This window comes from Stenella coeruleoalba (assembly GCF_951394435.1).
Source record: "Stenella coeruleoalba genome assembly, chromosome: 7".
Taxonomy (NCBI): domain Eukaryota; kingdom Metazoa; phylum Chordata; class Mammalia; order Artiodactyla; family Delphinidae; genus Stenella; species Stenella coeruleoalba.
The window spans coordinates 93,017,006-93,593,721 of record NC_137153.1 but is presented as its reverse complement, the minus strand read 5'-3'; the positions used below and the strand labels follow the sequence as shown (position 1 = coordinate 93,593,721).

The following is a 576,716-nucleotide window of genomic DNA, read 5'->3' as shown; positions in this document are numbered from 1 at the left end:
TAAAAACAAAGTAATATTAAGTGCTAATATTATATGGTGAGATCATTATTCTTCTACATTGTTGGAAGGATTTTTAGCTGTATTGCAAAACTCAAAATCACTACATTATTTATTGGTGTATTTTTTATGCTACATGGTATCTGTGCAAGGAAAAAAATCAGAATGGTGAGAATATATTTATATATTGATATAATGAAATTTAACATATTATAATTTATAATTGAAAAAATTACAAAATAACTTAAAAAGTGGAGTAGTTACTTTCTATACCAGTGAAATGAAATTTCGTGCAAGCTAAATGAATAAGGTATTTGGAGACATTTTATTTTAAAAAAATATTATAATTATAAGGGTGCATATATTGAAAACAATAGATAAATATAGAAAATGTTTTAAATTATTATAAAACACTTTAATGATTTTAATAGATTGTCAGATTATGGTGAATGTTTTCCTCTTTTGATAACTTTTATATTTTTCTAATGTATTGTATACACATTTTTATTATCATAAAATATATTTAAAAATTTATGAAGCAGCTGTAGAACTCAGAATTAGAACATGCATTATATACTAAAAAGTCTAAGTAAGTTTTTGTATTCTCTCTGTATATAATACATGAATTCCAAGAAAATGTTCCATTTTCTATTTTGTCTTATATTGATCGTTGTTTCCCAGGTACCCAAAAGCCCTTGTTGGTACATTTAGTTTTCATGAAACTTCCTATTTTCTCATCTTTCAAGATGAGGAATTGAAAACTTGATAATTGATTTAAGAAAAGTAGAAAGGAATTAGGGGGATACTGTGCTTGGAATTCTAAGCAGTGCAATCAACTGTTATCTATAAGTATTTATGGGGAAGGGCCCCAGTTAGAATCAAGGAGACCAGATGGCATGGAAGGAAAAAGAGATACAAATAATATTTTTTGTTGAAAATGAAGCATTAAGGTAGATTCTAGGATTCCTGTCTCTAATTGAGACTGGTCTAAAAATTGAAGCAAGGCTGAGACTTCAATTTGATATCAGTAAAAACTGATAAAGCATTCCAAGTTATTTATCTCCTTTTTTATTCCCATACAAAGTAGTGTTCTCTTCCTCTAGTGTGCTATAGAACCTGTTATGCCTTCCTGTAATTATTGGTTCACTTTCTTTCTCCTCTGATGACTGTGGCCTTCTGTAAAATAGAATCTATGTCTTTTACATGTCTTCTGGTTCTATCCTAGGTCAAAATAGATGCCCAGTCAATGTGTATTCCTAAACTTCCTTTTCTTCTCCCATTACCCCTCATTCTCCTCCTAACTAATATTACTGAGAAATTCTGTGTGCTACCCCTTGTGATAAGTACTTAATGTAAAGTATCTCATGTAATTCTCATGTTGAACCTATAAGATAGTTCTGTAGCACCCTCATCCCAAGTTTGTAAAGAAGAAAACAAGAGATCAGCTTGGGCAAGAAGCTTGCACAATCTCACACTTAGAAGCAAAAATATGAATAGGGATTCAAGTCTTGCTAAAGTGAACTTTGAAGGAATGGAGTAGATAAAAATTAGGGGGTGAATGATACCTTGCAGTGTTTTGAAGAATATTTTGACATTTTATCTAAATTGGTGGTTATTAGATAAATTTACTTTGAAGGTATTTGGCATCTTATGTAAACTGAGTCATTATTTAAATTTTGGGAAAATTGGGATAAATTTAGGTAAATTCATAAGAAGTTAAAATGTCTGTGCTCTACCAGTATGGTTTACAATTTAAATAAAAAATGATCAGACTCCCCTCAGTGAATAACTCTAGTTTTTTTCTTGATGCTTTAGATTTTATAATTCACATGAAATAATTTAGATGAACGTAATATGCAAATGATGCTACTGTGTTTGATTTTCAAACAAAATTAATACTCTTAGTTTTAGTTAAAATTTTAAAACACCTTATTTTATGGCATCCAGTAAATAAAATAACATCAAATATCTTTTTCCCCAAATAATATAATTGGCTTCATTGATCTTAAGCTCTAGAAATTCAGATTCACAGGGCATTGTTAAAATGCCATAGCTTACAATTTGATTCTATCCAAAAAATGCTTTCAACACATTTTTTTTTTCATAAATCAAAACCTGTGCTCTGAGACACATTTGTAACTTTGGATCAGCTTGTACAGCTGAGCAAGCATTTTAGCTAATGAATGTCATTAAGAGTTCAAATCTGCATTAGAGATGAACTAAATGGCAAATGTAGCCTTTAAAGAAATAAGATTAGAGTGTTTCTTTTCTCTCTTATCTTCATGAAGCTTACTCTGTAAAGAGTTTCCTGGGCAAAATGCCTTCTGGCTTAAGGGTCAATCCAACTGAGCTCTACATTTATGCTATGGCTCAAAATCTTAGAATGATGAGAGGTTTCTAGAAGGAATGCTAACTCAGAATTCAGAGATCCATTCATGGCTTCTTGCTTGTGGGACAAATGAGAGATAGAAGGTCTAAAATTATACCTGCCTTGACTATACTTTATCTTCTAATATTAGATCTGAATATAGCCTTCAAATGACATTGCATTTATTCATTTAATAAATAAAACCAAAATCTTAGAATATTTTCTTTTCCATTATCTTTGTTGTGTGTTTATATGTAGTTTGTTCCTGTTTTATAACAATTTTAGATTTACAGAACTATTGTAAATATAGCACAGAATTCCCATATCATCTATACCCAATTTCCCCTGTCATTAACACCTTACCTTAGAATTGGTCACAATTCATGAACTGATATTGATACATTATAATTAACTAAAATTCACACTTTTTCAGAGTTTCTGAATTTTTCCTTAATGTCCTTTTCTGGTTTGACGATTGCATCCAGGTTATCACATTATGTTTAGTAGTCATATCTCCATAAGATCCTCGTGACTATGACAGTTTCTTAGACTTTCCTTGTTTTTGATGACCTTGATGACTTTTTAGGTTTGGTCAGGTATTTTATAGACAGAACACTGTGTAGACAGTCCCCAACTTACAATGATTCAGCTTATGATTTTTCAACATTACAATGGTGTGAAACAATATGAATTCAAGAGAATCCATACTTCAAACTTTGAATTTTCATCTTTGCCCAGGCTAGTGATATGTGGTACTTACTATACTCTCTCTTGTGCTGGGCAGTGGCAGTGAGCTGCAGCTCCCAGTCATACACTTGATCACAAGGGTAAACAATAGATACACTTGCAAGCATTCTGTACCCATACAACCATTCTATTTTTCACTTTTAGTACAACATTCAATAAATTGCATGACATATTCAACAGTTTGTTATAAAATCGGCTTTGTATTAGGTGATTTTAAGGTTTTTTTGTTTTTGTTTTTAATCTTATATATTGGTCCACTCTGAATGCTATCTTCTGGTGGAATATTCTGTAATAATCTCCAGGAAACATATTAATATCATAGCCACCTTTTGATGGAATATGATCTACCAAGTGATGGGCAGGTTGGGGGCAGGGGAGGAGAGACAGAAGCCTAAAATGCTATATTTTATTTACTTGTAAAGGGAACAACACATCATTGAGCTGAAATCAGTGAGGGTGCCACTAGAAATGACTTTTCTGATAGTCTATATGAAGATGAACTTTTTGTCAATAAGGAAATTAATTTAAAATAAGAATCAAAATTTAATTAGGTAAAATGACAGATACTGAGAAACAAAATTATTGAATCTCAGAACTAAATATACATGTAAGAGTTCTAATAGGATTCAAAATAATTGTGTGTATTAGGTAATCTATGTAAACTAATACAATAATAATTGCTATACTGAAAATAAAAGAGAATAAATAGAAAAAACTGAGTCAAAATTTAGCCATCCCAAATTTAACCAAACAGCAACTTAATGCAGGAGGAAGTATGGAATAGGAGTGTACTACTGTGAAAATTTCTTTATTTTGCCAGGAAAGAAGGCAATAGAAAAAAATCCTAAATATAAAGAGTTAGAAAAGGAGAGATTCAAATGTGAATGTATGGATTTATTTACATGTAATGAACAAAGGTAATAGAGTCAACATATGGCAAAATAAAAAGTAATAATGATCCTTGTGGGCAAATATCTTATTTTTTAACATAAAAAAATATCTAGGAATGATCGAAGAAAGAGGAGGAAGGCAAAGTCGTGAAAGAGGAAGGGGAACAGAAGAAACAGTAAAAAGAGAAGAATGTGGTAGAGGAAGAAGAGGGAAGGTGGAGGAGAAATATAAAAATATAACCAGAAAAAAATGTGTTAGGACAATAAATGTACAGGTGTTAAACTATTCTTTTGAAATTCATATCTATTTTGGAAATAAAAAGTAGCAAATATAATCAATTATATGTTCCCTACTATTGGAAGATATAAAACAGACAGCTACTTAGCAATATTGGATATACAGTCATTCCTGGATACCAACATCAGTGTTTGCTCAAGTCCCTTATATAAAATATTGGCCTTCTATATCCTGAACAAACCATGGATTGATCCCTAGGAATCCATTCCTGTGGAACCTTCTAATATGGAGGGCTAACTGCACAATGATGAGTTCTGGGGAAAAAAACAGCTAAGTATCATTCTTAATTAAAAATCTAGAGAATAAAGTAAAATTCGAGAATGAAAATAATAATAAAGAATTAGTATTGAGAGACCTTCAAGATGGCAGAAGAGTAAGACGTGGAGATCACCTTCCTCCCCACAAATACATCAGAAATACATCTACATGTGGAACAACTCCTACAGAACACCTACTGAATGCTGGCAGAAGACCTCAGACCTCCCAAAAGGCAAGAAACTCCCCACGTACCTGGGTAGGGCAGAAGAAAAAAGAAAAAACAGAGACAAAAGAATAGGAATGGGACCTGCACACTGGGAGAGAGTTGTGAATGAGGAAAGTTTCCACACAATAGGAAGCACCTTCACTGGCGGAGAAGGGGGGTGGCAGTGGGGAAGATTCATAGCCACAGAGGAGAGCACAGCAACAGGGGTGAAGGGGGCAAAGCAGAGAGATTCCTGCACAGAGGATTGGTGCCAACCAGCACTCACCAGCCTGAGAGGCTTGTCTGCTCACCCCCTGGGGCGGGTGGGGGCTGGGAGCTGAGGCTCAGGCTTGGAGGTGAAATCCCAGGGAAAGGACTAGGGTTGGCTGCATGAACACAGCCTGAAGGGGGCTAGTGTGCCACAGCTAGCCAGGAGGGAGTCTGGGAAAAAGTCTGGAACTCCCTAATAAGCAAGAGACCATTGTTTCGGGGTGCACGAGAGAAGAGATTCAGAGTACTGACTGGACGAGCTTCGGAAACGGGTGCAAGCCGCGGCTATCAGTGCGAACACCAGAGAGGGGCATGAAATGCTGGGCTGCTGCTGCAGCCACCAAGAGGCCTGTGTGCAAACACAGGTCACTATCCACATCTCCCCTCCTGGGAGTCTATGCAGCCTGCCACTGCCAGGGTCCCATGATCCAGGGAAAACTTCACCAGGAGAGCACAAGGTGCACCTCAGGCTGTTACAACTTCACGTTGGTCTCTGCCGCCACAGGCTCGCCCCACATTCCATACCCCTTCCTCCCCCCAGCCTGAGTGAGCCAGAGCCACCTAATCAGCCGCTAATTTAACCCTGTCCTGTCTGAGCGAAGAACAGACCCCCTCAGGTGACCTACATGCACAGGCGGGGCCAAATCCAAAGCTGAACCCCAGGAGCTGTGCGAACGAAGAAGAGGAAGGGAAATTTCTCCTAGCAGCCTCAGGAGCAGTGGATTAAATCTCCACAGTCAACTTGATGTACCCTGCATCTGTGGAATACCTGAATAGACAACAAAACATCCCAAAATTGAGGCAGTGGACTTCGAGAGCAATGATATATACATTGTTTTCCTGTTTCTCTTTTTCTGACTGTGTATGTGTATGCTTCTTTGTGTGATTTTGTCTGAATAGCTTTGCTTTTACCATTTGTGCTAGGGTTCTCTCTGTCCGTTTTTGTTTCGTTTTGTTTAGTTTTTGTTTTCTTTTTTTTTTGTACTATAGTTTTTAGTGCTTGTTATCACTGGTGGATTTGTTCTTTGGTTTGGTTTCTCTCTTGTTTCTTTTTCTTCTTCCTTTTTTTATTACTTTCTAATTTTTTAATTTTTAATAATTATTTTATTTTTTAAATAAATTTATTTTAATTATTTTTTCTATCTTTTTTTCTTTTTTTCTCCCTTTTCCTCTGAGCTGTATGTCTGACAGGGTCTCAGGGCTCCAGCCAGGTGTCAGGCCTGTGGTTCTGAGGTGGGAGAGCCGAATTCAAGACATTGGTCCACCAGAGACCTCCCAGCTCCAGGTAATATAAAACAGTGAAAGCTCTCCCAGAGACTTACATCTCAACGCTAAGACCAAACTCCACTCAACGACCAGCAAGCTATAGTGCTGGACCCCTAAGCCAAACAACTATCAAGACAGGAACACAACCCCACCAATTAGCAGAGAGGCTGCCTAAAACCATAATAAGGCCACAGAGACACCAAAACACAAGAAAGACAAGATCCAGCCTCAAGATCTGCCCACAAGAAAGACAAGATCCAACCTCATCCACTAGAACACAGGCACTAATTCCCTCCACCAGGAAACCTACACAACCCATTGAACCAACCTTAGCCACTGGGGACAGGCACCAAAAACAACGGGAACTACGAACCTACAGCCTGCGAAAAGGAGACCCCAAACACAGTAAGTTAAGCAAAATGAGAAGTCAGAAAAACACAGCAGATGAAGGAGCAAGATAAAAACCCACCCGACCTAATAAATGAAGAGGAAATAGGCAGTCTGCCTGAAAAAGAATTCAGAATAATGATAGTAAAGATGATCCAAAATCTTGGAAATAGAATAGACAAAATACAAGAAACGTTTAACAAGGCCCTAGAAGAACTAAAGAGCAAACAATGATGAACAACACAATAAATGGAATTAAAAGTTCTCTAGAAGGGATCAATAGCAGAATAACTGAGTCAGAAGAACCGATAAGGGACCTGGAATATAAAATACTGGAAATAACTACTGCAGAGCAGAATAAAGAAAAAAGAATGAAAAGAACTGAGGATAGTCTCAGAGACCTCTGGGACAACATTAAACGCACCAGCATTCGAATTTTAAGGGTCCCAGAAGAAGAAGAGAAAAAGAAAGGGGCTGAGAAAATATTTGAAGGATTATAGTAGTAAACTTCCCTAATATAGGAAGGGAAATAGTTAATCAAGTCCAGGAAGCTTAGAGAGTCCCATACAGGATAAATCAAGGAGAAGCATGCCAAGACACATATTATTCAAACTGTCAAAAATTAACTACAAAGAAAAAATATTAAAAGCAGCAAGGGAAAAACAACAAATAACATACAAGGAAATCCCCATAAGGTTAACAGCTGATCTTTCAGCAGAAACTCTGCAAGCCAGAAAGGAGTCGCAGGACATATTTAAAGTGATGAAAGGGAAAAACCTACAACCAAGATTTATCTATCCAACAAGGATCTCATTCAGATTCGACAGAGAAATTAAGACCGTTACTGACAAGCAAAAGCTAACAGAATTCAACACCACCAAACCAGCTTTACAACAAATACTAGAGGAACTTCTCTAGGCAGGAAACACAAGAGAAGGAAAAGACCTACAATAACAAACCCAAAACAATTAATAAAATGGTGATAGGAACATATATATCGATAACTACCTTAAATGTAAATGGATTAAATGCTCCAACCAGAAGACATAGACTGGCTGAATGAATACAAAAAGAAGACCCATATATATGCTGTCTACAAGAGACCCACTTCAGACCTAGGGACACATACAGACTGAAAGTGAGGGGGTGCAATAGATATTCCATGCAAATGGAAATCAAAAGAAAGCTGGAGTAGCAATTCTCATATCAGGCAAAATAGACTTTAAAACAAAGACTATTGCAACAGACAAAGAAGGACACTACAGAATGATCAAGGGATAAATCCAAGAAGATAGAACAACTGTAAATATTTATGCACCCAACATAGGAGCACCTCAATACATAAGGCAAATTCCATAAAAGGGGAAATCGACAGTAACACAATCATAGTAGGGGACTTTATAACACCCCACTTTCACCAAATGGACAGGTCATCCAAACTGAAAATAAGGAAACACAAGCTTTAAATGATACATTACACAAAATGCACTTAATTGATATTTATAGGACATTCCATCCAAAAACAACAGAATACACGTGCTCTCAAGTGCTCATGGAACATTCTCCAGGATCATATCTTGGGTCACAAATCAAGCCTTGGTAAATTTAAGAAAATTGACATCGTATCAAGTATCTTTCTGACAACAAGGCTATGAGACTAGATATCATTTACAGGAAAAAATCTGTAAAAAATACATACACATGGGAGCTAAACAATACACTACTTAATAACCAAGAGATCACTGAAAAAATCCAAGAGGAAATAAAAAAATACCTAGAAACAAATGAAAATGAAAGCACGACGACCCAACACCTATGGAATGCAGCAAAAGCAGTTCTAAGAGGGAAGTTTATAGCAATACAATCCCACCTCAAGAAACAAGAAACATCTCAAACAACCTAACCGTACACCTAAAGCAATTAGAGAAAGAAGAACAAAATCCCCAAAGTTAGCAGAAGGAAAGAAATCATAAAGATCAGATCAGAAATAAATGAAAAAGAAATGAAGGAAACAGTAGCAAAGATCAATAAAATTAAAAGCTGGTTTTTTGAGAAGATAAACAAAATGGATAAACCATTAGGCAGACTCATCAAGAAAAAAAGGGAGAAGACTCAAATCAATAGAATTAGAAAGGAAAAAGGAGAAGTAACAACTGACACTGCAGAAATATGAAGGCTCATGAGAGATTACTACAAGCAGCTATATGCCAATAAAATGAACAACCTGGAAGAAATGGACAAATTCTTAGAAAAGTACAACCTTCTGAGACTGAACCAGGAAGAAAGAGAAAATATAAACAGATCAATCACAAGCACTGAAATTGAGACTGAAAAATCTTCCAACAAACAAAAGCCCAGGACCAGATGGCTTCACAGGGGAGTTCTATCAAACATTTAGAGAAGAGCTAACACCTATCCTTCTTAAACTCTTCCAAAATGTAGCATAGAGAGGAATACTCCCAAACTCATTCTCGTGAATACCATCACCCTGATACCCAAACCAGACAAAGATGTCACAAAGAAAGAAAACTACAGGCCTATATCACTGATGAACGTAGATGCAAAAATCCTCAACAAAATACTAGCAAACAGAATCCAACAGCACATTAAAAGGATCATACACCATGATCAAGTGGGGTTTATCCCAGGAATGCAAGGATTCTTCAGTATATGGAAATCAATCAATGTGAGACACCATATTAATGAACTGAAGGAGAAGAACCATATGATCATCTCAATAGAGACAGAAAAAGTTTTCAACAAATATCAACACCAATTTATGTTAAAAACCCTCCAGAAAATAGGCATAGATGGAACTTACCTCAACATAACAAAGGACTTGTATGACAAACCCACAGCCAACATCGTTCTCAATGGTGAAAAAGTGAAACCATTTCCACTAATATCAGGAACAAGACAAGGTTGCCCACTCTCACCACTATTATTCAACATAGTTTTGGAATTTTTAGCCACAGTAATCAGAGAAGAAAAAGAAATAAAAGGAATCCAAATCAGAAAAGAAGAACTAAAGCTGTCACTGTTGGCAGATCACATGATTCTATACATAGAGAATCCTAAATTCTCTACCAGAAAACTACTAGAGCTAATCAATGAATTTGGTAAAGTAGCAGGATACAGAATTAAAGCACACAAATCTCTTGCATTCCTATACACTAATAATTAAAAATCTGAAAGAGAAAGTAAGGAAACACTCCCATTTACCACTGCAATATAAAGAGTAAAATACCTAGGAATAAACCTACCTAAGGAGACAAAAGACCTGTATGCAGAAAACTATAATACACTGATGAAAGAATTTAAAGATAATACAAACAGATGGAGAGATATACCATGTACTTGGATTGGAAGAATCAACATTGTGAAAATGACTCTACTACCCAAAGCAATCTACAGATTCAATGCGATCCCTATCAAACTACCAATGGCATTTTTCACAGAACTAGAATAAAAAAATTCACAATTTGTATGGAAACACAAAAGACCCCAAATAGCCAAAGCAATCTTGAGAAAGAAAAATGGAGCTGGAGGAATCAGGCTCCCTGACTTCAGAATATATTACAAAGCTACAAAGACAGTATGGTACTGGCACAAAAACAGAAATATAGACCAATGGAACAGGGTAGAAAGTCCAGAGATAAACCCATGAACATATGGTCACCTTATCTTTGATAAAGGATGCAAGGATATATAATGAAGAAAAGACAGCCTCTTCAATAAGTGGTGCTGGGAATACTGGACAGGTGCATGTAAAAGAATAAAATTAGAACTCCCTAACACCATACACAAAATTAAACTCAAAATGGATTAAAGACCTAAATGTAAGGCCAGACACTATAGAACTCTTAGAGGACAACATAGACAGGACACTCTATGACATAAATCACAGCAAGATCCTTTTTGACCCACCTCCTAGGGAAATGGAAATCAAAACAAAAACAAACAAATGGGAGCTAATGAAACGTAAAAGCTTTTGCACAGCAAAGGAGACGGTAAACAAGACAAAAAGACAACCCTCAGAATCAGAGAAAATATTTGGAAATGAAGCAACTGACAAAGGATTAATCTCCAAAATTTACAAGCAGCTCATGCAGCTCAACATCCCCCAAAAAACCAAACAACCCAATCCACAAATGGGCAGAAGACCTAAATAGACATTTCTCCAAAGAAGTTATACAGATTGCCAACAAACACATGAAAGAATGCTTTTACTTTTTATTTTTGGTGACTGTATATTTTCATCTCTCTTGGAGTAGAATAGCTGGTTCATACAATAAGTCTATGGTTTACAGAACTGCCAAGCAGTTTTTTTTTTTTTTTTAAGTGGCTGCACCCTTTTATATACGTACCCAGCAATGCATGATTTTCTCCATATCCTTCTCAGTGCTTGTTAACTATGTTTTATTTTAGCCATCATAGTGGGCATGAAATGACATCTTACTGTGGCTTTGACATGTATTTCTCTGGTGGCTAATGATGTTGAGCATCTTTTCATATGCTTATTTGCCTCTTGTCTGTCATCTTTGTAGAAATATCTATTCAGATTTTTGTCCATTTTTTATTAATTTTGTTATTGAATTGTCAACATCTCTATATAGTCTTAAGGCAAATTCTTTATCAAATATATGTTTTGCAAATATTTTCTTCCTTTCTGTGGGTTTTCTTTTCCATGATGGCACAAAGCTGTTTTGATTTTCTTCCTTTGCTTTTGTTTAGTAAGCCCAGCTTATCTAATTTTTTTGGTTATTGTTTGTGCTTTTGGTGTTATATCTAAGAAACCATTGCCTAACCCAAGATCACAAAGATTAACGCCTTTGTTTTTGTCTATGAATTTTATAGTTTTAGCTGTTAACACTTAGGCCTGTGATGCATTTTGGTTAACTTTTGTGTGTGGTATGAATACGCAGCCGCTTCATAGATTAATTCCCTGTGGAAAAGAGCAGTTTGGGGGGGGGAGGTGGGAATTGTCTAGTATGAACCTTCTGCAATCCAGAACCAGTAGAATGGGATCTACCATGTTCACTGGCTGCCACACTATTAGGAATAAGTTTTTCTGCCCGAGGATGCTGGAGGAGATTAGAGATGACACTTGACTGCCAAGTCCATGAGAGTAACTGTCCTGCATCACAGGTCTCTGTAGGAAAGGGGGACTCTACTCTTCAGCAGCTGCCCCACCAGATCCTTATTAGGTATTAGAAGTTGGGGATAGGAGAATAGCACCATTGCTCTGCTTCCACCATCCACTTGATGTGGGCCTTCTGCAGTGAGGAGCTCAGGAAAATGTGATCTGCTGGTGTCCACCAGCCTAATCCATACAGAATAGCTCCTCTGCCCAGGGAGCAGGGGAAGATAAGAACTGCCTTTTTATTACCGAGTCTAGTGGAACAGTTATTCCACAAGGCAGACTGTGAGTGGATGGTAGAAGCCTCTAACTCAAGTGCCAATACTGTCCCTACTGAGCTTTGTTGATTTTTGCTAAATTTTGTCAAAAATTATTGCACGTTCTTTGATAAATGTCCAAAGACTTTCAACAATTGTCATTGCAAATTTTGAACTGCTGAGTAGATATCTTCCCAGGAGGAGAGTTCCTCGCGCTGTTTTTCTGGAAGTTTCACCTCTGCAATCCAAAATCAAAGGATTTTCAGCCATTTGAAAAACAGCAGTACAAAGTAGATAAATTAGCATACATACACACAACAGTGAACTATTTTTGAAAGGAATATCTGTGAAACATTGGGAGCCCTACTTTTATTTCCAATGTTAATATACCTTGAAGGAGAGAATGGCAAATGTCCAAAATTTTGGAGCAGAATATAGCATGAATTTGGGTCATTGAGATATCCTAAAGATCAGAACATCCCTTTTGAAATGTGAGCTCTCTAGCACATCAACACTCCCCAAAGTAATGGATACATCTAATTCTCATGAATTTGGAGATACAAGTGGCAAATAATGCCTAAGGTTCTGGCATTATCCCAACTTTAATATGCATAGAAAATGCCTACTACCGCTATCAGTAGATAAATTAAATATATCTTATAACAGAAGATGATTCTAAAGACAATAAAATAGCCCAAAATATACCTCATAAAATTAAGGGAGAAGAGACAAAGGTGATTATTTATGAAAAATAACATTATGATGTTTACTGCTTCCCTCAAGCAAAAGCATTAACATGGATATTTGTAAGCTGATTTCTTTAAACTTAAGAAACAGTATTTTGGCAAGAAATAATTTTATTTATATAATGTTTAGACCCCAACTATTAATTTTGGCCTAGATTATTGTAAAAACTGGTGTAAGCCATAAGAAACAATTGTAGTATAAGCTTAATATGGAAATGCCCATGAAGCTCTATAAAAGTGAGTGTCTGTGCATGTTTGTATATGTGAGAATAATAATTACAAAGTGTTTTTTGAAGAGTGGAACACAACCATAAGTATAGTAAGTGTAAAATTAAGTAAAATGCTTAAAGCTGTAGTGGAATGAAATCCAATTAGTGACAAAGAGAGATATTAAAAAGCCAAGTACACCAAATATTATAAGGATACAGGACACTATGTGATCATAAAATATCGTGGGAGTTCACCCAGATAAAATATTTTATCCTTGAGGAAGAATATTCTTCATTCAGGAAACAAAAAGTGGTCCATTGTAGCTAAATTGTAGTGAATCACTGAAGAGTTTATTGAATGTTGTGATAGTGATATAGATGCAAGAACTTGAGGGTATAGAAAGCCATATTTTTTCAGCCTACAAAAATTAAAAACTGTGACTTCCCTGGTGGTCCAGTGTTTAAGACTTCTCCTTCCAATGCAGGGGGTGTGGGTTCGATCCCTGGTTGGAGAGCTAAGATCCCATGTGCCTCGCAGCCAAAAAACCAAAACGTGAAAAAAAGGAATATTGTAACAAATTCAATAAAGACTTTAAAAATGGTCCACATCAAAAAAAATCCTAAAAAAATTAAAAACTGTTAAGTAAGTTAATCATGTAGATTACAATTAGATTTGTATTAAAAGTACCACTGCATTTCTGCCCACCACTGAGGAAAATCATGTAGGAAGGGACCAGAGTATAAATGGGAAGATAAAGGCTGTTTTGATAGCCCATGTGTAATATGTGCTGGTGCATGGATTAGGGTGGTGACAATAAGTCTATAAAGATGTCAATAAATATGAGAGAGATTTGGGAGCAGATTTGGGAAGTGACTTTGAAGAAGAAATAAATAATGGCATTCAGATTGGTGGCTTAAACAATTGGAGAGTAGTTGTAATTTCTGATAGAGGATATTGAATAAAAGGACCAGGTTTGGAAAGGAACATAACAAATTTATCTTGGTATATTTTTAATTTTGGGTATTTATAAGGCAAAAAATTAAGGAAATTGAGGAACCAGTAGAATTTTCAGATCTGGAGTTCAAGAGAGAGAGCTCAAAGCCAGAGATGGATATTTAAGACCTGGTGGTCATGGTAGTTCAAACCATAGGAGTGGGTAGTCTCTCCTTATAGGAGGCTAGGGGAAGAGAGAAGGAAGAAAAGGTGAGGAGATGGTGAAAAAGGACTAGAAATATTTCAGCTTTTAACGATCAGCTGAAGGAGAAGGAAGGGAAGTGGAAATGGAAAGGAACAATGAGCATAATACAAATATATCACAATACTACTGTTTTACAGTGTTTAAGGATGGGCGTGTTTTAGAAGGATATGGTACTCTGTATTGGTACTCTGGTCAAGTAACAAAGGAACTGAAAGGCTTTGAGTGTATTAGTGACTTGGAAATTATTAATAACTTGAAATAGGATATTTCACAGCAGTATGCAACTTATATTTCATTTAAATTTTTAGCAATATATTAAAAATATCAGTGAAAAGACTGGAGACTAGCAGTATGAAGTTCAGCACTTTCTATATTTCTCATGACTTGTTTTGCTTCTAAAATACTTAGAATAAAATCAAAACCAAAGCAGATATCAAGTCACAGTTGTTGAATTCGCTTTGACATAGTGAAATTAGCATTAGATCAAAACAGGAGTGGAAAAGAAGGAAGAGTCAGACACACAGTTGGATTTCTTTTATAATTGAGGTACTGTATGATGTCCCATGTATTTCATTCTTCCAGTCCTAGTATCTTAATAGGAAAAGATAACTAAGCAAAGCAGAAACTTTGAGAAGTCCATTGATAAAATTATAAGACTTAGAATTATTTTTGCAGTTCACAAAATTGAACCATGGATGGCATAAGCAAAACAAAACAAATCAAGGAAGCATGAATTGGCTTGAAACCATGGACCATAAAGGTGTCCATATTAAAGTTTATAGCAAAACTATTCCCAGATGTCATCTTTATTATTATTCTTATTTATATGTGTTCTTTGAGTTTTAGTCACTGTAATTACAAGAAAATTACATAAAGTGTTAAGTATTAGAAAAACTTTTTTTTTCACTTTGCAGGTGATAGTATTACCTGTAAAAAAAAAATCACATGATAATCTAATGAACAAATATCAGAAATAATAAGTATTTCAATTGTGTTTTGTTGTAAAATAAATGCACAAATGTCATAGATTTATTTTGTACTAGAGTAGTAAGATAGTAAGGAGAATGATATGGAATAAAATATCTCATTCACAGCAGTGAGAAAAATGTAAAAAAAAATAAGGAAAAACTTGAACTATGCAGGAGCTATGCTTTTTAAGACTATAAACTCTACAGTAAAGAGACTTGCCATGAACTTGGGCTCAGGAGATTATATATTTTAAACCTACTAAACCTCTCTAAATTAAATTCAATACATGCCTTTCCATTATAGAACCCAATGAAATTTACATAAAACTTAACAAAATGATTCTGTAGTATTTCTGAAAGAATATACTTGCAAATACTCAGGAAGATTTCAAATGGAAGGGTAATGAAGGAATTTGTCTTTTAGATGTCAAATGTATTTTTAAACTGCAGTGTTCAGATTATAAAACATTAGAGTAGGTTACAGACAACATTGAAAACAATAACTTTTTTCCTGTGGTTGCTTTACTTCTAAAATATTTTTACAAGTGTGATTATATTAAATGTTGGCCTAAAATGCAATGTGAATATTTGAAAAAGCTGTAAACTGAACTATGACAAATGCATATATTTATAGACAGATTAAATATTTATTCATTCACACTGAACTCAGATGTGCAGAGAAATTTTTTTCTTTATTTTTCTATTAGCTGATTTGATCTGCCATTATATCTCACTGCATAGTCAAAGTATACTAATGGGCAATTAATATAATCTGATTAAGATTGAAATATTCTAAATTTTTAATATTTACCAACTTTATTAACTTACAAAAATTAAATTTTTTATTTTGATAAAATAATAAAATCTACTACTTATATATTGATAAAATCTACTTAATAATTTTTTAATTTTGAAATACTTATAGATATATAGAATACAAAGTGTTCTGATATACCCCTTATCCAATTTGTTTTCCATTATAATAATTTTACATTACCTTGACACATCTAAACTAAGAAACCAACATTGGTATATTACTGTTAAGTCCAATCTGTATTCACATTCATATTCATTTTCACTAATTTTTCTATTGATGTACTTTTTTTATTCCAGAATACCACACTGCACTTAGTTGTCAAGTCTTCTGTGTTAGTCTCCTCTGGTCTATGACAGTTTTCCAATCATTCCTTGTTTTTCATGTCCTTGAAAGCTTTGAGGACTACTGGTCAGCATTTTGTAGAAGGTTTCTCAATTTGGGTTTGTCTGATGTTTTTCTAATGATTAGACTTGGTTGATTAGTTTTAGAGAAGAATATCATAGAGGTAAAGTACCTTTTTCTTCATTTATATTTCTCATTATTTATATTATTTCTAGGGTTATTTGATATCCACATGACATCATTGGTAGTTTTAACCTTGATCATTTGGTTAAGGTAGTGACTGCCAGGTTTCTCCACTATAAAATTATTGTTTCCCCTTTTCAATATCCTGTTATTTGGAAGTAAATCACTATGTCCTGCCCACAGTTAAGTGGCAAGAGTTTAAACTCTACAACCTTGAGAAGGGAATATTTACATATAGTATTTGTAATTTTTTCTGGTGGATTATTTGTCTCTTCTCTTATCTCTTATTTACTTATTTATTTTATAATTTATATCAATATGACCTCCTCAATATTTATTTTATACTTACCTTGCTAATCTAATAGTATATTATTAATGAATATTTTGCTCACATTATTCCAGTGGGGCATCTTTCCACTGGGGAATCTTTTACGTTGGTTCCTGTGTCATCCTGACAACTCCATCCTTTTTGGGTTTTGAGTACTTTCTTACTTTTCAGTACTATAAGATGCATCCAAGTTCTCTAGAGAATAGAGCTAGGTGATATATGTATGATTAATGACTCATGCATATACACATATCTATAATTGTTTCTTATCTGTCTATATGTACGTACACACGCACACACACGCGCGCACACACACACACACACACACACACACACACACACCCCTAAAAATGAGTTTATATGGATGTCTCTAATTAACACAGGCTCCAGACTTTCCTTCTTGCCTATCTGTAACTTCCCTCTCTGGCAGTGAAAAACCTAGCTCCCGGTATTCACCATCCATTTACTTATGTGGTCAACTCCAGTTTACACATAAAGAAGAATTGTTAATCTGTGACATCATGAAATATGAATGTACCAACCAGAGTACATTGTATATGTTGAGGAATTCCTTTTGTCTTTAGCCTTATATTTTGCAGTCAAAACACCACTTCCCAAAATTATGTAAGCTTTTGTATCCCCTCCAGCCCTTTCAATACAGTTAAGTAAAATACCTGTAATACAGTTAGATTTATTTATAAGAGTGGCCTTCCATCCTAGGATTCCTCACCATTCTTTGCTTGCCTTTTGTTTTTTCTTTGCATACATTAAAGATCATGTTTCAGTATTAGGTGTTTCTCTGTGGAGGGGTACTAAGTTGTTTAGGACATCAGAAGTTGTTTAAATTCAATGCCAAGTGTTTCATGAATATTACTTTTAAAGGATTCAACTAATATGAAATAAAATTTTTATAGCACCAAATATTAAAAAGTAGTAGATATTTTTTATTTAAAAGTATTAAAATAGTAAATAAGCAAGCCACATACTAGCCCCAAACAGGTTTTCCAGGAAAATTTATGTTCCAGAACATAAATTCAGTGGTGTTGAGAATCATATCAGAGACTCAGTGATATCTGAGTGATGGATTGTGAACAGGGGAAAAAAATCTAATATGTATCATCATCAAAAGAGTAGTCTATTTCAAAATAAAGACCTTTAGACTTAAACTAAATTGACTTAAATGTTTGTTCACTATGGTACTTTATTTAAAATATCTGGAGGGAAAAATCCACATGTGCAGATTGTCTCCTGAAAAATGACAGAAATCTGGTGTAATCAAAAAACTTAATTTCCATTTTTCTTTTTCTTTTTTTTTTTTTTTCGGTATGTGGGCCTCTCACTGTTGTGGCCTCTCCCATTGCGGAGCACAGGCTCCGGACGCGCAGGCTCAGCGGGAATGGCTCAAGGGCCCAGCCGCTCCGCGGCATGTGGGATCTTCCCGGACTGGGGCACAAACCCATGTCCCCTGCATCAGCAGGCAGACTCTCAACCACTGCGCCACCAGGGAAGCCCCCATTTTTCTTTTTGAATCATGTGTTTGTGCCAAATGACAGCTTCCCTGAGAATGTTCTGCATTCTCAGTCCTGGACCAAATTACTAATTAAGACACATTATCTAATGTCTTCCTAAAAAAAAGTTACATGTGAGTATGCCTATATTTTCCTATTATATTGGCCTATTCTGGCCATCGATATCCCATTTTTCATTTCATATGTATCCAATCTCTCTCTTAATATTTCCTCATTTCTCATAAGGACACCTTGCTCCATTTTTAGCTTTTCTTCTCTTCCTTAATTTTGTCTTCATTCTGACAGTAAGACAGAATCCATCCTAGTCCTTTGTTGATTTACTTGAAAACTTGATCTCAGAGGCAGTGCTCCAATCTCAGGCCTTTTAAGTTCCTTTCTTATCCTTTGGGTTTGCAGTAATTTCATGAGTATTTTAACTAACTCGACTTAAGAAATTGGCATATGTTCACAATAATAAGAGCCACCATTTCTTTTTATTTGTGTTTTAGTAAAATCTAATACCTTTTCATGGGAAAGTCATGTTTGGGTTTCAGATGTAATTTATAAATCTGTAATTAACTTGAGGTCCCATTGACCCTGATTCTCATATCTGGGGACAGCTCCATGAATCTAAGGTGAATATTTCCTGCTCCCTTTCCTGACTTTTAATCCCGATTGGAATTTGTGGTACCTAGGAGCACTAACAAGTTAAAGCTAGGAGCTCACACATAATTGGTCTGTGGCACTCCATTCAAACTAGCAGCCTTGAAAAAACTAGGACTTGTTTTGTCCAACAATGCACAAGGAAGATTGCATTCAGCGTTAGCATCTCCTGTAATACGAGGTAAAGCTACATACATACAATTAAATATCAAGATCTCATACTGCAAAGGCCACTATTGTTTGTTTAAATCTACCAGTGCGCTCGCCAGACCATTTGAATAAGGTCCAGCAGTGCACACCTCAGTTGAGGCTTTAGGTGACATATATCCCTCTCCAAAGAGAGGAAGAACCTACCCTTACGGAACTTATAGTCTAGAGAAAGAAGTTTAGTTGAGTACTCTAAGGCAGACTGACTCCTGAGAGGTAGGAAGCAAAGGGTAATTAATTAATTAAAAATTTTTTGATGAAAACATGAAGTCAAATAAAAGAATATGACTATGTTAATGAAGTCAGAGCAGGGAGAATAAAGAACAGAATGATGAAGTGTATTTTTAAGCTAGTTCAGGAAGATATATTAAGACAATTTAATCAGAGAAATAGAGTTCTGTGATAAGGCTCATATTTCCTGACACATAATAGGTAATAAACAAAAGAAAGAAAATTAATTTTTTTTGTGTGTCAATGTTTTCATTTCTAGGCCATGCCCTGTGCGATATATTTTAGGAGCTAATTAGTAACTCAATGTGCTTTTCAGAGTTAATAATAGAAGTAACAAAGTAATTAAAATTTATTGAGCATCTATCAATATTTTATTTCAGGCATTTTTTAGGATTAAACAAATAAAGATAAGAAAAAAAATATGATATTTGGAAACCAAGTAATGTAGCAAGAATAAACATCTAGAAGGTGGTAGGCCCAGAATCTGGACACATGTTCTGTGTATCACACTATGTTGAAATGCCCCTTTCTAACTTTTATATATAGAACTTTTTTTTCTAAAATTATACCTATATGTATTTTCTAATCATTCAGATACATACATATCTTACCTTTCAGAGCTGTCTTAAATTAACATGATAATAATGTGTATTGAAACCATTCAAGAGAAAAAACATAATCAGTGGCTGTGGAATACCTTTTACACCTCTGTGTTGCTCTTGTTTAATTTTGAATGTTGAACTGTTTGAGTAGCAGGAGGAAAAGGAGCTTCACTTACCTAAGAATAATTGGTATAGAGTGGTTCTTTGCTTGTGGATTCACTGGAGGCACAATCTGCTACATAACTTGAAGGGCCCAGTGCAAAAGGAAATGCAGGGCCCTGGCTGGAGGCAGGAAATAAGTTTCCTTTTCCCCAGAGCCCACCACCTTGACCCTTGCTGGTTCCCAAAACTTGCAACATCCATGAGGGATGCACTCAATCTCTGGATGGGGAATGGGTGAGAAACCCCCACCAAGTCCTCCGTGGAAGGCACCATGGAGCTGCCTGCCTGAGTTAGGGTTGACTAACAACTTGCCCAACCCCAGATGCTGCAGGACCCTCACTTAAATCTGACCCTACCCACTGCAATCCCACATTGTTTGATAGGACTCATTTACAAAACACACATTCAAAGATAAAAATTTCAAAACTATGACTGCAGAATATTAAACCCCAAGTGCAGGACGATTTTGAGTGCTAGACCCTATGCAACTTCACTGGCCCGTAAAGCCAAACCTGATGAGCGGAATTGATGGAGTTAAACACTATGCTTTTGGACAGATTATACTGCTGTCCATACTTATCCTGATTTCTGCTTATGAAAATAAGGAGAGCAAAATATTTCTCTAGTATATACCCACCTGGAGCCTCAGGCTCAAATTATAGAAGATGGACTGGAAACTTGGCTGTGAAGCTAACTGCCTAAATAGGGACATTGGGGGATATAAAAAAGTTTGACAGAAACAGTGAAAGAAAATGATATTCCAGGTCAAGTAAACAGCATGATAAAAACACCAAGAAAGGAAAGTGTAAAGCATATTTTGGAAAAAAAAGAACATTGACATATATTATTGAATTAAAGAAGAAAGGTATAATAATAGTGGGAGTCAGAATGAAAAATAAGTTAGGACTCGATTGTAAATGGTTTACATTCAATTTAAAGAATATTTGAAACTCAAAAGTGATCCATTACAGGGAATTATATGGCCTGATATTGATTGGTTGATATGGATTTTAGTTTTATTGACATTTTTTTTGTTTTGTGCCAATCCTAGCCTATTAATAGCTAACATTGTGGCTGAACTGACCTTTATGATTTCAAGATACCCTTCAACACCACTATCAAGAAACTTTGAAAAAAATAAAGGTTTTTACTTACAGGACCTAGAAATTACATAGCACAGCTGGAGCCACACAGCAGGGGGTTGGAAGTGAGGGGCGGGGAGAGTGAAGGAGAGTCAGAGTGAGAGCTAGTGAAAGAGTGCACTGGCCTGAGGTTCTGCTTTTATTGGGGTTGAGGGTGGCAGCCTAGGAGTTTTGTGGGCTCACTCTTTATTGCTGAATTTAAAATAAAAGTGGAAATTTAAAGTGTGGGAAAAGAAAAAACAAGTGGCCCAAATGGTCAGCTACCGAAATCAACCAGGATTTGTGAAACAAAGAAGCCTCAGTGCAGAGAGATAGCCTGGTACTGTATCTAGTCCAGTTGTTGAGGATGTATTTATTCTAGATAGCCATCTTTGGAGTGGATGCCTCTTGAAGTGGTTGCCTCAGCAATCAAAGCTTAAGCCGGGCACTTGCTTTACAAAAAAAAAAAAAAAGTCAGGTTTTACACTACACTAGTAATGATTTTGAGTTAACTCTGAAGGGCTACATGTCACAAAGCTCATCTGCTGAATTTCAAACTGTCAGAGATATGTGTTAGGGGGGAGAAACTAGGAATTAGGGACCTGAATACTTGCATTTTGAGCGGGACGGAATCTTTAGAACATACAGGTAGAAATAAGCTCGGGGGAGGGGGAATATTTGCAGAATAAATACTCATACAGGAATCAACATAAATTACAAAAGTGGGAAAATAGAAAATGAAAGAGTGTTGAAATTAGAGAATAAAGTCAAACACATAACTGCAAACATTGAGATCATTTTGAAATTCCTGACACAGGTATTGTATAGTGAAGAAGAGAAGGGTCCCTCCATATCTCGGTCTTGAGGAGCAAATGCTGAAGGCAAAGTCAAGGTAGACCAGTAGAAAAAAATAGATGATTTTAAGTAAGACTGTTTTAATAATTTGGCAAAGCAGAAGCCACAGACAAGCTGTATGTAAGTAATTGTGAGTTAGCTAAGAACACACAGGGGAATAGACACACATAGTACAGAGAGTAGATTTTTTTAAACTGATCTTATCACCATTATGTTTAATGTGTTCATTCAAAATTAGAGCTGGCAAGCAACTTCCACAATAGGAAAATCACCTCCTGAATGGGGTATTGCATTCCTCCAGTGTGGTAGAACTTTCAATACATCTTCACCGTAGTCCTGAAATATAATCAGACCAGAGTTAAGTAAGATACTAAAGTTTCTCTCCAGATGCAACAATTTCTACCAAAAGAATAAGCACAAATTCCTCTACTGAAGTTGTAAATTCCAAACCCGCAACCTTAGGAATTTGAGTGATTAAAACTATAAAATGAACTAGTCTCATATATCCCCTTTCATGTGTCCTCCAAAATTCATATGTTGAAATCCCAACCCCCAGTACCTCAGAATGTGATTTGGAGATAGGGGACATTAAATAGGTGATTATAGTTATATGAGGTCGTTAAGGTGGCCCCAATCCAATATGACTGATGTTCCTGTAAGAAGAGATTAGGACACAGACACACAGAGGAAAGGAAGGAAGAGGGAGAAGGATATCTACAAGCCAAAGAGAGGTGGCTTAGAAGAAATCAACTCTGCAAACACCTTGCTTTCAGACTTCTAACTTCCAGAACCGTAAAAAAATGAATTTATATTGTCTAGGCTACCCAGTCAGTGGTATTTTATTATGGAAACCCTAGAAAACAAATATACCCCTCCTGTGTAAATTCTAAGAAAGATTTATCAACTATATCTAGAAAAAGTTAAAGAGGGTCCAATTGATATTTGGTTATGCCAGGTTTAGAAAAATACATGTTTTGAATATACTTACTTGCATTCAAATATGTATAAATGGGGGGAATGCCATAAAAGAGAAGTTTATGAAGAGATAAGCAGAACATATAGTTGATGGCCATACTTTTTTTTAAGATCAATTCATTAATTAAATTAGAGGCAACAACTAAAAACACTTTCCTTGAAAATTAAACATCCCTTTATGAAATAAATATATTTCAGATGACTCCAAACCTTCAGCAGTCGGTAGATATCCTTTATGTCTAAATAAGAAAACTATAACTATAATCAAATGAACTTTGAGATTTTCCAACTCTTTAATATTAGTTTGAACTTTAGGAGTATTCAGTATTAATAGGATGTATTTTAATGGTTAGTTCATTTTTAAAATTCTTTCACAGCTGCTGCCCACTTTAAATTTCATTTTAAAATTTTCTTCTCTGTCCTCCTTACTATTTCCTGACTAACTCTTCATTTATTCTCCATAAATACCATTAAAACAAGAATAGTGGTGAAAATGGTTTTCATTGCAGGTATGGGACAGCAGATAACAGTAGATGTGGCAAGAAAAAAAACTTACATACTAAACATGACTGTCTTAAAATTAGATGTTCATTACACATAAAGGGTAATTTATTCCTGGTCTTCTTATGCCCTTTTTTGCTATCTTACCCTTGCCATTTAGGATAACTTTCTTTAGCACCAACTGCCAGCTTCCCTTCCTTCCTCTCAAAAAAAAAAAGTTTCCTCTTTACTTTCTATGTAGAGAAATTGACTTTTTTCTAATGTAAATGTCTCCTATCTGGGCTATGCTTAGAAGACCTCATCTTTCATGCTCATTTATCCCATTATTCCATTTCAAGGTAATTTGTCTAAGACAAAGAAAGCATTTCTTCCTAAGAGGACGTTTCTTTTCCTGCTAATTCAACTGAATCATTTGGCAGGCGTCTTTTTTCTTGATCACAAGAAAATCACTTACAAGCAACGATTAATGAGAAGCTAAGACAGCAATTTGAAATTAACAGGAGACTGACAAAGAAAGCAAAAGAATTTAAACCACAAAAACCCACAATCCTATACTACAATATAAAGTCCTTAGAAGTAGTAAATAGCAGAAAGTATAACAATAATGGGGTAACTGACTTGCACACAAAAATTCTATTAAAATTCTGAAGGAAAGAATAAATGAATAGAATGAATGAAAAGAACATAATTGATAAACAAAAAATACAGTGGCTTAAGGCTTCATACACTTCACCCATGTGCGGTTCATGATAGGGCTCCTGATGCGTGGGAGACTTTTCACATGGTCATAGTCTTGATTACCTTTTTTTGCTTCACTCCCATGATGTGATTAAGGGAATCCCACTCATTAAGAGCTGTTCTCCTTGGTCCGCTATATAATCCTTGGGGGATTGAAGAACAGGAGAAGAAGAATCATGCCACACTGATTGTTACCTACACCTCACAATAACTCTGACATTACTTTTGCACCATTTTTCTGCCCAGTAGCAGCAGCAGCATGCAGTGATCTTCCCATGGCAATGTGCTAGAGAGAAAAGCTGTCCCATTCTTTGACCTATTCTCTGACCATGATGGTGAACGTCTGCTACCAGAGGTTGCTGCTTTCCCTCAGTCTTAGGCCACTCTCTTTACCTATTTTGAGTTCTTTATCAGCTTTTATTTGACTTTCATTCATTCAGTCATTCACTTATATCTCCAGATGTGAGCTTGAACTGGGAGTCAGCAGTTGAGATTAGTCTCCATCTTTCCATTTTGTCTGGTTTCACACATATTTCAAGTTGAATAAATAAGGTTATTTGGGGGCAAAGCAAGAAATGAAACTAGAAGATCAAAATATGCATAGGCACAGTTTATAACTAGATGTAAGGAGAACATCGTTATATCTAGTTATAAAGGTCAAATATAGTCAGAGATAGAAATGCCCTACACTGAAATGTAGTAATCCATATCCCTTGACATGCTCACATAGATGTTCCAAGGAATACTTAAGAGACATATTTTAGAGATGATTCATGTTGAAAATGTCTCAAGGATTCTGTTATTCTAGATATATCATTAGATTTCCAAACATATTACATGGTATTTAATCTTGGTATCAATAAAATCACACCTTTACCTTTTTCTCTACAAAATGTATTTCCAGTGTTTATGTATGTTTTTGATTTAACCTTCTTTATCCCAAGTTGAGTCACACAATTCAGTGTTCTGTCACTTTTACTCTCGCTACACAGCATGAAATTTCTTTCTTTTATTATTGCTAACTATAAGAATTGCAAGTGTAATTACCATGGCAACTATTTCCTTTCGCCTGCAAGAACTTAGGAAATGTAAAAAATGTAGCACATATTATAACTGTTTGAAAACCATAAAAGTAATTCTTGAACAGATTCAGCACCTTGAGATTTCCTATTATTTTTCTCTTCTACTACCTCAGTCTGTTAAGAAAACTAGGAGTCACTTTCCAGATATACTCCTCTTATACTTACCCATAGTAATATTTTTCATTCATAACATATTGTACTTTGTTTCCACAGGTAATTTTATTTTTATAATGCATTATAAATGCATTATAGGCTCCAGATTAGGCTGAGTGCAGGAGTTCTGTTTGAATCATTTAACAAGGAGAGACTTGAAATGGAAGCTATGCTTTCCTAGAATTTATTAGAGTTCTCCAGATGCTACATTGAATGATGATCAAAACCCAGAATTCTTCCATCTGGTCTACTTACTAATGAATTATTGTCCAATGAATAAATAAAATTGATCTGGCAAACATGATGTAAAAATACTAAAATAACAAAAGAAGACCATGGGAGATAGAAGGCAGATAGGCAGGTAGGTAGGTAGGTAGGTAGGTCAGTAGACAGATAGATAGATAGATAGATAGATAGACAGATGGATAGATAGACAGATGGATATTCCTCATTAGTGATCTTTTGAGCAATTTGTTGTAACAATTATCTCTCCCCTCTCATTTTTACAGAGAATGATCCAGATTTTACCAAGTTATTCCTTCACTACTTGACAAAGATATATATTGCAAAGGGAATTTGAATAACACCTTTTTCAGAATTGCATTCATATTTTCCCTGAACTATCATTTTTTTGAAGAGGCCAAATTTTGTGTAAAAAAATAATGCATATCCACAAAACTTTCATGTAAGTTTTGGATACTTATGGGCTTTAGGTTAATACCTGCTTCCCTGTAGGTAAACTTTTTTGTATACTTCATGAAGAAACTTTAGAGAACTTTACTGTGTAAACCCACAGAGTAATGGTTTTGGGGTTTTGCCACCTCTTGTGTGAAACTGACCCCTAAGACTGTATTAATAATGCTTTATTCTCTTAACCGTCCTTCATTTCCCTCCTTTTCAAAATCAGTTAGCTTCACATGGACCCCATTTTTGTCACTTATGTGGTTTCATCAGGTTTCAAGTACCATTACAAGATGACAGTCACCTTTTCTACAGGAATAAGTTAAATTCCTTTAACCTGAAGTACCAAAATTCAATAATAAGTGACTTTTCATCAAACCTTTGCGACAGTGTCTGGCATGAAACATGTTTTGAGAAAAAGGATATAACTATTTAACATCTTGTAGTACTTGGAAAACCTAGATTATCAAAGTTATATAGAAACTTAAAACAAAAGAAAAATAATTGAAGCAACTTTCAACTTTATAAAAGCAAAAAAATGCAGAAGAAATGCGTGTTCCCTTATTCGGCAAACACAATAAGGAAAAAATGCAAAATCCAGTCTATTAGTGTCTATTAGTTGTATGTAGGGGTGTGTATGTGCATTTATGGATAGTTTTGGCATTAACTCTCAGTCCATCAGTGCCTGTATACAAAAGAAACCCTTATGTAGGAGAGTTAGAAAACATTCTGTCTTTATCATTAGCAGATAGTCTTATTGTTGTCCTTTCATCTTATGTGACCCTATGTGACAAACATATCCCTGTTCTGCATTGTTTCTGTTTCACTAAGAGCTGTCCTATTCTTGATAGTCTTAGAGGCAATATTAACGAGGTTCCAAGGCTACATCCAAGGCTATAATCCCTCAAAGATGTCATTTTATTTTACATGACATGATATAACGAGTGGATACCAACATAGCTGTTTTTTAGGTTTACACTTTGTTTTATTAATTATTGTTGCATAGATCTGTTTGGTAACTCCAGGAGTTTGAATTCTCTTATGTTGACTTTAAATGGCTTTGGAAATTTTTGAAGGCTTATAAATACTTCCTGCTTTCTAGTCACTTGCATATTCCTCCAGCAGATATAGTTTATTATCTTTAGCCAGAAATCTCAATGCATGGCTTTAGCTAAATTTTCCTTATAAAAGAATATCACATAAGATATACGATTTATATAGTGAGTTTTGCAGATATGTTTGATTTTTGGTCAGATAATGAATACCTATGATTTAAGCTCTGACTGGAGCTTATTACTCTACTAGCCATCTATTTGTAATTTATTCTTTTTATTGTATACTTATAAAAACATCCTCCCAAATTCCCTGAATAAGGATTAAAAATAGCTGTCTGAATGTGTTGTTTATTGCTAGTAAATGACATAGTTAACATTTATTTTGTAAAAAACAGAATAAGTAATGGTAGAAAATTCAGGCTTTAAGTATGACATATTTTTTGAACATTATCTGTTTGAATCTAGCAAAATACTCTAAAGTTCAGATGAAATTTCAGTATGACCATTCACAAAGTTGAATAATTATTATTATAATTTATTTAATGGGTGATTATGAAGATTAAGTAAAGCATTTATATTATATTTTGAATGGTGGTGGGTTCTGAGAAAGAAGTATTGTTTGTTATTGTCATTGTCTTTTGTTTTATTGTTGGTAATGTTTTTCTCTATTCTTCTCAGATAATCCCTTGATTTTAGCCATAATAGAACTTAAATTGTTACCTAATTTCTTCCACCAAATTAAATTCGGTATAGACTTAAAGTTAAAAATGTAAAATTATAAAACTGTGAATAAAATAGAAAATGATGTAGGTGAGTAATGATATAATATCAGGTATAGGGTAGTATATTGAAATTAACAATACACTTTTTTTGTCAATCATTTCCTCTCCATTCCTATACTACATCTTCATAAAGGAACCAAATTCTATCTCACAGGAATTTAGTATTTAGATTAAGAGACTCAAGATAGTCTATGTTGGACACTTGTACATGGAAATTATTTAAAATCATAATTAGCAAAGCTTTGTTATTTCAGTATACTTTCAGAAACAGACCAAACTCATCTACTCCAAAGAAGAGAGTGAAATAAAGGATAAGCTCAGATACTAAGTGGAGATGAAAGTCTGTATAGCGCTAGATTGATGCATACCCTCAGTTCCCAACATTCTATTTCCTGATTCAGAGACTCATAGATTCTTGCTACGTTTCTTTCCTTGTGTTCTGAGAGAGATCTCTAAATCCTTCCAATAATTCTTATTTTTATTGACATAAAGTAATTTGAATATATGTCTATTTTAAAATATTTCTTGACAAAGATAGACTAGCCTTTCTTAAAATACCTCTAAAGGAAATGTTTAACTGATCAACAGATTCAGCTGCATTAAAATTATGAAATTTTCACATGAGAAATATACTCATTTTATTTCATTAGAATCTTGTCAATTGCTCAAACTGAATTTTGGAGATAAAGGATTTTCATCTGAAGAGAATGGATTTTCCTGCTTTTAATAATCCTGGAAAATAGGACAGAATATGAGGCAAACATTTGAATGACAAGAATAGACATTTTCTCCTATACCAAGTTCAGGTTTTATGGAAGTATAAAGTCATAAGCATTTCCAAAGGGGAGAGAGTGAAATGTTCGTGAATACATATATCAAAATAGAAATTAGAAATTAGTTGTACTACTGTCCTTTTCTTTCCTTTAGTATCACTGGCAAAAGCAATTTCTGGCAGTATCACCAAATCAATAAATCAGAAAAAGCATCCTATTTAAAAAAAAATGCTAAATTTGAGTTAGTGTTGAAGGAGTAGCCCAGCAGAGTTTAAGATGCCATCTTCCCGGTGAGAACCATAAGGAACCATGCCATTTCTTCAAGATAGGAATAGAGCAGGGGAGATAGCAGGGGTCACCAGCAGAGAGTTACTGAGCTTGCAAAGTGAATTTCTTTATGGGGACAGTCAACAGTAATGATGGTGTCATGGCCAGAGGAGAGGTGGAAAAATTGTTTTTCAAGAGTACATTTTTCAGAATTAATGTATTCTACCACCAAACTTTCCTCTTCCACAGGATTATGACCAGCAAGCATTACATGCATAGATCACTAGTTATGGAAAACAAGTATCAATTTTAATTAATTTTGGCAAGAATTTTATGAAAAAATGTGGATAGAGAACATGACAAAGGCTGATGTCAAAAGAGAAGCTTCCTTCTTTTTACCTCAAACCTAAACTTCACAACCCCTTTCTACCCAAGCTTTGTGTTCACTTAACCACTAGCCTCTTTCTGCAGCAGTTTAAGATTGAGTCATCTTCCAAGGGAATTGATTCTCATTAAGCAACTCCATAGTTACAGAGCAGCAATATTATATTTACAAGAAACAGAGATATATAAGCAGATGTTCAATAGTGCAGCATTTATTCTGTAAGTATGATTCAGTTACAATTTTCACATTCCCTAAGCCTTCAGAATTTACAAAGTGTGTTCTATGCTCTTACTCACAATTTTTATCCTCCTTCATATTTTTCATAAACCAGGCCTTCGTTAAACTTCACTGCTCCAAAAACAACTAGAATCTTTTTTTTCCTGTTTGCATGTTGCAGCCCTAAATAACAGACCCCTAGCATTTCATGAGAGAAAGAATAAAGGGGAAAAAAATCTAGAAAATTAATTTAAATTTATCAATACCTAATACTTCAAAAGGAATCTGACACAATAGACCTGCTGTACCTTTTCTACTCCTTAATGCCTGAAGCCAATTGTGACATGTGATTTGAGATACAACTAACTTGGCCCTAGAAAATGCCTGGATTCTCAAAATAAGACTTTGAAATTTCTGGGGAAAAAAAAGTCCCTCTTTATTCTAATTTCTTCAGGAGAGAATTTCTTTATCTCAGGAAAGTAAACTATGGATTGCTATCCATAAATAGATCTTTGCCCTTTGACCTTTCAGATAAGCACATTTTGATTCCCACTGTGAATTCCTATTCTTTTTGACCCCAGGTGTGATCCTGTGACTGAACACAGCAGTCAAAATTATGTTAATCTTAACTGTGTATATAAGCAAGGAGAGAAAATTATTCAAATAACTGTACAAAATTTGATTAACAGAATCCTTAATCTTCCCATGTGACATTTAGGTACCAAATATTAAAAATATTGCATATACTTATTGGACTTTAGCCATAGCACACCCGTGTTAAGGGTACAGGGTGTTCTGCTTATTCTCTCTTCTCTTTAGGATTTGTTGAACGTATAGTGTACACACACACACACACACGCACACACACACAAACACACACAGTTGTTGTGAGTTTATGCACATATATATATATGTGTGTGTGTGTTTAATTTGAGCAATCTTCCTGTATCACCAGTGAGACACTCTGGCAGAACCTGCAGTGAGAAATACATCTTGTACCATAGACTAAAATAGGACAACCTCAAGTTTTCCTGAGCCAAAATTGTTGCCATCAGAACGTAGTGTTAAAGAAGTGTAACATATTACTAAAAGTCAGAGAAAGGCCTAGTTTTTTGTTGGGTTTTGTTTTTAGTTACTAATTGTCAGAATTAACTATATATTTTACCAGCTTTCTTTCTCATTTCTTATTTTCATAATTCTTCATTGATTAATTTATTGTTGTGCAAAAATACATTTAATAGTATTTCACTCTTAGAAGGTCATTGTGTGGTAAACTTTGCTTGCATTTCTGAAAATGTTTTTATTCTACCTTCCCTGTATATGCTACTTTGGTTGAGTATAAAAGTCTAGGTTCTGACTATTTTGGTTAATATTTCTTCATTGACCGCTGTGATTCCCCTAGATGATAAGTCTGATGTCAATTAGTTTTTTATTCCTTTGTAGATACTCCTGTGATGCTATTGTGTTTGTTATGATTGGAGCTGTTTATTCTCTCTGGAAACTTTTTATATTGCGTTCTGTCCTTTTTACTTTCTTTTTATAACTTACCGTGATATTCCTTAAATTGTGTACTTTTATATGAAATATATCATAAAGACAAATATATGAAACATATATGTGATGCATAAGGGATAAGAATAAAATAAAGACCCATGAGCTTGCCAGTCAGCTTCAGCAGAACTTTCCTGTCCTCATGGAGTCCCTGGTGGCCTTTTCCTGACTACAACCCACCCTTCTCCCTCTCAGAGGCCTGCTAGCCTCAATTTTGTTTTATTTCTTTTACTTGTGCTTTCTTTAGCATTTCATCACATGTGTGAATTCCTAAAAATTATATTTTAAGGTGGGTGTTTTTGCCATTTAAATATATGATATCATTCTGTAATTTATTGGACTTTCATATTTCTTTCTCTTAAATTGCCTCTCTAAGCATGTGTCCATTTATCTTCTGGATACTTTGTGATTTTATCCTAAATTTTGCAGTCATATATGTTGAAAATACCATTGATTAGCTTATGTCACTGTCATATGACACTGCCATAATTATGGCATCTTTAAAAATAATACTTGATAGTTATCTGGCTGATAAGTCTTGTTCTTTAGGAGTTCCTTGACTATTTTTGGCCCTTTGTTCAACCACTTAAATATTGTACTCTGTTAATTTTGACCAAATCCTATTGGGATATTGACTGAAATTAAGTTGAATTTATATTTCATTTTTGATAAATGTGTGGCATCTTGTGTTTTCTAATTTATGTGTTCTCTTGATTATCTCCTTTAATATGTCAGTAAATTTTATGTATAGCAAACATATATACTGCATACAAAATATACAAATTTTGTTATGGATAAATATTATAAATATATATACATTTTTTTCTGTAAAAATGTTGCCCACAATTTCTTAGATTTTACCTCTTAAGTACGTTAGAATTTTTTGTGCTATGTTAAGTGATGTATTTTAATTAGATATTCAAAATGCTTATAACTGTAATATGAAAGTGTAATTAAATTTCCAATATAAATTTTGTATACAGACATTCTACTATGTTCCATTATGAATTTTAACAGTATGCTTGTAAATTATTTTCTCTACATCATCTGTAAAAATAAAGGATCTGACTTGACTTTTCCTATCTCCTTATCTATTTTCTTTACTTGACTTATTGCACCGGTCAGTTACTTAAGCAAAATTTGAAATAACTCCAGTAAGAATGGATGCCTTTTATTTGTTTCTGGTCATAAAATAAGCACTTTAAATGTTGCATATTATGTGTAATGTTTGCTTTAAGTTTTATAATAGTTAAGGATTATCAGTTAACATTCCATTTTCTGCTTGTTGGGGTAAGATTTTTTTTAAATAATCTTTTTTGTGTGTAACTTTTGGGATGATTACTTATTTTGTCATATACAAGTTAATTTATGTTATTTTATTTTATTTCATCTTTATTGGAGTATAATTGCTTTACAATGTTGTGTTAGTTTCTGCTGTACAACAAAGTGAATCAGCTATATGTGTACGTATATCCCCATATCCCCTTCCTCTTGAGCCTCCCTCCCACCCTCCCTATCCCACCCCTCTAGGCTGTCACAGCATCGAGCTGATCTTCCTGTGCTATGCAGCAGCTTCCCACTAGCCATCCATTTTACGTTTGGTAGTGTATATATGTCAGTGCTACTCAAAAATAATACATTCCTGGGGATTCGCTGGTGGCCCAGTGGTTAGGATGTGACATTTTTCAGTGCCCTGGGCCCAGGTTTGATCTCTGGTCAGGGAACTAAGATCCTGCAAGCCGCGCAGCATGGCCAAAAACAAAGAAACAACCAAAAACATACATTCCTGCAATAAGTTCAAATTGTTCAAGATGTATTATCACCTTTATTTATTCTTGATTTGGTTTAAGTGTATTTGTTTTAAGATATTTGTACCTATGTTTACGTGTGAGAATTGTTTGTAATTAATTTCGATTTAAGTTTGTCTAAAAGAGTTGATACCAACGTTATGAGATTTGGTTAAAGTGATGTGAATGTGTTTGTTCTCTTTCCATTCTTTGTCATAGTTGCATTAAATTTGATTTTATTTTTCCCTCAATTGTTAGTAGGTAAAAACTTCTTGCACCTGCTTGGACCGGATCTTTTTTGTGGGATGACTTTTAAAAACCATTTTGGCTTTTGTAATGGACACAGTAATATTTAGGTTTTTGGTATTGAGTCAGCTTTGAAAAATAGTATGCTTTCTTGAAAGTGTAAGTTTTCAGATTTATTAAGATAAAGATTCCACTTTTCTGGGCTTCCCTGGTGGCGCAGTGGTTGAGGGTCCGCCTGCCGATGCGGGGGACATGGGTTCGTGCCCCGATCCGGGAAGATCCCACGTGCTGCGGAGCGGCTGGGCCCGTGAGCCATGGCCGCTGAGCCTGCGTGTCCGGAGCCTGTTGCTCCACAACGGGAGAGGCCACAACAGTGAGAGGCCCGCGTAAAAAAAAAAAAGATTCCACTTTTCTATCTGTTATTTTCTAAATGTTGCTGTCCTCTGTTTTCATACATGTTTTACTCTCACTGCTGTGGCCTCTCCCGTTGTGGAGCAACAGGCTCCGGACACGCAGGCTCAGCGGCCATGGCTCACGGGCCCAGCCGCTCCGCAGCACGCGGAATCTTCCCAAACCGGGGCACGGACCCGTGTCCCCTGCATCGGCCGGCGGACTCTGAACCACTGTGCCACCAGGGAAGCCCCTGGTCTATTTTTTGCCTTCTCTCTTACTTCTTAATTTAATGTTTAAATTTGAAAGGCTATGAATTAGTTGTTTTTCCAAAAAGCTCACTTTTGTTGCTACATTGATCTTCCCTTTTTGTTCAATTCCTATTTTTATAATTTTCCCTTTTCTCTTTTGATATTTAATTTCATTCTACTTTAGTTTTTCTAATTTAAGGTCCATTATACAAAGTTCTCTACTGTAATTTTAATTAGATACACAGATTTTATTATACTACAGTTTTGTTATTACTTTTTTTTTTTTTCTTTTGAGGTACGCGGGCCTCTCACCTTTGTGGCCTCTCCCGTTGCGGAGCACAGGCTCCAGACGCGTAGGCTCAGTGGCCATGGCTCACGGGCCTTGCCGCTCCGCGGCATGTGGGATCTTCCCGGACCAGGGCACGAACCCGTGTTCCCTGCACCGGCAGGCAGACTCTCAACCACTGCGCCACCAGGGAAGCCCTGTTAATACTTTTTATTTCTGATTTTATTAAAGCCGTTTCATTCCTTGAGTTACTTAGGAATGTTCATTAATTTCCAAATAATTGAAATGTTGGAATGTTCCTAAATTTTGTGCGTTCTTTATTTTTAAATTTATTAATTTGTGAACAGTGATTTTTGACACCTTAGAGCCTCAAATGAGATAAATTTTTATGAGTGGACCTTGCATGCTGGGGAAATGGTATATATTTTCTTTGTTATTAACTGCAAAGTTACATATTTGTCCAGTATATTCAGGTGTTAAGTTTTCAAAATTCTTACTGATGTTTAATGTCTGTCACTAACAGAGAAAGATGAGTTAACTTCTCCCAATAATAGATCTGTCTCCATTTAATTGTTCAAGTTCTGCTTTATAGCTTTGAGATGATAGTATTGGGTGCGTAAAAGATTAGAATCATATTTTCCAGGTGAACTGAAACACATGTTATTGGGTTGGTAGTGACTCTCATTTCAAAGCTTTTATTTTCTCAATTAGTGATTCTTCTGATTTATTTTAAAATATGAATACCAGTGATCTTTTGGTATTACCCTACAGTTTTTTGTTTGTTTGTTTTGCGGTACGCGGGCCTCTCACTGTTGTGGCCTCTCCTGTTGCGGAGCACAGGCTCCAGACGCACAGGCTCAGCAGCCATGGCTCACGGGCCTATCCGCTCTGCAGCATGTGGGATCTTCCTGGACCGGGGCATGAACCCGTGTCCCCTGCATCGGCAGGCGGACTCTCAACCACTGCGCCACCAGGGAAGCCCTACCCTACAGGTTTTTTAATCTGTTGTTGTTGTATGATTAGTTTATATTGATACTGAAAATACCTGTAATAAGATGCTTATTGTTTAGTGTGAAATGTAATATTTATATTATTATGTAGATATACTGTATCTGTCTTTTATTATTTTTGGAATATTTCTTTACATCAAACTACACTTGACAGTAGTAGGGGAAAACAATGCACTACTGGAATTCAGATGTGTCTCTCTTGTTCTCTGAGAATTCAGCGTCCTAATTTTGCTAGATAGAGCAAACTACCCAAAGGCATTGCCCTGTCTTTGCCAACAGGTAACAATTGTTATAAATATCGAGAAAAAAATGGGGATTGGAGAGAGAGAGATAGGCAGACAGACAGAAAGACACACACACACAAATTTAAAAGTTTGTCAAAATTCCCAGTTTGTCACTTAAACTGAATTTTCCTTACACAAACAGGGGTCTTGAGAATAACAACTATATTACAAAACACATGTGACTAAATTTGCCACATCATGGACTTCTAAAGAAGTAAAGGGATAGTACTTAAACAATTATTATTCTGAGTAGTTACATCTTATTTTGGAGGGAGAGGTTATCTAATCTGTAAGTGCTTACTAGAAATTTCTCTAGAAAAACCTTTACCTTTGCCAGGTTTTACCCCCAGATTCAGTGATTGCTATCTACTTTTTACATTAACAATACTTGATACCTCATGGAAATGAGATTGGATAAGTATATATCAAGTACTGATATATATTTTAAATATATATGTAATAGTATTTTTAATTTCAACATTTTTATTTTATTATTATTGATATTTCTGATATGGAATGTGGACCATAGATTTCTTAAATTTTTTCTACTGTTCAGGTAATAAATAAAGAAAAAAAATGGGCTCTTCAACCAACAATATTATCATGCTTATTCACACTTTCAAAATGTGAAATGACATTTTTCAAATGTAATGATATAAACTTTTTAATGATTCACATTAAGTTCAATTTGAATATACGTAGAAAAAATATTTTGTTATTTTATCACCAACTGTAATCTTTCGACAGTTTAATACTTACTGAATAGTATAGTAATATAAGGTATGGAATATTAAAGTTAAGACTAACAATCAAGTCTAAGTAATATCTGTTTATTCTCTGCATGACCTAAGTCCTACCAGGAAGCACAAATAAAGTTTAATTTGTACTTGGGTGGATGGGGGGATTCGTGCATTTATTTTTTTAGGAAGTGTGATTTTATATACAATTCAAGAATGGCTGAAAGTATGAGTCAGTCCTTTTCCATTAGTGAAGGATAAATTCTGACAATTGCCTAGTAATAAAATATAGATTTAGTAATATCCTTGATGCTTCTATTTACTCTAGAATACACAGGAAGATATTTATAGGGAAAATGATGTGAATACCTCCTACTATAAATAGTTATATAAATTAATTACAATCATAATGGAAAATATATTAACATTTTCCATGTAAGTTCACTATTTTAAATTCACTTTTGTACAGCTATAATAAGAAATGTTCCTTAATCTATAAAACTGAACTTGTGATCATTTAAAGGGATTTTAACTTGTTACAAAAGTAAATGCATAGTTCACAAAGATTGGATGGAGGATGTTTTGATGAGATTTGAATGCCCAGCAGACAAGCATCACATATGAGCTAAGTGATGGTCTCACATACATCATCCCGCCATTAAACATTATTAAAATTCAGCAAAATTAAAATTCAGTACATACCATAGACCTTGAATAATAAAACCTTGAAAAGTCTTCATTGCCAAAGTTCTGTTGTACTTCTAGTAGGACCTTTATAAATTTCCTTTTTCTGTGTATCTTTCCTCCTTGGTTTTCTCATGCTCATGTTCTTAATTATCTCTATGGTGTTTAGCATAGTCTTTTCTTAGAACATTCTGTAAATGATAAAATAGTGTAGAAACATGATTAATATTTGTGGCTGGGGCTAACCTCATAGCCAGTGTGAATGGAAGAAGAATTTACATTTCCAAAACTACACCTGTATTTCCAAATTTAGAACTTATACCTGGGGTGTTTACTATTACTTCACTCTTCCTAAATATTGTCTCTACTTTCAAATGTTCTTGATCATAGCAGTGTTTATTTAATACAAACTTCATTTCAATTTATTGAAAAGGAAATAAATTACTGACGGTAGGACTTAAAATTCAAAACCCATTGTATTCCAATAATTATTCTCTATTAAAAAAATATGACATACATAATGAAAGTCAGTGGATTTAGGACATGGACCAGTAAATATACATTTTTTTAAAAAAATTAATAGCCTTGTCATAGGATACCCATGAGTGGTGAATATTTTATAGATATGTGCAACAATTCACAAAATGTCTTCTTTGGTGAAATGTCTATTTAGGTCTGCTCGTTTATTGCTTTTTATTATTATTATTATTGATTTGTATGAGCTGTTTGTATATTTTGGATATTAACCCCTTGTTGGTAACATCATTTGCAAATATTTTCTCCCATTCTGTAGGTTGTCTTTTCATTTTGTTGATGGTTTCCTTTGTTGTGCAAAAGCTTTTGAGTTTGATTAAGTCCCATTTGTTTATTTTTGCTTTTATTTCTTTTGCTTTGGGAGACTGATCTAAGAAAATACTGCTATGATTTATGTCAGAGAATGTTTTGCCTGTGTTCTCATCTGGGAGTTTTATGGTGTCATGACTTATGTTTAGGTGTTTAAGTCACTTTATTTTTTTATGTGGTGTAAGGGAGTGTTCTAATTTCATTTCTTTACATATAGCCGTCCAACTTTCCTAACACCACGTTTTGAAGAGACTGTCTTTTCTTCATTGTATATTCTTGCCTCCTTTGTCATAGATTAATTGACCTTAGGTGTGTGTGTTTATTTTGGGGCTCTCTCTTCTGTTCCGTTGATCTATATGTCTATTTTTGTGCCAGTACCATGTGTTTTCATTACTGTACCTTTGTAGTATGGTCTGAAGTCTGGAAGGGTTATGCTTCCATCTTTGTTCTTTTTCTTCAGGATTGCTTTGGCAATTCTGGGCTATTTGTGGCTCCATATAAATTTTATTTTATTATTTTTAAAATATTTATTTATGTATTTATTTTTGGCTGTGTTGGGTCTTCGTTGCTGTGCGCGTGCTTTCTCTAGTTGCGGCAAGCAGGGGCTACTCTTCGTTGAGGTGCACAGGCTTCTCATTGCTGTGGCTTCCCTTGTTGTGGAGCATGGGCTCTAGGCACACAGGCTTCAGTAGTTGTGGCATGCGAGCTCAGTAGTTGTGGCTCACGGCCTCTAGAGCGCAGGCTCAGTAGTTGTGGTGCATGGGCTTAGTTGCTCCACAGCATGTGGAATCTTCACGGGCCAAGGATTGAACCTGTGTCTCCTGCATTGGCAGGCAGATTCTTAACCATTGTGCCACCAGGGAAGTCCCGATATAAAATTCTAAATTTTAGAATTATTTGTTCTAGTTCTGTGAAGAATGTCATGGGTATTTTGATAGGGATTGCCTTAAATCTGTAGATTTCTTTGGGTAGTCTGGCCATTTTAACAATATTAATTCTTCCAATCCAGGAGCATGGGATATCTTGCCATTTCTTTGAATCATCTTCAGTTTCCTTTATCAATGTTTTATAGTTTTCAACATATACTTCTTTCACCTCCTTGGATAAGTTTATTCCTAGGTATTTTATATTTTTTGACGTGATTTTAAATGGGATTTTTTTCTTTCTCTGATATTTCATTATTAGTATAAAGAAATGCAAGATATTTCTGTATATTAATCTTATATCCTGCTACCTTGCTGAATTCCTTTATTAGTTCTAATAGCTTTTGTGTGGACATTTTAGGGTTCTTTATATTGAGTATCATTTCACCAGTCCAACTGATATATTGTGTCATTTAGAACCTTTGTTACTTTGTTATTATTGTTATTATTTTGTTATTATTGTTATTACTTTGTTACTTTGTTATTATTGATTTTCTATCTGGATGATCTGTCCATTGATCTCAGTGGGATGGTAAAATTTCCTACTACTGTTGTGTTATTTTTAATTTCTCCTTTTATGTCTGTTCACATTTGTTTTCTATATTTAGGAGCTCCTATATTGTGTGCCGGTATGTTAATGTGTGTAAAATCCTCTTTTTGTATCGATCCCTTTATCATTATATAGTGTCCTTCTTTGTCTTTCTTTATGGCCTTTGTTTTACAGTCCATTTTGTCTGATATGTGTTTTGCTACTCCTGCTTTTTTGTCATTTCCATTGGCATGAAATATCTTTTTCCATTCCCTTACTTTCAGTCTCTGTGTATCTTTTGCTCTGAAATGAGTCTCTTGTAGGCAGCATATTGTAGGTTCTTGTTTTCTCTGTGTCTTTTGATCAGAACATTTAGTCCACTGACATTTAAAGTAATTATTGATAGGTATGTACTTATTGCCATTTTAAACCCGGTGTTCCTGTTGTTTTTGTGGTTCTTCTTTGTTCATTTCTTCTTGTTTTTGTTTTTCCTTTTGTGGTTTGATGATTTTCTTTTGTAATATAGTTTTCAGTTTCTTTCATGGATTTTTGTGAATCTATAGTATGTTTTTGATTTGTGGATAGATACTGTGGCATTCAAGTACAATATGTTGACCCATAACTATATCTACTTGCTTTAAACTGATAGTCATTCAAGTTCAAGCAAATTATAAAAGATTTACATTTTTATACTCCCTTTCCCCATATTTTGTTATTTTGATGTTCTATTTTATATCTTACTACTTATCCTTTTACTGTTATAGTTATAATCACTTTTACAATTTTTTATTGTTTTTTAACCTATGTACTGACTTATTTAAGTGATCTTCAATCCTTTTACATACTTGCCTTTCCTATCGTGATTTTCCCTTTCCTATAGATTCTTGTGTCGTTTCTATTTATAGAAGACCTTTCATTATTTCTTTAGGGTGGGTTTGGTATTGCTGGATTCTTTTAGTTTGCCTGTCTTAGAAATTCTTTATCTGTACTTCTATTGTAAATGATAACCTTGCTGGGTAGGGTATCCTAGGTTTCAGGTTTTTCCCTTTCAAGACTTTAACTGTATCATTCCATTCCCTTCTGGTCCACAAAGTTTATGCAGAGAAATTAGCTGATAGCCTTATGGGGGTTCCCTTGTAACTGACTTTTTTTTATCTTGCTGCCTTTAGAATCCTCTCTTTTTCTTTAGCTTTTGCCATTTTAATTATGATATGTCTTCGTGTGAGTCTGTTTAGGTTCATCTTGTTTAGGACCTTCTGTGTTTTCATTTGTCTTTCTATCTGCTGTTCTCATTGGCTGATTTCCATTATTATGTCTTCCAGATCACTTATTCATTTTTGTCTGTTATTAATCTTCTGTTCATTGTTTCTAGATTGGTTTTTATCTCATCTATTGAATTGTCTATTTTTGATTGCTTCATCTTTATAGTTTCTAATTACTTGTTACAGTGATCTGCATTTCTATCTATAATCTTTTTAAATTTCTTAAGCCTTTTTATAATAATGGGTCTCAATAGTGTCAGGGACAGGTGTCTCTGACATAGCTACCTAAACTCTCCTCTGGGCTGAGGACGAGCTTCTCCAAGAATGGCGACAAGTCACCAAACAGCCTCCTTTAGCATTTTTATTACCTCCTTTTTGAACTCAGGGTCTAGTAGACTGGTGAAGACTGTTTCATTATTTGATATTTCAGGGGATTTTTCTTATTTTTCTTAATTTGGTGTCATTTCTCTGCCTTTTCATTTTACTTATATTACTTATATTTCTCTTTCTCCATGAATTTAGGAGAAACAGTTATCTACTGTGGTCTTGAAGGGGTGTTTTTATGTGAGAGCATCCCTGTATAGACTGTGCGTGTCCAATATTTTTGATGCAGGGGCTCATTTTGGTACAGTCACCTGTGTTTCCTCAGGGTGTGCTGTCCATTATCCCCTTGATAGAGGGTGTGGTTGGTGCTGATATACCTAGAGCCTGTGTGGGATATGAGTCAGGGCTTCCTCTCTGCTCCATGTCTGTCATTGCCCTGTTGGGGACAAGATCTCCTCTCCAGTTGTTGGATTAGAAGCTTTGAGGGTCAAGCTCAATCAGGCTTTGTTGCCCATGCGTGTATACCTTGCCCCAAAGGAGGTGATTGCTAATGTAGTTGAGGCCTACGGTCACAGAGGACCTATAAGCCGCCTCCGTAGGTGTCCCTGGTTCTGCTCAGAAGCAGCCCAAGGTCGCATCCATTTCTCTCTTGTTTTCATCCCAGATCTAGTTAGTGCAAAGCTGTCCTGTGTATTAATCTGCAGGTGGGGTTGGAGTTTGGGAGTTGTGGCTGCGCAGGAGTTGAGGTGACTGCACTGCTGCCTGAGATCTTGGCTGCCTCTGTGGCAGTCTTCTCCCAGGACTTGTCTGCCTCAGATCCAGCACTAAGCTGCAGTGTGGAATGGGCAGAGCTTGGGCACTGTCACTGGGAGACAAACTGCTGTGTACTTCTGAGCGTGCTGACAATGGCTGTTGCCATCCCAATGGGACCACACCCCAGATCCTCCGGGCTGTCTCTCTGTAGCTAAATGAGTCCTATCCCAGGAACTCTTTGCTCCAGATTTACTGGTTAGCCTTTGCATACTGTTGTGCCACCATCCCCCTCTTTGCACACACTGACAATGGCCAGTTTTGTTTGTATAGGAGTTCTGCCAGTTTCCAGTTAGTTTTCCATGAGAATTATTCCACATGTATTTATACATATAGATATATGTATCTATATGTATAAATACATATATATATATATATTTTTTTACTGTGATTGCATTGAAATGGAAATAAGTATAGGTAGATTAGCTGTAGTGGTTTAGGCAGAACCTGATGATACTTTCGACTCATATGCATTACTGGAGATGAGAACTGAGGACTACTTAGGAATAACTACAGAACTTGAAATCAATTTGAACTGCAACAGTACAAGTTAAGATATTTAATACTGTACTTATTCTTGGAGTCTGCAGTTCAAATCATGTCCCAGGGTAAATGGTGATATTTTCCTCATTAAGATATTATGACAGATGAATTAAACTTTTTTGCCCACTTGACTTAATGATTCTTTTTTCTCTAAGCCTTTTTTTTTCAGTTTTATTGAGGTATAATTGACAAATAAAATTACACATCATGGTGATTTGATATACACATACATTGTGAAAGGATTCCTCCCATGAGTTAATTAACATATCCACAGTTGTTAACACTGTATTGTTTAATGAAATTTACTAAGAGAACTTAAATATTGTCACCACCTCCCCCAAGAAAAATTACTCTTCTCCCAACATTGGCAGTATGACTAAGCATTGATACTATTGAACACTGTCTTTCGTTGATCCCTTTTGTATCTTCTGGTTAATATTATGAGTATTTTTTGTGTATCAGTGAGAAAAAAATTAGCATGTTTACTTGAAACATGTAGCAGAATGACAAAGGTAACTCCTATAACTGCTGTGCCTTTGAAATTTATCCCAGTCTTATTCATAACATTAATTGGATTATTCACCCATTAACCAAAGGCATCTCACATGCTGTGCATTTTGAAAGGTCAAATCTGTGGGAAATTTTATTAAAGAAATCTCAGTGCTGATATTAATAAAAATAGTCTTCACGTTAAAGCAGGGTGGCAAATACATGGCCTACATGCTCTCTCTCTGTCCTTCCGTTTCCATGTCTGGGATACTAATTGATAAAGATATGATTTCCTACTGAGCCTTTTGCGAATCCTCCTCAACACAACACGCTATGCAGCCAGTTGATCAGAGCTGGCATCAGAGTTGGAACTCATTTGTCATCCCCATTTTAACACTAAGTAAATCCTTTGTTACCCCCAAATACTCACCTTAAGTGCGTATTTACTTAGGTTTTTCTCCCCCCACAAATATGGTTTTCCGGTTTTTGTCAACAAGATCTGCTGCTCCTTATCTTTTTTTTTTTTTTTTTTTTTTGCGGTATGCGGGCCTCTCACTGTTGTGGCCTCTCCCGTTGCAGAGCACAGGTTTCGGATGCGCAGGCTCAGCGACCATGGCTCACGGGCCCAGCCGCTCCTTATCTTTTCAGCTCACCTGAGCTCACAGGCAACTGTGGATGTTTCCAGCAAACTGACAGTCCTGCCTTAAGCACCAGAGTCTCTTATTCTCTGCCTCAGAACTTTCTGTGTCACTACAGGTGCTTCCTAAGCAGGGACGACCCAGAACTGTGGTAAGGTTCTCAGTCTGTATTGCAATACTCAGTGAAGACCAATCCATTTCTCCCAGTGGGAGAGGAGAGTCAGCATAAATGCCCTGGCCTTGCCATTCCACAGTAGGAAGGTTCTGATGTGTGTTCTCTGTGGCTTCTCAGAAGATCCACAGGGGGACTGAGTGATTATCTGCTCATTAGTGTTTTGCTTCCCTGATTCACTTTTCTCATTCTTCATTTGTGCTTCCTAGGGTCACTGAAGTCCTTACGTCAGGGTCTGCTTTTAGAACTAAAGCTAAAATGGTGTCTTTTGTCTTCATGTTATGTAAAACATTGATTCACAAACTGCAGTCAGTGAAGTTTCTCCTGATGATCCACAGACTGAGCTGTGAGCTCTGACTCGCCACTCCACAGCAGATCCAGTAAAGCCATTTTTCCTTCCTCTATGGAAAGTCCCACAGGACTACCTTAGAGCACTGTAGGTCAGAAATCCAACACGGGTCTCACTGGCTAAAATCAACATGTCAGCACAGCAGCATTCTTTTTCTGGAGCTCCTAGAGGATAATCTGTTTCCTTGCATTTTCCAGTTTCTGGAACTGGCCACTACTTGTCATCTCTATCACTATAGATGTATTTTTGATGTGTTTGTTGTGGAGAGGTGAGCTCCACGTCCTCCTACCCTGCCATATTAATCCCCCTCCTTTTTACTAATGATCTTTATTTCTGTATTACAATTATTGATAATAGTGGTTTTATTAAAATTAGAGAAAACCAGTAGTATCTAAAATATATAATTTCAGAAAATTAGTGTATATTTTATATGGGGCATAATGTGATGTTTGCTCTCTCTTACATAAAACATTTCTTACAAAGCATTAAAGTCCATCAGTTATTTCATCTTTAATGACACTCACTTTTAACATTTTTTTCTTACGTGCTCTGTGATGTTGACAATGTTACATTAACACAGACACACATATGCACACATTCATAGGAGAAAAAAAACTCAAACCAAAAACACCTTGTAAGTATTCATACCACTACAGGTGCTGAAGCATATTGTGGAGTATTTATAGAATTCTATAATATCAAACATGACTAAATGATGATTTATTGTACTACCTTACCTTTCCATTTAAGGAGGCCAGAGAACTTACATATTTCTTTCAGGACATATACATTTCTAAAGACAAGATTTCTTTCTTTTTTTTTTTTTTTTAATAGTATTGCTTCTGTGATTTTAGTCACACTGAAAATCTTTAACCATCACTGCAAGCCATTGCAATGATTTAGTCATATATCCACTGATCAACAAGCTTACAAAAGTAGCAATTCTTTAACATCTGTATTTCAGTTTTACAGCTCTAAGCTTTACTCAGGGAAAATTAATCAGTAAAAGAGGGAAAATTAATCAGTAAATGAGGAAAAATATCTTCCACATATAAATTGTGTGATGAAAGGTCTAAATTGAGAATTGAAACATATGGCAAGATTATTGAGTAGAAGGTTGTCCTGTACATGGAGCTCTCCCTTCAAATTGAGCTCCCAGACTGTTTCACCTCCCGTTTGGCCTTAGTAGGAGACCAGGCAAATAAGGGTTAGAGAAACAATCTATAGTTAAACAACCAATCATCTCTGTTGCTTATTGTTAGGAATAAAGAAAAAGTTAGCAAATAACTAAAAGTTAGAAAACTGGATATTACCTAGAGACATGTATAATTCTCATTGACTGAATGATTTTCTTAATATTTTATTATAATTTTTTAATTTTAGTGACCAAAAGCCTTTTTTTGCATATGAGTTACAGTTTTAAATTTTTTCTTTAATCATTTTCATATATTTCTAACAGTCAGAACTCATAGCCCACATTTAGGTCATAAAATATAGCTTTAGAAAAAACCCAAGAGCCTCTGCCATAGGTCAAAGTCTAAACTGATAAGTAAATTCATTTTTAGGTGATACTAGTAGTCCTTATGGAAGAATTAATAAGTACATAGGTTAGAAATCAGAGCTACACGTAAAGACTGAAAAACCGTGCCTGTATTTTTTTCCCCCCACTGTATTTGAAGGGGGTAAAATCCTTAATTGCCCTTATGTAGTTCAAACATTTTTTAAAATTCTACTTTGTTGTGCCGGTCTATAAATAGGAAGGGTATGAAGCTAGGTAACATAACTTCTAAGTTAAGCTAACCATTTGAGAGGGAGTATAGTTACCTTGAGAAGAATCTTATCAAATGAGATTAAGCCATATCCTTGTGAGCAAAATAGCAATTGAAGAATTAGTCTGACTTTGCTAAGACTTGTATGTTTCAGTTTAGGATTTTGGAGAAGCCTACCCCAAGTAAGTCATTTCAGTTAGGTGCTCCAAACTGACATATTCATTTACCTGACATGTGGTTTGAGTGTATACTACATGTCTGAGATAGTTTTTTACCCTGAAGATACAGCAGTAAATAAGTCACATACTTTCTTTCCCTGGTGGAGTTTTTATTCTTGTTGGGGAGATAAGCAACACACAATAAATGATTTTGACTAGAGAGATAGGTAAATAGATTAAAGATAAATTAGATTAGAAAACAGATAAGATAGATTGATTGATAGATATAGACAGAAAACAGGTGGTCGTGTATGTTACATAGAAGAATAGAGCATGTTAGTGGATAGAAGCAGCTGGGTGATAGGAAAGTGAATGACAAAGGATGGGCAGAGAAACATGTTTGGATCAAAATGGATCACAGACCTAAATGTAAAATGCAGAACTCTGAAAGTCTTAGAATATAATATGAGAGAAAATCTAAATGATCTTGAGTTTGGTGGTAACTTTTTAGATACAAAACCAAAGAAATTCATGAAAGAATTGATAAGCCAGACTTCATTAAAACAAAATAAAAAATTCTGCTTTGTGTAAACATTGACTAGAGAATAAAAAGACAAGCCACAGACTGGGAGAAAATATTTGAAAAATATTTGATAAAGGACTTATCCAAAATATTCAGGGAACTCTTAAAAATCAACAATAAGTAAACAAACAGTCTGGTTAAAAAATGAGTCAAAACCTTAACAGACACATCACCAAAGAAGATAAACAGATTGCAAATAAGCATATGAAAGTGTGTACCACCTATGTGTCTTGGAAGAAATGCAAATCAAAACGAGATACCACACTAATTAGAATGGCCAAAATCCAAAACACTGATAATGCCAAATTTGGGAAGGGTGTAGAGCAACAGGAACTCTCATTCATTGCTGGTGGGACTGCAAAATTGTACAGCCCACTATAAAAGACAGTTTTCAGGTTCCTTTTGTGTGTGTGTGTGTTTATGAGCAAGTGTGTGTGTAATATCTATATGTGTATATACATATATAATATATAATACATATATACATATATATATACACACACACCTTTTTTGACATGCAAAAAGCTGTACATATTTAATATATACACGTTGATGACTTCATGAGTTTGGAGATAAGTATACACCTGTGAAAGCATCACCACAATCTATGCCATAAACCTATTCATAACCTCCAAAAGTTTCTTCCCACCTTCTTTATATATTGTTACCATTTTTTATATGATAAAAAGCAGATCTACCCGCTTAGCAAATTTCTAAGTACATAATGTAGTATTGTTACAAAACTAAACATATTCTTATCATACAATGCAGCAATTGTGCTCCATGGTATTTACCCGAAGGGGTTGAACATTTATCTCCATGAAAATATCTACATATGAATGTTTATAGTAGCTTTATTCATAATATCCAAAGTTTAGAATCAACTAATATATTTTTCAGTTGGTAAATGGATAAATAAACAGTCTTACATCTAGGTAATGGAATATTTTTCAACGCTATAAAGAAATGAGCCATGAAAAGACATGGAGGAATCTTAAATGCATATTACTAAATGAAAGAAGCCAGTCTGAAAAGGCTACTAACTATATTATTACAACAAAATGATATTCTTGAAAAGGAAAAACTCTGGAGACAGTAAAAAGATCGGTGGTTGCTAGGGGTAGGGGGAAAGGGTGGGATGAATCAGCAGAGCACAGAGGAGTTTTAGAACAGTGAAATTACTATATATGTCATTATGCATTTTTTTAAAAACCCATAAAGTGTATACCACTGAGAGTGTACCCTGATGTAAACTGTGGGCTTTGGATGCTAATGATATATAAATGTAGGTTCATCAGTAGTAACACGTACTACTCTGGTGGCGGATGTTGACAATGGGGGAAGCTATGCATGTGTGGGTACAGGTCATATATGCGAAATCTCTGTACCTTCTGATTAATTTTTCTGTAAACCTAAAACTGTTCTAAAAAATAAAATCTTTTTAAAAATATCCAGAAAGGTAAAATTTAAGGTGAAAATTGTTAATTTGAAGATGTCAACAATATGAAGTTCGTGGAGAATTGTGTTATAAGCAGAGGGAACAAGTGTGAAGCCTAGAAACCTTAATGGTCTATATAGTTAAATACAGAAAGAAATCCAGTGTGGCAAGAGCATGGTAGGCAACATGAGGGCAGAGAAATAGTCAGCAGCCAGATCATTAAAGGCTTTATAATCTAGAGTAGAAGAAAATTTATGCTAAATGTGACTTTGATACACTAGAAAGTTTAGAGTAATGGAGAAACATCATGATTTTTGTGTTGAGAATGGTTTGTGGCAAAGTGGTGAGAAATGATGTAGGGGGCTTCCCCTGCATTTAGGTAGGGTTTGGGGGGGTTCCAATTGAGATATAATGGCTAATTGGACTTCTAGTGTGGAAATGGTAGAAATGCAGTGAAGTAAACCAATTCAGTTATCTTGGAGGTAGTCAGGAAGGACTTACTGACTGATAAGCAGGGTAAAGAAAAAAGTAATTATGCATGACCCATCAATTTTGGATTGAGTCATCAGGTTAGATGTCACTGTCATTTACTGAGTTGGTGAAACTTTGGAGAACCACAGGTTTTGGTGGAGGGATATCAAGAGTTCTATTTGGGACATGTTAATTTTGAGGTGCCTGGAAGACAGTCATGTAGATGCTTTAATTTAATATTTGGATATATGAATTTGGAGTTGAGTGGAGAAATCAATACTACGTTTAAATGTGGGATTCAGCAGCATAAGAATGTTGTATAAATCCATGGGGATGGATGGAATAACTCAGGGAAATATATAGATAGAAAAGAGAAGAGGGACCAGGGTAAAAAGATACTGCTATTGGATTTGGCTACATGGAGGTTCCTGGTGACCTTGGTGCATTTCAGTAGAATAGTAAAGGCAGACACTCAGTTGTTCTTTCACTGTACATTAAATTTGAATCTAAAATTTGGCTTTTGAATACTGTGTTAGAAAATGATCTTAAAAGCATTTTTAGAGGTAAGAGGGGGATTTAAAATGATTTCCTAAACTAGTACAACATTGTTGTGTTATCAACTATACTCCAATAAAAAATGAAAAAAAAATGATTTCCTAAATTCCCAGAGTGATGCTAACAATTTCAGAAAAGGTTGAATGCCTAAACATAGAATTTTACTCTAAGCAGAGGGAGAATGAGGAGTTTCCTGGAAGGGGGAGGAGAACAGTGGGGCAGGATTTGATTCTCTTTGTCATTGCAGCTGATCCAGATCAGCAAGGTAGGACCATCTGGAAGACCGTGAATTACAATAGCCATTAATCCTTGAGCAGTTGATGTATGGGGGACAGGGGCCAATATTTAAAGAACAGGCAAAACAGTTATACTTCACTATTAATAGAAAGTTAGCTCTTGAGGGCATATGGAATAGGAGACCCTTCCTTTAATATCAAGGAGAAGCTTTAACTAGGATCTAGAGTTTACACTGCAAAGAATAAAGGGGAGAGAAAATCACTTGGTGAGTTCTGCAACGATGCTGAGTTTATCTGAGAGAGAATGATTTAAATCAGAAAATATTTAATTGGCACTAATTGGCAGGTCCAAGATTTTACCTTTTGCTTTATATTGCTTTTTATTTTTCTTCACATTAATAAGATTCATGGGTCAAAAGAGAGTTTAATATAGTTATAAAGATATAAAGTTAATTGTTTCCACATCAAAATAATATCATATAGGTATTTTCACTCTGCTAGATTCTGTTGAATTCTGGTTAATTTGGTTTTGTATATATATTTATCAGATTATCAAGAATCAATATGTCTCATTTAAATTTACTCACATTTGTAGTTCGGACAATTTTGATTTTCATCCTTCCTTAAATGGAGAGAAGTTGGCCACCATTTTCTGTTAGAACAATCAAACGAAACTTTTGTTAAGTAATTGTTAAAATTATTAAAGTTCTATATCATAAGCCAGTCTCTTCTCCCTCACCTTAAATAATTCTACTTCCCTTAACCTTAATTGACACTTGTAAAATCTCCATTCATGTGGTGTTTCCCTCCATATTCTTAAATATTTCTTATTATGAAAAAGTCCAAACTTGCTGAAAGTCTAGTAAAAATCTAGTGAGCAGATTATGGAGATTTTATAAGAATGATAAATTTCAATTCAAACCTTTAAGTCAGTTTAATTGTTTTTAATCTTATTTGACTTAAAAGAAAACAAAACTAACTTACCAAGTATGTTTATCTTGTCTTGGAAGCAGAGTATTCAAAATCCATCCACCTGGTTGTGGCTGTTTATACTTCAGAGATGGTACAGGCTCACAAAAAAGCAGTAATTTTTTTCCTCTTTTTCTTTTTTTTTTTTTTTTTTCTTTTGAGGAACGCTACCTTTAACTTGTATTTGTACTTATTTGAAAGTAGACTTTATGAAATTTGTTTGACTTCCTTTCATGACTCCTGTGGTTCTTTATTTAAATCTGTGGGTGCAATTTCAGGTTGTTTAAATCTATGGTTTCAATATCTGCATCCTTGAATTTTGTTGACGCCTTTGTTGATTTTTTTCTTCTTTGTATCCACAGATTCAACATCATTAACTTCTGAATATTCTTTATGAATCTTTCTAGGGATCTTTCATTGAATTCTTCATATCCCCAAATTTAGCATAAGTATCCTCCAAGTCCTTTTAACGTCTTTCTTATATTTTTCATGAAGGTTTTCTGAGCCCATCTTTGTGTTCTTCTTTCCCCCATTTAAAAACTTATTCCATTAATTCTTTGAATCCCCCTTTTCATATATTCAGTTTCAGACTACTAAAATTGTTCCATCAAATACTCTTTTGAATTACCATCCAAGGCCTACTTGCCCTTCTTGGCATCTTTCTTTGCATCCTTCTTGGCATCTTTCTTTTCTTTCTTGGCAGCATCTTTTGACTCACTATCTGCCTCACCGGGCTTTTCATCTTTCTTATCTTTTTTACTCTCCTTCTTCTTTGAATCTTTCTTGTCCTTTGATTCATCTCCTTTCTCGCCAGGTTTCTTTGAATCCTTGCTCCCTTTCTTATCCTTCTTTCCATCTTTCTTTTCACCTTCTGATTCTGTAATGGACTCCTTGCCCTTCTTTGAACCTTTCTTATCTTTTTTGGAATCTTTCTTTGCATCCCCTTTTTCACCTTCTAATTCTGTAGCAGACTCCCTGCCCTTCTTTGAACCTTTCTTATCTTTCTTTGAATCTTTCTTTGCATCTCCCTTTTCACTTTCTGTTTCTGTATCAGACTCCTTGCCCTTCTTTGAACCTTTCTTATCTTTTTTGGAATCTTTCTTTGCATCTCCTTTTTCACCTTCTAATTCTGTAGCAGACTCCCTGCCCTTCTTTGAACCTTTCTTATCTTTCTTTGAATCTTTCTTTGCATCTCCCTTTTCACCTTCTGTTTCTGTATCAGACTCCCTGCCCTTCTTTGAACCTTTCTTATCTTTCTTTGAATCTTTCTTTGCATCTCCCTTTTCACCTTCTGTTTCTGTATCAGACTCCTTGCCCTTCTTTGACCCTTTCTTATCTTTCTTTGAATCTTTCTTTGCATCTCCCTTTTCACCTTCTGTTTCTGTATCAGACTCCCTGCCCTTCTTTGAACCTTTCTTATCTTTCTTTGAATCTTTCTTTGCATCTCCCTTTTCACCTTCTGTTTCTATATCAGACTCCTTGCCCTTCTTTGACCCTTTCTTATTTTTTTCAGAGTCTTGCTTTGCATCTCCTTTTTCACCTTCTGATTCTGTAGCTGAGTCGTTGTCCTTCTTTGAACCTATCTTGTATTTTTCAGAACCTTTTATTGCACCTGCTTTTTCATCTTCAGATTCTGTAACTGACTCCTTGCCCTTCTCTGAACCTTTTTTCTCTATTTTGACATCTTTCTTTGCATCTGCTTTCTCTTCTTTAGCTCCTGGTTCTTTCTCTGAACCTTTCCTAAGTTTTTCCTCTGAAACTGTGGACTCTGCTTCTGCATCTGATTTGTCCTTCTTGTCTTCCTTACTTTTCTTAATTATTGATGGAGATAAAGGTTTTGCTGCATCTTTAGCATCCTCCCTGGAGTGTCGAGCTGGTTTCTGTAGAGGCTGCCTCCTAGCAGCTAAATAAACAGATGGTCTCTCAGAAATTCTCATTAAAGAATGGTGCATCCATAATGGTGGTTTATGAGCTCCCCTTAATTTGTCTTCATCATATCTCTGAAATATTGGTTAGAATAATAATGAACAACTTGTGTGTGAGTTACACAGCCTTTATTACCAGATATTGAATACATTTAACTTGAACCATGAAAAGATTTTAGATTTTGATAAATAGTGGGTAAATGGTAGATTGCATAGTTTATTATGCTTTTTCAACTTTGTTCCTTTTTTGTATTAAAGGACAGCATGCCTCATTTAAGGCCTAATTTTAATTTAGAGGATCTTCATAATTCCCTCAAGATTTTATGTTAAAATTCTCACAGAACTTCACTGACTAATGACAAATCAGAACCTCTCTTCACAATCATGAGAGATTTAGGTTTTGTTTTTGTTTTTGTTTTTTTACTCTGTGTTCTTGAGATTTCTTGGAATGTCTTCCCCACCTTCCATTTCTGTGCTAACTCAGAAACTAATTATTCTCTAATATCTAAGAGTTTCATGTTCAGGCATATCCTGGTCTCTATTGTCATATTCAGAGTCTCTGGAATTTAGAATGCTACCTGTGGTTAAAAGTAAAAGCCTAATACTCCTCTGCCTGACAAGATATAATTTGAGTATCAGATAGGAAACTGCAGTAATGAAAACTATAACATTCAGTATACATTAGTTTGAGCAGAATGGTACATTCTGTTTTCAACTCCTAATCAAATATTTTTAAAAGCTTAATTGCAAAAATAGCAAATTTTGGAAAGAATGTTAATGGCTGTAAAAATAAATTTAATAAAGAAAGGAAAATGAAAAAAGGATGAGAAAACAGAAGAAACCTAGGTTACTACTGATTAAATATATTCCCTAAAATAAACAAGAGTTCATGATATGTTATTTTGTGAAAACTTTTCTTGGAACATTTTCATATTCCTTGATGATTCCAGAAACATTGGGAAATATTAATCTTCTAATACTTAAAATCTGGAATTCTATATTATAGGAAATGAGAAAGCATTGAAACTTCCTTAGTTTATAATGTAACTCCATGATTCTCATGAGGGTGTTTCTCCAACTGGGGAATATTTTCTGAATGTTCATACTAACTGTAGCCTTAGGATCTCCAGATTTCTGTGTTTCTTGGATACATATTTTCTATAATGTGGGATTGCTGAGCAAATATTTAATATGAAATAAGGGAGTAATTTTTATATACTGAAATGCAAATTAAATATATCTACTTTCTCCAAGTAGTAGAATTGAATTACCTTCAACTGTGCTGTATAATATGACATTTAAAGGCCACATGTGTGAACTGAATCAAATTGAATGTAAAATTCAACTGCTCAGTTGCAGTAGCCTCATTTCAAGTGTTCAGTAGCCATATTGGAATTGGAATGCAAAGATATAAAATACTTCCATCATCACAGAAATCCCATTGGTCAATGATGATCTGTAACATATATAGCTATACATGATTTCACAAGATTATTACCAGTAAAAGTATGTGATCTTTTCAAAACTCACAGGAACTGTTTTGTCTTGTAGTTGGGAAGGTTTTGATCTCCTTCTTGTTCCTGGCCGTGGTGGTTTGGGAAATACCAGGGCAAAATGTTGCTGATTCCATGATTTTTTACTTAATTCACTGACTAAAATAAGAAAACATTAAGCATACACTTCAGAATAAATAGAATTTTATCAGACCTAAAATGGCAGTAAGTTTCTCTTGCCCATTCTTTCCCATTGCCCAAGTACTGTCAAGAGGTTAATAATTCATAAATAAATTTGGTTTGGTTTAGAAAAAATAAAAAATAAATAAATAAAATGGCAGTAAGTAATCATATGTAAATTAATAAATAAATGATTCAAATTATGGCTTCATGTATTTGGTAATGTTTGAAATTCTGTACTATTAATATGAGAAAATAAAATTTGATTTTTTAAAATTTTAACTAGTTTTTTTTTTTCCTGTACGCGGGCCTCTCACTGTTGTGGCCTTTCCTGTTGCGGAGCATAGGCTCCGGTCGCGCAGGCTCAGCGGCCATGGCTTACGGGCCCAGCCGCTCCGCGGCATGTGGGATCTTCCCAGACCGGGGCACGAACCCGCGTCCCCTGCATCAACAGGCGGACTCTCAACCACTGCGCCACCAGGGAAGCCCTTAACTAGTTTTGTAGTTAATTATATAGTCATTGTGAAACTAATATAGTCTGTAATATAAATGGAAAAAAAACAGTTTTACTGTTTCCTTTTAATCTTTCTATCTCTTCCAATCTAGATTTTTCCTTTATACTCTTTTGGCTAGAATACAATTCTACTGAGAACAGAAATTATGGTAGCTACTTTTGTAACTCCCAAAGTACTTAGCACAGTTCCTATTTAAAATATTCAGTAAATATATGACTGAATATAAAGGCTAACACTTAAGATCCCCTTAGTTAGTAACCATATTCTAAGCTACAAGAGTAAATGTCATACACCCCAGAACCGCATTGTCATCGGTGGCATACTAATGAAGAAAATCGATAAATAAAGAGTACCTACAGAATTGTGATTGTGAGAGTCGAGTTACATAGAAACTATAATATAAATGGTTAAAAATATTTAGGTTACCAATAAGACCTGTGAGAGAGATATCCTCATCTATTTAAGTATGTACAAAAATGCTGTATATAAGAGAAAATAGACTTGTCCTGTGAGTCTCCTAAAGATAGAATCAGGATCAATGAGAAAATATGCAGAATGAAAGATATATTTAAGTTTAATATATGAGAGAAAATTGATTACTTGATATAAGAAGTCCTTCACCATCAGATTGACTGGCCTTGTCAAGTAATGAATTTTTTTGCCAATTATGTGTCTGATATAGAATATCAGCAATGTAGCAGAAGACGTTCCTGACACAGGTAAGAAGTTATTTATCCATTTTTTTACACTTCCTTTCAACTGTAAGATTATCTAACTGTTTGAATTCTAACCTGTAAATATGTCCACCTTTATGTTGCTGAACATATTCACTTAATCTTCTGTGGATAGTAAGACAAAATATCTTTAGAAGGTATTCACTGAGCCCATGAGAAAGGTGCTTAGGAAAATTAAAAGCTGATTTTTAGTAATACTCCATGACAGCTGTTGTTTATTACTTATCCCTAAAATTAATCATACCTGTTTTAAAAAATTGAACTTTCTTACCTGGGATGTAATTATCACATGTCCCGAAGTTTATTTTTTGGCTATTAAAATAAGAGGGGAAAGTTTTAATTAATTTATACAAAATCACTCTATTTAACGATCATTACTGTACATAAACACTTGCCATGACCAACTAGAGAAATATTTTACATTCTTAGATCTCTATTATTATGTAAGATTACTTCATCCTAGAAAAATAGAAATGACCAAATATGTGTTTTTAACACAAACTTCAACATAACTAAAACAAGATGGATAAAAACATTTTAAAAAAAAGTCGCCAGGACTTCCCTGGTGGCGCAGTGGTTGACAGTCTGCCTGCCAATGCAGGGGACACGGGTTCGAGCCCTGGTCTGGGAAGATCCCACATGCCGCGGAGCGACTAGGCCCGTGAGCCACAACTACTGAGCCTGCGTGTCTGGAGCTTGTGCTCCGCAACAAGAGAAGCCGCGACAGTGAGAGGCCCGCGCACCGCGATGAAGAGTGGCCCCCTGCAGTTGCTCACTGCAACTGGAGAAAGCCCATGCACAGAAAAGAAGACCCAGCACAGCCAAAAATAAATAAATAAATGAAATTAAAAAAAAAAAAAAAAGAAAGTCACCAAAATGCGTATCTGAAATATGGACATTTATGGGCTTTTTAATGACACCACGATTGAATTTTTCCCCACTTTATGCTCCAAATTCTCTTACAATTGAACTGTAAGACATTGTAAGAATTATAAGACATCATCTTAAAAACACTATGCCTAGGTGAGATCAGATCCTCAAAATAATCTCAGAATTTAACCAAATCCAAATCACTCAATGGCATGCATGTCTGTCTGTGAATGTGTGCATGTGTGTGTGTGTGTGTGTGTGTGTGTGTGTGTGTGTGTGTCAGTGTATATCACAAGCATTGATATGGATTTTGACTTTTTTTCTTCTCTAGGAAAATATGAGAAATAAAACTATGTTGCAAAGTAGTTTCTATTTACAAATTTCCATTTGTCTTAGTACTATATGAGCATGTTTATTCTCACAAAGGGGAGTTTTATATCTAATTCTTATTTATTTGTAATGGAGGCACATATTAAGATCTGTTAAAGAAATATTATTATACATCATCCCATTATATTACAGAAATAATGTCATTGTTGATCATGAGTGAGTTTGGGGCTTACACACACACGCATACACACACACATAAAAACACACATGCTCATAGAGTGATTTCCTTATTTTAACATTATATAAATATTAATAAAGTGCAGTACAAAAATATCTTGGTACCTTCATTAAAATTTTTGTTCCCAGTAAAAAACCTGGCACATTTTTGCCACTCTACAAAATTTTGAATGAATTAATTGAATAAAATTCAGGATGTGTTGACTAATAAGTTACCTGGTCTAGTGATTTCTTAACTGAGGGCGTGTATTAAAATTACTCACCCTACTATATCTCTAGGTTTAAACCTAGCCAATCTACATTTATATACTGCTTAAGAAATTTTGATTTTCAACCATGATTATGAACTTCTCTTTTCTAAATGCTCTGAAAGAGGAACTATGTCATGAAACAATATTATTAAATTTGAGATTTAAAAAGTGGTACATAGGCATGGTCCATTAAGTTCTGTGTAAGCTCTGAGGAATATTCTTTGATCATAAAGCAATTCAATTAAAAATCAATAACAAAATTACAGTTGACCCTTGAACAGCAAGGGTTTGAACTTCATGGGTCCACTTATATGTGGATATTTTTCAGTAATACTACCATACTACAAGATCTGTGGTTGGTTGAATTCCTGAATGTAATACCGCAGATTTGGAGGGCCAACTATTTAGTTCTGTGTGGATTTTTGACTTTGTGGGAATTGGCTCCCCTACAGCCCATGTTATTCATGGGTCAACAGTATATTGAAAGTACATAAACATTTGAAACATAAACATCTCCTTCTAAATAACCAGCGGTCAATTTACAATTCACACTTATGAAAAAGAAGCAAATGGACAATAATTTATAACAAAAATTGTGGAATACTGCAGACAGTACATAGAGAGAACTTTATAGCTTTAATGCATTTTATTAGAAAAAAGTTTAAAATCAATGTTGTAAATTTCTGCTTTAAAATTAGGAAAATATCATAATAAAGTTAAAGGGAGAAAATAATAAAGCTTAAGCAAGAAAAATCAGTGAAAGGGAAAACAAAATTAGAGCAAATATAACCCCACTTTTATCAGTGGAAAGATCACCCAGACAGAAAATCAATAAGGCAACACAGGCTTTAAGTGACACATTAGACCAGATGCACTTAATTGATATTTTTAGAGCATTCCATCCAAAAGCAGCAGAATACACATTCTTTTCAAATGCCTGTGGAACATTCTCTGGGATTGATCTCATGCTGGGCCCCAAAGTGAGCCTCAGTAAATTTAAGAAAATTGAAAACATATCAAGCATCTTTTCCAACGACAAGGCTATGAGATTAGAAGTCAACTAACAAGAAAAAAAAAAAAAAACCTGTAAAAAACACAGATATGTGGAGGCTAAACAATGTGGATCATTGAAGAAATGAAAGAGGAAATAAAAAAAAATACCTAGAGACAAATGACAATGATAGCGCAATGACCCAAAACCTATGGGACACAGCAAAAGAAGTTCTAAGAGGGAAGTTGATAGCAATACAATCTTACCTCAGGAAACAAGGAAAATCTCAAACAATCTAACCTTACACCTAAAGCAACTAGAGAAAGAAGAACAAACAAAACCCAAAATGAGCAGAAGGAAAGAAATCATAAAGATCAGAGCAGAAATAAATGAAATAGAGATGAAGAAAATAGAAAAGATCAATGAAACTAAAAGCTGGTTCTTTGAGAAGATAAACAAAATTGATAAACCTTTAGTGAAGCTCATTAAGAAAAAAAGAAAGAGGGGTCAAGTCAATAAATCTAGAAATGAAAAATAGGAAGTTACAACTGACAGCACAGAAATACAAAGTATCGTAAGAGATTACTACAGCCACTATATTCCAATAAAATGGAAGACCTAGAAGAAATGGACATATTCTTAGAAAGGTACAGTCTCCCAAGACTAAACTAGGAATAAATAGAAAATATGAATAGACTGATCATAAGTATTGAAATTCAACAAAGTACAGGACCAGATGGCTTCACAGGCAAGTCTATCAAATATATAGAGAAGAGCTAAAACCTATCCTTCTCAACTCTTCCAAAAAACTGCAGAGGGAGGAGCACTCTCAAACTCATTCTGTGAAGCCACCATTGCCCTGATACCAAAACCAGACAAAGATACCACAAAAAAAAAAAAAAAAAAAAGAGAAGAAAATTACAGGCCATCCACTGATGAACATAGATGCAAAAATCCTCAACAAAATACTAGCAAACAGAATCCAACAATGCATTAAAAGGATCATACACCACTACCAAGTGGGATTTATCCCAGGGATGCAAGGATTTTTCAGTATCCTCAAGTCAATCAGTGTGATAACACTACATTAACAAGTTGAAGAATAAAAACCATATGATCATCTCAATAGATGCAGAAAAAGCTTTTGACAAAATTCAACACCAATTTATGATAAAAACTTTCCAGAAAGTGGGCAATGAGGGAACACACCTCAATATAATAAAGGCTATATATTACAAACATACAGCTAACATCATACTCAATAGTGAAAAGCTGAAAGCATTTACTCTAAGATCAGGAACAGGACAAGGATGTCCACTCTTACCATTTTTACTCAACATAGATTTGGAAGTCATAGCCACAGCAATCAGAGGGGAAAAAAAGAAATAAAAGGAATCCAAATTGGAAAAGAAGTAAAACTCTCTCTCTTTGCAGATGACATGGTACTATACATAGAAAATCCTAAAGATGCTACCAGTAAACTACTAGAGCTCATCAATGAATTTGCTAAAGTAGCAGGATATAAAATTAATACACAGAAATCTGTCGCATATCTATACACTAACAATGAAATATCAGAAAGAGAAATTAAAGAAACAATCCCATTTACCATAGCATCAAAAGAATAAAATATCTAGGAATAAACCTACATAAGGAGGCCAAAGACCTACACTCTGAAAACTATAAGCTGCTGCTGAAAGAAACTGAAGATGACACAAACAGATGGAAAGATGTTCCACGTTCTTGGACTGGAATAATCAATATTGTCAAAATAACTATATTGCTCAAGGCAATCTGAAGATTTATTGCAATCCCTATCAAATTACCAGGGGCATTTTTCACAGAACTAGAACAAAAAATTTTTTAATTTGTATGGAGACACAAAAGACCCTGAATAGCCAAGTCAATCCTTTTTTTTTTTTTTTTTTGGCCACGCCACACAGCATGTGGGGTCTTAGTTCCGCCACCAGGGATCAAACCCATGCCCCCTGCATTGGAAGTGTGCATTATTTTCTTAACCACTGGACTGCCAGGGAAGTCCCAAAATCAATCTTGAGAAAGAAAAACATAGCTGTAGGAATCAGGCTCCCTGACTTCAGACTATACTACTAACCTATGGTAATCAAAACAATACAGTACTGGCACAAAAACAGAAATACAGATCAATGGAACAGAATAGAAAGCCCAGAAATAAACCCACGCACCTATGGTCAATTACTCTATGACAAAGGAGGGCATGACTATACAGTGGAGAAAAGACAGTCTCTTCAATAAATGGTACTGGGAAAACTAGACAGCTACATGTAAAATAATGAAGTTAAAACATTCTCTAACACCATACACAAGAACAAACTCAAAATGGACTACAAACCTAAATGTAAGACTGGATACTATAAAACTCTTAAAGGAAAACATAGGCAAAACACTCTTTGACATAAATGGTAGCAATATCTTTTTCAGTGCATCCCCTAGAGTAATGGAAATAAAAAGAATCAAATGGGACCTAATTAAACTCAAAAGCTTTTGCACAGTAAAGCAAACCATAAGCAAAAAGAAAAGACAACCCACAGAATGGGAGAAATATTTGCAAACATTGTGACCAAGAAGAGATTAATCTCCAAAATTTACAAACAGCACATGCAGCTCAATATCAAAAAAAAAGAAACAACCCAATCAAAAAGTGGACAGAAGACCTAAATAGACATTTCTCTGAAGAAGACATACAGATGGCCAAGAGGGACGTGAAAATATGCTCAACATCACTAATTAGTAGAGAAATGAGAAATGCAAATCAAAACTACAATGGGATATCACCTCACACCAGTCAGAATGGCCATCATCAAAAAGTCTACAAACAATAAATGCTGGATAGAGTGTGGAGAAAAGGGAACCCTCCTACCATGTTAGTGGGAATATAAATTGGTATAGCCACTATGGAGAACAGTATGGAGGTTCCTGAAAAAACTAAAAATAGAGCTACCATATGATCCAGAGTCCCACTCCTGGGCATATATCTGGAGAAAAGCATGGTTCAAAAGGATACATGCACCCTAGTGTTCATTGCAGCACTGTTTATAATAGGCAAGACATGGAAGCAACCTAAATGTCTATTGACAGATTAATGGATAAGAAGATGTGGTACACATATGCAGTGGAATATTACTCAGCCATTAAAGAGAATAAAATTATGCCATTTGCAGGAACATGGATGGACCTGGAGATTATCATACTAAGTGAAGTAAATCAGACAGAAAAAGACAAATATCATATGATACCACTTATATGTGGAATCTAAAAAAAAATGAAAAAAATGAACTTATTTACAAAACAGAAACAGACACACAGACATAGTAAACAAACTTATGGTTACCAGAAAGGAAAGGTGAGACATATGGATAAATTGGGAGTTTGGAATTGACATATACACACTACTATATTTAAAAGTAGATAACCAAGAAGGACCTACTGTGTAGCACAGGGAACCATGCTCAATATTCTGTAATAACCTAAATGGGATAAGAATTTGAAAAAGAATAGATATATGTATATGTATAACTGAATCACTTTGCTGTACACCTGAAATTAACACAATGTTGTAAATCAGCTATACTCCAATATAAAATAAAAATTTTAAAAAACCAAATTAGAGCAAATATAAAAATCCAAAATTTGTTTTTGAAAAGATTATTAACATTTATTAACTTTTAGGATTCCCTGGTGGTGCAGTGGTTGAGAGTCCGCCTGCTGATGCAGGGGACGCGGGTTCGTGCCCTGGTCTGGGAGGATCCCCCATGCCGCAGAGCAGCTGGGCCCGTGGGCCATGGCTGCTGGGCCTGCGCGTCCGGAGCCTGTGCTCCGCAGCGGGAGAGGCTGCGGCAGTGAAAGGCCCGCGTATCGCAAAAAAATTTATTAACTTTTAGAAAAACTGATGAAGAAAAACAGAACACACAAATTACCAATATCTGGAGAGATGAAGCCTTTGTAATTATATAGATTTTAAAGGATAATGAGGAATATCAGTAACAATTTTATTGTAATAAACTGAGCAACTCAAGTGAAATAGATGAGCTCCTTGTAAAACTCAGTTTATTTACCAATACTGACACAAGATGAAACAACAAAAATGTGAAGAGCCCTATAATTATTAAATAAATTTAATTCACTATCAAAAACCTTCCCAGAAAAGAAGGCACAGGCCCATGGAGTTTTATTGATAAATCAAATTAAAAACTTAAGGGAAAATACTAACAACTCTACACAAGTTTTTCAGAAACAAGAGGAAGCAGGAAGATATTTAAACTCATTTTTGAGATCAATATAAGTAACCCTGTCACCAAAATGTCTCAAGGACATTACCAGAAATGTATATTATAGACTAATGCCATGCATTAACAGAGATGCAAAAATTCCTTAACAATTTATTAATTATTCTTGCTGAACAATCTATAAAAAGGCTAACATATCATGATCATTGAGGTTTACTCTCTGCAATGTAACCTAGTTAGTTTAATATGAATTAATCGTTGTAATCACTCCAAATAACATATAAGAAATTCATCTGATTATCTCAAGATATGCAGAAGTAGTTTTGAAAAAGAGTAACATTCATTCATAATTAAAAACTCTGGGGGCTTCCCTGGTGGCACAGTGGTTGAGTGTCCGCCTGCCGATGGAGGGGACGCGGGTTCGTGCCCCGGTCCGGGAGGATCCCACATGCCGCGGAGCGGCTGGGCCCGTGAGCCATGGCCGCTGAGCCTGCGCGTCCAGAGCCTGTGCTCCGCGGTGGGGGAGGCCACAACAGTGAGAGGCCCGCATATTGCAAAAAAAAAAACCAAAAAAGCAAAACTCTGATAAAACTAGGAATAGAAGGCATCTTCCTCAAATAGATAAAATGAGTCCTGACAATAGTTATTATTAAAATCAAATTAATTAATGGTGGAATATTGACTGTCTTTCCTCTATAAACTATAAACAAGGCATGGATGCTCACTTCCTTCAGCATTGTAATCCAGATGCTGTATTGTTCCATAAGGCAATAAAAGCATTAAAATGGAAAGGAAGAAGTAAAATTGGACTTTATTCACAGAGGTAGTAAGTAGAATATCTAATGACACCTAAAAAATAATTTAGAGATATTTTTTGAACATAATAAGATCATATGATACAAGGTCTAATTATATCAACTAATTATATTTCTATAACTAGAAAAGTTGGGCATATAAATTTAAGAAAACAATATAATAGTATAATTTGTAATAACAAAAATTATTTTTAAATAATTTTATTGAAATATATGTGAGACCTGTATAAGAGAACTAAAGAAAAACAAATTCCTCAGGGAAATTAAAGATGAAAGGGAAAAAATATATATATACACACACACACACATATACACACACACACACACACATATATATATCTGATTAGAAGTAAAAGAACCCTTTAAACCCACTAGAATAGCTAAAGTTAAGGATTAATGACACCAGTCATCAGCTACAATATAGAGCATCTGACATGTTCAGCATCAGTGGTGGATGTACAAATGGTACAACCACTTTGGAATACCACTTGATTTTTTTTTTTAATTTTTTCTTTACTTTTTTTTTGATATGGACCATTTTTAAAGTCTTTATTGAATTTGTTACAACATTACTTCTGTTTTATGCCTTGGTTTTTTGGCCGCAAGACATGTGGGATCTTAGCTCCCTGACCAGGGATCGAACCCGCACCCCCGGCATTGGAAGGTGAAGGTTTAACCACTGGACCATCAGGCAAGTCCCTTGATTTTTTAAAAATAAAGTTAAACATACACATGTTCTGTGTATGGTTCAGCATTTCCACTAGTAGGTTACCCAAGAGAAATCTCCAAAAAACTTGGGAAAAATGTTTATAGCAACTTTATTCATAATAACCCAAAACTAAAGTAACCCATAATAATCCAAAACTAAAGTGATCAACAGGAGAATGGATAAACTAAGTATGGTATATTCATGTAATGGAATACTACTCAGCCATGTAAAGGAACATATTACTGATGTATGCAACATGGAAACATGGATGAATCCAAAAAAATATATTATACTGAAAGAAAAAAATCCAGAAACCCAAAAGCATATATGTTATGATTTAATTTGTGTTAATTTCAAGAATAGGCAAGATTTTCCATGGTAACTTAGCAGCCATTTGTGGGGGAGAGGCAGAATGGACTGACTGGAAACTGGCAAAATGTAACTTAATGGTGTGGTTGAAAATTCTTATGTTTCTTAAGGTTGGTTAGGTTAGAGTTAGTGACAATTCAATACATTTAGTTTTATTTTTACTGAGAAGAATTTATAGGACCCCTAAAATAGCAATGATCCAAATACCATAGTTCTCACTCTCTATATAAATTTACGTATGTCATAAGCAGTTAAATCAATTTAATCTTTTAGGACTGGAGAGAATTTTTCCATTCTTTCCCCTAAGTCTAGTTCTGCTGGTGAGAGCATCTCTCCCCTTGCCTCTCTGGGACAGTCAAGAAATTTTCTAGACCAGGATGCATTCAGATTCAATTCTTGAAGTTTCTTATGAAAAAAATACGATCTCTCAGTGTATGTTTTATTGGTTTTTATTTGAAAACTATTTTTATGTGAATATAAATTTACTTCTATCCTTTTTAAAATGTCCCTCAAAAGTGTGAAGATGGTCTAATTTAATTACTTACTCTAAAAAGAAGAAGAAACACAACAATTAAGTCAAACGGTTGTTATTTTGTGATATGCCTAGTTTTTTAATTAAGGTCTTGGAATACACACACACACACACACACACACACACACACACACACACATACACACACACACAATAACTAATACTTCATCTTAACTAAGATTAAATGGAACACAGAAGCCACAAATCTGCCTTCGCTTCAGGTCCACATATCTAAACATTCCAAAATCAGTCTCAGTGTCCGTCAGCTTTTTAATGTAAAGAAGATACACATTGTCAGCCTTGTGGAATGTAATATTACAGATTACAGTAATGTACATTACATTGTAACGTTACACGTGTACAATATAGTAATTCACAGTTTTAAAGGTTATGCTGCATTTATAGGTATTATAAAATATTGGCTATATTCCCTGTGTTGTACAATATATCCTTGTAGCTTAATTTATACATAATAGTTTGTACCCCTCTCTGCACTGGTAATCACAAGTTTGTTCTCTATATCTGTGAGTCTGTTTCTTTTTTGCTATATTCACTAGTTTGTTTTATTTTTTAGATTCTATATGTAAGTGATATCATACAGTGTTTATCTTTCTCTGTGTGACTTATTTCACTTAACATAATACTCTTCAAGTCCATCTATGTTGTTGCAAATGGCACAATTTTATTCTTTTTTATGGCTGAGCAGTATTCTATTTCATATATATCCCAATATATCCTGACAACCGGCTCTGGATTTTGGGATTCTGTGTCAGATGCACAGTAAATAAGGCCACAAAGGACTTAGCAGAAAGTTTTCCAGGAACGGACTGGGGCCTGAGTCATTGTTGTATTGCTAGAGGGGTCTCGATGTAAAGGCAAAGGTCAAGAGCCACATGGGTATTTTCTTGCTGAGGGATGGCTCTATGTGTAGTATCCTGAGATTTCCTGTCTTTTTCTAACATTTTCTAGAGCAGTGTTTCTCAACCTGAGTGTATTTTGAATCTCCTCCCCCAGGGGATATTGTGCAACGTCTGAGATATTTTTGATTGTCACAGTTGTGTGCGTGTGTGTGTGTGTGCGTACGCATGTGTGCACACATACTTGCTGATACTGACATCTAGTACGTAGGGAACCACAAATGCTACTAAACATCTTGTAATGCACAGGACCCCCATTCCTTCCTGCCCCCCACCCCGTCCTCAACTCCAATAAAGAGTTATCCCCCCTAAAATGTCAATAGTGCCAAGGTTAGTAAACCCCGTTTTATATCAAGGTGAAACCCTAGGCCAAGATAGTAAGAGAGGACTTATTAATGCAGCACAGGGGAGAGAAAGATAAAATGTACAGTGGATATGAGATCTGGAAGCTAATGCTGGAAGTTTTTAAAGTTCAGATTTTTAGATACCTATCTGATGCCAAATCTTTGGGCAAACCTCTTGCACTTCCCTCAGATGTCTTAGACCTATTCAGTATTAATAATGGAAGGATTGAGTTGACTGACACTACTTGAACTGAAGACAAAGGCAAGAAGAGGTGAAACTCTTGAGTTGGGTTGTTGCGATTTGGATGAACAAAGGTATTAAAGAAGATTAATTGGGCAGGGGGTGTACTGAGCTCAAAGAGGAGAATTTTCTTTATCAGGTACAAAGTTGGTAGTCATGGCACAGAAATGTAAGTCTAATATTAAGTTCCTATCATTGTTAGAAAAGTTCAGAGGAAAGACAAGCAGAAAATTATTTTCTGCATCTCAAATTCTCTGTTAAGAGAATGGGAAGTTGCCACTTGAGCCTAAGGAAATATGATAATTAAGGATTTTTATGTGGGCTTCATTGGCTAACAATGAGGCCATTTGATTATGAATTCAACCGCTCTTTTATTCTACAATAGCACAAGAGTTTGGGGATTACAGTAGAAAACAACATAAAGAAATAGTCATAAAACCAAAAATAGGTTTTTAACCATTATGGTGAAGTTCTTTGAAAGCTACACAATCCTCATGATAGTAGTAATGAAATCAATATTTTATTGTGCTTAAACATTTTAAAGTAAGTACAATATGATGTTATTCTGTCATGGTGTATTCCCAAGCAGAGATTACTGTGTAATAGTGAGCAAGTCACTCAACATCTAAAGTAATCAGGACAAATACAGTCAAACATTTTACTAAAGATTGTCCTTTAAAGTAGTGATTGTATTATAATGAGGTAGGCACAGGGAAGCCTGTTTTATTTTCAAGATTTGTGTTTTATCTTTTCTTTAACAGTAGTGTCCAAAGAAAACCCAGTTACACTTTCCTTTATATTTCCAGAGTTACATGCCTTTGCCTTTGTTCCGTGTCTTCACAGTAAAATGGTATACATAATTGAAAGGTTTTATTTTCCTACCTCACTTTAACGCAAGATAAATTAAGAATATGGACACTATTATCATCAAACTTCCCATGTCTGCATAGTCTGCTTTTCATTGCAAAGTACTTTTGCATACTCAGTATTTCTCAAGAAGATACAATTAGTGTTTAGTTGTTCTTCTTTGTGTTGGGCTGCCCCACTTACTACCAAAGGTTTAACACCCTTGACCCATGCTGTCTAAAGTTCAGCAGCACTCCTTAGTCACTGTGACAAAAAAAATGTTCTTATAAATTTCCAAATGGCCTCTAAGGAGATGATAGTTATCTGAATGTCAATCATGAATTCTTTCATTCTATATGATCCAAAATACAATATGATAAAAAAAAGGAAGAATCACATGGAAAAAGAATTATCCATAGCCATGTATATATTTTACCCAAGTGAATGAAATAGTTAAGTCTTGGATCAGAACAACTTATGATATTGCTTGAGAACATAAGTGTCTGTTAAACACACACTCTCTTGTTTGTCGGTGACATAATAATAATATAACAAACATCTCTTTACATTAAAGAGAATAAATGTAAAGTTAACTAGAGCATTTCAGTTATTTTAAAACATAAAATTTGACAAGAGGACTTACAATCTTGGTACAGACATTTCCCCCACCTATGATTTGCCAGGACTTAAGCACTGTGAGTTCAAATTAGTGATGTTGAGAGGTGACATCATAAAGAGGCCAAGACCACTGAGAGTTAAAGGGGAAAACAGGAAGAGCCACTATTACTTGTGTTTTCCACTATTACTTGTGTTTTATGTTCTCTAATATTCAGTCTAATATTGGTGTTTACTTTCATTCATTATTACTGACTAAATACAACTGGTAGTTTCAAAATAACCAATTGATTTTACATCTTAATAAACAGATTGTTTCAATTTTTTGTATAGTTTTAATTTATTGATGAAAAGGATGAATCTAAACATTTATCTACTAAGCTTGATTGTAATCCTAACTTCCCTGACATTCATGTATCTTTTGTTAAATCATTTGCATAACTTAACATTGCCTTTTCCCATTGTAACTTTATGGGCTGCTCATAGATACAAGGTTTTAAAGAAGGCTAGGTGAGTATTAAAATTACCAACTTACTGACAGAGCTGAGTTAGATAATTTTAATTCTGCCTACCACTCCACCCCACTAATAGATGAATAAAAATACTACTAGTGGGGCTTCCCTGGTGGCGCAGTGATTGAGAGTTCGCCTGCCGATGCAGGGGACACGGGTTCGTGCCCCGGTCTGGGAAGATCCCACATGCCGCGGAGCGGCTGGGCCCGTGGACCCGTGGGCCACGGCCGCTGAGCCTGCGCGTCTGGAGCCTGTGCTCCGCAACGCGAGAGGCCACAATAGCGGGAGGCCACAACAGGGAGAGGCCCGCGTACCGAAAAAAAAAAAAAAAAAATACTACTAGAGTAATATTTGAAAATGTTGCCATTATTTAGCTCCTTTTGGGGAATTTCAACTGACGTTTTTTTCCCCTAAAGAGTAGTTTGTTTGTTTTTTTTTAATTTTCTTGAAGTTTAGTTGATGTACAATGTTGTGTTAATTTCTGCTATACAACAAAGTGATTCAGTTATACATATGTATATCCTTTTTCACATTCTTTTCCATTATGGTTTATCACAAAATATTGAATGTAGTTTCCTGTGCTATACAGTAAAACCTTGTTTTTTATCCATCCTATATATAATAGCTTGAATCTGCTAATCCCAAACTCCCAATCCTTCCCTCCCCCATCCCCCTTGGCAACCACAAGTCTGCTGTCTATATCTTTGAGTCTGTTTCTGTTTCATAGATAAGTTCATTTGTGGCGTATTTTAGATTCCACATATAAGTGGTATCATATAGCATTTGTCTTTCTCTTTCTGACTTAACTTCACTTAATATGGTCATCTCTAGGTTCATCCATGTTGCTGCAAATGGCATTATTTCAGTCTTTTTATGGCTGAGTAATATTCCATTGTGTGTGTATGTATATCACATCTTCTTTATACATTCATCTGTTGATGGACATTTAGGTTGTTTCCATGTCTTGACTATTATAAATAGTGCTGCTATGAACATAGGGGTGCATGTATCTTTTTGAATTATAGTTTTGTCTGGATATATGTCCAAAAGTGGAATTGCTAGATCATATGGAAACTCTATTTTTAGTTTTTTGAGGAACCTCCATACTGTTCTCCATAGTGGCTGCAACAATTTACATTCCCACCAACGGTACAGGAGGGTTCTCTTTACTCCACATCCCCTCCAACATCACAGCCTCACACCATACACAAAAATAAACTCAAAATGGCTTAAAGACTTAAATATAAGACATGACACCATAAAACTCCTAGAAGAGAACATAGGCAAAACATTCTCTGGCATAAATTGAACCAGTGTTTTCTTAGGTCAGTCTCTCAAGGCAATAGAAATAAAAGCAGTGATAAACAAATGGAACCTAATCAAACTTAGATTTTGCACAGCAAAGGAAACCATAAACAAAACAAAAAGACAGCCTATGGACTGGGAGAAAATATTTGCAAATGATGTGACTGTTAAGGGCTTAATTTTCAAAATATACAAACAGCTCATACAACTCAATAACAACAGCAACAACAACAACAACAAAAAAAACAGGCAAACAAACAACCCTGTTGAAAATGGGCAGAAGACCTAAATAGATATTTCTCCAAAGAAGACTTACAGATAGCCAGTAGGCACATGAAAAAATGCTCATCATTGCTAATTATTACAGAAATGCAAATCAAAACTACAATGAGGTACCACCTCACAGCGGTCAGAATGGCCATCATTAAAAAGTCTACAGGGGCTTCCCTGGTGGCACACTGGTTGAGAGTCCACCTGCCGCTGCAGGGGACACGGGTTCGTGCCCTGGTCTGGGAAGATCCCACGTGCTGCAGAGTGGCTAGGCCCGTGAGCCATGGCCGCTGAGCCTGCACGTCCGGAGCCTGTATTCCGCAACGGGAGAGGCCACAACAGTGAGAGGCCCGCGTACCGCAAAAATAAATAAATAAATAATGCTCTAAAAATTTATAACAATACACTTTTCATAATCTATGGTAAAGGCATCATCAAGAAAGGTAGAAGAGACGATTTTGCAAATACTATCAAAACTCACTTTCTCGGTAGTATGCCCACTCGTGTGATGTCCTGGGGTCTCATCATCCCTTCATATACATCAGACAATCAACACTTGAAAACTTCTTTAAAATGCAGTGGTCTGTTGGTACCAGGGATAAGGCCCAGGACCTCAACATTCCTCTTAAACACCAAACTCCCATAGATAAACTTGAATATCCAATATAGACTCTAGCACTGTACACATAAATATATCTGAATAACAAAGGTGATTATAAAACTGCAAAATATAAATGTAATATGATGAGAATACTACAGTGTAGAATTTAGCTAGGAATAAAATCACCTCCAGAGAAGCAAAGTGCAGAGACGTTACAGATTAAAATAAGTTTGAAATATTTACTGATAAATGATGTTTCTCACATAAACCAAAGTTCTGAGTATAAAAAATAAGATCTTTCTAAAAAAATCAAACAAAAAAACAAAAACAAAATCAGATCTTTCTAATATTATAGTTACTTTTTTCAAAATGAACAATATGGAGCACACACACTGTTACACTTGTTATTTCTTTCTTATATTTTTTCCTTTAATTTAACTAGTGATTCTTTTTCAATTTACCAGTCTCAAGGTATCAATACGTCTGCCTAGGTCCTGTAGGATAGAACTCCCTATCAGTCCTTACGTAGCTATCTCGGCTTGGTTTCCTAACATAGGGGTTGACAAACATTGTTTTATTTTGTTCTAGATTTGGTTTATTTCAACCCTAGTTCTCCACCATTGGTAATTTCAACCATAAAACTGGACAGTGGCACCATTTCAACTCCATTTCATATCTGGATAATGTATTTCTGGCTTTGGCTTTATTTTGGTGCCAAGTTTTAAACCACTTACAATGTGTGAACTATGTAGTGGCACCAACTCACATCAATGTATCTATATTTGTGGCCTTCTTTTGGTAATATATTTATTTCTGAATTATAAATCCTTCTTTGGTGTCAACATGACTTAATTATTTATTACATTTAAGTGTATCTAATATTTCTGTGTGTTGAGAAGTTATTAGAGATTTTGTCATGTACTCAGTTCACTGCCTACCACAAGGAATCTTTTCAAAAAGTGTCACTGGATTAGAAAGTAGAACTTTATTTAACTATTGAAGCAAACTTTGAATTTCCACATCAAATATGAACATGCAAATATGGAGGGATTATCAGTAAGAAGCAACTGAAGTATCACTCTGCTTCATATAATGACTGATGCCAAAAGCAAACTTCAGAGCTCTCACTCCCCCACATCTCTCTCTCTATCTCTCTCTCTTTATATATATATATATATATATATATATATATATATATATATATATATATACACACACATACACACACACCAACAGTAGCTCTATATTTAAAAAGTGACGGTAACCAGTACTCTTTTAGAAACTACCTGCTGATAGTCCACATGGATCAAAGAAATTCAAGAAGTGGGCCTCTCCATAGCTCTCAAGAATTTCCTTTTTAAAGCTGATATCATCTGTTTATGAAGCATCAGGAGAGATCTTCCTCTAACTTAGTGCCTGGATAAATTAAATGCTCAATAAACATTTGTTGAATAAATTAATAAATTTGAAATTGAACATGCAATTGAATAAGAAATCACATAAATAAGTGTCAGGGTTTTCACCCACTGTCTTCCTGGAAACACAATTTAGAATTTGAAAGAGGCAGTCAATTTGGGCTTGCCACACCCTTGTCCAAATGTTTACAAAGTTAAGTGTTAAACTAGTCTCATGAAGCAGTTGTTTTAATAGTAAAGTTAGATTGTTTTCAGGCATTGCAACTTTTGACATATTGAAGAAATAAAGATGTTGCCACATAAAAAGCTATTTCCAAAATGTTGATTAACTTAAATCAGTATAGAAGAGATCTAACCATTCCTGCCCTTGATTTTTTATGTGCCATAGGCAAAATTGATTATCTCTAAGAACTTTAGATGTCTAAAACAGTGGTTTAGTGTCCCCCATTATACTTGGGTTATTACCATGTATCTACTCTCCTCCATTTAATTCTGGTATCAATATGCATCTTTTTATTTGAGAATATTTCTTTCGTATGTATCAGAACCACCTGAAGGACTTGTTAAATACTGATTGTTGGGACCCAACTCTAGAGTGTCTGATTTAATGGTTCTCTGGTAGGGCTTGAGAATTTACAGTTCTAACAAGTTCCCAAGTGAAAATAATACTTCTGCTAAAGAGACCACACATTGAAAATTATTGCTTTAGGCCTGTTGCTATGATTTAATAAATTAAAAAATAATTATTTAATCTTGTTATTAGAGTTAGTTGGAGGAAAGGGTCATCATTGCTATATATAAACATGTATCAGTAATGACAAATGACATTGTACTTTTTAAATTTAAAAAAAAAATTTATACAATTTTTAAAGATTACACTCCAATTACAGTTATTACAAAATATTGGCTGTGTTCTCATGCTGTATGCTACATCCCTTTAACTTATCTTACACTCAATAGTTTGTACCTCCCACTCGTTCACCCCTCTGTATCCCCTCCCCCACTCCCCACTGGTAACCACTAGTTTGTTCTCTATATCTGAGAGTCTCTGTTTTGTTATATTCAGTAGTTTGTTGTATTTTTTAGATTCCATATGTAAGAGATATCATACAGTATTTGTCTTTCTACGTCTGACTTATTCCACCTAGCATAATGCCCTCCCAGTCCTTTTTTTTTTTTTAGAAAATTGATCATATGTCTTTCTTCTCCTGCATTAAAATAAAATTTTACATTCAAAATTGGCTCATTATTTTGGAATGTTATTTCATAAATAATCTAGGAAAATAAAAATATAGATAAGAATTTTTAGTTCATTCTTAATGCAATTATACTATATATTTCTGTTACAACCAAGAGAATGCAAATGCTATTAGTTAAACAGTTTGTCACAATTATGTTTATCCATAAATCATTTTTTAGCTTGGAAAATTGTCTAAACTTCAGTTAGAAGGTTGCTTTTCTTCCTTTGTGCTTAGCTACAAATTTAATTAGCTGCAATATCTTTTCCCCCTTACAAAGTTGTTTGTTTTTGTTTTGTTTTTTTTGCTTACTTAAGTGACAGTAATTAAACTGTCAGTGAAAGGAACATTTAGAACACATACAAGAACATAACACGTGTAAATTTTGGTTATTCTGCTATGCCAAGTACAGGAAAACTGTGATATAAATGATAATGATAGAACAAAATAAATTGCTTTGAGGATAACTGATTTTAGATAGCAATTGCAAAATCTTTTTTTCCAGCTACTCCACTCAACTCTGGTGTTAATATACATCTGTCTTATTTGTTTGGGTATTATTATCCAAATATAAATATCTATCAAATCCAAGTATCTTTTGTACTATGAATGTCAAAACATTGTATTTCTGAATATGGTATTCTAAAGAACCCACTGTTGGCTAGAACATTTGTTATGTGATTACAGATGCTCAGTTTATTTATTCACTCATACAGTAAACACTTATTAGATTTCTGTTGCACATCAGGAGTTTTACTATCTATGATATGCAAACATAAGAATTATGTTATAAAGTTCCTTGAATATATTAACATAGAGAAACTTGGAAGAAACTAATTTCAAGCCAATTTGAGGAAAATATGAGGATAAAAAAATCATCAAAGATTTTTCTTACTCTTTTTCTATGACTTAATGAAATAGTTTCCATTGTTATCCCTGTTTTTATTTCAATATCCAAGTGTAACATTTGATTAAGTTGCAGATCAAGAAGTTGTACGTAGGCTGTTTGGTTCCAGAGTCAGTTCTTTTAAGCACTGCACATATAGCTCATAATCTTTCTACTTGCAGAAGGAAGTCTGAGGGGTTATATGATCACAAAGAAACAACCCTGCCAAGAGAATTCAAAGAGTAATGTTTTATAGAAAGATGGTACTTAATCTGGGTCTTGAGGGATGAGAAATACATGAGCATTGATAAAACATAGAAATATAAAAAATTAAGGAGTAAGGAGAAAGAAAAGTAGTTTAATGTGGAACAACTGACACAGAAAGAAAAAAGTGTTGAAAGATGAGGTTAGGATTTAGGTAGGCATAAGTTTGGTGTAATATCTGTATGCAAATAAAATAGGTTTAGATGATGGTTGAAGAGGAAGCAAGTGCACAGTTAAAAATATAACAAGACAAAACAGTGACATGGGCAGTGTTGGCATGAGAATCAGGAGTTACATATAAATCCCCATCTAGTGTCTCTATCACAGTGCATAAGACATAAACAAGTCACTTATTTAATTTTCAACGTTCCTGTCTGTAAAAGTATTGAGCTGGATGTTCTTTTCAGATCCTTTTCTATAGAAGGATCACTTTTATTGAGGCAAAAAAACCATGGATGTGCTTTTCTCTTTAGATGTGTATTGTGTGAATAAGAATAATTGCAACCTGTTAGTTCCTCTCTCTCTCTCTCTCTCACACACACATTAAAAACTGCCAGCAAATGGGTTAAATTCCTTATATACTGTCAATATCATTAATAATTTTAAATGATGTTTTTTGCGCTCATTGATGCTATTAGGGATGAAGAAATTATGGAAACTAATGTAACCTAAAAATAGCAGGGGATTTCATGTGCAATCCTCCAACAGCTACGTGAGTCGTGGGAGGATTTTAAGTGGAGGTGTGATGATTTGACTTGCAAAAGACCATTCTTTTTTTTTTTTTACATCTTTATTGGAGTATAATTGCTTTACAATGGTGTGTTAGTTTCTGCTTTATAACAAAGTGAATCAGTTATACATATACATATGTACCCATATCTCTTCCCTCTTGCGTCTCCCTCCCTCCCACCCTCTTGCTACAGTCCATTGTAGGTCTTTCAAAACTACTTTGCCTTGAAGATCTTCTAAGAGGAAAATGGAGGAAGTTACATTTAAAACCTTTCTACCTATCTGAGATTATTTAGGTTCAGTATTAGATTTCTTTAAGTTAATATTGAGCAATTATTTTCTTAATTCAGAGACATGATTCACAGGGTTATGGTATGGATTAAATTGAGTTAGATTTTCTTAATTCAGAGACATGATTCACAGGGTTATGGTATGGATTAAATTGAGTTAGATCATAATAGTGTATAATGGTAATAGTTTACCTCCTTCCCATTTTCATGTAATGTTTAGCAAAATGGCCAAAACACAGTAATGGTTGGGTGAGAGCTCCATGAGGGTAAGAGCTGACTAAAAGTAAAAGAAAATTGCATTAGTTTGAGCATAAATTTCAACATAATGTTACCTTACAAACAACAGAAGTATTCTTGTTAAATCTTTTTATCCATCCAAGAAACACTGAGGACTACTTCTTAGGGATTAACGTTCAGTAAGAAGCTGACTATAGAATTCTGATCAAAAAATAATGAGCATTCATTCTGAATAGGAGTCTTCCTGAACTCACTTTAAAAAAAGTGTAAAACAGGTTATATCTGAAATGTTATCTATAAAAATTCAATAAGATTTTAAAATTAATGTTTTAAAATAAAAATAAATGATATTGCTCCTATTATAAAAGTTAAACATGCTTATTTTAGAATGTGGAATAGTAGAGGTTATAAACCTGTATTTATTGAGTTAATTAAATGTCGACAGTTACTGCCCTGAACTCAAGGGAATGGAGGTGAGGTTTTCTCAATCTTTTACTCATTCTTCAGAAATGCCACAACAACTATATATCAGTTTTAGAAGAACAGCAATGAAGATTAAACCAATAATGACTTAAAAGATTGTTTTCTGCCCTCCAGCAGGTGATAGTTTATACATGAAAATAAACGTATAACTATATTTCCAATATAAAGTGTGGGAAATAGAATCACACACTATATAAGGGTTGATATGGATATGTGTTTAACGTATCTTTATCCAAAGATGAAAAAATAAAGTGAACATAGGTAAATAATAGTTTATTTCTGCAAATTATCAATGATTCACTTATTTCATTCTCAAGTGCAATAGTTGGCATTCATTATTCTAAAACTGTCATGGAATTCAGTAAATGCTAAAATACATATGATGAATTGGGTTATATCAAATATGTAAATCTGCAGTTACCTTTTTAAAAAGCAATGTAATGAGAAGACAAACAGTGCAACCGATGTCTAATTGTTCCAAAATTGTATTTTTTCTAGTTCAGATTTATAAAATGAATTCAGTTTTGCTGAAAATATGAGATTTCCCATTCTATACGTAAAATTTTAAATTGTATGTAAAGAGAATATACATGGCATATTTCTGTAGCATGAGAATATTTTCTGGAATTTGAAAACTAATTTTTAATTTTTTCCTACTGACTAGATCATTTTGATGGTATTAGTGAAAAATTCAGACAATCCTAGTTGTGACATGAGTGTCTATATGTGTCTCTGCATATCTATATATTAACAAAATATTTGAAAAGTCATACAGAGGATTAAAATCTCTTATAAATGCATTTATTATTTGAAAATTATATACTTGACAGCACACTCTTGAGGATATATGGCTTGAAGATTTGTTTTTATTGTTATTTTAGCCAATTTTCTTTCTGTTTTTCATCTAGATGTTTATATAGATATGAGGTTTTACTTTCTGTCATATGGAGAACTAATTATATTGTCTTTTCTTCAAAGTAATAGTTAGGTTATATTAATAGGATCCTCATTTTTCTCCTAACTTTAAATCTTGTTGGATAAGAATGAAACTACACCCTGAGAGAAGATTTCAATATTGTGCTTAAAACAAAAATGATAGTTTGATTATTTCAAAATTTCTTCATTGTTTTCTTACCTATATGTTAGGTGTCCGCAAATAAACCCTACTCCAACATCTTTTTCTATATTTTTTGTTAAAGTTGCCAAGTTAATTTAAACAACTTCTGGTTCATAGTACTGTTCCCACAAAATTCACCTTCCTACACTTGGTACGCCTGCCTTGTCAGCCCTCAACCATGAAAACCACGTTCCATGCACTTTTCCCTTAGGTCCCACTAGAACACAAGCTACATAAACGGAGAATTTTTATCTTTTTTCTTCATTGTAGTATCATTAGTTCTTATTATGTTCTTGACATATAGTGTATGCTTAATGTATAGGTACTGAATAAATGAAGGCCCTGAATTTATATCTTTATCAGTGCATGTCTCCAAACCTCATCTATTATTCCTTCAACTCAGCTGCATTTTCATCACCTCCCAATTTAAGTCATCCTAATCCCATTTCAGTTGAAAGTCCAGGGGTTTACCTCCTTTACTTTCATTGTAATTAGTGGTTTTTATCTAATACCTATTGCTACTTAGGGTATTTAATAAGTGCAAAAATACCATCATTAGGACATATAAAGCTAGAAACGCAATTAAAACATATATAGTACATTGTTACTTGGCCTGCATTTCTTAGTTCAATATGGGATTAATCCATGGAAGACCTTTAGGGAAATTCTGATTAATTGGCATGGAAATGTTTCATAAGCCTAAATTTCATCTGATTATCAAAAAAATCTATATCTTCACCAAAGCCAGTGATTTAGCATATAGTGATCTGGGAAATTTTGATCATGATCCACAAGAACAATACACTCTTTTTTCATCTTGGCCTAGTACACATACATATACACACACGCACATATATGTTGATTATTAAAAATTACCCGTATAACAAATGAACCATACTTTCATTTTCTATTCTAATATATTCTATCTTATCATTTGAATTAAAATACTGGTTATAGGTTATTAAAAAAATTCTGTAGCCCTGAGACAATTTATATACTGCAGTTTTAAAATCACTGATCCACTACAACCTCTGTATTTTAAAAATAAGGAAAGACACTCAGACAATTGAATTAGATTAATAATGATGACATCACATTCTTATTTTAGCTAAAACTGCTTTGAAATTCATTTGTAAAAGAATGATACTCAGCCTTCAAAAATTGTTATTATAATATAGATACATGGATAATATTTACTTTGTAATAAGCTTATGAAAAATTATTATATCATAGTACTTCCTATAACAATGTCAAGTACCATTCAACACCTCTCTTACAAGATTTCCAAATCATAAAAATGTAAGCTGTTCAACTTTTAAATATGTATGTAAATAATTATTTGCACTTATTTATTTCTTCCAAGAGGGTGGTCATAAAGGCTCTTTCATTAGTCACATAACTGCTTACAAAGTGGAAGATTTCCTTCTTTTTGTAGCATTTTAATAATACAAAGTGAGTAATTTATAAATTAAATGCAGGCTTTTGGTAGAGCACCTATGGATATAGATCTCGAGAGTTGCTATTCTGAGTTTTCTTTAATTCTTGAGGAAATAAGATTCATAATTATGATGCACCCAAGGCTGACGTTTACAGTAGAATCTGTACTTTTTCTCACATATGTGTGAAATTATATGAAGCCAGAAATCTGTTTATAACTGGTTTCATATCAGAGTTATTTATACACAAGTATACAATTTAAAACTTTGTTACACCTGTGATCAAAACTTTGAATAGTTGTTCATTACATCTATTGCATGTGGTTGTTGTGAAGATCAAGTACAATTTTATATAAAGACTACCCCTAGCTAGTGCTTGGTATATAATAAATATTCAAGAGTTATCTATTCTTTTCTCTTTTGTTTAGAAGTTTGGAAGTAAAATGTTAAGAATGGTTCTTAAGAATTGTTTTTTCAATGGGTACAAAGTTTCTTTTATGAAAGATGATTAAGCTCTAGAGATCTGCTGCACCACACAGTACCTATAGATAACAGTATACTATTCAGAACATTTTGTGCTTAAGCAGAGAGTCAACCATTCCTAGACTGACTGGAAGGATTAATAGGAGGGCCAGTGGTGCAATGGATAACCTGTCTGACTCTAAGGATCACTACAAAAACTAATGTAAGATGGTAAAATTACAAAATAAAGTAAAATAGCATGCTTGACAGAAACTTAAAGTATGATATGAAAAGGAAAAGAAAGGGAAGATAGATTTATCACACAAATATGTGTTTATTCAACCATTATTTATTGACTATACTTTAGGTATTAGTGTCTTGCCAATGTCTGAAAATTCAAGACAGAGTAAGACATTATCCCTGTCCTCCATAGCTTACAGCCCAATGGTGTTGGGAGTGATGTATTTGTAATACTAGTGTAAAAAGTTTATTAAGGGATCAAACGGGTAAGTTACAGCTTTGGTTTGCTCTCATCATTGCCCTCAAACAAGGTATTTCAATCACCTGCTTCCAGTTTTTAGGATATCTCAGATGCATTCAGTAATTTAGAATTGTCCAATTGGGGAGGGAGGTGCCATGCTCCCCTTCTTGCAAGCATTCCAGATATCTAGAGCAGTTCTTTTGGAGACATTATCTCCCCTTTGAAGATGGAGCAATGATGGACACAATTTAGGTATCAGTAATCAACAGAGTATATCAGCAAAAGTGACAGAATGAATGAAAGGTTTTTGTTACTGTTCTTGTATGTCATCCTCAAAAATACGAAAACAGTTTGGCCCTTTGCAAAGAATGAGTCTCGACAGGCCACCACACTATGCTTCATTGTCTGAAGCATAGTGTGCTCCAGCAAACAGGTGGAAAGAGACAAATATTTGTTCCTTGGATATAACTGGACAAAATAGGTTCATCAGGGGAGTGTCAAGTATCAGTGTTCTCTTTTCTACAGGAGGATAGAAAATCATTGTTTGGATAACTGAAATGGGGCACTGAAGAGTTTAAGAAGAATGCTAAAGGGAATGAGGTGGGTTTTATTTATTTATTTATTTTAATTTTTTATTTTTGGCTGTGTTGGGTCTTCATTGCTGCACACGGGCTTTCTCTAGTTGTGGCAAGTGGGGGATGCTCTTTGTTGCCGTGCGCAGGCTTCTCATTGTGGTGGCTTCTCTTGTTGCAGAACATGGGCTCTAGGCACGCAGGCTTCAGCAGTTGTGGCACGTGGGCTCAGTAGTTGTGGCGCACGGGCTCTAGAGCGCAGGCTCAGTAGTTGTGGCGCCCGAGTTTTATTTTGTACCCGAAATAGGTAAAGCATAGAATATAGGTTTTGTACCTTACAAGACTAGGAAACCACAGGCAAAGGGAAAGGGCTTAGGTAACTAGAAAATATTGCATTTTTCTCTAACATGGATTAAAAGAGGGGAAACCTGGCTGGTATGTTGTGGGATAGTATTGATGACTTGGTTTTAGATTTATGAAACATGGTCCAGGATGATTGTTGAATGATGAACTGCTGACTGAGAATTTGTGTATATTTTGAGACATAGGAAAACTGGTTTGTTTAGAGCCTAGCTAACCATACTCATATAATGCTTTAACACTTCAATAATGACCAAACCCCACAATAACATGTTCATCTCTTCTTGCTTTGTGTCAGACTTAAACTTCTGATAGCTCAGTGGATTTGCTGATTAGATCTTCCTCAGCTTGTGAATAACTAGAACTTAGCTCTGTGTAAGAATAATTTATTTATGAGTTTATATTTGTACTAAATGGAAACAGTATCATCAAGACAGATGAGTTCCTATTACTGCATACACTTGCAACAGAATTTGCTACAAAAACCTGGGAACATCCTTGCTGCAAGCCCTGAGTCACCTGCAAAAGGAGATAATCTTGAAAGAGTCAGAGTACGTGGTACCACCCTCAAAATTGAAGGCCTATGCCATTCAATTTCTCCAGAAATCATTTATAAGTTACAAAAGAGAAAGGTGGAAAGCATGAAGCATCTGCCTGATATTCTTTTAATATCTTAACTTTTGTCCTGAGAAATTACGCATCTGTGTTACTTTGTAAATACATACATACATATACACATATATGGATATATTGTATACACACATTATAACACACACACACACACACACACACACACACACAGAGAGAGAGAGAGAGAGACAGAGACAGAGAGTGAGAGACTGAGAGAGAAAGAGAGAGAGAGAGAGAAATCTCAAAATTTTAGTTACCCTAAGAAGAAAAGCTATAGTTTTCACTGTTAATCATTTCAACTATAAAAAAGAGAATTGAATCACCTTGGTCCTTAGAAGCAGAAAACAGGTCATGTCTTCAGAGCTTCACAATGGAAGAGTCACTCTTATCAACTGTACCTAAGGCAGGGGCAAAGTCTCTACTCTTGAGACATTAAAGCAAAAGGAAAAAAAAAAATCTTTCATGCCTAATGGTTAGAAAGAAGTGAACAGAGTCTCTGACTTTTACTTAAATAATTTCTTAAGAGAACTTAACCCCTTTCTAAAGATGGCACTCTTAAAGTTCTAAATTTTGTATTCAGGTAAAAGCTGAAACAATGAATCAATGTAGGTGTACAAAGAAATTGGTATCTCTCAGAGAAAACAATTTCCTAAAATAGAAACGTGAAGAATAAAATATAACAGTAAATCTAATAGTGCTTTGGGATGGAGCAGATCTAAATTTTAAAAAGGAGGGAAAATAAAAATCTGTCAAAATGAAAATAGATAGAACTAGAATAGTAAGAAAATATAACATTTGGTCTTATATCACCAGGTTGCAGTGGTTTAAAATGGGAAGTGAATATCCCTATTACGTATTATAATGGTGGAGTGACATTAAGAGTAAAAAATATGTGCCTACCAATGATCCCAAATCAAAAATTAACTCAAAAATGTATTAAAGTCCTTATCTTAGGGATGGAAGTATAAAATTCCTAAGAGAAAATAGGGGGCAGAGTTTCATAACACCGGATTTGACAGTGAGCTCTTGGGTATGATACCAAAAGTTCAGACAACAAAAGTGAAAATAGACATATGGGACTATATAAAACTTAAAAACTTCTGCATGGCAAAAAGAGTGAAAATGCTACCTATGGAAGGGGAGAAGATATTTGCAAACCATGTATCTGATAAGGGGCAAATATCCAAAATATAAGGAATTCCAACTCAATAACAAGAAAACAAATAACTGATTTAAAAAAAAAAAATGGTCCAAGGACTTGATTAGACATTTCTCCAATGAAGATATACAGGTGACCAACAAGCATATGAAAAGTTGATCAACATAAATAATCATCAGAGAAATGCAAATCAAAACCACAATGAGATATCTCCTCACACCTGTTAGTATGACCACTGTCAAAACAAAACAAAACAAACAAACAAAAATAACAAAATAGGGACTTCCCTTGGTGGCGCAGTGGTTAAGAATCCGCCTGCCAATGCAGGGGACACAGGTTCAAGCCCTGGTCCAGGGAGATCCCACATGCCGTGGAGCACCTGGGCCCATGCACCACAACTGCTGAGACCCGTGTGCCTACAGCCCGTGCTCCGCAACGGGGGAGGCCACTGCAATGGGAAGCCTGAGCACCACAATGAAGAGTGGCCCCCACTCCCCGCAACTAGAGAAGGCCCGCACAGCAATGAAGACCCAAAGCAGCCCAAAATAAATAAGTTAATTTATTTTAAAATAATAATAATAAAAAAAATTGTTGGAGAGAATATTGAGAAATTAGAACCCTCATTCACTGCTGTTGGGAATGTAAAATGTGCAGCCTCTATGGAAAACAGTATACACATTTCTCAAAAAATTAAAAATACTATTACCATATAATGCAGCAATCCCTCTTCTGGGTATATATCCAAAGGAAATGAAATCACTGTCTTCAAGAGATATCTGCTCTCTCATGTTCATTGCAGCATTATTCACAATAGCCAAGAGGTAGAAGTAACCTAATGCCCATCAACAGATGAATGGATAAAGAAAATGTATATACATGCAATGGAATATTATTCAGCCTTAAAAAGGGAGTCATTCTATCATACGCTGCAACATAGATGAACCTGGAGGACATTATGCTAAGTGAAATGAGACAGTCACAAAAAAACAAATATTGCCTGATTCCATTTATCTGTGGTATCCAAAGTAGTCAGACTCTTAGAAACCGAAAGTAGAATGGTGGTTGCCAGGGTCTGGAAAGAGGGGAAAAGAGAAGTTTTTGCTCAGTGGGTATAGAGTTTCTGTCTTCCAAGATGAAAACATTCTACAGATCTGTTGCATGTCAATCTGCATATAGATGATGCAACCGTACTGTACATTGAAAGTTGTTAAGGTGGTAAACTTCATGTTATGTGTTTTTTACCACAATAAAAAAGAATACATATTGCCCTTCCCTTTGATATAAAATCTACTGAAAATTATTAATCAAAATGTGAAAATTCAAAAAAGAGATTTAAAAATGTATATTATATATATGTAAAATATACCATAATAGATTCTGATGACTTGAAAGGAACAAATGCATTGGTGAGAGTATACAAAATATACTATTCTTGTAATGTGGAGACTGCCCATTTGATAAATAACTAGACAAGCATTTGCTGATTTCTGTGCTTCCAATCTAATGTATTTTTGTCCTCATAAGCCTTGTATCCTAGGATGCTTCATATATCAGTGGCATCTTTCCTTTCCCGTATACAGATTTAATTATTCAATAATCAAAACCCATTCTCAGAATTTTTTTTTACTTTATTATGTCTTGAACATTTATTCAAGTAGCTACATTTTAAGTTGCCAAAGTCATTACAAGGTGGAATAGCTTAACGCATTCTACTTTTGGTGAATTATGTTTAGAGAGGGTGGCAAAATTAATTCCTCATATCATGCAGAGTTTTATAGTTTTTACTCATATAGTTTTACTCATAGCTCCTCTCCCTTTTCTAAAGCTAATATGGAAGTTTCAAGAATTGAGCCAGGGGAAAATTATACAAATCATTTATCTCTTATCAGTCTTCTAGATATGATGAATTTAGATTAATCTCAAGATCCAAATACCTGTACCACAACACCAATCCTAAATAAATAGTAATCCTAAATAATGGAGTAAAGCTGAATTCAACAAATATTTACTGATTACTTTATATTAACCTGCATACTGTTCCTCTAGGGACTGGAATAGAGAACTGAGTAATGCTTGACCTCAAGGAACTTCGTGTAAATTGTAGATAGCATATATATATATATATATAGATAGATAGATAGATAGATAGATAGATAGATAGAGAGAGAGAGAGAGACATACACATATATACACATACACACGTATGGGGGGGATGGGAGGGAGAGGGAGAAAAAGAGAGGTAGAGGTAGAGATAGAGAGAGAGAGAATATATTATCACTAAGGAAGAATTCAAACAAAAGGAAGTACCTTACCCATAACAATGTGATATATGAAATATTACACAAGTATTTTATCAGATAATTATGTGGTTATGTTGAGTAAGGACAATACTATACTCACATAGTAAGGTCATTCACTTACATAAATTGAAAATAAATAAATGAAGAGTCAAATAGCTATTAAACTTTTAACTGATTTATTTTAAGAATATGTCTTATTCCATCACTTTACTTCTATTAAAATACTTCCATCATGTTATTGAAATTGCTACGTCTCAAAGGATATTCTTAAATACACTGTAAGTCAAAATATTCACAGTTGAAGGAAATGTTAGAGTTAAATTACATTTTTTAAAAGACTGATCTTTTAAAATATTAGCACCAGAACTTCAAAAGTGGTTCAATTCACAAGATGCCATATGGCCATTAATTTCAGAAACCAGCATGAAAATATATGGGCTGAGTCAAAAAGTGAGGCAGAAATTGCATTAGAAAAATAAATAGATAAAAAATGAAAAAAAAACCACATTAATTTCTCACAGTCTCTGGATGCTACTAAATTTCTAAAGGATGTGTTTGTGCTTTCTGCAAACTGATCCATTGACTTGCCAGTTGTCGACCTAGATCAGTCTATAACCAACTATATGTTTTTATATGTACAGCATATTATATAGCATACTATACATATAGTCATTTTGTTAATATGTTCTTTGCCCTGAGAAAGTGTATACTCAACCCAGCAATGTTTTGAGTGAGTTTTTTGGAATTATTGAAAAGTATGTGATATGAGCTTTATACTTTGCAGAGGAGGGATCCATGTGTTTTGCACATAGTTACAGGTGAGCGATGAATGTAAGTCAACATTGTATTTTAAATACTTCACTAATTAAGCTTTCATATATTTTGAATGTTAAAAGTTTGGCAGAGAATGTAAAACAATTCTTAAATTGGCCAAAATCTCTTCAAGAAGAGTAAATCAATATTAATGTGGTGTTTGAGCTATTTGCACATAAATACACACACACACACACAATTTAAATAGGGAAATTTTTTTAAAAGACAACAACCTTTAAAATAAGAGGAAACCATTGCGCCTTCTCCATTTATTCAAAGTTTTTCTAGGTACTTCATTAAAGATTTGAGCTTTCTTCTTAAATTCCTTGCAGTTTTGTTCATTTTATTTTGAAGTATCTAAATTTTTTACTTTATCTCTGAAATTTTTGTTTACATTTCAAACTATTATTTGCTTAGTGTAAGATTCTCAATATATAATTTTCAACCAACTGCATTACTAAACTATCTCAGTTTTGCTATAGATGGTTCCCTTTTTCTCAGGTGAAAATCATATGTCAAATTTTATTGGTCTTCTGTAGAATACATTTAATTTATTTTTCTTCACTTCTTTAAACATTTTAATGTAACTTTCAGAATAATGATAATATGATTTTTTAGCAACCATCCTCATACTGATCTTTATAATATTGCTTAGGGTTAGTAAACATCCTATTATTTTTGACTTACTAATTTATTTATAAAAATCAAGAATGAAGATGACATTTTATCAAATATGTTTAAAGTATCTACAAGTATATTAGTCTGCTTAGGCTGCCATAATAAAATACCACAGACTGGATGGTTTAAGCAACAGATATTGATTTTTTTCATGGTTCTGGAGGCTATGATGAAGGTGTCTGCAAATTTGTATTCTGGTGAGAGCTATTTTCCCAGCTGTGGGTAGATGGCTGCCTTCTACCTGTGTCCTCAAAAGGTCTTTTTCTACTTGGTTTGTAAGAATACAAGAAATATTAAGGAAATTAACACTTTATCCTATAGCATGAAACTGTTTCTTGGACTTTTAAAGTTTTTGTTAATGATTTTTTGGCATAAAGAGGTCTTAAATTCATCTGTTTCTTTTAATATGAAAGTCTACAAGTGGAATGAGGAAGACATCCTTATTCTAAATTCCATAATCATTTGCTGTCTTTTGGTTTAAATGAGATCCCTCTCTTTATATATAGATGATGGGTAGATGGATGATAGATTGATAGACAGATAGATAGATAGATGCTTTTATGTGTGTGTGTATATATATATATATATATATATATATATACACACAAACCAAGCATATAAGTATGCTTATTTAAATTTATTTTAACCATATGGGTATACTTAGTTAAATTAGCTCAAACTACTGCTTTATATAAAATGAGTATGTATTTTATAGTCTCATATTTCCTCAGTTTTCTAATTTGTAAGACAAAGCATCTCTTTAGTTATATCTGTGTTTTGAAAACATAAACTTTCATATCACATGTTACTTTTAAGAGGCATCTTGAATTCAAATATATTGAAATGTAAAAAAAAATTGATTTATTAGATTTAAGTAATGTGCTTTTGAACTGCATTTGAAAATAGATATGCATATAGGAATCTATATGGAATATATAGAAATGGAAATACTATAAATATAGAAGAGATAGAGATACTCAGATCATAGTATGATATTCTGATCAATTGATCAAATGACCATTTTCTGTTACCATACGACACATTTAAACAATTTACATTTTTAAAACTATCGTTATTCAAGATGCAAAAATTCTCTGAATAACCCTTTAATTCAGATTTTTTCCTGGCAAATTTTACTAGTTAAATTTTAGGAGCTTTTTGGGAAAAAATTATCTCTTGAGATTTCAATTAGAAAATTTTTAATTTAAATGTAAATTTCAAAAAAGTACTCATCAACAATATTGAGACTTTCATATATAAACAAGATATATGTTTCCATTTTTAAATGTTTCTTATCCTGTATATGCAGAAAAATTTTATAATTTTATATTCTGTTGTTGTTCTTGTTGTCAGCTAATTCTCCATGGAGACCTTGGCTTGCTGGACATCTTTTGAGCAGATGCAATACAGATTTTTTAACAGGCTATCTTTTCAAAGTTATTTGTATATAGCTAATAGCCTTGTTAAATAGAAATAGTGCCTTCCTCTAGGGAAGAAGCTAGATTTGTTTGCTTTCCAGGAAAATAAAGATATTGTCCTATTCTGGAACAAGGATTGTGAAGAATTGCTAGAAACCTTTAAAAGACTGGGGCTTCCCAGTTTAGTTATACAAGCAAAGCTTAATTTAGCTTATTTTGCAAAACAAATGAGATTAACTTGACCTGGGTCACTTCTTGCTTATGTCTCTGGAAATCATAGGCAAGAACTGTTCCCCAAAATTGATATGAGGTAAACGCTAACCAATTCCCTACATTTAAGAAAATTCTAATATTGAAAACAATCAATGTGAAGAATAAGCAGTCATTGCCTCCTCACTAATACAAGCTGCTTTATAACTCCACATCCATGGGTTCCACAATCTTGGACTCAACTAACCAAGCATGAAAAATATTCAGAAAAATAATTCCAGAAAGTTCCAAAAAGCAATTTCCTGCAAGCCAGCAACTATTTACATGGGATTTACATTGAATTTACAGCTATTTACATAGCATTTATATCGTACTGGGTTGGCCAAAAGGTTCCTTCTGGTTTTTCCATAAGATGTTATGGAAAACCTGAAGGAAACTTTTGGCTAACCCAATATTAGGTATTATAAGTAATCTAGAGATGAGTTAAAGTTTGTGGGAGGATGTGGGTAGGTTATAGGCAAAAACTACACCATTTTATATAAGGGACTTTAGCATTCAAGGATTTTGGTGTCTTAGTGGGGGTTGTGGAACCAATCCCCCACAGATATGGAGGGACAATTCTATGCCCCTGAGCTTTCCTCCATGTTTTGTTTTGAGTGTACTTGGTTCGTGAATTTTCTTTTCGTTGTGAGCACAAAAAAAAAAAATCAAGATTTCCTAAACTTTGACTTCCTCAGCTGTACAACACAAACCCACTTTGTGTGCAGCATCTATCTGGGTCACTCCATATCACACTTATTGGACTTGGGAGGTAAGAAGAACTGATGCAAACATGGAGCTCATGCTTCATGCTGTTCCATGATAATAAGTCCTTTGTCTCTGATAAGGAGTATCCTGTCTTCTACCAGAATCCATGGAACTGTTGCAAGCTCATTAAAATGTCAGAGCCTTTATAGTTCTTAACATGAATCTCTAGAATAATGATATCATTTTCATAGAATGGTAATTTTGTACCTATTTCCTAACAAGTTTTTTTCATAATTTGCTTCATTTATACATTCAAAACAATGTTGATTGTCAATGTTGACCATCATTCTCAGTGTTCTCTTGTTTATTTTCCTTGTCATCTTCCTTGCTTATTCATCAAGTTTATCATCCTACTTCATCTTTTCACCTCAAACCTTCTATATTTTCAGCAGAGTTGGTCCTATCCGTAAGGCTTTCTAGTCATGTTTAATACAGCCATTTTTGTTGTTCTATTAAAAGTTACTAAATATATTCACAAGTATCTTAATTTTATACTAGGTCCTATAATAGATACTTTTTAGTGGTGTGCTCTAATTTTGTTCTTTCAGTAGAGTATTATGTGGTAGTTTTCTCAGGCTATTTATGTTGAATATTAAGTTGCCCTTGAATAAGTTATATATATTCAGAGTGCTTTGATATGATGTGTTAACTTCCCTTGTCTCTGCTCTATTTGCATTTCTGAGACAACGATTCTCTTTTTCTGTTTTGCAACTGTAAGTGAAGCTTGGGGTGTATAATTATACTTTTCTTAGGGCTTCATCTAATGTGGATTTTCCGTATAGAACTTTAGCTTTTCCCATTACTTCAATTCATTCATTCATTCATTACATATATATATATTCATATACATACAATATATTGAACATTTGTCAGGCACCAGACACTGTGTTAACTGCCAAGGATAAAATGGTGAATAAAACACACAGAGTCTCTGATTTCCTGGAGTATGTGTTCAAAGAAGTACAAAAAATACAATAGTTAAATAGATATATAATTTAAAATAATGTGAGAGATGTAAGTATAGGAGGGTAGAAAAGGCTGCTCTAGTTCTGGTGATCAGGGAAGTCTTCCCCAAGGAATTGACTGCAAATGATCCAAACTCAAGGAAAGGTGGGAGGAAAAATTTCCTGAAGAGTCAATGCATATGCAGTGGTATTAGACATAAGAGAGGATGTCCTGTTTAGAGAACTTAAAGAATGTGTGTGGGCTTCCCTGGTGGTGCAGTGGCTGAGAGTCCGCCTGCCGATGCAGGGGACATGGGTTCGTGCCCTGGCCCGGGAAGATCCCACATGCCGCAGAGCGGCTGGGCCCATGAGCCATGGTCGCTGAGCCTGCGCGTTCGGAGCCTGTTCTGCACAACAGGAGAGGCCACAACAGTGAGAGGCCTGCGTACTGCAAAAAAAAAAAAAAAAAAAAAAGAATGTGTGTGACTGAGGTGCAAAGAAGGAGTAGAAAGGGACATGAGATTAATTTTAGTACATAGATGTGGCCATGACCTTAAGGTCATCATAGGCTAAGTTTGTTTGTTTGTTTTTATTTCTAAGACCATTGAGAAGCCATTTTAAATAAGGCTTTACCTATTAAGATATGCATTTCTGAAGACCTTCGAAGAAAAGAAGGTTAAAAGAGGAAAGGAGTTGAGGATATTAGGAAGCTACCACAGTGGTCAAGTATTTGGAGAAAAAACAGTGGAATAGAAAAGATTATGAAATATTTAGTAGTCAAATTTCACCAAGATTTGATGATGTGCCTTCAGATGCATTTAATTAATCTCATTCCATTAGGAAAAGCTACTAGTTTCCTCTCTGTCCCTTCATATACTTATTCTCAGATAAGTATCTTTTACTTGTTTTCTTTGAAGAAATTCCTCTCTGAGTGAATATAGAAAAACTGTGAGAAGAACAGAAAGACACAGGATTTGGACTTCTCTAACAGGAATATCTGCACAACAGAGTTAAGACTGTCCAGTTTTTTATTTATGTTTATTTATTCATTTTTTTCCCAAACAATGGGACTTAGACTCAAGGGAAGAGATGGCTAGGGTATGCAATACCTTTCTATATTTTGTAAATTATTCTGTTTTATGAGGTAAAGCTGTGGATGTCATGAAAGAAAGCTTAGATTGTCATTATCTCAATTCAGCTTTATCTATTTGTCAGAGTTCTTCAAAATTCTAACATTAGGTTTTATGTCATCTTAACATAAACAGGGCTTTGTAGATATTTTTGTGTTTATTTGGTTTTGTTATCCCTTTTGTCCTCAGAGATATTATAGAAAGAAGTTGGAAAAGGCAATATAGGCTGCTGATAAAAACAATTCTACTTTTAATTAGAACTTCTCCTAGCATTTAATTTAATTGGGATTGGGCTAAACTTTTATTCAAAGAGCTATGAGACCTTCATAAATCATTTAGTTCTGTACCTTTGCCTTCAGACAATTGAGTACCTAAAACTAATGGGAGAATATTCAATCTTGTTCTTTAACTACTCAAAACTAAGATAAGGCAGGATCAATAGGCAGGTTCACTTAATTACAACTGTTAACTATTTGTAAGCTTGATTGTGTTATCTCCAATGACTGCTGACTTCATGCATAGGATTCACCATAGGACTGGCTGACAAACTTACTGTGATTGATTTATAGTGATATGAGTATTATCGATGCTCCCCCCACCACCAACCACACTAAAGAAACACAATAGTTTTAATAGAATTCATACATATGTTATCAAGTCTTTGCACTGTCTTGTGACTTATATATCACTTTGTAGAAAATCCATTCATCAATTAATTCATTTAACAGAACAGACTATATGCTACCTTCTACTCTATGCCAGGTTTTATAATGACTGACTGTTATGTGCTAGGCACTGTTCTAGAACTCAATTTACCTCTAAACAAAACAAGTACAAGCCCTGCTGTCAAGCATGTTACCATTGCAGATAACTTTGGAATCCTACTGGAGAACATGTGCCTCAGATTTATTTCACCTGTGGGGCAAGGCACTGGGGTATATACACCTGAATTATCATTAGACATCAGTGTGTATTGTTCCCAGAGGGTGTTACATTTTCAGTGTTTCTGGCTTCTGAGGACACAAGTATAACAGACTCAGCTGGCACAGGAATCTTTCAAGAAAACAGATGCATATGCTAGTAGTTAGAAATTGAACCAACGTGTCCTCACAATGCTATAGTTGGAAGGAAAATGTTTGGGAAGTAATAGCATATTCTACAATCCACCTCTGCACAGCCCAAAGCAGTACATGCTTATGTTCATGCCATCCTGTCACTTAATTTTCAAGGTGGTATCTGGTCACAGTTTCTTTTAAATAAATGACAGCCACAGAATTAGTGAAATGATACAGTCCCTGGTGCTGTATATGGTCTTGAGGACGGTTACTTGCTGAATTTGTGTCCCCACCCCCCCAAATTGATATGCTAAAACCCTAACCCCCAAAGTGACAATATTAGGAGGTAGGGTAAAAGAAAATCTTAAAAATCTCCTTCATAAATATTGGTGGGAGGCTTTAGCCCTCATATTAAGCAGGTAGTGGACTAATTTTGGAGTGAGATACTGAGGAGGAACTAAGTGGGCATATGGTTGTCTCCAAAACTCTTGTAGTAGATAAAATATACAGCTGTTTCCAATTAGTTTTGTCAGCCTCAGTAATTGCCTTCGGGGTTGCTGAGTCCTTGCAGAGCCCCTGATGGGAGTAAAAGGCCAAAATCTCAAATACTATGGAAAGCTGAGGGGCTGGAGTGAGAAAGGAAAGGTCTGGCAGGAGTGAACAGAAGGAAGGAGGAGGTAGAAGTTTTGAAGGAGGACATATTCAAGGGATCTGAAGGGAAGATCAAAAATGGTTAAAAAAAAAAAAAAAAGGGAAAAGGATCTGGGATGATGGGAAGGGAGAGGTCCTAGATAAACCACTTAGGGGAGAACTTAAGTTCCCCCCCAAAGGTCATTCAGATTCCAACTTAATCAAATCATGCTGACAAGGAAGGAAGCAGACAGAGTTAGCACCATAGTGACAGAGCAAATGGTCAACAGGAATCTTCAGAGGAGGAAAATCAGAAGAGTGAGTTTCCAGTGGGGAAGGGAGGCACCAAATTAATAGCAACAAAGAGAAAAAAAGTCCTAAAAAGGTATCTACAAAGAAAAATAATCCAAATAAGACTTCTACAAAGAAAGTACTCCAAATGCCAAAGAACCAAAGTTCAGTCAAAGGAGATCTCAAAATTTCCTATGATCTAAACCAATAACTTTCAAATAAAGAAGGCTGGGACTATAACCCAACTTCATGTGTTTACTCAGAATCCTAAGAAACACAAGCTATCCTACTGTACTTCACGTGGACATTCATCCAGAGCACTGGATAAGGAGTACAACTCAAAATTCATAAAGGTTTTAGTAGTTCCTAATAGGTCTAATAAGTCACATACTTAGATGGAATTGGCAAATTTTAATTAGTATATCCTTGTCTATAATGTAGATTCATTTTATTATGCTTTCTTGCATTGTCTTTAAATCATTATTATAGTCCCATTTAATACATTTGAGAGCTTTATACCAGTCAAATATTATGCCTAAAAATAATGATTGATGCACATTTAGCTCTACTTTTCTTTAGTTTTGACAGTTCTATCCTCTTAAACTTTTAAAGAAATATCTTGATTTAATGATACACAATTTCTCAACTGGTAATATTTCCCTAAAGAACTTAAACAGTGATTACTCTGATCAGCAATATATTCTTAAAAGTTTGTCTTTTCAGTTGAAGCTGAATGGTTCAAATTATCTTTGGAGATATTTGATAGGAAGAAATTTTAAACAGAATGATGTCTATATAAAGCAATAATTATATTCAGAAGAAAATATTTTTCATTGCTGCTCAGTGTTATGACTTTCTAAGGTGACTTTTTCTTTGAGATGCCTCTATTTATTAAGGTCTTTTGTTAAGTGTCATAGAAATGTCTAATTTGTGTTATGGTTGACATTAAGGGAAATGAGAAAAATGTCTATCTCAATAAATTTCCTGGATGTAAACTATTTATAGTTTTTTAAAATATGTATAGCATATAAAAATTAATCCAAACTATAAGAGTTTTTTTTAAACAATTTGAAGGTACCTCTTTAAGTCATATACAGATGCAGATCATTCTCTGCAATTATTGAACAAGGACTTTAGTTTGTGGTATGCCAATTCTTTTTTTTTTTAATGCTGCAACAAATGATAATTCAAGGATAGCTATGATGAAACTATTAAATCTTTCTTCTTAAAGTGCCTATAGCTATTTGAGTTTATGCTCTGTTCTCTTTTTCTACTTTCTGATCCAGGGGTTCATCCACTTAACTCCTCTCTTTCATTTGACTCCACCTAGTAAGTTCTGTGCCTTTCCACTATTTTACGCTTAAACAGTCTTACAGAGTCATCACAGTGATCCCAAGATCAGCTACACAAACTGCTATAGTTAAAGAGCTTAGCCGTTCATTAGTACAATAATGTAAATAGCAAAACAGAAAAAGTTAAGTGTCTCCAGAGTGTTAAAGCAGAATTTAGAAATCTTGAAATTTTTAACAATCTGGGTCTGTATACTTGCGAACAGTATTAACTTTCTTAGTTTTAATTTATTTATTATAAGTAAAGTTCTTTTTAAAAAAATTTTTGGCTGTGTTGGGTCTTTGTTGCTGCACGCGGGATTCCTCTAGTTGCAGTCAGCACGGGCTACTCTTCATTGTGGTGCCTGGGCTTCTCATTGCGGTGGCTTCTCTTGTTGCAGAGCATGGACTCTAGGTGCGCGGGCTTCCGTAGTTGTGGCGCACAGGCTTAGTTGCTCCATGGCATGTGGGATCTTCCTGGACCAGGGCTCGAACCCATATCCCCTGCGTTGGCAGGCAGATTCTTAACCACTGTACCACCAGGGAAGCCCCAAAATTCTTACTTTTATTTTATTACTTATTATTGTATTGGTGATTATCACCAGTCAACCCTTTTTGCTGCAAATGTTTGCCTTTTTCTATGGCTGTTTGTCTTTTTAGTGAGACTGTTGATCAAATCATGACAGAGAGTAATAGGTGCCATTTGTTTAAAGTTATTGGCAGATAAGGCACATTCATATGGGCCAACTCTGAACACTCTGTGGTCTTCATTCATCAGAAATGTACCATGTCTTGGGTGTTCACACTGTTTCTTCCCTTCTGTAGTTTTCTTAATTATGTTTGATAGTTGAAGCAATAATTTTAACACTGTCTGATATGGTTATAAATGTATGTGGAGTAAATATTTCAGATTATATGATCAGTGGGGAGTATAAAAGGATGTAAAGAGAGGTAAATGTTCTACACTTCACTCAACCTGGTAAAATTACACTAGTAGACTCTGATAAGTTTTACATATATGTAGTATATAATATTACATATAATTACACATGTATACATTATATTATATATACCTATATACTTTTATATAATATTATATATAATATTTATACTTATATATAATTTATAATTATATATAAACATTTATAATTATATATGTCTATAATACCTGGATCAAACACTAAAAATGCTATACAAAGAGATACACTAAAAAATTGAATCAAACAAAATAAAATTCTAAGAAATGTAATCTAAAAGTAGGCAGCAAAATAAAAAAGGGAAACAGGAAAATAGAACAAATGGAAAACAAAAAATGAAAAGACAGGCTTCAGCCCTAACATATCAATAATTATATTAGATGTAATGCTCAAAAATATACCAATTAAAACACATAGATTAAAAGTGTGGATTAAACATTGCCTGACTATATGCTATCTTCTAGAAACTCATTTCAAATATAATAATATAGGTAACTGCAAATTAACAGGGTAGAAAAATATTTATCATGCAAACAGTAATAAAAAGAAAGCTAGAGTGGCTATATTAATATCAGAAAAAGTAGACACAAGACAAATAAACTTACTAGAGACAGAGATAGATATTATAAAAGGAATAAAGAGTCAATCCACCAAAAAGCTATAGCAGTCATAAAAGTGTATACAGCAAACAACAGAAGTCCTGTGGTTGCCTGTCTGCAAGCTGCAGGCCAGGAAAGATGGTGGTATAATTCAGTCCAAGTCCAAAGGCCCAAGGACCAGGGTTGCTGATGGCTTAAATCCAACTCCTAGGTTCAAAGAAGATGAAATGAAATGTCTCACCTCAAGCAGGCAGGCAGGAAGCAAAAAGGAATGATTTCCCTCCTCCTTCCAACTTTTGTTCTAATCAGGCCCTTAATGGATTGGATAATGGAGAGAACAATTTTGTTTACTGAGTCCACTAAGTCAAATGCTAGTCTCATCTGGAAACACCCTCACAGACATGCCCAGAAATAATGTTTAATAATGTTTAAGTTGACACATAAAATTAACCACCACAACCCTTCTATCAATACTTAATAGAGGGCTTCCCTGGTGGCACAGTGGTTGAGAGTCCCCCTGCCGATGCAGGGGACATGGGTTCGTGCCCCAGTCCAGGAAGATCCCACATGCCGCAGAGCGGCTGGGCCCGTGAGCCATGCCTGCTGAGCCTGCGCGTCCGGAGCCTGTGCTCCGCAAAGGGAGAGGCCACAACAGTGAGAGGCCCGTGTACCTCAAAAAAAAAAAAAAAAAAACTTAATAGAAATAGATTATCTGAACCCCCCCTTTTTTTTTTCAGCATTATGACTATTCAGGAAATTGGATTCACAATTTAAAATTTTTTCAAAGTAAATAATTTCCAGAGCCAGATGATTTTACTGAAGAATTTCTTAAATGATTAAAGGAGAATTAATATAAATTCTATACAATTTCTTCCAAAAACTAGGAGTGAACAGTTCTCAATTCATTTTATGAAACTAATATTAAAGTATTACAAAAACCTGACAAATACACTACAAAAACTAAATGTAAAGAACAATACCCTTCATGAGTATAAACACAAAAATCCTTAACATTAGCAAAGAACTTTCAACAGTATGTAAAATAATTATACACCGTGTCAAGCTAGGGTTGATCCCAGGGATGAAAGGTTGGTTCAGTATCCAAATATTAATTACCGTATTCCACCACATAAAAAGTCTAAAGAAAAAATCATGTGATTATTTCAAATGATGCAGAAAAGCATTTAATCAAATTCAACACCAATTCATGTAAAAACTCTCAGAAAAATAGGATTACAGGTAAGCATCCTCAATTTGATAAAGAGCATCTTCAAAAAACCTTCTGCTAATATTATACTTAATAGTGAAAGACTGACTCTTCTCCTCTTAATACAGTAACAAGGAAATTTGTCCACTTTCACCTCTCTTTTCACCACAGTGCTAGAAGTTTAGCCAATGCAATTAGGCAAAAAAAAAAAAAGAAGAAAAAAAAAAGGAAATAAAAGATAAATAAAATAGTTTCTATTTGCAGATAGCATTATTTTCCATATAGACAATGACACAGATCTACAACACTCCTGGAATTTATAATTGAGTTCAGCAAGGTCACATGATAAACATAAACACATGTATTTATCATAGGATACACATACAAAAATCAATTGTATTTATAATACTAGCAGTGAACATAGTGAATACATATGTTAAAAATATAAAACTATTTACAATTACCTAAGGAAATACTTAGATATAAATAGGAGAAAAAAACTGTATATGGGACTTCTTTGCTAGACACTTCAGATCACATCAGAAAAAAAAAAAATGTAGAGACAGATGGTTTTTATGGACAAAATATTTTAAAAGTTAAAATAAAATTAAAATATTTATATTGCCATAAGACTGATCTCAAGATAATATCTCAATAAGAGTAATCATTCAGTGGGGAAAAGAATAGTCTCTTCAACAAATGGTGCTAGGACAACTTGATATATGTCTATCAGATAGATAGATAGGTAGATAGGCATATAGTTATAGATATATTCACAAAAGAACAAATAGATAAAAGTTCATATATATTCACCACAGCATTTATATATTAATGAAAAATTATTACTGATGTTTATGGAACCATTAGAATATATAATGGTACATCCAAACAATGGAATATCATGTACAGAATTTTTTTTAAATGAAGATTATATGTGTGTGCATGTGTGTATTCTTTCACGTTATATATTCAAGACATCATTAAGTGAAATCAAATGTGGCAGGAAAGGGGCTTCCCTGGTGGCGCAGTGGTTGAGAGTCCGCCTGCCGATGCAGGGGACACGGGTTCGTTCCCCGGTTCGGGAGGATCCCACATGCCGCGGAGCGGCTGGGTCCGTGAGCCGTGGCCGCTGGACTTGCGCGTCCGGAGCCTGTGCTCCGCAGCGGGAGAGGCCGCAGCAGTGAGAGGCCCACATACCGCAAAAAAAAAAAAAAAGAATGTGGCAGGATAGTATTAAATTATGATCCCATTTATATAGAAAAACTTATGCTTTCAGTCTCAATGTATACCCGCATATATAAATAGACTAGGCATTGGGTTGTAAAACTATGTATAACTTGTCTCTGGAGACTAGGACTTGGTGTTGAGAAAGAGAGATAATTTGAATTTTAACTTTCTATCCTCCTGAATTAAAAAAAAAATTAAATTCCACATATATTTTATTTTAATAATAAAATACTAATTAAAATAATTAAGAAATTTTCCAACAAAACTCATTAATGTAGATAATTGCTTTACATTCTCCCAAAGGAATACTTGCTTTCACAAAGACATTAATTTTTCTTGGTAGACTTTTCATATGTTTTGAGACAAATTATTTGATATCTAGTATATAGAATTCTGGTCCTATCAATAATCCTTAGGAATGTACACACGTGGTACCCATATATTCTGCAAGATAAGTTGAACTACTGGAAGTTTGATAGTTTCCTGGACAATGAAAAATGTTTATAATATCTAGACAGGAAATTGTACATTCTTAGTAGTTTGAGCTATTCTCAGTTATCCAAATAGTGAAAACACACAGTCTATACAACCCAAGTCGATTAAAGAACATCTATTATTGAGGAATGTTGTGTAATTCCTTGTGAATTTATTAATTATTCTATTTTATAATAATATAGTTTGATCTGGTAACACTACCAGAGGAACTATCTTTTTTTTATTTTATTGAAGTATAGTTGATGTACAATGTTAATTTCTGCTGTACAGCAAAGTGATTCAGCTACATATATATAATACATATATATATATTATTTTTCATATTGCTTTCCATTATGGTTTATCACAGGATATTGAATATGGTTTCCTGTGCTATACAGTAGGACCTTGTTGTTTATCCATTCTATATATAATAGTTTGCAATTGCTAATCCCAAACCCCCAATCCATCCCTCCCCCACCCCTCCTGCCCTTTGACAACCACAAGTCTGTTCTCTATGTCTATGAGTCTGTTTCTATTTCGTAGATAAGTTCATTTGTGTCATATTTTAGATTCCACATGTGTGATATCATATATTTGTCTTTCTCTTTCTGACTTACTTCACTTAGTATGTTAATTTCTAAGTCCATCCATCCATCCAAATTAGCATGATAATTTCTGCAAGTGGCATGATTTCATTCTTTTTTATGGCTGAGGAGTAAGGAACTATCTTTTTGAACCATATATGGAAAAATATTTATCTTAGTTATATTTTACACAAAACTAATAGTAATGCTTGGAAATAATTGTCACCTTCTAATGAAAATCTCAATGCCATTTCATTAAGTATGTAAACTCAGTATAGCACGCAGAAGCTTTGTGATTATGGCCAACACTGTACTTTGAAAATAAAATATGCTGTGTTTGGCAGCACCTGAAAAGGCTCTCAATTAATCCAACATTTTAGTATCTATTTGCATAATTACCCCCCCTATAGCATGGGCTCACCTAGTGACACATTTCTACAAAATAAAATATGGCCAAGGTGATGGGAGGTTACTTTGAAGATTAGGTTACCGAAAACTGTCATCTTTCTGGCTTTCTCTCACTCTCTTGCTGATGAAACCATTTGCCTTATGGAGATGCTCATCCAGCAAGGAATGAAGAAAGGCATCAGGTCAGCAGTCACCAGGCAACTGAGTTCCTCAGTCCAAAAACCTATGAGAAATTTAACCCTGCCACACAGCCATGTGACAGATCCTTATGATGACTGCAGTCCTGGCTGAGCCCCTTGATTGCAGCCTTGTGAAATATTCAGAGCCAGAAGACACGGCCCGCCATGCCTGGATCCCTGACCCACATAATTGTGATTTAATAGCTAATAAGTTTGGGATAATTTCTGTGAAGTAACTGAAAACTGATAATATTTTGGAAAGTAATTTCGGAGGATTTAATTAAAAAAATACCTAGACATTGGAGACAAAAAACCACTAGCTTTAAAACCTTATTGGAGCATAGAATATCAATATAACACAACAGAACCAATGACAGGAGTCATGAATTTCCCATTGCTCTCCATAATGATTATGCAGCCTTGAAATTATTTGGTTTACTTCTGAATAGTATGTTTTCAGAAGAATCTTGGGCCATATGAAGTGTTTCCAGAGGGTGTCCAGAATATGAAATATGTGAAAACTACATTGAAAGGGTAAAGCTTGTGAGAGTTACGATTAGTGTATTTTGAAGCTAAAAGCTACAAAAGCTAAGCTAAGGTGGTAATCATATTGCAGTATAAAAGCTAAGGTGGTAATCATATTGCAGTATAAAATTGTATCAAATTAATACATTGTACACCTTAAAATTATGCAATGTTATATAGCAATTACATCTCAATAAAAAAAGCATGACATTCAGAAATACAATTTTATTGATTATTTGTCATTTCATAGAATGGCTCTTAAAACAATTAGCAGGAAAACATATTATGGCTTCATATAAGAAAGATTTTTAAAGATTGACAATACTTATTCTGCTCAAAAAATTGATTATCTTATGCATATGTGAACTCTTGACTACTAATATTCTTTTGGAAGTAGTAGGATGAACATGTCTTAGGGATAGTATAGAGATGAGTGCTATATTGAATTGGAAATTTACTAGATATAATTTAAAGTTTCATATAATTATTATTTTCAAAGAGACCTGTCAAAATTCCATGGTAAACAAATAATTAACATTAAAGTTTCCTAATTTTTATTTCAGGGCTTTAATATTTATTGAAAAAAATACATGTGTAAGTGGACCTGTGCATCTCACACCCATGTTGTTCAAGGGTCAGCTGGATATCCTTTTGGTTCTGCTTCTCTGAAGAACCTAACTAATACACCTGCAGCCTATTAAACAAAGCAGTAGCCTTATAAGTCAGAAATAGAAGACTATCGCTAGCCCCTCCTCCCCACAGTTGAGCTTAGTCCTTCTACTGAGAGGCAGTGTAGCAGTGTTTAAGGATGTGGGGTTTGGTGCCAGAATCACTGTGTCCCAGCCTGGCTCTATTAAATAACTAGTCATTAAACCTTGGGTAAGTTAGGAAACCAATCTGCTTTAGTTTCTTCATCTGTAAAATAGGAATAATGTGATATTAGTACCCGTATCATAAGGTTGTTATGAAACTTATATTATTTAATTCATACAGAACACTTAGAATAGTGTTAAACTGACTAAAAGCTCTCAATAGTTATTAGCTATTATTATCCCCTGGTTGCATGTTAGATCTCATAGGGATATTTTAATGGAAATTTCTGTTTTCTTTTCAAGTATTCACTATAAAAATTATTATTATTATTATTATTTTTTTTTTTTTTTGCGGTACGCGGGCCTCTCACTGTTGTGGCCTCTCCCTTTGCGGAGCACAGGCTCCGAACGCGCAGGCTCAGCGGCCATGGCTCACGGGCCCAGCTGCTCCGCGGCATGTGGGATCTTCCCAGACCGGGGCACGAACCCGTGTCCCCTGCATCGGCAGGCGGACTCTCAACCACTGTGCCACCAGGGAAGCCCTATAAAAATTATTTTAAATGTTTTATATAAAAATTTCTAAATTCTAAAAGCATTATCTATAGCTCTATGTTTCTAATTCTCATTTATTACTTGTCAAGATTCTCCAGAGAAACAGAACCAATAGAATGTGTGTGTAGTATGTGTGTGTGTGTATATATATATATATATATATATATATATATATATATAAAATATCAATAACACAATAGACCAACTAATATATATATAGTCTCTAAACTACAATATCATTCTTATTTAAATAGGTTGAAATCTGTTTACGGATTCCCTTTTCCCATGGAGCCCTGTGCTAGAACCCGATCATCCTCAACTCCCCATCCCTTTTGATAAAATAAAAACATCTTTAAAGAACTATCTTTCTAGTAGACCTCATTCCTTATTCCATTTCATCCTCAATATATTTATGTCAGTTGACATGTTTCACACTCTCTACACTTGCTCTTAAGGCATCAAAAAGTTCTTTGTTACCTTGTTATTCAGTATAATTTTACTTTATATATTTTGAGTTCTCTGACTTTGATACTTTAGTCTCTTTACTCATAAATATGTGATGAAAAACTGCGTACAAGTTAGAAATGCCTTAGCCAAAATAATTCATTATGGAATTTATAGTGGATTGAATGGTAGTCTCCAAAAATTCATGTCCACCCAGAAACTCTGAAGACAGCCTTACCTGGAAATAGGGTCTTTGCAGATGTAATTAAAGTAAAGCTTAAGGTGAGACCATACTGGACTAGAATGAGTCCTAAATCTAATGGGAGTGTCCTTGTAAGAGACAGAATAGGACATACAGAAACACAAGGGAGAAGATGATGGGAAGATACTGGCAGAGACTGGTGATGTGTCTACAAGCCAAGGAGAGCCATGCTGGAAGCCAGAAGAGCTAGAAGAAAAGCACGGAATTAACTCTCTCTGAGCCTCCAGAAGGAACAAACCCTTGTGACACCTTGATTTCAGACATCTGGCTGTCAGAACTGAGAGAGAACACATTTCTGTTGTTATAAGCCACTAAATCTGTGGTAATTTTTTATGGCAACTGTAGGAAACTAATACAGAATGCATTACATAAACATTTACAGAATAATTGTTATGTTTCAGGCACTGATGTTTACACTGGTATGTTACATTCAGTAAGACCCAGGCCTAGATGTCATTTTGTTAAGTTTAATTACAATAAATTTGAGGAATGACAGTAATATAAATAGTTACAAATTAGTAAGTAACTGAGTTGAAGCAGTGGAGTAGTAAAAAAGCTGCTTTCTTTTTAAATTTTGCTACATATTTCTTTGTTTCATTTACATTTATTGGCATTTCAATCACACTTCAGAGCTTTAAAATAGTGTCAGCTTCTCCTACAAATCACTAAAACCTACTGCTTGTGGGTATAGATTAGTGGCTTTAAAAATATAAAGTGATACTCTCTTTCATCAGAGAAGATAATAGTATGTGAACAGTTATGAATAGAATAGAATAGAATAGAGTAGAATAGAATAAAGTAATCTGAGTTGGAAGGAAAATATAATGTTTCTTTCCCTGTTACTTCAATGTCAGCCAAGTAGAAAAAAAATTATATATAAACAAACAAGTTGCTGGAACTCAAACGTTTAGCAGTGCTTCACAGTCTTGTAAGTTCAAGTGACAAATGAAAAATCAAACAAGTTTTTCAGGTTCTGGGAATATCTGAATCACACATAAAATTTATCATCTCACCTTTCATATATATCATATATATACACGTATATGTATATATATATGTATATGTATGTAATATCTCAACTTTTTCAAGAAGACATTTTTGAAAACTGTATTAAGCATCTGTAGTACATGATTCTCTGTTTTCATACTTTCAGGCTAAAATGCAAATTTATTTAACACAATCTCTTTGGCTATTCCAGTTTAGAATTCAAGTTTTGTTTTGTTTTCATCCCTTGTGCTCTAAGCATGAAATCAAAAAATCAATATATTTCCCCCATAATGTCCTCTCACTATTTCTTTTTTTTTTTCTGTATCTATATATCTATATAAAAGACATAAAATAAACTTTGGAACTACTGTAGTCTGGATGTAAGCAGACTAGAGTAGTTCCTTATTATTGGAATAAAAAAGGTGGGATTGAGAAGAAATGTGTTTACAAGCTAAAGGGAGGTCTTAAAGCAATAATACATATTTTGAGGTATATAGCTTTCTCTAAATAGAGATATTGGGCATTTTAAAGAGGTTTGCATTTTGGAAGACTCTTCTTGTAGTTTTGGAGTGAACAATTAGGACCGTGCAGCAAAAATCTAGGAGAGGGGTACTGTGGCATGGACAAAGGGATTGGTAGTGGGATGGATTGGATAGAACCCTTTCAAAAAGAAGGAGGCAGGGAAAAACCTAGCTGGATGCAAAACCACCAATGAATGGCAAATGGGGAAAGGCTCCTTTGTTCTTTTCTTGTTTAGTATTGGACCATTATGGAAGAGCATTCATTTTTGTAAAAGTGAACTCAGGAGAGTCATAGGAATAACTTCAATGAGTTTTTCTAAATGTTTGGGCAGTGAGAAAAGGAAATTCAGTCATCACTGAATTATTCAGGGAATGGTTATCTAAGTGATGGACTTTTTCAGAATTTTTCCCCCTGTTTTCCATCTGTTGCTTACAATTGTTCATTTAACTGCTCATTAGTCTCCTTATCTGAGGGAAGGAAATTATTTTGAAACTCCAGTGTCTTTAAATGCTGTATCCTGTTTGCATCATAATTAAGATTGTGTTTGCTTTTGTGTCTCTGATTCCAGTAATTCATTTCCTAGCATCAAAGAATATTTTAGAGCAGGAATATCTCTTGAAAATCATTTAATCCAATGCTACCATAAATGTTACATGAGTTGTCCTAAGTCACATAGCTGGAAGGGAGGAAAAAACTGGATCAAACCCTATTCCTTCCACTGAGCTCACTATCTGTCTTCACTACATTATGATAACATTGAAAATTATCTTTAAAAAATTGGTACATTAGGCAATTTGTAGGTTTATCTTTTTACTGCTCAGATCCATGTCAGCTTCTCACAGAAGTTGTTTCATGTATCTTTATTTTATAATGCTGGCTTTGGCTGCCTCCTATCAGACTTCATGTACCTTTTAAGCCTGGCTTTGGATTTGCAAGCAAACTTTCACACTTCTTTATCTTCTTTGGTTTCATCAAAACAAGCATGCGAGTCCTTTACTTTGAAGTTTATTTTTTAATTATGGGTCATCAACAGGAAAATAAAAACTGAGAAAAAGAACAACTTATTTAGAGATAAGTCCCTTCTTGAGATGGTAGCTTGAGTTTTCTAAACTGGATATTTCATTGAACTTTTACTCTCTCTGTTTATTCCTACATTTGGGACTCTCATTTGCTCCCCTTCTTTCTAACCACACACTTTTCATTACTCCAGGATTTGGTTGGGAAAAATAATATGTGTCCTTTGCTTCTAGCATGACTGCCACATTGGGCAGCCTATACTTATTTGGGAAAATAAAGATTTAAATTTTAAAAAGTTGAAGTAAAGGACAAGAAGATAACAGTAGCTGTGTCATAAGTATTATTTTTTCTTTGAAGGACATTGATACGTGGTGTGTGTGTATGTGTGTGTGCGTGTGTGTGTGTTTATTTATAACCCAGTTTCTATCTTGCAATTGAAATTAAATCAGTCACTCTAGGAAAGTAGAGTAACCTATGTAGCATTTTATTAGACTGACATTCAGTAAGTCGCCTATCTCATTGCACTAACTTATAAATATTTTGCAAAGGATAGGAACCTGTTGCCATCTCATTAGTAATAATTGACACAAAGAACTGGGGTAGAAATACATATGTCAAAAGCCATTCAACATCCATTCAACAAATATTTATTGAAGTGCAACTATATTCCATTAATTAGTCTAATCACAATAATGTGATATTTCACTATACTTTTCCATTAACCGTTTCCTTTTCATGAAACTAGTCAGCCTTATATCCTACTTCACCATTTCACAAACATGTCCAGATTGAGAAGACTGCCATGTAGTCTCAAAAGCCTTGCCTCCACACTCTTTGGCTTCCAGGAATGGCCTGTTTCTACCTGTAAAACTGTACCTATTTTAAAATTTGATTTATGTGTTTTTATTAACATTTTCTTCCTTGGAATCACTCTTTCTTCCATGCCCATGGATACATTCAAAGTAGAGAAGTGAGCCAATATTAATGAAAGCCAACCAAGTGCCAAACTTCTAAATGTGCCGTCTTGTTTAATCTTAACTGAAAAAAGTAAGTATAATAACTTTTATTTTTTACAGATAAGAAATCAGAGGCTCAGAAAAGGCTTATCCAGTATCATAGCACAAGCAAATGTAAAAGCTATTATTTGAACTCTGATAAACTGACCCCAGCTTAAGGTCATTTCCACACTGAGGCTCTTCACTACATTTCCTTACCCTTAACTATGTATATATACATATATATGCATCAACGACATTGCATTTTTAGCTGAGAGGAGGAACCATGTGTAATTTAAACGTGTATCCCAAAGTGACAGAGTATTTTGCCAAATGTTGGACAAAATAAATGCTTATTAAATCAAGTTAAGTCGAATAGTTTCTGTCTTATAAAAAAAGTGAATTATATATAAAGGCATACTGAGAATCCTGTTATAAAAAGGCAATAACAAGTCTCAGTCCTTAAGAGAGGTGAATGTGATTAATTTAAACATATAATAGATACCTTGAATTGAGGAGGGGTAGAGGCCCATTAAATAGCTAAGCCTCGAATTTAAGTGCTTAAATAGTTTACTGAGAAATGCTGCACCGTCTGCAAATATTTACTGGGGAACAAAGCCTGACTCTGTTTTAAAAGTACTATTGCAATGACTGATAGACTCACTTTAGTTAATCAACCTGGAAAGTTTTGCAATCAGAATCAGAGCAAGATACATGGAAAACACTAGAGTGGTTTTCTAATAAAGGTAAATAGGATTCCTTCAAATCAAATGATGTGTTAGCTGTATAAGAAGGAGCTGGATCTTTTAACATTTCCACAAGTTATTGTTGTAGGATACTTCTTTCATTTGAACCACTGGTTTTTAGTGCCTGAGGTAGATCAGCTCACTTGGGTTTAAAATGATCACTCCTGGCAGCCTTCTAATATGTAAAGGTTAGTGGATGGCATCCCATGAGAAGAGTCTTACATTGCTTGGGAAAGAGCTTATATGTAGGCTGGCTTTTTAATTAATAGTAATTAATGGATCATGGGTTTCATCTGGTATTGACCAATCTGTTATTCTCTCCTCTAAGGCTATAGACTAAAGGTATAATCCATATCAGCCTTCAGTAGGTGGATGTCATAGGCCTCAAAGTGATTAGGTCAATAAACACTGCTGGATTAGTAAAATTCATATCTATCACTCAAAAATCATAGCTAAGCATATGCATAATTGAAGGTTGATTGGTGATATAATCATTTTACAAGCAAGATAACATCTTACTGTAAGAATTTTATAGAGAGAAAATACATAATCCAATGATCAGTTTCTGTGTCCTCAATCAGGGGTATGTAAAATTTTTCTGTAAAGGGCCAAATAAATATTTTAGGCTCTGCGGGCCATAAGGTATTTGTTGCACCTATGCAACTCTGCCATTCTAGCATGAAAGTGGCAAAAACAATATGTAAACAAATGATGTGGCTGTGTTCCAATAAAAATTTACTTATAGAATTTATTCACAGAAACAGAGGGCAGGATATGACCTGCAGGCCACATATGGGCTGCAGGCCTTAACTTACTAATTCCTGTTCTAGACTCTGCATGTGATTTATCTCGTTTAATTCTCACAACATTTATATGAGGTATATATTATTATTATTACCATTATTATTATTTCTGCTTTAAAATGAGTATATTAAGGAATGTAATGCTTAAATATATTAACATTCAACTTAAAAGTTGAGCTATGATTTGAAACCATATTTTCTTACCCATTTACTGTACTTCTTCTTGTATGTGTTATTCTTTTGGTCAAATGTTTGTATTAGTTAAGGCTAATTTCAGCTCTGAACAACCAAAAATATAAAATATTAATAGCTTAATCAGGATAAAAGTTGATTTGTAATTTAAAGTCAGATGAATGGCACAGGGTTGATATGAAAGCCAATGATGTCCAGAAATCCAAAATTTTTAACTTGTTTTTCTGTGATTTTCATTTTGAACTTTATAACTTGTGATTCAAGACGCTTGCTCTAGGCTCAGCCAACATATCCACACTCCAAACAGTAAGTAAGAGAAAAAGAAAGGGTGATACAGGAGAGCAATGTCATTTTCTTTAATGAAACTGCCCTCCTGTTACATACAATGCATCTGTTTTTTCACATGACCACATTCAAGAAAGCTTGGAAATGGTCTTTAGTATAGGCAACTACATGCTCAGGTAAAATCACAGATTCTATTATTCTAGAAAAAAGGAAGAATTGAAATGAGACAACTGGCAAGCTCTCACAAGAGTTACACTTTCTCTGCTCAATGCAAGGCTAGTAGAAATGTGAGGTGGTACATGAAATTTACCAAGCTACTATAAGGAGAACACAGCATATAGGCTTTAAATAGGCCCTGCCATCTAGCCTTCATCATAGTCCAATGAAAAGAGTTTCAGGTAGATTAAATAACTTGCCCAGATCCACACAGATAATAAAGAGCAGGTTCAATAAACAAACCCAACTAAGTGTAATCTCCGAGTTCCTACCTTTTCAATAGAATAGTAGTTTTTGAACAAGTTAGGGGTTTTCAAGCCAACTTGAGGATGTGTCAAAAAGCTAAGATCAATAGAAAAACACTCATACTAATAAAATATCTCTTAAATCTTCTAAAGGCAAGGACCCAGTGAAACCAAAAATGGAACATTTATAGCAATAATTCTCAATGAAGGGATGAAAAAAAGGGTCACTTGATGGAATTTGAATTGAGATGAGGGAGAGGGAATTTTTTAATATATATTTTTATTAGAAGTAGATATGATTAAAACAAACCCAATAAAAATAAAGGTGAGAGGGCTTCCCTGGTGGCGCACTGGTTGAGAGTCCGCCTGCCGATGCAGGGGACACGGGTTCGTGCCCTGGTCCAGGAAGATCCCACATGCCGCGGAGCGGCTGGGCCCGTGAGCCATGGCCGCTGAGCCTGCGCGTCTGGAGCCTGTGCTCCGCAACGGGAGAGGCCACAACAGTGAGAGGCCCACGTACTGCAAAAAAAAAAAAAAAAGGTGAGAAAAGTTGTCCCAGTGCAAAGTATAAAAAAAATCACCTGGGGATCTTCATTAAAGTGTAAATTCTGACTCAGTAGGCCTGGAGTGGAGCCTGTGATTCTAAATGGCCATCTTTTCCCTGTGTCTTCATGTGATGGAAGGGGACCTAGTAGCTCTTGTGTGGTCTCTTTTATAATAATATTAATCCTTTTCAAGAGGGATCCACTCTTATGACCTAAATATCTCCCAGAGGCCTCACCTCTTAATACCATCACATTGGGCATTAGGTTTCAACATATGAATCTGGGGGGATGCAAATATTCAGTCCACAGCAGACCCCAAAAGCCAAAACAACCTTGCAAAAGAAGAACAAATTGGAAGTCTCACACATCCTGATTTCAAAACTTAGTACAGGGGCTTCCCTGGTGGTGCAGTGGTTGAGAGTCTGCCTGCCGATGCAGGGGACGTGGGTTCGTGCCCCGGTCCGGGAAGATCCCACATGCCACGGAGCGGCTGGGCCCATGAGCCATGGCCTCTGAGCCTGCGCTTCTGGAGCCTGTGCTCCGCAATTGGAGAGGCCACAACAGTGAGAGGCCCGTGTACCGCATAAATAAATAAATAAAATTTGAAAAAAAAAAAACAAAACTTAGTACAAAGTTATAGTAATCAAAACTCTGTGTGGTACTGACATAAAGACAGATATATAGACCAGTGTAGTAGAACAGAGAACTGGATATTCACATACAAAAGAATGAAGTTGAACACTTATTTTATACCACGTACAAAAATCAACTCACAATAGATCAAAGACCTAAATGTAAGAGCTAAAACTATAAAACTCTTAGAAGAAAACATAGGGGGAAATCATGACATTGGATTTGGCAATGATTTCTTGGATATGACATCAAAAATGCAGGCAACAAAAGAAAAAAATACATAAATTTTACTACACCAAAATTTAAAACTTCCATACATGAAAGGACACTATCAACAAAGTGAAAAGGCAACCCACAGAATGGGAGAAAATATTTGCAAAAGATAAGGAGTTAATATGCAGAATATATAAAGAATTCCTTCAACTCAACTATAAATAACAACCCATTTTTTTTTCAATGGGCAAAGTACTTATATAGACATTTCTTCAAAGAAGCTACCTAAATGGCCAGTTATACCATGAAAAGAGTCTTAGCGTTACGGATCATTAGAGAAATGCAAATCCCAACTATAGTGAGTTACTATTATACCTCACACTCATTAGGATGGCTACCATTAAAAAACCAAAAAAAAGGTACTAACAAATAGGATGTGGAGAATGTAAAATGGTGCAGCCATTTTACATTTGAGGAACCAAATGGTTCCTCAAAAAATTAAAAATAGAATTAACATATGGTCCAGTAATTCCATTTCTGTGTATATACCTTAAAGAACTGGAAGCAAGGTCTTAAAGAGATATTTGTACACACATGTTCACAGCAGCAGTTATTACATTAGCCAAAACATGGAAGCAACCTAAATGTCCGTCACCATTGAGGAATGAATGGATAAACAAATTGTCAGGTGCATATGTGTGTGTGTGTGTGTGTGTGTATTTTAATTATATTGTATATGATATTTTTATTTATATCACATGTAATATATACAGACATGTCTCAGAGATACTGTGAGTTCAGTTCTAGACCACAGCATTGAAGGGTATATTACAATAAAATGAGTCAAACAAATATTTTGGTTTTCCAGTGCATATAAAAGTTACTTTTACACTATAGTATAGTCTATTATCTGTGCAATAGCATTATGTCTAAAAATGATGTTTATACCTTAATTTAAAAAATACTTTATTGCTAAAAATGCTAACCATCATCTGAGTCTTCAGTGAGTTGTAATCTCTTTGCAATAGTAACATCAAAGATCACTGATCACAGATCACCATAACAAATATAATAGTAATGAAAAAGTTTGAAATATTGAGAGAATTACCAAAATGTGGCACAGAGACATGAAGTGAGCAAATGTTGCTGGAGAAATGGTGCCAATAGTCTTGCTCCATGCAGCATTGCCACAAACATTTAATTTGTAAAACAATGCAGTATCAGTGAAGTGCAGTAAAGCAAAGTTCAGTAAAATGAGGTATGCCTGTATAATGGAGTATTATTCAGCCTTAAAAGTGAAAGAAATTATGACATATGTACAAGGTGGATGAACTTTGAGGACACTATGCTTTGTGAAATAAGCCTGTCACAAAAGGACAAATACTATGATTCCACTTAGATACCTAGATTATTGAAATTCATCGAAACAGGAGAAAGAATGTTGGTTGCCAGGAGCTAGAAGAGAGGAGGATGAGGAGTTATTGTTTAATGGGTACAGAGTTTCAGTTTTGCAAAATCAAAGGAGTTCTGGAGTTAGCAGTGGTGATGGTTATACAACAACATCCATAATGTACTTAAAGTTTTGAGTGCACTTAAAGCCACTGAATTGAATACTTAAAAATGGTTAAAATGGTAAATTTCATGTTACATGTATTTTGCTACTATTTTTTTTAAAAGCTGCTCGTCTTCTAGTCTATAGCGGCAAGGCTGTAAGGGATACATGGACTCCCTATTGAGATCCTGAACTGCACTGTGCGCCCAACAATTCTCACAAATGTAAATAATTTAAGAATATCACTTCAGATTTTATTGCATCGTATTCCCTTGACGTTCTCAAGCAACTAATACAATTGTCCAAAATCTACATTTTAGGGGTGTATGTGTATCTGTGTGTGTGTGCGTATTTGGAGTGGGAGAGGATACCCTTCTTTCTAAACTTCATACCTTTCTCAGGAGTATCACATTTTAAACTATTATCCTTTTATTTTCAAAAAAAGATTAGGAAATTGAAGATGGTGTGGGTGGGAAGAAAGAGTTTTCCTCCGATCTCAGTAGCGTCTGAATCAATTCTTAAACTTCATTCTTTCTCAATAATGTACTTTGCATTAAAAGCAGGTTAAATCCTAAATTGTTGCACTTTCCCCAAGTAACAAATTGTTTAAATGGCATTTGAGAAGGAAGTTTTTAATATTAGTCTATCTTAAAATATATATATATGCAAATAAGATATTTAGATAGAAACTCTGAGTGTAATTATTTGGTAACATTCTATTATATCCACTTTAGAACTGAGTCACAATTTCTCACTGTCATGAAAACACTACTTCCTTTTCCTTCCTCTAAGACACAGATTAGTTCAGTCGTCATTTTTTGACACTGTACAAAGAAAATTATGGAGATTTAAACGTAAAAGCTCCCCCCCTCCACACCAGAATCCCTCCTTTTCAGAGAAAATCATATAGAATTATATAATATTGGGGTTGCAAAGAGCCTTAAAGGGCTTCCCTGGTGGCGCAGTTGTTGAGAGTCCGCCTGCCAATGCAGGGGACACGGGTTCGTGTCCCGGTCCGGGAGAATCCCACATGCCGCGGAGCGGCTGGGCCCGTGAGTCATGGCCGCTGGGCCTGCGCGTCCGGAGCCTGTGCTCCGTGACGGGAGAGGCCACAGCTGTGAGAGGCCCACGTAACGCAAAAAAAAAAAAAAAAAGAGCCTTAAAGACTACCCAGTTTAACCATCCTCCTAAAACATGAATTGGATATTTAATTATAGATTTACAATTGTGGCAATTGTAATTTCAAGGAAAAAATAGTTAAGGTTTTAAGATATGTCCTCTATGTAACATAAAGAGTAGAGAAACTTACAGAGAAGACTTAAACCTGTCAAGGCTGGACAGGACCACAGCATTCCTTTTGTATTTCAAACAACAGGGAAATATTGCTCCACGGATAAAGATGATGCTAAACAGAGGAAGCCAAGAACTCTTGGGATGCAGCTGCCACCCAAGTAAGAAGAAATGATTTCAAAATCTCAGAGTGAGTATGCATTTTACATAGCTTGGCCCTTGGTGACATTTATTTATGATTTATTGATTTTTGGAGCGGTGCGGGGAATAGTAGAGGGGGGAATACAGAGAAGTGGAAAACCAGGACACTTAAAAAGTGGAGGCCAGAAAGGGCAAACGGGGCCTTTGGTTCTGATATGTCATATGTGGGCACTTTTTCCTTTCTCGTTAGGAAATTAAGTCTTGTAATGACTCAAGAAATCTCATAGCCCCACATCTGTGGCCTATGGATATCTGAAAGAGGAATAAATACATTTGGGGGGGGCGTTGAAAATATATCTGTTAAAATCCTGGGTGGGTGGGAGGGTAGGAAGTACAAGTTTTGCTCTGACTCCCTGTCCTTACATATCTGCCTTCTGCCTAGAGTACAGCTGCACATCTTAAACAAACTATATGTCACATTCACCTTGAAGAATCTTCTGACAGTCCTTGTCATCTCTAGTATAGAATTCATAGTTTTTTTTCTTCTGTTCCTCTACATGATTCAAATATCTTGCATAACACCTATTATTCTATATAGTAGTTATTCGTATGTAAGTTTGGCTCCCTCAGTGGATCAGTGAGTATAGGGACCATTGTATGTTTTAAACTGAGGTACTTCCCTCACAGTTCAAGATACAAGCAAATTAACAAATGACGGAAATGGTGTGGGCACTGGAAAACTTCTAAAAAAATGCCTGAAATTTTATTGTTAGATGCTTTCCAAAACATCTAAAACAGTTGTAGATATGGAAATTAGTGAGATTTAATTACACTAATATTCTGATACCAAATTTTCACCTTAGCCATCCCTCCCATTAGAAGTTCCATTTTGACATGTCAAGGAATTCCAAAGTTTTTAATATGTCTGTCAGAGTCTAGTGTATTTATCATGTAGTCTACTTCATATCAGTGACACACTTATGGGAATAACAACAGTCCTCCCCCAGTCAAGTGACCCTTTTGCAAATATGGAATTAAAATGATTTCATTCATGCCTTTACAGTTAATTATCTTGCTTATATCCCAGGATTATCACTGAATCATCCAATTCTTAGTTCTATTCTACTGCCTGTATTAGGAGGTCATATGGAATAGAATAGTTTTAATAAAAGTGAATGTTTGGGGCACATTAGTGATTATATCTTTATATCTCTAAAATTCAGAGTTGAAAGTCTAATTTTATCATATTACAGTCATCAAACATTTAACACCTGGAGACTCACTCTAATAGAGCAGGACATGGACTTGAGTTCAAGGGTAGAACTCCTATATTTTCAGGGAAAATTGAAAAATAATGTTGATTTGAGTCTAGGTAAGGGATTTGCTTCATAAGTCACTATTACCGAAAACTTAGTATGACCTAAACAAAGAAATGAAGTAGGAAACCTCATTTTAAGAACAGTAATCATATGATAGGGCTATGGGAGGGTAGAAGACAGAGAGATGCTGCAAATCAGGTTACATCACAGGAACACAATACCAGGATATTGAACCTGAATCAACTTAACTGTGAAGATAAAACACAGCTATCTATTTTTGGAAGGGAATTGAGATGGCTGGGTCTGTTTAGGTTTGATCCATTTCATACTCAGCTTGAATTATAAAAATTGCAGAACTAGTGAATGAAGATCTTAGTCAGCCAAGGTTTAAGTGTTCTGTTAAAGAAAAACAAAGGGAAATGAGGCAGGATTGATAAATGTCTGACTCCTGGCTGCTGCTCGCACTCTCTTGAAATGACTATGCAATTCATACAATTTCTGCTTAATTAATGTCTTAATTTTTCTCCACTTCATAAAAAATATATTATGTCGTCAGGAATAGTAAACGATATGGTGATGTCCATTTAGCAGGAAGTAAAGATGCACCATCCTAGTGCAGAAAATTATATAATCCTGTTATTTAATTGCACTTAGAAAAGTGATATTTAGGGCTTCCCTTGTGGTGCAGTGGTTAAGAATCCGCCTGCCAATGCAGGGGACGGGTTCGAGCCCTAGTCCGGGAAGATCCCACATGCGTGGAGCAACCAAGCCCGTGCACCACAACTACTGAAGCCTGTGCTCTAGAGCCCATGAGCCACAACTACTGAGCCCGTGTGCCACAACTACTGAAGCCTGCACACCTAGAGCCTGAGCTCCTCAACAAGAGAAGCCACCGCAATGAGAAGCCCGCGCACCGCAACGAAGAGTAGCCCCAGCTCGCTGCAACTAGAGAAAGCCTGTGCGCAGCAACGAAGACCCAACGCAGCCAAAAATAAGTAAATAAAATAAATAAATTTTTTTAAAAAAGAAAAGTGATATTTAAGTATTAGAAGAAAAGCATACCCACAGTGGGTGCAGTGGGCCCTGGAAGTTTCCTAGGTGTCAGATGCCAATAGAGAGGCCAGAGGGAGGAGTTTGCAACAGCAAGAACAGCCCAAGATTCAGGCTACAAGCAAGAGCCAGGTAAAGTTGGCAGTCCATATGGCAGAGAGAGGATACTATGTGCCCCAAATTAGGAGAGTGGGTCAGTAGCCAGAAAAAATGGTGGAATAACCTAATCAGAGGAAAAGCCACCCTGCTGAGACCAGTGAATTACCTGACGCTCCAGACAGGACTCTGTTGTGGGGCATACAGGTTCTTTCTACTGATAAAAGGAAAAGAAGGAAAAGAAAAAATATATATATATATACACACACATATATAGATACATATATATGTATATATGGAGCCATTTTCAATGGCTTCAGTCCCAGAAAAAAAAGGAAGGAGCAGGAAGGCCCATTACAAATAACCAAGTCAGTGACAGACCCTGTATTAATCCCAGAACCAGATGAAAGTAGAACTGGCATAGTGAGCTCGAGAAGCTCAGGGGCACATGCAACTTTGGGGCCTGATCCTGATCCTGGAAATACCCCTTCAACTTCCAAATGGGTAAAGTTCAAGTAGCTTCATATTTTACAAACTTTGTAAATGAATTTTTGGGATGATTAGATCCTGCATTCATAGTAAGGGAGAATACTGATTCCATTTTTAAAGAAATAGCTGCCACCCACCCCCAAAGTCTCTTTCTCATCCTGCTGGAGGCTGCGGAGAACTCAACTGTTTCCCAGCTCTCAGTGTAGCCTTAATAAAATTCTATCAGGAGCCTATAGGTTCCCCTTCCTCTACTATCATATGTTCTAGAATAGTAGGCTCCTCTCCACAGAGAAACATAGGTTAATAGAAACATATCAAAGATGAAATAGTGATGTAAACAAGTGTACAAATTTGTAATACAGCTGGTATCAGAACAGTAGATTCCATGAATATTGTGTTCCTTCCTTCAATTTTTTTTAAGTTTCCATTTCATGCTAGAAGCAACATTAAACAAGGTGGAAGGAGTGGCCTGTCTTCGCATCAGATTCTCATTTTATAGCAGGGATAGGACCTCTTATAAATGTGAAACAGGATGATTGGGGGCTGCTAGGATGTATGAGCCCACTCATGAAATAACGTTCTGCCATTGTTCTCCTCCCCACAAACCCGGCAACCACCTTGTGTTATATAAGGCAAGGACACTAGTAAAGTACTGCTAAGAGAAGGTAATGTGAAAGGTTTGAGTCCCTGTATTAGAGGAAATAAGTCTACCAGGAAATCTAGCCAGGCATGGGTCTGAGAAATGTAATCAGTGTTTCCCTTAAACAATCATTGGATTATGATAATAATTGTATCCTAAAATAGAACATTATAACTTAAGGACAGACTGAGGTTACATTCCATACTTATGTATATTATCTCTCTATTCCCAACATTCAGTCACTCAACTAAGTATTTTGACTGTCTGTTTTGGGCCAGGCAGAGTGTGAGGCATCTGAAAATAATGGTAATTGAAACATAATCATTCTTCATAATGGACTCAAACTATAAGGAATATAAAAGTTAGGATTAATTCCTGTTTACCAAAGAGCAAATGACTCTATTATTATTATTAAAGAGACCACATGTATAGATTGCATATAAAAAATGTTCTATCAGATATGTTAATTAACTAGATGGAGGGATCCTTTCACAATGTGTACATATATCATCATGATGTGCACTTTAAATACCTTACAAGTTGTCAATGATACTTTAATAAAGCTGAAGTTTAAAAAGCGAATGTTCTATCAGAAAAAATGACACATTTTTACTGAAACCTCACAACTATCCTATACAGTAGTTATTATTAATAATTCCATTTAGTACATAAACAACTCTGTTTAACTAACTTTGATTGTAAAAATCTTTACACTAATCTTTATTCTCTACCATTAGTGAGCTGAGCCTAAAATACCAGAAGTAGCCATAGAGTAAGGCAGAATCAGGGAAATGTAGGAATTAGTGAGATCTGGGTTTTCCCTAAGGGAAACAGTAGGCCATTAAAAAGTTCTAACTATAGAACTTTCAAAATCCAATTGACATTTTAAAAGGATCCCCTGGAAGCTTAGAGGAGAATGAATTCTAAATTGGTAAGAACAATTCAAGAACACAGGGTAGGAGGCTTACCTTTGGAAAAAGTCGATGTGATTTGAATTAATGGGCCTGGTAGTAAGAAAGATGTAATAAAATGACACCAGGTCTCTGAATGAGCAAATGGATGGATATTAGTATGCTTTAATGAATTAGAAAAGCATGTCAAAGAAAGCACACATTTTTGTGTGTGGGATACATGTATTTACATAGTAGTGAATTCCCTCTTCTACACACATGACCAAGGGATTAATGAAGTTTACTGTGTTTATAATTTCATTTCCATAATATATGTATTACAAACGATTAGAAGGTTCCAAGTAGTTGGCTTCTCAACCCAGAAGTTTACTATCTTCTTTCAAGCAAAGTTTTGTTCACTATGGGCATTTAAGAATATTGCTGTCTGTGTGTTCTTCAGGAGTAATAACAGTAATGTAACATTTGTTGGGGTACGTCAATGACTTTGATATTAGAATTATGCTCTTGCATTTTCTTTTTTCTTCAATAGTATCATTTTCTGATCCACAGAACAAAATAATTTGAACAAAATAATTCAAGTTATGATGAATAAAGTTATTTTCATGGACTTACGTCTTTTCAACTAAGCCTTTATCATCTGTTCTCTTCTCTTTACATGTTTAAGATGTATATAATTAACTGAGCAATCATGACATAAAAGGAAGCATATATAGTAAATTTGTTATGGAAAGATTTTTTTCTAAGCTCATGTTTCAGGTACAAATCATAGGAAATCATTTTTTTTCCTTTGATCAACTTTCTAAAATGAACAGAAAAGAGAAACAAATTTAAGATTTCTATTTCCACTGAAAACACACAGTAAGTTATGGGCAAGATTAGGGTCACTCACTGCTTATATTATCCACAGCACAAATAATATAAGAGTATATTTTTATCTCTAGTTTTATCTATCTGCCATAACTCAATAAAATCTACTAAACGTACCATTCTCCAACTGGACGTGCTTTTTCCCTCTCTAGCACTTATGCTGTTTGTTCTGCTTAAAACAGGGGTCCCCAACCCCCAGGCCATGGACTGGTACTGGTCTGTGGCCTATTAGGAACCGGGCCACACAGCAGGAGGTGAGTGGCGGGCAAGTAAGCAGAGCTTCATCTGTATTTACAGCTGCTCCCCATTGCTCGCATTACTGCCTGAGCTCCACCTCCTGTCAGGTCAGCGGCGGCATTAGATTCTCAAAGAGACTGAGCCAGGGCCTTCTTTCTCCCAGCTGGTGCATGATCACCTATCTCAGCTTTCAAAAGAGTTTGAACATTACTTCCCAACCACAAAAGACCCTGGAACTGGGAAGGAATGGCTCTGCAACCCATCTGTGAATAAGCCAGGTGAATCGACTTTGTCCACGCTAGCAGAGGATCAATTGCTGAGATTGCAAATGATGGTGGCCTTAAAAGTATGTTTGAGACAACTTTAACTCTCCATATGTTCTGGATTAAAGTCAAGGCGGAATATCCTGAGATTGCCACAAGAGCACTGAAAAGCCTGCTTCGATTTCCAAAATCTTGTCTTTGTGAAGCAGGGATTTCCGCAGTGACAGCAACCAAAACGAGATTACAGAGTAGACTGGACATAAGCAACACACTTTGTGTGTCACTGTCTCCCATCACCCCCAGAAGGGACCATCTAGTTGCAGGAAAACAAGCTCAGGGCTCCCATTGATTCTGCATTATGGTGAGTTGTATAATTATTTCATTATATATAACAATGTAATAATAATAGAAATAAAGTGCACAATAAATGTGGTGTGTTTGAATCATGTCAAAACCGTTCCCACCCCACCTCTGGTCCATGGAAAAATCGCCTCCCACGAAACCAGTCCCTGGTGCCAAAAAGGTTGGGGGCCGCTGGCTTAAAACATCCTCATATATTTGGAAATTATCTCTCTGTAGAGCATATCTTTCTAACCGTGTTATACTCACCTTATATTTATCAGAGTATAGCATATATATCCTTTCATTGTGATTACTTAATTATCCATTTCCAGCAATGGAACATAAGCTCTGTTAAACTACATGTTATCTTTCTGGCATAAATTTGTATCCTAAGAATGTAACTATTATTATATGCTCAAAATATTTGGTGAACCAAATTAATAAATGTTATTGTTATTATTACTGAACTTGAACAAAAGTATAAGTGACTAAAAATGCAAAGAATCCACTCATCTATTAATATCTGAAGATGAGTCTAGGAGGCATATAGCTTTGCAGAGAGGATTTCTATGTTTGTAAGTAAAATGGGATGTATGCTTTCAAGTGTAAATTTCAGTGTCACAATGAAAAATAGAAACATGTGACACATTTCAATATGAGATTTTTTTTTTGAGAGTTTAGATATGTGTTTGCCAAAAAATAAAGTCTGCAGTTAGATGATAGGAAATTTTTAAGAAAATTGTAACTAGTGAGATTTGAAATTACCAACATTGTGGGAGAAGAACACTGTATTTAATAATAAAAGAAAAGTAATAAATTGGAGTGTAGAACGATTGCCTCTTTGTAAATTGTAGAGGAAAATAAGACCTGGATAGTTAAAAACAAAATCAACTTTGCCCTGAAAAGCAGTCAGCTGTAGGCAGAAATTTAGCACTGCCAGGCAAAGGAAAAAGAAAAAAAGGAATACAAGAATAATAGATTTCCCAGTGCTATTCCTTCATGTCCCTTTAAATACAGTCCACTCCAATTAACTTATGCTTACACTGTGTATATTCTTTCTCTTCCACTTCTTTGGTAACTACCCAAGGGCCTACAGATATACCCAAATCATATCCTTAATGTATTAATTTTTCCATGAATCTAAAAGGTCCTCAAAGGAATGACTTTATTTTATTCTCCTGTATACTGCCATAATCCTTGAAAGAATTATATACGGAATCAACATTGAGTTCAAGTAGTGCTATAATTTGACTTCCTTTCCCACTTGTCTGATCAAATGACTACTGCAAATATATATGTCTTGATCCAAATGTATATTTTACATCCACAGCCTACTGAGCTTTACTGTGGTGTTCAACCTTTTTATTGATTGCTTGTTTTATTTCTATTTTAATTTGGTTTGTTTGGCAGTTATTTATATTATCAGCAGTGGAAATTACAGTGATGATCTTATTTCTACTAGGAGGTGGACTAAATGCTTAAACATAAAATACAACTAGAACTATAAACAAAAAATATGCTGAATAGATATTTTAAAATATCTGGCACAAAGCTAAGAAATCCACAAAACCCAAAAATATAGTGAAATATAATCTTTGGAAAATAAGTGAATTCTAAACCTTGATTATAACCTTAGACTTCCTATCAAATTCTAGAGACCTTGAGTTTCTGTTTCTACAGTTTTGAGAAATATGAAAGATAGGATATAAACACTAGAACTCACCAAGAGTGATAATTTAACAGTATACCTCTGCATGAAGCCCCCAAAGTTTTGACTCTCATTTTAAGAGTGAATGCAAAATAAACTCAACAGTCTCAAGGGAATAGGAAAGCATTCCCTGCTGAATTTTGATTGTCTCTTCAGTGGAAATAAAGTCACAAATTATAACTGATAACCACAAGTCAAATCTTGCATGGCTTTTCAATCATTCACCAAGATTCCAACTACGTGCGTATTCTGAAAAAAACCTCAGAATTGAATTTAATGTACTTTTTGCTTGAATATGCCAACAAACAGAAGTAAAGGAGCACAAAAATGTTAGAAAGAACACAAGGAAGATGAGTTTATACTGCACAATTGCAACGAAGTAAGAGAAGACACATTGTGAACAGTATCCAGCAGAAACAGGCATAAAGAAACTTCAGACATTAAGTTTATTTGTTACGGGCTCCTTAAACATCTGATAACAGAATACTTTTTGGTATGTGAGGTTGGATATAGTTTGTCCCATACCTGGCATAGGGGAATGAAGTCTATATAATAGTTCCAACAGGCACTTTTCACTGTGGTACACCAAAGCCTGTAGGGTTACAGCATTTGAAATACTGTATCTGATTCAATCTATACAATATGTTTGAACATAGGCAAGTTCCTTCTCCCATCCAGACTCAATTCATCCATCTGTTAAAAGAAAAAAAGGGACTTTGAATTAGAGGATGTATAAAAGCCTTTCCAGGTCTAACTTTCTGTTCTTTATGATTCTTTGAAAATTAGTAATTTGCTTATTCACTTAAATCTACTCACACGTGTGAAAGCTTGGTGCTGGCTAAGAAGAGACAAGCAGCGGAAGATATGCTTACAGAAAAATAAAATCAATAACCTCAAACTGGATGCTTCGAAGATTATATGTGTCCTTTGCCTCTCCTCTGGGGGAAAATGCTTGTAATCTCCTATTTTTTCTCATTCTTCCGCATATTTGGTCAACCTAAACTATATTCTATGTACAAAATGTACCCAGCTTTTTCATTTTCAATGCATTTTTACATGATACTCCCTCTACATAGAATGCTCTCTCTATCTAGCTCCCCGTCTTTGTTTCTAACTCATCAAATGCCTTTTCATCTAAGTAGCTTCCTTGACTCATCACTCTTTAGCCTCCAATTCCCACCCCCAAATATCCGTGATATATACTTCTGAAGTGAGAAGTATCAAGCATTGCTATTACTGCCTGCTTACTATTCTTAGCACTAAAACATAGACTCCTTTGGGGCATGGGATTTTTCTTTTAAAATCAGTGACTTATATGTGCCAGGCACAGAGTAGGTGCTTGACAATTGAATGAAGAATAGATGAAGACAGAGTATCATAGACACAAACAGCTTTCCAGACATCTTAAATTATCTTTTTTATCAGTGCGTTTTCTGTGGTCCTTTGCAATATTGCAAATAGTTTCTGAGTGTGCAATTACAAGCACAATAGCTATTCCAAAAAGAGTTACTTTTTATTGGAACATTAAAGATTACTGCTTTGCAGAATAGAATTTTGGGTAATTTGGCAGTCTATAGAGATTGCCAGTTGTGGATGATTCTCTTTCCTGCTGAAATCGGCACTCCTTTGATAACCCTGCTTTCTAAAGTTATTACTAGGCTCATCAGGTTTCATATATAGCACCTAAACTGATATAATGGTACCATGAAAATCTGCCTTGTGTGGGTTCCCAAGCTGATTGTCATTTGTATTATCTTACAGAAGAGGCAAATAAACCACTCAAATACATAAAGCATTGTTCATGTATAGCATTCTTTTATAATGATGCAGAATTGCAAGATGTCCAATTAGGTTTTATGGCACTAAGATTTTGATTTATATTCTCTGTGGGAAAGAAAAGGAAAAAAAAAACTACATGGGGCAGTGAAAGTGGGACAATACCCTATCAAATAAATCTTAGCAATCCACGTTCAAATTGTCATATGCTGAAACAGATATAAATACAAGAAAGACCATATGACTGCTAAAGTAATGGCTCATTGGGATACATGTTTGCTAAGAAAAGAACCTCTCTATCACATTTTGCTTACAGGATCAAACTAGCTATGGAGTACTGCTAACACCTTTCAATACAAGGTGGTTACTTTTCAAAATGAAGAAGAAACTAATCAGAAAGGTTTCCAGATTTACTCTGATAGCACTAATATTCTTACACAGTTCCTCAGATGCTTCTCGTTTTGCAAAGGCAAATGCATTGAGATTGCCAGTTCAACAACAGCAGCCTATCTAATATATTCTATGTGACTCGAACGTTATACATTATATGTCTTGCAGGACTTAAGTGTAAAGCTAAATATTTATATATTTGATTTTCTGTTTGCTTATCAGTAACCAACTTAGAATAGACACACTATTCTTTTGAGGGATGGGTAGATGCACAACAAAATATGCAGTATACCTTTTCACCTGTCTTTTGAAACTCTTGCCATCAAGGTAATGCCAAGTCATAGAGCTATTTTTGAATAATCTTTGGTGGAAAACTCTGCATATGCAGAAAGAATGTGATAGGACACTGGAAATGGGTCAACATCTTGTGAATATCAGCAATGCACTTCAAACGTCTATATGCTGAGTTGCCCAAATCATACACCTTTGAATCATATTTGAGGTCTGATTTCTATTCCCTGCTTATCAGACAGCTGCCAAGCTTAAGAAAAATCTTCTCTGTGGATCAGTGTTGGGCTGCAACCTACAGACCTGCAAGCCTTGTAATTGCCCAGCCTCAAGACTGAAGGGCCCGACGACAGTGTTATAGACATCAGTGGTTTATTTTGATAAGTGATCTTATACATCCAAAGCAAGTGGGTCCTGGATCAACACCTAAATGTGTATGGCAGGTGGCAGGAAGGACAGGGACGGCAGCAGTCTTCACTAAGGTGGCAGGGTTGGGGGTGGGAGTGTTACTAGTTATAGGGGGAATTGATTCATTTGACGCATTGGTTACCAGGGAAGCTATCATGGTGTATCTAAAGATTAGAACAATTACTAGCTGGGTCCGGGGGCAAGCCCCTAGGCAGTTACTGATTAGGCCTTATGGTTGAGAGGGAAGGTCAGTCATGTGAGTACGGTGTAGATGAAGTGGAGACTGGTCAGCGGGGGATGTACAGAGAGCAAGAGAGCAACCCATCTTGAATGGCCTGATCATACAATCAGGTAAAAGTGTAGAACATGGAATGCCTTAAAAAACAATAACGATAAAGACAAAATATGGTTTTCATATATGAAGGACTATAAAATCATTGAAACTACACACACACACACACACACACACACACACACACACACTATATATATATATATATATATCATATTTGCTTTTTTTCTAAATTGAAACATCGTTTTGAGATACATTTTGGGTTTTTTCAATTAACAAGACATCTCTCATCTATCTGTATATCTATATTTTTTCATAGGATTGTACATTATGGGTATAACATAATTTAGCTCTTTATTAATCATATTTAAGAGTTTCTGTCAGTTTGAAATGTTATGTTTAAGCAACAAAATGACCTTATTTTAGTCCCAACACAGGTTTTTTTCTCATACGTTCTCACATGTAGTTTCCTTGGTCTGGAAATTTCTTCTCTTCCCCACATATCCCTCTCTCCCTTTTCACATCTCAGTTGAAATATCACTTCCTGAGGGAATATTTCTCTGATCGCACAGACTAGGTTTTATCCTTTTTTTTTTCCACCCTCAATCCTAACCCCTACCATACTCCTATTTATCCTTGAAATGTTAGCCTAAATGTAACTAACTCTGTAGTAGTCACTTTAGTATACCTTAGTGTGAACACGCCACCATCATGCTCTCATAGCATACTGTATTTATTTTCATACTACTTTCACAGTTTACATCTAAACATCTGTGTAAATATGAATTATTTTTCTCTTACTCAGTAATCTGTAATCTTCATGAAGGCATGTGTTGGATCTATTTTGCTCATCAGTTTATTCCAAGTGCCTATTTATAGTTCCTGACATATTGTAGGTACCAATAATATTCAATGAATGAATATCCTAAGGATATTATTGAAAATCTACTTCTGCTTCCATTTGAAGGATTCCTGCAAAATATATTGTTTCCATTTGGGGGATTCCTACAGAATGTAGTCCTAGACATAAAATTGTTTCCTGAAAGGGTCTGTTCATTTAAATTTTGACAGAACCTACCAAATTTCCTAAAGAATTATGTATTCTGCACAGTTACTATGCCTTTTGCGAGTTGGCAGGGAATGATATTCCATCCAGGAGGCATATTAAGCTCAGATCAAGCATTGTTTTGAGCTAATCAATTCAAAACAGTTAAGAGATCACTGAAGCCAAGGTATGGAGGCATAAGGCACAAAGGCCAAGTAAGACTTTAAGAATGCTATCTGGGTGAAATCCCCTAGCATCCAGTAAAGATGCCAGTTTAGGTTATTTGTTCTATGAACTGACATTAGCAGTAATATTTGTTCAAGTGAAAATTTTATAAGAAACTTTATACTTCTTTCTTTATTGCCTAACAACGTTATTTAGATATATTAGCAGTCTCTATCTCACTTAGCATCATGAAATTCTCCAAACTTCTCCCTCTATTGTACCTTCATTCACCGTTTTTCATTCCAGAAACTTGGAGATTACCTTGTACAATCCATGCATGGTTATTCTTCTCATCCAATCTATCAAAACTCTCTCTGTTTTGAACTTTAAAATATATCTTAAATCAAATAACTAATTTGATCGGCATGCATTTGCATTAGTATCAATGCTGGTGTTCTGTTTTCCTCCGGTAGCTTAACTATTCAATGGAAGTAAGTAATACATGAGAGAGGGTCCATGGAGAAAAGAAAAAACATCCATATGTTAAGTCTGAACTGTGTTATAATGACAACTTCAAAATGAATTTGAAACAGAGCTTAACTGTTCCATAATAACTGAAAAGAATAAAACTCTAGTAGTTTCAGAATATTGGATACTGACATAATCAGTAATCAAATTGGATAACTTCAGATAACTATTAGTTAACTGTTGTTCATTCAACAAATACATATTAAACATCTATGCATCAGTGCTTTCATGAAGTTACTTTTGTAATGGGAAGAGGCATATTATGAAAATCATGAACAAGATAATTATGTGTATATTATGGCAAAAATAAAGCATAAAAAAGCGTGAGTGTATGCTGATGAAGTATATAAAATATGTAATAGTCTTGGCTCATTACATAGTCAATATGTGATTATATATACTACATACACAAAATATTAAGTCTTGGAACTCAGCTAACCATATTTCAAGTGCTCGGTAGCATATGAGGTTAGTGGCTACTGTGTTTGATAGCACAGTTCTAGATGATATTTAGATGATTAATACACCAATTCTAGCTGGAAAAATAAGAACTGTGTCTATTCCTTTTTCCAGGAAAAAGGAAGCCTACATTGTGCTAATGAGTTAAGTAGCCAAGGTAAAAATATGTATAAATAGGCAAAGAAAATAGTGCTCAAAATCTTGAATGGCTGACTTAAAGTCATCTAAGTAATGCTTACATAGGAATGTAAGCATATAGCCTGATGGAAAAGAGAATAGCATCCCTTTGAGATAGTGATTTTCAGCCTTGGAGCACATTAAAATCACATTTGGGGGCTTTTAAAAATTCTCAGTGCCCAGGCTGCAATTCAGATCAATTAAATCAGTATCTCTGAGGATGGGGCACAGGCATTAATATTTCTTTCCTACTCGTTCCACTATGCAACCAGCCAAGGCTAAGGACCAATGTTACAGCAAGTGGCAATTCCAGAAGAAAATAGTTAGAATAAGACATGCCATAGGTTCAAAGGCAAGCCACTCTTCTTTTTTTTAAAAGTATATGGCACAAGTTATCTTTCCAAAGCACAAACTGATGTTAATCGGTGTCCCACTTGTTAGTGTATATTCCAAGGCCCCTCATATCTTTCTTTATGTAACTTACCAATATTTAGTGCAATGCACCCTGTACTTTAGCTAGAGATTAGCTGAACTGAGTTTGGGAAGCTGACATGATTAGATCTATGCTTCAGACAAAGTAATTAGATATCAGTATGGACAATGAATTGCCAAGGGCAAGAGAGAAGATGTAGGAAAATCAGCTGCAAGAGTGAGGAGACAAAAGCAAGAGAACTGGGCTTATAAAAGTTGCAGCAGAAAAAGAGAAGTAGGGGTTTACAAATTTCAGATTTTTTTTAAGTTTACTATAACAACTCATGAATTTTTTAAAAAGTAACTCTTAACATGAAGAGTATCATCTACTATTTCATGTTATATGTTTGTGGGATTTGGGGATTCATTCGCTGGTGCCCCCTGTCGCATACTGAAGATGGGGAGAATATGAGGAACCGAGATAAGTCAGAGATGACTCCAAGATTCTTAATTTGGTTGACAGAGCAGAGCATAATTCCACAAACAAGAAATGGGATTCAAGAGGTTGAGGAAGGAAATATAATTGATCTAATTTTTTTAAAAGTTGATTAGTTTGCCTGCAAGGTATCCAGAAGAAAATAAAATGTGTGAGGTTGATTGAAACTGGAAATATAGATTAGTCTATATTACCTGATACCAGTTAAAGATATTTTTCCATTTTTTAAGCTCTTAAATTTTTTGTTTCATCTTTCCCCAAATATATGTAAGTTTCTTAAACACCTATAATGGTTATATAGAGTAATTGTATTCGAGTAAAATTAGCAATTACTTTTGAATGACCAATAAAACTGTTGGGCATAGAAAATATTTGCTTTGGTCCTTCTAGGAAAATGGTTTGGGTCTCATAACAATATTACAAAGAAAACTTGAAATCTGAAAGAAGTAATGTGCAAAGTGGGGAGTGCAGTATAGGTTTAGAAGGAGGGGCCACTTGGAAATTGAACTGGTTTTGGGTCTTGGCTCTGTTATTTATTCTTATCCTCTGGACAAGAAATGTCACTACTCTAAATTACTTCTACATAGTAAAGATGTCAGTGTGGCTTCTTTAATTTATTTAGGAGAGACAGAAGTAGGAAATGTCAACAGCTGGGAAGCCTGTGTCTTAAAAGCCTATCTATGAGTTCTGGGTACCTAAGCTAGTCCCTAGCCAAGAAGAAGAATTGAAAATAATTAAATTCCGTGCCTTTCTTGATAGTATTCCCTTTTCTAATATGTCATTTCTCACTTTTTTTTTCACCTGTCAAACTCCCAGTCACACTTCCTCTACACTCAGCTTAGACATCCCCCTGCTTTGATACAGATTCCCCTCTCTGTGGTTCCTAATAATATGTGACTATGTTCTTAGTCACATTTTCTAAATCATACAAGAGATTGCCATTTATATCATTGTCTCCCTGAAATGTCCTTTTTGTGAGCCCGCTATCTAGCACGAATGTTGGCACATGCACTTTTGTGGAACTGAATCAGCATGAATTACAAAGGAAATGTACATGTGAACATGACTGGGAAAATGGAATCAATGAAGAACTCTCCCTCTTCATTATTTGTACTGATGGTTTAAGGCAACTTAATAACTATAACTCACAGTAGAAATTTATTTTCTCACAGTTCTGGAGGCTGGAAGTCCAAGATCAAGGTGCAGACAGAGTTGGTGTCTGGTAAGTCCTCTCTCCTTGGCTTAACATGGCTTGTTTCTCCATCTGTCCTTATACATACTTCTGGTTTCCCATCCTCTTCTTATAAAGACACTAGTCATGTTGGATTAGGGGCCCACCCTTATTACCTCATTTTAAGTTAATTGCCTCTTTAAAGACAATCCCCAGATATAGGCACATTTTGAGATGCCCAGTGTTAGAGCTTTAATGTACAAATTATGGAGCAGGACACAATTCAGCACATAAGAGTCAGGGAATTGGTTTTATAACTGAAGTTGTTAATATGGGTCCAGGACACTTATTAGAAAAGTGGCAAATGACAGAGACAAGGAAAATGAGATGAGGCAGGCTTGTTGAAGAGAGTTAGTTCAATTTGATGGCGGACAAAAATTCTCCTTGGAGGCTTTGGAATATTTATGAGATATAAATAAGGATATTAATAAGCTATATAAAGCCAAAAACTATAGTAAGACATTTGGAAATGTGTATATATATATATATGTGTGTGTGTGTGTATGTATCTCCTTATAAATGTTAAATTAAAAATAAATACACTATGGAACAAGTTAGTAAGGAAAATAAATTGACTATGTAAACTCAATATCTCTACACTAGTAATGTAATAAAATAATGCATAAAGTTATTTTTTTCCAAAATGAATATTTAGAAAACAATCTAAGGTATAATCTTGGAGAAAATATTCCATCTTTAATTCCAAAAGCACATGTAAATATGAAAGGGTGACAAATTTGTCTATATAAAAATCCAAAGACCTCATGTTTTTCTCTTATTTACACAAATTAATGGACTAAAGAAGTTTCTGTACATTTAAAATAAATATTCTAAGCAATAGGTGATGGATTTTTAACAGTCCTCTCCAAGCAGTGGCAGAGTTTGACATATGAAGCCTATTTGTCTTCATTATCTGAAAGCTAGAAGAATAGAAATTGAATTTAGACAAATATGTTGAACTTGCCAACAGACATCTTCATGAATTTAGAATGAAAATAAGTGGCTTATTAATAAAGTAAGACTTTCCTGAGGAACTCTGAGACAATATAACCTATTCTCTGATCATCCTCCCACCTCTCTCTTAACTGAAGTTTGATAATCCCTTCCTTTATTTTGTATATGAGAAAGTCTATTTATTTTCCTTAATGATCTTCTTAGGTGACACTAATAGGCATATCATTTTATGTAAATATATATATAATATTTATTAATGGACTTTTCTAACTAACTAGCAGTTATAATCTTTGAATATTTTAATTGTCCAAACATCATAAGTTTATAAAAGTGAAAACTACTCAGCAAAAACAAGAACAGAGGTAAGCTAACAGAAAATAAATGTGGAAAATTTTTATTCAAATTTATAATAAACTTCACTTTATGGCTCCAAGGTAGCATTGGAATCTGAATGTAAGAGAAGTGTAGAAAAAATGTATGTAATTTATTATGAATCTGTGCATAATACAAAAAGCCCCCAATAGAATTACGACAACTGAAACTGGAGTATGGTGTGTCAAGATGTTCTGCAAGTGGTAGGAATTTATTTCTGTCTCTACATTTTTACATTCCATGACTTTTCCAAAGAAGTGGAAGACAAAAACGAATAAGAAGGGAGCAGGATGTGTAGAAGTGGGAAAACAAGGGGGTAAGGAGGAGTAAAAAAGGGAAAACTAAGGAGTAGGAAACATATGGGGGATCCATAGCAGAACAGATGAGATGAAGTGAAAAAAATTAGACAAGGAAAAAGAAGAAGGAAGAAGGAAGAAAGGTGACAAAAGAAAAGAAGATAAGCATTTTAATGGGAAGAAGAACTATGATAGGAAGAGAAAATTGGTGAAAAGAAAGAAAAGAGTAGAAAAAAGAGAGAAAAGAAAAAGAATAAAGAGGAGAAGGATGTAAAGGAAGAACAAAAGGGAGAAAAAACAAAAGTCTGAAGAAGATGGAAAACAGTGATGATAATTTATGGGATCTTTTCTATTTTCAGTCAGTATTCAGAATATTATGTATTTCTAGTTTAAATGAATCCTTACAAAACAGCTGTAAAATATGATTTAATAACCTCACTATTAAGATGAAGTAAAAAAAAGTTAAGAAAAACAAAAGTAGCATAGCCACTTTTTAGATATAGTGAAACACAGTCCTCAGTTTATTTAGGATGGCAGTTTTGTTTTATTTTTTACACACCAAAATCTCAATACTGAAAATACTTCTGCATAGCTTGTTCTGGGTACAAGCTTATAACAAATAATACCTATTGTGTAAAAACTCTACTTTAATAAATGTTAAAGGTGAATTTTTTAAAAACACTATTAAGATTTTACTAAGAGATTAATTAGGTTTTTTTCAATAGAAATAGAATAATTTAGGCTGAACAAAAAAAGCAATGTCTTTTTAAAAATTGGTATATGAAAAATATGGAACTTTGGTATAAGAAACTGTTAACGGACATTAGGGATTTGGAAGTGAAAAATTCTGATGGAGACAGGCAAAAGATGAAAATATAAACTTTATGTTGTTGGTAAATAAGAAATATGAATTTTTTCAACTGTGGAACGCATCTATGACTCCCATAATTTTGACTCTGAGAACAAAATAGAGAAGAATGTGTTATGTTTTGTTCGTTCTTTTTGCTGTGTTGATAACTGCTTCGAAAATGATCTAATGGTCATCTAGTAAGATATTTTTCCAGGCTGGACATAGGCAACCCACATGGATACCAAAACTTGTTTCAACATGAATAATGCTTTCCAATGTTACAGTCACAGAACCAGAAATTTTTTAAGTTAAATAAGAACAAAACCAGAAAACATGTTCTGCAACCAAACAAAAGAGTCAGACCATGCATGTGTCACACAGAAGGGAGAAGCGCATTTTGGCTATTTTGTGATCAGAAAATTCAATAGCAGCTGGATATTTGGGTCATATTGTATTGATCAACAATAACTGCAGAATGCACAGGTTTGGTTTCCAGAAGGTTCCATGTTTCTGTAAAGCAGATGAACTGACATGAGGGTAACACACTTTTTGGTTACTTGTTCCTGATAAATATTTGCTGCAATGTTTTATAAACATGAATGATTCAAATTGCAAGTGGCCTCACTGATTTAAAGTTCCCCAATACCCCACTTAATCATATTCCAGCATCACTGTACCTAATTTATCAGTGATAAAGACCAAAACTGTGCAAATATACTCGTTTACTTTCAAGTTCTGCAATTCAGCTTTGTCTTTCACTATCATCATCAAAAATTTTCTTTCATTTGCTTTAATAGGAACGTATTTTCTTCTATGATGCAAATACAAGTCTTGAAAAATATATAATTATCATGGAAACGTATGAAATGGGTTTTTTTTTACGTCTTTATTGGAGTTTAATTGCTTTACAATGTTGTGTTAGTTTCTGCTCTATAACGAAGTGAATCAGATATACATATACATATATCACCATATCCCCTCCCTCTTGTGCCTCCTTCCCACCCTCCCTATCCCACCCCTCTAGGTGGTCACAAAGCACCGGGCTGATCTCCCTGTGCTATGCGGCTGCTTCTCACTAGCTATCGATTTTACATTTGGTAGTGTATATGTATCCATGCCACTCTCTCACTTCCTCCCAGCTTACCCTTCCCCCTCCTCATATCCTCAAGTCTATTCTCTATGTCTGTGTCTTTATTCCTGTCCTGCCCCCAGGTTCTTCAGACCCTTTTTTTTTTTTTTAGATTCCATATATATGTCTTAGCGTATGGTATTTGTTTTTCTCTTAAAAAAAATTATTTATTTATCTTTGGCCGTGTTGTGTCTTCATTGCTGTGCGCAGGCTTTCTCTAGTTGTGGCGAGCAGGGGCTACTCTTCCTTGCAGTGCACAGGATTCTCACTGAGGTGGGTTCTCTTGTTGCGGAGCATGGGCTCTAGATGCACGGGCTTCAGTAGTTGTGGCACATGGGCTCAGTAGTTGTGGCTCACAGGCTCTAGAGCTCAGGCTCAGTAGTTGTGGCGTACAGGCTTAGCTGCTCTGCAGCATGTGGGATCTTCCCAGACTAGGGATCGAACCCGTGTCCCTGCATTGACAGGCAGATTCTTAACCACTGCACCACCAGGGTAGTCCTGTTTTTATCTTTCTGACTTACTTTGCTCTGTTTGACAGACTATGACATTACCAATAGCTAAATTGTAAAGAAAAATAATTTTATATAAAATAAGAGCAATGTTTTAAGTGAAAAAATTTAAAGAATATATGTCATCTTTCAACAGTATAGACATTAATTAATAATGACTCAGTGACATAGTGGTAAATGTTTTACTGGCTCTCAAAATTTTTAAATATGTATATAAAAAGAAGCCCTGGGCTTCCCTGGTGGCACAGTGGTTGAGAGTCCGCCTGCCAAAGCAGGGGATACGGTTTTGTGCCCCGGTCCGGGAGGATCCAACATGCCGCGGAGCGGCTGGGCCCGTGAGCCATGGCTGCTGAGCCTGCGCGTCCGGAGCCTGTGCTCTGCAACGGAAGAGGCCACAGCAGTGAGAGGCCTGCGTACCGTGAAAAAAAAAAAAAGGAGCCCTGAGTTTAAACTAATTTCCATAAATACTTCTACCATGGCAGATTTCAGGCCACTAACTTGACATCCATGAAAACAGAGTTTGAAAGAGTTGTGCATAATTGGCTCCAGTGAGCTGGTATGAGCTAATTCCATTGCATCACTACTTATATCTCAGTAATCTTTGGCAGGCACACCAAAAATTGTAAATAATAGAAGTTAAATAAATATTCATTAATTCAAGGAAAGTACAGTGGTTTCAAAATTACACTATTTAATTACAACTATAAGTTTCAAAATTGATCATCAATTAAGTAAATAACTCATTCTAATCTAATACTTCCTCCAGTATAATCACTATATTTTGGTCAGTAGGACTCGATGCTTGCCACTCTCCTTGAACGATTCTTTACCACACCGAAACTACTGAACTACTTTCAGTTTTGCTGTTTGTTTATTCTTTCACAACTTTACATCAATCTATCTATGTAATCTGAATGGGTACTTCTTTATTATTTTTCTTTATTTGTCTATGTTATGTATATTCCTAGTGTATATTCAATATGTTTGTAATGTATACTTAATATACACCTATAGCTAATCTATATTCATCTGTATATATATGTATTTATTCATGCCCATACAAATATCCATGCCCATTCTTACCCCTATGGTGTACTGATGTCTAACAATTTTTTATAATGATGTAGAGTTTGCTTATAATTCACAATTTGAGCCAAATTACTTTTAAAAAATCAATATGAATTGGTTTCTACCAAAATATAAATGCTAATACTAGATTTATTTTTCCTGTTTTTCATAAAAGGCAAAAGTTAAGTATCATGATTCTAAGCCCTTAAAACAGTTGGTCAAAGAATGCTAATGAAGGTAAAAGAAAAAGAAAGTCAAGTTTCTGACGCAGGAGATAAAATTTTTCAAGTCCGTGATGGTTACCTAGATGGAGTCAAAATGCATCTGAGGATAAAAATCCAAAAAATTTTGTATCCTCTACTGATTTTTTTTTTTTTTTTTTTTTTTGTGGTACGCAGGCCTCTCACTGTTGTGGCCTCTCCCGTTGCGGAGCACAGGCTCCGGACGCGCAGGCTCAGCAGCCATGACTCACGGGCCTAGCCGCTCCGCGGCATGTGGGATCCTCCAGGACGGGGGCACGAAACTGTGTCCCCTGCATTGGCAGGCGGACTCTCAACCACTGTGCCACCAGGGAAGCCCCTCCTCTACTGATTTTGTTCTTCCTAATTCCAAACTAATTTTAGATACATTTTAATAAAATACAGAAAATAAAACAGGAAAATACAAGGACAAAAATGGAGTTCTAAGTTTCATGCTAAGGAAAGAAGAGATTAAAAATAGAGCTTGAGATGAAAGAGTTACTGTAATTGGTCAGTATTTTTGGTTTGCAAGGCAAAAAAATTAAAATTGTGATACATATTTCTTTCTTTTAAAGGAAAATACCATTAAATTTCCAAATTTGAAAATGTAGCTTTTCCTCATAGTCTTATTCAAGGTGGATTTCCTTAGGAAAACTTTAGGTAAGAATCCTCTGTGAATTAAATATTACCAGATAATTATTTGTTTATAGGAGTTTGCAGTTATAGCTCGTATTATATGTCCTAGCAATATTTTTCAATCAATATTTGTTATCCCAGACCTAAAACTTGTTTAACACCAATAAAAAACCACACCACCTGTCTTCAGTAAGAAAGTGGGAGATGACATTTACAGAGATTAAAAGAACTTCTTATACTTCTAAAAAGTTATTTTTCATTGTGATCAGAAATATTTCTATCATAATCACTTTGAGAAACTGAAAAATATTTTTTCCAGGTTCTACCTCTGCCCTGTGAAGCCATGTATTCAGTGTACAACAATGAGAAGCTTAGAGTACCTGTGAAAAACATTTAGTCAAATAGTGTGTACCAGTTAATAAAATTTGGAAGACCTTGGAGAAGTGTGAGGTTGAGACAGAATTTACTCCACAGAGCATGATGAAATACTGTAATCAATTTTTATCTTCATGCATCCACTTTTATTTCTTTGTGCTTCTTTGACTCTCTCCTTCCCCTATAATTTAACCCTTTATTTCTCTCATACACCACTGAAATATTTCCTGAGCATTCCGCTCTTCAGTCAGATCACTTTTTCTACCTTTATTATTGACCATGGAGAAATCTGACCATGGTGGAAAGAGCACTGAGCCTAGAGATCATCATGTACACTGTGTCCAATTAAAAATAATGCATAGGAAGAATTTAAGAGTGAAAGAAAAACTCAGTAAATTTCAAATTTTATTGAAAAAACTCTGTAATGCTGGGTATGAGGGAAGGAAGAGAGCATACTCATTTTGTGGGGAAGTTGCTCATATCAACAACTGCATATCAACAACTGCATGCATCTACTGCAAGCCATTAACCAGAATACAGTACCAGAGAGGGCGGCCTCAGGTACAAGTATAGCTCAGCAAAGGCAGTGGACATCAGAGGATTCAACATTATATAATTGTATATCTTAAAAAGTGTTAGAATATGGTGACACAGAACCCAGGAGCAGGTGGTACTATACAGTGCAGGTTGGCAGAAAGTCAGTGTCTCTAAGGAATTCTATCAATACATATCAGACCTCAAGCCAACTCAGTGAGTACAGAGAAAGAACTTTGATTACTTGGAAGAATAGTAAGAAAATTGGCAAAGATGCCATTCTAAAGCAACCAGAATGCCTGGGAGTTTCTCTAGTTATGGATAAGGACCATTAACTAATTAGTCAATGAATGAATCAATTAATTTAAAAATTAAAAATCAACTTCAGGGATGAAGAACCAGTTTGAATCAGCAGGAAAAGCTGTTTAGTGCAGATCCATAAAGTATGGAATAAAAGCCACTAACTAGAGTTGTAGAAAATACAAGACAGTTAAATATGAATTTCTGATAAATAATTGCAACATTTTGGGACATACATATATTTTTAAAAATCCATTGTTTATCTGACTCAAATTTAACTGTCTTGTATTTTTTTCTAAATCTAGCAATCCTAATTTAATCACAACTGCATGTGAGAAACTAGCCTTGTGTACTGTCCCAGGCTTGAATCTGCAAGAGAGGACAACTTTAGAAACAACTTGAGTAAGAAGAATGTAGATAGAGGTTGGGAATCAAGCAGTGCCAAGTGTCTCTTTGGCATAAGTCTTGGAGGTGAAGCCAGTTTCCTTAAACTATTGATTTTTAACAACTAATCTCTTGATTTATGCACAGTATTGCCATGTATGCAGCCTGCCATGGATTGCAATTTCTACTCTGTACCACTTAATTAAGGGTAATATGCCATAACTCTTGAAGTCTATGCAACTGAAAACAGGTAGATATTTTTTGTGTGTGTGATGGTTTTCTTTTTTTTTTTAACATCTTTATTGGAGTATAATTGCTTTACAGTGTTGTGTTAGTTTCTGCTGTACAACAAAGTGAATCAGCTACATGCATATGTATATCCCCATATCCACCCTTCCTGCGTCTCCCTCCCACCCTCTCCATCCCACCCATCCAGGTGGTCGCAAAGCACCTAGCTGATCTCCCTGTGCCATGCACCTGCTTCCCGCTAGCTATCTGTTTTACATTTGGTAGTGTATACATGTCGATGCTACTCTCTCACCTCGTCCCAGCCCACCCTTCCCCCTCCCCATGTCCCCAAGTCCACTCTCCAGGTCTGTAAGTAAATATTTTTAAAATAAATTTTGGTTTGAACTTTGATTTTAGTCCTACCTATACTATACTTTATCACAAGCTTTTAATTCCTGGAAGAGTTAGCCTTCTTGATTTGTCTCAGAAATAAATTATGCCACTCAAATGACTCGTTATCAAGAATGATTGTGTCCACAGATGGATGAAAGGAAAAAGAAAAACCCAAGTGTGTATATGTGTGTGTGTGTGTGTGTGTGTGTGTATATACATACACACACAACAGAATATTATTCAGCCATAAAAAAGAAGGAAATCCTGTTATTTGTGAAAACATGGTTGAACCTTGAGGGTATTACGCTAAGTGAAATGTTAGACAGAAAAAGATAAATACCGTATGATCTCACTTACACAGAATCTAAAAGAGCCAGACTCAGAGAAGTAGAGAGTAGAATGGTGGTTGCTAGGGGCTGGAAGGTGGGGAAAATGATGAGATCTTGGTCAAAGTATACAGATTTCCAGTTATAAGACAGAAAGGTTCTGGTGATCTAATATACAGCATAGAAACTATAGTTAATAATACTGAATTATGTACTTGAAAGTTGCTAAAAGAGTAGATCTTAAATGTTCTCACTACCAAAAAATGTAGTTATGTGAGGTACTGGATGTGTTAACTTATTGTGGTAATAATTTCATAATGTATATGAGTATCAAATTGTTACGTTGTACATCTCTAACTTATACAATGTTGTAAGTTGATTATATCTCAATAAAGCTAGGGATAAAAAAAGAATGATTACTAAAAACAAATAACTGAACTCTAAACTAGATATCAGTAGCACATTCTGAATTCTTCATATCCCCATATCAGGCAGCATAATTTGTAATTCCTTTCTCAGATAGGTTGCCTAGAAGAGGAGACTTGAGATATAAACTCATACTTTTGCCTCAGATTTTATTCTATCAGTCTCCTAATGCTAGTCATAACTCTGCTAATAATATGATTCTATAATTGAGGCTGAAATTCTATTGCCTGGGAATTTATGGTTTGTAGTATTAGTATCCAAACTTACGAAACCTTTATGCTATCCCCAGAAGCTCATGAGTTTGGGGTATAAGGCAGTGCTTTATCCCTTTCATATCTTAAATGGCGATGGAGATGACAGTGACTATACCTATTTTAGGTAATGACAGTGTTCTTGTGAAATTACTGTTTTTTAATTACTAGTCCCTGCCTCTTTACTACATTTTAATACCAAAAGCAAAACGAGGTCCTAAGGCCACTTCCTAAAGGGTGGTGTTTTTATTAGTATAAAAAAAAATGCTGGGCTTCCCTGGTGGCGCAGTGGTTGAGAGTCCGCCTGCCGATGCAGGGGACACGGGTTCGTGCCCCGGTTCGGGAAGATCCCACATGCCGCGGAGCGGCTGGGCCCGTGAGCCATGGCCGCTGAGCCTGCGCGTCTGGAGCCTGTGCTCCACAACAGTGAGAGGCCCGCATACCGCAAAAAAAAAAAAAAAAAAAAAAAAAAAGAGTAAAAAAAAAAAAAATGCTGGCAAGTGTCATAGAGTTCTGGAGCCTACGAGAGATGTTTTGACTGTTTTTTTTTTCCCCTCCATATTTTTCAGGGTGTTTTAAATTAGATAATGCTACATAGTTTGCTCTACTTCTTTTTTAAAACCACTACATGCAATTAGTAGGAAAACATTAAATAATAGGTTAAGAAGAAATTCTTTCTCTTTAGTGCATGGGTGAATGAGAACACACTGTGATTGAAGGCATCTTAAATTTCACTTCAGGGAAGTGACTTGCTTCAGATCACAAATAAGACCTGTATCCTGCTGGCTGCTTATACCAGAAGACAAAGAAGATACAAATCATAGAATGAGAGCACTGAGGGCAAATTCTTTGTCCACATCTCCTTAGAAACGTTTCCAGTGCTTTTTAAAAATGGGATATAGATTTTTATGATAATAAAAAAAATTATTTCTACATAAGAGTGATCAATAGCAAAGGCTACATTGGAGAAGAGTTTGCATTATAAAACTTTTGTAAAACTATACCCTGGTACCAGCGTTTGGGATTTCACTTTGCCTACTCTTGGGATGTCATTGTTTGTCATAAGAGCAAAAAAGCTTGTTAAGATCCTTCAAGCCACACTCAATGCACTACAATTATCTGCAAACCCACAAAGAAAATAGGGATAGAGAGGGAGGAAAAAGGCTAATAATAGATGTCAAAATCTTTAAAAATTTCCCAAACAATGATAGCCTGAGTTTTTGTAATTTATGGGAAGAAATGTGAAACATCGTGGTTAAAAATATTAGATCTGGAGCCAGAATGCTTCTCTATTCCTTAATAGTCGTTTGAACTTTAGCTGGCTACTTTATCTCCCTTTTCCTCAGTTTGTGCATTTGTACAATGAGAAGAAGAATAATAACGACGATAAATGTTGATGACAGTGATGATAATATATTTATTTTACTGGATTGTTATAGGAATTAATTAAGTTAATACATAATGAGTGCATAGAACAGTGCACGTAATAAACACTCCATAGGCATTAGCTAATATTTAATGTGTCCTCTGTTCCAGGCATTGTGGTAGGCATATTTCTATATATTGTAGCTAATTTAGTTTTCAAGTAACCCTGAAAATAAGGACACTTATTATCCATACTTTTTTTCATATAGGGAAACTAACGTTTACAAACTGCAAGTTATGTGCCCAAATTATAGCAAGTTAAGGTTTACATCCAAAATATCTGAATATCTAAAGAAGTCTTAAAACTCAAAATATCTGAACAAACACCTAACTAAAGAAAATCTATGAATGGAAAGTAAGAATATGCAAAGATACGCAATATCATTTGTGAGGTAAATGCAAAATAAAACAGCAATTAAACACAAAGACATGCCTATTAGAATGGCTAAAGCTCAAAACTCTTGCAATACCAACTGACGGAAAGAATATGGAGCAGCAGGAACCCCCATTCCTGGCTGGCACGAATGCGAATGGTACAGCCACTTTGAATGACCCTTGCCAGTTTCTTACAAAGAAAAACAAAGTCTTACTATATGACCCAGAAATCAAGTTCCTAGATATATACTGAACTGATGTGAAAACTTATGTCCACCCAAAAAACTGTATATGAACATTTGTAGCAATATCATTCATAATTTCTGAAAACTGGAAGGTATCAATGTGTTCTTCAATTTGTAAATGGAAAAAAATCTGTGGTACATCCATAAAATGGAATACTCTTCATCAATAGGTAGGAATGAGCAATAAAAAGACATGAATGAATCATAAATGCATACTGATAAATTAAAGAAGCTAATCTGAAAGGGTTACATACTGTATAATTCCGTTAATATGACGTTCTGGAAAAGGGAAAACTATAAAGGTAGTTAAAAGCACAGTGGTTGCCATGGCTGGAGGGTTAAATAGGTGAAGAATAGGGAGTTTCTTAGGTCACTGAAACTATTCAGTATAGTACTGTAATGGTAGATATATATAACACTATGCATTTGTCAAAACCAGTAGGACTTAATGGCACAAAGACTAATATATGCAAACCTTTATATATGAAAATAAAGAAAAACACTTAAGAAGTTGTTGGATCCCAAGATGGAATTAATGACTGTGACAAAAGAATCTAACTGTATTACAAATGTATGAAATAACCTCAATGAAGGGTGGTGGGAAAATGTTCTTATGTAGGTGACTTTGGAAATGAACGGACACATAAAAATAAAGCAAAAAGGAACCATGCATAGCACAGTCCTCTTTTGGGTAAAGTGTTTCTCATGGAGAAGTGGTTAACAGTTCTGAAACCACTCACTTCATGTATATAGTGGGATGAATAATTGTGTAAAAAGATAGCAGATTGTGGGATCCATGCTTCTCACTGTTGGAGTGGTACGTTAGACAGAAACAAGAGGAGAAGGCTAGGATTATCCATGTGTTAATAGATTACAGTTGGAGACATCAGTATGAATTCATGAGTATCTAAATATAAAAATAGGTAGTTAAATAAGGAAATATAAATTTGAGTATAGGCACAGGTTAGTATTACACATATATGACCTTGTTCTATCAGCTGAAATGGATTAGAAACAGGAAAATCTTAGTAGCACAAGCATACCGAGTTTCTAGAGTTTCCAATATTGTCTCCAATAAAAGGAACCATGATCTTTGAAGAAATCGTTGATTCTAGGACCAGGGAAGAAATAACAAAGCAAGCCTGGAGCATCTTACAGTGCCAGAGAATAAGAAAATAATAAAAAAGAAAAAAAGAGTCAGTGATGGGGTCTATCAAAGGGACACAGCAACCAACTGAAAGAGCTCCCAATGGTCAAAGTGGAATTATATTATATTCAACATATCCAAGGCATAAAATTTTATAGGAAAAGCTGAGACAAAAATAAAATTATTGTGGAAAAGTAAGACAGAGCTCGTGCATCAAATACATATAATGAAGTTTTATGTGCTTGAAAAATAACATTAAGTAAAATTGAAGGCAATTTGAATAAAGTATGTATTTAGTTAATAATTATGTATCATAGTGTCTTGTTAATTATGAAGAACGTACCATACTAATGTAAGATTTAAATAGTAAATGAAACTAAGTGTGGAATATTTGTAAACTCTGTGCTATCTTCACAATTTGTATGAAAAGCTAAAAGTTTCCTAAAATAGATCACTAATTAAAAAGCATCTATATGGAGTACACACACACGGAACCGATATAGAATATGGATTTGAATACAGATCTTTCACTTATGATGGAGTTACATCCCGATAAACCCATCATAAGTTGAAAATATGTCTAGACAGCTACAATCTTAAAAGATTTCCCAAAAACATTTTTAAGAAACCCAAAGTTTCTGGCTGTGATATTTGTACTTTTGAACTCTGCATTGTTGGTACATTCAAAGTAATGACACACTGTGAAATCTGTCTTTTCTGTGAAGAGTGGAGCATGCTATAAATTCGAGACATGTTTTAAGGTTTAACACACACAAAACACACACCCCTCTGTCTGTTGTGGCACTTATATTCTATGTTTCGTATTTTCCTCGACTTCCAATGGGGTTACATCCTGATAAAGCCATCACAGGTTGAATATATTGTAAGCCAAAAATGCATTTAATATACCTAACCTGACAAACATCATAGCTTAGCCTAGCCTACCTGAAACGTGCTCAGAATACTTACATTGGCCTACAGTTGGGCAAAGTCTTCTAATACAAATCCAATTTTATAATAAAATCTTGAATATCTTATGTAATTTATTGAATACTGCACTGAAAGTGAAGAACAGAATGGCTGTTTGGGTACAGAATGGTTGTAATGTGTTGGTTGTTTACCCTCGTGATGCTGTGGCTGACTGGGAGCTGTGGCCTGCTGCCACTGCCTAGTATCTGAAGAGAGTATTATACCTTTGCATATCACTAGCCTGGGAAAAGATCAAAATTCAAAATTTGAAGTACAGTTTCTTCTGAATGCATATCACTTTCACACCATCATAAAGTTGGAAAAATACAATAAGTTGAACCATTGTAAGTTGGTTTCCAACAGCATTTGCTCACTTTGTGACTGTGTGTCACATTTTGATAATTCACACAGTATTTCAAACTTCTCATTGTTATTACATTTGTTATGGTGATCTGTGATCAGTGATCTTTGCTATTACTGTTGCAAAAAGATTACAACTAGCTGAAGGCTCAGGTAGTGGTTAACACTTTTTAGCAATAAAGTAGTCTTTAATTAAGGTATGCACATATTTTTTTAGACATAATGTTATTGCCTATTTAATAAAGTATAGTGTAAACATACTTTTATATGCACTGGAAAACCAAAAACATTATGTGACTTGCTTTATTGTGATACAGTATTTGCTTTATGGTCTGGAACCAAATCTACAGTATCTCCAAGGTATGCCTGTATACATTCTTTTCAAGTATAAATTGTTCCACTATATCCCTCACCAGTTTCTCTTATATTTAATGGCTTATATTAACATGATATATTTGTCATAACTAAGAAACCAACTTTGGTGCATTATTAACTAAACTTCATCTCCATGATTGAATCATATTTCAAGTGAAGATTGAAGTAGAAGATTATTCCACTAATGTACTCTTTCTGTTCCAGGATCTCATCCAAGATATCAAATTGCATTTAGTTGTTCTACTTTGTATCACCATTCTCTAACAATTTGCCTGTCTTCCCTGGTTTTCCATTACTTGGCAGTTTTGCAGAATACTTTTAAGGTATTTCATAGGATGTACTTTAATTTGGGTTTTTCTCTTACATTCATCTTGATTAATTTGAGATTTCAGTTTCTGAAAGAACAAAGGTGAAATACCCTTTTTATCACATAAGGTCAGGGGTACATGCTATCAACATGATTTATAACTGATGATATTAATTTGATTCACCTGGCCTAGGTAGCATTTGCCAGTTTCTTCTACTATACTGTTAATTTTTGCCATACTCTATTCTTTGGAAGTAAGTCATTAAGTGTTACCTGCACACAAGGGATGGGGGAGGTGATTAAGCTTCACCTCCTGAAGAGGAAAGTATCTATCTTAATCACTTGGATTAGTTTTCAAGGAAGATGTTTCTCTTCTCCCCTATTTATTTAATCACTTATTTGCATAAGTATGGATGCATGGATATTTATTTTTTGCTTTGGGTTACAATCCATTAATGTGTTTGGATAGTATATTTATATTAATAATATTCATTAAAATATTAATACCATTTTTTGAGTGACATCATTAATTTTGATTGAAAAGCATGTCAAGCACTTCATTTCTCATTGCTTTCTAGCCAATTAAATGACTTCTTATAGTTACTGTTTTTAGTTAAACATGAGGTTCACGTATAAACAATTTAATTTATTATCAAATCGTCTCCCATCCTTCTCCTATTTCTGAAGTCCTTCACCTATTCTCTTTTTTAATTGGCCAGATGAATCTTTGGAGGTAGGAATATTACCAAATAGGAGTGTCAATCTCATTATTAATAAAATAATGGCAGGTCTTTTTCATGATTTGTCATAAATAAAAAGGAAACCAGTTTTCTCTTTATCTATTATATTTTTGTTTTAATTTCAACTGGATTGTAAAAAAATTATAACATAAATAAGGAGATTTGAAGCTTAAAACTTATTGATACATCTTGTTTTGAGTTAAGACACTTCTGGGAGAAATAACATGCTGTTTTATTGCCAAGTATCCAGTATATATGCAGTCATTCTCTCTTGTCCACTGTAGAGATTGCACATTAAGATGTGTTTCAGTGTGTATACTTATTTTAAGCTCTCTTAACATTTATGTATTCCATGTTCTTTTTTTTTTTTTTTTTTGCGGTACGTGGGCCCCTCACTGTTGTGGCCTCTCCCGTTGCGAAGCACAGGCTCTAGATGCGCAGGCTCAGCAGCCATGGCTCACGGGCCCAGACGCTCCGCTGCATGTGGGATCTTCCCGGACCGGGGCACGAACCCGTGTCCCCTGCATCGGCAGGCAGACTCTCAACCACTGCGCCAACAGGGAAGCCCTGTATTCCATATTCTTAATGCTAGATTACATTGTACCTGGGGAACTTGATTGCCAGTATTGGAGGCAAGGGGAAAATGTCACTACCTGAATCCTGGAGAGGTTATGTGGAAAAGTGTCCACCACAATATCTTAGTACAACACTCATCTTTCCTATAAAATTACCCTATAACCTATGGAAGAGAAAATAAACAACAAAAAACAACAATAACAACAAATCCCCAATGAAATAACTCAAAAACTTAGGAGAATCATCTAAACCTTCGAGTCTAAAGTAAACCAAACCATCTACAAAAACTGATAAAGATGCAATGCTCCTATTTTTAAATGTTTATGTTTAATAAAAAGTGCATGTATTTCAGATATACAACATGGTATTTTGATATACAGAGTGAAATGATTACTACAGTCAACCTAATTAACATATAACCTCACACACTCAGATTTCTTCTTCTGTGGTGAGAGTACCTGAAATCTACTCTCTTAGTAAATTTCCAGTATTCAATACAGTATTATTAACTGCAGTCATCATGCTGTACGTTAGATCTCTAGACCTATTTATCCTACATAACTGCAACTTTGTATCTTTTGACCAACATTTTCCCATTCCCTACACCTCCTTGCTCCTGGTAACCACATTTCTACTCTCTGCTTCTATATATGCAGCTTTTTGAGATTTCACATGTAAATGAGATAATTCTGTTTTCTCTTTCTGATTATTTCACTTAATGTCTTTCAGGCTAATGAATGTGGTTGCAAATGGCAAGATATCCTTTTGAAGGCTGAAATATATATATATATATTTTTTTTTTTTTCTTCATACATTTATCCATTGATGAGCACTTAGGTTGTTTCTCTATCTTGGCTGTTGTGAATAATGCTGGTATAAACATGGAAATGCAGATATCTCTTCCAGGTAGATTTCACTTCCTTTCTGTATATACCCAGAAGAGGGATATCCTGGATCATGTGGTAGTTCTATTTGAACCTCTGTATTGATTTTTGTAATGGCTATACCAATTTATATTCCCACTAACAGTGTACAAAAGTTCCCTTTTCTCCAAATCCTTTCCAACAATTACTGATACCTATAATTTTTTAATAGTAGTCATCCTAATAAATGTGAAGTGGTATCTCACTGTGTTACTGATCTGTAATTCCCTAATGATTAGAGATGTTGAGCACTTTTTCATATAGCTGGTGGCGATTAGTGTGTCTTCTTTAGAAAAATATCTACATAGGTTCTTTGTCTATTTTTAACTGGGGTTTGGGTCTTTGTTCTTGTTGTTATTTAATTGTGTGAGTTTCTTATATATTTTGGATTTAACCATATATATATATATATATATATATAAAACCATATACATATATATATATATATCAGCAGATACATATGTATAGTCTGCAGATATCTTCTCCTATTCTGCAAGTTGTCTTTTCACTTTATTGTTCGTTTTTGCTGTGCAGAAGCTTTTTAGTTTGCTATAGTCCCAATTGTTTATTTTTAATTTTGTTGCCTGTGTTTTTGGTGTCTTATATAAAAATCATTTCCAAGGCCAAGGTCAAGGAGGTTATTTCCTTCTAGGATTTTACAGCTTCATGTCTTATGTTTAAGTCCCTAGTCCATTTTTTTTTTTTAACATCTTTATTGGAGTCAGTTTGTTAATGTGGTGTATCACATTGATTGATTTGTGTATATTGAAGAATCCTTGCATTCCTGGGATAAACCCCGCTTGATCATAGTGTGTGATCCTTTTAATGTGCTTCTGTATTCTTTTTGCTAATATCTTGTTGAGGATTTTCACATCTATGTTCATCAGTGGTATTGGCCTGTAGTTTTCTTTTTTGTGACAACTTTGTCTGATTTTGGTGTCAGGGTGATGGTGGACTCGTAGAATAAGTTTGGGAGTGTTCCTCCCTCTGCTATATTTTGGAAGAATTTGAAAAGGTATGTGTTAGCTCCTCTCTAAATGTTTGATAGAATTCGCCTGTGAAGCCATCTGGTCCTGGGCTTTTGTTTGTTGGAAGATTTTTAGTCACAGTTTCAATTTCAGTGCTTGTGATTGGTGTGTTTATATTTTCTATTTCTTCATGGTCAATCTCAGAAGGTTGTGCTTCTCTAAGAATTTGTCCATTTCTTCCAAGTTGTCCTTTCTTGGCATATAGTTGTTTGTTGTACTCTCGCATGATCATTTATATTTCTGGAGTGTGGTTGGTACTTCTTTTTCTTTTCTAATTCTGTTGATTTGAGTCTTCTCCCTCTTTTTCTTGATTAGTCTAGCTAATGGTTTATCAATTTTGTTTTTCTTCTCAAAGAACCAGATTTCAGTTTTATTCATCTTTGCTATTGTTTCCTTTATTTCTTTTTCATTTATTTCTGATCTGATCTTTATGATTTATTTCCTTCTGCTAACTTTGTGGGGTTTTTGTTCTTCTTCTCTAATTGCTTTAGGTGTAAGTTTAGGTTGTCTATTTGAGATTTCTTGTTTCTTTAGGTGGGATTGTACTGCTATAAACTTCCCTCTTAGAACTGCTTTTGCTGCATCCCATAGGTTTTGAGCCATCGTGTTTTCATTGTCATTTGTTTCTAGGTATTTTTTTATTTCCTCTTTGATTTCTTCAGTGATCTCTTGGTTATTTAGTAGCATATTTTTTAACCTCCATGTGTTTGCATTTTTTACAGTTTATTTTCCTGTTTTTGATATTTAGTCTCATAGCGTTGTGGTCAGAAAAGATACTTGATGTGATTTCAATTTTCTTAAATTTACCAAGGCTTGATTTGTGACCCAAGGTATTATCTATCCTGGAGAATGTTCCATGAGCAATTGAGAAGAAAGTGTATTCGGTTGTTTTTGGATAGGCTGTCCTATAAATATCAATTAAGTCCATCTTGTTTAATATGTCATTTAAAGCTTGTGTTTCCTTATTTGTGTTCATTTTGGATGATCTGTCAATTGGTGAAAGTGGGGTGTTAAAGTCCCCTACTATTATTGTGTTACTGTTGATTTCCCTGTTTTATGGCTGTAGTTTATGGCTCAATACATTTGCCTTATGTATTTAGGTGCTCCTATGTTGGGTGCATAAATATTAACAATTGTTATATCTTCTTGGATTGATCCCTTGATCATTCTGTAGTGTCCTTCTTTGTCTCTTGTAATAGTCTTTATTTTAACGTCTATTTTGTCTGATATGAGAATTGCTATGCCAGCTTTCTTTTCATTTCCATTTGAATGGAATATCTTTTTCTATCCCCTCACTTTCAGTCTGTATGTGTCCCTAGGTCTGAAGTGGGCCTCTTGTAGGCAGCATATATACGGGTCTTGTTTTTGTATCCATTCAGCCAGTCTGTGTCTTTTGTTTGGAGGATTTAATACATTTAAATTTAAGGTAATTATCGATATGTATGTTCCTATTACCTTTTTCTTAATTGTTTTGGGTTGTTATTGTAGGTCTTTTCCTTCTCTTGTGTTTCCTGCCTAGAGAAGTTCCTTTAACATTTGTTGTAAAGCTGGATTGATGGTGCTGAATTCTCTTAGCTTTTGCTTGTCTCTAAAGGTTTTAATTTCTCCATCAAATCTGAATGAGATCCTTGCTGGGTAGAGTAATCTTGGTTGTAGCTTTTCCCTTTCATCACTTTAAATATGTCCTGCCAGTCCCTTCTGGCTTGCAGAGTTTCTGCTGAATGATCATCTGTTAACCTTATGAAGATTCCCTTGTATGTTATTTGTTGCCTTTCCCTTGCTGCTTTTATTATTTTTTCTTTGTATTTAATTTTTGATAGTTTGATTAATATGTCTTGACATGTCTCTCCATGGATTTATCCTGTACTGTGCTTCCTGGACTTGATTGACTATTTCCTTTCCCATATTAGGGAAGTTTTCCACTATAGTCTCATCAAAGATTTTCTCAGTCCCTTTCTTTTTCTCTTCTTCTTCTTGGACCTCTATAATTCGAATGTTGGTGTGTTTAATATTGTCCCATAGGCCTCTGAGACTGTCCTCAATTCTTTTTCCTTTATTCTGCTCTGTGGTAGTTATTTCCACTATTTTATCTTCCAGGTTACTTATCTGTTCTTCTGCCTCTGAGACTGTCCTCAATTCTTTTTCCTTTATTCTGCTCTGTGGTAGTTATTTCCACTATTTTATCTTCCAGGTTACTTATCTGTTCTTCTGCCTCAGTTATTCTGCTATTGGTTCCTTCTAGAGAATTTTAAATTTCATTTACTGTGTTGTTCATCACTGTTTGTTTGCTCTTTAGTTCTTCTAGGTCGTTGTCAAACATTTCTTGTATTTTCTCCATTCTATTTCCAAGATTTTGTGTCATCCTTACTATCATTACTCTGAATTCTTTTTCAGGTAGACTGCTTATTTCCTTGTCATTTGTTTGGTCTAGTGGGTTTTACCTTGTTCTTTCATCTGCTGCATATTTCTCTGTCTTCTCATTTTGCTTAACTTACTGTGTTTGGGGTCTCCTTTTCTCAGGCTGCAGGTTCATAGTTCCCATTGTTTTTGGTGTCTGCCCCCAGTGGGTGAGGTTCGTTCAGTGGATTGTGTAGGCTTCTTGGTGGAGGGGACTGGTGCCTGTGTTCTGATGGATGAGGCTGGATCTTGTCTTTCTGGTGGGCAGGACCCCATCCAGTAGTGTGTTTTGGGGTGTCTGTGAACTTATTATGATTTTAGGAAGCCTCTCTGCTAATGGGTGGGGTTGTGTTTCTGTCTTGCTAGTTGTTTGGCATGGGGCATCCAGCACTGGAGCTTGCTGACCGTTGGTGTAGCTGGGTCTTAGCGCTGAGACGGAGACCTCTTGGAGAGCTGTTGCCGATTGATATTACATGGGACTGGGAAGTCTCTGGTGGTCCAATGTCCTGAACTCAGCTCTTCCACCTCAGAATCTCAGGCCTGACACCAGGCTGGAGCTCCAAGACCCTGTCAGCCACATGGCTGCTTCCTTGTGTGCTTTTTCTCCTTGGCCTGATGTGTACGAGTTGCTCCACCAGTCTTTAGGCTTTTTTCAGGGAAGTTGTTCCACATGTAGCTGTAGACTCAGTGTATCCATGGGAGGAGTGGAGTCCAGCACCTGCTCTGGCACCATCTTGATCTAGAACAGTTCTAATCCATTTTGAGTTGATTTTTGTGTATGGTGGAAGATAAGAGTCCAATTTCATTCTTTTGCAAGTGGATATCCATTTTTCCTATTACCATTTATTGAAGAGACAATTCTTCCCCATGTTCATTCTTAGCATCCTTGTTGAAAATTATTTGACTGTGTATATGTGGATTTATTTCTGGACTTTCTCTTCTGTTCCATTGGTCTATATGTCTGTTTTTATGCCAATATCATGTTGTTTTGATTACTATAGTTTTGTGATATAGTATGAAACCAATAAATGTGATACTTCCAACTCTGTTCTTCTTTCTCAAGATTGCTTTGGTTATTCAGAGTCTTATGTATTTGTTTTGTGAGTGAATAAAATAGCAGCTGTATCATCAAATGGAAAACAAATGCAAAATATTAGGAACTTCATCTCTGATGAGAACTATCAGAACTATTTCCAAGTAATTTGTCAATGCTCCTTCCTGATGATTTTATTTGTACTGGAGATCAAATATATATGACATTCCCTTACCGTAGAAAAGTGCATTTCAGAGATATAGACATTAATATGAACTACAAATTAATTTTTTAAAATTTATCTTTCATGGGATAAAATTCTCATGGGATAAAATTCAAATGTGTAAAATGCTTTAGAGAGTCATTTGCTTGTATTTCTACCCATTACAGAACTTGTGACATGATCATTATTAACCTCTTTCTGCTTCATAAATTCTCATACTTTTTCTGATCAGTTTTACTGCAGTGTGATACAGACTACCACAGTGGTCTACAGTGAATTAGCCGTATCCAAAGTCAGTCTGATCCAGATGCAGAAATTTAGTCTGGCATATGGATAATTTTTCAAGCATATAGAACCTCATTATATGAATTTAACATACCAACTCTGTCTTGCTTTTTCACAATAATTTTATTTTTTCTCACTTTTTCATATCAAATTTTATGCCTTGTATATATTGACTATAACATAATAGCACTTTAATTAATTTATTTTTTTTACATCTAGATAGGTTAAAAATCAATCTATGAATTAACAACACTTGAAATTATAGACAGCCTGAGTGCTCTACAGTGACTATGCAACTCTATTTTATTTATTTTTGGTTGTATTAATTTCAGTAATAGATCCGTCAGTAATGCTTTATGAGTGTTAATTTGATTGGATCAAATTGAATAACTTGGGGCTAAGACTATTTGGAGAAAGTAAAATTCCATTTTAGATATAAATTGTCTTAATGTGAGGTTAGAATTGTTTTATGTCAGTGAAAAGATACTAAACAGGCATATGTGTTTGCCTGTGTATTATCATAGTCATAATGCAAGTTTGAAGAAGATCTAGGGATGGCAAAAGAAGGCAGTTGTCAATTTTATCTAGAAAGTCTTAGTAAATATCTTCCTGTTTTGTGTTACACAACAATGAAAGAAGGAAAAAAGCAGTATCAAAACCATGCCATTCCAGACTGGAGCAACAGAAAGAACAGATGCACAGCCCTAAAAATTCCTTGTTTGTAGAGACTAGAGTTTTACTTAAAATATACTAGAATGTGCCTAATACAGAGTTGGGCTTTAATATTTCTATACTTTATGAAATATAAAATTGTCCATTTTATTTTTTATTGTTGATTAAAATATTAAATCCCTCATTAGATACTCTGTGTGGAAGTTCTGAACACCTTTCTTTTTAATAATTATTTTGCAAATTTCTGTTGACATTCTTCTAGTTGCCCTATTGATAAACATTTCATTCTAGATATTTAAGATCCCTTATTTATGACTATATTTATATTGATAAAAGTATAAGTTATGCTTATGTTTATATTGGATAAAAAGAATAATTTTCACTTGTAAGTTATGGAGTGTTAATCATCACTTAAAATAATAGATTATTACTTCATTATAATCAAGTTTCTCAATATAGACTGGTTTCAGTTTACAAAAAATTCTATAGCAGGGTCTGATGAGATTATATGCAGGGTATTCTAAAACCATCACTGTAGTTTCTTTGCTTTAATAATCTCAGAAATAAAAATGCTACAAATGTACAAAGATACCATTTTAAAAATTATTATATTTCTTTTATACTTATTTACTTTTTAATGTTGAATAATAATTTTAAATGAATAGACTTTATTATTTTGAGCAATTTTAAGTTTACAGAATGATAGAGCAGAAAGTACAGAGAGTTCCCATATATGTCCTTACACCCTCCCATAGTGCTCCCTATTATTAACATCTTATATTAATGTGGTATGTTTATTACAATTGATGGTGTAATATCCATACACTATTACAAACTAAAGTCCATAGTTTACATTAGGATTTAATCTTTGTGTCGTACATTCTATGGATTTTGACAAATGTACAATGACATGAATTCAACTTTACCATTAACATATAGAAAATTTTCACTGCTCTGAAAATGCTTGGATTCCACCTATTTATTTCTCCTTTCCTCCCCCCAAACACCCGACAGCAAATGATCTTTTTGCTGTTTGCATAGTTTTGTCTTTTCCTGAATGTCATATAGTTGAGATCATATATTATGTAACCTTTAAGATGAGCTTCTTTTGCTTACTAATTAGTGTCTAAGGTTCCTCCATGTCTTTTCTGGGCTTGATAGTTCATTTCTTTTTATGGATGAATAATATTCCATTGTATGAATGTACCACAGTTTGCTAATCCATTCCATCAATTATTCACATATTGATTGCTTCCAGTTTTGGGCAAATATACACAAAGCTGCTATAAACATTTGTGTGCAGGTTTTTGTGTGGACATAAGCACTCATTTGGGTAAATAGCAAAGAGCATGACTGCTGGCTCATATGGTAAGAAAATGTTTAGTTTTATAAGAAACTGCCAAACTTCCTTCCAGAGTGGCTGTACCATTCTGCATTCCAACAGCAATGAATGAAGAGGTTTTTTGCTCTACCCTCCACAGCATTTAGTATTGTCAGTGTTTTGGATTTTAGCCATTTTAATTGGTGTCACTGGTATCTCATTGTTTTAATTTACATTCTCTAATGACATATGCTACTATCTTTTCATACACTGTTTGAAATCTGTACATCTTCTTTGTTGAAGTATCTTTTCAGATCTTTTGCCCATTTGTTAATTGCATTGTTTACTTTTGTTGATGAATTTTAAGGGTTCTTTGTAGATTTTGGGTAACAGTTCTTTATCACACAAAAGTTTTGGAAATTTATTTCCCAGGTATGTAGATTGTATTTTCATTCTCTTAACAGTATTTTCATCAGAGCAGATTTTTTAAATTTTAATGAAGTCCAACTTACCATTTTTTTTCCTTCATATAACTTACTTCTGATACTTTATTTAAAAAGTCATAGCCAAACCCAAGGTTATTTAGATTTGCCTCCTCAGTTATCTTCTTTGAGTTTCCTTAGTAAGAAAGACTTATTTTAATTAGAATAATAGGAATATATCTCAGTTTTTAAAAAAGCAGAAGAATCAGGGTGTGGAAAGAGAAGTGCCTGGCAAGTTCCAAGATCCAGATCAGTCTCAAAATTGCATTTTGACAAGATGAATCCACTCCATACTTGCATCACTAGCTTCAAATTTCTTAGAGTGAAAGCATCTGCCCGGTCAAACTTAGATTATATGTCTGTCTCTCCACTAGTAAGGAACATTATATCTGTATGAATAACTTCAAAATGGGAGTCAAAAATGGGTAAGAGTCAATTCCCTAACAACTAGTCAAAAAATTTATGGAAAACCGGAGAGTGTTCAACACACAAGAAAGATCACAACCCCATAAAAATAGTACTATTTTAGCTTATAATAGCATAACTGAGAGTTCCTCAGAGACATTGTTTGTTCTAGCTTCTCATTCACTTTCTTGGATGATCTAAAATATACATGCTTTTATTTTTTCTTCACATATCCTATTCGTGAAAGTTGGACAAGCAATCCTAAAATTTATGGTCAGTGATGTTTTTTCTTTTTTTTCTTTTTTTTTTTTTTTTTTTTTTGCGGTACGCGGACCTCTCACTGTTGTGCCCTCTCCCGTTGCGGAACACAGGCTCTGGACGCGCAGGCTCAGCAGCCATGGCTCACGGGCCCAGCCACTCCATGGCATGTGGGCTCCTCCCAGGCCGGGGCACGAACCCGTGTCCCCTGCATCAGCAGGCGGACTCTCAACCACTGCACCACCAGGGAAGCCCCGGTTAGTGATTTTTATAAAATACAATCAAGGACTTTTTAAGAAGTGCTATTACATTTTTTAAAATAAATCCTTAGGGTAAATAAGGACAGGAAAAGAAAATAATTATTAAAGGCAGAGGCCATTTGTTTAAATAAGTATTCTTTATTCCAAGGCATGTCTCTAATGACTAGCTATTAAAATGGACTTCCTAGCTGTTAGGTAAGTAATGGATAAAAGGGAGTTTGATTCATTGATTTTGATTTTGTATTTATGCTCAATGGGGTTCATGGATTACTGTCATTTATCCATCAAGAATTCTAAAGCTAAATACTGTCTTCACATCAATCATGGGTGAATATGGCACTGGCCTGTTTAATTGACTGGAAAACGGTAATGCACCAAGATTAATAGAAATGGAAAGTGGATTCTAAATCCTGTTTCTCAATAATAATGCAGTTACTATTGCTCTGGTAAAATTGCTAAGTAAAAATTCAGAAACCATGAAAATATCAATTAAAACTATTTCCTGACCTTAGAAAGAAATATAAAGCATCCTTTAAAAATGGCCAACCCATACTAGAAAATTCATTATCTTTTAATACTGGATGTTATATCTCAACTGTTCTATATACTGTATCTTTTTGTGTAATGAAAGGTCATATGAAATACCAGAGTCTGTTGTCAAAGATTACATGCCTTTGGGAAATTTTTTTTCACTTCTTTGTCATTTGATGAATGAATAAATGGATAACATTCATTCCTTTAATACATATTTTTTTACGCTTACAATTCTCCTAGTACTCTTTAAGGTGTGAAAGTTACAAAAATAAATAAACATAGTTCCTCCTATCAAAAAGCTTACTTTTGGAAAAGAGGGAATATAAGATTATAGAAACATGAAATTTCTACATAAAAGTCTAAGGATATGACCAAATCAAACAAAAATGGTGTGAATCTTCATCTTTACTGAAACTGGGGAGTGACCTGAAACCAACATACATACTAAGGTAATTCTGGTAGATAAACCAGATGATAGATAAAGCTTGAAATAAATCATGGAGGGATGAATCACAAAAAGATGTATCTCATTTATGATAAGGATCGTTCCTCTGGGAACCCATTTAAAACAATACAGGTCAATAATTTAAGAAATTATAGCAGCAGTACTAAAAGTAATATTTTCAATAAGAAAATAATAATTAAAAAATCTGTGTATGGCCTGGGTCTTATCTGGTGAGTGTGTTCGTTTCCTAGGGTTGCTATCCAAAGTACTACAAACTGGGTGGCTTAAAACCATAGAAATTTACTTTTTCACAATTTTGGAGGTTAGGCATCCAAACTCAAGGTGTTGTCAGGGCCATGCTCCCTCTGCAACCTGTAGGGGCAAATCCTTCCTTGCTTCTTCCTAGTTTCTAGTGGTTTTCCAGCAATCTTTGGCATTCATTAGCTTTCAGCTGCAGCATCTCAGTCTCTGTCTCCATTGTCACATGGTATTTTCCTGGTGTGTGACTGTGTTCAAATAGTGTTTTCCTTTTCTTATAAGAATTCCAGTCATATTGAGTTAGACTCATCCTAATGACCTCATCTTAATTTGATTACATCTGCAAATATTATATTTCCAAATAAGGCCACATTCACAGCTACGGATATTAGGACATCAACATATCTTTCTGGGGGACACAATTCAACCGTAAACAGTGAGTTTCCATCTTTATTGTCTACTTATTCTGCTATATGAAAACATTTTATTAAAAAGGAATCTCAACCTCATAATAGATGAGTGAATCTGTCATATGAAGTTGACATTAGTGTGTATAGCATTACATGCCCTCATCAATAAGAATCTTAATACTTATTTTAAGAAAGCATACAACAAAATTTTTAAAAAATAAAAAAGCATTGATTAAAGAATGATTTATATTTAGGGGTATCAGAAAAGTTGATTTAGCTATTCCCCTATTTGAAATACAAATGTTCCAGCCAAGGCAAGCTGATTTCGGCTGAATGCTGATGTCAAAGCCAATGTTTGGGCATTCTTATGAAAATCCTAGGCTTATGTTCATATTAATTTTATTGTGGCTGTATATAAATGAAGTGGAAAACATACCCTCACTCATGTGACACACACTTATACCTGATTTTCAAATAGAAGCTCATTTCCATCAAAACGTAACCTTCACTTCCCATGAAGACTTCTCTCATCCTTCAGAAAATTAATCCACCTGATTAATTATTCAATGCTAACTTTCTTCATAAGTTCATTTTTACATACTCTAAATGGTAATACATTGTTTATACATTTATCTTTCTTATCAGACAGTGAGCTCAGTAAGATAAAATTAATGCATTGCAGAAGTTCAATACCTTATTATTGAGGAAATTAACTGAGGAAATTAAATTGAGGAATTCACCTTCCTAGTACTGAATCAAACTGACATTAACCCATGTTATACAGAGACATTTCAAATGATGGACCGATTTCTGTAACAGAAATAAAGCAAAATATACCATAAGATTTGTAAATAAAATATGAAAATTCCCTAACATGGCATAACAATGGATAAGGGCAGGACATTTCACTTTGTAACTTTTAGGAACCAAAACACTTAAACACTTGTCATAGATAAAATGAATCCTTACTCAATCTACCTTTCAATTTTCTGACAGGAATGCTGTCCATCAAATCATCTAGGAATTCCCCCATGTGCTTTAGTCTGTCAGCTGAAACATATTCAATTGATTATGACAGATAGGCATGAAATCTGTTCTGATGGACTGAGGAAGGAAAAGCTTGATGAATGCTAAGGTATATTATGTCTTGATGATTATTTTTGCAAAGTCAATCATTTGTGTATTGGGTATTTATTATAATCTACTCTAGAAAAATTATTATTGCCTACTAATTGGCATACATTTTACTTCATTTTTTGACTTAAAATGTCAAAGATAATTTTCTGCCTGAAATGATTATATATAGCAGTAGAGAAATACACCTAAAAAATCAACTTTATAGTTTTCATTTTAAAATTATTTATATTTGAAGATTTATCTGCATCTTATGAAATCAATATTAGATGTATCTTAAATGTGGAAATATGAAAAATATATGACCACATTATGACTATATCCAGTCAACATTCTCTTAATATTTTATTTTAATCTAATAGCACATTTTAATCTAATAGCATAACAATTATTTCCACAAAACTCTCACTTAAAAAACAACTAAGGGGCTTCCCTGGTGGCACAGTGGTTGAGAGTCCGCCTGCTGATGCAGGGGACACGGGTTCGTGCCCCGGTCCGGGAAGATCCCACATGCCGCGGAGCGGCTGGGCCCGTGAGCCATGGCTGCTGAGCCTGCGAGTCCGGAGGCTGTGCTCCGCAACAGGAGAGACCACAACAGTGAGAGGCCCGTGTACTGCAAAAAAAAAAAAAAAAAAACTAGGAAATTGCACCTATTTAATCTTATATAATTTGTAAATTGACTTTTTGAGCTACAATGGTTAAGTTAGACATGGACATGTCAAAAAGAGGAAATGCAATTTTTATTTTGTACTTTTTCCTGTGTATGCAATATATCAGGCAGGCTGGTGTTCTTCAGACAAGTGAAATAGGAAGGAGCTTTACATGGGAGCAAGTCTAAGTCTATACACTTCAGTTTTAATCATCATTACATCTTGGAAAATGTATCCCTTTTTACAGATCCCTATTTTTCAGATTATGTTTTCTTTAGGTTCCTTGACGTATCAAAGAGTTTTTTTTTTTTTTAAAGACAGATGTCTTTTTAATTTTTTTTCTTATTCTTACATACTATGATGATCCAGAGCCAGCTGCTCTCAGATCCCTTCCTTGCCCCTCCTGTTCTGCTTGGTACAGCAGAGGGCCTGATCTTTGCCTATTAGGTTAACTTGGCTCAATTTCACCTGGCTTCCAACTTGTTTGGAGTTAATGAGAGGCACTAGTGGGGGATGGTAGTGTGGTGGTTCATCAAAAATTTAAAAATAGAACTACTATATGACCCAGCAGTTCCACTCTGAGTATTTAGCCAAAGGAAACAAAACACTAAGTCAAAAAGATGTCTGCAGCCCCATGTTCCTTGCAGGATTACTTACAATAGCCAAGATAGGGAAAAAACATGTGTCCCTTGATGTTGAATGGACAAAGAAAATGTGAGATATGCATATATTGGATGGGCCAAAAATTGTCTTTGTTTTCTTTTTTCTTTTTTTTAGATTCCATATATATGTGTTAGCATACGGTATTTGTTTTTCTCCTTCTGACATATTTCACTCTGTATGACAGACTCCAGATCCATCCACCTCACTACAAATAACTCAATTTCATTTCTTTTTATGGCTGAGTAGTATTCCATTGTATATATGTGTCATATCTTCTTTATCCATTCATCTGTCGATGGACACTTAGGTTGCTTCCATGTCCTGGCTATTGTAAATAGTGCTGCAATGAACATTGTGCTACATGATTCTTTTTGAATTATGGTTTTCTCAGGGTGTATGCCCAGTAGTGGGATTGCTAGGTCATATGGTAGTTTTCTTTTTAGTTTTTTAAGGAACCTCCATACTGTTCTCCATAGTGGCTGTATCAGTTTACATTCTCACCAACAGTGCACGAAGGTCCCCTTTTCTCCACACCCTCCCCAGCATTTATTGTTTGTAGATTTTTTGATGATGGCCATTCTGACCAATGTGAGACGATACCTCATTGTAGTTTTGATTTGCATTTCTCTAATGATTAGTGATGTTGAGCATCCTTTCATGTGTTTGTTGGCAATCTGTACATCTTCTTTGGAGAAATGTCTGTTTAGGTCTTCTGCCCATTTTTGGATTGGGTCGTTCATTTGTTTGATATTGAGCTGCATAAGCTGCTTGTATATTTTGGAGATTAATCCTTTGTCAGTTGCTTTGTTTGCAAATATTTTCTCCCATTCTGAGGGTTGTCTTTTGGTCTTGTTTATGGTTTCCTTTGCTGTGCAAAAGCTTTTAAGTTTCATGAGGTCCCATTTGTTTATTTTTGTTTTTACTTCCATTTCTCTAGGAGGTAGGTTGAAAAGGATCTCGCTGTGATTTATGTCAAAAAGTGTTCTGCCTATGTTTTCCTCTTAAGAGTTTTATAGTGCCTGGCTTTACACATAGGTCTTTAATCCATTTTGAGTTTATTTTTGTGTACGGTGTTAGGAAGTGTCCTAATTTCATTCTTTTACAGGTAGCTATCCAGGTTTCCCAGCAACACTTATTGAAGAAGCTGTCTTTTTTCCTGTATATTCTTGCCTCCTTTATCAAAGGTAGGGTGACCAGGGCTTCTCTAGTGGTACAGTGGTTAAGAATCTGCCTGCCAATGCAGGGGACATGGGTTCAAGCCCTAGTTCAGAAGATCCCACATGCCACGGAGCAACTAAGCCCATGCACCACAACTTCTGAGCCTCCACTATAGAGCCCACGAGCCACAACTACTGAAACCTGCATGCCTAGAGCCCATGCTCTGCAACAAGAGAAGCCACCACAGTGAGAAGCTCGTGCACCGCAAGGAAGAGTAACACCCACTGGCAGCAACTAGAGAAAGCTCTCACTCAGCAGTGAAGACACAATGCAGCTAAAAATAAATAAATAAATAAATAAAAAGATAAGGTGCCCATATGTGTGTGGGTTTATCTTTGGGCTTTCTATCCTGTTCCATTGATCTATATTTCTGTTTTTGTGCCAGTACCATACTTTCTTGATTACTGTAGCTTAGTAGTATAGTCTGAAGTCAGGGACCCTGATTCCTCCATCTCTGTTTTTCTTTCTCAAGATTGCTTTGCCTGTTCAGGGTCTTTTGTGTTTCCATACAAATTGTCAATTTTTTTGTTCTAGTTCTGTGAAAATCGCCATTGGTAGTTTGATAGGGATTGCACTGAATCTGTAGATTGCTTTGGGTAGTAGAGTCATTTTCACAATATTGACTCTCCAATCAAAGAACATGGTATATCTCTCCAGCTGTTTGTATCATCTTTAATTTCTTTCATCTGTGTCTTATAGTTTTCTGCATACAGGTCTTTTGTCTCCTTAGGTAGGTTTATTAATAGATATTTTATTCTTTTTGTTGCAATGGAAAATGGGAGCGTTTCCTTAATTTCTCTTTCAGATTTTTCATCATTAGTGTATAGGAATGCAAGAGATTTCTGTGCATTAAGTTTGTATCCTGCTACTTTAATAAATTCATTGATTAGCTCAAGTAGTTTTCTGGTAGCATCTTTAGGATTCTCTATGTATTGTATCATGTTATCTGCAAACAGTGACAGTTTTACTTCTTTTCTGATTTGGATACCTTTTATTTTTCTTTTCTGATTGCTGTGGCTAAAACTTCAAAAACTGTGTTGAATAATGGTGGTGAGAGTGGACAACCTTGTGTGGTTCCTGATCTTAGAGGAAATGGTTTCAGTTTTTCACCATTGAGAACGATGTTGGCTGTGGGTTTGTCATATATGGCCTTTATTATTTTGAGGTAAGTTCCCTCTATGCCTACTTTCTGGAGAGGTTTTATCATAAGTGGGTGTTGAATTTTGTCAAAAGGTTTTTCTGCATCTATTGAGATGATCATATGGTTTTTCTCCTTCAGTTTGTTAATGTGGTGTATCACATTGATTGATTTGCGCATATTGAAGAATCCTTGCATTCCTGCGATAAACTCTGCTTGATCATGGTGTATGATCCTTTTAATGTGCTGCAGTATTCTGTGTTGCTAGTATTTTGTTGGGGATTTTCACATCTATGTTCATCAGTGATATTGGCCTCTAGTTTTCTTTTTTTGTGACATCTTTGTCTGGTTTTGGTATCAGGGTGTTGGTGGCCTTGTAGAATAAGTTTGGGAGTGTTCCTCCCTCTGCTATATTTTGGAAGAGTTTGAGAAGGTATGTTTTAGCTCCTTTCTAAATGTTTCATAGAATTCGCCTGTGAATCCATCTGGTCCTGGGCTTTTGTTTGTTGGAAGATTTTTAATCACTGTTTCAATTTCAGTGCTTGTGATTGGTCTGTTTATATTTTCTATTTCTTCCTGGTTCAGTCTCAGAAGGTTGCGCTTTTGTAAGAATTTGTCCATTTCTTCCAGGTTGTCCATTTTGTTGGCATATAGTTGTGTGTAGTAATCTCACATGATCTTTTGTATTTCTGCTTACTTCTCCTTTTTCATTTCTAATTCTGTTGATTTGAGTCTTCTCCCTGTTTTTCTTAATGAGTCTGGCTAATGGTTTATGAATTTTGTTCATCATCTCAAAGAACCAGCTTCTAGTTTTATTGTTCTTTGCTATTGTTTCCTTCATTTATTTTTCATTTATTTCTGATCTGATCTTTCTGATTTCTTTCCTTCTGCTAACTTTGTGTGTGTGGGGGGGTGTTTGTTCTTCTTTCTCTTATTGCTTTAGGTGTAAGGTCAGGTTGTTTATTTGAGATTTCTTATATCTTGAGGTAGGATTGTACTTCTATAAACTTCCCTCTTAGAACTGCTTTTGCTGCATCCCATAGGTTTTGGGCTGTCGTGTTTTCATTGTCACTTGTTTCTAGGTATTTTTGACTTCCTCTTTGATTTCTTCAGTGATCTCTTCATTTTTTAGTAGTGTATTGATTAGCCTTCTTGTGTTCATATGTTTTACAGGTTTTTTTTTTCCTGTAATTAATATCTAGTCTCATAGCATTGTGGTCGGAAAATGTACCTGATACAATTTCAGTTTTCTTAAATTAACAGGGCTTGATTTGTGACCCAAGATATGATCTATCCTGGAGAATGTTCCATGAGCACTTGAGAAGAAAGTGTATTCTGGTGTTTTAGATGGAATGTCCTATAAATATCAATTAAGTCCATCTTGTTTAATATGTCATTTAAAGCTTGTGTTTCCTTATTTATTTTCATTTTGGATCATCTGTCCATTGGTGAAAGTGTGGTGTTAAAGTCCTCTACTATTATTGTGTTACTGTCAATTTCCCCTTTTATGGTTGTTAGCATTTGCCTTATGTATTGAGGTGCTCCTATGTTGGGTGCATAAATATTTACAATTGTTATATATTGTTCGATTGATCTCTTGATCATTATGTAGTGTCCTTCTTTGTGTCTTGTAATAGTCTTTATTTTAAAGTCTACTTTGTCTGATATGAGAATTGCTACTCCAGCTTTCTTTTGATTTCCATTTGCATGGAATATCTTTTTCTATCCCCTCACTTTCAGTCTGTATGTGTCCCTAGGCCTGAATTCAGTCTCTTGTGGACAGGATATATATGGGTCTTGTTTTTGTATCGATTCAGCCAGTCTATGTCTTTTCGTTAGAGCATTTAATCCATTTACACTTAAGGTAATTATCAGTATGAATGTTCCTATTACCGTTTTCTTAATTGTTTGGGGTTTGTTTTTGTGAGTCTTTTCCATCTCTTGTGTTTCCTGCCTAGAGAAGTTCCTTTAACATTTGTTGTAAAGCTGGTTTGGAGGTGCTAAATTCTTAGCTTTTGCTTGTCTCTAAAGGTTTTCATTTCTCTGTTGAAGGTGAATGAGATCCTTGCTGTGTAGAGTAATCTTGGTTGTAGGTTTTTGCCTTTCATCACTTTAAATATGTCCTGCCACTCCCTTCTGGCTTGAAGAGTTTCAGCTGAAAGACCAGCTGTTAACCTTATGGGGATTCCCTTGTATGTCATTTGTTGTTTTTCCCTTGCTGCTTTTAATATTTTTTCTTTGTATTTAATTTTTGATAGTTTGATGAATATGTGTCTTGGCATGTTTCTCCTTGGATTTATCTTGTATGGGAGCCTCTGTGCTTCCTGGACTTGACTATTTCCTTTCCTTTGTTAGGGACGTTTTCAGCCAAAATCTCTTCAAATATTTTCTCAGACCCTTTCTTTTTCTCTTCTTCTTCTGGGACCCTTATAATTCAAATGTTGGTGCATTTAATGTTATCCCAGAGGTCTCTGAGACTGTCCTCATTTTCATTCTGTTTTTTTTATTCTGCTCTGTGGCAGTTATTTCCACTATTTTATCTTCCAGGTCACTTATCTGTTCTGCCTCAGTTATTCTCCTATTGATTCCTTCTAGAGTATTTTAAATTTCATTTATTGTGTTGTTCATCATTATTTGTTTGCTCTTTAGTTCTTCTAGGTCCTTGTTAAATGTTTCTTGTATTTTCTCCATTCTATTTCCAAGGTTTTGGATCATCTTTCCTATCATTACTCTGAATTCTTTTTCAGGTAGACTGTCTATTTCCCCTTCATTTGTTTGGTCTAGTGGGTTTTCACTTTGCTCCTTCATCTGTTGCATGTTTCTCTGTCTTCTCATTTTGCTTAACTTACTGTGTTTGAGGTCTCCTTTTGAAGGCTGCATGTTCATAGTTCCCATTGTTTTTGGTTTCTTCCCCCCAGGGAGTAAGATAGGTTCAGTGGGTTGTGTAGGCTTCCTGATGGAGGGGACTGGTGCCTGTGTTCTGGGGGGTGAGGCTATATCTTGTCTTTCTGGTGGGCAGGACCACATCTGGTGGTGTGTTTTGGGGTGTCTGTGGCCTTATTATGATTTTAGGCATCCTCTCTGCTAATTGTGTTAGCAGAGAGACTGGCTGAAATCCTGTGTTCCTGTCTTGCTAGTTGTTTGGCATGGGACGTCCAGCATTGGAGCTTGCTGGCCATTGGGTGGAGTTGGGTCTTAGTGTTGAAATGGCGATCTCTGGGAGAGCTCTCGCCAATTGATATCACTTGGGGCCGGGAGGTCTCTGATGGTCCGATGACCTGAACTTGGCTCTCCCTTCTCAGAGGCTTAGGCCTGACACCAAGCTGGAGCATGAAGACCCTGTCAGCCACGTGGCTCAGAAGAAAAGGGAGAAAAAGAAAGAATATATAATAATAAATAAATAAAATATAAAATTACATTATTAAAGTTAAAAAACTTTTTAAATTATTAAAAAAAAATTTTTAAGTATTAAAGAAGAGAGCAACCAAACCAATACGCAAATCCACCAGTGACAAGAAGCACTATAATCTATGCTAAGATAAACCTAAAAGTCAGAAACAAATAAGTAGCATACATTAAACCCCAAGCCTACTCTTGCTCCCAAAGTCCACTGCCTCAATTTTGGCATGATTTGTTGTCTGTTTAGGTATTCCACAGATGCAAGGTACATCAAGCTGAATGTGGGGATTTAATCCACTGCTCCTGAGGCTGCACAGAGAAATTTCCTTCTCTCTTCTTTGTTTGCATAGCTCTGAGATTTACCGTTGGTTTTGGCCCCCATCTCCGTGTGTAGGTCGCCCTCAGGCATCTGTTCCGCACCCATACAGGATGGGGTTAAAGCAGTGGCTGATTAGGGGGCTCTTGCTCACTCATTCCATGGGGAGGGAAGGGTATGGTAGTTATAATTGCAATGCAGGGCAAGCCTGTGGTGGCAGAGGTCAGCATGACAATGCAACAGCCTGATGCGTGCCATGTGTTCCCCTGGGGAAGTTGTCCCTGGATCACAGTACCCTGGCAGTTGTGGGCTGCACTGGCTCCTGAGGCAGTGGGGTGTGGGTAGTGACCTGTACTTGCACACCGGATTCTTGGTGGCTCTAGCAGCAGTGTTAGCATTTCACGTCCATCTCTGGTGTCCGAGCTGATAGCCATGGCTTGTGCCTGTCTCTGGAGCTCGTTTAGCTAGTTCTCTGCCTTCTGTGGGCAGACAGGGAAGGAATCCCCTCTCCTCGCACACCCCAAAACAATGGTCTCTTACCTATTAGGCAGGTCCAGACTTTTCCCCGACACCCTCCTGGCCAGCTGTGACACACTACCCCCCTTCAGGCTGTGTTCATGCAACCAACCCCAATCTTCTCCTTGGGATCTGACCTCCAAAGCCCGAGCCTCAGCTCCCAGCCACCACCCGCCCTGGTGGGTGAGCAGATAAGCCTTTCAGGCTGGTGAGTGCTGGTCGGCACTGATCCTCTGTGCAGGAATCTCTCCGCTTTGCCCTCTGCTCCCCTGTTGCTGTGCTCTCCTCGATGGCTCTGAAGCTTCCCCCGTAACCCCCACCTCTGCCAGTGAAGGGACTTCCTAGTGTATGGAAACTTTTCCTTTTTCACAACTTCCTTCCAGAGGTGCAGGTCCCATCCCTATTCTTTTGTCTCTGTTTTTTCTTTTTTCTTTTGCCTTACCCAGGTACATGGGGATTTTCTTGCCTTTTGGGAAGTCTGAGGTCTTCTGCCAGCATTCAGTAGGTGTTCTGTAGGAGTTGTTCCACATATAGATGCATTTCCGATGTATTTGTGGCAAGGAAGGTGATCTCTATATCTTACTCCTCCGCCATCTTGAAAGTACCTCGCCTTCTTTTTTTTAAGTAAAAATAAAAGACATTTTTCATTTTCAACAAGAACTTTATTGAACAACATATTCACCCTTTTGTTCCACTACCTTCTGCCATTTTTCAGGCAACTTCATTATTCCGTCTTCCCAAAACTTTTTATTTTTTTGAGCGAAGTACTGTTCCAGGTGCCTTTTACAGTCTTCCAGGGAATTGAGATTTTTTCCATTAAGAGAATTTTATAAAGACCAAAGTAAATGGAAATCCAAAGGTGCAATGTCTGGTGAATACAGGCAATGAATCAGAACTTCCCAGTCAAGCTGTAACAGTTTTTTTCCTGGTCATCAAAGAAACATGTGGTCTTGCGTTATCCTGATGGAAGATTATGCATTTTCTGTTGACTAATTTTGGGTGCTTTTCGTTGAGTGCTGCTTTCAGTTGGTCTGTGAGCAGAACTCGTTGGAATTAAATGTTTGGTTTTCTGGAAGGAGCTCATAGTAGAGGACTCCCTTCCAATTCCACCATATACACAACATCACCTTCTTTGGATGAAGTCTGGACCTTGGTGTGGTTGGTGGTGGTTCATTTCGCTAGCCCCACTAACACTTCTGTTCCATATTGTTGTACAGTATCCATTTTTCATCACCGTCTCAATTTGTTTTAAAAACAGAACGTTTTCATTACGTTTCAGTAGAGAATTACATGCGGACATATGGTCAAGGTTTTTTTCGCTTAACTTATGTGGAACCCAAACATCAAAATGATTCACATACCAAGCTGCTGCAAATGATTTTCAGCACTTGATTTGGATATTTTGAGTATGTTGGCTATCTCCCGCATGGTATAACGTTGATTGTTCTCAATTATTGTTTTGATTTGATCGCTATCAATTTCAACTGGTCTACCCAACCGTGGAGCATTGTCCAGTGAGAAATCTCCAGCATGAAACTTCACAAACCACTTTTGTGGTTTGTGACATGTTTTGTGACATGTTCGATCAGTCACAGCACCTTCTCCATACACTGCACAAATCTTTTTGTGTGTTTCAGTTTCATTTTTACCTTTCTTGAAATAATAAAGCATAATATGCCAAAAATGTTGCTTTTTCTCTTCCATCTTCAATATTAAAATGGCTACACAAAAATTCACCAATTTTAATGAGTCTTTTTTTAAATGCACGCTGATATGACAGCTATCACATACAATCTAACAAAATTGTTTCAAATGAAGTTAAAGACAACTAAGTGCTACTAGAGCCATCTTACAGAAAAAAAAGAATGAACCTTTTGGCGCATCCAGTATATCCACATACACAATGGATTTTTATTTCAACCTTCATTTCCCTCATAAAATTTTCCAGCATTGGCTACAGCTCCCAAGTGACAGGCCATAGTTAGAACTCCTGTCTAGGGTTGTAGTGTTTTTATGCCATTTCTAATCTCTAAGTATCCTCAATTTCTCCTTTTATCTTAGCTTTTTTATCACCTATGTAATTGGCTGTCTATTAAATTACCCCCATTTTAACTACTTTGAGTACTTACGACCTTACTCCATTCAGAATATATTTTGCATAACAAATACTCCAACTAAAAAAATAAGAAGTTGCTGCCTTTAGTGTTATGCTGAAGTGTATTTTAAAGCTACACAGTGGCTCTGGTTCAGTGCTGGAATCAATTATGAATGTGTGTCATGGATGAGGACATTATATGTAACTTCTCACATGCCATATAACTGCTCTACTAACCACTTCTGAATTATACTTCAGCATTATACTTTGTCACCACAAGATTTCTTACTTTATCATGTATAATCTTAGAATATTCTCTTCTCCAGAAACCATATATTTTCTTTAAATAATCTTTATTATAAAAGTTTCTGAGACTTAAGTCCCTCATTACCTTAAGACCAACTATTCTAAAGCCCAAAAATTCTGGTTTCCACATTCTGGCAAGTGTGAAAATGAGATTAGAACCTATATCAGTGTCCTATTGCTGCTATAACTCATTATCACAAACTTAGTAGGTTAAAACAGCTCAAGTTTATCATGTTATAGTTCTGGAAATGAGAAGTCTCACTTGGCTAAAAACAAGGTGTTGGGAGGTCTGTCTTCTTTCTGCAGGTTCTGAGAGACTATGTATTCATTATATTTCCCAGCTCCTAGAGGCTGCCCACTTTGGGGATAGGTAGAATTAATATTCTGAATTTGTTTCAGCATTTCTCATTTACTTATAGAATTCCCCCTGCTTCATCCTCTGAAAGAGATTTGTAAAGATTTAATACAATTATTTCTTAAATGTTTGGTAGAATTCACCAGAGAACCCAGCTGGGCCTGGAGCTTTCTGTTATGGAAGATTATTAATTATTGATTTAATTTCTTTCAGAGATATGGGCCTATTCAAATTGTCAATTTCTTCTTGTGTAAGTATTGACAGGTCGTGTCTTTCAAGGATTTGTCCATTTCATCTAGGTCATCAAATTTTAAGACATAGAGTTGTTCATAATATTTCTTTATTATTCTTTTAATGCCCATAGGATCAGCAGTGATATCCCTCTTTCATTTCTATATAAGTAATTTGTGTCTTATCTCTTTTTTTTTCTTAGTATGACTAGAATCTTATTGATTTTATTGATCTTTTTAAAGCATCAGATTTTGGTTTCATCATTTTCTCTAATTTTTCCTGTTTTTAATTTCAGTAATTTTTATTCTAATTCATATATATACATATATAAAATTATAAACATCCATAAGCAAATATACATTTTTTGTTTGGAAGGATAGGATAGCTACCAAAAGGAGAATCAGGAAACAAGTCTAAAATATGTTAAGAAATGTCTACAGCTGAGTTAATTTCTTTGGACATTTATAAACATTATCCCATTTGATTTTCATAGATTACTAAATTTTAGTGGACACTGCAGAAAATAACAAAGCTTGGATTTGAATACACGTTTTTCTTACTTCAAAGTCCATTTTATTTTCATCACATGAAACTATGTCTCAAATACTCAGAACAAGGTCATGTTTCCTTTAGCAGGCAATGGTGATGATTCTGACCCACACTTAGTGAGATTTAAATTACATAACTTCTTGCTGCCTTAGAATTAACTTTGACCAACTAGTCAAGCCAACAGCTAACTCAGCTAAACCCAAAATTCATTATGTACCTAAAAGCGTTACTTTATTTTGATGTAAAGGTTGCCTAAAGACTGTTTCAGCTTAAACCTGAGGAGGTAATTTTGCATGATCTTTAAGAGCATGGGCCTTTGTGTTTTGTTGTATTGGATATGGGGAGATTAAATGGTTTAGCATTCTGGTAGAACTGGATGCTTGATGTGGTCAAAGATATGCCTCAATCAGAAAAGGAGAGAACAAGATTCTCAATATAATCTTTTGAAGTACTTCAAGTGCAATTGTAACTCTAGGAGTAGGAAAAAATGAATGGATCATTTAAGACATTTTTGAAGGAAAAAAATGTTAAAATTGCTGATACGCAGTACAATGTAATCATGATTTACATTGTCAGTAAGTTCTCCACTTTAGAATAAAAGGACAATTTCAGAGGAAAAAAAAGAACTAGTTGACATTTCTTTAACTATTGAAATTTAAAGAACTGAAAACATGTTCATTGAGTGCCCATATTGTACTTTTCTAACAATTAATGTGTATCTCATCAGTAAGTTTAGAGACAAAATAAAGTCATGTGACATTATAAAGAATCACTCCTGAAGGTGTGATCATGAGTAATATGTCTTATGAAGTATGTTCTTTCTTTGAGAGATTCCCAGAGCACTTTGAAAAGCTAAGTAAAAACCAATAAAATTGTGTTACTGAATTTAGTTCCTAAAAGTTTAAGTTGCAAAAGATAGCAGATGAAAGATATAAATAATAAAAGGAGATATATCATCCATTATTCAGTAATGATTTTAAAGCAGTGAAGGACACACACATTAAAGTTTTAAGATTTATTTTATCTTTTAGATATTAAAAATTATCTATGACTAAACCTTACTGCAGCACATGGCAAAAATTTATGCTAAGATATATTTGTCTTGATTTCTCTGACTTAATCTGCTAGTATGCTTGGTAATATTATTTATTTCAATGTCTATAAATTTTTTTTTTTTTTTTTTTTTTTTTTGTGGTACGCGGGCCTCTCACTGCCGTGGCCTCTCCCGTTGCGGAGCACAGGCTCCGGACGCGCAGGCTCAGCAGCCATGGCTCATGGGCCTAGCCGCTCCGCGGCATGTAGGATCCTCCCGGACGGGGGCACAAAACTGTGTCCCCTGCATCGGCAGGCAGACTCTCAACCACTGCACCGCCAGGGAAACCCCCTATAAAATATTTTAAAACCAAATAAAATGGGCTCAGAAACAACATATTAGAAGAAAAGAGTTTGTACAAAACCGTAGATATGATTACAGCTGAAATCTTATATTTTTCTATTGGAACAAAATAATTGCTTCATTGGTCACTGTGCAATATGATTGTGATATTATTCACAAACATATGAATAATAAATATTGATTATATTACCCAGTTGGAAGTGTGTTTGCTAATAGTCCAACATAGAACAATATTTCTTTTTCTTATTTTTTTTTTGTAATGTGGAGTAAAAAATAAGTTATCTGCAATTTTTTAAGCATGATGCAATCCTTTATTTTCTAAATTTTGAACAGCTGCAATCTTATAAAACTAAACCTTCCTCTCTGAAGAAAAATGTACTTGGGACTTCACTTTAATATGCTGCCTTTCATGTCTCTTGTGCTTGATTTTTTGCTTTAAAAATAAATTTGTTACACTAAAAACTATATATATATTATATATAACGAAATGCACCAATTTTAAATTTATAGTTTAATGAATTTTGACAACCATTGAATTACCACCACCAAAATCAGTATATTTCAACACACGAAAGGGAGTATATGCATGATGCTTCTTTTTAAGTTAATCTCCCTGATCCCTAGCTCCAGTAGAAATCAGTGGATCTGATTTCTGTCACAATGGATCAATTTGGACTAGGTTTTTATATAAACGGAATAATACACTGTATACTTTTTTATGTCAGACTTCTTTTACTCAGCATATTATTTTTGAGAATCATTTATAACATTGTAAGTATAATAATTTGTTCCTTTTTATTGCTGAATTGTATTCCATTGTATGAAAATCCCTGAGTCTCTATTTTCCTATTGATAAAATTTAGAGTTGTCTTCATATTTTGGCTATTATAATAAGGCTGTTATGAGCATTTATGTATAAGCTTTTGTTCCTTCTTAATTTGAAGATTGCTATTACTTCTTTCAATCTCTAATTTAATTTTATATTTTGAAGATATAAATACATACATAGTTCAACATTCAAAGCTATAAGAAAGTGAAATTCATAGAAGTCCTATCCCCATCCCATTACCTGCCAGGTCCTGTAGGTAACCATTTTGATTTATCAACTTTCTGGTGTTTTCTTTGGAAAAATAAGTAAATATGTTTATATTCTTGTTTTCCCTGCTTTAGAAAATGAAAAGGTAGTATACTAAATAGAAGTCTTTGTACCTTGCTTTTAATGCTTTTAATAGGGAATACCCATTTCTAACCCCACAGAAGAGACAGGAACCATCCCTGGCCCAAATCATTAAACCTCTCTTACCACTGGACAAAAGGAGACATCATGGAAAAAACCCATCCCCGAGACCCAAGGAAAAATGTCCTGCCTGGGACTGAAGATGAACCAGGCCACAAAAAGAACACCATCCTTCTCTTTTCCACTACTAGACTAAAACTACAAGTAAAATGCAATTTACTGCTGGAACACTGGCAAAGATATGGTGAGAGACCTTCTATGAAATACAGTCACACAGGAAAGACCAAAAGCTAACGCCAGAAGAGGAACAATGAGGAAAACAATTCAGTAAGCCAATAACTGCCATAAGCAAAAGGTAACACCAGGGAAAGGTGAAGATGGTGGTGTATTAAAGGTAACGGTAGCAACAACAAAACCTAAACCCAGATCAATTCCTGACCAAATTGACTCAAAACACCGCACTAACAGCCTAGCAGAAGAGGTATGTGCATATCTAGACAGAAATACTATTTACCTAAGTTTCTACAATTCTACACAGGATGTCTATCATTCAATCAAAATTATGAGACACATAAAGAAGCAAATAAAAACCTGAAGAGATAAAGCAGTTGTCAGAACCAGACTTCAAGATGAATTATATATTAAAACTATCAGATAATTTAAATATAATTAATATCTTGATAGCTCTTGTGGAAAAGATTGGCAGCATGCATGAACATGCGATGTGAAATAGAAACTACCTAAACAGAATCAAAATAGAAAAAAGAATGGGGGAAAAACAGGGTGTTAAAGGGCTGTAGGATAGTATCATATATCTAATCAGAATTCCTGAAGAAGTTGGAAATAACAGGGCAGTGGAAATATTTGAAGATATAAGGACCTAGAATTTTCCAAAAATAAAATGAAACATATCAAACCACAGACTCTATAAGAGAACCCAACTATTATAAATAATAACTGAAAAAAACTAAACATCATATTCAAACTGCTGAAACCAAAGATAAAGAGAAATGTTCATGGTGTTTAGAGGGAAAATAAACATCACATATGGAAAATCAAAGCAGAATTCTTATTAGGAATGATGCAATCCAGAAGACAATGCAGTGACATCTGTAAAAAGCTTAAGTAATAATAGTAATAATAATAGACCTTGCAACCCTAAATTCTATACCTGGCAAAATATCTTTCAAATATAGAGGTGAAATAACGATTTTTTAGAATAACAAATGTTGAGAGAACTCATTACCATTAAAACCATTAACAAGTATGACCAGTTTAGAGCATTGATAAGAGTAAAATATATGACAAAATAGGCCAAAAGTTGAAAGGGAGGAATTAAAAGTGTAGTGTTATAATATCTCTCAACTATACATGAGTTAATATATTAACTACAACAGACTCCATCATTCTTTTGCTTTCATTTATATACCCAGTCTTCACCATGTATTACTTTCAAGTTAGCTGAGCTTCTGCCTCATGCCAATGTTTCTGCATTTCTGAACTCTTGATATTGATCCACCTGCTTCAATTAAAATGCTAGTATCTGTTGCTATTATCACTACTGAAAGAATTCTTACAGTTTGATTGCCTGTATGAACTTTAGCACCTGGAAAATCATAGATTCTCAGTATACATTTGTTGAATAAATGTTTAAAGTATTAAGCTTCCATTGTGTTTCCTATGCAGTGGACTTACCGCTACAACTTGATATGGAAATTGTTCTCTCTCATCACACCCTTCCCTCAGTGTTCTGCATGTTTTAGTGGGTCTCCACCCCAACTCTTAAATCCATCTAAGCAGATTTGACTTAGGGAGAGTTCACTTCAAACTAGGGAATAGATGTGGTGTCAGGTTGCATTCACTCCCACCAGTGCAGGTACCTATGTCAAATATACTTAAAACTTAGTAGAATGATACAGAAAACCAAATCTAGGTATTAAGTTCCACAACAATGCAAGCCTTTTATATCTCATTTACACTCACTCTCTGATGCCTAACATAAAGAATGTTAATAGAATGAATATAATTCTAGATGTTTTAATAAGTGTCAATGGCTAAAAAGTGTAGCTTGGAGATTTTACTGCAGTCTTGTCTTTATTTGTAAGTTTAAATGCTCCTTGTAAGTTATTTGACAGTATAGTTATTCATTTGCTTTTCCAAATTTATTTGAATTAAGCCCAGACCTCTAAGCCCAGCTGTATTTAAAAGGCAGAGTACAATGTTTATTCATTATTCACTTTACATTATACCTTGATGATTTTTTTAACTTGCTAAAGTTATTAGCTGGCATCATTGGAAATGATGTTTTGGACATGGAAACTGCTTCTTAAGCACACAATATTTTTTTCCAGATATTTTTTCTTTTTTTTTTAACATCTTTATTGGAGTATAATTTCTTTACAATGTTGTGTTAGTTTCTGCTGTATAACAAAATGAATCAGCTGTATGTATGCATATATCCCCATATTCCCTCCCTCTTGCGTCTCCCTCCCACCCTCCCTATCCCACCCCTCTAGGTAGTCACAAAGCACCAAGCTGATCTCCCTGTTAAGCACACAATATTTGGATTATATCACCAATATTGAAAAGATGTGAATCCACAGCAGGCCAGAGGAGCAAAGGGGCCACACTTGTAGTTCTAAAAGTTATAAATGCATAACTTGTATAGTGGGTAAAGGATTTTTGAGAACCAACTTCTTCTCTAAAGAACTACAAAAATAAGAGAGAGGGCTATTGTAAATAACTTGAGTTAACTCAAAATAGGCAAATGAATACTTGGAAAGATAGATGAAAGAGGATTCCTTTGCTTCAGTTTTAACAGTAACAAAGAAAAAGGGATATCTATAACCAGGATTTCTGACAAGCACATGAAGCTTGGGCCTGCCAGGATATTTGTTCCACATCTCTTTTGTATTAAAATCTATTATCAACCCATAAAGAGGGACGAGATTGTCTGATTTTCAGGTAGAATTGAGATGGTCAGAGTCCAGTTTAGCATTAGAAAACATTAAGAAGATCATGCCTAGACCTGTAGTTCCTGAACATTTTAACAGGGCTGGACTATCTGGGATTAGAAAGTGTTAGTTTGAAGGTTTACTGATCTCAATAAATATACCACAAGGAGTATCAGAATGCAGTGCATTGTAAAGTGCACTTCTGAGTAGAGGCAGCCAGTAACCATAGGTTTATATTGATTGGTGGTTCCTTAGGAAAACAATAAAGTTACTCTCCCCAAATTACCACTGTAGCCATGTGCATCAGATAACTGAGATGTGGAAAGGTCTTGGAGAGTCATTCTAATCATCTGTTTGTATGTAGAAGAAATAAGAATAAATGACTTCTGGGGCTTCCCTTGTGGCACAGTGGTTGAGAGTTTGCCTGCCGATGCAGGGGACACGGGTTCGTGCCCCGGTCCGGGAAGATCCCACATGCTGCAGAGCGGCTGGGCCCTTGAGCCACGGCCGCTGGGCCTCCGCGTCAGGAGCCTGTGCTCCGCAGCGGGAGAGGCCACAACAGTGAGAGGCCCACGTACCGCAAAAAAAAAAAAAAAAAAAAAAAAAGAATAAATGACTTCTGTATTTAGTTTTCTATTGCTTCTATAAGAAATTACTACAGACTTAGTATCTTTTTTTTATGTTTTTTTTTTTTTTTTATATTTCTGCTGGGAATTTGGACATGAATTAGGAATAAGTAACTAGGAAACTTAGCAAACAACTGGTGGGGGTGGGGGAGGTGGCCTGAGGCTATTTTTTTTAAATTAATTAATTAATTTATTTAGTTTTGGCTGTGTTGGGTCTTCGTTTCTGTGGGAGGGCTTTCTCTAGTTGCAGCGAGTGGGGGCCACTCTTCATCGCATTGCGCGGTCCTCTCACTGTCGTGGCCTCTCTTGTTGCGGAGCACAAGCTCCAGACGCGCAGGCTCAGTAGTTGTGGCCCAGTTGCTCCATGGCACGTGGGATCTTCCCAGACCAGGGCTCAAAGCCGTGTCCCCTGCATTGGCAGGCAGACTCTCAACCACTGCGCCACCAGGGAAGCCCAAACTTAGTATCTTAAAACAACATAATTTTATTATTTTACACTTCTGTAGTTTAGAAGTCCAACAGTTGTCTCACTGTGCTAAAATCAAGGCATCAGCAGAACTGTGTTCCTTTCTTGAGCCTCTAGGGGTGAATATGTTTCCTTTCTTTTTCCAGCTTCTAGAGGCCACTAAGATTATTTAGTTTTTGACCTCCGTATTCCATCTTCAAAGCCAGCAACATTGTCTCTCTCTGATCATTCTTCTACAGTATCCTTCTTGCTCTGACCCAGTCAGGAAAGGTTTTTTTCAAAGACTTAGGTAATTAGGTTGGGCTCACCCAGACAATTCGGCATTATCTGTCCATCTCAACGTCCTTCACCTTAATCATACTTGCAAAGTCCTTTTACCATATAAAGCAAGATATTCACAGGTTCCAGGGATTAAGATATAGGCATTTTTAGGGGATGATTATTCTGCCTACCATAACTTTCCTAAAGCAATGGTCAGAGTTTAGACTAGAAGTCACAATTCTCAGTCACATGTTGGTCCTGTCACATTCCAAATTATTTGAATTGTCTAAAGAAGAGAATTTTAAAATATTACTGTATTTTAAACTAGATGGATTTTTTTAAAGGAGAAAAAGTATTGTCCTTCTTATTGGTAAAGGGCCACAAAGTATCCAGCATTTATTTTAGCTGAACATTTTGTAATATTATAGTCCTACAGCTAAGATTGCAAGGGAGGGACTGAAAAATGAGAATACTTTTGGAAGATCCATACAGGAAACATGCAATAAAAGTGGAGTTCAGGAGACAGGAACCAGAAACATAAGGATGATTGATATGACCAGTGGTCAACATGGTTCTGAGACTTTTTTTTAAGAAATGTGATACCTGAGAAATAATATTTAAAGGTTCAGCAACATAGTTTCTCTTTCATGACTGACAGGCCTTCATTAAAATCTTGCATAGAAGCATTTTTTGTATTATCGTTTGCTTGATCTAGTTGAGAAATGGGGAAATTTCAAGACAAAGGGTTCTTGAAATTGTTACCAAAGTGAAAAGAGCATAAACAGAGAAAGATAATTAAATAAATGAAAGTAATAGATCCACAGGTGTCCATCTGATTATTTGTAGAAATCTTAAAGTCACTATTCCTTCCACAGGATGTAAAATGGATGTTCAGGCTAATCTTACCTGGATGTTAAGAGAAAGGATGATCCTAGCTGATAGCTGAGTTACAAGTTTTGTGCCTTTTACACTTTTTTGCTAATACTTAATTCATACTGAAGAATCTCTTGGTTGATATATGAAAGAAAATATATTCTCCATCAACCTAATAACATTCACCTAGAGAATTACTCCTCTCACATTTAAAATTTACTTTAAAAATAATGCAGTTATTTATGATAATTACAAATGAGTGTCAATTTCTCCACAGCCTTACCAGTTGTGGGCTTTATCAATGTTTGTATGCTTTGGCAATCTATATGATGATGAATGATATCTCATTAATATTTTAATTTGTATTTCATATTTATTGTGAGTAATTTTACAATGTCTGGAGTTAGGTATTTTTAATCAGATTATCTATATAGTTTTCCTTTCACTAATCTATATTTTTTTTTATTCTGTTATGTTCTGGGTATATAATGATGAACTAAAAAGATATGTTCCCCAATGTCACAGAGCTTACAGTCTAATGAGCAAGATACAAAATAATCAAGTAAAAAAACATGGCATAAATCTATAAAGGAAAACTAAGTGTAATATGATAGAGGAATGTGGGGAGTTTAATAGTAGAAGAATTACTTAAGGTTGCAAGGTTAGGTTTAAAAATGCCCTTCACATATTTGAAGGTGCAAATATGACCCCTGGGTATATATGTTGTCACATGAAGAGACATTTCTAGAAGGGAGAATGGCAGAATTCATTTTATTTCATTACCAAACTACTCTATGGCTGATTCTATTTCTCATTTTGTTTTATAAGGTACTGTCTACTTAGTACCATAACAAGATGGGTATATAGACAACACAGGTAAGAATATTCTCATGTAATACTAAAGATAAATGAGGCACAGAACATTTAACTGGTTTGTTAAGGTCAAAGCCCAGCTTTGCTTTAAACCTTAACCTTTACCCTATTCAGTACAGGATCTTTGAGACCACGTGGTGATCTCCTTTTGCTTGGTGGTTTATGATTGTCACTTGGCAGGCTATGAATATCAAGTACCTGAAAACATAACTAACTTGATTAAAAATATGGAAATATATTGTAACATAAAATTTATTATCTTAAAAAACGGAACTGGTTTTACTTTTGTTTATCTGCATATCTAAAGCTGGCATAATGCACTTTCAAAAGTAAGAAAGAACTTATTCTTTGAGGCTTTTGTCTTAATTTGGCAGAATAAAGTACAGTGAGTTTTCCTGTACCAAATCACCACTTTGATCATTTCAAGGGAGAGAAGGAGAAGGGAGAAAAGGATAATTGAAGAGAGAAGATGAGAAAGGATGAGGAAAGAAGCAGAACTATGAGAATAGAGATGGTAGGATAAAAGACAATGAACCGCACTCCCTCAGAGATGAAGGAACAGGGGAAAACAATTTTTAAAAAAGACAAAAATGAGTTAGAACATAAGAAGCATCTTTCTTTAACTATAAACTACTCAATACTCACGTGGCAGAGTAAGATGCTATCATAATATTTAATATATCAGGACCTCTTTTCCCTTATACTGCCTGTCACTTACCAGATATTTAATTAATATTTCATCAGATTGGGTGTCACACACAGCATCCCCTCTATCCCCTCAACTGCTAATTTTTGTTATTGAATATTCAGTAATAAATATAATCACTAAGTTGTACTTGAGCAGTTAGGATAGATACACATTCTGCGATTCCCTCATTTTGAAGTTTTTATTCACTTTACAATTTAGAGTTTTCTGAAAATAAAATAAGATTTAAAAGATAATGCTTTTTATTGGGGAAGCATAGGCAAATAAAAGAATATCTAAAGGAACTAAAATTACATTTTCTAAGTTCATGCTTTCATTTTCCTGTTTTATTGGAACACATGTACATATCTCATAGAAATTAGATTTATTTAGATTCCAAAGCAAAAAGGATCACATAATTTTGTAATATAATCTAGTATATTTCTTATTTTTATATTTGGTCCCAAGACCTAAGTGTAAAGGGATTAATATGCTAATTTATATTTTATTTATTTTGCTACAAAAGAAAAACTAAATTGATTTTAATGTATTACTTATTATTTTTGTTAAATATTTGCAAGACTACATATTCATATGGGTCTTAAATAAGTAATAAATTTAGAAGTGTACATTTTTCCTTTGAAATAAATATAGTCATGAGAACTCCTCATATGGGAATTCATGTGGAAAAAAAAACATTTTAAAAGGATTACATTTGCAGCGTGTTCAGAAAATGTGTCCTCCAGAGAAAGCTTTCATTGGTACTATAATAATTGTGTCAAGACATTCTGTATGGCAACAAGTAGTCCTCATTACATCTTGGAGGTGGACAACTGACTTCAGCTGATGGCAGATGAGAACAAAGCACACACAAGCAAAACTGAACAGTGTTACACCTTCGTTTACTAATGCAGTTGGATAAAAGATATTCCCTAGGAATAAAATGTTCAAAAGAAGATCTAAGTGGAAGAGACTCTGTAATGATAAATGAAACTGCCTGGTCTCTCCATGGCCCATAAAATTGGATTTTATTTTATTCTAATTGGTTTCTGATTTAAAACTCCTAGCACAAATAAAAATCTTAAAAGGAGAAGCAGCTTAAAAGAACACTTTGAGTATCTTTTTTTTTAAATGAAGTTTGACCTTAGTAGTTTTCTACTGAGCTATGTAACCATTTTATCACTATTGGAGAATACTATATTGAATCTCTGAAATGAACATATTGTAGGAAAATCATACAAATTCTCTAAATTCTTTCACAAGACATATGATGGAAGGCAGCATGGCATTTTAAAATAGCAAAGAGTGAGCTCACTAGGGAATTAGGTGTATCTCTTCAGTATTTGAAAGCCTGTCATGAGCAAGGGGATTAATTGTGTTTTAGATAAGTATTTCAAAAATAGATGTGTTTAAGTGAAGGTGGGGTTTTGTGCCAGAGGGATTCAAGTATGTCTGCTAACTGAGATAATGAGTACCCAGTCCCTATAGGTGTTAAAGCATTGATTTGACATACATTAAAGATGAATGGCTTGGAAGAAATTTAACAGTCATGTAGGGAATATCTATTCAGTGCTATTGGAATTAATTTGATTTTTCTACTCAATTTGAGCAACTTGATGGCTGAAACATATAATATTGGCATAAGTGTGTGTGGGTGTATATTTATAATCCAGCCACCACATTGACTGTATGGATCAGATTGATGAGTTACTATGGCAGTGGAAGATTCAGACTTAACTGATATGGTATATAAGTTGAAATTCTAAAGGAAATAGGCTGAGCAGAGTATGAATCCTGTTAAAAATCCAGATATTTTTGACAGAAACCTTTCATGTCCCTAATACTCAATTGTAAGTTAAAATCAGGGATGTTAAACATAGTTAATAGAAAAATAGTGGATTTTCGAAATCAGCCGCATCTAGGTTGCAGTTTAAGCTCTGGCATTTGCCAGCTGTTGCCTATACCACTTAGATGGATTGTAAACAGGATTTAAATATGAATATAAACCTAAATGATATGTGTAAATGTCCTATTCAGTATCTGAGACATATTACAGGCCCATAAATGTTCATTTTGTTTAATTTAAAATGAAATTATTTTAAGTTTCAGCAGTGAAAAAGAATATTTTTTATTAATAAGCCCCAACATGTAAGAATACAATTTAAGTATGATTCATAAAATAATATCCATTAAACTTCCATTTATTTACCCTCCACTCCCAACCCACTTCACATTCATCCATCCTATGGAGACAAGGCTAAACTTGTGGAAGCAAAAGCTGTTTATAACTATCTTTTTATTACCCACTGACTTATAACTAATGAATATCACCACATTGTTTTAGACTAAGTCCCACTTATGCCCAGTTGTAGACAGTGTAATCTGTAACTGCAGGATCATCCCAGTACTGAACTCCATCTTAAATAACTATCTCTGCAGTTACTGCTGAAACCACCACTTCTTAAAGCCTACAGAAAATTTACCATCCTCTTGTCAAAAACCCCTTTAATTTCTGAAATTCAGAAAAATTTGAGAGACCAAGGAGGTCTTCAGTGCAGAGTATTGGACTCATAACTGTTTCTTTGGGAAGGAAGAAAGCATAGAGAGATTCAAATAATTAACTATAATACTCAATTAGTCCCTAGGACAACAGTGACAAATAGTCTCTTTGCCCATGAGTAAATCTTTCCTTCTATGTATGTGGTATATGTAAGTTATCTCCATAGCAAAATAATAAATAAAATTACATTTATCTTGATACTCAATGTGCCATTTTGATTTGTACCACAAAATAGTTTATTTTATTTCCACAAATATGGCTTCACAAATTCCAGATTTTTCCTTTTTATTAGTTTTTCTTGTTAGAATGAAAGAAACTGCAAGTGACTTTTCATCTCTTTCTAACATAGCAAGTTTGAATCAATAAATTCGTCCAAGTATGGACAGTCTCTTGGAATTTAATTTAATATATCGAATTTTTATTATGAATTTTCTATAGTGCAGGTACAGATAGATATGTAATGATCACCTAATTTGAATAAGTATGGATTTCTTTCCTGGAATTATCAAGTATCTGCATTTGTCATCAAGTATAAATAAGTCTTAGCTACAATAAACAATAAAAATGATCTCTTTAAAAGCATACCGTTCCTTTCCCGAAAAACACTATATCTTACTATTATAAAAATATATTTTATTATTGATAATTTTGAAATCATTTGGAAGTAGAAGAGGAATAAATACACAGTGACCCATAGCATGACTAGTCAATAATTCATCAGCCTGTACATATTTTGCCTAGATTATATTATATAGTTTTATGCCTTCGAATAGCATTATGAGTTTTCCTCTTCAATTCTTTCTCTCTTTCTCTTCTTTTACCTTTCCCTTTTCTTCATTAATCATTTAACCCTAAAGCCACTAGTTGGGGGCAGAGAAAAGTGGACATAATATAGAGAGGTATCCTGGCTTAGGGTGTCAGAGCCCAAGCAGAGTAACAAAGACCTCCGTATGGTGAGGCTGTTTGACATGAGGTGTCAAAGCAAGTAAGTGCACTGAGTTTGTCAACATGGAGAGTCAGCCTGGCATGGACCTTTGAAATGTTAATGGAGTGAAGAGGGTGCCCACACAGTATACAGCCTGCCATGAGGAGTCAGAGTCCAAGTAGAATCAGGAAAACATCACCCCAATGAGAGTTATCTGAAACCAAGCAGATTAAAGAGGTTGTCCAAGTTTGTGGACAGCATGGAACAGGTTTGCAGTGCCCAAAGGAGGGAAAATAGGTGGCCTGTGCCTAGAGAAGTCCCAGCATGGGATGGTAGAGCCAAAGTGGGGTGAGGAATGTGTCCATACAGGGAGGTAACCTAATGTGGAGAGGCAAACCCAAATGGAGTAAACACATCAGTGGCTGAGTGTGAGTTACCAGACCCTGAGAGTGTTATGGAGGGCCTTCATATTGGAAGAAGGTGACATGATATATCATATTCCCTGTGTGTTGAGAAGGGCCTCATTACAAATGGTTAGAGCAGAACAGGCTGTGAAAGTTAGAGCAAGAGAGAGACAGAAGAGAAGAGGATACTGAAAATTCACGGAGGTGGCCTGAGATGGGGTGACAGATTTTAAGATGATCTAGCACAAAAATTCAGAGCTTGGGTGGGAGGGCAGGGAGAGCATCCTTGTGAAGATGTGGGCTCACAAGCAGTGTCAGAGCCCCAACATGGTAAAGGAAGTCTTCACACAGAGTGGTGCTGAGGCACAGGTTGTTGGAACTCAAATGGTATGAAGTGCTTCCACAAGGAGAGAGCCGAGCGGCCATTCAGAGCCTGAGAAGGATCGGAGAGTATCTATGTGGGAAGAAAGCACAATGAAAAGGTGACAGAACTGAAGAATGATGAGGAAGGTAGTCATGAGGGAGAGCAGCCTAGCAAAGTTATTCAGAGTCTACCTGAATAAGGAAAACATCCAAAAGTGGGGGCAGCCCTGTATAAGGTGTCAAAGCACAGGTGGAAAAAGAGAATGTGCATAGAGGAGGAAGGTTCACTGTAATGTGTCAGAGTCCCATCAGGTAAAGGAGAAAAGTGACCATGCAGAGGGATGGTCTGACATAGAATCCCAAAGCCTAACGGGGTAATGAGGATATTCACATGTGAAGGGATATTTAGGTGGGTATTAGAGCCTCTGTGGGTCACCAAGGGCACTCAAAAATGGAAAGCGGTTGTTAAATTTAGGAGAATCGATCACATAAATGAACCTATTAAAGATAATGGCACTAGCTTTCTCATAGTTTGGGAAGAGAGTTATCAAAAGGAAGAAAAATATTGGATTGGCCTTGGTGATATCAGTATGAACTCATGTCTTCAGATATATAGAAACAGATGGAAAATATAAATAGAATTTCTGTTCCTGTCTATGAAGGAATAATTTCTAAAGGGCATGCATTGTATCAAAAACAACTGGTAAGTTAGACAAAAAGTGGTTAAAAAAAAAACTGTTCACAAACAACAGACAGAAGTGTAGGAATTGGTTTTTGAAGCCTTACCAAACTTTCTTTGACTTCTTCCCACATAGACACCCTCCTGTTCCTTCTCAATTCTGAAATGCCACTTAGGGTAGCCTGAACTACCACTCTGTGGGAAGATCTTTCTCACCAGGATTGGTAAAGCTTTCTGCCTGGAAGTAAATTCTACATAGTGAAAGGCAGTAAAATGGGGAAAAGACAGTTCTTTCAAGAAATGATGCTGGAACAACTAGACATCCACGTGCAAAAAAAAAAAGAATCTACACACAGGCCATACACACTTCACAAAATTTAACTCAAAATGGATTAGAGAGTTAATGTAAAATGCAAAACTATAAAACTTCTAGAAGAAAACATAGGAGAAATCTAAATGACCTTGGGTGTGACAATAATTTTTTATATACAACTCCAAAGTCAGAGTCCATGAAAGAAAGTGAAATAAGCTAATCTGAAAAGGCTATATACTGTATTATTCCAACTACATGACATTCTGGAAAAACGTTGGAGACAGTAAGAATGTCAGTGGAGGGCTTCCCTGGTGGCGCACTGGTTGAGAGTCCGCCTGCCGATGCAGGGGACATGGGTTCGTGCCCCGGTCCGGGAAGATCCAACATGCCGCGGAGCGGCTGGGCCTGTGAGCCATGGCCGCTGAGCCTGCGCGTCCGGAGCCTGTGCTCCGCAACGGGAGAGGCCACAACATGTCAGTGGATATCATGGTTTAGGGATAGAGAGGGATGAATAGGTGGAACACATAGGACTTTTAGGGCAGTAAAAATATTCTAAATTATATAATAACTATGGGTATATGTCATTAAACATTTGTTAAAACCCATAAAATGTGTAACACCAAGAGTGAATCTTAATGCAGTCTATGATCTTTGAGTGAGAGTGATGTGTCAATGTAGGTTCATAGATTGTAATAAACATACTACTCTGATGCAGGCTGTTAATACAGGGGAGGATTTATATATACTCTAGCAGGATGTATGCTGAAAATGCCTCTACTTTCTTCTCAATTTAGGAACCTAAAACTTCTTTAAAAATATGAAGACTAAAGATTTGAGAAGATGGCGGAAGAGAAAGACGCAGAGATCACCTTCCTCCTCACAAACACATCAGAAATACATCTACATGTGGAATTGCTCCTATAGAAAACCCACTGAACGCTGGCAGAAGACCTCAGACCTCCCAAAAGGTAAGAAACTCCCCCACGTACCTGGGTTGGGCAAAAGAAAAAAGAAAAAACAGAGACAAAAGAATAGGGATGGGACCTGCACCAGTGGGAGGGAGCTGTGAAGGAGGAAAGGTTCCCACAAACTAGGAAGCCCCTTCGCGGGTGGAGACTGCGGGTAGCGGAGGGGGGAGCTTTGGGGCCGCGGAGGACAGCGCAGCCACAGGGGTGCAGAGGGTAAAGCGGGGAGATTCCCGCACAGAGGATCGGTGCCGACCAGCACTCACCAGGCCGAGAGGCTTTGCTCACACGCCGGGATGGGCGGGGGTAAGAGCTGAGGCTCGGGCTTCGGAGGTCTGGGGTTGGCGGTGTGAACACAGCCTGAAAGGGTTAGTGCGCCACGGCTAGCCAGGAGGAAGTCCAGGAAAATGTCTGGACCTGCCGAAGAGGCAAGAGACTTTTTCTTGCCTTTGTTTCCTGGTGCGCGAGGAGAGGGGATTCAGAGCGCAGCTTAAAGGAGCTCCAGAGACGGGCGCGAGCTGCGGCTATCAGCGCGGACCCCAGAGACGGCATGAGACGCTAAGACTGCTGCTGCCGCCACCAAAAAACCTGTGTGCGAACACAGGTCACTGTCCACACCTCCCCTCCCGGGAGCCTGTGCAGCCCGCCACTGCCAGGGTCCCGTGATCCAGGGACAACTCTCCTGGGAGAATGCACGGCGCACCTCAGGCTGGTGCAACGTCAAGCCGGCCTCTGCCGCAGGCTCGCCCTGCATCCGTACACCTCCCTCCCCCTGGCCTGAGTAAGCCAGAGCCCCGAATCAGCGGCTCCTTTAACCCCATCCTGTCTGCGCGAAGAGCAGATGCCCTCAGGTGATCTACATGCAGAGGCGGGTCCAAATCCAAAGCTGAGCCCCGGGAGCTGTGCAAACAAAGAAGAGAAACGGAAACCTATCCCAGCAGCCTCAGGAGCAGTGGATTAAATCTCCACAATCAACTTGATGTATCCTTCAACTGTGGAATACCGGAATAGACAACAAATCATCCCAAATTGAGGAGGTGGACTCTGGGAGCAAGATGTATTATTTTTTCCCCGTTTCCTCTTTTTCTGAGTGTGTATGTGTATGCTTCTGTGTGAGATTTTGTCTGTATAGCTTTGCTTTTACCATTTGTCCTAGGGTTCTGTCCGTCTGTTTTCTTCTTCTTTCTTTCTTTTTTTTTTTAACTTTTAAATTTTTTTCTTAATAATTTTTATTTTAATAACTTTATTTTATTTTAACATACTTTATTTTATTTTATCCTCTTTCTTTCTTTCTTTCTTTCTTTCTTTCTTTCTTTCTTTCTTTCTTTCTTTCTCTTTTTTCTCCCTTTTATTCTGAGCTGTGTGGATGAAAGGCTCTTGGTGCTGCAGGCAGGAGTCAGTGCTGTGCCTCTGAGGTGGGAGTGTCAACTTCAGGACACTGGTCCACAAGACACCTCCCAGCTCCACATAATATCAAACGGTGAAAATCTCCCAATAATCTCCATCTCAACACCAAGACCCAGCTTCACTCAACAACCAGAAAGCTACAGTGCTGGAAACCATGTGCCAAACAACTACCAAGACAGGAACACTGCCCCATCCATTAGCAGAGAGGCTGCCTAAAATCATAAGGCCACAGACACCCCAAAACACACCACCAGACAAGGACCTGCCCACCAGAAAGACAAGATCCAGCCTCATCCACCAGAACACAGGCACTAGTCCCCTCCACCAGGAAGCCTACACAGCCCACTGAACCAACCTTAGCCACCAAAAACACCAGGAACTATGAACCTGCAACCTGCGAAAAGGAGACCCCAAATACAGTAAGATAAGCAAAATGAGAAGACAGAAAAACACACAGCAGATGAAGGAGCAAGGTAAAAACCCACCAGACCTAACAAATGAAGAGGAAATAGGCAGTCTACCTGAAAAAGAATTCTGAATAATGATAGTAAAGATGATCCAAAATCTTGGAAATAGAATAGAGAAAATGCAAGAAACATTCAACAAGGACCTACAAGAACTAAAGAGGAAACAAGCAATGATGAAAAACACAAAAAATGAAATTAAAAATACTCTAGAAGGAGGCTTCCCTGGTGGCACAGTGGTTGAGAGTCTGCCTGCCGATGCAGGGGACACGGGTTCGTGCCCCAGTCCGGGAAGATCCCATATGCCATGGAGCGGCTGGGTCTATGAGTCATGGATGCTGAGCCTGTGTGTCCAGAGCCTGTGCTCTGCAATGGGAGAGGCCACAACAGTGAGAGGCCTGCATACTGCACAAAACAAAAACAAAACAAAACAAAACAAAAAAGAAATACTCTAGAAGGGATCAATAGCAGAATAACTGAGGCCAAAGAACGGATAAGGGACCTGGAATATAAAATAGTGGAAATAACTACTGCAGAGCAGAATAAAGAAAAAAGAATGAAAAGAATTGAGGACAGTCTCAGAGACCTCTGGGACAACATTAAATGCACCAACGTTTGAATTATAGGGGTCCCAGAAGAAGAAGAGAAAAAGAAAGGAACTGAGAAAATCTTTGAAGAGATTATAGCTGAAAACTTCCCTAATATGGGAAAGGAAATAGTTAATCAAGTCCAGGAAGCACAGAGAGTCCCATACAAGATAAATCCAAGGAGAAACACACCAAGACACATATTAATGAAACTGTCAAAAATTAAATACAAATAAAACATATTAAAAACAGCAAGGGAAAAACAACAAATAACACACAAGGGAATCTCCATAAGGTTAACAGCTGATCTTTCAGCAGAAACTGTGCAAGCCAGAAGAGAGTAGCAGGACATATTTAAAGTGATGAAGGAGAAAAACCTACAACCAAGATTACTCTACCCAGCAAGGATCTCATTCAGATTTTGTGGAGAAATTAAAATCTTTACAGACAAGCAAAAGCTGAGAGAGTTCAGCACCACCAAACCAGCTTTACAACAAATGCTAAAGGAATTTCTCTAGGCAAGAAACGCAAGAGAAGGAAAAGACCTACAATAACAAACCCAAAACAATTAAAATGGGAATAGAAACATACATAGCGATAATTACCTTAAATGTAAATGGATTAAATGCTCCCACCGAAAGACACAGACTGGCTGAATGGATACAAAAACAAAACCCGTATATATGCTGTCTACAAGAGACCCACTTCAGATCTAGGGACACATACAGACTGAAAGTGAGGAGATGCAAAAATATACTCCATGAAAATGGAAATGAAAAGAAAGCTGGCATAGCAATTCTCATATCAGACAAAATGGACTTTAAAATAAAGACTATTAGAAGAGACAAAGAAGGACACTACATAATGATCAAGGGATTGATCCAAGAAGAGGATTTAACAATTGTAAATATTTATGCACCCAACATAGAAGCACCTCAATACATAAGGCAAATACTAACAGCCATAAAAGGGGAACTCGACAGTAACACAATCATAGTAGGGGACTTTAACACCCCACGCTCACCAATGGACAGATCATCCAAAATGAAAATAAATAAGGAAACACAAGCTTTAAATACTACATTAAACAAGATGGAATTAATTGATATTTATAAGACATTCCATCCAAAAACAACAGAATACACATTCTTCTCAAGTGCTCATGGAACATTCTCCAAGATAGATCATATCTTGGGTCACAAATCAAGCTCGGTACATTTAAGAAAGTTGAAATTTTATCAAGTATCTTTTCCGACCACAACACTATGAGACTAGATATCAATTACAGCAAAAGATCTGTAAAAAATACAAATACCTGGAGGTTAAACAATACACTACTTAATAATGAAGTGATCACTGAAGAAATCAAAGAGGAAATCAAAAAATACCTAGAAACAAATGACAGTGGAGACACAACAACCCAAAACCTATGGGATGCAGCAAAAGCAGTTCTAAGAGGGAAGTTTATAGCAATACAATCCTACCTTAAGAAACAGGAAACATCTCAAATAAACAACCTAACCTTGCACCTAAAGCATTTAGAGAAAGAAGAACAAAAAAACCCCAAAGTTAGCAGAATGAAAGAAATCATCAAGATCAGATCAGAAATAAATGACAAATAAATGAAGGAAATGATAGCGAAGATCAATAAAACTAAAAGCTGGTTCCTTGAGAAGATAAACAAAATTGATAAAACACTAGCCAGACTCATCAGAAAAAATAGGGAGAAGAGTCAAATCAATAGAAGTAGAAATTAAAAAAGAGAAGTAACAACTGACACTGCAGAAATACAAAGGATCATGAGAGATTACTACAAGCAACTCTATGCCAATAAAACGGGCAACCTGGAAGAAATGGACAAATTCTTAGAAATGTACAATGATCCAAGACTGAACCAGGAAGAAATAGAAAATATGAACAGACCTTTTGGTCAGACCTTCAGTGCCTGTCACAAGCACTGAAATTGAAACTGTGATTAAAAATCTTCCAACAAACAAAAGTCCAGGACAGGATGGCTTCACAGGCGAATTCTGTCAAACATTTAGAGAAGAGCTAACACCTATCCTTCTCAAACTGTTCCAAAACACAGCAGAGGGCAGAACTCTCCCAAACTCATTCTACGAGGTCACCATCACCCTGATACCAAAACTAGACAAAGATGTCACAAAGAAAGAAAACTACAGGCCAATATCACTGATGAACATAGATGTAAAAATCCTCCTCAAAATACTAGCAAACAGAATCCAACAGCACATTAAAAGGATCATACACCATGATCAAGTGGGGTTTATTCCAGGAATGCAAGGATTCTTCAATATACACAAATCAATCAATGTGGTACACCATATTAACAAATTGAAGGAGAAAAACCATATGATCATCTCAATAGATGCAGAGAAAGCTTTTGACAAAATTCAAAACCCATTTATGATAAAAACCCTGCAGAAAGTGGGCATAGAGGGAACTTTCCTCAACATAATAAAGGCCATATATGACAAACCCACAGCCAACATCGTCCTCAATGGTGAAAAACTGAAACCATTTCCACTAAAGTCAGGAAGAACACAAGGTTGCTCACTCTCACCACTATTATTCAATATAGTTTTGGAAGTTTTAGCCACAGCAATCAGAGAAGAAAAAGAAATAAAAGGAATCCAAATTGGAAAAGAAGAAGTAAAGCTGTCACTGTTTGCACATGATGTGATACTATACAAAGAGAATCCTAAAGATACTACCAGAAAACTACTAGAGCTAATCAATGAATTTGGTAAAGTAGCAGGATACAAAATTAATGCACAGAAATCTCTGGCATTCCTATAAACTAATGATGAAAAATCTGAAAGAGAAATTAAGAAAACACTCCCATTCACCATTGCAACAAAAGAATAAAATATCTAGGAATAAACCTACCTAAGGAGACAAAAGACCTGTATGCAGAAAATTATAAGACACTGATGAAAGAAATTAAAGATGATACAAACAGATGGAGAGATTTACCATGTTCTTGTATTGGAAGAATGAACATTGTGAAAATGACTCTACTACCCAAAGCAATCTACAGATTCAATACAATCCCTATCAAACTACCACTGGCATTTTTCACAGAACTAGAACAAAAAATTTCATAATTTGTATGGAAACACAGAAGATCCCGAATAGCCAAATCAATCTTGAGAACAAAAAATGGAGCTGGAGGAATCAGGCTGCCTGACTTCAGACTATACTACAAAGCTACAGTAATCAAGACAGTATGGTAATGGCACATAAACAGAAATATAGATCACGGAACAGGATAGAAAGCCCAGAGATAAACCCACGCACATATGGTCACCTTACCTTTGATAAAGGAGGCAAGAATATATAGTGGAGAAAAGACAGCCTCTTCAGTAAGTAGTGCTGGGAAAAGTGGACAGGTACACGTAAAAGTATGAAATTGGAGCACTCCCTAACACCATACACAAAAATAAACTCAAAATGTATTAAAGACCTAAATGTAAGGCCAGACACTATCAAACTCTTAGAGGAAAACATAGGCAGAACACTCTATGACATAAATGACAGCAAGATCCTTTTTGACCCACCTCCTAGAGAAATGGAAATAAAAACAAAAATAAACAGATGGGACCTAATGAAACTTAAAAGCTTTTGCACAGCAAAGGAAACCATAAACAAGACCAAAAGACAACCCTCAGAATGGGAGAAAATATTTGCTAATGAAGCAACTGACAAAGGATTAATCTCCAAAATTTACAAGCAGCTCATGCAGCTCAATAACAAAAAAACAAACAACCCAATCCAAAATTGGGCAGAAGACCTAAATAGACATTTCTCCAAAGAAGGTATACAGATTGCCAACAAACACATGAACGAATGCTCAACATCATTAATCATTAGAGAAAAGCAAATCAAAACTACAATGAGATATCATCTCACACTGGTCAGAATGGCCATCATCAAAAAATGTAGAAACAATAAATGCTGGAGAGGGTTTGGAAAAAAGAGAACCTTCTTGCACTGTTGTTGGAATGTAAATTGATACAGCCACTATGGAGAACAGTATGGAGGTTCCTCAAAATACTACAGATAGAACTACCATACGACCCAGCAATCCCACTACTGGGCATATACTGTGAGAAAAGTGTAATTCAAAAAGAGTCATGTACCAAAATGTTTATTGCAGCTCTATTTACAATAGCCAGGACATGGACGCAACCTAAGTGTCCATCAACAGATGAATGGATAAAGAAGATGAGACACATATATATATAATGGAATATTACTCAGCCATAAAGAGAAACAAAATTGAGTTATTTGTAGTGAGATGAATGGACCTAGAGTATGTCATACGGAGTGAAGTACGTCAGAAAGAGAAAAACAAATACCATATGCTAACACATATATATGGAATCTAAGAAAAAAAGAAAAAGGTTATGAAGAACCTAGGAGTAAGATGGGAATAAAAACACAGACCTACTGGAGAATGGACTTGAGGATATGGGGAGTGGGAAGGGTAACCTGTGACAAAGTGAGAGAGTGGCATGGACACATATACACTACCAAACATAAAATAGATAGCTAGTGGGAAGCAGCTGCATAGCACAGGGAGATCAGCTCGGTGCTTTGTGACCACCTAGAGGGGTGGCATAGGGAGGGTGGGAGGGAGGGAGATGCAAGAGGGAAGAGATATAGGAACATATGTATATGTATAACTGATTCACTATGTTATAAAGCAGAAACTAACACACCATTGTAAAGCAATTATACTCCAATAAAGATGTTAAAAATATATATAAAATCTATTATTTATAAAATACAACTGAGTGACTAAAACAAATAATAATAACAATGCATATGTAGCTTTTAATACACATAGACGTAAAACATATGGCAACAATTGCTAAAGTATGGGAGGAAGTAATGGCAGTATAATATAATAAGATTATTAAATGTATATGATAATTAATGCAATATTATTTGAAGGTGAAATGTGATAAATTAAATATGCATACTGTAAGTCTAGGTAGCCCACTAAAATTAAAACAAGGAAAATTAGCTAAGGAGCCAGTAATTAACAAAATATAGAATACAAATATACTCAGTTAGTCTAAAAACAGATGAAAAAAAAAAGAGGGTGCGATGACCAGATTAAACAAAGTGGAATCAAATAGCAAAATTTCTAACATGATTGGATATGTAGATTTACCTCTAAACGTATTGAAAATTACAGAGTATTCTAAGGGTTTAAACATCCTAATCTAAAGGTAGAGATAATCAAACTGATGTAAAAGGAAACAGAATTATATGTTGCTTACAATAAAACTATAGTAGATGTATTTTAAAAATCATAGCTAGATTGGTAGAAAAAGTTTTAAAAGACACGTTCTATGCAAACACTAATAAGAAAGTTGTAGTGAGTATATTAGTATCAGAAAAATCAGGCTGATGAAGGAATATTTCTGTAAATATTTCTGCTGTAAAAAGGAGCATTTAATAATAAAAATGTCTGTTGCTCATTTAGTTATGACAGGCCTAAAATATGTAGGTACCTAATGCAAAGTTTTCAAAGTAAATGACAGACTTATAGAAATGCAAAATTCTTCTAGGCACGATTATGTAACAGGGGCCAGATTTACAATTAAACAGCTAGAAACTGGACAAAATATATGAAGCAATGGTTTTGAGACATTGGACAACAGGTAATGCAGGACTCTGATCTTTGGTAATAGAATAGAAATTAGTGGGACTCTATGATTTCCCAGGTCACTGCTTCTGCATAGTTTGCAGACTAGAGTGAAGAAAGGAGCAACCTCCGCAAAGTTTTTGATCTTGTAGAACTGAAGTGACTGAGATTAGAGTTTGGGGAGACAAAGGCAGGTAGAATTTATGGCAACATCCTGGAGAGAAGGTAGGTGCAGACACACACATGCACACACACACACACACACACACACATACACACCCGCCATGTGAAAGCTCATCAAAATCAAATTGTGGAAAATTAATGATAAATACAACATGACAACAAAAGCAACAAATATCTTAAAAGTAGCCAGAAGAAGGAGAAAAAACACATTGCATACAAAGAGACAGCATGAAGAACACCACAGACTTCATGCCGGAAACATGGAAATCAGTATTCCAAGTATTCCTTTTTCATTGTCTCTCACATATGTGTTTTATCCATGAACCTATCAATGTACTGCTCCACTAGTTGTTTAAATAGTTTATAGACTAACAAGTCCATTCATATCATTGAGTCATATGTTTTCTGAAACAAAACTTTCTTTTCTTATTTGCAATTTTATTTGAATTTCAAAATTATCTTCCAAAGGTAATTTGAGAAGTGATGACAGCATATAAATCTTGACACAAGTTCTAGTTACAATCCTTTATGAGAGGAATTATTGCAGGGTCCATGGATGGAGGTCTTATTTGGTGGTAAGCAAGGGAAGTACATTTATTGAGGTATGTGTTGTACCATACACATACCTGACATAAATATCTAATCTCATGCTCAAGCCTGCTCCATTTTATTAATACTGTCCCCATTTAAACATTTTGTAGTCAGATAAGGATTTGAGACTATGGAATCTCAGAGAAGTTATTTAATCTCTTTGTGACATAATCAACTAACCTCTACTACAGGATAGAGCAAGCAAGTTTCCCCTATAGACCTTAATTGTACCAAAATTTTGGATAATATTGAAAAAGAAAAAATTAATAATAGTAAAGGTTTACAATTTGATCTACAGTTAGCCCTTCATACCAAAGTGTTCCACATCTGTATATTCAACCAACTGTGGATCAAAAATATTTGAAAAAGAAATCTCAGAAAGTTCCAAGATGCAAAACTTTCATTTGCTGCATTCCAGCAACAATTTACATAACATTTATATTGTATTACAACTATTTACATAGCATTTACATTGTAGTAGGTATTACATGTAGTCTAGAGATGATTTAAAGTATACAGGAAATTTGCATAGGTTATATGCAAATACTAAGCCATTATATAAAAGACATTTGAACATCTGCAGATCTGGGTATCCACATGGGGTCCTGGAACCAATCCCCTGACCTGGATACCGAGGGATGACTGTATTTATATAATACAAAATGTAATCTGATTTAAATTGTCCAAATCATTCAAAAATAAAATATTTGCCATCTTTTAAGTTTTTAATTTATTTTTACAGGAGTTTTACATACTGAATGTATACAGTGATTCTGTGATGCTTGTCATTGCATGCAGCTGAATAGAATTGTAAGAAAACAACTTTCTCACTATCTATATAAAGTGTGGAAACCATGGCTGAGTAGCTGCAAATGTAAAAATAGGTTTAGTAATTTAGTTGACCATAAGCTCAATGTTAAAACATAGTAACGTGGCTGAGGCTGTATTAATTGAAATGTAATCCTTAGGTCGGGGGCAGCAGACCTTATCCTGATCTTCTCTGCTTCCCTAAGCCTTTTGGAATAATACCTCCAGTCATGGGCACTTCACTTTCAGTGACATCAACCCACTGAAGAACATTTAGAAGAGAATCTTCATTGGAAAAACTTTAACTTGAAATCATGGTCCATGAAGAATATTTGAAAAACAAGAACAATAATATCATTTTAAAACGAAATCAATAATTGTAGTTAACATTTTTGGAGAACTTACTATATATCAGGCTGTGAGATATGTCAAAGAAAATCTCACACTACTGAACAGAGTTCAAGAGGCAAAGAAAACTTTACTCAAGACTATTAGATTAGGGATCAAGACTATTCCAATAGGAGAGAGAGATTGAACTCAACACTCCTGAAACAAAAGGAGGGGGACTTTAAGTGCTGGAGTGTCTTAGTGGAAAACTACTGGAGGAAGTAAGTGGGGGAGACTGCTAAGTGTGATTGGGCCATCTGCGTTTGCTAATTCATGCTTAGCAAAGTGAGGCTGCTATCCTCCCACAGAGACTGGGAAATAGGAGCACTATCTTTCTTTTTTTTTTAACCATTCTATTGAGGTATGATGGGCATGTAAAAAGATATTTATATTTAATGTGTACAGCTCAATGAGTTTGGAGAAAAGTATACACCAGTGATACTGTCACCACCATGAAGGCCATAGACATATCCAACACTTCCCAAAGTTTCCTCCCATCCCCATGATGATGATATGTAGTAAGGACACTTAAAAATTTCCTCTCTTAGAAAAATTTAAGTATGCAATACAATATTGTTAGTTACAGGCATTATGCTGTTTAGTTGTCTCCAGAACTTATCTTATATAACTTAAACTTTGTACCCTTTAACCATCACTTCCCCCTTCCCCCTTCCCTCAGCACCAGGCAACTACCTTTATACTCTCTGCTTCTATGACTCTGACTATATTAGATTCCATGTATAAATGAGATCATGCAATATTTTTCTGTGTCTGGTTTATTTCACTTAACATAATATTCTCCAGGTCCATCTATGAAGTTGCAAACAGCAGGAATTCCTACTTTTTTAAGGCTAAATCCTATTTCATTGTATGTATATACCAAATTTTCTTTATTCACTCATCCATTAACTGGACATTTAGGTTGTTTTCATATCTTCACTATTGTGAATAATACTGCAACAAATATGGCAGTACAGCTATCTCTTTAGGATCCTGGTTTGAATTCCTTTGGGTTAATATTAGATAAGGAATCATATGGTAGTTTTATTTTTAATTTTTTGAGGAATTGCCATACTCTTTTCCATAATGGCTGTACCAATTTATATTCCCACCTACAGAGTACCAGAGTTCCTTTATCTCCACATCCTCATCAATACTTGTCATATGTGTGTGCATGCATATATATATATATATACACACACACATATTTATATATATATTAGGGAGACACCTCTTTGAAATGTAATCATCAAGAAAGATAGTGCAAAATATAATAATCCAATTAAAAATTAGACAAAGGACATGAATAGACATTTCTCCACCTAAGACATACAAATGGTCAACAAGTATATGTGTGTATGTGAATGTATACATACACATATATATTTTTAATAATGGCCATTGTAACAGATACAAGGTAATATCACATTGTAGTTTTGATTTTCATTTCCCTTGTGCTTAATGATTTTGAGCGTATTTTCATATACTTCTTTTTTTTTGCACTATCTTTCTTGATGATTACATTTCAAAGAAGTGGCTCCCTAATCCTTGATAAAGACATTCCTGGGAAGTAAAACTGTCAGGAACCTGGGAGATTCACATATAAAAGGGGCAGAAATATTCTAAGAAAGGTAGTCAGAGGCATATAATCAGGAAGAAATCTTTCTAAAGTTTAGTTAAGCTGAGAGGAACATTAAGGCCATCTTGATCAGACAGCACGTGAGCAGCATAGAGATTAAGTACAGAGAGACCAGAAACACACTGCCTGGATTGAAACACTGACTAGTTGTTAGACCTTAGAGAAATTACTTAATCTGTCTGTGTCTCAATCTCCTGACATGTACAATGGGAGTACTAACAGGGTTGATTTAAGTTTATATTAGACTGTCATACAGAGTGAAGTACGTCAGAAAGAAAAAGACAAATACCGTATGCTAACACATATATATGGAATTTAAGAAAAAAAAATGTCATGAAGAACCTAGGGGTAAGACAGGAATAAAGACGCAGACCTACTGGAGAATGGACTTGAGGATATGGGGAGGGGGAAGGGTGAGCTGTGACAAAGCGAGAGAGAGGCATGGACATATACACACTAACAAACGTAGTAAGGTAGATAGCTAGTGGGAAGCAGCCGCATGGCAGAGGGATATCGGCTCGGTGCTTTGTGACAGCCTGGAGGGGTGGGATAGGGAGGGTGGGAGGGAGAGAGACGCAGGAGGGAAGAGATATGGGAACATATGTATATGTATAACTGATTCACTTTGTTATAAAGCAGAAACTAACACACCATTGTAAAGCAATTATACCCCAATAAAGATGTTAAAAAAAAAAGTATTTGTAATAAAATTTAGCAACCAAAAAAAAAGAAATATCCAACACATAATAGGTACTGTGTAAGCAGTTGTTAAAAAGAAATTATTTTATTTAATCTTTACAGTAGCTGTATGAAAGGAACTATATTTCTATTATATTGTTAAGGGAAATGGGACTGAGAAAGAAAAAATTACTTTATAGATCCAGCCTGTATTGGAACATAAGAAGTCTATTCTCTAAACTGGAAGATGGAATGTGGAGTTGATATACAAGTAACAGGACGGAAATTTCAGTAAAGAAGCTGTCAAGTAAAAATGCAAAGGCAAAGCAGTCCAATTTGGCAACATGGTCTTTAATATTTTAAGAAAATATTTTGAGATCCAGTGAATTCAGTTTGAAGTTACAAATGGAAATGTGCATTCCTGAGAATGAACATTATTTAGTCATTAGTTTATCATTTTTTCTACGCTTGTGAGAAAAAGAAAAAAAATATTCACTAACCAGTTATTATAAGTCGACTACTGTGCTAAAGGTCTACACATTTCCCCACATATTAGAATCACCTTGAGTTTCGAGTGGCATGAAAACACAAACATGATAGATGCTTATTTCTCTCACACATAGAAGTTTGTCAACTATTAAATGCACTTAATGTACACTTTAGTAAAATGAGTCTGAAAAAATAAATTAAATAAATCAATAAAACAGAGTTTTAAAATCCAAAATTCAAGTGGAATGAATTATGCAAAGTCTTTATGACATTTTGATGTCATTATATAATATCTATCCTAAAATCACATGAGTACATTATAAGAACACATACTAAAGAATATTTGCATGCAAAGGGAAATTAATCAGACTTGACTTCACTAAAGAAAATTCAGAGTAGATCAGACCCATCTATAGACAGTATAAATTGATTATATAATAATTTTATTATGACATTACTTATATTCCATCTCTTTTAACTTCAGGTGGAAAGAAAGTCCATTTCTTTTTAAACATGGAAAATAAAGGACAAAAAAGAGACTCATCTTTACCAATTACAATGTAAAGGAGAACAGAAAATGAAAAGGGAAATGTAATCAGCATAGATAAATCCTGGTGCATGACCCCATTAATTAAGCCGTAGGGGGCGTTCAACACATAAAGAAATTTATCTCATCTTTCTTCAATCATTATCTTTTTACAAACAGTTTCTCTGGCACTTTCTTCTAAGAAGTCCTCTATCTGTGATATCACAGATGCCATGATCCTCCTGGGGTGAAAACTTCAACCTGGCTAATGGGGCCATTCAGAACATAAATCTGAGCTCAAATCAGTTGATAGAATAGATATGTGGCTTGCCAACGTGGGCAAGAGAGTCAATTTTAGTTGGAGAAAATAGACACTGCTGGATTATTTTAAACAAAAACAAAAAAAAAATGGACTGCTGTTCAAAAATGAATATCAAGCAACTTCTTCAATAACCCCCTCAGTGTTTTAATCTATAAAATGGGAAGGTCCATCTTTACCAGAAAAGTAGGTTAGGAATTTGTTTTTCAGTGTCTCTCTTGTTTTTCTTTTAAAAGTTTTATGGAATTTCAGTTGGTACAATAAACTGCATGTAATACACACTTTGGTTTTGGCATATGTATATACCTATAATCCATCACCACAATCAAGATAATAAACGTATTCACATGCTCCTGAAGTCTCCTCATGAAACTCTGTAATTCCTCTTGCTCATCCCTCTTTGTCCTCAGGAACTGCTGGTCTAATTTCCATTACTAGAGATCAGTTTGTATTTTCTGGAATTTTATATTAATAGTGTCATATAGTGTTTACTCTTTTTTGTCTGCTTTTTTTCACTTAGTATGATTATTTTGAGATTCATCCATGTTGTAGCATGTATCAATAGCTAATTCCTGTCTATCGCTGACTGGTGTTCCACTGTAAGGATATACCACAGTTTGTTTATTCATTCACCTGTTGGTGGATATTTTGATTGTTTCCAGTTTTGTGGCTACTATAGGCATATTAGGAATTTTTAAGTGTGAACTATTATTTTGCCTATATATTTCCTATGGTTCCTATGGTCTACACAACAACTTGATATATGTATGGCTGCCGCTTTAATTTTTAGTGATTTCACATATTAACCGCATAGTCATTCATACTTTTTTAACAGAATATGACCAAACTAAGTCAATGGTGTGGATCAATCGATTTCATATTTGAAACATTTCAAAGTTATTGAAATAAAAAAACCAAATGTAATGTTATTGAGTATTTCCTCTTACAGTTTTTCCAATTTTACCTTGATGATACCCAGATAATAGAATCCCATTACATTACTTGCATCTGTTTTTTTTGTTTTGTTTTGTTTTTAATATCTTTATTGGAGTATAATTACTTTACAATGGTGTGTCAGTTTCTGCTTTACAACAAAGTGAATCAGCTATACACATACATATATCCCCATATCTCTTCCCTCTTGCATCTCTCTCCCTCCCACCCTCCCTATCCCACCCCTCTAGGTGGTCACAAAGCACTGAACTGATCTCCCTGTGCTATGCGGCTGCTTCCCACTAGCTATTGGTTTTACATTTGGTAGTATATGTATGTACATGCCACTCTCTCACTTTGTCCCAGCTTACCCTTCCCCCTCCCTGTGTCCTCAAGTCCGTTCTCTAGTAGATCTGCGTCTTTATTCCTGTTCTGCCCCTAGTTCTTCATGACTTTTTTTTTTTGAGTTTCCATATATATGTGTTAGCATACAGTATTTGTTTTTCTCTTTCTGATTTACTTCACTCTGTATGACATCTGTTTTTATATTAAAGGAAATGTTATGCCCTATACATGATTGGAAAACCAAAGATGTTATTTGCACACTAGGGCAGTTATTCTATCTATTCTGTGAGTCACCAACCTGGGAAGAATGAAGTTTTTTGTTTTTGTTTGTTTTTTCTGTTATTTGCATGGCATACAGATTTAATGATGGTAACAGTAGATGTGATCTAATGGCTTCATTATTATTTATTATTATTGTGATCACTGTAATAATTATTTGGATATATTTTTATATAAGTAGGTCTATAACTTGTAATTTAATTTAGCAATGTGAAAGTCACAGTAAACTTGACAAGAACATTTTTGATAGATAGATAGAAAGAGGGCTAAAAGCCTAACTGGAGTGAAAGAGAGAATCCTGATAAGCTGCTTTATAGTTTAAGATTATAAGAAATTTATGGACACAGTGGTTATATATATATTTGCCTTCCCCAACTGCATGCCTCCATTCATTCTATGACTCAAGTCACATTGGATCACCCATTTCCCAAAGATTACCATTCACTTCTTACTGCCTCAGCATTTGCATTTCCCTTGATTACGCAGCCCTGTCATTGCTATTTATCATTATGGGAAAATAATTTATTGTCACTTACAGGAATCTGCTCCTTTAATAGTTATGATTTTGAAATTCTGTATTGTAGGTGCAAAGTTTCTAGCATCTTGGATATGATTAATAAATGAAAGTTGTCATCTTTACTTCCTTATTTTTTATCAATTTTTTTGCAGTGTTCAGTCTGCATAGCTGTTCACTAAAATACTTTTCTGTTACTTCTGTGCTCATACCTCAACCACATTTGCCATCCTCTTTTATGGTTAGGTATGGCATATGGCTGAATTCCAGCAAACAAAATATATTTATTCCTATTATAGACCTGGTCCATAAATAACCTCCATGGGCTCCTTCACCATTTTTGTTCCCTTTTCCCCTTGTACTAGTGGTATATTGATATCCAGAGCGACCTTGGATGCTATGTATTGACAATAGCAGGGCTTCTGTGAGCCTGGATCATTGAATGACCACAGAGTTTCCTCTCCCTCCATACCAATGATCAGGATCATCCTTTTGAAACTATAATTGTAAGCATCTGGGACTTGTATGCAATCTATACTACAGTATCATGTATCGCCAAACCTATTTATTCATTCAACAGATATTTACTGAGTGCCAGGTACCTGCGGGACACTTTATTTATTTTACAATGACATATATTGCTTACTATATACCAGAGAGTAATATAGCACTTACACATGAATTTCTTTAATCATACAACAGCCCTAGAAAATGACTGCTGTCATCCTCATTTTACAAATGAAGAACGTGGAGCACAGAGAATTTATATCACCAGCCACAGGTTACACAGCTGATAGATGACAAGACCAAGCCAGGCTCTAGAGCCCATGCTTGTAATCTTAGTTCTATGCACCTCTTCTGTTCTAATCACTGGTATTAGCAGTAAACAACAACAAAGGGCCTGTCCATAGACTGTGCATTCTCAAAAAACTTAAGAGACATGAAAACTAAACGGGTGATCCAGAATTGGACTCTGAGGGGAATTCCCTGGCAGTCCAGTTGTAGGACTCTGTGCTTCCATTGCAGGGGGACACGGGTTCGATCCCTGGTTGGGGAACTAGGATCCCACATGCCAAACAGCATGACCATAAATAAATAAATAAATAAATAATAAAATCTTAAAAAACAAAAGTTAGACCCTGAAAGAAGAAAACTATAGTGGACATTAGGACATTATTAAGACAGTTTCCAAAATTTAAATATGGATGATTATACAATATCGATGCTAAATTTCTTTATTTTTGTATTTTTATAATTTTACTGAGGAGTATAACAATAATACTGATTATTAGAAATAGATATAGATACATGGAGAGAATGATAAAGCAACAGCAAATGGACAAAATGTAAACAATTGTTGAATCAAAATAGAGGATATATAGGAAGGTTTTGAATTTTTTCAACCTGTTTTTGGTTTATTTAAAATTATACTGAAATGAAAAAGTTAACACAAAGGTAAAAAAATCAATAATATGTACTATGAAAGAAAAAGTAAAGAGAATGATGAGAAATCTATTTCAGGAAGAGTAGAGTCTTAAGGTATGCTGAAGGAACAAGCTATGGGAAGACGTAAAAAAAATAATTCAGTGAGAAACACAAGCATAAAGATGCTAAGTAATGCCTTTGAGGAATAACAAGAAATTTTGTACTGCTAAAGCAGAGAGAGTGTCAGGGAGTGATACATTAGGCAAGAGTCAGGACCTTATAATGTTAAGATATTTGAGTTACTAAGAGTAAAATGGAATAAAATTGTTTGCGACAAGTGAGTGATATGATCTGATTTGCCATTTAAAAATATGATCTGTGTATAGGGAAGGCTGTAAGGCAGATAAAGTAGGAAGTAAGAAGTCTTAGAAAATATTGCAGTGGCTCAGGTGTAGATGGTGGCTTGGCCTGGAATGGTTGTGGTAGAGGTGATGATAAGCAGTCACAAATGGCATATATTTTAAAGGACAATATATAGGCATTTTCTATGGATTGCATGATGTATGGATGAGAGCAGAGGTGAATGGAATGCCATCAAAAGTCTGCCCCTGGACTGAAAACCAATAATCTGAATGAGCCATAGTGGGGTATCCTTTCTATCAATATCTAAAGGATGGGGGCATCGTTTCTATAAATATCTAAATAGACTACATATTTTGTGTGACAGCCAACAGTCCAGTACGTCCTCAATACTACTGAAGAATCATGAAGAAAGTCTATTTTTTTAACTAGTTGCTTTTTACGTCACTTAAAATTGCTATTCAATGCTTTTCGTTCATTCATCATCGGTCATTTCGTAATTTCTCCCTCTTGCTGTATTTCTCTCCAGTGTGCTTCATTTGCTAAATATGGAAAACAGCACCTATCTCATTTACCCAAGGTGTCAATAATACAAATTTATTAAAAAAATTATTAAGCTTTGGAGATACCTATATATGCAAATTATAAACTGGATATTAGTGTATTTAAAGTTTATTTGACATGGTAATTCCTGAGGAATTTCCTATGGCTGACTGATTGATTAAGCTTCCAGTTGCTTCTAATGTCTAGGGCAAATATTCCTTCCCAAACAGGAGCCCTCTCTTGTTTGTAATCTCACAAATTCCAAGGGCCTCTCAAAGGAAGCCCAAATCCACTGTCCTCATGATGACTTTTGTATACAGAAATGGAACTTTTATGTCACTCAGAGGTTTGCTGTGCAATGTCTACAAATCCACCACTCCAGAATAGGATTTTGCTTTGTTTTGTATATTCAAAAAGCAGGCAATGCCACGGCCCCACCTCCCTACACACACACACACACACACACACACACACACACACACACACACACACACACATGTTTGCAGATGCACGGTCATATAGTCCTGAGTCCCAAAGTTAATTTCAGAGATTTACCTCTGGCAGCGCAAAGAATTTCAGCATTTGAAATTAATTGTTATTGTGGGGTTGTTTTGTTTTTTGAATGCTTCAGCGATATCAGATACAAATTTTACCTATGGCTTAAAATCCCTCCCAAAACTCTACAAATGAAAAGCTATTCTTTGTAGTACTTGCACTATTTTTAATTCTAGAGCAAACCCTAGTGATGATAGCTTTTCAGCATGTTACATAAAGAGAATGTTAAATAAATGTATGCAGTATTTGTAATTTGATAGAATTAAAGCTCCACTTCTGGTTTGACATGAAATTGGTAGGAACTTGAACTGTTGCTCCAAAGCAGCAGATAATATACATTCACCATTTCGTGCAACTATGTGAGGAATCATCCCAAACATTTGTAGCTTTTGTACCTTTGGTAAATGTGAACATGGTAGAAATGTATATTTTTTACCAATTTCAATAACAGAGTGTAAAAGACTGATTATGACAGTGTTCATATTACCCTATAAAACTACTATGACTATTATAGTCCCCTGATCAGACTACTATGGAATTAGCTGTCTTATAGCCCTTAACTTTTTGCTCATGGATGCTACAGTGTTACACATTAGCCATATCATGGTGCATTGGATATGATATTCCTCAGTGGAAGGGACAAGAGAAAATTAGGGAACAAAATCAATATGCTCCTTCTATATATATTAACCTTGTCAGAATAGGATATAATCAGTGAGCCTGCATTCTGAGTGCTGATTTTTCACGGCCATCTTCATTCAGTGGTAGCAGCATTGTCATTTTCTAAAAGGAAATCAGAGGATCAATATAACTACTACTAATTTTGACTCACCTATAGCTAATCTGCACTGTGAGTTGAATCTGCTTTGTTATAGTTACTGACAGATGAGAAACTTGGAACTGAATCTGCACTATGACAGAGCAACTAGAGAATGTTAAAAAGAATTCTAGAACAATGTTTTGTCATGGTCCATAGCAAAAGCCTGAATGTTTACAAGGTTTTTTTTAATCATACAGTATATGATTCTAGGTAAAAATAATTGTCCTCAGGAAGATGGTCTTCAACAACACTAATAATGGGGTGAGAGGAATCTTTGGGAGGAAATAGATATGTTTATGGCCTTGATGGTGGTGATGGTTTCATGGGTGTATCCTTATGCCCAAACTCTTTTGAGTTGTGCAAATAGCTAAATACATACAGCTTATTACATGTCAGTCATAGCTCAATAAAATGGTTGAAAGAATACATGTTTTCAGCAGAAAGTTCAAAGGTCCTTACTTCCTCACTTATCTTTACCCAACCAGGTGTCTTACAACAGGTATAAACTATTTTCTACCCAACAGGTATCCTAAATTTTCTGAGTGTATATTATTTATATGAAAGTTGCTAAAAATCACTTCAGGTAAGTAGAGTTGCACATTTAATAAAATTAACTGTATTAAAAGCATTATTATGAAAGGATGGCCTGTTTACATGTAAATTAACTTATATGGAATTTATTTATGTTCAAGGCACATAGACTGCCAATTCCCTGTGTGGCATCCAGATGTAGTTTTTATTTAAATATTAGAATGCTATAGTGTTTTTCTACCGTAGAATTATACATGCTTACGATGATACACAAAAATTTTTACATTAAAAGAAAAGAATGATCTTAAAGAGATATAACAGCTAATATTTATGGAATATCTGCAGTATTGCACTAAATATGTATTTTTTTGTTTCATAATTTAAAGTGAATAATTGCCATTTCCCATGAAGGTAGTTTACTTTTATCCAGTGATTCTGTTACTGACCCTCTCCAGTCAGACCCCTACAAGGGTCCTCCTGCCCTGAGTTGCTTGGGACAGTAGGAGACTGAGTTCTATTCAGAAGCAAAGAAAAGCTTTATTCTTTGAACGGAAGGATGCGAGCCTGCGCTCTAGAGTACGCCCTTTCCCCAGCCGGCCGGGCAGCTTTATAGGGATCTCGTAAGTGGGAAAGGGGTCGAGTTCTCCCAGATTGGGCGCAGCTGTGCTGCTTACGTGCTCACGCTCCAGGTTGCGGCACGGGGAAGGCCTCTGCGCATGACCCGCCGCAGCCATCTTGAACTGAGTGTTGTGCGCAGCTTCTGTAGCCTGCCCGGAGCTGAGCTGTCGGCGCAGCTCTTTCGAACTAGGAGCTCTAGTCTGAAGTCCTGGGTGAGAGCCCTGTGGACACCGCACCCTATGAGCAAGTGAAATTGGACAAGCGCCAAGGAAATAAAGGTTAGACTTTATTTTATTACGTAGATTCTATTTTTATTTCCCAGGAATTGTTAATGAGCTTTGCCTGCGTAAATGCCACATTTGGGAAGGTTGTACTACAACAGGAGATAACTCCAGCGTCCTCATTGAAAAACTCCTTTAAGTGTCTTTTCTCATACATACACAATTGCAGTGGAAGAAAGTGTCATTTTACTCAACTGGAGGAATGTTCAAAGTCAGTGCGTTGGAGCCCTGGTAGCAGATGAACGCCAGTGCAAAAGCTAATGTTCCCCTTGCTCTACCCGTTGTGTGAAATCTTTTGGCGTATTTTGGCGGGGAGACAGATTTTACTTTCAAAACTTCACCTGAACTATATTGAATGCAGTGATTTCATCGTAAGAATTGTTTCCTCCTTTTAAAATTCTGCCTGGTGTTTCCCAGTCTTCACCAGCTTGTTAAATATCATTTTCATGAATGCTGGAAAGCATATTTAGCTGGGTATCCATCTACTTTTAATTTTAAAAAGTCTAACATTGCATCAGGATCCCATATGTAAATATATTTGAGAATCTCTGGAGATGATCTGCTCTACAAGTCCTTGCTAGCTATTACATGTTATAGTGGCTAAATGTCTGTTGCCAGATTCCTCATATTAGCTCTTCTACATCACATCTCCATAATGATTACCTCCTGGAGAAATGCATTTCCTAGGCTGCTGCTACTTTCCACATAGCAGTTTCATTTCAACTACAGCTCTTATCTATATTACAGGAGGTAATTGTTGAGATTAGATTATCACTTGAAATAAGATGTTATTAAAGTTTCAGAGATAATATAAGGGAAGTACAGTTTCTACCTGTGGCTACTCCTGCAGCTAGGAAACCCTGACCCATCATCACGGAACCCTGACAGGTGTGGCATTGCCTAATCAGACAGGCTCCATGGAGCTGAGCATTTCTCCCAAAACATGTGGTACCAATAAGCCTGCCCCTGTCAATGGATTCAGTCTTCACTACATGAGGCCCAAAGACAACAGGGTTTTCCCCCAACTTTGGCCAGGGCCTTAGTCCTCATTTTCCTATCCAGATACTGAACTCCCCTCAAGGTAATTGATGCTATTTGTGTCCCACATCTTCAAAGGGACCCTTTCTCTATCTCCACAGGAAAGGACATTAGCAGATAACAGTTACACTATGCTGTGAGCAGAACTCACACACATGAAATTCATTTATGTTCTTGAAAAGAACAAAACGGCAGAGACAGGTTGTCCAGGTACCAACAACCTTAATCCAAATCTGTTCTCCCTCTAAATTAGGGCACAAATCACTGAAAAATACTAATCCTTAACATTTTCCTGACATATTGGTTCATCATAATTGATTTTTTAGAAGTTCTCTAAAGAGCAGACATAATGCTATAGACTGAAGGAAATGATTATATTCAACATAATAATAATAGATTTTGAAATTATTTTTCTTGCCTGGAACACCTTTAGTCCATCTGTGTAGTTTTCTCTGAGGTGGAATTTACTGTGAATATTAAGTACATGACCTGCATTAATTTATGATAGTAAAGGTATTTGCTTAACCAAATTAAGCATCATGGATTCATTGAGGAGAAATTAATAAGGATTATTCAGGATATATGAGAGGAACTCATTGTGTAATTAATTTAAACATGTAAACAGATTGTTATGTGAGCTATTTAGGCATATAATTGTAAATCATTAAATTGCACATGAATTCATTCAGGTAACTATAAATGGTAATAATGTTGTCTAATGTTTACATTTGCTTAAAATTTTTTCAAAATGTTATATTTAACTCTATTCTGTTCGTTTTTGTATTACTTCATAGTAATAGTGTTCCCATTTGTCTTCATTTAAATATTACTTTTTTATTTAAAAAATGTAAAATAGTCACAAACCTATAGAAAAATAAATTAGAAGTACAATATAAAGAATAATTTTTCTTGAACTATTTAGAATTAAATTGCTGACCTGATGTCTCATCATCCCTAGATAGTATAGTGTATTTTTCCTACAAACATGAACATTCTCCTAGACAGAAAAAGAAAGGAGGAACAGATAATTCAATAATTAAAAATTAACACTGATACATTATTAACATCTAACTCTCAGACCGAATTCAAATTTTACCATCTCCCAATAATATCCTGTATAGCAAGATGATCCATTTCAGAATCATACATTGCATTTATTGGTTGCAGCTTTACTAGAGTTTAGTTGACAAATATGATTCATATTAAAGACATTTAAAGTACACATAGTGGTGATTTGATATAATTTTACAATACAGTATGAAAGGAATTCCACCATTTGGTTAATTAACACACCCATCACCTCACATCTCACATATTTATCTTATTTTTCTACTCTCTTAGCAAATTTCAATTATATAGTATGGTGTTATAAACTATAGTCACCATGTTTTGCATTAGAGCCACAGACGTTATCTTATAGCTGAAAATTTGTACCCTTTTATGAACCTCTCCTTATTCCCCCCCATCTCTGAGCCACTGGCAACCACTTTTCCACTCTGTTTCTAAGAGTTTGACTTCTTTTTTTCGATTCCACATGTAAGTGAAATGCAGTATTTGCCTTTTTCTGTCTGGCTTATTACACTTAGCATAATGCCCTCAAGGTCCATCCAGGGTGTTGCAAATGGAAGGATTTCCTTTCACATGACTGAATAATATTCATATATATACATAGTTATATATATACATCTATATATATATATACACACACATATATATCAAACCTTCTTTTTCTGTCCATTGATGAACACTTAAAGTTGTTTCACTGTCTTAGCTATCGTTAATAATCATTCATTGCATTTGTATGCCATGTCTTTTTTAGTCACCAGTCTAGAGTTGTTCTTAAATTGTTCTTTGGCTTTGAAGGTTGCAGGTCAGTTGTGTTGTCTCTTAATTTATGCTTTTCTAGTGTTTCCTCATGATTATATTCACATCATGTATCTTCAGCAAGAATATCACAGAAGTGATATTCTTTTCACTGTATCTTATCAGGTGGTATATAGCTTCAATTTGTCCCATTACTGATAGCTACTTCGATCACTTGATAGCTGATTATGTTTCAAGTTTCTCTGTTATAGAGATTCTCTTTTCTTTCTTATAGTTATTAAGATTTGGGGAAAGATGTAATTTGAAGAATCTGAAACTCTGTAAAAATCCCATTCTTCATAAAATTATACACACACACACGCTCATGAAATTAAGTTTTCTTTGTATTCATTGGATTGTAATAATTTTTTTTGAGGACTCAAAATATCCCCAGTTTGGGACCCATTCAATCTGACTTTGTGTTGTCATGTTTCCATTATTCCTTTAGCACTTGTTTGCCTTTAGGCACAATAAGTAGTTCCAGGCTTTCTTGTACTTTTTCTACCCAAACCTAGAAATAACTTTTTTTTCCCAAGGAGTTCTAAGTTATTTTAGTAGAAAATTTAGAAGCTAAAATCTGGTTGCTAGGGGTCCACTCATTGATACTGGATCCTTGCTATTCCCTGACTAGACACACACATACAACATTGTATATTTTTGCTTTCAGTTTATCAGTCATATCTGTTTAAACTGAAAGCCATGAACTCAAACCAATACTCCAAATTCCTGTTTAATATCATACTTTTGTATTTGTAATTCCATTGCTTAAGACTGAAAAAACTGTTTTCATCTGTACTCAATAAGATTAGTTATTTGATCATTTCTCCCATTTATTACCGATCTCCCATCTCTGCCACCACTCCCTCCTCTGTGTGGATGCTGTCCTTGCCCTACTTGGTCTCTCCCACCACACTCCAGCAGCTCCCTAGTGAGGATGACCTGCCCATCACACTCAGACTCTTAGCCCCCAAGATAAGCCAAGTGTAGATTTCCTCTTCACCCTACTTGGCTCTCACCCACCACATAAGGAGGGATGCCCACATTCCCACATGGATGTCCTTCTTACTCCGCTTGGAATCCTAAACCTCTTGCTTGTATATTCCACTCTGAGCTGCTGCTGCATAAGGAGGCTGGATTGGGTGGCATCCTGTACCACTCCTTGCTCATCTTCTGTTATTGGCCTTAAAACTGAACTGTTCAGAAAGAGATTTCAAGGAGAGGAAAAGGAAAGACAGGGAAAGAGAAGAAGGAAGAGGAAGTGGAAGTAAAATAGAAAGAGGAAAATTTTAAATTGTTTAATATAGAAAAGTAATACAGACAATGTGATACGTTTCAAGAACTGAAAAATCTGAAAAATTAACTTTTCTATTTTGAAGTAGTCTGTCGGTTATATATAACTATATATATATATATATATTTCTGTTACATAGCCTACAAATATATCTTCTAGCCTGTGTTTGGCTTTTTGATTTGATTTTGGTATTTATTAAAATGTTATATTTGAAATAATTTAAGCCTATATTTCCTTTTCTTTTGTTACTAAAATATCTAAAACAACAACAAAAAAAGACAAAATATTAGGCTTGTTAATTATTGATTGTGGGAGCACAGGTGTTTTTTATTATCATTTTTTCCTCTTTGTGCACTGTAAAACATTTGAATTATACTAAAGAATGAACTTATATAGGGGAACAAATGATTCCTTGTGAAATTAAAAGTATAAAAATAGTCTATAAGCCCATTTTGAGTCCCTGCTAACTCTACAGACTATTTCAACTAGTCAGTTAAGTTTGCAAGTGAGACTCAGAGCTCTGAGCTGAAAGACATTTATAGTTCAGTTACCGTACTTGGCAAGGTTTTGCATGACAAAGATCATTCAAAATGAATAAAATTGAAAACAGCCCAAATGTGCATCAACAGGTGAATGAGTAAACAAATTGCAATATATCCATACCATAGAATTCATCACTAAAAGAAAGAGATTACTGGTACAAGCAGCAACGTGGAGGAATCTTAAGATAACTATGCTGACTCAAAGAAGCCAGACAGATACTATATGAGTCCATTTATGTAAAAGTTTAGAAAATAGAAACTAATAATCAGTGACAGAAAGCAGTTTAAGGAAGGAGAGGAAGGAGAGGGGCAGGAGGATAGAATTATAAAGGAGTATAAGAAAACGTTTTGGGCTTCCCTGGTGGCGCGGTGGTTGAGAGTCCGCCTGCCGATGCAGGGGACATGGGTTTGTGCCCTGGTCTGGGAAGATCCCACATGCCGCAGAGCGGCTGGGCCCGGGAGCCATGGCCGCTGAGCCTGCGCATCTGGAGCCTGTGCTCCGCAACGGGAGAGGGCACAACAGTACTGCAAAAAAAAGAAAACGTTTTGGGATAATAGATACCTTCGTTATCTTGATTGTGGTGAGGATTTCATATGTAGGTCAAAACTTATCAAATTTTAGACTTTAAATATTTGTAGTTTGTTGCATATCAATTATACTCTAAAAATCTGTTAATATTTTTTTCTAGTCAGTTAAGCTGTATTTTCTTTAATGGCTTCTGGATTATTTTCATGCTTACTGGTTTTTTTAGTTCATATTCTATTCATCTCAGTGTCATTTTTGTATATATTATAAAAGAATAAATTAGCTTTGTTTTCTTGAAAATGAATATAGATAAAATATAAACAACAATAATTGAATTCCATTCTCTTTTAATTGAAATAAAATGACAGTTTGTAATAGAATAATTTGCTATACATATTTAGCACAATTCCTATATTTTTATATTGTAGTAGTTAATTTATTTATCCTATGCCAGTATTATAGTAGTTTGAGTTAAATGGACTTTTAGCAAATTTTATGATCTCATAGGGATAGCCCTTCTTAAAATTTAACTTTTTAAAAATGGATTTGGCTTTTTTAAGTGTTTTTCTTCCTTTGGAACTTTAAAATAATTCTTTCTAGTTTTTGTTTTTGTTTTTTAACTCTGTTGGAGTCTGATTACAGAGTTTCATTAATTACATTACATTAATAAACTTTTTAGGGTAGTAAGTCTGGTATTCTAAGAACATTTCCTCTTGATATCTCATTTGATGTCTTTCAAAAACACCTCCTAGTTTGAACTATATAAGTACTGTTCTTTCCTGTGAATTTTTTTTATGTGCCATATACTTTTTTTTTTTTTTACTAATTAACAAGGTATGTTCTGTTTCTATTTCTAACATATAATTGCTATTATATAGATCTATTTTTCTATGTAAGCATCTGTTTCATTTGTAAATAGGATTAAAAAAATTTCTGATTATGTTCTTATTGCACTAGCAGTAACCTAAAATATACCATTTATAGTAATGTAGAATGGTGTGTAGAGTAGATATCTAATTTTAAAACAATTATATACATAAAGTAGATTAAATATGCATCATAAAAATGTTAATACAGTATAGCATGTTAGGGAAAAAGATATGGAATTAGACACTCCCAGACATCATTTGCTAGCTCTTTGACCTTTAAAACTTATTTAACCTCTAAACCTCAAAGTCTTTTCCTATCGAACTGATAGTGATCATGCCTTCTTCCTGATGTAGTTAAAGAATGTATAACTTAACAATTAGTAACCATTAAATAGAATTAATCCTTTTTATTGTTTGTGAGAATTAAAGATTTAATATATAAAGCAACATACTCTTGAGGAAATTAGTTATGACTATTTAAAGAACAAAAGGCATGGCATTGATCTCGGGTGGCCTCGGTCTGCAGTGGCTTGAAGCAGGATTTTGGTTCCAGCCAGAGATTGAGGTAGGGCTGCAGCAGTGAGAGTGCTGAATCCTACTTACTAGACCACAAGGGACCAGTGGCCAGTGACAAGGCCCTGGCCCATCAGCTGTGTAGAAATGAATTTCCACATAGAGACAAAAAGTAGTGAAACAAGTAAAGTGTTTATTAGGAGGAGAAACAGTACGTGTGGATAGACATACAGGTAGGCTCAGAGAGAAAGTTGTGCCCTCATGGTTGTTTGAATCACTTTTATCGGGCATTTCTTCCAGGTTTCCTCTGGACAATCATCTTGCTTTTCCTGGTTCTGAGTCTGTATTTGGTATATCTCAGGGTCCTCCCATGTGTGCACACACATCTCTTAGCCAAGATGGTTTCTAGTGAAGAGGCCTTTGGGTAGGTTAACATCACTTACTATGAGTGACGCCCCCTCCCTTTTGACCTCTGAGGAGGCTTTCTACGCATGTACAGTCGGGAAGTTCTCCTTGACCTCAAGAATGGGAAATATGTGGTCTCTATCTTTTATCTGGGCAAGGCTCAGCTATTCTCTCGCTCCTGCTGTTTTGGAGTATCTGTCCACAGGGGACAACTCCAGTTGCTCTGCCTGGGACCCATCTATCTCCTGCCTCAGTATGTGTACTAAACAAATCTTGTTACCTTAATAAACATAAAGTAATTTAGCCATTTTGGGCTGACTTCCTGATATATAAATTAGTGATAATAAATGACTTTACTAATTGAGTTGCTGAATCCAAAAAAGGTGAATGAGTTTCATGTCCCTTTGTAAAATTATAATGGAGAAACCAGTTGGAATTTAAGGCATTTAATGGATATTAGGTAATATAATATGTAAAATGTCTTCTAATCTAGAAAATGGTAAACTGAAAATATGGGAATTAAATTACCATTTGTGATTCAAAGTAGATGGCCAAATATGATGGAGTAATAACCTAGCCCATTTCTATATTTATTTCGATTGTTCAGAGAAGGCCTTTTCCTACCCTTGATTTTAGATTTAGTCTAAACCTGTGTGCTTCTTATTCACTGAGATATGTTCTCAGTGACTGATAATTGCTTCCAAGAACTTTTAATACTATAAGAAAAACTAAGGTGTTCAAATTGTCTGTAAATCCCTGTGGACCCTGAAGGAATGTGGGAGAACTCCTGGAACAAAATAGTCTTTCAATGACAATGCTTTGTTCTGTTAGGTAGCAAATTGGGATCTTTGATAGATTTATGTTAAGTGCAATATTGTAATATAGTGAAGGAAGAAAACAAATGTAGTAAGGAAAAAAGAAAAGAAAATTGAGAAAAATATGCACAACTAATATAAAAGAAAGGGACTGAAGAAAAGTTTTGAGGATAAAGAAATAGAGCTGTCAGAATTAGTGCTAGGGAAAAATTAGTAAGAAAGATGTTCAAGAATCTTTCCAGTTTATAATGGCCTTTAAAAAGAAATAGTTAATTTTCTCTTTCTGGGTTAGAGTAAACATTGTTTAACTTTTGTAGCCAAAAAGTACATTTGCTAAAGGTCTTTGAGTAAAACATTTTCAAGTATTTAGGGTTACTCTTATTGACCTACAAATAATAATTCTTAAAAAAAATATGATTCCATTTAAAAAAATCTGTTTATTATCTTTATAGTTCCTCCATCGAATTACTGTCATTAGAGTATTCATTTCAAATATGTAAGTATTGTGCAAGCACTAAGAGTTTAATCATTTACTATATATGTTATCTAATAATTATTGATAGCTTCCTATATTACTAATTGTCTCTTGTGCTCATTATTCTAATACCAAAATGAGACTTTTGTTTGTTTAATAGTCACAACTATAAAGATGATTTATTAATTATAGGTCAATAGTAAAGCAATTTATAGGAATAGAGATGCCATTCTCTTTAATTCACCAAACCTTCAGCTGGATTATTATAATATCCATATGCGAAAATCAATTAAGGGACTTTGATGAAGTACTGCAGAAAGATCAGGTCGAATGAAAATACTAAGAATTGTCATAGTCCCTGAGAAAACAGAATGATATCCTGGAAAATAAGGAAAAGAAACAGGCAGAACTCTCAAATATTCATAAGGTTGGTCTATTTTCTTATGTAAAGTAAACCTTGGGTTGGAAGGAAAACTTGGGCAATCCCTGGAATGATTGCAAGGGAGAATGAATGGAGTAGCTAGAAAGTCTTATGTGGCAATTTAGCTGAGCATTTATTTCTTCATCCTATCCAGTGGATCTGTAAGTAATTTTAGACTCTGTGATAAGCATCTGTGGTTTATCCGAGCAAGAGCAGATTCTGGTTTTTATTGTTGTTTTTTTCCCCCAATTGAATCCTGATTATCAGCAGTTATTTCTGCCAAGTTTGTCTGGGATATGAGGAGTCAGTAAATCCTGTAAGTTATAAAACTGAAAAATATTGAAAATATAGTGTTGGAAACAAAAGGAACTTCAACATTTTCTGTAATATATTTTGTTACTAAAGTTTCTAAAACAAAATGCCAAAATCTCATGCTTGTTAATTATTGGTTGTGGGAACTCAGGTGTTCTTTTTTATTATTGTCTTCATTTTTTTCCACATTTAAAACATGTTGAGCAGTAGAAAAGGTCTATGTACTACAGTATAAACTAGTATAAAAGAAAAACTGCTTGCCTGTGAAATTGTAAACAAACTAAGAGTCTATAAATCCACTTTGAGTTTGTGGTGACTCCTAGATTACTCCAACATGGTGTTATGTTTTCAAGTAAGACCAAAAGCTCAGTGCTAAAACGACCATTTAGGTATCTTATATATTAAGCTCTTGGATGAAAACATTCATGAAAAACTATCTCTGCTATTCAAGACAGTGCTTTTGGAAATATTTAATTTTAACTCCTTTCTAAAATATCAAGTCTGCTTAGTTTTATTTTGTGTTTTCTTTTTCTCTTTTCAAAACAACCAGCTCCTTACACTGACTCTTTCACATTAGCCATGTTTAGCCTAAAGGGCACTAAGTAGAAGCCACTATCTCTGAGTCTATAACTCACACTGTTACTCAGTAGTCATGTGACCTTGTCTAGTTCTTAGTTTGCTTATTTGAAAAAAGAAGAGTGGGGGTTGTTGAACTTTACAAAATGAGAATAGATGTTTTCAAATGTTTCCCTGTTGTTTTATTTTCTCTTAAGATGTGAAAGCGTTTGTTTATAGGAACTCTCACTTGAAAGAGTAAGGAGATGGATAAAAAGTGTTCACCTCTTTTTATGATAAAATATGCTAATTACGGACACTTTGAAAACAATAACTCATCTAAAAATCCTACATTGCAATGAAAGGAATTTGTATATTACAAATATTTGGTTTAAATTATAGACTGCAGTGTACCTTGATGTTTGGGCTATATTTTTTAAATGGTGTTTTTGAAAATTAAGCTTACTCTCTCAAACTGTACTGCCCATATATAGCACCTTTAGCTATTTCCATTTAAATTAGTTAAACATTTTAAAACTGCATCACACCAGTCACATTTCACGTCTTTAATAGCCACGTGTGGCTAGTAGTCACCATTGGACAATTCTTTCATTGCAGAAAGTTCTGTTGCTGGCGCTTCTCTAAAAAGTTAGATTCCAATGTTATGCTTGAGCTGCATATATGGGTGATTATCTGCATGTTAGCAATACAGAAGGAGATCATCGTCATGTGGTAAAAAGAAAAATCATACAAGTTTGTTCCTAGCAAGATTAGTATGAAAACGGAAAACAACCTAAGTAAGATTACTGAACCTAGAAAGAGTTCAATTAATCAGAGAAATGTTGATAACTATAAATGTTCTCTCATCCGTATTAAGTATATAGCCATCTATAGAGTATGGATACAGATTTCTCTGCTTATTAAAAAATCTCTGACTTTATAAGTAAAGAAAGCGAGTGTAGGGAATTGGTAATAATTATGAGGGTTAGTGTATACGTAGAAGGTAGAAAAAGAACAAGAGATACTTAGAGCGTTTCTCGTCAGACTCAAAAAGTATTGTCAAAGTTAATGCATTTACCATGAAGAGAGCAGGCTGTGCAGGCTCTCCTGTCTGTCTCAGAAATGAACCTATGGATGCCCTACTAAGTGTAATGGAGTGTCAGAATTTAATGAAGCACTTGTACCAGGTCTTGGTCGACATGCAGACTAAAAAAGACGTATTTGGGAGGCTTTGGTGGAAAAGAGGAGGTTGTGGAAAGGAGGGGGAATTGTTGTTTTACCTTGCATCAGTTGTATCATTGAAGTATTGAATGACATTGCACTCAAAAGGCAATTGTTCTCAAATAGGAATAAAATGAAAATTTCTTTTTTTAAATTTTTTTGTTTTGTTTTTTCCTCAGTTCCATTTTCTCCCTATCTTTACTGAGGGATAATTGACAAATAAGAATTGTATATAAAGATGTACAACTCGATGTTTTGATATATGTATACATTATGAAGTAATCACCACACTCAAGTGAATTAATATATCCATCACATTACATAATTACCATTGTATTTTTCTTCTTCTGTTTATTTTATTTTTTTATTTTATTTTCATGGTAAGAACACTTAAGATTTACCCTCTTAGCAAATTTCAGGTATATATTGCATAATACAATATTGCTAAGTATAGTCATATATGCTGTACATTAGATCTCCAGAACTTATTCATCTTGCATAAATGAAACTTAATTCCCTTTGACCAACTTCTCCCATTTCTCCCTCCCCTGGCCCTTGGCAATGACCATTCTATTCTCTGCTTCTATGAGTTTGACTGCTATTTTGACTCTGTCTTGTTATTGAGGAAATCTACTGACTCTATCTGATGACTAAGAAATAGTCATTCTTGTAGTATTTGGCAATCACGATTTGAGACTCTTGCAGGGTTCACTACTCAACTTAAAATTACTAACAAAGTGATGGTATTTAAGAATTAATTTTGAATATTTTGAAAGTAGTTGGACATTTCTGCTTAAGATATTAGTAATTATTTGAATGTTGAATTTTGACTGCAGTGGGAAACAGTTTGACATATAAAATGCTTGACTTCTTTCTCTTCCTCAAGCAGATAATCACATATATTCATGATGTTTCATTTTATTCCACATATATTCTAAATGCACATTCTTGAGGTAGAAACAGAATTTGCTTTGTTCTGTGCTGCATATATTCCCAGCTGTGATGATAAAAGTTATAAATGCATATACCACACAGCTAAGACTTGGTTTAAAAAAATTGCTGCATAAAATGGCATGGACCACCAAACAATTCATTTTAATATTGTAACAGTTCTTAGGAGAATTATACCACAGCGGTAGCCTATAAGTAAAGATGTTAAGAATATGTAAAATACTACTAGTTTGTGCAAACATAATTCTGACCCGTTTATCGTCATATCTGGAAGAAAAAAATGAACTACAGAAGTTTCCTCCCACTATTAATACTGGCCTAATCCCCCCGCCCCCCACACACAGGGATTTAATAATAGCAGGCCAATGATATCCCCTAAAATAATTCATATTGCCTAGAAAAAGGAAATAAATGATTTCATACATAATGTAGTGGGAAATATCATTTCAGGAGACTTTTAAGTGACTTCAGTAGATGGAAAAAGTAATGATTCATTTATACCTGTAGTTTAAGTGATAAAAGGGATTTCAAATGAATGTTGATTTCTAAATAGCCCTTTCTAGTGTTTGCTACCCTTTATTTATATGTACAGCTAATATAAGGAAATAAATAAAAAGAGAAGAATAGTAATGGAATGTGTATCAGATGCCCCTAGTGTGCTGCCTCAAATCTCTCAGCCTCACTTGGTTTCTTTCTTCTCCTCAGTCACCTCTGTAAAGGCTGACTGTTGTTAATGTTCATAGTTACATCAGCATCAAGAGGGGTGGCTGGCTCTTCCTCTCACTTTCAGAGATATGTGAAGCATCAGGCCACAGGTCATGGTATCTGAATTCTCCAGGGAGAACATAAGGAACCAGGTGATGTAACCTAGAATTGGAGAGGAGTGAAGTTTAACCAGTGAAGGAGAGAAGATGGGAGGGCAATGCAGTTAAGTCACTCCCACCCCTTCTCTACTAGCCTGTATAAGGCACAGTGATATCTCACATGGATAAGTGAATGGTTATGTCTATGCTGGAGTGATAACCAATTTGGATATATTCTGTCTTCTGGGCCTTTCACTCTCATTGTCCTGGGATTGCACCTACTAATTGAGAATTAGTACTTAAAATTGCCTTAAGTAAAGAGCATCCTGGTTGAAACTTGAGTTCCTTTGCCAGGGGACCCAATCCACAAAATCATCAGTTACAGGAATTGTAACTTAAAAGAGTTATTAGAATTTCAGGTTCCAAACGTAGAAAGTGTGCCACAGCTTGTCGGCCAGCGTCCATCATAGTCAGTTGGTTTGAATCCCACTCAAAGAATCCTGATTAGTGGGTTAACCAATGTAAATGACCAAGTAGAAAGTTCTTGTTAGTCACATACTATCTCTAGTACACAGAGCCCAGAATGATGCTGGATGTTCTTTTTGGTGGTGGGAGAAAACACGTAGCATTTTTTCTTTGACTACTGAAGAGAGTGAACATTATGTATCTGTCCATATAATCCCAAGATATTTTACTTACCTGGCAGTCTTCTGAATTTTGCTGGGGTTTATCAACCATCCTTGCTGGTACAGGTATGATAACACTACAGCCAACTCCAATGAGACTGAGGTTTCTGACTTGCCAGCAAGAGCATAGAGTTCATAAGTGAACAGAATACATACTTATGCTAAATCCTGGCACACTCTCTGATGGCAAATTGCAGGGAGTTTAGTTACTCTTGTCCCACTAGCACTTCTCTTTATGTACTCTTGCCAGCTGGGCAAATTTTTTCTGGAATTTATGGGACTGGGAGGCATAAGTATAAAACACATCAATCCCTACTGCCTGTTCAGATGTGAAAATGGCAACAGTACATTGAATTGGCTGAAAGGGCTCCTCCGTAAGATCAGTTCGGCTTCTGTGAACATTGGCCAAACTCTAATAGCTCAGTCCAAGTATCCCATTCCCCCTGAAACTTAGTAGGGAGGTGACTTGGGTGTTTATAGCCAACAGAACAATAAAAGTTTGAGTCTCTCTATTCTCTGAAATTCCCTAGCATATTTGGATGGTTATATATGACCCTAAATCCCTCTTGGAGACAGAGAGACCTCAGATCCACCCCGAAGAGTCTTTTACCATAAAGCAGCTGAATTTAGAGTAACGAGGGACTGAGCATCAGGATACACAAAGGGAGAGACTGGTTTCTTGTCATTAAGCAAGTTTACTTTCCTTTTCAAGCAGTTCAGCAACTGCTTGCAGGTCAACAAAAGGATTTTCTTATGTGTTCAATTTTCTGAAAGCCATATATCCAGTGGCAAGATCATCACTACTGGCTTGATTTATTTTCTCTTTGAGGACCCACTGACTCTGCAGTCACAGCCATATTGTTTCTAAATAGGGCCGTAGGGTTTGCACCCATCACTGACACAGGCTTGTCTTGCACAGTAGAGACATTTCTTCAGGAATTTACTTTAGTTGGAAGCACTTGTTGCCTAATTGTAGGGATAACATCTCTTAGGCTTTAATCAAATTTTAACACAAGAACTATAGGAGTTTTCCAGGAAAGTGTGGATGATTGCATATTTATCAAGATTTGGGTCAACTTCTCGTTCTCCAGTGGGTCACATTTGGTAGCACTGTGAGCACAATATGAATTTTAACCAATGCGTCATCTATGGTTTAGCATGGGAATTTGTTTGTTTTGGAAAAATCTGAGAGGCCAAATCTCCCTTATAGAAACGAGGGCACACTACAAACAAACAAAACAAAACAACACATACACAAAAAAAACTGAGGTGTTTTCTCTGAATCAATCTAAAATTGGCATAATAGACTGTAGAATGGCTCTGAGCCATAAAACAGCACAGCTGTAGACACTGATCCTTAACAAGCATGGTGCTTCCCAATGCTTATTTTCCAGTTGACCCAAAGTTCTGATGAGTCACCTTGTTTCTGCACATAGTGGTCACAAACTTCCCTTATTTCATTCTCAGTGTAGGTACACATCTGTGTAACTATTTTTTGAAATGGGAGTGAACCCTCTGAACACTCAGGATGAATCTTAGATAAGACCTAAGGATGACTACCAGATTGGTGAGGAAGACCCCTTTTCCCTACTCAGTGAAGATTTAGCAGAAAGAGGGCATCATGAAAAAACTGTTTCCTGGTATTTGGCCTGTAACCACCAACCTGTATATCCTCATTGATAGGTAATAAAATGGAGGTCCATTAATTATCCAGTTGACCATACAATTTGATCAACATGTTTACTACTTACTCCTTTGGCTTTACCTCAAATCCTGTCAATCATTCCATAAGACCCTCAACCTTCCTATTCCACAAAGCCATTTCTCAGTCATCATCCCATCCTCATTGCCAAAACTGTCAAGAAATGTAAATAGATTTTATGCTACTTGTATGCTAACAAGTTAGCTTCATACTTACTGGTAGTAGACATGCAGCTCCTTGGGTCAGAGACAAAAACTTAATTACAGCACAGCAAGTAGTAAAGTACAGCAAACAGTAACTTATATCACATCAGGTCTCCTTGCCCCCAAATCCCAAGAGGGTGTTTTTTTTTTTAATATTTTTGTTTCTTCTTTTGTATTTTTTAAATTTATTTATTTATTTATTTTTGGCTGTGTTGGATCTTCGTTGCTGCACGTGGGCTTTCACTAGTTGTGGCAAGTGGGGGCTAATCTTTGTTGCGGTGCATGGGTTTCTCATTGCGGTGGCTTCTCTTTGTTGCGGAGCACGGGCTCTAGGCATGTGGGCATCAGTAGTTGTGGCACATGGGCTCAGTAGTTGTGGCTCGCGGGCTCTAGAGTGCAGGCTCAGTAGTTGTGGCGCACGGGCTTAGTTGCTCTGCGGCATGTGGGATCTGCCCAGACCAGGGCTCAAACTGGTGTCCCCTGCATTAGCAAGCAGATTCTTAACCACTGCGCCACCAAGGAAGTCACATGAGGGTGTTTTGATAAACCCAGATAGATACCTGCCAAGCAGCTACAGGTAAGGCAACTTGACCTAGAGAACCCAAATCTTTTATTATGGGCAACAAGGATCCCTGTCCTTTGTTTTGAGGCAGTCACTATCCTTATCTTCTGTGACTGTTCACTCTATAAGCATTCCTGAAAAGATTGCCCAGAACAAAGGACTGTTATTATTCTGCTTAAAAGAGAACCATAGAGATCTGTCTCATAACAAGTGAAACTTGTCTTAACAATATGTGGTATATCATAATGATCATATTATATTGTCTGAAAAGAATGTTTTTGTTTAAGTTGTTTGGTGTAGTGTTAGCTGAATATAAAGTAGGATAAATTGTTTGATAAGGATGTTCATATATTCAGTGACAATGATTTTTTTTGGTCTGTTCTATCAATCAGGGCTGCAAAATGTCCAGTTATGATAATACAATAGTCTGTTCTCCCTTTTGTTCTATTAATCTTTGTGATGTGTGATTTGGAACTTTGGTATTAGGCACATAAACAATTTTATTATTGTGTTATCTTCCCAATGAATTGATTCTTTATTAAAATAAAATGTCTCTTTATTTCTGGCAATACTCATTATATTGAAATCTAATTTTATCCAATATCAGTATAGCCATTCCAGCCATCTTATTATTTGCATGATGAATCTTTTTCAATCTATTTATTTTCAATTTATCTTTGATTTTTATATTTAAAGTGTATTTCATATGGACAGCATAAAATTGGTTTTTGTACTTTTGTCTATTTTGACAACCTCTGTTTTTCAAGTAGAAAGTTTAGCATATTAAATTTTGATGTAATGATTATAATGTAATTATATTATAATATAATAATTGATTTGTATCACAGTTTTGATTCTGTGATCAAAATCACAGATTTCTTTTATAGTAATCAATAGTGTGATTCTAAAATATCTATGAAAATCAAAGGAACTAGCATGGACAAAATAAGTTGTGAAAGAAGATAAAAGTTGTAGAGCATACATTATCTGATATGAAGACTTACTGTAAACTGTCAGTGATCAGGACAGTATGCCATTGGTGAAAGTATAAACACAGGGAATAATGGAATTTAAATGAGAGTTCAAGAATAGGCACACACATACATGGCCATTTGAGTTTCACAAATGTGTGAAAATAATGAAGACAGGATATTTTTTCAACAAATTATGTTTTACTATTTAAAAACTTACATGCCTTAAAAAATGGAATAAAAAAAGAAAACATTGACCAATACTTCATGTTATACATCATGTATAGAAAATAACTCAAATGGATATAAGTAAATAACTCAAATGGATATAAGTCAAAATGTAAAACTTAAAATAATAAAACATCTGGAAGGAAACCTAAGAGAAAAATCTTTAATCTTTGTGACAGTTAGCTCAAGATTTCTTATATATAACCAGTAGCATGTATCATAAATGAAAAATTATAAATTGGACTTCGTTGTAATTAAGAACTGCTCTTCAAAAATATTGTTAAGAAAATGAAATTCAAGTCTCAGATTAGGAGAAAAATTTGCATATTTCATATATATATAAATAACACATCCAGAAGATATTTAAAAATTTCAAAATGTAATAATAAAAACACAAACTACCTAACTTTTGAAGAGTCAAATTGATAGAACAGACAATTCACCAAAAAAGATACATATGTGGAAAATGAGTTCTTGTAAAGGTGCTCAATATTATTAGTCATTAGGGAAATGCAAGCTAACACCACAATGAAATAGCACTACACACCTATTAGAGTTGCTAAATAAAGATATCATCAGCATTAGCATGATAAAACTAACAATGTGAAGTTCTGGAAAGAAAGCAGAGCAACTGGAAATCTAATAAATTGCTAGAGAATGCAAAATGACACAGGCAATTTAGCCAACCAATTGTCAGTTTTTAAATTTAACATACACACTTCATATGTCCCAGCAACCCAAAACCTAAGTTTTGCCCCCAAAATGAAAGTGTATCTTAATGCAAATGGCTATTTATAAATGTTTATGATGACTTTTTACATAAACTTCCAAGTCTGGAAATAACCCAAAAATGCTTCAACTGGTGAATGGATAAAAATATAGGACATATTCATACAACAGAATACTACTTACTGATCAATAAAAATAAACACTCTACTGATTCACACAACACAGATGAATTTTAAATGCATTGTTCATTTAAATGCTAAGTGAAAGAAGTCAGACTCAAAGGGCTGTACACTGTATGATTCCATTTCTTAGAGGGAAAGGAGATAAACAATTAAGTAACTAATGTATACTTGGTAAAAATAGAGAATAAGTGATAGGAATGTTTAAAAAAAAAAAGGATGGGAATATGGGATGTTGGATTATGGAGTCAAATTTAAAATGGGTTAGCACTGAAGGTTTCACTAAACCTTTACTCAACATTTACTCAAAAATGTTGCTTTGAGTAAAGATCCGTAGGAGATGAGGGGATAAAATAACAATGTCAAAAATAACAATGCCATGTACAAAGGGTCAATCTAGGATTATATTCAATGTTTTGTGGTAGCACAGAGCAGGTCACTATGTCTCTGACGAGTATTGAAACATATATGCATAGTCAGTTCTCTTTAAGAAACATTATAATTATATATAATTTTCATGTTAATAAGAAAGGACTCTATGCTATACATAGACCCACTGTATAGTACAGGGAACTATACTCAATATCTTGTATTAACCTACAATGGAAAATAATCTGAAAAAGAATTTGTGTGTGTGTGTGTATATAAACACTGAACCACTTTGCTACACTTGAAACTAACACAATATTGTAAATTTAACTTCACTAAAAAAATGTAAAAAAAAAAGGGGACTCTAGAGAGAAATTTCAACAGTTATGAGGACACAAAGATGAAAGTTCTGCTGTATATGTGGCATTGCATGTGTATTCATTTGGTGGAGGCATATGAGGGTATAACGGGTAACTGAAGGAAATGATGAGACTGAAATAAGGAAGCTAATCTTTTAAAATTCAGTATTATTCTGTAGAAAGAAAGAAAGGAAATCATTTAAAGTTTACAAGAAGACAAGTGGCATAATCAGATTTAAACACTTTTATTGCATCTTTATTAACACTTGTCATCTGAAGTCCTCTGACAGCAGGAAATCACAAAAATTGAATGAAGTAAGCAGACAGTAAAAGCACTAAGTAGCACTGGAACCACATGACAAATCAGTGTCAGCTAGAGATTATTTCCAGTGGTACACTATGAAACCTTCTTATTACCTGTGTTCTTCAAGATTTTGTAAAAGTGAGAATATATTTTCAGTATGCAGTGTAATGAAAGCTTTATCCCACTTTCCTATGGCATATTTTACTTTTTCTCTTGTTTTACTCAAAACTATTATACTGAAACATTTGAATGTGCATTTTTCTGATTTTGTTTGATACATGTTTATTGTAAAAAAAAATGCACATGAAAGAAAAATGAAACAAGGATATCACCACTATCAGTACTTTATTTAGTTTCAGGTTGTTTTTCCTATTTGTGTGGCTTTTATGTGAATAGAAGTAAAGCCATCTTTAATGGACAGTTTTGATTCTTGCCTTATATTCACTGAAATTTTTATCAGGAATATTCTACTTCGTCATTCAAAACTGTTTGAGACTTGTGGTTTCAGCTTCCACACGTAAAGAATTTGGAAGTAATTGTACCCATCTTCACAACAAGAAAACATGCTCCGGAGAACTGAATTGAATTAGCTCCAGTATAGAAATTAGACAGAAAAATAGCTTGAGATTAAACTGAAACATTCAGTTACATAATATTATGGAAATAAGTGACAGATTTAAAAAATGGCTTTTTATGTAGGTTTCAGGATTCATATACTGTTTTTGAAAAAGGATATGGCATGACACCTGTGCCTTTTCAGAAAAAAATTTTCTGGGAACTAGGAATCCATTGTAGAGTCTTGGCAAATGTTAGATACTTAAATATTTGTTAATGCGATAGAAGAATGAAAGCCAGAGGTACTAAGGGGATCTTATGTTGCTATGCCTTTTATCCTTTTTTTCAAATTCTTTCATGAGGAAGTTGATGATACTAGATAGATGGTAATGTCTTTTTTTGTTTTTTAAGAGTTTTCTGGACTTAATTTTTTCTTTTTAACATCTTTATTGGAGTATAATTGCTTTACAATGGTTTGTTAGTTTCTGCTTTATAACAAAGTGAATCAGCTATATATAGAGGGAGGAGATATGGGGTAAATGTCTTTGACCTGGAGATGAAAGCATAAAAACACTTTATCTCATTTATTCAAAGATGAACATTTTTTTCCACATTTTATCATCCCAACTTGAGATTTGTCTTATAATCAATACCAGCTTAAACTCATGGTTTGTCAATCAGCAATATGATGTTCTTTTCATTTCCTATGCGTGTGGTCAAAGTTGGTGCTATCATTTAAACTATTTATATGTTGAGATATATATGTCTCAACATGTAAGTAAGTATCTCTCTCTCTACATATATATAAAATATGTGTGTGTGTGTGTGTGTGTGTGTGTGTGTGTATATATATATATATATGCATAGATACAGGAGAGGGCGAGAGAGATTCATTGTTGTTTAAAATATCTTCAAGGGACTTCCCTGGTGGCCCATTGGTTAAGAATCTGCCTGCCAATGCAGGGGACACAGGTTCGATCCCTGGTCTGGGAAGATCCCACATGCCCAGTAGCAACTAGGCCTGTGTGTCACAACTACTGAGCCTGCACTCTAGAGCCCGCGAGCCTCAACTACTGAAGCCCACGTGCCTAGAGCCGGTGCTCCGGAACAAAGAGAAGCCACCGCAATGAAAAGCCTGCGCACCGCAGCGAAGAGTAGCCCCGGCTTGCCACAACTAGAGAAAGCCTGTGTGCAGCAATGAAGACCCAACACAGCCAAAAATAAATAAAATTTTAAAATAAATAAATAAAATATCTTCAAAAACATTATAAACATTCAGCATTTAAACAAAGTAATTTGCATTTAGCAAAGCAAAACTAGAGCAGCACAATAAATGATAAAAATCAGTGTGTAAAAGAATACACAGAGGGGCTTCCCTGGTGGCGCAGTGGTTGAGAGTCCGCCTGCCGATGCAGGGGACACGGGTTCGTGCCCCGGTCCGGGAAGATCCCACATGCCGTGGAGCGGCTAGGCCCGTGAGCCATGGACGCTGAGCCTGCACGTCCGGAGCCTGTGCTCCACAACGGGAGAGGCCCACGTATCAAAAAAAAACCAAAAAACAAGAATACACAGAGTGTTTTTACAATAGGAATAAAATAGAAAGTTGAAGTGACATGGGTACTTTCTTTCACAGTTTAATTAACAATACTTTTACTTTTGATGTATGAAATATTGGTAACTATTTTAATTAATGGCATGTTAAATTCAATGAAATACAGAAATTAGATATAAATCCATGTTTAGAATGTAATAATTTCCTCAGGTGGTGATAACCTCTCTGACCTTCAGTTTGTCATCTGCTAAAAAAAAACATAATAGCATTTCACTGACAGTAGTTTTATAAGAGTTTGTGGGGTAGTATATAGGAATATGCTTTGTAAATGTCTAGTTACTTGATGGGTGTAATGAATTATTTCCTGTAATTAAAGCATAAGATAAGATTATCAGAATTAGAAATAAAAATTTAATGAGTATGGGAACATGACATTTTACCAGCTAGAAACCTCTTGAAATTGTCATTCAAGGAATTAATGAAAACAGTGTAGAGCTGAGCCTGTATAATAGGTAATTCAATGGAATACAGAATACAACCCATAAGGAGAACATAAAATATGTAATATATGATCAAAGAGGTATCATTAAATAATGATGGAAGTAGTATCTGTGAAAGTACTGGGATAAACTGTTTCTCCATTTTTAAAGAATAAATTTAAATTGATTTAAAATTATTTCCTGAAATAAATTTAAATAAAGAATAAGTTTAAATATATCAAACCTCCACTTAAAATTTCCCAATCATTTACAATATTTTTCTTAAATTTAAAATGCAGGAACATTAGATGAAATCATTGAATATAAAATTTTGGGAAGCAGAAATGACGTTTCTTAGAGAATTAAATATATTTTCCTCTCTTTACTAACATTTCATTCTCTTGTTTCCAAGTTAGATACAAAAGTATACAAATGTAGAATTGAATGAGAATGCCACCACTACCAACAGACATTGCTGTTTTATTTCTGGTGAATATGTTTTCCAGAGTTCTTGGAATACATATATACTTATTTTAAACATAAATAATATCAAACCCTGTTTTTTTAATCCTGCTTTTTGCATGCATCACGATTTTCTGTCCATCAACACAATAAAAAATATTCATGACAATTATGAATGGTTTTACTATATTCAATCATATGAATGGAATATAATTTATGTAAACATTATGCAATTGTGAACATTTAACTTAGTTCTAACTTTAGCACATTATGAAGAGTGATTCAATATATGTTCTATTGCATAATATTTGGACAATAGGAATAAAATACTACAAATTAAGTCTTGATTTACAACCCTAATTGTTGTCATTATTTACATGTCTAACTACATTATGTGAGGATAACTCTGATCTCACACTCAACCAGTATGAAAAAGTTCAGATTTTTAATTTGAAAGTATTGTGGATAAATCAAAGATAGGTTATTCTTATTTAAATTTCCATTTTAATCATTAATAGACCTGGATGTCATATTTTATTGAACATTTCTATATTTTATTTTATGAATGGACACTTGCCATCTGAAAACTATTGTGCAATACCTAGAAAATCCCAAATTCTAACCATATACATCTCTAAGATGGTATATAATAGTATATGACTCATAAGGATGTTGAGGCAAATGAATGAGGTTTTGTATATAAAGTAGTTGGGATAGAGTCTGGCATATAATAAATGTACATCAAACATTAGCTATGATTACTTTTATAGTTATTTTTAATAAGAGTACTATTACTAATACACAATAATATTAATATAGAGTAGCTGGCATGATATAATACTAATTTTAAAATGTATAACAATATATAGGATTCCATGTATTCATTAACCTGCAACTCTATGTAAATAATACGTGGTTGCATGACTTATTTTTGTTACAAGTATTTTACTTCCCTGCAGCAACTATCTATTAATTGTCTCGTATATAGAAAATATTATTTTAAGAAGATAAGTATAGGAGAAGTCCCAATTTCCATGTAAATCCTGTCAGATATACCTGAGTATATTTAAGTAGCTAATGCAGAGATCCTGATGTGGGTTTGTTTCCATATGGGCTCACTAGATCATCCTTGGAGAGAACTGAAAAAGATGACGACATTGGTAAGCATGGTTTCATAGCAAAGCCTCAGTCCTCTGCAAAGAGAGGTAATTCTGACAAAGTTGTGTACGTAATAAGATTTGACCCCTGAGAAACTCATGTACCGTGGGGGAAAAAAGGTTTGCAAGAAGAGAATGGAGATATTGTCGAACAAATGATTCTGCACCTGTGCTTGTGTATGTCATTGAGTACTAAAGGTAGCAGTCATCAGGGAGGACAGTTAATCTATCACACTAATCTATCACCCTTATAACTCAGATGTCAGTTTGGGGAAGACATTTCAGTCCCAGAGGGTGGCTATCTGGAGGCACCTGCATAGGCAAAGTATCTCTCTCTCTCTGCATAGAGAGAGTGACAGAGTACTCCTCACAGGCGCCATGAGACATTTAGAATATAATTCGAAGAAAAGGCAAAGCAGAGAAGGAAATATGTATAGTGAACACACCTGAAATAAAATTTGAGGACTCCAAGGAACAATTACAACGTTAACTGCAGTGCATTTGAAGGTATTTCCCTAATGCTAGAGGCAAGAACCAGCTAGATGAATCTATTTTTGTAATCAGTAGATTTCATCACAAGCAAGCAAATTCTGGAAAATCTTTGAAAAACAAATTGAGTCTGGTGATATGAATCAAACTTCAAGTGTTAATGTGTGGATAATGTGAGAATAAAAGCGCTGTCCTCCCCACTTTGAATAAGGCAAGAAACCTACAATCAGAGTCAAGAATCAGTCAAGACCAGAAATGGAGCCACAGGATAATGCATAAGAAGCAAAAATGATAGATGCAGGATATCACTCATCACCTGACAATCAGTGAAGAATAAATTGTCATCTGTGTCAAAAGGCTGCTTTTATTGATCAACCAACCCTTGTCAGCATGTTGAATTATGGATAATGTCAGTCACTGCTGTTCTTTTGCCAGACTGCCTGCCCACCTGGTTCCAAGGGATGTCAGAGAAAACAACTTACTTCCCTTTACACAGTAATGGATAGGGTACAGAAACTGCAAAGCCTAACAGGCTTGGGTGGCACCACTGGGGACTGGGAATAGCATGTTGTGTAATCCCATCTAGCAACATGTAGCTAAAATGAAAAAGCATTATACCTTGCACATGCTTAAGAGACATAGAGGAACATTTATTGCAATTTTTAAAGTAATGAGTTTGTTCATGTCCCTGATCTCATGGAGGCAAACCTAAGAACAAATAATTCTTTACTTATTTTTCCTCAACAAATCTAATCTTACTACACCTTTGTTGTCTTCATCATGTAAGAGCAAAAATATCACTTATAATCTAAACACCAGTTTTCTCTTTTACACATTTTTTTCTGATTTTATCAGTTAGACACAATCTAACATCATTTTCCAAAGAGATAACAAATCATTCAAACACAATTTGGCTCTGTTTTCATAATTGCATATTTACTTACTATATAACATAATGTTTTAGAAAACCTACACACATAAGCAAATAAAAAACGCACTCTCTAATACAGGCATATACACACATATATGCATAATTTTCTATTTCAGTTCTATTCTCTATCTGACCAGTATAGTCCAGGTTTCACATTTTGAACTATTAGAAATCTGTGTTGTATTTAACTGTTTAGCAGTATGAACCTTATCCCTCATCAAAAAATGTTTTGACATTTTTTTATGTATCTTCTTAATATCATCAAGTTCCAAAGTTGTTTTTTTAATTTCTCTTGGAATCACATTTTTTATGTGTTTATATTATATGTATAATTTTAATTGATATTTTATTATATTTATCCTTAATCAAGAACAGGCTTCTTTATTCAATTTTTTTATTCTCTTTACTACGTCATAATATATCAATAACTATAGTGTAATGTATGCATAGATATTTTATATTTTTCTTGTCATTATGAATGGAGTCTTATTTTTCTATTTCAGTCTCTTAGGGGGCACTGCAAATATATAAGAAGTTTATAAGTTTTTCTATATTATTAAGTAATTAAATGATCCCTCACACCCTAGATGACTTTTTTCCCAGCTGATTTTCTTACATTTCCTAGGTAATCATGTTATATGCAAAAGTTGTAATTTATCTTTAGTCATAAATTCAGACTTCTAATATAAGGAGTACATTAGCTAGAACTACCAATGTCTATAATTATTTATTGAATAATGATCAACGTTAAATTATAGTATGTGGAGGGGTAAAAGTTTTCCTAAACTTAATGTAAGTTTCTCTAGTGCTGTGTAGACTTATTTTTACTATGTACAATTATATTTATGCAGTTATTATGAATACACACATAAAATCAGGGATAGATGCTAAAATTATTACTCAGAGTATTTGTTTCATTTAGTATATATTTTATTAATGTTCTATAATAGGTATTCCTTTTTTAAAAATTTATTTATTTTTGTCTGGGTTGGGTCTTCATTGCTGCACGGGGGCTTTCTCTAGTTGTGGCGAGCGGGAGCTTCTCTTCGTTGCAGTGCGCGGGCTTCTCATTATGGTGGCTTATCTTTGTTGTGGAGCACCGGCTCTAGGAACACGGGCTTCAGTAGTTGTGTTGCATGGGCTCAGTAGTTGTAGCTCATGAGCTCTAGAGTGCAGGCTCAGTTGTTGTGGCACACAGGCTTAGTTGCTCCACGGCATGTGGGATCTTCCTGGACCAGGGCCCCAACCCATGTCCCGTGCGTTGGCAGGTGGATTCTTAACCACTGTACCACCAGGAAAGTCCCGGTATTCCTTTTAATAACTCTTATCTGTTTTAATGAATGGTGATGAATTCCTCTTCACTATAATCTCATCTTTTCAGAAAATTGTTGTGTTTCACCCCGCTCTTCTGAAACTCAAAGATTAGGTTTAAGGGATTAGTAGTCTGAGGCCATAAGAAGAGAGGGAGGATGGCATGAAAGGAAGTACTTAAGGGTAACGCCTGTGAAGAACCTGAGCTCTGCTCTTCTACTGTGATATTTTAAATAAGTTGCTTATGTATTTGCATCTCCCGGAGGGGGTGCATTTTAACTTCAGGGAGGTGGATATGCCTGAGTGTCATACTGTGCACCCCTAATCATGTAATTCAAGGGCTTAGGCTTCTTCTGAGAAAAAAATTGGCCCTAGTTGTTTACATCTGTCATTGCACCTCTTTCTTCCCAGCAGTCACATATTTCCTACTAATTCTAAAGAGGGAAAAAAATGAAGATATGCTGAAATTGCAGTTTCTAAGCTCTTATTTGGCTGAAGTGTTATTTAGCATAGTGATGTTTTTTCGCTTCTGTCAGTTACATGTGCATGTATAATATGAATTGCCAGCTTTATATTATGACCATAGATGTGAGCAGTTATCTATATGCCTTTATGGGTTTAGTGAATTTTACTTCAGAGGGAGCCTAGAAACGTGATAAGCTTATGTGACTTAAATAACCACCTGGACAGAAGCATTTTGTCTTTGCAGTACAAGGTTTCCTTCTAATTTTTTAAAAATTTGCATACCATTTGAAGCTATCATTCCGTCTTCATCACAGCCCTTGTAGTTTCTATTTCTTTAATGCAAGATCATTTCACACATCTACTTTACCTGTTTAGTCCCAGAGTTCATGGGGATTTATCACATCTGTTCTAGATATTATTTTTATTTACTCCTTCATTTGTTCTGATGGAAGTCATATTGTTAAAGAATAGCACCATTGTATTCCTGTCAGTTTTCCCTTTGGTCCCGAAATATTCACTACGTATATTTTGTGTTCTTACTGTTTAAAGATTTACGTTCAATTGATGTTCAGTATGCCTTAGATATTTTATCAAAATGGCCTTATTTCCATTGTGTATTGGTTTTTCTTGAATTATACTGTTACCTATTAATATTTGAAATAATGAATTGATTTTAATTATATATTTCAAAATTTTTACAGTAAAACCTTCCGAGTTATTTAGTTAAGGCTTATTTTTATAGACTATTTTTTTGTTTAGGTTTTTACTTACAACTTAAATATCGTAACTATTTAATATGGAAATCGGTTGCTGTGTCTGATGCAGTGGTTCTACAGTGTTAGTCTTTTAAGTTCCCCCAGGGATATTTAGCAGGTACACATCCAGCCTTGAATTCTTAAATGGAGTTTTTCTTTATTTTCTTTTATTATTTTTTCTTCCTGGTTTATCTGTCTTGTTAGCTCTTGATACCTGTTTCACAGAGTTTACGATTTTTTTTTTCTTTTGAGAATATAAAACTGTCTAAGCATTTGAATTGTATGAGAATTTTTTTAAGCTATCAAACTATGCTTTTTGCATAATGAAGGTTTGTTGCAGCATTGTTTGTAATAGCAAATTACTTTAAACAATGGATAAGGCTTCAGTAGGGCTGGCATAAATAAGTTATGAGGACCCAATTTAGTGGACTGTTACACATATGATGGAAGAATGACCTATGTGCTAATATAAAAAAGTACTTAAGATATTATTAAGGAAGAGAGGCCATGTTCACAAGAATGAACAGACTATTCTTACGTATGTAATAAATTGATATTCATGTCACTTAAAAATGGGAGGATATACATAATAAATATTAATGATTATATAACAAAAAAGAAAATGGGGTTCAAATGAAACATACATTTCATTTAAATCTCCTTTATTTGGTTAGGGAGATATTATGAGCATATATATTGAAAGTAAATACCTATATTTTAAAAATACAGGTATTGTATAATGATATATACAATATGTATGTCTTATATAGTATAAAATATATATAATAGCATTGTACATTTTTTGGAATCTATGCATAAGCTTAATTTTTGTTTGCCTTTTTCAAATTATAACTTTAGGTTAAATATGGTCTAATATTTGATGCAGATTAAATGTATTGCATCTCTAAAGTCCACTGAACTCTGTAAATGCATGCTACTAAAACCTCTCTAGTAATAACTGGTAGCTTTTAAATTTTTATATTGATATTATCAGTCCATATGTCCAGAAACCCAACAAGTACGCAGTTGGAGGCACTGTAACCATGCACAACCACAGAGTTATGAATATAATCTTGTTAGATTGTTTTATATATGTATATATTTTAAGCATTCAGTGTTCACCTTCATTTATTTTGCTGTTCCTCACATTAATATAATCCCATTTTTAAAAATTAAAACATGGAAACATATGAAAGTAAGACTTTGCTGCTGGGATAAGATCTTGTCCATGATTTAGTATTTAGAAGCATTCCCAATCCTCTCTAAAAATAGGAATAGCAGCTGGTATAGCAAAAAGAACAGAATAAACACAAACAATGACTTCTAGTAAACTAGAGAACAAAGTATCAAGAACACTCACTACCTACAGAATCTGCAACACCTGTGAGCACACACTGGCTGTGCTGAAATAGTGAAAGGAGGAAAAAAGACAGAAATAGTAATAAGTATTTGCCTGGAAGGAGAGTGGAAGCCACCACTAGGAGACAAAGGAAGCCTGTGAGACTAGGAGACGGCTACAAAGGCTGCAATTTGTTTATGAGATCAAATGACTAGTGGGAACCACTGAATTTGAGAGTTATGGGGCAGCACAGCCTAAGCTGTCAGAATGTCAGGAATAAAATAAAAATAATCTTTAAAAGAAGATCTTTCTTCCAGAATATGGAGATGAATCCAAAGGGTGAAACTGCTGAGATTAGCATTCAAATTGAGCAGGCCTGGCCCAGGGTAAAGAAAAGGTTCAAATAGAGTTTAAGGAGCGGGGTCAGTAGAGAGCAGATGAGAGAACTCTTATGTGAAACTTGTTTACTGTGTATGCATGTATTTATCCACATGGTATATATACAGACCAATTAACTTCACAAGCTGAAAATATATGTTGTTGAGGGCCAAACTGTGTCCCTCACAAATTCATGTGATGAAGTCCTAATGCCAGTACCTCAGAATGAGACTATTTTTGGAGATACGATCTTTAAAGAAGTAATTAAGTTAAAATGAGGTAATTAGGATGGATGCTAATCATGTATCACGGGTATTCTCATAAAAGGAGGACACAGACAAGTACAGAGTGAAAACCATATAAAGCCACAGGGAGGGAAAGATGGTCATCTGCGAGCCAAAGAGAGAGGCCTCACACAAAACCAACACTGCTGACACCTTGATCTTGAACTTCTAGCCTCCAGAATGTGAGAAAAAAATTGTCCATTGTTAAATTCACCTAATCTGTGGTTACAGAAACCCTAGCAAATACACCTGTGTAACCGGCACTGAGGTTATAAACAAAAACAACAGAATGTTAAATCCTTCAAGGCCAGACATGGTAGATAAAAGAGATGTTTTGAACCTTTTTTATTGGTGTGTGTGTGTGTGTGTGTGTGTGTGTGTGTACACAGAGAGAGAGAAATACCAATTTCATTGATGTATGTCAATATGATGTCAATTCATTAAGATATGTTAAATATTCTATTGTGTTTGTTTGCCTGTATGCATGTATATGTGACTTGCAAAACAATTCAGACTTGAATTATTTGGTGTCAAAAAGAAAATTGTGGTAGAATATGTCATTAGACATGTATATAGAAAGCCATGGAATAATGTACTCTAATATATTCAAGGGATTTTATATTTAGTGATTTACTGAAAAAAAATTTAGAGATTAGAAAATCAGAAAAATTTAAAAATATTCAGCATTGTGATCTTTCCAAAAGTTTGGGAAAAATGCTCTTTATTCTTACTGATTATCCATTGCTCCATAATTTGATTTTTATCATATGTAAATTTTAGGAATATCATACAAAGTTAAATGAAAATAAATGCTTGCAATGCAAACTAAGTAATTGAGAAAGTTTTGAGATGCTTGGTAATATGAAACATCAAAATAAAAAACTTCAAATCATAATAATTGCTATAAAATACATATTTAATTTTTCTGATATAGGCAAATATAGTTGATTTTAAGATTTTGTATTCAATACCATTCATAAATTATTTATGAATTTTCATAATTTAGTTATAGATTTCTTAGATCTAGTTATGATTGGAAAATTTAATATTGTAAAGATATCTGTTTCCTCCAAGTTGATTTATACTTTCAGTGTAATTCCAATCATATGTCACAGGTTTTGTTGATATTGGCCAACTGATTCTAAACTTTCTATTAAAATGCCATGAAGAGCCAAGGTAACCATAAGGAAAAAAGAGCTGTAGGATTTATACCAACAGATATCAAGACATTATCCAGCAACCAACATTAGGACAGTGTGATTTTTGTGCAAGTGTAGACAAATGGAGAAATGGTATAAACTAAAGAATCCAGAAATATACCTACTATTATATTGATCCTTAATTTTTGACACAGTTGCCAATGCAATTCAATGGGAAATAAAACAACTTGTCCTGAAGTAGTGCTAGTTCACTTTGGAATTCATACTGGAAAATAATGCATCTGAACATCTAACATCATATACAAAAATCAATTCCAAGTGGATTGCATATTTACATGTGAAAACTATAGCAAAAACACATTTTTGACTAAGAGTAGGAAAAAATCTCTTCAAGATAAAAAATATTTCAAAAAGAAGAAAATATGAATAATTTGGACCATGTTAAAGTTAAGAAAATCAAAACATATCATTAAGAGAGCAAATATCCAAACTACATAGTGGGAGAAAATGTTTGAAATATATAATTGACAAAGACTCATATCAGGAATGTATCATGTTCTTAAGTCAGTGAATAAACGAGAGACAATATAATTGGAAAAAGGGAAAAAGACTTTATAGTCACTTCCCAAAAGAAGGTATACAGATGTCAAACAGCTGAAATGATGATCAACATTAATAATTATAAATAAAATGTACCATAAAATGAGATATCAGTACATTCCTGTCATAATGAATAAAATGAAAATATTTTCTGATTTTATGTCCTCCCTGTATTACTATTATATATCCATGACTCTTGCCATGTGATTTTTGCCAGACTTCACATTAAAGTAGGAAAAGTATTGCCTAATTCTGGACAATTGATATTTTTTTATTTAGTCTTTTTTAAATTGAAGTATAGTTAACACGGTGTTGTGTTAGTTTGAGATGTACAACAAAGTAGTTACATAGTTCCTTCTGTTGTACAGTAGGTCCTTGTTGTTGATCTGTTTTATACATTGAAGTGTGTATCTGTTAATCCCAAACTCCTAATTTATCCCTCCCCACCTTTCTCCTTTGGTAACCATAAATTTGTTTTCAATATCTGTGAGTCTATTTCTGTTTTATAAATTATTGCATTTGTATCACTTTTTTTAGATTCCATATATAAGAGATATTACTTGATATTTTTCTTTCTCTGTCTGATTTACTTCACTTAGTATGATAATCTCTAGGTCCATCCATGTTGCTGCAAATGGCATTATTTCATTCTTTTATTATGGCCGAGTGATATTCCATTGTATGTACACCACATATTCTTTATCCATTCATCTGTCAGTGGACATTTAGGTTGCTTCCTTGTCTTGGACATGGTAAATAGTGCTACTATGAACAATGGGGTGCACGTATCTTTTTAAATTAGAGTTTTCATCTTTTCGTGATGTATGCCCAGGAGTGGGATTGCTGGATCATATGGTAACTCTGTTTTTAGGTTTTTAAGGAACCTCCATACTCTTCTCCATAGTGGCTGCACCAATTTACGTTCCCACCAATAGTGTAGGAGGGTTCCCTTTTCTCCACAACCAGTCTAGCATTTATTACTTGTAGACTTTTTAATGATGGCTATTCTGACCTGTGTGTGGTGAGACTTAATATTGAGCATCTTTTCATGTGCCTGTTGGCAATCTGTATGTCTTTTTCAGAGAAATGTCTATTTAGGTCTTATGCCCACTTTTTGATAGGGTTGTTTGTTTTTTGATATTGAGCTGTATGAGCTGTTTGTATATTTTGAAAATTGACCCCTTGCCAGTCACATCATTTGCAAATATTTTCTCCCATTTTGTAGTTTGTCTTTTTGTTTTGTTTGTGGTTTCTTTTGCTGTGCAAAAGCTTTTAAGTTTAACTGGGTCCCATTTCTTTCTTTCTTTCTTTTTTTTAATATAAATCTGATTTTTAAAAATTTATTAATTTATTTTTGGCTGTGTTGGGTCTTCGTTTCTGTGCACGGGCTTTCTCTAGTTGTGGCAAGTGGGGGCCACTTTTCATCGCGGTGCGCAGGCCTCTCACTGTCGCAGCCTCTCTTGTTGCGGAGCACAGGCTCCAGATGCGAAGGCTCAGTAGTTGTGGCTCATGGGCCTAGTTGCTCCGCGGCATGTGGGATCTTCCCAGACCAGGGCTCAAACCCGTGTCCCCTGCACTGGCAGGCAGACTCTCAACCACTATGCCACCAGGGAAACCCACCATTTCTTTATTTTTGCTTTTGTTCCCATTACTCTAGAAGATGGCTCCAAAAATATATTTCTGCAATTTATGTCAAAGAGTGTTCTGCCTATGTTTTCCTCTAGGGGTTTTCTAGTATCCAGTGTTACATTTAGGTCTTTATTTGATTTGAGTTTATTTTTGTGTGTGGTGTTAGAGAATGTTCTGATTTCGTTCTTTTACATGTAGCTGTCCAGTTTTCCCAGCACCATTTATTGAAGAGACTGTCTTTTCTCCATTGTGTATTCTTGCCACCTTCGTCATAGATTAATTGACCATGAGTGTGTGGGTTTATTTTTGGGCTTTTTGTTCTGTTCTATTGATCTATGTGTCTGTTTTTGTCCCACTACCATACTGTTTTGATTACTGTAACTTTGTAATATAGTCTGAGGTCAGGGAGCCTGATTCCTCCAGCTCCATTCTTCTTTCTCAAGATTGTTTTGCCTATTTGGGGCCTTTTGTGTTTCTATGCAAGTTTTAAAATTATTTGTTCTAGTTCTATGAAAAATGCCAGTGGTAATTTGGTAGGGATTGCATTCAATCTGTAGATTGCCTTGGGTAGTATGGTCATTTTAACAATATTGATTCTTCAAATGCAAGAACATGGTATATCTTTCCATTTGTTTCTGTGGTCTTCAGTGTTTTTCATCAGCATCTTATAGTTTTTGGAGAACAGGTCTTTTGCCTCCTTAGAATTGTTTATTCCTAAGTATTTGGTGTGATGATAAATGGGATGGTTTCCTTAATTTCTCTTTCTGATATTTCATTGCTAGTGTATAGAAATGCAACAGATTTCTGTATATTAATTTTGTGTCCTGCAACTTTACTGAATTCATTGATGATCTCTAATAGTTTTCTGGTGGTATCTTTAGGATTTTATAGTATCATGTCATCTGCAAACAGTGACAGTTTTACTTCTTCCTTTCCAATTTGGATTCCTTTTATTTCTTTCTCTTCTCTGATTGCTGTGGCTAGGACTTCCAAAACTATATTGAATACAAGTGGTAAGAGTGGGAATCCTTGTCTTGTTCCTGATATTAAAGGGAATACTTTCAGCTTTTTAACCAATGTATATGATGTTAGCTGTAAGTTTTTCATATATGGCCCTTATTGTATTGAAGTATGTTTCCTCTGTGCCCACTTTCTGGAGAGTTTTATCATAAATGGATGTTGAATTTTATGAGAAGTTATTTCTGCATCTATTGAGATGATCATATGTTTTTTATACTTTAATTTGTTAATATGGTATATCATATATATATAGAGAGAGAGAGTGAGAGAGATTTATAGGTAATGAAAAATCCTTGTATCCTTGGGATAAATTCCACTTGATCATGGCATATGATCCTCTTAATATATTGTTGAATTTGGTTTGCTAGTATTTTGTTGAGGATTTTTGCATCTACGTTCATCAGTGATATTGGCCTGTAATTTTCTTTCTTTGTGATATCTTTGTCTGGTTTGGTATAAGGATGATGGTGGCCTCATAGGATGAGATTGGAAGGATTCCTTCCTCTGCAATTTTTTGGAATAGTTTCAGAAGGATAGGCATTAACTCTCTTTAGATGTTTGGTAGAATTCACCTGTGAAGTTATCTAGTCCTGAGCTTTTGTTAGTTGGGAGATTTTAAATTACCGATTCAATTTCAATACTGGTTATTTATCTGTTCATATTTTCTTATTCTTTCCCGTTTCTTCTAGGTTGTGCATCTTATGGGCATATTGTTGCTCACAGTAGTCTTTTATGGTCCTTTGTATTTCTGTTGTGTCAGTTGTAATTTCTCCTTTTTCATTTCTGATTTTATTGATTGGGCCCTCTCCCCTTTTTCTTGATGAATCTGGCTAAAGGTTTATCAGCTTTATTTTTTCAAAATATCAGCTTTTAGTTTCATTGATTTTTCTGTTGTTTTTTTCCATCTCTATTTTATTTTTTCTGCTCTGATCTTTATGATTTCTTTCCTTCTACTAATTTTGGATTGGGTTTGTTCTTTTTTCTCTGGTTGCTTTAGGTGCAATGTTAGGTTGTTTATTTGAGATTTTTCTTGTTTCATGAGGTGAGCTTGTATCGCTATAAACTTCACTCTTAGAACTCCTTTTGCTGTTTCGCATAGGTTTTGGAGCTTTGTGTTCTTGTTCATTTCTAGATGCTTTTTTATTTCTTCAGTGATCCATTGGTTGTTAGTTGCATATTTTTTAGTCACATTTTTGTGTTTTTTGCAGTTTATTTTCTTGTACTTGATTTCTAGTCTCATAACATTGTGATTGGAAAAGATGCTTGATATGATTTCAGTTTTCTTAAATTTACCAAGGCTTGTTTTGTGGTCTAGCATGTGATATATCCTGGGGAATATTCCATGTGCATTTGAAAAGAAGGTGTATTCTGCTGCTTTTGGATAGTATGCTCTATAAATTTCAGTTAAGTTCATATGATCTAATGTGTTATTTTTTTTCCTTATTTAGTTTCTGTCTGGATGATCTCTCCATGGATATAAGTGTGGTGTCAAAGTCCCCTACTACTATTGTGTTGTTGTTAATTTCTTCTTTTATGTCTGTTAATATTTGCCCTATATATCGAGGTCCTCCTGTGTTGGCTGCGTATATATTTACAATTGTTATACCCTCTCGGATTTATACCTGGATCATTATGTACACCTTTGTCTCTTATAACAGTCTTTATTTTAAAGTCTATTTTGTCTGATACAAATATTGCTACTGTGGCTTCCTCTTGATTTCCATTTGTGTGGAATACTTTTTTCCATCCTCTCATTTTCAGTCTATATGTATCTCTAGATCTGAAAAGAGTCTCTTGTAGGCAGCTTATATACAGGTCTTATTTATATATCTATTCAGCCAGTCCATGTCTTTTGACTGGAGCATTTATTCCATTTACATTTAAGTTAATTATTGATATGTATGTTCTTACTGCCATTTTGTTAATTGTTTGGATTTGTCTTTGTAGTTCTTTTTCCCCCTTTCTTCTTTTGTTCTCTTATGATTTTATGACTATCTTTAGTATTATGTTTGGATTCCTTTTTCTTTTTTGTGTGTATATCTACAATAGATTTTTGGATTGTGGTTACCATGAGGTTTTTGTACAGTAGTCTGTATATATGCATGATTGTTTTAAGTTGCTTATCTCTTAATTTCAAATGCATTTTAAAAACTATGCACTTATACTCTCCTCCCCTCACAATTACTGTATTTGATATCATATTTTACGTCTGCCTGTTTTGTGTATTCCTTAACTGATTATGGTGGATACAGATGATTTTACTAATTTTGTCTTTTATTCTCTCTACTAGCTTTATGTGTAGATGATTTCCTATGTTTTCTGTATGTTTGCATTTACCAGTGAATTTTTCATTCTGTAATTTTCTCATTTCAAGTTATGGCCTTTTCTTTTTTGCCTAGAGAAGTTCCTTTAACATTTGTTGTAAAGCTGGCTTGGTGGTGCTGAATTCTTTCAGCTTTTGCTTGTATGTAATGCTTTAGATTTCTCTGTCAAATCTGAATGAGTGCATTGCTGGGTATAGTATTCTTGGTTGTAGGTTTTTCCCTTTCATCACTTTAAATATATTGTGCCCCTCCCTTTCAGCCTGTAGAGTTTCTGCTAAAAATAATCAGCGAATAGCCTTAAGGGAATTCCCTTGTATGCTATTTGTTGCTGTTAATATTCTCTTTTTATCTTTGTCATTTTGATTTCAGTGTGTCCTGGTGTGTTCTTTGTGTTAATCCAGTATGCGAGTCTCTGCCTTTCTTGGACTTAGCTGACTGTTTCCTTTCCCGGGTTAGGGAAGTTTTCAGCTGTTATCTCTTCAAATATTTTCTCAGGCCCTTTCTTTCTCTCTCCTCCCTCTGGAATCACTATAATGTGAATATTAGTGTGTTTGATATTGTCCTAGAGGTCTCTTAAACTGTCCTCATTTATTATCATTCTTTTTTTTCTTTTTTCTGTTCAGCAGCAGTGATTTCCACTACTGTGTTCCAGATCACTCATCTGTCCTTCTGAATCATTTAGTCTACTATTGATTCCTTCTAGTGTATTTTTCATTTCAGTTATTACATGCTCCATCTCTGTTTGGTTGTTCTTTTTATTTTCTAAGTCTTTGTTAAAAACTTCTAACTTCTCACTCCGCATCCATTCTCCTCCCAAGTTCTTTGATCCTCTTTCAGATCATGACTCTGAACTCTTTCTCAGGTAGATTGCCTGTCTCCACTGAGTTCTTCTTCTCAGCTTTTACCTGTTTCTTCATCTGGAACATGTTTCTCTGCTACCTCATTTTGTCTAAGTTTCTGTTTGTATTTTTATGTATGTGGTAGGTTAGTTACATTTCTTGACCTTGGCAAAGTGGCCCTCTGAAGGAGACGTCCTATGCATCCCAGCAATGTAACTCCTTCTTGTCACTCAAGCTCTGTGCTCTAGTGGTTCCCCCTAAGAGGGCTGTGCAGGTCTTTCTTTTGTGGGAGGCAGACTACGTGGGTGGTCTGGTAGGCTTGGTTGACTCCTAGTCTGGTTATTTGCCAGGGCTTTATTTGTACACATGCTGTTCGCTGCTTTTTAGTGGGGCCTGGTCAGGAGGTGGATGCTTGTGGAACCCTAGGTGGTCCCAGGGCAAGTGCTGGCTCACAGGTGGGCAGAGTCAGGATATCGAAGACACTAGGGCTGTTCCCACACATTGGCAGGTGAAGTCAAGTCCTGGGGTTAATGCCTGACTACAGTCATGCGGAGCTGTTTCCTGGAGTTTGGCTTCAGGGCCCAGGGATCCCAGAGTTCATTTCAGATTGTTGGCATTGGGGACCTGGTTCCTGACACAATTGGGCATTGAGTCCAGGGTGTTCTGAAGGTTGTGTTGGCCTGCTGGTGGGCAGGGCAAGGGCCCAGCTGGTCCCAGGGTAGGGTCTGGCCTATGTTGGTGGACTTGTTCCACAGGCTACGGGATCATAGTTTTCTTGCTTCTGGTGTCTGGCCTCTGGTGGGTGAGGTTGGTCTGGAGGCTTGTGCACGCTTCCTGGCAAGAGGAGACAGTGCCTGCCCACTGGTAGGAGGAGCTGAGTCTTGGCCCTCTGGTGGGCAGGGCCATGTCCAGGGTGGGTCTAGTTGTTGCCATGGGCCCAGGAAGACTTTAGGCAACCCGTCTGCTGATGGGTGGGACTGTGTTCCCTCTCAGTTATTTGTTTGGCCTAAGGTGTCCCAACATGAGTGCCTAGAGGCTGTTGGGTGGGGCCAGGTCTTGGTGGTAATGAGCCAAGATGTCAGCTGCCAGCAGCAGCAGTGTTCGTGCAGCTGAATGTTCCCGAATATGTCTGAAAGCAGTATCCATGTCACCAGGGTTAGCTGCTGCCACCCTCTGCCTCTCCAGGAGACTCTGTAAGACCAGCAATTATGTCTGGCCCATGTTCCTATCAAATGACTGCTTTTTCCCTGTGTCCTGGTGCACATGAGATTTTGTACATGCCTTTTAAGAGTGGAGTCTATATCCCCCAGTCCTGTGGGACTACTGAGATTAAGCCCCACTGGCCTTCAAAACCAGATGTTCTGGGGGCTCTACTTCCCTGTGCTGGACCCTCAGGCTGGGGAATCTCTTGTGGGGCTCCGAACTCTCACTTTTTGGGAAGAACCTCTGTGATATAATTTTTCTCTAGTTTGTGGGTTGCCCACCCCCAGGGGTAATGGGATTTGATTATATTGCCAGTCTGCCCCTCCTACCCATCTTGTTGTGGTTCCTTATGTCTTTTATTGTAGAAGGTCTTTTCTGATAGGTTTCAGTTTTTTTCATTGATGGTTATTCTGCAGACAGTTGCGATTTTGGAGTCCTCGTGAGAGGAAGTGAGCTCAGGGTCTTTCTACTCCACCATTTTGGCCACTTCAGGCAATTGATTTTTGACTTGCCCACATGACTTGATTTTGCCAACAGAATGTGGGCAGAAGTAACACTGTGCCAATTCTGGGCAAGAGGCTTAAGAGGGTGCAAGGTTCCTTCTTGTTCCTTTTGTGGTCCTTTTAACTGTTACGAAAAGAACATGTCTTGGTCCAAGGACAATGAAAACATATGAAGCAAACCTCAGTCAGACCTTCAACTTGAAGCAGAGCCCTACAGCTGATCCTGTGAGCAAGAAAAGTAGGAGTTAGTTATCGTAAACCACTGAGAATATGCAGGAATATCTGCGTAACATAAGTTGGTGATGCTGGAGAGTATTAGGAACTCTCATTCTATGCTGGTGGGAGTTAAGTTCTAACAAGTTTAGAAACTATTTGCTGGTGATTGATAGGTAGGTAGGTAACTTGCTAGTATAAATTTATAGATATAGGTATCCTATAAGTCAAAAAATCCACTTCTAGTGAGAGACCTGACAAAAATGTGCACATATGTATATCCAAATCCAGACTTTAAAGGTTATTAACAGTACCTTTCTAATCAGCAAAAACTTATAACAAACCAGATGTTCAGCAATAGTGGATGGATAAAGAAATCATGGTATATTCACTCAATGGAAAAATCTTTAGAAATAAAAATACTGCTTCACACAACGGCATGAATCTTAAACATAAAGTTAAGTTAAATAAGCCTAACACAATAGAGGCAATACTATGATACTATTTACATGAATTATAAAATCACCCAGTTTATTCTTCAGTGTTGAAGTAAAGATAGTGGTTACTTTTGAGGTAGGGGTAGTGTGTGGATTGGAGCATGAAAGGGTCTTATGTGGAGCTCATAATATTCTATTTTTTCATTTGGATAGGGGTTACATGGATGTATTTACTGTGTAAAAGTTTGATGAGCTGAAAGCTTATGGGTTGTGCCTTTTTTGTATTTTTATGTTTGTAACTTTTTAATATTCCTTCAGAAAAGTATACTAAAAAGAGAGAGAGATTTAGCCTTTGGAGTTAAAGTTAGACTGACTAGATTTTAAAAACACAGGTTTTACGACTGTCTTAAAATGGTTGAATGGTCAATTTTCAGATGATTTCCTTTAAATCAAAAGAGATGTTTGGGGAATGCACATGTGCCTCCATGCTGTTTCTGTCACTAGCCAGAACTACACACAAGATATGGGATTGGATTAAAGAAAAGCCAGATTCAAGTTGAAAATCTTCCATACAAAATTCTCAAACTTATGTGTGGTTTGAGTTGACCAATAAAGACTTAATTCACTTCATTCTCTGCTGTCTCTCAGTTTCCATATCGAAAGTAAATCCCAGAGGTGATGGATATGTTGTTGACTCAGTGGGAGGAATCCTTTCACGGTGTATGTATGTATCTAATTATCATGTTGTACACTTTAAATATCTTACAATTTTATTTGTCAGTTGTATCTCAATAAAGCTGAAAAACCAGGAGGATAACACATCTGGGATTTAAGAAATAAACCAATTTAGGGAAAAAAAACAAACCCAGTAAATCCCGGAGATAGCACTGACAACCTCTTTATAATGAGCCTGCCTCTTTTCTGTCGTGTGTGCTATTGCATATCATCTTAGACTCTGTGCTCTATTGTTACAAAGCAAATCATACTCTTACGAGTTGTAGCCACTCAGGACTTCAAGTGCTTCTGTCTACAGCTCTACCTGAAATTCTACTCCAGACTTGGATCCAGGGATTTGTGTAGCAGAATGGGGAACAAATCAGCCCAACATTGTTTCACTATCTCTTTTGCTCCTTGGGATAATCATTAGGCAATTTTTTTCCTCAATGAACCAAAACATGATAATATAACAGCAGTAATAGTTAGGTGCTTACAGTAATTTTCCAACTACTTCTCATGCTTGCATCTTTAAACTTTCTTCCTCAATCAACCAAGAGTAATCCTTAGGACACCACATCTCAATTTCCAGGTTTTATTGCCTTGTCACTAGCAATAACAGAATACAAATACATCATACATATTATATTTACAATTTTACTAAGTATTTTTAAAGTAGAATGTGCATTTTCCTCCCAAATTTCTGGTAATTTGACTTAAAACTTAACAAAAAGGGAGAATTAACTGATTCTATGGAAATCTGTTATAGTATTTTTCTTTTTTTCTCTTTTTCTTTACCTGACCTACAAAAGTTTTATCTGATTATCGATAATTCTTTATTTACTGACATAGGGGCAACTGGAACAACAGCAAAATAATAAGCATCTGAAATCACTGGACAATCTCCCATACATTTTTACAATAAAAGTATTTTAATTCTTATAGTATTCTCTTAGTAGTAATTACTTTATCCATCTTACACACATGGCAACTGAGGTTCTCAAAATGATATGGTGTATATCAAATGGTATTTGTTTTGGAGAGAACTAATTGAATTCATTGTTCAGCTTCTGCATATATGATATTTGTAAGTTAGAACAGATAATTTAATGATTCTTACATTCAGTTAAGTATACATTTATATTTGTATTTTTTGTTTTTTAAAATTATTTATTTATTTATAGCTGTGTTGGGTCTTCGTTTCTGTGCAAGGGCTTTCTCTAGTTGCGGCAAGCAGGGGCCACTCTTCATCACGGTGCATGGGCCTCTCACTATCGCAGCCTCTCTTGTTGCGGAGCACAGGCTCCAGACGTGCAGGCTCAGTAATTGTGGCTCACGGGCCCGGTTGCTCTGCGGCATGTGGGATCTTCCCAGACCAGGGCTCAAACCCGTGTCCCCTGCATTGGCAGGCAGATTCTCAACCACTGCGCTACCAGGGAAGCCCTTTGTATTTATTTTGACAATCAAATAGAATAGTATAAAAACGCTAGCACACTGTAACACCTCAATAAATATTGGATACATTTCCCTCAACTTCAGAAGACTAATAATGTCCAGAAAGTAAAAAATCTTGTTAATGGCAAAACCATATTTCAAACTCAAATCTATCAGGCTCAAAAGCTTGTAATTTTTATTCCTTAGACAGAGGGATTTTATAGAATTATGGTAATACTGGAAACAGGCCAGATTTTCTACCAAGTGCTCTAGATGTGGTGACAAGATATTATAAAATAGTATGTTATTTCCACATGTTTTATGGCTGAGACTGTAAAAAAAAAAAAAAAAAAAGTTGCCACAATTATCCAGTCAGACATAAAGTTTATATGTATTTAAACTGACTGTATATAATAAATTTGTTATTAAAATGACTAAAACTTTAGCTGTTCAGTATATAAAATAGCGGTAAAGGCTAAAATAAACAATAGAAGCACTGAATGCCAAATGCCACTCAAAATGTAAATGTAGTAATATATTAATATAATTAAAGATAAAATTGGTCTCTAATTTAAATGCAATTTGATGACAAAAAGAAACAATAAATAAGAAGAAAGATTCCCCAGTGTTGATTGTTACAGCACCAAATATGCCAGTTTTATTGTACTAAGAGTAAATCCTGACAAAATAGACAGTTTCCTGCCTTTTTTCTCTTCTCCTCCTTTAAAATAATTGATAAGAATCACAAAGAGGGTGAAGGACAGCAAGCAACAATTCAAAATACTGTTAGGTTTTACTATGGAAAGAGACTCAGGATATCAGTTGAGTGAATATTTTCCAGTATGTTATCTAAAGACACCTGTGAGGTACCAGATTCATTTGGGTAAAACAAAAAATAAATCCCAGGCATACTATTTTTAAAGTGTATACATATATTGTGATTATATACATCCAAACATCTGTTAATTGTACGACTCACACAACCATTAACTTTATGCACTTTCTCAAATGATGCGTGACAAAGTACAATTATCATCATGTAGAATAGTAAATATATTTTAATATTAAAGCAGTAATCTAAGGTTCCACTTCCATTATGGCTGAGAGAATCCTATCAGATCAGTCCTCTCAAGGTACTAACCATAAATTCTAAAAACCAAAACATAAAACCTGCTTGAAGGCACTGGAAAATGAACAAAAGCAGGCAGAAACTGGAAGAGAGTTGACAATTGAAAGGAAAAAAAAACAGCCTTGGGTAGGCTTCAGGATTTTAGCCTAAGAATAAGTCCCTATTTGTGCCATGTGAGACAGCTAAAATTCCAAAGAAAACCTGCAGTTTTAGTGGCTTGAAGACACGGAGGGTAGAATTCAGGGAAACTAAAGCTGTTGAATATTGGGGCAGGAAATCCTAGAAAAAAGAGAGAGCACAAGAGTGAGGGAACCCAGATTCCTATGAATAAACTCTGTTTAAATATCCACTGAAACCTGAGCCATGAATGCATGGGGCAAAATCCAAATTATCAAAAACTGAACAAAAATTTGAGCTGCCGCTCTCCACAAAGGAGATAGAGTTTGCAGTTTGCCTCTTCAGATTAACATAACAGAATCTATCATTTTTATATTACATACAGGGATGTGTGTGTCCATATTTAGTTCTTATACTCATCAAATCCCAATAGTAAGGAATTATTCTCCACTAACAATGTGATCTCGTGTACAAATCCAGTCTCTCCAGATATTTACATAGGTTCCCAGAGTAATTTGTCCACAGTTTCCCCATCCTCTAAACAGTTCTAGAATATTGGTCAACACTTGTCTTACTGCATGCAAGGAGGACATGAATCTGGAGGGGCAGAGACAGAATGCTATAGTCTGAATGTGTCTTCCCCCCTTCCCCAGATTCATATGTTGAAAGCTAATCCCCAGTGTGATGATATTTGTAGGTGGGTCTTTGGGAGATGATTAGGTCCTGAGGGCAGGTCCCTCATGAATGAATTTAGTGCCCTTATAAAAGAGACCCCAGAAAGCTTCTGTACAGCAAAGAAAACCATCAAGAAAATGAAAAGGCAACCTACTGAATGGGAGAAAATATTTGCAAATCATATATCTGATGAGGGGTTAATATCCAAAATATATAAAGAACTCATACAACTCTAACAGAAAAAACAATCAATTAAAAACTGAACAGAATATCTGAATAGACATTTTTCCAAAGAAGATAATACAGATGGCCAACAAATACATGACAAGATAATCTACATTATTAATCCTCAGGGAAGTGAAAATCAAAACCGCAATGAGATAACCCCTCACACCTTTTAGAATGACTATTATCAAGAAAACTAGAAGTAGCAAGTGTTAGTGAGGATGTGGAGAAAAGGGAACCCTCGTGCACTGTTGGTGAGGCTGTAAATTAGTGTAGCCACTATAGAAAATGGTATGGAGGTTCTTCAAAAAATTAAAAATATAACTACCATATGCTCCAGCAATTCCACTTCTGGGTGTCTATCCAAAGAAAACAAAAACACTAATTCAAAAAGATATATGCACCCCTGTGTTCACTGTAGCACTATTTACAATAGCCAAGACATGGAAAAAAACCTAAGTATCCATGAATGGGTGAATGGATAAAGAAATTGTATGTACATATATACAGCTATATATGTTATATATAGTTATATACATAAACTAAGCTCATAGATACAGAGAACAGGTTTTTGGTTGGGAGAGACAAAAGGTGGGGTCTGTGAGAAATGGGTGAACTGTTCTTGGTGTTGTTTTTTGTGTTTATTTTTTTTTTTTTAGTTTAAATAAATTGAATACCAAAAAATTGCTCTAATTTGCAAAAGTAGCTAAAGACAGAGCTAATAGCTAAACCTAATTCTGTTTGACTCAAAAGCCTATGAAATTTATACCACAAAAACTTTCAGGAAAAATAATTCTAATTCTAAACATACTGTTTCATCATATGTTTACCCAAAGGAAATGATAAAAATCGTTTTTTTTTTAATTTAAAATTATATGTATGGTAAAAGAGAGTCATCATTTTCTGAAAATGTGGAGAGAATGTTTTAAATTTTTTTTAATTTTAAAGTACAAGAAACATTTTATGTCTGTACAGTTCTATTGATAAACTGGTTATATCAACCCAAGATATAAGTAAGATTATCAGGGAACCTTAGCTCATCGTAGCATTTTCATTGAGGCACAGTCTGCAATTTAAAATGTTCAATAAAATGCTTTTATTACTGTGCAAGCTGTACATAAAGTGTTGCATTTGAATATGAAAGGAACACTTTCTGTTTTCTAAAGAGGCTATCAACTAGATCAAGATGCATCTCCATTATTGTTACCTCTCCCTGCAGTTATCAATGAGGAAAACTAAATACTACTTTAAAAAATGAAAAAAATTAAATTTCCAGGTTATAAGCAGATTATAGACGAGGAAGTTTATAATCTAAGAGATGACTTGTTTAAAAATATTTTAAGAGGAACTCAATGAAAAACAGATGATGGTGTACTAAAGAAACTGTTCTGAGTTATATGAGATGAAGGTTGAATTTGACAGGTTCTAAAGATCATGCAGATCTTTGAGTGTTCATATATGAGGAGTATGTTATCATATAGGGACTTGGGCTCTGGAGTCAGACAGACCTAACTTTAATTACTCTTCTTAATTGCTCTATGTAACTCTGTGTATACAGTATTATATAAATTTTCTCTTACTCAGTTGTCCTATTCGTCAAACGAGGATCATAAGAAATAGTGTGTATATATCATAGAACCGATGTAAAATTATATGAAACAATACAGGTAAATATCTATTGGAGAGCTGGGCTTTTTGTAAACAAATTCTAGTTGTTGTGTGGAAGAAAAATGTGAGGATTAGAAAAGCAGTAGAATTCTTTATATTTTACATACTGAAAGTTACTAAGTCATTATTCATAGCATTGCCTCAGTTCTAATCAGTTTAAGCCTAAAGGCAATACTTGAGTTATTTGAATTGATGCCATTTGTTAGAAAACATTTTTTCAAAAATGATTCACTGAATAGGCCCATGATTTATCCATCAAAATTTTCAATTCTTCATTTGCCCACAGTAAAGTAATTATACACTATCAAGATTTTACTTGTTTATTTGGAAAATTGAGTAAGAGAAAACATTTAAAAAGAAAACATCATTTGTTCTTCTGTGCTAGACCCTTTACACAGTTTATTTCATTTAACCATTTTAATCTCTCAAGGTTAGCTATTCTAAGTCTCTTAGGTGAGAAACTTGATCTTATTAAAATAATTAGTAAATTAAAATAAATCACCATTTTCTATAAAATTATTTTCATTTATACATCTTAATTTTGACTCCAGGAAGCTGCATTCATACATGCTTTGCTCAGTTTTTACCTGTAATCAATATATAAGATCCTTTGTTTTGAGGTAATAAATCACCATTTGATTTTTCATGACAGAAGACAAACATTTCCCAGGGTCCTGGATTTATCAACTCCTGTCCTTCCTGAAATCTTAACCAAAGTCTGACTGTTCTTTTTCAGTGTTCTTTGTTTTTCATTCTCTGAAACTTAACTCTTCTTATTAAAATCCACTGCTACTATGTAATTCAAATACTTCTACTTAATTTTGTGAAAACACTCATGATTATTCCCCTTTAACTGTATTCTTACTGTTTACTTAGCTGAGGATGGACAGCTTCTTGTCTTCTTTCTCTTCTATAGCATGCCATGGTGATAATGTACAGATTTCTCATAGAGACTTAATTTCTTATATACGGATACCCTAATGCAGCATAAGGAAACCTCATTGTCATTCTTCTTAGGAGGTAAAGGAAACAGAACAGAATCAGCAGGAAAACAACCATGTTCAGCAGATTGGTGCTTCTTGCATTGGGATTTTAAATTGAGGATGCTGAAATTAGGATGAATTAGGAAAAAAAAACAGTACTCTGGTGGGTTCATAGAAGTTCAGAAATATATTTAGTCCCATTACTTTAAGGAAATGATATAGAGGAAAAGTAAGCCAAGTAAACAAAGAATACCACATACAGAGTACAAGGTCTTACACAGTTACATTTAAGACTTAATCTTGCCTATTGGCTTCCTGGCATTTTGCTTGGAATCACTTTGCATTTGGGTAAAATTAAAGTTTTTCTACTCTTAAGTCTTTCTAAAGAGAAAGATGATATGTCTTTCAATTTATGCTAAGGAAAAAGGATTAAGGAAAAAATAAAGAAAAATGATAAGGATGTACATAAATGAATGGGCAGTTATTCTTGAATAGAATTATAAATTAGTACAATTTTTCTGGAAGAAAATTTGGCAATATCTATCAAAGTGTTAAATTATCTTAGATCTTCAAACTTTACTTTTAGAAATATATTGTAGGGACTTCCCTGGTGGCAGTGATTAAGAATCTGCCTGCCAATGCAGGGGACACGGGTTCGAGCCCTGGTCCAGGAAGATCCCGCATGCCACAGAGTGAGTATGCCCATGTGCCACAACTACTGAGCCTGTGCTCTAGAGCCTGAGAGCCACAACTACTAAGCCTGCATGCTACAACTACAGAAGCCCGCGTGCCTAGAGCCCATGCTCTGCAACAAAGAAGCCACTGCAGTGAGAAGCCCGTGCACTGCAATAAAGAGTAGCTTCTGCTCACCACAACTAGAGAGAAAGCCCGCATGTAGCAATGAAGACCCAATGCAGCCAAGAATAAATAAATAAACAAAAATAAATATAATTAATTTAAAAAGAATGTATTTTAAAAAAGAAATATATTGTAGGGTAATGATAAATAACAAGGGCAAATGTATATATTTATATTAATATGCTATATATTTATACATAGTAATATATATATATACATATTCTTGTATAACAAAAGTAGTTATAATACATAAAATTACTGTGTGTTTACTAAATACAAGCCACTGTGGGTTTTGCTTATTCTACTCATTAAATCCTGAGGGCATTGTTATTATAAGAACAACAACCACTAACACTAACACTGATGTTCCATGTAATGTGACTGCAAGGCCCAGCCTTTTAAAGAAATCACATACTGTAGTGGAAAACTAGAAGAAACATAGATTCTAAAAAATAGAAATTTAATTATATAAATTATTAGACAAGTATATAATGTAATACAAGTAGCCATTTAAATGATATCAAGGAGACATATTCATGGCCCCGGAAAGAGTTCAAAATATACATAGTCATATATGTATTTTCCAACAAGATAGCTGTTATGAAACTGTATGTGTAATTTCATTTCATGGTATGTATATGCATGGTATGTGTATGTGCAGATATATGGAAATATATATATACATATGCATGAATTGTGTGTATATCTCAGTGTATATATGTACATTCATATGCATACATACACAGACAAGTATACATATACTTGTTTCTATACATATTTGTATTTGTACACATGTATGCATGTATATGTAGATGAATGTGTCTCCTGATATCTTTGTGTATGTATAATTATATATACAATAAAAGTGTGCATATGTATATTATATACACACATAGAGACATGCAAACATATATATGTGCATATCTGAATGCATATATGTGTACCCATGTGTGTATATATGTACACAAATGCATATATGTATATATGCACCTATGACTGCATGTGTGGTGTCTATAAATGAGCAGATATCTTTGTATCTAATATGATTGTTATTAGAGGTATATCTATTTTATATATATATATATATTTTTTTAATGCAGTATATATTTTATTACTTTGTACTAATACATTCTCATATTACACAGGCAATTTAGTGGACGAATGTTTCTTTTGATATTTGAATAATCTGAAAGAACACAAACAGAATTATACATAAAAAATACTCATTTTGATAACAATAACAAAAAAAGACAAGTTAAATAACAACATGATTTCTAATAATGTCACAAACATTCATATATACATGTATGCTTACATATAGCTTACTTTAAAAACATTTGCTGGTCATTTTGTATCTGAAAGACTGAAAGTTTTGCCAAATAATTTATGGATATATTTTCCAAGCTGGAGAGATAAGATGTTATTGACACTGGTATTGATGGTATTGATCAACCATCACACTCAATCTTTTGAAAAGAGAAAAAGTTTAATTTGAAATATAACCACAACAGTGCTGATTCACCAAAGTTGTACTTAAACTTACATCATTTAATGCCGGCCTGTAGACAAAGTAGTGGTTTTTAAAAACTACTTTTTCTTCTGTCTGTTTTCCTACCTAAATTTCTTACTATCATAAACTTCTTAATTGCTTCCATTGGGTATTTTAAGAAATAATTTTATCTGTAAAAAATGACTATTTTTCTTCTCAATATTTTAATCTTTTAAAAATATCTTGTTCTATTTCATTTGCTAGGAGCAAAGTAGAAATGTAAAATCAATGTCGAAATCCATAGTTTGTACTTGATTTTAATAGGATTGCTTTTAATGTTTCTTCAGTAATGTATAATGTAGAGGTCTGTTGGATGATCTTATACTTTTCAGTTATGTGAAAAAATAGATATACCTGTTTGCATTAATTTGTTTGAGATAGATTATCTGTCAGTTGCAACAGCGTGAGTCAAACTAAACAGATACTCATTTTCTTTCCCTTATATCTATCATAATTATAAAATTCACTGTTCCTTTGATTTCTGAGAAAACACATCAAGTATGTTAATCCTTTCTTCACAATTGCCAAACATGAATTTAAATTTAAAATGTGATGATTTTAACTGTTTGCAATTATTTATTATCACATCTTCTGTTATAAATTACTTTGCATCCTGCTTTAAATTATTTCACCTTTAAATTATTATTCATTATCATTCCATATCATTAAAGAGACTTCACTCCTTGGCTACAAAACGTGCTAATATATGCTAGTGGGATGTAATTTTTAAAGTGTCTTGTTTTCTGTTTTCATAGCTTTTTTGTGTGTGTGGTTTTGTGGAAGTCACACTGTATACCTCTAATTCAAGATGTCAGAGCTCCAAAAACACCTTCTCACTTATCAAATAACTTAAAAATAGAGGGTCAAATTTTTAACTTTTTTCCTAATATTACATAAATAGCTGGGTAGATGGATAGATAGATACATAGATGGATATTGGTACAGTTATAAATGTGCATAAGCATACCCCTCATTTATACACACACACACACACACATGCACAACACATGTATATGCACATATGTGTATGGATGCATGCATATATACTACATATGTTTGTATGTGTGCATGTATGTATGACATGGCTGTGTGGTAAAATAAAGCAGAATCTCATGGTCATGCCAATATTTCTTAAACATCTGTGAATTCCTCTCAGATCAACCCCTTCAATCAAAATATTTATTTAGAATTTTTATTATATATACAAAGGATGAATTCATATATAGTTTTATCACATATTTTTAAACATTTTTTTGTTTTCTTTGGGTTTGAATATGAATGTATGTTTAAACCTGATCTGATTTCCTGAAAATAAGTGAAATTATGGTAATTAAAGGGCCTACATTATAATGTCATTGTAAGAAGTGTTAGTTAATATATGCAAATAATTAAGAATAGCGTTTGAGCAGAGCATTATTTAAGTTCATGATTAGCCATTTTCATCATTATTATTATTCACATTTATTTTCCATTTTGTAAATAATCTATAATAGTTTATTATTTCATTAGTTCATTATTTCACTTGGGACACTGATATTTCAGTTAATATGTGAAATTGACCTATAATTTATGTTTCTCCTAGATTGTTGGCATTTTACACACACAGGTGTGTATGCACACAGGTACACTCATGTTTTATTAGCCTCAAATCATTTTTGGAACATTTCTTCTTTTGTGTATTTGTTGAAAAAGTGTATGTTTGGTGTTATCTACTTCATGAAAGTTTGGTGGAGCTTGTAAAACAGAGTGTAGGTTTTCTTTTGATAGAAGATTTGTATCTAAAAAATCAATTTATAATTATAGTATTATTCATACTTTCTATTTTTTTTTTGAGACAGTTTTGGTAAGTTGTATTTTCTAGGAATGTTTTCAATTCACCTAAATTTTCATGACTTGATAAAATTTTTACAGTTATGTTTTGTAAGTTTATTTTGTAAGAGAATTATTTATTTGTCTGTTTTATAGGACTACTTTTTGTCTCCAGGTATTAACCTTATACTATATTTGTGCCTTAGTGAATAGTCTAGTTTTTCTTAATATTTTCCTTTTATATTGATTGGATAAGTATAATTTCAACAACTTTTAAGCTAAATGTGTATGCTTTTCAGTATTCCCTATCTTGTGATCTAAGCATTTAATGGTATACTTTAAGTGTTGCTTTAGATGTCTCCTGTGAGTTTAAAGTTTAGTATTTTTATTATCATTCAGTTTGAAATATTATGATATATTTAGAGTTACTTTTTCAATTGTCCAATATATGTTTTATCTTTTTTTTATTGGAGTATAGTTGATTTACAATGTTGTGTTAGTTTCAGGTGTACAACAGAGTGAATCAGTTATACATGTACATATATTCATTCTTTTTTAGATTCTTTTCTCATATAGGTTATCACAGAACGCTGAGTAGATTTCCTGTGCTATACAGTAGGTCCTTGTTGGTTATTTACCTTATATATAGTAGTGTGTGTGTGTGTTCATCCCAAGCTTCTGATTTATCCCTCCCTGCCCTCCCCTTTGATAACGTGTTTGTTTTTGATATCTGTAAGTTTATTTCTGTTTTGTAAGTTCATTTGTTTTCTTTTTTTAAAAAATTAGTTTTCACATATGAGTGATATCATATGATATTTGCCTTTATTTGACTTACTTCACTTAGTGTGATATTCTCTAGGTCCATCCATATTGCTGCAAACAGCATTATTTCATTCTTTTTTATGGCTGAGTAATATTCCAATGTATATATATATCCATTCCTCTGTCAATGAACATTTAGGTTGCTTCCATCTCTTGACTGCTGTAAATAGTAATGCAATGAAAATTGGGGTGCATATATCCTTTTGGATTATGGTTTTTGCTGGATATATGCCCAGGAATGGGGTTACTGGATCATATGGTAACTATTTTTAATTTTTTTTAAGTAACCTCCATACTGTGCTCCATAGTGGTTGTACCAATTTACATTTCCATCAAAAATGTAGAAGGGTTCCCTTTTCTCCACACCTTCTCCAGCATTTATTGTTTGTAGACTTTTTGATGATGGCCATTCTGACTGGTGTGAGGTGATACCTCCTTGTAGTTTTGAGTTGCATTTCTCTGATAATTACTGATGTTGAGCATCTATTCATGTGCTTTTTGGCCATCTGTATGTCTTCTTTGGAGAAACGTCTATTTAGATCTTCTGCCAATTTTTTGATTGGGTTGTTTGTTTTTTTGATATAGAGTTGCATGAGCTGTTTTTGTATTTTGGAGATTAATCCCTTGTTGGTTGCTTCATTTGCAAATATCTTCTCCCATTCTGTGGGTAATCTTTTCCTTTTGTTTATGGTTTCCTTTGCTGTGCAGAAGCTTTTAAATTTACTTAGGTCTCATTTATTTATTTTTGTTTTTATTTTCATTACTCTAGAAGGTGGATCCAAAAAGATATCACTGAGATTTATGTCAGAGGTGTTCTACTCCTATATTTTCCTTTAAGAGTTTTGTAGTGTCCAGCCTTACATTTAGGTCTTTGATCCATTTTGAGTTTTTGTGTATGGTATTGGATTATTTTTGTTTATGGTGCTAGATCCTTTTTATCTTTTTTAAATTCCATTTTTATTTGTTTGTTTTCTCACTCTACTTGTTTCTTTATACAGGTGTGAGTATAATAAATCTTCTAATCCAGTTTTTTTTTTCACAATAGTTACTCTTAATGTTATTTTCCAATTCTTAATGAAGTCTAAAGTAAATTGGTACCTTGTCTCCTGAAAAATACAAGGGCTTTAAAATACATGGTCTCCTATTACTTCTCTCCTCATGTGACATGTCATTTTTGTTCTGTAGTTTCGTTATTTTTAATCACACAAATTCTTATTATATAATTTATGATTTCACACAGACCATGTTTCAACTCTTCCTGTCAGTTTCACCAGTTTCACTGTGTACCCTTCCACCTTGTAGCACAGATGTTTGGTCTGAGATGGTTTTAATTCTTCCAAAAAGTATTCTTTAGAAGTCCACTCTTTCAATAATTATCAATTTCAGATATTATAATATTGAATATCTTCTGTCTTCCATTTGCTCTGTTCCTTTCTACCTAGAGTCTCATAAGATAATATGTAAAATATTCTCATCCTATCCTCCAAGTATCTTATAATATTTTATATTCTTAGTCATTTTGTATTTTGTTATCAATTTTGTATAATATCTTTATTTCTATCTCTTATGTCATTTACTTTCTTTTCAGCTTTATTCATCTTTCTAGTTACACACCCAATGAGTTTAATATGTATATACATATATACATATATGTAATTAATGTTTTGCTAGTTCACTCGAGTACATATTTTTCTGTAGCTATTTCGTACATGACTGACATATTCAGGATTTGATTTACATACATATTTCATATCATAGTTTTTAAGATGTTGTATCTGATAACTGGGGAATATTTCACACATACATTGTATATTTGGTTGCCAAACAGATTCACATGGGACATAGATTTTATTCAGCACCAGTGTTCACTTATGAATAAAAAAATGATACATACCAGGAATTGCAGTGTACACACTGCAGTTAATTGCATCATCAGTTGCATCACCAGTATTGGTTTGGGTCTTTGGTTGTATTCAACAGAAAGTGATGCTGAAAACATTAATAAAAAAAGAGATTTGTTTGAAAAAATGTTGAATACTTAGTTTAGGTTAGAATATCGATCAGTAAATAAGCTGAGTGAAAAATTTTTAAAAAGTTTAATTATGTTTTACCAGTAAGAGTCTAGCTAGGATGCTACAGAAGCTGCAGGACCTTGTCAGCATCTCTGGACATCACTGCTGAGTAAATTTTAGAGAGATTTTTAGAGACAAAGCCTGTCACAGGAACATCTAGAAAGATTGCCTTTGTATCTAGAAACAGAGACATTTATTGCATACTTAATATGCTCCAGATCCTCTGCTAAGTACTTTAACTGTATTATTTAATTTGTACAAGGACTTTGAGATTGTATTATTTTCTTTTATTACATAAGGGAATTGAGGCTCATAGGATTTAAAAAAGTAATGGTCATACCTCTAATAAAAGTAAAATCCAGATTATGTACCTATATTTGTCTGATTTTTTCCTCTGTGACTGCTAAATATTTCTTTATTTCACTGTCAGTTTTTTAAAAACTGATGCCCTATTAAGGAAGACCTTCTCAAAACAATTGATAGGACTTTGGCATAATGGACATAAGAAACAGTTAGAGACCAGATATCACTGCCTGACAATTTGAACCCCTGGGATGCCTTTTTTTTTTTTTTTTTTTGCATCTTGAAAGCTCTGTGATCATAATCTTCTGTCTCATCCAACAACCTTGGTCTTTTATGCTACGTTAACTTTCTGATACTGGCCAGGTTTTCCATCTCACCAACATAGCAGGATTATTCAGGACTCATTCTTGTTCCATTTAATGGGACAAGCCCAAAGAATATTTCTTGGAGTTCTGGAATGAAAAATTGATTGGATTTTTAAAAGTTGAAAAGGGAAGAGAAAACAGTTATAATTTTAAAAAGAGAAAAATAAAAGAAGTATTTCTAGAAACAAATAGAAATTTCTTTTGACTGGAGATTCAGAGTGTTCAAGAGGAGCTGTCACTAAAACTCTCAGAATCCCAGGAACAAAGCGAAGAAGGAAACCAAGTAATGTGTAAAAAAAAGTACATCTTTACAAGGAAGCTCAAAATATTGTTGAAAATAGCAAAAACTTAGAAACCATCTAAATTTCCCTTAATTGATGATTGGCTAAATCAGTGGTTTCCCTCCAGTGATAATTTTGTCTCTCAAAAAACATTTGGCAATTTGGGGAAACATTTTTGATTGTAACGTGTGCATTGGGGACAGCTACTGGCATTTCATGGGGAGAGGTCAGTGATGCTACTGGGCATCCTATAATGCACAGCACAACCCCCACAACAAAAAATTATCCAGCCCAGTATGCCAGTAGTGCCAACAATGAGAAACCCTGAATTAAATCAATCGGAATACATGAATACTATGAATATCAAGGAACCATTTAAGAGAAGGCAGTAAACCCATGTACATACTGTCATAGAAAGATCCTCAAGCAATTATATATTTGAAAAATAAAAAAAAAAGCTAAATGTTTAATATTATTCCTTCATTTAGACATTAAAAACCAAAAAAAAAGTATATATGCTTAGGTATATAATGATAATGGTAGATATTGAACCTTTACTAATTGCCTGTCACTGTCCTGAATGTTTTAAATGTATTCAGTTATTTAATCCTCACAGCAATCCTAACATATAGGTACTATTATTATCAACATTTTATATATGAAGGAGACACAAAAACGAAGGAAATTTGCTCAGTATGACACAACAATTCAGTAAAGAGTCTGGTACACGAGTCCATACAATCTGGCTCCAGGGAGCATATATCTTCTATACTTTCCAATAATATTAATTTAAAAGACAAGAAAAAATTATTTTTAAAAGCCTACTAAATCCTGGGGAAACAAATCAGGGTGTGAAAAGCTTGGAAATAGATGCTCTTTTATTTTTCTCTCTATACGTAGGTGCAGTGTTTAAATCTTTTCAAAAATATTTCTTCATTGTAAATTTTCAAAGAGTAAACAGGGACACCCAACATAGGACAAAGCAACTATACTAACTTTAAAAAAAAAAAGGGGGAAACTTAAGCTAATGTGTTGAAATGTTTCATAAAGATTGATTAGGTAGCAACTGAATTTAAAAGGCCAGAAAGCTACATGTAAAAGAATGAAACTAGAACACTCCCTAACACCATACACAAAAATAAACTCAAAATGGATTAAAGACCTAAATGTAAGGCCAGACACTGTAAAACTCTTAGAGGAAAACATAGGCAGAACACTCTGTGACATAAATCACAGCAGGATCCTTTTTGACCCAACTCCTAGAGAAATGGAAATCAAAACAAAAATAAACAAATGGGACCTAATGAAACTTAAAAGCTTTTACACGGCACAGGAAACCATAAACAAGATGAAAAGACAACCCTCAGAATGGGAGAAAATATTTGCAAATGAAGCAACTGACAAGGGATTAATCTCCAAAATTTACAAGCAGCTCATGCAGCTCAATATCAGAAAAACAAACAACCCAATCCAAAAATGGGCAGAAGATCTAAATAGACATTTCTCCAAAGAAGATATACAGATTGCCAACAAACACATGAAAGGATGTTCAACATCACTAATCATTAGAGAAAGGCAAATCAAAACTACAGTGAGGTATCACCTCACACTAGTCAGAACGGCCATCATCAAAAAATCTACAAACAATAAATGCTGGAGAGGGTGTGGAGAAAAGAGAACCCTCTTGCACTGTTGCTGGGAATGTAAATTGATACAGCCACTATGGAGAACAGTATGGAGGTTCCTTAAAAAACTAAAAATAGAACTACCATATGACCCAGCAATCCCACTATTGGGCATATACCCTGAGAAAACCATAATTCAAAAAGAGTCATATACCACAATGTTCGTTGCGGCTCTATTTACAATAACCATGACATGGAAGCAACCTAAATGTCCATGAACAGATGAATGGATAAAGAAGATGTGGCACATATATACAACGGAATATTACTCAGCCATTAAAAGAAATGAAATTGAGTTATTTGTAGTGAGGTGGGTGGACCTAGAGTCTGTCATACAGAGTGAAGTAAGTCAGAAAGAGAAAGACAAATACTGGATGCTAACACATATATATGGAATCTAAAAAAAAAAAAAAGTTCTGAAGAACCCAGGGGCAGGACAAGAATAAAGTCTCAGATGTAGAGAATGGACTTGAGGACATGGGGAGGGGGAAGGTTAAGCTGGGACAAAATGAGAGCGTGGCATGGACATATATACACTACCACATGTAAAATAGATAGCTAGTGGAAAGCAACCATATAGCACAGGGAGATCAGCTCGGTGCTTTGTGACCACCTAGAGGGGTGAGATAGGGAGGATCAGAGGGAGATGCAAGAGGGAGGGGATATAGGGATATATGTATATGTATAGCTGATTCACTTTGTTATAAAGCAAAAACTAAGATACCATTGTAATTATACTCTAATAAAGATGTTAAAATAATAATAATAATAAAAAAAGTCCAGAAAGTTTCTCCACAGTCCCAGGAAGGAAGGGAGAAATGGAGGAAGGAAGGGAGAGGGGGAGAGAGAAAGAGAAGGAGAGAGAAAGAAAGGGAGAGAGAGAAAGGAAGGAAAGGAGGGACGGAGGGAGGGAGGAAGGAAGGAAGGAAGGAAGGAATAATATAGGAAGCAGTTCAGCTAAAATAATGATGATAACTGATAGTGCTGTAGAATAATTGTTGTTAAATAGCCCAGAAGGATGTTACTTGATTCACCTGTTTTTTTTCTTTTTCTAAGAGTTTTATATTTGACGTTTCAATCTCATAAATGCATTAGAAGTAGCTTTTATAAGCTTTAATATATCATTTTCAGCCCTTGTATATCACTTTTTTTTCTTGTGATCTCCTATCATGGAATTTTATTTTTAGCATAGAAAAAAACCTGAGTTTTCTAAGTTTATTCATGATAGCTTCAGTTTAGAATAATTTATATTCATTTTATTTCTCATTTTCATTTTTTTTATGTTGGCCACCAAAATGGAATTTAGTTACTTTATGCAGAATTCCTAAATAAATACATAAATTAATATTTAAATTAAGCCAGAATAATCTCAAATACATAGGAAGATACTTTATGATTAGAAAGTATGGAAGATGTCAACAATATGCTGACTTATTCACTAAGCAATTGGTAAGACATAAATGGATAAACAGATAGAGCAGATCTATTATCAACCACCCAAATTCTCACATTGTGATACTGTATCTAATTATCTTGAACTGGGAAACTAAGGCTTGATTTTTGTCAGGTAGATACAATTCAACAATTTTTCCAGAAGGTTGGAGGTCATCCTGCAGATGGGAGTCTCTTCATTGCAGTTGATAGTATGATAGTATGCAACTTGATAAGAAACAACTGTGATCAGCTTTTATTATGACATTGAGATAATAAAAAAAATGGTACCAAATCTTTGGCACTTGCCTTCCTATTGATAATATTTTCCCTGACATTTGAGAGCATATTGAGTAGTGAGCTTTGGACAATGAAACATCTTATGACCCATGAGAAATTAAGACATCTTTTTGTGTATCTATGATTGTACACTCAGACTTCTTGATGCGTTTGTTACTGTTATTGTTGATATTGTTGCTGCTTTTTGTGAGATTTTTTGATTTCATAATGCTAGTGGTCTTTTTTTTTAATATTTTAATTTATTTTTGGCTGCTTTGGGTCTTCGTTGCTGTGTGCAGGCGTTCTCTAGTTGGGGCGAGCTGGGACTGCTCGTTGTTGTGGTGCACAGGCTTCTCATTGCGGTGGCTTCTCTTGTTGCGGAGCACAGGCTCTAGGCATGCGGGCTTCAGTAGTTGTGGCACTGGGCTCAGTAGTTGTGGCTCACGGTCTCTAGAGTGCAGGCTCAGTAGTTGTGGCACATGGCCCCAGTCGCTCCGTGGCATGTGGTACGCTCCCAGACCAGGGCTCAAACCCGTGTCCCCAGCATTGGCAGGCAGACTCCTAACCATTGCGCCACCAGGAAAGTCCCAGTGCTAGTGGTCTTATAGATAACTTGTTAAGTTATGCAGTCAAGAGTGGATTTTTGTGTTCTTTTGCTATTCTTTATTCTTTGTATTTTCAATCATGAGAATGTATTTCTTTAATAACGAAAAATATTAAAATAATATTTTAACATGATATGATTACATAATGATAGTGAAAGTGCACAATTTGGATTTAAGGAAACTGAATCTGGCTCCGAGGCTTAGAGTGGTATCATTTTTTTAGTAAAGTTATTTAGTTTCTCTGAGACTCAATTTCTTGATCCTCAGGGTAGAGACAATGATGCCTAAATACAAGTTTTGTTGAAAAATTAAAGGTACTATTTATTTCTGTCTAGTAAGTAAATGACTTACAATAAATGTAGTTATCATTATGATGAAGATATTTCACATTAATTGACTCAAGTGTCAGATATCATAAAACGGTCCTCAGAAAGTCTGAGTATCTCCCTTTCCCTATGATATATATAGAAAATGACCTCAGGCCCCTTTGGAAAAGAACCAGGGAAATATTTTATATTTATATATTGTAATCTTTAGAAAGATCTATTGCTACAAACTATTATAATAGACTCCCCTTTGTAGAGAGAGTTGAGTGCCCATATCCAATCTTATATTCTGTCCTCACAGACCAAAACTCTCAAGATACACTTTCATACGTGTTCCTCCTGGTTTTTACAATTCCTTTGGCACGTAGGCTGAGAAGAGACCTGTTCTTGATAATCAGCCTAGAGGCCATGAGTGTAATGAGAGCAGATCTTAAGGAGAATCAACTTTCTATGATGAGGTGTTTTCCTCAGGTGAGTTCATTGCACGGTTATCCTGGAGGTTTCTTTTCACAGGGCGGTCTGGAGGCACAGTGTTCTTAGGTTCATCTATCCAAATGTCCCCATCTGTTTCTCAGGACCCTACAGTTTTCTGACATTGCTCTTATTTGCAGATATGGCATCATTAAAATTAGAACTTAGTCATAATTTTGAATCTAGGCTTCCCTGTGTCTGCCAGTGTCTCTGTGCATTGCATTCGTTGTTGGCTTCCCTGACCATATCATTATAGTTTCCAAGGTTATCAGTGGGTTTAAAAGAAATAAGACTACCCCAATCTAACAATTGCTGTAATTTTCCAAGTACCATTTATTGTCATAGCCATCATACTTCTATTTCTTATGTTCCATCTACTTCATTCTAATAAACCAAAAAGGACGACTTTAGTAATTCGCTATCCCTGCCATTGTCACAACTGCTGTTGATTGTTATTGCCTCATACTTTCTACCAGCAGTGGGATCCTTAGTGCCATCAGACCAATTTGGAGCTCCAGAATCCCATCTTGATTTTTGTGCAACTCTCTTAATATAACCTCAAAAAACAAAGTATGAATCAGGAGGTTTGTATATTATTGCTTTATTAGGGAGTATAATTCAATGAGTAGGTGTAAAGGACAAAAAAAGAAAAATGAGAAAGGCAGGAAAGCCTATGCAAGGTTACATTACAGTTGACTGCTGAGATGTCCAGCTGACTAATTCCATCATGTCTTTCAAGAAACCATATATAAACTCCATCACAGGGTAGTCCATTAGTGTAGGCAGGGGAAAGAGTTTATCCACTGACTTCAGTCTCTAATTGATCAAATATTTCCTCATGAAGTTTTATCTCCTCCCCATTTTTGGTTGTACCAGGCTGATTTCAAACAGGGCTATGTGGTGTCCTGTATCAAAGGAGAAAAAGCCCTGGGGAAGGAGTTGAGGGGCTCAGAACAGCCAGCTAAGAAGCCAGGATTGTTAAGCTTGTACCTGCAAGTAATATGAGAGACCAGGATTGTTTGTCATAAATGTTTCAATCTGTAACTACAGCAGTAGAAGAGGCAAACATGGTTTCATGACTACAGAAAGAGTGCAAATCAGGAAAAAAATAAAATGTGCAGATATGGGAATGAGGTACATGATTGAATATAACACAGAAATATATGATTAAGTATCCACCATCCAAATTCCCACTAAGTCAGGTCATGATTTTTACATCATCCCTATTCCCATGTGGTAACTAGAGTCACACAGCCTCTGACAACAAAATATCAGTGATTGTTTTTTTCCACCCTGTATCTATTACCATCCCATTGAAATTAAAGCACTCAATCATTTAAACTATAGGATTTCACATTATAACTAAAGTAATTTTCAAAGTTGCTGGTTGTCCAGTCAAGCCCTGAGTGATTGATTTCTTTCCCCTTGTGTATTTTAAATAGAGGTTGCATAAGCTGAACACAAGCTAAATTCACTCAGTATTTTTAACTCCCCCAATATTTTGATTTTTCTTTCTACACTATTGCAAGGACATTTGAGGATCTCACAGTTTTTAGTGTGGGTCACCTTTGAGACAACCCTGTTTATGTACAAACTATTAGAATGAAACAATCCATTATCCATAGAACTTTGAAAACTTGATGAGTGCAACTACAATTATATTTCTCCAGCATTAATAGAGAACTCTCATATCACATGCTCCTAGAGAACATGTTTTGTTATCTTCTTCCTCCTCAGGACACCCGTGGACCTGACTATTTATGGTTCTGAAGACAGTGTAGGGAAGCACAAGTGGAACTGTATTGTTTTTGCAACAAAATGACCTGAGGCAAGAAAATAGCAAAATTGTAAAGCAGGGATGAAAGTCTCAGTGCACAAAAGAGAAGAGACTTCAGTGGACAAGCAAGGCTCAGTGTTGGATAGGGCATTAGGGAACTCAGGTTGTCCTGATGTCATCAGACGTCCTCATTTCAATTCTCCTTACATAACTTTAGCTGACTTTTCCTTATAGCAACAGGTAAGGTTTTACATTCTTCTGAAATTACAATTTGACAATTCCTCTGATCAAATTTAAAGGTTTGTTCTTAGCTATTTTAGCTTTGCAGGTAAAAGAGATCAGGGAATTTAAGTATGTTTATAGAAAACCCTTTAATTTCACCCTAGATATTTGATCTGGTTAGTAATTTTATTTTCAATTCAGAGATACCCATACTTCCCTATGATCCTTGAATTATTCATATTCTTTATCCTAAATGATTACAACATAAATATATTTTCCTAAAGCTTTGACTTCTATGGACATTTGATACTAGGTTATCATAGATACTCATTTAATTAGCCATTACAGCATTATTTTACGTGAACTGCCAGATTTCCATCAAAGACTTTGAATGCAACATTTACATCCTTATTTCTCCACTGAGTTTGACAACTAAATATGGACTGTCGTTCTTTCTGGATGATTTGGTGTCTTTATGCATCGTTGGTTTTGATCTGAATCCTTGGTATGCAACAGAAAAGTGATGATGGAATCATTAAGAAAAAAAGGAGAAATGTATTTGAAAGACTATTGAATACTTAGGTATAGAATATCAGTCTTAGTCAATGAGTAAACAGAAAATAAAGATGCAATGATTATGTTTTATCAGTGAGTCTAGTTATGATGCTTCAGAAGCTGCAGGACCCTGTCAGCACCTGTGGACATCATTGTTGCTACATCATGAGTAAATTCTAGTTACCCCTTCACTTATTCCACATTCAAGGATACAGTTAAGAGCATTTGATTGACCATGGTGGTTCACATTTTTGAACTCTGAATGAATAGTAACAGGTCTAGAAATCCCGCCCTCTTTTAGCTGCTATACTGAAAATAGACATATCTGCCTCCACTGAAGTTTGTAAGAAAATATACAATGGGAAATTATCTAACAGTAATACAGAGTTTTGCTTGCTGACTAGAAAAACAAAATAATAAGTGTTCATTAACATTTTTTTGCTAGGTAAATTTATAGCAAATAAAATATCAATTCTGTGTTTATGGACTATTAGGACATATTTATAAACGAAAGCCTCAAAAATATTATATATCAATATGAAAATGTGCTCTAAAAAAGTATAACTTCTTCAACTCAGATATGGTATTATTTTCATTATATATTCTAAAAATAACAATCTCCAAAATATATTCTAAGTGTAAAATATATACTTATGGTTGTATAATTAGTTTGCACAGTAAACCATAATTAGTGTATAATAGAATTCATAATCCCAAGAAACATTTTATCAAGTAGATAACCTAAAAGTATACATAAAATACAAAAGCAATATATGACTATACATGTATATCAGCTTTTAAAATTATTGTTATTGCTCCGTAAACAGCCATATTGAAAATGGAAAGCAATGCCTATTTTATATCAGACATACATTACATATTTACATATATACTTTTCCTTGGAATATTAAGCAAATGGTTTCCTACATAAAACTTTAGGAAGGAAAGGAATAATTTAAACTTGTAGAATACCTGGAGAGCTATAAATAATTTTGAGTGCAAAAATACCATTTTAGAAAATATAATTATTTTTCATAAAATTAATAGTTGCTCATTTAAAGAATATCAAAAGTACACATAATTTAAAATGTCAAGCAAAATTAAAAATAACCTCACTTATCATTGATTAAAAGTTACTAGAATGCCAGAGTGTTTCTTGCCGGTAAGAGAAAGTGTACCTGCAGGAGTGGGTATGTGGCCACCATGGAAAAGTACTTCTCCGATCTCCTTCAAGAGAGCCTACTACAAGGTGCATACTAATAGTCCCTGCTTCCAGCCCTCTGGATTCACCACCACATTGGTGCACTGAGGCTATGCTTCCCTTGGGCTATTCCCAGAAAATGATTGGACCATTCTTGTAGGATGCATGACTGCTCTAACTGAAACTTGGATTTGAGGATACTCCACAGGCTTAGATGAAACATTTTTGTAACTCCATTTCAGTCTGAGAATCTTCCTGCCCAATCATCCTTCCTTCCCCTTTCTTGTCACAGCTTCTAGACCTGCATCAGTCTAAAGGCTCTTCTTGCTGTCCTTTTACCTCCCATTTGCCATTCACAGATATTTCCCCAATAAATCACTTGCACATCTATTTCCATCATTGTGTCTGCTTTTTGGAGGAATCAAACTGATATGGAGTATCAGTACCTTAGAGAGGGTCTTTATCTTCCCAACAATCTTCATCACTCTTTCAAACAATTCCAATAAATTAACAGTAGAAATAAAAACAATATTCTCCCCATAAAAAAGAAAAAAAGTGGATTCCAGTCAAGTTCCCTAGCCCTCTTGTCCGATCACACACCTTTCCTAACTCCTCATACAATGAAATTCTGAAGTTGTAATTGCAAATAGACCATTATGTCTTTGTATTTACTTACTGCCCACTTAAGAAAAGCTGTAGAATCTCAAGAGAAGGATGACTATATACAATTTCAGTGAGAATAATCTTCTGCATCTGTGAGTCAGGCTATGTTTGGTGGGAAAGTTATGAAGAATATTTTAATTTTCCTTCAGGTGGTCTCTTATCAGTAAAGAAAAGTCACAGCACCCACTTTAAGATTCACTTTCGTTCTTTCCACTGTTAAATGAGGTTTTTACGCAGTATGCCTAAGTTGCCCCCCACCCACCCACCCATAGCTAATAGTCTAAGTTTGTAACTGGATCTCTCAGCAATTGTTTCTGTTTACAACATACCACCAACTGAAGAGAATCCTGATATCTAAAACTCAAATACTCAAATGGACCCCTTTCATAACGTTTCTTTCTATCCCTTGAATCATCTGAGGGGCTACTGGTGTTGTCAGAAAGGTAGATTTAATTAGAAATCTGGCAGCGACTTTTTGGAATTTGACTCTATGTCAAGTATTCCTGTGACAAGAATGCAAACCAAAACCTGAGAGCCTCTCATCCAAACCTTTGACTTTTATTGGCACAGAGGGTCAGCGGACTCCACTTACATTCATGACAACTAATCTATCAGGTTTCATTTGAATTTTATTTCTCCTTACTTTTGATATATCTCAATTTTCCTTGAAATAACATGTCTTTTCTTTTGTAATTTTTATCTCCCATTCCCCTTCCCTCTCACCTTTTTGTTAACATGCACTGAGTAATTCTCTTCTCCTTTCTACACTAGGTATTACCCTGTGTTTACCAAAGAGATTATTTCAGCACAGAGGTGACATCTGGCAATATCTTGAAATATTATTGGTTGTCACAACTTGGGGAGGGGATTTGCTGCTGGCTTCTAGTTAGTAGAGGTTCAGGTTGCTGTTAAACATACTGAAATGCACAGGATAGCCCCCTTCCTTCCAAAAAGATAAATTACCTGGTACAAAATGTTTGTAGTGCTGAGGTTAAGAAACCCTGGTTTCCGTATCTATGTCCAAACTACCTCAGGAAAAAAGGTTTCAATTAATTCCTTTAAAATGGGTATTAAGTGATAAGTTAATCAAAATTTAATTTAAAAGATTATTTGATAATGTATAGATAGGCTACTATTCTAGAGCAAGGATTTTTCCTGCAAGTGTAAATTTTTCTACATCTTCACTTTTAACTCTAAGGACTTAGTTAAATTACTAAATTCTCTGTGCCTCAGTTATCATTGGATTTATAATGATACCAGCCCTCAAAGTGATTATGAGAAGAATGTATAATGTGCATAAAGCATCTAGCATATCATATGATCTGTAGTGATCTGTAGTTATTGTCATGGTATGTTTTATTTCAATCATTATTATTGTTATATATGAATGTTCCTTTCAGCATACCATGTGAAAGGTATGCTAATGTGCTGAGGTTCAGAAGAAGTTTATCCTAATTGTACAGGTTGTTGGTCAATTGTGGTCATGTATTAAAAATATCAGTTTACGGGCTTCCCTGGTGGCACAGTGGTTGAGAGTCCACCTGCCGATGCAGGGGACACGGGTTCGTGCCCCAGTCCGGGAAGATCCCACATGCCGCGGAGCGGCTGGGCCCGTGAGCCATGGCCGCTGAGCCTGCACGTCTGGAGCCTGTGTTCCGCAACGGGAGAGACCACAACAGTGAGAGGCCCACGTACCGCAAAAAAAAAAAAAAAAGTCAGTTTAATGTTCAGAGAATCAAATTAGACCAAGATCTAGAACTTACTGTCTGACAGATCTCTTGCTTTTTTATAGGATTTCATTAGCTTCATTTTCATAACAATTTATATTGTAAATATAAATTTTGAACATGGAGGCAAAGTGGCTTAATATCCCTTAACTGTAAAATGATGACAATAATATCTATTTTATAGGGTTACTGTTAGTATCAAACCAGATAATGTATTTAAAGCACTGTGTGAATCTGATACATTGTATACATTCATCACAAGGTCAGAAATTTTTTCATTCCCAGATTTTCTTGACAGATTTTAGATGATGAATAGAAGGCATAGTGGGTGGAATTTTTTTCCTATAATTTCTGATTAACAGTTTCCAATACAATGGCAAACACATATATGAAAGAAAATAAATCAAGGAATATTATTTGAGATGGTGCAACTGAAGAGATTTAATAATAGTTTAAAAACTAGTTTTATAGCATTAGTTTTCAAGTTCCTAATTGGCCATTATTAAATCTTTGTAATTTCATCTACTATCATAACATTGTTCAGATATATTTGTCACTATACAGATATGATGATGCATCATAACCAAATGATAAATAACTTTTTCTAGACCTTTTAACTACAGATCTTACAGAGTTCTGCCAATATTTGTGGAATAGTGGTGTGTGTGTGTGTGTGTGTGTGTGTGTGTCTGTCTGTCTGTCTTGTAGGAGGCAATTACTATTTCCTATCATTTATTTGGAAAATTATTAAGATAGAACAGAATATACCTCAAATTTTGCAGTGGACATAAGGTGTCTTGATGTGCTAATAGCTATCCTATGAAACACCGAGCCACTGTCATATGTTTTGAGAAAATATTGGGATATTTGAAGTTAAATGGGTTTGTTTAGTTTAGGAGTTCTCAGAATATTTATTGTATTAATGTGTGTGTGATAAATATCAAAAAGAGTTTTAGAGAATATATTTCTTGTCTCCACAAAATTCTATCTCATCCCTTTATGTTATAAAGTAGATTCAGGGTGCAGTGTCCTCTGGCTGGTCTAAGTTGATCATGACCATCTTCTCTTTCTTGTTTCAGGATCAAAGAACTAAGTTAAGGAGTGTATGGCATTTCCTTTGGATAGGACTGCATTTACCAATGGACCTGTGATTCACCAAAATATAACAGTAAGTTTTCTGATGTCTTTTGTGATTTCTTTTTTTCATTCTGACAGATCTCTAGGAAGAGACATTATATTGTGTTCATTTTTGAACATTGTTGTTCAGATATGTGAGACATTTCTTTGACTACTGGCCTGAGAATGAAGCTGAGAATTAGAGGAGGTTAGGGGAAGAGAAGTGAACCATAATGAAGTGAACCAAAATAAATTATTTTGAATTAATTCAATCCTGAAACTTGTCTTTTCTTTGGACTTCCTAGTTATGTGTGATAATAAATTTCCCTATATTTAATTCTCTTTGATTTATGTTGACTGCTGAAAAATATTCTTACATTATGATGTAAAAGAGTTTTTGACGATTAAATAGTTTTGTTCAGAACACCAATTGATAGGACAAATTTTAGAAAATCTACCATGGAAAGAAAAGGATGGTTTATAGAATCAGTTTATCTGGCTTTAACTCCTTTATGATTAATTAGCAATTTACTTTGGCAGGTAATATAATCTATATATGCAATTCATATTCCTATTTTATAAAATTATGATAATAAAACTCCTCATATTAAAATGAAAATTGTTTAATCATAAGTAAGATAATATGTGTATTGAACTTACCATAGTACTTGACAGATGGTAGGTACTAAGTAAATTTTGCCTATTGTTATTATTTTACCATGATTAGATATTACTTAATATAATGTAAGATAAAAATTAAGTTGATCAGGGCATTAATCAAAATTATCAAGGCAGTTTTTGTGTCCTTTAAATAGTATCTTTGTTCCACCGTTTTGCTGAATGCTTAATATATGTTGTACCTCGTTTAATTATTACAACAACCCATCTTACCAATAGGAAAGTGAGTTCCATTAAAATTTTTAGCTTTTCCAAGGTCAGAAATCATTGTTTATTTTTTTTCTACTAAGTTTTAAAAAGAAAGGAAAAAAGTTTGAGAAAGTTTTTCATGTAGTGGATGACTAAGAAAACAGACAAATGCACTTAGTGACTCTGGATTACCTCCTAGATAAAAACAAAATAACTTTAAAGAACAATGTTGGGACAATTGAAGACATTTGTGTACAGACTTTGTTAGAAAAGCAGTTAGATGATGGCATCGTATCAATGTTAAATATCTTGATTTTGATAATTATATTGTGGTGGTGTAATAGAGTCCTCATTCTTAGGAAATACATACTGAAGTACTAAGGATAAGAGAGCACCATGTACCCGACATACTCAAATTGTTTAGGAAAAAAAGAAGAAAATATATATATATATATAATTCACAATCATGTATTGGGAGGGAGACAAAGAAAGAGACAGAAAAGGGGAGAGAAAAAGAGAGAGAGAGAGAGACATAGAGTTAGAGGGAGAAAATGATCATGATAAAACAAATGTGGAACATTTTAATTGATGAGTCTGAGCAAAGGATATATGAACTTGTGTACTGTTTTTCCAACTTTCCTCTAAGTCTAAAATTATATCACATAAATGATCATACACACACATGCATGCACTCACATATACTGATTTATTTTTGGTACCTGATTCTTATCTGTATAATGAAGATATCAATGTCTTACTTTCTAGAGTTCTATACAAATTGATATAGTAATCTCTCTAAGCACATGTATAGAAATAGGAAATGTTTTACATTGTTATTTTACAATTAAACAAGGATCGAATATTTAAGTAACTTGCTGGAGAGGAGAGCATACTGCCAGAAATTAGTATGCTATGTGTCAGAACACATATCTTTTGATCCCAAAACTAGTAACATTATTTTAAAATTTAATTTGAAATCAATATAACTGTAGAGAAAAATAGTGATATGACTATCTGAAAAGCTTAATTTAATTATTTTGTAACTTTCTTGCACATTTTATTTGATTTCTACCTGTTTGTGTAATTCCAAATAGAATTAGTAAATGATAATGATAGTAAATGATAACTTAGATTTCTAAATATTTTAAGCACATATTAGTTTACTGGAGTTCATTTCTAATCAATTTATTAAAGGTGCTGCTAGCATTATTTTATACTTTGCTTCAGTTTATGGTTTTCATAAGAAAAAGAAACAAAAGAAAACAAAAATGAGAATCAGATAAAATTGAGCAACATAATCTAAAATTCTTTGGAATATGTCATCATGATTCCAAAAGAAAAGTTTAATGAAGATAAATATTTCAGGTAGAATTGTCTGTCATATATTTGGTAGGATAATTTTGTCCTAACTATAAAAATTCACTGCTGTAATTCACTAACATTCCATTAGCCTCTGAAGGAAAAAATATTTGAATCAGAGAAAAGTGATGAATATTAAATTTGTCAGTTTTGGGCCAAAAAAGAAACAAATTAAGGAAAACAAGGTCAGCCAAGTTGTAATTTACAGGTTTGATATAATTGAGACTTGAATATTCCTTACTTTGCTTATTAGTTATTTATAAAAGTGAATTATCCATTGTATGTCTCACAATCAATATAGAATATAAATGAAATAGATTATATCTCAGGAAATAAGGGAATATAGTTGTACATGTCGGCATGAATGGAAAACCTGCTGTATTCATACTTGGTCTTTCACATAAGATGGCGAAAACAATCCTGCTAAAAACAAGAATTTTTGATTTATAAAATATAAAACAAAAAAGGTCTATTTAAAACATTAGAAAGCTGCTTAAATGAGAAATCGGCAAAGGTTTTGGAGAAGTGAGAACATCAAAAAACTGAGCTGAAATTGTGCAGCTGCTTTACTTGTGGGGACATTTTTCAATTTTGGACAGAGGCAAACAAAACGATGTCTGGAATGAAAATTTAAGCTCTTCCTGACAAATATTCACAGTTCAAGGAAGTAGGGAAGGTTCATAGTGAACACAGTCTTCAAAGATTGCCAAGGGCTATGTCTCTGGAACAGAGGTGACCCTGAGGTGAATAGAACCTTTCCAAAATTGAAACCCAGACTTAAGCTAACTTTGGTCTAATTAAGGTGATTCAGTGCCACTTTATCAATTTGGAGCAGGAAATAATGAATCATTTCTGGGAAAAGAATATAACATCCAGATACTCCATAACATTATGTATACAATGATACTTAATTCAAATAAATGCTAGGTATTACAAAGAAACAGTACCATATGAATGAAAAGTGGAAGAAAATTAGAAAAGACAAACTTATAGGTGATCTATATATTGGAGTTAGTAGACAAGATTCTTAAACAACCATGATGCATATATTCAAAATATGCAATAATGGAGGACATAGATAATAATATGGAAAGTTTTAACAAAACTTGATTCTATAAAAAGAGATCAAGGAGAAGCACTTAAGGAATAGCAGAGTAAGGATCTCTTAAAATTGTCTCCTCCATAAAGGCAACGAGAATACTGGTAAAAAAAAAAATGAAAATGAGAATTGACATTTTCAGAACTCTTGAAATTAAGGTTTGCAACAATGGTAGCATTTATTTTTTAAAAATTGCTGAATCTGGGTAAGAACAGTCAGCTTTGTGGTGTTTTAACTTGTCCTATTACCACCCCAGTCCTGCTGTAGCGTTAAAAATTACTTCACAACCATAGTTATTGTGAAAAAGAACAGCCTACCCACTGGAGGGGCAGGCAGTATATGTTCACAACAGTCCCCCCCCACCACCCGTATAATGGTTACTCTTGACCTGTGGGGCAGATCTCTGGAAATGCTCCATTCACAGGGATTGTCTTTATTCGATCTGACTCAGCTCTATGCAAACAACCTGTTGTTTGCAGAAAACAATCAATGATTATTGTTTAATGTTGAATCTCCCTGAGTCAGCAATAACAGTAGAGGCTTACTAAAACACTTAAAAGGAAAAGCTGTGGCATAAGATGCCCATAGCAAGCTTTGTAAAGCTCCCATATATTCCTGAGAATGTAGAACGAAGCACACATTTGCTGGACTGTGTGTAGCAGGAAAAGTGTGACTTTTAACCCAATTAAACATGGACAAAAGATTTGAAAACACAAACATTAAAAGATGCAAAGCATCCACACGTCATTAGGGAATTGCAAATTTAAAAAACAGATAACTACACACCCATTAGAGTGGCTGAAACCCATAGCACTGATAGCATCAAATGCTGGGGAAGATTAAAGCAACAAGAATTCTAATTCATTGCTAGTGGGAAGGAAAAATCGTACAGTCATTCTGGAAGGCAGTTTAGCAGTTTCTTACAAAACTAAACTCACTCTTACCATACACCAACTGTGCTCACTGTTTACCCAAATGAATTGAAAACATACACACAAACACCTGCACCCAAAGGTTTATAGCAGTTTAATTCTCAGAAATTAGAAGCAACCAAGACATCCTTTGGTAGGTGAATGGATAAACAAATTGTGGTACATCCATACAATGGAATATTATTGAAAGATAAAAGAAATAAGATATCAAGCCATGAAAATACATGGAGGAAGCTTAAGTGCATATTGCTATGTGAAAGAAGCCAGTCTGAAAAGGCCACACACTGTATTCTAGGTATACTACACTCCATGAAAGGCAAATTATAGAGCTCATTAAGAGCAGTGGTTGCTGTGGGTTGTCTGGGAATAGGTGGAGCACAGGGGATTTTAGGGCAGTGAAACTCTTCTATATGATATTATAATGGTAGGTACATATGTATTAGCCATGTTTTTTAGTTTCTCTATCTGATATTTTGACATCAGGGGACTCCCTTGACCAGAGAGGACCTGCTCTTCCCAGGGTTAGTGGATTCCTAGGGTTAGCAAGGGACTGTCTTGGGAACCTCCTTCATTTATGCAAAATAATCACTCCAGAGCCCATACCCTCGCCTGCCTTCTTGCTTATATGGGCACTTAGATTTGTGACACTAATTCCTTCTGCTAATATTCCCAAGGTCAGGCATCTAAAAATATAGACAATAGCAAGCTTGGAGAGGATATGTGGATTTTAAACAATTCTACATTGCTGATGGGATTATAAAATGGTACAACCACTTTGGAAAAGGTTGGCAGTTCTTCAAAATGTTAAAAATAGAGTTACCATACTACCTAGTAATCACACTCCTAGCGATACAGCCAGGAATATTGAAAATATATGCCTATTAAAAAACTTGTCCATGAATATTTATAACAGCATTGTTTATAATAGCCAAAAATGGAAATATACCAAATGTCCATCAACTGATAAATGAATAAACATAATATGGTATATCTAAACAGTAAAGTATTATTCAATATAGACATGAATTGCTGATATATGTTACAACATGAATTAACCTTTAGAGATGATATACAATGAATTGTACATTTTAAAAGAGTACATTTATGGTATGTTACTTACAGCTCAAAAACTGTTATTAAAAAAAAGAGGATCAAGTAAAATTTCTAGAACTGAAAAGTTGAATGACCAAAGTTAGATTTACAAGAAATTTATTAAAAGTTTTCCCCTTGAGATCAGGAATTAGATGATATCTGCAATTTCCTCCCACCTTTTTCTTTCAAAATTATAATGAGTTCTTTAAATTAGGCAGAAGAAATAAAAAGCATAAGGATTATAAAGAAATACATCTGTCACTGTTGTCACAAAACATGATTGTTTGCATAGGAATCTAAAATAATCTACAGTTAAACGATTAAAATAAGTGCAGATTTCATAAGGCAAAGCAGGGGAGGAATATAGGGGATTCAAAAATAGGAAAGAGAATGGAGAGGAAAATAAGAAAAATAAAGTAAGTTCATTAACTGTTATGTAAAATCAAGGAATAAATATAACATTTTAAGCTAACAGATTACCCAGTAAATGCTTAAGCAAATTTAAAAGACTAGCAAGCAACAAACTATTTGCTAAATTTAATGATGAACAAAAGAAACAAGAAGGGGGGAGAGAGGAGCAGATGTAAAAAGGCAACTTTATTAATAATCACAATAGGGAGCCTAGGCATACTGTCAAAAATTAATATGTGGAGATCTAAAAATATATTTAATATGTTTATATAAGTAACCATGAAAGCAAAGATATAAGTGGTACTAAATTTAGAAGTACAAAGAGTAAAGAAGAGACCACAAAATTCAGCTGTTTAATTTACATATATTATTTTAAGTTTGCTTTTTATACACATGTATGTATAGAAAATAGAAAAATAATATGGCAGAATTTAGAAAAACTTATAAGTCATGTCATGTGATATAAGTTCGTTTAACACATCAAACAAAACAAAATAATTTTTGCATTAACTTACAAAGTAAAATTTAACTGCTGAATATGGGACACATCTGAAACAAAATAATGTGCATAAAAGTATGAGAAAGGATATATTAGGCGAATGTGGATTAAAAGGAAAGAGAGGGTATTATATTGATATTATGGAAGGTAGAATTGGACCCACAATAAGCATTTTTAAAAGTTCAAAAAGGACATTTTATATTAATGAGGTCCCTAATTAATCATGAAGTTATAATTATTAACAAATATAAAGCAAATACCAGCAGTGAATTGACAAGGCAGAAACTACAAGACATAAAAACTACAGAAGATATACTCTAAAACCATTCATCACTGAAAGAAACTCAGGTTCCTTGAGACACTAGTTGATTCTAGGTCTGGGAACAGAAATGGTCAAGTCTGGGATATATTCTCAGATGAGCAAACAAATTTTCAAAAACTAACAGAGTTGGTTCAAATGGATACAGCAGTCCCTTAATGAAGCCCTCACCATCGTTGAAGAACATTTGGAAAAATGAGAGATTAAAAATAGAAATAGTTATAATGGATCAACACACATAGAATATTGAGTTAAAATTAGTGACTCTATACGATACTTTAAAAAAACAAGAAAAATGGTATGTCACTATTTAAGGTGCTTATTAAAAGAACTCCTTAATTTGAAAAAATAAGTAAAATAGAAACCATTAAGCATTTATCCAGCCTTTCCAGTAGAAAATCTTTTGCAGTGTAACTGGATTCTTATGTCAAAGAAGCATCAAACTTCCTGTTGTGCTTTTATGTGTAATGATATGTGTAATGATTCCACACCCTTGGGGTATTTGGATCAAAGAGCACATAGTTATGAATTCTAGCTTAATTGTAAACTTGGGAAAACTCACTTAACAATTCATTCCCACAATCAGAGACTTCCCAGTTTTAACACTTTTCCTTTGTTCGGCAATTTTGTGTCAACTATTGTCCTTTCTTTCTTTAAGGGGAAAAAATTACAAAACGCTGGGGTGTCATAGACACCCAAAAGCTAACACCTTATCCAATTAACTGGCTTATTATTCTTCTATCTTATTGCTAAAGGTAATATGTTAGCAGGAAAATTCAACAATAAACATTTAAAGTATAACTAAATTTGGGAAGTTGAGAAATACTCTATCAGGATGTAAATGACAAAAGAAAATGCACTGGTACTTCTACTCTGAAGTTATTTTATTTTCACTAATATGAAAACAATAATCAAGACTATATTAATTTAAAAGTATTATGAATTCTCTTTTCACTCATGTCAATCGTTGATATTTTCCCAAATCACTGTTCACCTTAACTATTAGAAAAATAGCTCTATTTTTTAAAATTTTTATTGAAATATAGTTGATTTCAAAGTGATTCAGTTATACATATGTATATGTATATATTCTTTTTTTACATTCTTTTCCATTATAGGTTATTTCAAGATATTGAGTATAGTTCCCTTGGGGATTAAAATATACACTCTACTATATATAAAATAGATAACTGACAAGGACCTACTGAATAGCTTAATTTTTAAAAGCAGTGCACAATGGCTTGCAATCCTTCTCAGGTAAAATCTGACTGAAATGGGCTTAAGATAAAGAAGGTATATTAGAATAATGTTCCCCACATACAGTGCTTCACTGTAATCATCAACTAGGAGAATCAATTTAATGGAAAGGAAAACACTTCGCCAAATTAAAAAGTAGTGAATATCAATCTAGTAAAAATAAGAAAGGCAAATCCATAGTGACAAAAGTTCAGTCAATCACCAGGCTTCCAATAGCTAATTTAGGACCAAGTCAGTGTGCACAGGAGTTTAATGAACCTTGAAGTAAGTCAGCATAGAATTGAGTAAAACTTGGAAAAACAGTGTTGAAATTAGCACACATGCTGGGGACATCAGTGGAGATTTCTAAGTTCTATGTGAAAAAGTTGTCGAGAGAAGATGGAAAACTGGATCTGAATGCATGGAAACTGAGATAAACCTCAACTTCCAAAATAATTCTGGCCTACCATCAGTTGACACATAACCTCCGCAGGCAAAAACTTGAATTTTGGTTGAAAACTTCAACCAGAATTACCATAAAATAAAATTCTTCCTTAAAAAAAATCAGTCATTTGCCTTCAAACTTCAGTTTTCTCCCATTAGGCCTCATAATATGACTGATTGTCAGTTGCCAAACTGAACTTGTAAAGGGAAATGAAAGTTGATCGTGTCAGGTATAAAACCACTATTTGGATAATATTCACATGTGAATCTTTAGTGACAATCTTCACCCTTGGCAAAACTGATTTAAGCAGCCTTTCTGTTCCATCTGGCGACACAAGTTCCAACTAACTTCTTTAGACTTCACCCCAACAGCCGCTTCTCTCATCCTGAACATTTCATATACTTCTGAGTATACCATATTGTTTGATTAGTTAGGGCTCCCTTCATTATCAGGGATTAAAAACAAGCTTGAACTAACTTAGGCCAAAAAGGAAATAAGAGCATATTGAAGGATGGTCAGGGTTGATGTAAGGAGTCTGGGATAATTGGATATAATTGTTTTAATCCTGTTGGGACTGGTCTGTTTCCTGTAGTGTTGGCTTCTTTCTACAAGTTCACTTCCTTCTTGCATCTGTTTTGTTTTCTTCAACTGTGAGGCTAGAAATTTGGGGTTCCAGTGTGTATTTCTGCGCTCCCACATTCTCAACCTCATCTCCAGTGTGAAAGAGCTGTAAGGGAGGAAAACTTCTCCTTCTCTTCTAGATTCTTTGCCTGGCCTGATTATTAAATTGACACAATACAGATTAACAACAGAAAATAAAAACTTTCATTGTGTACATATGGGAATGCCAAAGTTGTGAGGCTCTCTGGCAGTCAGGAAATTGAAGCTTATATGTCATCCTGAGCTAAGGAGAAGGGAGTAGGGGTCTGCGACTTCAAAGGGGAAGAAAATAATTCACAGGAATATGGGAAGAGCAGATGTTTGGTAAACAAATGTTTGCCGTGGGCTTTCCTGGTGGCGCAGTGGTTGAGAATCTGCCTGCCAATGCAGAGGACACGGGTCCGAGCCCTGGTCTGGGAAGATCCCACATTCCACGGAGCAACTAGGCCCGTGAGCCACAACTACTGAGCCTGCGTGTCTGGAGCCTGTGCTCCGCAACAAGAGAGGCCGCGACAGTAAGAGGCTCGCGCACCGCGATGAAGAGTAGCCCCCGCTCGCCGCAACTAGAGAAAGCCCTTGCACAGAAACGAAGACCCAACACACCCCAAAATAAATAAATAGATAAATTTATTTTTTAAAAGTAAAAGAAAGAAAATGTTTGTCGTGCTCTGCAGATAAGTCTTTCTGATGTAAAAAAAAAAAAGGTCATCTTTTGTAATAACTCTCCTCCTGATACAGGCTCCCTATCTAAAATCTTTTAGGCAGTTGAGGGGGAGGCAAAAAGCTCTTCTTGAGTCTGTTGGGCCTTGATTGTCAGTTCCATATAAGCCATATGCCAAAGTGGCACATTTTGGTGTGGCCTGTCCTGAATCCCATCAGAATCTCTCTTCTCATCATTCCAGCAAAATATCCCAGAGAAGAACTTTGATTTGAACTACCTTTGTGTGAAGGAATGACTCAGAGACAAAAGAATTGAGGAACGAGAACTCTGTTTACCAGAAATGCAAGGGTGTCAGACTTAGAAGGACTGAATAATTAAATAGAAAATGCAAAAGACATTTAAAGGGAAAAACACAATATTACCAGTTAGTCTATTCAGATTTGAAAAAAATTTTTTTGTCATGATTATCATATTTATAAAGGTATCAGCTTTGAAAAAGTCAATGATAAAATCGTTTTCCTTAGAGAATCAATAATTTGTAGGAAAATCTAAGGAATTAGTCTGGGAACAAAAGCAAAAACCCTGTTATTTTTGGTTTATCTCAGGGTACAAAATGCTCACCACTCACTTCCCACCAAAGGACTTGCTATTCACACTTGGCTAATGTTGGCAGGGATATGTGTTAGTTTTGTTCCCATAGTTCATACTTATCAAGTGGTTATCCCTAAAACATGTCCATTCCATAAGTTTGTTTTGTGATTTTATAAGCCAGTATCATTAATTTTATGCTTTATTTGACCAGTTTCATTTGCATAGATGTAACAAGAGGTGTTAATTCACAGAAATCTCCTTACTTTGATTAACATAACTAGAGCCATACATTTAAATAACAAAAATTCAACTGAGCAAATTTTAGAGATAAAATTGGCTTTATTAAACAATTTATGAATTGGGCAAAATCCCATGTAACAATAGAAAAGAACTCAGCTCTGTCAAGCTACAGAAAAGGAAAGTTTTCAAAGGCAGAGAAGGAGAGGAAAAAAAGGAAATTATTAGCAAGGAATGCATTGTTTTAGGCAAGGTCACCTTCCTAAGGGGAATGAAAAGGGTCTATCAGCAGATTTCCTCCATGCTGACCAGGAAATTCCAGGTTGGATGGTTAAAGGTCATATTCCTTGTGGGGGTGGGTGTTGAAATTGCAATTAGGTTAAGTATTAACTCTGGGTCTTCTGACCTGGGGTTTAGTACAAGTGACTCCTTTTTGGGCCTGCTGTCTCCTTTTTTAACACATATATTGTTATGGCTTAGAAGTTATTCCTGTACAGAGGCCTCACAGTTTCCCTAAGCTTATAACTCCATTGTAACTTCAGAAATATTTTCTTTTTATTGTTATTAGTTATTTACTGAGGTCAGGAACAAAGAACCATTCCATGTACCTCAGCAGGGCTATATACCATAGTATCTGTAATCTAAGGAACTCTAGAATAACTTATAGATAGATTTCTGTCTCATCATATGCTATCCTTTTACGGTGCTAGACCAGTCATATTGTGGATTAATTTGGGGAGGGGCTTTATGTTTTTCAATAGTTTGTCAGCATTTGGACTCATCCTTACTTCTTGACTTATTTTTTGTTTCCCAGGACATTTCTTCTTTTCCTTTTTTTCTTTTTCTTTTTTTAACATCTTTATTGTAGTATAATTGCTTTACAATGGTGTGTTAGTTTCTGCTTTATAACAAAGTGAATCAGCTATACGTATACATATATCCCCATATCTCTTCCCTCTTGCGTCTCCTCCCACCCTCCCTATCCCACCCCTCTAGGTAGTCACAAAGCACCGAGCTGATCTCCCTGTGCTATGGGGCTGCTTCCCACTAGCTATCTGTTTTACATTTGGTAGTGTATATATGTCCATGCCACTCTCTCACTTTGTCACAGCTTACCCTTCCCCCTCCCCATATCCTCAAGTCCATTCTCTAGTAAATCTGTGTCTTTATTCCTATCCTGCCCCTAGGTTCTTAATAACCTTATTTTGTTTTAGATTCCATATATATGTGTTAGCATACAGTATTTGTTTTTCTCTTTCTGACTTCACTCTGTATTACAGACTCTAGGTCCATCCACCTCACTACAAATAACTCAATTTTGTTTCTTTCTATGGCTGAGTAATATTCCATTGTATATATGTGCCACATCTTCTTTATCCATTCATCTGTTGATGGACACTTAGGTTGCTTCCATGTCCTGGCTATTGTAAATAGAGCTGCAATGAACATTTTGGTACATGACTCTTTGAATTATGGTTTTCTCAGGGTATATGCCCAGTAGTGGAATTGCTGGGTCGTATGTAGTTCTATTTTTAGGTTTTTAAGGAACGTCCATACTGTTCTCCGTAGTGGCTGTATCAATTTACATTCCCACCAGCAGTGCAAGAGTGTTCCCTTTTCTCCACACCCTCTCCAGCATTTACTGTTTCTAGATTTTTTGATGATGGCCATTCTGACCGGTGTGAGCTGATATCTCATTGTAGTTTGGATTTGCATTTCTCTAATGATTAATGGTGTTGAGCTTTCTTTCATGTGTTTGTTGGCAATCTATATCTTCTTTGGAGAAATGTCTATTTAGGTTATGTGTTTCTTAATTAGCCTTCATAAAGTGTTTACATTTTGTTTTACACCTTATGTACTCACTATTTTAAGGAAATGGGCTTGCGTATATTTACCAAGTCCATTGTTTTCTTTTTTAATTTATTCTTTACTGAACAATAGTTGAATTACAATGTTGTGTTAATTACTGTTGTACAGCAGAGTGACTCAGTTATATACATATATACATTCTTTTTCACATTCTTTTCCATTATGGTTTGTCACAGGATATTGAGTATAGTTCCCTGTGCTATACAATAGGACCTTGCTGTTTATCCATTCTATATATACCAATTTGCATCTGCTAATCCCACACTCCCAGTCCATGCCTCCCCCAACTCCTCCCTCTTAGCAACCACCAGTCTCTTTGCTCTGTCCCTGATTCTATTTCTATTTCATAGATAGGTTCATTTGTGTCATATTTTAGATTCTACATTTAAGTGATAGCATATGATATTTGACTTTCTCTTTCTGACTTCACTTAGTATGATAATCCCTATTTGCTTCCATGTTGCTGAAAATGGCATTATTTCATTCCTTTGTAGGACTGAGTAGTATTCCATTGTATATATGTACCACATCTTTATCCATTCATCTGTTGATGGACATTTAGGTTGTTTCCATGTCTTGGCTATTGTGAATAGTGCTGCCATAAACACAGGGGTGCATGACTCTTTTTGAATTAGAGTTTTGTCTGGGTATATGCCCAGGAGTGGGATTGCTGGATCATATGGTAATTCTGTTTTTAGTTTTCTGAGGACCCTCCATACTGTTTTCCACAGTGGCTGCACCAATTGTATTCCCACCAACAGTGTAGGAGGGTTCCCTTTTCTCCACACCCTCTCCAGCATTGGTTATTTGTAGACTTTTTAATGATGGCCATTCTGCAAGTCCATTGTTTTCTAATTCATTAATGACTTTGTTGTAAATTAGTCTCATATTTCCTGTGGGTTTATTTGTTTTATTTTCAAGCATCTTGAGTTGGACTTTATTTTTATTTACTCCCATAATAAATTAAAGGAAGTATATCTTCCAGTGGTGAAATATTTCCTGAATTCCGTAAGTTTTAATATTATGCATTCTCATTGCCATTTATTTCTGAATACTTGAGAGTTCAACTTTTACTATCTTTTCTTCCTTGATAATGATTGAGATTGTTTCACAGTTTCCTAGAATTTTAATCTGGGCAGGGAGAGATCTATCCCATTTGTTCTTAAGTTCTAGATTTAACAAATTTCATCAGAAAATAATTAACCTAATTTTAAATACTTGTGGAGACAGTAAGTTGAAACTTAACCTACACTCTGTATGCATTGTATATAAAAACATTTTACATGTGGGATCTACAGTAGTCAAAGTCATAGACACAGAGAGTAGCATGGATGTTACCAAGGGCTAGGGCCATGGGGAAATGGGGGAATGTTGGTCTAAGGATACAAAGTTTTAGTTATACAAGATGAATAAGTTGTGGAGATCTAATGTAGTATGCTGTAGGGGAGGAAAAATAATTTCCCATCTATCCTTCTAGGTTCTTGGCTAAGACACCCCTGTAACAAAAGAGAGAGTAACAGGAGAAAAGCATTTAATTTAACTTCATACACATGGGAATCCCAAAGATACCAAGCTCTCTGACCGTCAGAGTGTTAAGATTTATATGCCATCCTGAGCCAAGGAGAAGCAGGGAGGGGTCTGGAACTTCAAAGGGGACTAAGACAATTCACAGGAAGATGGGAAGAGCATATGTTTGGTAAACATATGTCTGCTTGTTTGCTGTGCTATGTGGCTAAGTCCTTCTGATGCAAAAATAAAGTTATGTTTGCTAATATCTCTCTTCCTGGTACAGGTGCCTTATCTAAATTCTTTTAGGCAGTTAAGGGGTAGCTAAAAAGCTCTTCTTGAGTCTGTTGGGCCTTGATTGTCTTCAATTTGAAATAATCCATAATTCACATGCCAAAATGACACATTCTGAGACACCCTGCCCTGAACCCCATCAATATATATGCCTAGTACATTATGTACATATTACATAGTATATATAGTATATAGTATAATATAATGTAATATATATGCATAATGCATATATATACACACATATGCAGTATGTATGGTGACTATAATTAACAATACTGTACTGTATACTTGAAATTCAAAATTTGCTAAGATGATAGCTCTTAAGCATACTCATGACAAAAAAAGAAACGAAAGTGGTAACTATGCAAGGTAATAGATATATTTATTAGCTTAATTGTGGTAATTATTTCACAATATTTACATGCATCAAAACATCAAGCTGTATATTTTAAATGTATGTAAATCTTATTTGTCAGTTATGCCTCAGTGAAGCTGGCAAAACAGAAATCATCCTGTGTTAAGGTAATTTTAGTATATATAATTTAATATAGAATCCATATATTTGTGCTCATAAAGTATATGTATGTACATATATATCATGTTATATTCAACTTTCTTCATTTGTACATCTAAAGGTCATCATCGCTTGTGCATCTAATAGACTTATCAGATTTACAAGTGTACAAAAGAAAATTATAAATCACACTCTCCGTTTCTTCAAGACTACTTCTTTCTCCAATTTTTCTTGTATACATGAATGCTAAGACTTTTCACCTAGTTTGTCAGGCCAAATCACCTAGTAGTTAATTTATTCATTTGTTTCTTCCACTATTACCCTATTTAATTCATTAAGAAGTCTTATTCATTCTATCTCAAATATAAATATGTACTGAGTCTATTTCTCTCCATATCTCCTGTTACCTCCCTGGTTAAAACTATACTAATATTCACTAAGCTTATAACTGTAGCTTTCTAATTGGTTCCCCTCCCATTAATTCTCAGCATAGCAAACAGAATAGCCTTAAAAAAAAAAAATTAGCAGCCCTACATTTTCCACCCTCTGCCAGTTACCATCCTCATTCCATATGCTTAAATTTATCCAGTTGCTTTTCATTGTTCCTTGAATAATATCCAAGCATGTTGTTGTGGTCTATATAATATAGCTAATATCTATCTCTTAAAACTTCACTCTTCACTGTCCTCCTTAATACTGTGCTACAGCCACTCTGTCTGGCTTTTTGTTCTGTACAAAGCATGGCTTATTTCTGCCATTGGGCTTTTACACATTTTTTCCCTGTGTCTGGAATTCTTCCCCACACAACCCCGGAATTTTATGTACCTAGCTGTATCTCATTATGGTTTGATAAAACAGTCCATCCTCAGAGAGGGCTTCCCTGACCACTCTTTTTAGGTGAATTTCTCATTCAGTCTCTGAATGTATAATCCCCAATTAATTGATTCCTTTTATGTTATGTTCACTTTCTAAGTTACCTTACTAGAACTTAATACCATGAAGAAGAGGAACATTGTAGTCCTTGTTCACTACTCTATCCTCAGTACTTTGTGTGAAACATAAGGTAAAACAATAACTATTTGTTGAATGACTGCTATCTCTTCACACCAAATGATACCCTTCACTTCTCAGAAAACTGTGTCCCTGCTCACAAGAAGAGAGCTTGATCCCTTGATCCTTTCAACAGAAAATGCCCTCAGTAGTTGGTCTACTAGCTTTAGGATGCCCTAGGTTTCTGCTGGATGATCATCAATGTTTGCCATTTCCCAGGCTTTGTAAGCATAATTAAGTGAGGAATGAAATACTCTAACCCAATTCAAAGCAATAACCTAAGATCTCAATTGTGGTCTTTAAAATACTATTCTTACTGGTAGATGGTTTTTGGTGTGATTGATCCTACATGAAATGATATAATTTTCTAAAGTGATATATTTTTCTTCCTTTTAGATAAAAACCCTCTCCCATACTTCTAATCAATAGGTCCCTCGTATTGTGCCTTAGGGCATTTAGTTTCTCTTCTATTCATTCAGTGGAATGGAAAGTATTACAACAGTTTTTAACATCTGCCTTCTTAGGGACTCTGAAAGACTTCAGTTAATTAGTTCAATTAAGTGATCTATTTTTGCTGCTGGAGAGTGGCTCTGAGGGCTAAGAATGAGAACAGACAATTCCTTAATTCCACTTAATTATAACATTTATTTCTCACATTTTCCTTTATAACAGCATAATGTTAGATTTTGCTTTTGGATCCAATCAAAGCTTATTATCTCCATCTTGCTGTAATAAAGTTATTATACCTTTCTGTATTATATGCTTCCTTGATATTTCCTTCTCTAGTTCTTGTTTTGTAAGCATTTTTGAAAAGTATTTTTTGCCATTTTTATTCTTCTTCAATGATTTTGAAATTACATATTCTTATTTCAATTCTGATCCCTCAAAAAATTGTGTGACATAATAAATGAATTTTTTTAAGGTACTAAGTAATGGGATAATTTTTGGGGGGGTAACATGTTACCTATATATAAAAACACAGATGCACTGTCTTTGATACTGTGCATCAATTTGTACCAAAAATAAAAATCATCCCAGTGAAAAAGAAAAATACTACCCCTCTGAACATAAATATACTACCTAGAATTTTTGCTGATATAATCAGAGATTTTTTTCATCCAAATTATTATTCTTACATATTAATGTGTTTTCTTTCAGTTATTTGAAGTAACATCTGAATGCTTTTATAGCCATGTTAAGGATTATTATTGAGAAAATTTTATTATTTTTTATCATCTCTACTTGTTTTATGATATTCCTTTTATTTTGATTATTTTCTTGATTTGAAGCATTGCCTTGGAGCCATTAATTATTTGATCAAAATCTCTTCTCTTTAAACTATGTGGTTGTTAATCCATTGCCTTACCATATTTTAAATATCCTGCCCCCTTCCCCAGTGGTGATAATTTTAGGATTTATCTGATATACTTTAATGTCTAAAATTTCATTGGAATATGCCTTTGTTGTAGTTTCTTATTTTTTTAATTATTCATTAATTATTTCCATAGGAAGTTTTGAAATTTACTTTAGATCAAGAAAATTGTATCCTGTCATTTCAATTTGGTAGATATTAAAACATTCCCAATAGAAGTGCAGTGTGCCCTATTCATAGAGTAGGCCCATATTACATCTCACAGGAATCCAGGTCCAGCTTGACACCTTCTCCCTTCTTGGACATCATGGTTTACTGGTTCACTTCTTGCACCACAGCTTCTGGAACAATACCATTGTCCCTCTCTACTTTCATTGTCCCTCTCTACTTTCAAAAGAGGAACAATACCATTGTCCCTCTCTACTTCAAAAGGATGCCCTGGGCTGCTACATGGTGCAAGAGGAGGCATCTCCTTACTCTGGCTAATGTCTGCCTGAAAGATCTGATTGTTACCTTGGAGAGATTGTGTTCTGAAAGATGTGGTGGAATACAAAGTCTTTCGAAGCTATGGAGTTTCCCTCAGGGAGTAACCAGTTAATTCCTTGGTGTGGTGCCTTGACAGGGATCCATGCCAGTGTTCCATTAGACTGGTCTGATGCTGCCAAGTTTGTTACGAGATGGCTCTGAAGGCATGCACATAGTGGCAGTGAGCTTCCAACTCTTTTCTAGCCGTGCAACGCTCATCTCAGCAAACTTCACAACCTAAAGGAAAGCTCTTCATGGCAATCAAGGATCTTCTAGCAGTAGGAAAACAAAAGAATACTGAGAATTCACATGATGTCGCTCTCTTGTTTACTTCGAAAGCACTTTGGAATCTTGAAGATGAATCTCTAGCTGCCTGCAAGCAATTTATTGAAAACTGAGGACTGGCACTCTTCACTCAAGGCTTGGAGAACAACATAGCTGAAGTCAGAGAACTCTCTTCCAAGCTAGTGACTGAAGATGTAGTGAAGCATATCAGCAGTTTGCTTCACAGCAAAGAAGTGGGAGTCAGTTGTTTTGCTGCAGGCCTCATATACCATCTGATATCTGATTAACAGCCTTGAATATTCCATGATCTTCATAGGAGTGCTCTTTTCCAGGATCTGCATGGAAACATCCAGAAATGGCCAAGTTCAAGGTGTCATATGACAGCATTTGTGACCTACAGATACTTCTTGGTACTGATGCTGAAAACTCAGCTTCTGTGCACCAGTGCCAAATTGAATCTCAGAGACAGATTTTTGTGTGAAATAGAAAAGAATAGTTTTATTGCTTTGCCGGGCAAAGGGGGACACAGTTGGCTCGTGCCCTAGAAACTGTGTCCCAACCAGGGGGGATTTGGTGAGGAGGTTTATAGCAATGGTTCAAGGGCGGGGTTGCTGATAAGGATCAGGGTATGTGTAGAGCCTGCATTGCTTTAATCTGGCCACAGGTGGTCTCCTGATGAGCTTCTATGGTGCTCAAGGTTATCAAACTGTGAACTTCTCTCTGGAATGAAGAATGCTTCATCAAGTAGTGACATCTCCCAGTTGTTGGGAGTTTGAGTTCTGCAGAAGAGCTCAAAGATATTTTCATGTGTACTCGAGTCAGAACCAGGATCCTGCCCCAAGGCTGCGCTATTGTTTCTTGACTGCTCCTCCCTTGTCTCTGTATCCCCTCCCTTCCCTGACTAGCAGCCATTTGAACCTACCCTTTGGAACTCAGGCAAGGTCATGGAAGCTGAAGCCTAGTCCCAAGAAATGGGGACTACAGAAAGGCTTCCACGCCCAGGAGCCCCACAGGGTCCTGCTCAGTTTCAGTACTACTCTGGTCACTGTGGGCTATGTATCGTGTCTGCTGTAAAAACCCCAGCAAATACTGCAGCTATTGTGTGGCATCTGGGAGCACAGTGAGGCAAACCCCAAAGCGCAGGGGATCGCAGCCTTCATTCTAGATGACTTCAGAATTTACTTCAGCAATTTTCAGAAATACCCCTCTGTGTTGAATGATCTTATTAACCTAAGGGACTCCACAGATATATAACATAGGTAATACATATAGAGACAGCTTTAACAAAATATATAATGTATAAATATTACACACAGATATGTGTATGTGGTGTATATATATAATATTTTTTACTTCATAATTTTGGTTGTAAATGGTGGTACATTTATTTTAAAAATGATTTTATTAGTTATTTGTTGTTGCTTAACAAATTACCCCACAACTTAGAACTTAAAAGCAAAAACATATATTATCCCACATAGTTTCTGAGGGGTCAGAAGCCTGATATGGTATAACTGAGTCAAGTCAGATGATTCTGTCTCAGGATCTCTCAGGAGGTAGCCTTTACCTTGTTCAAGAGGGAGTCAATAATTTCAGCCCACAGTCAAGGTCGTGCACACCAGGACATGGTATCATTGGGAGCCATCTTGGAGGCTGGTTACTACAATTTCACACTTTAAACTCAAACTCAAAGTACAGTAAATCCCTCCTAATTACTGTTTACTAAAAATATTTAATAAATATATTTGGTTTGTCACCAGAAGAAAAAAGAAAACTATAGGCAATGGAGTCTATTAGAAAGTGCCTGGGTGGCAACCTGGGTTCCGCTGCTTCTTCCATTAGTAATTAACTGTGAAACTTTCAAAAAATTATCTGTTTGCGACACAGATTCCTCATCCATTTATTTATTCAACAAATATAAACTAAACACTTATGCATTACTCCAGATGTTGGGATACATTAGTATAAATATTCCTGCTCTTATGGAGATTACCTTCTAGTTGACTTCCAAATCAATATGTAGCTGTAAAAATCAGGTTAGAGATCTGTTTTCATAAAGACAAGTGAAAGTCTAGAAAAAGTTCCAAAGGCCTGGGTTTAAAGCCAGAAAGTAGGACACAGATAATTCCCAAATTGCAAAGTATAGAGCTAAAGGCAATCACAAAATCAAAATGTTTGGACTTCATTTACATGGAACAGCATTAGGGAAGAAGCTGAACATAGGGCAACCACCAGAGCAAAGGGGTTCAGGATTTGAAAATAGTAGAGCTTGAAGCAACTCCTCAAGTCTTTACTGAGTAGTCATATGTAATTTTTATTGGGGAATTTAAATTAAGCTCTGTGTGGGAAGGGAGCTGTTAAAGAAGCAATTCTAGCTTGATCAACGTACTAAGACTATGCTCCTGTTAATTGTACAGCAATATATTTCCCAGGATACATGGCAGGAGACACTAAGATAATGCTGTGTAATCACAGGGTTTTAGAAAATGTATCTTCTCACTGAGGCCAACACTTTTCCATATAATATTTCTGTACTGATTAACTAGGGGGGTTCACTAGGAATGAATCTTACTGGACCTCATATAAAGATGGCAATATTATGAAAGTTGAAGCAAATAAGGCAGGAACACTCCCCCAGCGTACAGGGATTTCTAGCATATTTCATGAATTTCTTTCATAGAGTGTTTTGTTACTGAACCAAACTTAGGTCTGCTTGTCCACTGGCAGTAAAGCCAGTCTGCTGACACCAGGTTGTGATGAAGGAAAGAGCAGTGTTTACTGTAAGGGGCCAGGTAAGGTCGGGGCAGCTAATGCTCAAAAAAACACAAGCTTCCCAGTGGTTTTCAGGAAAGCATTTTTAAAGGCAAGGTGAGTGAGGGGAGTTGCAGGGTATGTAATCAGCTGGTGCACAATTCTCTAATTGTTTGATGGTGAGTGTCATAGCTAGCAGTTAACATTATCAGTCCTCAAGCTCCAATAGGCCTGGGGGCTATGTGCTCATGGTCATCAAGTCCTTAACTTCTTCCATTTGGTGGGGGTTTTAGCATCTGTAAAACAACTCAGGAAATGTGTATCAGGTACTGTTATCTAAGTACTGCAGAGAGGAACTAAAGATTCTGTGACCACTGTATGGCTGATTTACTGTTTAGATTGTTGCCAGTTCTCCTGGGCCGACTGCTACTTTTGTCACTACGGTGTTCACATGCTTTCAATCATTAATTCTTGAGCCAGGCTTGTGTGACTCAGGGGAGGCCTGGGAGACTACAGGTTTCCACAAACAAGAGGCAGGCAGAGGACATGGGGGGAGGAAAGGCCCCACAGGGTCCTGCTTAGTTACATTTTGTTGATCTTTTTTTGTTTGTTTGTTTGTTTGAAGGGGGAGGGGAAGATTTAAAGAACTCCTAGATTTTATTGCGTAGTCAGTATGTGCAGGAATCCTTGTGAGTATGTGTAGGGGGAGGGGCTCATATTTGTGTGAAAAGGAGTGTTCTGAGCAGAGTAATATGTATGTTCTCAGCTGAGGGTGTCTTTAATTTCTCAATTAAATACTTCATTTAAACATCAAAAAATGGCAAGCAGAAGTTGGAAAGGCTTCTGGAAGTTTAGTACAAGAGTACTCTAAATTCATCTTTACTGCTGGTTGAACAGAAAGAATCAGGAGAACAGGAATCTGGAGGGTGGTGCAGAAGGATCCAGGGGTTTGCATTTCTGGGAATATCCTGCCATCTATACAGCCTGTAATCAAATAAGGCACAGCTAGTGAACAGGGCTCAGGCACTGGGAGCCTAAGTATTGCAATATCATTGTGAAATACAACAAAAGCATAGGGTCACACTGGGTCCCTAGAGATCAGGGATTGCTTTGAGGGTATAGTGGAACTATTCGCAGAGTTGCTGGACTACAATGGATATTACTTCTCTTGATCTCAAAAGCTAGATAGAAATTTTAGCATAGATTCTCATAAGATGGGATTAGATTACTGCAGTATCCAAACCAAGAGGGGAAACACAGAAATAGGAAAGCATAATAAGATAAAGAACCAAAGACTGGGGCCTTGAGAGATTTCCATAGCTCTTGGGGGTATACAGATACCTTGTCAAGAGCATTAAGACAGCTTAGGTATACAGTCTTTAGGTAATAGGAGCCATAAAAAATACTCTTTTATTGTCGTTGTTTTTAAATTGCTGTCTCATTATATGTAGACAAACACTTTTTTGGAATTTTTTTAGTTATATAAATATTCCTTGAAGTAAGTTCCTAATACTATATATGTATTCGTTATAAATGAGAATTAAATAGGTTAACATACGTGGTCGTATTACTTTGAAATGTTTAGGGCAAAAATGAAATAAATTGGGATTAAAATATAAATATCGATGGACTTCCCTGGTGGTGCAGTGGTTAAGAATCTTCCTGCCAATGCAGGGGACACGGGTTCAATCCCTGGTCCAGGAAGATCCCACATGCCGCGGAGCAACTAAGCCCATGCGCCATAACTACTGAGCCTGCACTCTAGAGCCCATGAGCCACAACTACTGAGCCCGCGTGCCTAGAGCCCGTGCTCCGCAACAAGATAAACCACCGCAATGAGGAGCCTGTGCCCCGCAACAAAGAGTAGCGCCTGCTCGCTGCAACTAGAGAAAGCCTGCGTACAGCAATGAAGAGCCAATGCAGCCAAAAATAAATAAATATTTTTTTAAAATTGCCATCTCTCAAACCACTAAAAAAAAAAAAGTTAAAAAAATACAAATATTGAAAAAAATATATATATAAATATTGATACTTGATTTAATACTTGTATTATGAACTAAAGGAAAAAGAATTCCTAAGAATTAACATTGATATTTCAAATTTTTGCAATATGATATCAGTAAGTTGAATAAAGAAGGAAAAGAAATTTTGAAAGTGCTGACCCACTGATTTAAAAGAATGTGTGGCAGAAGTTGAAATAAACAAGGAAGTAGCTATTCCTAATGTTTCTGTTATCTTCTACTCAGTAAGTACTCCCAAATGTCCATTTTTTTTTCCATTCTCTCTTCTGTGCTTCTTATTCTCTTATAATTAACTATTTGCCATCTGCTTTGGGCATTCTCATTGACATAGGTACCTGAAATCCAGTGTCTCAACTGCACTCAAACATTTCTATTTCTTTGTGAACATCCAGAATGGATGTTTGTTTCTTTAAGGAGTAAGAATTTTGCAGTGTTTGAAGTGCGTGATCCTGCTGTAAAATGTCTTGATTGTGATATTGTTTATGAGAGGATATATTGCAGAGGGGTCTCTGAAGTTTGATAGCCCAGGTTCGCTTGAAGTTCACCACTTTCTTCACATAGCAGAGGTCCTTGTTTGCTGATATATTTTCTAATTTCTCAAGTAATAACGTATGTGTCAAGAGAACAAAACAAGTCAAAATAAAATCATAGAAATGAAAATAGTGACTCATACATGTTAGGCCTTCAGCAAAATATGTAATTAAGGAAATGAATGAATGGAACTAAACCCTTTGTAAACTGATAATGAGATATATTCAATGGAAAGTGTCACTTTTCCTCAAAAAGTTAAAAAAGAAAGTATCAGATTTCTTCCCCTTAATATTTTCAGTTGCAAAATAGCATAAGTAACCTAGTAGAGACTAATGTATTGCACATTTGACAACTGTCAGAATTTTGACCTCTGTAGGGGTCATATGATCCTAATCAGCCTAATCTAGATGATGAATGTTAAAAGCTGGTATTTCAATGAAATGAACATAGTCTGAAGCCATTCTGGAACAGAAAGTGTGCTGTTCATTTTATTTTCCCAAATGATTATGTTATCACAATATGATTTACTAACAAATCCTTTTCTCTCCCTGCTGATTTGAAATCTAAATATCAAGAAAAATTTCATATATATGTCTATAACTTTCTGGCTCACAATTCTTTTCCATTGCTTGCCCTACTAGTCTCTATGCCAGAACTATAACATTGTAATTACTATATCTGTCATATTTTAGTACGTGGGGGAACAAGTTTCTTTTGATTTCACTTTTTTGTAAAAAATTATTCTATTCAAAGTTTTATTCTTCCTGCTGAATATAAAACTATTTTAAAGTTTCATTAAATAAGTACTTATATTAGAATTGTATTTATTTATATATTATATTAATTTGCATAGAATTAACATCTTACTAATTTTGGGTTTCCTGTTAGGGAGTCAGTCAGGTCCTATTTTGTGTCTCTCAAAAAATTTGTGTAGCTTCCTTTATATTGGTGATTCTAACTACTTGTTTGTTTTTATGATATTCTTCATTACAATTGTTTTTATGAATTAGGTCTTGCTTTCTGTTGCATTTTTTTCAGGATAATTTAGATATCTAGGGAAGCTATACTTTTCATATATTTGTTTTATAACTACCCATTTTACTTTCATGTTAGATAGCATAATTGTTTTCAGTGGATTCTCCCCAGGTTTCAAGTAGATAGTCATGTCATCTTCAAATCATAAACGTTTTTGCCATTTCTTTTTTTAAATTATAGGTCTTATTTCCTCTTCATGATTTATTATATTGTATATAAAATCCATAGTTATGAATTGCAGTGATGATAGTGAACATATTTAAATGGAATGCTGTGTTTCACTGAGAGGTTTTGATTTCAAACAATTACTCTGAAATAAATTAAGACTTTTCAGATCATGTATTTTTGAATTTACCTTATTAACATGGAATGTTACATTAATAGAATTCTTCATATTGCAGAACCATCCTTTGATACCTTTTTTTATATGGCTCCTCTTCACGTAATAGACAATATAGCCTCCCTCACTTTTTCAAGATTTACCACCTTTTATCATGAGTATTTGAGTAAAAAAAGTCCATGTTTTATTTCCACTCAGAAATTAGTCCATACTCTAGTATATTTCATTGTTTTCTGGCTCCTAAGCAGTATTCTTAACTTCTGTGGCTGCTCTTTTCTCTTCTTCCTATGAGAGTCCGAGCAAGAAATACAGATTTTATTTTCATTTACTCAAAACATTGCCAACAAAAGTTGTTGTGCATAACACTCTCTAAAAGATTTCAAATTCACAATCAGAATTTTCTTTATTTTCAGAAACGATCTGCCATAGTCAGTTTTTCGATGATTATATGTCTCCTTAGACTGTTTACTTTCATTTCTGTGACCTCTATTTCCTACTATTGTCTTTTTCATAATTCAAATCACAATTTGCCATACAGATAGTGCTATGTAGTAGGCATATTTTGCTAATAATTATATGTTGGCTTTAAAAAGTATGAATTCACAAATAAAATTAGAACGTCACTTTTGTTTTTTAACTCTAAAATGTTTGTCAGGTTAATTCTGGCTTCATAAAACATTTTTGGAAAATTTTACATTATCCTTTTTAAGCTTGAAGGTTTTATATTAAATTTTCTTTCTTACACGTTCAGTGGAATTAATCCTTCAAGCTACAGGATATGGCATCTTTTTGGTTATTTGCTATTCCTTAGCAAAATTCTGTAATTATTGTAATTTAATTCACATCTGGCCCTTATTCTGTTTTAGTTTTTCGCAAATATTTTTCTCTTCAAGTTTGGTTGGTATCCTTCTAGGAGCTTTACCTATCTTTCTTTCTTCCTCTCTCTCTCTCTCTCTCTCTCTCTCTCTATCTCTCTATCATTTGTTTATTTTCCTGTTATATAGTTTGTCTTTCAAGTTAGATTGGACAGTTCTATTTGAATCGCCTCCAGTGTTTACCGTTCGTTATTTTATTATACAACTTTGTGTATACATGGGTAGTTTATACTTTTCAATTGAGCATGTTATTCATGCATCACTCATATAACATGTATCAATCATGTTGCATCTTCACATTATTTAGATGATGTATATTCGTACATAAATTAATAGATAAGCATATATCATTAATAAACAAAATACATGCATTACATACATTTATAATAAATACATATTTATTTTTGTATAACAATATATGAAACAATTTATATTAAACTACACACACACACACACACACACACACACACACACACACACACAGCATTATCTTGGCCTCCCCTACAATCTTACCTATGTCAATCACAGTGACATGTTAATTTTGACATATTTTGAGAGACCACTTTTGCACATTTCTAGTGATAACACAAATTTTATGATATGCATAAATACTTTTAATAATAGTATTGGCATATCAATTATATTTAAGGGAGATTAGGGAAATTAGCTATGCTCAAGTATCTTTCTATTCATAATTCATAGTTAGTTTCTTTTCTTCTCTTTCCTTTTTGTTTTTGTTTTTTTTGGCTGTGCCACGTGGCTTGTGGGATCTTAGTTCCCCAACCAGGAGACCAAGACCAGGGATTGAACCCAGGCCCTTGGCAGCAAAAGTACAGAGTCCTAACCACTGGACTGCCAGGGAATTCCCCTCAAGTTTCTTTTTAACAATATGAATTTTGGCACTGCCTTTTAGTTTACCCACCACGTATCAAGACTTAACTTACTCTTAATGTAACAATTAATGTATGCTGCTTTGAGATGTGAACTCTTTGATGTTTACAAATGGATGACTATCTACTGTAACTACAGTTGAGTGTCCGGTATGAATAGTGTCTTGAGTTTCCCTGGAGATTATCAATATTTGATTTCTTATTAACTTAAACATGGAATATAGTATGTGCTTATGTACTGGGTATTCAGTGTCTGTATAACTGAGAAGGATTTGTACCACTTTGCATACAGAAAAGCATTTTCTCAGCTACATAGTGATACAGTACGGGGAAGACGTTAAAAAAACCTTGCAGGCACAAATTATTGGAACCTGTTTGGTCAGCAAAGATGTTATGCAGTCTCATGAAAACAAACTCTGCTGAAAAATGTCTTGTGCTTTCCTGTTTTAGAGTTACCTGAAAACATGGCATAGCCAAAATTGCATTAACTATGGATAGAGTCCTGTTTTGAAATGTAATTGGAAATTTGGCTGGAAGTTTTTTACAAGAGTATTTATAATAAATAGAGTCTAAAATTATACCATCCATAAAGGTTTGGTCAGAGAAATTCTTATATTGATTTTATGATGCCTTCAACAAATTAAACTTGTTTTCCTAATGCATGTACTGTTTAGAAAAATATTCATATATATCCTTATTAAATGTTTGTTGCTAGATTAATTCCATCATAATTCTCTTGTTTTATTAATAATTAGCTTCAAATGATATTTTTTTCAAAATATTTTGAAAGCTACTCCAATATCTTGGTTTAAATAAGTAATAGGGACATATGAAAGGACTTACTTAGTCAACCTTAACTCTTGCCTTTGTGCCAGCCTCTGGGTTAAGAGAAACTCTTTCGGAGGCATTGAAAGGCCAAATAAAGGAATAGTCATGAGCATTTGGCTTAAAAAATAAGGGGAAAACTTGTCCTAGATGAGCTGCCTCAATATCTGCAGAATATGCTGCTGTGTCAGGCAAATGAGTCAAAAGACATTTGACTGAATACTTAAAGTACAAAAAGAATTAGAAGGTAGGCAACGTAGATTCTAGTTCCTGCCCTGGCCTCGTTACTTACTAACAAGAGATTTTACCTATAAAATGAGATTTATGCTATCCTTTCCATCAGATAGCGAGATTATCATATGTGAGATGATATATGTGAAAGTGCTTCGTAATACTAGCTAAATAATATATACTGTCATTAATGAATTTTGCCTCATTTGATATGTCAGCTACCTTTATATATGACCTCATTTAATCCTTACACCAACACTATGGTGATTATATTTTTATTAGTATTTTGATACTGAGGAAAATGAAGCTTAAAAGTGGTTAAGTAACCGGCCCAGGTTTACACAGCAGAGATAGTAGAGCTGGAGTTTGATATGCAGATACGTCCATTATGCCAGACTGTTTCCAACATAAAGCTATTAAGAATCATTTTAATTAATGGTAAATAGATAAAGTAGACTTAATGTATATCTAAATTTTATTCTAGCTCCAGTATTCTGTGCTTCTAACTAGTGTATTTCTCAGTATACCTGTCAGAAGATTTTTGAACCTCATGTAAATTTATGAGAACTTATAAATGCCTAGTACTGTTCTGGGAACATTCCTGTCATAATCTAAAATAGAGATAAAAGCATAAAAGGATAACCAGGAAAAGAAGGAGAGAGAAGAGGGATTGCTCTGAGAACTTGTAAAAAATGGTATTAGCTTAGACAACAGTGTCAGGAATTAACAGTAATGTCTAAAGAGAAAATGTTTTCAAGCAACATATGAGTTAATTAAAAGGAAAGTATTCCAAATGATTGTGATTCCCTATTGAACAGTCTCTGAAAGTAAAGCATCAGAAACACACTGCATATTAACACTGTGGTTAACACCTTATTGAATTTAACAAGGTTTGCTATGATAAGGATAAGAATACTTCTTTACACTTCATAGGACTTTACAATTTTACTTAATCATTTATAAGAATCTGATCTCATTAAATTTATCCTCAAGTTTTACCTGGAGCCTAGTTATGATGACTGAAATCTGACTAAGGCTGAAGGGAAAGCATCTTATGTCTGTTGAACAATCACTACATACTAGGCACCCTCTATTCCACACACCTCATCTCATTTAAGATTCACAGCGGCCCCAAATGCAGATTTTATCATAATCATTCCACTATTGCTGATGAGACTCAAGAGCTTTAAGAGGATACAAAATAAAAAACTAATATGTTTCTGAACCAGTACTTGAATCTTCTAAATCTATTTTTTATCTTAAAATATTTATTTATTCAGGAAAGATTGTCATGGACTACCTACGTCATCCCCACCAAAAGCATATTATAAAACCATTATCAAGTGAGTAAAATGAAAATACAACTTAAACTGGAGTTACATAAAGCTTAAATTACTGCAGCTTTAACTGGAGTTACATAAAGCTTAAATTACTGCAGCTTCTTGTGCCTCTTCCATGGTGTTAATAAGCACAGTAAATTTCTGGTATTTCACTTTCAGAGATTCATTGGAAAATTGCATTCTGTTGGAATTCCATCCATTTAACTCATATACTTCCTGAAAATTTTTTTCTCTGGTCATTTATTACTCAGTCTTAAAGTCTTATCCTCAGCTAATACATACTGAAGATGATGATGAGGTTGATGAAGATGATGATGATAGGAATGATAGCGATGACAGAAGTCTTACTATGTACCAGACACGAGGAAATTTTGTATTTCAAGAGGGAAAAAACACATACTTGGTCTCACAATTATACTCTGTTTTGCTGGTAAAAGTAGGTTTGAAGTTGAATGCCTGTGTTGTTTTATACTCATATGTTAAATGATGGTGTTTAATTAGTTTCCCAAATTTATTTTCCTGCTGATGTTTAGTTGAGGGACCAAAACTCAAGAAACCAAGTCTAGAGAAAGATGGCAACGCAATCCTTTTTTCTTTTCTTTTTTTTGTTTTTAGTCTTCAGGCAGAGATGCACTATTTCATTTTATTGCACTGGAGCTCTTTCCTAACTTTATTTAATTGCACCCAAGTTCTCTCAGGATATAATAAAAGTAGGAAATTTTAAGTTTAACCTTTTATTAAAAATGTCTTCATTTCATTTAAAAAAAAATCATGGTCATCTTGTGATTGAGAAGTTCCTAAAAATGTCTGAGAGACTGGTGCTTCAGTCCCACAAGATGTCCACTTGAATGAGAGCCCAGAAAACCTTCTGTGTGTGCATGTGTGCGTGTTGTGGGGGGGTGGTTGGTGGAGAGAACATCCTCAGGGAAGGAAGAATCCAAGTCTTAGGTACAGTCCAAGTTTACTGAAGAAGGACTAGAAGAGAGGAGAAGATCTGAATTACGGAAATGGTCTTTCACTCGTTCCTTTACCCGTATGTCTCCATGAAGTAGCCTGAAAGTGTGAGCTTTCCATGAAGTGAAATTGAAAACTCTATTTTACTCTGTGAATGCAGTTGTATATTCATGTAACATTTGGCTGCAAGTAGTCAACAGCCAGCTTAATCACAAAGGGTTTAACAATGGAATAATGCATGGTCAGGAAACACAACTAAACCCCATGAGGGATTGAAACCAGGAATTTGCATGTGAAGAACTCAGTTTATTATGATATCATTCTTCTCAGTGAAGCCTTGTTTCTTAGCTCTTGTATTTCTCTGAGTGTCGGTTTCATTCTTTTTACTCCTATAGTTTATTTACTTTAAGAATATTATCGTACATAATTTTGTACATATTATTAAAAGCCAGCCTCAGCCCAAACTTTCCATAATTTTATACCTGTCCTTTAAATGAGAGGTTCCCCTGATCAGTCTGTATGACCAAACTCTGTCCCATAATTCTCTATCCCCTTCCTTTGTCTTAATGATCATATAGCTACCTCACATATTACATATTCATTTTATTTAAAAAATTTTCTCTCACCCTCACCAGACTAGAAGCCCCTGGGGAGCACATACATTATCTGTTTTGCTTCCCAGAGTCTAATATAATGCCTGTCAAGAGGTAAATATGCAGTACATGTATGTTCAGCGAATGCCAGACAAATCTCAAAGTCCAGTCACACACACGAAAATAACTGACCTGTAAACTAACTAAATAGATACAGAATAGGTGAGCTCATGTGTGAGAGAGAGAGCATATAAAAGGCTCCCAAATACAGACTGCCTGGAAGTAAGTATTGCTAACAGGGGAAAAGCCCGACTGGCTGTCCTCCTTTTCCTTTCAGACTCAAAAAGATCATTACCAAGACCGTAATCAGCCTCTTCTCAGTAAATTAAGATTCTGCTGTCACTCCACTTCTTGGGAGAATATCCAGGGGAAGTGAAGGAGAGTGCAGCCAAGCCAAACCTCGCCCCAGTGATTTCTTTCCATATATCGAGTTGGCCAAAAAGTTCGTTCGGGTTTTTCCGTGAGATGCAACCACTATCATTTAATATATGAGTATAAAAGGACACAGACATTCAACTTCAAACCTACTTTTACCAACAAAACAGATTATCATTGTGAGACCAGGTGTGTCTGTTTTGTCCCTCTTGAAATAAAAATCTCCTCGTGTCTGGTACATAGTAAGATGTTTTTACCCACTTTCTCCTTTTTTGAAATCACTTCAGATATTAAACTATCAGGATTTGGAGTTTGATAGAAGTGTGTTAAATTTTTTACCACTATGGACTGTTAGCTTAATGAGGCATTTAATCTCCCCAAATGACAATAATAGTACATTCCTGGAAGTTGTCACGTGGAATAAAGAAGATAACGAATTTAACCATGCCTTATACTCTTCAGAGCCCTCCAGAGTGGCATCTTGTAATTCTCTGTAACAACAGCCCTCACCTCACTCAGATCAGCACATTTTCTCAGATGCCCCTTTCCTATCACATTACTTGTTATTCCCTGCCTTGGGTGGCCTATTTTATGTGGCTATAGAGAAAAGAGTGTTGCAAAATAGATGCAGTATAGTCCATTGAAGGTCAAAGATAGATAGGTAGGTAGGTAGGTATGTAGGTAGATAGGTAGGTAGGTAGATAGATAAATAAATAGATAGATTGATTGATTGATAGAATCAGTAGATTTCAGTTTCAATATTCATTACCTTAAGTTTCTAAGAGTATGAGTCAACCAGTAAAATGTGGCTCTTGAGAAAGTGATACAGCCAAGTACCTCATGGAGTTTGTTGTGAATGTTAGATGAATACATTTATGTAAAGGGATCAGTTGGCGTTAGCTATTACTATTATAACTCTAGTGTATTTCCTCCACAGTCCTTTGGCTCCTCTGTCTGTAGTTGGGTACTGATGATGTCCTGAAATCACCTTCTAGGTGGCATTGTTGTTTTGAGGTTTGGGTGGGTTCACAAGAAATGTAGGAGTCAATATAGTGCAGAGATAAATATAGGGAACCAAGTGCCAGCCTGCCTTGATTTGTACTACTAGCTACTGAGTGATCTTGGATGAGTCGCCTCTCTGACCCTTGTTTTCTTCATGGGTAAAATGGGCTTGTTGAAAATGCCTATCTCCTGGGTTATTGATAAAGCACTCACACAGTGCCCAACAAACAGTAAATGTTAGTCATTGATGCTACTCCTTTTGTTGTTGTTGATGTTGTAATAGTTTAAAAAAACACACTTTGTTGTGAAATAGTGTTTATAATCAGATGTTTTTGTAAAGCCCTCTGTGATACCCCTCCTGTAACAGAAAAAAGTAAAAAAAAAAAAAAAAAAAAAATCTGATTTTAGATTGCCTAGAATGTTATTTCTCTTGTTCTATTCCAAAAATTCCACAGCTAGGAGTTCCTTTGAATAACAAGCACTCCTTTTCAAATAAAATGTTCTGAATTGGGAGATTGTTGGCCTTCCATAGTCATAAGAACTAATTCAATCAGCCTTCTTTCTTTTGAGTCTACCTGAGATCAATTTCACTGAGAAACTGAACTATTAAAGTAGAAGAATAACTAGATCATGGATTACTCTAGTGTCATGTATCAATCCACCCCCTTTAGGTTTATGATACAGTAAAATCAGTGGGAACTTGGAAGCTTACAAGGAAAAGCACAGGTATAGAACCTGGTAATTTTTTCCTAAGATTAGTCCTCTGCCTAGGAAACAAACAAAAATCTTCTCTTTATCCTTTTAACTTTATTCAGGAGAGGCCACACAGTGAGAGGCCCGTGTACCGCAAAAAAAAAAAAAAAAAAAAGCATGGTAAGCCTTTTGTTGAAAGAAGTGTACTTCCTGCTTTTAATCTAGAATGAAGAAAAGGAAAATAGAGGAAAATGGAATTAAGTTTGTGACGGTGAGATGAGGAAACTAATGTGTTAGATTTTCCCAGTGAAAGTAGAGAATGTGCTGGAGGGTACCTGGGAGGCTTCAGGAGCAAAGAAAAGGTATGAAATTGCGATTAGCAGTGATGGTCAAACTTTTTCTGTTAAAAACCAGATGGTAAATAGTTTTAGCTTTGTGGGCCATGCAATCTTTGTTACAACTTCTCAACTTTGTCATTTTAGGGCAAAAGTGATCATAGACGATAAAATGAATTGGTATATCTATGTTCTAAAAAACTTTATTTACAAAAACTGGCAATGGTATAATTGGGCCTGCTTGCTGTAGTTTGCTGAACCCTGTTGTTAAAGACTGGGGAAATAAGTCTATTAGAGAAATATAATAGTGGAATAGCTGCGCAGTCTTGGTGTAAATTTAAAGTTAGAAATCAGTCATTTAAATCAGTGAAATTAGTTGTGCAATTTCTTCTACAACAGTTTTCATATTCTCCGGTAGAAAAATAAAATAGGCATATAGAAGATAGCATATATAATTGGTAGTTCATCAAGAGTATAAACTAAAAGGAGACTGAGACAATTAATTGAGTGCATTTAAAGAGAAGTGATCATAAAGGTAAGTCATAGAAACACATCTAGGAAAGGAGAAAGCCCATTAGGGCTAGTAGCTGGTGACAGGGGTGGGAATGGTCATGGAAGGTAGCTCTTTTTTTTTTTTTTTGCGGTATGTGGGCCTCTCACTGTTGTGGCCTCTCCCTTTGCGGAGCACAGGCTCCAGACGCGCAGGCTCAGCGGCCATGGCTCACGGGCCTAGGCGCTCCACGGCATGTGGGATCTTCCCGGACTGGGGCACGAACCCGTGTCCCCTACATCGGCAGGCGGACTCTCAACCACTTCGCCACCAGGGAAGCCCGGAAGGTAGCTCTTGATAGGGTCAAAGACTTTTGGCATTGAGGTGCTTGGACAAGTTATCTGGAAAAATTTAGTGTCTCAGAGACCGGAATATTTGAGAGGAAGTGATGGCTAATTCAGATTATGACTATGGTAAGAATTGATTGAGGTGGAATTGAAAATATTGCCGATAAAGAGATAAAATAAATGAGATATCTGGATTAGCATATTTTATACATGTGAATATTTAAATTTCTAGACTAGAGTTGGGGTAGGGAGGAAGTTAATAAGCCAGAAACTGAGATCTTCCAAGAGGAAAGAGCTGTGGTATAGTGTTGGTAAATAACGGTAGTCAGCCTGAGAGAAAGGATTCACTGTGTTGTTGGATGACATGAGCTTCAAATAAGCAATGACTATTTAGGAAGGAAAGGTTTTTATGATTTATGTGTGCCCGTGGGGAAAAAGCACTTATGCAATAGAAACAACCAGTGAAAGTGAAGAAGGGAATTTTTACAGGTATGCCTAGCCTCAAAGCTCATGCTCTTAAGAACTATAACATTAAACGTGTTTTTGTCTCCACACTGCATGTCCTCATTAGGAAGTAACTGTTTTCCTTCAAAGGTACACAAAACAATCAGGTCCCTGAGGGAACCTCATAAAAATGTGAACTAAAGATTTTAATAACAAGTAATGCAGAATTAAACTATCATAGAAACAATTCATTCACTAAGGAAAATGTAACATAAACTTCTAATTTCAGAAGCCAGAATCTTCTTATAATGAAATGATCTTATTTAATTAGAGAATGTGACTATTTTTAATTTAAATTGAGAGCACTGTGTCATGGGACTTAAGTACATTTTCCCACACAAGCTCTTCCCTTGTCATGGAAAACACAGTTATTATTTTTGATTCAAAAAATATAGACATAAGTAGTTTTAAGACCAAAGACACTTAGACTAAACACTTTAAGACTAAAGTGTTGTAAATGGTAAAACATGGAACAGAAGTCAATTACTTCATGGAATAACTAAAAAGAAAAATCACCTAGTATATGGTAATTTTGAATATATCTTGTAAACTGCTAAGTTGATAGTAAATCTTGGGAGAAAGTTATAAATACCTCCATGTTGGTAACAACACCCTGTCAAAAAATCACTAGTATCAAATAATATCACTTGAAATCTGTCAAGTTGCATTAGGTTTGGACATAAAAATCTCTATGCATGTATCTCAGTATTTAAAAATTCACAAAATTTTCACTTTAATAATTTGTATCAGTCCAACAGTAAATACGTACATTAATCTTAATACATTATTACAATTCAATAAATACATGAATATTAAATGCTAAATACAAAAAACTTCAATAACTTCAGATTGTCAGTTGAAATGACATTTAGATGCATGTATGAATATATAAATATACAAGTGTATACATTTAAATGTAACATATTAAGAATTGTGTCATACTGTCTACTCATTTATATGCTTTTACATCCCTAGATAGCCATATACATCATTCTTTCTGTCTAGAATTTTATTAACTACTTTGGACTATGGAATATGGAAAATATCTCAAGTCCTATTTCACCCAGTTATTTTTGTGTCTGTGATTTCGTAGCGTCCTACTTTCTTTTTGGATTGTGTTATGTACTACTGTTGCATAATGACCTCTGGGCAGGAGGCATTTTTTCAGTAGTCAGCCTGTTCTCATTTACCTAATAGAATGAATCATTCATTATCACAAGAGACAGAGAGAGAGGGAGAAGGAGGAATGGAGGGAGACAGGGAAGGAAAGAGGATGGAAACAGTATTTCTTATCTAATAGTAAAACATGTAATCTGTCTTTCCCTACTTTGAAAGAGAACTAAGAGAAAGTTTGAATCTTGGGATGTCTTACTGACATGATTCAAGGCCAACTCCCACAGCTCCAGTCTGTGACTAGGTCTCACAAAGTTTATACTTCCAGCTCATGTCCATTACTTGTTGTTTTCCCGAAGTATTTTCTTCTCCTTTTCCCCCTCCTTCTCATCCTCTTTTCTCCTCTTTCTTCTTATCTAGCATTAGAACATCATATTTGTTTGATAAAGTTTCTCCGAAGATCCAGAGAGGAAAGTCCAGTTTCTCTGAACTGGTTTAATTTCTCTACTATATTTGGGGAAATTAGTTTGATAAATCAAAAAATTCATATATCTGAGTTTCATTGACCATTATGTAGTTTTCTTGATCAGTGAAGAAAAAATGTACTACCGTATACTTGTTTATAAACCCTAAATAGTAGTGAGATTTTTGCTTCTATTTTGAATAAGAAAAACAAATAGGAGGAGGAGAAGGAGAAAGGAGGGAAGAAAAACTGGAGTTTCATAGTCAAATAGCTAATAGAAAGTTGATATATATCCTACTTTTTTGCCCAATAAAAAAACTTAATAACATGCATTTTTACAGTCAATATGTCTATCTTCTTCAGTTAATGTGTTCACTCCTATAATAATGAGAAGTTATGAATCTCCCTATACCTTTACATATAAAGTTTGCTTAATAAATAATTGTTAAATAAAAATATGACAATTACTTTAAAACCTTTGATCAGGAGGGAGTGAAATTAAAAAGTACACAAATGTACACACACACATATACAATACAAGGCAAGATGTTCAAAATAGCTTATTTGAACTCTCTAGGCTTCCAGTTGTTCATGTTTCTGTGTGTGTGTGGAGGCGGGTGGTGTTTAGTGGTCATAGACTATTACTTGAAAAATAAAATGTCATACTAAAAATAAAGGTAGAGAAATAAAAATAACAAGCCAATGTTTAACTCCAAAGACATTTTCCATGGCTTTACCATAGGGCTTATCATTAAATAAAGGATAGTTTCCCCTCTTTCGTGAAAGGTCTAAGTCTTAGCCCATATTTAATTGGGTTAACTTTTTATTACTCACTTATGGAAGATTACTAGATATTCTAGATAAAGCTTTCTATAAATAGTAATTATTTTAACAACTGTAAAACTTGCATTTTCATTTTCTTATGCAGTGTTTTTCACTGACCAGAAGTTATACTTTCCAGGAAGTCTAATTTATTATTTTTTCTTTAACAATTAGGAATTTTTTAATTCTATGTAGGAAATCTTCACCTATCTCATGATCATGAAAATATTCCAGAAGCTTTATAGTTTGAGCATTTATAGTTATATCTATGATTCAGTTTTCATTTATGATATGGAGTAGAGGTCAAAGTTATTTTATTCTACTACCTTTTGTTGAAGAGTTTCTATTCCTCATTGAATTGTGTTGAAACACTTGTGAGAAATCAATTGACTGTATAGGTTGTATATGTGAGTTAATTTCTAGGCTATTCTGTTCCATTGACCTATATATGCTGCAATATTTTATCTTTATATATATTATAAACCCCACAACATATTGTCATTATCTTTTTAAAAAGTAATAAGAAAAATCATACCTAATAGTAACTAAAAACTATTATCATTTCTGATAATCTTTATTCCTTTGTGTACATGCAAATTTTAATCAATTATTAGTTTTCTTCTGTCTGAAGAACTTTAAAAATATATTTCTTGTAGAGAAGTCTTATGGCAATAAATTTAGCTTCTTGTGTTTGAAAAGTCTTTATTTGCCTTTATTTATAAAAGTTATTTTTAATTGGGTATGGAGTTCTAGGTTTATAGATTTTTTCTCCCCTTTGCATATTTTATTTTGTTATTTTTCCTCCAGTTTTATTGAGATCTAATTGGAATACAGCACTGAATAAGTTTAAGGTATACAGCATAATGATTTGACTTACATACATCATGAAATGAATGCCACAATAAATTTAGTTAATATACATTGTCTCATATAGATACAAAATAAAAGAAAAATAATCTCTTTTCCTGATGATCAGACTTCTTAGGATTTGCTCCCTTAACAATTCTTATGTGTAACATACAGCAGTGTTAATTATATTAATCATGTTGTACATTACATCTCTAGTGCTTCTTTATTTTATAACTGGAAGCTTCTACATTTTGACCACCTTCATCCAATTCTTCTCCCCCTTCCCCCACCTCTAGTAACCACAAATCTGATCTCTTTTTCTATGAGTTTGTTTGTTTTTGAAGTATAATTGGCCAAAACACTATGTTGGTTTCCTGGTACACAACATAGTGATTCAATGTTTCTATACATTACAGAATGATCACTACCATAAATCTAGTTACCATCTGGCACCATACAAAGATATTACATTGTTATTGACTATATTCCCCATACTGTATATTTCCTACCCTTGACTCATGTATTTTCTAACTGGAAATTTGTATTTCTTAATCTCCCTCAGCTATGTCTCTTTTCTGGCCAACCACTCCCCTCTAGCAACCACCTGTTTGTTCTCATGTTCTCTTTATCTATGACTGTGTTTCTGTTTTGTTATGTTTGTTTGTTCTGTGTTTTATATTCCACATTTAAGTGAGATCATATGGTATTTGTCTTTCTCTGTCTCACTTCTTTCGCTTAGAGTTAATACTCTCTAGGTCCATCCATGTTGTCACAACTGGAAAGGTTTAGTTTTGTTTTTGTTTTTTGGCTGAGTAACATTCCATTATATATATATACATATATATATACACACACACACACATATATACACACAAACATATATATACCGTATCTACTTTATCCATTCATCTATTGATGGGCACTTAGGTTACTTTTTTATATCTTGGCTATTGTAAATAATGCTACAATGAACATACAGGTATATATATCCTTTTGGAAATTGTGTTTTTCTTTTCTTTGGATAAATACCTAGGAGTGGAATTGCTGAATCAAATGGTAGTTATATTTTTGTTTGTGGAATCTGCATATTGCTTTGCATAGTAACTGTCCCAATTTACATTCCCACCAGCAGTGCAGGAGGGCTCCCTTTTGTCCACATTCTCGCCAACACTTGTTATTTGTTGTCTTTTTGATAATAGCCATTCTGACAGGTGTGAGGTGATATCCCATTTTGGATTGACTTGAATCTCTGTGATGATTAGAGATGCTGAGCATCTTTTCATGTGCCTGCTGACCATCAGTATGTCTTCTTTGAAAAAATGTCCATTCCTGGTCCTCTGCCCTATCGTTAATCAGGTTATTTGCTTTTTCCTGTTGAGTTATATGATGTTATATGATTTCTTTGTATATCTTGATATTACTCCCTTAACAGATATATATTTGAAAAGATCTTCTCCCATTTAGTATGCTGCCTTTTCATTTTGTAGATAGTTTCCTTCAACGCGCAAAGCTTTTTAGTTTGTTGTAGTCCATTTCTTTACTTTTGCTTTTGTTTCCCTTGTGGGAGGAGGCAGATCCAGAAAAAATTGCTAAGACCAGTGTCAAAAAGCATACTGTCCATGTTTTCTTCCAGGACTTTTATAGTTTCAGGTCTTACATTTAATTCTTTAACTCTTTTGAGTTTATTCCTGTATATGGTGTTAGCAAGTAGTCCAACTTTGTTCTTTTGCATGTAGCTATCCAGTTTCCCAGCAGCATATATTGAAGAGGCTGTCTATTCCCCACTGTATATTCTTGTATCCTTTGTTGTAGATTAATTGACCATGTAAGTATGGATTCATTTCTGAGCCATCTATTCTGTTCCATTGATCTATGTGTCTGTTTTTGAGCCAGGACCATATTGTTTTGTAGTATAGTTTGAAATCAGGGAGTGTGATATCTCAAGCTTTGTTCTTTTTTAAGATTGTTTTGGTTATTCGGAATCTTCTGTGTTACCATACAAATTTTAGAATTATTTGTTCTATTTTTGTGAAAAATAACATTGGTATTGTCATAGGGATTGCACTGAATCTGTAGATTGCCTTGGCTAGTATGGCCATTTTAACATATTAATTCTTCCAATCCATGATCAAAGTATATCTTTCCATATGTTTGTGTTATCTCAGTTTCTTTCATCAGTGTCTTATATTTTTCTGAGTACAGGTCTATTACCCCCTTAGTTAGAGTTATTCCTAGGTGTTTTGTTCTTTTTGATGCAATTGTAAACGGGTTGTTTCCTAATTTCTCTTTCTGATAGTTCATTGTTAGTTTATAGAAATGTAACAGATTTCTGTATATTAATTTTCTATCCTGCAACTTCACTGAATTCATTGATGAGTTCTAGTAGATTTTTGGTGTATTTAGGATTTTCTCTATATAGAATTATGTCATCTGCAAACAGTGACTGTTTTTCTTTCTTTTTAATTATACCAACAGCTTTATTGAAAGACAGGAGCAGAGCCCCTCCCCACCACCCCGTCGTGGACCTGGTGGCATCAGCCTCAGGCTCTGAGCATCCAGGTGTCCTATAGTCTCAGATCAGTGACTTTTAATTCTTCCTTTCCAACTTGAATTCCTTTTATTTCTTTTTCTTCTCTGATTGTTGTGGCTAGGACTTCCAATATTGCATTGAATAAAAATGATGATGGGGGCATCCTTGTTTTGTTTCTGATATTAAGAGAAAATGCTTTCAGCTTTTCACCATTGAGTATGATGTTACCTGTGGCATTGTCATATATGGCCTTTATTATGTTGAGGTACGTTCCCTCTATACCCACTTTTTTGAGAGATTATATCATAGATGGATGTTTAATTTTGTCAAAAGCTTTGTTCTGCATCTTTTGAGATGATTATATGATTTTTATTCTTCAGTTTGTTAATGTGGTATATCGCATTGATTGATTTGCAGATATTGAACCATCCTTGCGTCCCTGGGAGAAATCCCACATCACAATGATATATTATCCTTTTAATGAGTGATTGAATCCAGTTGCTAATATTTTGTTGAGGATCTTGCATCTATGTTCATCAGTGATGTTGGCCTGAAATTTTCTTTTTTTGGTGTCTTTGGCCTCATAGAATGAATTCAGAAGCATTCCTTCCTCTGTAATTTTCTGGAATATTTTGAGACGGATAGGTATTAACTGTTCTTTAAATGTTTGGTAAAGTTCACCTGTGAATCTGTCTGCTCCTGGACTTTGGTTTGCTGGGGGTGTTTTTTCATTACTCATTCAATTTTATTACTGATAATTGGTCTGTTATTTTCTATTTCTTCCTGATTCATACTTGGAAGATTGTATATTTCTAGGAATTTGTTCATTTCTTCTAGATTGCTCATTTTATTGGCATTATACTTGTTTGTAATAATCTCTTATGATCTTTCGTATTTATATGGTGTTGGTTGTAACTTCTCTTTTTTCAATTCTGATTTTATTTACTTGAGCGTTCTTTCTTTTTTGTGTGACATGTTTGGCTAAAGGTTTATCAATTTTGTTTATCCTTTCAGAGAATCAGCTCTTAGTTTCATTGATCTTTTGCACTGTTCTTTAGTCTCTATTTCACTTATTTCTGCTCTGATCTTTAGGATTTCTTTTCTTTTACTAACTTTGGGGTTTTGTTGTTGTTGTTCTTTTTCTAGTTACTTTAGTGTATGGTTATGTTGCTTATTAGAGATGTTTTTCCTTAAGTAGGCTTGTTTCACTATAAATTTCCTTCTTACAACTGCTTTTGCTGCATCCCATAGATTTTAAATCACTGTGTTTCATTTCATTTATCTCCAAGTATTTTTTGATTTCCTCTTTGATCCATTCAGTAACCCATTGGTTGTTTAGCAGTATATTGTTTAGCCTCCATGTTTTGTGTTTTTTGCATTTTTTTCCTTGTAATTGATTTCTAGTCTATAGCATTGTGGTCAGAAAAGATGCTTGATATGATTTCGATCTTAAATTTACCGACTTGTTTTGTGGCCTAGCATATGATCTGTCTTAGAGAATCTTCCATGTGCATTTGAAAAGAATCTGTATTGTGTTTATTTTTGATGGAATGTTTTATATATACATATATATTATATATACACATATGTGTATATATAAATGTATATATATGTATATAAAAATATAAATTCTGTCTGGTCTAATGTGTCATTTAAGGACAGTGTATCTTTACTGATTTTTTGTTTCAATGATCTGTCCATTGTTTTAAGTGGGGTGGTAAAGTCTCCTACTCTTTTTGTGTTACAGTCAGATTCTCCCTTTATGTCTGTTAACATTTGCTTTATGTATTTAGGTGCTACTATGTTGGGTGCATATATATTTACAGTTTTTATATCTTCTTGTTTGATTGATCCCTAGATCATTCTGTAATTCTAACTTTGTCTCTTGTTACAGACCTTATGTTTTAAAATCTCTATTGTCAGATATAAGTATTGCTACTCTGCTCTTCTTTTTGTTTCCATTTGCATGGAATACCTTTTTCCACCCCCTCACTTTCATTCTCTGTGTGTCTTTAGGTCTGAAGTGAGTCACTTGTAGGCAGCATACATACGCATCTTGTTTTTATATCCATTCAGCCACTGTGTTTTTTGATTGGAGCATTTACTCCACTTACATTTAAAGTAATAAATGATAAGTATATGCTTATTGCCATTTTGTTAATTGTTTTGTTTTTTTGGTGGTGCTTTTTTACCTTTCTTCTTTTGCTTTCTTCCCTTGTGACTTGCTGACTATCTTTTGGGTTATGTTTGGACTCTTTTCTCTCTTCTGTATGTGTATTTATTATAGACTTTTGTCTTGTGGTTACCATGATATTAAACTGATAATCTCTGAAGTACAAACACATCTTAACAACCCTGCGTTTTTACCCCCCCCACCCCATGTTGAGTGTTTCTGACATCATATTTTACTTCTTTCTGTTTTGCATACCCCTTAACTACTTATTGTGGAAATAGATGATTTTAATACTTTTGTTTTTTAACATTCCTACGAGCTTTACAAGTGGCTGGTCTACTATCTTTACTGTATATTTGCTTTTACCAATGAGATTTTTCCTTTTGTAATTTTCATATTTATAGTTGTGACATTTTCCTTTCTGCTTAAAGAAGTTCATTTAACATTTCTTGTAAAGCCAGTTTAATGGTGCTAAACTCTTTTAGTCTTTGCTTGTGTGTAAAACTCTTTATCTCTCCTTTAAATCTAAATAGTCTTGCCAGGTAGAATTTTCTTGGTTGTGGGTTTTTCCTTTCATCACTTTAAGTGTATTCAGCCACTGTCTTCTGGCCTGCAGAGGTTCTGCTGAAATGTCAGCTGAGTTTTATGGGTTCCTCTTATATGGAACTTCCTGCTTTTCCCTTGGTGCTTTAATATTCTCTCTTTATCTTTAATTTTTGACATTTTAATTATGATGTGTCTTGGTATGGACCTCTTTGGGTTGATTTTTGTTTAGGACTTTGTGTGCTTTCTAGACCTCAATGTCTCTTTCCCAGGTTAGGAAAGTTTTCAGTTATTATATCTTCCAATATATTCTCTGCTCCTTTCTTTCTCTTCTTCTTCTGGAGCCCCCATATGAATGTTCATACTCCTGATGTTCCAGAAGCCTCTTAAACTGTTCTTATTTTTAAAAATTATTTTTTCTGTTCAACTTGAGTGATTTCAACTACTGTGCCTTCCAGTTCACTGATCTGTTTCTCAGTATCATCTATGGTACTGTTGATTTTTTCTAGTGTTTTTTTAAATTTCAGTTATTATATTCTTCAACTGTTTCATTCTTCTTTATATTTTCTAACTTGTTGTTAATCTTCTCACCATGTTTTCCATTCTTCTGCTGAGTTCATTGAGTGTCTTTATGGTCATTATTTTGGTGGTTTGCTTACCTCCATTTTGTTTAGCTCTTCTGGTGTTTCATTTTGTTTGTTTTGAAAATATTCCTCTGTCACCTCATTTTGCCTGATCCTCTCTGTTCCCCAGAGCTGTATGCTTTCGGGGTGCCCCCTATGTAGGCTCTGTGGGCCCTTCTGTTGTGGCAGGGCTGACCACTGTGGGTGCACTGGTAAGTGTGGCTGGCCTCTGGCCCAGGTGGTTGCCAGGCCCTGCCTAATGCTGAGGCTGTCAGTACCAGAGGGTAGGGCCAGGGCCTAGAGCAATTGCAGTGCTCAGGGGGGTCTACAGCTGCTGTGAGCCTGTTGATGGAAGGGACTATGTCCCCATGATGCTGGCTGCTTGGCCTGGGATTTTCCTAGGACAGGGGCCAACCAGATGGTCTGCAGGCCTACACCAAAGAGGGAGGGCTCCAAAATGGTGCTTACTGGCACCAATGTCCCTGTGGTAGGATGAGCTCTCAAAAATGGCTGCTGCCAGCATCTATGTCCCCAGAGTGAGTCCCAGTTGCCTCCTTCATCTCTGGAAGGCTCTCCAAGTTCAGCAAAAGGGTATGATCTTGGCTTGTTTCAAATTACTGCTTCTTCCTGGGTTATCAAGTGAGATTTGTATGCCCCCTTTGCAGCTGAGTCTGTTTCCTGCGGCCTTCTGGCTCTGTCGAATGCAAGCCCTGTTGGCTTTCAAAGCCAGATGTTCTGGGGGCTTGTCTCCTGGGGTAGGATCCCCAGACTGAGCAGCCTGATGTGGGGCTTGGACTTATTGTTCCTTGAGGAACACCTTTGCAGCTGTGATTATTCTCCTGTTTTGGGGTCACCTACCCAGACATGTGGGTCTTGACAATAGCACATCTCGCCCCCTACCACCCATCTCACTGGGGTTCTTTCTTCATATCTTTAGTTGTAGAACATATTTTATGCTAGTGTTCAGGTCATTCATTGATAGTTGCTCTGCAAATAGTTGTAATTTTGATGTGACTGTGGGAGGAAGTGAGCTCAAGAGTCTTCCTACTCCATGTCTTGCCACTCCTCAATCCCTCCCAGTATTTTAAAGATGTCACTTTATTGTCTCCTAGTTTGCTTAGTTTCTGATGAGAAGTTTGCTATCATTCTAATTTTTGTTACTCTGTATTTTTTTTTTCTGATTTTGCTTCTAAGATTTTCCACTTATTTTTCAGCAGCTTGTCTGTATTGTACCCAGGTGTGGTCTTCTTTGTATTTATTAAGATTTGCTGAATTTTTTGGCTTCATTGTTAGATATCTTTTAACTATATGGGGGAAAAAAGTAGCCATTATCTCCTTAAACTTTTCTTATGCCCAATTTTCTATCTCTATTTTCTGAAACTGTAGTTATATGAGGTTAATGCCTGTTGACATAATACCACAATTCACAAATACTTGGGCATGTTCTTTCATTTTTATCACTTTTTTCTTGATATAGTTCAGTTTGAAAAATGTCTGTTAAATCTGATTTTGAGTTCAGAGGTTCTATATTTTGCTGTGTCCAGACCATCTAGTGTGTTTTTGTTTTCATTTTACATGTTTTATATTTGAATTGTAAATAACTTCCATTTACTTTTTTCATAGAGTCTTTAATCCTCTATTAAAATCTATTCACTCATTCTTTTTAATTTTGCAAGACAGTTAAATTACTTCCACATTGCTTTATTCTTGCAGACGCTCTAATTTTTAGCCTCCCATTTTTTTTCACGCGTTTCCTTAGAGTAGCAAATGATGAGTTTCAGAGTGAACCAAGCATGTGATGTATACTTGTATATTGATTTGGAACTCCCCCACTGTGGTTTCCTTTTTTCTCCGAAAATGCCCCCTCAGTGTCTGGTCACTCTTAACAGTCTCGAACTACAAGCACAGTTGTTTTATCCTAGTAAGACTTCTCTGCTTACTGCTTGAAATTCATTCCCTCTTGGGCCTCAGTAAACTGGCAAATACCCTGAGGGGGAAAATCATTAGAATGTGGAGCTCTCCTAGTTTGCCGTCTTCATTCAAGGATCAGGAGCCATTTATTTGTTCATATATTAGGCTGCTTACCACATGTGTAAGCATTTAAAAAATACTTAGCTTATCCAATAGTCATGATTTTTATTGGCAGCTGTGTTTGTTTAGTAAAAGCTGTCCCATCAATATAAGAGGTAGAACCCATATACAGTTTTTAGCTGCTCTTTATACGGTAAAATTTGCAAAATTTTCCTCCACCTAAGAAGTAGTATTGTCTATGTCCTTTCCCAAATTTTTCTCTATTAATTGTGGAATTGGCAGATATCTTGAGAGTCTTTCAACAGCTGTGGGTAATTTAAATGGATATTTTGTATTTAACCTTTTTTGTTGTTGTTATCCTTTCCTGGGGTGGGGTGCATATAAGGGCTCAATGGTTATTTCATTGTTTTTGTTTACTATTGTTGTTGACTTGCACATATCTATAGGAAAGTTTTAATCAGTTATCAACATTCAACTTTTAAATTTAGAAAAATCACACGTATTAGATAGTCTACTCTGTCTCTACCTCCCCTTCACACTTATTTGCAGGTATTGCTTTTTCCTTAACCACAATTATGTATTTTAATCAGAGTTGTGAATCGAGTATCCTGCCCAGCCCTTTGCCATAGTAATGATTATGTAATCTATAGCAGGCTATTTAGAGTCCTGGTCAAGGAATTTTAGAATTGAAACTAAGGGAAACTAAGTTTTTAATTCCCTGTGGCAAAACTAGAAATATATAAAGACCATGGTTACAGCCTCATGAAGACATCTCTGATAAGAGAATTAAATTGGCATAGAGAAATAGGAAAAATGGGAAACAAATTTAGTCTTGATTGCATTGTCCCCTGATTTTAGCCATCACTGAAACTCATCTGTCAAATACTATTTCTCTTTGTATTGCCTAAACTGGTTCAGATTAGTTTTCTTTGTCCTATAATCAAACGAAAGCCCTGGACCTTATCTTTATACAACTAATTTATCCTTTTACAATTACCTACCATTCATTATTCCCATTATCCAATTGGTAAAGTCAAGAAAGAAGAAATGTCAATGACTGCCTCACTGTCAGTCAAAGAGTAAAAAACTATGAAATTTTACTTTGAGTCATATGCTTGTGGTAAAGAAGAAAATATAGAGCAAAAAAAGCAGAAGTTCAGAAAACGATATTTTCAGATCTGTCTTGTTTCTCTGCTTTCAGGCCAGCGAAGTGCTTACTTTATGCTGTTTCTAACCCACTTACTAGTATAAACCCTAATTATTTTAAGAGAGTAGTTCTTCCATTGCTATGCTTAATTAAAGGTCATGATTAATTGAAATTGTGACAGCCTATCACTACTCTGATTTAATTCTAATTGTAGAGTACACTAAATTGCAACTATTTCTGGAACTACATAAGGATAGTGTTTAATTTTACTGCCTTGACCAGTACTTTGATTACTATTGCTTTAATCAAGCTTTTCATCTACCTGAATCAGATATTACCTACTCAAGACCTGAACATTTTCTGCAAAACACTTTGGCTGTATTTGTATATAACCACTTCAATAGAGAATTAGAAGCATGCCATGTATTAGCAGGCTTTGCAGTTGAGCAACTGCAAAATAATCATCTGTTATAAATAATTGTACAGATTACATCGAATAATGGGCATTTTATATGCTCACAGTTGGTTGGCTGGTGTTGCCTCCAGAATTCTTTTCACTTTCCACCATAAATAGTTGGTAATGTGGTAATAAGCGAATGTACCTTCAATATCCAAATTGCCAAAGTACAGCCTTGAGCTTAACAACCTCAGGGACACCCAACTGATAAGGCTGTAAACATTCAGCAGAGTGAAAACTTGAACAGTCATTGAATCAGTCACAACAGGTTATGCTTTGGCAACAAAAATCCAAAACTCAATGACTTAAAATAACAAAGGTGTATTTTTCACCCCTGTTGCAAGAGAATAGCACGATATATATTAGAATAATAAAATACTACATTGGAGTATAACACCAAGGGTTGTAAAGGATGTGAGGAAAGAGAAACCTCAGATGCTACTCTCAGGAGGATAAATACAGTCATCTCGGAAAACAGTTTGGCATTATTTATTGAAATTAAGTGTATGTGTTTGCTCTGTGGTTCAGCAATTCTACTTCAAGGTATATATCCTAGAGAAAGTCTCCCAGGGCCTGTAAGAATGCACACATAATTCTGGATAATAAAAAGGGAATAATATTTGTATAATACTCTTTATATAAATTAAATCATTTATATCACAGCTACACCATATGTTAAGACTGCCCGTATACGTAACAACCTATATGAAACACATAGCATAGTTCTTATAGAACAGCAGCAAATAGGAGTGGTGATGAAAACTGAGAAAGTTTAGATATAAAATGACCTGTGCTAAACTAATGATTGAAAAGTGCTATAAAAGAAATATAATTTACAAATTCTTTGACCTGTTGTCAAATCAGAATTTTGATAAAGGTCAGGGGGTCAAAATCATCTCTAAAGACACTTATTTTTATCCTAGCCATCTTTGTTCCATTGTGACCAGGCCTACAAGAAAAATTTATTTCTAGATATGGCCATCACAGACATAATATATTTTCTGCACCTAGGGAATCTATTCATCTGTTTAATTAGCAATTTAATTCTTACTTTCTGCTAGTCACCAGGATATAAAAATGAACAAAATTTTTGTTCTTCCCTTACATGCAGGAATAATTTATAATAACAGAAAGAAAAATCAGGAAGTGTAATAATAATAAATGATTAGGAAATGAAAATATGATGGAATAAATGATAAAATATCAGGTTGGGGTGGGGTGAGAGACAAATACAGAGATTAGAATTTTGGAAAACTATGTCAGTGGTTGCAGTGGAAATTTTCTACATCTAAGTACACAGCACCTACATCCATTGCTTCTAATGTAGCCATTTATCCACCCATCGACCATCCAATAATATTAACTGATAGCTTACAAGTCCCTGGATAAAGTGTGCTGCATATTGATATTTAAGTAATACCCAGGATAGCCAAAACCTCTTCCTTATTGAAGCTTTTATTCTAGCTGTATTGTCAGAATTTAGAGATGGCCGCTGCCTTGGAATTGAAAACAAGTCAGCCGGACTCCGTATTTCTCCCTAAGTACACACTTGATTAGAAGGCTGATTAGAACTAAATATTTAGCCCTCTTCCAAAAGAAAATATTTTCTATAGGAGACAAATTTCATCACACATCTGTGAAAAGATCAGATGAAGCAAGTGTAAATAAAAATCAATTATAATCAACATTTCCATCTGTCAATTCCTTTAACACTAACTAGCATTGAGAGAGTTTTTCTTTTTTAAGGTTCATTTGTCAGTTCTAACAAGAGATAAATTTTATTAAGTAGTTAATTGAGCCATTTCTTTGAGTTTAGGAAAAGAGGTTTGATTTTGCAATAGCAGTGATTGGGTTATGTTTGGAACCTGAGAACAAAGAAATACAGATAAGTGATTATTGACAAATGTTTGAAACAGGAATGATGAATTGCTATTACAGAGCCTTGCCCCCAAAAGTAAAAGGAGGAATGCACGGGTTTTCAGTTGAGTAAAGTGGAGAAAGAAACTGATTGAATCTTCTGTGGAAGTTTTTGAGACTACTTTGAATATATTTAATTTTTCTTCCAAAATATATTGTTTAAAATTCCATGTGTTTTGATTTCTGTTTCCAAATAATTTCTTGTATAATACTTATGCTTTTATTTTAATACTATTAGCTGTGGAAAACAAGTGAATGCATAACATTTGAAAAATTTAATGTAAATAAATACAAACATTGTAGTCTGTGTGCTTCTAGCATTTTTTAATTTACATACACAAACACACCCACCACACACACACACACACACACACACACTTTAGATATACATTGTATAGATTTTTGAAACCTTCTTTATTGACTTAATAATATTTCTTGGGTATTTCCCATGTCATGAATTCCCCTCTAAACCATTAATATTTTTTATTGAGGTATAATTTACAGACAGTATAATTCTCAATGACTTTTAACATATATATGTATGAATATATATTTGGCAATCCCTTTGACACTCCCCAATATTGGCATATATACTCATGTAACTAACACCCCAATAAAGATAAAAAATCATTTTGTCTCAACAGAGAGAGTTGCCTTCTGCCTCTTACCAATCACTACTGCCAACCGTCCCATCTGCTCCCCTTGTGTCTGGCAACCACTGATCTGATTTCTATCACTAGAGATTACCTTTGTCTATTCTAGAAGTTCATGAAAATTAAATCATAAATTGTCTATTATTTGGTATCCAGCTTTTTTCACTCAGCATAATGTTTAAGACTTTCATTCATGTTGCTGCATGTATTAGTTCAGTTTTTACTAGAGTGGTATTTCACTATATATCACAATTTGGAAATCATTTCAGTTGTTTCCAATTTTTGGCTAATATGAATGAAGCTACTGTGAACATCTTGGGCAAGTCTTCTGTGAACATATGTAACATTGTATTAACAGTTACATTTTATTCTTATATCAATATACCTAAAATATTTATTTATTTTCCTATTTTAATCGTCTCCTATCAAAGCCAATTCTGGTGTAGATGAACATGTTTTTATCTAAATAATTTTACACACACTTAACTATTTACTGAAAATAAATTCCTAGAATTTTTAATTGTTCAAGAATTTTGATATATATAGATAAATGTTCTATCAAAATTATTGTGCAAGTTCAAACTTCTGCCTTTATTTTTTCATAAGTAGAAAATGACTGAGGAGTATAATTCATTTTTTCTTTACACTGCTAGAGACAGAGTGTGGAAGTGTTTTTTGGGGAGCAGGATGGAGGGGTGTGCAGGTAGAGGGACCCCATGTTCAGTGTTGTTGTTTTATTTAATTCAATTACCATTGTGATTGACTGTTCTTTTAACATACAGAACACACACACATATGCATATATATATATACTAATAACAATTTATACTGTTTCTCAGTTACGTGCATGTGTTTATGTATGCACGTGTATTTATAAACCTCTAGAGCTAAAGAATCAAAAATAATGAAATCACTTCTAGTGGACATCTGCCTTTTCTGGCTGTGTAGCATTCTTGAAACAGCTCCATATTTCCTTTTAATAACCCCCTTCCACATTGTGTGCGGTCTACATGGATTGGCTATTATCTTACAACCAACTTCCCTTGAATGAAGGAAACATGCAATGACTACCATTTAGATACACACTCCCCAGATATCTGGAGACACAAATAAACAACAACCTCACCAAATCATTTCTGATGGAGCAGCAGCATCTCTACTGTCAAGTGTCACTGATGTCAGTGTTGCAAACGTGGTATTTATATTCAGCAGATGAAGCAGCAGTGTTTTCATGCAATCAGTTCTGTGGATCCTTTTTGTCATGGTTCATTGCTGTTTAGTTCTGTGCCTCATTCCATAATTTCTAGGAGCTATATAATATTCTTTTAGTAAGTACTATTTTTGTTTAAATTAACTCCATATTACATTTCAGTTGCTTTAAACTAAAAAACCCACAGATAAATGTAGTAAGTCTGAGCATAGTTTCCCAGTTTTATAAGTCAACTGTCTCTCCATTTCTGTACATTTCTTCTTGACATTTCTTTTTTATTAGCAGTCTTATTGCAGATAGTAGTTTCTCTTACACATGGAAACAGTTTAGCTGGGTGTATCAATATTATAACTTGATTCATTTTCTTAAAGTGTAAAGTCCTGTAAACTATTTACATATTTTAACTCAGATTGATGGTCATGCATATTGTCCAGACTCCATCCGCCTTCTCTCTGTGCAATTTTCTGTACTTCTTATTACTCCACTAGTTCATTCTTAAATGTAAAAAGAAAACTTCTTTATAATAAGACCATTGTTGGAGCAGACTAGTTCTTCTTCTCTAGCTCTGACTTGTACAACTATCTTTCTAGCTCCGTATAACCGTGCAGTCTCCTAGGAAAATTACTTCTCATAAAACTCTTCCCCAATGGATTACTGAAAGTGTCTATTGACATGAGTGTTTATATGGTTTGGAAATAAATATCAGAATTTTAGCTTTTAATAATGTTATTCTTTCTGTTAAATTTCCTAGGAATCATGAATTATGTATTTTAATTTAATATTAAAATAATTTTAAATCAATCACAGGATAACTACCTTCATTTATTTCTGCCACTGTCTTCTGTCACTTCTCTATACTTTTATGAGAAGCTGTGTTCATGTGTCTTGAAACAGAATTCTTTTCCTTTTCTCTTTTTTACAATTTTAATTTACAGAAAAGTTTCAATTACTGTATCCTAACCTTTAATTTTTAGGAAATTAAATTTCATTTGGGACATGGTTGCTGATATCATGCCCCATTACAGTCTCATATTTGTGTGTGTGGTTCCTACAAACAAAGACATTCTCCTATATAATCACTGTAACCACCAAATCAGGAAATTAACAATAATGTATTACTATCTCTTCATAAGGTATCACCAGTAGTCCCCATAATGTCCTTGTAACAATATAGGCGCTCCAGAATCTAGGGTTATACTTAGTAGTAAGATCCTTTCAGCCTCCTTTGATCTGGAAGAATTTGTCTGTCTCTATTTGACTTTCATAACTATGAAGCTTTTGAGAATTCAGGCAATATGGTTTGTAAAATGTTATTTAATTTGAGTTTTGCCTCTTTAGGCAGGAGTATCAGAGATGTAATGTGTATTCTTCTCATCACCTCCTATCTGATATTGTGTGATTTTGATTTGTCCATTACATAGCCCTCTTGAGTAGTATCTCACAGGATTCTCTATTGTAAAGGTACTTTGGTTTTATTTAGTAATTAATTATTATTTTGTAGAAAAGTACTTTTAAAGTACATAAATATTCCATTCTTCATCAAACTTTCAAATGATTCATGTATTCTTTTAAATCAGTATGGACTCATGGACTCCTATTTTATTCAAAGAATATAAAATTTTATTATCATTATTTATTTTGATACTTAAATTGGCCAGTGTGATCTGCTTTAAGCTGGCTTCTTTGTTCTTTGTCCTCTTTCTGGGCTTCCTCTCACATGGATGCCCTCTCTCCAGGATCAGGTTTTGACATCCTGCATCAGGTTAGCATCACCTTCCAATTCCTACCACATGGATATCTTCTTCATCTTGCTTAGGCTCTGACTTTCCATTCCCTGTCACCATGGCTCCCCTGACTCTCCACCATGTCCAAGCCTAGCTTAACAGTTATTGGACTAAACATTTCAAGTAGAGAAGGAAAATAAGGAGAAGGGAGAAAGAAGGGGAAGAGGAGAGAAACAGATGTCTTAAAATTACGAACAACAGTACAGTGAACAATATCTTGGTAACACCATATTTGACTTGCTTTGGTTTCATTTCCAGAATCACTGTTTCTTACAGGGTTAAGTGAATTCTGCTTTAAAACTCACATTTTTTCAATTTGCAATAATAATGGATTCAATTATAGAGACTGCCGTTAGAGACTAAGTTTTGACCTGTGTAGTGAAATCCTCTGTGGAACATGAACATAAGAATTAAAGCTATAATAATAAAACAATTGCTTAATGTTGCTGAGAAATTAGTATATAAGCATTAATGTGACACTACACATATTTCAGAGAAAAAAACTGTAAGATTAATTTAGAGCCATAACAACAAAGTATACTGAAGAAAATAAGATCAAACTCTAAACATGGAGGCTTAAGCAAAAGGCTGACTAAGGAGTACCAAGTGGAATATGGTTATCAATTCAAAACTGAGCAGATATCTGAATTCATTTTGAACTTCAAAATATTTCATATTCTTGTGTGATTTCAGATTTTAAAATTTTGTTTTACATCAGTAATGTTTCAGTTGGTCCTTCAGGAAGCAGATGCTGAATAGGAGTTAGCAGTATAAAAATTTATTGAGGAATAACTCCAGTGAAAGATAAAAGGAGGAGGGAACTGAACTGGGCAGAATATACCTTCCACCTACTTTGACACCTGTGAAAGGAAAGAGACATGGAGAAGGACTGGGCAGGGCTTCAGACTATGATACAAGTCTGAAAGTGTCTCAGATAACCCAATGGGAAGTTCTGAATCAAATATGGTCCATTAATGGAATCTTGTATTGCCATAGTGTGCACACCATGTTCAGTCATTGGCTTATGGCTGCCCATGAAGAGTTGTTTTAGTCCCATAAGATGAAACTTACCCCAAAGATGCTGAAAGTGAGCTTGGTCAGCTAATTATACTCTTCTCATTTAATCAGTAACTTCTCTCTTGCAGGGAGATACAAGTGCTGCATTTCCATCGCTGCCACAGCTGGATAATTTTATTTGAACAAAAACTTTATTTTTTCTTGTTTGAAATATATTTTCTTTTTTTATGTGGGTAGTGTTTTTAAATTTTTAATATATATATTTTTATTGAAATATAGTTGATTTACAATGTTGTGTTTCAGGTGTACAGCAAAGTGATTCAGTTTTTATAGATTCTTTTCCGTTATAGGTTATTGCAACATGTTGAGTATAGTTCCCTGTGCTGTACAGTAGGTCCTTGTTGATTATCTGTTTTATATACAGCAGTGTGTATATTTTAATCCCAAACTCCTAATTTATCCCTCTCTCCTGCCCTTCCCCTTTGGTAACCATAAGTTTGTTTTTTTTATGTCTGTGAGTCTATTTCTGTTTTGTAAAGTTCATTTGTATCATTTTTTGATTCCATATATAAGGGATATCATATGATATTTGTCTTTCTCTATCAGGCTTACTTCACTTAGTATGATGATCTCTAGGTCCATCCATGTTGCCGCAAATGGCATTATTTCATTCTTTTTTTTATGGCTGAGTTAATATTCCATTCTGTATATATACCACATGTTCTTTATCCATTCATCTGCTGATGGACACTTAGGTTTCTTCCATGTCTTGGCTATTGTAAATAGTGCTGTTGTGAACATTGGGGTGCATGTATGTTTTCAAATTATGGGCTTTCTCCACATATATGCCCAGGAGTGAGATTGCAGAACTGTATGCTAGTTCTTTTCTTAGTTTTTTTTTTTTTTAAGGAACCTCCAAACTGTTCTCCATAGTGGCTATATCAATTTACATTCCCACCAACAGTGTAGGAGGGTTCTTTTTCCTCCACACACTGTCCAGCATTTATTATTTGTAAACTTTTTGATGATGGCCATTCTGACCGGTGTGGGGTGATACCTTGTTTTATTGACAGTTTTGATTTGCATTTCTCTAATAATTAATGATGGTGAGCAAATTTTTATGTGCTTTTTGGCCACCTGTATGTTTTCTTTGGAGAAATGTCTATTTAGATCTTCTGCCTGTTTTTTTGATTGGGTTGTTTGATTTTTTTTATTGAGCCATATGATCTGTTTGTATATTTTGGAGATTAATCTCTTGTGTGTATCTTCCTTTGCAAATAGTTTCTTCCATTCTGTAGGTTGTCTTTTCATTTTGTTTATGGTTTCCTTTGCTGTGCAAAAGCTTATAAGTTTAATTAGGTCCCATTTGTTTATTTTTATTTTTATTTCCATTACTCTAGGAGACGGATCTAAAAAGACATTACTGCAATTTATGTCAAACAGTGTTGCCTATGTTTTCCTCTAGGTGTTTTATAGTATCCAGTTTTACATTTAGGTCTTTAATCCATTTTGTTTTTTCCAGTTTATTTTTGTGTATGGTGTTAGAGAATGTTCTAATTTCATTCTTTTACATGTAGCTATCGAGTTTTCCCAGCATCATTTATTGAAGAGACTGTGTTTTCACCATTATATATTCCTGCATTCTTTGTTGTAGATTAAGTGACCCTGTGTGCATGGGTTTATCTCTGGGCATTCTATCCTGTTGCATTGAGCTATATTTCTGTTTTTGTGCCAATACCATACTGTTTTGATTACTGTATATTTGTAGTATTGTCTGAAGTTAGGGAGCCTGATTCTTCCAGTTCTGTTTTTCTTTCTAAAGATGCTTTGGCTATTTGGGATCTTTTGTGTTTCCATAAAAATTTAAAACTTTTTGAACAAAAAGTTTAAAATTTGTCAATTGATCAATGTGGTAATTTATTTCTCCAGTTCATTCAGTACATATCAAATGTCAAGGCTTCAAGACACTATGATGAATACTATTCCTTTCTCTCAAGCTTAAAATATGATGGTAGAGGGAAAAATAGTAAAAAGGCAATGAGAATAGCTTATGGTAGATGTTATAATAAGACTAGATGTAGGAAATTCTGTAAGAACAAGGATTGAGCCCCTAACCCAGAATCAGGGACTCCTAAGTCTTTCTAGAATAAGCACAGATAAACTGAAGTCTAAAACAAGCAGAAAATATTCAGTCCAAAAAGAGGTAGACTGTAAAAGTGTGTGCAAAAAATTATATTTTAGAGGATATTATCTGTGAACATAGTTTAATATATTTAGAACTAAAGTCAGACTGAACACACATGCCTGCCTCTTCTCATACCCCAAATCACTCAAAAGTAACTGGAATATGTATTTAAAAACAAATTCGTAATAGCTCAACAATGAGAAAATATAGTATCAGCAGACTAGACTTTTAGACTAGATTCTAGTCTAAAAAGAATCTAGTCTAAAAGTTTGAAAGCAAAGGGGATCAGATTAGCAAACATAGTAGAAAAGCAAAGTTCAGCTTGTGCTTGGGTAAATTACAATGGCAGAGATGACAAAACTTGTGTCTGGTATTTTTGCTGGAAGCCTCTTTGCTTTAGACATCTTTGCTACAAGCATTTTTTGCCTCAGATATTTTTGCATATAACTAATTTGCCCTAAGGCCATTTGCTGTTAAAGATAAAAGTAACTGTTTGCCCGTTTTGGGTTTGAGAGTTTGGTTTCATCTGGTTGAAATGTGTTAGATTTATCAAGCTAACAGATGACGATGATTTACCCCAAGAGTTGGTTTCTTAGTATGAAACACACTCCACTGGAGGAGAAAGAAGCTGAGGGTCTCTGAGGTGAGTGTTGAACCCACAATTCCATAGACCTTTGGAATATTTATCAACAAACATGTGACAATATGACAGGAACACAAACATTAGTGTGGAAGGCTTTCACAACATGATACAAAACTCAGTTATAAAGATTAGTGGACATTTGATCCTGTCCAAAACATCCATTGAGATATTTGGTCCACACCAAGAGGCCCTTGAAATTTGGTCCCATCAAAAACATATTTGGTTCATGAGCACATTTGGTTCATGCAAAATAGTCCTTGATATTTGTTCCTGTCAAAAATGTCTACACTTAGAAAACATTTCTAGGTTCAAATAGCCTATAATGTTTATTTATACTTTTGGTTTACAGGATTAATACATAAAAAATACATAAAATCATGTTTTATTGATCCAATAATTTTGTCGTGGCTACATTGCTGGTAATAACCCTTCTTGGCTTGGTAGCCTAGCTGGTAATGGCACATGGCGTTAGGCAGATGGGTCAGGGTTTGAATCTTGCACAAGAACAGCATTTATATAAACTAAGGGTACTGAGGAAGAGTTCTACAGTTAGAGAAATGCACAGAGGAGGACAAATTGAGAGTGGCATCTAGAAGTGGATGGTGTGTTAATATATCACTGAGCATTTGGTTGCATGTGGCTGGGTCATTCAGTAAGGACAGAGTTTGAAAGGAGGGGCTTGGTCAAGCTGCTGTGTAAAACGAGAGGTGAGTGCATTGACATAAACACTTTATACAGAGTCTTGTTTACTTGGAAGGAGTGAGAATGGGTATGGCTCTCCTACCACATAGAGGTTGGGTGTAATAGTGATGATGAGGGAGATACCAGGTATCTAATTAATGCCCTACAACTAAATATTGCCCGAGTATTTGTGTTTGCATGGGAAAGAAATCTCAACGTTAACCCTTGATTATGCATGACAGATTTCAAGATTGCAAATATGAATGTGATTTGATTACTCCTACTAAAGGCACAAGAAAAAGAATGCTTGTTTCACTTTTCACAATCACTGTGGTAAAAAATAACTTCTTTAGCTCTAATACTTGAGTGTGTGACAATGGAAAGTAACACCTATAAGTGTACATCCATGTTGTTTGGACTTCTATTTGTTCCTTTGGAAGATATAAATGAATACATTGTGTGTAATTCAGAAGAAAAGGTAGATGACCTAATGGATCATGTTGAGAACAGGTATGTTTGTTGAAGGCATAGCAGAGGCAGACAAAGACCAAAAGATCCAAGATTTCCACCAGAAAATTGGAATATTTATACATCAGTACTGAATGTCAGTCACAGGATGAACAATGCAGTGGAAGGCCGGCATAGGCAAATTTCAAAAGCTGATAGTAGTGCATTATCCTTCAATTTGGAGGCTTACTGAAGTGTTAAAAGACAAATAGCAAAGCAATGAACAAGTTATGACCCAGGTTCCTGGTGTTCACTCTCAAATAGGGCCACCAACTCCCAGATGATACTGATAAAATCAAATTAGTATAACTGAAACTGTTAACAGATATAACAAATATAAAGCCAATATAAATATATTTATAAATATATTAAATTATAAATATATTTATAAATATAAATATATTAAATTATAAATATTTATAAATATAAAGCTAAGGTCTATATATACTTGAGAACAATTACTCTTTGACTTAAAAGTAACCCTACCAAGCTTCATGATAAAGAACAAGAATCAGTGTGAAATCCCAAGGTCAGCACAAATTACATAAGAATAACATAAATAAAATTTTAACAAAGTCAAATGTTTATATTATTTAACACATCATGGACCAAATATCTCAACACACGTTTTGCACAGGACCAAAATTCAGGGATCTTTCAGCAAAGTTATTTTTGATATTTAGTATATCATTGATCAAATGTCTCTGTGAACATTTTGGACAGGATCAAATTTCAAGGGCCTTTTGGCATGAACCAAATGTCTCAATGAACATTTTGTATGGGACCAAATGTCCTGGAAGGATTACAGTACTTATCCTACTATTTAGAAACTGATACCTCTCTTAATAGAGGAAGAAATTTTAGTGAAAAAGAAAAAGTGCAATGCTGAACAAGAAGACAAACCAACAAGCCCCCAAAAAAGTATACTATGAAAGAAAAACTTCAAAGACAATTGCCTAGATACAACCCACAACATAAAATCAGTTATTAGCGCAGTATTGCAATCTATCTACACACATTTTAAATGTATTCAAATATTTTGTATTTCACAAGAAACCTTTTTAAATTTTATCATTCATTTTTCATTTATGTTCTTTTTAATTTTATTAAAAATTTTATTTCTTTTATTTTTTGTTATTTAATCTTTTATGGCAAAATTGCCTTATGGACAATCAGTTATGTCACCAAAATGTTTGTAGTGAAATGCTTGCAACAAAGATGTCTATGACAAAGAGGCTTATGGCAATAATACCTAGAATTAACAAACTACAATCTCGGAGTAAGTGAAATCCAAAGTAACAGGTGATCCCTGGGGCAATAGTCTGGGGAATTAGCTGAAAGGGAGGCACAACCAGGAGACTACTACACTGCTTCCTTAGTCCCAGAGTACACAAGGCTTAAACTGAATAGCAAGTAATAATTGTACACTAAAGGAACCACCTTCCTAGGGAGGGCTTTTAGTGGAACATAGTCCAAACAGAATGAAAATAATCATATATGTCTGGTTTAGTCCTTTTCTCTGTTCAAAAACATTAAGCATCTGTACATAGTATATACTTCTAAAATGTGTTCATCTAATATAGAGTAACTCTTTCTGTTATGACTGAGAATATGAGTGTCCATTGCCAAAAATCATCACTCTAATATCTTATTATAGTTTGGAAGAGGTCCATCTACTCCTCATGTATTTCTCTTATAACTCAGTACTGATATTCTGCAACTTATAAATTGTGAAGTTTACTACTAACAGCATTTTTTTCTGTTTCAGTAAAGACAGATCATTTCATGATCATAAAGTATAGAATGTAAATATAATTAATTTGCAGTAAGTAGCTAACTGGTCCTCCAGTGTTATGTGAGCCATTTTTCTTAGTCACAACTACAGGTCTTTGAATACCAAGCAGTGGTAGTAGAAAGATCAGCAGTATAAGTGATGCTAATTCCATGTGGATAAGCTCATGTATAATCTCTATTCCTACTACCATGGCCAATTTGATCATGATCTAATTAAATTAGAACAAAGAGTCAAGAAAAGAAGGATGAATGTCATTCCTAAGTAGATCATCTTGTCTACCTGGCTATTTAGAGCTGCTGACACAGTAGAGACTTTTGATATGAATTTGCAAGGAGACAAATTCTCTGTCCCTCTAGGTTTAGTCTGAAATATCTAATATGAAGCTTCACCAAACATACTTAAAATCAGTCCTCTAACTTCCTATTCATTTCCCTGACCATACTGCCATTCCCTTAATCACTGCACAAAAACTGGAGTGTTTCTCAGCATTTATCTTTCCTTACAGATAAAATGAATCATGAGATTGATTATACTACTTGGAGTTCTACCTTTTGATAGGAATTTACTTTTTCACTTTAATTCAAAGCCATCACTGTGTTGGGCTATAAGGCTGCGGCTGTTTATACCTAGCTGATGTAAGACTACCCTACACATAAGTACATAAAACAGACTTACCATAGAAGAGTCATACAAAATAATTACTTTTTAAGTTGATGGCCATGAAAAATTATTTTAACCAGGAGATTGCAACATTCATATATCTTCAGTAAGATAATTCTAGTAAAAATATGAAAGGTAGATTTAAAGGAAGATAATAAGGGCAATGTAACCAGGTGGAATAATTATTAACCCAAGTGAGAAATGATAAAACATAAATTAAGGAAGTTGTTACAAGAAGAGAAAAGTGGGATGGATTAGAGAAACATTTTTGAAATACAAATTGTCTATAATTCTGAGTAAGAAAGATATATAATTTAAAATGCTCTTCCAATTTGATGACAACTTTGTTGATTATAATATCATTTTTATGGGTTTACCTAAATTAAAATTATTTTTCAAAGATATTGAACACATTTTTCTCTCGTAATTAACAGTGCTGGTAGGAATTTATTTAAAATATTAATGCACTTGCTTTTGAGGAGTATATGTTTGCACAATCTGTTCTTTAATCTTTTACATTTTCATGACTATTGCACTTTGATTGAAAGGGCTTAAATGTCAGTGTTTGAATCAATTTCCACCAGACCCTGAGAATAGAATCTGTGACTCTGTATTCTGAAGAGTGAAGGAAATAGCATGATGACAAATGGAATGGCAGAATTAGCAAATATAAATGCAAAATACTGATTAACATTTCAGTGTTAGTCTATCAAGAGGCCATGTCTTTAAGGGATAATTATAATATCCTATGAAAACAAAGTTCAGTTACACTCAAGTTTGTTTATCTGTTATCTATCTACCTATCCATCTATTTATCTAAATTCATGTAAACCACTTGATGAAAGAGACTAGAATGATTTTTGTGTGTTTTACGAGCAGAACCTAAAAAAATAATTACCTGATATGAACAATAAATTGCTAAAACCAAATAAACCAATTTCTGAAGACTATTTACAGAAGAAAAATGCCTTCAGGAAAGTGGATTTCTTGACTACATTTCTTCTAATGCTATTGCATTTCCCCAGATATTTACATTCTCTTAGTCATTTTGTTAATTTTAGGAGAGAATCATGAGATATGTGCCAGACCTTTAATCTTCCTCCCTTTCTCCCTTCTTTCTCTTCATCCTTTTTTACTTTCGTTTCTATTTTTTAAATTAATAATCAGTATTCATTTAGGAGAAAAAGGAAATAAAGAAATAAACTAACCAATGAAGTAAATGAGTATATGTCATCTATCCACACATCATTTATATACAGGCGTACCTTGTTTTATTATGCTTCACTTTATCGAGCTTCACAGACATTGCATTTCTTTTACAAACTGTAGGTTTGTGGCAACTCCATGTACAGCAAGTCTGTTGGCAACATTTTTCCAACAGCCTTGGCTCACTTTGTGCCTCTGTGTCACATTGGAAATTTTCACAATATTTCAAACTTTTTCATTGTTATCATGTTTGTTATACTCACCTGTGATTAGTGATCTTTGATGTTACTATTGTAATTGTCCTAGGGCATCACAAACCACACACATATAAGACAGCGAACTTAATGGTTAAATGTTGTCTGTATTCTAACTGCTCCACCAATCAGCCATTTCCCTGTCTCTCTCCCTCTCCTTGGGTATCACTATTCCCTGAGACCCAACAATATTGAAACTAGGCCAATTAGTAAACCTGCGGTGGGCCCTTAGTGTTCAAGTAGAAGGAAGAGTCACACATCTTTCATTTCATATCAAAAGCTTAGTGAAGAAGGAATGTCAAAAGCTGGCATAGGCCAAAATCTCAGCCTCTTGCTCTAGTTAGCCAAGGTGTGAATGCAATGGAAAATTTCTTAAAGGAAATGAAAAGTGCTACTCCAGAGAACATATGAGTGATAAGAAAGTGAAACAGCCTTTTTGCTGATATGGAGGAAGTTTTAGTGGTCTGGATAGAAGACCAAATCAACCACATCATTCCCTTAAGACAAAACCTACTCTAGAGCAAGGCCCTAACTCTCTTCAGTTCTCTGAAGGCTGAGAGAGTAAAGGAGGCAGCAGAATAAGAAGTCTGAAACTAGCAGAGGCTGGTTCACAAGGTTTAAGCAAAGAAACCATCTTCATTACAAAACAGTGCAAGGTGAAGCAACAAGTGCTGATGAAGAAGCTTCAGCAAGTTATCCAAAGGTCTAGTTAAGATAATTAATGAAAGTGGCTACAGTAAACAACCGATTTGCAATATAGATGAAACAGACTTCTGTTGGAATAAGATGCCACCTAGGACTTTCACAGCTAGAGAGGAGAAGTCAATGCCTCGCTTCAAAGCTTCAGAGTACAGGCTGACTCTCTAATAAGGGATTAATGCAGCTGGTGACTTTAAGTTGAAGCCAATGCTCATTTATTATTCTCAAAATCCTAGGGCCTTTAAAAATTATGCTAAATCTACTCGGCAAGTGCTCTAGAAATGGAACAACAAAGCCTGGATGACAGGATATCTGTTTTCAACATGATTTACTGAATATTTGAAGCTCACTATTGAGATATACGGCTCAGAAAAAGATTCCTTTCAAAATATTACTGCTTACTGGCAATGTACCTAGTTACCCAAGAGTTCTGATGGAGATGTACAATGAGATTAGTATTGTTTTCATGCCTGCTAGCACAAGGTACATTCTGCAGCCTATGGATCAAGGAGTAATTTTGACTTTCAAGTATTATTATCTAAGAAATACATTTTGTAAGGCTATAGCCACCTTAGATAATGATTCCTCTGATGGATCTGGGTAAGGTAAATTGAAAACTTACGGAAAGGATTCACCATCCTAGAAGCAGTTAAGACCATTCATGATTCATAGCAAGAGGTCAAGATATTGACATTTACAGAAGTTTGAAAGAAGTTGATTCCAATCCTCATGGATGACTTTGAGGGGTTTAAGACTTCGGTAGAGGAAGTAACTGCATGTGTGTGGGAAATAGAAGAGACTAGAAATTAGAAGCGGAGCCTGAAGATGTGACTGACTTGCTGCAATCTCATGATAAAACTTTAAAGGCTGAGGAGTTGCTTCTTGTGGATGAGCAGGGAAAGTGATTTTTTTTTTTTTTACATAGAATCTACTCCTGGTGAAGATCTTTATACTTGGAATTTACAACAGGGAAATGTATGGATTTTTATCTGTGATTTGTAACATTTTGGTTTCACATATTTTCAGAGTATCTTCAATCTCTGATCCTGATTTATGAGTAGTGCGTCATGCTTTTTGTTTTTTTAAAGAAGACTAGTGAATTTGAAACTACACTAGAACTAAAATTTACCATTTATTTAATAACATTTTAAATGAAAATGGGAATATTTCTCTTAGAAATAGCTTCCTCTTATGTTCCTATATTTAAAGGATTAATTTTTGAAATTGGTGCTGAGGAACTTGTGTCGCAGATTTGCTTTGTGCTCACAGTGAAAAGCCGTGAATCATATAATCAGACAGAAGTTTAGCCTTCATAAAGGCTTAAGCTGATTTCTCTCTATAACCCAGACAAGAGGTTTCCAAGGGGCTATTTGAACACCTTTATTTTTTAAAAAATAGTAAATTCTTACACATAAATAAACATCATTGCTATTTCCAACCATTTATGGGATAAATAAGGTCTTTTTTATGTTAAATTATAAAATTGAAATGTAAAATTCCCAGTATAACATTTACTTAAAATATTCTGATTCCTTCTGTTTTCCAGCCTCCAAGATGGTTATACTATTTATCAACTATAATATCAATGTATTATTGGGTTTATGACTTGGACAGCAATGTCTTTCCCAATTGCACACCATATAACATGAATATCTTGAAATAATGAAATATGGATGGCACATTTCTCTACTTTCCAATAAATACTACATGTTTTTTGTTTGTGTAATTTTATATATATCTTTGGTTAGTCCCACTGATTTCTCTCTGAGTGTTGATGTATACACCTCTGCTGGAGGCATCATCTTACCCTGAAGTCACACCTCTAAACATTTTTTTGAAGTATTCATTACAACAAATTTTACATAATCACATGATCTGGGCTTGTAAATTATTTCTTTAAAAATGATATCAATCAAAATACTAGTATTAGCAGAATAATTAATTTTAAGATATTAAATGGAAATATATCTAGGAAAACCAAAATCAAGTTCGAGTGTTTGCAGCCAGGAGGAAACTCCATTTCATAGCAGCCTCTTTGCAGCATGGACGGCACTGCTTCTTGTCATTATACCACAGCTGGCAATACAGATGATGTGCTTGTGACCTACCACTAGTAACTCTTCCACTCATCTCTCTAAAGCCAAATGTTTGCTCTACTCCAGAACCTTTACCAGAATATGGAGTTTGTGTCTTGTCCTCCTTCCTTGGGTTGCTCTCTGTCTACCACAGATTTGGGGAATTTCATCTGCTTGGTATAGTTAAGGTCACATTCTGGCTCCTATTTATTAGAAGTAAGATTGTCCTAGTTCTCCTTGCCACAAAAATCCATCCTTCTTGCATATGTTAGTCCTTATAATATTTCAGTTTACCCATTTATATACTGTTAAACTATATTGAATTTCTTTGAAAACAAGCAAGCAAAGAAGCCACTTGATGGTTCATAAGAGGTTATACTGATGGCATACTGTATTAAAATTAGCTATTAAAAATTGTGATTGCATGGTTCAAGAAAGCTATTAGATAACATTAAACTATTTAATGTAAAACCTACCACATCCTTAGTGACAAATACATGAAAATAATAACAAGCACAGTAAAAATAAATAGTTACGTAGCACAATTTTCTAGAAAATAGTTCCCACTTGAATCTGACTATGAATACTCAATTTAACTCCCTTCTCCAATGTACCAACCATTCTCATTACTGCTGTTCGTTCTAATTCTCACTATTCTGAACCTGCAGCACTTGTTCATAGACTTAAAACAAATGGAATTTTAGGGTTGGAAGGCCTCTTGGATAATTTGTAGTCCCGTATTTTCATTTAACAGATAATAGAATTTAGATCTACAACTATGAATTTTCTTTCAAAAGTTTATTCACAAACCTCATAGCACAGTCCAGTTTCACATCTCGTGAGGATATGCTGTTTCCACTACCACTGAGTTTTCTGGGTCACAGATCTGATACTAACATGTGCTGCATATTGTTGTTAGACACGCATTCGTGTATACTTGACTTGTCTCCTCTGATGGACCATAAATTCCTCAAAAGCAGGAAATTATATTCGTAATTTTAAATATATATTGCCTTACTTCCTGTGACTCATGTTTTTTGTTACAAAATGTTAGGCTTATTGTGGCAGTAAATATTGTCTATTGGTTAATATAGTTATGAAATAATGCAGAACATTTAGAATTATTTTGATGCACTATATAAGAATAAAATTAATAATACTCATACCAGACAGTGTTCCAAGAACTCTATGTACTCCTTTAATCCTTACAAAAAGCCCTATGATATAGGTGCTATCATTATTCTCCCTTAAAGATGAGGAAATGTGACACAGAGAGGATAACTAACCTTCCAAGGGCCACACAGTACATGGTGGAACTAGGATTCAGAATCAGGTGATCTGCTTCCACAATCAGTATTCTAACATCCTTTGCATCCAGATTCATTTGAGATGAAATATGTGATTTTTTCTTCCTCAGCAGAGTATACCAGCTGATAAACTTCCTCCATTGTCAGCAAAAGTAGGGTTAAACTAAATTTCCATGCAAAGCAAGGAAAACTGAAAGAATGGTCGTTTTATTTTAAATTAGGGCAAGTATTCATACATGTTTAGCTCAGGAGAAAGTGTACCCTAAATCGCATATTCAGTTTGCCAAACCCTTCTGTGTTGGTATGGACTGTTATAAGAAATGTACACTGTAAATGCCCCTGGACTTTTTCTCCCTGCAAATTAACAACAAGCTGTTATTACAAAAAAGAAATAAAACCTACAGTTGGAAAAGACACATCTGCCTTAATATATGTTATTGGTATGAATTAAAGCTCTTTTTTTTTAGTGCAAAGGTTGTTGACATCTAAATAAATTAATATAAAGACTATATCTTTAGTCACAATAATTTAAATTTTAGAATGTATCCTTCACAGATACTACCACTTAGTAGATGTGCAATGGTGAATATTGCTCTATTATTTGTAAAATTGATAAACTATAAACAGCTTAAATGCCCATCATCAAGCGACTCTTTAAATACATGTGACAGAGCAAGGAATGAGGTACTTCATAGTTGTATGATTCTGGCAGGTTAATAAAAACTTCTGTCAGCAGATATAAGAAACCAATAATATGGAAGGTAGACAGTCATCAAGGAGGAAAACAATGACAACATATAAGGCTTGCCCTGCAGAGCACAGGAGCAATAGCTCTGTAAGGCTTACCCTACAGCGTGCAGGAGCAATAGCTATTTCTGAATCCAAGGCGATATAACTGAGTTGTGCTGTCTCCTGTCCATTTCAATCAAGTAGACAGTTTCTTTAGGTGATAGATTTACGTGTATATACAGAATGATAGAGAAAGGGAGCGAGAATGATTAGCAGGAAATATTAGAAAGTTGAATAAAAAAGTGTATATTACTGTTTCATTTAAGCCCATAGAATTTGAATTCCCAGTACAATAAAATGATAATTTGAATTATTAATTGATACATTAGTATGGCAGCATATAAATGAGTCAAAATTTTCTCATTTTTAATGAGATTAATACTTTTAATTTTATTAGTTTAGTGCACAGATTAGCTATTACAGTATATGAACATATTATGTCATTTAATAACTATCAATAAATTTCCCCTCCCCTTTATTTTTTTCTTTAATCCTTACAACAAGTCCATTAGATAAAAATCAATGAAAATTAAAGTGACTCCTAGGGAAAAGTTCTGGGTTACTTGAAATTTCAATGAAGTGTTACAGGTTGGAAAGTAAGTTTGGTGCAAAAAAAATTAATATGCTATTCATTGACTAAGATAAAGTATATTTTAAAAAGTTATTCAAAAATATAAGGCTTATACTAATACAATGTAAAGAGAAATAGGAGATCATATTTATTGAATATAAGGATAAAAAGATTGAAATGTAATAAAATGATGTTTGTCCTAATCCCAGATAGTTTCTTCTTATGGGGAAAAAAGTCAAAAAAAAAAAAAAATCAAACAAATCATATAACCTTTCTCTCCAAAATAAGGGGAATTAACTAGTCTTAATAGGGCACATAATCCCCCGTCAGAAAACAAAAATAAATTATGTGCAATGAGAATTAAGGTGCTCTTAAGGATAATCCAAGATATCTCACTTGTAATATAAATGATACTGTATTACCTCAAAGATAGTATAATCTATAAAAATGACTAGTGCTGTCACATTTCTGTTGTTCTTTATTTGTACCTATACTGAACTACACATATTTCCTTAGGTATCTATGGGGCTTTGTATCAATATTTGGTTAAGCTAATAAATGGATTATTCAGCCTGAATGGATGGCTGATGTCAGTTAATACCTCTGTCCAAGTCTCTTAACGGTTGTTTTTGTGTTCTGTTAGTGTTCTTCTATCCAGCCAGTCCAGAGGATGCTGAAAGCTTTAGCTCCTAGAAATTTAGCGTCATAAAATTAAAGTATAGTTTTTAATTCTAATGAATGTTCACAATTAAATGTGTAAAAATTATGTAGCACAACATCCATTTCACTTTTCTTATTTTTCACCCCAAAATCCCACCCCATAATTAAATTTGTTTTAAGCATTAGAAGCAGTTTATCTTTTATAAGGAAGCCAATCATAATGAAACATTTACATCTTTGTAACTGGACTGTTTAAGTGTCTAGATTAAATCTGTGCATCAAATATTAAAAATGGATACTGAGATAGGAATTTGAGAGTGGTGAGGGAGAAGATCTGTTTTATTAGAAGAGAAACTGAACTTATCAATTTTTGTATTGTTAAAATATTAAATGTAAAGTAAAACCTTTTTTTATAAGAGAAATCTGAAAAGTAGTTGAATACATAAACTTTTTATACTAAATACTGACATCATCTGAGAGCAATATGCTTTTCAGGGGCCAAAAACACATACAAGCTTTTGCAGATATCAGTGCCAAATATTACGGCTAGATCCTTAGATACAAATAGATTGTTACCCGTCACACTCATTCCTGGATCTATTATCATTCCATCTCACACACAGTACCATCTGTATGCAAGTAAAGCAGCTAGACAATTACCTTCCACTGTTAACTTTTTTAAAAAGTCTGTATACTTTTGTATTGTTTGACTTGTTATATGGAGCATGAATCTGAGAAAACAACATTTGGGGAAAACTTCAAGAAAACAATAATTTTTCATAATTTGGCTATCAACTCAGCAAAAAAGAATCAGTTTGCAAAATTATTCTTTTACGTTCTTTGCTTTTTTGTGTTTTCTTAAATTGTATAATTGTATGTGTGCACATGTGTGTGTTTACATGTGCAGTGTTTCCAAAAGAGTGAGTTTGAGTCAGGCAGCCATAGATTTGAATCATGGTTCTTCCATTTACTAAGTGTACAGTTGCTACAAATGTTAATTTCCTGGGTCTTTCCCGCCTCCATTTCATTTTTTTAATGCACAAATAACTTCCACGTATGATTTTATTGTTGAGATGGGGAGGTAGGTAGATAGATGATAGATAGATGATAGATAGATCCATAGATAGATAGTGTGTAAAGTACTTGAAATAATTTCAGGTTCACAAGGGATGCTACCATACTGTTACCAATTAATAAGAATTTTTTCTTTCTCTACTTTGCAAACCCAAACATATACTTCACAATTCAGTCAAGTGTTATCTCTTCTATAAAGTTTTTTTTTCTTTATTTCCAGGACATATTTTATGTTTATCTATTACATTATTGATCTTTCTATTACACTACATATTGCTCTATATAATAGATATTTGCATTTGTAGCTCTAGTCTCTATCCATCCCTGTGTTCTTGAGGACTGTGACCGTATTTATTCTTCATAGTAACTTCAGAAAAAAATCATTGAATCTGTATCATAGTGGCCTTTAAAAATGGTGAACTAAGAAGAATATTAAGTTAATAAATTATTCATTTAGCAATTGGGTATTATTTATAATTGAAAGGTTATATAAGATATTTTTTAAATGAAACAGCTATACAAATAATTATCAGAACCAGATTTAAGCTCAGCTATATGACTAATTTTCTATGTGACCTTGGGGGAGTAATTTTCTGTATATAAATTTGTTAAAAGAAGTGATGGATTAAATTATACCTAAATTATTTCCAGTTATAATAGTCTATAATTCTGTACTTTTAAGTATCTTGCTTAAAACTAACAACAATTTACTTATCTGACAATAATTGAGAAAGTTGTATTTAAAAGGGGATGTATCCATTAATAACAAGACAAAAATCTCAGTCACTTCTAACAGTGTAATTCAAACTTCCTTTGAGTTTCACTTTCTCTCTACAAAAGAACCCCTCTGTTGTAAGCAGAGATTTTTTACTCTGGCCTAAGCAATCGGCATGATTTATTACACATGCTGGTTCAGACTGTTTCACAGGAATCCTCTGGTTAAGGTTGCCAGTCTGCATCTACAGGACTTAGTGACACTGTTATTAATCACTGAGAATCAAGGAAAGATATAAAGAAAGCAAGAAAGAAAAAAGAGTAGGTCTCTGAAAGGGAAGGTTCTTATCTTAGTCTAATTATAATAATCCTATTAAAAACTGAAGATCCAGGAATGGCTTAGCAGAGAGATGAAATAAAGGAAATGGAATATTCTGTGCTTTAACAAGTTTGTGTTGGAATCCTAACCAATGATGTTTTCTTTGATTTGTTTGAGAGAAGACTGCATACCTTGTTATCTTGTTTCACTGTGTCTTTTGAGGATGGCATTTAAGGAGCATTTAGGGAACAGTTTCCATAAAATTATTGATTTGACAATTGCTTATATACAGAACTTGAATCCATTAGACTACCGTTAGAACTAACTAAAACTAACTTGAGCAACCTTTTGTTCAAAAGCAGAATTTGGGATAAGGACACATGGTTGTTTCATGAACCCTAATAACTGAAATGTAGTGATGGTGTCCTCAGAAATTGACAGGGGCTAGAAATTAGTAGAACTTCATAATTGACTCAGTCTCTCCTATCGTTTACCTTCTGCACTGCATTCTTCCATGTCGAAGCCAAGCTTTTTCTGTTCCTTGCTTTCATGGCAGAATATATTTCACTGAGGACCTTGAATTCATAGGATACAAATTTGACCACCAGGAGGACCTGACTGTCTCCTGTGTCCAATTCCATCATCCTATGGGAAATAACCCATGGCTTGTTTAAGGTGTTTATTACTAGTCTAATTAGTCATGTGAAGTTGTACATGGGCACAACATTGGCTGTGAGGATCCAATGCTCTGGAATGGATAGGGAGATGCTCTTTCAATCAATTAGGCATTCAATCAATTTAATTTAAATAAAAATAATGTTTCGAGGGCTGAGAAGATGCCTAAATGTTTCTACTATAGAACGTTTAGAATCTTGAATCTTTATGTCAAGTCTTTCCCCATTTTACTGAGTATTCTTTGAGGAGACAGTTTGCATTCAAGATACATGTAAGATTATAAGAGATTTAAAAACTATTTAGTCCAAAGCTTTCGTGACATAAAAGTGATATAATGACCCTCTTATAATACACTCTTTTAGAACACTATTTAAGCTTTTAGTGGATTATATATTATTTTGTAATTTACAAGATATTATATACAACATTTTCAATTAAGGGGTATACACACTCATTTCAAAAGTATATAGAAAATTTTAGTACATCCCGTTACTAATCATTGAAACATTATTGATTCATTCATATATTTACTGAATGTTTTTAATTTTTAATAATATGCTCTATTTCCCAGACCTCTGGCTTCTCCTCAATTAACTGTGCTTTAAAATGTAAAGGATTGTTACATTTGTCAGGCTTGAATTACATAGCAGTGGTTATCTGAAAAGGCTTTAGGAAACATTTTATACTTTTTTTCACATTTTTATTTAGTGCACTAAGTTTAGCTTAGGCAAAGAGTATGGCTAGTGTAGTGCAGTACAGTGCAGAGTTGTTCAGATATAAGCATTCCTAAATTTCAGTTCTTAGGGGAAAAAAAATCCTTTTTCAACATGCTGAAATTGCCTCAAGATAAAAAGTTTAAAATACAGTAGTAATATTGGCATTGAGTCTAAAACTATCCTTCTGATGTCAAGCCCATCATATCACATTCCATAATGTGAGCTTCTAATATGTTTCACTAAGATCACAATCAGGACCTAGAAACTTACTCCTCTAGGCTTTGAGAAATAATTCTTGTTTGAAAAAAAGGCTCTCAGAAACATCTTCTGTCCTTTCCAACATTATGTGATTGATTTCTTTGTGGGATTGTGCACTGTGTTTGTAAATGTATTATATTTTGATGCTAATTTTTTCATATCTAGGATAGTGACATTAAAATTTATCACATGCTCTTTAATGTAGCACAATACTGTGAGCAATTCCTAAAACACTAAATGTTCATGTAATATAATTTTCATGGCTGTATATTATTTCATAATATAGATATACCATAATTTATTATCCTAATTCCCATTCATTGTATATTATGTTGTTTCCACTGTTTCAAATTTTAAAATAATGATACCATTAATATGCTCATGTGTAAATTTACATGAAGATATTTTTTATTCATTTAGTGAATTGCTTATGTCATATGTAGTAGCCATTGCCTTTTATTTTAGAAACTCACCACGCCCTATTATTCTTCCCTACCTCTTTTATTCCTGCAAAAATCCACAATTCACAAGGTCACGAGTTTGATGTGTATCTCTACAGTCAATTTTATTAGATGTATATATATGCATGCTTAAAACATAGTTATTTTGTGCTTATGCTGTAGTTGAGACAATATGCCATTGATAAAGCTTGCATTTTCCTCTTAAAATTATTTTTAACTATATATCCATGGTTTATATATACAAGGAAGTGTAATTTATTCATTCTTTTTTTTTGCGGTACACGGGCCTCACTGTTGTGGCCTCTCCCGTTGTGGAGCATAGGCTCCGGACACGCAGGCTCAGCAGCCATGGCTCATGGGCCCAGCCACTCTGCGGCATGTGGGATCTTCCCAGACTGGGGCACGAACCCGTGTCCCCTGCATCGGCAGGCGGACTCTCAACCACTGTGCCACCAGGGAAGCCCTATTCATTCATTTTTAACTATTACATAGTGTTAATTCCTGTACTGATGCATTTAGTTTACTGCAAAGTTTCATCATTTATAACAATACTGCAGTAAACATTCTTTTACATAACTGCTTTTGAATTTAAAACAAAATGTTCAGTTGCATGTACCTTGAAGTGGAAATGAGTATTTTTCTGCATTATCAGTTTTACTAGATGCTGTCATATCGCTGTCAAACAGGACTGTTGAGATTAGAGTCCACCGTCAAGGTAAGAGAGTTACCTTTTCTCTTTCTCACTGAAGTAAGAATTTTTTTCTTTTCATTTTCTTCCATTTGAAGTTTGGAAACACATTTTTTGGTTTAAATGTGCAATTTTATGTTTACTGTTGACATTGACTTTCTTTCCATGCTTTTATTGGTTATTTTAAACACCTGTTTTGTGAATTGCCTGGCCGTACACTTTGTCCATTGTATGGTTTATCACTTTAAAAATCAGTACATTTCTAAACTAGATGTTTATTGCATATATAAACAGCTTTTTTATTGAGCATTAGAAGTAATATTTTATTTATGATTTATTTTAACCTTGGTTATATAGATTGAGAATGTGGTCAATTGTAAACTTCCTTTCCATATGAGGTATGGAAGGCGTTCTATCTTACAGTAATAGAAATCAGATTGCTAATGAAAAATATGTGTAGAAAACTAAAAAAAATTTCTAGCACAAATATACCAACCTTTCAAAGCTCAATGATAAGGGATGATCAAATGGACTAGGTGCCCTTTTATTTACTTACAATTGTTTTCATCCCTTAAGACTTTTTATTATGAAAAATTTCAAACATATAAGGAGAGAGAAACCTATAATGATCCTCATGTCTTACTATGTAGCTTGAATACATATCACTGTTTTGCCAATTTCATTCCATGTATTCTTCACCCATGCTCTTCGTGGGATATTTTAAAGCATAACTAGATATCATATTTTTAAAATCTGTGAACACTTCCATATGCATCTCTAACAGATAAATATTTATAATAATGTCTTGCCTTTATCACATTATAACAATAATTCCGTGATATTTTATTATATGTAGTCTATAATTAAATTTCTCTGGTTATCTGTAAAAATGCCTTAGAGTTGCTTCTTTTTTAAATCAAGTTCCTAACAAGATCTACATGTTACATTTGGTTGTTATGTCCCTTAAGTCTCTTATTCTGTAACAATCCCCTCTCCCTTCCCTTTTTTAAAAAAAAATATTTTCATACAATTTTTTCATTTACATTTATTAAAAAATATTGGATATATTCCCTGTGTTGTACAATACATCCTTGAGCCTATCTTACACCCAATAGTTTGTACTTCCCACTTTCCCACCCCTATATTGCCCCACCCCCAACTGGTAACCACTAATTTGTTCTCTATATCTGTGAGTCTGCCTGCTTCTTTTATGTTGAATTCACTAGTTTGTTGTATTTTTTAGATCACATATATAAGTGATATTATACAGTATTTATCTTTCTCTGTCTGACTTATTTCACCTAGCATAATGCCCTCCAAGACCATTGAGGTTGCTACAAATGGCAAAATTGCATTTTTTTATGGCTAAGTAGTATTCCTGTGTGTGTGTGTGTGTGTGTGTGTGTGTGTGTGTGTGTGTGTGTGTAAATATATAAATACCACATTTTCTTTATCCATTCATTCACTGATGGACACTTAGGTTGTTTCCATGTCTTGGCAATTGTAAATAATGCTGCTATGCACATTGGGTTTAGTTTAGTTTAGTTTCTTCTTGTTTAGTGTTTCGGGGGTTTCTTTGGATATATACCCAGGAGTGGAATTGCTGGGTCATATGGTAGTTCTATTTTTAGTTTTTGAGAAATCTCCATACTGTTTTCCATAGTGGCTGTGCTAATTTACATTCCCACCAACAACGTTCAAGCGTTCCCTTTTCTCTAAACTAGACTTTTTGACTTTTATTTATGTTGTAAATAATGCAGTAATGTACACTAGCCCATTCTTTTATTCTAAGATCCTGTGTTGTGTTTTGCTAAATATATATATAGTGTTGGTAATTAATATATAAAAACCTTAAAATCAATTACAATGCCAGTGGAAAACCATGTGAAAAGAAGGACTTTAAAGATATTTAACAAAAAAAGAGCCGCAGTTGACTAAGAAGAGCATCTTAAAGTGAAAGAAAATAATAAATATAAGTAGAGACAATTGTATTTATTATTATTTTTTGACTCATAGGTCTTTTTAAAAAGAGCTATAGTATAACAATATGCAGTACCTAGAATTCATTTGGGGAATACAAATAAATGGGTTGCTGCTTTTGTAAATAGAGAGAATGCAATCATTTCTACAGAGATGATTTCTGATTTGAAATGAGAGAAACTCCCTAATAATCATTTCTTTTCATGTGAGAATTGCAGGGTATTGGCAGTTTTACTTGGCAAAAGCACATTTAGAGTAATAAATATTTATTAAGATTGAATCCATACTATTTAATATTTCAATCAATATTTCAAAAAATTTTAGTCATATAATGGTTCTTTCAACTATGTACATTATCCTTAGTTGTATAGCTGTAGATTTGCTCACTCTAGTTCATTTAATATAATTTATCTAATTGGTAAATTACAGTAATAGTCACAAGTCCAATACACTGTATTTTTAAAATATTTTATCCATCTTATTTTTTTATATAATATTCTCACAACAAAATTAGCATATTCCCTCATATTATTATATTTTTGTATGTAGTTATACTTCCTCCTTTGTGAGGTATTCTAATACTTTTTCTTCCATATCAGAAAGAAAATATTCTTCCCAACATTCATTTGCTCAAATCATCCTAATAATTTCTAATATTTTCTAGGTCTTACCTAATATTATCCACTGATCTTTATATTCTAATTTGTAATAATGTAATATCAAGTTTTACCTGGGTGCATGACTCCTCAGGTAGAGATTACATTTCCCAGTCCCCTTTAAAGCTTGTATAATTATTGCTAGACAACATAAGTGAGTAAAAATGATAAGCACCAGTTATCCATTGTGACCCCTAAACAAATGTGTGTGCACTCCATGCCTCCTTACTCCCCCATCCTACCTACTGGCTAGTACATGATGAAATTCGAGCAACAAACTAAATCTGAAGCAAGCAGAAAGAAACAGTTTTTAAAAAGTAGAATGGGGGGCTTCCCTGGTGGCACGCAATGGTTGAGAGTCCGCCTGCCGATGCAGGGGACATGGGTTTGTGCCCCAGTCCGGGAGGATCCCACATGCCGTGGAGCGGCTGGGCCCGTGAGCCATGGCCGCTGAGCCTGCGCGTCCGGAGCCTGTGCTCCGCAACGGGAGAGGCCATAACGGTGAGAGGCCTGCGTAACGCCAAAAAAAAAAGTAGAATGGAAATTAATTATTAAGACAATAAAAAATGATAGGGAAAATAAAAATAACAAAAGCCGGTTCTTTGAAAATTTCAATAAATTTAACAAACCATTAGCTATATTGGCCAAGAAAAAATATGAACATTCAAATTATCAGAATCAAAAATGAAAGAAGTGATATTACTACTGTCTTTACAGAAAAAATTATACTATATTAAATATTATTATAAGGGAATATACTATGATTGTATTCTAACAAGTTAGTCTATTTAGTTGAAATGGACAAATTCATAGAAAGATACAAACTACTAAAACTGACTGGAAGGAATATACAATCTGAATGAACCTATAACGAGATATGGAATTAGTAATCAGAAATTACCAATACAGTAAAAGCTCAGGCTTCAGGGTGATTTCTACCAAACGTATGAAAGATAATATAACTTCTTTACAAACAGTTCAAAAAATAGAAGAGAGTGAACTCAATTCATTCTTTGTCAAAACCAGACAAAGCACAAAAAAGAAAACTACAGACCAATATCTCATGAATATAAATGCAAAATCTTGAACAAAATTATAGAAAGCCAAATCCAGCAAAATATTTTTAAAGTTATACATTATAACTAAGTAGAATTTATCCAGGAATACGAGGTTGGTTTGACATCTGAAAATCAAATGATGCAGTATGCCATTATCAGTATAACAATGGACTAAACAATTTTTTTTAAAACCACATAATCATCTCAATAGATTCAGAAAAAATTGATAAAAATCCCATATCACTTGATAATGAAACACTCAACCAACTATGAATAAAAGGGATCTTCCTCAACCTGATAACAGGCATGTATGAAAAACCCACAGCTAATGTAATATCTAATATTGAAAGAATGAAATGTTTTCTCCTAAATCAGGAACAAGAAAGAATGCCACTCTCATCACTTCTCTTCAACTGGAGGTTTTAGCCGAGAAATTTAAGAAGCAAAACAAAAAGCATTCAGATTGGAAAGGACAAAGTTCAACTATGTGTATCCATAGATGACCTAATCTTGTATATAGAAATTCTTAAAGAATCCACTTTAAAAAAATGTATTAGAACTAATAAATGAGTTCTAATAAAATCAGTTTTATTTCTATAGAGTAGCAATGAAAAATTCAAATTTAAAAGTAAGGAAACAATTCTGTTTCAATATCATCAAAAAGAATAAAATACCTAGGAATAAATTTTAACAAAATAAAGACAAAACTTATACAGGTATACCTAATTTTATTGTGCTTCGCAGCAGATACTGTGTGTTTTAAAAATTGAAGGTTTGTGGCAATGCTGTATCAAGCAAGTCTATCAATGCAATTTTTCCAATGGCATTTGCTCACTTTGTGACTTTGTATTACATTTTAGTAATTCTTGCAATATTTCAAACTTTTATTTGTTATAATGATCTGTGATTGGTGATCTTTGATGTTACTGTTGGAAAGATTATGACACACTGAAGGCTCAAATGATGATTAGCAGTTTCTAGCAAAGTTTTTTTTAAATTAAGTTATGTACATTTTTTAGACATAATGCTAGTACACACTTAATAGACTACAGTATAGTATAAACATAGCTTTCATATGCCTTGAAAGTTAAAAAAATTGTGTGACTTGTTTTGTTGCAATATTCGCTTTATTGCATTGGTCTGGAACTGAACCCACGGTATCTCTAAGGTATGCCTGTACTCTGAAAACTATAAAACTTTGTTGGAAGCAGTTAAAGAAGAACTAAACCGAAAGACACTCCATGTTCATGGATCAGAAGACTTAATATTGTTAAGATGACAATACTCCTGAAATTGATCTACAGATTCAACACACCTCCTATCAAAAGCTTATGTGACTTCATTGCAGAAATCAAGCCTGAACCTCAAACTGTAAATGCAAGCAACCAAGAAGAGCCAAAACAATATTGAAAAGAAGAGCAAAGTTGGAGGACTCACATATCCCAGTTTCATAACTTACTGTACTACAAAGCAATAATCAAGACCATGCAGTGCAGACCTAAGGTTAAACATATAGATAAATTGAATATAATTAAGAATCCAGAATTAAACCCTCACATTTATGACGAATTTATTTTGTCAACGGTTTCAAGAAAATGTATTAAGGAAAGATAAATATTTTCAACATATGGTTCTGGGGCAAATGGATATTCATGAGCAAATGAATGAGATGGGATCTCTTCTTCACATTATTCACAAAATGAATTCAAAAGAAATCATAGACCTAAATGTAGGAACTAAACTGTAAAGCTCTTAGAAGAAAATTATGCGTAATTCTTTATAACCTTGAATTAGGCAAAGCCTTTTGGATATGACACCAAGCCCAAGCAACAAAAGAAAAATAATAAATTGAATATTATCACAAAGGGTAAAACAACCCACAAAAATGGGAGAAAATAATTTACCTTATAACAGCCTTGAATGTAGAATAAGAATTCTTAAAACTCAGTAAAAGAAAGTAACCCAATTAAACAATTAGCAAAGGATCACAATAGATAGTTCTCCAGAAAAAATATGTAGATTGAAAATAAGCACATGAAAATATCCTCAACATCATTAGCTGTCAGGGAAATAAAAATCAAAACCACAGTGACATACTACTTCACACCACTAGGATGGTTATAATCAAAAAGTCAGATAATAACACGTATCAATGAGATTATGGAAGAATTGGAACTCTCATACACTGCTAAAGGGAATGGAAATGGTACAGCCACTTTGGAAAACTGTCAGTTTGGTATATCCTTATAATGTCATATTTTTTAGCAATAAAGATAAATGAAGTACTGACACCTGCTACAGCATGGATAAACCTTAAAAATATTATACTCAGTGTAAGAAGTCAGTCACAAAATACTGCATATTGAATTATTCTATTTATATGAAGTGTCCAGAGGATATATTGTAGTTGCCTAGGACTGGGGAATTAGGAGGAATTGAGGAGTGACTACTAATGGATATAGCATTAACTTTTAGTGTGATGAAAATTGATTGTGCCGATGGTTTCACAGCTCTGTGCATATACTAAAAACCAATGAATTGTACACCTTAAATGGGTGAATTAATTGTGAATTTTATCTCAATAAGCTATTATTTAAAAATAAATTCATGAAAGATACTGGGAATTCAGAAGAATGTGTTGGTATTAACATTTTGAGTAAGGCATTTTCCTTCTACATGGCTCATCTATGGGAAAATAGCTTCTCTGGAGTAAATCCTGGAAAGTAAAATGGAAAATGGCAGGATGGGGCAGTTTATGGATGACTTTGAATATCAGGGCAAGTAGTTTAAAAGTAATTGTTCAGGGAATGAAGAGCCATTAAAGATATTTGACCTGGGAAATGATAAAACTGGAGCTGTATCTCTGATACATGTAAGTAGTAGTAAGTATCAATACATGATAAATTAGAGTGAGGAGGTACTAAGAAAGATTGTGTTCTGGGAAAGTGACAAATGGGTGTGAGAGCAAAGGGTAAGTAACGCTGGTGGAGTTTTAAGCTATTTGATATAAAATGGGATTATTTAAATAAAGAAATAGAGGAGGAGCAGTTTGGAGTGGATAGGTAATAAATTTGTACTGAATTGAGGCATTGGTGGAATATTGGGATGAAACTATAAAGCAGGTATTTTGAAATGTGGCCTAGAAGTTGGGGAGAAATGACATTTTTCAGATGACAGTATAGTTCCTGAGTATGCTAATTAACTTACAATGACACAGTTTTGCTTCCCTAGCCTTATCACAAACATCTTTCTCTGAACTACTGACTCAATACTGATTAGCAACACAAAGAGACTTTGAGATTATGTTGATAATGGAGAAAACTAAATGAGGTCAGACTTAGCTCATATGGCATTTTTGTGATAATTATAAAAAAGGCACCTCTTTTTAGTGTATGCAGCCTTGTGCCAAGGTGCATGGCTTGGCAAAGAGGCTGAATTTTAGAACTCATACCCTTCCTCAGGTGGGCTGCCTTGAACAGCATCTGTATGACAATACTCAGGGTTTCTGAGCAAAATAATATCTAACATAGTGTTTCCAGGTTTTACTTTAAAAGTAGACTGAAACTATGTACACAAGGGGTAATACCTAAATTTGACCCATGAATAAACAACTCCACTATCAATATCATTGACAATACATAGTAAAATCACTATATATTGGCCCTCACTGCACTAGAATCGCATAGTGAGATATTACTTTCCGTTAAATCACTAGAGGCTCCTTGTGAGTGCTCTTGGCTTTAATCAAAGGGTTATACTTCACATTACCACCTTGAATATTCCATCTCACACATCGGTAACTCACAGATAATCAGGGCTGGACTCCTGGGGTTTATTGTACTTTGATTATAGGACTGGTTTAATTGCACATGACTGATGCAAACCACCTTCTTTTCCAAAAACCTATTTCATTGCATTGTTTCCCCTCTCTAGCCTTAAGAGTTTCCATGTGTGACATCAGTCTAATAATGATTGTATTTGTTACATTAGAATAAAGAAAAAACAGTAAACTGTGCTCAGACTATACAAGGTATAAACAAGCTGGTTACATTTCACTTAGGAATATTTCTTGATTAATGAACTTTGGGACTTCACACTTTCTGGTAGTTTCTAAGTAATTGTTTATTGTTAAATTGTTAAAAGAATTCCACCAGAAAATGTGTTTACATGGAAATAGAAAGCACTTCAACTGTAATTTAATTTAGTTTGCTGCCTATTCAGAGATTTTTCCACAGTATAATTATGAAAAAAAAATTTTAAGTGGCTTTTTACATAGTTAACATATATGCAGCTATCATGCCTTTATTTTTTAAAAATCATTAATTTACCAGCAGTAGAGATGTATGTGGCATGGAAAGCCTAAAGTGTTTACTATCTGGCCTCTTTCCTTTTGTTTTAACATAATTTAATAGTCTTGTAACCTTCACTGTGAATGATACCAAATTATCTCTATGATTTATGGGAAGTGAGTGATGGTGATCACTTCACGTTTTTCTCTATCACATTCCTTGAGATACAATCCCTTTTATAACTAGACATACTGACTCATATGGGAGGACAAAGATATAAGATCAAAAGATGATGTAAATGAAGTTAAAGAACATGCTATACACAGGGAAGAAAAGTATTCTGTGCACAAAATTGCTTTACAATGCATACAGAATTCCAGCGAATCACCACGAAAATGACAAAGAATGTAGTAATTGGATTAGTATTTCAAGCATGCAGTTTCCACAAGAGGAAAAGTAAACTTCCATTAAGAATGTAAAAAAAAATCCTCTTATGTCACTAGTAGTAAGGGAAAAGCTAATTGAACCAACAATGTAATATCATTACCTGAATTTTATTGGGGACAGTCCGAAAGTTTGACAATATCACGTTTTATCAAAATATAAATAAGTTGGAAATTAGCTGCAGGTCACGTGTCAAGATATTGCAACACCTTAAAGAATAAACTAAGACCCTGCACTTCTGTTTCTAAATATATTCTCTGTCCAGATTAACTTTTACATGTTTATACCAGAAATTTATATAAGGATGCCCACATAGGTATGGTCTCTATTAGGAAAAAATTAGACACAACATAAATGTCTATAGTAGGAAAATGAATGAAGACATTGTTTATGTGTATGGAAAATACAGTGTAGGAAGTAAAATGAATAAATTATATCTAAATTAATTATATCTAATTATCTCTAAAAGTGTTGAGTGAGAAAAGCAAGTTACACATCACTCTCATCATCTAGAGATGCTGATCTTTAGGACAAATAGCATGACCGAATAGGTCTTGAGATTATCTTCCTTGAGGAGAGGATGAAATTATATTCTACAACATGATTTGCATGTTGACTGCTTTCTCCTTCGGATCTAAAGTAATTCCATACATTTGTAGTCTGGTGTCTAATTCTGGAGAAAATCAAGTAATGAAGAAATTCTGTTCTTCTGAGAATTAAGATAAAACATCTTTTTTACAGCACTACCTAACTCCTAGTCATTTCTTTGAGGGCAAAATAATATTTAACCGATACTTAGAAAAGATAAATGAAGAGTACTTGGCAAATACTTGCACAAAAGGTAAACAAACCATAAATGTGACTGTGCATATAGAATCATAAAATCTTTTAAAATTTTCATACACAGTGAATCCCTAATAAGGTTTTATTACCAGTTAGTAATAATACCATGAAGAACACATAAATTTATGTTCATCTATTTACTGACACACAATTTTGGCTTTCTTGCTGAGGGCAACTACTCCCAAGGTCCCACATTCTTAACTGTCATCAGAAATTCATTATGGCTTTCCAAGTACCAGTATAATCTATAATTTTAAGTATCAAGGGAGAAACATCTACTCTAATTAAAAGAACATAAAAGACAGCTTTTTACTACGTGAGCAAGCTGGACTCATTGCTATTTTATAATCACTACAGTATGTAGGCAGCCCCAACTTGCAAAAGGACTCTGTATCACAATTTCTAAGACATTTAGTAAACTTGAAATTTCTTTATCAATAGCAACAATATCTTAAAAGATTATTTGGTTTGTGGATATCTTATAAAGAGTAATTTAACCAACAAATTCCTGAAATTAAACTTTATTTTCTAATTTATATTTCTGTAGAAATGGCTGATTGTACTTTTTCCTCTTTTCTTTTCCATTTCTGCTAAACTCCCCTATTCCACAATTAAAAAATATAATTTTCAGAAATAAGTTTACAGACATCAAGACATTCTTCTTTGTACATTATGAATCTGTATGTTTTATCGGTCTCTTCTTCATACCTCTCTGGAATGATCTCCTATATCCATTCATAATCTACACAGGCTTATCCACTACCAGGAATAAACTTTAGCCCAGGTAAGATGCACTGTGGCCTTTATCATCTGGTTCTTGACATTATGCTAAGCATTTGGGGCAACACACTTGAGGTTTGAAATTTGAAACATCTAAAATAGTATCAGAGAAGTCAATACGATTAAGGAATATCTCTTCCAGAGTATTAGTATCTTATGACGTCTGGTAAGACACCGCAGTTTTTGCATGTTTTACTCCATCAACCTTTTTTGTTTTTAACATGTTTATTAGAGTATAATTGCTTTACAATGGTGTGTTAGTTTCTGCTTTATAACAAAGTGAATCAGTTATACATATACATATGTCCCCATATCTCTTCCCTCTTGCGTCTCCCTCCCACCCTCCCTATCTCACCCCTCGAGGTGGTCACAAAGCACCAAGCTGATCTCCCTGTGCTACGCGGCTGCTTCCCACTAGCTATCTATTTTACGTTTGGTAGTGTATATATGTCCATGCCACTCTCTCACTTTGTACCAGCTTACCCTTCCCTCTCCCCATATCCTCAAGTCCATTCTCTAGTAGGTCTGTGTCTTTATTCCTGTCTTGCCCCTAGGTTCTTCATGACCATTTTTTTTTAGATTCCATATATGCGTGTTAGCATATGGTATTTTTCTCTTTCTGACTTACTTCACTCTGTATGACAGTCTCTAGGTCCATCCACCTCACTACAAATAGCTCAATTTCGTTTCTTTTTATGGCTGATATTCCATTGTATATATGTGCCACATCTTCTTTATCCCTTCATCTGTTGATGGACACTTAGGTTGATTCCATGCCCTGGCTATTGTAAACAGAGCTGCAGTGAACATTGTGGTACATGACTCTTTTTGAATTATGGTTTTCTCAGGGTATATGCCCAGTAGTGGGATTGCTGGGTCATACGGTAGTTCTGTTTTTAGTTTTTTAAGGGATGTCCATCAACTTTTGAACTATATCATTGCCTAGACCAAGTCACTGCATTGACAGCTTTTTCTGCATACACTTGAGACAAAGTTCTCACATGATCTAGTAAGAATATGCTTTTAACCACCTATAGATAGCAAGCTGTATTCTTCTATATGTTAGGTTGGATGACATGCTCAGCTCAGTGTTCAGTCTGAGATCACCATACTCGTGATAGTTTTGAAGAGGTATTTTAAAATATAGTCCCCATATTTTAAATGTCTCATTTAATCCTCACAAAAACATAATGAAATAAATCCTATAATTAGGTCATTTTATAAGTAAAAAACTAAGATTTAAAGAGGTTAACTAATCAGACCAATATCACTTGAAAAGATGTGTGACAGGGCTGGAATTTGAACCAAATCTGGAAGATTCCAGACCATGATTTCCTTATTACTAAGCTATAATATTTTTTATTACTAAAAGCTACATTGACAAAAAAATGAAGTTTAAAAGAACAAGTAAATTTCTCCCAGAAAACATTTAGCTCTAAATAGCCTTGTTTAAAATTCTATTAATACTGAAGCTACTAGTACTTAATTTCACCTAGGCATTTATATTCATTGAGAATTAACCCTTCATACTATCTAAATAATTTGTTGATTTTTAAAAATGCACCTTTCCTTTGAAAAACTCTTAGCTGAAAATTTTCTGTTACAAATCTTTCTTGAATCGAAAAGTATTCTAACATTCTAATGTTATTTTATTATGCAAATATCTTTGTTTCTATTTTCTTTGATATCTCCCGTGCCTGGGAAAGTGTCTGGCACATAAAATGTGCCAATAAATATTTGATGAATGGAAATTCATGTGAGAACTGCAACTATTTTGAGTACAGTATAATAATAAAAGCAGTTTCCAACTGCCCTCCCCTATTCTGAACTCTTACACCATCTTTGGCTACCTAGATGTAAAACTTTATTTTTTTCTGTGATTTATCTTTCAGTAGTGAGTGTATTACTATAACCTGTAGATAAAATATTGATTTCATCTTTAGGGAATACAAACATACTTATCAAGCATTGTAAAATTTTATCCAAATCAGAGAAAGATTGATGACCAGAATGTTCGGCATTTCCCCCAGACTGAAGGAAGTCTCTTACTCAATATTTTGAGTTAGATTCAACAGTTGAGTTTAATCACTTGTGCATCTAACTGCAGCTTTCAGAATTCTATCATTTAATTCAGCTGGAACTAGTTACTCAAGTTTCATGAAAGCACAGGTTTAACTCTTACTATTTTCTCTCACATCTGCTCATCTATTTTCACTTAATGTTGGTTGTTCTTTTTTTCAATTTAAAGTCCTTTTTATTCCTGTATGAGAGAAAAGCAAAATATGGCATATTAGACACTCAGAAACTTATGAAAATAGGTGGCGGAGGGGCAGAGGGATAGGGAAAGAAAGATTGATAGAAGGATAAAGACAAAGAAAGGAAGGAAAGGTAACCCATGAAGGAAGAATGAGATGGAGAGCATTGCTTATAATCTCGGTGATACAGGGAAAATTGAATTTGTTATAAGAAGATTTTGTTCATATTGAGTCCATCATTTTGCTATGTGACCTTGATTTTGCCAAAGTCTTAAAGGTTAAAATGATGGCAGCTTCACTTATTTTACCAGCTTGCTGTGAGAATCAAAGCAAGTCAAAGCCAATTGTAAATTGTGAAATGGATTGCAAATGTAAGGCAAGCACACTGATCTTACTGTGTTAGATTGACTGGATTTGAGTTACAGCTTTGCCAGTTTATAGACTAGTTTACTTATCTTTGCCTGTTGCCTATATTTAAAGAATATAGAGAAGATTGTGAAGGTTAAATTATAAAACGCATATGAAGTGTTCTTAAAGAGCCCTGCAAATGTTGAGTGGAGCTGAAAGTATACTTAGTCACATGATCTAACTTGATTTACTCAACCAATATGTGAGTATGCACTCAGTGTTGTTACTATTTTATATTAAGCAAGATAGCAAAACAAACAAAAATCCTTATATACAGAGTAAGTAATGGACTTTTATTCTTCAACATTTTTACCAATATTGATAAAAATTTTACACTACTATTTAAACATTGTTTTACAAAAGGGAGATAGAAGAGTTTTTTTCATATTGAATAGACTCCAGAAAAATGTTATATTCACTACAAAGTGTGGTGTTGCTCTCTACTGTTCCCTTGTGCAAAGGAGGATTATTTCCTTTTATGCAGATGTCACTAAAAAGATAGAACATCCTAATATATGAAGAAATTAAAATATAAGGGGGTTTAAAATTCTATACATTGAATATTCTATTGATTATTTTATGAAGTTCATCTTTTTTCCCTTAAATTTCTTTATATCATTCCTCCAGCTTATGTATTTGAAATGTACTAGGGTATACATCAATGTGGCTAAGTTTAATATTGTATTTCTGTATAAGGCAGTTGAGGTCTCTGAGTTCCATAGATTCATACTGTACTGTTCAGCCTCATAATTGTTTCATGAGCATATTTGGCTGGTCAAAACATGAACTGGATATAATTGTGTGACCTGATTAGCATAAGGTCATTCTTTCATTCAAGGAAAATCAAACTATTCACATAAATGGCAGAGTGGGTGAATAGTAACATGTGCTTTGGTCAAGAAAGTCCACAGTTTTAGAGACTGCAAAAGCCTTCAAATTATATAAAGACAAATGATAAGTAAAAAGGAATTTAAAAATCACAGAATGTCAGAATTAGAAGAAACAGAGAGGTCAAGTGCTGTAGTCAACAACTTCTGCTTGTTCCTCTTTAGACACCATTACGTGTGTTTTTGTTTGCTTATGGTAGATTTTTCTTTTTCTAAAACCTGAACTGTTACATTATTATGGAAAGAGCCCTAACTACAATCCATTTCTAACAATCCTCATTAACAAAAAGTATTAAATATGGGAATATTCTTTTCACAAAAATTGTGCTGATTGTATGCTTGGATTTATCTAAATCCAGTTTGCTTTGATTTTCATGCTGTTGATTAAAAAGATTAATGCTTTCAATATCTCAGTGGAAAACTCTTTGTACTTCAGTTTAAATTGAGAAGAAAATCTCCAAATTGATATTATATTTTAATAAGTTCACTTTATAGTATATACCCCTGCATTTAGATCCATTCAACAACAAACATTACTGAAGCTCTGATGTATTCCAGATATTGGTCTTCCTGCTGAGGTATGGAAATTGTGATAGAACACAAGTCAGGCCCTCAAGAAGTTCCAAGTGCGTTGTGTGATATGGAGATACAATATAAATAAGCACAGTACTTATGGTCTGTTACTCATCCTATCACATTTTCTAACAGTAAACGGAGGGAAAATCCAAAAGCAGTGAAAAAAGCACTGTACCCAAAGACGACATTTGTATTATTTTGAATACTGTGCTTACCTACCAGCAGGACTTCACAGGTTGGGAAATAAACTAAAGAAGTGACAGAGGGAACATACAATTGCAAAGAAATCTGATCCTTCTGGCACTAATGAGAGGCACACCAGGATCAAAATATAAACAAAATGGGGAATATCCTGTGATAATTTAATTTTTTACATTTATATCTTTGCAAGGAATAGTCACTCTATAGGCAAAGAACAGGAGTGGTAACATCCTAGAAAATGCTGGTGTACTATAACAAACATGTAATATTATATGTATGTGTGTATTTCATTTAATATTTTTCATCACTATAAATTTCTGTCAGTTTATTGTGCCTGCTTCTTTAGTGTTTTACTGGAAATGTGTTTCAAGTTGCAAGAAATATCTTTTTGTCCATTTCTCTTTAGCCACAGTTTTAGCTTTCTGTATTATTAATACTATTTCCAGAAAAATAATGTTTAATCACTGTACATATCAAATATGAATACTGTATTTTATTAGTATAAAAGTAACATTGCATAAATTTTCTATTTTAATCCAACTTTATGTAATAGGAGCTTAGACTTTATAACTTTCTGTGTGTGTAGCTTTTGGTACCCATCTTGTCAACATTTGCCCAATATTTTATGGTTAACCAGTTACTGTCATTTTGTCTTTTAATTGTAAATAACTTGAATAAGGAACCAAAGTACAGTGGCTGTGAGTGCAGGCTTTGAGATTATGTAGACCTTGTGTCAATCATGTCTCAGTACTTCTAGCTCAGTAGTTTTATATATTGAATTTCTTGGGGCCTAAATCTCTTTACTTGCAAAATGAGTATAATTTCACCTACATAATTGAGTTGTATGAAGGGTTATTTGTGGAGAGATAAGTTATGAGAATATAATGTGTGCTAATTAAAAGCTCTTACATTATTGCTTTTTTGTCCCTGAAAGTTTTGTTTTCTATTTTATTCCTGATTCTTAATTTTTAACATTCACTATATTATTTGTCTAATTCCATGTATTTTAACATGTGCAATATCTATATTGCTTATTTGAATTTTTGGCCCATTGATTTTAAATTTATATACAATTATTTTTTCTATTAATAAATAGTCATAAACTTTTGTAAAATTTATTTGAACTTACTTTTCTTTATTAAAGTTTTATTTATTATACATAATATATCAATATGATATTAATATATGTTAATATGAGAAATTTAGCATTATTTTTCTTACCTCTTACTCTCAATTTCTTATATTCTTTGTCCTATTTTTCTACTGATAATTGAACAAATAGTTTGATAAAATTTATTATTTGATCTTTTGATGATAATTTTTTACTTGAATGATTTCTTAAGTATATTAATTATCATTTAGGCAATTGTAATTTAATTCACTTAATTGTTCATTATCAAACCATTTTAATGTTTTTCCAGTCACTGTTTCTTCAAATTGATTTAAAGTTTGGTTGGTCAAAGAATGTCTAAGAGTACATTATTTTTTTCAGTAAGACTTTTGTGGGTTTAAACTTTCTGACTCCCTGAGTATATAACACCTTTCTGATTACTTTGCAGAGGAGTGGTAAATTGAGCATAAAATTCAGAGTTCAGTCTGTTTCCCACAGGTTCAATTTTCTTTTGCTAGTTCAAAATACAAAGCACTAGTCTTTAGAAGAAACCAGCATTACCTCCTTTGGCATTTTATTTTATTTTTTTTAATCTTTTCAATGAAGATGTTATTTTTACTGAATTTTGCCATAATCAGAACTTCTTTTAATTTCCAATTAGATAATTTTCTAAATATTATAAATTCCATTCGCTTCCCCTTTCCCTCTTCCTGTTCACTCTCACTCTCTTCACTGCTTCTGTTCCATCTGATCTGATCTGATCTTTTTTCCTAGGAATCCTGTTTGATAATGAAATTAATGGAGTTAGTGTCATTGTCTCCATGTCTCTCCTTTTTCTTATTTACTTCTGAGCTTAACATGTTAGTTCTGGGTGAATTTTAAAAATCTTGCTTCTACTTTACCAATTGCATTTTTTTTAATATTCTACCTGCTCCTTATATTCTTTTTTATTTTTAATTTCATTTTATTTGGGCATCATGTTTTCCATGTTTTTCAACTTTCCTCATCTCAAAGTATTTCTTCACAGTGATTGTTTAATTCTGGAAACAGATACAATATCCACTAGAATCTTCTTGAGAACAAAATTAGAAATACTCTCCTGTTCTTAAGCTTTTTGTGGAGTATAGCATATAAGTAGAAAGTGCACAGATCTTAAGTGCATAGCCCAATACATTGCCACCTAATAAGCACACATAGATAACCACTACCCAAAGAAATAGAAAACTATAGGTGGTTTTCTGTCCATGCCCAATCACTATGCTCTGCTTCTTCCACAAAATTGGTTGCTCTCCTGAATTCTGTTTGATATAATAGTTTTGCCTGGTTTGTTTTTGTTTTGATGGAATTATATGGTATGCATTATGGTGTGCCTGGCTTCTTTCCCTCTTGCAGGATTCATCCACATTGATGTGTTTGGCTGTGATATGTCCATTTCTATTACCATATGATACTATGTTTTGTGAATAGAACATACTTCATTTATGCATTCTTCTGTTGTTAGACATTTGAATTGTTTTCATTTTTTGGATATTTCAACTAATGCTGTTATAAATATGTACACATTTCCCTTAGGTATACACCTAGGAATGGAAATGATAAGGAGTAGGGCATACATAAATTCAACTTTAGCAGATAGTGCTAAGTAATTGTCCAGTGCAGCTATAGAAGTTTATATGATTAACAGGAATATTAGTTACCTAATACTATATAACAAACTAATAAACTCTTAGTACTCTAACACAATAACTATTTTCTTATACCTCATGGATTTGTGGTTCAGGAATTCAATCATTTGACGATAATGTTGGTGAGAGAATGTGTAGTGATGTTTGGCAATGATTTTGGGGTTAGGGACTTTATTTTTCTTTTTGGTAGGAGTCGATCAGGTATGGTTAGAAAAGGTGGACTAACCCTCATAATTCAAAATGCTTGGTAAACTTAATTAAAGGACAGGATTCATCCCATGTATAAATATTCTTTAGGGATACAAAAATCAAGTTATTCTATCAAGGAATTTACAGTCTAAATTGAGTGTTACATGTGAAAAGAATAGTTAAAATAACTCGACTGTATGCTTTTCATGACGGAATTATATGTGCACAAAGGTGTAGAAGGGCCATGGCGTTTTCTCTTTAGAAGACTCAAAACGATTCCAGACATGCACTGAAAATTAATGGCGATTTTTAAAAAGTCTCACATGTCTTATTTTCTAAGCAAGCAATTCTAGTTTGGCACATTTTTCCATCTAAAAGTTGTTTTGACGTGCACAAGAGGCAGGAGGAAGTATAAATTTTATTAGGTAAGTCTTCAAGAGTAGGCAGTAGTAAGGTCATAGAGATGTTCATGTCATAGTCGGTTGAATTTAATTATGTTGATGTTGAAGAACTGTTTTAAATAAGGTACACACATGATTTTGTTTGGGAAAAGATAGTCTAGCATCGGTGTTAAATCGATTGAAAGTATGTGCAAGTAGAGGCCAAAAAAAAAAAAACTTGAGAGACAAGTGAAGTTTTGTATTACATGAGAATATTAAGGTCTCAATGGGGGTTAATACTCATGAAGAAGATATAAACAATATTAAAAAGGGAAAATCAATAGAACCTGTTTAACAATTGAATAAGGGTTAGTGAGAGAGGGAAAGTCATCTGTCTGATTCTGAGGTTGATGTCTGGATGAATGGCAAATTCACTGAGATCAGAATGTATGGAAGAAGCTAACTGTAGAATTATTCTTCATGCCTTAACATGTTCTATAAGGAAAGCAGACAAAATGTGAACATAACAAAAACTTCACTTAAAGGGAATATTAATGAACCATAAAATGATCATAATTTATATGTAAAATAGCACACACACACACCCCATGTTATTATTATAATAGCCCAAAGTGGCTTCCATGTGTGCACCTACAATAAACACAGTAATTCTTTTTGCTGGAATAAAGGACACCCTAGGAGTCAGAGGACACTGAGAGTGAGAAATCAGTTGTCAAAAGCCACAACTTCATGGAAATGGGATGAGATTCTTATAACTCATGAAAAAAATATGCATATACTACCAGAAAATAAATGAACAAACAACAATATTCCATTCACCAGAAGGCAGAGCCATCATTCTTCTTATTCAGAGAAAAGATTTTTTCATACTGCATCCTAAATAAGTATTTCCTCTTCCAGAAGATGAAAACAAGAGTAATAATATCCAGAATAATATTGTTAGACAACTATTTCTTTTTTTTTACATAAATTTGTGCTTATAACAGGACTAGGTAAGGTAAATTTGGCTTTGCACCTGCTGTTTTTGGAATTTCATACACAGGTATTTTTCTTGCCAATTTACATATTTTGCCTTTCTGTGCCAGCAACTTGTTTGCCAAGATGTATGTTAAGCTAACTTCTGTTTTCGCCAGAAAACATATAAACGCTGTGGGGCTTCCTTAATAGCTGGAAAGGACCCAGTTAATCACATGCATATGACAGCTGGAGGTTCATATCCTCAGGAATGAAGTTGCAATTATACAAAACAAATAGAAAAGTTTTATCCAATGAGCTTCCTTAACTGAATTTCTAAAGTTTCCTAATCATTTATAAATAAGCTCCAATACATGAGGGGGTTTTAAGTGATTAGCTTACGGAATGCTTTGAAGGATATTATTTTTCACTAAATCACAAGCAAAGACTTTAAACCAAATGTTGAATTACAGTTGATCTGAGATGGGACCTGTGAAGTAGCCTCACTCCATATATTTGGAACAAGAATAACAAAGCCATGAGCAGGAGGGCATTTCTTCCTAGAGCTTTAAGAGTAGCTTTTAGCCTGTCAATCATCAAACATATTTCATGTGCCAAGGTTCAGAAGGTTCAGTTTAAAAAATGTAGTCTCACACACATGTACAAAGCTACAGCTCTTCAGAGTATGCTTGTTTTTCCCAATATGCACAAGCATATTTATGGTAACTGTCATTTGGACTGATCAAGTGAGTGCAGAAGGGAAGAAAATGTCATTCTTGCGTAGAATAGCAGAAGATGTCAGTAATTTGAGAACTAATGACTTAAAGGCTTAGGGAGAAATGAAGAAAACAGAGTAGTGTTCTTCATGATTTATTTGATGCTTACCAAATGGCATATGCTCAGTAAATCTTCTTTATACCAAAATATGTGTTACGGTCTCCAGAAACTGTCCTAAGCAAGTGAGGTGGGTACAAAACAGAAAAAGTGAAGCATGAAGATTATATGGAGTTTATAAGGATACTAAGAAGACTTTTGAAAGTCAAAAACTATGAAATTATACATTCAATTTACAGATACCACTGTTCTCAGCATCTGGAAATAAATGACCCAATATATTTTAGTCCATGAGTTTCAGAATACTTGAATTTAGGAAATAGACATTTATCATTCATTACCACATAAGTCATTGGAAAATAGCATGCAATGCTCTCTTTTTAGATGTATAAATAGCAAAATTAAAAAAAAAACAAGTGTCCAAGAATACAATCACTTAAATATAGTAATTCATATAGTGGTATGCTATACAGCTAAACATTAATATTATACTTCTGAAAAATAATGAGAAATGCATATATAGTACTAGGAGAAGAGATTAAAGAGTACATAAAAAGAGTACAAAACAGTATATATAGTGTGATACTAATTGCATAAAAACATTTATATTTACATGAATTATAAAATATTAAGAATTTGAAAATTATTTTTGAATAAAGAAATTATGTTTAAATACTATATATTTTCCCACATTGTGTTCTTTCTTACTTTTTTTTTTTAACATCTTTATTGGAGTATAATTGCTTTAATCACCCTGGTATCAGGGTGATGGTGGCCTCATAAAATGAGTTTGGGAATGCTCGTCCCTCTGCTATATTTTGGAAGAGTTTGAGAAGGATAGGTGTTAGCTCTTCTCTAAATGTTTGATAGAATTTGCCTGTGAAGCCATCTGGTCCTGGGCTTTTGTTGGAAGGTTTTTAATCACAGTTTCAATTTCAGTGCTTGTGATTGGTCTGTTCATATTTTCTATTTCTTCCTGGTTCAGTCTCGGAAGGTTGTGCATTTCTAAGAATTTGTCCATTTCTTCCAGGTTGTCCATTTTATTGGCGTATAGTTGCTTGTAGTAATCTCTCATGATCCTGTGTATTTCTGCAGTGTCAGTTGTTACTTCCCCTTTTTCATTTCTAATTCTGTTCATTTGAGTCTTCTCCCTTTTTTTCTTGTTGAATATGGCAAATGGTTTATCAATATTGTTTATCTTCTCAAAGAACCAGCTTTTACTTTTATTCATCTTTGCTATTGTTTCCTTCATTTCTTTTTCATTTATTTCTGATCTGATCTTTATGATTTCTTTCCTTCTGCTAACTTTGGGGTTTTTTTGTTCTTCTTTCTCTAATTGCTTTAGGTGTAAGGTTATATTGTCTATTTGAGATTTTTTTGAGGTAGGCTTGTATAGCTATAAACTTCCCTCTTAGAACTGCTTTTGCTGCATCCCATAGGTTTTGGGCTGTCGTGTTTTCATTGTCATTTGTTTCTAGGTATTCTTTGAGTTCCTCTTTGATTTCTTCAGTGATCTCTTGGTTATTTAGTAGTGTATTGTTTAGCCTCTGTGTATTTATATTTTTTACAGATTTTTTCCTGTAATTGGTATCTAGTCTTATAGCACTGTGGTCAGAAAAGATACTTGATATGATTTCAATTTTCTTAAATTTACCAAGGCTTGATTTGTGACCCAAGATATGATCTATCCTGGAGAATATTCCATGAGCACTTGAGAAGAAAGTATATTCTGTTGTTTTTATATGGAATGTCCTATAAATACCAATTAAGTCCATCTTGTTTTATGTATCATTTAAAGCTTGTGTTTCCTTATTTATTTTCTTTCTTTTTTTTGAATTTTATTTTTTTCGTACAGCATGTTCTTATTAGTTATTCATTTTATACATATTAGTGTATATATTTCAATCCCAATCTCCCAATTCATCACAGCACTACCATCCCCCTCCCCGCCGCCACTGCCCCCCTAGGTATCCATACGTTTGTTCTCTACATCTTTGTCTCAATTTCTGCCCTGCAAACCGGTTCATCTGTATGATTTTTCTAGGTTCCACATGTATGTGTTAATACACAATATTTGTTTTTCTTTCTGACTTACTTCAGTCTGTATGACTGTCTCTAGATTCATCCATGTCTCTACAAATGACCCAATGTCGTTCCTTTTTATGGCTGAGTAATAATCCATTGTATATATGTACCACATCTTCTTTATCCATTCGACTGTCGATGGGCATTTAGATTGCTTCCATGACGTGGCTATTGTAAATAGTGCTGCAATGAACATTGGGGTGCATGTGTCTTTTTGAATTATGGCTTTCTTTGGGTATAGGCCCAGTAGTGGGATTGCTGGGTCATAGAGTAATTCTATTTTTAGTTTTTTAAGGAACCTCCATACTGTTCTCCATAGTGGCTGTATCAATTTACATTCCCACCAACAGTGCAAGAGGGTTCCCTTTTCTCCACATTCTCTCTAGCATTTGTTATTTGTAGATTTTCTGATGATGCCCATTCTAGCTGGTGTGAGGTGATACCTCATTGTAGTTTTGATTTGCATTGCTCTAATAATTAGTGATGTTGAGCAGCTTTTCATGTGCTTCTTGGCCATCTGTATGTCTTCTTTGGAGAAATATCTATTTAGGTCTTCTGCCCATTTTTTGATTGGGTTGTTTGTTTCTTTAATATTGAGCTGCATGAGCTGTTTATATATTTTGGAGAGTAATCCTTTGTCCATTGATTCGTTTGCAAGTATTTTCACCCATTCTGAGGTATGTCTTTTTGTCTTGCTTGTAGTTTCCTTTGCTTAGCAAAAGCTTTTAAGTTTCAGTAGGTCCCACTTGTTTATTTTTGTTTTTACTTCCATTACTCTAGGAGGTGGACCAAAAGAGATATTGCTATGATTTATGTCAAAGAGTGTTCTCCCTTTGTTTTCCCCTAAGAGTTTTATAGTGTCTGATCTTACATTTAAGTCTCTAATCCAGTTTGAGTTTATTTTTGTGTATGGTGTTAGGGAGTGTTCTAATTTCATTCTTTTACATGTAGGTGTCCAGTTTTCCCAACACCACTTATCAAAGAGACTGTCTTTTCTAGTCTGAAGTCAGGGAGTCTGATTCCTCCAGCTCCGTTTTTTTCCCTCAAGACTGCTTTGGCTATTTGGGGTCTTTTGTGTCTCTGTACAAATTTTAAGATGATTTGTTCTAGTTCTGTAAAAAATGCCATTGGTAATTCGATAGGGATTGCATTGAATCTGTAGATTGCTTTGGGTAGTATAGTCATTTTCACAATATTGATTCTTCCAATTCAATAACATGGTATATATCTCTCCATCTGTTGGTATCATCTTTAATTTCTTTCATCAGTGTCTTGTTGTTTTCTACATACAGGGCTTTTGTCTCCCTAGGTAGGCTTATTCCTAGGTATTTTATTCTTTTTGTTGCAGTGGTAAATGGGAGTGTTTCCTTAATTTCTCTTTCAGATTTTTCATTTGTGTATAGGAATGCAAGAGATTTCTGTGCATTAATTTTGTATCCTGCAATATTACCAAATTCACTGATTAGCTCTGTTAGTTTTCTGGTGGCATTTTTAGGATTCTCTATGTATAGTATCATGTCATCTGCAAACAGTGACAGTTTTACTTCTTCTTTTCCAATTTGTATTCCTTTCATTTCTTTTTCTTCTCTGATTGCTGTTGCTAGGACTTCCAAAACTATGTTGACCAATAGTGGTGAGATTGGACATCCTTGACTCCTTCCTGATCTTAGAGGAAATGCTTTCAGTTTTTCACCATTGAGAATGATATTTGCTGTGGGCTTGTCATATATGGCCGTTATTATGTTGAGGTAGGTGCCCTCTATCCCCACTTTCTGCAGAGTTTTTATCATAAATGGGTGTTGAATTTTGTCAAAAGCTTTTTCTGCATCTCTTGAGATGATCATATGGTTTTTCTTCTTCAGTTTGATTGATTTGCGTATATTGAAGAAACCTTGCATCCCTGGGATAACTTGATCAAATTCCACTTGATCATGGTGTATGATCCTTTTAATGTGTTGTTGGATTCTGTTTGCTAGTATTTTGTTGAGGATTTTGGCATCTATGGTCATTAGTGATATTGGTCTGTAATTTTCTTTTTTTGTGTGGTATCTTTGTCTGGTTTTGGTATCAGGGCGATGGTGGCTTCGCAGAATGAATTTGGGAGTGTTCCTCCCTCTGCCATTTTGTGGAAGATTTTGAGAAGGATAGGTGTTAGCTCTTCTCTAAATGTTTGATAGAATTCACGTGTGAAGCCATCTGGTCCTGGGCTTTTGTTTGTTGGTAGATTTTTAATCACAGTTTCAATTTCATTACTTGTGATTGGTCTGTTCATATTTTCTATTTCTTCTGATTCAGTCTTGGCAGGTTGTGCATTTCTAAGAATTTGTCCATTTCTTCCAGGTTGTCCATTTTATTGCCATAGAGTTGCTTGTAGTAATCTCTCATGATCTTTTGTATTTCTGCAGTGTCACTTGTTACTTGTTGTTTTTCATTTCTAATTCTATTGATTTGAGTCTTCTCCCTTTTTTTCTTGATGAGTCTGGCTAATGGTTTATCAATTTTGTTTATCTTCTCAGAGAACCAGCTTTTAGTTTTATTGATCTTTGCTATTGTTTTCTTTGTTTATATTTCATTTATTTCTGCTCTGATTTTTATGATTTCTTTCCTTCTGCTAACCTTGGGTTTTGTTTGTTCTTCTTTCTGTAGTTCCTTTAGGTGTAAGGTCCAATTGTTTATTTGAGATTTTTCTTGTTTCTTGAGGTAGGCTTGTATAGCTATAAACTTCCCTCTTAGAACTGCTTTTGCTGCATCCCATAGGTTTTGGATCGTCGTGTTTTCATTGTCATTTGTCTCTAGGTATTTTTTGATTTCCTCTTTGATTTCTTCAGTGATCTCTTGGTTAGTTAGTAACATATTGTTTAGCCTCCATGTGTTTGTGTTTTTTACGTTTATTTCCCTGTAATTCATTCCTAATCTCATAGCATTGTGGTCAGAAAAGATGCTTGATATGATTTCAGTTTTCTTAAGTTTACTGAGGTTTGGTTTGTGACCCAAGATGTGATCTATCCTGGAGAATGTTCCATGAGCACTTGAGAAGAAAGTGTAATCTGCTGTTTTTAGATGGAATGTCCTATAAATATCAATTAAATCTACCTGGTGTATTGTGTCATTTAAAGCTTGTGTTTCCTTATTAATTTTCTGTTTGGATGGTCTGTCCATTGGTGTAAGTGAGGTGTTAATGTCCCCCACTATTATTGTGTTACTGTCAATTTTCTTTTTATAGCTGTTAGCAGTTGCCTTATGTATTGAGGTGCCCCTATGTTGGGTGCATATATATTTATAATTGTTACATCTTCTTCTTGGATTGATCCCTTGATCATTACATAGTGTCCTTCCTTGTCTCTTGTAACATTCCTTATTTTAAAGTCTATTTTATCTGATATGAGTATTGCCACTCTAGCATTTTTTTGATTTCCATTTTCCTGGAATATCTTTTTCCATCCCCTCACTTTCAATCTGTATGTTTCCCTAGGTCTGAAGTGGGTCTCTTGTAGACAGCATATAGATGGGTCTTGTTTTTGTATCCATTCAGTGAGCCTGTGTCTTTTGGTTGGAGCATTTAATCCATTCACGTTTAAGTTAATTATCGATATGTGTGTTCCTCTTACCATTTTTTCAGTTGTTTTGGGTTTGTTTTTGTAGGTCCTTTTCTTCTCTTGTGTTTCCCACTTAGAGAAGTTCCTTTAGCATTTGTTGTACAGCTGGTTTGGTTGGTGCTGAATTCTCTTAGCTTTTGCTTATTGTAAAGCTTTTGATTTTTCCATCGAATCTGAATAACATCCTTGCCGGGTAGAGTAATCTTGGCTGTAGGTTCTTCCCTTTCATCACTTTAAATATGACATGCCACTCCCTTCTGGCTTGTAGAGTTTCTGCTGAGAAATCAGCTGTTAACCTTATGGGAGTTCCCTTGTATATTATTTGTTGTTTTTCCAGCAAGGCTGGTTTCAATAATTTTTCTTTGTCTTTAATTTTTGCCAATTTGATTACTATGTATCTTGGCATGTTTCTGTTTGGGTTTATCTGTATGGGACTCTCTGCACTTCCTGGACTTGGGTGGCTATTTCTTTTCCCATGTTAGGGATGTTTTTGACTATAATCTCTTCAAATATTTTTTCAGGTCCTTTCTCTCTCTATTCTCTTTCTAGGACCCCTATAATGCGAAGGTTTTTACGTTTAATTTTTTCCCAGAGGTCTCTTAGGCTGTCTTCATTTCTTTTCATTCTTTTTTCTTTATTCTGTTCCACAGGAGTGAATTCCACCATTCTGTCTTTCAGGTCACTTATCTGTTCTTCTGCCTCAGTTATTCTGCTATTGATTCCTTCTAGTGTATTTTTCATTTCAGTTATTGTGTTGTTCATCTCTGTTTGTTTGTTCTTTAATTCTTCTACGCCTTTGTTAAACAGTTCTTACATCTTCTCGATCTTTGCCTCCATTCTTTTTCCAAGGTCCTGGGTCATCTTCACTATCATTATTCTGTATTTTTTTTTCTGGAAGGTTTCCTATTTCCACTCCATTTAGTTGTTTTTCTCTGGTTTTATCTTGTTCCTTCATCTGGTACATAGGCCTCTGCCTTTTCATCTTGTCTGTCTTTCTGTGAACGTGGATGTTTTTCCACAGGCTGCGGGATTGTGGTTCTTCTTGTTTCTGCTGTCTGCCCTCTGGTGGATGAGGCTATCTAAGAGGCTTGAGCAAGTTTCCTGATGGGAGGGACTGGTGGTGGGTAGAGCTGACTGTTGCTCTGGTGGGCAGAGCTCAGAAAAACTTTAATCCACTTGTCTGCTGATGGTTGGGTCTGGGTTCCATCCCTGTTGCTTGTTTGGCCTGAGGTGACCAAACACTGGAGCCTACCCGGGCTCTTTGGTAGGCCTAATGGCTGACTCTGGGAGCACTCACATGAAGGAGTACTTCCCAGAATTTCTGCTGCCAGTGTCCTTGTCCTCACAGTGCGACACAGCCCCACTCTGCCTCTTCAGGAGACCCTCCAACACTAGCAGGTATGTCTGGTTCAGTCTCCCCTGGGGTCACTGCTCCTTCCCCTGGGTTCCGACAGGCATACTACTTTGTGTGTGCCCTCTAAGAGTGTAGTCTCTGTTTCCCCCAGTCTTGTTGAAATCCTGCAATCAAATCCTGCTAGCCTTCAAAGTCTGATGCTATAGGAATTCCTCCTCCCATTGCCAGACCCCCACGTTGGGAAGCCTGACATGTGGCTCAGAACCTTCACTCCAGTGGGTGGATTTCTGTGGTGTAAGTGTTCTCCATTTTGTGAGTTACGAACCCAGAGGTTATGGGATTTGATTTTATTGTGATTGTGCCCCTCTTACAATCTCATTGTGACTTCTCCTATGTCTTTGGATGTGGGGTATCTTTTTTGGTGACTTCCAGTGTCTTCCTGTAGATGATTGTTTAGCAGTTAGTTGTCTCCTTATTTATTTTCATTTTGGATCATCTGTCCATTGGTGAAAGTGGAGTGTTAAAGTCCCCTACTATGATTGTGTTACTGTCGATTTCCCCTTTTATGGCTGTTAGCGTTTGCCTTACATATTGAGGTGCTCCTATGTTGGGTTCATAAATATTTACAATAGTTATATCTTCTTCTTGGGTTGATCCCTTGATCATTCTGTAGTGTCCTTCTTTGTCTCTTGTAATAGGCTTTATTTTAAAGTCTATTTTACCTGATATGAGATTTGCTACTCCAGTTTTCTTTTGATTTCCATTTGCATGGAATATCTTTTTCCATCCCCTCACTTTCAATCTGTATGTGTCCCTAGGTCTGAAGTGCATTTCTTTTAGACAGCATATATATGGGTCTTGTGTTTGTATCCATTCAGCCAATCTATGTCTTTTGGTTGGAGCATTTAATCCATTTACATTTAAGGTAGTCATTGATATGTATGTTCCTATTACCATTTTCTTAATTGTTTTGAGTTTGTTATTGTAGGTCTTTTCCTTCTCATGTTTCCTGCCTAGAGAAGTTCCTTTAGCATTTGTTGTAAAGCTGGTTTGGTGGTGCTGAATTCTCTTAGCTTTTGCTTGTCTGTAAAGGTTTTAATTTCTCCATTGAATCTGAATGAGATCCTTGCTGGGTAGAGTCATCTTGGTTTTAAGTTTTTTCCTTTCATCACTTTAAATATGTCCTGCCACTCCCTTCTGGCTTGCAGGGTTTCTGCTGAAAGATCAGCTGTTAACCTTATCGGAGTCCCCTTGTATGTTATTTGTTGCTTTTCCCTTGGTATTTTTTCTGTGTATTTAATTTTTCAGTGTTTGATTAATATGTGTCTTGGCATGTTTCTCCTTGGATTTATCCTGTATGGGACTCTCTGTCCTTCCTGGACTGATTGACTATTTCCTTTCCCATATTAGGGTAGTTTTCAACTATGATCTCTTCAAATACTTTCTCAGACCCTTTCTGTTTCTCTTCTTCTTCTGGGTCCCCTATAATTTAAATGTTGGTGTGTTTAATGTTATCCCAGAGGTCTCTGAGACTGTCCTCAATTCTTTTCATTCTCTTTTCTTCTACTCTGTGGTGGTTATTTCCACCAGTTTATTGTCCAGCTCACTTATCCGTTCTTCTGCCTCAGTTATTCTCCTTTTGATTCCTTCTAGAGAATTCTTAATTTCTCATCTTGTGTTGCTCATCATTGGTTGTTTGCTCTTTAGTTCTTCTAGTTCCTTGTTAAACGTTTCTTGTATTTTCTCCACTCTATTTCCAAGATTTTGGATCATCTTTACTATCATTACTCTGAATTCTTTTTCAGGTAGACTGCCTATTTCCTCTTCATTTGTTTGGTCTGGTTGGTGTTTTCCTTGCTCCTTCATCTGCTGTGTTTGTCTTCTCTTTTTGCTTAACTTACTGTGTTTGGGGTCTCCTTTTCTCAGGCTGAAGGTTTGTAGTTCCCATTGCTTTTTGGTTTCTGCTCCCAGTGGCTAAGGTTGGTTCAGTGGGTTTTGTAGGCTTCCTGGTGGAGGGGACTGGTGCCTGTGTTCTGGTGGATGAAGCTGGATCTTGTCTTTCTGGTGGGCAGGACTGTGTCTGGTGGTGTGTTTTGGGCTGTCTGTGAACTTAGTATGATTTTAGGCAGCCTCTCTGCTAATGGATGTGGTTATGTTCCTGTCTTGCTGGTTGTTTAGCATGGGGCGTCCAGCACTGGAGCTTGCTGGCCGTTGGCTGGAGCTGCGTCTTAGCACTGAGATGGAGATCTCTGGGAGAGTTTTCGCTGTTTGATATTATGTGGAGCTGGGAGGTCTCTGGTGGAACAATGTCCTGAATTTGTCTCTCTCAACTCAGAGGCACAGGCCTGACACTGGGCCAGAGCACAAAGACCCTGTCAGCCACACGGCTTCACAGAGCCAAGGATTCCAGTTGAAGGATTACAGCACCCAATGACTCCTGGCCTGGGGCTCTAGGTAAGCCACTCACAAGGCTTTGGTACAAAGGTCGAAAGCTCAGCCTTGATAGTGTGACACAGGAGATGCTCAGGCCCCAGAGGCGGCAAACCTGGAGCTGGCGGAAGTGACATAAGGCCAGTCGCTGGAGGAGCGCATCTTAGGCTTCTAAAAATGCATCAAGCATCCACTGCATAGAAGTCTGATTTTTTCCTGTTGTAATTCACTTTCCAGTCCTTGCAGATTGGTTCTATTAGGTCACTCTTTGGATGCTCAGCAAGGCTGCTCACTGCTCCAGTCGGCAGCTTATTTCCCACCTTAAATGGGAAGGTCTGTTAGTGCTTTAAAATCTGAAAATTTAATGCTATTTTAACATAAAGTTATTATATAACTTTTAAATATAGATTTGGAACATGTACATCTTTATAAAAATTGAAGACAAACTAGCGGTGTAGTTTATTGAAAGTGAGAAAAACTACCTTTGAGAAATTTTCAGGGTATCACACAGCATTCCTGCTGTGTTGATCTGAACAGTTTTCCTTTCAATCCGTCTCTATAGGAATGCACTTAGTGTTGAAGAATTTTCTCCACATGGGGCAGTCCACGTTCCTCCTTCTTGGCACATTGCATCGTCTTATCAACACTTTGGTACAAGGTCAGTGTGGATAGTGAGGCACATCAGAGCCTACTCAGTTTTTTCTATTCACAAGGAAAATAAAATATTTTTGAATATTAGGAAAGTATTTTTTTTTTTTTTTTTTTTTTTTTTGTGGTACGTGGGCCTCTCACTGTTGTGGCCTCTCCCGTTGCAGAGCACAGGCTCCGGACGTGCAGGCTTAGCGGCCATGGCTCACGGGCCCAGCCGCTCCGTGGCATGTGGGATCTTCCCGGACCAGGGCACGAACCCGTGTCCCCTGCATCGGCAGGCGGACTCTCAACCACTGCACCACCAGGGAAGCCCAGTATTATTTTTTGAAGTACTGTTGCCCTTGCTCTGGTGTTGAGGAGATACTACTGCTCTGGATTTTATAAACTACCGTAGCAATTGAAGCAGACATATTTCAAATTAACGTATTTGTGAAGTGAATAAAGTAGCCATTTATTTCACTAATTTTTGTACAGTTTGTTTATGCTTTTCTTGTTTTTTTTAAGAAGGAAAAGAAAGATAATTGTGTAGACTGAATTGTGTAGAACTGATTATTCTTTACGCTGCTACTTACCCAATTTAATCACATGATTAAAGTTAAATTTGGAAGAGATTTGTCCTATATTTCTCTCTGTATTCATGAACCCTCTTTATATCATGAGAAGGAACTTTTAAATAAGTTTTTTTCCCCAAAGTAGAAAATATATTTTTTTCTAAATTTTCAGCTGAATTGGAATCTTATGAATCAGAAGAACTAATTTTTTTCCTTATATGAGTAGACAAAAGGGAGGAATGAAAGTAACAAGCCAGGCAGTGATCCAGTGGGTCTGTGGCTTCAAGCCTGCAAAGTACTAAAATGCCCATGAGCAGAGGTCGTAATGAAACTTTTCTTCATTTACCTTACCTAACCAGTCTTGCACTTTTGATAAGAGCAATCATAAAAGGCCTAAAGCCACTTGGTAAATTCTAGATATAACCTGTCCTGAGAGAATAAGGATTTATCTCTAAAAACAGATGTTTATTTAGACATTGAGTAGACACTAGTGCTAGATACAGTATCAAGTGCTTTGCATAAAAAAATCTCGTTTAACTTTCGAAATGACCCTGGATATTGTGTTATCATTTCCATTTTCTAGAAGAGGAAAGTAAGCCCTGAAAATTTTAATACATCATCAGAAATTACACTGCCAGTTTATTGCAGAGCTAGGAATCAAATCTAGGTTTATGTGAATGCAAAGTCCATGTTCTTAACCAACCATTTATATTACTAAACTGAGACTAAAGGGTAAAATATTATGAGCAGGTAGTCATTGTTTAGCAATGATTAATAAAAACATTCCTTGGACATGCTTAATTACTTATTTAATATTATTTATATTGAGTTCATACATGCTAGATTAATTTAATTGTGTTAGCATTCTATTTTTACCAATCTGATTAAAACTGAGTGACTCTAGTGGGAAAAGAATAATTGCCTGCTCAAATTCTTAACTAGAAATATGAGATTTAAAAACATGTAAATCAAAACAAATCATTGTTTTCTTAAACCATTTAGTTTTGGAGTAGTTTGTTATATAGCAATAGATAACCAGAATAAAATTTAGTATTGGAAAAGCGGTGATGCTATAAAAAAAAAAAATGTGTCTTTGGCTTTGGCATCACGTTAAGGCAGAAGGAATGGAAGAGCCTTGATCAAACTCTTAAGTGAATAATAGTGAGGATTATGTTACTGGAGATTGGAAAAAACTGCACATGTTGTACAGTTACCAAACCAGTTTCATTTGCCCAATGCACAGCAAGTCAAACACTGAGACCTTTAGGTTCTCAGCAGAGAAAAGTTTTATTCACAAGGCAGCTGAGCAAGGAGAGAGGAGAACAAACCTCAAATCTGCCCGTGCAAAGACAAGGGACTGGGGATATTTATGGGATACGTAGGGTTGTCTGAGGCATGGGGAGCGTGGGGAAAGGTGATTGGAGACAAGAAAAAGGTGAGGTAACTGTTGTTCTGTGCAGGCACAAGGAAGCTACATGCTTCTCCATGGGAAGCATGTTCAGAAAATGGCTGTGTAAGCATGTTCTGAGGGTGGAGTTTTTGGCCCTCTGAAGTTAAAAGATCACTGGGTAGACCCTCCAGCATGCCCAGTTAGAGGGTTGGTGGTCTTGACCAGTCTTAACAGGCTTGAGCTCAAACTGGACACAGCTGACCCCAAGTTCCTGAAAAACAACTTGGGCAGACATCTTATTGTTTAAGCTAGAGATGCTTGGAGGACATGCAAAGTTTCTGTAACAACAATAACAGTGAGCTTGATCCATGAATGCAGATTACAGTTCATCATTTATCAAGCAAGTTATAGTTTAATGGATCTAACTGATAACTAGCCTTGGTTTCAGTATCCTTGCAGAATGGTTAGTAACATTTTTGCCTCCACTAACAGGAAAATTAGAAGGGTACCTAATGATCTCAGATCTGGATAAGTGATTTTCTAAGAAATTCTGAAATTTCCAACTAACTTCTCTTTTTGCCTAAAATACAATAAATAGAAATGAACTGTAAATAAAGTAAATAAAACAGAAAAAAAATGAAATAAAAGAACTGTATAATTTGAAAAACAGAAAGCCCACAAACTGTTTAAAGGAATTTTATCAGCATTTACTAAAACATGCAAGGACAGTTCAAATATAAAGAGATCCTTGGCAATCCAGTTATCCACCAGCAGAAAGCAGACTGAAGAAGCTACTTGGTTGTAAATATGTGTCATTTCTTATAAAAATGGAAAAAGACTCAGATGGAAGTTTCCCTATCCAATGAAAATATCTCCGAATGCTCATCGTTACTAAATAAATTCCAATTTCTTTAGCTTCATGTTATCGCCTCTCTTGGTCTATGCTTAAAATATTTTACTACATGTAATTGTTATAAATTACATGTGTATTTTATATCTAAAACTTGTCTGAATTCTTGAAACTAAAAGTCTATAAACAAACTCAAAAAAATTCTTTTTCCTCTACCTTTTGTGTAACTTTAACCCAAAGTCTTATTTATTCATGGATTCATGATTTATACAGGATCACACAAAGATGTGTTTGAAGTCTGAACTTACAGTGGGCTCTTTCTCATTTTACAAAGAATTGACCTTGGCCCTAGCTTCGTGTTTAGAGATTGGTGTCAATAGAGAAATTAAATTAGGTTTAACTGTTTAATAATAAGTGTTGCTAGAGGTGTGAGGCTATATTGATATGACTGATCAAACACATTTTCCTGTGATAGAAAACGTTTGTATTGCAGTCACATATGTTGATGTGATAAAATCAGTTTTGTTTAGGATGTTCCTTGTGTGTTCATTTCTGCTTCTCATATCCAGTTATTTTCTTCTAAGGTTTAAAACAGAAAGGTCATGGTTAGTTAAACTTCACAATTTCCAAAAAAGTCTCAGAAAACATATCTTTAGCTATCATAAAAAATGATAATTTTAAAGATATGGAAGGTATTTTTTTTTATTCTGATAATTATATCTATCTGTCTATGTACCTCTCTACCATCATATAGTTCCTTCAGGTGATTGCAGTTGTGAAGTGCTTTTGCTTAAATGTGCACGTTCTGTGCATCCAGTCTTGTTTATGCCATCATCACAACAACCTTACTGGGTGGACACACAATCCTCCAATTACAATTGAGATATGAAGTCATTTATAGGTTAAGCATCTTACATAAATCCCTATAGCTAATTATGGAAATAACTCATTTTGGCATTACCATAGTTTCATTTGGATGAGGAATAGTGAAAGGAAAATTAGAAGAACCAAGTTACTTGTTATGATCTCTTTACTAATTGAATAAAGGGGCAAATATAAGCAGGGAACGCTTGTTGCACTTGACACTGAGATTTCAGTGCAACCAGAATTGTCCTTAAGTCCCGGCAGTTAAAACATTGTAGTCTTTCTTGATCTTCTGGTATCTTGTCAGAGAGCCTTTCACTGTGAAAAGTGTTGAAACAGCTGTGTGTATGTTTGTAATCTGTTAGGTTGGGGATAGGTTTTTCGCTAGGCAGTACTAGGAGAGACCTGCAATAAAAAATTACCCTGTAAAAAAGGGTGAGTGAAAACCCCACAAAAAAGGGGGAAATGGTGAATTCTTTCTAAATTCTGTGAGTTTACGTTAATCTAGGGACAGATTGTATCACAGCTTCAATTTTTTTAAATTATAGAGCTTAATTTATGTGTGTGTGTGTGTGTGTGTGTGTGTGGTCGGTCGGTTGGTTGGTTTTGGACTGATATTATTGCAAAGAAACATATTCTTTGAACTACAGCACCTTATAAGAAACAATAATAGCAAGTATTTTAGAAGCAAACCTTCAGTTTTTTAGGCTGCCCACTCTCTGTGGTACAATAAGAATCATCTGCTGGTACCAAATAAAATCAATTCCAGATTTTCTGACCAGAAATCTGAAAAGAACAAGATACGAGAATTCCTTTTCTTTGGCAAAGGAAAGATCATACTCAGTTGCATTTCCACATCAACCCCTTTGCAGCAGAGCTGGTCGTAATCACGGCATGTCACAGAGGCTCTCAGCTATAGGCTAATCTCCTGGGTGGCTGGATACCTATATTTTTAGAAGGCTGTGAATGTTACTTTAAATTATTTAGCAGTTGGTTGGCTCACATAAGTCTATGCACTTGCATAACACTTCAGCAAGCTGCTCCTATTTAAGTAATATAGAAAGAAATAGTAACAGATTTGACATCATAAGCGTTAATAATCGTACTGTTGTACACACAAATACTCACCACTGAAATATCTAGGTTTTTCAGATTTATTTTTCTTAACCTGCTAAAGTGTAAGTATTCAAGTACTACATTCAGTCCCAAATTTTAAACCAAATATTTGATTTCATCAGTAAATTAGAACATTTTCCCTCTCCATATTGTCATAGTCTTGGACTTTTCTTAAAAAATAAAATTCCTGCTCAATTTTAAGAATACTTTATTTGCAACCTATTCAAGAAGAGATATGTTTTTAAGCGTATGTTAATGTTAAATTTATTCATCAGTTCTTGGATTGCTCTAATCAAGAACTTGTTCAGGAAGAAATTAAATTCTACAAAGAAAAGATTAGTTCAAATTAAGTGTCATAAAAAATTAGGATAAAACTTATTCTCAACCAGCTAAAAACTTTTTAAACTTCATTTGAAATTATCTACAACCACATATAAATTTTTTAAAAATCAAAATTCTGTACCCTACTTCTGTGCATCTTAAAAAATTGGTTAAAATATAATTATTTTCAACTAAGCCAAGTATGTTTGCATTACATATTCCAAATACAGAAGTAATCAATGTGCTTATATAGATGTGGGTAGTCAAAATCTTGGTTAATGTTTTTAAACACTGCAATAATTATGGGGAGATGGAAGGTGTTTGTGAAAATAGCAACTGCAAATTTAAGCAGTTATTGAATGCTTACGATTCATCTAATAATTGTTATATATTATAAGTAAAATTGGGCACGAGAGGGAGTGGTTCCTTTTTGAAGTTACATTTCATTTAAGCTGACATGTCAAATTATATTAATTCTTCCTTTTATGTGTGTGATAGTTTCAGACCATTTTACATTCCCACCAGTAATGCATCAGAGTTCCTATTGCTCCACATTCACACCAACACTTGTAATTTTTGTTTTTTTAATAGTGGCCATTCTAAGGATGTGAGATGATATCTCATTGTAGTTTTAATCTGCATTGCACTGATGATTAGTGACACTGAGCATTGTTTCATATGCTTGATGGCTTGACTATTTTACATTTCTTTTCATAGTCATCTATTTAATCATCTATTTAGGTTTTTTGACAATTTTTAAATCAGGCTTTTATTTTTCTGTTGAATTGCATGTTTATATATATAAATATTTAGTGTATGATTTTGTTTTGTCTTTGTCAATTTTTTTTTTTATTGCAGTAAAATTGCTTTACAACGTTGTGTTAGTTTCTGCTGTACAATGAAGTGAATCAGCTATAGGTATACCTGTATACCGTCCCTCTTGGACCTCCTTCCCCACTTTCCCCACCCTGATCTAGGTCATCACAGAGCATCGAGCTGAGCTCCCTGTGCTATACAGCAGGTTCCCACTAGCTATCTATTTTACACATGGTAGTATATTTACCTCAAACCTAATCTCCCAGTTTGTCCCACCCTCCCCTTTCCCCCCATGTCCACATGTCCGTTCTCTATGTCTACATCTCTATTCCTGACATGAAAATAGGTTCATCTGTACCATTTTTCTAGATTCCACATATATGCAGAATATATGATATTTGTTTTTCTCTTTCTGTCTTACGTCATTCTGTATGACAGACTCTAGGTCCATCCACATCTCTACAAATGACCCAATTTCGTTCCTTTCTGTGGCTGAGTAATATTCCATTGTATACATGAACCACATCTTTTTTATCCATTCATCTGTCGATGGACATTTAGGTTGTTTCCATGTCCTGGCTATTGTAAATAGTGCTGCAATGAATATTGGGGTACATGTGTCCTTTTGTATTATGGTTTTCTCAGCGTATATGCCCAGTAGTGGGCTTGCTGGGGCATACGGTAGTTCTGTTTTTAGTTTTTTAAGGAACCTCCATACTATTCTCCATAGTGGCTGTATCAATTTACATTCCCAGCAACAGTGCAAGAGGGTTCCCTTTTCTCCACACCCTCTCCAGCATTTATTGTTTGTAGATTTTTTGATGATGGCCATTCTGACTGGTTTGAGGTGATACCTCATTGTAGTTTTGATTTGCATGTCTCTAATAATTAGGGATGTTGAGCATCTTTTCATGTGCCTCTTGGCCATCTGTATGTCTTCTTTGGAGAAATGTCTATTTAGGTCTTCCACCCATTTTTAAACTGGGTTATTTGTTTTTTTGGTATTGAGCGACATGAGCTGTTTGTATATTTTGGAGATTAATTCTTTGTCCGCTGCTTCACTTGCAAATATTTTCTCTCATTCTGAGTGTTGTCTTTTCAGCTTGTTTATGGTTTCTTTTGCTGTGCAAAAGCTTTTAAGTTTTATTAGGTCCCATTTGTTTATTTTTGTTTTCATTTTCATTACTCTAGGAGGTGGCTCAAAAAGATCTTGCTGTGTTTATGTTCAGGAGTGTTTTTCCTATGTTTTCCTCTAAGAGTTTTACAGTGTCCTGTATTATATTTAGGTCTTTAATCCATTTTGAGTTTATTTTTGTGTATAGTGTTAGGTAATGTTCTAATTTCATTCTTTGACATGTAGCTGCCCAGTTTTCCCAGCACCACTTATTGAAGAGGATGTCTTTTTCCATTGTATGTTCTTGCCTCCTTTGTCATAGATTAGGTGACCATATGTGCGTGGGTTTATATCTGGGGTTTCTATCCTGTACCATTTATTTATATTTCTGCTTTTGTGCCAATACCATACTGTCTTGATTACTGTAGATTTGTAGTATAGTTTGAAGTTGGGGAGCCTGATTCCTCCAGCTCCGTTTTTCTTTCTCAAGAGTGCTTTGGCTATTTGGGGTCTTTTGTGTTTCCATACAAATTGTAAATTTTTTTGTTTTAATTCTGTGAAGAATGCCATTGGCAGTTTGATAGGGATTGCACTGAATCTGTAGATTGCTTTGAGTAGTACAGTCATTTAAACAATAGTTATTCTTCCAATCCAAGAACATGGTGTATTTATCCATCTGTTTATGTCATCTTTGATTTCTTTCATCAGTGTTTTAAAGTTTTCTAAGTACATGTCTTTTGCCTCCTTAGGTAGGTTTATTCCTAGGTATTTTATTCTTTGTGTTGTGATGGTAAAGGCATTGTTTCCTTGATTTTTCCTTCTGATTTTTTGTTGTTAGTGTATAGGAATACCAGAGATTTCTGTGTATTAATTTTGTATCCTGCAAACTTACCAATTCATTGATTAGTTCTAGTAGGTGTCTGGTGGCATCTTTAGGGTTTTCTATGTATAGTATCTTGTCATCTGCAAACAGTGACAGTTTTACTTCTTCTTTTCCAATTTGTATTCATTTTATTTCCTTTTCTTCTCTGATTGCCATGGCTAGGACTTCCAAAACTATGTTGAGTAAGAGTGACGAGAATGGACATACTAATCTTGTTCCTGATCTTATTGGAAATGCTTTCAGTTTTTCACCATTGAGTATGTTGTTTGCTGTGAGTTTGTCATATATGGCCTTTCTTATGTTGAGGTAGGTTCCCTCTATGCCCATTTTCTGGAGAGTTTTTATCATAAATGGGTGTTGAATTTTGTCAAAAGCTTTTTCTGCATCTATTGAGATGATCATGTGTTTTTTATTCCTTTATTTGTTAATATGGTGTATCACCTTGATTGATTTGCATATACTGAGGAATCCTTGCATTCCTGGGATAAACCGCACTTGATTATGGTGTACGATCCTTTTAATGTGTTGTTGGATTCTGTTTGCTAGTATTTTGTTGAGGATTTTGGCATCTATGGTCATTAGTGATATTGGTCTGTAATTTTCTTTTTTTGTGTGGTATCTTTGTCTGGTTTTGGTATCAGGGTGATGGTGGCTTCGCAGAATGAGTTTGGGAGTGTTCCTCCCTCTGCCATTTTGTGGAAGATTTTGAGAAGGATAGGTGTTAGCTCTTCTCTAAATGTTTGATAGAATTCACCTGTGAAGCCATCTGGTCCTGGACTTTTGTTTGTTGGAAGATTTTTCATTACAGTTTCAATTTCATTACTTGTGATAGGTCTGTTTATATTTTCTAATTCTTCCTGGTTCAGTCTTGAAAAATTGTACCTTTCCAAGAATTTGTTCTTTATGGTTGTCCATTTTATTGGCTATGCTTGTTTGTAGAAGTCCCTTATAATTCTTTGTATTTCTGCAGTGTCATTTGTTGTTTCTCCTTTTTCATTTCTAATTTTACTGATTGCGTCCTCTTTCTTCTTTTCTTGATGAGTCTGGCTAAAGCTTTATCAATTTTTTTATCTTCTCAAAGAACCAACTTTTAGTTTTATTGAGCTTTGCTACTGATTTCTTCATTTCTATTTCATTTATTTCTGCTCTGATCTTTATGATTCCTTTCCTTCTATTGACTTTGGGTTATCTTTGTTCTTCTTTCTCTGTTTGCTTTAGATGTAAGGTTAAATTGTTTATTTGAGATTTTTCTTGTTTCTTGAGGTGAGATTGAATTGCTATAAACTTCTCTCTTAGACCTCCTTTTGCTGCATCCCATAGGTTTTGGGTCATCGTGTTTTCATTGTCATTTGTTTCTATGTATTTTTTAATTTCTTCTTTGATTTCTTCAGTGATCTCTTGGTTATTTAGTTGTGAACTGTTTAGCCTCCATGTATTTGTGTGTTTTACAGTTTTTTTTTCCTGTAATTGATTTCCAATCTCATAGCATTGTGGTCAGAAAAGATACTTAATACTATTTCAATTTTCTTAAATTTACTGAGGCTTGATGTGTGACCCAAGATGTGATCTGTCCTGGAGAATGTTCCATGTGCAGTTGAGAAGAAAACGTATTCTGCCACTTTTGTGTCGAATGTCCTATAAATATCAATTAAATATATTTGCTCTATCATGTCATTTAAAGCTTGTGTTTCCTTATTAATTTTCTGTTTGGATGATCTATTTATTGGTGTAAGTGGGGTATTAAAGTCCCCTACTTTTATTGTGTTACTGTCAATTTCCCCTTTTATAGCTTTTAGCATTTGCCTTATGTATTGAGCTGCTCCTATATTGGGTGCATAAATATTTACAATTGTTATTTTCTCCTTGGATTGATCCATTGATCATTATGCAGTGTCCTTCCTTATCTCTTGTAACAGTCTTTATTTTAAAGTCTATTTTATCTGATACAAGTATTGCTACTCCAGCTTTCTTTTGATTTCCATTTGTATGGAATATCTTTTTCCATCCCTTCACTTTCAGTCTGTATGTGTTCCCAGGCCTGAAGTGGGTCTCTTGTAGACAGCTTATATATGGGTCTTGTTTTTGTATCCATTCAGCCAGTCTGTGTCGTTTGGTGGAGCATTTAATCCATTTACATTCAACGTTATTATCGATATGTGTGTTCCTGTTACCATTTTCTTAATTGTTTTGGGTTTGTTTTTGTGGGTCTTTTTCTTCTCTTGTTTCTTCCACCTAGAAAAGTTCCTTTGTCATTTGTTGTAAAACTGGTTTGGTGGTGCTGAATTCTCTTAGCTTTTGCTTGTCCAAAAAGCTTTTGATTTCTCCATCAAATCTGAATGAGATCCTTGCCAGGTAAAGTAATTTTGGTTGTAGGTTTTTCTCTTTCATCACCTTAAGTATATCCTGCCATTCCCTTCTGGCCTGCAGAGTTTCTGCTGAAAAATCAGCTGATAACCTTATGGGGATTCCTTTGTATATTATTCGTTGCTTTTCCCTTGCTGCTTTTAACATTTTTTTTTGTATTTAATTTTTGTTAGTTTGATTAATATGTGTCTTGGCGTATTTGTCTTTGGATTTTACCTGTATGGGATGCTCTGCACTTCCTGGAGTCGATTGACTCCTCCCTTTCCCATGTTAGGGAAGTTTTCAACTCTAATCTCTTCAAATATTTTCTCAGATCCTTTCTTTTTCTCTTCTTCTGGGATCCCTATCATTCAAATGTTGGTGCATTTAGTGTTGTCCCAGAGGTCTCTGGGATTGTCTTCAATTCTTTTCTCTTTATCCCCTCTTTATCCAGTTATTTCCCCCATTCTGTCTTCCAGCTCACTTATTCGTTCTTCTGCCAATGTTATTGTTATTGATTCCTTCAAGTGTATATTTCATTTCAGTTATTGTGTTGTTCATCTCTGTTTGTTTGTACTTTAGTTATTCTAGATCTTTGTTAAACATTTCTTGTATTTTCTCAATCCGTGTCTCCATTGTATTTCTGAGATTCTGGATCATCTTTACTATCATTTCTTTGAATTCTTTTTCAGGTAGGTTGCCTATTTCCTCTTCATTTATTTGGTCTTGCAGGTTTTTATCTTGCTTCTTCATCTGTGATATATTTTTTTGTCATCTCATATATATATATATATTTTTTTTGATGTGTGGTATTGTGTTCTTGTTGTACTGGTTGTTTGGCTGGGTGCTTCATGTACTGGAGTTTGTAGGCTATTTGGTAGAGCTGGGTCTTGGTGTTGAGATGAGGACCTCCAGGAGACTTCACTCTGATGAATATTCCCTGGGGTCTCAGATTCTCTGTTAGTCCAGTGGTTCATACTCAGAGCTCCCACCATAGGAACTCTGGCCTGACCCCTGGCTCATGAACCAAGATCCCACAAGCTGCGTGGGGTGGCAAAAAAAAAAAAAAAAAAGAAAAGAAAAGAAAAAAAGGAGCAGAACAATAATAAAGAGTAAAAAATAAAATTAGATTATAAAACTAATAGGTATGTTAGAAAGAATTAAAAAATAAAAATATATATGAAACAACAACTAGAAGGTAAACAGAACCACAGTAGTAAAAAAAGAGGAGAAAAGGAAAAAAAAAAACAGAAAAGGTCTTGGCTGTGGGGGATGAGGCTTAGGCAGTGGTGGGTGGTAGGTGGGGCTTATGCTTAGGACCCACAGGGCAGGAAAAGGCCCTTCGGGGTGGGGGTGGGGCTTAGGCTCAATGCAGCAGGAGGGGCCCAGGAGTGTCTCTGGCCTTGGAGGGCAGAGGACCAGGTCCAGGACCCCAGGAGGCTCACTGGGCCTGAGTGGGTGAGGGAAACACTAGGTGCATTCCCCCTGATCCTCCGATCCTAGAGAGCCCCTCCCCATTGGCCTCTCTTCTTCTTCTCCCCCCTCCCCATGCCCCTGGGACCCACATGGCTGAAGGGGACCCTGGAAGGCAGGGGACCAGACCCGGAAGCCCAACAGGCTTCCCGGGTCTGAGTGGGTGAGGGAAAGGCTCGCAGCACCTCCCCTCATTCCCCCAGCCCTGGCTGGTCCCCCCTGTCCACCTCTCCTCCTCTTACTCCCTCCCTCCCTTCTATGCCCCTAGGACCCTCACAGCTGGAGGGGGCCTTATAGGGCAGAGGACCAGGCCTGGGAGCCCAGCAGGCTTCCTGGGGCACAAGTGGGTGGGGGGAAATGCCTGCTGCACCTTCCCTCATCCCCTGATCCCAGAGGGCCCCTCTTGCCCGCCTCTCCTCTTGTTCCCCTGCCTCCCGCCTATGCTCCTAGAACCCATGTGGCCCAGAGGGGTCCTTGGAGGGCGGGGGACTCAGCCTGGGATCCCAGCAGGCTTCTCAGGACCGAGTGGATGGGGGAAATGCCCACCATGCTCCCCTGATCCTCCGGTCTTGGAGGGTCCTTCCCTACCATCCTCCTCATCTTCCCCCCTCCTCCTTCCCTGCCAACGTCTAGGACCCATGAGGCCGGAGGGGGCCCCAGAGAATGGAGGACCAGGCCTGGGAGCCCAGCAGGCCTCCTGGGGCCTGAGTGGGTGGGGGAAACACCTGTCACCCTCCCCTGATCCTCTCGTCTTGGAGGTCCCCTCCCACCTGCCTCTCCTTTCTCCCCTGCCTCCCTCCTACCCCCCTAGAACCAAAGCGGCCTGGAAGGGTCCTCAGAGGGCAGAGGAACTGGCCTGGGAGCCCTGCAGGCTTCCCAGGGCCCAAATGGGCAGGGGAGATGCTAGGTATGCTCCTCCTCATCCTCTGAGCCCCCCGAGGGTCCCTTCAGGCATGGGAACCTCTCCTCCATCCCAGCCACCTCTCAGGTGCACCAGTGCTATCCAGCCTCCACTTCTCTTCCCCCCTCACTCCCACCTCATCCTACCCAGTCGCTCTGGGTTTCCTCCCATCTCCTTGGGCGTCGAGGTCCCCCACCAGTATCCAGCAGGCACCCTAGTTGTGGGGAGATGCCATGAGTTTATATTTTGGTTATTGACTCCTTAGCAGATGTACAGTTTGCAAGTATTTTCTCCCATTCTGTAGGTGCCTTTTCACTCTGTTGATAATTTCCTTTGCTGTGCAGAAGCTCTTTAATTTGATGTAATCTTCCATGTCTATTTTCACTTTTGTTGCCTGCACTTTTGGTGTCATATCAAAGAAAACACTGCAAAACCCAGTGTCTAGAAGATTTAACCTATGCTTTCTTCTAATAATTTTATTGTTTAATGTTTTACATTTAATTCTCTAATCCATTTTGAATTGATTTTTGTTTATGGTGTAAGACAAAGGTCCAATTTCATTTTCTTCCATGGGGATATCCAGCTTTCCTAACATCATTTGTTGAAGAGACCATCCTTTCCCCATTATGTAGCCTTAGCACCCTTATCAAAGATCATTTGATCATATTCATGAGAGCTTATTTCTCTTCCATTGGTCTTTATGTCTGCTTTTATACCAGTGACATACTGTGTTTTGATTACTCTAACTTTGTAATATGTTTTGATATCAGGAAGTATGATTTGAAGTCAGGACCTGTAAGCTTTGTTTTTCTTTCTCAAGACTGTTTGCCTATTTGGGGTCCTTTGAAATTTCAAATGGACTTTAAGATTTGTTTCTACTTCTGCAAAAACTGCCATTGGGATTTTGATAAGAATTACATTGAATTTGTAGATTGCTTTGGGTAGTCTGGGCATTTTAACAACATTAAGTCTTCCAATCCATGAACATGGGATTTTTTCCATTTATTTGTGTCTTCTTTAATTTCTTTCAGGAACATTTTATAGTTTTCAGCATACAAGTCTTCTCCCTCCTTGGTTAAGTTTATTCCTAAATATTTTATTATTTTTGATGCTATTGTCAGTGGTAATGTTTTCTTAATTTCCTTTTGAGATTGTTCATTATTACTGTGTAGAAACACAACTGATTTTTGTGTGTTGATTTTATATCTTGAAAATTGGCTGAATTTGTTTATTAGTTCTAACAGGTTTTTTTTTTTGGTGTGTGTGTACAATGTTTGATATTTTCTATAGATAAGATCATGTCATCTATGAACAGATGTAATTTTACTACTCCCTTTCTGATTTGGATGTATTTTATTCCTTATTTTTGCCTAATTGCTTTGGCTAGTACTTCCAGTATTATGTTGAATAGAAAGGGGAAAAGCAGGAAATCTTATCTTGTTCCTGATCTTTTGGAAAAGCTTCCAATTTTCCACCATTGAGTATGATGTTAGTTGTGGGCTATTCATATATTGCCTTTGTTTTTTTAAAGAAGTTTCTTCTATTTCTAGTTTCTTTGGTGTTTTTATTATGAAAGTGTGTTGGATTTTGTCAAATGCTCTTTCTGCATCATTTGAGTTAATTGTGTATGTGTGTGTGTGTTTCTCTTCTGTTAACATGGTATATTACACTGATTTTTTGTATGCTTAGTCAATCTTGCATTACAGGAATAAATCCCATTTGGCCATAGTGTATAATGGTTTTAATGTACTGTTTTAAAGCAGTTTGCTAGCGTTTTGTTGAAGATTTTTACATCAATATTCATCAAGGATATTGGTCTGTAATTTTCTAATAGTATCTTTGTTTAGTTTCTAGTTTTGTTTTCAGTATAGTGCTGGGTCTTAAAATGCATTTGCAAATGTTTCCTGCTTTTCAATTTTTTTTGCAAGAGTTTGAGAAAAATTGGTATTAATTCATCTTTAAATGTTTAGTAGATTTCTCCAGCGGAGCCTGAAGCATCACTGAGCTCTGCTTTGCTGGGAGGTTTTTTATTACAGGCATAACTTTGTTCATTGCACTTTGCTTTATTGGGATTTGCAGATATTGCATTTTTTACAAACTGAAGGTTTGTGGCAACCCCATATTGAGCAAGTCTATCAGTGGCATTTTCCAACAGCATTTGCTTATTTCATGTTTCTGTGTCACATTTTGGTAATTCTCACAATATTTCAAACCTTTTCATTATTATTTATATTTGCTATGGTGATCTGTGGTCAGTGATATTTGATGTTTCTATTGTAATTGTTTTGGGGTTCCATGAACCATGTTCAAGTAAGACTGAGAGCTTAATGAATGTTGTCTGTGTTCTGACTGCTTCACTGATGAGCTGTTCTCCCACCTCTCTTCCTCTCTTTGGGCCTCCCTATTCTTTGAAAAACAACAATATTGAAAATAAGCCAATTAATGACCGTAGAAAGCCTCTAAGTGTTCAACTGAAAGGAAGAATCATACATCTCTCACCTTACATGAAAAGCTAGAAATGATTAAGCTTAGTGAGGAAGGCAGGTTGAAACCCAAGATAGGTCAAAAACTAGGCCTCTTGGGCTTCCCTGGTGGCGCAGTGGTTGAGAATCCACCTTCCAATTCAGGGGACGCGGGTTTGTGCCCCGGTCCGGGAAGATCCCACATGCTGCGGAGCGGCTGGGCCCGTGAGCCATGGCCACTGAGCCTGCGCGTCCGGAGCTTGTGCTCCGCAACGGGAGAGGCCACAACAGTGAGAGGCCCGCGTACCGCAAAAAAAACAAAACCAGAAAAACCCCAAAACTAGGCCTCTTGTGTCAAACAGTTAGCCATGCTGTAAATGCAAAGGAAAATTTCTAGAGGGAAATTAAAAGTGTTACTCCAGTGAACATGTGAATGGTAAGAAAGTGAAACAGACTTACTGATAATATGGAGGTTTTAGTGATATTGGTAAAAGATCAAATGAGCCACAACATTCCTTTAAGCCAAAGCCTAATCCAGAGCAAGGCCCTGACTGTCTTCAATGCTGTGAAGGCTGAGAGAGGTAATGAAGCTGCAGAAGAGGTGTTTGGAACTAACTGAGGTTGATTTATGAGACTTAAGGAAAGAAGCCATCTCCATAACATAAAAGTACAAAATCAAACAGCAGGTGCTGGTGTAAAAGCTGCAGCAAGTTATCCACAAGGTCTAGTTAAGATAATTAATGAAGGTGGTTACACCAAACAACAGATTTGCAAGGTAAATAAAACAGCCTTGTATTAGAAGAAGAAGCTGTCTAGGGCTTTCATAGTTAGGAGGAGTCAATTCCTGGCTTCAAAGCTTCAAAAGACAAGCTGACTCTCTTATCAGGGAGATATTTCAGCTGGTGACTTTTAGTTGAAGCCAATGCTCATTTATTATTCCCAAAATCCTAAGGCCCTTAAGAACTATGCTAAATCTACTCTGCCTGTACTCTATAAATGGAACAACAAAGCCTAGATGATAGCACACCTCTTTATAGCATGGTTTACTGAATATTTGAAGGCCCCTGTCCTACTGCTCAGAAAAAAAGATTCCTTTCAAAATTTTACTGCTCATTGAAATGCACCTGGTCACCAAGAGCTCTGATGGAGATGAACAATGAAAACAATGTTGTTTTCATGCCTGCTAACACTGTATCCATTCTGCAGCCTATGGATCAAGGAGTAATTTTGACTTTCAAGTCTTATTATTTAAGAAATACATTTTGTAAGGCTATAGTTGCCATAGATATGATTCTTCTGATGGATCTGGGAAAAGTCAATTGAAAACCTTCTAGAAAGTATTCACCATTCTAGATGCCATTAAGACAATTTCTGATTCATGGCAAGAGGTCAAAATATTGACATTAACAGGATTTGGAGGAAGTCGATTCCAACCCTCATGGATGACTTTGAGCGGTTCAAGACTTAAGTGAAGGAAGTAACTGCAGATGTGGTGGAAATAGCAAGAGAACTAGAAATTAGAAGTGCAGCCTAAAGATGTGACTGAACTGCTGCAATCTCATTGTAAAACTTTAATGGATGAAGAGTTGCTTCTTATGAATGAGCAAAGAACATGGTTTCTTGAGGTGGAATCTACTCGTTGGTGAAGAACCTGTGAAAATTGTTTAAATGATAGCAACTTATTTAGAATATTACATAAACTTAGTTGATAAAGCAGCAACAGGGTTTGAGAGGATTGACCCCAATTTTGAAAGAAGTTCTTCAAGTAAAATGCTGTCAAATGGCATTGCATGCTACAGAGAAATTGTTCATGAAAGAAAAACCAATTGATATAGAAAACTTCACTGTTGTCTTATTTTATGGAATTGCCACGGTCACCCCACCTGACCTGTCAGCAGCCATCAACATCAAGGCAAGACGCTCCACCAGCAAGACGATTACAGCTCGCTCAATGCTCAGATGATGGTTAGCACTGTTAACAATAAAGTATTTTTAATAAAGGTATGCACACTGTTTTTTAATACATAATACTATTGTACACTTGACAGACTACAGTATAGTGTAAACATCACTTTTATATGAACTGGGAAACCAAAAAATTTGTGCGAGTCGCTTTACTTTGATACTCATTATACTCATTTTATTGTGGTGGTCTGGAACTGAACCTACAATATGTCTGAGGTCTGTCTGTACACTTTAAAAACTCAGCATATTTAAGAGAGTTTTGTACCTTGCTTCCTAGACCCTGGAGTTTTTTTACAAATCTATTTTGCATGTGATTTGTATTTTCATGGCAATTTTAAAAACATCAAGTGTTGGAAGACAGTTTTAAAAACATCAGCTTTTAAAGTCTAGCATATTAAATACATTTTCAACTAACCATACTCTTACATCAGGAAAACATTTTGGAATAGACATTGGTGGTTGAAGCAGACTTCAGTTATGGAAATAATATTTTAATGAGACACGTGATTTTAAAACTGAATGGAATTCTAGTTTTGGTGATAATTTTTAAAGGTCTGTGGTTTAGTCTGAGGAAGTAAACCAAAACCAAGTGGAAGCAGATGTTTCTGTTGTGGTAGTGACAGGTGAACAGAGTAGGGAGCCTCCTGGGGGGAAGGAACACTTCCTCGTGACCTGCTACTCAACAGGCTCTCTGCTCTGTAGCTGATGCTCCATATGCCAGCTCATTAAAGGACACAAATGTTACTTATGTAAGAATACTGTAAGCAGGGTTTTCCCAAGTTTGTATTCCCATACTGCCAGGGCTAAAAATGGTCCCCCAAGAAAAGGGTTCTGAGGTCAGAAAAGTTTGGGAAGTTCTTGCTCATTCCATACTCCCGCATTTGTGGGGCCCCAGTGCATATCAGTATATTAAAGGCTTATCGTCCCACACTCCACATCCCCACACCCTGGGAAAAAATTTCACTTTGTTTACCTGCATCTGAATCTTTAACATTTTTTCAATACATCTTGAGGAGCTGTTCTCCTACAGAACACACTTTGAGAAAAAGTGCTTGAAATATTCCTTCTCAATTCCCTGCTCTTAAGTGAGAACAAAAGTGTGTGGTAGCAAGAATGTTGTTGATCAGGTAACCCGTAGTAGGAAGTGATCCGCAGATTTGAAACTGAGTTTGAGCACATCACAAACTTCAAGTTTTTTTTTAAACAATATTGACAAAATAATGTAAATAAATTTCAAGTCACTCTATTATATTGTAATTTAAAAGGCTTTCAATTGAATCGTTTCTCAGATTTGTAGCATGAGATATTTAAGAAGTTGGTAAGGGTAAGTGTTTTACAAAAGGATCCTTAGCCTTAGAAACTTCAGAACAGAACTGCTCTGAGGCCACCCGGGCCAGCAGCAAGAGAGGGAAGCAGCCATCTGCACTTTGGGTTTTCTTCTCCTAGTTGTAGTTATTGCTCAGCACTCCAAATGGACATCTAGAGATGGGACCTGGCGATTGAACGCTGACTATCTTTTGTTGGTGGAAGAATTGAGGACAGCAATAGTATTACAGGGGCTAAGCAAATAATAGATCCTCAATAAATGTTGGTTGAATATATGTGGTGGGAACGTGGGGTATTCAGAGACTAGAATTTTAGTTTATGATGATAATGATACTTGTCAGAATTACTATTAAAACATATACAACCTGTCAATGGAGGGAAATGGGAATGAACCTAAAAATTAAAATAAGCCACTTTTAGATATATTTTAAGTTAATTCTGGTGATTTTGAACCTGACTTTGTTAGCATGTGTTCCCACATTATAATGAATTCTTGGTGAATATATTAATCTAGGCAGTCAGGAAAAAAAAAGAGCACGTCATAAGCTGGAGTCCTCTGGGTCTCATAAACACCCAAGTAGGCTAGGTAGTCAGCATTGGTCAGTAGATTTATAAGAATGAAGGTTTATCTTCCCTGCTGCCACATGTGCCCCTCTTCTTTCTTTTTTATAACGGGCCCACAGTGCAGGATGTACAGTGAAAGCTCTTCTGGCCCATCTTCTCAGTGCCTGCCTGGGAGCAGTGTGGGTAGAGCTACAAATCCTGCTTATTTTGTTCAAAGTGCGGCCAGAAGGGTGAAGAGCAGCCTGCAGCAGTGACCCGTGCCTGTGACTGGTACTCAGGGTGAGGGGAAGGCACTGAAAAGAAAAAAAGAAAATCAAGAATGTTAGTAGAATAAAGAGGAAATTCCAGGCTACTCACATGCTTTGGTTCGGTTCAGCTTACAGACCAGTGCACTGCTCAGGATGCTAAATACTGGATTCAACCAAGAAGACTTTCCCTCTAGAAGTGTGCAGTCTGTTAAGGGAGAGAAGGCAGAGGGGCGCCCACAGAGTGTCGGGGCTCACCTGAGTCTCTGTTTCTTAAGTAGCCAAAAATCACATGGTTTACAAGGTGCAAAGTGCTGATAATTTCTTGGTAGATTCTAAAATAAGTTTTAAAACTAGGAACTAGAAATGCTAAAGTGCCCTGAGGCAGCATAGACATTATTTGACCTATGTCTACTCTTAACTGGTAAGGATGGAGTTCAGTAAATTTTGAGATTATCCCTGTAGTCATGACATTATTTTATTACACAGAGTGAAAGAAAAAATACTGTCCTTGAGTAGAAAATAAAGCTTCTCTGGTTTATAGACAAGTCATAGTGACTCTTGAGGTGGTCCCATAAAAAAGATGGGACCTATTATGTATTTAATATTTTAATTTCCACTTTGAAATAAGCAACATTTAAGCTGAGGTATTATTTTTGTTCTTTGATGGAACAAGGTTCTAGAAACTTTATTTAAAGTAGAACAAATCAAGTGTCCCTTTGCTCTTGTTCTCTAATCTCAGGTGGCTGTCTTGCAGTTCATCTGCATCTAGTGACTGAGCCACAGATCTCTGCCCTTTCACCCTGTCAGGAAGCCCAGGTGCTCTCGCCATGGCCCCAAGCTCTCTTACCTAACTGGGCACTGTGACCTGTTTAATGTCCCACTGCCACCGAACCGCAGGACCCAGAGTGGATTCTTCATTTCTTACCACCCACCACACCATCTTCTCGTTTCTCCTCCAGTTTTCTCCCACTCAGACATGCATTTTCTTTTCTACTCTTTAAGTATTTATATCTCATCTGCTTGCAACATATTATATAAAATATTTTTAATGAAATGTAAATATATTTAAGACTTCTGAAATGAAAAATCAATCGAAAGCTAAAAGGAGGTGGAGGGGGGGTAGAAGGAAGAAGTGCATGTGGCCTAAGTACCTAAGCTGCTTCACCTACCGGTGTTTCTAGTCCCACTTCAGAAGGTACTAATTCAAAGGAGATGATTACCTGGAATCCTTTTACAGAATCCCCCAGCTGGTGGGGACTTAGAGGCCTATATTCCAGCCTACGAGGGTATGACGTCCACTAAGTGGTTTTGTTCAGGCTGTGCTGAAATACCTCCGTCAGCGGAGAACTCACTGCTTCCTGAGACAGTTAACTCTACTTTCAGGTAGTTATGAGAAATTTCTTTCTGGCACAGCTGACCTCACTGTCCGTGTAACTTTATTGTTGGTTCTGATTCTGCACCCACTAGATATATAGAATAACTGAACAACTGAAGGTAAAACAACTGAAATCAGCCTTAATGTGTGCCGAGGTGTGTGTGTGTGTCTGTGTGTGCACGTTTAAACTTAAAAACCCTGAGTTTATACAACCATTTCTGAATGTCATGATTCCAAATCTTGTACTCTTCTTGGCCCCCCTTTTTTTCCTCTTATGCTTTGATATTTTTTATATATTTAATTTTTATTTTTATCAAAGCTATACAGGCATATACATTTAAGGAGTCAAACATTTCTAACAAGATTGTTGGTTTTTTTAAAAAGTCTTCCCCATTTTCTCCTGCCCTGAGGCCATCACTTTTAAATGTTTGAACTCATAAATATTTTCCTTTTCCCCTCTGTGTCTCCAACATGCTTATATTGCTACCTCCCAGTTCTTCAGTTTCTAGCATTAATTTTGGCCTCCCCTATGGAAGATGAAAATTGTGCTTGCTTCCAAATGATTCTTTGCCCTGATTCCATGTACATGCGTCCAGTCCCCCTTATCCTGCTTTAGACGTATAGTTTTGTTTGGATCAATGCTCAGGCTTGAGTCATGTAATATTTCATCATTCCTACATAATCTTTTGTTGCTCTTGGAGATAATAATTGTCTTGTTTTGCTGTTTACCTAGTTGTCTATGTACTTAGGACTAATTGACCTCTACATTCTTGCCCGGTTGTATGAATTTCTTTGAGTCAGCACAGATACTTTAGATATTCTTTCAGTTTCATGATGAGATCTTTCCCAGAGCACCAACCTGGGCTGTCCACTTTTCAGGCCTGCTGCAAAGTTATCAATTTGAGATCTCCCTTTACAGTATACCAGGAATTCCTTTAGTCTTTGTTTGTGTTGCTTCGCCAATTCTCTGGATCCCACGTCCTTTAAAAAGTTTTATTAAAAAAATTTTATGGCTGTAGCTTCCTTTGTTTTACAAATATGTGTAAGGAAAATAAAGGAGGGAAAGGAGGAAAGAAAAGAAGGTGAAGTAGAATTGGAGGAAGAAAACTTCTATTCTGCCTTTAAACTCGAAGGTCTTGCAAGTTCACAACATCTGTGTTTGGAATGAGACCAATGAATCTGGTCAACTTGGTGGATTGAATGCAGGCACTTATCTCTGGTCCTTCCCCAAACTCCTTGGTAGAGCATAAATACAGACCCAGATCACCAGGAATCTAAGGCCCAGGTATCTCTGAGGGCGTGGGTGAGAAGAGAGGCTGAAAAACCGCAGAACTGGCTGATAGTCTGTATCAGGAGTAGGCAGACCCTCAGATCACTTCCCCAGCTAAGCAGCAAGGTGACACACTGCCCTACAATATTCGATTTTCACGTTTGACACTTAGGTCTAAGATCCATTTTGAGTTCATTTTTGGATAAGGTCTGTATATGCTTTCACGCAACTCTTACAGTCTCATGTGATTCATAATATTTGAGATCAAACTGTGCATCATATGTCTTTGATTGAATTTCTTCATGTCTTCTCTGGCATACTGCTCCTTCTCTTACGACTTTACTATTCTCAGTAGTGAGTGACTCATTCCAACGCTACTGACCCTCATGCATAGCTTCACATATATTGAGATCTTTCCCATCATAAAATCCTTTCCTAATCTCACAAAACTCCATGGAAACGTCACAGCATTTCCCCCATTTCTCATCTAATTTTTCTCAAAGAATATCCTACAGTGCACTTATCATATTGTTTCTCACTTCCTATTAATCACTCAACCCACTTTTACCTGCTTTCAACACTTCGTTACTCAAATTAAATCTACTATGCAGATAAATCCAGTCACCAGAGTGCCTTTCAAATCTATTGATATATACCTGGTCACATTATTTGTGAATTTAAAATCATAGAGTTTAAATACATGAAATCCACGTTCATTTGAGTGATTTAAAATACTTTCATGATATCACTTTTTCTCAGATCTATTTCAAAATTCTGTCATGACTTTTTCTTTCTTCTGTTTTTTTGTTGCTTATAACACTTCATAATTCTGATAAACCTCCTGTTTATTCCACAGTAGTTCCCACTTCCATGACTTGTTCTAACTGACCTCTCTGCCACAAAATTATTTTCTATTGTGAACTTTCTTCTCAATCTTTAAGATCAAGAAATGTCTTCTTGAGGTATGTTCTGCCAATTTTAGGTAGTATTAGGTAGCCTTCTTTTATAATTCTGTTCTATTATCTGCCAGCGTGATAATGCCATTGGCATTCCTATATTTACATTGCATTGTGTATTTCTTTGGCTGTCTTCTCCTTGAGGCCATTTCAAATTAAGGCCTGTAGTGATCTACGTCACATGTCAGACCCTTTCTCTAAAGGGACAGGTAGTAAATATTTTAGGTTTTGGGGGCCACATTATCTCTGTCACAACTATCAAACTTTGCCACTGTAGCACAAAACAGCCATAGACAGTACATAAATGAATGACTGTGTTCCAAAAAAATGTATTTATGGACACTGGAATTTGGATTTCATATATTTTAAAACTATTATGAAATACTATACTTCTTTTGATTTTTTTCAGTCATTTAAAAACATAATCAATTTTGATTCTCAGGCCATAAAAAAACAGGCGATAAATTGGTTTAGGCCAGGGTCTCTAGTTTCTTTTATGCATCCTGGCATTTTGCACAAGCCTGGATAATTTGATGTGCTTACAAATATCTATTTAAAGAATGAATAAATGAGACTTTATACTTCTTTTGATTCTTAGGATCTGCCTAAGATCAAACAAACAAACAAAATATTTAAATGGTTGAATCAGAGATAAAGTAATTTTCTTTTGAATTGTAGTTCTGCCTTTTAATCGCTTTAAGAGCTATAAATTATTTAGCATAACCTCTCTCCTCAAAAGTATTGGAATGAATAAAGGACAGAATTACATGATTATCTTCATAGACTCAGAAAAAAAATTTGACAAGATCAGTACCTTTTCATCATAAAAACTCTTAAGAAGCTAAGAATTGAAGGAAACTTCCTCAACCTGATAAGCATATCTACATTTTAAAAAATGCAGCTAACATTATATTTACATCGAAACTAAGATCACAGCAAAATAAGGATAACTAGTTTCATCACTTCTTTTTGACATTGTGCTGGAGTTTCTAGCCTTGGCAATTAGACAAGAAAATGAAATAAAAGACATCAATATTTAAAAGGAAGCCACTGCATTATTTCTAATTTCTGCTTCCTTCTGATCAGAGCCTTCTAATAGCACATCAGGTGGTTCTAGAAACACCATACAATAGACCAATCATAGGGACCCCCCACAGCAAATCTGCCTCCTTCTTGGTTGGCTTCATACTCTTTGATATTGTCTTTGCTAGCAACTGCTCTATTTGGCCCTTTTAAGGCTTTCACCCAGATAACATAGATGTGGACAAAGTCAAGAACACACTTGGTACATTTGGTGGTTTATACTTCATGAGACTGAGAAGGATCTAATTAGCCCCCGAACTATTGTACTGTTTAGGAAAGGTGCATGACACTCCTATGGTTAATGGTTTGCAATAAACCTGAAGGAAATTAACAATTTTACATCTAGTGTACAAAGACTATAATGCATCAGAGATGATTCTCTCCTCTCTATTGTATTCTAAAAGTTTTGTATTAAAAGTACACGTGTGTGTGTATATATATATATATTTTTTTTTCCTAGTGATCTATATGGTTTGTCAGTAGGGTCTTTACCATTTTTGCCATTATGTAAAGAACTTATCATCTGTTTGGTAATCATACATGTTGACTGAGATCTTCTTGATCTTTATATAAGATGTCCATATGTGAAATCATAGGTATCTACTTGATACTTCACATCATATATGTTAATTTTAAACTCTGCATTTATCTCATAATTTCTTAATAAACAATGAATAAAATATTTTGTAATTTCATATTTGTCTAGTCTGTGTAGTCAGTCCTTCACAAGTGAACCAGGGGGTTACAAATAAGCAGAAAATTAAAGTATTTCATATAATAGTCTGTTATTATGTAGATTCACAAGAAAGATGCTTTCTGAATTATTTTCCTTTAAAAATTCCTTGGGGATGGAGGGAGCATGTGTGGAGAACTAGCTAGCTTTTTCCAAAGGTTGTTTAGTAAGAAGGTTGGACTCTTTGCCACAATAGGTGTCTACATGACTCAGCTCCAATTTGGAGGACTTCTCCCAGATCACAGGCATCTACAATGTAGTATCCTTCATTCCCAAGGGTGTCTAGAAGGATTACAGGAACAGAATGCAAGGAAATACTCCACTTCTCTGACTGCTCAGAGCTCAACATTGCAATTGTTTCCTTTATATACAGATGGGACAAGTGAGTGTTGGCAGAAAGGACCATCATATGAGTATGTGGAACAATTAGAACTCTCATACATTGTGGGAATGTCAAGTGGTAGAACAATTTGGAAAAAAGAGTTTGAATATTTCTTATAAACTTAAACAGAAATCTACTCTATGACTCATCCATGCCAATCCTACATATTTACCAAAGAGAAACAAAAACATAAAACATTGTACAGAATATTCATAGAAATTTTACTCATAGTAACTAAACACTGTAAAAACCCCAAAGGCCATTTTTAGGAGAATGGTTAAAAGAATTTAAACTGCTGATGCATGTCAGAACCCAATTGAATCTCATAAATATATTCAGTGAAAGAATCCAGATACCAAATATTACACACTTTATGATTTCACTTATATAATGTTCAGAAACAAGTAAAACTCATCTATGATGATAGAGACTAGAATAATGATTGTCTACAGTTACGTGTAGGTGGTGAATAAGCCCTATATCTTCATTGGAGTGGAGGTTATACAAGGATAAACATATATCAAAACTTACTGAATCCTATACTAAGCATCTTTGTATTGTATTCTTTGTCATTTTTATCTAAAAAATTATAAAATTAAGTAGATGAAATAAATTAACTATATCACAAACAAGACTAAATGTAACAATACCAATTACTCAATTCAAAATATGAATAATTATCTACTGGAAAAACATCTAGCTATATTTTGCTTGTAAAAGTAGAGCTGACACCAAAGTTAACAGAAAAGTTGAAAGAAAAGTGGATGCAAACAACATGTAACAGGTAAACAAAATAAAGCTAGTATAGTCACTTATGTTAGAAATGATAGACTGAAAGACCAAAGTTATTACTAAATTCAAAAAGGCCATTTTATAAAAATGAAAGTTGCATCTGCAGTACTGATGTGTGAGATTCTTAGGTGGACCTTCCTGCTGGCAGCACACCTACTGTGCCCTGGTGACCAGGTGCTTGCCTGCTGCTGCTTCTGAAAAATAGCAACTTCTCCAACATGCCTATCTTCAAAACTCGTGGTAGTTCTTCTCGTTGGAAGAATTTATTCTGGGACTTACTGTCTAGAGAATCTGGGGAAATATTTCTTAGTTTTCATCCTGGACAACGACAATCTATTTACCTAATAGTAAGCTTCAAAAAATATGAAGGGAAAAAATACAGGCAGTTCTTTCCAAAGAAATATTGACAAATTCAATATTGATAAGAAGATTTTAACACACTTGACTCTGCAATTGGCAGAAAATGTAAGAAAAATGTAGAAAAAATAACAGCAAACACTAGTGCTAGTTCTATTATTTTTAGAATCAAAACCAGACACAACTAACAAAGTTCTGAGCCTCAAACATGGCTGTGCTGCACTATTTCATTTAATCTGAATAATAAACTCATGAAAATCACCATGAGGTACTACAAAACCAAACTTTTCTCCATTAACCAATTTAGCAGTCAGCAAGTTGTTTTGTGTTTTTCTTCTTTAAAGAGGGCACTTTTCAAAAATACTCATTAAATTTGTATTTTAAATTAAAATAATTGTGCTATTTTGCAGGTGAGTTTGAAAGAGGAACTTATATAAGTCTTCTAATTACATTTTGGAGCTTGTTCTAACTTACATATTATTGTTACTGTAACAAATAAAGCTTGGGTCAAGAAAATTAGCTTCTTTCAGTATACATCATTAAACCTAAAGCCTGACTATATTTTCCCATTACAGTTTTTTAAAAAAAGCGATTTCTAAAAGCAGACAATCCAGTGGAAGTAAGCCCAGACCTTACACTCTGTTATCTATTCATAGATTAATTCTCTTAAATATGATTTATGCTATTTTGATATTTTAAGCAAAAGTTATACTTGACTACATATGCCTATTCTTTAATTTCTCTAATATATCCCAGTAAAAATATCTCCTTCAGTCAAATTACATGGGATATATCTATCAGATAGAGAGAGAGAGAGAGATGTAAGACAAAACTTGAGGAAAGTTTCAGCATGAGCTCAAAAATGTAAAACCTTGAATCAGCTCCCTCTTGGAAATGAATTACTGTTCATGTCTTTATGGCACACTGTCAGTAGTATAGCCACTGACAAAGTAAATTATTTTTGCAATTTTCTGTTTTCATTGATTGACAGATGTATGGCATTAGATAAGTGAGAAAGCAATGGCATTACTATAAGCAGGATAAGCATAGGTCAAAGAGTAAAGACGTATACAATTTACACAATGAATTATTAGAACATTGACAATTTGATTAGCAATTCATATATGAGTATGAGTTACTTATAAAATGATTTATATTAATAAAGATCAAAATGTTTATCAGATATTTAGAATATCATATATAACAATATATCTACTTCTACCTTAATCTCTCAAGCAAGCCCTTGCTCCTATCTACCTTGATTTTAGCTACTCGGAATGCCCAGCCAGATGTTTACATTATATATTAGCTTGTGAGGTCATCAGGCTCTTCCTTGTCCCCAGGCAACTTAGTAATTCAGGAGTTCTTGTACTATGTATGGTATCAATATTCAAAGGGAATTTCTTTGTAATTCCGTGCAACCTTCAATGTTCTTACTAGTCCCCAAGATCAATAGTTTTTGTTCATGTCTCCTTGTATTAACTAAAATTAATGATTTAAAAGCTGGTGCTTACACTTTCCATGGACCCTCTTCCAGAATGTGTTTCCAAATCTAGCTTTCTCAGATTAAGCATTCTCCTTGAACCTCTAATTTGATTCTTGAACCTTGACCAACTGATAGAGGTGAATCCATACTTGGAGCTTTGGGCTGTCTTTACCAATTTTACCTCCTTTATTATTTCTTAAATCATTCTAGGAAATTTTGATTTTTTAGTAAAAAGGTAAATATTTTATAAATAAATACACACCCACATATATATGCTGCTGAAGGTGGAGGAAAAAAAAAGAAGAGGGAAAAGAAGAAGCATGCATGCTTTCAAATTCAAAACATTAGAAATGAGAAACCTTAATTTTGGAAGATAATACATTCATCTTTGGACTGCGATTAAGAAAAAGCAGCATCACTTAAATAATATTACTAATCTCTTTTCCTAAATTTAGTTTCATTTAGATCCTACTTCATTTACAGTTCATCCATAGCTTGACCCTCTAAATAACCCAGCCCAAGAAATTATTCTCTTGATGGGAAGACTTTTGTCTATTAAAGTAATGCTTCCCGATCATTCAGAAGTATATTCCAAATTACTAAGTATTAAATGAGCTATTTTTCTCTTAAATTAGAGCTTTGTTTTAACTGTATTATTCCTCCTACTCACAGAAGAAATAGTATATACTATTTAACAGAGCCTAAGGAATTGTTGTATAAACATAGACTAAATATATTTGAGTTAGATGGGAAATTAGAAACAAAGACATTTATTCGGACTTCAGAAGCATGCCTTTTCTGTGTTAGGATCAAACCCTTTTCCCTACATTTCCTCACAGATATGTATCTCATCTATTTCTGAGATGGGATAAGTAGTTGACAAGGACAAAAAGGAAAAGTGTTTAAAAGTCATGAGAAAAATCCACAGCACCCCTAACAGTGTAGAAATGTCTGTTATTGGAATGGGTATGTGGTTATCTTGTGTTACTATAGAATGGACATTTCTTCTCTCCCAACCTTTACAGAAATTAAACAAAGGACTTTTGCTTTGATAAGTAAAGGATTGTAAACATAAGAAATTAAATTTGGCAAGGACTCTTTTTATTGTGGGGAATTTGGGGCTTTGCTGGCATACTAGACTTTGGAACTCCTTTATGCTTTGGAGACTCTGTTGACCTCACTCCTCAAGGCAGGCAGGAAAGGACATGATAATTAAAGGAAGAAGTATGGTTCAAAACTTGTATGTTCCTTGTGCTTTACTCTTGAGAATGTATGAATGATAGCCAAACCACTGGAAAGTGGGAAGAAAAGACTTTATTTCAAAGACAACCTTAATTTTTCTGGGCTGTTACTCATGAATTACCATTTAGTCTATTTTTAAACACATAATATTTGTCTTATGAAATATTTAAGGAGAAAACTTGAATACTATCCACAGAATAAAATATTAGCCATAATGAACAGGGGAGTTCATTCCTGATGTTTCTTTATTTTTAGTTATTCTAGAAACTCATAGATTATAATCCCATGCCTTAACAGAAAGCAGTGCTCGCAAGAGTACTGCCAGTTGATGGCCTGGTTACATTTGAAAATCACATTCAATTTTCTCTAGTATACTATAATTTAAGAGAATTAAAATCCCACCTCAGTGAAAATAAATTCCCTAAATTCTTTAAGAAAACAGAGAAGTAGACATAATAATTTTCAGAAACACAGTCACAAAAACTTAAGAAACATTTGATTCAAAAAATAAAAGCCACATCACATGTAAAACTTAATATGAATCCTTCATGCTAATCATTGTAATTATGTACTAACAATACTTGAAAATATGTGAGGAATTCCAGGAAGCTGGAAAGATAGCTACAACCATCTCCTCATTATTCCTTTGGCTTGTTTGTTTGTTTTTCTTTTAAAACATGTCCTTCTTTTGTATGGTTCTTATTCTCATTTCTTTTTAGTACATATGCAATCCCATTTTTCTATGCATGCACACATACATTATTCAGGGTCCCAGAAAACCCAAAGGGCACACGCTAAGGATAATTCAGAGAAGAGCTAATAAAAGGATTATTTTCAAAGGTGTGACCATGCAGACACCACATTAGGTAGTATTGTACCCAAAAGCTAGTAACACCGGATTTCTTTAAGACCCCTGGTCCTGAAGAGATGAAGCTAGGGATATTAGTTATTTGGCAAGTTAAGACAAGATGCAGGGACTTCCCTGGTAGCGCAGTGGTTAAGAATCCACCTGCCAATGCAGGGGATACGGGTTTGAGCCCTGGTCCGGGAAGATCCCACATACCGCGGAGAAATTAAGCCTGTGCGCCACAACTACTGAGCCTGCACTCTATAGCCTGCGAGCCACAAATACTGAAGCCCGCATGCCACAACTACTGAAGCCCGCGTACCTAGAGCCCGTGCTCCTCAACAAGAGAAGCTACCGCAATGAGAAGCCCGTGCAGCTCAACAAAGAGTAGCCCCCGCTCACCGCAACTAGAGAAAGGCCGCGTGCAGCACCAAAGACCCAACGCAGTCAAAAAAAAGACAAGATGCATTACTACACTGCAAAAACAAAAATGGTTTGAAGGAGAGGATCATTTGACAAGAGCTAAAACTTTTCATCAAGAGGGATACTAACAGACTGAAGCAGACCTACAAGGATAGAGCTGGAGTAATCATTGTTCTGAATTAACTCTCCTATCTCCCTCCTGTCTCCTCTCAGGACTTCTTTTTGCCAAACCCATCATGAAACCTAGGAATGAGGAATCCTGTTGTAGCCCATACATTTCAGCCTTTCAGGATACAGAGAGGGGAATAGAGAAACAGAGAGTGTATCTTCAAGGGCAGATAAGAGACATCCAGTGTATGTAGGTGTGTTTGTGTCAGCTGGTATATTTCTTCCTGGAATCCTTCCACTTTTTAACCAAGCAGAACAAGTATTTTAAAACTATGTAGAAGGAGAAGAAGAAAAAACAATTTGGGTTTAGACATGAATTATGGGCCAAGCACCATATCAAGCCCTTTACAAATGAAATAAATAATAATATTCACATTTCACTTAAGGAAATAGGACAGAGAAAGTAAATAGCTTGCTCTGGATCATAAAGCTAGCTAGGAGTAGAAATTCAATTCCAATCCATATCTAATTTTAAAATACTTGCTTTTAAACACTATATGATAAAGCTCTGTTCTTTGCAGCATCCCTTGTGAATCTATCCTCTGTAATTTCCTGAGTCTAAGATAATCTCTTCCTGCTTCGGGCAAACATTGTCTTTATTTTTATGTGCATCTTATGGCACTTATTTGGGTCACTTTTATATAAATTAAATGATGTACCTTCCTCTTATTCCTGGTGCATAGTGGAGTCCTGGAGGGCAAGGCTCCAGACATGACCTCACAAGCAAGGCTGAACATGGTGTGCTTCTGTACCAGCTTTTGAAGAATTGCGAGGGTAGATAATAAGGGGCAGATAATGAGTGGTTAATTAACTTTCCCAAGCTCATATTGTTATCACATGACGGGAGAGCATTACAAGACAGCTAATCTGGTCGAGAAACTACACTTCACCATATACCATCCTATCTCCTAGTACAGAATACATACAAGGCCAATAAGCAGAGGATGAGAGTGTTGGAAAAGTCAAGCTACTTAATATTTATAGTGGATTTCACTATTTGATACTGAATAGCTTCAGAAACACACACTTATCCTAAAAAAGTAAGGGTGAGTTCATAAGTTTGTGCTTTGAGAGGTCATGGATTTACTTGGTCCACTGGAATTGTCTTAGTTCAAGCTGCTATAACAAAATACCACGAACGGGTGGCTTACAAACAACAGAAATTTATTTATCACAATTTCTGTAGGCTGGACGTCTGAGATCAGGGTGCCAGCATGGTTGGTTTCTGGTAGGAGCCAGAGACCTCTACCACGTTGCAGACTGAAAGATTCTCATTGTGTCTTCACATTGTGGAGAGAGAGCAGGTCAACTCTTTGAACTCTTGTAAGGGCATTAGTACCATTTATGAGGGCACCACCTTTATGACCTAGTTACATTCCAAAGGTCTCACCTCCAAATACCATCACATTGGAGGTTAGATTTCAACATACGGATTTGGGGGGTGGGGGACATAAACATTTAGTCCATGACAGGAACCAAGTGTTGGTCACTTGCAACAGAGAAGACAAATAGATAAATCCTAAAATAACTGCATTTGCATAAACAGTATTTTAGCTTGAATACAAAAAATTTCTCATAAGAAGAAATGACTTTCTGTCTTGAAAAAGTAAATGCATGTTCTCATTAGCAGTCCATTTTAGGGGCCAGTCCTGATGGAAATGTTCCTCAGTTGAGTCTGCTCCATTGAGGTAGATGGTACAGGAAACAAAGTTCTGCTATGGCTCTGAAATAGATTATGGATTATTCAATACAGGGGCTGATTCCTTTTTTCTTTTGATTTTTATTTTATATTGGAGAATAGGTGATTAACAATGTTGTGTTAGCTTCAGGTATACAACAAAGTGATTCAGTTATATATATACTTGTATCTATTCTTTTTCAAATTATTTTCATGTTGAGGTTATTGCAGAATTTTGAGCAGAGATTCCTGTGCTGTACAGTAGGTCCTTGTTGGTTATATATTGTAAATACAGCAGTGTGTATGGGTCAATCCCAAAATCCCAATCTATCCCTCCCCCCACCCTTCCCCCAGTAGCCATAAATTCTTTCTCTGAGTCTGTTTCTGTTTTGTAAATAAGTTCATTTGTATCATTTTTTTGATTATACATATGTGATATCATATGATATTTGTTTTTCTCTGTCTAACTTGGTATGATAATTTCCAGGTCCATCCCTGTTCCTGCAAAGGGAATTATTTCATTCTTTTTAATGGCTGAGTATTATTCCATTGTATGTATGTATCGCATCTTCTTTATCCATTCATCTGTCGATTGACTGCTTCCATGTCTTGGCTGTTGTGAACAGCGCTGCAGTGAATATTGGGGTGCATGTATCCTTTCAAACCATGTTTTTCTCCAGATATATGCCCAGGAGTGGGATTGCTGGATCATATGGTAGCTCTATTTTTAGTTTTTTCGGGAACTTGCATACTGTTCTCCATAGTGGGTGTATCAATTTACATTTCCAAAAACAGCGTAGGAGGGTTCCCTTTTCTTCACACCCTTTCCAGGATTTAATGTTTGTAGGTTTTTTGATGATGGCCATTCTGACTAGTGTGAGGTGATATTGTAGTTTTGTTTTGCATTTCTCTAATAATAAGCAATGTTGAGCATCTTTTCTTGTGCCTCTCAGCCATCTGTATGTCTTCTTTGGAGAAATGTCTAGTTAGAACTTCTGCCCATGTTTTGATTGGATTGTTTGTTGTTTTGATATTGAACCACATGAGCTGTTTGTAAATTTTGGAGACTAATCACTTGTCAGTCACATCATTTGCAAATATTTTCTCCCATTCGGTGGGTTGTCTTTTTGTTTTGTTTATGGTTGCCTTTGCTGTGCAAAAGCTTTTGAATTTAATTAGGTCCCATTTGTTTATTTTTGTTTTTATTTCCATTTCTCTAGGAAATAGATTGAAAAACATATTGCTGCGATTTATGTCAAAGAGTGTTCTGCCAGTATTTTCCTCTAAAAGTTTTATAGTATCTGGTCTTAAATTTAGGTCTTTTTGCTGTGGTGTTAAAGAATGTTCTAATTTCATTTTTTTTACATGTAGCTGTCCAGTTTTCCCAACACGATTTATTTTTTTGTCTTTTTTTAACATCTTTATTAGAGTATAATTGCTTTAAAATGGTGTGTCAGTTTCTGCTTTATCACAAAGTGAATCAGTTATATGTCCCCATATCTCTTCCCTTTTGCATCTCCCTCCCTATCCCACCCCTCTAGGTGCTCACAAAGCACCGAGTTGATCTCCCTGTATATGTGGCTGCTTCCCACTAGCTATCTATTTTACGTTTGGTAGTGGATATATGTCCATGCCACTCTCTCACTTTGTCGCAGCTTACCCTTCCCCCTCCCTGTATCCTCAGGTCCATTCTCTAGTAGGTCTGCATCTTTATTCCTGTCTTGCCCCTAGGTTCTTCTGACCATTTTCTTTTTTTCTTTTTTTTTAGATTCCATATATATATGTTAGCATACAGTATTTGTTTTTCTCTTTCTGACTTACTTCACTCTGTATGACAGTCTCTAGATCCATCCATGTCTCTACAAATGACTCAATTTCGTTCCTTTTTATGGCTGAGTAATATTCCATTGTATATATGTACCACATCTTCTGTATCCATTCATCTGTCAGTGGGCATTTAGGCTGCTTCCATGTCCTGGCTATTGTAAATAGAGCTGCAGTGAATATTGTGGTACATGACTCTTTTTGAATTATGGTTTTCTCAGGGTATATGCCCAGTAGTGGGATTGCTTGGTCATATGGTAGTTCTATTTTTAGTTTTTTAAGACCCTCCATACTGTTCTCCATAGTGGCTGTACAAATTGACATTCCCACCTACAGTACAAGAGGGTTCCCTTTTCTCCACACCCTCTCCAGCATTTATTGTTTTTAGATTTTTTGATGATGGCCATTCTGACTGGTGTGAGATGATATCTCATTGTAGTTTTTTTTCTTTTTGTTTTTTTTTAAGATGTTGGGGGTAGGAGTTTATTAATTAATTTATTTTTATTTTTGGCTGTGTTGGGTCTTCGTTTCTGTGCAAGGACTTTCTCTAGTTGTGGCAAGCGGGGGCCACTTTTCATCGCAGTGCGCGGGCCTCTCAATATCGCAGCCTCTCTTGTTGCGGAGCACAGGCTCCAAACGCGCAGGCTCAGTAGTTGTGGCTCACGGGCCTAGTTGCTCCATGGCATGTGGGATCCTCCCAGACCAGGGCTCAAACCCGTGTCTCCTGCATTAGCAGGCAGATTCTCAACCACTGCGCCACCAGGGAAGCCCCTCATTGTAGTTTTTTTTTTTTTTTTTTTGCAGTACGCGGGCCTCTCCCTGTTGTGGCCTCTCCCGTTGTGGAGCACAGGCTCTGGACACACAGGCTCAGCGGCCATGGCTCACGGGCCCAGCCGCTCCACGGCATGTGGAATCTTCCCGGACTGGGTCACGAACCCATGTCCCCTGCATCGCAGGTGGGCTCTCAATCACTGTGCCACCAGGGAAGCCCTACCATACTGTTTTAATGACTGTAGCGTTATAGTATAGCCTGAAGTCATGGAGCCTGATTCCTCCAGCTCCGTTTTTCTTTCTCAAGATTCCTTTGGCTATTTGGGATCTTTTGTGTCTCTATACCAATTTTAAAATTATTTGTTCTAATTCTGTGAAAATGCCATTCATAATTTGATAGGGATTGCATTGAATCTGTAGATTGCCTCAGGTAATATAGTCATTTTGACATTGATTCTTCCAATATAAGAACATGGTATATCTTTCCATCTGTTTGTGTCATCTTCAATTTCTTTCATCATTATCTTATAGTTTTGGGGGTACAGTTCTTTTGTCTCCTTAGGTAGATTTATTGCTAGGTATTTTATTCTCTTTGATGTGATGCTAAATGGCATTGTCTCTTTAATTTCTTTTTCTGATTTTTTCCTTGTTAGTGTATAATAGTGCGATAGATTTCCATGTATTAATTTTGTGACCTAGAACTTTACTGAATTAACTGATGAGCTGTAGTCGTTTTCTGGCAACATCTTTAGGATTTTCTATGTATAGTATCATGTCATCTGCAAATAGTGACAGTTTTACTTCTTTTCCAATTTGGATTCCTTTTATTTCTTTTTCTTCTCTGATTACCAAGGCTAGGACTTCCAAAACTATGTTGACTAAAACTGGCACAAGTGGACATCCTTGTCTTGTTCCTGATCTTAGAGGAAAGGCTTTCAGCTTTTCACCATTGAGTATGATGTTAGCTGTAGGTTTGTCAAGTATGGTCTTTATTATGTTGAGGTGGGTTCCCTCTATGCCCATTTTCTGTAGAGTTTTTTTTATCATAAATAGATGTTGAATTTTGTCAAAAGGTTTTTCTGCATCTATTGAGAAGTTCATATGGTTTTTATTCTTCAGTTTGTTGATGTGTGGTGTATCACACTGATTGATTTGCAGATATGGAAAAATCCTTGCATCCCTGGGATAAATCCTACTTGATCATGGTGTATGATCCTTTTAATGTATTGTTGGATTCAGATTGCTAATATTTTGTTGAGGATTTTTGTGTCTATGTTTGTCAGTAATATTGGCCTGTAAATTTCTTTTTTATGGTATCTTTGTCTGGTTTTGGTATCAGGGTGTTGGTGGCCTCATAGAATGAGTTTGGGAGTGTTCCTTCTTCTGCAATTTTTGGAATTGTTTGAGAAAGATAAGTGTTAACTGTTCTCTAAATGTTGGATAGAATTCACCTGTGGAGCAATCTGATCCTGGACTTTTGTTTGTTGGGGTTTTTTTAATCACAGTTTCATTACTTGTGATTTGTCCGTTCATATTTTCTATTTCTTCCTGCTTCAGTATTGGGAGATTGTACCTTTGTAAGAATTTCTCCATTTCTTCCAGTTTGTCCATTTTATTGGCATATAGTTGCTTGTAGTAGTCTCTTATGCTCCTTTGTATTTCTGTGGTGTCAGTTGTAACTTCTCCTTTTCATTTTTAATTTTATTGATTCGAGCCCTCTCCCTTTTTTTCTTGATGAGTGTGGCTAAAGGTTTATCAATTTTGTTTATCTTTTCAGAGAACACAGCTTTTAGTTTCATTGATCTTTTCTATTGTTTTCTTCATCTCTATTTCATTTATTTCTGCTCTGACCTTTATGATTTCCTTCCACCTACTAACTTTGGGTTTTGATTGTTCTTATTTCTCTAGTTGCTTTAGTTGTAAGTTTAAGTGGGTTTTGTGATTGTTCCTGTTTCCTGAGGTAAGATTGTATTGCTATAAACTTCCCTCTTAGAACTGCTTTTGCCACATCCCATAGGTTTTGGATCATCATGCTTTTGTTTTTATTTGTAGGTAATTTTTTTTATTTCCTCTTTGGGTTCTTCAGTGATCCACCGGTTGTTTAGTAGTATGTTGCTTAGCCTCCATGTGTTTTTGTTTTTTACAGTTTTCTTTTCTTATAGTCGATTTCTAATTTCATAGCATTGTGGTCAGAAAAGATGCTTGATAAAATTTCAATTTTCTTAACTTTACTGAGCCTTTCTTTGTGGCCTAGCATGTGATCAGTCTAGGAGAATGTTCCATGTGCACTTGAGAAGAATGTGTATTCTGCTGCTTTTGGATGGAATGCTCTATAAATATCATAGGTCCATCTCATCTGATGTGTCATTTAAGGGCTGTGTTATCTTATTGATTTTCTGTCTGGATGATCTGTCCATTGATGAAAGTGGGGTGTCAAAGTCCCCCACTGTTCTTGTGTTACTGTCAGTTTCTCCCTTTATGGCTGTTAGCTTTTGCCTTATTTATTGAGGTACTCCTATCTTGGGTGCATATATATTTACAATTGTTATATCTTCTTCTTGGATTGATCCCTCGATCATTATGTAGTGTCCTTCTTTGTCTCTTGTAACAGTCTTTATTTTAAAATGCATTTTGTCTGATATGAGAATTGCTACTCCAGCTTTCTTTTGATTTCCATCCTTCTTTGTCTCTTATAACAGTCTTTATTTTAAAATCTATTTTGTCTGATATGAGAATTGCTACTCCAGCTTTCTTTTGATTTCCATTTTCATGGAATACTTTTTTCCATCCCCTTACTTTCAGTGTATGTGTCCCTTTATCTGAATTGTTTCTTGTAGACAGTGTATATATGAGTCTTTTTTTTGTATTCATTCAGCCAGTCTATGTCTTTTGGTTGGTGAATTTAATCAGTTTATGTTTAAGGTAATTATCAATATGTATGTTCTCACTGCCATTTGGTTAATTGTTTTGGATTTGTTTTTGTAGGTCTTTTTTCTTCCCTTTCTCTTTTATTCTCTTGTAACTAAATTTACTGTTGTGTTTGGATTCCTTTTTCTTTTTTGCATGTGCATCTATTGTAGATTTTTGGTTTGCAGTTACCATGAGGTTTGGATATAGCAACATATATGTAAACAACATTTTTTTTAATATCTTTATTGGAGTATAATTGTTTTACAATGGTGTGTTAGTTTCTGCTTTATAACAAAGTTAAACAACATTGTTTTGAGTTGCTGGTCTTCTAATTTCAAATGCATTTCCAGTATCCTGCATTTGTGCTCTTGTCTTCTCACAGTTGCTGGTTTTGATATCACATTTGTGTGCAGATGATTTCCTAACTTTACGTATGTTTGCATTTACCAGTGAGCTTTTCCATTCACAATTTTGTTTTAAGTTGTGACCTTTTCTTTTCTGCTTAGAGGAGTTCCTTTAGCATTTGTTGCAAAGCTGGTCTGGTGGTCTTGAATTCTTTTAGCTTTTGTCTGTAAATCTTTTGACTTCTCCGTCGAATCTATTATAAATGAGAGCCTTGCTGGGTAGAGTATTCTGGGTTGCAAGTTCTTTCCTTTCATCACTTTAAATATATCGTGCCACTCCCTTCTGGCCTGCAGAGTTTCTGCTGAGGAATCAGCTGATAACCTTACAGGAATTTCGTTATATATGATTTGTTGCTTTTCCCTTGTTGCATTTAGTGTTTTTGGTCTTTCATTTTTGTCAGTTTGATTACTATAGATCTTGGCATGTACCTCCTTGGGTTTATCCTACCTGGGACTCTCTGTGCTTCCTGGATTTGATTCCTTCTAGTATATTTTTCATTTCAGTTATTGTATTGTTCATCTCTGTTTGTTTCTTTTTTAGTTTTTCTAGGTCTTCGTTAAACATTTCTTGCATCTTCTAGATCTGTGCCTCCATTCTTTTCCTGGGATCTTAGATCATCTTCACTGTCATAACTCTGAATTCTTTTTCTGGTAGACTGACTATCTCCACTTCACTTAGTTGTTCTTTTCGAGTTTTATCTTGTTCTTTAATCTGTGATGTATTCCTCTGCTGTCTCATTTTGTCTAACTTCCTGTGATTGTGGTTTCTATTCTGCAGGCTTCAGGATTGTACTTCTTCTTGCTTCTGCTGTCTGTCTTCTGGTGGATGAGGCGGTCTAAGAGGCTTGTGCAAGCTTCCTGATGGGAGGGAGTGGTTCTTGCCCACTGGTGGATGGAACTGGGTCTTGTCCCTCTGGTGGGCAAGGCCGTATCAGGGGGTGTGTTTAGTGGGCAGCTGTGTAGTCAGGAAGACTTCAAGCACCCTATGTGCTGATGGATGGGGCTGTGTTCCTGTCCTGTTGTTTGTTCAGCCTGAGGAATCCCAGCACTGGAGCCTACAGGCTGTTGGGTGGGGCTAGGTCTTGAGGAGAAAATAGCAGACTCCAGGAGGTCTTACACCAATGAGTACTCCCAAGAACTGCCATTGCCAGTGTCTTTGTCCCTGCAGAAAGTCACAGCCACCACCTGCTTCCTCAGGAGACTGTCCAATACTAGCAGGTAAGTCTGGCCCAGTCTCTTATGAGGTCACTGCTTTTTTCCCCTGCATCCTGATGCACACAAGACCTTGTGTGTGCCCTCCAAGAATGGAGTTGCTGTTTCTCCCAGTCCTGTGGAATTCCTGCAAACAAAACCTGGTGGCCTTCAAAGCCAGATTCTCTGGGGTCTCCTCCTCCCATTGCCAGACCTCCAGGCTGGGAAGATTGAGCTGGGGCTCAGGACTTTCACTTCTGTATCAGAACTTCTGTGGTATAATTGTTTTCCAGTTTGTGGGTCACCCACCCGGTGGGTTTGGTATTTGATTTTATCATGATTGCACCACTTCTACCACCTTGTTGTGGCTTCTTCTTTTTCTTTGGATGTAGGATATCTTTTTTGATAGGTTTCAGCATTTTTTTCCGATGGCTGTTTTGCAGTTAATTGTGATTTTGGTGTTTTTGTAAGAAGAGGTGAGCTCACATCCTGCTGCTCTGCCATCTTGAGCTAATCTCCCTCATTCTTTTTTCTTAAATTCCCATCCCTTCAGCCAAAAATATTTATTAAATGTCATGTGCCATGCACTGAGCTACATGATAACAACAAGTTAAATATTTCAGGAACTGAATGTCATTTGTTATGGGTGGAACATAGAGCCTACATGTGTAATGAGAGGAGAGCATCTGAACAGGTAGAAAATGGAAAGATGATTATGAATTTTGAAAGTCCTACCATCTTGTTGAAACTTTATTCTGTAGACAATGGGAAATTGTATTATTACGTTTTTAAGTCTTAAGTTAATATGGTCAGATTTTCATTTTAGAAATGTCACCTCAGCTGCAGTGAATTGAAATGGGTGATATTTGCAACAGGAAGATCAATTTTGGAAGTTTATAAAATAATCCAAGTATGAAGTAAAAATGATACATGAGCCAAAAAGGATGTGCAGGATTGAAACGTTGTAGTGAGGCTGGGTGATATTAGAATATGAAGCTGTGACATTTAGAAAAATTATTCATGTCTTTCTTCAGCTTTTTCAGGTAGAATTTACTCAATTGCTCTATTAATTAGAATATTTTTGTTTGACTTCTTGTGTTATCAAAAATATTACCTCTGACCACTAAATGATGCAAAGATTCCTAGCTATATATTCTTTAGTCCGTATGCTGAGAAAATGTTAGTAAAAACAATAGTGTAATGTTCTATTTGACATTATTTGACATACTCTGTTCAGACACAGTTCCAGAACCCAAGAGACCATCCAAGCCCCACTGGAGAGAAATTTAATCCCTGTATTCTGTGTTCTGAAGACACCTCATGCATATACTCTTAGTATAGTTCTTATCATATTGTACTATTATTCATGTTTCTGTTGTCCTCTGCTGAAGCATAGCTTTTCTAATACTAAGATACAGTAGGGCATATCTTTATCTTAATCTGGACTTTGAAATCACATAATCATAGTCTGAATATTTGCTCACAGATTAACTTCCCTGTGTCTCAGTTCAGTTCTAAATGAGGATAACAATGTCTTCCACTATGTTGTGGGTGAAGTTAAGTAATGTATGTCAAGGTCTAAGCAAACTACCTAATACCGTGCAATTAATTATTAGGTTAGAATAATTGCTATTGACTTTTTTTTGCACATTGTATTGAAACATATAATGAATATTTTGACAAGTGAATAGTAATAGCTAAACTGTTAACAACAAATGCCACACACAAATCTAATCAGTTAACATGAATTGACTCATTTAATTCCTACAGCAAACCTAGATGTTACATCTGTTATTATGGCAGTTTTACAGATGACTAAACTGAGACCAAGAATGATCATATAACTTGCCCAAGGTTTACATAGCCTGTTAGTGGCAGAGCAAGGGTTAGAAACATGCTATTTATTGACTCTCCAGATGGAGGAATGAATGAATCCCCTTCCTTCTTTTCCCCATGGCTCCTAAAATTTAAAAAAAAAAAATCCTTACTATCAAAAAACAAAACAAAAAGAAAATCGTATCATTCATGCACAAATGAGGTAAAAAATGAGCTTATTTCACTCAATGAAGCATTCTTTCACCAAGCTCTATGCCTGCTACATGGTAATCCTAATGAACTGTTGGATGAATGAGTGCCTATTTATAATTCATACATACAATGAATTCTTTTTTAATTGTTTTGAATGATAATTATCATAAACAACAGCAGCAACAACAACAAAATCAAACCATCTGTCAAAGGATGTGATTAAGTGTTATGAACTGACACTAGCATGAGGGTTGGGAAGAGAATGAAAATGTAGCACAAGAAATACATCTATCCTGCCCCTGTGGATATTTGTCTTATTTCCAGATCTGCCACGTAGATCCAGATACAGTAAAATATTCATATTCCAGAATGTCCAGGCCAAACACTCAGCATCACTACCTTCCTTTGGAAGAACAAATGGTGAAATATTTATCAGAATTTGTATATAACTGTGAATTTTTAGCAATAGGAAAGAAATTAATTATTGGTTTAACGTAAAACCTCAATTTTCCTTACATATACTTGTATTTTTCCAATAGTGACAGTTGCTATTATTTTTGAGCCAAGAAAACAAAGAATGATGAGTTTTATCTATTCTTCGCTCCACTTTATGAATCCAGTTAAGATTATTAACAGAATCTATGTCTGAGCACACATTCAAACTGTGTGAGAATTAGGAACTGGCAGGACCCAAATTTCCAACTTGTTAGAAATCAGTATTCAGGGCAGGAACATTCTAAGCCTCTTTAAGAGATACAGACAGAAAATAATGTTTAGTTTGTGACACTTAGACATAAAAGAGATTGCATCGTGTACTGATTATGTTGCTGTTTCCAGGATCCAGTGTTTTTCTGCTAGTGTCTTTATTCTGAAAGGTTAAAACAATATTAGTACATTTTACTTTAGACTCCAGAACCTCTGTTTATCTGGAATCTAGGCAAACAGCTCAATCTTTATTGTCAATAAATATTCATTGTCCAATTTTCTCAAAATTTGAGGACATAGATTTTTTTTTCAATTTATTTATTGACAGTTTCCTTCTTTAATGAACAGAGTGAAAAAGGTATTTTCCATTCATGCTTTGCTCCTATCATTCACTACATGGAACGTACAAGAAGTAGAATTCTAATTCATAATCAGTCTTATCTGGACAGCTTTTTAGTCTAACTGATGCTCTGCAGGCTGAATTGTAAATACTAGTGATCTCTGACTTGAAATAAAATTGAGCAACATTAAGTGACCAAGCATTTTCAAAGTTTCAAAGAACTTGGCCTAGTTTAAAAGCTGTTTTCACTTTGACTTACTATCAAATTAACAAACACATTTGTCAAGGATATATGCAACATATGGCTACAAGAAAGTGAACATAGCTACTCATTTTCTCTCTCTTTTCTGGTGGCGGTAAGCTACAAATTTGATGATCATTGCAGCCCTTGCAATGTTGGCATTGCAGCCTTTACAGGTCAGAGATGATCAGAAGTGTGGTCTTGCCACCTTTCACATTAGACTATGAAAGATGCTGTGGTGGTCCTCAAATCTAACTACTGCCACCTATGGCCACTTCCTGCAGCATCAAAGGCTATTTCTGTTTTCTGTTTCTTTCCCTAACATTGGACCTAGAGTAAACCTGGACACAGCCAACACTGTGCCAGTGGTCTACATCTTGTCCACTTCATATGTGGATTTACTATATAACCAACTGTATGTAAGGGATTCTGTGATCAGAACACCCAGTCTGTTTTCCTTAAGGAAGTATTTAAAGCAAAGTGTGATTTCACAATGAGGTATAGAGGAAAGTGTATGGGTTACAAATCAGAAGACAGCTCTGCTCCTTGCTAACCATGTATTTTGGACAAGTTAATTAGCCTCTCAGAGCTGCAGGTTTTTCTACAATGGGAATAAGCATAAAGCCTATTCTGTATTTTGGGATTCTGGGAAAGATATATGTCATCACTAGCATAAGTGAAGCACTTTATAAATTCCAAAATCTTTTATTTATGCTAGGTTTGTTATTATTGTTTCAGTGAAAGTAAATAGCTTAGTCCCTGGTGGCGCAGTGGTTAAGAATCCACCTGCCAATGCAGGGGACACGCGTTCGATCCCTGGCCCAGGAAGATCCTACATGCTGCAGAGCAACTAAGCCCGTTTGCCATAACTACTGAGGCTGCGCTCTAGAGCCTGTGAGCCACAACTACTGAAGCCCATGTGCCTAGAGCCCGTGCTCTGCAACAAGAGAAGCCACTGCAATGAGAAGCCCATGCACTGCAACAAAGAGTAGCCCCCAGTCACTGCAACTAGAGAAAGCCCGTGCACAGCAACAAAGACCCAACACAGCCATAAATAAATAAATAAAAATTTTTAAAAAGACGTAAGTATCATTTCTTCCTCTAAGATTACAAAGGAAATTTAACAAGATTCCCAGATTTAGCAGACATTGCCAGACATATCCATCTTAACCCATCCCCACCTTTTTAAATTAGGCTAGATTTTTTTAGAGCAATTCGAAGTTTACAGAAATCTTGAGCAGAAAGTACAGAAATTGCCATGTATTCTCTCTCCTCCCTTCCAAAATTCCCTTTAGTATTAACATCTTGCATTGGTGTGGTATGTTTGTTATAACTGATGAATTAGTATTGATACATTAGTATTAACTAAAGTCTATAGTTTACATTTGGTTTCATTCATTTTTGTTGTACATTTCTTTGGGTTTTGCCAAATGTATAATTTAATGTATCTACCATTACAATATTATACAGAATAATTTAATTGCCCTAAAAATCTGTACCCCACATATTTGTCTTTGTCTATAACTCTTTCTCTTCATTTGTATTTAAGGTACTTCCATGTACCTTTGAGGCTTGTTAGCTCATTTCTTTTAATCATTGAGTAATATTCAGTTGCATGGATGTACCACATTTCATTTATCCATTCACCTATTGAAAGATATCTAGGTTGCTTCCAAAATTTGGCCAACTATGAATAAAGCAATAAGCAATCATGTTTGAGCTTTTATGTAAACATAAGTTTTCAACTCATTCGAGTAAATACCTAGGAGTACAATTACTTGATTGTATAGTAAGACTATGTTTAGGTTTATTAGGAACTGCCAAACTGTCTTTTAAATAAAGTGGATATATCATTTCAGATTCATACCAGCAGTAAATGAAAGTAGCTTTTACCTCACAACCTTGCCAGCACTGGTGTTGTCAGTGTTTTCGATTTTGGCCATTCTAATATGTGTGGAGTGGTATCTTATTGTTATTTTAATTTATAATTCTTTAATGACGTATGATATTGAACATTTCATATGCTTATTTGGCAGGTGTTTATCTGGTTTGTTGATGTGTCTGTTCAGAACTTTGCCCACTTTTTAATGAGGTTTTTTCTTTTTCTTATTGTTGAATTTTAGAAGTTATTTTCATATTTGGAAATGAGTCCTTTATCAGATATGTGATAAAGACGTTTTAGATAAAGACATTTTATCAGATAAAAATAGACATTTTTCCCAGGCTGTGTCTTGTTTCTTCACTCTCTTGCCGGTGTCTTTTACCGCACAGGTTTTTTCCCAGTTTTATTGAGAAATAATTGACATGAATCACTGTGTTAGTTTAAGGAGTAGAGCATGATGGTTTGATTTACATGTATTGTGAAATGATTACCACAGTAGGTTTAGTTAACATCCAGCTTCTCATACAGGTACAATAAAAAGCAAAGAAAGAATAAAAGGAAAAAAAATTCTCCCTGTGTTGAGAAATCTTAGATTTCCCTCTCTTAACAACTTTCCTGTATATCAGACAGCAGTGTTAGCTGTAGTCATTGTGTTGTACATAAGCTCCCTAGCACTTATTTATCTTATAACTGGAAGTTTGCACCTTTTGACCACCTTCCTCTAATTACTCCTACCCCTGCTCTCCGCCTCTGGCAACCACAAATCTACTCTTTTTCTATGGATATTTGGCTTTGTATTTTTATTTTTCAGATTCCACATACAAGTGACATCATACAGTATTTGTCTTTCTCTGACTTATTTAACTTAGCCTAATGTCTTCAAGATCCATCCATGTTGTCACAAATAGCAAGGTTTCCTCCTTTTTATAGCTGAATAATACTCCATGTATATTTTTATATCACAGCTTCTTTATCAATTCATCCATCAATGCACACTTTGATTGTTTCCCTGTCTTGACTATTGTAAATAATGCTGCTATGAACATGAGGGTGCAGATATATTTTCAAGTCAATGTTTTCATTTCCCTTGGACATATTCTGAGAGGTGAAATTGCTGGATTATATTGTAGTTCTATTTATTTTTTTGAGGATCCTCCATAGTGTTTTTCATAGTGGCTGTACAATTTACAGTCCGACCAACAGTGCAAAAGGGTTCCCATTTCTCTGCGTCCACATTAGGATTTGTTATCTATTGTCTTTTTGATGACAGCCATTCTAACAGGCATAAGGTTATAGTTCTTTGTGGTTTTAATTTGCATTTCTTTAATGACTAGTGATGTTGAGCATCTTTTCATGTATCTGTTGGCCTTTTGTATATATTCTTTGAAGAAATGTCTGTTCAGGTTCTTTGTCCACTTAAAAATTTTTTTTTTTTGCTATTGTATGAATTTTTTATGTATTTTGGATATTAACTCCTTATCAGATATATGGTTTGCAAATACTTTGTCTCATTCCATGACTAGTCTCTTCACTTTGTTGATGGTTTCCTTTGCTGTGCAGAAGCTTTTTACTTTGATGTAGCCCCACTTGTTTATTTTTTATTTTGTTGCTTGTGCTTTAGGTGTTGTATCTTAAAAATTATTACGAAGGCCTAGGTCAAGAAGCTTTATTCCTATGTTTTCTTCTAGGATTTCCATGTTTTCAGGTCTTACATTTAAGTGTTTAATCCATTTTGAGTTAATATTTTGTGGGTGGTGTAAGATATGGATGCTGTTTCATTCTTTGGATGTGAATATCCAGTTATCCCAGCACTATTATTGAAGGGACTGTCTTTTCTCCATGGAGTATTCTTGGCTTTCTTGTCAAATATTAGTTGACCGTATGTGCTTGGGTTTATTTCTGGCCCTTGATTTTGTTCCATTGGCTTACTCATTTGTTTTTATGCCAGTCCCATACTGATGACTATACTTTTTTTTTTTTTTTTTTTTTTTTTGCGGTACGTGGGCCTCTCACTGTTGTGGCCTCTCCCGTTGCGGAGCACAGGCTCCGGATGCGCAGGCTCAGTGGCCATGGCTCACGGGCCCAGCCACTCCGCAGCATGTGGGATCTTCCCGGACCAGGGCACGAACCCGTGTCCCCTGCATCGGCAGGCGGACTCTCAACCACTGCGCCACCAGGGAAGCCCAGCAAGCACAATTTTTAAATGCCAGAAAATTTGTATAATAGGCAGGTGCCCAGACTCAGTTGGACTTGCAAAAATAATTCCACAGGGCTAGAGAAATTATACAGTGGTTTGTCCCAGAACTTTCTGCCATTAATAAATTTTGTGTTAAGTACAACAGGGTAGAGACCTGATACTTAGACAAAATCTGTATGTCATTCAGAGAACCCACCCTGCCACCCTACATGGTTGTGTGTGTGTGTGTGTGTGTGTGTGTGTGTGTGTGTGTAGTACTAAGGGTTCAGATTATAATTCCCACAAGAGAAGGGCCAGTAACTTTTTAAGTAACAAAAAAAGTATCCTTTGATGAGAATCTGGCACCTTTTACAGTTGACTACCATAGCCTTGATGCAGGTGTTAGAAAGAATGCATAAAGAGGCCAGGAGAAATAACTACATGAATACAGTGCAAATAATATTTTCCATTTTCTATGCACACAATACACAAAGTACTTTATGATATTAAATATTCCATCTGAACTCTTCTACTAGCAGATGTTTTCTTATACTGAAAGCATGCAATAGAGAAGAACTTTAATAATTGATACTTCTATTAGTAGTATGTTATTGCTGCTATTATCCCTATTAAAACTAATGCTATTTTTAAGAAAAAAATAATTTTAGTATAAACTTTACACAAAAATTTTAATTCAGAAACATCATCTTCAGTGTGCCTACATATGCACCCAAGCATTTTAGAGTCGTAGGCATAAAGTTCTTGTTTTTAATTCTTTTACATTTTATTCATAGATATTTTAAAAAATGTTTTGACACAACCTTAATTATTCCAAGTCTCAATATCCACAGCATATTTCATTTATTAACATTTTAATTTTCCAAGTTGTGGTTCTTATATTTACTTAAAAACTTAATATGTACAAAGTAACTTTTTTCCTTAGGTTGTATTATTTTTTAAGTTAAATTCTTAGGGAAAACATAACTGAATCAGTAGGTATGAGTATGTGTATATCTTATAACATTTCCATTTGTCTTTCCAAAAATGTTATTCAGAATAACAGAGATACAAGTAGTTTATAACTGTTTGTTCATTCAATATCTTACCACATTTGCTGCTAAGTTTTCCAGTATTTATTGATTTTTTTATAACATCTTTATTAGAGTATAATTACTTTACAATGGTGTGATAGTTTCTGGTGTATAAAAAAATGAATCAGCTATATGTATACATATAAACCCATATCCCCTTCCTCCTGGGTCTCGTCCTGCTTATCCTATCCCACCCCTCGAGTTGGTCACAAAGCACCAAGCTGATCTCCCTGTGCTATGCGGCTGCTTCCCACTAGCTATCTATTTGACATTTGGTAGTGTATATATGTCTATGCCACTCTCTCACTTTGTCCCAGCTTACCCTTCCCCCTCCCTGTGTCCTCAAGTCCATTCTCTATGCCTGTGTCTTTATTCCTGTCCTGCCCCTAGGTTCTTCGGAACCCTTTTTTTTTTTTTAGCCATTTTTTTGTGTTAGCATACATTATTTGTCTTTCTCCTTCTGACTTACTTCACTCTGTAGGACAGACTCTAGGTCCATCCACCTCACTAAATATAACTCAATTTCGTTTCTCTTTATGGCTGAGTAATACTCCGTTGTATATATGTGCCACATCTTCTTTATCCATTCATTTGTCGATGGACACTTAGGTTGCTTCCATGTCCTGGCTATTGTAAATAGATCTGCAGTGAACATTGTGGTACATGACTCTTTTTGTATTATCGTTTTCTCAGTGCATATGCTCCGTAGTGGGATTTCTGGGTTGTATGGTAGATCTATTTTTAGTTTTTTAAGGGACCTCCATACTGTTTTCCATATTGGCTGTATCAATTTACATCCACCAACAGTGCAAGAGGGTTCCCTTTTCTCCACACCCTCTCCAGCATTTATTGTTTCTAGATTTTTTGATGATGGCCATTCTGACCGGTGTGAGATGATACCTCATTGTAGTTTTGATTTGCATTTCTCTAATGATTAGTGATGTTGAGCATCCTTTCATGAGTTTGTTAGCAATCTGTATATCTTCTTTGAAGAAATGTCTGTTTATGTCTTCTGCCTATTTTTGGACTGGGTTTTCTTTTTTTTTTGGTATTGAGCTGCATGAGCTGCTTATATATTTTGGAGATTAATCCTTTGTCAGTGGCTTCGTTTGCAAATATTTTCTCCCATTCTGAGGGCTGTCTTTTCGTCTTATTTAAGGTTTCCTTTGTTGTGCAAAAGCTTTTAAGTTTCATTAGGTCCTATTTTTTTATTTTTGTTTTTATTTCCATTTCTCTAGGAGGTGGGTCAAAAAGGATCTTCCTGTGATTTATGTCATAGAGTGTTCTGCCTATATTTTCCTCTAAGAGTTTTTTAGTATCTGGCCTTACATTTAGGTCTGTAATCCATTTTGAGTTTACTTTTGTGTATGGTGTTAGGGAGCATACTAATTTCATTCTTTTCCATGTAGCTGTCCAGTTTTCCCAGCACCACTTATTGAACTGGCTGTCTTTTCTCCATTGTATACTCTTGCCTCCTTTATCAAAGATAAGGTGACCATATGTGCAGGGGTTTAATCTCCAGGCTTTCTATCCTATTCTAATGATCTATATTTCTGTTTTTGTGCAAGGGCCACATTGTCTTGATTACTGTAGTTGTGTTATATAGTCAAGTCAGGGAGGCTGATTCCTCCAGCTCCGTTTTTCTTTCTCCAGATTGCTTTAGCTATTCGGGGTGTTTTTTGTTTCTTTATTGTAAAATTTTTAGTTCTAGTTCTCTGAGAAATGTCATTGGTAGTTTGCTAACAATTGAACTGAATCTGTAGATTGCTTTGGGTAGTATAATCATTTTCACAGTGTTGATTCTTCCAGTCCAAGAACATGGTATATTTCTCCATCTGTTTGTATTATCTTTAATTTCTTTCATCAGTGTCTTATAGTTTTCTGCATAAAGATGTTTTGTCTCCCTAGGTAGGATTTTTTCCTAGGTATTTTATTCTTTTTGTTGCAGTGGTAAATGAGAGTGTTTCCTTAATTTCTCTTTCAGATTTTTCATCATTATTGAATAGGAATGCAGGAGATTTCTGTGTGTTAACTTTGTATCCTGCTACTCTACCAAATTCATTGATTAGCTCTAGTAGGTTTCTGGTAACATCTTTAGGATTCTCTATGTATAGTATCATGTCATCTGCAAACAGTGACAATTTTAGTTCTTCTTTTCCGATTTGGATTCCTTTTATTTCTTTTTCTTCTCTGACTGCTGTGCCTATAACTTCCAAAACTATGTTGAGTAATAGTGGTGAGAATGGGCAACTTTGTCTTGTTCCTGATCTTAGTGGAAATGGTTTCACTTTTTCACCATTGAGAGCGATGTTGGCTGTGGGTTTGTCATATATGGCCTTTATTATGTTGAGGTAGGTTCCCTCTACACCTACTTTCTGGAGGGTTTTTATCATAAATGGGTGTTGAATTTTGTGAAAAGCTTTCTCTGCATCTATTGAGATTTCCATATGACTTTTCTCCTTCAGTTTTTAATATGGTGTATCACATTGATCTATTTGCTTATACTGAATAATCTTTGCATTCCTGGGATAAACCCCACTTGACCATGGTGTATGATCCTTTTAATAAGTTGTTGGATTCTGTTTGCTAGTATTATGTTGAGGACTTTTGCATCTATGTGCATCAGAGTTATTAGCCTGTAGTTTTCTTTCTTATGATATCTTTGTCTGGTTTTGGTATCGGGGTGATGGTGGCCTCACAGAATGGGTTTGGGGGAGTGTTCTTCCCTCTGCTATATTTGGGAAGAGTTTGAGAAGGACAGGTGTTAGCTCTTCTCTAAATGTTTGATAGACTTCACCTTTGAAGTCATCTAGTCTGGGGCTTTTGTTTGTTGGAAGATTTTTTATCACAGTTTCAATTTCAGTGCTTGTGATTGGTCTGTTCATATTTTCTATTTTTCCTGGTTCAGTCTCGGCAGGTTGTGCATTTCTAAGAATTTGTCCATTTCTTCCAGGTTGTCCATTTTATTGGCATATAGTTGCTTGTAGTAATCTCTCGTGATCCTTTGTGTTTCTGCAGTGTCAGTTTTTACTTCCCCCTTTTCATTTCTAATTCTGTTGATTTGAGTCTTCTCCCTTTTTTTCTTGATGAGTCTGGCTAATGGTTTATCCATTTTGTTTATCTTCTCAAAGAACCAGCTTTCAGTTTTATTGATCTTTGCTATTTTTTCCTTCCCTTCTTTTTCATTTATTTCTGATCTGATCTTTATGATTTCTTTACTTACCTCTGCTAACTTTTGGGGTTTTTTTGTTCTTCTTTCTCTAATTGCTTTCGGTGTAAAGTTAGGTTGTTTATTTGAGATGTTTCCTGTTTCTTAAGGTAGGATTTTATTGCTATAAACTTCCCTCTTAGAACTGCTTTTGCTGCCTCCCGTAGGTTTGGGTCGTCGTGTTTTCATTGTCATTTGTTTCTAGGTAATTTTTGATTTCCTCTTTGATTTTTTCAGTGATCTCTTGGTTATTAAGTAGTGTATTGTTTAGCCTCCATGTGTGTGTATTTTTTACAGATTTTTTCCTGTAATTGAAATCTAGTCTTATAGCATTGTGGTCAGAAAAGATACTTGACGCAATTTCAATTTTCTTAAATTTACCAAGGCTTCATTTGTGACCCAGGATATGATCTATCCTGGAGAATGTTCCATGAGCACTTGAGAAGAATGTGTATTCTGTTGTTTTTGGATGGAATGTCCTATAAATATCAATTAAGTCCATCTTGTTTAATGTATCATTTAAATCTTATATTTCCTGATTTATTTTCATTTTGGATGATCTGTCCATTGGTGAAATTGGGGTGTTAAAGTCCCCTACTATGATTGTGTTACTGTCGATTTCCCCTTTTATGGCTGTTAGCATTTGCCTTATAGATTGAGGTGATCCTATGTTGGGTGCATAAATATTTACAATTGTTATATCTTCTTCTTGTATTGATCCCTGGATCATTATGTAGTGTCCTTCTTTGTCTCTTGTAATAGTCTTTGTTTTAAAGTCTATTTTGTCTGATATGACAATTGCTAATCTGGCTTTATTTTGATTTCCATTTGCATGGGATATCTTTTTCCATCCTCTCACTTTCAGTCTGTATGTGCCTCTAGGTCTGAAGTGGTCTCTTGTAGACAGCATATATACACATCTTGATTTTGTATACATTCATCCAGTCTGTGTCTTTTGGTTGGAGCATTTAATCCATTTACATTTAAGGTAATTATCAATATGTATGTTCCTATTACCTTTTTCTTAATTGTTTTTGGTTTGTTATTGTAGGTCTTTTCCTTCTCTTGTGTTTCCTGCCTAGAGAAGTTCCTTTAGCATTTGTTGTAAAGCTGGTTTGGTGGTGCTGAATTCTCTTAGCATTTGCTTGTCTGTAAAGGTTTTAATTTCTCTGTCAAATCTGAGTGAGATCCTTGCTGGGTAGAGTAATCTTGGTTGTAGTTTTTTCTCCTTCATCACTTTAAATATGTCCTCCCACTCCCTTCTGGCCTGCAGAGTTTCTGCTGAAAGGTCAGCTGTTAACCTTATGGAGATTCCCTTGTGTGTTATTTGTTGTTTTCCCTTGCTGCTTTTAATATTTTTTCTTTGTATTTAATTTTTGATAGTTTGATTAATATGTGTCTTGTCGTGTTTCTCCTTGGATTTATCCTGTATGGGACTCTCTGTGCTTCCTGGACTTGATTAACTATTTCCTTTCCCATATTAGGGAAGTTTTCAACTATAATCTCTTCAAATATTTTCTCAGCCTCTTTCTTTGCTCTTCTTCTTCTGGGACCTCATAATTCGAATGTTGGTGCGTTTAATATTGTTCCAGAAGTCTCTGAGACTGTCCTCAATTCTTTTCATTCATTTTTCTTTATTCTGCTCTGCATTAGTTATGTCCACTATTTTATCTTCCAGGTCACTTATCCGTTCTTCTGCCTCAGTTATTCTGCTATTGATCCTTTTAATTTCCTTTATTGTGTTGTTCATCACTGTTTGTTTGCTCTTTAGTTCTTCTAGGTCCTTGTTAAATGTTTCTTGTATTTTTTCCATTCTATTTCCAAGATTTTGGATCATCTTTACTATAATACTCTGAATTCTTTTTCAGGTAGACTGCCTATTTCCTCTTCATTTGTTAGGTCTGGTGGGTTTTTATCTTGCTCCTTCAACTGCAGTGTGTTTTTCTGTCTTCTCATTTTGCTTACCTTACTGTGTTTGGGGTCTCCTTTTCGCTGGCTGCAGGTTCGTAGTTCCCGTTGTTTTTGGTGTGTGTCCCCAGTGGCTGAGTTTGGTTCAGTGGATTGTGTAGGCTTCCTGGTGGAGGGGACTAGTGCCTGTGTTCTGGTGGATGAGGCTAGATCTTGTCTTTCTGGTGGGCATGTCTACGTCTGGTGGTGTGTTTTGGGGTGTCTGTGAACTTACTATGATTTTAGGCAGCCTCTCTGCTAACGGATGGGGTTGTCTTCCTGTGTTGCTAGCTGTTTGGCATAGGGTGTCAAGCACTGTAGCTTGCTGGTCGTTGAGTTGAGCTGGGTTTTGGCATTGAGATGGAGATCTCTGGTAGATTTTTGCCATTTAATATTACCTGGAGCTTGGTCTGTTGTGTACCAGTGTCCTGAACTTCGCTCTTCCTCCTCAGAGGCACAGCCCTGATGTCTGGCTGGAGCACCAAAAGCCTGTCATGCACATCGCTCAGAATAAAAGGGGGGGAAAAAGAAAGAAGAAGATAAAATAAAATAAAGTAAGATAAAGTAAAGTTACTAAAATAAAAATTAAAAATAATTTTATAAAAAAATTTTTTAAAGTAATAAAGAAAGAAAAAGAAAGAAGGGAGCAACCAAACCAAAAAACAAATCCATCAGTGATAGCAAGTACTAAAAACTATACAAAAAAAAAGGGCAGACAGAACCCTAGGACAAATGGTAAAAGCAAAGCTATACAGACAAAATCACACACAGAAGCATACACACTCAAAAAAAGAGAAAAAGGGAAAAATATATATATATTGTTGCTCCCAAATTCCATCTCCTCATTTTGGGATGATTCGTTGTCTATTCATGTATTCCACAGATGCAGGGTACATCAAGTTGATGTCGAGGTTTAATCTGCTGCTCCTGAGGCTGCTGGAAGAAATTTCCCTTTCTCTTCTTTGTTCGCACAGCTTCTGGGGTTCAGGTTTGGATTTGGACCCGCCTCTGCATATAGGGCAACTGAGGGCATCTCTTCTTTGCTCAGACAGGGTGGGGTTAAAGGAGCAGCTGATCTGGGGGCTCTGGCTCATTCAGGCTGGGGGGAGGGAGGGGTACAGATGCAGGGTGAGCCTGTGGTGGCAGAGGCCAGAGTGACGTTGCAGCAGCCTGAGGCGCGCCGTGCATTCTCCCAGGGAAGTTGTCCCTGGATCTCGGGACCCTGGCAGTGGCGGGTTGCACAGGCTCTTGGGAGGGGAGGTGGGGATAGTGACCTGTGCTCGCACAGGCTTCTTGGTGGCTGCAGCAGCAGCCTTAGCATCGTATGCCAGTCTCTGGGGTCCACGCTGACAGCCATGGCTCGCGCCCGTCTCTGGAGCTCCTTTAAGTGGGCACTCTTAATCCCCTCTCCTCGCGCACCAGGAAACAAAGAGGGAAGAAAAAGTCTCTTGGCTCTTCGGCAGCTCCAGACTTTTTCTGGGACTCCCAGCTAGCTGTAGCGCGCTAGCCCTCTTCAGGCTGTGTTCTCGCAGCCAACCCGAGTCTTCTACCTGGGAATTGACCTCCGAAGCCCAAGCCTCAGCTCCCAGCCCCTGCCCGCCCCGGAAGGTGAGCAGACAAGCCTCTCAAGCTGGTGAGTGCTGGTCGGCACCAATCCTGTGTGCGGGAATCTCCCCGCTTTGTCCTCCGCACCCCTGTTGCTGTGTTCTCCCCCGCGGGTCCGAAGCTTTCCCCCTCCGCCACCTGCAGTCTCCACCCGCGCAGTGGCTTCCTAGTGTGTGGAGGAAGCCTTTCCTCCTTCACAGCTCCCTCCTACTGGTGCAGGTCCCGTGCCTATTCTTTTGTCTCTGTTTCTTTTTTCTTTTGCCCTACCCAGGTACATGGGGGGGTTTCTTGCCTTTTGGGAGGTCTGAGGTCTTCTGCCGGTGTTCAGTAGGTGTTCTGTAGGAGTTGTTCCACATGTAGATGTATTTCTGATGTATTTGTGGGGAGGAAGGTGATCTCCACGTCTTACTCTTCCTCCATCTTGAAGCCGTCTCCCCTACCTAATTTCTTCTGTAACCTTTTTGTTCCATGACTCAAATTTTCATCCTTCCATTGTCAGTTAATTAATTAGAATCTGATCTATCACAACTGTCAATAGCTTTTCCTCATCCTATCCATTCTCTGCAGTTATTGTTCATGTTTATCATTCTTCTTGAAACCTTTAGTGACTTCACTTGAAGGATATCAATTTCTCAGTGGGACTTCAGAGAATACCCCAATTTCCTCTTCTAGTTTAACTTTTTAAGATCCCCTTAGTCAGGTTGTACTCTTCACCAGTCTTTAAATATATCATCCTCCATTTTCTTTCAAAATTCCAATTTTATTATATAGTTTAGTTTCCACTAAAATGCATTTGTCAGATTATATTTTCTAATTAATAGTATGTCACTAGTTCATCCCTTAGTAATTGCTTTTACTCTACCTCTTTTGAGCTATTCTTCATCTCTTATTCTGAAATCATTCTTCCACATGATGACACTTCTTTGTAACACTCCTGACACCAGTATTCTCTCCCTCCTCGGAACTTCTGTAATTACTTGTGCTGAAAACATGTGTCTATATCTCTTTCTGTCTAGAATGGAAATATCTTGAGAACAGTAATACAGCCATTATTGTTTCTACTCTGTCTTCTAAAATAATATATGTTCATTTAACTATGATCTCTCTATGGTATGGATAATGTTTCAGTAAAATGTGTAGAATTTACTTATTGTGGGGATTCAGTTCTTCTCATCTTAAGTTAAAAAGTAACCTCAGATATGGAAATTGTTTACTGTGATTTTCTGTGATCTAACTAATATGTGTATTAATTCTCTCAGTACCCAGAGCAGAACACATCTATTAAGCAGTGTATTTACTGAATAGTTTCTGCTTTTAAATGGAGGTTTTGAGTTTATAAACTATTTATTTCATTATCATTCTAGGGTAGTCAAGTAAATACGTATTTGTTTGTTTTGTTCAATTTTTGTAAAAACAGTTGAGTCTTACCATAGCAAAAAGTAAAAGACAAAATTAAATGGGATTGAAAGACAGAATCAGCAGGACTCAAACATCTGGCTTGCTTTTTTTACGGTCTAGATATTGAGGGTTCAGTGAATTAACTCATTAGCGAAAAGTCCTTGTTCAGAACGGCTTGCCATGGCTCCTATTCCCATGTGCATGCTTTGGAGCCATGTAGCTGAGAATAGGATGTTTCGCCACTTGTAGAACAAAATCTTTTTGGGTGAAGGCCAAGAGAAATCCATGCTGGGATTCACACCCTATGCCAACCACGGTGGAAGGGTAAATGCTCGTGATCAGAGTTGCCTCTCAATGCCAAAAGTGTAATAAGAGGCTGTGAAGCAGTGAAAATCAGTCTACATGGTGGGCCTAGCAGGAATGAAAATCTAGCACTTAAAAGAGTGACTCTGACATTCCAGCTTCGATCTAATAGAATCTAACTCTGCACCAGCGTATGTGGCAGAAGAAACGTTACTTTAATCTTCATTAGTCATTTTATTAATTGTAAGTCTGTAATGAATTATGCAGTCCTCATTGGTGTAGTTATCTTTTTCTTGAGGAGTTTGACTGCAAACTTCAGCAAAGGTGCTGACCTTCAGTATGCAAAAAATTATTAGTTTCATCATGAGTAATACTGAAAATGCTCGTCAGATACGAATTAAAAGCAGTATCTATAATGCAAAGAACGGATACAACTTAGTAAACTAAATATTCTTTAAAAAGTAAATTTTTAAAAGTGCTTTGTTTTGTTTAAATTGTATTACAAGAGCTTTCTTGGCATATGACAGCATTGAATCTATTAGGAGAATGGATAGAGGAATTCACTAGAAGCTTTTCACTACACATTCCATTATTAAAGCATTTACTATAAATACTGTGGCTTTGTTATTCTATGTGCCTATAATATTGCCTTGTAAATGAAGATCTTATTATTTAAATGCATTTTAAAATTCTGATGAATAGGTACTTAGAGTAATGGAATTGTATCCCAAGTCATTGGCATACTAAAGATACTAAAAGAAACTTATTGAAGGTATTGACTACCGTATATGGTGTTTAATAGATTGTATTTCCACCAGAAAAATAAATACATTTGCCCTGTATTCTTGGGAAACCACTGGTTTCTAGCCCTATGGGACTCACAATTGACCCGAAGATATATTTGTAGGACTTATTCTTCTAAGAGCACTTTAAGTGAGTCTGAGATAGAGAAGACACTCAAAAAACATGTTAAATTATTGTATAGTTTAAATTATAATATATATTGCACTTCTGTTTTGAATGTGGCAAATATTTACATTAATCAACTTAAAAACTTTTAAACATTGTTTCTGTATTCAAAAAGGAAGTTTAAAATTTGATTAAGTATTCCTCAGGTTAAAAGAATCAGAACAGGTTCTATTTTAGGACAACTTTCAGAACCAACAGAATTTCAGCAAGATTGTTAAGTACACTTATTTTTAGAGGTTTAGGGATTGCTGATCAGTAGAATTGCATTACCTTTCTCCTAGACTCTCACAGTCATCTTCAACAGAAGTAGCACAGTTTTAGTATAACTGAGCTTTCCAGAAAAGGCAACTACAAAATAATAAGTCTGTTGCACTATTTTTGTTGATGTTGTTCAGATCTTTTTAAACAGTTGTCCACCGTTGTAGAAAATTATACTATTGATGGCAATGTTACTTGTGTATTAGTGTACCTATGCACTAGTCACTTGGCATTAGAACTGCCAATTTAATGCAACACACCAATATCTGTCTGCATTTCTAATTGTTGGATTCCAAGTGAGTCGGCTTACATAGGAGCATCTGAATGCTTCGTTGTGATAATGCATTTGTGTATTAAAACAAATTATTTTATTATAACTTTATTTTCTTCTATTTCTCTTCTGCATTACAGTTAAGTGATGTATCAAATCAATCAATTGCATTCGTTTATGAGGCAAGTAAGCCATATTGTCTGTGAAGTTCAAGTAGTAAAATTTTTTTAAAAAGAGTTGTGTCTGATAAGGCTGAAAATCACTGGCCAAGGAGATTCAAAGAAGGTCATATTAGTCAATTTTATTTTTCAAACTATTGTACATTCCCCCAAGGATCTAATTTACCATACACATTGAATTTGCTGCGAGAAGTTAAACATGATTCACATTACAATAGATATAATGAATATTGAATGAATAACAAATGAAAGTAGTGCTCAGGGTTGCAGAAGGATGAATTTTGCTCCTGGAAATAAGAATCAGTGAATATAAGACAGTTATTAAGTGCATCAAAATTTTAAAGCTCCGAGAAAGCAAAATGATAACTAAGAAAATAAGAGTGAATTACAGGGGAAAATGATATATGAAGTTGTGAAAATGTGGTGAGTTAGAATGCCAAAGATACATCGTGTGTGTGTGTTTGTGTGCCTCTGTGTGTCTGTGTGTGGGTTTGCCTGAACTTAGGAAAATTAGATTGGTGAGTCATTCTTTATATCTACTACAGCAGGAAAAAAAATGATCCTACCATGAAGAAAAAGAATTAGAAGTAACTTCTGTAACTCCATTACATCATTCATGTAAGGACTATGAATTCACAACTAGTGTGAGTAATATCATGATTTTTTTTTCAATAAGAGCTCCAGAAAACAGAGCTTGCTCTCAGTTTCTGGTAGTGAAAGTAAATTTTCTATTCCATCTTGTTTTTTTTTTCATTGGAAAAGAACAAGAAGTGATGATGTTCTAGGGTGTAACTTTGGTTTTGGCTAGAAAAAAAAAAAACAGTAAAATACAAATAATATGTCAGTGATGCAGAATAAGGTGCTGAGGCTAAAGCTGTTATACGGATGTTATGCTGACTTCCAGATAAAGGAAAGAGTTCAGATTCCAGCTAAGGGTTGATTCTGGAAGAGAGTGATTCATGACTAATGGCCTTTCATTTATCAAAATACTGAAGTGCAAGCTGTTAGTAGGACAGATAGCAGAAAGCTCAAAAGGACTACATGATTAAAATTCTTGTAGTGTATCCAAGGACATGAATGATGAGAATGCATATTTCAAAGAATGAAATTGTCTATAAGTTTTATTTTCCTTATATAATCTGCTGATAATAAATGACATGATGGGACACAGTTTATTTTATTAAACTATGTTGTTGTGTTATGACTGAACAAGGGAGTCGGAAAACTCAAATGTATACATGCGCACACATTTATTCAATCTGCTGATCTGCAGTGTGGAAGCACATACTGAGGGAAAATGTCTGCATCCAAAGAAATCCAAACAGCAGCAACACCTATCATTTGTTAGTATCTACAGTGTACAGTGGGCTTCACACACTATATCTCACATAATTCTGAAAAGTTGGAATTCAGACACTCCTCTATTTTAATCTGACGCCTATGGTCTTTTTTCTTTTATGAAAAGGGCATATCTGCACAAGAATTCCAGAGTTGTCAAATCTTATATCTTAAGCAACTGGAAGGATCTAATTAAAGGATCAAACTGCAAGATAAAATTTGTCAGAATATGCACTTACAATACTTTGCTTTAAAATAAAATACTCCCAGTGAGAAACATATGTTCTTAGCCTGGCTCATATATGGAATTTCATAAAAATGTAATGAAAGAATGGAAGAACAAATGAAGAATCCATAAAAAGAACACTTAGTTGCATAATGTACTTACTGCTATATCATCTATATACTTTGAATATTTAAAGAAGCATACATGTGAGTACTTGGTATACATATTATTATATATCCAAACACACAATCAACAATTTTTTAAAATTCTTCAAATAACTATATTTAAAAAATACTTTCCTAATGTATAAAAGTATAATATCACTATTGTATATCTGAAGTTTACATATTAATTATAACTCAAAGAAAAAATAGCAGTAGTACAGTATGTCAGAGGCCTTAAATCCGTTCTAATTTCTTCAAACTTCCATGAAACCGATTTCATAGCCTAGTAACTTTATTTTCATACATTATAATCACAATCTGCCTCAAACCACATATGGAATTAAAAACAGAACAAAACCAGCAAGCAAACAAAAAACCTGCTTTCTTACATTATTTATAGGTGGGGGAGAGAAAATGGCAAGAATGTCTTTGTTGGCATCCCCTCACACAACCCTTTATACTTAACTCATATTAGCAGTTGACCCTACAATGAAATTAATAAGGTATTTCTTTATGGTTCCCATAATTTGCATTCCTTCATTTTTCATTCTGTATCATCAGGTCCAACATTTTTTCCTGAATTTTTACGTGCATTATAGACAGGGTGTCCTAGTTAACACTACTTCTGTCTGCAAATTCAGAATGGTATTGTTGCTGTTGTCCAGAAATTACAATATATGGTCATAACTCTTAATTTGGTTTAAACCAGGATTTCTGAAAACTTTACCTAGGTCATCATGACATGGAAATGCAGGATCAGAAGTGCCAAGTATTGGGAAAGAAAGTATTTATTAGAGTACACATGACCATATTGACTTTTTTATGAAAATTACAAAATAGGGACCATCATAATCACTAAAAGGCCAGTTTCTGTATATGTTCCTAATAATTTATTTTTATTCCAATGATTATTAGAGAACTTATTCTCAGCTAATAATCTCCTGTGTGATCTCCCAGTGAAATTATAGTTTATTGAGTTGAATTGAATTGAATTATTGATGTATCCTATACATTTTCTGACTTTGATTTTGGGGGCCAATTTTTTTTCTCTACTTAAAAAGCCTCCTTTTACCACCACCACCTTTCCAACATTTCTGGGTTTAGAGAATTAGCTTTTTCTCTCCCCTACAAAGCAATAGAACATTAAATGTATACTAGTTGAGTTACTGGAGCTTAAAGCTCTGTAAGATTGAGGTACACTCCATTGCCCATTCCATTCTTCATAAGGCCACTTATCTAGAAAAATAAAATGCCTAACAAAGGTTATGGGCATATGATTAGCTCATGTTGCGGGTGATCTTTCCTTTTGTTCATTGGTTGATGACTCAAGATTTTTTTTTTTTTTTTTTTTTTTTGCGGTACGCGGGCCTCTCACTCTTGTGGCCTCTCCCGTTGCAGAGCACAGGCTCCAGACGTGCAGGCTCAGCGGCCATGGCTCACGGGCCCAGCCTCTCCACGGCATATGGGATCTTCCCAGACCAGGGCACAAACCCGTGTCCCCTGCATCAGCAGGCGGACTCTCAACCACTGAGCCACCAGGGGAGCCCAGATGACTCAAGAATTTGTATGCTTCTATATATACGTGTCAAATATCATCCCTAAATATGAGACTCTCAACTTTTTTTCCTAGCTCTTGGGACATCTTGACTACAAAGAGCTATAGTGGAATGACATCAAATTGTTAAACAGAGGCTACAAAAATAAAGGGAAAGGAAATTAAATTTAAATAAATTCAAACCAGAGAGGAAAAAAAGATCTAGAGTATGAAATTTTCTAGTTGGAATACAAAGGCATATGACATATAAAAATATTAAAATGAACCCTGCAAGGTTGGCTTGGTTTCTTATTAATTACCAGGACATATTTCACTTAGCACTGCCCATGTTGCAAATGCCACATATGCATATCTCTTCACAGTGATATTGCTTATGAATTGAAGACAATATGACTCCTTCTCCATCTCTATTTCTCTGTTTTCCTCGTATCCACCACATGCTACTTCCATACCTAAACCTACTCAGACATTTTGAAAATTTCCCTTTCAGAAAGGAAAATAAGTGGTGGCTTTAGTTTAGTCATGATTACTTTTTCGGAAATCTTTCCAATTTAGAAACCAGAAAATTGTTCATGATTTTTTAGTTTAAAAGCTGAACAGCACTTTAATAACTTGTGGAAAGGACATTAGAGGGCACTGTAGCTCAACTTTCCATCCAATTAAAAGTCCTGGGTGGAATGGACAGGAAAAAGTGAAGTTCTTGCTTCTCTTTGATACTCTTGTAATGCTTCCTCTTCTAAAGCACTCAAAGAAGAGAAAAGTCGTCTTCAATGGACGTAGAAAAATTGTAGAAAAAATGTAGAAACTGTAGAACTGTAGAAAAAATGTATACGTTCTGCCTAAGGGTCAGTAGCATGAGGACTTTTTTCTGCTTCTTGGATTTTGCTCTAACCTCGCTTCTGCTCCTCCACACATATCTGTATTAATAGATCCTCAAACAAGTCATAGTTATACAATCTTAAAAAGTGTCCTTCAGTTTTGACTTCTGTCCCTGGACTTCACATATCAGCAGGGAGTGGTGGGGGTTGTTTATTAATGAGATATGTTTGGCCCACGAGCTTGTAATCTCTTAGTATCAAAAGGAATTTATTTAATCGTTCCCCTCAAATGATGGAATGTGTAAATGTTAAGCTTGGGTTAAATGGTGCTATTAGCAGATGGCACTGCCACAGACATGTTTTACAGCCTCTGACAAAGCCCTTAAGCCCATGAGCGATCTATAGCAAATCAGTAAATAATGTTTACATGATGTCTTTGAATAGGTCAAAGACGTGAAGATGAGCCATAACCTAGTTAGTACCCAGAGATGATTCTCAGTAAAACTGAGAATCTCAGTAAAGCTGACTATCTGTGACCAGATAGTCACAGACAAATAACAGAATTTTCTTCTGCCCACTTCTCAAGTGCTGACACTTTTCTCTTAAATGTGAAAGGTCATTAGATTGCATTTTGGGAGTTGAAAAGGAGACATTCAGTCAAAGGAAATGATAGCCTAATGTAAGATGTGTCATGCATATATTACTGCTTTGGCTGCCTTCTGCCGGTCCATACGTCACTGATTCCATTTGTACATTATACGTGGTACTAACCCTTGACTGATGAAATCTAAAAGGATGATCCTGAACATAACCTACCTGAAAGAGCACATTTCCTTCCACAGAGATGTTAGATATAATTTTCATCTTCAAAGGCATTTCTTAAGATTATCATATTGGGTTTTCAAAATTCATTTTAGTCAAGTTATATTTAAAAAATAAATTACCAAATAGAAAAAAATATGTTTGCAGACATTGATTTAATGAGATGTTTTTATTCCATGTAAATAAAAATATTATATATAGGGCTTCCCTGGTGGTGCAGTGGTTGAGAGTCCGCCTGCTGATGCAGGGGACACGGGTTCATGCCCCGGTCTGGGAGGATCCCACATGCCTCAGAGCGGCTGGGCCCGTGAGCCATGACCACTGAGCCTGTGCATCCAGAGCCTGTGCTCCGCAACGGGAGAGGCCACAACAGTGAGAGGCCCGCATACCGCAAAAAAAAAAAAAAAAAAAAAAGGTAAAAAATATTATATATATGGAATAAAGATTTAATATAGTATGTACATTTGCTAAATTTAATAATAAAACTAGTATGACTAAAAACAGATATTAGGGCTTCCCTGGAGGCACAGTGGTTAAGAATCCGCCTGCCAATGCAGGGGACACAGGTTCGAGCCCTGGTCCAGGAAGATCCCACATAATGCGGAACAACTAAGCCCGTGCACCGCAACTACTGAGGCACAACTACTGAGTCTGCGCTCTAGACCCTGCGAGCCATAACTACTGAAGCCTGCGTGCCTAGAGCCCGTGCTCCACAACAAGAGAAGCCACCACAATGAGAAGCCCGTGCACCGCAACGAAGAGTAGTCCCCGCTCGCCTCATCTAGAGAAAGCCCGCGCACAGCAATGGAGACCCAACACAGCCAAAAATAATAAATAAATAAAATAAATTTTTAAAAGCACAGATATTAACTTCATGCTTACCCAAAGATATTCTTTTCCCTAAGAAAATGAAGTAGAGTAGATGACATAATGAAGCTGACCTTTATTATGTTGTTCACAGAGTTCTTTTGTTTAATGTAAAGTTCCACATAAAATCAGTGCTTTACCTTACAACATATACTCCGGGCTAATTGCTATATAATAACGTGACACCTAGTTAACACACTTGTATGTATGCACTGTGTATTCTTCTTCAGAGTAGATCTTTTTGGACCAGTTCAACATTATTAAATCACTTAATCTATTTGAAACTGATTAAAACAAAACTCTTGGAGAAGCATCTAAGATATAATGCTTCATATAGTCAAAAATATTTTTGTAATATTCAAATGTAAATCAGAGATTGGGTAATAAAAGGAGAAATGAAAATTCACCTTTTATCCATCTTTAATATGAACTATAGATAGTCTGGTAGTTTTTATTAACATTATTATTTTGATTAGCTCCACAGTATGTAATGTGAGTAGTATGATATAATAGAAAGAACATAGGTTCGTGAGTCAAATAGTTCTGAGTTCATCAAATATTAGCTTTTTGATAAATACCTACTTTAATGCTCAAAGGCTCAGTATCATTGTTTGTAAAAACATAAACTGTAATTCTGGTGAATATTAAATAGATGCTGAATGTAGAAGATTTCATAGTGTCGCGTTTCAGCAATGATTTAAATAATGTAGCTTTATTTTATATCCTTATAATTATCTGGCTACTTAAAACATAACTTTTTACCACACAATTCCATTAAAATAGTTTCCTAGTCTGCTCACTTTCAAAAATATTACATTTTCAAATATATTTCCACATCGTTTATTCTTTTTCTCACTTGCATAAAGTTAGAAAAATTAGACATATACATTTAAAACTCATCACTGTTACATTTAAACATATATCATTCTAGGTTTTTTTTTCTGTTTTTCACCATTGAGAAAGATGTTTGCTGTGGGTTTGTTGTATATGGCCTTTATTATGTTGAGGTAGGTTCCCTCTATGCCCACTTTCTGGAGAGTTTTTATCATAAATTGGTGTTGAATTTTGTCAAAAGCATCTGTTGAGATGATCATAAGGTTTTTCTTCTTCAGTTTGTTAATATGGTGTATCATATTGATTGATTTGCATGTATTGAAGAATCCTTGCATCCCTGGGATAAATCCCACTTGATCATGGTGTATGATCCTTTTAATGTGTTGTTGGATTCTGTTTGCTAGTATTTTGTTGAGGAGTTTTGCATCTATATTCATCAGTGATATTGGTCTGTAATTTTCTTTTTTTGTAGTATCTTTGTCTGGTTTTGGTATCAGGGTGATGGTGGCCTCATAGAATGAGTTTGGGAGTGTTCCTCCCTCTGCAGTTGTTTGGAAGAGTTTGAGAAGGATGGGTGTTAGCTCTTCTCTAAATGTTTGATAGAATTCACCTGTGAAGACATCTGGTCCTGGACTTTTGTTTGTTGGTAGATTTTTAATCACAGTTTCAATTTCATTACTTGTGATTGGTCTGTTCATATTTTCTATTTCTTCCTGGTTCAGTTTTGGAAGGTTGTAGCTTCCTAAGAATTTGCTCATTTCTTCCAGGTTGTCCATTTTATTGGCATAGAGTTGCTTGTAGTAGTCTCTTAGGATGCTTTGTATTTCTGTGGTGTCTGTTGTAACTTCTTTTTCATTTCTAATTTTATTGATTTGAGTCCTCTCCCTCTTTTTCTTGATGAGTCTGGCTAATGGTTTATCAATTTTGTTTATCTTCTCAAAGAACCAGCTTTTAGTTTTATTGATCTTTGCTATTGTTTTCTTTGTTTCTGTTTCATTTATTTCTGCTCTGATCTTTATGATTTCTGTCCTTCTACTAACTTTGGATTTTGTTTGTTGTTCTTTCTCTAGTTCCTTTAGGTATAAGGTTAGGTTGTTTATTTGATTAATCTCCAAAATATATAAACAGCTCATGCAGCTCAATATTAAAAAACCAAACAACCCGATCCAAAAATGGGCAGAACGCCTAAATAGACATTTCTCCAAAGAAGACATACAGATGGCCAAGAAGCACATGAAAAGCTGCTCAACATCACTAATTATTAGAGAAATGCAAATCAAAACTACAGTGAGGTATCACCTCACACCGGTTAGAATGGGCATCATCAGAAAATCTACAAACAACAAATGCTGGAGAGGGTGTGCAGAAAAGGGAACCGTCTTGCACTGTTGGTGGGAATGTAAATTGATACAGCCACTATGGAGAACAGTATGGAGGTTCCTTAAAAAACTAAAAATAGAATGACCGTATGACCCAGCAATCCCACTACTGGGCATATACCCAGAGAAAACCATAATTCAAAAAGACACATGCACCCCAATATTCATTGCAGCACTGTTTACAATAGCCAGGACATGGAAGCAACCTAAATGCCCATTGACAGATGAATGGCTATAGAAGATGTGGTACATATATACAATGGAATATTACTCAGCCATAAAAAGGAATGAAATTGAGTCATTTGTAGAGACATGGATGGATCTAGAGACTGTCATACAGAGTGAAGTAAGTCACAAAGAGAAAAACAGATATCTTATATTAACAGATATATGTGGAACCTAGAAAAATGGTACAGATGAACCAGTTTACAGGGCAGAAATTGAGACACAGATGTACAGAACAAACGTATGGACACCAAGGAGGGAAAGTGGCAGGAGAGGTGGTGGTGGTGTGGTGAATTGGGAGATTTGGATTGACATATATGCAGTATTATGTATAAGATGGATAACTAATACAGAACCTGCTGTATAAAAAATAAAATAAAAGTCAAAAGGAAAAAAAGACAAGATGCACTAGACAAGGAGATGTTTTTATTCAGAGTTTTTCAGTAGGGAGAACGTTCATTAACGAGGACTATCTCAAAGAAAAGGAAGGGAGCCTAAGGTTTTGTAATGGCAGATAAATAAGGAAATTTGAGTAAGAGTGGAGGTGGTCTTATCTAAGTCATTAGGAAAGAGTGGGAGTGGAACCTACCGAAGTTATATTGAGGGTAGGGAGGTTTTTGCAGTTAGCACTTTTCCAGAACACAAAACAGTGGAGAGGTGTCTTAACTATCATTCTTTTCCTGAAGTACAGGACTTGAATAAAATTAAACATTGTTAAGCCTCATCAACATAGGCATAAAAAGAAAGAACTTGTAAATTCATGGAAATGGGAAAGGCTGATATGGATAATTTTGATCAAAATAGCTGATCTTCTTAATTCAGCACCAAGATTACAGGAAATCAATGAAATATTTGCTCAGATATTAACTGTGTATTAGTAACTCAACTCACAACTACAATGCATTAACACAACTGTGGCCAGAATGCATCAGCTAAAGGGTTCAACTGCGGGTCCCATTATTATTTAAACTTCAAGTCTATGGTATTAATAATTTCTTCAGGAGGATAGCAGGATTTAGCTCCCATTTCAGAATTTCCATCCCTATCTAGTATTTCAAGGGAATTATAGAGAAGGGAGAGAGTATGCTAGTTCACATAAAATTAACTGAATCTGTACAGTGGTTTGCAACCCAATATCACCTGATTCTGCATACCACCGTGTTTTGTCCACAGACCACTTGCCCAGACCACTCCCAGTTATCCCCATAGTCCTAAAACTACCATAACTCTTTAATAGTATTGCTACCAGTATGACACCACTTGTCACATACACAGAATTCGCCCTCAGTTTTTTTCCACAGATCTGAATATACTGAGACACTTAACAAGACCCTACTGAAAGCTCAGGGAAAGTAGAAAAGCATTAACACTGGAGGGTAGCTTCAAACTGTTGAACTGAGGCTAATTCCTCTCTACTGAAGGCCACCCCACTGAATTGCTGATTCCATTGGTGTTGTTAAATAGTTTGAATATGTTTCCCAGTGGTAGATCTGGTTCTCTTTCTTGCTTTCTGCTCAAACTCCTCAAGGAAATTTGCCTATAAAGGAGTGTCATAAGGGGTGTTTCTTTTATGAAAACAACTGTCAGAATTAAATAGTTAATTCAATCAAATCAGGTGTGGCATATTTAAAGCTGTTACTGGTCAATTACTCTGATATAATCCATATGGAATCTGTATGGCTCAACTTTCTATTTTCACCTTCCCCATTTCAGGGTTATATGAACCTATATCAATTTGGATATATGAAGGTAGTGAAGTATCACAACTTCAAAATCAGTGGCTAAACATAATATTTATGTCTCACTTAAATCACATGTCCTTTGAGGTCACCTCAGAATTCTGTTGTACATCCTCCTCATTGTGAGACCCATGCTGTTGGAATTATCATCAACCAGAACAATGTTAATCTCCAGAGGGAGAGAGAATGACAAATCTCCTAAAATTTTCACCCAGAAAAGACACATGTCAATTTTGTTTACATTGAATTGACCAAAACAAGTCACAAGGCACCACTAATCTGAGGGGTCTGTCAGAGCAAAACTTGCACTGGACAAGATAGGCCAGGATGACTTTATTCAAGGCTACTGCACAGGCGAGAGGGGCCAGACCTCAGTTCGAGCTCAACTCTACTGAAACAAAGGACTTGAGAATTTTTAAGAACTGGAGTTGGGGGATCTTGAGCCATCTGTGTTTGCTCATTGGTTTCACCACAAAGAAAAGTAAACTTTCTCTTTTCTTGGTGACAGGAGATTGTTTTACAACACGCAGCAAGGCACCTACCAAGATTAGGCTCCTATTCTTCCACAGGAACTGGGAGATAGGGGTGTTATCTTCCTTGATGACTACATTTCAAAGGCATTATTCTCAGGTCTTTGATAAAGACATTCCTGGGTTGTAACACTGAAAGAAGCTTTTAAAAATTTACATCTCAAAGGAACAGAGAGAGAACTTACATATTTCCTACAGTAAATGCTCCCTAAGAATAGGGAGATCACGGACATAGAGGCAGGAAGGAGCCTGTCTAAAGTTTAGTCAAGCCGAGGGGAATGTCTTGGTCAGGTCAGAGAACTCCATATCTCCTGTGGCTCTGAGAGCTGAATTGGAACTTTTAGGTGGACAATGTCAGTGGCTACCACCAACAAAACCTTTTCACTGTTAGTGATTCTCCTTCTGTGAGGTTATATTGAGCCTCTTTTAAGTTCCCATCCCTGCCATTGCTAGTGGAGGACTTTTTTGCCTTCAGTGGGAAAAAGCTACTGAAAGGTAGGGTACTGTATCCACATGGCTCTCTAGTCAATCTGCCTACTTACTGGCAGAAAGCTAGTGAGCCTTTCCTCCATTGGTTGCACTGAGTGTAGAAGCCTTGATAAATTTGACCTGGAGTCACTTGGCTCTCTGTCACGGACACTCAGCTGAAAGCCAGCCACCACAAGTTTTTCTTCTTATTGAAGAAATGATTCACAGACTCTAATTTGATGCCTCAGGAGAACAGACCCACCCCTGCAAACAACATCCAAACACCTCTGCTGTCATGACAAAGAGAATCCCTGGAATCATTTATGCCAGATCCTGTGCAAATGTCACAACCTCTTCCTGGACAGTTTTAATCTAATCCCACTCTACCACCTTTAATTACCCCCTACTTTTTGGTTTTTTTTAACATCTTTATTGGAGTGTAATTGCTTTACAATGGTGTGTTAGTTTCTGCTTTATAGCAAAGTGAATCAGTTATACATATATATATATGTTCCCATATCTCTTCCCTCTTTCGTCTCCCTCCCTCCCACCCTCCCTATCCCACCCCTCTAGGTGGTCACAAAGCACCGAGCTGATCTCTCTGTGCTATGCGGCTGCTTCCCACTAGCTATCTACCTTACGTTTGGTAGTGTATATATGTCCATGCCACTCTCTCACTTTGTCACAGCTTACCCTTCTCCCTCCCCATATCCTCAAGTCCATACTCTAGTAGGTCTGTGTCTATTCCTGTCTTACCCCTAGGCTCTTCATGACATTTTTTTTTCCTAAATTCCGTATATATGTGTTAGCATATGGTATTTGTCTCTCTCTTTCTGACTTACTTCACTCTGTATGACAGACTCTAGGTCTATCTACCTCATTACCAAACAGACTCTAATTTTCATTCTTAACCCCATAAATCCCAGCAAGTAGAAGGCATTCATGGGCTAGTCACGGTGCTAAAAGTTAGCAGAACTTGTCAGCTCTGTCTACAGTTATGCAAATCTGACTCTGGAAATGACTCTGAACTGGTAAGAGATCTGTCATTCAGCCAGCTATAGACCAAATTGTGTCCTCCTGCAACTAACCCCCAATGTGATGGTATTTGAAGATGGGGCCTTTGGGAGGTAACTAGATTTAGATGAGCTCATGAAAGTGGGGTCCTCATAATGGGATTAATGCCCTAATAAGAAGACACACCAGAGGGCTCTCGCTTTCTCTCTCTCCCTCTCCCCCTCCCCCCACACACCCCTTTCTTTCTGCCATGTGAGAACATAGCAAGAAAGCTGCCATCTACAATCCAGGAAGAGAGTCCTTACCAGATACTGTTCTGTTGGCAACTTGATCTCAGACATCTGCCTTCCGACTCTCTGCCTAATTAAGCAAATTGTGGCATGTCCACCACAACATAGACTGCCATCAATCTGATGAATGAGGAATGCTCCCTTTTTTTGGGTGTCTCTTATCCCAACTTCCAGAAGAGCTGGAGTCTAAAATTTACCTTAACTATCCTTTCCCTGAGGATACCTCAGCCCACCCTGCCCTGCCTTTATTGTGCCAAATGTGATGTAACCAGAACACTATTCTTAGAATTATTCTGAGTCATTATGCTGACAATATCCTTATCTGATGGTAATCAAAATTTTTGGTCTCTAATGCCCTTCTCATCTTTATCTTCTGCCTGGCAGGTAGAGATTAGCTTCTTATGCAACCATAGGGCCAACATGGTGCCATGAGTTCAGGTCCTTCATTATGAAATTTAATTGCTTATCCAGGCATCATATTACACCCATCCTTCAGGTCACATGTAAGTCCCTGAGTGGGGGGGAATCCAATAAACAAGAAGCACTAGAGAATAGCAAAGATAGCTCTCAGGACCATCAAAAAGAAAAAAAAAGAAAAAAGAAAGAAAAAGAAAACCACTGTTGTGCTTAAGGTTGGAAATGTCAGATGAGTTTTGTTTTTGTTTTGTTTTGTTTTGTTTTTTTCTGTGATCACGCAGAGGAGAGAGAACAGAGCAGGATACAGTTTCCCCTGATCAGATTTCCAATCTCTAGGCAATAGAAGGTTTGCATATTTTCTTTGAGCATTTCACTTTAATATCTTCATTTCCTTGAGAAAAAACTAGTATATTATGCAAGTGCTTTGAAATTTATGCAAATTTGCCCTGAAATTTTAATTCTGTTTCTTAGGAATTAAAGAAAAAGGGGGTGGCATTTCCTCCTTCTCCTCAGTCTACCCAAGATTTTCACAGAGTAATAGAAGAAATCTCTTTCATTAAAAAAAAATCATTCAGACAAGCCATCCCTAACTTCTTCAGGTAGCAGATCTGGAGAGTTTTAGAAATCACTTCACATCAGACAACATTCACATTGAATCAACCAAGACTTTTCTACTGTTTACATCTGAATTTTAATCAAACTATATTTTGAGTGATTAAGCTCTATTTACATGAGAGGAAAAATGTTTTTAGAGGGAAACTGTCTCTATCTCTTAATATTTAAAATGTACCTACCTTCACCCTAACAAATCATCTCTGGGAACTTATTTTAGAGGAATTCTAAAACCGGAAATATTGAAAGGTAACACTGGAATATTGATTTATTATTGTGCACTAAACACTGTTCCATTCACTTAACACTAACTCACTTCAACTAATCCATACTTCTCAGGTGTTTTTTTCACAACCCGTATTTTAACCACCACACCTTTCTATTCCTCAAGTGTAAAATTAGAGTGCATGTTTAAGAGTTCAAAGACAACACAACAACATTACTTGGAAATGATGCTATCATAGTTATTAACTGAAACAATAAGCTCGAAAATGGAAAATCCAATCTTCCTTTGCACATTCATAACAAAAAAAGGTGATAATTTTCTCACTCACTTTTAGAAATAAAGCTAATAAGAAAGAGGGCAGTCTACACAGCAATGTAGGGAGAAAGATACATGGGATTTATAACTCAGAATCTAAGGTCTCAAGTTCTAAGAATATCTTTCCTTTCTGAGATAAACTTTGACACCCCTTGTAATGGTTAATTTTGTGTGTCAACTTAAGTGGGCCACAGAGTGCCCAGATATTTGGTTGAACATTATCCTGAATATGTCTGTGAAGGATTTTATGCAGGATTTGAATCTGCAGATTGAATAAAGCAGGTTGTCCTCCTCACTGTGGGTGGGCTCATCCAATCTACTGAAGGCTTGAGTAGAAAAAAAGTCAGAGTTAAGCAAGAATTTGCTTTTTCTGCCTGTCTTCCTTTTGAGACATTTGTCTTTTTTGTCTTTGGATTGAGATTCACATTGGAACTTACATCATAGGCTCTTCAACTTTTCAGGCCTTTGGATGTGGACTGAAACAAAACCACTGGCTCTCCTGAGTCTCCAAAAGATCTTGGGACTTCTCAGCCTTTATAACCAGTTTGTAATAATACATCTCTATCACTATCCTTTATCTGACAATTGTATCCCAGTTGCTTTGTGACCTCAGGAGCTCACCATTGTAATGTGAAATTGGCCCCAGTTCTTGGAGAGCCAAGAGACCTTTAAGAAAGAGGCAGACCACTCTACTTTGGTAAGTGGCAGGTGTAATAAGTAAGGGCCCTTACTTACAAGACTTGTCTTGGGTGGCTGCAAGACGACTAGATCTCTGCGCTGGCTCGTGAGAACTTTAAAAGTTTCTATAAGTTTCTGTAAATCACTACATTACTATCTGAAGCCTGTATTCTTGGGGCAACTTCAAGGAGCAGGGGAGGCAAGCAGAATGCACATTCTGAGGGGGTGAGAGGACTCTAATAGCATGGGTCCAGTTCACCAGTCAAACCAGTGGTCACGTCTTCTAGAGGACCTCCCCCAACAGCCATCCTCATCCTCATCTCCAGATGGGTAGATTTCGTAAAAGACAAATGTATTGAGTTAAGCCACTGAAATTTTGGAATTATTTGCAGTTGCATTTTACCTAGGCTATCTTGACTAACTACAGTATGTGCATTACTCTGTTCTATATCTTGCTCCAGGAATTAAGTTTTCCTTGTGCATCTGGTAACTTTTCTTACAGATTTATATGCAGTCCATTCATGCTTTTAAAGTAGAGTGAAAACTTTTATATCAAATACAAAAAAAAAAGAAGCTTCTTGTGCCTTTCGCTTCTCAGAATGTACCTATGGATTCCATTTCAATGTAAATAATATCTTTGCATATGGAAGAAATGCTGTTTCTAATCTGTGGGTGACAAATGGATACTGCAAAAGATTACTGATGCAGGCACTCTAGGGATGGAAATAGGATACACAGCAAATACTAGCAACAACAGACAGAAAATAGAGGCTGAGACCAACAAGTGGGGACCTCACCCAAGTATAACTTAAATATATGTTGAATAAGTGGGAAGACTGGTTCAACCAAGAGAAACAATTAGAACTATGAAAATTTACTCAACTTTGAGTCTCTAATCTGTTAATAGCATGTCCCCTGCCTCCTGATTTTTAGCATACAAGTCAGATGGTAGCATCCGACCCTCCTTTGTGTTACTTTGTATTTCTAATACTAAAGAGTATTAAAAACATAATTCTCATCTAACTTCTTTCCGTGAATTTGGGAAGCAAAGTTCTTCCTGAAAATCTGAAACTTGGCCTCTGTTAGTTTTTTCCCATTTAACAGAGGCAAAATTTTGTATTCTTTCCACTCAACAAAATTATTTCCTCCAACTGGGCAAGTAAACAACATATTCCAAGGCAGAGGAAAACTTAAGACTTTATCAAATTTTACAAATTTTTTAAAACATGTGGGATAATAAATTCTCAGAATCAAACACATTCCTAATAATTACTAAATTTAATTATCCTGTCCAGTAAACTACTTATTAAATGATAATGTCTTTCAAATGTTATAATTTTGTGATAACTCTTAGGCTGACATTCTATTCTTTAGGAAATTAGTTTAAATATTTTTTCACATAAATGAAGGATATGGAGAGAAAGTGATGTAGTGTCTAAAATAGGAATCACAGAGGGGATCATTTACTCTTCAATTCTCAACATTCTTGCATTTTAAGTCTTCTCACAAGTGTGCAAAAGAGACTTGTGAGTTCCCTTGATGTAGAAACAATTATTTCATCAGAACAAGCTCTGTTTGGACTAACTTTAGGTTGCTGATATATTACTAAACCCTTAAAATTAATAAATCTTAGCTTAGTGAAGTGATACATTGTTTTTCAGACTGAACATACAGAAGCATATGTATTCAAAGCAAGAGACAATTCTTTTGAACCTTGGTTGTGAGGGCAGTAGAGAGGTACTAGCTTGAGAGGATATGAGTTTATGGTTAGATATTCATTATATAGGAGAATATTCTGCATGTTTAATTGCTAAGGAGGACGATTCAAGACCAGGTTCTGGCACATATTTGATGCTCAGTATTCAATAAAGAGATTATTGAACTAATGAATAAATAGTAGAGACAAATGATATAAAAACATGGAATTGATCATATGAAAATCTTGAGAAGGGAGCATGAAGGTGAAGCAGAATAGGTGGGAGATTGTCCTTAGATACTAAGAGGGCAACCTCCTCTCTTTTAACAAGAGAGATAAGGAGTCTCCTTGTTGATCAGTATTATGATAATTAGTTTTTGTAGAAACACTTTGTAAATGAGGTCACCCTGCTAGAACTGATATTGAGATTGGTAATATGTGGGGTAATATGCGCTGAGAGATACTACAAAGAAAAAAACAGACCATGGAGATATGAGAAGAGAAGTTTGAAGATTTAAAATGTGTCTTACGTGTGTGTAAGAAATGGTTGAGTAAGCTGAGTTAGGGAAGCATGGAAACATTGTGAGAAAATTAGTGTGAGCTTAGAGTGTGTAAGCAATTGTAATGTTTAGTGTCATCAGTGAACCTAATCCACCTATTTGTGTGCCTTTTTTATTAAACTTTTATTTTACTGAATGAAAGATTCTTTAAATTCTATACTGCTTTACAATTTTCATAAATTTCACACACGTGATTTTATATAATTCCATAATAACCCTTTTTTTAATCCCCTATTCCTATATTGCCCCTCCCCCTTTTATCTCCCCATGGGTAACCACTAGTTTGTTCTCTATATCTGCGAGTCTTCTTTTTTGTTTTATTCAGTAGTTTGTTGTATTTTTTAGATTCCACATATGTAATATCATACAGTATTTGTCTTTATCTGTCTGACTTATTTCACTTAGCATAATGCCCTCCAAGTCCAGCCATGTTGCTGCAAATGGCAAAATTTCATACTTTTTTATGGCTGAGTAGTATTCCATTGTATGTACATGTGTGTATGTGTGTGTGTGTGTGTGTGTGTATAAAACATCTTTATCCATTCGTCTGTTGATGGACACCGAGATTGCTTTCATACCATGGCAATTGTAAATAATGCTGCTATGAACATTGGGGTGCATGTACCTTTTCAAATTAGTGTTTCTGGTTTTTTTTCACATATATACCCAGGAGTGGAATTGCTGGGTCATATGGTAGTTCTATTTTTAGTTTTTTGAGAAATCTCCAGATTGTTTTCCACAGTGGCTGCACCAATTTACATTCCCATCAACATTGTAGGAGAGTTCTCTTTTCTCCACATCTCTGACAACATTTGTTATTTGTGTTCTTTTTGATGATGGCTATTCTGACAGGTGTGAGGTGATATCTCATAGTGGTTTTGATTTGAATTTCCCTGATGATTAGCAGTGCTGAGTGTCTTTTCATGTGCCTGTTGGCCATCTGCACTTCTGCTTTCTAAAAATATCTGTTCAGTTCTTCTGCCCATTTATTAATTGGGTTGTTTGGTTTTTTGATGTTGAGTTGTATGAGCTGTTTATATATGTTGAATTTTAACCCCTTATCAGTCATATAATTTACAAATATCTTCTCCCATTCAGTAGGTTGGCTTTTCATTTTGTCTATTGTTTCCTTTGCTTTATAACAGCTTTTAAGTTTAGTTAGGTCCCATTTGTTTCTTTTTGCTTTTGTCTCCTTTGCTTTAGGAGATGGATCCAAAAAATATTCGTGCAATTTATGTCAAAAAGTGTTCTGTGTTTTCCTCTAGGAGTTTTATAGTATCCAGTCTTACATTTAAGTCTTTAACCCATTTTGAGTTTATTTTTGTATATGGTGTGAAAGAATGTTCTAATTTCATTCTTTTATGAGTACTGGTCTAGTTTTCCCAGCACCACTTATTGAAGAGACTGTCTTTCCTCCATTGTATATTCTTGCCTCCTTTGTCATAGACTGATTGACCATAAGTGTGTGGGTTTATTTCTGTTCTGTTTCTTTGATCTGTGTGTCTATTTTTGTGCCAGTACCATACTATTTTGATTACAACAGCTTTGTAGTATAGTCTGAAGTCAGGGAGCCTGATTCCTCCAGCTCCATTTTTCTTTCTCAAGATTGTTTTGACTATTTGGGGTCTTTTGTGTTTCCATATACATTTTGAAATTATTTGTTCTAGTTCTGTGAAAAATGCCCTTGGTAATTTGATGGGGATTTTTTGAGTCTGTAGATTCCCTTGGGTAGTATGGCCATTTTAACAATATTAATTCTTCCAATCCAAGAACTGGTGTATCTTTCCATCTGTTTGTGTCCTCTTCAGTTTATTTTATCAATGTCATAGTTTTCTGAGAATAAGACTTTTGCCTTCTTGGGAGGGTTTACTCCTATGTATTTTATTCTTTTTGATGTGATGGTAAATGGGACAAATGGTATTGTTTCCTTAATTTATCTTCTGATAGCTTGTTGTTAGTGTATAGAAATGCAACAGATTTCTGTATATTAATTTTGTATCCTGCAGCTTTACCAGATTCATTGATGAGCTCTAGTAGTTTTCTGGCAATGTCTTTAGGATTTCCTATGTATAGTAAGTGTCTTGTCATCTGCAAACAGTGACAGTTCTACTTCTTCCTTTCCAGTTTAGATTCCTTTTGCTTCTTTTTCTTCTCTGGTAATCTGTGGCAAGGGCTTCCAAAATTAGGTTGAATAAAAGTGGCAAGAATGGACATCCCTGGCTTCCATCCTTGGAATACTGTGGGAGAATTAGTGTGGGCTTAGAGTGTGTAAGCAATTGTAATGTTTAGTGTCATCAGTGATCGTAACCTACATATTTGCGTTCCTTTTTTTTTCCCCCAGCACTCAGCTGCCATGGTTCAGGCAGGCATGGAAAAGGTGGGCTTGAAATATATAAAGGATGGGATTCTCTGCATCCTTAAAATAAAGCCAAGGCTTAGCTAAATAAGGAGGTATAGGGAGTATCCAATGAAAAATTTCAAATTCAAAAGGGACTTTATTCATCTTGGAAATCTGGAAGAGACACGTAAGGTCTTAGGAGAGTACAGTATTTGGGAACTGTCAGGTAAAAGGAAGTCCAGGCAATCCATGGAGAAGAGAGGAAAGACAAATCTGGTAGAAGGAATTAGACTGAGGAAAACAAGAAGAGAAGAAGTATGGTACAGGCTGTTCTTTTGAGAAGGTCCAGCATTCAGACTTCATAGCTTGAGGGGGAGGCCTTCTAGGCATTGTGTTAGGAAGATATTTCTTTTTTCCTAATGGTCTGCAGGTTGGATGTTGGAAGAAGAATGAAATTAATATTATTTCATATTATGTCCATGGTCCAGGGGCAAAGGGTGGTAGGTGGCAATGGTGGCCTCTCATGCTTCAATGCATCTCAGAACTTTGGGACCATTCTGTATCTAAAACTTCTAAGACAACTACCTGTTTTACTCCAGTATTCTGATTGGTGCTGCCTTAACTTTTGTTATAGATTCAAATTAAAGGAAGCAAAAAAATATTTTCTCCCTAAAAAAGGAGAATCACATGTTCTATTTTCCATCACCCAATGTTTGGTCCTATATATTGCACCTCTATACATTCCAATCAAGTACACAGCAGTGATTATAATTTTTTAGGAAAAGAAGACTGAAAGTACTTGTCATTAAGCCTTATAGACTTCCCCAAATAGTTTACTGAAAGAAATTACTAAGATATATGGTTTAGGATTGATACATATTTTCCCCCAGGTATGGACATATTAATTTCTCTTCTTTCTGAGAAAGGTGTGGTTTCATTTTATTACCAAGGAAATAGTCAGCAACACCAAGATTTCTTTATCTGAGGCTGTTTTTTCCCTCCATCATTATAAAAAGAAATTCTTAAATGAATTTCTTCAGAATATTTTATTTGGTATTTCTCAATTTTATCTGGGAATATTTGTTCTTTTGTTCACTTTAGACAATTTAAAAGAAAAAAAAAACAACATTTCCAACTGCCAGATACAGCCATTTTGATATATTTAGTTTGTAGTTTATTTTATTATACTATGGTTTTTTAAAATTAATTAATTAATTAATTTTTGGCTGTGTTGGGTCTCCATTGCTGCACCCAGGCTTTCTCTAGTTGTGGCAAGTGGGAGCCACTCTTTGTCGCGGTGCACGGTCTTCTCATTATGGTGGCTTCTCTTGCTGTGGAGCACAGGCTCTAGGCATGTGGGCTTTAGGAGTTGTGGCACACGGGCTCTGGAGCACAAGGTCAGTAGTTGTGGCGCACAGGCTTAGTTGCTGTGCAGCATGTGGGATCTTCCCAGACCAGGGCTCGAACCCATGTCTTCTGTGTTGACAGGCGGATTCTTAACCACTGCACCACCAGTGAAGCTCTATACTATGTTTTTTTCCCAAAAAAACCTAAAATAAAAATAAATTGGAGGAATATAAAGTATTACTTTATAGCCTGCATTTACACTTAACAAAAAATTATAAACATGTTTCACATACATGAATGTTTTCTACTTGTACTTCTTAATGACTAATTTTTATTTTATACATGAAAGTAATTTATTTATTAAATTTCATACTGCAGTATGTTTACATAGTTGTAAAATTTGTGATATAAACTACATAGCCGAACATTCTTATACATAAACATTTTTCATGTGCATGATTATACCATAAGGACCAAACCAAAGAAATTCAACATATCCATGGGTGTGCACAAGTTAAGGTTTTTGATTCATATTCCACATTGACTTCTGGATTTAAGTTAGCAATTTAAAATGAGGGTGTTCATTTATACCCATCGTCTGAAAAACTGATTTTTAACCATTCATTTTCATCTTTGTTAATGTTAGGATAAAGTTGTATTTGTAATTTCTAATGTTATATTTTTTGTGAGGTTGAGCAATTTCATATTCATGTGTAATTTATTTTCAATATTACTTTACACTCTTACTGTTTTCTTATTGGTTAGCAAAAATATTTTTGCATGTTAAAAATATTAACTATTTCTCCTGTGCTGGGCATTATTTTCCAGTTTATTGCTTGCAAGTTATTTTTATTTATGGTGTTTTTGATTCAAACCTTTTAAAAGTATTTTTTACAAAAGTTCATAAAAGTGATAACAAATCAAGTGATTCTAAAAAGCTAATGATTTAAACTGTTTGCTCCATTTCTGCCTATGTAATCTGCTCTCCCTGAAGAATCACCAGTCACCTTTTTATGCATTTTGATTGATTGTTACCAGTCTGACTCTATGTAAACTAATTCTTTCTCTATTTCTTTATTCATCAACCTTAAATAATAACTATTCTTGTCTCACTGTGCTGGGTCACAGTTTAGGTCACTTATATTTTCCTGTTTCTTCCTTCTTCCTCATGTTAAAAACTGATAGTTATATTATTATTTCCTCTGTTGATTGGTGACTTTTGTTCATTTTAATAATAAGCTCTCGATCTCTACTTATTTTTCCATCAATTTCATTCAGTATCTCATTTCTTCTCCAAGTAAAATGAGAATATTAGCAATCCCAAGCTTTCCTCCATTTTTCACTCTCCTTTTATCTCCTACTTTCTGGCAGCTACAATCTGATTTTACTTACCAAGGTTTTTGACCTAAGCCTGTGTTTATCTTGTATTTTACAGTCACAATAATGTCTTCTGTGCTTTCATGAAAACCAATAAGCAGTGGCTATATTATTATAGTTAAACATAGGAGTAATAACTATATTGCCCAGCCAAGCATTGTGATAGGATAATAGTTCCTTCTCTCCAGATATTCTACAAGTAGAAGGCTTCTAACATCAAGGTTATGATTTTAATTACTTAAAACCACACTGGTATTTAGTTTGCCTGTATTTGAGTGTAACTTTTTATACAGATTCCTGAGTTTCCTAATGTCTTTTTATTCCCCCTAGTTGAATGAAGAATTAGATGCTTTTTAAATATCTCATGTATTCTGTCTCTTCATTCAAAGCATCTACTCTGTGGGATCAGTTCATTCTCAGCGAGCTCTCTGAAATAGCCTTCTATCCTTTGCTGCAATCCAAACTGATTGCTTTTTAGGCCAACTATACTGCTTCTGTTATGAGATTTCCCTTTACTCTTTTCCTTATCTATGCCCACTCTTTCCTGGAGATGTATCTTCCTCATTAAAAAAAAAAAAAAAAACTCTCTTAATTCTCTCACGTATTTTTAAATTTACCCTCATTATTGCCACATGGTATAATAATTGCAAATGCATACTGTGAAAGAAGGCTTCACTGCTTGCCAGCTCTATGATCTTGGATAATTTGTTCAAGTTCTTTGATATTTCACATCTGTAAAATGGAGGTTTCTAACAGTACATATTTTATAGGGTTGTTATGAGGATAAAGTATTAGTATTTATAATGCACCTGTGACACTGTATGACGCCCAGTAATAATTTTCTTATCAGTGTTTGTTAGAAAGATTTTTTTAAATAAAATTTTATTATTTTATTTAATTAAATAGAACACCTGGAATATTTTTTAAGTGATAATGATAACAAGCTGCTCTTTTATTTTTTTCAACTCTTGTGGAAATATCTCCATTGAGTCATCAGGAAATATGATGCAGATGCAGCTATTGCTTGAAAATACATATATAGCACCTCATTTTAAATATATTCCTCTAATGCATGTTGAGCTTCTTTTTAAATCAAAAATGCTTGTGAAATTTTAGCAAATAGCATTTGGTATCTATGAAGATCATTGTTTTTATTATAATTATTACATTAATAACAAACTAATTTTAAAGGTTCTTTATTTTATATGATCACGTATTCTATTAGCGTGATACTATATTTCTGCAACATTTGATTAATTTTTAATTTATATAATCAGTTAAACTTGCTTAAAAAAATCTACTTTTGTTAGATTTTCATTTTAGTGATGATGCTATATTTATAAAACCAATTGAGAAGTGCATTGAATATCTATTGCTGCATAACAAATTACCCCCAAAACATCTTAAATCAGCAAACATTTCTTATTTCACACAATTTCTGAAGGTCAAAAATCCAGGAGTGGCTTAGCTGATTCGTTTTGTCTGAGTCTCTCACAAGGTTGCAGTCAAGTTTCAGCCACGGCTGCATTTTTCTCAAGACTCCATTTGAGCAGGAGGATGGGCTTTCAACTCAGTTTAATGATTGTTGACACTCTTAAGTTTCTCTCTGCAGTTGGTCATAGCATTTAGTTTGTCACCACATGGGTTTCTCTCTAGGGTTGCTCACAAAATCGTAGCTGCTTCCCACTGAGAGAGAGAAAAGAATCCAAAATGATGCTAAAGTCCTTTATTACCTAGTATCAGATGTGACTGACCATGCTTCTATCATATGCTATTACTAATCACACAGACAAACCCTGGTAAATGTGGAAGGAAGCTACGAAGGGATGGCAGTACCAGACTATGGAGATTGTTGAGGGTCATCTTGGAGGCCAGCTACCATAGGAACTAATTTAACCCTTCTTTCCATCTAACCTTCCTTCCATCTTTCTTAGTCCTTTGTTTAAATTTAATTTACACATCTTTTAGTTAACACATTTTTTAATTTTAATTTTTATTTGACAACTTTTTTTTTTCACACTCATTGCTCTGGAACATAATAAGCCATTTAAATTTGTATACCTGATAACATATGAGCTTATATCTCCTAAATATTTTTATTTTTGCTAATTCTATTAAAATTATTCTTGCAGTTCATCATATACATCAATTACATACATCTCTCTTCCAGATCCCTCTTCCAGATATTATCTTCCTTCTTAGAATTTATATCACTCTATCCCTCTGAGGGATCTTTTCTAGTTTGTACTATATACATCATTGATTCATTGTTCTGCAGTGCCTCTTCTACTATTTATTACATCCCACGTGAATTTTAATTCTTTTATTGTAGCTTCCTAATTTAATTTTATTTCATTTTTATTGTTTTTATTGTACTCATGTCACTTTACACAACATTCTGTTATCTATTCAGTTCAATCTATTTCATTCTTGTAATTCCCTATCTTTACTCTAAATAGGACCCAAGTATTTCCTCACTTACTTAAGACACCATTTCCTTTCTAAAAAAAAAAAAAAATCCAGATTGTGTAGGACCTTATTTTTTGAGTTATTGATTCTCTCATTCTGAGTCTTCAGTGTGATGTTTCTTCCTGTTGTTCTTGAGTTATCCTGACTGTCCTGACTTAGGCTGCAACTCCATATTCTTTCTGCTGTATGAAATGAGGGCATTTCTGTCCACAGGTGTATAGGTTTCTCCTGGTTCAGTTCACTTTTCACTGAGTGTAATAATGGATACACCTCTTTAATTTCAAGTCAGAGGTCAGCAAAAAATGTTTGCCGCATGTAGTTTCTAACATTTACTTAGTGCAGCTCTGCTGTAAAAAGGTAAAGGACTTCTCAACCCATTCTGAAATGAGGCACCAGTTATAACCAAGAAAAACTATAATTCCAATGGCATATTGTTAACATAAATGTTCTTTTGCCTATTCCCAATAGTGTGTTCTTTTTTGTACTACTGCCAGCTTCTCCTCACTTAATACACACGCACAAACATCCTTAGTTTATGATTTCTGTACATTGTCATTAATGAAGATACTCATCCAGAAAAGTGGTGAGATAAATATGCAGCCATAAAAGGGAAAGATGGATAGATGGATGGATGCTTAATGAGATAAACTTTGAGTCTCTGAAATATGAACATCTAGTTACAGAAATAAAGATAAATATATAGGCAATAAATAAACAGTATATCAATGGATCTATAGATAAATAGATCAGTGGATTGATAGTTAGATTTTTTTCCCCATCAGACTTTATTGATAAGTTGAATTCTATACAGTTTGAGTTCTTAATGGGTGGTACCAGTATGAATCACTCATTTGGGTCTCCAAATTTAGCTCTATCTACCCTTTATCATTAGGAGATTTCATCGAGATGCAAATAATATGCATTAGTAATTAGTCTTAATTTTTATTGTGTTGTAGGATTTCATGTTTTTCCATGTTACTCTATTTTAAGAGAGTTGCCAAGAGACTGCTTCAAGTGTTTTTAGCTAGATTCCATTGTTGAATATGTAAAATCTTGCTTCCTAAAGTTTCTTAAATTGATTTTTGTCTTCTGTAATCTCACAGATTATTGATCCCAGTTTTAGATTCTAATGCACTATAGGTCTAGTAATTCCTTCTCTTTAGCTACTTCATCAGTACCTTTTAATGCTTTCCACTAGTTTATCCATCATTCTGATCACATCACTAGTCTCCCAAAACTACATAAGTACTAACTTTGGAATTATGTTTATGTCTTTCATTCTCAATACTCTAATTTCTTAGAAAAATCAGCCCTGTAAATAAACTTTTGTTACTGTATTACTCAATTTATTTTTTTAACAAGAGCTAAAATATACCTAAACATCTTTTAATCATTTTTAAATTTTGAGATTATTATAAATTTACACACAATTGTATGAAATAATACACAGAGATCCCATGTACTCCTTACCTATTTTTCTCAAATTGTAACATTTTGTAACACTATAGTACAATATCAAAACCAGAATATTGTCCTTAATACAGTCAAACCAGGATACTGACATCAGGTTGCTAATTTGTAGCCACATCTACTTCCCCACAACCCCACACTGTCCTGGCAACCACTAAACTGTTCTCCGGTTCTATAATTTTGTCATTTCAAGAATGTTATATTAAATGAAATCATACAGTATGCAACCTTTGTGGATTGTCTTTTTAAACTCAGCGTAGTTACCTGGAGATTCATTTAAGTTGTAATTTATAACAATAGCTCATTCCCTTTTACTGGTGAACAGTATTTCATGGTGTGCCTGTATTACAGTTTCTTTAACCATTTACCTGTTGAAGCCCGTTTGGGTTGACTCTATTTTGGGGGTTTTACAAAAAAAATATGCTTTAGCCATTCATGCCCTGGCTTTAATTGGACTTAAGTCTTCATTTCTCTAGGACAAATGCCATAAATATAGCAATCACATGTTTAGTTTTTTTAAAGTAGAATGTTTAATTTTCCAAAGAGGCTGTAGGATTTGTGGCATTCTCACCAGTAATACATATGAGCAATCTACTTTCCTCACATCGTAGCTAGCATTTGGTGGTGTTACTACTTTTTAAAAAAATTTTAACATTTTAAAATACACGTAAAGGTATCTCATTATGGTTTTAATTGTCATTTCCCTTATGGCTAATTATGATGACTATATTTTTCTATGCTTATTTTCTACCCATTTATCTTCTTCAGTGAAATATTTTATGTCTTTTGTCCATTTTCTAATTGGATTGTTTTGGATTATTTGCTTTTTTTTAGTGTTGAGTTTTGAGCGTTCTTTATATATCCTAGATAGTAGTCCATTGCTGGATATATGATTTGCGAATGTCATCCATCACACTGCAGTTTAGCTTTTCATGCTTTTAACAGGGTCTTTCACAAAGCAAATGTTTAAATTCTGATAGCATTATATTTATCAGAATTTATTTATCATTATATTTAGGTTTTCCTTTTATGGATTGTGCTTTTGATATCAACTCTAAGAATACTTTTCCTAGTTCTAGAACCAAAAAGTTTTATTCTTAGTTTTTCTAAAGGTATTACAGTTTTATGTTTTACATTTAAACCTGTAATCCATTGTGTGTTAATTTTTTTTAACATCTTTATTGGAGTATAATTGTTTTACAATGTTGTTAGTTTCTGCTGTATAACAAAGTGAATCAGCTATATGTATACATAGATCCCTGTGTTAATTTTTGTATAAGATGTGACACTTAGTTCTAGGTTTTTTTTTTTTGGTCTGTATCTTATTTATATTTTTTGTTAACACAGTTCTGCTTCGTTACTGCCAGGTGGAGGTAAAAGTCTAGCTTCATTATTTGGCCTCCATTAAGAAAGAGGGTTTGGGGTCCTCATTTATGCTAATGGGGATGGCAATTCTGGCTCCCCGGTTAGACTCCATTGACACCATGTTTGGGTTTGCCTTGTTATTTCCAGGCAATAGTAAAGTCTTGGATCTCCACCTGACAATATCACAGTGGGAAAGGGGTGAGGCACCTTGTTACTGTCCAATGGGGATGGAAGTCCTGGGTCCCCACTTGGTGTCCACTGACATCATGGGCGGGAGTGGGTTCCTTCCCAGCTAGCAGGTTTGAAAGTCCCAGCTCCCAACTATGTCCTCTCTGATAACACCCTGATAGGGGCTATAGGGGTACCTTATTACAGCCTTATAAGGGTGGAATTCTGGTCTCCCCAGTTGGCATTTGCTGCAGTGGGCTGAAATAAAGTGCTGAAATAAAGTGCTTATTGTCTGAAACATTTTTGTCTTGCTAGCCTACCACCTTTCCTGGTCCTTTGGATAGAGAGAGTAGTCTTTTTAAATTTTTCCCCCAATTTGACCCATTGACATTTCTGGGTTGTCAGTCTTCAGCTCTATGTCTGAGGTGTATATAGTAGACAAACAAATGATACAAATGGACCTGTTTACAAGACAGAAACAGACTCACAGACTTAGAGAAGGAACTTATGGTTGTCGGTGGGGAGGGGGTGGGATAGTTAGGTAGTTTGGGATTGACATGTACACACTGCTATATTTAAAATGGATAACCAACAGGGACCTACTGTATAGCACAGGGGACTCTGCTCAGTATTATGTAACAACCTAAATGGGAAAAGAATTTGAAAAAGAATAGATACATGTATATGTATAACTGTATCACTTTGCTATACACCTGAAACTAACACAACATTAAAAATAAAAAACAACAAGAAAACCCAGAAACTCACCTCCTTGTCATTTCTCAGATCCTAAATCTGCTAGCTAATCTGCCTTTCTGTCTCCACCTTTGAGGCTTCTTATATGTGTTTTGTGTATAATGTCCAGAATTTTTACTTGTACTTAACAGGAGGAATAAGGAAAAGTTCATCTGCTCTTTTATTTTTATATTGAAAAACGTACTAAGCCTCATCATGCAAATCTTACCTTCAAGTTTACCTCCTATTTTAATCAACTGCATCTGAAGAATTATTATCTTGTTTTTAGCTACTGCAGTCTATCTTGATTGTAGTCCAATATTTGACTCCTCTGTTCTTCTTCCAGATAGGACTTTAATTTGTCAAGATATTTACCTTCTTCTTCACTGGAAGCTAGTCATATGCCAGCATGGGGAGAAGGAGGGGATATAGATGGGGCTAGTAGATATACACCATACTATATATGGCAGCTCTTTCCCTTGTCAATTATTATTTTAGGCCCATGCTTGTGACTCACCCTAGGGAATGTGACATGAGGGAAACCAGTGGGAGGCATTTGGGGAAGTTTTCCTCAATCCTAAAACAAGCAAACAGCATCTTTTCAGATGTGGATGTGACCCTGGAACTTGCATTGATAGAAAGGAAAACGATGGCAGGGGGCAAAAATGTAAAGAACCTGGGATTTTGACAATTTTATTCAGGTATGAAATTAACCATCTTCAGAGCTGACCTCCTCCTGGAACTCTTGTTTTGTGACATAAATTTATTGAATTTTAAAGCCACTTTGAATTAAGTTTTTAAAATTCTTATTACTCCTTGTTACTAAAAGCATACTAACTGCTTCTAAAGCTATCAGAAATATCACTTGAAACAAGCAATAGTAATCATAAAAAATAATCCATAATCAGTGACCTCATCATTTTTAGAACATGCTCAGAGAGTCAAGAAAACTATATTTATTTAGTCAACAATACCTTCATAATGCAAGCTTGTAATGGCATATTATTCTCACTACGTTTCACAGGCGAGTGAGACTGGTTCTTCGGGAATAAGAGATTTGTTTATAGGCACACAGATTTGAATGGCTGGAATTCAAGCCAGGGCTTGTGGTCTGAATCTAGCGATGCTGGTTATTATATGTACAAATTCTGTTCAGTAGTAAAGCCACCAGTGTGCTCTGTGGTTCAGACATTCTTCTATCTAAATGTATTACCTAAGAAATTGGCACCAACACAATATTCTCTAGGGAGTTAGAACTCATTTTCATCTGTAGATGGAGAGATTTTTCTTTAATTTTTCTGTATATATAGCAGAGAACCTAGGGAAACTACTAACTGTTCTTGAGAGACACACTAGTAGAAGAACAGCTGGAAGACAGTGTGACTCCACAGGCAGAACAGCAGGCTAGAGCTCAAGGGACCAGAATTTCTGATCCCATTTCCCATTCCTAAGGAGGAGTGACCTTGAACAGATCCCTGTGTCTGGTAGGCCTCTGCCCCAGCAGAAATGAACATGGAGATTGGAGGCTAGGTTTGATGTATATTTAATATTTCCAGTCTATATACTAAGGCTGTTTCCATGGAAACTTAAAGGTATTTGCTGGTAGCAGATGTTTGTGGTATCATATCCCAGTGCAAATGACATCTAATCCTCTCTGTGATATCAGGAAGGGGCATTCTCAAGGGCTACTGAGAAACTCTTAAAATTATAAAACAATGTTTATCTTAATTTGCTTTAAAATACGGAATTATGGAGCTGAGAATTAATACATTGGTATATATTAGCAACCCCTGATCAGCCTCTCTAATTTCTCATTAAAATGTTAAATAAATAAATAAATAAGTAGAATAGAATAGGGTCAAAACATCAACAGTAAAGAAAGCAGAAATATTGTTCAATAATATGACTCGAAAAAGAATTTCCAACAACCAAAATGTAGAGAAGATGTCATTGCAGAGCAATGAGACAATGAGAGCTTGTTTTCCTATGCTTCTACAATATTCATTTGATACAAGGATATAGATTCTTTGTCAATGAGAGATGAAAAAGGCCTTCTACCTCCCGTAAAATGCTACTTCCAAGGTGTTTTGTGTTGTTTGTGGCAGAATACTGTGGTTGTATAAAAATCCAGACTTTTAATATGATAAATTCTCATTGGAAAAATATTGACAAGTGTCACAGAAGTGGCTTCTTTTCCATTCTGACGTGCTTTCTGGTTTGCTCCCCAAGAGTGTGTTAGCTTTGTTCTTTTCTATGTTCTATTTCATAATGACCTATTGAAGCACTCACTTTAGCCATCCAGATTGCCACAGCATGGCATTGTATCATGCTGAGATGTCACTAAGCCTCAGTCTCCAAGCCTGGAAAAATGATTAAAGTGACTGCCTTCCTAAGGGAATACTTACATCACTATCCTTGAAAAATAATGAGAGGCCGCCATAATTGACATTATCACATGTTGTTACTATCCCTAAGGCTTTTTAAAGTAATCATAGACAGTGTAGACAATACCCTGATAATAATGTGGCCTCAAATACAGATAGCTATTCCCTTTTATGTTGCAGTTGCACTAACCTCAAGCTGTAGATTAATGAAGGTAGAACAAGTCAACTCAGAGCTGGTTAAAGACCCAGGCAAGTACAACAGTCACCTCAAAGGAAGACAATAGAAATTTAAAAATCAAAGCTACCGATGAATATTTATGGAATCCATGTGGGGAGTTAACATAATAGATTCAGGTCTCCTAAGGTCAGGGATCCTCTTATGCATTACAACCAACTATGTGTACAAATATCTGTCTGTGCTCATTTGTGTCACCTCCATGAATCCTTCTCTGACCCAGTAGTCTTGTCCCAGAATCCGTGAAACTGTGGCAGGTAAATTCATCAGGTTGCAAGTAAGATAAAATCTCAGATGCTTCACAGTCCTTAACAGTTATGGCAGTGAGGATATATGATGCTGAGGAGATATGGCTTTTTGAAGAGGAAAGACAAGGGTTCCATGACAATGTTAGGGGATAAGAGAAAATTCTTTGGTATCTGGTACTCAGCTAAATGGTGGGCAAGGGTGGAGGGGATTGGAAGTAAGGGCCCCTTACTCTCATACCTGTTTATGAACTTTAGAAGCTGAACAGCAAGAGGTAGTATTGAAACAAGCTGCCAAAATGGTGCCTTGTGCTGCTCACTGTCTTCTGTGCAGGCAGAGAAAGGGCTGTTAGTAAGACAGTGGGTTTGCAAACAGCATGGCTAGAGCCAAAACAGTGTAATTGTAGATGCTGGGAAAAGGAGTCCTCTAATCTGAAATAAATGACGTCAGCAATGAAGACCTTGTTATTCAACAGAAAGCTTTGTATAGACTAACAACATTAGAAGTTTGATGACTGAGTGAGTGAATGGTTTCTGGAACTAAAAGTAAATGTGCATTGCGTATGCAGATTCACTCTCTCTTTCCATGCCGGGCCACCCATGCCCTGTGTTTCCCATACCTTCTGCCCTGACCTCAGCTGCTTTCAGGAAAAAAATGATTAGGGATAGGGCAGTGGATGTCCTGTCCCCAGGGAGGGCCAATGGCCAAATACTATCATTCAAGTATGCTGGGTAACTTCAGGGAGGGAAAGGACTCCAACTTTTATAGCTCTGTTGGACAGAGGCACTCTAGCCACCATCTTAACAGTGGGAGGAGGAGGTGCCCAACTTCAACAATGTGTTTTGAACAAACTTTGCGGTAAAAAAGAGAAATAAAAATAATCTCCTAGGTAGAGCTCTTTACTAGCAGGGGTTGATTCTCACCTTAATGTATCCAAGGAGTTGATGTGTTCTGGGCTTGTACTTCCCTATGCTAAAAGTGTCAGAGGAGATAAAAGTAGAGAAATATTAGTATAACAAATTCCCCTACCATTGCCACCAGTGGATAGGTAAAAATTTAGCACAAGTACTTCTACACTCAGAATTTCGAAGCTTTCACTATATAAGTGATAGCCTGTTGACTGCTAAGTCAGAAGCATGAGTCTCAACAGCTGTGACAACAGTGTTACCAAACATTTGCCAAAAGGGAAGGATTATAAATTCCAACAGAAACCAGGGGCAAGTAGCTGAAAAAAGTTTCTTGGAGCCATGTAGGCAGATGCACAACACTCAGTACCTCCTATGGTCAACACTGTTATCTCTTCAGCTATACAACCACTAAGAAGTATCCAGCATCTTATTGGACTCTTGGTGTGGGAGACATCATGTGCCTCACTTGAGCATCCTACTTGATCCTTTATATCAGCTAACATTCAAACCAGCATCCATCCTTTCGGTGAGACACACACCAAGGAGCTGCAATAGAAGCTGTCCAGTATACTGTGACATGCTCTCTACCTTTGGATCCCAGCTACCCCAATGACCCCTTGGAACTACTAGTCTCTGAAACTTGGTGACATGGCTGATTGGAGCCTCTGGCAAAGGGAGGCTGTCTTACCTCAAAGTGTCACTTGGGGTTGTGAATGTGTTGCTTTCCAGACACAGCTATCAGCTCAACCCATTTTCAAAAGCAGCTCTTAGCTTGTTACTGGATTCAAGCTGAATTTGTATACCTGATCCATGGAAGTCTGTGACTCTCTGACCTGATACTCCATTTTGAGGAGAGTCAGCTTGGATTAAATGACTAAAAAGACTCAATTGTCAAGTGGAAATAGTAAATAAGAACACAGCCAGTCTGACCCTAACAGCATTTCAGCTTTGCAGTTTTAAAAAAAGGAGCACATAATAACTCATATGTGGTTAGTGAAAGTGCAAATTGGTTCAGTCTTAGGATGTTAATTTGGCAATAATTAATTCAAAACAAGGATGAAAAAGTATATTTCTATTTAGTGTGTATATTAAAATGCTGCAACTTAATGGCAGTAATGATTTAAATATTTGTCAAGTTAAAAAAAAAAAGAGTAGCTCTCAGTCTAGGGTGAACTTTGTTCCCCATTCCACCCACTTAAGCAAAAAACACCAGCTCATTGGGGCTCTCAGTTCAGGTTCCTCTAAATGCCTGAACTGTTTCACTGTATTTCAGCTAAGCCAAAACCCAATGATGTCTACTAGGCTGATGCAGTTCTGCCTAATGCAAGCTATTCAGAACTGAAAATAGATGTACTTGTTCTGCTCAGTGGGAATAACTCAAGACTTTTCTCAAAACACAATCCTGTAGTCACGTCAGTGAATCTTTTGATATTTTATTGACTCTTGAACTGTTGACAGTGGCTTAGCTATTTGGTGCCCTACTTGGAATACTACTGACTGGCGAAATAAAGCAATACTTTGGGGTCCAGGAATGATTGAGACAAATCATGGCTGCTGATTGAACTCTCTGGACCACTCATGTACCTGCCCACAGTAAGGCTGTGTTTCCTGATGAGACCCATCAGAATCAAGTTGCTGACTGAACCACACAACTCGGATTGTCACTATTGCTGTCTAGATCTAACATTATACCAGACATGGAAACGTAAGCACCATAGTATACTGGGCACAAAGAAAAGCACTATGTTTCTGCTGCAGTGGATACCACTGCATTGCCAGACATGCAACTCCAGCCCAAATTTGACCCGTATCACTATGAGAGGGGGGATTTAGCATAATCCATTTTCCTGGCCCCTGCTAGTAGAATGACTACATCAGACTTCTGGCCAATTCCTGGGCTATTGGTGGTGGTCACCACTGATCAAGATGGCTTGACTAAACTTTAGACAGCCTTCTTCCTGCCTTCCCTGGCCTCCTTCTTACCCTGGCCCTTACTGAATCCAGATGGCCTAATTATAGAAGTCCCTCCCCTCCCTTTGCTTACAGTATTTACTTTAGAAATGTGTTATTGTAAAGTCTTTCTCTGCCTCTTTGAGATGTAAAAATGTTTTAAAGCCTCTTTCTGTGTAAGACTCTTTCTCAAGGACCTAGGAGCCATTCCCTTGAAATATAACCAATCAAGGAAGATAGCTCCCTATCTCCTATCTCTTTGCGAAGGTAAGAACCTAACTTCAGTGAACACTGCACTCCAAGTTGTACAACTGCTTTCTGTTATTGAGACAAAGTTTGCTTTTCCTTTGGGTAAGGTCAATTAGCAAACACAAATGGCCTAGGACACCCTGACCCTATTCTTCTGTCCTTTGTTTTTGTAGAGTTGAATTTAGACTGTGTTTTGATTTCTCCTTGCTATTGCTGTAGCCTTGAGTTAAGTGTTTCTTACATGTTTAACTTTGTCCATTGAAATTTTTTGCTTTGATAGCACTGTTGACACTTTTCAGATTAAGAAGTGGCATACTCTGGTTTGATTAACTCAATATAGCCACACTCTTTTGGTGATTGAAACTAAGCTGAACCTTTTGTTTGGCTTTCCAGACCTTTTGCACTCTGACAATGGTGAGAAAAAGGCACTCAAAATGACTAAGAGGGCTTCCCTGGTGGCGCAGTGGTTGAGAGTCCGCCTGCCGATGCAGGGAACACGGGTTCGTGCCCCGGTCTGGGAAGATCCCACATGCCGTGGAGCGGCTGGGCCCGTGAGCCATGGCCGCTGAGCCTGTGCGTCCGGAGCCTGTGCTCTGCAATGGGAGAGGCCACAACAGTGAGAGGCCCGCGTACCACAAAAAAAAAAAAAAAAAAAAATGACTGAGACAAGCTATTCAATGAACCTTCCCTGATTCTTATCATCCACAGACATCTGATATCATTTAGCACTGGAATGACTACCTCAAAAATTTTCTCAAAGTATTTTCCACTATACCTCATTAACTTCCTTCTGATTCATTCCCCTTAGTAAAGTAGTTTGGCCACTAAATATGGCTGCTTCCAGCAGAAAAGGATCTTCTCCTCTAGACCACTTCCTAGATAATGATCAATATAAAAGAGTAGGTTTTATATAGCCTAACTTTAAGAATCCTGCACTATTTCTGGGCATGCTGCTGCTTTTTTTCCCCTAATAGCAACCCTGAACTAGTCTGGTTGGAGTACTCTATGTGGAAAGACAGCCAAAGAAGGGCTCAAAAATTCAAACTTAAGGCTGGTTCTGCCACCTGGATTCTCTTGTTAGACTGACAAGATCTTGTGTCATAAAGATAATGATCCCTTGGTTGAGTACATACTTGCTAAATCCCCCTACAGTGGTTCATGGGAGCCAAAGAGGGGCTATAATGAGTCTCTGCATCTTATTAAAATACCCTTGTCCCACTTCTATCTGACCCCTCTGAATGAAAGTATTGGGTGAAAGCAGGTATTATTGGGGGAAAAAAAGGAAATTTACAGCTAGTATAATGAGACATACCCATAATTTTGTGGTGGAGGGAGAGCAACATCCCTGTCACTTGGGGAGAGGACACCGTAGATCTTGGAAGATAAAGGGAAGTGAGGAACATTAATGATCTTTAGAATAGCTTCTGGAGCCTTCCTCATGAAGGAAAACACCCTAGCGTGGCTCTCACAAACTTATTACAAGCCCATTAATATTAATGACTGCTGGGTCTACCCTCACTTACCAGAATTAATTCTGACTAATATTTGACTATGATAAGATTTGGTCCTTTTTTAAAATTTTTTTTAAATTGAAGTATAGTTGATTTACAATGTTGTGTTAATTTCTGCTGTACAGCAACATGATTCAGTTAGACATATATTGATATATAGTCTTTTTTAATATTCTTTTCCATCATGATTTATCATAAGATATTGAATATGGTTCTCTGTACTATACAGTAAGAACTTGTTGTTTGTCCATTCTATATATAATAGCTTACATCTGCTAACCCCAACCTCCCACACCACCCTCCCCCAGCTCCCTCCCCCTTGGCAACCACTAGCCTGTCCTCTATGTCTGTGAGTCTGTTTCTATTTTGTAGATAGGTTCATTTGTGTCATATTTCAGATTCCACATATAAGTGACATCGTATGGTATTTGTCTTTCTCTTTCTGACTTACTTCACTTAGTATGATAATCTCTAGTTGCATCCATGTTGCTGCAAATGGCATTATTTCATTCTTTTTTATGGCTGAGTAGTATAAAAAAGTAGTAGTACTGTGGTCCTTTCAGTCATACCAAGAAGTGTATTAGTAACTACAAGGCATAGCCCCAGCTCCTGTACCTTTCACACCCAAAACTTGTTAACAACTGTAGCAGTCTTTTAGTGGGATGGACAGATGTCATCTAACTGGTGGTGTAGAAAAACAGGATAGGTTGGACTGATTGCTCTCAGTTATTCAAAATGAACTAGGACCCCAAGACGTACTAATTGTCCAGGAGGTCATATTGGTGACACAGTCCACTAGTGGACTCTGATTAGTATAAATAAGGGTTTCTTTACAGGGGCACCATGTGCACCTGGGACTTTACTTCTTGTGTAGAATTACAAATATTAACTTAATTTTCTTCTGAAAATAATTTGATTTCTACCTTAACCGTGGTAATAAGAGACCTTCAGGTGTTTAAGAAAATACTGCTAGTAGATCATGTAACCATCAGATAACTGGGGAGGGCTTCCCAAAATGAAGAAGTTCTTGGTTACTGAGGGGGGCTTTCTGGAGGGATAGTTTACTTGATATTTATGTGCACTCTGTGGGCAGTTATCCCTAAAATGGGAGCTGTCTAATTAGAAAACATGATATTAAATTGGTCCCTGACTTTAGCTGAAGTAATCAATGGCATTACCTAGGCTGTAGAAGGCATTCAGGCTAGCTTTAGCTCACTGGTCAGACTTGTTCTGTAAAATAGAATTGACCTGTGCTTTCTTTATTTGGGTGAAAGTAGAAGCTGTGAAACTGCTAACATCCCCTGATATACAAGGATTAATGCCTCAGGAAAAAAATGAAGGTCAGAGTAGAGTTTTAAAGAGAAAAGTAATCTGGCTTTCTAAAGCACATACTAATTTTTATGGTGATGTTGGATTAGTTCAGCTTGCCAGGTCCAGGAGTTGGGGTAGGAGATCTTAAGGGGTAGAGTTGAGGTCATTGCTACAAGTTAGCCTCATCTTGATGCTTGGATTCCTGTTGGTAATAGTCTTAATTAAGTGCTATTGAGGCAAGGTAAGTGGACTTTTCCTCAGCTTCTGTCAGTCAGTTTAATTAAGTGGCTGAAGGAGTGCTGTACTAATGGGAAAATTCACCTCAAGTTCAAGATGGTGTAGAAAAAATAGGTGGAAATTATTGTGAGACAGTTGGCCATGGGTCTCTTGAATTTCTGCATATCTTGCAAACAGAGGCATAGATTGTCATCTTTTCCAGACTATATATTCAAGGATATTTGTATAGAAAACAACCAGAGAGAGTGTATTCTTCTGGAACAAAGATCTGGGATGCTTCCTGTTGAGTGTTATAAAGACAGTGTTCTTTCTAGGGCAAGGACAAAAATCCTCACTGCCCATTATAAAATAATTGGGTTTTCTAAGCTCAGGATTTTTTTTCTGTTACGCATACCACTGAATATATTGGCATCATCTCGCTTTTGTCTTATCACCCCATAGAAATACAGGGGCTTGAGGTACTGGATATTATTAATGCTATGAGAAGTAAACTGTCTTTTATCTTTTACCTAGAACTCTCATGTCTTCTGTTTGCATAATTAAAGTAGCAATGGGCTAACTTATCTGTTTGCTAGTAGTGTATTGTAAAATCACACACACTTCATAGTTCTTGATAAATATGATATAAAAATAATGAAAGTAGCTTTAGCTAAAATAACTAAGAAAAAAAGACAAATTAAAAAATAATAAATGAAGAAACATTACAACTGATGCCACAGAAATAAAAAAGGTCATAAGAAACTACTGTAAATCATTATAGATCAATAAATTAGACTAGAAGGAATAAATTCCTAGAAATATTGAACCAACTAAGAGTGAATCATAAAGAAATAGAATATCTGAAGCAACTGACAAAGGATTACTCTCCAAAATTTACAAGCAGCTCATGCAGCTCAGTATCAAAAAAAAAACCAATCCAAAAATGGGCAGAAGACATAAACAGACATTTCTCCAAAGAAGATATACAGATAGCCAACAAACACATGAAAGAATGCTCAACATCATTAATCATTAGAGAAATGCAAATCAAAACTGCAATGAGATATCACCTCACACCAGTTAGAATGGCCATCATCAAAAAATCGAGAAACAATAAATGCTGGAGAGGGTGTGGAGAAAAGGGAACCCTTTTGCGCTTTTGGTGGGAATGTAAATTGATACAGCCACCATGGAGAACAGTATGGAGGTTCCTTAAAAAACTAAAAATAGAACACCATACGACCCAGCAGTCCCACTACTGGGCATATACCCTGAGAAAACCATAATTCAAAAAGAGTCATGTACTGTAATGTTCATTGCAGCTCTATTTACAGTAGCCAGGACATGGAAGCAACCTAAGTGTCCATCGACAGATGAATGGATAAAGAAGATGTGGCACATATGTACAATGGAATATTACTTAGCCATAAAAAGAAATGAAATTGAGTTATTTGTAGTGAGGTGGATGGACCTAGAGTCTGTCATACAGAGTGAAGTAAGTCAGAAAGAGAAAGACAAATACCGTATCCTAACACATATATATGGAATCTAAAAAAAAAAAAAAAAAAGGTCATGAAGAGCCTAGGGACAGGACAGGAATAAAGATGCAGACCTACTAGAGAATGATGGAGTTGAGGACACAGGGAGGTGGAAGGGTAAGCTGTGACAAAGTGAGAGAGTGGCATGTACGTATATATACTAACAAATGTAAAACCGATAGCTAGTGGGAAGCAGCCGCATAGCACAGAGAGATCAGCTTGGTGATTGGTGACCACCTAGAGGGGTGGGATAGGGAGGGTGGGAGGGAGGGAGACGCAAGAGGGAAGAGATATGGAGATATATGTGTGTGTATAGCTGATTCACTTTGTTATACAGCAGAAACTAACACAACATTGTCAAGCAATTGTACTCCAATAAAGACGTTAAAGAAAATAGTATTGGACCTTCCCTGGTGGTCCAGTGGTTAATACTCCACTGCAAGGGACACTGGTTCAGTCCCTGGTGGGTGACCTAAATCCTGCCTGCCGCATGGTACATCCAAAAAGGGTCCAGAATAAAGTGTCTTAAAAATGTTTGTTAAAAAAAAAAAAAGAAAATACTAGGGGTAGTACTCAGAATATTAAATATAATTATTTTCATATAATCCAGAAATCCCACTTCTGGATTTATATACAAAATAATTGAAACCAAGATCTTGAAGAGATATTTGCACTCTTGCAGCATTATTCTTTATAGCGAAGATAAGGAGACACCTCAGATGTCCATTGACAGATGAATGAGTAAAGAAAATGTGGAATATACATACAACGGATTATTTTTCAGTCTTAAACAAGCAGGATATGCTGCCATATGGAACAACGTGGATAAACCCAGAGGATATTATGCTAAGCTAAATAGACCAGTCACAGAAGAACAAATACTGCATGTTTCCACTTATATGATATATCTAAATTAGTCACATTCATAGAAACAGAAGTAGAATGGTGGTTTCCAGGATCTGAGAAGAGAGGAAAATGGAGATTTGCTGTTCAACATGTATAAAATTTCAGTTATACAAGATGAATAATGAATGATTTCTAGTGATCTGCTGTACAACATTGTGTGTATAATTAATAATACTTTATTGTGCATTTAAAACTTTGTTCAGAGGTTTCACATTTAGTATTCTTACCACAATAATTTTTTTAATGCTATAGTGTAACAGTGGTCATCACATTGTTTCAAAATATGCTTTTATTATTTTTACATATTATAAGAAGACAACTAGTGATAATCAAACACTGAAAATTTCATTGAACACACTTTAATCCCTAGTGTTTTTCTTTTCAAAGTCTTCCTTCGTTCACAATTATCTTTTTTTTTTTAATGGAAATGCATTTCTTTTATTTATTTATTTTATTTTGCTGTGTTGGGTTTTCGTTTCTGTGCGAGGGCTTTCTCTAGTTGTGGCAAGCAGGGGCCACTCTTTATCGCGGTGCTCAGGCCTCTCACTATTGTGGCATCTCTTGTTGCGGATCACAGGCTCCAGACGCGCAGGCTCAGTAGTTGCGGCTCACAGGTCTAGTTGCTCTGCGGCATGTGGGATCTTCCCAGACCAGGGCTTGAACCTGTGTCCCCTGCATTAGCAGGCAGATTCTCAACCACTGCGCCACCAGGGAAGCCACACAATTATCTTATAGGTTAAATTTACTGTAGAAAAGTTGAGGGATCTGATGGCTCATCCTGGTTCGCCCCCAGACAGCCTGGCTTTTATCCTTTTCAAATATTGCTACAGAATTTCATAAATCTTTTGAAAAATCTTAAGATTATTTGACTGGTAAATAAATGTACTTTTTTTGGGCAAAAATATCAGGGAAACAAGAAGGAAAGGAGTGAAAAAAGTATAATAGCTGAGAACAGAAAATATTATTAAAGATTCATTTATTCATTCAACACATGTTAATAGAGCACTGCTATTTGTCCAGTACTAGTCTAGGTGAGGGGGAAATACAGTGAATTAAACAGGCAAAATCTGTGCCTTTCTGCAATGTTCATTCTTTTGTGGAGAGAGAGAAAAAAACAAATACGTGATGACACTTAAAGCAAGATTAAGGATAAAGACTGTTGATTGGCAAGGATAGGGTTGCTTTTCTACATAGAGTGCATAGGAACAACCTCAGAGATAAGATTACATTTGAACAGAGAAATGAAGAAAATGAGGGAATTAGCCATATGGATATCTGAGGAATGAATACTTGCATCTTCAGACCTTTCTGAAATTGTCTCTTATAAATACTGTTTTGAGTCTAACTAACTGTGTAGCAAGTTATATAAAAGTTAAATGGTTTAGATAAGGACAATCACTGGTTTAAACAGTATTTCATGCTAACTTAATTGAGTCCACTTTGGCTAATATACTTTTCTCTGAGAATTACAATCAAACTAAAGGCAAATTTAGTTCCAACATGGAAATTGAACAGTTCAACTTCTGGCTTTAACTTTATGTTCTAGCTTCAAGCAATTTGGTGAATTGGCACATTTATGAATTAACGACCTCATACTAATAATAACATGATAAAAAAAAATTTAAGATTTCCAAGAAATAACTGTTCTTCAGAAAGATCAATCTTGTTTAATTTATAGCATTTGTGTATGATGTCCGAGATATTTCACAAGGGAATTTTAAAAATACTACCTATCCTTTGAAGAAAATTCACTTCCAGTGTTTTTTCACTATGATTAATAATAGAAATATATAAAAATAACATATTGTTTGGCAATCAAATATCACATTTCTTGGGGAGAGGAAAATGATCTGCTCAAAGAAAGATTGCAACCATGTGCAAAATCCCATTTTAACATGTTTAATCTCTTGAAAGCTGATGCTTTTATAGCACTTAAAAATTATAAAAATATTTCTCATCACTTACCTCTTAAATTCTTATAAAATCCAGCTAGTATATATCACAATTATAATTGATAATGTTTAAAGTTTTTTCCATTTTACCTAAAGGAAAACACATATAATTCTTTTCCAACATAGATCTGTGCTAACTTGCTAGGCAGTTGTCTATTGCGTATTTATGGTCTTTATGTCTCTCAATTGATCCCTGAGAGTTTTTAGCTATTTTTGTTGTTGTTAGTTTGGGTGCAGTCTATTTCAATTTATAATCTCTGCAAAAATTCCAATGAAAGTACACCTGAGTTGGTATCCCGAGGTCTAATTTTAAGAAGAAAATGTGTTAAGAAGGTTCTGTCACTTGGGAACACCTTCCTTACCTTATGTGGTCGATAATATGATAATCTAGTCCTGTCTACAAATTGTCCTATTGTGAAGTCAGGCTGATGATTTCACTTCATCTGAATTTTTTAGGGTAACTTAATATGTATGTTAATTCTACCATGATGTGTGTAGCTGTAATGTTACTTCCATTTTGTCATGTCTTTATTCCCACCTTGTAACTTACGACATAAAGGCTAGGGTTTAAGGGCAATAGTTCATTATATCAATATAAATTTAATCGAACACATTGCTGTTGCTAACAGGTGGCAGTTCATCAATAAAAATAACTGCGTCTGGCAGTACCAAGTAACTCTTTTATGACATTTTGTCCTAGCCAATTTTTACTTCCATTTTGTCATTTATACCATAGTTTCTCCTAGGAGTAATGAATATGGATGCCCCATTTTCAATGCCATTTTATTTATCAGAATTGTCCTTCTTCATTCCTTTACAATCTGATTTGTGGGCCCTTCATTTTTATTCTGAGTTCCATTTAAGTCAGTATACAAATATGTATAAAGTAATTCTATTGATCAAAAACAAACAAAATCTGAGAAAAGAGAAATATCAAACATATAAAATAATTGTTAACTTGCCTAAACTACTTGTGTTCTCAAAACAGAAAAAAAAATAAAGCTATTGATTAAAGTGATGGAAATTTGACACTAATATACATACAGTATGATGTGAGTAAATCAGAAATGTCGTTATTTTTCCTTTTATGAAATATTACTAGTTTTGTAAGCATAGGTGATCTACACATAGAAAATAAGGAAGTGAAATCTTCATCTTCCCTTTGGAAGGCAGGCAAAAAAACAATAATTTTACTTTTTCTTAGCACAACTAAAGCAAAGAAAGTTTCTACCTTTCATTAAGAAGCTGACCATGAAAGAATTTCCTCATCCAACCATAATTGGGGTCAAAACTTATTTTCATAAAATAGTGGGTAGTAGAAGTTGATAGCACAATTGTCAAGTAAGTTAATCTATTGCCCTAAAATAATCTTGGCTTACTTTCCTGGGCTTTGCTAAGTTTCCTTAACCCCAGAATATTCTAAGCGTCCCATATGCCTGTGACTGTTGATTTTCACAAGGACTGTGAAACAGTATGTGTGGTTGGATCAATTCCAATTCATTACTACTATTAAGAAAACAGTTGAAATAATACACAATTGAATAATAATCTAAGATTATATTGGTAAGGCCAGTTTTGCAGAGGACAGCATCTGTGTGATTCACCCACCCAATCATACATGCTTTTGTTGCCTATTGGTGCCTTCCCCATCTTGTATGATTCAAGTCAGATACACTCACTTGTCAGGAGACAACATAAGGTACTTTACAAACTAAGACAAGCCATAGAAGGTAAAAGCCAGACACTAACATATTATGTGTAAAAAAAAAAAAAAAAAAGAAAAAAAGGCCTAAACTTTAGTGAAACTTCAAGGAAATTAAGAGGACATTACATGAAAATTATGGGTTTTTAAGGTGTAAGGTCTTTGGCATGTCATATAAATTTTCTTTATCTGAGTTTCCTCAAGTACAAATTATGGATAATTTTCCCACCACGCACATAGTATTTCAAAAAATGACATGTTCTACATGCCTATCACAGTGCTTGGAACATAAAAGGTATCCAGTAATTCACACCGACAACTGTTGTTGTTATTGTTACCATTCTTTTTGTTCATAATACTTTTGATAGAATTTACTAAGTCCTATTGTCTTATAATGCAACTCTTCCATCAAAAGAGCTTGCATTCTCCCATGCAGTGGGATGGGTGCTGTATTTTCCAAGAAAGAAAATGTCAACCACAGAAATAAAACCTCTGGCCTAAACAGGATAGACACTTATTCAAAACATTTGCTCTTCAGATATATAATACTTGAAATCAGATAATTCAACCATCTCGGATTTCTTAGACATCTTTTATAATTATAAAAACAATTATAACAACAATTTCTCTTCATTTCTCCTCTCTCAGTTTTACATCCTATTACTACTCTGTTTATTCTCCTCTTAGAAAAATTTGCCATCTCTATACAAATCTTTCTGTTGATCACTATAGAACTACTACATCTTCAAAATTTCCATGTAACACTGCTGATTGTTACCTGGTTGAATCTTGGCTCCCCCTACATAGACCACTGTTTCCCCACAGACCATCCCAATGTAGAAGAGCATCTGATCTCCTGCAGATATAAGAAGGGACTTTAGGATTCTTTTCCAATTTCCCTCCAAACCAGTGCTATCTTAATTAACATTCCCCCTTTTACATCAATGTCATTAAGTTATACAACAGTTCATCTCCTTCATTTCTGCTCTACTGAACTCCTGGTCTCTCTCTCCATCCCCACTCCATTTATTAATGACTGCACTGTTGTTTAATTTCCCTCTCCATTTCTCTTAGTGATTTCTATAACCATGTACATAGCCTACACAGCTCTCAAGTAGAATCAAGGTATATATCCTTCAAAAGAATGATCACTCTTCTTCCATCTCATGCCCTAACCAACCTGGACTTTGTTAGCCTCCAGAACTAATCCATTTTAAAAAAATTATAAGTAGAAACAATCTCATGCTCTTTCTCCAACTTACAGTCCTTATATCTTTCTCCCTCATTCTAACAAAAGCTGTAATTCAGCCTCATGAATTCTTTCTCTAAACTTTTTGTCCCTCAATTTTCTCTGAAAATTTCATCCTCTGTTTTCAATTCCTTCTGCATGTATTAAAAGTCACATAATCCTCACTTAAACTGTTACTGAAACATTATCCTCAAGAATCTCCCCCCTTGGCTTTTCTATTTCAACAAGAACACACAACAGCAATCCTGGATCAATCCAAGTGTTATGTACTGAATGTTTGTGTCCCCCCAAAATTCACGTGTTGAAATCCTGACGTCCAATGTGATTGTATTAGGAGATGGATTCTTTATGAGGTGACTAGTTCATGAGAGTAGAGCTTCCATGATTGAGATTAGTGCCTTTTTAAAACAAATTAGACCTCAAAGGGCTCTATTGCCCCTTTTGCCTTGTGAAGACACAGGGAGAGGACAGCCACGTATGAACTTGGAATCAGGCCTTCATCTGACACCAAATCTGCTGACACCTTGATGTAGGACTTCATGGCCTCCAGAATTGTAAGAAATAAACTGCTAATATTTGTAAGTGACCCAGTATATGGTATTCTGTTATAGGAACCCAAATGAACTAAGGCACCAACCATTCTGATAAGTGGAAAACCTACAAAACAGATAATAACAAAAGAAAAGGATCCAGAGCATGATAGAAACTAAAAAACGCTTTAGGATTTTCACCTAAATATAAGCGGAAAAGATTTTATCTCACAAAGTAATACTTAGAGGAGTAGGAATAGGAAGGGAATAGAAGAGGGTAACACTTTTGTTTCTGAACAGAGAACATAACACTATCCTGCTTTTCACATTAAAACTACTAGGTTCAACATAGTGTAACAGGAATAATAACTTTATAGAATAAATCACTAATATCAAGAGACAAATCTAGTTTCTTTAAGAAATCCTAAGAATTGATTTTAGGAATCATATGGATTATGTTGAAATAAGTTTTCAAAATCACTGCTTTAGATGAAATGTTGGTTATAGTTAGTAAATAAACTTTTTAACACCAAAACACCATTTTATAAGGCATGTTATAGTCAACATTTCTAGATAATAACCAAGAGAATAATTAGTTTAAATATAGGTATCTCAGCTCTTAGATAATTGTGATAGTTGTATATTGTTAGCTGCTCTCTGTTTTTAAACAAATCGTGTGTAGGAGGACATGTGCCTGCTTTACCTAGCTTTTAACTGTGTAAATTACTAGATGCTAAAATTAAACCATCTTCAAAAGTTGATTGATGTCTGAAGAATATACACTCTTTAAAGCAGTGTACATGAATTTCAAATGCAGGTAATTCTATGTTCTAATATGAAAACAATTAGTGCCATAAGTTTTAAAGAAGTAAAAAAAAATAAAAAATAGAAGTATGTTCTCATATTCTTGTATGTATCTCATATTCTTCTTTGTCTTTAAGACGGACAAAATCAGCAGTGTGACTGCATGGATAAAAATCTGCTGAACCAATTAATAGAGAACTGGGGAGGTAACTTCACAGCAAAATTTCCAAAGGAAAGGAGAAGAGGGCCTTCTGTATCTAAATCAGGACTGCTCTTGCAACAATATTAGAAACTATCACTCTTCAAGAAAGATAGAAGTACAATTTTATAACTGATGGAGGAGGTTGAAGAGAATCTTTTTGATGAAAGTCTCAAAGTACAGTCTATTTCTACCCAGATCAAAAAGGAACAGGAACAAAGAAAAGAAAAATCAACCTTGTAATAGGTTATAAATGGAGTGAAGGGATGATTTTTTTCCATCTCTCACCTTTGAAGGTGATGTGGTGTGACATTTTGAAGAATAATTACCAAATCTTTGTGAAATATGGTATTATCTGTATGAAATATGGAGACAGAATATAAGTTGGGTTGTATGATTGAGATTATACAGAATCACATTTATAATATTCATAAGTAGCTGGACACTATATAGTTAGTTGGTCTTTTAGAGCTCTAAAGTCAGAGTGAAGAATGTGACAGTTTGTTCCCTTGTAGAATATAAACATCATGGCAATTGGCTATTTCTTTTACACGTGGTTTAAGCACCATCCTTCCTCGAGACAAAACACAAAAACAAAAACAAAAAAAGACTGCGATTCCTGGGATCATTTCTGACTCTTTAATACTCTAAGAATGAGATCAGTGACTTATTCCAGCATGTATTCTTACTGTCCCAAAGAGGCTTTATAAAATTTAATTTAGTATAAACAAAATTTTAGATTAACTAAAATGTATTCTTAGGAGGCAGCATCATGTAGTGGAAAAGGCACTGTATCTGAAGATAAAAAAATGTGAATTTGAGTTACAAATGTTCATTCACTAACTACATTGTGTCTTCACTTATAAAACATGATGTCTGTTCTGGAAACATCACAGAATTATTATGGTTATTAAATGGAATGATATGTTTAAATGTTCATAAACTAGAAAGCATTATAGGAATATAATATATGATTATTATTAGCTGCTAAATTAATAGAGGTAAAGTGAAAGGAATTAATATTTGTTTACTACCAAATGTGGTATTAAGCAGTTAGCATATATTATCTCATGGGCTTCTGTTAATCTTTATTTTAGGAGTGAGAAAGATGGTATTAAGAGAGGTCATGTAACTCGTTCACCATAACATATCTAGTAAATGGAAGAATCAGGTCTTCTGACTGAAAACTCATTCTCTTTTCACCTACCTTAACACTATGTCATAAGAATTGGAGTTGTGAGGACAGCACAGAAAATGCTATTTTAACCCATCAGTTAATGTGTTTAAGTCTGATAGGTTGTATAATATATTAGACACATTTCAAATATTACTTTAGATACTTTTTGACTCCATCTCTTACTCAAGTCCATTTATGTCAGTCTGTTCCATGTAGGTTTCAAATACCTTTTAATACTATCACAAGCAGAAATACCTCACTTTGTGAACCTGCTTGGAATGCATGCGCGAGCAGTCTAGACGTAAGAAAGCCAATGCTCAGGGGGCTACCCACGACTAATGGGACATAATTATAAAGGGATAAATATTGGCCCCTTTCAACTCATGGGGAAATAATTCTGAGACACATTTTCTAAGGCTCCTCAGGAGTTACACCCTAGTGAGGGAGGATGTCTTGATTCCCACTCAGCTGTTGCTGGCAGAAGTAGGAGTGGAGCCATCTAAAAATTGTCTCTTTTGCTAAGCTACTCTTTTTCTGGTCCTTTAGCTAAAGAGAGCATGTTTTATTAGAGCTTTTTTTGCATTGGTGTTTATGGGTTTCCTGTTTGGTTTCTCCAGAGGCAACCCCCCCCCCAAAATCCAAAGACAAAAATGGAAAAACAAACTCACCATGGTTTTCTGTCCTCAAGTCCTGATGTCCCTAGCTGTTCTGCCACCTTCTCTATATATATCAGAGTCTTCTTACATATATTTTATGTAAAATGTTCAAGCTTTTTAGATATAATTAGCAGGAGAAATAGGGGAAAGTATTTCTACTCCATCTTTCTGGAAGCAGAATTTCCTGGGGAGCTTTAAATAGCACTTATACTCACAACTCACTCTAGACCATTTAGTCAGATTCTGGAGATAATCATGTGTATTTATTTAAAAACTCATACATATGCTCAATTAATTAAGGGATTATTTTGAAGCTTTCATTACTTCTACCCTCAAGGCCTGAGTACCTCATTCAGAAGATCTAACTCACACCTTGTAAATGCCAGCAGCTGGGCCCCTGAATCTGATGCACTCTTTGGCTTGAGAATCTCTATACACAAACACTCTTTTCTAAAGTCTCCGTGTCATGAAAAATTACTATTCATGGAAGGCTTGTGGTATGAATCCCTCAATTTTACAACCTTTTATCAGAAAAATCTTACATTTTCAATATCCTTCCTCTTACCATGTAAAATGAGTTACTTTGTAATTTTGTTGCAAATGAACTATTGAAAAGTGTGTGTTTGTGTGTGTGAAAGAGAGAGAGAGAGACTTAATTGCATTTACTGTCAGGGAACTTACCAATATACATATTGGTTTATAGACTGTTAGAAACCCATACATACATTGAAAAAAAAATGTGACTTGTTCATATAAAAGAAATATAATTACAGACCCTATGAGATTCACCTTCCACTTATAAGAAGCACAGTACTATCATCTGCATCATTAATGTATGTCAGATTAATTTTTTTCTTAAATTCTATTTATCAGCAATAAATTTTATTTATATATTCTCTGTTACCCATGCATCAATAGTACAGTCAGCTACTTTCAGTTTTAAAAGAAATCAAGAGGAATTTTTTGTCATAGTGCATTAGTATGATAATATTTTATATTTATTTTTAACATACTATTTTAGGATGAAAGATACACAGTAAATAAATTTAAAACATTAATGGCTGTTTGCAAACGTGTTTGTATATACATGCATGCATTTACCTAAATGCCCTTAATAAAAATAAATCTTAGTAATTGCTAGTTGAAAGACTTTTTTCATTGTTACAGCAGAATATAAATTTTTGAAAGAGAGACACCCCCCCCTTCTCTTTTGGTGGATACTCTAAAAGGAAAGAAAGAATAATAGAGCCACAAAAGTAAAAACTAACCAGGTTGAGAAAGAATAAGGATGGCTCAAGATCTGCTGTGCCAATGGTAATCAAAAAAAAAAAAGAAAGAAGTAAAAATATAAATGCCCAAATTCATCAGCTGGAGGAAATACAGTAGACAAAAGTATATATGGAAATTAAGAATGATGGACAGAAATAATTAAACTGTGCTAGCATTGTGTGGTAAGCTAAAAAATGGTCCCCCACAAGATAATTTTGTACATGAAAGACTCGGAATATTAAATCACTGAGGAAGAAAACATAAGGTCTGCTTCAGATTATTGTGTAGGAATAACTGGTAAACATTTTGTAGAGAAAGTATACCCTAACTTGGATAATAAACAAAATAATCTCCACAAATGAAAGATCAAAACAAAAATAAAGCCATAAAAGCTCTAAAAGTAAATACAGGTTAAAAGAAAAAAAAAAACAGTCCTGGAAACATTTTTAACGAATGAAATGAACATAAAATCACTAAGTCTTTGAGTGAAAACAAAAGATACTAAAGTACAATAGTATATATTTGGATGCATCTCTGACTCAAAGGGTAGATGTTGCCTTCCAAAAGAAAAAGGAGACCAGTTATAAAAACTGAAAAATGTCTGAACCAAAACTCAGTGTAAGACTTCAGGTCAACAGACACTAATACGTGAGAGGAAGAAAATATAACAAATTTTAAGATGACAACAATTGTGAAGTACAGTTGTATTAAATAAGTTCAGTAGCTACTTACATGTAGTACATTGATAGGGATTTATTTTATTATCATGCCCTAAAGCATAGATATTTTGCAAAACAAGCTGACTTTGCAAGTTTCATTAACCTGCCACATAGTTCCTTTGTGAGAGAATAAAATAGAGTCTAGCAGTAGTCCCACAGAATCTCAAGTTTTGGAATACCCTTGTTAGTTCAACTTCCACCAAACATTTCCCTTAGTAGATATAATGATTAAAGAAATAGTTATTGAAAATTTTAATTGTTAATACCGTGATGTCATGCTCCATTCAAATCACAACTGCTAAGCTTAATCCATATTTTATGGCTAATTTGTTTTTCAGCATTTGATGAATCAGAAGTATAGACGACACACATGCACACATACACATAAAACATCACATAATTTTCTTAATTATTTGCCCTATTTCTTCAGCCATCTGACCATGTTAGGCTAGCTATGGTTGGTTGGCTGTTTGATGCATAATATTAAGTATTGCAGTATAAAATGTAAATGATATCAAGCATCAAAGAGTGGAGTTTTCAAATTAACTGCCAATTACTTGCTCTATAATTCTCATCTTCTCAGTATTCTCTGTCTTTGTCCTCTCCCCAGTTATTTCTCTTACAAATCATTTTACTTCTACCTTCAAAATGAAAGATTTTTCATCGGTGGTAATTTGTGATAATAGCGGCAATAGTGCCTAGGAAACGTTATACTATAGAGTTGAAATTTAACTAGATTAGTCAAAATACTTCAGAGATTATTTTACTTTAGTTTCTTATATATCTCTGATTCAGACAATTTCTTTAATATTTTGCAGTTTTCTCTGAATTATATCCATCAATACATTAACTGTAAGTGTGGTAAAATAATAATGTTAGAAAAATATATTTTTTCTGTTGTAAATGAGTTATTAGAAATTATATATTTTATGTATTTATATATATATATATAGAGAGAGAGAGAGAGAGAGAGGGAGAGGAGATGAAGTCTTTGTGATTTGAAGAAAAAGCTTATGGGGCCATGTTAAAAGAGAAACTAAATACAGCCTTTTAGACTTAAAATCACTGGCCAGAAATCAAACTGAAAATTGGTAATGGGATCTGTTGAGCTTTTTCATGTCATATACACATTGACGAGCTCTGGCTCAGCGGTTAGGCAGCACTGGCTTGAATCTGAGCTCTTCCATTTCCTTAGGTAAGTTATTTAACTACCCTTGGCCTCCTCTGTACAGTGGGGGAAGTTATAACCTCTATGGACATGAGATAAAAGTGCAACACATTTTTGATAATTTGAATATTTCTTCCACAAATTCTCAGGAAAAAAATAGACCATGTGCCTTTGATAATTACCCTATCTGGAGTTTCATTCTATTTTTAAATATCAGAAATGTTAGAAAAATGCTTGAATTCACTATATATATTATTGGAGTAAATGTGTAGGAAAATATGAACACCTAAATCATTAAATGTATAGCAGTTGATAATCATTATGGACACTGATAGTTGTGAGTGCTTTTAGTTTAAATTTTGGTTGGTTATTTTGCAAAGGTAGAAGTGTATAATGAAGAAAGTTGATAACTAATGAGAACTTACTGTATAGCACAGGGAACTCTACTCAGGGCTCTGTGATGACCTAAATGGGAAGGAAATCCAAAAAAAGAGGGGATATATGTATAAATGTAGCTGATTCACTTTGCTGTACAGTAGAAACTAGCACAACATTGTAAAGCAACTATACTCCAATAATAAAAAACAGATTTAACAATAAAATTATATTGGAAGTTCAGGACTCAATCTCTGAGAGGCATTAGAAGTTCACAAGGGCATGTTGATCTGGAATTGGAAAAAGTGTGTGACTGAAAGCAAAGAAATTCTGGGACAAGAATATAAAAGGAACTAATGGTGCATTAAGAGGTCTGCACTATGTCCAACAAAATCATAATTAAGTCAGGTCATTGCCATGCCTACTCACATCAAATTCTGCTGCAATTAGCAAGCTAGAAACGTTATCTTGTGTTGATAAGAAAATGGTTAGCAACACATCTGGCTACCTCGCATGATGCTTAGAGCTAACTCAGTGTCCATCTGATAATCTAAGAGAGTTTTCCTTAATATGGATTTCAAAATAATTGGCAAAAATTCTGTTTAAATCTTTTGGCAAGAGACTGTACCAATAAAACATTACTTTCAGATAGTTATGGAAAGAGAGTAGAACTTAAGATTCAGCTAGCCTGAATTTTATCCCTGTATCTGCCTTTTACTGTGCTTTTGATATTGAACATGAACCTTCCCTTATCGAAGACTGTTTTCTTAACTGAGCCTAGACTTCAGAGAAGGCATTCATAATGTTTTTGTACTTCCCATTATGTGTTCACAAAAATAGTGGTGAATCTTTTTGAATTAGGGTTCTTATTTCATTATTTTATTCTTCATTGTCAGTAACAATTGCTTGATTAAATAAAGTGAATACTTCCATAGGATTCAATGCATTTTGATACAATAAGAAAGACTATTCTACCAAAGTATTTTATTAGCAGAATGCTGGAAAATATAGTTATTAGTTTGCCATTTCTATTGATCAGATTTTCCTATTATGTAGAGTGGTAGAATGTATTGCAATTATTTACTAATCATTAAAAATGTAAATTGCGTAAAATCTTGCCATTAACATTAGATTTATATGCACAATGTTTACTTAAAACATTTATTTGAAATGAATTAATACAATGTATTAAATATAAGGACACTTATAATTCCAAAATGGGTTAAATTGTACTACTGATAATGTTACTTATTGTCTGAAATTATTTTAAATCAGAATTTTCTCATCTAATCAATAATAGAAATTTATCTTTTTATACTTTTGTCCCTATTTTATCATCATTTGACACATTGGTTTGCTCTAATAATAACAGAGTGTACAACTCCAGCTTAACTTTTATAAAGTAGTTAAGAAACAGTGAAGTTTTGGTAAATAGTTATGTTATCTTTAATCAGAGAAGTGCTGATTGTTTTATGAATAATATTGTAATATTCATGATAAAATAGGAGAATAGCTATCACCATATGTTAAATTAAAAGCTTTTGCTAATACCATAAAACACAGCATAGAATTCAGCCAGTGCTTAATAATACTTTTAAATTTTATTCAGTTAAAGCTGTACCTTAATAACATATATATTAAACACTGAAACGCTAGTAAAAAAACACAGTGTTTTTTCTTTGTTAATTTCATAATAACTTAGGCCATATTTTTGAGGGACATCACATTGAAAAAATTCAGTCTCAAGCACTTTCTTTACTATGTTTAATAAGGAGAAATATTGTAGCAGAGAGAAGATGATCTGTTATTCTGGAGAGAGCCTGGGTTCAAATCCCAGTTACCAGTTTTATTAATTTTGAAGAAACAATTATTATAGAATTTTTGAGGCTTATATAAGATAGTGAATTCAAAATTGTCCTAAACCTGGATGGTATGCAATGCATGTTAGATGAGGCTCCTGTTTTGTCAGGAGAATTTTAATTTAAGCCAAGAATTCTCTCTTCTTCTGAGCTTCTGTTACTGTTCCTCTTATAGTTTATATACATTTTATAAGACAGTATACTATTTAATATGACGTTTAATAGAGTGAATTTATAAGTCTAATTGCCTGGACTTAAATCCTGGCTTTGTCATACAAGATGTAAAGAACTGAAACAAGTTATGTAATTTTTCAGTGTTCAAAATTTCATCATGTGTAACATGGGGAGCACATCTTCATCTTCCTAAAGGAGAGGTATGAGTTAAAATGAAATAGTGCCTGGTGAATAATAAGCACTCAAGCTGTCATCACTATTTGAAAATTGCTGTGAATCCTTCATACCTGGGTGCTAGTTCTAGTTTTGTGTGTGTCTGATCTTTAAAAAATAAAGAAATTAAGGGCCAGGTAGTTATTTAATTTTGTTAGTGTAGAAATCCATTAAATCAGTTACCCATTTTATTACCCAGATAGCCGTTTATCCTTAAAGGATGAAATGTGTAATGGCCAATACATTTTGTGAGTATTCAATAATATTAAAACCATAGAGATAATTACTGTCTAATTAGAAGTGAGTTTAATCTATAAGAACCAAAAAGTTAAATAATTTTTAGTGTAATTATTTGATGGAAAACAGTTCACAGTTTTGAATACTACAATTAATATTTGAGATCAAATATTATATGACACATAAACAAAGATTGAGATCATTTACATAACTCAGGTAATTTTAGCCTATGTCACCTAAATTAATAAATCCGTGATTACCCAGGCCAAAGAATAAGTTTGTCTTGGTAGGTGAAACCATTAGTGAACACTTCAAATTTTCATTTACTAAACAGAGTGAACATATTTTTAATGAATTTGGGTCACTTTAGAGTGGAGCTTCTGTCATTTTTATTATTTAGGAATAATTTAACATTCAAAGTTCTAAACTATTGGAAACTATTCAAATACGGAAACAGTTATAAAATATTCCATTCAAATTTGCCATTGATCTGACCTGAGCTAGCAGTGTAACTCAGATGGTAGAATGGTATTGTTTTCCCCTTCTATGAGTAAAAAGATGAAAGTTATAATCTATTAGTAATTTTAGCTAATAATTCAGAGGTTAGAGCTACACTCTCCCTGTTTCATTCTTTCACACCTGTTGTGTCTTTCTGAAGACTTTGAAGACTCTGATCCACATGGGTTAGGTGTAAAAAAATCACATTTAGGAAAGTGTACTCCCATACTCTCCAAATCACTAGTAAGATATGATGGAGATGACAGAAAAATGTCTTGAATGAAAATAATCTTTTATAAACAATCAGCAAATATTTAATAGCCTGCTAATACAAGTAATTAGCTTTGAAATAATCCATAACTTAACATCAAATAAACTGAAAACAATTTTATCATTCAATAGGGCAATTGTTATGAACATTGATTACTGTGCTCTAATAACTGTCATACCTTCAGGAACTACTGGGTTTGAAGGTATAGATTAGAAACTAATTACATACATTAACGTTTACCTAAAGTTGGATCATCTAGATTTCTTTTTCAGCTGGGAGAATAAAAATATCTCAAATATCTAGAAACAACTTAAGGTGATTAGGTTATAGGATTTATTTAAATTGCCCAGTGCAGTTTTATTATTAAAATTGTATATATGTAATATGACACATATAACACTTTTTTTGCACTAAGTCAACCAAGAAATATAGAGAATAATTGAGTTAGACAATCAGGTACACTTGTCAATGTTTATAAAATGTTTTTTTTTCTTTTATGGCTGCGTTGGGTCTTCGTTGCTGTGCGCGGGCATTCTCTAGTTGTGGCGAGCGGGAGCTACTCTTCATTGTGGTGCCTGGGCTTCTCATTGTGGTGACTTCTTTTGTTGAGAAGCATGGGCTCTAGGCGCACGGACCCAGTAGTTGTGGCATGCGGGCTCAGTAGTTGTGGCTCGCGGGCTCTAGAGTGCAGGCTCGGTAGTTGTGGCACACAGGCTTACTTGCTCTGCAGCATGTGGGATCTTCCCAGACCAGGGATCGAACCCATGTCCCCTGCATTGGTAGGCAGATTCTTAACCACTGTACCACCAGGGAAGTCCCTATAACGTGGTTTTTAAATGATTAAAAACTTGGACTCTAAAATGTATCCTAAAAACCAAAACAAAACAAAACAGATGTACTTTAAAGTGATTGCATATAGTTTGTCTTGGCAACACCATTGTAATTGTGAAAAATTGAGAGCAGCCAAACTGTCCAGAAATAAGAAATTGGTTAAGTATGCTGTGACTTATCTACAATTGCAACATTATACAAATATTATATAATGATATTTTCAAGTAATATTTTACAATATAAATAATTTAAAACAATGTATCATGTTAAAAAGAACTGTAAAACATAGTGTAAATATTATACCAATTTTGTAAAATATAGAAAATGAGCTCCATGGGGGCAGCTACTCTAACTTACATATTCTTGCAAGTACATTGTCTCAAACAGAGTAGGTACTTATCAGTATTTCTGAATGAATGAATAAGTAAGACCAAAAATAAATCCATAGTAGTAGAAGAATCTAAATACTTTGTAAAGAATGTAAATATCTGAATTCTAAAATTAAGCAAATTAATGTAATATTTTGCTTTTCAAGACTGTATGAAGAAAAAATCATTTTTAGTGATTATAACTATTAGTGGTAAAACTATCTCTTGTGAAGACACAAAAATGAGGAAGAAAACTTTCATTTTGCTACTGTACAATTTTGTTCTCCTGTGAGATAATCTGTACCAACAAATTGGTTGTTCACACATAGATCTACAGCATGCACTTCTTTGCAATGAACAAAATACTGGCTGCTGATGAGCTGATTCAGTGTTATAAAATTATTATATCACCATAGAAATACAGACAATATGTGCCTGAACCAGTTATTTCCAGGGAGATGTCTTTCATATTTTAGCATTAGTTCCATAATATCTGCAATGGATTCATCTGGTAAAGAGTTAGAATACCCATTTATTTGACCAATGAAGAAAATGGAAGGTTAACCGGTTTCTTCATTTAAGAGAAAGATTAGAAAATTAACATTTCTTAGGCATTAATGACTTAGAATAATATCAGCACGCAACTTTTTTAAAATATAAACAACGTTTCTTGACATAATGTTTGCTATATTTTCTCTGATGCCAGAGTTTCAGGAAGCCAAATAAACAACACCCCTTTTTCTGTTCATTGAAAAAGAGATAGCTTAGCTCTCCTCCAATTCTAGGAGATACATTTACCACCAGGTAATTAATTTACTGTGCCTGAAAAACAGCTTTCTCTTTTCTAGACCAGGATGAAACAGAAAGTTATTCTCTTCACTCTTTTTCTCTTCCTACACCCATCTCCTTTGCTTTTGGGCCCAGAGAGTCAGCTCACCTGGGAACCTCAAGTAGATGTGTTCTTCAACATCTAGATAGATGTAAGGTAATAGGGATAATCCTTCTTCTACCTAACCTTCTATATGTACAGTTTTTTTGTATGAGAGTCCTGTCTTTGCTCCTTATTCAGATAAGTTAAACTAGTAGCGAATTTTGCATTTGAATTTTGACTTCCTGACCTTTGTGTGGTCTCCCCTTGTAAGACACCATTGATGTCAGAGTTTAATAGTACCCCTTATGTCTTTAACAATTAACAGTAGAAGAGAGGCTGACAAACATTATTGCCTAGAAAGGATAACTTCCACTGATATTTGTGAGAGCAGAGTCAGGAAGAGGATTAGAGCATGAAATCTTGGGAATTATATAGATTCTAATGAATTATGTTATTTAGGGTATCAGAGAATTAGAAAGTGAGGCAGGTGTGGCAGCTCTGGGCTAGAAATTAGAATTTGTCTGAAAACTATTATAGACACTAACCTGTTCTCTAGTTGCTAATCTGAGTAAAAGAGTCCAGCCAATGCCTGCATGCACAATGAGAGGAATAAAACATACACAAATCTGGATATTTGGATATTTCATTTGAAAATAACTAGAGAACATGTAACAAAAGTATAGAGATTATGAAAAATAATTCAGACCAAAGAAAAAGGGACCACTAAGCTACAGGCTTAAAGGTAAAAACATTCCCCCAATGAATTATTGTACAAAGCAGATTGAATCCTAGGAAAGTTGCATTTTCTCAGTAAAAGAAAGCTATGATGATTGAATTGGCTGACATAAAAAAATAACAGAATTAAATTAAGATGTAAGTGGGTAGATAAATTTGTAAGTGAGCTAAAGTGCATTAGAGGAAATAAGGGGAAAAACCCATGAAGAAAATAAAATTAAAAATATGGAGGATAAAAGTGAAAATTTATCAGATTGGAAAGAAAACCAAAAGACAAAACTAAACAAAAGAGAAGAATAATGCTGTGGAGTCTGTGCATAAAAGTTAAAATGACTCATTGTATCTGTGGATTTTCTGTTATGTTAGAGTTGAGACCTACATTGTTTTTAAATCCCCGAATAGTTACTTCATTCTTCCTCTAAATAAAACTCTGAGTCTTGCTTGTCAAGCGCATAGATGATTTTGAAGTAGATATTAGACACACACACTCACAATTTATAATAATGCTATCCTGTATAATAGTTGCAGTTTTTGTTGGCTTTTTCCCCCTAATAAACTACAAATAGTTATGATATTTATATGTTGGCCAATAGCAGGCACCAGTAACACCTGACTATCTCTGAATCAGGTAAAGTGTCAGACCCAGGTCATACCACACCACTTACATGTTGTGGACCCTGGATCCAACTCATAAAAGATGTTTTTTGAGTACATCAAAGAAATTAAAACCTTAGGTTATTAGTCTTATCTAAGAGTGAGGAAGTGATCTATGAACCGGGATACAAAAAAAAAAAAATTGCATTAGATGCTAGAGAAACTGGGAAGGCAAGAAACTAGAGATGAGCAAGGCTAAATAAAAGGAAGACCAAGAAAATAAAAAATCCAAGAGATTAGCTATGGTTCACATTGTCTTAGTGACCTCCTTTAAGAGAGTGTACCTAATCAAATGATAATGCAGCCATCTTCAAAATGCTAGATTAGTGTGTTTTAACTGCTTGCCCTGAGAATATTATCAATGCAGGCCATCACAGTATTTAAATTGAGGGGGAAAGAACTGAGCTCTTCTGATTTTTGGAGAGGTGATTGTTTTAAAGCTAGAATGAGGGAATATAGAGGTAGGATGGCAGAGCCTTGACTAGAGTCAGGGAAGGGAAAAATTACAAAAACTCAAAAGATGTTGTTTGTCTGTGTGAAACCTATCTGAGTTTGCTAACTGTTGCTTATCAAAGTTAGGCTCCTACCCTTCTGTAGAGGCTGGAAGGCAGGGACCCTTTCTTCAGATGTTGGCTGGAATAAACCGTGAATACTTGAGGCAGCCTTGATTTTTCTCAGGCAGGCATTTAAAGGGAATAGGGCTGCACCCTGGGGATGCTACTAGAAACTGTGTTAAGTGTCTGTTCAAGTCTTTATAAGCCACGGTTTTGGCCTAGTCAAGAAGAGGGCTGAGGGGAGTCTGGTTAGAGTTTGATCAAGGAGAGAATTTCTTTGTCAATATATAAGAATTATTGTCTGTTCTGTGTATGTAACAATACATCCTCTCCTAACCTATATAACTGCTACCTAGTGTTTCTGACTAAACTGAACATAATGAACAATTGAAACATAATGGGTCAAAAATTAAACTGTTTTCTCATATAAGAATTAGTTTATCTCCTATGCCTCCTGTATTGGTTATTGAGACTACAATCCAAAAAATTCTGGAATTAGAAACTTTAGACTAAAAGATCTCCTTTCTTCTCCTAATGCACATCCACCTTGACCTAAAATCACATAGTTATTGCTCAGATGTATCATATTTCTTTCATATCTAAATAGAAACTTCATCATTTTGGGCCTGGATTCCAGCAGAATCTTTTTTCCTTAACTATCATCTTTCTTCCAGTCTCTTTTCCTCTTCAGCCCAGCCCACAAACCAATTTTTACATAGCCTGTAGCAAAATCCTGGTTTAAATGCGTCATTTGATTTTTACCCCACATAATAAAATAAAATACATCCTTATTTATAAGACAATGACTTCATAAACTTGGTCCATGTTTCTATCATTATTAACTAACCACTCTGCACTCTCAATGAGGAAATTGTGTGTGTGTGTGTGTGTGTGTGTGTGTGTGTGTGTGTGTATTTCTGCGTATATACATTTGCACTTACTATTTTTACTCTCTGGAAATGTTAATCCACCTCATCAATGTTTACTCTTATTCCAGAATAAGGTAAGGTAAAGATTTTGAAGAGTCTTACAGAGTAAACTGTTTTTGATAACATTTACTGAAAAGTCTAATGGTTTGCTATTTATGTAAATAGGATTTGGGGGAAGTTCCTAGAAGGAACGATGACATTCTTTACATCTTTTATCCTCCTGGAGAACATTTCTCTGGTATATTAAAGCTCAATTACCGTAAGAGTAAGCTGCGTGGTAGTAAATGGCTTCTGTTCTCAATATAAATGTGTGCATGAGTCTGGGTATTTATTGTTACTGTCATTATTATTGTTATGATCTTACCATCACTTCCAGACCAGTGTAACTTGAGGAATGAAGGGTTGCACAAGAATCATAAAACTTAATAAAACAAATGTATGCACATCTAACAGGTTGTTTTACTGTTTGTGTGTTACAAATGTAGACCAAATTAATGGTAATTCTGGTAAATTAAGTTACTTTAAATTTGATATGCATATGAAAGCATGTTTAATTTAAGAAGCTGTAAGAATACTTTGTAAGGATGCTTCTTCCAAAATGTCTAATTAGGGAAGTAATCTGTGAAAAAAGGAAATATTGAATTTATAAAGCAAAATTAGGTGATTCTCATTTGTTAGATTTCGGTAAGCAGAAATTGAATTAGAAAACAGAAAATTTATCACTTTCAATCAATTCCTTTCCATCACATTAACCTATTATTCTATATATTTTATCCTGACTTATTTTTCTTCAAAGAATTTATTACAATTTTATAAATGCAATCCATTTTTATCTATTTCCGTGCCTCCAGTACCTTTTAAGCTCCATAAAATCAGGAATTTTGTCACCCCAGATTGTAGAATAGTGTCTTGGACGACGGAGATGCTCAATAAATATTTGTTGGATAAATGGATGAAAGAATGACATTTTGCTCTTGATTGCAAATTACTCAAAAACAAGTGGAATATTTTAGCTATGCATTGCTCTCCTTATAGTAGCAGTTTTTGCTATGTTTTAGGAACTCAAATATCAAGTAATATAAAAATGAATGGATAGCTTTTACTAAGACAGAAGAATTTAAGACATTAAGTATGTAATTGGAGAGTTGAGTGTGAAAGTTCAGAGAAACCATTTGATGAAGTAAGATGGGAATAAATAGGAGATACATATCAAGGGGAAAAGATATGCATAAACGCAGACATAAGAACAAATAAATAAGTTCCAGGATGTAAGTGCCTAGTGATTTACATTCCATCAGTGCTTTCCTCCTTCTTGAACAGGATTGACTCCCAATAAGTATCCTGATACTCCAAAGAAGTATCCTGATTGCTCTCTTCCTCTTCCTCTTCCTAAAGATGAAATATTCAACTAGACAAGTTAAAGATAAAACACAAACAAAAAAATCAAACCGAAGGACAGAAAACAATGAATTTTCATCTTTTAGTGGATTAATATTTCCATCAGGAGTCTTCAAATGAAGTTTGTAATTACTACACTAACTTTCACCAGCATTCCTTTTATGATCTGTCACTAATACCATGTTTATTTTCTCCATTGACTAATGGACCAGAGAAATGCCAACTCTGTTGGTTGTCACCTGTTTCATCTTCTCTTCACACAGATACTTGATCTCTAGTATATGTAGCATATGTCCATCTTTAGATTTTTGGGTTTCTTCAGTATCGTATATATTCTTGAGTACTAACCAACCAAACTTCTCCATTAATTCAATTTCCTTATTATGTCCTAGATGAGATTTACCAAGATGTGAGAAAGGTATTAGAGAGATATATGATCTTGAAGTCAGTAGAAGCCCTGGGGAAACAAGGGCAGAAGAACAGAGTAACCACCTGTGATCATTGTCATAAAACCATGTACAATATGGAACACTACCATTTACCATTGCAGAGGTTTCAGAAAATTGTATATTATTTTGTGATAATATACTTTTTATTATGATCAGATATATATAACATAAAGATTACCATTTTATCCATTTTTTACCTTTTGACCTCCTTTATCCATTTCTCCCCCACCTCCCCCCTCCCCACCTAAGGCAACTACCAATCTGTTCTCTATAACTATGAGGTTATATTGTGGTTTTTTTTTTTAAGAATCCACACCACATAAAGAGAAATCGTCTGGTATTTGTCTTTTTCTGACTTATTTCACTTAGCATACTTCCCTTGAGGTTTGTCCATGTTGTTGCAGATGGCAAGATTTCAGTTTTTTCTTTATGGATGAGTAATACTCCATTGTGTAAATATATATCATAGTTTCTTCATCAATCGATGGACACTTAGGTAATTGTTCCCATATCTTGACTATTGTATCTAGTACTGCAATGAACATGAGGATGCGTGTATTGTTTCAAGTTAGTGTTTTCATTTTCTTTGGATAAATACCCAGAAGTAGAAATACTAGATCATACAATAGTTCTATTTTTAATTTTTTGAGGAAACTCCATACCGTTTTCTATAGTGGCTACACCAGTTTACATTCCCACCAGCAGTGCATAAGTGTTCCCTTTACTTCACATCCTCACCAACACTTATTTCTTGACTTTTTGACTGCAGCCATTCTGATAGGTGTGAAGTGATATCTTGTTGTGGTTTTGATTTACATTTCCCTGATGATTAATGATGTTGAGCATCTTTTTGTGTACCTGTTGGGCATCTGTACATCTTCTTTAGAAAAATATATATTCAGGTGTCTGCCCATTTTTTAATTGGATGTTTTTCCTTTGCTATTGACTTGTATGAATTCTTTATATAGTTAGGATATTAACCCCTTATCAGATATATTATTTGCAATTATTTTCTCCTATTCAGGTTCCCTTCTCATTTTGTTAACCTATGTTAAGGAACTTATCACCCGTTTTCTTCTGGGAGTTTTATGGTTACAGGTCTTATGTTCAAGTCTTTAATCCATTTTGAGTTAATTTTTTGTGTGTAATGTAAGAAAGTGGTCCAGTTTCATTCTTTTGCATGTGGCTGTCCAGTTTTCCCCACACCATTTATTGACGAGACTGTCCTTTTCCCATTGTACATTCTTGGTTCCTTGTCATAAACTAATTGACCATATATGCGTGGGTTTACCTCTGGGCTCTCTACTCTGTTCCATTGATCTATGGGTCTGTTTTTATACTTATGCCACATTGTTTTAATTACTATAGCTTTGCTATATAGTTTGAAATCCAGAAGGATGGTGCCTTCAGCTTTGTTCTTCTTTCTCAAGATTGCTTTGGCTACTCAGGGTTTTGTGGTTCCATACAAATTTCCATTTTTGTTTGTCTCAGGGTATTTTTTTCCTCTTTTGATTTGTTCTTTGACCCATTGGTTGTTCAATAGCATGTTGTTTTACCTCCACATATTGGCTGATTTTGCAGGTTTTTTCATGTAATTTCTAGTTTCATACCATTGTGGTCATAAAATATGCTTGATATGATTTCAGTACTCTTAAATTTATTAAGACCTGTTTTAATAAATATGACCTATCCTGGAGAATATTCCATGTGCACTTGAGAAGAATGTGTTCTTTTCCTTTTGGATGGAATGTCCTGTGTGTATCTGTTAGGTTAACCTGGTCTAATGTGTCACTTAAGACCAATGATTTCTGATTGATTTTCCACCTGGAGGATCTATCCATTGACATAATTGGGACTTTGAAGTCCCCTACTATTTCTGTATTACTGTCTATTTCTCCATTTAGGTCTGGTAATATTTGCTTTATATATTTAGGTGCTCCTACGTTGGGTACATATATACTTATAAATCTTGTATCTTCTCATTGGGTTGACGCCTTTCTCGTTAGGCGGCAACTCCTTTCTTTGTCTCTTGTTACAGTCTTTATTTTAAAGGCAATTTTATCTGATATAAGTATAGCTGCTCCAGCTTTCTTTTAGTTTCTATTTGCATGGAATATCTTTTTCCATCCCTCCATTTTCAGTCTATGTGTGTTCTTAATGTCTGACATGAGTCTCTTATAGGCAGCACATAGATAGTTTTTTTTAGCCATTCAGCCACTCTGTATCTTTTGATTGGAGCATTTAGTCTATGTACATGTAAAGTAATTGTTGATAGTATGTACATATTGTTATTATGTTCATTGTTTTCTGGCTGCTTTTGTATTTCCTCTCTCTTTCTTCTTTTCTGGCTCTCTTCCCTTGTGGTTTGATAACTTTCTGTATAGTATGCTTATATTCCTTTCTCTTAATCTTTTATGTATTTATTGTAGTTTTGCTTTGTGGTTACCAAGAGGCTTACAGATAACAACTTATATCTATAACAGTCTATTTTAAGTTGATAACAACTTCAGCTTGATCATATTCCGAAGCTCAACGTTTTTATCCCCCCATGTTTTATGTTTTTAATGTCACATTTAACATATTTTGTATTGTGTATCCCTTAACTAATTATTTTAATCATAGTAATTTCTACTATTTTGTCTTTTAACCTCCATACTGGCTTTATAAGTGATTAATCCATTACCTTTACTAGTGAGATTTATTCTTTCATATGTTTTCTAGTCATTAATCTTTTTTAAGTGTATAGTTCTGTGGTACTAAGTACATTCACATTGTTCTGCACCGTCAGTACCATCCATCTCCAGAACTTTTTCATCTTCTCAAACTGATACTGTGTACACATTAAACACTCCCCATTCCTCCCTCCTCCCAGCCCCTGGCAATCATTCTACTTTCTGTCTCTAAATTGGACTATTGTAGATATCTCATCTAGGTGGAATCATATAATGTTTGTCCTTTTGTGACTGACTTATTTCACTGAACGTAATGTCTTCAAAGTCATTCATGTTGCAGCATATGTGAGAATTTCCTTCTGTGGTAATATACTTTAAAAATATTTCAGTTAAGAAAAATGTGTAAGGTTCATTTATGATCTGAATAAATCAAGGTATACTGCCCCTTTCTTATCCCCTGAATGTCTGAAGTTAGATTGTTAGAAGTTGAGCTAATACTAAGAAGTTAAAGAGAGAGGGGAAATTTCGTCTTTATTATCAGCTATCACTTAAAGCCCTGTATTTCTTTTTCTGAAGAAAGTTAGGCGGGATGGAAGAATCACATATTTTTAGAGCGAATGAATTCCTGATACCCCCCATTTACAACATGACCCTGATAAGCACTCTTGACCCAAATACTATGGATGCAGAGATTATATTGTACCCATAATTGTACTCCCACTGCATGGCAATGTGCCTAGCACAGAGTGATTGTTCAAAATTTGCTGAATAAATAGAAACCTTTGATAATATTCTATAAATTTGGGAGGGGGCTATAAGAAAAGACAGTAAGCCAAAGATATATTTTATAAACCGGTGTAGGGAAAAATTTGCTGTGCTTGAGATACTGCCTTTTTCAGAGAATGAGCATAAAACTATGCCTTTAGCAAACCATAGTTTGGTCCATTTATTTTTTTTCCTTCTCTGAAGTTCTCTGATATTGACAGTTTACATGCAAGTAAACTCTAGTAGGAAAGTAGATAATGAGATATTTATACTGAGCAGGATGAGAAATTGGATATGGTTGTTTAATTGATTTTTGTCATAAGATCAGGTTGGATAGCAGTAGACCAATTTTAAGTTTGTTTTTGTTTTTAGTTTAACATTTTCCCATACTTGCCTCTGCCTGTGAGATGTTTCTTGAATTCTTTACCATCAGACTGGTCACAGCAAGATGTCCCATCAAAACAAAAGAATGCAATCTAGCCAATTATCTTAGCTTTCCTTTCTGCTAATAATTTAATAATTCTAAATAATTTAGAGTATAAACCATGTTAATGGAGTGTTATTTGTTTTATGTAATCGAAAGATGCATGTTAAATTTGGAAATACTATTACATTATGTGGATAAAAATAAACTCTAAATATGTAACTAGCTAGCAATAAAAGTATAGTTTGAAATGTGCTTTTTTTTTCTTTTATTGGAATTTTCACAAAAAAGACTTATCTCTCAAATATAATAAAAGTTTCTACCAAAGACAACTAATTATTTTTTATTACAGATCTCTACCACAGTATTTACCAGAGTAAAACTACCTTATTCTACCATATTTTACAACTGCCTTTATTTAAGAGGCTGATATCTTTGTTAAAAGCATAAACAATAACAACAAAGAAATAATCAGTAGTATCTTGTTTCAACTATAATAGTGTTAAATTATTCAGGATCTATTCATTCCGTAAAATTCAACTTTAATTAATCTGAATATTTCTCAGTCTTCTCAACAAATATAATTTTATTTCCTAATTTTTGTTAGTCAAAGACTATTACCAGATTATAAACTCATTGAAGGCATTTCTCCCTGATAGCACTGTACCTTACATTTATTTAGTGTTTAAAACTATTTGTTGAGTAAATAAATGAATGAACTAATGACTGAAAAGTAGCATTAAGGGGCTTCCCTGGTGGCGCAGTGGTTGAGAGTCCGCCTGCCAATGCAGGGGACACGGGTTCGTGACCCAGTCCGGGAAGACCCCACACGCCGCGGAGCGGCTGGGCCCGTGAGCCATGGCCGCTGAGCCTGCGCGTCCGGAGCCTGTGCTCCGCAACGGGAGAGACCACAACAGTGAGAGGCCCATGTACTGCAAAAAAAAAAAAAAAAAACTACATTTGAGGTAAGGAACTGAAAACACAGTTCCACAACTATTTTTTAATGAATATAGGTAGTTAAATTGAATTTCTTAGCTGTCAGGGTTTTTTGTTTGTTTTTTGGGTTAGTTTTTTTGGTTTGTTTTGAGCAATGATCAACACAATTTTGAAAATCTGAAAATTCTTGATATTGAAATTTAGCTTGATTTGTGAATTTCTTTTCAGAGAGATCTTTATATTATAGTAACTCCTCTTGCTAGAAAGCTGCTGATTTGTAAGTTTCTTCATAGGAGATTTCTGTGGCTATTCACTAAGAGTAGAGTTTTATCAGGTAGTTTGTATGCATACACTAAATAGCCTCTATCCCTTCAATAGCACTAAAATTTGAGAGATTGCAGTGTAATACAGGCATTAAGTTGGGAGCTCCCATCTCTGTCTAGAGCTTAATTACAGTCTGTGGCACTTACTAGCTGTGTGACTTTGGGAAATCACATAGCTCTTCTAACCCTTGGTTTCTGCAACTATAGAGTGTATATAATAAGTATAACTTACTCACATGGCCATTGTGAAAATTGAATAAAATAAAACTATTAAAGCTCTTAGCATTATCTGTTATTATCTTGATGTAGAACATTTACCATAAACTCATGAGTATTGCATAATCACTGTCCTTTTATTTTTTTACAGCTTTCCTTATTTAAAATTTATTGAAGTATAGTTGACTTACAATATTATATTAGTTTCAGGTGTGCAACATAGTAATTTGACATTTTTATAGATTACACACCATATGGATAATCCCTGTCTTTGATCTCTATCCCAAGGAACTTTTGAATATTGCTTTTAAATTTTCAAAGACTACTCAATAAATCAGTCTGTAATTCATTATTTTATATTTCTGTTTGATGTTACCAATATTGTAGCCTTCAAATTATGGAGTTTGATTTCTGAAATAAAAGTTTCCAGGTCCAAACCCTGGCTGTTTCATTTGCTCTATGTATAACTTGAGTCAGAGTTTGTAACTTGTATAACCCACAGCTTCCTCACTTGTAAAATGAAACTAATATTTTATAGAATAGGGCGTTTGTCAGATGAGAATGATGCATGGAAACCACTTATGCTTGGCATATAGTAAGCACTCAATACATGATAGCTGAAAGAGAAAAATAATTATTTAGTAAAGCTCCACAGTCCTTCTCCCCTGTTTTAGTCTGACTTTTATGGATAACATTCTTACAGATACTAATGGATAACTATTAATAAGTATTGAATATTCAGAATGGTATTGATTTTTGTGAAGTTAAAAATCCATTGAAAATTTTAAATTAGAAGAGTAGACATTTACTGGATATGCCTTGGGAAACTGATCAGATTTCAAAGTTTCAGAATATGAAATGTGAGTCCAAAATAATGTGATTATTAAAGATTTATTTCTTTGGAATAGAGCCACCATAACTTCTAAACGTATGATTTAGAAATAAGGTCTTGTCAAATAACACAGAAGAACAATGAAACATAATATCTATCAGGAAAAGAGAGAAATGGCTAACTCAGCAAAACTGACTTATCCAGTAACTGAGAATTGAGCTTGTTACTAGTGAAATGATTTTTCCAAAGATGAGTTGCTCCTGGCAGTTATTACACTTGGAAGTACCAAGCCCTGACTTGTGGTTTTTAGATTTTCAGCCTCCTGAATGACTGCTGCTAGCCACGCAGTTGTTAGATGCCTTATCTACTCCCATCGTGGATATCCTCTAGTTAACTTATATCAGAATCATTTAAAAAGACCATCCTGAATTTCTGGCACTGTTTGAAGAGCATACGAAAGAAAAGTGAGTGTGTGTGTGTGTGCGCGCGCACTCACATACATGTGCAGTCATATGATTGGTCTAGGGGAAGAAGAGGAAGTTCAGTGTGCCTATGTGCCTTAGAATCCCTAGAGGGAATGATGGAAAACTCTGTACAGCTCCCAGGAAAAATATATCTTCAGAGAAATTATCAGGGCTAGTATGTAATTAAATTTTCTGTAGAAATGGAAGGCTGTCCCTAGAAATATTATAATGTAGCAATAGAACTGAATCCACTGAAGATAGGAGGAAAACAAGGTTAGTTTAAAAAACTACTGTGTTATTGCTAAACACAAAATAATTCTTAGAAAAAGGATGATTTTGATAGATACATTGTTTTTCCTTTTCCTTACAATAACTTTTTGTGTGTTGTTTACTAGTTATGCAGATAATTTTTGCTCCTTTTATGAGATCAGAAATTTTTTTGGATGAAGTTTCATTTTTCACAATTCAACCACCCAGAAATAATCATTATTGATAATTTTGTGCTCATAGTCTAGTTTCATACATATAGTCCCAATTAGAATTTAAAAATTAGTAATAATGTCTCCTTCACAAATGAAAACAGGTATAAACCAAATGTATAGATGTGCCATATTATTATACTTAGCAATTCTTTTCTCCACATGAAATATTATTTCTGAATATAAATAAAATTGTTTTAAGATAATTTTTAAAGAACTTTAACATAGAAGTGTTTTTAATTTACAGAAAAATTGCAAAGTTAGTAAAGAAAGTTCCCATAAACTCAGCATTGTTTCCCTGTTATTAACGTCTTTTATTATGGTACCTTTGTTATAACTGTTAATATTATTAACTACAGTGTATACTAACTTCCTGTTTCTGTTCTAACGTCCCATCCAAGGCACCACATTGTGTTTAGTCGTCATGTCTCTTTAAGCTGTCGTTGGATGAGACAGTTCTTCAAAATTTTGTTGTTTTTAGTCACCTTGACAGTTTTGAGGAGTCCTGGTCAGATTTTTTAGAACGTCTCTCAACTGGGGTTTATCTGATGTTTTTCTCATGATTAGATTGAGGTTATGTGTTTTGGAGAGGAAATCCAGAAGTAAAATGACATTTTCATCAAATGAAATCAAATGTATATACTATCAATATGACTCATCACTATTGATATAGACCTTGAACACCTGGCTGAGATAGTATTTGTCAGGTTTCTTCACTGTAAAGTTGCTCTGACTGCACTCCCTTCCCCAAATTCCACACTGTATTCTTTGGAAGAAAGTCACTATGCAAAGCTCACACTTACAGAGTGCGGAGTTATACTTCACCTCCGTAAGACAGAGTGTTTACATAAATTATTTGGAATTCTGCAAAGGAGAATTGTCTCTTCTCCCTGATTGATTGATTTATTCAATTATTTATGTATATCAGTATAGACTCACAAATATTTATTTTAAACTTTGGACAATTAGGCAATACTACTTTATTTTTTTGCTTAAATTGTTGCCTCTTTGACCATTGGAAACTCTTTTAGTTGGCTCCTGTGTCACTATGACATACTCCCATTATTGTATCACTGTGACGGATTTTTTTTGTTTGTTTAAACATCTCTTTACTTCATGGCAGTACAAGATGCTCCATTCGCCAGACTTATTTTGTGTACTTCCTGTGCTGGTCATTTCTCCCAGGAGCCTTGGTTCCTTTCATTGGAGAATGATATTAGAAACCAAGATTTGAGTACTAGGTGTGCTCATCGCTACTGAGATGGTATTGCTACTAGGCCCTCTCAGCTGACTGAGCAAGGAAATATATGTGTGCATGCTATATATACCTATATCCATAAATATTTCTATATGTAACCATCAGTATCTGTATCAAATAAAACATGAGCTCTTATCAATGACTCCAACACTAATCCCTTACCACATGGATCATTCTAGCCTCCTCCCCTTGCTAATCTCGAACTCTCACTCCAACAGTGGAAAACCTGACTCTCGCCATCCACCAGCTATTTACTTAATAGTTCAATCCCAGTGTACATATATAGCAGTATTAGAATTGCTAACTCTCACTTCCATGGGAAACAACTTGGACAACTACAGGACAGAGTTCCTTTTACCTTTAGTCTTATAGACTGCACTCATTAACAGTTTCTTAAATCAACAACTTTTAGCCCACCCCATTCAATGAGCTTGTTTCCTACATTTGTAATATAACTGGAATGTTTTGTTATGCTTTGTATTGCATCTTAGCATCCTTCAAACTACTAAATCTTTACATATATATTTATATTTATATAAATATTTATAATAAATATAGTATACTGTTATATAAAATATGTAAATATTTGTATATGACAATCAATATTATATATAATATTTATAATGAATTTGAACACATTTAGGTTTCCTCTTTGTGTTGTAGGGTTCTGTAGGTTTTGACAAATACATAGTGCATACATCCACAATTAAAATATTAAACATAACAGTTTCACCACTCAAAAAATTCTCTGTGCTTCATCTATTTAATCCTTCCTAACTTTTCACTGAAACCCTGACCATTAAACTTTTACTATTGCTATAGTTTTGTCTTTTCCAGAATGCCATATAATTGGAATCAATTGAAATGAATAAAGCCACAATAAAAATCTGCATGCAGATATTTGTATTGATACAAGTTTTAAAATAAATTTGGTTAATATCTGTATTGGAATGTGATTGCTGGATAATATGTTAAGACTGTTTAGCTTTGTAAAAAACCACTGAAATATCTTCCAAAGCAGCTGTGTAGTTTCACATTACTACTAGCAATCAATGAGAGTTCCTGTTGTCCTGTTTCCTCACCAGCAACTTGCTGTTTGTCTGTTTTACTGAGGTACAGTTGATTTACAATATGGTATAATTTCAGGTATATAGCTTAGTGAGTCAGTATTTTTACAGATTATACACCATTAAAAGTTATTACAAAAATAAAGCCTGTAATTCCCTGTGCTGTACAATATACCCTTGTTGTTTATGTATTCCATACATGGTAATTTGTATCTCTTAATCCTCTACCCCTATCTTGCACCTTCTACCTTTCCTCTCCCCACTGGTAACCACTAGTCTGTTTTCTGTATCTGTGAGTCTGTTTCTGTTTTCCTTTATACATTCATTTGTTTTATTTTTTTGGCTCCACGTATAAGTCATATCATACAGTATTTTTCCTTCTCTGTCTGACTTATTTCACTCTGCAAAATATTCTCTAGGTATACCCACATTGCTGCAAATGGAAGGATTTCATCCTATTCTTTATGTCTGAGTAATATTCCATTATATATATATATATATACACACACATTCCCACCAACAGGGTAAAAGGGTTCCCTTTTCTCCACATCCTCACCAACATTTGTTATTTGTAGACTTTTTGACGGCCACTGTTGACAAATAACAAGGTCAAGGGTGTTGGTAAGACTGAGATTCTGAGATTATCATATTTTCCTTAGAGCAAGATTTCAGGAAGACGTTATCAAGACGTATGTCTAGCATGCTAGTCCTTAGCATAGAACTTTCTGAGAAAAAGTATTCTGAACATCCTGTTTACCTTTCTTACCCCAAACCCCAACATGGTAGGGAAGTTGAGATTCTAGTTAAAGTTTATCCCTGGGTAGCAGTGGAATTGCCCCATGAGTCTTCTCCATTGAGTTACTCTTCAGCTGTTAAGACCTAATTATAGGGATGTAACCTCAAAAGTTACTTCCTAAGCCTCAAAAAGAGTGTCTCCATAGCATAGAAAACATGGAAATAGACAAATATTAGACTGAGTTAATAGTCATGGCCTAGTCAGATATACTGAAGAATGAAGGCCAATTATGAGGAATTACACCAGATTTAACTCAAGAAGCATATTATTAAAATCCAAATAAATGTTCTCTAGGAATGATATCCTTCTGTCACTATTTAAATTCCCTCTTTATAAGTCATAATTCTCAAAGAAAAAGGTAGCACACAAAAACAGGTCGTTTGAGAGGATATTGACAAAACAGTTGAATTACAAGATTGAACAGGACTGAGGGCAAGAATGGTGTTGTTCCTTGAGACTGGTGACAGTGGGGAGTGATTACCACCCTTAGGCCTGAAGTTCAAGGGGAGAAACTAGTTATTAAAACTCAAAAAAAATAACTATACGGAGAGGGCAACCTGAGACGGGCTCTGGACTTTGGTAGAGGGGTGCTGCCAACCTATACAGAGCAGGCAGTGAGGGACAGTGAGGGGGCCAAGAGAGTAAACACTCCATCCTTACTTTCCTTCTCCCCCCCCGATATTCTGTCAGGGTCTCCGCTTGCCTGCATCTAATTGAAAGCTACGAGACAAGGGGAGTTGGTTAAAGCAATGCCAGGGTGTTAGCTTCTCTAGGCACAGAGCAGAGTGAGAGAAGGGAGAGGAGGTAAAAAGTGATTCCTCTCACTTCAAAAGAGAAGCTTGAGTCCAGGCTGCCAGACGCAGTCTGCAATCCGACATGTTAAGTCTAGGAATTAATCAGGCTAGTTTTGCAGAGAGTAGAATGAGGAGCTGAGAGTTATCTAAGAGCACATACAGAGCAAAGTCCAAAATACAAAACTGGACAGGCAGTGCAGTAAAGGTAATCATCCGAAAGTGTTGGCAGAAAGGTAGATTCTAACGAGAAACTATAGGAGATTAGAGTCATCCCACAGAAGAGGGAGGTCTGAGTGGGACAGCCCTATGTGATCTCCTACTAGATAGTTCAGCACACAAAACTGTTTCTGAGTTATGAGGGAAACACAGTTGGCATAAGGAAATGTTTAAAAATTAACTTACATTGCCTGTTTGGGTGCAGTAAAATGAATTCACTCGTATACTGCTGGAAGCAGTGAAAATTGTTCACACCCTCTGGGAAACAATATGTAGCAAGAGCCCTAAAATGTTCCATACTCTTTGACTGAAAATAACAAGTTTTACTGGATACTTCATCATATTTATTTTTAATAAAAGTGTATTTAGTAAGTAACACTGCTGAAAACATCTTAATGTGAATTTAGGGGAGGAGATGCATAACATTCTCCCCCTGCAGCTGAGTTGGACTGGGATTACACTGGCCATGCTGGTCTAGCAGGACTGCAGAGAGAAAACATGTAGCACATATTCCAGATTGTGTCCACGAAAAAAAAAAAAAATAATGCTAGGGTGAAAGCTGGATGATAACGTTCACAAAAGTTTATCAAACAAAGGAGCCTTAAGAATTATGTGGGGCGTTGAGATCCTGAGCCAAGGGTTTGGAATAGTCAGGAAAGACACAAATAAAGAGCAGTGTATCAAATGGACAAAGGGGAAGTGTATTTGGGAAAATAGTAAAAGCAATGATTGTTCCCAATAGCTGACATATGACATGATGCTGCGAGGGTAGAGGAAGATGTGAAAAAGAAGGATTCACTTAACTGATAGCAGCCAGGGACCAGGGAGAGCGACCGCTGAGTCTATCAACAAGCACAGGAGGATTTCTAGCACCAAATCTACTTCATAAGGAGTCTTAACAGTGAATGTGGGCCTTCCTAGGGCCTGGGGGCTCTTGTGACAAAGAGTCAAGGTGGGCTCTAACAATTAAGCCTTGTATAGCCAAAATTCATAGGTGGTAGGGCATAAGGGAAAGAATCTGTTTTAAGTTGATTACTTTTGTAATAACCCACTTTAGAGAAATTATGTGACATCCTTTATTAAATCCAAAGCACCTAAACTCTGGCACCTTGAGGAGACAATGGGCAAGAGGAAACACCGTAAAACAGAAGTGATTATTTTTACCCCCAAAAGGCAGTGACAGATCAGGCCAGGAGTTATGCATTCTTAGACTGACAGGCAACAGAGTATGGTAAGAAAGTACAAGGATCTGGGAGACAGAAAAGATCTGATGTTAAATCTCAACTGTATGATCTTGGACAAGTCACTTAATTTCTCTGAGGCTTTTCTTTGATGACAGTAAAATATAACTGTGAGTATTGTTGTGAGAAGCTAATAGTGTTATGTATATTAATTTATAGATTTCTGCATGTGTGCCAGCTAGCTAATTTAACTATGCAAAGTTTGATACAAGCACCAGCTCTGAATCACTGTTAGGAGTTAGTCATTATCGATTCTACCTTACTGTTATTTACAAATTAAGTTCTCCTTTTATGAGAAAATCCACGCATTGACTCAGAACTGGAGAATACGATGCAAATTCTGTGCCTGTTTACACTTGCCTAGAAATAAGGATGCTAACAATTTTAATTAATCTTTTGACAGCTATCAAAATCCAATCCTGAGGGTGATGGACACAAGGGCACCTCACCACCAATTCTTAAGGGAATTAAAAGAATAAAATTTACTTTAACCGTTGCTCAGAGCTTTTTTGTAATATATACATAAAGAAAGAAGGGTACATATGGAGTCTAGAATGTGCCAAAAAAAAGCCTGAAGCTCATAGTTAAATTGCACGGATAAAACTTTCAAAACATTTCACATTGGCTCATAGAAGGTCATATTACAGATTTAAGATACTACCTTCCATCTTTAAAGAAACATAGTTATAAGAAAGAACATTATTTTTTCTTCACATTAGTGGTAAAACTTTGAAATCCAAATAAAGTCTGGAGTTGATAGAAATGTACAAATGCTGGCTTATTTGTTGTGACAAATGCATCATGGTGGTGCAAGATACTAACATTAGAAGAAACTGGGTAAAGATAGTACAGTAACTCTCGTTACTATCTTTGCATCTTCTCTGTACACATAAAACTATTCTAAGATAATAAGTTTATTTTAAAAGTGACAGTTTTAACTTACCACTAAGCATTTCTATGAAACTCAGAATCCAAATTTCGTACTACAGTATACACACAGTGTACTGTGTATAGTATTAAAAGCTTAGACTATCACCAATCTATTATTAGAACTTTAGACAAAAATCTTCTACTTATAAAATTTAAGCCAGAAATATATTAGAAAGCAAGAAGTGGCACGAATTTTGTCACAAGATAAAGAGAAATTGTGACCTAAGGTCTGTACTCAGAACAAACCAGAAAGCTGAGCAGTCACTTTTCAAATTTCCAGAAAATTTCTGATGTTACAAAAGGCTATTTCACAGGCCCTTTCCTCCATTACTGTGTCTCCTCAGAACTTGAAATTCTGGTTCTACAATTCACAATCACGCAACAGAATAAAATTTAAAATTTGAACCAAGAAAAATAAGGGAAGAATACAAACAGTATATTAATAATATGGGAGAGTATTATACTTAATTCTCTTCTGTGTTTGAGAATTCTCAAAAGAAAATTTAAAAGGAAAACATAATCTTCCAAAATCATACACCAGAGGAAGTGAGTGGAAAAACCATTATTGAAAAAGCGATCTAAGATACAGATAGTATTCTCAAACTTCTTAGGAGGTAAGACAAACTTTCTAGGAAAATTCACTATATAAATTGTCTAATTTTTTTAGTCCTGGACAGATAAAAACTTTCCAAAATCTTACCCAATTCTGTAAATGTTTTCTAAATTTCAACTGTTGAAGAATCAAATGATTCCCCTAAGTTAGGATCCCCACAGCACAATTCCCCACAGATGAAGGGTTGTATTTTAATGAAACATGGTTCTTACTCTCTAGTGACTTTCTCTTTTCACCAAATTTTCAAAGGTGAATATTTAAATAGCTGAGACAATAATTTGCTATCTTTCACATGTGACACTTTAAAATCCTTAGGTGAAGGATTATGAAATTTATCCTTTTTCTAATAACACCTAGAGTTTTAAAAATGGAAGGATCATCAGCACTCCTGTATTGATAATGGACAAATTTCAGAAAGGGAAAAAAAGTTATCAATTATTAAGTATCTACTGTATGCACTTTATCAAATTCCTCATTTAATTCTTTTAGTGAACCATGACACTGATGACAAGCAAAGTATCTGAGAAGCTAAGTAACCAGCATGATGCAAAGGTTACTAATTGATTGATATGGAATTCAAACAAGCTTGTCTGACCCCAGAGACAGACTTCATAAGCACCACAGTTGTCTCAGATATTTCTTATTGTATATGTTCAAACAGCATTTTCTAATCTCTCCCATGGAGACATTTACTAGAAATGTGTAAACACATTGGAAGATTTTCCAAGATGAGCAATGTAAATGTTGAAGGCAGACTGAAAATCAGTTATTATGAGGAATGAAGGAGACTGCACTTACAGCCATCTGACATTAAGGGAGGAACTTGAAATCTGTGAAAAAAATCTCTGCAATGGCAAGTAACATGATTAATGAGTTGCTTAGTAGAGTATATTAATAGTATAATGGGAAAAGTTGCATAACTAACTTTTGGAGAAAATAACTCAAGAACAGGTGCCTTTTAAATTGCCTGTTTTAAAATTGTATTTTTGTTGTATCTTTGTTATCAAAATAGTGAATTTATCCACAATAGAATATTTGAAAAATATTTAAAAATCATCAAATATAAAATATATTACTGTTTCGACCATCCAGCAATAACTACCACTAGTGTTGTGAATATATGCTTCAACTTAGTTATACATACATGCACATATTTATATATATATGTAGATATATGAATATACCCATATAAGTATTATATGCATATAATTTTTCAAGATTTTAGATGTCTGTTCTTTGGAAATAATTGAGAGTATCTTTGTGACTTCAATATGTAATCTAATTCTTTTAAATATTTGAGACTAGAAGAAAACTTTCCCAACATTTTCCCTTAAGAATTTAAAAGCTATAGAAAAATTCCAAGAACAACACAAGGAATATCTATATGTTCCCAGATGCACCAGTTGTTATCATTTTACCATGTGTGCTTCATCTCTCATCTCCCTCTCATCTCTCTTTCTCTCCCTCTCTTTCTGTCTCTAAATATATATATATATAGACACCTACATTTATATGTGTTTATGAGTTTGCAGACAGTGTGGCACTTTACCTCTAAATACTTCAGAATAAGAATGTTCTTTCTCGTACATAATCACACAAATGCACACACTGAGGCAATTTACCATCAATATAATATTAGTAGCAAAATTACAGCCCATATTAAAATTATTCCGCTTGTTCCAGTAATATCCTTTATTGCTTTTGGTTTGTTAGTTTTGATCCAGGACCCAATTAAGGATTATGCATTGCATTTAGTTGTCATGGCTTTTCGTCTTCTTTAATATATTAAAGGAAGAAAGAAAAGTTCCCAAACCTCTGTCTTTTGTGCTACTGAAATAGTTTATGCACCCAGGCCAGTTGTCTTGCAGAATTTCTGTCAGTTTGGCTTTGATTGTTTCCTCATGATTAGATTGATTGAATTTTGTTTTCTCTTTTAGGATACAATATAGTGATGTCTTTCCCGTTTCTATGCAGCATAGCAGAAAATATAGGAAGTCAAACTAACAGGTCAAACTCCCTATCATTAGTGTTGAGTTTGGTCACTGTGAAAGTGGTATCCACCAGATTTCTCCATGGGAAAGAAACCTCTTTCTCTGCGATTAAAAGCCATTCTTTGGGATGACGCTATGAGACTATGTGAATATCCTATTCTTCATCTTTCTCACGATGGTTTTATCATCCACTGATAATTCTTGTCTGACTCAAGTATTATGATCATTTTACAATTTTGATTTTTTTAAATTATTTTATCTCTTTTATAATTTAGTTGTCATTTCTGTGTAAAGAGATTTTACCCACTCGCATTTCATTGTCCTGTATTCCTTTGGTCAGTGTATTGTAACCCTATTCTGACAGTGTTTATTTTTACTTGCAAATTTTCCCCAATTTAGCAGAGGGAACTCCCAAGCTGCCCTTGTGTCCTTTTAACATCTTTCCAACAGTTTTTAGTTTTGTTGTTGTTTGGTTGATTTTTTTTTTTTTTTTTTTTTTTTTTTTTTGGCAGATGGAAACAGCAACTTCCTTTATTTCTGGTACAAACAGATATTCCAGGGAACCCTTACTTTCCCTGAATCCGTTATTTCTCGTTTCCCCAAAGAGCCCTGATTCCTTCGAGTTAATGGGAAATATTATTTAGAAATGAAGGTTTGGTGTTAGGTGTTCTGCTTGTTACTTGAGTGCAACACTTCTAGACCATGTCAGTAGACAGTTGTATGAGTTCATACTGATTCTTCTAATTTCAGTCTGACACCACAGACTTATTCCTCTCATTTTTGTTTTTGAACATGTTTATTGGAGTATAATTGCTTTACAATGCTGTGTTAGTTTCTGCTGTATAACAAAGTGAATCAGCTATACATATACATATACCCCATATCCTCTCCCTCTTGCATCTCCCTCCCACCCTCCCTATCCCACCCCTCTAGGTGGTCACAAAGCACCCAGCTGATCTCCCTGTGCTATGCAGCTGCTTCCCACTAGCTATCTATTTTACATTTGGTAGTGTATGCATGTCAGTGCCACTCTCTCACTTCATCCCAGCTTACCCTTCCACCTCTTCATGTCCTCAAGTCCATTCTCTATGTCTGCATCTTTATTCCTGTCCTGCCCCTAGGTTCTTCAGAACCATTTTTTTTTTTTAGATTCCATATATATGTGTTAGCATACGGTATTTGTTTTCCTCTTTCTGACTTACTTCACTCTGTATGACAGACTCTAGGTCCATCCACCTCACTACAAATAACTCAATTTCGTTTCTCTTTATGGCTGAGTAATATTCCGCTGTATATATGTGCCACATCTTCTTTACCCATCTGTCAGTGGACACTTAGGTCACTTCCATGTCCTGGCTATTGTAAATAGTGCTGCAATGAACATTGTGGTACATGACTCTTTTTGAATTATGGTTTTCTCAGGGTATATGCTCAGTAGTGAGATTGCATGGTCATATGCTAGTTCTATTTTTAGTATTTTAAGGAACCTCCATACTGTTCTCCATAGTGGCTGTGTCAATTTACATTCCCACCAACAATGCAAGAGCATTCCCTTTTCTCCACACCCTCTCCAGCATTTATTGCTTGTAGATTTTTTGATGATGGCCATTCTGACTGGTGTGAGGTGCTACCTCATTGCAGTTTTGATTTACATTTCTCTAATGATTTGTGATGTTGAGCATCCTTTCATGTGTTTGTTGGCAATCTGTATGCCCTCTTTGAAGAAATGTCTATATCGGTCTTCTGCCTATTTTTGGATTGGGTTGTTTGTTTTTTTGATATTGAGCTGCATGAACTGCTTGTGTTTTTTGGAAATTAATCCTTTATCAGTTGCTTCGTTTGCAAATATTTTCTCTCATTCTGAGGGTTGTCTTTTCATCTTTTTTATGGTATCCTTTGCTGTGCAAAAGCTTTTAAGTTTCATTAGGTCCCATTTGTTTATTTTTGTTTTTATTTCCTTTTTCTCTAGGAGGTGGGTCAAAAAGGATCTTTCTGTGATTTAAGACATAGAGTGTTCTGCCTATGTCTTCTTCTAAGAGTTTTATAGTGTCTGACCTTACATTTAGGTTTTTAATCCATTTTGAGTTTATTTTTGGTGTTAGGAAATGTTCTAATTTAATTCTTTTCCATGTAGCTGTCCAGTTTTCTCAGCACCACTTATTGAAGGGGCTGTCTTTTCTCCACTGTGTATTCTTGCCTCCTTTATCAAACATAAGGTGACCATATATTCATGGAATTATCTCTGGGCTTTCTATCCAGTTCCATTGATCTATATTTTTGTTTTGGTGCCAGTACCATACTGTCTTGATTACTGTAGCTTTGTAGTATAGTCTGAAGTCCGGGAGCCTGATTCCTGCAGCTCCATTTTTCTTTCTCAAGATTGCTTTGGCTATGCAGGGTCTTTTGTGTTTCCATACAAATTGTGAAATTTTTTGTTCTAGTTCTGTGAAAAATGCCATTAGTAGTTTGATATGGATTGCACTGAATCTGTAGATTGCTTTGGTAGTATAGTCATTTTCACAATGTTGATTCTTTAAATCCAAGAACATAGTATATCTCTTCATCTCTTGGTATCATCTTTAATTTCTTTCATCAGTGTCTGATAGTTTTCTGCATACAGGTCTTTTTTCTCCGTAGGAAGATTTATTCCTAGGTATTTTATTCTTTTTGTTGTAATGGTAAGTGTGAGTGTTTCCTTTATTTCTCTTTTTTTGTTGTTATTTTGTTGTTAGTGTAGCCAGAGATTTCTGTGCATTAATTTTGTATCCTGCTACTTTACCAAATTCATTGATTAGCTCTAGTAGTTTTCTGGTAGCATCTTTAGGATTCTCTATGTATAGTTTCATGTCATTTGCAAACCGTGACAGCTTTACTTCTTTTCTGATTTAGATTCCTTTTATTTCTTTTTCTTCTCTGATTGCTGTGGCTAAAACTTCCAAATCTATGTTGAATAATAGTGGTGAGAGTGGGCAACCTTGTCTTGTTCCTGATCTTAGTGGGAATGGTTTCAGTTTTTCACCATTGAGGACGATGTTGGCTGTGGGTTTGTCATATATGGCCTTTATTTTTTATTATTATTATTTTTAATGATTTTGGATATACATATATTTTTTAATAATTAATTATTTTTGGCTGCATTGGGTCTTCGTTGCTGCACAGGGACTTTCTCTATTTGTGGCGAGCCGGGGCTACTCTTCATTGTTGTGTGTGGGCTTCTCATTGCAGTGGCTTCTCTTGTTGCGGAGCACAGGCTCTAGGGCGTGCAGGCTCATTAGTTGTGGCTCAGGGGCTCTAGAGTGCATACTTAAGAGTTGTGGTGCACAGGCTTATTAGTTGCGCCATGGCATGTGGGATGTTCCCAGAAACAGAGTTCAAACCCATGTCCTATGCATTGGCAGGTGGAATCTTAAGCACTGTGCCACCAGGGAAGTCTCTATAGCCTTTATTGTGTTGAGGTAGGTTCCTTCTATGCCTACTTTCTTAAGAGTTTTTATCATAAATGGGTGTTGAATTTTGTCAAAAGCTTTTCTTGCATCTATTGAGATTATCATGTGGTTTTTATCCTTCAATTTGTTAATATGGTGTATCACATTGATTGATTTGCATATATTGAAGAATCCTTGCATTCCTGGGATAAACCCCACTTGAGCATGGTGTATGATCCTTTTAATGTGCTGTTGGATTCTGTTTGCTAGTATTTTGTTGAGGATTTTTGCATCTATGTTCATCAGTGATATTGGCCTGTAGTTTTCTTTTCTTGTGACATCTTTGTCTGGTTTTGGTATCAGGGTGATGGTGGCCTCATAGAATGAGTTTGGGAGTGTTCATCTCTGTGCTAGATTTTGGAAGAGTTTGAGAAGGATAGGTGTTAGCTCTTCTCTAAATGTTTGATAGAATTCACCTCTGAATCTATCTCATCCTGGGCTATTGTTCATTGGAAGATATTTAATCAGTTTCAATTTCAGTGCTTGTGATTGGTCTGTTGATAATTTCTATTTCTTCCTGGTTCAGTCTCAGAAGGTTGTGCTTTTCTAAGAATTTGCCCACTTCTTCCAGGTTGTCCATTTTATTGGCATATAGTTGCTTGTAGTAATCTCTCATGATCCTTTGTATTTCTGCACTGTCAGTTGTTACTTCTTTTTCATTTCTAATTCTGTTGATTTGAGTCTTCTCCCTTTTTTCCTTGATGAGTCTGGCTAATGGGTTATGAATTTTGCTTATCTTCTCAAAGAACCAGCTTTTAGTTTTATTGATCTTTGCTATTGTTTCCTTAATTTCTTTTTCATGTATTTCTGGTCTCACCTTTATGATTTCTTTCCCACTGGTAACTTGGGGTTTATTTTTGTACTTGTTTCTCTAATTGCTTTAGATGTAAGGTTAGGTTGTTTATTTGACATTTTTCTTGTTTCTTGAGGTAGGGTTGTATTGCTATAAACTTCCTTCTTAGAACTGCTTTTGCTGCATCCCATAGGTTTTGGGTTGACGTGTTTTCATTGTCATTTTTTCTAGGTATTTTTGATTTCCTCTTTGATTTCTTCAGTGATCTCTTGGTTATTTAGTAGCATATTGTTTAGACTCCATGTGTTTGTATTTTTTTTACAGATTTTTTCCTGTAATTGATATCTAGTCTCATAGCATCATGGTCAGAAAAGATACTTGATATGATTTCAATTTTCTTAAATTTCCAAAGGCTTGATTTGTGGCCCAATATATGGTCTATCCTGGAGAATGTTCCATGAGCACTTGAGAAGAAAGTGTATTCTGTTGATTTGGGATGGAATTTCCTGTAAATATCAATTAAGTCCATCTTGTTTAATGTGTCATTTAAAGCTTGTGTTTCCTCATTTGTTTTCATTTTGGATGATCTGTCCATTGGTGAAAGTGGAGTGTTAAAGTCCCCTACTATTATTGTGTTACTGTTGATTTCCCCTTTCATGGTTGTTAGCATTTGCCTTATGTATTGAGGTGCTCCTGTGTTGGGTGCATAAATATTTACAATTGTTATATCTTTTCTTGGATTGATGCCTTGATCAGTACACAGTGTCCTTCTTTGTCTCTTGTAATAGTCTTTATTTTAAAGTCTGTTTTGTCTGAAATGAGAATGGCTACTCCAGTTTTCTTTTGATTTCCATTTGCATGGAATACCATTTTCCATCCCCTCACTTTCAGTTTGTATGTGTCCCTAGGTCTGAAATGGGTGTCTTGTAGAGAGCATATATACGGGTCTTGTTTTTTTATCCATTCAGCCAGTCTGTATCTTTTGGTTGGAGTATTTAATCCATTTACATTTAAGGTAGCTTTCGATATGCATGGTCCTATTACCATTTTCTTTATTGTTATGGGTTTGTTTTTGTAGGTCCTTTTCTTCTCTTGTGTTTCCCACTTAGAGAAGTTCCTTTAGCATTTGTTGTAGAGCTGGTTTGGTGGTGCTGAATTCTCTGAAGTTTTTCTTGTCTGTAAAGGTTTTAATTTCTCCATTGAATCTGAATGAGGTCCTTGCTGGGTTGAGTAATCTTAGTTGTAGGTTTTTCCCTTTCATCACTTTAAATATGTCCTGCCACTCTCTTCTGGCTTGCATAGTTTCTGCTGAAAGATCAGCTGTTTACCTTATGAGGATTCCCTTGTATGTTATTTGTTGTTTTTCCCTTGGTGCTTTTAGTATTTTTTCTTTGTATTTAATTTTCGATAGTTTGATTAATATGTGTCTTGGTGTGTTTCTCCTTGGATTTATCCTTTATGGTACTCTCTGCGCTTCCTGGACATGATTATTTCCTTTCCCATGTTAGGGAAGTTTTCAACTATAATCTCTTCAAATATTTTCTCAGACTCTTTCTTTTTCTCTTCCTCTTCTGTGACCCCTATAATTCAAATGTTGGTGAGTTTAATATTGTTCCAGAAGTCTCTGAGGCTGTCCTCAAGTCTTTTCATTCATTTTTCTTTATTTTGCTCTGCTTTATGTCCACTATTTTATCTTCCAGATCACTTACCCGTTCTTCTGCCTCAGTTATTCTGCTATTGATTCCTTCTAGAGAATTCTTAATTTCCTTTATTGTGTTGTTCATCATTGTTTGTTTGCTCTTTAGTTCTTCTAGATCCTTGTTAAACGTTTCTTGTATTTTCTCCATTCTATTTCCACGATTTTGGATCATCCTTACTATCATTCCTCTGAATTCTTTTTCAGGTAGACTGCCTATTTCCTCTTCGTTTGTTTAGTCTGGTGGGTTTTTACCTTGCTCCTTCATCTGCTGCATATTTCTCTGTGTTCTCATTTTGTTTAACTTACTGTGTTCGGGGTGTTCTTTTCGCAGGCTGCAGATTTGTTGTTCCCGTTGTTTTTGGTGTCTGCCCCCAGTGGGTGAGGTTGGTTCACTGGCTTGAGTAGGCTTCTTGGTGGAGGGGTCTGGTGCCTGTGTTCTGGTGGGTGGGACTAGATCTTGTGTTTCTGGTGTACAGGGCCACTTCGGGTGCTGTGTTTTGTGGTGTCTGTGAACTTAGTATGATTTTAGGCAGCCTCTCTGCTAATGTGTGGGGTTATGTTCCTGTCTTGCTAGTTGTTTGGTGTAGGGTGTCTAGCACTGGACTTTGCTGGCCGTTGGGTGGAGCTGGGTCTTATTGAGGCGGAGATCTTTGGGAGAGCTCTTGCTGATTGATATTAGGTTGGGCCAGGGAGTCCCTGGTGGTACAATGTCCTGATCTCAGCTCTCCCACCTAGAGGCTCAAGCCTTACACCAGCCCAGAACACCAAGACCCTGTCAAGCAGCATGGCTTAGAAGAAAAGGAGGGGAAAAGAAAGAAAAAATTTTTTAAAAAGGTAAATTAAAAATGAAAAGAAAATTATTAAAATAAAAATATTAAAAATAATAATAAAAGGAAAAATAGAGCAACCAAACCAATAAACAAATCCACTAATGATAACAAGCAACACTGAATTAAGATAAACATAAAAATCAGAAACAAATTAGTCACAGAAAGCAAACCCCAAGTCTACAGTTGCTCCCAAAGTCCACTGCCACAGTTCTGGATGATTTGTTGCCTCTCAGGTGTTCCACAGAGGCAGGGAACATCAAGTTGATTGTGGGGATTTAGTCCACTGCTCCTGAGGCTGCACGGAGAAATTTCCCTTTCTCTTCTTTGTCTGCCCAGCTCTTGGGGTGATGTTGCAACAGTCTGGGGTGCACTGTGTGTTCTCCTGGGGAAGTTATCCCTGGATCACAGGACCCTGGCAGTGGCTGGCTTCACAGGTTCCCGGGGTCGGGGGTTGGGCAGTGTGTGTGGATAGTGACCTGTGCTTGCACACAGGATTCTTGGGGGCTGCAGCAGCAGTGTTAGTGTTTCATGCCCATCTCTGGGGTCTGAGCTGATAGTCGCAGCTCGCACCCATCTCTGAAGCTCATTTAGGCGGTGCTCTGAAACCCCCTTCCTCTTGCACTCTGAAACAGTGGTCTCTTCCCTCTTAGGCAGGTCCAGACTTTTTCCTGGACTCCCTCCCATCTAGCTGTGTTGCACTAGCCCCCTTCAGGCTGTGTTCACACAACCTCAGTCCTCTCCCTGGGGTTTGAACTCCAAAGCCCGAGCCTTAGCTCCCAGCCCCCACCTGCCCCGGCAGGTGAGCAGAGAAGCCTCTCAGCCTGGTGAGTGCTGGTTGGCACTGATCCTCTGAGCAGAATCTCTCCACTTTGCCCCCTCTACATCCCTGTTGCTACACTGTCCTCTGTGGCTCCGAAGCTTCTCCCCCACCACTCCCATCTCCACCAGTGAAGGAGCTTCCTAGTGTGTGGAAACTTTTCTTCCTTCACAGCTCCCTCCCAGAGGTGCAGGTCCCATCCCTATTCTTTTGTCTCGTTTTTTTTCTTTTGCCCTGCCCAGGTACGTGGGTATTTTCATGCCTTTTGGGAAGGCTGAGGTCTTCTGCCAGCATTCAGTCAGTGTCCTGTAGGAGTTGTCCCACATGTAAATATATTTTTGATGTATTTGTGGGGAGGAAGGTGATCTCCATGTCTTTACTCCTCTGCCATCTTGAAGTTCATTTTTATATTTCCAAATGGATTCACTCTTCCCCCACAATAAGAAACTTTTGTTTCTAACAACATCAATATAGTCACTCGTTTGTGCTCTCTCTATATAGTATATATATAGAGAGAGATAAGACAAAATATATAAGAAAAATGCAAATGTAGCAGAGGTAGATTATACATCTTTATATATATATAGTTATTTTATATATCATTTCACATATATATATAAATTGCTATACCAATACCACTATCAACAGAAAATCTCCTAAGTATCAAGATATCCTTACATTTTTAAACTTTATTATATGTCTATATTAGATTAACATGGCTCAAAACTAAAAGTTTTATGCAAATATAGATTCAAAAATGTCATTTCCCCTTCTTTATCCCTTTTGCCCAGTTCTCACCTACCAGTTCTATTAGCTTCTGGTTTTCCTTCCTATATGTACTTTTTTAAAAATTAATATAAGTATGAATATATTACCTTTTTTCTTCCAAAAAGTTAACATGCTACTTATGCTTATGTTGCAATTTTTTCTCCTCACTTAACAATATATTATCAGTTCATAGGAGTTTAACTCTTATGTTTTTACACCTGCTTAATATTTGCATTGTAGATGTGCTGAAGTTTATTTAACCTATTTCCTAGGTATAGGCATTTAAATTGTTCCAGTATTGTGAAATTACAAATTACCCATCTGATTTTTAAAAGTCCATTGGTATTGGGAAGTATGGCTATTTGGGGTAGAGGTACAATGTTGATGCATAGATATTTTAAAAACATGATTAAATAACATAAAACAACTGAGATAGGTATCCCATTACCTTTTAACATTGTGTTTTTCAATTCTTCTTATTTTACTAATTTTTTCTGTACATTTTGAGTCAATAAATATGGTTTTGTGATTATTCTACTCTGCTTTTTAACTTCAATTATTTAAAATTAAGGAGAGTTTTTATAGTTAAATGCTTCCCACCTAGAATTTTTCCTGAATACTATTTTTATAAAATCTACCTTTGCTACATATGTGTTTTTCTGATATATTTTGTCTCATCTTTCTGTTGAAACTCACTAATTTTTTTTTAAGTGAAACACTTAGTGATAACATGTATTTGGATTTTGTGGTTTAATCTAATCTTATAAACTGTATCTTTTAAAAGGTGAATTTAACCCAACTCAGTTTATTCATATAGCATATATGTATACTTATTTCTACCCCCAAAATAGATCTGGTTCTATTTTCATAAGAGCATCTGCAATTATCACTTCAGTATATCATGTGTTTTCACTGCTTAGTCCCAGGTATTTACACCGTGAATTTTCTTTTCTGTGGTTTTTGATTTTCTGTTTCTCTCGTTAGGTTAATATGTACTGTTAAATATTTTTATTTTATACTGGCACATATGATATTTTCAGAATTCTTGAATTATGAGAATGTATTTTTGTTCACTATCATATATCATAGACATTTATGTTAGGTATAAAATGTGTCATGTGAACATTTTTTCCTTAAAAATGCTACCATTAGGGCTTCATGGTCTTTCTGAGTTTGTTATTACAGTGAAAACTCTGAAATTAGCACAGTTTTGTTTCCTGGTTAAAAGACTCTGTTTTATTAAATTTGCTTGTTTTTTCTGCTTGAAGTCTGGAAAAAAAATTTTTTCTGCTTTTGAGATAAGAAAAACAAAGCTAGAGTATATTTAGTCACAAACCTATTTATTCTGATTTTTCAGAAGGTTGTGACCTTCTTTTTCTTTTTGTATAGTACAGATAATTGTTCTATTTAGATTTATATTTGTATTTCCATTGTATTTTTTCTGATCATGCTTATCAGATCATACACTGAATTTCTGTTCTCTATTATTCCTTCTTTAGACTAATAGTTTTATGTTTTATATTTTTCTTCTGCATTTTAGAGGTGCTTGTCTTTCACCAGTTTCGTTCTAAAAAGCTTTATCATGTTTGCATATTGCACTTGATTGCTTATAAATCGTATTTTAATTGTTGATTTACTTTTTTTGGCTTATGACTTTTTCAACTTATCAATTTCTCTTTTGATTAAATATCCTATATTATTTTAATTTCCTGTGTTTATGTATTATGATTCTTCTGTCCCAAAACAGTATGTTTTTGCAGGATAATGAAAATTTCAGACACTTTATCTTTCTGTGGAAGTATCCCATTCAAGAGTATGGGATTTCTTTGTTCTAGCTGCTTCCTCCTTCACACGCCCAATGTTGTTGTGTTGTTTTACATATCCCTGAGTGGAGCAAAGTCTGTATGAAATTGCTGTCTTCTGTAAAGTGTCTGTGTTCTCTTAAGGTCTACTCTCTTTGCTCTGAACAATTACACAATCCTGTTTTAAGATATACAGATATAGGGTAGGTTGAGACATGTTTGAGTAGTACCATTCCCAGTTTCTAATAGACACCTATAAACTGTGATTTCTCATTCTCTTTTCCTGTATTTTGCATATTCTGAGAAGAGTACTTTAAAAACTATTATTTGTATTTGAATTCTTAGCTGATTCCTTGGTTTATTTTTATACCTGCATACAGTAAATTATTCAGATTACACCTTTCAAAACACACAAAACAGCTGACAGTCCATGCTCCTCCATTATGCCCTTTGGTCTTTAAAGCTATTGCAAGATGTTAGCATTTAAATTATTGTAAGTTGTTAGAATTTGATCTTTTAGTGATTTAGCAGACAATGATGGATTTTTTCTTTTTGGATTATGTTTTCCATTGTCCTGAAAAGCAATTTAGTTGTTAATTGGGAGAGACTGCTTTGGAATTGGCTAAACAGATTCCATTTCCATTAAGAAGTATAGAGAGCCATTTGAAATTTGCCTTTGAAATATGGCACTAAGGCCTTGTGTGCCAAGTCACAGAGTTAAAGTGTCCATGGAAAGGTCAGCTAAGTCATCCCTCAGCCTGAGCTATTCGAAGTACCATTAAAATAGACTCTTCTCATTCAGAGCATCGGATTCTACTCTTACCCTTAAAAATAATTCTTTCCAAGATCTTATAACTGTTATAGGAGAGACTGTGTCTCTGATTTATAATCTAATTAGAGCCCTTTTACTCTTGTATCTAGGAAGATGAGATCTGCTCCTCGTCTATTGTTAAGGACCATTTCATATACTCAAGTCTCTTAGTAAATCCAAAAATCATCCGTTCTTCCTCTAGGATGAAGGAGCACATTTCATTTGCTTTATCTCATAGGGGCCGTTGCCCAAACTTTTCATCAAATCTAATTGTTTTCATCTGAAATAACTCTATTTTATACTTCACTGTCATGACCCAAATGATGCCCAGAATGTTTTTAATACAGTTAGAATTCTATGTGTATTCCTAACAGAAGTTCCCCTAATCTCTTCTTATCACCCTTGTTTGTTGCACAAGGGATGAATCAATTAGCTAGGATGATTCTCATTTCTCAGAAACATAAGGTAGCTGCATGTTTCTGCTGACTGTTTGAATATGTTGTGTTTTAATTTCCTGAATATAAATTTAGAATCACTAACTTATTGTCAACAACTCTCATTTGAAATTAATGAGAAAATGTCATTTGTATTTTTCAGTTTGCATCACTCACACCAATTAAAATATATTGAACATCAGATTGCTTGGTATATTTTAAACTCAAGACAAATAATAGTTTTTCAAAAATGTTTTGTATTGTGATGTGCTGGGGAGACCAATATGCTTACAAGCCATTAGAATAGGAATCATTCAGATTATTTCAATTCCATGTTTTAACTTGTTATTTGGAGCAGTTTTGAGATTTTGTTCAGCTTTATTGAGGTATAATTGACATATAAAATGGTAAAGTATTTAAAATGTACATTGTGATGATTTGATATACATTATGAGAAGACTCTTCCCATCTAGTTAATTAACAAATCTATCACTTCACGTATTTATATTTTATGTGTGTATGAGAACATTTATATTCTACCCTCTTAGGAAATTTCAATTATATAATAGTGTTATCAACAGTAGTCACCATCTTATAGAATATATCCTCAGACTTTATTCATTTTATAGTTGAAAATTTGTACCCTTTTACCAATATCTCCCTAATTTCTCTACCCTCAAACTATTGGCAACCACTTTTCTACTCTCTGTTTCTATGAGTTTGACTTTTTTTTAGATTTCACATATAAGTGATAACCACACAGTGTTAGTCTGCATCTGTCTGGCTTATTTCACTTAGCATAATGCCCTCAAGGCCCATTCGTGTTGTCACAAATGGTAAGATTTCCTTCTTTCTCTTGTCTGAACAATATTCCATTTTATGTATATACCACATTTTCTTTATTCATCTCTGGATGGACATTTAGATTTTTGTCACCTTTTCGCTCTTGTGAATAATGCTGCAATGAACAAGGGTATGAAGATATCTCTTCAATATCTTATTTTCATTTCCTTTGGATATATACCCAGAAGTGGGATTGCTGGATCGTATGGTAGTTCTATTTGAAATTTTTTGAGGAAACTCCGTACTGTTTTCCATAGGGGCTGCACCAATTTACATTCCCACCAACTTTGCACAATGGTTTCCTTTTCTCCACATCTTTGTCAGCACTTGTTTTTTCTTATTTTTGATAATAGCCATTCTAACAAGTATGAGGTGATATCTCACTGTGGTTTTGATTTGCATTTTCCTGATAATTCGTGATGTTATATACCTTTTTATATACCTGCTCTACTAAAAGCCTTATATAATTTAGTAGGTTTCATTTATCCCCCTTTACAGATGAAAATTCTGAGGTCTTCAGGAGGTGAAAAAGCTTACTGGAGGTCACAGACTTAATAAAAATCAGCTAGGATTTGAACTAACTCAGTTTGACCCCAGAGTACCCACTTTTAACAATCACCTTCTACCAAAATTTTTTTCAAATGATAATTATGTCTCTTGATATTGTGGGACATTAAGCTATGACTTAATGCAAACCATTTCCAGTATGACACATATGTTCAAGGGTCAGCTCCCTTTGCATACTATTCTCCTGGCAAGAGTTAGTATTTTTACATTTTTATTTTAAAATATTGACGTTCCCAATATTATTTATGGATCTGATTTTATAAAACTGCAGATTATTGGGCAGACTCATCAAAACAATGATTATTAACTGGAAGATGATGAAATTTTTCAGTACTATGGATAATTGTTGTAGATTATTATTTTTTATTTATTATGACAAGCACTAAACACTGAAAATGTGGATGGCAACCACATTTGTTACCCAAATATTGCTATTGTAACAACAAAGATTAAATATGGGAAACTGCAGATGAAAAGATTTTATTGATGCTAAATTGACTTCTAGATGAAAAGGAAGCTACTCTTAGGGTAAAACTTTTTTTAATACCAGATAATTTAACTTAAACCAAGTATAAGGCAGTAAAACATATTGAATTAATCGAATTCAATGTCATGAATCTTTTATATGAAGCCACTTTTCGGCAAAGTTAAAACTTTAAAGCAATCTCTTTGCCGTTCTTAATATCAATAGATTCCTTATTTCTCAAAAATGCTGTGAAGTCATTTCTTCAAAATCTGACTTTTTTTTTACTTGCTTTGTTGCAGACTCTAAAAAATGGATGGTTAAAATTTTCATTGATTCTGTATGACTTTCAGATTTGCATATTATAAATTGCAATAAATACATTTAAATGCAGTACACTGTAAGTGTAATCACTTACTCCCTATCAGTATACACTTCAGTCTTGTTAGATTAACTTAATTTTCTTTACCAGATTACTTTTTTTAATAACAGCTATCAAATTTTTTTTTTTTTTTTTTTGCAGTATGCAGGCCTCTCACTGATGTGGCGTCTCCCGTTGCGGAGCACAGGCTCCGGATGCGCAGGCTCAGCGGCCATGGCTCACAGGCCCACCCGCTCCGCAGCATGTGGGATCCTCCCGGACCGGGGCACGAACCTGTGTCCCCTGCATCGGTAGGCGGACTCTCAACCACTGCGCCACCAGGGAAGCCCAACAGCTATCAAATTTTATTCAGGTATCAGGTTTATTGTTGGTTTGCTTTTCTTAAGTGATACTGCTCTGAAGATGAAATGATACTTTCCTAGGAATGAGAAGTATGTTTTCTTTTATTCCAAGGTGACTTAGAAGATGAAAATACAGGTAATATTAATAGACTTACAATAACATATGAGCACTTTTTATAGTCACTACTGTGTAGAATTAGTCCTCCTTTCCTTGGCCCATAAAGCAAGTGTATTTGTTTTTGTTCTTAATTGAACAAAGGAATTACCATCATTTAAAAAAAGAAAGCTATGGAGCTCTTTCTTTTAGTCTATTTAATCATCTGTATATTGAAGTTCTGGGCTAAACGAAATTCTGAAAACTCTACAATCTTTTATATTCTATGAAAAGTGATACCTCTGAGGCTCATGCTGAGATTGGCTTGAGGCTAGTGTACTATAGAGAGTATATAGGAGGACTCATTGTCAATTCCCAGGAGTAGATTTATTCAGAAGTTCTTCACTGACCACGTTGAATTCTGGCATAACAGGAAATGTCAACGGATTTCACCATGACCATAGGACTTATCTACCTTTTTTTCCTCCACTGATATTGCCCAATAATTTTCCTTCCATCCACAACCCGCCTCCTCTCCAAATATGTGGATATCTGCCCTCTCTCATCAAATTGTTTGCTCTACTCCATTATAACTTTCCTTTACATTTCTATATAAGTAAATGTAATCCAGTAAGGACACTTTGCTGTAGAAAAAGTTTCTGGGAAAGTATACGTGCTTTAGATTATTGATCATTATGCTATGCTACTTTAATCCCTGTCCAGCTGTGATAAATTATCCCTTTGGCTCATGTATACATGTTTATTTTCTATGACACAGTCCATTGCCCTTTTAAATACAGCATAAGGGTACCATACTCACACGGGAGAGTTAAAAAAGAAGCCAGTAAATTCCCCTTTTTCCTTAAGCCGTTTTGAATTTGCTTTTTGCCATTGCAATAGGAAAAAGCCCTGAAAAATATAAAAGTCATCTGTGCGTTTAACAGACGTTAAGTTGTCCACAAAATAATAAGGAATACCAAAAAAGATTCTTCAACTTCAAGTTTGAGGATGTTAAATTATGAATAGCAAAGCTCCTGGACAAATTCTTGTCTGTTTTGTCTTTTTTAGCCACTACTGATTTTTCCACTGACACTGGGGCTTTAGGGGACTTGGTAGGAAAAAAATCGGGATATTGGTGCTTATTGCCTTCTTTAATAACATCCTACTAGAAAAAGCTGAATTTTTTTCAAGCTGCACATGTAAAAGATGAGAAGAAAGAAAATACAGTTTTGTTAAGAAGTTCTGTCTCCTTAGAGTCAGCAGTCCAAATGGTTGAGAATCAAATAATTATGTACTTTGTGCAGTTGGAAAAGTCTCCAAATTAATTGCCCTATGTTATCTGTCCTCAAATTAACATTGGAAGATGAAAAGATAGGGACCTGTAGACAACAGGGGGAATAAAGTATTAGGACCTACCTGAAGCCAGAGAACAGAGTAAAAGCCAGATGCCCTAGGCTCTGTCTAAATGCTTTTCTTCATGTACTAACAAAGGTAATATTTATATCTCTGTAAGGCAGTGTGGGATTATAATAATATTAGCTGGGTCTCATGACTATAGACTATCATTTCTGAGGTAAATGCCAGATAGAAGTGGTTTAACTGAGGGCTGAGGGATAAGCAAAATTCTCAGAAATACTGCTGAAGCAGAAAGCCTTAAGGCAGGGTCCAGATTTGGAAACCATAACTAAACTACCTCGGTAGGTTTATTTATTAGATCTTAGATTCAAGAAAATTCATATTTCCCCATATCCATGTTTTAAGAGCTATTTCCAGAAAAATTCCTAGCAGACAAAGACCTGGGTTGGTGAGGAGAGAAAAGGAAAAAAAACCCAAAAAAATTGATACAATTTCCAGGTCCTTGCAACCGTGTCAGATTAAAATTGAGGGCACAGCCCCCAGAAAGAGAGTCTTCTCTGTGCCCAGTGAAGACAAGGGATAAGGGGCATAACCCCTGAAGACAGAACTTGAGTCAAGCAAAGAGGCTAACTGAACTCATGCACATTAGCTGAACCAGACTTGACCAAGGAAAATGCATATCACCCAGAGATCCTATACTCAAAACTAGAAACAGGGAGTGAGCTCTCTCCTTTTATAGAAGGGGTAAATCTTAGCTGTATGGGATAGATACACTGTTAGGGAAAAGCATATTTAAAAAGTATGCATAGAAGGAAAGCCTAATTCTAGGCAATTTTTTTATCTTTCCTTCTTCTTAAGTTACCTCACCACACTTCCTCCTTCTTTTGGTAACATAACACTTTTCTTCTGTCCTTTTCCATCTGATGAAACTGTCAGTCACACAAACTCAATCCTCCACTACAAGTGTTACTGACCAGGGCTCTTGGCCTTCCCCTGAGCAATAGAAATTTACTAGAGGCTAGACAAGAAATTCAGGCGAGGCTTTACTGGGGTCTCTGCTGCAGCAGGGGGGAGTGAGAACAAACAACAGGTTCCCTTGCTTGCTTGCTCCCTGAGGCGGGGGGCAAGCTTGTTCATTATATGGGGCAAGGGTAGAGATGTGTCCAGGGGTCAGACCAGAGGGGTAGATTAGGTGTTTTGCCCATCCCTTAGGTGGTGTTGTGTGCAGGGGGCATGGGCAGTACCCTGCTTTTGCTCCAGGCTCTTCAAAAGTGGCAGTTGGGCTTTTTGGTCTCTTCGTATCTTTATACAGTTTCTTTGTATTTTGCTGCTTAAGGAGAGGTGTGCCCAGGTGCGAGCATTGCAGCACTGCAGCAAAGGGTCCCAGGTCCCAGCCTGTCTCACAAGGGGAGGCTGATAAGGGGTTGACATGATGAAATCAGGATCAATTAAAAGTCTGAGATGCACCAAGCATCATGTAACATGTTCCTGATAAGGACCATCTTTGCTACCACATGAAAAGAGAGGAAGAGCTCTGATTATAGCTTTGGATCATTTCAAGTTTTTTGGGTTTTTTTCCTAAGCATCATTTCCTCCTGTTGTAGTACTATGTCCCCAAATGTTGTTTGGAAAATCACTCTTCTACATTCTCAGCCACATGATTTGGGTGGGATTAACTCTAAATCCAGCTCCAAGGGTTGCCCTAATTGACTTAATTCAATCAGTACAACCCACCCCTTGGCCCCAGGGATTGGTTTAGAAATTGACAACTAACGGAGTCAGTACCAAGTCCTTCCAGGAAGAAACAGTGCTTTCACAGGCCCTCTCTCTCTCTCTTTTTAAGGCTACATCGTATTCCATTGTATGTATAGCATACCTTTTGTTTGTTTCTTTTTTATCTTCCGCTTTTATTGAGATATAATTGACATACAGCAGTATGTAAGTTTAAGATGTACAACATAACGATTTGACTTACATACATCATGAAATTATTATCACAATAAGTTTTGTTAACATCCATAATCGCATAAAGTTACAAAATTAAAGAAATAGAAAAAATATTTTAAAAAGATTTTATTTTCTTGTGATGAGAATTCTTAGGATTTGTTCTCTTAACAACTTTTATATAAAACATACAGCAGTGTTAATTATATTTATCATGTTGTATATTACATCCCTACTACTTATTTATATTATAACTGGAAGTGTGTAGCTTTCGACTGCCTTCATCCAATTTCCCTTCCCACCTTCCCCTGTCTCTGGTAACCATACTTCTGATCTCTTTATGAGTTTGTCTGTTTGTTTTTGAAGTATAATTGACCTACAACACTATGTTAGTTCATGTTACACAGCATAGTAATTCAATATTTCTATGCATTTCAAAATGATCACCACATTAAGTCTAGTTACAATCTGTCTCAAAGAAAGATACTGTGGAGTTATTGGCTATATTCCCCACATGGTACATTTCATACCATTGACTCATTTATTTTGCAGCTGGAAGTTTGTACCTCTTAAATTCCCTCACCTGTTTCTTTCTTCCCCCCACATCCCTCCCATCTGGCAAGGACCTGTTCTCTGTATCTATAACCCTGTTTCTGCTTTGCTATGTTTGTTCGGTTGTTTTCTTTTTTAGGTTCCACATATAACTGAAATTATACAGTATTTGTCTTTCTCAGTCTGACTTCTTTCACTTAGCATAATACACTCTAGGTCCATCCATGTTGTAGCAAATGGCAATATTTCATTTTTTTGTGGCTGAGTAAAATTCCATTTTTTTGGTGTGTGTCTATATATATACCACATCTTCTTTATCTATTCATATACTGATGTGCACTTAAGTTGCTTCCATATCCTGGCTATTGTCAGTAATGCTGCAATGAAGATAGAGGTTAATATACCTTTATTAATTAGTGTTTTTGTTTTCCTCAGATAAATACCCAGCAGTGGAATTGCTGGATCATATGGTAGTTCTATTTTTAATTTTTGGAGAGATCTCCATACTGTTTTCCAGAGTGGCTGAACTAATTTACATTCCCCACAACAGTGCACAAGGGTTCCATTTTCTCCACATCCTCACCAAGACTTTTTATTTCTTCTTTTTTTTTTAACATCTTCATTGGAGTATAATTGCTTTACAATGGTGTGTTAGTTTCTGCTTTATAACAAAGTGAATCAGCTACACATATACATATATCCCCGTATCTCTTCCCTCTTACATCTCCCTCCCTCGACCCTCCCTATCCCACCCCTCTAGGTGGTCACAAAGCATCCAGCTGATCTGCCTGTGCTATGCAGCTGCTTCCCACTAGCTAGCTATTTTACATTTGGTAGTGTATATATGTCAGTGTCCATGCCACTCTCTCACTTTGTCCCAGCTTACACTTACCCCTCCCCATATCCTCAAGTCCATTCTCTAGGAGGTCTGCATCTTTATTCCTGTCCGGCCCTAGGTTCTTCATAACCATTTTTTTTGGTACATTCCATATATATGTGTTAGCATACAGTATTTGTTTTTCTCTTTCTGACTTACTTCAATCTGTACAGACTCTAGGTCCACCCACCTCACTACAATTAACTCAATTTCGTTTCTTTTTATGGCTGAGTAATATTCCATTGTATATATGTGCCACATCTTCTTTATCCATTCATCTGTCGATGGACACTTAGGTTGCTTCCATGTCCTAGCTATTGTAAATAGAGCTGCAAAGAACATTGTGGTACATGACTCTTTTTGAATTATGGTTTTCTTAGGGTATATGCCCAGAAGTGGGATTGCTGGGTCATATGGTAGTTCTATTATTAGTATTTTAAGGAACCTCCATACTTATCTCCATAGTGGCTGTATCAATTTACATTTCCACCAACAGTGCAAGAGGGTTCCCTTTTCTCCACACGCTCTCTAGCAGTTACTTTTTGTAGAGTTTTTGATGATGGCCATTCTGACTGGTGTGAAGTGATACCTCAGTGTAGTTTTGATTTGCATTTCTATAATGATTAGTGATGTTGAGCATTCTTTCTTGTGTTTGTTGGCAATCTGTATATCTTCTTTGGAGAAATGTCTATTTAGGTATTCTGCCCATTTTGGGATTGGGTTGTTTCTTTTTTTAATATTGAGCTGCATGAACTGCTTGTATATTTTGGAGATTAATCCTTTGTCAGCTGCTTCATTTGCAAATATTTTCTCCCATTCTCAGGGTTGTCTTTTGGTCTTGTTTATGGTTTCCTTTGCTGTGCAAAAGCTTTTAAGTTCATTAGGTCCCATTTGTTTATTTTTGTTTTTATCTCCATTTCTCTAGGAGGTGGGTCAAAAAGGACCTTGCTGTGATTTATGTCATAGAATGATCTGCCTATGTTTTCCTCTAAGAGTTTTATAGTGTCTGGCCTTACATTTAGGTCTTTAATCCATTTTGAGTTTATTTTTGTGTATGGTGTTAGGGAGTGTTCTAATTTAATTCTTTTCCATGTAGCTGTCCAGTTTTCCCAGTTCCACTTACTGAAGAGGCTGTCTTTTCTCCACTATATATTGTTGCCTCCTTTATCAAAAATAAGGTGACTATATGTCCGTGGGTTTATCTCTTGTCTTTCTTTACAGTTCCACTGATCTATATTTCTGTTTTTGTGCCAGTAACATACTGTCTTGATTACTGTAGCTTTGTAATATAGTCTGAAGTCAGGGAGCCTGATTTCTCCAGCTCTGATTTTCTTTCTCAAGATTGCTTTGGCTCTTTGGGGTCTTTTGTGTTTCCATACAAATTGTGAATTTTTTTTGTTTTAGTTCTGTGGAAAATGCCATTGGTAGTTTGATAGGGATTGCATTGAATCTGTAGATTGCTTTGGGTGGTATAGTAATTTTCACAATATTGATTCTTCAATTTCAAGAACATGATATATCTCTCCATCTGTTGGTATCATCTTTAATTTCTTTCATCATTGTCTTATAGTTTTCTGCATACAGGTCTTTTGTCTCCTTAGGTAGGTTTATTACTAGGTAATTTATTCTTTTCGTTGCAATGGTAAGTAAATGGGAGTGTTTCCTTAATTTCTCTTTCAGATTTTTTCATTATTAGTGTATAGGAATGCAAGAGATTTCCGTGCATTAATTTTGTGTCCTGCTACTTTACAAAATTCATTGTTTAGGTCTAGTAGTTTTCTGGTAGCATCTTTAGGATTCTCTTGGTATAGTATTATGTCATCTGAAAACAGTGACAGTTTTACTTCTTCTTTTCCGATTTGGATTCCTTTTATTTCTTTTCCTTCTCTGATTGCTGTGGCTAAAACTTCCAAAACTATGTTGAATAATAGTGGTGAGAGTGGACAACCTTGTCTTGTTCCTGATCTTAGAGGAAATGGTTTCAGTTTTTCACCATTGAGAACGATGTTGGCTGTGGGTTTGTCATATATGGCGTTTATCATGTTCAGGTAAGCTCCCTCTATGCCTACTTTCTGGAGGGTTTTTTCATAAATGGGTGTTGAATTTTATCAAAAGCTTTTTCTCCATGTATTGAGATGATCATATGGTTTTTCTCCTTCAATTTGTTAATATGGTGTATCACTTTGACTGATTTGCGTATATTGAAAAATCCTTGCATTTTGGGGATAAACCCCACTTGATTAAGGTGTATGATCCTTTTAATGTGCTGTTGTATACTGTTTGCTAGTATTTTGTTGAGGATTTTTGCATCTATGTTCATCAGTGATGTTAGCCTGTAGTTTTCTTTCTTTGTGACATCTTTGTCTGCTTTTGGTATCAGGATGATGGTGGCCTCATAGAATGAGTTTGGGAGTGTTCCTCTTTCTACTATATTTTTGAAGAGTTTGAGAAGGATAGGTGTTAGCCCTTCTCTAAATGTTTGATAGAGTCCACCTCTGGATCCATCTCGCCCTGGGCTTTTGTTTGTTGGAAGATTTTTTTTTTTTTTTTTTGCGGTACACAGGCCTCTCACTGTTGTGGCCTCGCCCGTTGTGGAGCACAGGCTCCGGACGCACAGGCTCAGTGGCCATGGCTCACAGGCCTAGCCACTCCGCGGCATGTAGGATCTTCCCGGACCGGGGCCCGAACCCATGTCCCCTGCATCAGCAGGCGGACTCTCAACCACTGCGCCACCAGAGAAGCCCTGTTGGAAGATTTTTAATCACAGTTACAATTTCAGTTGCTTGTGATTGGTCTGTTTATATTTTCTATTTCTTCCTGGTTCAGTCTCTGGAGGTTGTACATTTCTAAGAATTTGTCCATTTCTTTGAGGTTGTCCATTTTATTGGCATATAGTTGCTTGTAGTAATCTGTCATGATCCTTTGTATTTCTGCATTGATACTTCCCCTTTTTCATTTCTAATTCTGTTGATTTGAGTCTCCTTTTTTTCTTGATGTGTCTGGCTAATGGTTTATCAATTATGTTTATCTTCTCAATAAACATCTTTCAGTTTTATTGATCTTTGCTACTGTTTCCTTCATTTCTTTTTCATTTATTTCTGATCAGATCTTTATGATTTCTTTCCTTCTGCCAAATTTGGGTTTTTTTTGGTTCTTCTTTCTCTAATTGCTTTAGTGCTTCAGTGTGTCCTGATAATTCCCTCAAAACTATTTGATACTATTTTTGACTTTGTTCATTTGTCTGAAAGGTGGATCTGTAGCTCTGATCAGTCTCAAAGGAGTCCATGAGCCAGCCCCTTACAGGATAGGAAATATTGGGGTAAAAAGATAAGCATTCAGGCTTCCCTGGTGGCGCAGTGGTTGAGAGTCTGCCTGCCGATGCAGGGGACACGGGTTCATGTCCCGGTCCGGGAAGATCCCACATGCCGTAGAGTGGCTGGGCCCATGAGCCATGGCCGCTGAGCCTGCGCGTCCGGAGCCTGTGCTCCGCAACGGGAGAGGCCACAACAGCGAGAGGCCAGCATACCGAAAAAAAAAAAAAAAAGACAAGCATTCTGAGAATGTTACACTTTTAGTCTTTTAAATGATCAGATTTTTATCAGATTTTATAGGTACTCAAATGGAAAGAATTTCTCCCGGGTCTAATAAGTATTAAATACATTTATTATCTAATTGTTATTTGCATTTATTTGGGGGGAAAATAATTCTTTCTAGTGTTTCCTAGGGTCTGTTGACAATGTAGGTCATGTTACAGCCAAACATATTCCAGTTGACCTCTGTTTACTGGTTGCAGAAGGAATGACTTATTGCCTAGGCTAAGAGACTCAACTGATAGCATTGTTGGGGCAATTATTAATTAATAGGAGACGCAAAAGATAATTGCTTCTAGAAATCACTATACTATGCTTAAATGACTTAGGACTTAATGGAGAAAAAGCTATGAAAATAAGGAGATAATTTAGATAGCTATGTTAATTGAAACATTTTTCTAGATTTCAAACTAGATATATAACTAACAATTCTTTCCATTTCTAATGTCAGTTCCCATTTATAAAGCTATTGTTTTTTTCTGAATTTAGGGCATGTAACACATGACTTTAGGCTAAAACCCATTAAGTGAATTTGAATTATATAATGTATTGTGCTTGTGAATAACTTGAGATAGCTTAAAACATATGATAGGTTTTTTAAAAATAAATTTTTAAATTTTATTTATTTATTTTTGGCTGCGTTGGGTGTTTGTTGCTGTAAGCAGGCTTTCTCTAGTTACAGCGAGCAGGGGCTACTCTTCATTGCAGTGTGTGGGCTTCTCATTACGGTGGCTTCTCTTGTTGCAGAGCATGGGCTCTAGGTGCAAGGGCTTCAGTAGTTGTGGCGCACGGGCTCAGTTGTTGTGGCTCACGGGCTCTAGAGCACAGGCTCAGTAGTTGTGGCACACGGGCTTAGTTGCTCCTCAGCATGTGGGATCTTCCTGGACCAGGGATCGAACCTGTGTCCCCTGCATTGGCGGTGGATTCTCAACCACTGCACCACAAGGGAAGCCCACATATGATAGTTTTATTCTAGAAATATAACTAGAGTAAATTAATCATAATCAACTTAGTCTTATAAATCACATAACATGAAAAGTAAATAATTCATCATAGTTATACACCATTAATTTCTGGGAAAAAAGACACAGAGTTAAAATAGAAAAATAATTATTATTCAGATTAAGGGGGGCCGTAAGTGTTAGGATAAGGTGAATGTTATTTTCTTATCATTGTAACTCTATCAAAAGTTTTGAGCAAAGAATGGACACTTTTTTATAAAATGGACTTTGGGAAGGTTTCTGTAGCTGTTTTATCTTGAATTTACTTGAATGGGGTTCGGGTATGACAACAGAAAGGCCAGATTAGTAAAAAGCTATTGCAGCAATAAGAGAGAAGATTAGTCTTGACTTAGGGGTATATCAGTGGAAATGGAAAGAAGAGGACACACATGAAAGACGTTGAGGCAAGGATATCAGTCAGTTTCATTAATATTTCTCTTTACTGCAGACTTTAATAATCAGCTAGAAGATACTTTCAATATGGCTTCTCAATGATCCCCATACATTTAAGATTTTAATCAGGCAGTTACTGTCTGGTAATAAAATGATATTTAATGTTACAATGATGGGCCTTTCAAAGAGCTCTCATCAGTGATTGAGTTGATGCTCAGTAATGAGTTGATCTGTATTAATACACTGTGCTTAGTTTAATGAACTTAAATTTAATTTTTGCCAGAGCTGAGAGCCTTAAATCAAAGCCATGGCATTGTGTCCTCACTAGAAAAGTTTTAAAATTTTCCATAAATGTACGTGGCAGAATTATTCTTCAGTGGGCACTTGGAGAATATTTCTGAGCTCTTCTAAATGCTATACTTTCCTTGTTTAAGCACTATTTAAATTATCAGTTGTTCATCAAATACTTCACAAGACTTTACAGTTAGAGCAGATAAAACATATTGTCTCCAAATCTCTAGGTTAATGAAGGATGACTTACTAAACAGAATATTAAAAAACTGAGATTAAAAATGTTTTCTCCATGTTATTTAAATACAACAGTAATTTTTTCTGATAAAATTCAATGGAAAAGGAAATTAGATAACTCAGACAGTTAAGAGATATTTGGATTACACTCCTTCCCAGCTCTATCTATCTATCCATCTATTTATCGCTGGACAGGTATTTATATATTTGTTTGCAAGTTAATAATTTCAACAAGATACTGATTTTTATCCATTAAGTCATTCCTGACAGATGCCTCTCGAGCAACTAATAACAAGTAGGAGAGAGAATTATTTTAAGATTCCCACTATTTATATGTATTTTCTTTATATAATAGGACATAACAAAAACTACAGTAACATTCATGAAACTGTTCATAAGAGAAGGGAACAAGTTACCTGCCATTCAAATTGTTTTCATTTGACCATGTTCTCTTATTATCCAAACGAACATACAAGTTTTAGTTATAAATTTACTGTGAGTATAAATTTATAATATTCTTTCTCTTAGTATTTCTCTTTTAGTATTTTCTTTGTTGCAATATTACCTCAATATGTGTACATTTTACTAGATGTTCAATATTCCATTTTAAGTATTTTCTTATTATACTTCATTCTACCCTCTTAGCATGTATAATAGTGAAAAAATGGCAATTGGATATCCTGTAGTAAACATACTTATGCAGAGAGATTAATTTTTTCCTTTGGAGTATTTTAAAATACTCTTTCAGAATCCTTTTATTATAAAACAGTGGCATGATACTTAACATACCTGTCTAATCTGTTTGGTAGCATAGAGAATTTGGGGCCAAATCTTTTCCCCATATAGCCAAAGCTCAAGATATATATTTTATAAGTTATTTTCTGAGTAATTTCAGAAATACTAGATTTTTCAAAGAAAAGAATGTCCCACTCAGACTTTTTAACAATTTTTAAGAGAACTGCTCTATCTTGATGTATGACTTCATGTTAACCAATGTTTTGGGTTAAATATTCTAGACCTATAGAGACCATTTCTACTGACCAAAGACTTAAACATAATCTATTTGTCCAAGAAAATGAAGCTTTTAATAAGGAACCTAAAATAAAACTGTGTTCTCATTTCTTTTGGCACTTGAGGGGAAACTCTGAAGAACAGCTCAGAGATTTAACTATAAAAAATAGCTTCTGTGAAAAAGCAGCCACTACTTTTCATGAAGATAATGTGACATTTTAAAAGCAGCCCAATATATAGGCTACAGAAGAAAGGGTCCCCATGGAAAAACTATAACTGTCTTGTAAACTAAATATTTCCTAAATGTAATTCATTTCTCTTCCTACTAATAAAAGTAGGAACTGCTTTAAAGTATAGGTCCATTTCATAAATTACAACAATATTAAAGAAGGCCTTTGTAGTCCACTGAACCAAGGATTATTTGGGGTTAAAGGAATTATAACTTTGTCAACAGAACTTAGAGATGTGCAATCTACTGAAATATTTTGCTTTATTTGATTAGGCAGCTTCTCAAGATCACTCATACCCCAAAGAAGATGCTAGGCTCCAATAAATGATTTTACCTTTCTACCATTGTAAACTTACTGAATAATGGTCAGTATTTTTCTTCACCTTATGGCTGAGAAATCTATCCACATTCCAGGTATCTGCATACACTTTTCAAGTTAGATTTCTGTTTTCAAAGCTATTACACATGAACCTTTAACAACCATTAAGACTACAGTTAGTGTTACCTCCCACGCTGCTGGCTAAGATTCAGCAGCTCACATTAGCCTTGGTAGCTTGGCCTGAGTGTCAAAGCTATTCCCTGTTTAACTACAGAACTAAAACTTTACTGTAAAAGCTCATCTAAGGGGCTTCCCTGGTTAAGAATCCACCTGCCAATGCAGGGGACACGGGTTCGATCCCTGGCCTGGGAAGATCCCACATGCTGTGGAGCCTGCGAGCCAAAACGACTGAGCCCACGTGCCACAACTACTGAAGCCCAGGTGCCTAGAGCCCATGCTCTGCAACAAGAGAAGCCACGACAATGTGTTCAGCGCACCGCAATGAAGAGTAGCCCCCACTCACTGCAACTAGAGAAAGCCCACACACAGCAATGAAGACCCAAAGCAGCCAAAAATAAATTTAAAAAACAAACAAATAAAAAAAAATCATTTAAGGGAGCTAATCAAGCTCGGATACATATCAGTAATGAGCTTAAAACTCAGTGCTTCCTGAAATAAGTGGGAAATTTATACTGGTACACATCTGACATCATGTAGGACCTCTTTGACTTAAATTGGGCAGGAGAGCCATCATTTCCACATTTCCCAGTCAGGAGCCAGCCTCCTACTACAAACTGAGTAGGTAGGCTATCATCCAGGTAGACACTGTTATTCACATCTGAAAAACTAACCCTGGACCTTCTTGCACTGCTAAGGAAGAAGTTAACTACATAAATCACAAATTTATTCCTCTGAAAATACCCTAACTATATAACTGTATAACTACAACCCATGGTGTGATGGGTAAGAATGAGTGAAAAGATGCTTCTAGGCTTGAATTTTTACTTTGAATTTTGAAGGAATCCTTGAGATACACAGACATGTTCTTATTTCTGCATCAACAAGTCTACCAGCTCAGACTCTTAATCTATGGATTTTCTAGGTCAGTTCCTCATAAAAAAAGGGGAATGGAATCAGGTCTAATAGCAATGATAACAAAATAGAATCACCATCCTATAGTTTGGAAACCAAACTCTTTCATTTCTTAAACTGAATTTTTTTCTCATCTTTTTTCTCCCTCTTTCCCTTCTAAAATTATTTTTCACAAAGTTTAAATGCCAGGGCCCTGTATGCCTCTCCCGTTGCGGAGCACAGGCCCCGGGCGCGCAGGCCCAGCAGCCATGGCTCACGGGCCCAGCCGCTCCGCAGCACGCGGGATCCTCCTGGACCGGGGCAGGAACCCGTGTGCCCTGCATCGGCAGGCAGACTCCCAACCACTGCGCCACCAGGGAAGCCCAGCCCTGTATTCTTAATACCTGAATACAAACTCCACTTTCACTACCCTTTAGCTCTTTGACTTTGGTCAGTTGTATAAGCCCTATCTTAACGATAGCCATAATAAGTATACTCACTTCACAGGACTGCTGTGAGAATTAAATGAGTTAATGTACACAAATAACTTAAAATAGTTTATATACTTGGGCATATAACAGTATCATACAACAAGCCCAATAAATGTGGCTGTTATTATTAAATACTTAGCATTTTTTCAGTAAAGTTCCATTTGTAGCTTTCCTTTTACTTAGCACTAGAAAGCATATTAAAATTTAACTCGTGGAAGATTTCTAAAATGGAAGAATTTCTAGTCCCTGGAATGCTGGTTATGGAGGTATTCTGGAAGAAATATTATAAAGAAAGGGTCTTCCCTGTTAAAGTACAAATCCTTTGAAGGGTTGAGTTGAGCAAAATCCAGAAATAACATTTTTACAGCTAAAGAAGAAGTAACTAGTTAAATTACTAAATTCTTCCTCCCAGAATACCCTAACTGTATAGGTATTACATTAAACCTACTAGCAGAATTTCTGTACTTCAGGAGGGACATTAACTGTGTTAATTTTCAGATTGCTTTTTGACAGGACATTTTAACTGAACGGTGACATGTCACAGAGATTTTTATCTTGTGTTCCTGGTCCTTTGTTGAACCACTGTCCTCTCAAAAGTACATCACCAAATTTTTCTCAGTGTGAAAAATATTGGAGAGGATAGGAGGATAACGAATTATGTGCATACCTGAACATGTGTGTGTGTGTGTGATGGAAATATCAGGCACTGAGCAGAACAGCATATAATTTGCTAGTAGTAAAAGGTGTGGAGGTGCTGAAACTGTAAGCATGTTGCAAAAACCATGTTTTTTTTTTTTAGAGCAGGCAAGAACACTGTCTTTTGAATATATATATATATATATATATATATATGAAGACTTCACCTTCCAATGCAGGGGGTGCGAGTTAATTCCCTGGTCGGGGAGCTAAGATCCCACATGCCTCGTGGTCAAAAACCCAAAACATAAAACAGAAGCAGTATTGTAACTATATATATATATATATATATATATATATATATATATATATATATAGGCAGTTAACAGTTCCATTCAAATGCAGCATGGTGCTAAAAGGCCACAGAGAGAGTACTAAGTAAACGCAGATGCTTTTAAAGACAGTCCAAAACACATTTTACTGTAGTTGTTATCACCTGGCAATTTTGCTGACTTGTTTAATGTTGCTTTCAGTCTTTTTAAAAAAATTCCTTCAAGTACACAGGGGAATGTTCCAGTGTTCAAAGAGTGCTGCAACACAAAAGGGTCAAAAATTCCTGCTATAGCAGGAATACACATACACACACACACGTACACACATTAAACTTTAAGTCAGAAGACTTGTCTTCCAACTGTAAATAACCAATTTTGCATCGCCTGTCATGGTACTGGATCTCCCTAAGCTGAGGCATGACAATCAGTAAGATAAGTCTGATAATACCTCCCAGACAGCAAGATCTTTGTGGAATAAAATAAATGAGACACTGCATGTAAAAGAGCTTTGTAGATAATAAACACATTTAAAAAGAAGAGATTTCCCAGAGATCTTAAAAGAGAACTCTTTGGGAGTGGGGCATAAAACAGACAGTTATATAGTTATAGAAGAATAAGGAGAGATGTACAGACTGTAGGGCTTGAATTGTAAAGGGCAGGTAGCAGCAGGAGCCTACTCAACTGGCGTGTTCTGAGCTAACAGGGACCAGTCTTGGAAACCAAGTAGAAGGAGTTATATGTGTCTCAGTTTTGTCAAAAGCTGACTGCCAACTGCTCCATCCCATGGGCTATTGCAACTTCAGGGGAAATGTTGTATTTGCTTTAAGTTCCATGGCTCCACGTCCCCTCTGGAGAAGTATAAGCAATTACATCAAAAGCCAGATGCTTGGCCAACCTCCTACTTATAACAAAATTTCCTTTTTTTTCCAAAATTTCTTAAAACTTAATTAATTGGAATACTTGACCAGAATAGGTAACAGATGGATTATTTACTTGAATGTTTGGAGAATTTATGGTATAGATCAACTCCAGCTATTTTTTTATCAATGTTTATTCTATTCCTAAGGGTATCCACAGAGTATATGCAAAAATCCTGAGGCAAAAAGTTATGTTGTTTCATTTTAGCTTCCAGGATGGAAATATTAGCACTTTTATAATCTTTAGAATACATGAGAGTAGAAATCTGTAACCCACAGAAGAAAAATAATAAAAAGCACTGATTAGAAGCTTTTAATTTTTGTTTCCAGTCCCTTTCACTTTGTTATTCTTGACCACCCCCACTAGAGATGGAAAAAAGGTTGTAATATTTAGAATTGTGACATTTTTGTGAATGATATTGTGCAGTTAAGTATTCTTTATCACAAAATAATCTTATATCTCAAAATATATTATTAAATTATTTCAGTAGAGTCTTTCAGGCTGATATAAAAGAACACTAGGCAGTAAGTCAAATCCACAAGAAGAAATATAGAGCACCAGTAAAGGCAACTACGGGGATAAATATTAAAACATTATAAATATATTTATTTATAAAATTTCTCTGACTTGATTTAAAAGAAAACTGCATAAACAAATGTTCATAAAACTGCTCATGGGTTTATAAAATATAAAGCTGTAATTGATATGACAATAATAGCACAAAGTAGGGAGAATGAAGCTATGTTGGAGCAAAGTTTCTGTACTGAAAAAAATGATATCGGGACTTCCCTGGCCATCCAGTGGTTAAGACTTCACCTTCCAATGCAGGGGGTGCAAGTTAATTCCCTGGTCGGGGAGCTAAGATCCCACATGCCTCGTGGTCAAAAACCCAAAACATAAAACAGAAGCAGTATTGTAACAAATTCAATAAAGACTTTAAAAATATTCCACGTGAAAAAAAAAATTAACCTGAACTAGATTGTCTGAAGTTAAGATGTTAATTGCAATCCCCAGGGCAACCAGTATGAAAATAACTCAAAAATATAAGAAAAAATAAGAGAACTAAAATGGTGCACAAAAAATATGTTTTTAGCAAAAGGAAGGAATTGAGAATAGAGAAAAAAAGATATAAAATACACAGAAAATAGGAAAATCGCAGGCAAATCCTACCTTATCAGTAACTATGTTCTATATAAATGGATCAGACATTCAAAAATTCCAATAAAAGGCAGAGATTGGCAGAATGAATTATTTTCTTAAAAGTAATACCAATATGTTCTATATAGGAACTACATTTTAAATTCAATGACAAAAGAGTTTGAAATAAAAGGATCAGAAAAGATAAACCAGGGAAACAGTGAACAAAGGAGAGCTGGAGTGGCTGTACTAATATGAGACCAAAAAAAAGACAAAAATTGTTACTAGAGACATTTCCTCAGGATATCCATTCAATGGGGAGAAATCATTGTCAAATCTGAAGTTAAACTGGAGACATGACAGATGCTTATGCAGCATCTCTCTCATTTCCAGGCTCAGATTCAGTCAGTCCAGAGTCCACCACAGCAGTAATTCCCAAACTCACCCTCACTCAATGCCCAACCTTCTCTGTCTTCATCCCCCACTGGAAACTTGTTCTAGGATCTGTTCCCCATTCTGAGGTGGGGATTGGTAGGGGAGATATGGCCCATCAGTGGCCAAATATTTTGTATCTTCCTTTAAATTAAGTTCTGTTGCAGTAGCTGGAGTGTGACCTGAGTATTTCCTGTTGATATATTAAGATTCCTTATTCAAAGCTATAAATAGCATGTGTTCCATCCCTTCCCAGTTTTTCTAATAAGAGCCTTTTCCGTTCTCCCTTTTCTTGGCCTCTGCTTGTCAGGAAGAGGAAAAGGAGTAAATAATACTCTTTACCCTCCCTACGCCCATGCTAGGTCTATGGAGTACAAAAGCCAGCTAACCAAGGTTACTCTACATATAGTCACATAGCTGTACCACTCACACTAGGTCTTTGTGCCCTCTTTGGGGTTAGGAGTGGAAAGGAAGTTTGTGAACACACTTCTGTTGAGTCAGGTGAGTAAAGAAGAGCCATATTATCCTCACTACCTGCTCCATGCTGACTCACCACAGATCTGGATGTACTCTGTTCCCTACTGTTCTAGAGTATATGAGGATAGATAAAGGGCAACCTGCTGGACCTCTGTAAAACTCCTTTAAGGCTACACTGAGAGCAGAGAAACAGTAAGTCTCCACAGCCTCCAGCAGGATGGTAAAATGCTCTTGGGGACTGCTGTTCCTCACAAGTGGACTGTTATCTCCCCTCTTGAGAATGTAGAGTCCAGCCACTCCCAAATTCCACTTCCAAATTTTTTGAAATATGAAGTTTCTTGTATCTTAACCATTCTGGGAGCCGTGTGGGGAATTTTCAGCTATCTTAGGCCTCTGTAATCCTGGTATCTCCTTTTCTCCCTGCACCCGTAAACACATCTGTATAAAGTCAAAGGTGAGGGAGCAGGGGAAAGTCTGGTTTATCCAGTCCTTTTCACAGTAGGAAAACCCTCTGAATAGTTGAAGGTATTTTTGTTATGTTTTTCCTTAAAGTGAATATATAATTTAAGAAAGAGGAATATTTAAGCAATTGGACCTCTGAGAAGGTACACTGCAGAAATCTAGAATTAAGTATGTGTGCAATGCCACTGTCACCCTTCTTCCTCACTCCTTGTCACTTTTGAGAATCCAAAAGAGAAAGATGTCTTTTAGTGACAGAGAAAGATGTCCCCTTCCAGGATATCCCAAAGTTATGCGATATTCTGAACAGGTAAAAGACACAGATAAAAGACGGCACATGGCTGTTCGAAGAAATAATTATATGAGGGAATGGTAAAAATCCGTGATCATGATAAGAAGAGGCCATCCTCTTCAGATGATGACTAGTATCATGATTATTAGATAAATCTAAGTGTATGCAGATTTCCTTAGAGTTTTTCAAGATTTTTAATCCACTTCCAAGCTCATTTAGATGGCAGTCCCCATTTCCCTGCTGTCTGTCAGCTGGGGCTACTCTGTGCTCTATCACACAACCCCCTCCATCCATCTTCAAACCAGCAATGGCACTTTGAGTCCTGTTCACACTTTGAGTCCTGTTCAGACTTTGAATCTTTCTGACTTCCTGTTTTGCTACCAGTTGAGACAAATTCTGTTTTTAAATGACTGTTGTGGTTAGATTGAGCCCACCTACATCATTTCCCTTCTCGTTATCACAAAGTCAATTGATTAGTAATCTAAATTGTACCTGTTAAAATCCTTTTTTTCCATGGAATTTAACATAATTATGAGTATGATACCTCATAATAATCACAGTCCTGGGAACTATGGTAGGAAATCATTTTATCTTCAGCAAAATTTCTATACACATTCACATCTATTTACCATATTAATAAGAGTCTGCATCATGGCATTATTCAATGAAAACAACCAATTTATGCACCATATTGTAACCATAAAACCTTGATTAATTAAATAACAGTAAATACAATGATGAATGCTAAGATTTGAAAAGAACTTCAATGAATTTGACTTCCATAAATACATGTATGATCCCTGAACTCATTTATTTGTGCATTTTATTGGCTTTATTAGTGAGTTCAAAATTACTAAAACAGTTATATCCATGTTGCAAAGCACTTAGCAGATAAGAGTTTTGTATTGAGGGAAATGAATTATTCAGAGTGAGGAGTAATAGGAAGCATGTAACTTTGCATATAAATGTATAAAGTATTTACTAATAAGGAAGGAAAGAGATCCAGGAGTGTAAAGCCATCTTTCCTTTCCTTTTTTTTTTTTTCTTCAAAGAAAGGGACTACAGTGTTTAGAAAGGGAATTAAGAATATGTGTTTTTGTTTAATTTGTTTTTATTTTTGAATGACTTTTCTATTGTTTATATAGTTGTGTGTTTGCTTGTACTTAGCATGATATCATTATATGAACCCCTAGTAAATTAAAGGGCCTCAAGATTAATTGGAGATCTTTAAGCATGCCTCTCTTAACTATTCTGGACAAATACCTTTCACCACATTGGCCAACTGCCCTCTCATTTAAAACAAAGCAAAACAAAGCCCTAAAACTGCAATAATCTATTTGAAGAACTATGAACAAAAAGAAAACCAAAGGATTTCATAGTTACTATATAAAAGTATCAGTAATCTGTAATATTTTAAAAAATTGTTGCTAAATGTGGCTCACAATGGACAGGATTTAAGGGAATAACTGAAGATGGACTCATTATCCACTCAGAAAGTGACATTTAATAATTATAAATTGAGTGAAGGTCTCTGATATTAACAAAAATAAAAGTAGGGAGTTGGATGGAGAGAGATGGGTTGTTGGTCTGTTGTTTATTAATAGTTTGGGTGATTGGTGTATTAGTTATTTGCTGCATAACAAATTGGCACAGATCTCAAAGGCTTAAAACAAAAAATTTTTCTATTACTGACCTGCGGTTACTGAGTTGGCCAAAAAGTGCCTTTGGTCTTTAAGTAAAAATAAAAGACACATTTTTCATTTTCACCAAGAACTTTATTGAATAACGTATTCACCCTTTTGTTCCACTACCTTCTGCCATTTTTCAGGCAACTTCGTAATTCCTTCTTCCCAAAACTTTGTATCTTTTTGAGCAAAGAACTATCCCAGGTACCTTTTATAGTCTTCCAGGGAATTGAAATTTTTTCCATTAAGAGAATTTTGTAAAGACCTAAATAAATGGAAATCCGAAGGTGCAGTGTCTGATGCATACAGCGGATGAATCAGAACTTCCCAGCCAAGCTGTAACAGCTTTTGCCTGGTCATCAAAGAAACATGCTGTCTTGCTTTACCCTGATGGAAGATTATGCATTCTCTGTTGACTAATTCTGGACGCTTTTTGTCGAGTACTGCTTTCAGTTGGTCTAACTGGGAGCAGGACTTGTTGGAATCAATTGTTTGGTTTTCCAGAAGGAGCTCATGATAGAGGGTTCCCTTCCAATCCCACCATATACACATCACCTTCTTTGGGTGAAGACCAGCCTTTGGTGTGGTTGGTGGTGGTTCATTTCACTTGCCCCACAATCTCTTCCATTCCACATTACTGTACAGTATCCACTTTTCATTGCCCATCACAATTTGTTTTAAAAACATTTTCGGACTTCCCTGGTGGTGCAGTGGTTATGAATCTGCCTGCCAATGCAGGGGACACAGGTTCAAGCCCTGGTCTGGGAAGATCCCACATGCCACGGAGCCACAACTACTGAGCCCGCGCGTCTGGATCCTGTGCTCCGCAAAGGGAGAGGCCATGGCGGTGAGAACCCCGTGCACCGCGACGAAGAGTGGCCCCCGCTCGCCGCAACTGGAGAAAGCCCTCGCACAGAAAGGAAGACCCAACACAGCCAAAAATAAATTAATTAATTAATTAAAAAAACCCCGGAAAGCAAACAGAACGTTTTCATTCCATTTCAGTAGAGAATCACATGTGGAAATACGGTCAAGAATGTTTTTTTCGCTTAACTTATGTGGAACCCAAACATCAAAGCGATTAACATAACCAAGCTGGTGCAAATGATTTTCAGCGCTTGATTAGGATATTTTGAGTATGTCGGCTATCACCTGCGTGGTATAATGTTGATTGTTCTCAATGAATGTCTTGATTTGATCGCTGTCAACTTCAACTGGTCTACCCGACCGTGGAGCATCATCCAGCAAGAAATCTGCAGCATGAAACTTCGCAAACCACTTTTGACACGTTCAATCAGTCACAGCACCTCCCCCATACACTACAGAAATCTTTTTTTTGCATTTCGGTTGCATTTTTACCTTTCTTAAAATAATAAAGCATAATATGCCAAAAATGTTGCTTTTTTCCTTCCATCTTCTATATTAAGATGGCTACACAAAAATTCACCAATTTTGATGTCTTTTTTTAAATGCACGCTGATATGACAGCTGTCACATACAGTCTAACAAAATTGTTTCAAATGAAGTTAAAGACAACTAAGTGCTACGAGAGCCATCTTACGGAAAAAAACCGAACGAACCTTTTGGCCAACCCAGTACTTTCCAGAGGCATTGCCACATTCTCTAGAAGCAAACCTTGATGCTACAGGTTTTCCTCCTTTGAGGTTATGGAGGATGAATTTCTGACTTACTTAAAAAGTTTTCCCCCCAAAAAAGCCTGACCCAGTGGGAAAAGCAGCCAGAGGAATCTAGTTTCATTGTTCCAAACTTGAGGACCTTGTCTTCTGACAGAAGTGAATCAAAGGGTTTAGGGGAGGGAAATGAATCTGTCAGATGACTGATCATTGAATATGACAGTTTTCCAAGGACATCTCTCAGGGTTTCCAAAGCTCCTGTCCCTGCTGGGACTACACTGACTCTCAGAACCTGTGTTGTGATTGTTGATGGTTATGTGATGATGCACTTTTGCCTTTGCTTTCATCTGGGTTGGAGGGAGCCATGTCGACCCAGTAATTTCCATCTAAAAAAATTCCAGGGACTGGTGTTCCTCCTCCTGTCTCTCCAGGCATGCTGGACATCTCCCTATATCACTCTTCTAGGATCATGCCTAAGACTTGCATGTGGCCCTGCTTCAGCATTCTCAGTCCATAACATCAGCCCCAACTACATCTGGATGTGGACTTAATACAGGGGCTGATATTGATTTGTCTATTTATAGTGGATCTTCCTACTTCTTGCCTTTTTTCTGGGAACAAAACCACTAAAACGGCTTATCTTTGTTCTCGTTCCTTTTTGGAAAGAACTTGTGTGTTCTTTGGCAATATTCGTGGGGTCTTACTACCAAGGATCTCAGATAATTTACTGATCTGGGCAGGGTGGTTCTCCTCTCTGACTTGGGTATACTACAGTCTTGTCTGCCCACTGACATGCTCTCCTACTTTGGGGCAAGTAGCATCCTCTTTCTCAGCCACTGAAACTACATTATTTGTTTTGCTTCTTCCTTAGAGCCTGCAGTTTAGGTATCTCACTGGCACAGGCTGCTTCCTCTGACTTCTCAGTTGCCACCCAGAACCTAGAAAGCTGCTGGGTCCCCAGCAGGTCCACTCTGTGGATGAGACTTAGAGAGCCAAGAAACCATTTGGAGGCTAGGTGCAGTGCAGTGGACTGGTCTGAGGCTGCCGCAGGGCTGGAGCTCTGTGTCCAAATGAAGATGTGTGTTATCAGGAAGCTGCTCTTTAAAGCATGGCTGTCCTATATCTTGGGCAATCAGCATGCTTAGTGATGTGTAGCATTCCTTGCTGAAGCCTGTGGACTACACAGATATCCATTTAACTCATTGTGATTTCCCAAGTTACTAGTTACTACCAAATCTCTCAATTATTGTTAAGGAGACCCAGGGTATTTGCCCTCAAGTTTTTCCCAGGATGCTTTGACCATAGTAGAAACACCTAATACCATCCCCACTAACTCCTTCCTGATGTACAAACTGTGCTTAAAGATGTCCCCCTTCTTTGATGAGGCTTTACTGGGCAAACCTGAGTGCTTGGTATCTGCTTGAGAGAGAAGAGATCAGCCAGGAGGGATTGTTTGCAGTTGACTTCAGCAGGATTGAAACTGACTGTAGAGTGGAAGTGGAGACTGGTACTGGTACTGGTACTGGTAGTGGTGGTGGTGGTAGTGTAGGGAGAATAAGTGATGGTGTATAACAGTCAAAGGAATCACTGGGATTCATGGGATGGGCTCTGAATGGTGTACTATTTATGTCCTAAGAGAGGGTGTAGTCAGGGAAAAAGATGAAGTCCAGAGACATAGTGAGGTCTGGAAGGGTAAGTAAGAGTCCAGGATCTCAGTGTGTTCTGGTGGAAGAGAAGAAAAAGCAAGTGGTGGGGGTGAAAGTCCATTGCAAATGTGAAATTCAGTAGCAAAAATTACAGTGCTGAAAGAGAATGCCCAGAGGTAAGGGTGAGATCAAGGAAAGTGGTCGGGTTCAGAGGCAAAAAATGCTCAGATAACAGAGAGGAACCCAGAGTTGAAGGTGAGAGAAGGGGAGAATGGAGGGAGTCAGGGTCTAATATGGCTAAGAGGACTCTCAGGGCAAAGATGAGACAGCTGGTGGAAGGGGCAATAAAAGATAGCTAAAAATGAAAAGAGCTGCACAGCAAGGGGTACCCCCCAGGGCAGAGAAGTTGAGGCTCTCAGTGAGAGTAGGAAAAAAAGGGCATCAGAATGCAGAGGGCAAATGTCAGTGAGGCCTCTGATGGTAGGGACAAGGTCAGTGATAGAGGTGAAAGCCATGATGTAGGGGTGGAGGCCAAAGCATAATAAAGGTAGAAAGAGAAAAAGTGAGAACATGAGGGAGAAGAGGACAGAGCCAAGATGGAATGCAGTGAGGGACAATGGGCCTCTGTAGGTACCATCTGCCAGAGGTTTTCAAATAAAATAATGTTAGGGCAGCCACAGAGAGACAGGTAATTGAGCCCCATTGGGAAACAGTGAGAAAGCAGAGACAACTTCTAGAGACATCTCAGTTACAGGAACTGCTAACTAGTGTCTCAGAGGATCTGGAGATAGGCTAGAGGCCAGATATGAACATGACACAGTCACAGAATCTCTGGAGGGAGAGAGGACATAGAGGGAGAAGCATCTTCACAGGTCCTCCTGCAGCTCATCCTTGGCAGCTGGAAATGCATACAACTCACAGTCGGTGTCTTGACAATATCTAGCCTTTCCAGGGTGCTTATACAGGGTGCTGCAGGAGACAGAAAATAGAAGCTACAGTCAGAGGTAAAGGGGAGGAAAATCCCTGAAAAGCCTGGCAGGCATAGTAGCACCTAATGCATAATATCCCAACACGTTCCCCTGCATCCTTGACTTTACAGTAGACATTTCACTCTCACTCGATGGCTTTTTTAAGCATTCTTTACCTATGTGTTCTCCACTCTCATCCACCCTAGACTCCTCAGGGATCCTGGAATGGCATAGACCATGCTAAAAAGGATGAAGAATAAAGAAGTAAAAGAGGTGAATTACCTTTTCTGAACGGTAGGCATGTTCATTGTCAACACAGTTACTCCCTGGCAAACTCTCCAAGCTGGGAAACCAGGAGACTGTGTTGCATATGGTAGAGGTAGGAGTCAAAACATCTTCTATGAGCTGCATATAACAGCCCTTTGGGAAAGACTATCAAGTGACTAGATTCTAAGAGCTCCAAGAATGAGTACACAATGTCAAGTAACCAATGGAAATAAATGAAAACTCTCACACATGTATGTTTTCTTGATGTCATTTACCAAGGGCCTTTACACAAATTATCTCATGTGATTTCTACAAACACCAAGCTGAACAAATAATATTTCAAAGGATGAATCTCAGGTTTAGTGCAATTAAACTACTGTCCATAGCAGAGTCTAGAATTCCTGCCTCCAAAACCAACCAAGATTCTTTCTTTCACACGTGCTTCATTCTCAGTTCCTTCATTCTTTCATTCCCCATGTGGGAGAAGAGCCCTAATAAGAGACGTGTCCCTTTTGGGGTCACTGCTCTCTTAGGGGCACTTACTCTAGCAACTGACACTTACAGGTGCAGGTGGTACATGCCCTCCAGTGTTGGTGAGACTGTACTGCCTTGGGACAGGCATGTTGAAAAAGCAGAACCTTCTGTAGCAATGCACTCTTTTCTTTATCTTCTTGTCTCTGCAGTCATGCTGAAAATCAAGAAAGGAAGGGGCACAGGGCCCAGTTCTTCATCCCCTCTTTCTAGCCTACCTGTAGAGCTTCATTTTTATGAATAATGAATTCTTTGTCCTTTGCCTTTTATTAATTTTTAAAGTCATAAATTACTTTCTGTTGTTTTAATGATTGAATAATGCAAGCAAATAGCTTTCTGGAGGGGGCACTCAATTGATTTTCGATCACCAGTCCTCTTTTGAATAGGGCACAGAATCTCATTCCTATAGGTACAGGTATGTTCTGTCTAATAGGATGCTACTCCTTGAGATCAGAGCTTAGATGATAGCCTTTAAAAGGTTCACCATTACTCTCCAGATCAGGCCTAAGAGAAAGAAAAGGCTTGACCCAGAGCTGCTTGATATGAGAAAGGGGCCAGTGAACAAGTGTTGACAAACTCTCTCCTCCTGTGGGTATCCTGAATTTCCTAGATATGCTAGTACATAGCCAGTGGATCATTGTGTTCAGAATTTTATTCTGGAGCCCTCTGACCCACATAGATGGTCTGTGAGATTTAAACATTACACTAATGTCTGCTTTGCCCAGCCTATTCCCATATGTTATGATCTTTTCTTTCCTGAGAGTTTATCCAAAAGGTACTTCTCTGGGCCAACAAAGACCAGAAAATTAGGAGTTAGAACAAAAGAAAATAGTGAATTTCTACTCTAAGCTGGTCCTAGGGGTCTCTTACCTCATTGCTGTCCACATGTCGCATAATAATAATTAATACCATTTAATTGGATATATAGAGAGAAGAAATAGAGGGAAGGGGGAAGAAGCAATGTTTATATACTAAGAACTTTCCAGACTGATTTTAAAAATTATCGTTAGTTTTAAGAGGCACAATGAATTAAAAAAAAATTCTATTGCTAGACCATTATAGTGGAACCAAAGCACAGGAAAGCAAAGGAAAAAACTGTAAAGCAGCTGTAACAGGGGAAACCAGAGACAGTGTGTAATCTCTTCAAAAAACGAAAAGTGGTTTTTCAATTAAAATCATTTAACAATCAAAACTACCTTTCAAGAATGAAGGGTGAATTCTGGAAAACTGACAGTAATGGTGGCAGAGTTTATGAATCCCCACATAAAATAAAGAGGGGTGAATCTGATTTTAAAAACAGTCGTAATTGCATGACAGCATTCCTCACCAACAGAGGTGACAAGGCATTATGATGAGTTCCCAAATACAAGAAATAGGACAAAGTACCAAGAGCCATGAGCTTACACGTGCTATCCATGCCTGTACTAGAAGAAGCAGAGGGAAGCTGCCGAGCCTCTGATAGTCCCGAGAACAAGTAAAACACAAGTCAACAAGTATTCACTGGAAAGCAAAGCAACTGCTTACAGTGATAGGAAACTGATCTAATCCAAGTGACAGGCAGTGGAAGTTTATAAAAGTAAAGGTAAATAGTATTACTATGAATAGATAGAACTTATCCAACAAAAGGGTAACTGATTTTTGTCTAAGTGGAAAATTTAATAAATAAATGACGTATGAAAAACATGATCCATGGAAATTTTCCTGAATGAGAACAAAAGACAAACTTACAGATCAAATGGTGCCTGTATATAAGGAAAATTGTGAAGGAATAACTACCATTTAGGCAGAAGTGATTTCATTACTGAACTTGATTAATTAAGAAGTAACTTTTCAGGCAACCAGGCAAAAGAACAACTAGCTTATTAGGGGAAAATCAGAAATCCAATCACCAACACTTAACTAGAGCCAGACTTTAAAATTTCTCAGGAAAGTGTGTCTTAATACTATTATTCTCAATCAAGTTGTTATTCTAGTGTGAAGACAAAGAGCAAGCATTTAGATAAAATAACTAAGAACTATAACTTTGTGTTCTTATCTTTTAAAAAATACGCTGGAATGTGAAATTCAGCTAAAAAAGTGTTTTACCAAGTCACATACCCCAGAAAAAGAATATCTATGATGAAAAAATAGGAATGATTAAGGAGCATGCAATATTGTAAAGATATTGCCAAATACTTCTGTAAATTCAATGTAATCTCAACCAAATTTCCATCAGGTTGTGTATGTGCATTCATAGCAGCATTATTCACAATAGTCAAAAATAACTAAATACTGAAACAATCAGTTGATGAATGGATAAAGAAAAAGTGGTATTTCTTTACAATGATACATTATTCAGCAATAAAAAGTAATGAAGTGCCGAGGCATGTCACAACATGGCTGAACCTTGGGCACATTATGCTAAGTGAAAGAAGCCATTCACAAAAGATCAAGATCAACTTAAAAGACCAACTTAAAAGATTAAGTTCAAAAGATCGCATAGTATATGATTTCACTTAAATGAAATGCCCGGAGTATGCAAATCCATAGAAACAGAAAGTAGATTAGTGGTTGCCTAGGGCTAAAGGTGATGGGAGGATGGGGTGTCATTGCTAAAATATACAGAGATTTCCTTTTGGAGTGATGAAAATGTTTTGAAATTCTATAGTGGTACTATTTTAATGACCTGTGACTATACCAAAACAAAAACCTTAATTGTTTACTTTAAAAAGTGAATTTTATGGTATGTGAATTATATCTCAATTTTTAAAATGTTGAGAAAACATACTCATTACAAGTATATGTGAAAAAGTGGGATGGGATAGATAATAAAGTTGGCTGGCTACTCTTGATTTTTTTGCCTAATTTCATATTTTTTTTTAAAGCACAAGTTAAAATAGAGTAAATGTCCTAATAATAATTTCTGTTTCCTGGACCTTATAAAGAGCTCAATAAGCGGAAGAAGGAAAATATTCTGCAATTTATTGAATTCAGAGTTTTTTATAGTATTGGTAAATCTCTATAAATATTACTTTATGCTTCAACAAAAAGTAACACCTGGAAAGACTTTGAAGGCTATTTTCAAATAATATTTTTTCTGTTGTTTATTTGTTAGTCAAGACATTTTAGAGAATTCTCTGATGGTCCAGTCGTTAGGACTCTGTGCTCTCACTGCCGAGGGCACGAGTTCAATCCCTGGTCGGGGAACTAAGATTCCATAAGCTGCGTGGCACAGCCAAAAGAAACAAAAAACAAAAAAAAAAGACACAAAAATTCTATATGAGTCATAGGTCCAGTAAAAGATACTATAGTAAAGAGACTACATATGGACAGTAACTACAGTCAGAATAACCACCAGATTAAGTTCAAAGAAAATATATATATATATATTTTATTGATAGTTATGTTTTAAATTTTCATTATTTCTTCCCTTTAAAATTCCTATATTGATACCATTATTATTCCCTACTTAAAGAAAGTGATATTAATTCTCTAAGCAAATATGAAAATTCAAAAAGAGTACAAAGGGCAAAATAAAAATAAACCATCAAAACAATAGAAAACAGAAACCAATGTTACTTCTTACTACACAAAGAAATATATATATATAGTGCTATGTAGAAATTTCAGATAGTTTAGTAACTGGCTTTTTTACGTATCAGTTTAGAATATCAATATTCTTCTACAACCCAGTCGTTAATGGCTGAATAGGGTCCAATAGCAATGCTTTTGCCAAAGGCATTGGGACTGCTTTTAATCTTCTAATACTATAAATATTTGTGCAGAGTAAATCTTTGCACATTTATCCTTGTGCACATATCTTATTTTCTTAAGATACATTCCATAAGAGAAATTTCTATATTAAAGGACATATATATTGGCAGGTCATTTTATAAATATTTTCAAATAAACAACTCCAAGTTATATAGTCATGGAAATAGTTTATTAGTTTGTCAGTTTCTGGAATTCTTGAAAACTTAATTACCATGTTTTTAAAATAAATATTCTCATGTAAATTACTGTATCTTCATAAATTAAATACAGATCTCATTTTGTATTTATGTAATAACATAATATTTAACAACATATATTATTATGTAACTATTTCTCTTCTTGCTAATTGCCTGCTTACATATTTTGTTTGATTTTTATTGGTGTTTTTCTTATAGAATATTAGAACTAGAAGGAAACTTAGATACATTTACTTCATCATCTTTCATGGATTCACAGAGAAAGTTATTCTCTTTCAATTATAAATAAGAATTCATTACTAAATAAATAATTTAATATTTCAATAACCTTAACTCACCATTTTGAAACTTTATGGAATAAATCTTTACTCTTTATCAAAAAGTTGTGCTCCCCCAAAATCTTCTAGCCTCCTGCAGTTAGCTGGGGCCATATGTTTAATTCTGGCCAGTGTACTGAGGGGAGAAGTGATGACTCCAGTTTAAAGCATGTTAGAGCCAGTGCACAACCCTCTAGTTTTTATTTCCCCTGTTGTGGGAAAATGGTAGTCTCTTGTTGGTGAAAGGTAGAAACCTGGATTGCTGAGCAATAACATCGAAAACTTGATCTACGAGAGTTTCTCACTTCTTTTTGAATGTTTAGCCTGAATACAAAGTAAATTTTTATTGTATTACACCAATACTGTTTTGTGGTTGGTGGTTGCCACAGTGCAGTCTGATCTAACCTAATCTCTCTAAATTAACAGAGTATTTCCTAATGATTTTGGCTAATAAATCACAATGACCATGCATACCATTTTAGCTTGAATAATGTGACCATTGAGAGCAAATCATTGTAGCCTGGGCTAGCTGCCATTCCAATGGGCCAGATATTGGATATGTACCTTGTCTTGTGGAGGTGAAGGTAATCACCTAATAGAGCCTAGAATGGTTCCTCCCAGGAGAGAACAGTCTTGTTATTAGAAGGAGAATGGTCTAATACTGATAATGAATAGGCAGTAACGGCAAATGATTACTGTTTATATCCTCTAAATACTCTTCCCCATTGTTAGGGGCTGAATTGTGCCCCTGAAAATTTATATGTTGTAGTCCTAACCCACAGCACCTCAGAATGTGACTGTATTTGAGGACAGGGTCTTTAAAGAGATGATTAAGTTAACATGAACCCATATTAGGATGGGCCTTAATCCAAACTTACAGGTGTCCCTATGAGAAGAGGAAATTTGGACACACCAAGAGACAACAGGAATGTGCTCACACAGAGAAAGGGTCATGTGAGGACACAGTGAGAAGACAGTCATTTGCAAGCCAGAGAGAGGCCTCAGGAGAACCCAAATCTGCAGACACCTTGACTTTGGACCTCTAGCCTCCAGAACTATGAAAAAATAAACTTCTGTTGTTCAAGCCACCCAATTGGGGGAATTTTGCTATGGCAGCCTGAGCAGACTAATACACTCATACTTACAAATAAAATTTCCCTAAATAACCTAATGCTACTTTCCCAAAATACAACCCAAAACACACTACGCCCTCTTCAAAGTAGGAACTCAAATATCATCCATTCATTGGAACAGTTCCAAGTCAGGAACTCTAGTTAACATGTATTTCTCTGATCAGTTTCAAGTGCTACCTCCTTAGGATCCAGAACCTATAGCTAACTTGTAAGATTTACAGGGAAATTCTAATAATCACTAATCAGCATTAACAAACAGCATTGCTTTGAAATACATAAAGCAAAATACCTTTAGCATATATAAATAAATTCACTGACATGCAATAGTTATGGGAACCTTTTTTTTTTTAAATCAGTTTACTGTTTATTTATTTATTTATTGGTTGTGTTGGGTCTTTGTTGCTGTGTACGGGCTTCTTCTAGTTGCGGCGAGCAGGGGCTACTCTCCGTTGCGGTGCACGGGCTTCTCATTGTGGTGCCTTCTCTTGCTGCAGAGCACAGGCTCTAGGCATGCAGGCTTCAGTAGTTGCAGCACATGGGCTCAGTAGTTGTGGCACACGGGCTTAGTTGCTCTGCAGCATGTGCGATCTTCCAGACCAGGGATCAAACTTGTGTCCCCTGAGTTGGCAGGCGGATTCTTAACCACTGCACCACCAGGGAAGTCCAGCTATGGGAATTTTTAACGCATCTCTTTGAAGAATAAAATAGGCAGAAGTGTAGGTGATTATAAATTACATAATCTGTATTATATATGTTACAATATATGTATTAAGACATATTTAATTTGGGATGACATAATTAAGAGATATGTAAGACATATACTAAATTATGAACATTTCCAGTACAATGTATTTCAGGAATTGATCACTCATTAAAACAGAGCTTGCCAGTCCTTCAGATGGGTTACAGATGTGTTCAAATATTGATTCCCTCAGCCCACTGTGCAGGTTGGTGAATAGCTTCATCTCTATTGATCTTTATGTGGCATACAATCATTGGAATTTACTATATATGCCACAACATGAAAATTATTGCAAAAGAATACATAGAAAACCTCAGTAAATTCCAAATGAGTAATTGTTCAGGTTGCATTATCTAACTGGGGTATAATAAAAATTGAAATGGCCATATTTTCTCAATCCTTAAGTCTATACATTTTCACATTTTAAATTTTCTGAAATTACAGTCACTTTTAAGAAGCTGAAGCTGCTGGGCAGAGAGTAAGTTTTAATCTAGTGGTCAGTTCTTGTGTATCTGTGAATTAGACATAGCTTGGAAATAAATTTAACATGGTTATCTTTTCAATTTAGGTATCTGTAATAGTAATATAACTGGATGTTAAAATGTGACTTCATCTCAGTTTCACTTATGCCTTCAAGAAAAAAATACACCAACTTTTCTAAGAATTCCAAAGTGAGGTACATGGTCACCAAATCAGGGATAATAATGAAGATTCTGAAAAACTAGTTTGGGGAGACTTAAGTAGTCACCAATATCTAGCTTATGAAATACATGGAGAAGCTGAGATGGGGCTTTTTGAAGGACTGCCAGAGTACAAACAATGCCTACGGACTAGGATGGGAAATGCTTTTCACTTACCACAAAGTCAGAGAAAAGGTGTTCAGAGAGATCACTCTAAGAACATAATATGTTTATGTTGAAGCATGGGGTAGAGGTATGAGGGTCTAAAAGAACTGAATTCTGATTTAAGTCTGAGAAATGTAAAGAGCTGGTGACTCCATTTGGTTAGCCTACGGCAAGGGGATATGTAAGTCTGTAATGGGGAAGCTTGACAGTCAAGAGTTCGTTGGGGCAAAGGAGGCATGGGTGTTTCCCATTGGCCAGATCTAAGCCATGTAAGGGAGAGAATTATACTGAATGTCTTAGATAATATCCAGTAGAACCCCTTAGAGGGATGAGGCTGCCTCAGCAGCAAGAAACTGGAGATGAACTATCAATGCCTAGGGGCTGAGAAAATGGCTTAGGCAACCAATTGGAGATGGGTTCACCTCATGGTGAGTGGAGGATGGACAGAGTGCTAAAGAATCCATCACCCAACATAGATCGAGTTGACTTTAAACATCTGCTAAACTCAGAGAAGCCAATGCTAAACCACCTCAACAAAACTGGAAGAGTAAGACCCTATCTATTGTTACCTCCTCCTCTTAGGCCAAATTCAACCTTAAAAGAGCCACCAGAGTAGATGACATGATATGAGTCCACTATATCCCTTTTCATTTCCAGGGGTCTGTCTGTTTTGTTTGTTTGTTTGTTTACTATTCAAAACTGCTTTGTAGGTTTACATATTATTAGTAGGCACGAGGCAGGATGTAAAGGTTGGTAGTTCTTTTCTTTTTCTTTTTTTGGTTGTGCTGCACGGCATGCAGGGATCTTAGTGCCCTGACCAGGGATTGAACCTGTGTCTCCTGCAGTGGAAGCACAGAGTCTTAACCATTGCACCACCAGGGAAGTCCCTCAAGGGGTCTGTTTTAAGCATGCTTCAGGAGGGGGATGAAATAAACTTTAAATTAATTTTAAATGTGGATAAAATTGGAATGGGTGTTATTTTTAAAATTTACTTTGTTGAAGTATAATTGATTTATGATCTTGTACAGCAAAGTGATTCAGCTATACATAAACATTCTTTTTCATATTCTTTTTCATTATGGTTTATCACATGATATTAAATATAGTTCCCTGTGCTATATAGTAGGACCTTCTTGTTTATCCATTCTATATATGATAGTTTGCATCTGCTAATCCCAGACTCCCAATCCATTCCCCCCCCCACCCCCTTGGCAATCACAAAGCTATTCTCTATGTCTCCAAGTCTGTTTTGTAGATAAGTTCATTTGTGTCATATTTTATATTCCTCATATAAGTGATATCATATGGTATTTGTCTTTTTCTGACATAGTTCACTTAGTATGATAATCTCTAGGTCCATCCATGTTGCTGCAAATGACATTATTTCATTCTTTTTTATGGCTGAGTAGTATTGTATTTTATATAGGTACCACATCTTCTTTATCCACTCATCTGTCGATAGACATTTAGTTTGTTTCCATGGCTTGGCTATTGTGAATAGAACTGCTATGAACATAGGGTATATGTATCTTTTTGACTTATAGTTTTGTGCAGATATATGCCCAGGAGTGGGATTGCTGGATCATATGGTAACTCTATTTTTAGTTTTTTAAGGAACCTCCATACTGTTTTCCATAGAGGCTGCACCAATTTAAATTCCCACCAACAACAGTGTAGGAGGTTTCCTTTTTCTCCACACCCTCTCCAGCATTTGTTATTTGTAAACTTTTAATGATGGCCATTCTGACCGGTGTGAGGTGATATCTCATTGTAGTTTTGACTTGCATTTCTCTAATAATTAGTGGTGTTGAGCATCTTTTTCATGTGCCTTTTGGCATCTGTATTTCTTTAGAGAAATGTCCATTTAGGTTTTCTGCCCATCTTTCAATTGGGTTGTTTGGTTTTTTTCTTATTGAGTTGTATGACCTGTTTGCATATTTTGGAAATTAATCCCTGTCAGTCACATCATTTGCAAATATTTTCTCCCAGTCCATAGATTGTCTTTTCATTTTGTTTATGGTTTCCTTTGCTGCACAAAAGCTTGTAAGTGTGATTGGGTCCCATTTGTTTATTTTTGCTTTAATTTCTATTGCCTTGGGAGATTGACCTAAGAAAACTTTGGTACAATTTGTGTCAGAGAATGTTTTGCTTATGTTCTCTTCTAGGACTTTTAAAGTGTCATGTCTTATATTAAATCTTTAAGCCATTTTGAGTTTATTTTTGTGTATGGTGTGAGGGTGTGTTCTAACTTCATTGATTTACATGCAGCTGTCCAACTTCCCCAACACCACTTGCTGAAGGGACTATCTTTTCTCCATTGTATATTCTTGCCTCCTTTGTCGAAGACTAACTGACTAAAATACTGATGTGTGGGTTTATTTTGGGGCTCTCTATTCTGTTCCATTAAACTATATATCTGTTTTTGTGCCAGTACCATGCTGTTTTGATTACTATAGCTTTGTAGTATTGTCTGCAGTCTGGGAGAGTTATACCTCCTGCTTTGTTCTTTTTCCTCAGGGTTGCTTTGGAAAGTCTGGGTCTTTTATGGTTCCATATATATTTTAGGATTATTTGTTCTAGTTCTGGATAATTTGAGAGGGATCATATTAAATCTGTAGATTGCTTTGAGTACTAAGGCTATTTTAACAATATTAATTCTTCCAATCCAAGAGCGTGGAATATCTTCCCATTTCTTTGAATCATCTTCAATTTCCTTTATTAATGTTTTATAGTTCCCAGCTTATGTCTTTCACCTCCTTGGTCAGGTTTATTCCTAAGTATTTTTTAATGTAATTTTAAAAGGGATTGTTTTATTTACATTCCCTTTCTGATATTTCATTGTTAGTATAAAGAAATGGAACTGATTTCTGTATGTTAATCTTGTATTCTGCTACCTTGCTGAATTTGTTTATCAGTTCTAGAAGTTTTTGTGTGGAGGGTTTTCTGTATAGAGTATCATGTCATCTGTATATAATGACAGGGTTTTCTACATAGAGTATAGAAAGGTTTTCTATATAGAGAGAGTATAGGGTTTTCTATATAGAGTATCATGTCATCTATATATAATGACAATTTTATCTCTTCAGTATGATTTTTTTTGAACTAAGCATTTTGTCAATAGAACTATCTTTAATTGCCTAAAAGTAGATTTAAAAGGCATGGGGCTTGCCTTAGATTTTATTGAAGAGGTAGGGTATAATACTCCTCTAGAGAATGATTTGAAAAGGTGAAAGGGATGCATAAAAATAAAATTGTTTTGACTGTACCCTTGAGTACACTGGCTCTTCCAATGTAGTAGATACATTTCTGATGTTAAATTAGCAATACATGCATGTGGATTTAAAACCACTTAAATTTGAATACCTTAATTTCACTTTAAAATGTCTTTTGAAATATTATACTAATATAGCATTGAAATGAAGAAAATATTTTGTGTAAAGAAGATTGCCTGTTCAATGTCATGATTTAGGGAAATCTGCTTATGTGATAATATGCATAGCCCTGATAAAAATCTCATAAAGGACTCAAAAGACTCTTCAGTCAGGGAATGTAAGAAGAATTAGATTCAAACCTAGATTATGAATCACATTTATTATCAATATTTTTCCTACAAAATATTCATAATTAAATTGATAGTGCATCTTACAATTATTGACATTTGAGAACAGATGAAATATGTTGGTGAAAACTTTTTTTTTAAAAAAAGTATACCACTTGTAAATAAGTTTCATTAAACAGTAAATCAAAAGTACACAGATTATTAGAAATTAGTAATAATAACAACAATAAATACCAAAACAGGAAGATTGTAGCTGTAGAGGATGCTTTTATTATTAATAAGAAAGAAAAAAGAACTTGAATTTCAGCATACAGTTTAAGGTATTAAGAAGGGGAAAATAAAACAAGCAAAAAGTAAGTTAAAAATAAAAGAAGTTAAATAAAGATAAAAAGAAGTTAAAGAATAAAAAGAACTATAGTGGATACAGTTAGCTAAGAGTTCTTCTACCTTCAAGAAAACCAGTAGCATAGGGTAGCCTCTCACCTGTTTAATCTATCAAAGATGATAAGAAAAAAAAAACCCACAAAAATTCAAAATTAGGAATGAGCATAGCAGTTTAACTAGAGATTTGGTAGCTATTTAAAAGTAAGAGAATATAAATAACTCCATACTAATAAACATGAACATATTCAACTACTTGTAGAAAAAAAAATTGATTACCAAATCAGATTCATAACTTAAAAAACAAAACTGGTTAGTAATCAATGGAAGAATTTTAAAGTGTGTCAAATTATTATCTTCAAATTAGGGACAAAGCATATTTGATCATAAATATGGTCTTTAGGTCACTTCTGTTTCCAGCCATAATGGAGTAACAATGACTCTTCTAAAAAAAAATAGACAAAATATGGGGAACCATAATGTTCAGACAACTGCACACAAGGCAGTGCAGAACAGTGACTCCTGTGAGAAAGACACAAATCAGGTGAGCCCCATCACTGCCTCAGCTTACTTCCTGGAGAGTTTCTGGCATGCAGTGCAGGGAAAAGGAACCCAGATAGAACCTGGCAGTCTCCTTGACAGGAGAAAAGTGTTAAAAATTTGGGGTGGACGAAATGGCCTCAGTTTGCTTGGCAGAGTAACAGAAAGGACAGAACTACTTGTAGAAAAAAGAACTGAACAGAAAAGAGTGAGCGGAGAGTTTCCCATGAATCTTCATCTATATGAATACATCACTGTGAGGAAACTAACCAAAAGCCAGGAGGAAATAAACACTGGAAAGGCAATTTAAGGGGGTAAGGAAAAATGGCATTGGAACAATCGAATAGCCACATGTGGGGGAGAAAAGGAGGTTCCTCAATCCATACCATATCATATACAAAAATGAATTTTTTGATGGATCAAATCAAAAGCTAAAATGATAAAACATCTAGAAGAAAACAGGAAAAATGTTACTGACCATAGTTTTGGCAGAGGATGTATGATGCAAAAGCACAAACTATAAAATAGAAATTTAAATAAATTGGACTTAATAAAAACAACCAAACAAGCAAACAAACAACAAGTTTTGCTCTTTAAAAAAACAGAAAGATAAGGCAAGCCAAGGACTGGGAGAAAATACTTGTGAAACATATATCCAACAAAGGACTTATATTTAAAATATATCTTCAACTCAATTTTTTTTTAAATGGGCACAAAAAGTTGAACAAATAATTTCCTATGAAAGATACAGGGATGGCCAATAAGTCTATGAAAAACGCTCAACTTCATCACTATTTGGGAAAGGCAAAATTAAAACCGAAATGAAATGCCACTACCCATACACTACATATATCTTACAAGTGTTAGCAAGGACCTGACACAACTGGAATGCTCACATACTGCTGCTGGGAATCTAAAGCAGTATAATCAGTTTGGAAAACAGTTTGGCAGTTTATTTAGAAGCTATTATTTAGAAGCTTCAGTAGTACAAACAAATTGTGATATTCATACAATAGAATATCATTATTCAGCAATAGAAAACAAAGTATGAACAACATGAATGAATCTCAAAATTACTATCTGTGTTAAAGAAACTAGACAGAAAATAAATAATACATAATTTCATTTATATAAAACTCTAGAAAATGCAAAGTAATCCATAATAACAGAAAACAAAGTGTTTGTTACCTGGAGAGGAGAGGGAGGGGAAGAAAACAAGAATTGCAGATGAACAGGGTGAAGCTTTTAGAGATGGTGTATGGTTATTATCTTAATTGTGGTGATGATTTCACATGTGTATACATATGTTTATGCTAAGTAAAATATATATCTAGAGTTATTTTTAATTTTCCCCCCAGCTTTATTGATATAAGTGACAAATTAAAATTATATATATTTAAGGTACACAATATGGTGTTTTGATATACATATACATTGTGAAATGATTACCACAGTCAAGCCAATTAATCTATCCATCACCTCACATACTTATACATTTTTGTGATAAGAACATTTAAGATCTGTTCTCTTAGCACGTTTCAAGTATACAATGTACTATTACTAACTACAGCCATCATTCTATACATTAGATCACCAGAACTCATTCATCCTGAACAACTGAACCTTTGTACCCATTCTTGCCCTCACAAATGATTTTTGTATATTGATCTTGGATCCTGCAACCTTGCTGAACGTGTTCATTAGCTCTAGTCGTGTTTTTGTTTATTCCGTAGGATTTTCTATATATAAGGTCACATCATCTCCCTTTCAATCTGGATGTCTTTTATTTCTTTTTCTGGCCTGATTGCCCTGGCCAGAAACTCTCTTCCTGACCATAGCCATCTGATAAGCTTCATTAATTGCAGCTGATTGCTCTGTCACCTCAACAATGTCCTGGGGCATCAGTTGCTTCACAGACTGGTCCAATTAAAACTGGGCTTTTTTGCAGGGATCTTCTTTTGTTTTGTTTTGGTTTTGGTTTTTTTAAACATCTTTATTGGAGTATAATTGCTTTACAATGTTAGTTTCTGCTTTATAACAAAGTGAATCAGTTATACATATACATATGTTCCCATATCTCTTCCCTCTTGCGTCTCCCTCCCTCCCACCCTCCCTATCCCACCCCTCTAGGTGGTCACAAAGCACCGAGCTGATCTCCCTGTGCTATGCGGCTGCTTCCCACTAGCTTTTTTACGTTTGGTAGTGTATATGTCCATGCCACTCTCTCACTTTGTCACAGCTTACCCTTCCCCCTCCCCATGTCCTCAAGTCCATTCTCTACCTCTGCGTCTTTATTCCTGTCCTACCCCTAGGTTCATCAGAACCATTTTTTTTTTTTTTAGATTCCATATATATGTGTTAGCATATGGTATTTGTCTTTCTCTTTCTGACTTACTTCACTCTGTATGACAGACTCTAGGTCCATCCACCTCACCTCACTACAAATAACTCAATTTCGTTTCTTTTTATGGCTAATATTCCATTATATATATATGTGCCACATCTTCTTTATCCATTCATCCAATGATGGACACTTAGGTTGCTTCCATCTCCTGGCTATTGTAAATAGAGCTGCAATGAACATTTTGGTACATGACTCTTTTTGAATTATGGTTTTCTCAGGGTATATGCCCAGTAGTGGGATTGCTGGGTCATATGGTAGTTCTATTTGTAGTTTTTTAAGGAACCTCCATACTGTTCTCCATAGTGCCCGTACCAATTCACATTCCCACCAGCAGTGCAAGAGCGTTCCCTTTTCTCCACACCCTCTCCAGCATTTATTGTTTCTAGATTTTTTGATGATGGCCATTCTGACTGGTGTGAGATGACATCTCATTGTAGTTTTGACTTGCATTTCTCTAATGATGAATGATGTTGAGCATTCTTTCATGTGTTTGTTGGCAATCTGTATACCTTCTTTGGAGAAATGTCTAGTTAGGTCTTCTGCCCATTTTTGGATTGGGTTGTTTGTTTTTTTGTTATTGAGCTGCATAAGCTGCTTGTAAATTTTGGAGATTAATCCTTTGTCAGTTGCTTCATTTGCAAATATCTTCTCCCATTCTGAGGGTTGTCTTTTGGTCTTGTTTATGGTTTCCTTTCCTGTGTAAAAGCTTTTAAGTTTCATTAGGTCCTAGAGTTTATTTTTATTGAAGTATAATTGACTTACAATATTATATTAATTTCAGGCATACCACATAGCGATTCAATATTTTTGTACATTATGGAATGATCACAATAAGTCTAGTAACCATACAAAGTTGTTATAATATTATTGACTGTATTTCTATGATGTACATTATATCTCCATGACTTGTTTATTTTATAACTGGAAGTTTGTACCTGTTAATCCTCTTCCCCTGTTTCACCCATTCCACCCCTCCCTGCTGGTAACCACCAGGTGGTTCTCTGTATCTATGAGTCTGTTTCTGTTTTGTTTGTCTAATTGTTTTGTTTTTTAGATTACACATGTAAGTGAAATCATACAGTGTTTGTCTTTTTGTGACTTATTTCACTTTGAATAATACCCTCTGGGTCCCTCCATGTTGTCAGAAATGGCAATATTTTATTTTTTATGGCTGAGTAATATTCTATTGTATATATTCATACCACATTTCCTTTATCCATTCATCTATCAATGGACAGTTAGGTTTCTTCCATATCTTAGCTGCTGTAAATAATGCTGCAGTGAACACTGGGGTGTATATATCTTTTCAAATTAGTGTTTTCATTTTATTCAGAAAAATACCCAGAAATGTAATTGCTGGATCATATGGTAGTGTTTTGAGGAAGCTCCATAGTGTTTACTATAGTGGTTGGACAAATTTACATTCCCACCAACAGTACAGGAAAGTTCCTTTTTCTCCACGTTGTCACCAAACTTGTTATTTTCTGTCTTTTTGAAAATGACCATTCTGATGGGTGTGAGGTGATATATCACTGTGGGTTTGGTTTGCATTTCCCTGATGATTATGATATTGAACATCTTTTCATGTGCTTGTTGGCCATCTGTATGTCTCCTTGGGAAAAATGTCTATTCAAGGCTTCTGCCATTTTTTAATCAGGTTTTTTTTTGATATTGAGTTATTTGAGTTCTTTATATATTTTGGATATTAACCCCTTATTGGACATATCATTTGCAAATATCTTGCTTTCAATAGGTTGCTTCTTCATTGTGTTGATCATTCTTTTGCTATGTGAAAGCTTTTTATTTTTTGTTTTTCTCAAATTTATTTTTATTGAAGTATAGTTGATTTACAGTGTGTTAGTTTCAGGTGTAAATCAAAGTGATTCAGTTATGCATATATATATATATATATATTTCATATTCTTTTCCCTTATAGGTTATTAATTAGTATAGTTCCCTGTGCTATACAGTAGGTCCTTGTTGGTTATCTATTTTATATATATAGTAGTATGTATATGTTAATCTCAAACTTCTAATTTATTGCCCCCCCTTTCCCCTTTGGGAAACTTGGTAACAATAAGTTTGTTTTGGGGTCTATTTCTGTTTTGTAAATAAGTTCATTTGTATATTTTTAGATTCCACATAAAAGTGATATCATATGATATTTGTCTTTGTTTGGCTTACTTAGTACGATAATCTCTAGGTCCATCCATGTTGCTGCAAATGGCATTATTTCATTCTTTTATATGCCCGAGTAATATTCCATTGTGTAAATATACCACATCTTCTTTATCCATTCATCTGTCGATGGACATCTAGGTTGCTTCCATATCTTGGCTGTTGTAAATAGTGCTGCAAAGAACATTGGGGTGCATGTAACTTTTCAAATTATGGTTTTCTCTGGATATATACCCAGGATTGGGATTGTAGGATCATATGGTAGCTCTATTTTTTAGTTTTTTGCAGGAACCTCCATACTGTTCTCCATAGTGGCTGCACCAAGTTACAGTCCCACCAACAGTGTAGGAGGGTTCCCTTTTCTCCACATCCTCTCCAGCATTTATTATTTGTAGACTTTTTGATGATGGCCATTCTGAGTGGTGCGAGGTGATACCTCCTTGTAGTTCTGATTTGCACTTCTCTAATAATTAGAGATGTTGAGCATCTTTTCATGTGCCTGTTGACCATCTGTATGTTTTTGGAGAAATGTCTGTTTAGATCTTCTGCCCATTTTTTTTGGTATTGAGTTTTATCAGCTGTTTGTATATTGTGGAGATTAATCCCTTACTGGTCACATCATTTGCAGATATTTTCTCCCATTCTGTAAGTTGTCTTTTCATTTTGTTTATGGTTTCCTTTGATGTGCAAAAGCATTTAAGTTCAGTTAGGCTTGGCTTGATGTCATCCCATTTGTTTACTTTTGCTTTTTTCCACTTGCCTAAGGAGACAGATCCACAAAAATGTTGCTAAGACCAATGTCAAAGAGCATACTGCCTATGTTTTCCTCTAGTAGTTTTATGTTTTTAAGTCTTTAAACCATTCTGAGTTTATTTTTGTCTATGGTGTAAGAAAGTGGTCTAGATTCATTCATTTGCATGTAGCTGTCCAGTTTTCCCAACACCATTCATTGAAGAAACTCTTTTCTCTTGTATATTCTTGCCTCCTTTGTCATCAACTTATTGATTATGTAAGTGTGCATTTATTTATGGGCTCTCTGTTATGTTCCATTGATCTATGTGTATGTTTTTGTACCATACTGTTGTGATTACTATTGATTTGTAGTATAGTTTGAAATCAGAGAATGTGATACCTCCAGCTTTGTTCTTCTTTCTGAAGATTTCTTTGGATATTTGGTGTCTTTTGTGGTTACATTCAAATTTTAGAATTATTTGTCCTAGTTCTGTGAAAAATGTCATGGGTATTTTGATAGAGATTGCACTGAATCTGTAGATTGCCTTGAATAATATGGTTATTTTAACAATATTAATTCTTCCAGTCCATGAGCACAGTGTATCTTTCTGTTTGTTTGTGTCATCTTCAGTTTCTTTGATCAGTGTCTTACAGTTTTCCAAGTACAAGTCTTTTACCTCCTTGGTTAGATTTATTCCTAGGCATTTTATTCTATTTATTTCATGTGATTGATTGCAAATGGGATTGTTTCTTGCTTGCTCCTTCTGGTAATACATTATTTTGTAGAAATGCAACAGATTTTTGTATATTAATTTTCTATCCTGTAACTTTACTGAATTCATTTATTAGTTCTAATAGTTTTTTGGTGGAGTCTTGAGGATTTTCTATATATAGCATCATGTCATCTTCAAATAGTGACAGTTTGATGACTTCCTTTCCAATATGGATGCCTTTTATTTATTTTTCTTTTCTGATTACTGTGGCTAGGACTTCCAGTACTGTGTTGAATAAAAGTGGCCAGAGTGCTCATCCTTGTCTTGTTCCTGATCTTAAAGGAAAAGCTTTAAGCTTTTCACCATTGAGTATGGTGTATGTGGAGTTTATTGTACATGATTTATACCTCATTAAAACAGAAAAAAAACCCAGTACTTTAAACTTTCCAAGGAATTAATAATGTCATTTCTATATAAACTTTTTTTTTTTTTTTTTTTTTTTTTTGCGGTACGCGGGCCTCTCACTGTTGTGGCCTCTCCCGTTGCGGAGCACAGGCTCCGGACGTGCAGGCTCAGCGGCCATGGCTCACGGCCCAGCCGCTCCGCGGCATGTGGCATCTTCCCGGACCGGGGCACGAACCCGTGTCCCCTGCATCGGCAGGCGGACTCTCAACCGCTGCGCCACCAGGGAAGCCCTATAAACTTTTTTAAAGGATGGACAAATGGGCAATTCTACTAGTCATTTTTAAGCTAAACAAATATATAGATGCAAACAATCCAAAATACAATAGTAGCACTTAATCTGTTATTTAAGAATAATAAATGCATTTTCATCAAGTAGAATTTACTTCAGGAATACCAGAATGTTTCAGTAAAGCAGTACTTTAATAAAGAAAAAAGTAAATAGGTATAATGATAGATGCTTAGAAGACATTAGGAAAAGTAAGATGCTAAGAAGACATTAGGAAAAGTAAAGTTCTCATATTCTTAGACAATTTTAAGAAAAACAAATTCCGATCTTAAACTAAAAATCCAACAGTCATTTAAAGCCAAAATATAAAGTCCAGATCAAGATAAAAATACCAGTTATTCAGTCACATGATCCCATAATTTACTGACACTGCATTATTTTAAAAATTTATTATTTCATTCTTAAGGAAAAAAATATGTAAAGTCACTTTTAGGATGACTTTGAACTATTATTTACTTTAAAAAGCAAATGACTTCATTATTTACTTTAAAAAAACAAGTTAATCTAATTTTTTAATTAGTTTCTTTAGAAGTAATAGGGAAGTTTAATAATACAGTTTTATACAAATTACATTTATAAAAATTAATAACTATGGTCTCTTGCATCTATATGAGAGTAAGTGGTACCAGACTAGCTTTCCCAACATAAACAACTAGACAGTTGGATTAAATACATGAAACATTTGTTTTAAGACATTAGATTACAGGCAGGACTGTGGACATGAGAAAGCAAATGAACAAAATATGCCTGTGATCTCTCAGGCTTTGTACCTGAAGATACTTTCCAGATACAGTATAGTGAGGACAAACAGAATTGCAGGAGAGACAGACATTGGAATTTGGGGAGAGTTGCTAAGGATGCAGAGGGGAAAGTTTAGAGAGGAGCTTCAGAAATCTGCACATGATCTCTACTGATACACTCATCTGACATGTCTTTACAATGGGTACATCTTATTGAAGATAAATTATAACTCAATAAAGTTTAGTTTTAAAATGTAAAACTTTCTTATATACCAACCATACTCTACTCTGTTAAACTCCCTAATAGAGAAATTATAATAACCAAAAAAATCAAAATTCTAGGAATCAATTCTAGATGTGCAATATAGAATCTCTTTGATGAAATATACCAAAGAGTTTTGTAGAATATAAAAGATGATTTGAATAAATGAAAACATATACCATTTTTTTCTAATCTCAATGTACATAACCAATAGAACTTATGTAAAAAATACAGTATTTGTTCCACTTTAAGTAAGAACTGATTTCGTATATGAAAGACGTCTTCTTATTTTCAGGTTGTTTTGCAAATTTACATTAACCAATACCCGCTACAGACAAATTACCTTTCCAAAATATACCTAAAAGGGCTCTTTACAGGGTTTGTCTTTTGTAATAGAGTTTAGGTATATTAACTGAACATGATACTATAATTAAAAATGAACACTGATAAGGCGAAGGCTTAGAAATCACAAAATTTTTGACAGTTCATGGAAATTGAGTGTATAATTTCATATTTTAATCATTATGTAGCTTATAAATTATATTATTCAGAAGTTTAATAAAAAGGCTAAGAGACTAATAAAAGCTAAGAAACAAAAATGATGTACATTATGGCAAATTGTTTATAATATATAAGTACTGCTACTCCTACCCCTTTTCCTTATTTGACATCAATCCCTTGCCTTAAACTCAGCTTGGGTTTAGTCTTTTGAGTGAGCCTTTCACAAATACCTGCATCTAAATTTCATCAAGCCAATAATAGTAAATCTTTTAAAATAGTTCTAGTTTCATAGCTCAAATGTGTTTCTAATTTGAAATTTCAAGCAGAGAACAGAAATAATGTATTGATCTCTGGTCCCATGCAGGTGTTTCATAGCTAATAGTAAGACTGCATTAAAAGAAATAACCTTAATATTTTATTATTCAAAGTTAAGTGAAAACAAATATTAAATTTTTGGTGCATTACAGGTATCCCTCTTTATCACATATCAATGCTGTGTCTATATGAGGGGTCAGCACCAAAATGAGACAGTTGAACTGCTTCCTAAGAGAAGTGACAGAGTGTTAAGATCTAGCAAATGAGGCAGAGAGAGATGAGGTCTGTGGTGAGACATTGGGAGACTTCAACTCCTATCAAGGAGAAGTAAAAACATAGATAATTTCAAGATAAAAAATGGGGGATAATCAAAAAAGAACAAATAGACTGGTTCTAGGTCAATGTACCTAGACCAGAAAGAAAAATTTCCAATGGCATAATTTTGTTAAGGCTTTTAGAAGGCCCAAAACTTCCTTCTTTGAATAATTCCACCCTACATAAATAAACCACCCTTTGAACACACTTCTAACTAGGTTATTATTTGCTTGTGTCTCTATCCTATTGGAATAACTGTAAACATGAGATAGTAAAAAAGGAAAACAATTCGTAACTCAAAGATCAATTCCAATGTTTTGTCAGTGCTGGTTTCTTAAAGGGGTGTAGGTATTACTTAAATAAAAATCTGGAATGAGAAATTAAGAGTGTTCATAAGCTATGATAGAAAATACCATATTTAGTCCTCAGGAATTGGGAAACTTTATTCGTATGCATAGAAGCTTTTGTTTTATAGAAGGATTCAGGTGGTGCTTTCAGTGGGCAATTTCATCTGTGGGCAATAAAAGAGGATGATATAAGAAGTGATATGGCATTTATTTGCATATCTGCCATATGTACTGAGCTTGAACCCTCTTGGTTGAGGGTCAAAAATTATTAGAACTAATCAAAAGTTCTGCATTTGCGATCTAGGGCACAATTATTCTACCACATTTCTCAGGATTCAGTGAATGACCGAGTTGTTGAGTAGGCACTTATATCTATCTCTATATGGAACCCAGGTTGGGCACCAGGAAGAAAGGAAGCTTTGAAAACATGGAGAGCAAAAACAAGAATCATTGATGAGAAAGGAAGATGATGAAGACTTCTCTGAATGGCCTTTCACGTATAAGATACAGAAGAGTAGGAGCTACAGCAGGAGAGAAAATATCGCTCTTGAGGTATAAAATAGCTTAGTGCATCAAGGAACTGAAAGAACCATTTTGGCTGGAGCAGAGTGAGGACATAAATTCCATGAAATGAGACATAAGAGGTGGGCAGGAGTCAGATTATGCAGGCCTTGTGGAAATTGTTGAGGGTAGGTGCAATGCACAATAATGAAGAATTATTTACAGAAGTCTGAGGCTTACAGATATAAGCAGGAAAAAACATTATTTTCCTTTGTATCTTCTGCACTATATGTACACACCTAATGGAAATGCTTATTCATCTTGCTCAATTACATACTTTGCTCTTCTGAAAAGTATAATAGTTGAGGACTTCTTAATTAAATAAACTCTATTATATTTGCCTTATTTTAGATATTGCCTGATATACCTATAGGGCATTCAGAATTATCAATGTAGGTATAATTTTACCACACTTCAAATTAAAGAAGTAAAGCTCTCACTGTTTGCAGATGACATGATACTATACATAGAGAATCCTAAAGATGTTACCAGAAAACTACTAGAGCTAATCAATGAATTTGGTAAAGTAGCAGGATACAAAATGAATGCACAGAAATCTCTGGCATTCCTATACACTAATGATGAAAAATCTGAAAGAGAAATTATGGAAACACTCCCATTTACCACTGCAACCAGAAGAATAAAATACCTAGGAATAAACCTACTTAAGGAGACAAAAGACCTGTATGCAGAGAACTATGAGACACTGATGAAAGAAATTAAAGATGATACAAACAGATGGAGAGATATACCATGTTCTTGGATTGGAAGAGTCAACATTGTGGAAATGACTCTACTACCCAAAGCAATCTACAGATTCAATGCAATCCCTATCAAACTACCAATGGCATTTTTCACAGAACTAGAACAAAAAATTTCATAATTTGTATGGAAACACAAAAGACCCCAAATAGCCAAAGCAATCTTGAGAAGGAAAAACGGAGCTGGAGGAATCAGGCACCCTGACTTCAGACTATACTACAAAGTTACCGTAATCAAGACAGTTTGGTACTGGCACAAAAACAGAAATATAGATCAATGGAACAGGATAGAAAGCCCAGAGGTAAACCCACGCACATATGGTCGCCTTATCTTTGCTAAAGAGGCAAGAATATACAATGGAGAAAAGACAGCCTCTTCAATAAGTGGTGCTGAGAAAACTGGACAGCTACATGTAACAGAATGAAATTAGAACACTCCCAAACACAATACACAAAAATAAACTCAAAATGGATTAAAGACCTAAATGTAACACTAGACAGTATAAAACTCTTAGAGGAAAACAGAGGCAGAACACTCTATGACATAAATCACAGCAAGATCCTTTTTGACCCACCTGCTAGAGAAATGGAAATAAAAACGAAAATAAACAAATGGGACCTAATGAACTTAAAAGCTTTTGCACAGCAAAGGAAACCATAAGCAAGATGAAAAGACAACCCTCAGAATGGGAGAAAATATTTGCAAATGAAGCAACTGACAAAGGATTAATCTCCAAAATTTACAAGCAGTTCATGCAGCTCAATATCAAAAAAAGAAACAACCCAATCCAAAAATGGGCAGAAGACCTAAACAGACATTTCTCCAAAGAAGATATACAGATTGCCAACAAACACATGAAAAGCTGCTCAACATCACTAATCATTAGAGAAATGCAAATCAAAATTACAATGAAGTATCACTTCACACCAGTCAGAATGGCCATCATCAAAAACTCTACAAACAATAACTGCTAGAGAGCATGTGGAGAAAAGGGAACCCTCTTGCGCTGTTGGTGGGAATGTAAATTGATACAGCCACTATGGAGAACAGTATGGAGGTTCCTTAAAAAACTACAAATAGAACTACCATACGACCCAGCCATCCCACTTCTGGGCATATACCCTGAGAAAACCATAATTCAAAAAGAGTCATGTACCACAATGTTCTTTGCAGCTCTATTTACAATAGCCAGGACATGGAAGCAACCTAAGTGTCCATCGACAGATGAATGGATAAAGAAGATGTGGCACATATATACAATGGAATATTATTCAGCCATAAAAAGAAATGAAATTGAGTTATTTGTAATGAGGTGGGTGGACCTAGAGTCTGTCATACAGAGTGAAGTATGTCAGAAAGAGAAAAACAAATACCGTAAGCTAACACATATATATGGAATCTAAAAGAAAGGAAAAAAAGGTTATGAAGAACCTAGGGACAGGATGGGAATAAAGACACAGACCTACTAGAGACTGGACTTGAGGTCACGGGCAGGGGGAAGGGTAAGCTGGGACAAAGTGAGAGTGGTATGGACATATATACACTACCAGATGTAAAATCAATAGCTAGTGGGAAGCAGCCGCAAAGCACAGGGAGATCAGCTTGGTGCTTTGTGACCACCTAGAGGGGTGGGATAGGGAGGGTCGGAGGGAGACACAAGAGGGAAGAGATATGAGGATATATGTATACGTATAGCTGATTCACTTTGTTATAAAGCAGAAACTAACACACCATTGTAAAGCAATTATACTCCAATAAAGATGTTAAGAAAAACAAACACAGAAAACAAAACAAAAAAAATTTAAAAATAAAATAAAAATTAAAAAAATAATTTTTGAGGAAAATAAATAAAATAAAAATAAATTTTACCATAATTTTAATTAAATATCAAATATATAAATATCTATATTGTAACTTCTATCAAATGTTATTTCTCCTTATAATCATTCAAATTCCAATGGGCCTTTTGTGTTTTATGATTTAATAAACCATACTAAAATGTGTATCCTAGTTATACACTTTACCTAATTCATCAGTGCACAAAGTACAAGTGCTCCTTCAATAGTTAGACAATTATACCACAGTCTCAAATTTATAGCCAAATATCTACAATTTAAGGAAAGCAGTCCTTTACAATGTGTAATGTTAATCATGCATGAGAATGCTTACAGAGGGCTGAACTATTAAAATTTGTTTCATGTCAGCCCATTAAATGTGTTTCCTTGGTTGAATAGGCAAAGCAACCCATAGAAGAGAACAAAACAGAATAAGGAAATAAAACATCTTGAAATAATTGTTATTCTTTGACAATAATCTTATAGTATTAACTTCTGTGCTCTACAATGTGATTTTTGTTGTCATATTTTTCTGTAGTCTATCACTAGAGGAAATGTTATGAATTACAATTTTATAGTACTGTTTCAAGTTTATAGAATATCTGCAGGATATGTACTTCATAAGCGTAAGTAGTATATTTTTCTTAAACAGATAAATGTGTTTAAATATATACATTTTACTACATTCAAACACATACAAACCTAAATATACAATTCAAAATTAATGATTGTTTTGCTTAGTTTTTCTAATACTCTCTTAGGATGGTAGAACATTCATAATTGAAGTAATTTAAGAAATTAATCCAATGCTCACATTTTATCAATTAATAAACTATAATCCATAGAAATTAAATAATTTGTCTAATATTATATATTAATCAACTTGCCTATCCTGTGTGAAACACCCAGTAATTTTTTATTTTATGGTTTTCTGCACATACCCCATTCTTCCCCACCCACTTTTCTTTCCTCTCTGCTCTTTACACAGTGAAGTACATAGCAAAAAGAAATGTCTTAAAAGATAAATGTGATACAAATAGTTCTTGCCATAGTCAAGATATTTAAGACATTAAACATTTAAGACATTTGATTTTAGAAAGGAATATGGAGGTAGTTCTATATCATCCAAATCTATAGGTAATTTGAAATTGCAAATATTTGCCAAGAAACCATATTTTCATTATTTATCAAAAAATTAAGATGCGCTTAATGTGAGAGGCACTATGTATTTTTCTGGGGATATAAAGGGCAACAAGATAGACATGTTCACTACAGAGTTTATATTAAATGAAGCAGACAAAATAAGTTAAAATTCACTTAAAATTCTGTATTGTAGTCAATACTGTTTGTGGGCACGGGGTGGTGGAAAGGTTTGTGGATACTGACTTAGAAAATTAGGAACAATTGGCGAGGCCTTCTTTCTACAGGCTGCTCAGAGAAGCTCTCTCCAAAAGGTGTGTTTTAATGTGAGGCTGAGGACAAATGAACCATGTGAAATGGGGTCAAGAGCGATTTAAGCAGAGGGAAGGGCTTGAGTTACAGACAGGGGGAAGCCTTGGACATGTTTGATGACCTACTATTGTCCAGTGCATTTGAAAAGTAGGAAGCAGAAGAGACAGCATCAATGGAAGAGGTACAGAGAACTCATATCAGTACCAGTGGTTTCCTCAAACACCCAATTTTTTTCTTTCCTCAGGCTTATGTTAGGGTAGCCTCCCTAATTCCTCAGAGAGGACCAGAAATAGGAGCCACCACTGTCAATTACTCTTACTATGACTAAGTTGTTTAAATTTTATGCAACTTAAATTTTAAATTGTGTAATTGTTTACAATTTAAAATATGTGGAACATTTGCAATTTTATTTGATCCTCATATCAACTTTCAGAGGCAGCCAGATCAGGACTTCAAAGTGGCATTTACATACAGTTAGCTCAAGTTTAGGGTGCAAATTTTATCATTATGTATTTTTGTTGTCCATTTAATAACACTGGTCTGGTCAGCCCCTTGTGTTTTTGTATTCTGTTTTCATTTTTTAGTTTAAAATCCCCTTGATTGTAGTGTACAGAGATTTCTACCTTGGGGAGAATCCCTGGTGTCATCAAATATCCTTTGGGTATACAGTTTTCAATTGTCATATATGTTTATGTCAGCTGTTTTGGGGACTTTTCCTGACTCTCACATGAAAAATCATTTTTATCTCAGATAAACTCTTCAGATTCTATAAAATTCCCTTGGTTTTACTTTGGAAAGAAAATTCGTGAAATATTCAGTCATATTCTTAGCTGTTCTCTTAGACTCTTCAGGGTGTATGTCCAGAGGGACTCCCCCAGCACAGAGGAATTACTCATTTGGGACCAATGAATGGTGAAGCCCATGATTTTCAGCCTGGCACTATGCAGGGGATTCTGTGCTAACACTAGATTCTTCGTTATAATATCTCCCCAAGAATTTACAAAATAGCAAAGTCCAGGAATTACCCTAGTATTTCATAAGTTCTTATATTAATATGAAAAGTAAACAGATAACAATAGTAGAGTCATGTAAGAAAACAAGAACCTTTTGACCTTCCCCATGGTGTTATAATATACCTGGATTTGCTAAGTAGAAGAAGGTTATTTTCCTTTATGTTTTTATTCCTACAATTCTGTTTTCCATCAGATGTAAGTAGAACCCTGGAATACATACATACATTTGCTGTCTAGATAAGGCCAGTTTATACACATTGATTTATTAATTTAAACTCTTTTGTGCACCTTCTATTGTGAGTACTATTCTAGGTGCTGGGATTACAAAGAAAGATTTATAAAGAAGACAGATCAGAGAATTTGTGCTAGAGGAAAAGATAGATAATTAAAACATGCAAGTAATATAGCCAAATAAGCAACTCTTAAATTAGAATACAGTAAATGCTGCAATGGTCGTATGCACAGGGTAATCTTGAATCACACAAGAGGTGCCCTTGACTAGACTCTAAGTTAAATCCTGACGTATGAGTGCAGTGGACTGAATTGAATATTTGTGTCCCCCCCCCAGAATTCATATGTTAAAATCTTAATCCCCAATGTTACAGTATTTGAAGGTGGAGGCTTTCTGAGCTAATTAGGTGTGAGGGTGGAGCCCTCCTGAATAGGATTAGTGTCTCCATAAACGGGGCCCCAGAGAGCTCTCTGACCCTCTTTCTGCCAATGTGAAGATACAGTAGAATCACAGTCTATATTCCAGAAGAGGGGTCTTACTGGAACGCAACCATGCTGTCACCCTGATCTTGGACTACCAGCCTCCAAAACTGAGAAATAAATTTCTGTTGTTTGTTTACAAGCCTCCTAGTCTATGGCACTGTGTTGTAGCAGCCCAAACTAAGACAACAAGTAATAGGTTAAAATTAAGTCTCAGAAATTAAAGCACTTGTTAGATTTTATATTAGGAAATCGTATTAATAAACCAGAGATATTATATAAGCAGTAAAATTTCAGGAATTAGATTATCCAAGGACAATTTAATAACATACAACTATTATCTCAGCATCAGTTACTGTCAAAAACAATACGATGTTGTATCCTTGCTCTATTACAGACTTTCAGTTATAAAAAAGAAACTTGTCTACATTGGTATGCAAGCATCTCTTATCAAACTTTATAGTAAAACAACTTTTACGTTTTATTCTCTCAAAGATGCACAGAATAGGTCTCTCTTTTTGTAGTCTTAAAAAAAAAAAAAAAGATAAGGTAACCTGAACTTGCTGCTGTATTAATTTTCTAAATTTGACTTTGAAGGCAAAACCCAGAATGTGGCTTTTTGTCTCCAAAGTGCTCAAGGTCCAATTACCCTCTCTCTCTCACCCCATAAACCTGTATCTCTCTGTGTTATTTTCCAAGACAGCTCTAGAGATCACAGTATGTATCTTCAACCTATCACAGGCTAAATACTTAGAGTTAATAGTCTCCTACAGCACACAAAATGTAAGAACATTGCAAGTCTGTCTTTTATGCTATTATTGTCATATCTATTACATCTACATAAGTTATATGCCACACAATGTTGCACTAATATTTCTTTATACATTATATTTACCAAAATACTTACTAGTTCTGGTAACTTCAATACTGTCCTATAGATCTGGTGGTATTTCTCTTTAGCCTGAATGGAAATATTCCTTTTCTTCCTGCCTCCATTGTCACTGGTGAGAAGTCAGCATCACCTATATTGTTGTCTCCCTGTATGTAATGTGTTGCTATTAAGCACATCCAGTCCATTTTTTATTTCAGTTATTAGAATTTCAGTGCTAGAATTATGACTTTGGTTTTTTAATTCTATTTTTCTTCTGAGAATTCTATTTATATTTATGAATTATACATATAATTTTAAATCCCTTGAATATATTTATAATAATGGCTACCTGGGTACCCTCTGTTTTGATTTCTATTGACTGCCCTTTTTTCCTAGAATATAGGTCACTTTTTATTTTTCTTTGCATGTCTGAGAACTGAACATTATGAGTGATATCTGTAAGGAATCTGTATTCTATTCTGTTCCTACGGAGTGAATTTTGTTTTCTCAGGCAGTTAACTTGGCCTGTACCCATACTCCAATCTCTGTCTTTTTATACTAGACAGCAGCTAAAGTTTCTGCACAGTTTTTTCAGCTTCTAGTTGCTACATTTTTCTAACCTTCGGGGTTCCCCTCAAGCATTTACAGATTAGCAGACAGCCACAGAGCTGTGTGAATTTTGAATGGAGATATGGGGGCTGGTCCTGTTTGTGACTTCCTCTTTAGCTTTCCCTCCTAGCTTTCTCCTCCTCTTCTAGCCACTAACTCAGTCCTCTGCCCTCAAACCAGTGAGCCTACAGCTTTCTGCCCTCAGAGCTGAACTTGATTAGGGAGACTCTGACAAAAAGTCACGAACAGAATACCTGCAGCATTTCATCACTGAATGGTAGACGCCTCTCCAGTTTCTGCCTGCAATCTGCATTTGCCAGTAGTTTCAAATTTCAAATAGGTTTGTTTTTATGATTTTATTTCCCCCTGTGAGAATGCTGGTACTAACAAGCTATTCTGCCATTACCCTAGAGACTCTTTTTATAAATTGTATTATTTTTCAGATAATTGTATATTTTTCAGATAATTAATTGAATGATGTGAATTTATTAATGATGAATCTGTTTTATTTATATAATCAGTTAATATTTATCTAGTCTTATTTTTTGTTGTTGTTTGCCTGTGCCTTTCTGGGTGCTGTTAGCATCTTTTGCTCAGTGTTTCAGATTAATAGCTATTTGATGTAAATGTAACTACCAGTTTAGTTATTTGGCTTCTCTACTATAGTTAGGAGAGAAACTAAAGTTATAAGTAATCTCAGCAGTAAACTTTATATGTGTGCCTTTTGTGTATGTGTACATTTTTACCTGGGCCAAGGTTGCTGTGTTCAGCTCTCTGCATAGATTAGTCTATAATAAAGAAACACGTAGTAACCCCAGCTTCCTCCCTAGAGCTGGCATCCATCATATCAGGAATAAACTCCCCCTGCCCTGCTGACTTCCTGCTTGGATTAGCTATATTTTCATCACCTACAAGATTTCCTCATGTCAGCATAACAGTCAATCCTCAGTCCCATGCCCCAGTTCAAAGAAAACACTGATCTGATATCTGTCTCTATAGTTTTGAGTTTTCTAGGAATTACATTTAAATAAAACTGTACAATATGTGATCTTGTGTCTAGATTCTTTCACTTAAAATATTTTTGACACTCATTCATGCTGTTGGATGGGTCAGTTGTCTCATCCTTTTTATTCCTGGGTAGTATTCCATAATACGTATATACTACATTCAGTAGTTAATGGATATTTGGAGTTTTCCGGTTCTTTTTTTGTTTGTTTTTTGGTTTGTTTTTAGTATATTGTTCATGTTTTTAAATGTTGTATATTCAAGGTGGTAAAAAGATGCCCGTGCTGTATTTGCGGTATGATACATTATCTTCCTTTACCTCCCCAAATTATAAGGATTTGTGTGTGATTTTAATTTTTTTCTACTTATTTCCCAGTAGTAATACAAACTCTGAAGAGATTTAATAGTATAAGTATATTCAATTTCTGTAGGAATCATTTCCCCTCAAGAAGAATTATTATAAGATTACTTGTTTGTATGTTTGTTTTAATATTTCAATACTTCCACCCTTTAGACTTTGTGACAAGAGGAAGCTACTATGCTGCTGTTTCTTGGAAATTCTTAGTTTAGGTTTCCCCCAAATTTGATTGCAAAAACTCTGTGTATCAATATCTTAGTTTTCTATAAAAGTATATAGCTCACAGTCTAAGTCTTTTACAATAACACAAAAAACATGACATTCAAATAATTAATTACTATCACTAACACATTATGCCTGAAAGGTCTAGCTTACACTACTGGCCATTAACTTGGTACTACATACCTTCTTTCATCTGTCAAACAAACAATGGTTTGCTGATGAAAAGGTACATCAAAGTGGAGGTCAGCAGTTCCAGGAAACCTTCTCATCCAATTTTCCAGCTTTGGAAGGGCAACTCTAGAAGCCACTTTTTATCTCATTTTCATATTTTCTAGCTCAAAGGGCCAGAGATAATTAACATTTGAATAGAATTGCCCCAGATGGAAACCACTATAAAGAACACAAACAGAACTATTCCTTTATGTTGATCATCAAAATTTAAAATAAGTCACTTACATATTAATTAAATGACACACAAATTGAAGGAAAATAGAGCCTAGATTTTTTTATGATTCAAGACCCACTTATAATGAGTTTGTGGGCTTCACCTATGTTTTGATTTTAAAATAATCTCTGAAATCACTGTAACATTCAATAACATATAAAACTTATAATTTGTGTACATTTATTTATTAAAGTACCATTTCTTGGGATAGCCAAAGCTCTAGTCAGTTATACTAATTCATTCCAAGACTCAATTCTGTATCACAAAACAAAACCATATACAAAAGATGTTGTACGTATATTATATAAATTATATATATTGTACATATATATAGTACATATACATATATTTTATATATATATAAGAGAGGCGACTGCAGGTGGGATTTTGCAATTGAAACATATACCCTACTTACAATATTATGTAAAATTTTCTCTAGAAGCAGGATGTAATTAAAGTGTGAAATGTTAGTAAGGTCCAATAACTTATGTGTTTTCTTTTACCCCACCTGATCCTATTTGATATAGAGACCTGACCATAGTGTTTTTCTTTTAGGGTTCTAAAAAGAGGTTGCCAGTACTTTTCTTATATTTAAAAGTTACTATAAGTAATATGTCTTTGCATAGTAGTCTTTCAACAGAAAAACTAAAACATTCTCAAATACAATCTTACTATTGTATTGTAGCACTGAAAACAAAATGAAATATCATTTACACTCAGTTACATACAGTAGCATAGTTCCTGCTTCTCAAAATTCCTCCCTGCAACCCAAAACAGTTTAGACCACACAAATCATCCTATTTGTCCCATTG

At 35.3% G+C, this 576,716-nt stretch overlaps 1 protein-coding gene and 1 long non-coding RNA gene across 2 annotated transcripts; one reads left to right on the top strand and one right to left on the bottom strand.

The window, feature by feature from the left end:
- Positions 1 to 50,520: 50,520 nt before the first annotated feature.
- On the bottom strand, positions 50,521 to 69,913 carry CYLC2 (cylicin 2; the record flags this gene model as incomplete). Its single annotated transcript, XM_079926572.1, has 4 exons — positions 50,521 to 52,119; positions 53,575 to 53,696; positions 55,238 to 55,278; positions 69,867 to 69,913. The coding sequence occupies 4 exons, from the start codon at positions 69,911 to 69,913 to the stop codon at positions 50,758 to 50,760; spliced, it is 1,572 nt and encodes a 523-aa protein (XP_079782698.1). The 3' UTR covers positions 50,521 to 50,757.
- A 133,356-nt stretch (positions 69,914 to 203,269) lies between these two features.
- On the top strand, positions 203,270 to 523,052 carry LOC307188514. The gene is made up of 4 exons (XR_013828962.1): positions 203,270 to 203,403; positions 269,409 to 269,497; positions 341,694 to 341,756; positions 520,266 to 523,052. It is a non-coding gene; the product is annotated as an uncharacterized lncRNA (long non-coding RNA).
- The last annotated feature ends 53,664 nt before the right edge of the window (positions 523,053 to 576,716 follow it).